Raw genomic sequence first — 540279 nt, 5'->3', positions numbered from 1 at the left:
CGTCGCCCCTGGTGGGCATGCCAGGTGGATCCCGGTCAGGTGCATGCGGGGAGTCTGTCTGACTGTCTCTCCCCGTATCCAGCTTCAGAAAAAATACAAAAAAAAAAAAGAATAGCTATTACAAGTATAGAGACAGATATTAAAAACATAATAGGTGATGCAAAGCGCCTCAACACGTCACATTAGTTTTTTTTGTTAATTTGTTGTGCTAAATTACTTACATTTATTCATAAACAAATTACATAATAAAATTTTGTTTACTTAAATCGTTTTTGTATTTAACACTTTTTAATTTTAATATTTTTTCCGGCCCATGAAAAAAGTTTTCTTTCTAATCTGGCCCCGGGGGCAAAAACTGTTGGCTACGCCTGGGATAAAGCATTGACCTGGAATGCTGAGGTCACCAGCTGGAAACCCTGGGCTTGCCCAATCAAGACACATATGACAACCCAACAATGAACAACTAAAGTGAAGTAACTTTTAGTTAATATTTCTTGCTCCGCCACCTCTCCCTCTCCTCTCTCTGTAAAATCAATAATAAGTAAATTAATTAACTAATTAATTAATTTAAAAATATAAGATAAAATGTGACCTAAGTTTAGTTGTGATTCAAACAATGGCAATTGTGGGGTTCCCACCTACTGCACAGAGCCAAGTATGAGGAAATTTACTTCTGTGATTCCTGAGAATACATTCAGTGGACATCATCTGGACAGTGACAGGAGCCCAGTCACTTTAAATTCAAGGTTAAAGTTCTAAATCCTAGGGCAGTGATGGGCAATCTTTTGAGCTTGGTGTGTCAAAATTCGCCAAAAAACCGAGCATACTTGGGTGGTGTGTCACTTCAAGAAAAAAACCATAATTTCAGGATATTTATAGTTTAAATAACAAAAATGTATAATTGTAATATATAACTATTTAATAAACCAAAAACTAATTATTTAACTTACCTGCTTATTGACTTCTTTGTTCATCTGTCAGTTGGTTTCTTTTGTTGGCCTTGATATTATTTAACTTGTGTGGGGTGCCGTGAACTAAGATAAGTGAGGGGGAGGGGGAATTCTTTAACTAACTTGCCTATTAGTGACCTTTTTGTTTCTGAATTTCATTAGCTAAATCTTCAATTGAAGGTTGGTATTTTGTACACTTCAAGCCCAAACAAGCGCTACTAACTTCATCTGTCAATCTGTTTCTTTTGTTGTTTTTGATATTATTTAACGCTGAGAATAAGGTCTCACAAAAGTCCGTAGAGGGAAAAATTGTGAGTAAAGCCATTGCTATATTTTTCAGGGTGCTAAAAGTGTCTGGTAATCAGTTCCAGGCACTCCAAATTTCCTGTTCGTAGTGGCACTCCTCTTGATTCTCCAAGCAGCACCTTTCCAGATTCTCAAGCTTTGACCTCAAGTCGACAAACACCTGAGCCCAGATGCTGAATTGAAATTCTGCAAGTTGCATCTTATGTAAATTAAGATGGCTGCTGCTATTTCTAATGGCGGGAAACGACACCCATTGCACAGGCCCTCGCCTCTCCCAGCCTCCCCCTCACTTATCTCAGTAATGATGGTCAATTAGAAATCCATGACACCCCAGAACAGTAGATTGGATGATGGTTGCTGTGGTTATGTGGTTGCTGGTAATGGCGATCGCAGGGCCCCCAGAGATGTGTCTCCCGGGGCATTCCACTGCTCCTTGCTCCACCCGCTGAAAGTGAGGTCAAAGATCCCCTAATGGCCTAACCGGAAGTCCCAGAACTAGACGCTCTGTGCCAGAGTTCTGTTGTTTTGGCTTACAGACCTCTGGCACGGAGTGTCTATACTACAGCAAATGTTTGAAATGTCCTTCTCGCCAAGGATGAAATGTCCTTCTCGGCATGCGGCCCCATACTTCTCTAGTATGCGGCTGCATGCAGCCACGTGTTATCAAAAATGGCTACACGTGTCAGTGCTGACACGCGTGTCATATGTTCACCATCATGGTCCTAGGGACAGGGCTTTGCAGAACCAAGTAGCAGGAACCAAGCCAAAGCATTTACCAGGAACTGAGGCAACAGACAAGGGATCAACTGGGAAGCCTAGCACTCAGCTCAGTGGCCCTTGGAGAGATGGAAATCAGGAGCCAGGGAGGCTGGACAAAGAAGTGGGGGACAGTGGTCAGTGATAGCCTTCGAGACTAGGAAGAAAGAAGCGAACTTCAACAAAACCAGCCCAGATTGAGGAACGAATATTTGTACACTGATTTTCTCAGAGCAGGTTAGGAGTATTTTCTTTAGGAAAACTAAGGAAGGGAGAAATAAAGACAAGAAGAGTGAGGTGTAGCATTGTGTAATTTGAGGTATAACAACACTGAGTGAAAACACATGGGCTTCGCTGCTAAACTGCTCTTCTACTCATCAACCTTGGGCAAGTAATTTCTTCCCTTGTAAATGAGCATAATCGTACCAATCTATCAGTACTATTTGAGGGCTAAATGAAATACTCTACTAAAAATGTTTGGCATAGGCCATAGATAGATGTTATCACAAACATAAAAGTAGCAGCTGGAGAGGAAAAGAAGTTACACAAATTAACAGGGAAGCATTAAACCTCATTCCCTTGTGAAAGAAATCATATATTCTTTGAAACTAGCAGCTACAGCTAAAAAAGTAGAAAACCATACATTTTACAAAAGTGCACACATAGCAGGCTTTTTTTTTTTTTTTTTTTTTTTTTTTTTTTTTATTTTTCTGAAACTGGAAATGGGGAGAGACAGTCAGACAGACTCCCGCATGCGCCCGGCCGGGATCCACCCGGCACGCCCACCAGGGGCGAAGCTCTGCCCACCAGGAGGCGATGCTCTGCCCCTCTGGGGCGTCACTCTGCCACGACCAGAGCCACTCTAGCGCCTGGGGCAGAGGCCAAGGAGCCATCCCCAGCGCCCGGGCCATCTTTGCTCCAATGGAGCCTTGGCTGCGGGAGGGGAAGAGAGAGACAGAGAGGAAGGGGGGGGGGATGGAGAAGCAAATGGGCGCTTCTCCTATGTGCCCTGGCCGGGAATCGAACCCGGATCCCCCGCACGCCAGGCCGACGCTCCACCACTGAGCCAACCAGCCAGGGCCCAGGCTTTTTTTTTTATAGCAGGCTTTTAAAGCCCCCTTTTAAGTAAGTGACATTTTGAATTTAATCATAACAACAACTATAGGAGGTATATCCCCATTTTACAGATGAGGAGATTAAACAATTTGCCTGAGGTCAGAGGACTTGTAAGAAGTAGAGCTAGCATGTGGAGTGCTGAGCTGAGAAGTCCTGTCAGAGAGGCAGAATAAGAATCAGGAAGGAGCAATAGGAGAATGGACCTCACATACTTGAAGAACTTTGCTGGGAGGAAGTGGTGTTGTTTTGTAGCAAAGGGAGGCAAGCATGTTTTAGGCAAGTGGGAAGCAGCTAGTGGAGAGAAACGTGACTGAAATGCCTAACCTGGGGGAAGTTCTGATGCCCAGGTGAGGAGGAAGAACTCTTATTTCTTCAGAGCCAAGAATTAAAGAGTCAAGGAAGAGGAACACACCATAAAGGTTAACTGTGTCATGACGTGAACTGGAAGCTAGTACTAATGCGTGTTTTCTTTCCTGTTGCCCCAGGATACAGCAGCGGCCCTTAGTACAAAGGTCTCAGACAGGCTGGGTCTTGCCTGGCTCTCCTCTTTCCCAGTTCTTGCCCACGACGCCCCCTTGCCTAGATAGCTCTGTTCATTTGCTTTCCTTTGCCTCTGCTTCTTGTACCACCGCTTTCCCATCCTCCCAGGGACCTGGCCAGTCTTTTTTAGTTGTCCCTTCCTGTCCTCCACCTTTCCGACTCCAGCCCTTTTAGCCCAGATAGGGACCTGGAGGAACACAAGCAGATAATGAGACAGAACCTCCGGAGTTCTGTCTGACCCCACTGGCATTGCCTCATGCCTCTGCCACAAGTGGCTTCCAGCTGTGCCCGAGCCCGGAACAAAGCACATGCCGTTCTGTCTGCCCAGTCCTGCCTCTCCCTCTTATGCAGCCCCACCCCAGCGGACACTCACACGTATGCATCCTGTGAGGCTGGTGGCAGGCTGGGCATCACAAGGGTAGTGACTGAAGAGGTGAGGGAAAGGAGGAAGCTGGCAGGGGGCTGGAAGAGTGAGGCTGTTTTCATTTAGTCTTCATAAATGAGGATGTGCACTGTCGCAAGTCAAAGAGGATGTCACAGAACTGCTAACATGGATGTGAGAATGATTTAATGATACCTCTGCTTTTTGCATCATCAAGGAACTGTCAAAACCTTACATTTTAACTTCTTTACCCATAAGAATATATTGAAAACTTAACTTTGTCCAAATCATTAACATGTACAAATCACATTAAAATAGTCTCTAAAATTAGCAAAGTGTCTCTGGTCACAGGTGTGATATTTTTAGAACTTTACAAACTGTTCATTGAAGTTACAGTTGTAATTCACTTAATGTTTAATTTATCATTGTAATTTTTTGAATGTGTTAAAGGAAATTTTTTTATTACATACAGAGTCACAGTTATTTCATTCATTCATTCAGTGAATATGTACTTACGCTTGGTATCAGAGACATATCTGAACCTTTATAATAAAACATACTAAATGCAGTGACACAGGGAGTTTCAGAGCATGTAGAAGGGATGCCTAATCCAATCATGGATAGTTAAAGAAGACTTCCTGGTGGAAGTGACATCTAAACGTGAGCCCTAACTCTCATTCATTAGCAAGATCAAGTTGGTTAGAAAAGGGACAGGTGCAAGGAAGTAGTCTCACAGGAGAAACCCCATTTTTTTACAAATGCCAAGAGGCAAAAGAGAGTTCTGCTGCTTCTTTCACGTGCTGCAAAGAATTGTGAAATGACTGTCAACTGCAGTATGAGATGGTGAATATCAGATAAGACTGAAGAAATGAATGCGTAATGGATCACGAAGGGCTTAATACAGCAGCAAAGACTTCCTGTGTTCACATCTTCGGCTTAATGATAGTAGCAAGCAGTGAGCACATTATTTGATTGACTAATTAATCCTTGTAACTCCTGGAAGGCAAGTGAGGTTCAATGATAAGAACTCATTATCCTCTATCTTTAATACCCTGATATTTTATCTTCAAAACTAGAAGACAGATACTATTTCAAAAGATCGACTTCTCTTTTCATAAATATATAATGTTTTATGTTTTATATATATAGATATATATATAATTTTTTAAACACAGGTTGAAGGAGCACGGAATCATAGGAGTGGTGATTGAAGTGGAGAGGGAGGCATGTTGAAGGAGCTTAAAAATCCTCTGACTAACCAGTCTGGCATCTTGAAAGATACAGAAATTAACAGTTTCCTCTAGGGTGGAGTCAAGAATACAAGCTGGAACAGGCTTTACCCTTTGGGGAGGGAGTGGAGATGAGATTGGAAACCTATTTTAAACACAAGGTTCTTATAATTTAGTTTTTAAAATGTAACTTTGAATGAAGAAATCAAAGTGAATAAACAATAGTGGGTTGAACTGACTTATTATTAGGCTGATATTTTGCCTCACAGTCTAAAGAATATTCTATCTATGACTAGACGTGAGATGAATGTGCCTGCGGAGTAAACTTTCCTAAAGAAACACTTCCTGTTCGAATCAGTCAGTGAGGAGGCCACAGAGTTAGTTATGATGTTTCATTTGTTTGAGCATACAGTTAGCGAGTTTAAAAACTTTCCAAAAGCTAAGTATTAAAGATAAAGTGTCATTATTATTGAACACTTATTAAGTTTTTTAATGAAATTAATATTCTATATTTGCTAGCCCCACTCTCCAACCTCTCCTTAACTCACTTACACCCCAGTCCTGTCCCTCCCCGGCCACAGTGGCCAGTTGTCAAGCTCATCAGCATCCTCCATGTTGACAAATCCAATGGACACTTTTCGGTTCTCACTTGACTTAGTCCGCCAACAACACTTGAACTTTACACAGCATTGACCACTCCTTGCTTTTAAAAGTACTTCCTTCTCTTGACTTCTGTGTTCACAAAGAACCATGGAATTATACTCATTCAGTTCTCTTCCCTCCTTGCTGGCCACTCCTTCTCAGGCTCCTTTGCTGGCTCCTCACACTGATTGCCGATGAGACCCGGAGCTCAATTCCACAGCCCTTTCTCTTCTCTTTCTGTTCCTTCCCAGGAACTCCCAGCAGTCTCATGACTTCACATTCCAATTATATGCTGATGACATTTATATTTATATTTGCACCCTAACTCTTTCCCAGACTTCATTCTCATATATGCTCCTGCCCACTTGATGTTTCCTCTCAGAGATCGGATGTGCGTGTTAAACTTAGCATATCCAAAATAGATTTCACCCATAACTTGTTTCCCTCCCAGTTTCCTGGGGAAAGTATCAATATTCACACAGTAGCTCAAGTGAAAGACTTACCGTATTTCCCATGTTTAAGATGCTCCCATGTATAAGATGCACCTTAATTTTGGGGCCCGAAATTTGAAAAAAAAAATATCACAGAAAGTAATTGAACTCAAGTTTTATTCATCATAAAATTCATAAAACTCCTCATCACTGTCAAAACTCCCATCCGTTAGTTTGTACACATCTGTGTCTGATGACAAATCATTGTCTTCATATATTGCCTTATCCTCGGTTCCATCTATGGCATTTGAAATGCCACATGTCTACAACCACTGTATAAGACACACCCAGTTTTTAGACCCCAAATTTTTCAAAAAAGAGTGCGTCTTATACATGAGGAAATATAGCGAGTGCTGTCGCTTTTACCTCCAAAATGAATCTATCATTTTTAGCTCTTTCTACTTTCACCCTGGTGTCAGCTACCATGACTGTTACTGGACTTCCGCACCAGGCTCCTACCTGGTCTCCCTGCTTCCTCTACGGCCCCTCGTGTACAATCCGTGTTCAACATGGAAGACAGAAGGAGTATTTTTAAAGCACAAATCAAACCATGTCAATTATCTGCTTAGCATTTACATGATTTTTCTATGCCTCTGTTGCCATAGCACTCAGATGGATCTTTCATCTTTCCCAGGACCTGAGATCTGTCTCTATCAGGGTTCCAGATTCCTCCTTGAGACCTTCCTTCTGCCTAACCAATAAGATCTCAAGCCATCACCTCTTTATATCGTTTTCTCCTTCAGCTCTGTGGTCATGTCTAAAGCTAAGACTGTTTCCCAGGCAACAGCTTTCTGTGCCTTTGTTGCACCCTGTGCCACTCGGCCAGCTGACCAAAGACATCCCACTGTTTCTGTCCCAACCTGACACCCTATAGCCAAGGCCTTTCAACTACAGGGATTTTTTTTTTGACCGAGACAGAGAGAGAGTCAGAGAGAGGACAGATAGGGACAGACAGACAAGAAGGGAGGGAGATGAGAAGCATCAATTCTTCGTTGCAGCTCCTTAGTTGTACATTGATTGCATTCTCATATGTGCCTTGGCTGGGGGTCTACAGCAGAACGAGTAACCCCTTGCTGAAGCTAGTGACCTCAGGCTCAAGCCAGTGACCTTGAGCTTCAAGCCAGTTGACCTTTGGGCTCAAACCAGCGACATGGGGTCATGTTTATGATACCACACTCAAGCCAGCAACCATGCGCTCAAGCTGGTGAATCTGTGCTCAAGCGGATGAATCCGTGCTCAAGCCTGTGACCTTGGGGTTTTGAACCTGGGTCCTCTGTGTCCCAGTCCAATGCTCTATCCACTGTGTCACCATCTGATCAAGAACTTACAGGAATTTAAAAAATATTGTTGATATTTATATTTTCAATGGTCTAAAATCTGCCCAGGAAGAAATTGCTTTTGTTATGTGGCAAGTCCACCAAGTCCTTTGTATCTGATCACTGATGGACTTGACCACTCCAGGACCCTGAATCTATAGCTGCAATCTAAACTTATCAAGCATCCATGGGGCCTACACAAATCAGCTGTCAGACCACGCAGACCACTAAGACTGGCCTTGTTGCTTACCTCTGACTACCCCTCCACATAATTATAGAGCACAGAGGTCTGTCACCAAAGCTAACCTGAGAGCTTGCAATGGAGAGTCCAAAGAGACTGCTGATAAGCCACAGGCATTCCCACAGAAAAGACAGTCCAGGTTCCTTCCTTGATTTTGGATGGATCTAAATTGTTGGTAAAAATAAGAAAACAGTAGAAGTATTTATACAAAGGAGTATGATCAAGGGCAACCAATCTAGAAGCATATAGAATTAACAAGATCCTGGCTGGTTGGCTCAGTGGATAAAATGTTGGTCCAGCATGCGAACATCCCAGATCTGATCCCCAGTAAGGGCACACATGAGAAGTGAACATCTGCTTCTCTTTCCTTCCCTCTCTGTTTCTCTTTCTCTTCCCTTCTCACAGCCAGTTGCTTAATTAATCTGAGCATCAACCTCAGGCCCTAAGGATAGCTTGGTTGGTCTGAGCGTCAGTCCTAGACAGGAGTTGCCGGGTGAATCCCAGTTGGAGTGCATGCAGGAAGCTGTCTCACTATCTCCCTTCCTCTCACTTAAAAAAAATTAAAAAAATAAAATTCTCACACACCCAGACTGTTTCTCTGAAGATGGCCTACAGTGATCACGTGAGATATCCCCATTATTACAGGAATAGGTAACCAGCAATAAGTATTGGGCAGCAAGACAGACAAAACCACATAGAGAATAGGAAAATTGACCAGAAGACAGAGTTTTCATTTTGTCTGTGGAAATATATAACATTATTTTCCATTCGTTCTTCAAAAGAGATGGGTTCTAGGCATAAATATATGTTCCAATGACATTGCTCTGCTCCTTCAATGACACACTATTCTCTACTCAATCAAGTTCAAGCTCTTTAACGCATATTCAAGACCTTCAGATTTTTAGCTTCACCATATCCCCCACTCTTTTGTTTTAGCAAGAGATAGCCAGGGCCAGGGCCACTATCACAGCAGCCGCCTGGCCCATGCAGGTTCGCATTGGATTCGGACAGTCGGTAAAGAAACAACGGAGCCACAAACTGGTGGGCCATAGTCTTTAATCCTAGCTTGCACCCGGCGGGCAAGTAAAAACATACACTGGGCTCAAAAACCCACTCACATTCAGTGCTCACAAAGCTACTGACTTATCCGAGTTTCCTAGAATCAAAGGTTTCTAGCTCACCAGACTTATTCACCTCTGTTCCCCATCTCCTTCCTTCTCCAGCGTCAAACTGCACAAACTGGCCTCTCACTCAATACTCTGCCATCTTGGCTGCTTCTCCTGGCCACATGGCCTCTTTCTGCTCTCTGCTCTGCTCCCTCTGCTCTCTCATGCTAGTCATCCCAGGAACCAAGAGCACAAGCTCTCGTTCTGCCCCCATTTTATATTGTAGCTTCACAACCTCTAATCCAATATACAAAATAGGGAAGTCTCTACTTCCCTGAGGCATGATTGGATTGTACCACCCCACATCAAAAAGGGTGGGAAAGGCTTAATCCCAAAACCAAGCCCCAGGCTACAAGGATTCTCAACACACATTAATATCACCTGGGCGACGGCCTCACGTGGGCAGCACCATTTTTAACAAAGTGAGCATAATACATTTTATCTGCCCAACAGGGAGGTAGAAGGGAAGGAGATGAGAAGCATCAACTTGTAGTTGTGGCACTTTAGTGTTCATTGACTTCTCGTGTGCCTTCCCCAGGGGGTTCTAGCCAAGCCAGTGACCCCTTGCTCAAGCCAGCAACCTTGAGCTAAAACCAGTGACCTTTGGGCTCAAGCCAGGGACCATGGGGTCATGTCTATAATCTTATACTGTTGGGAAGATAAAATATATTATTCTCACTTTGTTAAAGATGACGCTGCCCACGTGAGGCCGTCGCCCAGGTGATATTAATGTGTGTTGGGGGCAGGCAGGATCATTGTAGCCTGAGGCTTGGTTTTGGGATTAAGCCTTTCCCACCCTTTTTGATGTGGGGTGGTACAATCCAATCATGCCTCAGAGAAGTGACTTTGTATTAGACTTCCCTATTTTGTATATTGGATTAAGGGTTTGGATTTCTACACTATAAAATGGGGTCGGAGCGGGAGCTTGCTCTCTTGGTTCCTGAGATTATCATTAGAGGAGAGAACAGAGCAGAGAGCAGAAGGAGGCCACGTGGAGTAGGCCAGGAGAAGCAGCCAAGATGGCAGAGTACTGAGTGAGATGCCAGTTTGAGCAGTTTGATGCTGGATAAGGAAGGAGATGGGGAACTGAGGAGAATAAGAGCTAGAAACCTTTGATTCTAGGAAACTCGGATAAGTCAGTGGCTTTGTGAGCACTGAATGTGATTGGGTTTTGGAGCCCAGTGTGTGTTTTTACTTGCCTGCCGGGTGCAAGCTAGAATTAAAGACTATGGCCCACCAGTTTGTGGCTCCGTTGTTTCTTTACCGACTGTCCGAATCCAATGCGAACCTGCATGGGCTGGGCTGCTCTGATGGTGGCCCTGGCCGTGGCTTCTGGCTTTACATATACTCAAGCCAACAACCTTGAGCATCAAGCCAGCAACCTCTAGGCTCAAGCCAGCAACCATAAGATCATCTTAATGATCCCACGCTCAAGCCAGTAACCTCGTGCTCAAACTGGTGAGCCCATGTGTTGGGCAGATAAAGTATATTATGCTCACTTTGTTAAATATGACGTGCCCATGAGGAGGCCATTGCCCAGGTGATATTAATGTATGTTGGGGGCAGGCAGGATCATTGTAGCCTGAGGCTTGGTTTTGGGATTAAGCCTTTCCCACCCTTTTTGATGTGGGGCGGTACAATCCAATCATGCCTCAGAGAAGTGACTTTGTATTAGAGACTTCCCTATTTTGTATATTGGATTAAGAGTTTGGATTTCTACACTATAAAATGGGGATGGAGCGGGAGCTTGCCCTCTTGGTTCCTGAAATTAGCATGAGAGAGCAGAGAGAGTAGAGCCAGCAGCGGAAGGAGGCCACGTGGAGGAGGCCAGGAGAAGCAGCCAAGATGGTGGAGTACTGAGTGAGATGCCAGTTTGTGTAGAGTTTGTATCTGGGATAAGGAAGGAGATGGGGAACTGAGGAGAATAAGGCTGGTGAGCTAGAAACCTTTGATTCTAGGAAACTCGAATAAGTCAGTGGCTTTGTGAGCACTGAATGTGAGTAGGTTTTGGAGCCCAGTGTGTATTTTTACTTGCCTGCTGGGTGCAAGCTAGAATTAAAGAAAATGGCCTATCAGTTTTTGGCTCCGTTGTTTCTTTACCAACTGTCCAAATCCAATGCGAACCTGCATGGGCCAGGCGTCTGTGATGGTGGCCCTGGCCATGAATACTGGCTTTACACCATGCTCAAGCTGGTGCCTTAGGGTTTCAAATCTGGGTCCTCAGCATCTCAAGTTGATGCTCTATCTACTGTACCACCACCAGTGAGGCATCATGCTCCCTTTTTAGATTATTATTCAATCACTACAGTTCCTAGGCTCTGGAACTTTGTAAACCAGAAAACTTTTACTTTGAAAGATCAATATGGGGATGTTGTAATGAAGAGGTGTCATTCACAGTGCCCCAAATCTTTTTGTAAAAATTTGTATTGAATTTATTGGGGTGACTTTGGTTAATAAAATTATATAGGTTTCAGTTGTATAATTCTATAATATATCATCTGTACACTGTATTTTGTGTTCACCACCACAAGTCAAGTCTCCCTGCATCATCATTCATCACCCTCTACTCTTCTATTTCCCCATGCCCTCCTTTCCCTCTTGTGATCCTCATACTGTTGCTTGTATCTGAGTTTTCTTTTTCTTTGCTCAATCCTTTTACCTTTTTCACTCAGCCCTCAGGCTCTCCAAAAATCTTTTAAATACCCTCTCCACAGCTTGATCATCCTCTCTATTATAAACCCTCCTTCCCAGAATCAAATCCACAAAGCTTCACTTCCCAGCCCTCCTTGTCTCTGGGCTTCAGACCTGTCACTAAGTTTCAGCCAATACAACACATCCCCTAGAACACTTTGATTTAGGCTTGTTGCAAGGAGGAGCGTCCAAGCAAAGGCAGTGTGGTCCATGTTAGGAGCTGTGGTAGGGGCTTCTCTGATTGAACAAGTTCCTGGTTGTGAGAGAAGGAGCAGTTCACATGGGAGAGGTCGGATCAGTCACATGGTTCTGGGAGTCATATCTAGAGTTCCTTTCTTGCCTGACCTGTGGTGGCGCAGTGGATAAAGCATCGACCTGGAAATGCTGAGGCCGCTGGTTCAAAACCCTGGGCTTGCCTGGTAAAGGCACATATGGGAGTTGATGCTTCCAGCTCCTCCCCCCCTTCTCTCTCTGTCTCTCCCTCTCCTCTCTAAAGATGAATAAAAAGAAAAAAACAAAAAAACTGACATAGAGTTCCTTTCTTTAGCCTTCACGATAAGTTATTTATATTCCTTAATTAATCCTGTTATGCTTAAATTAGGTGGGGTAAATATCTTTTCTTTGCAACCACAAACCTTGTTTGAGAGAGCTGTTTATTATTTTATTTTGACAATAGAAAGTATTTTTAAAAAACAAACAGATTTTCTTTCCAGTTAACTGGCATCAGAGACTCATGTTTGCTTAAGACTTTTATTCTCTGGGGAACATAGGGAGGGAGGAGACCAAATGGCAATTTTTATTCAGAAATGCATAAATTGAAGAATGCAATGAAGTGAGATGCAATCCCACAGCTGCCCACAGGGAGCTAATAACATGGCACCAGAGAGCTTCTTAGACAGCATCTAGACAGGCTCAGTAGAGGCAAACAACACGGGCATCTCACTTTATCTGTCCCTTACTGCTGTCTGAATAATTCCTACCCTGACCTCTGCAGCTGAACTCCCACAGAAAGATCTGTGCTATGAAGACCTGTGTCATTACCAAGTGTCTACATAATCTGTTAAACTGTTTCAGCAGTTCATTGTTACCAGATTAAAATCATTAGCCTTGATAGTTTGGAAAATGTTTTCCATTAAGGTCTTTTTCTCTATGATCATCATCTTAGGTAGAGCAAGACAAAAGAAGAAAGAGACAGATCGTAAGGAGTAGACAGAACTAGTGAGGGAAGGGAAGAAAAACTTTGAGAAAGGAAAGAATATATGTCGAATCTAAGGAACATTCCAGGCCGACTTCCCCTTCCTCTTTGCATAGATATATTGTTTTGCTCTCATTTGGCTACAGCTACCAGGTGATAGGACCCCTGGCTCAGCACCTGAAGAGGGAAGCTAGCAATAGGAAATGCTGAATATAGGGGTGTTTTACGAGGATTTCCCTGATTCCAGCCCACTTAATTCTAATAATCTCCATTTACGTTGGTAAACAGACTTTAAATACATAGATCTCACCTGAATGAAGCCAATGGCTGTGCCATTTCCTTGAGAGTGCCTGCTCTGACTCTGGACCCAGGTTGACCCCTCTCTATAAGCTCACATGGCACACTGTCTGTCTTCATTTTAGTTTTGAACAGTACTGTAAGTGAATAATTAATTATGCAGAAAGGAACTGTTTACTATCACCACCATTTCAAAACAGAAAGGTCTTTTAAATACAAAAACATTTAGGAAGAGACAAACTTATTTTAAGAAGATGTAAAATGTTTTCAAATGTAGAAAAATCACACCATACTTTAAATTGTACATTTTATGTCATTGTTTTTGATAAAAGTTTGTTGGCTTTGGCATCTTTATAGGACACTGCAATAAGGAAGAAGAGCTCAAATGTCCAACTTGTTCTAGTGGTGTGGTTTTGACGGATTCACCAAGGATTTTGAGCAAGTGGATGGAATCTTCTCACATGATCCAGAACTATTCTTGGTGAACTGCGAAAGGCTAAGGAACAACAGTCCTCAGAGGTTTGTGCCCGTCTTGGTCTCAGGGCATCAGGATTACAAGAACTCTCTACCTGGAGCTGCCCAGCTCAGGCCTCTAATGGCCTTGAGCAGTCGGAAATCCATCTGCGAGGAATGCTGTGGGCCACAGGTCCCTGGGGAAGAATTAGCTTTAGCTTACAAACAGGTATTTGGAAAGTACTTTGTTTAGTCTGCCCAACCATTCTCCACACCTATTCTTTTAGCTTAATTCAGTTTGGGTGTTAGATTTAGGAGCTTACCTTTCACTCATATCCAGTACAGAAGTGTTTAAATGTTTTTAATGATTTTTAATCTGGTTAACCATAGCACTATTTTCCAATATAATTTCAAAGTTTAACTGAGATATTTATAATTTACTTTGGCAGATGCTCTGTAAAGATCATAAACTGTTCTTATTTTGTGCATGAATATAAAGTAGTCTTACCATTTGTTGGAAGAAACATAAAAACAATCTGTTTTAATTCCATATTACTGTGTTTTTTATTTTCTGTCTGACTTCTTTAAGTATCAAGTAACTTCTATTTGTAAATTCAATAGCATTGATTCAAATAATAGGCATAGCTTACCAATAAGGTGATATTTAGACATAACTAGCTGTAACCTTAAGATTTATCCAAGGTCCATGAGTTTAGTACCTATGTCTTCTTCTATGTACTTTATTGTTTTAGGTCTTATATTTAGGTCTTTGATCCATTTTGAATTAATTTTAGTACAAGGGGATAAACTGTAGTCGATTTTCATTCTTTTGCATGTGGCTTTCCAGTTTTCCCAGCACCATTTGTTGAAGAGGCTTTCTTTTTTTTTTAATTTTTTTTTAATTTTTTATTTTTTTTGAAACACTTCTTTTTTAAAATTATTTATTTGTTTATTCATTTTAGAGAGGAGAGAAAGAGAGAGAGAGAGAGAGAGAGAGAGAGAAGCAGCAGGAAGCATCAACTCCCATATGTGCCTTGACCAGGCAAGCCTAGAGTTTTGAACCAGCGACCTCAGCATTTCAGGTCGAGGCTTTATCCACTGCGCCACCACAAGTCAGGCTTGAAGAGGCTTTCTTTTCTCCATTGTGTGTTGTTGGCCCTTTATCGAAAATTATTTGACCATATATATGTGGTTTTATTTCTGGACTTTCTAACCCAGCAATCCCTCTACTGGGTATATACCCCCAAAACTCAGAAACATTGATATGTAAAGACACATGTAGCCCCATGTTCATTGCAGCATTGTTTACAGTGGCCAAGACATGGAAACAACCAAAAAACCCTTCAATAGATGACTGGATAAAGAAAATGTGGCACATATACACTATGGAATACTACTCAGCCATAAGAAATGATGACATTGGATCATTTATAACAAAATAGTGAGATCTTGATAACATTATACGAAGTGAAATAAGTAAATCAGAAAAAACCAAGAGCTGCATTATTCCATATGTAGGTGGGACATAAGGATGAGACTAAGAGACATTGACAAGAGTGTGGTGGTTGGGGGGGAAGAAGGGGGAGGGGAAGGGGGAGGGGGAGAAGCACGAAGAAAACTAGATAGAAGGTGACGGAGGACAGTCTGACTTTGGGTGATGGGTATGCAACATATTTGAATGACAAGATAACCTGGACATGTTCTCTTTGAACATATGGACCCTGATTTATTGATGCCACCGCATTAAAATTAATAAACATTTATTAAAAAAATTAAAAGAAGATTTATTCAAGTGATTTTTAAAGGTCTTCTTTAACAAATATGACATTTTTTTTTTTTTTTTACTACTGGCAACTGCACACCACTAATAAGAAGATTCAAAATATAAAAATTGAATCTGGTATTGAATTTCATTATGAAATATCTTGAGAGGAATATTTGAAAAATCATCTCAAAATACTATTTGATAAAAGTCAACATGCATTTCCATTTAACATTCTGCATACATTAGGAAAACAGTGAAACTTCCTTAACTTGAAGAAAGGTATTAATCAAAAACAACAGCAAACATCATAGTTGACTTTTATCTACTAAGCTCAAGAAAGAGCAATTCACCAATATTACGGAACACTTACTACTAGAGAAAAATGCCCACTATTACTGCTACAAATCTTTAAAAACAAAAATCAATAGAAATAATCAGTTGTAAATTTAAAAATCCTACTCATAACAGTAACAAAAAGTATAAAATACCTAGAATAAATAGAAAAGTGTAAGGTTTATATAAAGAAAACTGTGAAATTTAGCTAACTGGCATTCAAAAAGACATAAAATTTAAAGATGATATAAAATTAAAGCTTCAAAGTATATCTACAGACCTAAAAAAAAGAAAGGAAGGAAGGAAGAAAAGAAAGAAATAAAGAAAGAAAAGAAAGAAAGAAAGAAAGAAAGAAAACATAGATCTCTCTCTGATTCAATTTGTGAATAGTGTTGCCAGAGAAAAAGAGAAGAAAAATATAATAGTAAGCACACTGAAAGAAATCGTTGAAAATAACTTTTCCTCAGTTAAGAAACAACAATAAATCTCTCTTGAGTATATGGAGAATTATTCCTGGATCTCTTCTTGTCAAAAACTTCAACTATAAGAACACTTGATTCTCACTATATAGCCATTATAATTCCTCATTGTCATTATTTGTTTTGGGTTTAGTTTGGTTTGCTTGTTTTTTGTGTTTAAGCCAGAAGAAAGTCCTTTGCAAACACAATAACTTGAAGGAATATTTTAGCACAATTTGCATCTACAAAATAAACTACAAAAGATTAGGGCTATAAAAAATGCAATAAGTTTAAATTTAGATGACTATCACAGCAAAGGTAAATTCCTTAAGTAAAGTAATATTGTTATAAAAATTAAGACACAAAAAGAGAACAGTGTGAAAATTGTTTCTGAACTAATTTAAAGTTTGAAAATAGTACTAAAAGATAAACATAATCTTAATCTACACTAAAACATGGTACACAGAGAAGACAAGATAGCGCTAGAGTAGGCAGACGTACCAACATCCACCTCCCAGAACCAAAGTGGATTACAAAATAATTTTAAGAACTATCATCTGGAAAAACCAACTTTGGACTAAACTAAGAAGACTCTTCAACCAAGGAACACTGAAGAAGCCACACCAAGACTGGTAGGAAAAGTGGAAACGCAGAGAGGGCTGCCCAGCTCCCCCGAGCGAACGGCAGCAGGGAGAGACTCGCATGGCAGGAAGTGAGTTTAGCAGAGAGGGGAGGGTCCTGAGTCCCAGGAACAAAGCCCCAGCCTGCAGCCCCAGAGCCTAGAAGAGGTGTAAGGACAGTATTTAGCTGGAAACAAGACAGGATACTATTTGTGAGAAAGAGTCTGATTTCTCAGACCCAGGATTCTTCTTAAAGGGACCGCGCAGAACACCTCTCTCACAACCACTCACCCAGGGCTCCAGGGAATGGGGAGAGAGGAGAGTACCAGAGTAGCAGGAAGAGAGTGTATTCTAGGAGGCACAGAGAGAAACATTTTGGGAGACAGCCACCCTAACCCCTGGGATGAATCACTCCCCAAATCTGAAGTGGATATTTCCCCCGGAAACAGCAATACCAGCAAAGGGAAGCAGGAGAGCAGCCAAACAAGCTCCCCCATGGCACTCAGAGCAGAGTTGCTTAGAAGGAGGAAGCTTTCAGGTCTATAGTAGTGAGTGTTAGGGTCTGAGCTGCAGCGCCCGCACTCAATACAGCTGAGGGCTCGCTGGAGGGTGGTTGGCGGCGGGACACGGAAGCACGGTTCTGTCAGCAGGGGCGGAAGCTGGCTGGCCACCACTAGGCCCAGGTATGAGCTCAGTCTTGCCTGGCTGGGGAGGAGTAGGTGTGCAAAAGTGGTCAAGCCCAGCTGCCGGCAGCCTATAATCCAGCCTGCGGGAGAAGGGCAGGAACCCTAGAAGGGGTGGGGACCAGCCCTTGAGCAAGAGCGCAAGAGCACAGCCTTGCCCTGCCCATGGAACCAAGGCTTGTGGCCTGACTTGGGAGATGGATCCTCCCGTGGGGGTGAAGCCAAAAGCCCAGAACAGGCAGAGTTCCACTACTGAGCTGAGCGTGGGCACTCAGTACTGCCCAGTGGTAGAGCCAAGCCTAGCAGCCGTTCCATGAGTGGACTCTTCCTGCAAGGGTGGAGCAAAAGCCGGGAAACAGGCAGAGACCCGCAGCTAAGTAAAGGTGCTCGCCACTGCCCTCAGGGCCAAGCATAAGGCCACCCATGGGGGCAGGCCAAAGGCCAAGTCCACCAAAGCTTGTGCACTCAAGCACATGATCACAGCCACTCCCGTGAAGAAGAGGAGGAAACCACAGCAACAACCCCAGTGGGCAGGCACCAGCAACGCCCAAACCCAAAAGCCCTAGGCAGCAACAGAAGATGGGGTGGTGGGCCTGCAGACAGACCATACCTAGGGAACAGAGGCCATACCCAGTGGACTCCAGGGGCCAAAACCTTCCTTTACAAAGAGAAAATGCGAAGGCAGAAAAATGCAACAAAAATGAACCAAGAGAAATCCACAGAAAGGACCTAAATAAATCAGATGTAACCAAATTACCAGATGCAGAGTTTAAAATAATGATTGTTAGGATGCTCAGAGATATTAGAACAACAACGCAGATGGTCATTACGAACACCTAAATAAAGAGATATCAAATATAAAAAAGGACATTGAAATAATAAAAAAGAAATCAGTCAGAAATGACAAATAAAATATCTGAAATAAAGAACACAATGGAAGGAATTAAAAGCAGGATGGATGAAGAGGAGATTCGAATCAGCGAGTTAGAGGACACGATAAATAAAGGCATGGAAGCAGAGAGGAAAAAAGAAAATAGACTCAAAAAGTCTGAGGAAACTCTAAGAGAGCTCTGTGACAACATGAAAAAAAATAACATTCACATCATAGGGGTTTCTGAAGAAGAAGTGAAAGAACAAGGGATAGAGACTTTGTTCAAACATATCATAACTGAAAACTTCCCTCAATTAAAACAGGAAAACATCTCACATGTTCAGGAAGCACAGAGAACTCCATTAAAGAGAAACCCAAAGAAACCAACACCAAGACACATCATAATTAAAATACCGAAGCTAAGTGATAAAGAGAAAATATTAAAAGCTGCTAGAGAAAAAAGACTATCACCTACAAAGGAGCCCCCATGAGGATGACTTCCAACTTCTCAACAGAAACACTTGAGGCCAGAAGGGAATGGCAAGAAATATTCAAAGTAATGCAGAACAAGAGCCCACAACCAAGACTACTTTATCCAGCAAGGCTATTATTTAAAATTGAAGGAGAAATAAAAAGGTTTACAGACAAAAAAACCCTCAAGGAATTTACTACAACTAAACCAAGGCTGCAAGAAATGCTAAGGGACCTGTTGTAAACACATCAAAGGAGAAAAAGAATAGATCAAAAGAGGAATACAGTTTTAAAGAATAAAATGGCAATAAATAATTACATATCAATTAGAACCTTAAATGTAAATGGATTAACTGATCTGATCAAAAGACATAGGGAAGCTGCGTGGATAAGAAAACAGGACCCATGCATATGCTGTCTACAAGAGACACACCTTAAATCAAAAGATGCACACAGACTGAAGATAAAAGGATGGAAAAAATATTTCATGCCAATGGAAATGAAAAAAAAGCTGGGGTAGCAATACTTATATCAGACAAAATGGACTTTAAAACAAAGACTATAGTTAGAGATAAAGAAGGTCACTACATAATGATAAAGGGAGCAATTCAACAGGAAGATATAACCATTATAAATATCTACTCACCTAATATAGGAGCACCTAAATATATAAAGCAGACTTTGATGAATTTAAAGGGCAAGATCAACAGCAATACTATAATAGTAGGGGATTTCAATACCCCATTAACATCATTAGATCCTCAAGAAAGAAAATTAACAAAGAAACAGCAGACTTAAAGGACATATTACATCAACTCGATTTAATAGAGATCTTCAGAACCTTTCAACCTAAAACAGCAGAATATACATTCTTTTCAAGTGCTCATGGTACATTCTCTAGAATAGACCACATGTTAGGGCACAAAAGCAGTCTCAACAAATTTAAAAAGATTGAAATCATATTGAGCACTTTCTCTGATCACAATGGCATTAAACTAGAAATCAACCACAACAGAAAAACTGAAAAATACTCAAACACTTGGAAACTAAATAACATGTTACTAAATAACGAATGGGTAAACAATGAGATCAAAGAAGAAATTAAAAAATTCCTAGAAACAAATGATAATGAGCATACATCAACTCAAAATTTATGGGACACAGCAAAAGCAGTCCTAGAGGGAAGTTTATAGGATTACAGGCATACCTCAAGAAGCTAGAAAAAGCTCAAATAAACAACTTGACCCTGCATCTAAAAGAACTAGAAAAAGAACAGCAAGGAAAGCCCAGAGCTAGTAGAAGGAAAGAAATAATAAATATCAGAGCAGAAATAAATGACATAGAGGCTAAAGAAACAATACAGAGGATCAATGAAACTAGGAGCTGGTTCTTTGAAAAGGTAAACAAGATCGATGAACCTTTAACCAGACTCACCAAGAAAAAAAGAGTCAGGACTCAAATAAATAAAATTAGAAATGAGAGTGGAGAAATAACAACTGACACAACAGAAATACAATATATTTTAAGAAAATACTATGAAGAACTGTATGCCAAAAAACTAGACAACCTAGATGAAATGGACAAATTCCTTGAAACGTATAATCTTCCAAAAATTAATCTGGAAGAATCAGAAAACCTAAACAGACGAATTACAACAAATGAGATTGAAACAGTTATCAAAAAGGTCCCAAAAAAGAAAAGTCCTGGGCCTGATGGCTTCACAAGTGAATTCTACCAAATATTCAAAGAAGAACTAATTCCTATCCTTCTCAAGCTATTTCAAAAAAATTCAAGAGGAAGGAAGAAGACTTCCAAGCTCCTTTTATGAGCATAATTCTGATTCAAAAACCAGGCAAAGACAACACAAAAAAAGAAAATTATAGGCCCATATCGCTGATAAATTTAGATGCTAAAATCCTCAACAAAATATTAGCAAACTGGATCCAGCAATATAAGAAAAAAAAAATCATACACCATGATCAAGTGGGATTTATTCTTGGGAGGCAAGGCTGGTACAATATTTGCAAACCAATCAATGTAATTCATCACATAAACAAAAGGAAGGAAAAAACCCACATGATGATTTCAATAGATGCAGAAAAAGCATTTGATAAAATCCAGCACCAATTTATGATCAAAACTCTCAGCAAAGTGGGAATACAGGGAACATACCTCAACATGATAAAAGCCATCTATGACAAAACCACAGCCAACATCATACTCAATGGGCAAAAATTAAAAGCAATCCCCTTAAGATCAGGAACAAGGCAGGGGTGCCCCCTTTCACCACCCTTATTCAACATAGTTCTGGAAGTCCTAGCCACAGCAATCAGAGAAGAAAAAGAAATAAAAGGCATCCAAATTGGAAAAGAAGAAGTAAAACTATCATTATTTGCAGATGATATGATATTGTATATAGAAAACCCTAAAGTCTCAGTCAAAAAACTACTAGACTTGATAAATGAATTCAGCAAAATGGCAGGATATAAAATCAATACTCAGAAATCAGAGACATTTTTATACACTAACAATGAACTGTCAGAAAGAGAAATTAAGGAATCAATTCTCTTTACCATTGCAACCAAAAAAATAAAGTACCTGGGAATAAATTTAGCCAGGGAGATTAGAGACTTATAGTCGGAAAATTATAAAACATTGATAAAAGAAATCAGGGAAGATACAAACAAGTGGAGGCATATACCGTGCTCATGGTTAGGAAGAATAAACATCATTAAAATGTCTATATTATCCAAAGCAATTTATAAATTCAATGCAATACTGATTAAAATACCAATGACTTACTTCAAAGATATAGAACACATAGTCCAAAAATTTATATGGAACCAAAAGAGAACACAAATAGCCTCAGCAATCTTGAAAAGGAAGAATAAAGCGGGAGGTATCACACTTCCGGATATCAAGTTATATTATAAGGCCATTGTACTTAAAACAGCCTGGTACTGGCATAAGAACAGGCATATAGATCAATGGAACAGAATGGAGAACCCAGAAATAAACCCACACTTTATGGACAACTGATATTTGACAAAGGAGGTAAGAGCATACATTGGAGTAAAGACAGCCTCTTCAACAAATGGTGTTGGGAAAATTGGACAGCTACCTTAAAAAAAATGAAACTAGACCACCAACTTACACCATTCAAAAAAATAAACTCAAAATGGATAAAAGAGTTAAATATAAGCCGTAATACCATAAGCATCTTAGAAAAAAACATAGGCAGTAAGCTCTCTGACATCTTTCGCAGCAATATATTTGTCGATTTGTCTCCATAGGCAAGTGAAATAAAAGACAGGATAAACAAATGGGACTTTATCAAACTAAAAAACTTCTGCACAGCTAAAGACAATAAGAACAGAATAAAAAGACAAACTACACAATGGGAGAATATATTTGATAATGCGTCTGATAAGGGTTAATAACCAAAATTCATAAAGAACTTGTAAAACTTAATACCAGGAAGATAAACAATCCAATCCAAAAATGGGCAAAAGAAATGAATAGACACTTCTCCAAAAAGGACATACAGATGGGCAATAGGCATATGAAAAAATGCTCAACATTACTAATCATTAGAGATATGCAAATTAAAACCACAATGAGATATCACCTCACACCAGTCAGAATGATGCTCATCAATAAAACAACACAGAATAAGAGCTGGCGAGGCTGTGGAGAAAAGGGAACCCTCCTGCACTGCTGGTGGGAATGCAGACTGGTGCAACCACTGTGGAAAACAGTATGGGGATTCCTCAAGAAATGAAAAATCAAACTTCCTTTTGACCCAGCTATACCACTGTTAGGAATATACCCCAAGAATACCATAGCACTGTTTGAAAAGAAGAAATGCACCCCCATGTTTATGGCAGCATTGTTCACAATAGCAAAGATCTGGAAACAGCCCAAGTGTCCATCAGAGGACGAGCTTTGGTATATATATACTATGGAATACTACTCAGCCATAAGAAATGATGGCATCAGATCTTTTACAACAACATGGATGGACCTTGTTAACATTATACTGAGCAAAATAAGTAAATCAGAAAAAACTAAAAACTATATGATTCCATACATATGCGGGACATAAAAATGAGACTCAGAGACATGAACAACAGTGTTGGGGTTACAGGGTGGGGGGGAGGAGACGGAGGGGATTGGGGGAGGGAGGGGCACAAAGAAAACCAGTTAGAAGGTGACGGAAGACAATTTTATCAATTTCACCCCATCAAAATTAATCAAAAAAACCCCCAAGAATGTGTCTCATGGCTAATTTAGGCAGTTGGAAGAATAGTATAAGGATGCTAATTCTGCTTCTCAGGCCACATCCTGCAAAAGGGGCCCCAAGCAAATTGGTGATTTGGCTCCTCTGATTTTGCCAATTGGATTTAAAAAAAAAAGTAGGTCAGGAACGCCCTGAAATGGAACTAACAATACATGAGCATAAATTTAAAGGACTTTTAGATACTGGAGCAGATGTATCTGTTATTGCTAAGCTACATTGGCCTCCTTCCTGGCCCACTCATGCAGCAGCCACAGAATTACAAGATATATGGCAGAGTAAATCCTCTCAATAAAGTTCTAGTTTTCTACATTGGGAAGATTAAGAAGGTCATTCTGGATTTTTTAAGCCTTATGTGCTCCCTGGATGGCCAGTTAATTTGTGGGGTAGAGATGTTTTGAAAAATATGGGAGCGTTGCTTGTCAGTCCTAATGGTTTAGTCAGTACTCAGATGCTTGATCAGGGATTTTTGCCCACCAAGGGACTAGGGAAAGAACAGCGAGGAATTCTCACCCCCATAGAAGTGGCACCCAATACCAGAAGGTGTGGATTAGGATATCAAAATTTAGCATAGGGGCCTTGGTAGCTCCTGCTACCTCAATAATGCATTGTGCAGACCCAATTACTTGGAAATCAGATCATCCTGTATGGGTAGACCAATGGCCCCTTTCTCAGAAGAAACTTAGGGCAGCTGCTCAATTGGTACAAGAGCAGCTACAGCTTGGGCACATTGAACCATCTAATAACCCATGGAATACACTTCCATATTTTGATCTTGTTGCCTCCTGGATTATCAAAGGGCATAGGTGAACCTTACAGCTTATAGGTTTTGAGCCTCAAAATTATTGTTGTTCCTTTTTTCAAAGGATCAACAACAATGGCTCTGGGAAACTTCCACTAAATGGCAAATCGCTCTTGCAAATCAATGGACAACTTTATACTGAAACTGTCAACTTAAAATCAGCTCAAAGTCTAGAATTATATGCCATTATCATGGCTTTTCAGCATTTGCCATATTCCCCCTTTAATCTATATACAGACGGCAAATATTTACTTATGGTGTTTCCACTATAAAGACTGCTGTCTTAGGGATAAATGCTGCTGAACTATTTCAGCAGTTCCTCCTTCTTCAACGACTTGTATGTCAACATAGAGCTCCATGTTTTATAGGACATACTCGAGCTCACTCCATGCTCCCTGGAGCTTTAGCACAAGGGAATGCCCTTTTTTCTTTTTCTTTCTTTTTTTTTTTTTTTTTTTTTTTTTGTATTTTTCTGAAGTTGGAAACGGGGAGGCAGTCAGACAGACTCCCGCATGCGCCCGACCAGGATCCACCCGGCACGCCTACCGGGGGGGATGCTCTGCCCATCTGGGGTGTTGTTCTGTTGCAATCAGAGCCATTCTAGCACCTGAGGCAGAGGCCACAGAGCCATCCTCAGCGCCCGGGCCAACTTTGCTCCAATGGAGCCTTGGCAGCGGGAGGGGAATAGAGAGAGACAGAGAGGAAGGAGAGGGGGAGGGGTGGAGAAGCAGATGGGCACTTCTTCTGTGTGCCCTGTCCGGGAATCGAACCCGGGACTCCTGCACGCCAGGCCAATGCTCTACCACTGAGCGAACCGACCAGGGCCTAGGAATGCCCTTGTTGATCAAGCTACCCAAAAGAAAATTACTCGGAGCAACCATGACCGATTGAGCAATTCAGTCTCATATTGTTCATCACCAGAACACTGAAGCCCTGTGTAAACAGTTTCAACTTTCTCGGGAAGCAGCATGGCAGAATGGGAAATCCTGTCCAAGGGGTTCTATACTACAATCTGCCCCTTCATTTGGAGTTAACCCTCAAGGACCCCTATAAGGACAACTTTGGCAAATGGATGTTACTCATATACCTTCATTTGGCAAACAGTCCTATGTCCACGTTACAGTGGATACATATTCTGGATTTATAGTAACCTCTGTCAGAACAGGAGAGGCTGTTAAGCATGTTATAGCTCATTGTCTGTATGCATGTTCTATTATTGGATTTCCTAAACTGGTTAAACTGACAATGCTCCTGCATACGGAGCAAAAGCATTTACTGTATTTTGTCAAACCTTTCAAATTATGTGTATTTCTTACAATCTTTAAAGTCAAGGTATTATTAAAGTGTACCCAGCAAATATTTTAAGGTCAATTAAAAAAAATTCAAAAGGGGGGAGTCATATCCTGGAACTCCTACGGGTCTACCATATCATGCTTTTTACATAAAAAAATTTTAAATTTCTTTTGAATGCTGATGAACAGGAGATGCCAAATCTTTTTCTCCTGCAAACTACTACCTTCTTTATTTGATCCAGCTAATAACAGTTTTGTCTTTTCCCAAATAGTTCCAGATATATGGAATAGATTTATATAGGCGGATGGGGATCCTCGAACCCCTCAGCGAGATCTTCTGAGCATGGCTTTTAAGATACCAAGAGGCAGAAAAAACCCAATAGAGATCAGGGGAACTACCAGCTTTTAGGATACACCCTTAAAAGCTCCAACGCCCAAAAGGGGTCTCATAGGATGCCATCTGGGTCCTGCTTCAATAGTGGAAAGGAAGGTCATTGAGCTAAAGCCTGCCAGGCTTACATGCCTCTGCTGTGAGGAAATAGGGACACTGGAAGGTAGGCTTCCCCCTCACTCCTCTAAGGGAGGGTTCAGGCTCTTCCAGCCCTGCTCCAGCCACCTATGAGCTAACCTTGCCCAGAATGCTGGGGTTTGCCACTTGAAGGCTGAAGGTGCCCAGGGCCGTCGGCCCCATCTACCACACTGTGGATGAGCCTAGGGTATTTCTTCCAAGAAGCAGGTAAACTAATCTCATTTGCACAAGGGCCACTTAACTATGTCTTGCCTGAATAGTCAGGTTTTTTATTCTTTCCTCGAAGATCTCTGTTGTGGGTGTTGATAGTTCTATTTTCTGCTGCTTTGTTTAATATATAGTGTTTCCTTTATTACTCCTACTTCAATGCCCTACTCATATTTCAGGCTGGGACCTACTCCTAATTTAGAGCTCTCTTTCCCCCTTTTTCCAACTTCTATTATGAATCTACCTTTGCCACCCAGCTTAGTGTATCCCAAGGTTCTCTTTACCAAGCCACAGTCGCAGAGCTCCAGGGAAAGCAACCTGGTCCCATCTCTCCAGGCAGAGGAGAACAGAAGCTTCTTATCCACACATGCTGCAGATGGCGTTTCCAGTCTACCTGAATCATTACCAGCTAGAAGCAGCGGTCATTGGGACTTGGACATGAGCTGCAAAGTATAGAATGGTGACAACAATTCCAGTGCCATGCGGACTTTCCCTGGATGTGAACTTTTCCTGGACTCCTGCTCCTTGTGACAGCTCCTAATAGACTGAACTGGGGTTGGGTTGCATTTTTCAGGGATTTGGCATGGTGATGGGGCCAACTTGGACTTGGTGAACATGTTAAGGACACTACTTTTTTATGAATTCTTGCTGTATTGGCCAAGAGTTTGCTTAAAGGCTTTAATCACTGTAAAAAAAAAAAAATAGAAGACTGGATAAAGAAGATGTGGCACATACACCATGGTATATTATTCAGCCATAAGAAATGATGACATCGGATCACTTACAACAAAATGGTGGGATCTTGATAACATTATATGAAGTGAAATAAGTAAATCAGAAAAAAACAAGAACTGCAGGATTTCATACCTTGGTGGGACATAAAAACGAGACTAAGAGACATGGACAAGAGTGTGGTGGTTACCGGGGGCGGGAGGAGGGGGGGGCACGGGAGGGAAGGAGAGAGAGGGGGAGAAGGTGGAGGGGAAGGGCACAAAGAAAACTAGATTGAAGGTGACGGAGGACAATCTGACTTTGGGTGATGGGTATGCAACATAATTAAATGACAAGATAACCTGGATATGTTTTCTTTGAATATATGTACCCTGATTTATTGATGTCACCCCATTAAAATTAATAAAAATTTATTTATTAAAAATAAAAAAAAATAAAAAATAAAAAAACATGGTACACAGTAAACATCTCAAGATATGTTAATCTCCTCCTTTTCTGCCTGACCGGTGGAAGCACAGTGGATTGAGCATTGGCCCAAGACACTGAGGACCCCAGTTAGAAACCCCAAGATCGGATTTGCCCGCTTGAGCACAGGCTTGATGGTTTGATGGGTGAGCGTTGCCAGGCTGAGTTCATGATCATCCACATTATCCCAAGGTCTCTGGCTTGAGCAAGGAGTCACTGACTCAGCTTGAGACACTCCCTCCACTCCTGGTCCCAGGCACATATGAGAAGGAATCAATGAACAACTAAAATGAAGCAATTACAAATTGATGCTTCCCATCTCTCTCTTCCCCTTCTCTCCCTCTTCCTGTCTCTCTTTCCCTTTCTCTCTCTCAAATAAATAAATAAATAAAACATGTTAATCTTTTCTTATACCAAAACAATTTTAGAATAAAAACACAGAGCTTGACCAGGCGGTGGCACAGTGGATAGAGCATTAGACTGGGATGAGGAAGACCTAGGTTCAAGACCCCAAGGTTGCCAATTTGAGCGAGTGCTTATCTGGTTTGAGCAAAAAGCTCAGCAGCTTGAGCCTAAGGTCGCTGGTTCAAGCAAGGAGTTACTTGGTCTGCTGAAGGCCTGCGGTCAAGGCACGTATGAGAAAGCAATCAATGAACAATTAAGGTGTTGCAATGCGCAATGAAAAACTAATAATTGATGCTTCTCATCTCTCTCCTTTCCTGTCTGACTGTCCCTGTCTATCCCTCTCTCTGAATCTTTCTCTGTCTCTGTAAAAAACCCCACAAAACACAAACAAACAAACAAACAAAAAAACACAGAGAAACAAGGAGAGGTGAGAAAAAACTAGATTTTTATAAAAAAAAATAAAGACAAAAATATATTGGAAAATTAGAAAGCAATTTTACTGATAAATTAAAGCAAGAGTTGTATTTTGTGTTTCCAAAATTATTTGACTATCAGCATAACTTGGCTAAGAGAAAGAGAAACCATATTTAAAAATTTAAAACAAAGATCTATAATAACTGATATAAAAAGTGATTAAAGGCTATCATATGCAACTTATGCACTAATTTTTAAACTTAAGTAAAACTTCCAAAGATAAAACTGATACCTGCAATTAGAAAACAAAATATGGGAATTGTTCTATTCTTTCAAGTCTCAGAAAATCTTTCCTTCTTTATTAGTTTGAGATATAGTCAATTATGTTGTCCTCTCTTTGAAATCTAAATTATGTTGATTCTCTCCTCTATTCAAACAAACAGAAAATTCAGCCTTTTGCTGACTCCATCTGCTTGGCTCTCCCAAAGATTTGGGGTGGGAGTCTCTAGAAGGTGCTTCTAAGAAGTTGGGATCAGTCTAAGTTGTTGTCTCCCTTGCTTGTTGCCAGGCATTGCTGATGACCTTGCTCTTGCCCTTCCAAGGTGCAGATCTTTTCAAAGCTCATGGTGTTACAAGAAATTGGCATACTCACTGAATATTGGCTCTCTCTCACTTGACTGATAGTCTGGTAAAGGGATCTCACAGTATATCATCTGGGTACAGAGGTGTTCTAGAGTTTATTAAGGGCCCTCTTTTGGTTTACACACAGCTTTCTTCCCTCAGGACACAAACTATCGGGCTTGCTTAAGACTGGATCATATTGTGGCCACCACTCTCTTGATTATCAGACTCTCTTCCTCTTTGGGCCTGCCTCCTTTCAGTGAGTTCTCTGCCACAGGGCCCATATTTTGTAGTTGTTTATCACCTCTCATCACAACTTCTACTGTCATAACTCACCCACAGATCAGTTCTCCATATCATTGTCTCTGTCTACAACATAGGTGAGAGCAAGATTTCATTTTTCCATCCAGGAGCCTCCTGGCTTCCATTCAAATCAGCGGTGTGAGTAGGGGTGAGTGGAGATAGCGCCACCTAAGTCCACCTACTCAGTGAATTCACACTTACCCATGACCTAGCTGATATGGGACCCACTCTGGAATACAGAAAGTACACTAGGCATTTCAAGATACAGAACTTAATACAATGATAAAATGTAAGAGTGCTTTATAAACACCACACACAATGGAAACTATTCTTTAATAAAGGTATTAATGAACTCTTAAATGCTAAATTCATTGAACACACTTGATTGCTTTCAGTATTTGAGCCCGAGGGACATTTGCCTCCTCCTGAAACTCTCTCCTTGCTTGGCTCTGTGATACTTTTCTGTCCCCTCCCTGTCCAACCACACTCCTGCAGGTTCTTCGCAACTTCCTCTACTTCCACCCACTCTATCACTCGATAAATATTTGCTGAATACATTAAATTAGCATTGATATATTAGAAAGAGTTATGACATGCAAATTTTTTCTCATAGTTTTCAAATACTTCACTCTCAAAATTTAAGCACTTTCTCCCAGAGAGTAACTTTTTTTTTAAAGTTGATATTCTTTTTTTAAAGATTTTATTTATTCATTTTAGAGAGAGAGAGAGAGAGAGAGAGAGAAGGAGGGAAGAGCAGGAAGCATCAACTTCCATATGTGCCTTGACCAGGCAAGCCCAGGGTTCCGAACCAGTAACCTCAGCATTCCAGGTCGATGCTCCATCCACTGCGCCACCACAGGTCAAGCCGAGAGAGTAACTTTTGTTTTTCTTTGCTGAAGAGGAAGCACAGGCCTCATAGTGAAGTCATGCATGTAAAGCTACTAAGTGAGTTAAAATCAAAGATTCAGTAGCATTTATACAAGTTTGACTCCTAGTTTTAGTTCTGGTCTAAGACAATAGTGCCTCTTCCAATAATAAACAAATAAAAATTTCCAAGGAAGTGACAAAATGCCAGCAGACATTGTTTAACGTTATTTCCTTGTTTCTGTTTTAATTTAATTATTTGTTTGTTTGTTTGTTCTGTGCGAAAGAAGAAAAAGCCATATGTAACAAGCGTATTTTTATCTTGCCCATTTCCTTCTTTCTTCCATGCCTAATAATATTTTTAGAGTTTTGAAGAGTAGTTTTTATTTAAATAGGTTTACCTCAGTGAGGTTACAATATAACAAAACTATTCATTTTAATTATATTTTATTGAATTATATTCATATAAGTTCATTTGAATTAGAAGTTTGAAATATAACAAACATGATCTGAATTAATTTATAATATTGGACTATAAATATCCAGCCTACTCTGTTTTGGAAAACATTAATTACCAATTTGATTGACCATCCATAAGTTAACTTAATTGAAATATTTTAATGCTATATGGATTGGTTTTTAAGATTTAGTCTTTTGGACTTTGAAAAAAGAAAAATGAGGTATGATGGCTCCATCATTTGAAAGTTGGCCTTCAAGGCCCCACATGATCTGCTCCCATCCAATTCTCACCTCTCTGGCCTTTCCTCCTTCTATCTTCCCTCCACTCACACTGCTTCTCCTCGCTGTACCTAACTGTCTGGGCCTCTCCCACCTGAAGACCTTCACACGGGCTGGTTCTTCTACCTGGAATGTTCTTTACCTCACAAACTCTCATGACTCACAAACTGGCCCCTTACAAACCTTTGCTCAAATATCATCTTCTCGACAAGGCCTACTCTGAATGCCCTATTTAGAATTCAACCTGCCCCTTCCTCCCAGGCATGCTGTACTCTGCCTTGCTTTTTCCCATTGCACTTCTCATCTTCAGACACTCCATGTAATATTTGCGCTCATGTTGATGTTGTGGGTTTAGTGCTTACTGTGAGGGAACGTTAAGCTTACCTCAATTTTTGAGAAAGAGGTGATGGCAGCACCATTTGCTTCCCAAAAAGAAAAAACAAACAAAAACAAATAAATAAAATAAGAATAAAGAAAATAGTCTAACTTAACAAATGCCTAGTGCTGGTGAATGTTGTAGGAAATGGAATTCTTAAATTCCTTTGGTGGGTATGTAAGTTAGTACATGATTTAGAGATAATGTAGCAATAAGAACCAAAACGGTATACTGGATATACTCTGTAATATAGCCATTCTCTATCTAGTAAAGGGTATTACCGATATCTCATATAAATATCAAAGAGATGTTTATAAGAATGCTCATTGTTGCTGTGATGGAAAACCTGAAACCTGCAACTACCTAAATGTCCATCAACATATTTATGGTTTCTTTCTTTCTTTTTTTTTATGGTTTCTTTTCTTTTTTATGGTTTCTTTTTTGCATGAACTGCTTGCTCATGCCCCAGACTGTTTTCTATTAAACATTCTGTTCTCTTATTGATTTTTGCACAATTCAAGAAGCAATACTATAATATATTGAAACAAATATTACACAACTGTGAAAAGGTCTGAGGTAAACATGCATGTAATAATTTGATAAAAATATCTTTGATATTTTATTGAGTGAAAAAAACAAATTACGGAAGAGTGGAAATAGAGAAATTATAACTTGTGGGGGAAAAATATATATATATGTAGTGGGATGATTGTCTGGAGTGTTCTCGGTCCCCCTCGCACCTCCAGCCATCCCCAGGGCTCCCAGGACCCTCCACCCAATACAGGCAGAAGCCAGGGCAGCCCCAGGCCTCAGGGGATCAGAGAACAAAAGAATCATTTCTCAGTTTTGTTATTTTTTCAAAAGACTTGTCAAACTCCTGGCAGAGACAATAGGTTAAACAATAGCTCTGAAAAGAAATGTTGATGTAAGAGCCAGTTTTCTTTCTTTGAACTAGATAAAACTATCCCAGGAGAGAAAGGAGAATTAAAGAAAGGAGAGCTGGTGGGAACAATACAGTGATGAGTGTCCCCCGTAAACTGAGCCACAGGATGTGGGGGTACAAGGGAACACAGAGTTGTGCTGGTTTCCTGTCCAGGGCCCCCTAGAAGTTCCCTGTGCTGTCATGGCACAGTATAGAGGAGAGCCAAGTAGTGTAATGCCACTGGCACATGGGCCTGCGGTGGTTTCACTGGCTGGAACCTAGGAAGCAGCCTCAGGTACTCATAAAGAGCCAACAGCCACTTGAGACTCTAGGCACCATGAGCCGACACCATCAGCAGGTGCGGTTTCAGCCATCCACCCTGTACCAGGTGCCAATATGGAAGACTTATGGGCAGCAGCAGCCTAGAGCCAGATGTGGTGGGCACTGCCAGGCATGCCTGTGTTCATCTGGCCCATGGATGGCCACCCCTCCATACTTCACTACCTCTGTGTCATCCTCTTGATGGCAATCCAGGGCTGACCAGCAGAAGGGAAGGCCTCAGTCAGCTGAGAAAACCCCAGAGCCCCTGTGTCTTCCCTTTGAATTGACAAACATTACATTTTCTGCCACTTGACAGAACTGGTACTCAAAAACAGAGACTACAATATTATTTTTTAAAAGTTACATTTTTGCACTTCTGTGTGTGGTGTTCTGAAAATAATCAGGCCTGCTGAGTATAGCTATATGCTTGTTTATAAACAGAGACATTCAGGAAGGTGTGTCAGAGATTTAAAAGGAGTCTTCTCCAGGTAGTTGAAGTGAAGGGACAGAGGCAGTAGGGACTTCTGCCTTCTGCACTGCTTGAATTTTTTAGCATGTATTAATTTATAATAATTCTGAAAGAATCCTCCCTTAAAGAGCTCAGAGTGTATGACGTTAAGCATACAGATAAAGAACTAATTGCAGAAGACCATGAGACATACTCCAATGAATTGGTCAGAGAAGCACAAATGAGACAGGGGAAAGGTCTCCCTCCAGTGACTACGCAAAGGCTTAGGTAAACCTTGGAAGACTCCCAGACGCTTAGAAGGTACCGCATCCACTGAACGCACTGTCTGTTAGGGTTATTCCAGGTATTTCCAGAGAACTCGGTCTGTGAGCAGAGGGTGAGCTCAGAATAAAGTTTCTGACCTAGATCCGGAAAGCAAAGAAATGAATACTTGAGCATCCGATTGTATCAGTTCATTCATTCTTTCATATTAATCCTGCAAAAGTCTGTGACTGTAACTCTATTTAAAAAGACTTAATTTTTTAGGTTCACAGCAATCCTAAGGGGAAGATAAGAGATTTCCCAGACACCCTGCCCCTGCACATGCAGAGGCTTCGCCATTGTTAGCATCACCCCTCAGAATGTACATTTGTTATAACAAATTAACTTACACTGACACCAGAGCCCATGGTGTACCTTAGGGTTCACTATTGGTATTGAACAGTCCACAGGTTTGTACAAACGTTTAAAGACATGTACCTATCATTAAAGTATCATTCACCAAATGTGTTTCCACCAAATGTAACCTAAAAAAGAAATCTGATTGGAATGAGCTTTGCAAATGAGTGCCAAAAAAATGGGTGAATATCTGTGAATTCTTTATTCCCAGGGGAACAGCTCTGTCTCCATTGTGGTTTACACTTACACTGTTTACATCATGACTCTTCCTAGAGAGCTGAGTGGAGGGACTTTCAGTAAAACTTTAAAATATGGCAGGAAGTTACTGTTACTATTGTTATTATCATTAATGTTCTTATTGGTAGGGCTGGGAGAGAGTGTTGTGTCACTTGAGCAAAGCTCAGACAGATATCTGAGGGAAATGAATTCCAAGCTGAAGGCATGACGAGAACAGAAGCCACAGGGTGGATGCCTGAGGTATTTGAGGACAGCAGGACGCCGCTGGGGACAGGGAGCCAGGCACAGGGCCTTACATGCCACCAGGAGGACCCAGGTTTGACTGCGAGGGAGATGAGAAGCTGGGAGCAAGGAGGGTTGTGCAAATACAATTTAGAATTTAAAATCATCATCAAGCTGCTACAATCTAAGTGGACTGTTGGGCGCAAAGGCAGAAATGAGAACTTATTAGAAGCTAGTGTGACACACGCATTCTGTGCAATGCAAAAGGTTTGCCCTTCTTCCAAACTGCCCCCAAATTGGTTTTGTTCCCTCTTTCAGGTAGGCTGTATTGTTCCTTGTAATTTAATCTCACCAAATAAAAGTAGTCAGGGTGGTGGTAAGTGGGTGATTAGCCCACAGATGTATTATACCCCTCCGATGTTTAGACAGTCACCTCTTTTTGGTGGTAATTACTGAAAGCTGTAGGTAGGAAGGCCAGCAAGATGGTAGTTAAGGCAGCAAGAAAGAAATAAGAGAACAGCCAGCATGATGTGGTGGGAACAGAGGAGTCTGGGTTTCGCAAATTAATTTGTATGGATAGTGAAATGGAGTTCAGAGGCACCGCCGGAAAATGCGATCACTTAACGCCATTTTAAATTAACTTGTTATTATTTTATTTTGTGAAAGTACTGGGCTTCTGTGGAGACGAGGGGATAGCTCCGTGTGCATCAAGATTTCGTGTCAGGGCATGGAATTACTGCAGAAAATCACTGTTATTCAGAACAGGAGGAGATCTTTTTGCAAAGAGCTGCCCGATGTGGGATAGGCAGTGAGGAGTGCACTTTCTCTCACAGTCAACAGCTTCAAGCCTAGGCTGGAATGACCACTGGGAAGGGGTGGAGCAGAGAGAATCTATGTGGATTAGTCTGGTAGGGCTGCCATAACAAAATTCCACACACAACAGATGGCTAAAAGAATACAAATTCAAGCCCTGGCCAGATAGCTCAGTTGGTTAGAGCAATTGTCCTGAAACACCAAGGTTGCGGTTTGATCCCAGGTCAGGGCACATACAAGAACCAACCGAGGAAATGCAAAAATAAATGGAACAACAAATTGGTGTTTTTCTCTTTCTGTAATATCAATAAATTTAAAAAATGTTTTTAAAAGAATACAATTGTATTTTTTCATGGCATATTGAAGCCTATGATCGAGGTGATGGCGGATTTGGCTTTCTCCGAGGACTCTCCACTTGATTTGCCCATAGCAGTCTACTGCTGAGTCCTCACATGGTCTTTTCTCTGTGGGTGCACATTCCTCCCGTCTCTCTGTGTGTCCAAATTCCCCCTTCTTATAAGAACACCACTCAGCTTGGGTTAGGGCACACCCTACCAACCTCATTTTTACTTAATTACTGCTTTCAGGCTCTACTTCCAAATAACAGTCCCATTCTGAGGTCCTGAGGATAGGGCTTTGCCATGCGGATTTGAAAGAAACACAGTTCAGCCCAGAATGCATTGATTCTGTATGTTTTTAAGAACCACAAACAGCCCTGGGCAGATAGCTCAGTTTGTTAGAGCATCCTTCCAATACTCCAAGGTTGTGGATTTGATCCCCAGTCCAGACATAGACAAGAATCAACCAATGAATGCAACAAATCTCTCTCTCTCTCTCTCTCTCTCCCTCCCTCTCTCTCTCTAAAATCAATAAATAATTTAAAAAAGAAGAAAGAAAAACCACAAACACACATAACCAAATATGAATTCATACTCCAAGGGATAGGTGTAAAGAAAATATAGAGACGAAGTTTAAATACAGGAAAATACATTGAAGAGCAAAAAATTCTTTTGCTTGGTAGTAGGCTAAAGAGTTAAGCCACTGTCAAATCATTTCAAGCCAGTGGTAAGCTAGGTTAATTGTCAAATACTTCAGCAAGTTCTAGTGGGGGAGTTAACAACAGTTATTATCTTAAAAAGAACACCTTTCTTTGAAATGCTATTATGTTTTTGAAGCACATGAAAGGTTTCCAAGGAGAGTCCCTTTTGTGTGACGATGAAAATTGAACTGAGTGGTATGCATCACTTCTGGAATGACAGCTGTGGGTAATGTCAGAAAAATCCAAAGGCTGTGCACTGCATTAAGATAAATGTTCTTAAACTGGAAGAATTGAGATAGTTTCTGAAGATGGCTCACACAAAGCTTTGTAAAAAAGAGAGAATGCGAGGGGAAAGAGCAGGTTTTAGAACCTTATGGGTTTCTTTTCATTTATAGTTCACAGATCCAAATATAGCTGCATTTTAAGTTTTTTAAACATTCATTTTGTGGAAATCCTTCTTTGTGAAATAGACTAGGAAAGGAATATCTGGAACCTCGTAAATCTCTTTGAAAGAAAATGCAGTGACCCAAGGAAACTGGGCTATCTAGATTTCCTGAATATAAATAAAAGAACTTCCAGGAAACAAAGAGCAGGACGAGAAACATTCAACTGGAAGAAAAATGGAAAAATGAATCCAAAGAGAAATATAAGCATCTGCTATTGCTAAATCTTGCTTCTCCTAAATTAGTATTTTATTTCCTGGCACTAATCCCCCTTCAGAGACCAAGAACTTCTAATCCATTTATTTATGCTCTATTACTATTATTTCTCCTGAGACTGGCATGAATAGCATGAAACAACTGAACATTTGCAAGTGCTTTGGCAGTGGTGAATCTTTTTTGATGTGACTCCATTAGACATCTGCCTTTATTACATTGTAAGTGCACCCTGAGTCTAATGAAGCTCTGGCTGCATCTAGGCCATGCAGCAAATAGCTCTGAAGCATCTAGGTGCCACTGGGATGAGAACTTCATAAATAATTATGTGTTGGGCAGGGTATCCATCATTCACTAGCAAAGAATGTTCTCTTGAAAGTTGTTTTGAAGAAATCATCTGTGAAATTCCAGTAGGGTATTCATCAGTTTTTTGTTCATTTGTATTTTAATACTGCCTACTTTGGCTCCATCGCCCATTCTCCATCTCGCTTACAAACATTCCAAAGAAGTTGAAAACAGTTTGATAGCAGCACCTCTGCTGCTTCCATCTTTATCTCCTGAGCTTTAGTGCCAATTGCGTCCCCCCAATAACTGTCACTCTGGTTTTGTTTCCCACAAGTCTGAGATAGCGTATCACAACTCCAGTGAGGGGCTGAGCTCATAACCACACTATGATGAGCAAAAGACAAAAAGCTCACCCTGTGTCTGTGTCTCACTTTTCAAATGACTCTCTAATAATTGTCTACCTTGGCAATGCATTATTCATAATCTGTACCTTCACAAAGTGAAAGGTGCAGCAGGAGGAATAGACAGCACTCAGAAAGAGTGATGTTGGCCAAAGACTTTACTCTTTCCCTCCCTCCCTCCCTCCCTCCCTCCCTCCCTCCCTTCTTTCCTTCCTTCCTTCCTTCATCTCTCCTTCTCTCCCATCTCCCTCCTACCTGCTTTTACATGTTTTATATAATGTCTATTTTAATCCAGGCCCTGTGTCAGGGCATTGGGCACTAAAAGATGCAAAGATAAATAATGTAAAGCAGCAATACTAATTCAATATAATAAATGCTATGCAACTGTATAGACAGGATACTGTCAGAACATATGTTAGTTTGGGTACCCCCCCCATCTACCCAAAGATGTTTGATTTTTAAGTCAGAACCTAAGAAAAATATTTGAGTACAGGTAGTGCATTTGAGTAGTCACACTAGGAAGCAGAGGTGAGGAAGTATGGAGAATGAGAGAGGGAAAGAAAAAAACTAACAAAGGATGTCAATGAGCAATGAGGACCTCAAGGGCACAGTCTTAGTGGAAGAACTATGTAGAAAGGGCCTTGGATCATCCACGGACTCTCTCCCATTAATTGCGGTTGACTCTGAGGATATTAGCTTCCACCACACTTTCATGTTGCTTCTGCAACCAGTCCGAGCAGTTTTCCATCGATTCAGAGAAAGCTCCAAGGCAGGAAAATGCAAAGCTACTTCAGACTTCATCGGGAGAGGCACACAGCCCATGGAACTGTCCCCAGGTAGACCAAGAAGATGTAGTGCAGATCAAGGGGCTCCTAATTTGATCTTGGGGTAGGAAATGAAGATTTCCTAGAGGAAACAAAGTCTAAGCTAAATCTCAAAAAAAAAAAAAAAAAAAAAAAAGAGTAGAAGTAAGCAAAAGAGGAAAGGGGCATTCTAATATACAGAGAAGCTTGAAAAAAGAGGAAGCCAACACCAACGGAAAAGGACAAGTGTTTGGGATGGCTGGATAATGTGAGGGAATTCAGAGAAAGATATAAATTTAAAAGGGATTTAGCAGGTAGACAAATAAGACTCGTTAAGGACAAATAGTGTTTTAATAGGAATAAAAGGGAGAAAAAGTTTCTGGTTAGAGTGGCTGAGTAGGTGGATATGGGGGGAATGGAGACCCACCTGTGGCGAGAGGAAAATGATGAGTTTGCTTTGAACTTGAAACATCTAAGGTGCCTATAGAGCATACAAGTTGCACAAAACCCATAGCTAGCTGGATGTTTAAAATTATGAATCTCTTAGATGCCTGCCTTTATTACATTTATAAAAACACTCAAGTCTATTTAAGCTCTGGGTACTTGGCTGTACATTAGCAATGTCTGAGCTCAGGGAAGAGATGAAGGCTAGAAATACAAATTTACATAAACTTAGGGGTTACCTGAGGGAGTAGGTGTAGGTGAGATCATGAACGAACAGTATGTAGAATAACAAGAGAAGAGAGTTGAAGGCAGAGCCCTGATGTTTAAGTTGCAGTTAAAGAAAGAGAACTTCATGATGGATGTTGAGGACCTGTGGTTAGAGGTGCAGAATGAAAACTATAAGAAAGTAGTAAAATGAAAACCAAGGAAAGAGAGAATGCAGAAAAGAGAGAGGTCAACCATGTCAAAAACAGCACGCATCAAGGAACATAAGAAATAGCCTCTGGATTTGTTGGCGATTACAGCATAGATCCCCAACAAATTGCTATTACTATTCTACACCAATGGCTTTGTGTCCATTTTTTCATCTAAACTTCAAATACACCCTCTGTGCTGTTACAACCACTTTTGAGTTGTACAGATGAGGTGTATGAGGCACAGAAAGATTATGTCACAAAATGGGGAAATGGTAGAAGCAGGATTGGTTCCCAAGCCATCCGAAACCCAAGCCCACATTACACTGGGATAATCATAGCATGTCCTGGAGGACGCATACCTTTTCTGTTCTGTGGAGAAGGGAAAGAAGATAGGAATGAATAGAAGCAGATGTGTATTGTGTGAGAGTGGAGAAAGCTTTTGTAATTCATGTCAGCCTCTATTAAGATGACCAGATCTTCTGAGACAAAGAAGGACAACATGAAGGTGAGGAGACAGGGCAGAGACAAAACTGCAATACCTGCTAAGAGAAGAAGCAGACATCTCTAATTCTGGGACCTCAAAGCCCTTTTGCTTTCATGGGTTTGGCTGTCTCTTCTTCCATGCTATCTACCCACTGAATTGAGTCAGCCATGTTACCACACTTCCCTTACGCAATGTAAATGCTTTAATAGTTTAAGATAATCCTCAATCCCCATTGGCTAACTCATTGAGCTACCCAGAACCCTGCAGCATGTTCAGTGTAGCAGGAGCCTCTCGCTCTGACATCGACAGGGTGAGCCCACTGCCCTCACACATGGGACCTTGCATGTTTAAGATGATGGAAAAGCTCGAATTGTCCATTAATTCCATGCACACCTCCCTACACCATTTCTGTAGCTGGTCCTTTCCAGAATGTCAATGATACTTGCTGAGCTGCCCATGGCTTGCTTCCATGATGATGGTGCAGCTACAGCAGGGCAGCCAGGCCATGGTACAATTTGGCTAAACCATTAAAAAACTTTATTTCTTGTAGTATAAATATTGTGAAATATAAAAGCCTGAGGATGTTGGTGGCTGTGGAGTTTTAATAGGATCAATATGAAAAACCCTTGTTTTACGCATATACTTACCCAAGCTCAGAATCAATTGGGAAATAGATGTAAGACCCAGACAATTGGAGATCAAGATGTCGTATTTATTATTCCTCAGAGTCAGCCTGGAGATCATAGGGGAGTATATAATCCGTGGGTCAGCTTCTGTCCCCACCCCTAAGTTAAACAGAATTACCCCAGCAGCATGAAAGGTACCTCCTCCCATGGGTAGCTGATCCCTTGAAACATATTTCTTGGAGGGGCAGAAAACATGTGCACCCTGTAGGCTGACCTATCACCTCACCTCAAAAAGGAGGCAGGATGCAGCTGAACCACATATATTCAATTATTTTCCTTAAACTGCAAATCAGATAAATACTCCTCACCCAGGGATGAGATTGGGGAGTCAGGCTACAGAGAAAAGCAGTGTTACTTAGTAGCAGTGCTTGCTTCCACTTGGAAACAAGAGGAAAGGGCGAGGGTCCCTTCCCCCAAAACAGTACTTTCTTTCGGAGTGAACCAGAGAAAGAGATGAAACTGTCTGCAAGAAAAAGAAACAGACAGAGACAGACAGAAACAAAGCAGGTGAGAGATGCAGACAAAGTTCTGACAGCACTGGAATCTCTGACTCCTGGCTGCCACACACAGCGGCTGGAATAAGAGATGAATGAGGCAGAGAAAACCCGAAATGGTGCCCAACAATTGTGAAATGTGACCCTTCTCCTGATCTCTCAGATGCGTCAATAATTAAATTCAGCAGTCTTAAATGTATTTTTTGTTGTGGAAACCAAAGACAGTGGTGCAGATGAGAGAGTACACCAGGACTGGGAAGGGACTATGATTATAAGCACATAAGAGTTTGCAGAAATATTAGGGAGAGGGCTCGACTTTCTCGTGCCATCAGACTTTGAGCCAGTTTTGTTAGCTATTGAGGGGTAGGTGCAGCATTCAACTGGATTTCATTTAAATGCCCATGGAAAGAAACTAGTAAAAGGAGAGAGACAGTAAAAGAGAAGAACGGATGAGTACTAGTGGGGGTCAGAACAAGATGGAGGCATTGATCTTAGGAGTGACAGGAGGGAAGCAAGTTAGAATAGATGAATCCCAGTAAATATTTGCAGGGGGTCTTTGTTAAAGGAGCTACTTTCTGAAGGTGTCAGTTTTCTTGATGAAAATGGGTGGTGAAGTCATCATCTTGGTAATTTAGAAATTTTATAGAGGAAAAAGCAGTCATTGGAGTTACGCGTTTGGATGAGAATACTGGAGGTGGAAACTTAGGCAACTGTGCATGGAAGACTTTCATCATTGTTGTGGTAACAATCTGAATTTTTTTTTTTTTTTGGTATGTTTCATGAGATATCTGAACTAATCCATACTTACTACATCTATTCTGGGTAAGAATAAGAAATAATCAGTATAAGAGCATTTTTATCAAGAACATGATTCTTTTTCTTCAAACAAAAAGGGATTATTAACTTCTTATGAAGTATATATTAGTTTGTGTCATTACTCAGAAGATAATGATATTCTTACATTGTTTTTGGATAATCTCTGTTTTTGTACACTAAAGGACTTAGTGCTCCTGACCACATTTTGGGCAAATGCCAAGTTGAGAGATTAGATTTAACAGCTCTAATTAGGCTTCCTGAATTTGATTAGTGCGTGGGGATTAGTTTCTCACTTGGAAGTTTATCTTACAAGATTTCTAAGCTTGAAACTGTATGGGGTTTTTTTTGGTTATTTTTGTATCATACATCATGTAAAATATCATTATACTTTCTAGAATTGTCAGATTGGAAGACCTTATGTCTTCATAATGAAATGAACTAAAAACTATTATAAAGAAGTAACATACTTGTCTCTTAAAGATATACCACAACTTGAAACTTGTATAATTTTATTAACCAATGCCACTCCAATAAATTCAATTTTAAAAACATACTACACATCTCTACATGGAAAGTTAATGTAGAAAAGCCAACATACTTCTCATGCAGTTTTAAACAGACTCTTCAGACAGGTTACAATCAAACCATTTGTAGATTATTATTTTAAATTTAATGAATCAGCCTCTCTCCCCATCCCCATTCCATAACTAGTTAAGCAAAGTTAGGTCTTTCTTGTCATCATTCAACATTTACCAAACAAGAAGAGCCAATCTAAAAACAAACAAGTAAATAATCAAACTAAAGGACTGAAATAAAATCCCCTTTGACACAACTTACTAATTTCATAGAACATTTAATAATACCAGTAGGCTGCCATCGAAAAACCATCCCACAGTCTAATGGGAGCCCCCACACCTCAAAAAAGCATGAGAAAGGGATGTCATGGTTAGAAATATTTATTCCAGGCAGATCCTCCAGCAGCAATTATGGCCTCTTGGTCAAATTACTTCTCCGTTGGTTCCATTCCGTGGTTTCTTCAAGTTGCTCAACTTTGGGTAAACTTATTGTAAAGCCAGTAGCCATGGCCACCATCAAAGCCACCCGGCCCATGCAGGTTCACATTGGATTCAGACAGTCGGTAAAGAAAAAACGGAGCCAAAAACTGATGGGCCATCATCTTTAATCCTAGCTTGTACCCGGTGGGCAAGTAAAAACACACACCGGGCTCCAAAACCCACTCATTCAGTGCTCACAAAGCTACTAACTTATCCGAGTTTCCTAGAATCAAAGGTTTCTAGCTCACCAGACTTACTCACCTCTGTTCCCCATCTCCTTCCTTCTCCCTGCACAAACTCTGCACAAACTGGCTTCTCACTCAACACTCTGCCATCTTGGCTGCTTCTCTTGGCCACCTCTGCGTGGCCTTTCTCTGCTCTCCTCTCTAATGCTAATCTCAGGAACTGAGAGAGCAAGCTTCCGTTCTGCCCCCATTTTATAGTGTAGATTCAAAACCTTTGAATCCAATATACAAAATAGGGAAGCCTCTAATACAAAGTCACTTATCTGGGGCATGATGAGATTGCACCACCCCACATCAAAAAGTGTGGGAAAGGCTTAGTCCTAAAACCAAACCCGAGGCTACAAGGATCCTGCCTGCCCACAGCCTGCCCCCAACACACATTAACATCACCTGGGCTACGGCTTCCATGTGTACAGCGCCATCTTTAACAAAGTGAGCATAATATATTTTATCTGCCCAACACTTACCTTACACTTTTGGCTCTGTGATAAATTTTAACTGATCCCTGTATAAAGTCTTCTCCTTTTGAAATGCTTCAACTTTTTTTTCTTCTGAATGGACACTAATTAATATACATGCACAAGAATGTGGAGGGTAAGGTAATTGGCACTGGTACTATCAAACTGTTCATATTACCTTGTATTTTTTTTTTTTAGTTAATAAATACATTTGGGGAATCTTCCTACATTAGCTCACATGAGCTAGATTCCTCATTGACTTGAAGACCTGCATATATTCCCTTGGGTGGATGTGCCATCATTAGTATGACCAAGACCCCACTGCTGAGTACTCACTTGTTTCTGAGCTTTTTACTATTCCCAACAGTGCTGCAATGAATAGCTTTACATGTATATTTTTGCATACTTGTACAAGTAGATTTATAGAATGACATGGAATTTCTGGCTTGCTCCAGTTTTAAAAACTGTATTCAGGACCTAACCCCTGCTTGCGGCCTACTTCTGGTAATTGGGTCATGGATCTGGTTTTCCCTGCAGGAGTCTTGTCTCTCTTTCACCAGTACTCCAGACCTCAAAGAGCTGAGACTCAGCTTTGCTCTTTTCAGTTCCCTACCAGAGACTAAAATCCTGCATCTGAACACCCTTGTAGGTAGCTATCTTGCTATCTTGCCACTTTTTAACAGACTTCTCTCACATCTGCTTGGACCTTGAAATATTTTCTTCACCTGAATATCAATTTACATGCTTTGTCCACCTATCGGTATACCTGTTAAATATTGAATCCCATTGATAGAATTCACATTGACTACCATTTTTTGTTTTAACTTCTGGAAATTGCTTTATCTGCTGAACTGGATTGTTTATATCTGCAAATAAAGTTCTTGAAAACATAGACAGAATTCTATATTATTCTTCTTTATAGCCTCAGGGCCTTTCTCCTGATAGGAACTTGATACATCCTATGAGGTATTTATGCATCTGAGGATTATCAAAGATTAAAGGATCAGTCCCTGTGAATACAAAGGATATACTGCAATTAGAAAAAAGGACTTGAGGATAAGGACAGAAAAAGGAAGCAGAGAAAAGTACAGAGAGAGTTTTTGCAATGCAAGGGGGGGCAAATAAATAAATTAGTGGTGTCCATAACCTGGTTTTAGTGCTACAGTGAAAAGAAAAGGGGAATCTCAGGGGCTGGGGAAGAAGAAGCAGAAGAGTATCTGTGGTTTGGTATGAAATTATCAGGAAAGTTATACAGTCTCCTGGTACTGGGAAGTGGTTTCAGAAACATGTACTCTGATATGCTCAGGTCAACTGTGTTCCTACTATTCCTCAAGCCAGGAACCCAACTGACAAAGTTGGCAGAATCTAGGGGACAGAAGAAAGATACTAAACCTGCGTCACACACACTCGCGTGCCCGCGCGCACACACAACACACACACACACACACACACACAGCCCTGGGGTTAAAAAAACAAACAAGCCCTGGCCGGTTGGCTCAGCGGTAGAGCGTCGGCCTAGCGTGCGGAGGACCCGGGTTCGATTCCTGGCCAGGGCACACAGGAGAAGCGCCCATTTGCTTCTCCACCCCTCCGCCGCACTTTCCTCTCTGTCTCTCTCTTCCCCTCCCGCAGCCAAGGCTCCATTGGAGCAAAGATGGCCCGGGCGCTGGGGATGGCTCTGTGGCCTCTGCCTCAGGCGCTAGAGTGGCTCTGGTCGCAACATGGCGACGCCCAGGATGGGCAGAGCATCGCCCCCTGGTGGGCAGAGCGTCGCCCCTGGTGGGCGTGCCGGGTGGATCCCGGTCGGGCGCATGCGGGAGTCTGTCTGACTGTCTCTCCCTGTTTCCAGCTTCAGAAAAATGGAAAAAAAAACAAAACAAACAAACAAAAAAAAAAAAACAGGAGAAATACAAGTATTTCACTAAAACTGAAGGAAAAGGAAATCCTTAAAAGTTTCTACTAGCAATGGCTGGTAAATATTAAAAGAAGAGTGCCCATCATTACCAATATGGTGGCAATAATTGTAGAATATCAGTATTAACTATCATTATTAGATAAACTGTATTATTTTAGGAAATATAAAATTTCAATGGGACTTTATATATATTTAGTCTCAATTTCAGTCCTCATAACCTTTTCTTTCCATAAAATTTTGAAGTTGTTAACTTAAAATTCTCCTGCCAGTGGATTTTCAGGGACCAATACACAGTAAGTCTGTCTAGGGAAGATAGTGGCATTCTCTGGTGGCAGTAATGCCAGAGATGTGTCCTGAACAGGAATAGCGAAGTTTACCCACTTAACTAAGCAAGAAGAGATACCCCAGGCAAGGAAATATCATGAGAAAAAAATTAGGTAAGCCTGAGAGCAAGTTATGTTTAGGAAGTACAAGTAGATAAGTATTATTGCTACATAAAATAGAGGAGGCAATATATTTGTTTTCTATTGTTGCATTTACACATTATTATAAAGATTTTTTTAAGAGAGAAGAGGGTAGATAGACAAGCCCAGATCCTGACCATGTGTCCTGACCAGGATCCATCCAGGAACCCCCATCTGGGGCTAGTGCTCAAGTCAACTGAGCTATTTTTAGCACCTGAGGCCAACTCTCTGACCAACCAATCTGTCCTCAGCACCTGGGAACAGACTTGAATCAGTTGAGCCACTGGCTGCAAGAGGAGAAGAGAGAGAGAAGTGGGAGAGGGAGGGGAAGAAAAACAGATGGTCATTTCTCATGTATGCCCTGACCAGGGATTGAACCCTGGACATCCACATGCCAGGCAAATGCTTTATCCACTAAGCCAAGTGGCCAAGGCCGCATTATTATAAAGTTTGTGGCTTAAAATATTATCCATTTATTAGCTCACTGTTTCTGTTATTTCTGTTATTCTGTGATACCATTTCTGTTATTCTGTTACTCTTACTGGCAGTAGAGGACTGAGTTCTCTACTCAGTATCTTCTAAGGCTAAAATTAAGGTGTTGGTTGGTTGAAACCTTTCCTGGAGTCTCAACCAAGGAAAAATCTATTTAAAAGACTTTTAGAAACATTGGTTCTGAGACCTTACCCAGGTATATATGTGGATCCAGAATCTCTGAGAGTAAAGCAGATGATCTTCAACCCAGAGTCCAAACTGCCTCTGTTTTCCGTGCCTCTTCCACTTGATCATATACTTAGTCCACCACCACCATGAACACCGCTTTGTTCTTTGGGGTTTCTCCTGAAGTAGACTCAAATCACACTCCAGGAAAATTTTCTATTAAACCCTTTGAGTTAAACTAATATGAAATACTATGTGGATATAAACAAATTAAGTGACCTGGCTCCTTTTTTTGTTCAATCACCAAAATGGGAGATTGTAGACACATCCTACAATATGAATGAATCTTAAAAACCTAAGTGAAATAAACCAGTCACAAAAGAACAAAATGCTGTACTCTTATCTGAGATACCTCGAATAGTCAAATTGCTAGGAACAGAAAGTGTTCTACTAATTACTGACGACAGTAATTGTCAGGGGCTTGGGGAAGAGGGATCTGGAGTTAATTTTTAATGGGGACAGAATTTCAGTTTTGCAAGATGAGAAGATTTCTGTGGATAGATGGAGGCGATGATTGCCCAGTGATGTGAATGTATTTAATCCCCTGCTGACCTGTGGTGGCGCAGTGGATAAAGCGTCGACCTGGAAATGCTGAGGTCGCCGATTCGAAACCCTGGGCTTGCCTGGTCAAGGCACATATGGGAGTTGATGCTTCCAGCTTCTCCCCCCTTCTCTCTCTCTGTCTCTCTCCTCTCTCTCTGTCTCTCCCTCTCCTCTCTAAAATAAATAAATAAATAAATAATCCCCTGAACTGTGCAGTTAAAATGGTAAACTTTATGTTATGTATATTTTACCACACTTAAAAAAATTTTAAGGAAGATCATATCAATGAAAAGGTAGAGTTCCATAGGACAGTTCTTTCCCTGGGGATTCCTACTGGATCTTCATAAAACTAAAGCACTTCCATAGAAAAAAATTTTCCCAACTCAATTTAATGATTCGAAGAATCCAGAGCTTCAGTCATATGTTGGCTGTGAGTTGGGAAGGAGTGTAGCTCTTTGAATATAGTGTATTTTAATAAATGTATTTATTTTATTTGTCTGATATAGGTTGTTAAGCAACCACTTGACTAGATTGTGATATAGGAAGAAAACAGAGACACCAGGGCTTGTTTTCAACAGGCAAGTCTTCAGAACGATAATACGTTATCTGTAATAGGATCTCTTTTCCTCTAAAATAAATGTACAAATAAATAAATATCAGAATGCTAAATTCCACCTATCACCATATTCATGTCTAAATGCTTTAACTTGTTCTAAATATAGACTGGCAAGAGCTGAATGTCAAACACGATCAAATGCAGCTAGAAATAAACACTATTGCACCTACAAAGCTGTTACTTTCCACGTCTCAGAGAATCCTATTTTATAGTCTATTTCTACATTATAGATTAATCACTCTTTTTTAGAATTTAAATCCCTTCTTCTTAAACTTTCATATATAATATGTATTTTTTTATTTTTCTTAAGTGAGAAGTGGGAGGCAGAGAGACAGACTCCTGCATGCGCCCTGAACAGGATCCACCTGGCAAGTCTCCTACAGGGTGATGCTTTGCCCATCTGGGCCATTGCTTCGTTGCTCAGCAACTGAGCTATTTTAGCACCTGAGGGGAGGCCATGGAGCCATCCTCAGTGCCTGGGGCCAATCTGCTCCAACCATTCGACCCATGGCTATGGGAGGAGAAGAGAGAGATAGAGAGAAGGTGGCGGTGGAGAAGCAAATGTTTACTTCTCCTGTGTACCCTGACTGGGAATTGAATCCAGGACAGCTACATGCCAGGCCAATGCTCTACTGAGCCAACCGGTCAGGGCCATATAATATTAGATCTTAAAATTTCTACCCTAAAGTTACTTTTTATTTGATATTAGCATAGTAACTGAGATTTCACTCTTTCAGATGCCATCAGATATATAATTATACATATGGAAATTTCCCTTCCCTTGCTTCCCATGCTCATTTTATAACACTCAGGAAGGTTTTGCAGTAAAGAATCTCATCTTATTGGGTCACATGTTTTCTGTAATAACATCTGTTTTTTTATCAAAGTAACAAAATAGCACCAGCATTTTGTGGTAACTAATGAACAGATCTTATAACAAGTAAAAATTTGCACTTTTTACTGAGGAATCTAGATGTAAAATATCTATTAAAAGTCAATTAAAAAGTTTACGTAAAAGTATATATATATATATTATGATACTTGACATTCTTTTGTTTTTGAGACAGGGATTTAAAGCCCTATATTTTCTCAATCACTTAGGTTTCTGCCTGACTATGTAATAAGGCCTACTGATTCTCCACCCTAAAGTCAGAGAAACTGTCTTCTAAGAGTTAAATATGACATCGTAGTTAATTGCAAAATGCTAACAACAGCCTTACCAGAAGGCAGCCCCTTCTCGTGTCCCATCTGTCAGCATCACGGGTCCACACTGTGGGTTTGGAGGCCACAGCCTCCACTGCTTCTCCAACATCACCATGAGGCTGACCGTATATGGCTATTATCTCTGTTGGGTGTTTCATTGCCATGAGTCTGCATGTGAGTGTGTATAAAATTAGTCCAGGCTTGAGGCACTTGAGAATGTTCTGTTCACTCACCACAAATTTTAATGAAGCATATAATCTGAACTTGGGTTCTGTTCAATTATTTGACTCCTCAAAATTGTTTACCTTTGTGGAAAATTGTCAGCAGCTCTAAGTCAATAGTCTCCCCCCCCCCCCCCCCCCTTGGATATAGGCCACTCTGCTGATTTATTTGCAGTTCACATTGGTGGCCTTCACATCATAGTCTAGTTATTTCTTGCTTGGTTGTGGCATGCTTTAAAAAAATATTCTTCTGTCTTTAATGTCTTTTATATGCTACTATGTTTATTTTTATTTTGTTATATTATTTTCTTCCCTCAAATATGTGCAAAGTTATTTTCTTCTTTTTCAAGAAGCCAAACTGTTCCTTATTTCATAATCTTTACCATATAGTCAAACTAAAACATTATTTTTTCTTACTCTATCTGAATAAGAAATTACATTATGGTCTTCTTGTTAAAGGAAAAGCGTTCATATTAATAAATTTTGGACTTTTAATTTTTTTTTTTAGATTTTTTTATTCATTTTTAGAGAGAGGAGAGAGAGAGAAGGGGGGAGGAGCAGGAAGCATCAACTCCCATATTTGCCTTGACCAGGCAAGCCTGGGGTTTCGAACCAGTGACCCAGCATTTCAGGTCAACACTTTATCCACTGCGCCACCACAGGTCAGGTCATTAACAAATTTCAAAGGGAAAAGGAACCACTTGGATTCTGTTAAGCTGCTAACACAGCATTATCTGTGTTAAATGATTTATATGTCATACTTGACAACCCAAACTGCTAAGCTTGGTTAGAACACATAACTAGAATTTAACATAAGATACAGGGTAGGTTGGGTTTCCAAAAGTGCGTTCCATCAAAATGTGGTCCCAGAACACATACATACCTAGCTATTGTGCCTCAACGGTTCTTTTGTCCAAAAAATTTGGGAAACATGGGTTAAACAAAGTTAAATTTACAGTCTGACCTCTAAGAACCTTTAAAATGCCAGCATGCATTGCATAGTAGCTCTAAGAGCAGCATGTCCCACACATGTGTGCTTGTTTCAGGACATCTGACACAACTAGTGTTTTGTAAAACATGCCTTGAGAAATACTGGTATATCAGATGAATTCTTGACCAAGAGAATAATCTGGCATGGTATGTAGTTAGATGAAATAATGTTCTAAAATAACTAGTGGCTTTCTAGGGGCCATCCTAAAAACAGAACAACACAAAACAAAACACCTCCATAAAAGTCTTGAGGTCCTAAACCGTCTATTTAAGTAGTTAGCTTCATGTTAATATTTTACACAAAGGAAGGTGAGACAGAGGTGTGTGGCCCATGTGGGGGGTGGGACTCAAAACGTGTAAACAATAGACCAGTAGAGGAGTTGCTGCCAGGAAAATGTCTAAAAATACCCACAGTAAATGTCATCATGATGCATAATGGAGAAACCGTTTGCAGCTTGGAGCAAGTGGAGAGTGTAAGTACCCCCCCCCCCACCAGCCACCAGCCACCCACACACCAGAGAGCGCAGGTAACTCTGTTGGAAGGAATAGGAGTGAAGGTCTGCAAGTGTGCTTTCTCTCCTTCTCACTCTGCGTATGACGCCGACCTGTGCTTGGGAGATGCACAGCCACGAGTGATCACAAGAGACAGGAAGACAAAATGGGCTGGGCTGAGAAAGGTGGGGCAACGAGAGAGAGACAGAAGCAGAGAGAGCACGGGTTCCCGACAGCCTCCTGGAACTGCTGCACTGGCCCTGGCCTGTGTCTGACTGTTTTCTTAGGAGACACAAATGAAGTCCTATTTGCTGAAGCTGCCATAGTCAGGCATCATATTATCTGCAGCTGGAGCATCTTCTTCACCAAACCGATTCTCTGTCTTGGCTGGGAAAAGACCAGTGTGGAAATAATACATCTATCTGTGTAGAATGTGAGCTGAAAATCAGATGTGACTGAGCACATTCAACAAAACAGTGGGATGACTCTTCCAGAAGCACAGTTTTCTGAGCTCTGCAAAGCCTCTTGGGAGAAACTCGTCCTGTAGAAAGCAGATGCCAGACGTTGTGAGGGCCTGAGTCAGTAAGAAAGCCTCGGTTGTTTGAGGAGGAGGGAGTTTTATAAAACAGTATTAATACTCAAATATCAATCTTACATACTGAATACTGATATTCAAATCTGTTTCCTGACACAGAATCCATTGAACTTATATTGTGTTATTAAGAAAAATTAAAGGAGACACTTATGTCTGTTTAACTTCAGCACCAGTTCCAGTTTCCTCCCCCTTAAAGGGCGTAGCACGTAAGAGGCACTCTCCCCTGTTTTGGAACAGAACACTGTGACGTTTTGACACCTCAAAAGCTCTGGTGTGTCAGCTGGCTCAGGAGGTGCTGATTCCCCAGTAAGCTGGCAAGTGCCAGGTGTGAGATGGAGGTACCCAGTGGGAAGGGGAAATTTGTTTGCAGGGACATATAAGATACTGTCTGGGGACAGAAGTCTTTGAAGGAGTCTTTGCAGGGGGACTCAGAACAACTGGATGGAGCAAAAGTCCAATTACCCAAAAGAATTTAGTAAATGCTATTAACATAACCCTTTCTATACCTATAATCCAGGGAAGTCTAAGGAAACTTACATTACAGAATGTGCAGAAGTGCCAGCCACGCACTTGGCTGTTCATTTCGGCCTCCTCAGGGCCCAGGGCAACACCACTTAGCTGAGAGAGTGACAGGATTGCAAATGTCACCTTCCTTCTCCTCTCTCCCTGCTTTTTCTCTTACAGATTAAGGTGTGGGCTCTACGGGCTATCTTAGGTAATATCTTTGATTCTCTAATTCTAAGAGGAACCAGGATAAGGCCAAAAAGAGTAAAATTTAAGAGTTGGCTGTTCATAGCTGGCCACAGGTTTAGGAAGAGGATGCACTGAATGTTAAGTTGTCTGCGTTCTCCAATTAGTTCGACAGGGTAGAAAGCAGACAAAGATGTTGAGAAGAAACTCTAGGAGAGTGTGCGCTTGGCTGGAATAATTTCCTATATTCTATTCCTCATAAATCACAACATAGCAATAGGTAATAGGCAGGATTCAGATGCACTAAAGAAGGGAGAACTCAATAAGATATCCTCAGAAACAAAATAGAGCAACATTGCAATTGTTTCAATTCTTCCTCTTCCCAAGTGTGTCTGTGTGTGCATGTGCACGCACACACTGTGGCCATCCCTGAACATTCCTCTGCCCTGACTAGTCAGTCCTTCAGCTTCTTTAGAAAGAGAAGGAGAACAGACTTTGAGGGGAGGGCAATGTGATATACAGTATAGAGAAATTCATAGTCTTTAGATTCTTAGTTTTGCATTTGCTAGCCATGTACATATGAGTAAGTTATAGCTAGTCTTTAAGTCTTAATTTTCTCATTTGTAAAATACAGCATTATTTACGTCATAAGGACATTTCATACAGATAGATAGATGATAGAGAGATAGAGAGATAGATAGATGGTAGATAGATAGATAGATAGATTTTACAGGGGTGGGCAAAAGTAGGTCTACAGTTGTATGTGAGTTTTTAATATTATTTATTAATTATTATATTATTTTCCATACAAACAACTGTAAACCTACTTTTTCCCACCAGTGTATATATATTATATACATATAATATAAAGATTTTGTGAACAATGAAGTGCCTTGTGGATGTTCCTGATTTGTGTTGTATGTGCAGAATATGGTGGCATATGAACAGAGTGTGTGGAAGAGGACAGGTATCTTGATCAAAAAGGCCAGGGCTGGAGAAAAAGATGGCAGCAGAGTAGGCGGATGCACAGACACCCAGCTCTCACCACCAAACTGGAATACAAATCAATTTAGGAAAAATCAGCATGAAAAACCAACTCTGAACTGCAAGAACAACTCTCAAAAACCAAGGAGCAAAAAAGAAACCACAACAATCCTGGTAGGGAGCACCTGAACCTCCTCTGCTTACAGGAACGGAGTGGGGGGTGAGGCTGAGAGCCCAGAGAGGATCTCACAGAGGGAAAAAAGAGCAGAAACTACTGCTCACAGCCACTTGCCTGGCGACCAGGGAGCAAGGTGCGTTGAAAAGACCAGCTTATCTCCCAAGTGGAAAGGACAGGGAGAGGGACAGACTGTGAGGGGCTAAGGAATGCAGGAAATGAACTAAAAAAGCTGACTGATCCGTGCTGGAGGTGGCCATAGCTGGGGGAGGGACTGAACCTTTCACAAAACAGAGCTGAAGTGCTTCTGGATCAGAGATCTCCAGACATCTCTCCAGCTCCAATCAGCGCAACAAGACACAGCTGAAAACAAGAAGTGGGGAGGAGGGGCAGTAACTCAGGTCTCCATGGAGATCTGAGATACATCTCCCCCTACTGAAGCTGAGAAAACCCCCTGCCCCCAGTGAAATTAGCTGGCTAAAGAGGCCTTCAGAGTCTCAGGTTACACCCATCCCATTCCTGGATACAGTTTCAAGGAAGCCCCCTGCTGAGATCAGTAAACAAGACTATCACCTGTTAAGAAAACAAACAAATCAAGACTTCAAAGCTGCCCAAATCCGAAAGTGGATTACAGATAATAGCTGATACCAACCCAAGAAGACCTAGAAATAACACAACTGAAAACTGGAGGCAGACAACACCAAGCCTAGACTCAACCAACTCTACAAATAAAACACCCAAAAAAGAGGATGAGAAGACAAAGCAGTGCAATCCAAATGAAATCACAAGAGAAACCTTCGAGAGATGAACTGAGTGATATGGAAATAATCAAACTTCCAGATGCGGAGTTCAAAATAATGATTGTAAGGATGCTTAGGGATCTTAGAACAACAATGGATGGTCATTATGAAAACCTAAATAAAGAAATAGCAAGTATAAAAAAGAATCAGTCGGAGATGACAAATACAATATCAGAAATAAAGACCACAATGGAAGGAATTAAAAACAGGATAGATAGAGCAGAGGATCAAAGCAGCGAGTTAGAGGACAACTGGAATGAAGGCATGAAAGCAGAGAAGAAAAGAGAAAAGAGACTCAAAATGTCAGAGGAAACTCTTAGACAGCTCTGGGACAACATGAAGAGAAATAACATCCGCATCATAGGGGTTCCTGAAGAAGAGGAAAAAGAACAAGGGATAGAGACTTTGTTCAATCATATCATAGCTGAAAACTTCCCTAAATTAATGCAAGAGAAACTCTCACAAATCCAAGAAGCACAGAGGACTCCATTAAAGAGAAACCCAAAGAAACCTACACCAAGACACATCATAATTAAAATACCAAAGCTAAGCGATAAAGAGAAAATATTAAAAGCTGCAAAAGAAAAAAAAGTTATCACCTACAAAGGAGCCCCCATAAGGATGACATCTGACTTCTCAACAGAAACACTTGAAGCCAGAAGGGAATGGCAAGAAATATTCAAAGTAATGCAGAACAAGAACCTACAACCAAGATTACTTTATCCAGCAAGGCTATTGTTTAAAATCGAAGGAGAAATAAAAAGCTTCCCAGACAAAAAACAACTCAAGGAATTCATTACAACCAAACCAATGCTGCAGGAAATGTTAAGGGGCCTGTTGTAAACAGATCAAAGTGGGAAAAGAATATAGCAAAAAAAAGAATACACCTTTAAAGAAGAAAATGGCAATAAACAACTACATATCAATAATAACCTTAAATGTAAATGGATTAAATGATCCAATCAAAAGACATAGGGTAGCTGCGTGGATAAGAAAACAGGACTCATACATATGTTGTCTACAAGAGACACACCTTAGAACAAAAGACACACATAGATTGAAGGTAAAAGGATGGAAAAAAACATCTCATGCAAACGGAAATGAAAAAAAAGCTGGGGTAGCAATACTTATATCAGACAAATTGGACTTTAAAACAAAGGATATAGTAAGAGATAAAGAAGGCCACTACATAATGATAAAGGGAGTAATCCAACAGGAAGATATAACTATTATAAATATCTATGCACCTAATATACGAGCACCCAAATATATAAAGCAGACTTTGATGGATTTAAAGGGCGAGATCAACAGCAGTACTATAATAGTAGGGGATTTCAATACCCCACTAACATCACTAGATAGATCCTCAAGAAAGAAAATTAACAAAGAAACAGTAGACTTATTAGAAACACTAGATCAACTCGATTTAATAGATATCTTCAGAACCTTTCACCCTAAAGCAGCAGAATATACATTCTTTTCAAGTGCTCATGGTACATTCTCTAAGATAGACCACATGTTAGGGCACAAAAGTGCTCTCAACAAATTTAAGAAGACTGAAATCATATCAAGCACTTTCTCCGATCACAACGGCATGAAACTAGAAATGAATCACAACAGAAAAGCTCAAAAATTCTCAAACACATGGAAACTAAATAGCAGGTTGTTAAATAATGAATGGATTAAGAATGAGATCAAAGAAGAAATAAAAAAAATTCCTAGAAACGAATAACAATGAGCATACAACAACTCAAAATTTATGGGACACAGCGAAAGCAGTGCTGAGAGGGAAGTTCATAGCACTACAGGCACACTTTAAGAAGCTAGAAAAAGCTCAAATAAACAACTTAACCCTGCATCTAAAAGAATTAGAAAAAGAACAGCAAGTAAAGCCCAAATGTAGTAGAAGGAAGGAAATAATAAAGATCAGAGCAGAAATAAATGACATAGAGGCTAAAGAAACAATACAGAGGATCAATAAAACTAGGAGCTGGTTCTTTGAAAAGGTAAACAAGATTGATGAACCTTTAACTAGACTCACCAAGAAAAAGAGAGAGAGGACTCAAATAAATTAGAAATGAGAGAGGAGAAATAACAACTGACACAACAGAAATACAAAATATTGTAAGAAAATACTATGAAGAACTGTATGCCAAAAAACTAGACAACCTAGATGAAATGGACAAATTTCTTGAAACATACAATCTTCCAAAATCAATCTGGAAGAATCAGAAAACCTAAACAGACCGATTACAACAAAGGAGATGGAAAGTGTAAGGTATTTTTCCCCACCGAGAAGGAAGGAAGAGGGCTTGGAGCCGCAAAGTGTGGAATAATAAACGGCTTTATTGAGTACAGAGCGCACACCCCGCCCGGCAAGGTTCCCCGGCCCCGAGGAAAGAAACATGGAGGCTAGGGAAGTTGCAAAGATTAAACCGCGTGGCAGATATTTAAAGGGTCCCTCTAGGGAAGTGGAGCTACTATGACGTGGTAAAATTTCACTGACTGGCAGACGATCGCTTCTTTCCAAATGGTTCCTGGGAGGCTTCCTTTGGTGGGCTTGATTGTGGGCGGTCCTAGCCAAAGTGGGTGAGTCTGAGTTCCTAAGTGACCATGCCCCATTATCCACCGACCTTACATTCTGACCTTTTGTGTTAAATAGAAAAAGGGGCGTTGTTTATTCATCTGGCTACTTCCTGCTGAATAGGGGTGTCGTGGGGAGGGGGAGATCAGAAGGTGGTGGCTTTGAGGGGTGTTAAGAGGAACATCTGTGTGGCTGTGACTGGAGAAACTCCGCAGATGCGGTCCTGTAAGGATTTAAAAAAAAGAGAGGAGTAATAGGGGATTTTTCAGGGTCCAGCCTTTCGGTGAGCTGGAGATGGATGGAGTCCAGTGGTTCCGACTGCCAGAGGTCCTATAAGGAGGCAAGCTTGAGGCAAAACTGCATGTCAGGAGTGGCATAAAAAGGGGAAAGGAAGAGGGTCCCATCCATTCCCATAGCCGAAACCTGTGAGGGAACTAGAGGTCCAGAGTATAAAGGCAAAAACAGAGAAGGCAGCCCCCATGTCCACAAGAAATGAGGTGGACGGACTTACCCACTTGTTGCAGAACCCTGGGTTCTCCGAGTCTAGGACATGTCCTAGGAGTTTGAGCAATGCACCCACCTGGCTGGATTGGCCTTCCATTTGGGCAGCTTGTCCTCCACGTACAGGTGCTTAGGAAAAAACCTGTTGCTCAAAGAGGCAATCTCTCTGCCAGTGACTGGGCTGCTTGCAGTCAGGGCAGGGCTCAGTGGGCAGCCGCTGGCAGGGGCCCTGCCGGGACCAGTGGTCCTGCTTGCCACACTTAAAGCAAGCTGCTAGTGGCTCTGCTGGTCTCAGGGTTCCCAAAAGAGTCGGGGTTTGGAGCGTTACCTTCTGCTGCATGGGGGCCTGGCGAACAGGCCTGTTGGGACCATTAAAAAATTTAAATGCCATGTTCACAGGTTCTGGATAGGGGTTTGGGAAATTGGGAATAAGTGGAAAGGGGCTCATGCGGAGCCCAGCACCCAGATTCTGCAGGAAAAATGCTGGAGCCAAAGGCAGGACAGGGCAGGAACTTCCTGTAAGAAAATTGGGGTTGGACGTCCTGAAAACTGGTGTAAGAGCCAATGCCAGGCTGAGAAAGGCCTGACGGAGGCGGGACTAGAAAAACAAAGTGAAGGGAGGGGCCCCTAGCCAGCAGGGGAGGAGAAAGAGAAGGTAGTTAGTAGATGGCGAATAAGAAACAGGTTTTTGCGAAGGGAGGGGAGAGAGAGTTTGGAGTCCACGGAGAAGGAAAGATTAGGAATAGAAGTTTCAGGTAAGGTTTCTCTGGCCAGAAAAAGGTCTGCACGGTGGAGCAGGCAGCACAGAGATTAAGGATGGTTGCGCAAATAATTAGGAGCCGTGTATGTAAGAGATCTCCAATCAGTTCCCAACTTTTTTGGCGATAGTTAAATTGGTGAGGGTGTTAACACCGAAAGTCCCTTCAGGAGGCTAATTGAGTGGGTTCTGTGGCCGGGCCACAGCGGAGAAGAAGAACAGTTTCTTCTTCCTTAGGGAAGGAAATTCCTGTGCCCCAACAGCTGCACTCAGTTCTCAGAGTGGTCAGACCTGAGCATTAGCGTCCTAAAAACTCAATGTCCAGCCACGGATGAAAGTGGATGTGCTTGGGGAGGTCTCCACAGGCACACGCACTCAGACGGACGGATGGAAAAGACTTCCCTGATGTAGCTACGGTTTCGGACAGGGAGTCTCGGAGGAAAGAACTGAGAGGAAAGGTGAAGGCAGGGGACTTACCGCACCGTGCGCCGAAGTGGGTGGACAGTCGGAGGTCCTGGTTCTTTCTCGGAGGGGAGAAGAAAGGAGCGGTCCTTGCAGACTTCTGACTCCTCCCGGGTTTTCGGCACCAACAATGTAAGGTATTTTTCCCACCGAGAAGGAAGGAAGAGGGCTTGGAGCCGCAAAGTGTGGAATAATAAACGGCTTTATTGAGTACAGAGCACACACCCCGCCCAGCAAGGTTCCCTGGCCCCGAGGAAAGAAACATGGAGGCTAGGGAAATTGCAAAGATTAAACCACGTGGCAGATATTTAAAGGGTCCCTCTAGGGAAGTGGAGCTACTATGACGTGGTAAAATTTCACTGACTGGCAGACGATCGCTTCTTTCCAAATGGTTCCTGGGAAGCTTCCTTTGGCGGGCTTGATTATGGGTGGTCCTAGCCAAAGTGGGTGGGTCTGAGTTCCTAAGTGACCATGCCCCATTATCCACCGATCTTACAGAAAGAGTTATCAAAAAACTCCCAACAAAGAAAAGTCCAGGGCCCGATGGCTTCACAACGGAATTCTACCAAATATTCAAAGAAGAACTAACTCCTATCCTTCTCAAACTATTTCAAAAAATTCAAGAGGAAGGAAGACTTCCAAGCTCCTTTTATGATGCGAGCATAATTCTGATTCCAAAACCAGGCAAAGACAACACAAAGAAAGAAAATTATAGTCCAATATCTCTGATGAATATAGATGTTAAAACCCTCAACAAAATATTAGCAAACCGGATCCAACAATATATGGAAAAAATCATACACCATGATCAAGTGGGATTTATTCTGGGGAGGCAAGAATGGTACAATATTCATAAATCAATCAATGTGATTCATCACATAAACAAAAAGAAGGAGAAAAACCATATGATAATTTCAATAGATGCAGCAAAAGCATTTGATAAAATCCAGCACCCATTCATGATCAAAACTCTCAGCAAAGTGGGAATACAGGGAACATACCTCAACATGATAAAAGCCATCTATGAGAAACCCACAGCCAACATCATACTCAATGGGCAAAAAATAAAAGTAATACCCTTACGATCAGGAACAAGGCAGGGGTGCCCCCTTTCACCACTCTTATTCAACATAGTCCTGGAAGTCCTAGCCACAATCAGACAAGAAGAAGAAATAAAAGGCATTCAAGTTGGAAAAGAAGAAGTAAAACTATCATTATTTGCAGATGATATGATATTGTATATAGAAAACCCTAAAGTCTCAGTCAAAATTCTACTGGACCTGATAAATGAATTCAGCAAAGTGGCAGGATATAAAATCAATACTCAGAAATCAGAGGCATTTTTATACACCAACAATGAACAGTCAGAAAGATAAATTAAGGAAACAATCCCCTTCACAATTACAACCAAAAAAATAAAGTACCTAGGAATAAACTTAACCAAGGAGACTAAAGACTTGTACTCAGGAAATTACAAAGCATTGATAAAAGAAATCAAGGAAGATACAAACAAGTAGAAGCATATATCGTGCTCATGGTTAGGAAGAATAAACATCATTAAAATGTCTATATTACCCAAAGCAATCTATAAATTCAATGCAATACCAATTAAAATACCAATGACATACTTCAAAGACATAGAACACATATTCCAAAAATTTACATGGAACCAAAAGAGAACACAAATAGCCTCAGCAATCTTAAAAAAGAAGAATAAAGTGGGAGGTATCACACTTCCTGATATCAAGTTATACTACAAGGCCATTGTACTCAAAGCAGCCTGGTACTGGCATAAGAACAGGCATATAGACAATGGAACAGAATAGAGAACCCAGAAATAAACCCACAGTTCTATGGACAACTGATATTTGACAAAGGAGGCAAGGAAATACAATGAAGTAAAGACAGCCTCTTTAACAAATGGTGTTGGGAAAATTGGATAGCTACCTGCAAAAATATGAAACTAGATCACCAACTTACACCACTCACAAAAATAAACTCAAAATGGATAAAAGACTTAAATCTAGGCCGTGAAACCATAAGCATCTTAGAAGAAAACATAGGCAGTAAGCTCTCGGACATCTCTTGGAGCAATATATTTGCTGATTTATCTCCACGGGGAAGTGAAATAAAAGGCAGGATAAACAAATGGAACCATATCAAACTAAAAAGCTTTTGCACAGCTAAAGACAACAAGAACAGAATAAAAAGACAAACTACACAATGGGAGAACATATTTGACAATATGTCTGATAAGGGGTTAATAACCAAAATTTATAAAGAACTTGTAAATCTCAACACCAGGAAGACAAACAATCCAATCCAAAAATGGGCAAAAGAGATGAATAGACACTTCTCCAAAGAGGACATACAGATGGCCAACAGGCATATGAAAAAATGCTCAACATCACTAATCATTAGAGAAATGCAAATTAAAACCACAATGAGATATCACCTCACACCAGTCAGAATGGCGCTTATCAACAAAACAACACACAATAAGTGCTGGTGAGGATGTGGAGAAAAGGGAACCCTCCTGCACTGCTGGTGGGAATGCAGACAGGTGCAGTCTCTGTGGAAAACAGTATGAAGATTCCTCAAAAAACTGAAATCGAACTGCCTCTTGACCCAGCTATCCCACTTTTAGGAATATTCCCCAAGGACACCATAGAACGGCTCGAAAAGGAGAAATGCACCCTCATGTTTGTGGCAGCATTGTTCACAATAGCGAAGATCTGGAAACAGCTCAAGTGTCCATCAGAGGACGAGTGGATTAAAAAGCTTTGGTACATATATACTATGGAATACTACTCAGCCATAAGAAATGATGACATCGGATCATTTACAATAACATGGATGGACCTTGATAACATTATACGGAGTGAAATAAGTAAATCAGAAAAAAAACTAAGAACTATATGAATCCATACATAGAAGGGACATAAAAATGAGACTGAGAGACATGAACAAGAATGTGATGGCAACAGGGGTGAGGGGTGGGGGAAGGGGGGATGGGGTGAAGAAGGAGAGAGGGGTTGGGGGAGGGGAGGGGCACAAAGAAAACCAGATAGAAGGTGACAGAAGACAATTTAACTTTGGGGGCGGGGTATACAGCACAATCAAATGTCAAAATAATCTAGAGATGTTTTCTCTCAACATATATACCCTGATTTATCAATGTCACTGCATTAAATTTAATAAATAAATTTTAAAAAAAGCCTGACCTGTGGTGGCGCAGTGGGATAAAGTGTCGACCTGGAACACTGAGGTTGCCGGTTCGAAACCTTGGGCTTGCCTGGTCAAGTCATATATGGGAGTTGATGCTTCCTGCTCCTCCCCCTTCTCTCTCTCTCTCTCTCTCTCTCTCTCTCTCATTCCTCTCTCTCAAAAAATCAATAAGTAAAATTAAAAAAAAAATCTTTAAAAAAACAAAAACAAAACAAAACAAACAAACAAAAAAGGCCAGGGCTGGCCCTGGCCGGTTGGCTCAGTGGTAGAGCGTCGGCCTGGCGTGCAGGAGTCCCAGGTTCGATTCCCAGCCAGGACACACAGGAGAGGCACCCATTTGCTTCTCCACCCTTCCCCCTCTCCTTCCTCTCTTTCTCTCTCTTCCCCTCCCACAGCCAAGGCTCCATTGGAGCAAAGTTGGCCTGGGCGCTGAGGATGGCTCCATGGCCTCTGCCTCAGGCACTAGAATGGCTCTGGTTGCAACAGAGCAATGCCCCAGATGGGCAGAGCATCGCCCCCTGGTGGGCATGCCGGGTGGATCCCGGTTGGGCACATGCGGGAGTGTCTGCCTCCTCGTTTCCAACTTCAGAAAAATACAAAAAACAAACAAACAAACAAAAAGGCCAGGGCTGAAGTCAGAGAAATATGCAGAATTGAAATGATTAGTTGGATACTGAGGATCAGGAAGATTAAACTTTGAGTACAGGGCAGAAATGGCCAGATGCATTACGAAGTCTTTTGTAGGATGAAATCATTTATTCTTTTATTCTACAAAAATGTGTTGGTCTAACAAAATAATACATATTGTATGATTCCACTTATATGGGATACCTAGCATAGGGAAATTCACACAGAACATAGAATAGAGGTTACCAGGGGGATGGGAATGTAAAGTTATTGTTTAACGGGAATAAATTTCCTGTTTGGGATGATGAAATGTTTTGGAAATGAATAGTAATGATGGTTGCACGGCCTTGTGAATATAATTAATTACACTGAACTGTACACTTAACAATGGTTAGAATGGCAAATTTTATGCATATTTTATCACACAATTAATATTGGTGCAGAATCCAAGATTTCAGAGTTTTAACATGATAAAAAAGGAGTCATATTATGGTAGCTACAAGCCATGGCTGTAGAAATACAGAAACTTAGGTTGAAAATCAGGCTTTTTTGCCCTGGCCAGTTTGCTCTGAAGATAGAACATCAGCCGGAGTGTGGAAGTTCCGGGTTCAATCACCAGTCAGGGCACACATGAGAAGTGACCATCTGCTTTACTTCCGCTCTCTCCCCCCCATTCTCTCTGCCTTCCCCTTCCACAGCCAGTGGCTTGATTGGTCCGATCATTGGCCCTGGGTGCTGAGGATAGCTTGGTCGATTCGAGCATCCGTCCCAGATGGGGGTTGCCGGGTGGATCCTGGTCGGGGCGCCTGTGGAAATCTGTTTCTCTATTTCCCCTCCTCTCACTTAGAAAAGAAAATCAGGCTCTTTCACCTAATGACTTGTTTTTATTTTTAATTTATTGGTTGATTTTTTAGACAGAGAGGAAATGAGAGGGAGAGAGACACACAGAGAGAAAGAAAAACATTGATTTTTTGTTCGACGTACTCCTGCCGTCATTGGTTGATTTTTATATGTCCCCTGACTGGGAATCGAATCTGCAACCTCAGCATGTCAGGATGACCTGGCCAGGGCCTCACCTGCTGGCTTATTGTCCTTAAACAAAATGTCAGCCAGATACTTCTCCAACGACATAGGTTTATTTTGGAACAACAAAGAATTGCAACCGAGAACATGCAACATGGTGAGCCTGTGCAAGTCTGCTAAAACAAATGAGTGAACCTCTTTTATAGAGGGAGAAGGGAGGTTAGGCGGGCTATTACAACCAGAGTTTTCCCTGTTGTGCTTACTTATTATTATTATTATTTTTTTAATGAGAGGAGGGGAGATAGAGAGACAGACTCCAGACTCCTGCATGTGCCCAACCAGGATCCACCCGGCAACCCCCATCTGGGGCTGAAGCTTGAATCAGCCCAGCTCTCTTCAGCACCTAAGGCAGATGCTCAAACCAGAGAGGAAGAGGAAGAAGGGGTGAGAAAGAGGAAGAGAAGCAGATGGTTGCTTCTCCTATGTGCTCTGAATGGGTATTGAGCCTGAGACTTCTGCATGCCCGCCAACGCTCTGTCTACTGAGCCATTTTTCAACGCTGCATGTTAATATCTGTAAAGTGGGGATAATAACAGATCCTGCCTCACAAAATTATTTCAGGGTTAACTGAGATAATGTAGGGAAGTACTTACCAGTTTGTTTAGAACATAAATAGTTGCTCAATAAAAGTTCACTCAGCAATCATGGTTAGTGAACAAGAGACCCTGCTTACACTTGCATATTATGTGTGAGCCAAAGAGGCTCACAAGTCTAAGCTTGACCCAGAGGAGAAGAAGAGTTTAAAATATGCAGATTGATCCTCATTACAGTAGGAGCAGAGGGGACAGGCTTTTTTTTTTTTTTTTAAGTTATTGTGTTTACATAGATTCTAGAGTCCTCCCGAATACATGCTCGTCTGAGGGGACAGGCTTTTTAAAGATACTCTTTGAGAAGGAAATTAAAAACAGAAAGAATGAAGATTGGGCCCGGGAGTCATAGATGATAGTGATTTGCTTCTAAGTAGGAAGATTTAAGCTGTTGAAAGACAATGAGGGCCTCTTTGTTCCATTTCTTCTAGTTTGTTCTCTGGACACTGTTGAACATGTTAAATAAGTGTGGAGGAGGAGAAATCTTTCCTTTACCTTCAAAGTTCTTTCAGCTGGTCCAACTTTGCAGAGACTTAAAATAGTTTAGCAAGAGAAAAATGACCAAATTTAATTATACACATATGTATGAGAACCCCACATATATGAAAGAGTCAGAGACACCACATATATGAGTGTGTATGTGATAGAAAAGATAGAAAAGAAAAATGAAGAATTTAAGACATTTTGAGCAAGGGATCATCTTGGGGCTTCAAAGGGGAGGAGGGTAAGAAGAGCAGATGTTCAGTAAGTAGAAGTTTGTCCTGCTTTCTAGATAGGCCAAAAAAGTTATCCCTGATAATGTCTCATTATGCACAAGCCCCAAATTCAAATTCTTCTAGGTAGGTAGTTAAGGGGTTAAAGGGCAGGGTGAGAGGATGGATGCAGAAATTGCTCTTTAGCCTGTAGGGTGTCAGCTGCCTTCTGTTCAAAACAGCTTGTATACTACAGTAACATGTCTTAGGGTGGCTTGTTTTGAACCCCTATGGAAGGAAGGAAGGAAGGAAGGAAGGAAGGAAGGAAGGAAGGAAGGAAGGAAGGAAGGAAGAAAGGAAGGAAGAGAGGGAGGGAGGGAGGGAGGGAGGGAGGAAGGAAAGAAGGCAGGAAGGAAGGAAGGAAGGAAGGAAGGAAGGAAGGAAGGAAGGAAGGAAGGAAGGAAGGAAGGAAGGAAGGAGGGAGGGAGGGAGGGAGGGAAGGAAGGAAGGAAGGAAGGAGGGAGGGAGGGAAGGAGAAAGGGAGGGAGAAAGGAAGGAAGAAAGGAAAGAAGGAAGGAAGGAAGGAAGGAAGGAAGGAAGGAAGGAAGGAAGGAAGGAAAGAAGGAAAGAAGGAAAGAAGGAAAGAAGGAAAGAAGGAAAGAAGGAGGTCAACATGAGGCTTCCAGTCTCGGAAGAACATGCTTACACATTTGACAAAGTTCGCCAAGTCCACTAAGACAGCAGCCCTGCCAGCAGGGTGAGCTTTACCTTATTTTATTTTAGTTCCTCTGAAAACAGTTGTAGGACACAAAAACCTTTCGCTGCAGCAGGAGGGCAATTGGAGCTGATGAAGAAAACTTAAGTTGGCATATGGAAATGAATTTAGTACTTTTAGTATTTATTGTATCCCCCCGAAATAAAATCAAATCTGGGTGCTTTGTTTTCTCTCCAGGCCATTAAATGATAGTTTTCCTTTTTCACTTAACTGATTTCTATCTCTAGAACTCACATAAAATCCCCAGTTTCAGAAGATGGACTTGATTTGCCAAATAGAATGAGAAGAGCGCCATTCTTCTCTGCTGGTTGCTGCAGCCACAATGAGTTGCTCAGTCAATAAGGGTGGCCCAGTTAACTTGTGAAGAATGGCCAAACTGTTTTCTAAAATGGCTACACCATTTTACATTCCTATCAGCAATATAAAAAAGGTCATTTGGTAGAAAACATTCTAGAAATAGTGTTCAAAACTTTAAAAGTTTGATGGTGTTAGCATCCTAGTAAAAACAATATTTTATTTATTTATTTATTTATTTGGTATTTTTCTGAAGTTGGAAATGGGGAGGCAGTCAGACAGACTCCCGCATGCGCCTGACTGGGATCCACCTGGCATGCCCACCAGGGAGCGATGCTCTGCCCATCTGGGGCGTTGCTCTGTTGCAACCAGAGCCACTCTAGCACCTGAGGCAGAGGCCATAGAGCCACCCCCAGCGCCCAGGCCAACTTTGCTCCAATGGAGCCTGGCTGCAGGAGGGGAAGAGAGAGACAGAGAGGAAAGAGAGGGGGAGGGGTGGAGAAGCAGATGGGTGCTTCTCCTGTGTGCCCTGGCCGGGAATTGAACCCGGGACTCCTGCACGCCAGGCCGACGCTCTACCACTGAGCCAACCAGCCAGGGCCCACAATATTATATAATTAATAATTATTTCATAGTACAGTGGTTCCTGTTATCTGTTACTAAAGAACTCAGACAAATATAAGCACGAATCCTCCCATGTAACTACTTTTTTTCCCCCTCTCAGTTGTAGAGGTCAGATCCAAATATCTTCATAGAGCGATATTACTCCATTCTCCGTTTGTGGTAATGACGGGTAGAAGGAAGTTGCTAAATTGTGCACAGAGCTTAACAGCCAGAGAATAAAAGTGCTAGAAAACATTTGTTAAACTATTTCCTGGCCCATGGTACAGAGAATAAAAAAATAATTCCTTTAGACACAGAGTTTAATGTAAAAAGCTTGAAGCACAAACACAGGTCTGTAAAATCATTGTTCATTTTCCTTGGAAAAGACACAAAGCCCAGAAATAAAATCCAGGAGAAAATTGAGCATAAAAGAGAAATCTAAAGGTAATTATTTTTATTGCTATAAAGCAGGCTGAGCAATAAGCACTCTGTCACTTGCCCAGGGCAGCTTAAAATTTGTACCAGATGAAGGAGTAGTAAAGAAATCTGACCATTTTACTCTTATGGGAAGGGTTGACTGGTTGAAACAAAATCAGAAATTAGTCAATGTTTTAAATTTATTTTCATTTTGTGTAAGAAAGATGCAGGGATAGGAAAAATAAAAATCCCAGAAGGTCTTAAGAAAGCAAAGAAGATACAGTTTTTAAAAAATTAAAGCAGAGCGTGAATTACTAGAGTGCAGACCATTCCGGAGTTCAGACAAAGGAGCTGCAGCATAGATGTTAATGTGTAACAGCAGTAACAACAGAAATGGGAATGGTCAAATAATGAAGTTACTGAGAAAAGTTAGCACAGTAATGCTAAAGCAATTAAAAGTAAGAAACCAAGGCAGCATTGCTCATAACAAATTTACCAGAGGAGAAAGAGAGAGGATGACTTATATGTCAGAAAATATCTGTTACAGGAAACACCAATCCTGAGAGGGAAGCCCACACAGTAGGAGGAGATGCATGGATCAAAGAGGAGCACCAACAACTCAGTTCAAAACGTTTAGAATTAGTAGAAAAAAAATTATTTTAAATTTTACTTTTCTTGTAAATAATTAAGGTATCAGAGAATACCTGCTCATTTAAGTTTTTCAGGAAACAGCCCTGTCATGAAATGGGTGAGTCAGAAATAAGTTAGGGAAAAATATATGTGTGTGCGTGCGTGCGTGTGTGTATTTTTACACACAGTCTCTCATATTTCCCATAAAACTTACTTGGTAACATTTGAACAAACAAGCTTCCTGGTTACACTAAAGACATCTAGTAGTGAAACCTTAATGGTGAAATAGTACTGTTTTAGGAGGATTGACTTCTGCACCAAAAGTATTAAATTATTTCAGACTGCTAAGATGACTTTTTATAGTTGACTGAATTATTTAATAGGAAATGCTGACCCAACAGCTACATCATGTTGAAAAGGTAGAGAACGGGGACAGTTGTGGAATGTGAATAAAATGAAAAACCTAATTAACTTTTAGAATGGTGCCTCATTTTTTTCATTTGTAAAATGTAGACAAGAAAACGTATCCATCATTCGGATTCTCGTGCTACAGGTCCAGAGGACTGCAACGCAGCATTGATGGTAGAAGCTGCCTGTGGACTTATGACCAGGAACACGCTCCTCAGAGTGACCCTCCTGTTCCCGAGGAGCCCCAGGGCCGCGCAGTGTGGTTCGCTCAGCGTGGGTTCGCTCGGGATCTGGCCCCCTGTTCCCCCACTGCCGCTTCTCGATGGAGCTGCCTCACTGCTCCTGCAGTCAAGGCTCCCCTGATGCGTCTGTCGTCCTTCCGATCTCCCAGGTGGTGAGCAGCTTCCTCTTTCTCCCCCACACTTGATGGATACCAGTGTGTGACTTTTTATGACATTTAAGAGACTTTAGAAGGTATGACACCGAGAATAATGTGTAACTTCCTCAAGGGTCCAGGCCCATTCTAGGGTCTTTCAGGGTGACCACTCCCCATCTTTCTCCTAACCTGCCTCCTCGGTCAGCATGTGCCAGGTGAGCTCTTTGGGAATGAGAAGTGTACAAGGTTTGTTGGGGAAGAAGGTCTGTGGGAAGAAGAGGGAGGAAGTGGGGTTGAGTGGGAGAGCCATCAGACAGAAGTGCAGATCTCTCAAAGTCTCTCTCACTCAGTGGGAGCTCCAGACCAAACACTGTCTTTGCTGAGGTGAGCTTGAATCAGAAGCAGGGCACTTCTGGAGGATGTCAGCTGACCACACCCCTCACTGCTGGCCAAGGAATCTTTTTTAATGGGGTCTCTGAGCTGTGCACACATTGCTGTCTGCCACACAGCTCAACACAGCTAGGTACCCACTCCAAATCATCAGAAATGCCTCAGCAATGTTTCGCCTCCCATTCTAGTCACACTGGTCTCTGACTCCAGAGAGGAGAGAAAATTGAAGACCTGATTCTTATATCCTTTTACCCTGCTCTGATACAGACCTCTCCCTAACAAGACTGACAATGGGAATGTTTGTTCCACTCATAGGAAATCCTACTGCCACCCACAAAAACGTGGTTCACCTATGGCTCTAATAAGCCAATCACAAAAAGTCTACTATTAGTATACAGATGCTCCTTGACTTGCAATGAGGTTACATCCAGATAACCTCCCATGGTGAGTTGAAAATACTGTAAGTCCAATTGCATTTAATACACCTGATCTACCAAACATCATAGCTTAGCCTAACCTACCTACATGCTCAGAACACTTCCATTATCAGGATGTAACCCCATCATGAGTCAAGGAGCACCTGTAACTGCCTTCCTCTTCTTCCCACCAGAAGAAAAAGACACACATGGGTATTTTGTAGACATGATGGAATGAGAAAACACAAAATACAATATACAAAAACCACTGGCAATGTAGTACACTATAGAGTGCTGGCTGTTGACCCCTGGTGACCTCATGGCTGAGTGGGCTCCACGCTTGCTGGTTCTGCCCAGCATCAGAGAGAGGAGTACCACAGGTCGCCAGAGGGAAAAGATCAAATTTCAAAACTTGAAGTGTGGTTTCTACTGAATGCTTATCACTTTCACACCATCATACAATTGAAAAATCTTACGTTAAACTATCGTAACTCAGGAACTATCTGCATTCTCCAAATATGGGTTATTCTATGTTGAAAAGTACCACATGTGCAATATTAACAGCTAATCCAACTGGCACTGTGCCAACTTCAGTAAAGCGACTCACCAGTCTCTTCAAGGGTGTCATAATCTTGGAATTTGGTTCCATCCAGGGAACCTTATCTTTAAAAAATAAATAATGTATATAAAATGCCTTGAGGTTTGTTTTCTATGTAAATGCAAGAAAATATTTATATAGTATCAAATATTCATGGAGGAATGAAAACACTCTTGACCGAATTTCTCACTCTCATTCTAAATATAACAACATGTACTTTCAAATAGTGAGGAGTCAGCAGCAACAAGCCCAAGTTTGAGAACATTCAGAGCATTTTCTGATTTTCTGCTTCACAGTATCTGTTTAATATGGTTAGTCTTCAGCTCAAATAAAGATTTTTTTTTCAAAAAGTTAATTTTAAGGCATTTGTTTGAAACTCAAAGCATAATTCCCATTAAAACAATGCTGTAGATGGCATTTGCTTTTCTGAGTGAATCCACAGAAGGCAAAGTCTCTGGAACTGTAAAGACTCACTTTTCCACCACTTACAACATATACTTAGAGATATTATGCATATCAAAACATTTTTGCCTGACCCAGGCAGTGGCGCAGTGGATAGAGCATCAGACTGGGATGCAGAGGACCCGAGTTTGAGACCCTGAGGTCCCCAGCTTGAGTGCGGGCTCATCTGGTTTGAGCTAGGCTCACCAGCTTGGACCCAAGGTTGCTGGCTCGAGCAAGGGGTCACTCGGTCTGCTGTAGCCCCCCGGCTCAAGGCACATGTGAGAAAGCAATCAATGAACAACTAAGGTGCTGCAACAAAGAATTGATGCTTCTCATCTCTCTCCCTTCCTGTCTGTCTGTCCCTCTCTCTGACTCTCTCTGTTTTGGGGGGGGGAAAGAATCAGACAAAGATAAGGAAAATTTGGGGCAAATGACAACATTTCCCCTCCCCTCCGCCCTGCCAGGTGTTCATTTAAAACAAAACAAAACAAAACAAAAAACCATTTTTTTTTATTAAATAATTTTATTTTTTTAATGGGGCGACAACAATAAATCAGGATACATATATTCAAAGATAACAAGTCCAGGTTATCTTGTCATTCAATTATGTTGCATACCCATCACGCAAAGTCAAATTGTCCTCTGTCACCTTCTATCTAGTTTTCTTTGTGCCCCTCCCCCTCCCCCTTTCCCTCTCCTTTTTCCCCCCTCCCCCCATAACCACCACACTCTTATCAATGTCTCTTAGTTTCACTTTTATGTCCCACCTACGTATGGAATAATGCAGTTCCTGGTTTTTTCTGATTTACTTGTTTCACTTCGTATCATGTTATCAAGATCCCACCATTTTGCTGTAAATGATCCGATGTCATCATTTCTTATGGCTGAGTAGTATTCCATAGTGTATATGTGCCACATCTTCTTTATCCAGTCATCTATTGACGGGCTTTTTGGTTGTTTCCATGTCCTGGCCACTGTGAACAAAGCTGCAATGAACATGGGGCTGTATGAGTCTTTACGTATCAATGTTTCTGAGTTTTGGGGGTATATACCCAGTAGAGGGATTGCTGGGTCATAAGGTAGTTCTATTTTCAGTTTTTTGAGGAACGACCATACTTTCTTCCATAATGGTTGTACTACTTTACATTCCCACCAACAGTGTATGAGGGTTCCTTTTTCTCCACAGCCTCTCCAACATTTGTTATTACCTGTCTTGTTAATAATAGCTAATCTAACAGGTGTGAGGTGGTATCTCATTGCAGAAAAACCCATTTTTAATCACCTCCTTCACAATACAATTTAACATGGCTATTTACAGTGTAAAGAAAACTCAAGATGGGAACAGAAATTCAAAAAGGAAGAAGAAACAAGGGGCTTGGAGGGAACATGTGAGGACAAAGGCTGGAAAAAATTTCCCCCTCCTCTTTTCCAATTTTGATTTATCTTGGCTTGCACCATTTTTTAATTTCTCCAATCCCTCTCAATTACCTTGCAGACACAAACCCATGCTGTTGGGACTGACAGGTCAGTAACGGAAATTTCCCTCCTTCTCTCACCTCCCCTTTCCCCTCTTCCTCTCATCTCCATTTTTCTCCTTATTCTTCTCCATCTTCTCTCTCCCTTTCTCTCAAAAGCCTCTCTATTCTTTTTCTCCCCTGAGCCACATGCCACATCATGCCTTAGGTTACACTGTTTTCACCTTTCCGTTCCTCTCGTTTTGTGTCCTTTCTGCCCCCACGCCTTTGCCTGCATGGGGTCCTCAGCGTGGCTTACCTGCAACCACACTGTTCTCCCTCTCTCTACCCTATGCTTCCCATGCAGTCTCCACCCTGTAGGATCAACTTCATCACATTGCTCTCCTACTTAAGGATCTTGATACTTGAGGAATCAAATCTAAACTTCTTATATCTGGGTCCTGGCTATTTTTGAGCCTCGTCTCCTTGCCACCCTTCCATTCATTGCATTTCATTGATTCCTTCCTGGCCTCTCAGATTGTGTAGAACAGGCTGCCTTCAGCCCCTACCCCACCAGTGTTCCCTTTTGTTTCTCTTGCTAGACTCCGAGCACCTTGAGGAGAGACATTAAGTCTTTTATCCATAATACTGTGTTGCAGAATGAAGTCTACTCTTACTACCAGTTTCGGGCATGGTGGCAAGTAAACTGACACCTTGGCACAAGGTGAAAAGTGACCAGGAGTGACAAGCAGTAAGAAATACAACACATGTAGGAGAGATGTGTCATTCTGCATAGCAGAGGATCTTTATTAGCATAAAGGAAGGAATCCTGAGTTAGAGGGACATTCTCAGCAAGAGAGGCTGCTTTCACAGCCGCCGCTAGAGCACAGGCAGGACCTGGCCTAAACTGAGCACAAGTAAGCCAGGAACTTCCTGTGCTTTTGTTGGAATATATCACAGCATTAAAAAGCAAATGTTGCCCTGGCCGGTTGGCTCAGCGGTAGAGCGTCGGCCTAGCGTGCGGAGGACCCGGGTTCGATTCCCGGCCAGGGCACACAGGAGAAGCGCCCATTTGCTTCTCCACCCCTCCGCCGCGCTTTCCTCTCTGTCTCTCTCTTCCCCTCCCGCAGCCAAGGCTCCATTGGAGCAAAGATGGCCCGGGCGCTGGGGATGGCTCCTTGGCCTCTGCCTCAGGCGCTAGAGTGGCTCTGGTCGCAATATGGCGACGCCCAGGATGGGCAGAGCATCGCCCCCTGGTGGGCAGAGCATTGCCCCTGGTGGGCGTGCCGGGTGGATCCCGGTCGGGCGCATGCGGGAGTCTGTCTGACTGTCTCTCCCCGTTTCCAGCTTCAGAAATGAAAAAAAAAAAAAAAAAAAAAAAAAAAAAAAAAAAAAAAAAAAGCAAATGTTAAAAATTAGTATCACAGCTCTAATGCTTTAGTCTAATAAGCTCCATTGAAAATGAATGCTAAATATATAATATATCCTGCTTTAAAAGTTTTTTTTTATTTTTATTTTTTATTTTTGTATTTTTCTGAAGTTGGAAACGGGGAGGCAGTCAGACAGACTCCCGCATGCGCCGGATCGGGATCCACCTGGCACGCCCGCCAGGGGGCGATGCTCTGCCCATCTTGGGGCATCACTCTGCCACAATCAGAGCCATTCTAGTGCCTGAGGCAGAGGCCACAGAGCCATCCTCAGCACCCAAGCAAACTCGCCTCCAATGGAGCCCTGGCTGCGGGAGGAAAAGAGAGAGACAGAGAGGAAGGAGAGGGGGAGGGGTGGAGAAGCAGATGGGTGCTTCTCCTGTGTGCCCTGGCCGGTAATCGAACCCGGGACTCCTGAACACCAGGCCGACGCTCTACCACTGAGCAAACCAGCCAGGGCAAAAGTTTTTTGAAATGTAGTAATTCTTGTGAAAAACTTCTTATGACACTCATAAAATCAAATGTAAATATCTACATATACATATACATATATATCTATAATGTATTGTAGACTATGAAACAAATTTTGTTGAGCAATGTTCAATAAAGAGTATTAGCTAAGACTTTCTTTCACATATGGAGACACACCTCCAATCTACAAAACGTTTTCCTCCCAAGCAAATCTTGTTCTTAAAAATAGGACTTTTTCAAAACAAGAACAGCAATATAAGACCCAGATTCTTGGTAACAGGAATATCTGCCTAAGAATTTCTTTTCCTTACTAGTTGAGTTGGGGGTACACATGCATTAACATGTCAAGCTACAAGGGAAATTCTAATTTACTAATTCTGGAGCAGAAATTCTCTTTTCTTTCTTTTTCTATCCAGACTGATCCACCAAAAACAAAAATAACAAAAAAAATCAATCAATGTCTACATAAATATATAATTTAATATGTCTTTTAAAAAGAGAAATAGAAAGTATTCTATTTCATACTTAACACAGGGGTAGTCAACCCTTTTATACCTACCTCCCAATTTTGTGTCTCTGTTAGTAGTAAAATTTTCTGACCACCCACTGGTTCTACAGTAATGATGATTTATAAAGTAGGGAAGTAACTTTATAAAATTTATAAAGCAGAGTTACAGCAAGTTAAAGCATATAATAATAATTACTTACCAAGTACTTTATGTCGGATTTTCACTAAGTTTGGCAGAATAAATCTTTGTAAAACAACTTACTATAGTTAAATCTATCTTTTTATTTATACTTTGGTTGCTCTGCTACCACCCATCATGAAAGCTGGAATGCCCACTAGTGGGTGGTAGGAACCAGGTTGACTACCACTGCTTTAGCACAATAAATATTTAATAGATCCAGCAAAGTAAAAAATACTTTTCTTATTTCTTCAGGGGACAGTGAAGGCGGGGGATGAGGCAGAATAAGGAAGGGAACAGAATTGGAGATCAAATGAGAGGGAGAGATGCAGAGCCAGAGAGACTCAGGCAAGTCAATATACAAATGGAAAGGTAAAGAAAGACGAAAGCAGGGTTAAAAGGCTAGGCACAGAGGTTTAAGTCTCCAGGAGAAGGTGTTTAACACCAATGCAGATGTGAAAAACCAATACAAGAGTGGCATAGGGAGAAGGAGGAACCTCGAGCTCTGTCTTGAACATATTGTGTTGGAAGGACTTTAAGGAACTTCTACTTCAGTAACTGGAAAAACAAGACTCAGAGCAAGGACTTAAATTTAGAGCTCATCCCCTAAAGCTGTGAGAATGAAAGAAAATAAAGTACGAGGTAAAGACTGAAGAAAAGGCCAAAAGTGAATGTTTATAAAACTTCATTAGCCTGACCTGTGGTGGTGCAGTGGATAAAGCGTCGACCTGGAATGCTGATGAGGTTGTCGGTTCAAAACTTGGGGCTTGCCTGGTCAAGGCACATATGGGAGTTGATGCTTCCTGCTTCTCCCTTCTCTCTTTCTCTCTCTTTCCTCTCTAAAATGAATAAAGTCTTAAAAAAATAAAATTAATAAAAATAAAATTGCCATAGTTTAAAAAAACACTTCATTAAACTATTTCAATAACTTATTTGTAGAGAAAGCAATGTAATTGAATATGCTGCATCATTTTGCAATATTTTGGTTTGACATTTTGTGATACATTGATCTAAACGCCCATTTCTAATGTGATTTATAGCTTTATTTTGTTTTAATGACAAAGTATCTCACAAAGATACACAGAATCAAAGGGCAAAAGTGCATCACTGGCAGCACAAACTACATAACAATACTTATTTTTCTGTCCTATACATTAATTATACAAAAGTTTTTGTTGAAATCTAAATGGTCAATTTTTGTCTTCCCTGATATCAATTGGTTGTTCTTGCAAATTTATTAGAAAAAGTTCTTCAAAAATGGGTGAAAGCCCACTGAAACTTCATTTGGTAGATGTTGGCAGATAAAATATATTATGCTCGCTTTGCTAAAGATGGTGCTGCCCACGTGGAAGCCTGTCGCCCAGATGATGATATTAGTTGCCCTTCTTGCTTGGGATGGGCGTGATTATGTTAATATGTGTTGGGAGAGGGCTTTTGCGGCAAAAGGTTTTAAAAGGAAGAGAGATCGCGTTGTTCCAGGAGAAGAGAGATTACGTTCTAGGAGGAGCCTATGCTAGAGGAGAGCGAAGAAAGGCCACGTGGAGGAGAGGAGAAGCAGCCAAGATGGCAGAATGCTGAAGGAGAAGCCAGTTTGTGCAGAGAGAAGGAGATGGGGAACAGAGGTGAATAAGGCTGGTGAGCTAGAAACCATTGATTCTAGGCAACTTGGATAAGTCAGTAGCTTTCTGAGCACTGAATGTGAGTGGGTTTTGGAGCCCAGTGTGTGTTTTTACTTGCCCGCCGGGTGCAAGCTAGGATTAAAAGTAATGGCCCACTAGTTCTTGGCTCCATTGTTTCATTACTGACTGTCCGAATCTAATGTGAACCTGCATGGGCCAGGCGGCTGTGATGGTGGCCGTGGATACTGACTTTACACTAGCACAAGTTTATTTTGAAAAGTAATTAATTTCTCATTCTTTGGATGACTTCATTTTACATCTGATTAGACCATTATTGCTTCCTCTCCTGCTGTGGCGGATGGAAGAGCACTTACTCAAAGGTCAGTTCTACCATTTCATGTTCCCCTGGCTCAAAATATTAGTATCATCTTCAATCAGTAGCCTCTTTGCAGGGATTTTTAAAACCTCCTGTCCATTTTCTGAGGGTTAGTTTGTGGAAAACTAGATATTATAATCCATCAATCCATGTACACTGAAGCTTGTGGCAATAGGCTGAAAGCATGTGAGTGGATGTGATCACGAAGGTCAGCCTGCTCGCAAGGTAGTTCTCCGTCTTGCCTGGGACACCTGGTGTACCTGACATGGTGCAGGTGGAATGGGGCAGCATTGGAATCTGTATATAAGCATGAATAACGCCTTTAAAGTAGACTTCGAAAGAATAATCTTCTTCTCATCTTTAGATTTAAAAATATACAAATAAGATTTCTATTATTATTTTTCTTATAACCCAGTGGTTTGCATTTTAAAACCCAAGTATGTGTGTCCCCCTTTGAAGACCGCTACTTCAAAGCAGTAGTTCTCAAACATCAAAATGTCTAATAATCTTTTGAAGGTTATTTATCAGGTTTATTGAGGAATAATTTACATACAGTAATGTTTACCTACCTAGTTATATATTTCTGTGAGTTTGTACTGTGGTTAGGTGCCAAAGAAATGTAAAACTTAGTATTGGCAACGCCATTTTAAGGAGGAAAAGTCAGGCTTTCTGTCCCATCTTTTCTTTGGAAAACGGAGAGAGAAGGATATGGAAGTTTCCTGACTTGCAAGGACGTCTGGGTCATTTAGTTTTAGCTCTCTGAAAGGATTAAGGTTATCTGAAGAACTTCCTTTTTCTTTCAAAAAGAGACAAAATTGCTCACCAGGTGGTGGCGCAGTGGATAGAGCATCGGACTGGGATGCAGAGGACCCAGGTTCGAGACCCCGAGGTCGCCAGCTTGAGCGTGGGCTCATCTGGTTTGAGCAAAATCCCACCAGCTTGAACCCAAGGTCGCTGGCTCCAGCAAGGGGTTACTCAGTCTGCTGAAGGCCCACGGTCAAGGCACATATGAGAAAGCAATCAATGAACAACTAATGTGTTGCAACGTGCAATGAAAAACTAATGATTGATGCTTCTCATCTCTCTCTGTTCCTGTCTGTCTGCCCCTGTCTATCCCTCTCTCTGACTCACTTTCTCTGTAAAAAATAAATAAATAAATAACAAAAAGAGAGAAAATTTACATACCACCCTACACCGATTTTGGATCTCCCTCCCTTCCTGGAATCCTACACTATAAGGTTTAAGAATGTATTTTGATATGTAAAATGACATCACCATTGTGTTACCTTGAAAGTTTTAACATTTTTTAAATCTCCTAGACCAGTGGTCCCCAACCTTTTTTGGGCCACGGACCAGTTTAATGTCAGAAAATATTTTCACAGACCGGTCTTTAGGGTGGGATGGATAAATGTATCACGTGACCGAGACAAGCGTCAAGAGTGAGTCTTAGACGGATGTAACAGAGGGAATCTGATCATTTTTTAAAAATAAAACATCGTTCAGACTTAAATATAAATAAAACGGAAATAATATAAATTATTTATTCTTTCTCTGCAGACCGGTACCAAATGGCCCACGGACCAGTACCAGTCTGTGGCCTGGGGGTTGGGGACCACTGCCCTAGACAAATGTTATAATCTTGTTAATGATTGTGTCATGCTGTCATGCCCCCCCAACCTGCATGTGGTCAAAGGGTATATAACCAGCCTCTAAGATATATTTGGGGCTGCACGATTTGGGTCAGATATGCCCCGTGTTAGCCATATGTGGTCAGAATATTAATAACTCTCCTCCTTTTAATAAAACCTTTCAAAATTCATATGAACTTGGTGTCTCTACGTAAACCCGCAGAAGTGAGATACAGTACTTTACAACAGTACCATTGAGTATGTAACTACAACTACAATTAAGAAATAGAACATTTCTATCACCCTTCTGCAATTACCTCATGACCCTTTTTAGTTCATCTTCTTCCTCTACTGCAGCTCCTGGCAACCAGGGATATGATATCTGTCCCTATAGTTGTAATTATTTTAATTGAGATAAAATTTATATAACTTAAAATTGACTATTTAAACCATTTTAAGTGGTTTAAGTATATCCACAATGTTATGCAACCATCACCACTACCTAATTCTAGAAGATTTCGACACCTGAAAAAAAAACTCCATACCCATTAAGCAGTCTGAAAATACTTATTTTAAAAGCTTGTTAAACATGTGGATTCCCAAGTCTGGGTTGGGGCTTTAGAATCTGCATCTTTCACAAGTGCCTAGGTATTTCTCTGACCCAGGTGGCCCCAAAGCACATTTTGAGTAACTCTCTTCTAAAGGTAAAGCTATTTCAATACAACACTGTACAGTCTAATTTTAGAAGAGACACAACTGGACTGTTTTCTTAGAAACTTCCTATGTCTCCCTGGGACCTCACCATCATCTTCCAACAAATGAGGTCTCATTAACATTAGCAATTAAAATTTTTTCTTTCCTTAACCCACTGCTCATTCAGTACGTCTGTCTCTCAGTAAGGACATCTCGGGTGTTTCTGAGCACCAGCAAATGTTTCACATCTCTTTGCCTTGTCCTCTAATTACAAAGTCACTTGGAGACTCCTCCTACTGTCATAAGTCATGGTGGCCATATCAAGGATATCAAAATCCATGCCAAATGTGCTGTCTTCCAAGCTTTCCTGTCTTCTGTATGCTTCCCTGGAAACAGACTCTGAGATGGAGCATTGCATGTAGAAGGTTGTTTTTTGGGGGGTGGTGCTCTCAGGATCTACCTGTGAAGGAAGGAAGACAGATTGAGCAGAAGGAGAGGCCACGAGTTCAGCTAGTCCTGTGATCAAATTAGGAGGAGGATGGCCTTTCAGTGTTGTCCTATGTTGGGCAGATAAAATATATTATGCTCACTATGTTAAAGATGGCGCTGCCCACATGGAAGCTCATCTCCCAGGTGATGATATTAGTTGCCCTTATGCTTGGAATGGGCGTAATTATATTAATGTGTGTTGGGGGTGGGGTGTGGGCAGGCAGGATCCTTGTAGCCTGGGGCTTGGTTTTAGGACTAAGCCTTTCCCACCCTTTTTGATGTGGGGTGGACTTTGTATCAGAGACTTCCCTATTTTGTATATTGGATTAAAGGTTTTGATTTTTGCATTATAAAGTGGGACAAACTGGGACCTTGCTCTCTTGGTTCTTGAGATTAGGACTAGAGAGGAAAGCAGAGAAAAGCCATGTGGAGGAGGCCAGGAGAAGCAGCCAAGATGATGGAGTGCTGAGTGAGAAGCCATTTTGTGCAGAGTTTGTGCAGGGAGAAGGAAGGAGATGGGGAACAGAGGTGAATAAGTCTGGTGAGCTAGAAACCTTTGATTCTAGGAAACTCGGATAAAGTCAGTAGCTTTGTGAGCACTAAATGAGTGGGTTTTGGAGCCCAGTGTGAGTTTTTACTTGCCCACCAGGTATAAGCTAGGATTAAAGATGATGGCACACCAGTTTTTGGTTCTGTTGTTTCTTTACCAACTGTCCAAATCCAATGCGAACCTGCATGGGCCAGGTGGCTGTGATGGTGGCCATGGCTACTGGCCATATATCCTACATTGAAGCAAGCCAGCTGGGCCTTTGTATTTCTACAGTAGCCAGTCATTGGCCATAGGTTGCTCTGGGGTCGGGTTGGGGGAGGTGAGGATGTTGTTCCCTATGGTAGAGAGCACTTTCTTTCTTTTTTTACAAATCTATTTCTTTTTTAAATTTTATTCATTTTTAAAGAGATAGGAGGGAAAGATAGAAAGAGAGAGGGAAAAGGAAGGGAGGAGTAGGAAGCATCAACCTCCATATGTGCCTTGACCAGGCAAGCCCAAGGTTTTGAACTAGCAACCTCAGTGTTCCTGGTCAACGCTTTATCCCCTGCACCACCACAGGTCAGGCAAGAGAGAGCATTTTCTTGTGAGGGACACAGCAATGAGTCGCCAGCAGTTGGTATTCCCAGCATTGATGTAGGGGTGTTTAGGCTCTGAAGAGGATATCTGAGCAGAATATCTGAGCAGAATCCACTCATTCCTGTGTGGTGTTTTAATAATACATTCACTTCATCTGGAAATATGTAGCTTGCTGAGGATTCAAGTTGGTCTTGTTTCCTGGGGAACTTACAAGAAAAGATCAGTGGAAAGAACAAAAGCCTTCCGGGTGCAGTTGATCTGGAGGTTGTAACCGGTATCAGTGTCCACCTCGTCCTTTGCCTGTTCGGGATGCCCTTTAACCCCGCTAGCACACATGCCAGTGTAAGTGCTTTTCCCACAATGACCCCGACTCCGTTCCTGATGGGTCTGAGCCCCTGGTTAGCATAATCCTGCAGTTTTTATATTTGCTCACTTACTATTACCCTGAGTGACTGAGAACTAAGATACGATCCTAAGTATTACTTGAGCACCAAACATATTCTACCCTGCACCTTCCTTCCTACACTCTACATCCTTCTAAAGTCAGGCAATGATACACCCACCTGGCTTCAGTGGGAAGGGGTTTTGACAGAAACTATTATAACACTCCTGAAGTCAATGGAGCTCTTAGAGTCTATGCTGTATCTTTAAGATGCTATATGTTATTTGTTTACTAAAAATAATTCTAGTTGAAAAAGAAATAATCTGTTGAAATATATCTGAGCTTCTCTGCTCTAATACCCTAAGATTTTTCCATCAAGAAACCAAAACTCTTCCTTGATCCTGAATCCTTGTCTAGCTACTTCCCACCTCTTTCTTTTCATTCATACCCCAAATCCTCAAAAGACAGTGCACATCATCATTTTCCAAAGCATCCAGAGAATACTAGTTCCAAGGTATCAAAAAGCAATTTTATGGTAAATACATTTGGCATTTTTAATTATCACTAATAGCTAATATTTGCTGATGGCTTACTACAAATCAGGCACTATGCTAGGAGCTCTCAAAACATCATCTCATTTATTTTATTCATGCATTTACTCATTCAACAAATATTTATTGAGTTCCTACTATGTGCCAGTCACTGTAGTACATGGTATGAATGTAACATAATACTAGAACCACAAACACATAATTCCTACCTTCAAGAGGCTCACACTTTAGTGGGAAGACAGGTATTGATCAAAAAAATCACAAACAAATGTAAAACTGCAGTGGTTCTTAATGCTATAAAGGAGAGGTACACAGTAATATAAGAGAATGTGACCAGGATGTTGACTTAGAAAATTATCGAGTCTTTCCCAAGAAATTTGAAATTGGGCTAGGATTGAAATAATGAATGGGGTATATTGATTATGATTGTATAATTATTAAATCCATATAATTTATGTATAATACACACAAATATATATACACATATATATTAAGTATATGCACTTATATATACTATATATTTGATGGTGAAGGGAAATCAGTCAGATATTATGCAATAAATGACATGATTAGATTTGTGTGTTAGAAAGATCATCCTGAAAATGATGAGGCGAAGAGGTGAGAGAATGACAAGTTTGGAGAGAGGTTCTGACAACAGACTGAAAAGTTATGACTAAGGTCTGAACCAGAGCAATGGCAGGGAGACTGAGGAGAGGGAACGGTCAGTGGCTGTGAGAGAGGCACTTTGACAGGGTTTTGGCCATCATTTGGGTGTAAGAAACAACAGTATGAAAAGGTTTAAGGAGGACGTAAGTTTTCTAACTTGGTCAACAGATTAAAATGGGTGACTTTTGAGTAGGATATAGGATATATGAGGAGAACTGAGTTTTGTGGGGAAAAGGAAAATTTCACTTTTGAGTCTAAGGTACATGTTAGTCCTTTAGGTTAAGATTACTCAATTTAAACACTATTGTCATTTTAGGCCAGAGCATGCTTGGCTGGAGGCAGTCATCCTGATTATTGTAGAATGTATAATTTAGTAGCATCCCTAACCTGTCACGCTAGGTGCCAGGACTGCGATATCCCCACTTCTGAAAACCAGAAATGTCTCCAGACACTGCCAAATGATCCTTGGGGGACAAAACTGCTCCTGGTTGAGAATCATAGATTCAGACTGCGATTGCTCCCGGGGTTTTAACTGCCGTGCATATGCTAATGTACTCATATGTGAATCTCAACCCACGCCTTCTCCTGAGCGCTAAGCTCACATCATGAACAGCTCACTAGACATTGCCAGATCGGCTGGACAGGATGAGGGCCCACATTCATTCCAGGATGATATTTGCATTCCATCTGCACAAATTCTATTCAGGATCCCACGGCCAGGTCTTTAAAATGCACGAGGGGCACAAACTGTTGTTAAATTCTTATGTGTATGGATAAGTTTCTTTAAGAAAAATAAAAATAAAAAATGTTAGACTTTATTTTGGAGGCTCTATTTTTTTTTTTTTTCCCTGGGAGTAATGGCTTCTTTGCAGCTAAGTTGGTAGATCTTTTAGGACCTTAGGGAAATCTAAAAATTAAAAAACAGACTTTTCAATTACCTAAAATTGGTCAAATTGGGTTTGGGTTGTCCTAAATTCATAGATTTAATTGTGTCAAGGAGAATTTATTCCTGCACATTCTCTGGGTGTAGGAATAACCCTCATGTTCTTCCCCTTTGTTTTATTATTTTCCCCAATAACAAAATGGATATATGTTTGTAGTAGAAATATTTTGAAACATAAAAAAGATAATTTATTATTTGTGAACTGATCACTTAGATGTAACCTAGATTACATATCTTTATTTTACATTTTCTAAAAATTTGAATCATGTTGGATATATAGTTTTGTTTCCTATCTTTCTAAACATTGCATTGTGAAGATTTTTTTATTTATTTTTTTGTATTTTTCTGAAGCTGGAAACAGGGAGAGACAGTCAGACAGACTCCCGCATGTGCCTGACCTGGATCCACCTGGCACACCCACCAGGGGACTACGCTCTGCCCACCAGGGGGCGATGCTCTGCCCCTCCGGGGCGTCGCTCTGTTGCGACCAGAGCCACTCTAGCGCCTGGGGCAGAGGCCAAGGAGCCATCCCCAGCGCCCGGGGCCATCTTTGCTCCAATGGAGCCTCGGCTGTGGGAGGGGAAGAGAGAGACAGAGAGGAAGGAGAGGGGGAGGGGTGGAGAAGCAGATGGGCGCTTCTCCTGTGTGCCCTGGCTGGGAATCGAACCCGGGACTTCTGCACGCCAGGCCGACGCTCTGTATTGTGAAGATTTTATGACTGTAATATAATTTAATTAGTTGTTCCTATTGAACAATTAGTTTTCAGTATTTAAGTATAAATAACACTGCGCAAAACACCCTTGGACCAAATCTCTGATAGTATTTCCTAAAGAGAAAATTCTAGAGGGATGTAAGCTCTTTCTAGGTCCCTGATGGATGTCATATTGCAACCCAGAATAACTATACCACTTTACACACCCAAATGGAAGGTGTAAATGAGCCTCTTAGCCCAGTCTCACCTTTATTATCAAGGCTTTTAAAGAAAATCTTTGCCTGTCTGATGTGCACAGCATTTTTTTTCACCTTAAGTTGGGCAATAGACTTGTGCTATTAGTTGTTGTCCAAGAGGTACAATGCTCATTGTTCCAGTGGGAAGGAGAAGGATTCCGGCTGATCTGCTGCTGGAGCACCCAGGCGGGGTCCTATGGGAAGCCCTGTGCAGTGGGCTTTCACCCAATACTTCTTTATACACAGTTGCCGCCTCCTTCAACTGCCCCTGTCTTCAGGGCATCCAGCATCGTTATGCTTTTATTCCCTATCAAATTTTGCTCTCCAAGGATTTGACAGATGTAAAGCCAGTAGCTACGGCCACCGTCACAGCCGCCTGGCCCATGCAGGCTTGCATTAGATTCAGACAGACGGTAATGAAACAACGGAGCCAAGAACTGGTGGGCCATCAGCTTTAATCTTAGCTAACACTCGGCAGGTAAGCACAAACTCTGCACAAACTGGCTTCTCCTTCAGCACTCTGCCATCTTGGCTGCCTCTCCTTTCCTCCACATGGCCTTTCTCTACTCTCTGCCTAATGCTAATCTCAGGAACCAAGAGAGAGAGCAAGCTCCCAGTCTGCCCCTTTTATAGTGTAGAAATAAAACCCTTTAATCCAATATACATACAAGGAAGTCTCTAATACAAAGTCACTTAGGGTGGGAAAGGCTTAGTCTTAAAACTAAGCCTTAGGGTATAACAACCCTGCCTGCTTACAGCCTGTCCCCCACACCTAATGCAAACTGTAAGTGAGCAAACTTATATATCATATTTACAAACTTATTTGACCAATATTCTACCCCTTTTGCTCGCTTTACAATCTAAAGCACAGGTACTCCTGCACAAGGAAATTAGGCACATTACACAAATTACAAATACATGACAAATCATACAATTTCAACAATTACAAAGGTACATTTCACCAGTTTCTGAGCACTTTGACAAAAGCGCAAAATGTCCTCGGACTTCTTTCTAGCCATGGGAAAAGCTTCCCGGGGCAGGGGAGTGCTTCCAGCAAAGCCACCCCCCACCCCCATCAGGGTATTTCACAATGTCCAAAATCTGTAAGTCCATCCAACAAAGGTGCCCACTCTGGTCGTAGTCCAGGAGTCAGTCTAAGCACATGGGGCCTCAGCCATCCCTCTCATCCCTGCCGTCCTGGCAGGTCTTACACTGTCCCAAAGAGGAGCATGTGGCAATGGCAGTCAGCATTTCCATCTCTGCTCCTGGGAGCATGATGGCGTCCACCCTTTTTTCCCAAATTGCAGACCTACCAGGAGCGTAGCAGGTACTCCTTGCTGCTGGGCTCTCACCTTCTGGAGACTGTGGATTGCAACTCCAACCCAATTCTCCTCATCCTCCAAAGAGGAACTGAAAACACCAGCTCTCGCTGCTGGGCTCAAGCTCTGGGCCGCTACAGCCTTCTGCTCCGCAGACCTTGCAGCCCCAGCCCTGACCTCAGCCCCAGCCTCCTGCCGCTGCTGGCTCTGCATAACATCCAGGGCAAGCTGCAATTCACAAACCTGTGATTCCTTCTCCAGCACCTGCTCCATTTCCAGGCGAATCTCGCAAACCTGGTCAGCCTCCTCCTCCAGCGCTTCCTCCAGCTCCAGGGTCAGCATCTGTTTCTCCCACATTTGTTCCAGCTCCTCCCACTGCTCGGTTTGCAGGTCCCAGGCAGCCTCTCCCACAGAGCTCTCAGTTTCCTCACACATGGCTGTAAAAGTCAGCCAGCCTATGGTCCCCAAAAGGACAGCCACTGGGAACCAAAACATCAGCCAGTCCTCTACTCCACCGCTCAAAGTTGGTGGTGGCTCCAAACTCATCTGTATCAAATCCTGCTACAGACTATGCCAAATTTAAAGTCAGTAGCCAGGGCCACCATCACAGCCGCCTGGCCCATGCAGGTTCGTATTAGATTTGGACAGTCGGTAATGAAACAACGGAGCCAAGAACTGATGGGCCATCATCTTTAATCCTAGCTTGCACCCAGCGGGCAAGTAAAAACACACACTGGACTCCAAAACCCACTCATTCAGTGCTCACAAAGCTACTGACTTTATCCGAGTTTCCTAGAATCAAAGGTTTCTAGCTCAGCAGACTTATTCACCTCTGTTCCCCATTTCCTTCTCTCTATACAAACTGCACAAACTGGCTTCTCCTTCAGCACTCCACCATCTTGGCTGCCTCTCCTCTCCTCCACATGGCCTTTCTCTGCTCTCCTCTCTAATGCTAATCTCAGAAACCGAGAGAGAGCAAGCTCCTGGTCTGCCCCATTTTATAGTGTAGAAACCAAAACCTTTAATCCAGTATACAAACAAGGAAGTCTCTAATACAGCGGTTCTCAACCTGTGGGTCACGACCCCAGCGGGGGTCAAATGACCAAAACACAGGGGTCACCTAAACCCATCAGAAAATACATATTTATTATACAATACATTTTTAAATAAAATATGTATTTTCTGATGGCTTTAGGTGACCCCTGTGTTTTGGTCGTTCGACCCCCACCGGGGTCGCGACCCACAGGTTGAGAACCGCTGCTCTAACACAAAGTCACTTAGGGTGGGAAAGGCTTAGTCTTAAAACTAAGCCTTAGGGTATAACAACCCTGCCTGCTTACAGCCTGTCCCCCACACCCAATGCAAACTATAAGCGAACAAACCTATATATCATATTTACAAACTTATTTGACCAACACAGATATTAGGTAAGGCTAAATTTCTTAACCATAGATGGGCACTTAGATTTTTGTTTTGTTTCTTTAACTCACCAAGCGATATGTTTTATCTACCATACAGGGTCTCACAGGTCTTGGAAGGATAGGAGGAAACCTTTGTCCTGAAAGAATGGGCTGGTCTTGAGAGAGAGAAATCAATGCTTGTGTGTCAATTATGTTAATTTTATGTTTCTCTGACCAGGCGGTGGCGCAGTGGATGGAGCATCGGACTGGGATGCGGAAGGACCCAGGCTCGAGACCCCAAGGTCACCAGCTTGAGCGCGAGCTCATCTGGTTTGAGCAAAAGCTCGCCAGCTTGGATCCAAGGTCACTAGCTCCAGCAAGGGGTTACTCGGTCTGCTGAAGGCCCGCAGTCAAGGCACATATGAGAGAGCAATCAATGAACATGGTGTAGCAATGCGCAACGAAAAACTAATAATTGATACTTCTCATCTCTCCATTCCTGTCTGTCCCTGTCTATCCTTCTCTCTGACTCTCTCTGTCTCTGTAAAAAAAAATTTTTTTTCTGTTTCTGCTACTTGACCCACCATGTGTCAGAACGAAAGGAGGGAGTGGGTAAGTCTGACTCTGGTGGGAGACGAACCTGAGCGTGAGGCTCCGTTTGTTCTGTTGAGCTGTTCATTGGGTTTGTGTGTGGGCACAGTGATGTAAGAGATTTTTTCTTTTTTTTCCACCTTCTCTTTCTCTCTTCCTTCCTTCCTTTTTCAAATTACAAAATTAACATGCACTTATTTGAACTGGCATTTGTCAGAACAAGCATGTGTTGTTTTTGTCATTTAAAATAATATCAAATGAAACAAAAAAATTTCCCTTTATCCTATCCTCCATCCCTCTGAGTTAATCATGCTAACAGACTGATATGTGATCTTCCCCACCAATCACAGCTGAACTCACACATGTACCAACATGAGCTTGGGAGGACTGTTCACTTCTTTTCCTTTTATTATTATGCCTATTATTATGTCTATTACTATTATTAACACTATGCATATTACTCTGAAGCTTGCTTTGTTAACATCATGTTAGCATTTCAAGTCAATGCACATAGACTTACTCCTCCTCCCTTTAAAAATAGCTTTTAGGCCCTGGCCGGTTGGCTCAGTGGTAGAGCATCGGCCTGGCGTGCAGAAGTTCCAGGTTCGATTCCCGGCCAGGGCACACAGGAGAAGCGCCCATCTGCTTCTCCACCCATTCCCCTCTCCTTCCTCTCTGTCTCTCTCTTCCCCTCCTGCAGCCAAGGCTCCATTGGAGCAAAGATAGCCCAGGCGCTGGGGATGGCTCTGTGGCCTCTGCCTCAGGTGCTAGAATGGCTCTGGTCGCGACAGAGCAATGCCCCGGATGGGCAGAGCATCGCCCCCTGGTGGGCGTGCCGGGTGGATCCCGGTCAGGCGCGTACGGGTATCTGTCTGACTGTCTCCCCGTTTCCAGCTTCAGAAAAGTACAAAAAAAAAAAAATAGCTTTTAGCCTGACCAGGCGGTGGCGCAGTGGATAGAGCATTGGACTGGGATGCGGAAGGACCCAGGTTTGAGACCCCGAGGTCACCAGCTTGAGCGCGGGTTCATCTGGTTTGAGCAAAAGCCCACCAGCTTGAACCCAAGGTCGCTGGCTCCAGAAAGAGGTTACTCGGTCTGCTGAAGGCCCGCCGTCAAGGCACATATGAGAAAGCAATCAATGAACAACTAAGGTGTTGCAACGTGCAATGAAAAACTAATGATTGATGCTTCTCATCTCTCTCTGTTTCTGTCTGTCTATCCCTCTCTCTGACTCACTCTCTGTCTCTGTGTAAAAAAAAAAAAAAAAAAAAAAAAAAAAAAAAAAAAAAAAAAAGCTTTTAACTGAATAAAGAAAGAGGTGCCCATGGTATACACTTTTAAAGGTACAAACATATAGAGTGAAATGTTCATCTGCCTCCCACCCCAGACCCTCACTTTTCTTCTCCAGAGGCAACAACAGTATATAATAACAGGAGTTTAAGAAAACACTGTATTTATGATTATGGTTTTATTATGAAGGATACAAATCAAGAAGAGATCAAATGAAAAGATCAAATCAAATGAAAAGATCTCACCTGGGAGGGTCACAAACATGGAGATTCTGTGCCCTCATTCCCTGGAACCAGGGTGAATCACCCTCCCAACCCATCAGTGTCCTCACTGTTGACTCCCTGAGCTTTGAAGTCCAAGTTTTTATTGGAGTTTTGGCCCTGTGATTGAGCTAACTTTCTAGCCCCACCCCTCTCCAGAGGTCAGGGAGTTGGGCTGATATCATGTGGTTCAAAGTCCCAACCCGCTAATCAGACAGTTAGTCTTTCTAGCATGACCAGCCCCCATCAAACTATATGAGTCAACTCGTTAGCATAAACTTAAGTGTGATCCAAGGAATTCATAATAACCAGGACACACCAGGGACCTGAGACAAAGTCTAAATTCTTTACTATATGAAGGGCTCCAAAGCAGAATTAGAAAACCACTGACTAACAGAGCAAACACTAAACTTTTAAATATAATACAGCTGAAAAAGAGCATAAATTCCTTGAGGGCAACTGGTTTACTCACTACTATTCTGTCAGTGAACAGTGCAATATGTATCCCATAGTGGGCACTCAGTAACAGTATATAGAAGTTTCCTTAAACTTAACCATATGTTGTCTAGGACTTTTTTCCTTAGTTATTTCAAGCACTAATATGTATTTTTCCCTTCTCTATTTCTAGTCTGTGAACTCCTGGAGGATATAGGTCTTTGTATATTCTGACTAAAGGTGTGATAAATGCCTATTAAACAAATAAATCTGCCTGACCTGTGGTGGCGTAGTGGATAAAGCATCGACCTGGAATGCTGCGGTCGCAGGTTCAAAACCCTGGGCTTGCCTGGTTAAGGCACATATGGGAGTTGATGCTTCCTGCTCCTTCCCCCCTTCTCTCTCTCTCTTCTCTAAGAAAGAAAGAAATAAAAATAATTTTAAAAAACCACAAATAAATCCTTCCTTATGAATAATCACAATGCATGATGCTCAAAGAATAATTTACTGCAAATTACACTGTAGTTTAAAAGACAACAGATATCACACATGATTTTATCATAACACAAATAATTTAAATGGTAATTTTATATACTCATTTAAAATTAAATTTTAGGATCTCTTGTTTAATTGAGAAGTCTATTAAAGGTTAGGGTGTGTGGAGCTCAATAGTTTAGAAAAAGGGTTAAGCATCATCTGTGTTCTAAGAGGCAGTTTTTTTTCTTTTTCAGCTTTGAGATATGTTGGTCAAATAAGTTTGTAAGTATGATATATAGGTTTGCTCGCTTATACAGTGTGTCCGTAAAGTCATGATGCACTTTTGACCGGTCACAGGAAAGCAACAAAAGACGATAGAAATGTGAAATCTGCACTAAATAAAAGGAAAACCCTCCCAGTTCTGTAGGATGATGTGGCAGCATGTGCACATGTGCAGATGATGATGTAACACCGTGTATAGAGTGGAGGAGCCCATGGCCATGCCAGTCGAGATGTGGACGGTACAGAGGAAAGTTCAGTGTGTTCTGTGGCTCGCTAAATTCAAATCTGTGACCAAAGTGCAATGTGAATATCGTCACGTTTATAATGAAGCGCCACCACATAGGAATAACATTACTTGGTGGGATAAGCAGTTGAGGGAAAGCGGCAGTTTGGTGGAGAAACCCCGTTCTGGTAGGCCATCAGTCAGTGACGAGTCTGTAGAGGCTATTCGGTATAGCTACCTAAGGAGCCCTAAAAAATCTGTGCATGAGCCCACATCGAACTGCACTGAATATGTATGAACCAGGGAGAGTTTTCCTTTTATTTGGTGCAGATTTCACATTTCTATCATCTTTTGTTGCTTTCCTGTGACCGGTCAAAAGTGCACCATGACTTTACAGACACACTGTAGTTTGCATTGGGTGTGGAGGACAGGCTGTAAGCAGGCAGGGTTGTTATACCCTAAGGCAGGGGTCCCCAAACTACAGCCCGCGGGCCACATGCGGCCCCCTGAGGCCATTTATCCGGCCCCCACTGCACTTCCGGAAGGGGCACCTCTTTCATTGGTGGTCAATGAAAGGAGCACATTGACCATCTCATTAGCCAAAAGCAAGCCCATAGTTCCCATTGAAATACTGGTCAGTTTCTGGATTTAAATTTACTTGTTTTTTATTTTAAATATTGTATTTGTTCCCGTTTTGTTTTTTTACTTTAAAATAAGATATGTGCAGTGTGCATAAGGATTTGTTCATAGTTTTTTTTTTATAGTCCAGCCCTCCAACGGTCTGAGGGACAGTGAACTAGCCCCCTTTGTAAAAGGTTTGGGGACCCCTGCCCTAAGGCTTAGTTTTAAGACTAAGCCTTTCACACCCTAAGTGACTTTGTATCAGAGACTTCTTTGTTTGTATATTGGATTAAAGGGTTTGATTTCTACACTATAAAATGGGGCAGACTGGGAGCTTGCTCTCTCTTGGTTCCTGAGATTAGCATTAGGAGGAGAGCAGAGAGGGCCACATGGAAGAGAGGAGAAGCAGCCAAAATGGCAGAGTGCTGAAGGAGAAGCCAGTTTGTGCAGAGTTTGTGCAGAGAGAAGGAGATGGGGAACAGAGATGAATAAGGCTGGTGAGCTAGAAAACTTTGATTCTAGGAAACTCGGATAAGTTAGTGGCTTTAGGAGCCATGAACAGAAAGGACGGTGTTTTCCCACTGTGTGTATTTCTTGCCCGCCGGGTGCAAGCTAGGATTAAAGATGATGGCCCACCAATTTTTGGTTCTGTTGTTTCATTACTGTCCGTCTGAATCAAATGCAAACCAGCATGGGCCAGGCAGCTGTGATGGTGGCCGTGGCTACAGGCTTTAGAAGATACAATTAACAAATACAATTGTAAGATATTTAAAGTGTACACTGTGATGATTTAATATACATATATGTTGTGAAAAGATTCCTCTCATCTAGTTAGTGTATATATCTGTGGTAGGTATTTAGACAGAAATAAGCAGTACAAGGATGATAGTCCAGGCACAGAAAGTCACCAGGGGAGGCAAAACTGGGAAAACAAGGGCCTCACCCCCAGAGTAACATTTCTTCTCCTAGCATATTACTGGTCATGTGGTTCAGAACCACCCCTGACCTTTCCTTCCCTGGCACATCGCTAGTCATACAGTTTAAGCCCTCCCCCCCCCCCCCCGGAGGAACAAGAGGACCACAGAATATCCTCGTAAGATTCCCATACAAGCATTTGCATAACCAGTCCCTTAAGTATTAAGCCCCCAGAACAATAAGGTTTTTTGCACATCCAATGATCTTGAAAGGAGAGCCGTGGGTCTGTTGACCAAGAGATAGTTTTGGTCATACTAAAGATTACATCTAGGTCTCACTTGTGTTTCAGCTATAAAGGCCCAGAAAAGTAGCAAGATCAGGTGAGGCTATGCCATGGCTGACATCAGGATCAGTTGCATTGACTAATACCCTGTTCCCAGGTGCCAACCAATCAATAGAGACCACAACCCTGAAAGCACATACCTGGGAAGCTGATGAGTATTCCACTGAGACTCTCCCCTCAGACCTCCAGATGAGGACCCAGCAGCTCTTTCTGGAGTGAGACGGTGCCTTTCCCCGTCCCCTTTCTCCAAGCATGTTTTCCTTGCTTCGCTTTTTTCTATGTTCCAAAGGCTGGTTTTTTTTGTTTGTTTTTGGGGTTTTTTTTTGCTTCATAACTTGTTTCCTGAGCCCATTTCTTTTATAGTTCACTTCTTCTACTTCTATGACCTTTTTTTGTATTTTTCTAAAGTGAGAAGCAGGGGGTGGCAGACAGACAGACTCCCACATGTGCTGGACTGGGATCCACCCAGCACTCCCACCAGAGAGTGATGCTCTGTCCACCTGGGTATTGCTCTGTTGTAACCGGAGCCATTCTAGCGCCTGAGGCGGTGGCCATGGAGTCATCCTCAGTGACTGGGCCAGCTTTGCTCCTGTGGAGCCTTGCCTGCGGGAGGAGAAGAGAGAGATAGAGAGGAAGGAGAAGGGGAGGGGTGGAGAAGCAGATGGACACTCCTCCTGTGTGTCCTGGCCTAGAATTGAACCCAGGACTTCCACACGCTGTGTTGATGCTCTACCACTGAGCCAACCAGCAAGGGCTCTATGACTTTCTAAATAAACTTTCCCTTATAATTTGAGTGTTGGCTCTGAATTCTTTCTTAGCCGGAACTCAAGTACTGAGCTTGCTGACACGAGGTCCAGTCTGACTCCTTTGGTCTGACACCTGGTGCCGTTTCACTGCCAACATAGCTTTCAGCTCATATATGTATATGTGTGTGTGTATATATGTGTGTATGAATATATATATGTTTCATTTTGGTGGGAACATTTAATTTCTACTCTCAACAAATTTTAATTATACAATACAGTTTTATCAACCATGGTCATCATATTATACATTAGATTTTCAGACTTTATTTACCCTATAACTGAAAGTTTATAGCCAGTTCCTGACACCCACCTTTCTACTCCTAAGAGATAGTTTTTGAAGCCATTAGTAATTTTACACTTTATTACTAGATATACGTGCTAACATTTCTATCACTACAGTGATGGGCAGTGTGGTTGGTGTGAAGTCATCTGAAATGATGAGGAACTACACCATTTTCCTCCCTCTTGCTTCCTACTCCAACTATAAATATAAATGACTGTTTATTATAAACATTTGGTTCTGAGAAACAGATTTCCTATCGCATACCACCTACATCCATGCCTACTTCCTCCTTGCTACCCATTTTCATTGTCTTGCTCAAAACTAATGACTTCCTATTTCTTCTCTAGCTTCTATGTATTATATTGTCTTTTGAAAATTAGCACTAAATAGTACTAATTAGTTATCTACTGTTTCAGGCATCATCTCTGACACCTGGGACTGCAGTCTTAAAGAGGTAATGCCAAATAAATACAGTAAAAGTGACAAAAGTGGACAGAAAGTGACAAAAATTTAAGTATTAAAGAAACTAATAACAACCTCACCCCTATTAGGAAGGCTGATATTTAACAAAGTAAACAGAAAATAACAAGTGTTAGTGAGGACCTGGAGAAATTAAAACCCTTGTACACTATTGGTGGGAATGTAAAATGGTGCAGTTGCTGGTGGGTCCCCCCAAAATTAAAAATAGACTTGCCATGTGATTCAGAAATTCTACTTCTGAGCATATACTCAAAAGAATGAAAAGCAGAGACTAGAAGATATATTTGTAAACCCATGTTCATTTGTAAACCCATATTCACAATAGTCAAAAGGTAAAAGCAACCAAGTATCCATCAATGGATAAATGGAAAAACAAAGTGTGGTGTATACATAAAGGGATATTTCTCAGCCTTAAAAGGGAAGGAGATTCTGACACATGCTACAGCATAAAGGAACCTTGAGGAATAGTACGTGAAATGGAATAAGACAGTCACATGATGTGATGATTAATGCTATGTCTTAACTTGACTGTGCCATGGGATGTCCAGTTATTTGCCAAGCATTCTGATTGTGTCAGTGAGGGTGTTTCTAAATGAGATTAACATGTGAAATGGCAGATTGAGTTGATTGCCCACCTTGATATGGGGGGGCCCTCAGCCGATCTGTTGAATAGAAACAGAAGGCTGACCCTCCCGTAAGAGGGAACATCTCCTGCCTGACTCTTTGAACAAGGACTTTGGCTTTTTCCTGCCTTTGGACTCAAAATAAAACATCAGCTCTTCCTGATTGCAAGCTGCCAACTTTCAGAGTGGTACCATACCATCAGCTCTCCCATGTCTCCAGCCTGCTGATTGCAGAGCTGCCTCTGACACTGTGTGACCCAGTTCCTTATAATAAATCTCTTTCTATATCTACATCTAATCTATATCTACATCTAATCTATATCTACATCTATATCTATAATATGTTAGTTCTGTTTCTCTGGAGAACCCTCACTAATACAAATGAAGTACCTAGAGTAGTCAAGTTCATAGAGACGGAAAGGAGAATTATGGCTGGCAGAGGCCAGCAGCAGGGAGAAAGAGGAGTTAGAATTTAATGAGTAGAGGTTTTCAGTTTGACAAGATGAAAAGAGTCTGTGGCTGGAGGGTGGTGATGGTCACACAACAATGTGAATTCACGGAAGGTATTAATGTATACTTAAAATGGTTAAGATAATAAATTCTATGTGACATGCATTTTTGCCACAATTAAAAAAAAACTTAGAAGTTTTAAAAAGCCTTACCTATTAATCATACCAAAGTTAGCTGTGATGACAATGCCAAATGCAACAGTGTAACTGACCTGGTGTTATTACCAACCTCATTATCCATTGTTTTTGTATTATGGAATCTGATGTTGGCGGGAGTAAGGGCAGTCCTCACCAGCCTTGCTAATTTTTTTATACTTATTAAGACTGTAGAAAAAAAGAACATACCATTTATTCAAGAAATAATGAGCACTCCTTCTGCCAAGTACTTGGGAGACAGTGTACAACCAGACAGTCCTCCTGAAGCTTACGGTCCAGGCAGGCAGAGAGACAATAAAAGGTAAGTAGAACACATAGATTGTGATGGGGGCAACGCAGCAGAACAGAAGAGGGTGCATCTCCTTTGATAGGGTGGATAGGGAAGTTTCTCTGAGCAGTAACGTCTGTGATTGTGCTTCTCACATCAAACTCGGTATTACACGAATTGATGTAACAGGCATTAAGTCAGAGACAAAGTTGGCTTTGGGAAAATGGGTTTACAGAATGGCGGAAAGTGTGAAGTAGGGACACTTGGGTGTCTCTTCCCTATTGCTGGCATCTGTTGATACAGTACTGAAAGCAAAGATTAAAAGAGTTTGGTATAAATATTTCTTTAGCTAGAAATACATAGATTGATTGAAATTTTTCCTGACTAGGAGTTGAGTATAATGAAAATTATGGTGCTACAAGGATTGAGTTTTCAATGTTTTGGCAAGACATCATACTTTAATTTTAGAATAATATACACCCCTCCCCCCCCCCCCACACACATATACAAACAGAATATACAACTTTCCAATCCAATGTCAAATGTGGGAAGGAAAGGCTTGAGGCCCTTGTATCCTGCCTTAGGCCGGAATACAGGACAGAAAAATAACAGAAGACAGCAGAAAAAACCAGGTGGGCTGGAGCCACACAAGGCTGCTGCGGGAGCCATGGGGATACTCTGCAGAGAGTACAAGGTCTGCCGGCAAAAATTCCTAGTCTGTTTCTTTCATGCAAGAAGTACCCTCATCACCCTCAAGGAGGGGATCTCATCAGGAACAGCAGCACTGGGTTCTTCTGCTGTTACTTCATGTTCATCAGTGCCTGGGCTAGCTTGATAATGCAGTAGATGTGGTTGGAGTGGGTCTGAGGACCTTCAAGTGAGAAGCCAGCAGAGAGCAGCGCAGTTTCAAACAGTAGCACCACAAGGTCCTTGACAGCCTTGTCATTCTTGTCTGTTCTCGCCTTCTACCATAGTCTCCACCACAGGGTGGTTGGGGTTGATCTCTAGGTGCTTTTTGTCCATCATGTAGCTCATTGTACAGTAGTCCAAAAGTGCCTGGACTTTCACAATACACTCCATGTTAACTGTCTAGCTGCAGGTGCTGGTGACAATGCACCAGACTGAAGACACAGCCTTGGAGATTGTCACATTCTCAACCTTCTTATCCAAAATATCTCAATCTTGGCCTTGCTCTTGTCCATTTTCTTCTTCTCCTCTTCAGCCTCAGGTAGCTCCAGGCCCTTCTTGGTAATGGAGACCAGGCTCTTCCCATCAAACACCTTGAGCTGCTGCACGCCATACTCATCAATAGGCTCCATCATAAATACTACCTCTATGACCTGCTTCTGTACTTGCTCCACAAAACAGAGTCTGGCAACCTGCTCTCTTCTCTCACCAGTGATGTAATACATGGATTTCCAGGTTTCCTTCATGTGAGAGACATGTTCTGAAAGAAAAGTCATTTCATCTTCAGATAAAATGGGAGGTATGATAACGCAGAACCTCAGAAAGGCATCACTCATCAGTACAGTCCTCATGGATTCCAAGCTTTAGGTTTTTAGAGAATGCCTTGTAGAACTTCTTATAGCTCTCCTTGTCTTCCACCAGCTGAGAGAGGAGCACAAGGCACTTCTTAACAATGCTTTTGCAAATGACCATCAAGATTTTGCTCTGCTGGAGCATTTCTCAGATGTTCAGCGGCAGGTCCACAGTGTCAAGCACACCACAGATGAAGTTGAGATACTCTGGTATCAACTCATCACAGGTATCCATTATGAACACATGGTGGACATGGAGTTTGAAGGTGGTGTTCTTCTTGTTTTCAAAGAGGTCGAAAGGGATGAAGTACAATGTTATAAATTCCAACTGACCTATGAAGAAGTGCTTGACTGCCAAGTGATCATCCCAGTCATTGGTAAGGCTCTTGTCATATTTCTCCTGGTGAAGTCATCAAGGTTTCAAATCTAAATTGGCTTGGCCTTCTTCAGTTCTTCCAGATCAATATATTTCTTTTTAATCTTCATCTTCTCTTATCCTTAGCACTATCATTCTCCTTCTCTGAGCCCATGTCTTCAATCTTGGGCTTCTCTTCATCATTTTTATCTTTCTTTTCTTTCTCACCTTTCTCTTCCTCTGCTTCATCACCACTGATTTCTTTCTCTCATTACTTCTCCAAGCAAAGGGTGATGGGATAACCTATGAACAGTGAGTGCTCCTCACCACTTCTTAGACCTGCCTCTTCTCTAAGTACTCTGTCTGGTCTTCCTTAAGGTAGAGGATCAGTTTGGTAACCTCGGCCAATGGGCTCACTGTGGTCAGGTTGTACAGTGAAGGAAACCCCAGAAGAACATTCTCAGGCATTCTGCTCATCATCATGGTGCTTTGTGATGACAATCACTTCCTTTGCCACCAGGTAGTCAGAATAAAAGCCAACGCAAATCATCTTATCATGGAGATGTCTGCGCCAGCCTACAGAGCCTCCAAGTTTGCCTTAGTAACAAACTTGGTAATGGTTCTCAGATTTTTTTTTGAGATCAGCTTTGGTCATGCCAAAGCCTGTGTCCACCTGAGTCAGGGTGTGGTCCTGGGGATTAATAATCTCAATTTTCAGCTCTTTACCACTGTCCAACTTGGAATGGTCAGTCAGGCTTTCATAGAATATCTTGTTGAAGGAATCAAAAACATTACTGATCAACTTCTGAAAGAAAATGTTCCTGTTGGAATAGAAAGTAATGATGATGAGAGGCATGAGTTGGGCAAACTCTGCCTTGCAGATGCAAGTCCCCACCTTCTCCTCTCCATGGTGCATTTCCTCAGGCATCTTGAATATGAAGAGATGCAAGTACCAGACAGCAGGGTGGACAGGGGCCGTGTCCAGTTCACACACCACAAGAAGAATGTGTGGGAGTGACTGCAGGGTGGACAGGGGCTGTGTCCAGTTCACACACCACAAGAAGAATGTGTGGGAGTGACTGAAGAGGGATATATTGTAATTCTTTATTTGTATATTTGTTTTTTGTACTTGATGTGAACCCATTGCTACATAGTACATAGTGGGTTACTGATTATACAAGAGTTGCTCAATAAATGTTGAATGGTTGAATGCTGTAACTTGTATTAAGCTTTCAATTCTCTTAACTCCAAGAGCTCTTAGTGCTTACATTAGTCATTTTACTAAATTATTTAAGATTGTTCATCTACTAAACCGTGTGTACTGGATTCCAGTAAATTAAATGGAGATGCCCAAATTAAGGTACTTAACTCTTCCAGCTCCAGTTTATTCATCTGTCAAATGGAGGTTAATAGTACCTCAATCAAAGATACTGCATTAAAGTGATTAGCATAATGCTTGCTCATAGTATATACTCAGAGTAGTAAGCATTTCATAAACTGTTACATCTTACAGTCATGTCATTTCCCCCAGCACTCTCATAGGATTGTTGTGATGATTATGAGAACAAATATGTAAAACCGTATTGCAATGAACTACACAAATGTTTACCTTTATTATCACTGTCTCCCCAACTGGGTTAGAAACCTGTTTCAGGCGTCACCCCTTAAGTCCTCAGCAAGATGCACAAAGCTTTCTCCAGCTCAGCTTCTTTCTTCTGTAGCTTCCCATCACTTTCTTTTCAGTGTAGACAAGGTTATGCATGTGGTAGGTGTTCAATACAGATTTAAGGATGGCAACAACTTAGGAATTAACAAGTCCTCTAGCTAAAGGTGCAGTCTCTGCCTTCTTTTTGACGCTTATTTTGTGTAACTTAATTTTAGCCTTTTGCCTCGGTCAATTTACTGGTGACATTTTGGAGCTGCCGTATAGTTATATTAGGCTTAGTTTGCTTTGCAGTAGGACCCCTTCCTCTGTTGGTATGTATGAAAGGGAGGCAGCCTGAGCCAGTGTCCTACTTTCTTCTCTTCCTAAATACATAAGTTATGTTTATATAACTCTTGCACTGCAGAATGACTAAAAAAATTGCTTAATTTGGGTCCCTTCTGACATTTTGCCAATTTCTATATATCACTAAAATATGAGTTTTCTATTTAAAATTTAGAAAAACAGTAGAGAGAAAAAAATAAGGCACAAGGCTTTCAAATACTGTATGGAAACACTGGTGTGGTTACAATGAATCAAGATGGGTGAAACTTCGGCAATCTTGTGAATACATACTCAATTTCAGGAAAGGATCTGGAACAGCATACGGGGCCAACGCACTATGAGAAGGCTGGTTTATGAACCAACAAACGAAGACTCAGTCCAAACACCTGGAGTCACGCCATCACACGCTCCTAAAACCCTTCGGCATTTCCTAACTCCTGAGAGCCTGCCGGGCCGCAGGAGAACGGGGGCGGCCGGCCTGGCACCCCCGGGGCACAGCTGGGTGAGGAGGCTGAAGCGCGCGGTAGTCGAGGGCCCGCAGCTCCGCGGCCGGAGCCCCCCAGCGGCCGCTCGCTCGCCCGCCCGGTGCCCCGGCGCACCGCTGTGCGGCCCGCCCCCGCGGCCGGGGCAGCTCCCTGGGCCGGCGCCCTCTGCCGCCCCCGCCCGCGCGGCCCGGGACGGCCGAGCCGGCACAGCCGGCGCGCCGGGGGAAGGAGTTTCCGGCGGACCCGGCGCGGAGCAGTTTCCTGTCCCCCTGGCCCCGCCGCGCCACGCTGCCGGCCCGGGACGCGCTCGGCCCGGACTCCCTGACCACTCGCCGCAGCGCCCCGGCTCCATGCAGTCCCGGCTCCTGCTCCTCGGGACGCCTGGCGGCCCCGGCGGGCCGGCCGCGCGGCGTGTGCGTCTGCTCCTGCGGCAGGTGGTGCGGGGCCGGCCGGGCGGCGACGGGCGGCGGCCGGAGGTCAGACTGCTGCACGCCGGGGCGGGGGCTGAGACAGGTAATCCCGGGCGCCCTGCGGCCCGCGGCCCCTGCGCGCCCCGCTCGCCCTGCCCGCTGCTTCGCTGCACTAGGGAAGGAGCGCTGCGCCGGGGGCCTCGAGGTGCAGGTTCTAGTCTCCTCCCCGCCGCTAACTGCTGTGTGATGCAGGGTCAAGCGTTTGCACTCTCTGGGCCTCATTCAGTAGCCTGAGGGTTCTGACGACTTGGAATAGTGTTTTCTTCTCCCCCCACTGCTGCTGTCACCCCCAAATTTTGACATGATTACAGCACACGCAGAGGTTAATGCAGCAGCCCTCAGAGGCTGTTGAAAGTCCAACTTGACCTTGCCTTCCGAGACACAAGGGCCTGGAGGCCGATTTGTGCCATGTTCCAGCCAGGGCTAGTGGTGATTTAGAAATGTACATTATCGTTAAAGAACCCGTGGTTCACGGTGTTTTAAATGTATCCATGAGCCTTTCTAAATTGTACAGGAGTTTTCTTTCTTACAGGTTCACATTTTCTTACAGTTGAAATTTACAACTTAATTTAGTTAAAACCCCAGATGCTACAATTGGGGTCACTGAGAAGCAGAGCGATAAGTGACTAGCTGGAGATCACACAGCTAAACTAGTGGCTACGTTAGACTCAACATTCTCTGATTTCTGAACTCAGTATTTTTTGCCTTTTCCCAGAACTGGGTTTAGGAATCTCTGTGTGGTTAAAGGAAAAGGGATGTATATTATATTGTTGATGCTTTTTTTTTTTTTAATATTTTATTTATTGATTTTTATTTTTATTTTATTTTTATTTTTGACAGAGACAGTGAGAGAGTCAGAGAAAGGGATAGACAGGGACAGACAGACAGGAACGGAGAGAGATGAGAAGCATCAATCATTAGTTTTTCACTGCGCGTTGCAACACCTTAGTTGTTCATTGATTGCTTTCTCATATGTGCCTTGACCGCGGGTCTTCAGCAGACTGAGTAACCCCTTGCTTGAGCCAGCGACCTTGGGTTCAAGCTGGTGGGATTTTGCTCAAACCGGATGAGCCTGCGCTGAAGTTAGTGACCTCGGGGTCTCGAACCTGGGTCCTCTGCATCCCAGTCCGACGCTCTATCCACTGCGCCACCACCTGGTCAGGCGATTGATTTTTAGAAAGAGGGGAGAGAGAGAGAAGGGGGAGGAGCAGGAAGCATCAACTCCCATATGTGCCTTGACCAGGCAAGCCCAAGGTTTCGAACCGGCAACCTCAGTGTTCCAGGTCACGCTTTATCCCACTGCACCACCACAAGTCAGGCCTGTTCATGCTTTTGATTGATAAAGTGATTCTAAGCAAGGTTTTGTCAATATTACTGTTGCTTAGAATAATGGAGCTGAACTATGAAATTGTATGGTTTGTTGTTCCTCTTGTTTTCCCCTGTTTTCTGTGCTCCAAATAGTTCTCCTTGCCAGGAAATGTGGGAGTTTTAAGTCCCATATATTTTATTCCATTCACTGGACAAATTCTTTTTCTTTCTTTTAAAAAATTTTTGATTTTTTGTGTTGACATGGTTTCAAGGTGCCCCACTCAATAACTGAACAGATTTTTTTTTTTTTTTTCCTGAATGGAAGTGTCATGTCAGATTTTGTCCTTTACCAATTATTGTGATTTCTAGGGTATTTGTTTATTCCTTTGTTATGTGTTCTTTGAGTTTTTGTTTGTTTCTCCTTTGACCTAGAAGGTAAAGGTCAAGGGTGGAAGTAGCATAATCTGTAATTTACATTGTGGAATTAGTCTGGGTTACAGTCCATTTGAGTAGATTTTTGAGGGTAGGTCACTTGATTTTGTGTCCCAGTTTTCGAAACTGTAAAATGAGGATCAGGTGAGTATACCTGATAGACTTGTGAGGCTTTAATTAGTTAATACAGTCCTGGCATATATTAATATTAATAAAAGTTAACTTCTTTATTATTCTCAGTATATGTATTTGCAGCTCTGTGAGAGTCTGTTTTCTCGGCTTTAGAAGAACTGACATCAGTTTCTTTTAGGTTGAGAACTATCAGAACTATCTGGGTAGGCAGATGGAAGATAGTCAATTAATGTGAACTTCCTAAAAAGAAAAAAATAGTCTTTCTTGTAAATGTCCTCAAAATTTGTATTATGCCCAGCAAATCAAAGTGCAAACTTTGCTTCAAATGTGAGAGCCATGGAAAAATGACAGATAACATACTAACTTAAACTCAGTTATTGACTTGGGCAGACTCCACTAGGAGTAGGTATGATGACTGTGGGTGAATGCAGCTGGGAACTCACCAGAAATCTGGACTCAAGTAAGAACAGCTGTGAGCCAGGTAAATAGGAAGCCAACTCTTGGCTACCCTGGGCCATGATGTTGGTCAACAAGGTTGGAGAGTCCCATTTTAAATCAGAAGTCATACACAAACAAATGTAAAATCACAAATAGCAAAAGGCCTAATGAATATCAGTTGTTTAGGTTGGAAAAGTGCTCTTAGCAGCATTTACACTTGTAATTGGTAACTCACCGTCTTCTATCTGCATATAATTGATCCTTCTTCCTAATATGTATTTTGGAAAAAGGGCAACAAGGTACATAAAACAAGAGCTGCAAGTTATGTCCTGTTATTATTTTGCCTGGACTGTATGGACATCTTATTTTTATGTTCTTTTTGGTGTTTATCAACACCTTGTATCTAATAAGCATTCAGTGGCTTATTATGTTAAAGTTCATGCACAGAAGGAGCATAAGAGGCTGGGATTGCCTTGGTGGCTTTCAAGATAGGAGCTTCATAAAGTCTGGTAAGCTGAAAAAAGAGGGGATCATTTATTAAGGAAAAAAAGGCCCTGGCCAGTTGGCTCAGTGCATAGTGCATCAGCCCAGCGTATGGACCTCCCAGGTTTGATCTCCAGTCAGGGCACACAAAAGAAAAGACCATCTGCTTCTCTCCCCTTTCTCTCCCCCTTCTTCCCCTCCTGCAGCCAGTGGCTTGACTGGTTTGAGCATGGCCCTGGATGCTGAGAATAGCTCAGTTGGTGCTAAAAATAGCCCAGTTGATTCCAGCATGGGCCCCAGACAGGGTTGCGAGGTGGATCTGGGTTGGATGCGTGCGGGAGTCTCTCTCACTATCTCCCCTTCTCTCACTTAAAAAAAAAAAATCCTCCAAAAAAAAGGCCCTGGCTGGTGGGCTCAGTGGTAGAACGTCGGCCTGGTGTGCAGGAGTCCCGGGTTCGATTCCCGGCCAGGGCACACAGGAGAAGTGCCCGTCTGCTTCTCCACCCCTCCCCCTCTCCTTCCTCTCTGTCTCTCTCTTCCTCTCCTGCAGCCAAGGCTCCATTGGAGCAAAGTTGGTTCGGGTGCTGAGTGTCTCTGTGGCCTCTGTTTCAGGCGGTAGAATGGTTCTGGTTGCGGCAGAACAATGCCCCAGATGGGCAGAGCATCGCCCCCTGGTGGGCATGCCGGGTGGATCCCAGTCAGGCACATGCGGGAGTCTGTCTGACTGCCTCCCCGTTTCCAACTTCAGAAAAATACAAAAAAAAAACAAACCCCAAACCTCAAACCCACAGTTTTTTATCCCTTGTATTTCTTTACTTCATAATAGTATTGAATTTTGGTTTTAGAAATAAGTAGGTTAACAAGGATGTTAGATACAATAGAAATGTTTTCATAGATGGAGCCTAGCAAGCTGATTGAGTAGCACCTGATGTTAGGTAGGTTCAGATACACCGTGGACCGAGTTCAAATGATAAACCTGGGAACATAACTTTATAAATCCACCATGACATATGCAGTGCTTTTAACAGTATTATTATTGTAAGAATTCACTATTTTATCTTTATGACTTTTGTGTGTGAAATACATTTTTAATAGAAATACCTAGAAATAACTTCTTGTACAAGAAATTTATGTTCATTGTAGAAAACAAAAAATACAGACAAATCCCTCCCACAGACTCATAATTGTCAACTTTTTGGTGTTAATCCTATCAGGTTTTATAATGTATAATATTAAATATTATAGGCCCTGGCCAGTTGGCGCAGTGGTTGAGTGTCGGCCTGGCGTGTGAAAGTCCCTGGTTCGATTCCCGGCCAGGGCACACAGGAGAAGCACCCATCTCCACCCTTCCTCTCCTTCCTCTCTGTCTCTCTCTTCCCCTCCCACAGCCAAGGCTCCATTGGAGCAAAGTTGGCCCAGATGCTGAGGATGGCTCCATGGCCTCTGCCTTAGATGCTAGAATGGCTCTGGGTGCAGCAGAGCAAGGCCCCAGATGGAACGAGCATTGCCCCCCCCACCCCCGCTTCTCACTTTGGAAAAAGCAAAAAAAAAAGAAAACTTATGAAAATTAATATTGTGATTACAATATTTGTTTTCAGAATAACCTCAGGGACAAAATGTCCTATATTCTTCTTTGAGCATATATCTTTGTGAAATAGGAATTGTTATATTTGTTCAGCCTACCTTTAAAAAAATGCATTAGCTAGCAATCATTAGGTGTTAAGTGACAGATATGTGCACAGAAAAATACACTAATTGGCTCACAAAAGTGGAGGTCCAGCTGCTTCAGGCCAAGCTAGGTGCAAGGCTTGGGCTCTCTCTGCCTTTCCCCATGGGCTTCCTACTTTCCACTTTCCATTTATTAGATCTACGTTTTTTGTTCTATTGGTTTAAATGTCTGGCAGGCTTTTTTGAAGTGGTGGCAGTGATAGCCTTATGAACAGCCCAGACTTGCATTTTCCTACAATTCACAGGGTAAGAAGAGAGAACATCTGCAAGTTCTGACAAAAATCTGGAGAGAACTCTTACGGGCCAAGTTCATGCGACCATCTCTAAAACATTGTGGCCTGAGGGAGAGTATCTTGCGAAGCTTGTGCAAGGAAGGCATTTACTTCTGGGGGGTTAGGCGCAAGAGTAAAGGCTGGGCTGAGTGGTATACACTACTCAAACCAAATGGGATGTTCTCCACTAGGGAACCCATTTATTATTGAAAGAAAGGACAAAGAATATTGGGCATGAAAAATAGAATAGCTGTCCACTAAGATTACCTCAAATCAAGTAAATAATGTCTAAAAGGGTTTGTACAAGATTAAGTGTTACATAAAAGGTACTCTTTTTGTGTGTGAGAGAAAGAGAGAGACACAGGAAGGGAGAGAGATGAGTAGCATCAACTCATAGTTGCAGTGCTTTAGTTGTTCACTGATTGCTTCTCAAAGTGCGTAGATGGGGGTGGGGGTAGGAGTGGGAGGGAGGGAGGTTCCAGCGAAACCAGTGACTCCTTGCTCAAGCGAGTGACCTTGGGCTCAAGTCAGGGACAGTGAAATCATGTCTAGGATCCTTTGCTCAAGCTGTCAACCCTGTGCTCAAGCTGGTGAGCCTGCGCTCAAGAAAGCATCCTTGGATGTTTGAACTTGGGACCTCAGTGTCCCAGGTTGATGCTCTATTCATTGTGCCACCACTAGTCAGGCAAAAGATACTATTAATTACCTTGTGTATAGAAACTGTTTTTCCATAAATCATTGGAAAATCTCTGTAAATTAGGATTATTGCATGTGATAAAATCAAGCCTTGCTATTTTAGATGTGGTCTTTATTTGGAAGGTTTTATCTTTTGTATTTTTTCAGGATTTTAATTCTTAAGTACCTGTGCTTCATGCCTGAATAAAATATATAATTTAATTTATTGGTAATAGTGTTTATGTGATACTTTGTATACTGTACAGGGATTTAGGTTAATCTGAGCTATGTGTGATTGCTTTTTTGCATTATTTGTAATAAATGCAATTAAATGTTAAGTAGCATAGTCTATACAAATTACTTTTTTTATTAACAGTTTGCACTTTTTATTGTATTCTAGTTATTTTAACAATTTCCATTACACCTCTCTTATATTAACTAAAATCATTTTTTTAAATGATTGAATTTAATCAACATAATTTATTTGAAAAAAGTCATACCATAGTTTTTTCTGCCTAAGTTATGTTACCTTTTGAGTTATAAGTATCTCATTCCCCATTAGAGTAATACTTACTTAAAAGAATTTAGAGTCCATTTAACTCTTTGAGTAGTGAGTTTTTTTCATGCTCGCTGACCCTTGGGAGTGAGTTTCTTTTCAAAAAATGAAATTAGTTCTAGTTACAGTTTTATTAACTTAAAATCATGTTTGTTTGATAACCAATTTATGGAAACAAGAAGAACATACATTTGCCTTTTTTAAATGTTGCCTTACACATTTTTAAAATAAAAATTTTTGTACGATCATACTCTGGATGGTCAAGAGGCAAGAGAATGTACATGAACGTTCGTACTACTCAAAGGTTAAATAAATTCTTTACAAATGCCTTGACTTCTGAGCATATTGAAGATGGACTGTTCATAGAAAATCATGAGCCAGAACTTAATTAAGAAACAAACTTTAATTTAAAACTATAATCATTCTTTTATTATTAATTTATCACACATTTATTGAATACATGCTTGGTGCACACAGGTGATTAAAATATAGGTCCTGCCCACAAAATGCTGAGGTTTTATAAATTAAGCAGTGATTTTTACACATTTTTCTTAGTAAAGTTACTATTAAAAAAGGCAACAGTTTTTCTTTTGAATGACAAGTTGGTTACTTTCATACTGATTCAGAGCTCTCTAGTGTTAAAGCTCTTAGATTTTTGTTTGCTTGTTTGGTAAGAGTTTTTTATTCCTTAAAAAATTTGTTTATATGTTTAATTGTTTTGTCACATGAGTAAATTTGGAGAGTAGAAGAAAAATAATATATTTCAGCCCCATGGTTCATGGATTTTATTTTAATACTGTTTGTATGACTGTTGGGCAGATAAAATATATTATGCTCACTTTGTTAAAGATGGCGCTGCCCACGTGGAAGCTGTCACCCAGGTGATATTAATGTGTGTCGGGGGTGGGCTGTGGGCAGGCAGGATCCTTGTAGCCTGGGGCTTGGTTTTAGGACTAAGCCTTTCCCACCCTTTTTGATGTGGGGTGGTGCAATCCCATCATGCCCCAGATAAGTGACTTTGTATTAGAGACTTCCCTATTTTGTATATTGGATTAAAGGTTTTGATTTCTACACTATAGAATGGGGGCATAACAGGAGCTTGCCCTCTTGGTTCCTGAGATTAACATTAGAACAGAGAGCAGAGAAAGGCCACGTGGAGGAGGCCAGGAGAAGCAGCCAAGATGGCGGAGTGTTGAGTGAGAAGCCAGTTTGTGCAGAGTTTGAGTAGGGAGAAGGAAGGCGATGGGGAACAGAGGTGAATAAGTCTGATGAGCTAGAAACTTTTGATTCTAGGAAACTTGGATAAGTCAGTAGCTTTGTGAACACTGAATGTGAGTGGGTTTTGGAGCCCAGTGTGTGTTTTACTTGCCTGCTGGGTGCAAGCTAGGATTAAAGATGATGGCCCATCAGTTTTTGGCTCCATTGTTTCTTTACCGACTGTCTAAATCCAATGCGAACCTGCTTGGACCTGGCTGCTGTGATGGCCATGGCAACTGGCTTTACAATGACAGTACAGGGGTCCTCAGGTTATGACACAGTTCCATTTCTACAACAGTGACATAAACTGAATTTTGGTGTAAGTCAAATCACACCTTAGCCTAAGTCACTTATCTAGCCTAACACAGTTATAAAATCATAATCTAGAACATGAAAACACAACTAAGCCACAGAAGAGGGAAAGAGTACATAAATACACTGTACACTTGTTGGGCAGATGAAATATATTATGCTCACTTTGTTAAAGATGGTGCTGCCCACGTGGAGACCGTTGCCCAGGTGATATTAATGTGTGTCTCTGTGGGCTGTGGGCAGGCAGAATCCTTGTTGCCTGGGGCTTGGTTTTGGGATTAAGCCTTTCCTACCCTTTTTGATGTGGGGTGGTACAATCCTATCATGCCTCAGAAAGTGACTTTGTATTAGAGACTTCCCAATTTTGTATATTGGATTAAAGGTCTGGATTTCTACACTATAAAATAGGGGCAGAATGGGAGCTTGTGCTCTTGGTTCCTGAGATTAATATTAGAGAGCAGAGAGCAGAGAAAGGCCACGTGGAAGAGGCCAGGAGATGCAGCCAAGATGGCACAGTGTTGAGTAAGAAGCCAGTTAGTGCAGAGTTTGTGCAGGGAGAAGGAAGGAGATGGGGGGAACAGAGGTGAATAAGTCTGGTGCGCTAGAAACCTTTGATTCTAGGAAACTCGGATAAGTCAGTAGCTTTGTGAGCACTGAATGTGAGTGGGTTTTGGAGCCCAGTGTGTGTTTTTACTTGCCCGCCGGGTGCAAGCTAGAATTAAAGATGGTGGCCCACCAGTTTTTGGCTCCATTGTTTCTTTAGCGACTGTCTGAATCTAATGCGAACCTGCATGGGCCAGGCTGCTGTGATGGTGGCCCTGACCACTGGCTTTACAACACTGTACTGTGTATTCTTCTGCTATGTGCAAACTAGTTCGCCCATGTAGTCTGTAATTATGACGCGAACAACATAAGCCAAAACACTGATGTCTCAATTTTTTTAAGTTTTAATGGGAGTGAACATTGTAAACTTGAAACATCATATGTCAAGACTGTCGTCACCCGAGGACCATATACGTATGTATATTGTGTGTGTTAGGTTCCTCATGAATGTTTCCTTAACATTTTAAAGTCAAGGAAAAAAAAACCCCACCAACAATACATTTTTTCACTTATCTCCTAAAAGGATTTTGCAAATATGTATTCCTTTGAACATTTTTAGGTTGATATCTGAAAATTATCCTGATTAGAATTAGTTATAGAGTATATTTCCAGTGTGTTGTAAATATTGACATTTAAAACAAGAATTGTTACAGTCCTGTTTAAAGTGTGTCTTTTAAGTGAAATTAGTAATTTATTAACTGATATCTCTATTTTGAAAATAGATAAAAAGCTCTTTTTTACTGTCAGAAAATTTACCTTAATCCTTTATCTCAGCGGTAGTTAACCTGGTCCTTACCGCCCACTAGTGGGTGTTCCAGCTTTCATGGTGGGCGGTAGCAGAGCAACCAAAGTATAAATAAAAAGGTAGATTTAACTATAATAAGTTGTTTTATAAAAATTTATTCTGCCAAACAGCGAAAATCTGACATAAAGTACTTGGTAAGTAATTATTATATGCTTTAACTTGCTGTAACTCTGCTTTATAAATTTTATAAAGTAAAGTTACTTCCCTACTTTATAAATCACCATTACTATGGAACCAGTGGGTGCTTAGAAAATTTTACTACCAACAGAGATACAAAAGTGGGCGGTAGGTATAAAAAGGTTGACTACCCCTGCTTTATCTCATCGAATTTGTATTTCAGTTATACTTACTCATAATTTTAACTTAATATATTTTCTTGAAAGTTTTTTTTATCATACTTTTCTGCAACAAAAAACATTTAAATGTTAAAATAGTTCTAGTATACCAGTTATTAGAGCACATTGTTCATAAGGACATCAAAAGATTCCAAATTTTCATAAACACTAAAATTTTTCAGAAACATACCTATTGATAACATGAGTGGTGCTTCCCCAGTTGAATATTAATTATTTTGAAAATTGTAAATAATTTTGATATAGTAATATTACTCAAATTTTGCACACTTTCTAAGTTATAAGACAATGGTATGTTAATTTAGTATAAAAATGTTATTTTAATTTTATCAACCGACAACTTTATTATAGTCTTTTTCAGGTTTGTAGGTAACAGAGAGTCAGAAACCACCAGACATGCAGGTAGTTCTTGAATCTCTGAATTAGGGAGATTCACTAAAATGGCTTTAGCAAAATGTATCAAATGGCTGTAGTTACTTTCTCACCTGGAGGCTGCAGTTTAATGTGCTCTGAAAATGTTTTAAAACCATTATGTACAGGAGACATAATCAATAATTGTAATATAGTATGAGAAATATTATTATAGAACATGAACCAGATTATGCTACCAGAAAGACAGGAATGGAGTGATCAATTCCTGACGGAGGTGGAGATTATGCAAAAGTAAAAGGGAAGATGCAGTGGGGAGATGAAGATACAGTATTTGAGGAGTAGTTGTGTGATGGGAAGATGGGAAGAGAGAGATCTGGAAGGGCTTCTAGGATGAGGAATCAGTCACTGAGATAGGAGTACAAGAGGTAGAGCTGGTTAGAGGTTCTGTTTTTCTCATGTTACAGTTGAGGTGTCTCTGGAATAGCTAAGTAAAATGTAGTAGGTTACTGACAGGTATGGAACTCAGGGGAGAGGTCTGAGCCAAAGTAGACATTTAACACTTTAGTTATAGTGTCAGAGTTGGGCCATTATACCAATGGATTAGATGACTCAGGAAATTGTAGCATGATAACAGAAGATGGCCCAGAATATCAACACTGACACAGAGAGGGCAAATGCCTCTAACCCATATGAATGTCATTTTCCTCTCTGCCAACAGTACCAGGCGTGGCTAATTGATCACTGCCCCGTATCTTTTTTTTTTTTTTTTTAAGTGAGAGGCAGGGAGGCAGGGACAGACTCCCACTATTGCGACCAGGATCCACCCGGCAAGCTCCCTAGGGGCGATGTTCTGCCCATCTGGGGCATTGCTTTGTTGCTCAGCAACCAAGCTATTTTAGCATCTGAGGCAGAGGCCACGGAGCCATCCTCAGCACCTGGGACCAACTCACTCCAATCAAACCATGGCTGCAAGAGGGGAAGAGAGAGAGAGAAAGAAGCAAGAGGGGGAGGGATGGAACAGCAGCAGATGGTTGCTTCTCCTGTGTGCCCTGACTGGGAATTGAACCGGGACATCCACATGCGGGGCTGACACCCTGCCACTGAGCCAGAGCCATCACTGTCCTATATCTTATTGAGTCCATTAAGATAATTTCCGCCCTGGCTGGTTGGCTCAGTGGTAGAGCGTCAGCCTGGCGTGCAGGAGTCCCGGGTTGAATTCCCGGCCAGGGCACACAGGAGAAGCACCCATCTGCTTCTACACCCCTCCCCCTCTCCTTCTTCTCTGTCTCTCTCTTCCCCTCCCGCAGCCAAGGCTCCATTGGAGCAAAGATGGCCCGGGCACTGGGGATGGCTCTGTGGCCTCTGCCTCAGGTGCTAGAATGGCTCTGGTCGCAACAGAGCGATGCCCCAGATGGGCAGAGCATCGCCCCCTGGTGGACGTGCCGGGTGGATCCTGGTCGGGCGCATGCGGGAGTCTGTCTGACTGCCTCTCTGTTTCCAACTTCGGAAAAATACAAAAAAAAAAAAAAAAAAAAAAAAAAAAGATAGTTTCCATTGTGACTTCTTTGGATTTTTAAAAGAAGACTGTTGCTTGATTTCTAAATGTTTAGTGACTTTCCAGTTATTTCCAGATCTTTCTGTTACTTGATTTCATTTTGATCAGAACATACTTTGTATGATTTCAATCTTTTGAAATTATTAACACTTGCTTTATGGTCCAGCAGCCTATGATCTATTTTGGTAAATGTTCCATGCACAATTAAACATATGTTTTCTGCTCTTGTTGAGCATAGTGTTCCATAAAAGATCACTTAGGTTGAGTGGCTAATAGTGTTTGCAGATCTTCTCTGTCCTTACTTCTACTCAATCTTAGCCAAAATGTCGAAAAGTGATTACTTCTGTATCCTTCTATCCCCCTAACCCCCAACTTTTTTATCCTTTATTAAGAGAAATATATTAAAATATCCAGAGATGATTTTGGATTTGTCTATTTCTGCTTTTCCTTCTGTCAGCTTCTGGTTCGTGTTTATTCCTCAGCACCCTCTTGGGCAGGTCACCACCACATATTTGCTGTGTTCCTCCTCAAAGGGTCACAGCTCCCTTTAGGAAGCTTTCTAAATACACTTTCTCTGCTGACTCTTTCCCCTGTGCCATCAGCCTTAGGAGTGGTAATGGCTTTCTGTTACTGCTAGTCTCATTACTGATGGTTTACCTAAGCTCTGCCCACATCTTCTTTGTACATGGTTCCTTTATTATACTGTTCTTAGTTACAAAATTTAAATGTACCATCTGTCTCTGCTGGGACCTCGACTAATAAATGGATGTGCTTGGGATAAGCATTTCAGTCAGTGGGCAAATCCAGTTCAAAAGCATGAGATGGGTTTGTGTCTGACATGTTTAAGGACTAGTGAAGAGACCCATGTGGCTAGAGTAGAGTGAGGAGGACACTTGTAGTAGGAGATGAAATCAGAGAGGAAATGGAGAGCCTCGTCAGAATAGCCTTTTAGGCCATCGCAAAGACTGGAGGCTTGACCAGAGGACTGACATTACTTGATTCCTATTTTATTATGATCACTGTGGCTGCTCTGTTGAGAATAAATGGTAGGGTGCAAGGGTTGAAACAGGTGATCTGTTGGAAGGTGAGAGGAAGTGCTGTTTAAATGCGAAAGTGAGCCTGACCAGGCGGTGGTGCAGTGGATAGAGCATCAGACTGGGACGCAGAGGACCCAGGTTCAAAACCCGGAGGTCTCTAGATGAGTGTGGGCTCACCAGCTTAAGTGCAGGGTCACTGGCTTGAGGGTGGAATCATAGACATGACCCCATGGTTGCTGGCTTGAGCCAAGGTCACTGGCTTGAGCAAGGGGTCACTCACTCTGCTGTAGCCCTCCTGATCAAGACACATATGAGAAAGCAATCAATGAACAACTAAGGTGCTGCAATGAAGAATTGATGATTCTTATCTCTCTCCCTTCCTGTCTGTCTATCCCTATCTGTCCCTCTCTCTGTCTCTATTATGATACAAAAAAATAAAGAAATAAATAAAAAAAATTTAAAAATATTAAATAAATGAGAAGGTGATTTAACTAGGAAATGCCTAATTGGTTTGGGTCAGCACTGTGGTGGGAGGGGATGGGAAAAGTGGGCAGTACTGGGTACCTCTTATAAACAGAGTCAGTGGGACTCTCTGAGTTGCCTGAGAGGACAGTTGAGAATGGCTACAAGACTTCCGCATGAACACCTGGAAGGATTAACTTGCCATTGGCAGAACTGTAGCCCTCTGTGGGTGAGGCACATTTTGTGGAACTATCCAGAGTTTAGTTTTGAATATGTTGAGTTTAAGTTGCTTAGTAGGCATTTTAGTGTCTGTTGGTATCTTTGTTTGGAGTTCTGTGATCTGGGTTAGAGGTATACATTTGGAGCCAGCAATATTTAAGAGTTACACTTAAAGCAGTGGTTCTCAAACTTTTTGAAGTCGAGGTGCATTCAAAATCCTACAAATAATTGTAGGTGCACTATATACAAATTTTGAGAAATATGTTATAATGATTAAGTCAAATATTAAAGAAAAAAATATAAAGTCCAAGTGTGCTTTTATGGTAATTAAATGAAATAAATACAACAAAATTAAATTTATTCTGACATTAAAAAACATTTTTATGTTACATTTTTTTGAGTTATGCTTTAGAATTCGTAAAAAAGAGGGGTTAAAAATAAAAAAATGACAAAAAAAGTAATCTTTTATATATATATGTGTGTTTTATATACACACACACACACACACACACACACACATTCTTAGTAAGATTTAGTACTCGGTAGGTCTCGGCGCAAATGTGTTAAGTTGTTTCATTCTTGTGTGTATGAGAAACATGAGCCTGATGTGTCCCAGTGAATTTTTCAATGTTTGGGCATATATTTGAAAGGCAAACTCTCATTTCCTTGTCAATACATTGAAGAATTCCTCTCTTTTTACTCTTTTTTTTAAAATATTTTATTTATTGATTTTTAGAGAGAGGGGAGAGAGAGAGAGAAAGGGGAGGAGCAGGAAGCATCAACTCCCATATGTGCCTTGACCAGACAAGCCCAAGTTTTCGAACTGGCAACCTCAGTGTTCCAGGTCGACACTTTATCCCACTGCGCCACCACAGGTCAGGCCTCTTTTTACTCTTAATTGTGTTGAGTGCAGAAAATCCCCACCATACATATCATCTTAACTTTACACCAAACAAAGTATAGAAGAAACTTGCCTCCAGTCTTTCCAGGGAACATGGAGGGTAGTGTAAACAATCCAGCACCACAGCTTAACAGCCTTTTGCAACCTAATCAGGCAAGTGAGGTGGGGGGTTGGGCAGACTGTCAGCTTACAACCAATTCCCCACACCTCTGTCCCCCAAAAATCTAAACTCCAAAAACCCTGTTGGTTTTTTGGTCCCCAACAGGCACATGTTTCTCTGGAATACCATAGGGAACACGTGGAAATCTAGGGCGCACCAGTGCGCCCTGGCACACACTTTGAGAACCACTGACTTAAAGGCATATAACTGGGTGAACACATCAAGGAAAGGTTGTAGATAAAATAGAAAAAAGGCCAGACCTGGGCCTCTGAACCCAATGTTATGAAATTGAGAAGAGGAAGAGAAAGCAAAGAGGACTTAAAAGAGTCATAATGAGGTAGGAGGAAAACAGAGGGGGTGAGAGGACAAGGAGGAGAGGGAAAGAGTGGGCGAGAAGGAGAGGCAGAGTCCCCTACTGTGTGTCTGACAGGAGACAGGGCCTTGACTCTACTCTGATCACAGTGGTTAGTCGTGCCCCCACCTGCCCCCTGGCAGCTAGGCTGTGGGTAATACCTTGGTTTGGCTAATTAAATTCTCATGTCCAAGACTGAATTATGAGGGAGTTATGCAGATGTTGCAGGAACAGTTTACTTATGGCCATGTTCTTATTCGTTGAAGATGAAGAATCATGATTTGAGCAACTTAAGATAGCGTTTTCCCAACTTTTCTACAAGTTTGAAAAATATCAAAATCAAATGATGGGAAGGTTGTCTTCTGCTCATGGTGTCTAATGGTGTGGATGTAGTGTTGCTAGGGGTAGTATCTCAGTGAGTTTATCCTGGGGAGTGACATTGACTGTGTTTCCTGTTGCCTTTCCTACCATGCTGTGGAGAGTTTCTGAGCCTAGGTCTCTTCAGTGACTCATGGTTCTGTGAGTTATTTTATATTACTGCGGTAACAGAAGCCTTTTACAAAGCTACTTTGAGAGAGTGTTTCTGTTACAGTAGTTAATTTAAGGACCTCACAGGAACCATGCTAACTAAGAGTCAAGATAAAATAATATAAATAATGTTTCTATGATAATATTTGCCAAATACCTAGTACTCAATAAATACCAGCTAATTAGACTACTTCAGAGGAAAATTCTTTTGATTTATACAATTGAACTCTAATTATACGTCTTCTGTATCAGAAAGTATACCTGGGTTTTGCACAGTGTTTCTACATTTCTCTAAATTTATCACATAATTGTAATACATGTATTTCTCAATAAAAACTTTTTTTCCCCAAAGATTCACAAATTTCTTCATTTGTAAATTCTGTCTCATGGGGTTATTTTGAGACCATATAAAGTACTTCAAAGATAGTAATACTTCAAGAAGTGTTGGTCGTTGTTATTATTACCATGATTTAAGACCTTAGTCTCCAGGATCCCTCACTAGCTCAAAACCAGCAGTGTTCAAAGATATGTCAGAGCTTCCTGTACTGTCTCTGAGCCCTTTCCAAAGGAAGCTCCAGGTGCAGATGGTGTCCGTGTGCCTCGTTTGCTGTTGAAGAGAGCAAAGCAAATACTGCTCAGTTTAGTCCTGCACTTTAGATCAGCTAGAAATTAATGCTATTTATTTATTTATTTATTTATTTATTTTTAAGTGAGAGGGGGAGAGATAGAGAGACAGATTCCTGCATGCACCCTAACCAGGAATCCACCTGGCAACCCCCATCTGGAGCTAATGTTTGAACTACCCTTGCTATTTTTCTCTCCTGAGGCGTATACACTCAGACAAACTGAGCTATCCTCAGCACCCAAGGCAGAGGCTCAGACCAATTGAGCCACTGGCTGTGGGAGGGGAAGAGGAAGAGAGGGGGAGAGGAAGGAGGAGAGAAGCAGATTGTTGCTTCTCTTGTGCACCCTGACTGGGAATTGAACCCAGGACATCCATATACTGGGCCAACTCTATCCACTGAGCCAACCTACAAGGGGCAATGTTATTTTTTAAAAATTAGATTTTTGGCCCTGGCCAGTTGGCTCAGTGGTAGAGTGTTGGCCTGGCATGTGGAAGTCCTGGGTTTGATTCCTGGCCAGGGCACACAGGAGAAATGCCCATCTGCTTCTCCACCCGTCCCCCTCTCCTTCCTCTCTGTCTCTCTCTTCCCCTCCCACAGCCAAGGCTCCATTGGAGCAAAGTTGGCCCAGGCGCTGAGGATGTCTCCATGGCCTCCTCCTCAGGTGCTAGAATGGCTCTGATTGCAGTGGAGCAACGCCACAGAGGGGCTGAGCATCGCCCCCTGGTGGGCATGCTGGGTGGATCCCATTCAAGCACATGCAGGAGTCTGTCTGTCTGCCTCCTCTGCTTTTCACTTTGGAAAAATACAAAAACAAACAAACAGAAAACTCTCTGGCCTCTCAAAAAATAAAAATAAAAATTAGATTTGATGCCTGACCCGGCAGTGGTGCAGTGGATAGAGCGTCTAACTGGGATGCCGAGGACCCAGGTTCGAGACCCCGAGGTCACCAGCTTGAGCGTGGGCTCATCTGGTTTGAGTAAAAAGCTCACCAGCATGGACCCAGGGTTGCTGCCTCAAGCAAGGGGTTACTCGGTCTGCTGAAGGCCCGCAGTCAAGGCACATATGAGAAAGCAATCAATGAACAACTAAAGTGTTGCAATGCGCAACAAAAAACTAATGATTGATGCTTCTCATCTCTCCGTTCCTGTCTGTCTGTCCCTGTCTATCCCTCTTTCTGACTCTCTCTCTGTAAAAACAAAACAAAACACAACAACAACAAAAATTAGATTTGAGAAAAAGTCATTGAGACCTTTTGCTCGGTTTTGTTTGTTTTGTCTGTTGTAGGAATTCTTGGCATATATGCCACTGTTTTTATGTACCTAGAAATACTGAAATTTTGAGTTATGTTGCTAGGGAACTTGAAGTGTATGTAGTAAAAATAAAAACCTGTAGAGATGTGAAAAGTTGCAGAAATGTGTTAACAGTACCACGTAAGGATACTTTGGATGATCCTGAGCAAAATACTTCCTTCTGTAATGTTGTTGACTATTAGTATTGCTCTTAATAAGAAAATAAAGCTGGTTAATATGCATATATAAGGTCTACCGGAAAGTTCTGTCCATTTCTATCACAAGTTTCGACACATAAGCACATGTTTATTTGGCACATGTGTGCCTCTCTATTTTTATCACTTAATGTATACATACTGACGTAGCAAATGAACTAAAAGTTGATTCACGTTAGTCTTATGTGTGAAGCGATAGTGTACCCAGGGCTACGGATAAAGTTAATTTACGCCACTGTAATTTTTACGAATTTCAACAAGGAAGAAATGCTACAGAAGCATATAGAAATTTATTTAAAGTGTTTAGTGAAGGAATAATACCAACTATCACTTGTTTTTGTTTTTACAAAATTTTTTGAAGGGCAAAAAATTCAAAAATGAAGAAGATATCAAACAAGCACTGGTTCAATTTTTTGCATCAAAAGATAAAACATTTTTCAAAAATGGGATATACAAATTGCCCTCACACTGGCAAGAAATCATTAATAATAATGGCAATTATATTATTTAATAAAGTTTATTGATGGTAAGAAAAATTTGTATTTTGTTTTATTCCAAAAACGGACAGAACTTGCCGGTAGACCTTATATATTATACTTCACCTTTTTTGCTAACGTAGCATTTAAAATGCAAATTTCACTGATGCTTCCATTCTCCTTTCTATAACTTACACTTGGAGTGGAAGGTTAGAGCACAGTGTCTGTGGTGTGACACAGACTGATGTGTGGTGCGTTTCCATAATATCCCTCTCTGAAAGTCAGGGGCATCAATGTTGGGAAAGGCATAGTGTGTGGCTTTCTCACTCTTCTCTTGTAATGTGTTTCTTTGTTCCTTTTTTAGGCGATACAGTTAATATTGGAGATGTATCCTATAAGTTGAAAACTCCTAAGAGCCCGGAACTTGTACCACAGAACTACAGTAAGAAATATTTATTTATTTATGAATGAATAACTTTTAACTTTTCATCATGTGACTTTTTAAATATATACAAACTAAAGAGTAATACAAACCTGATGTACGTATCATTTAGCATCAGCATTTACCAACATGTGCCAGTCTTCTTTTACGTGCTCCTGGTTTTTTTTGTTCTGGAGTATTTAAAACCTATCCCAAACATTGTATCACTTCACCCATGAATGTTTCCGTAAAAATGTTATTTTTAATATACTATTATTTCTTTAATTAGGATAAATTCACATATAACAAAACGCACAGTTCTTAAATATTCGTTTTGTTTAGTTTTGACAATTTTATAAACTTGTATAACGACCAAGATTATTTTCATCACCGAGTGTTCTTTTGTGCCTTTTCCAACTACCCTGCCCTGGAAACCAGTTCTCTTTTCTACTATGATAGACAAGTTTTACCTGTTCTTCATCTGTAGATAAATATTCGTAACATATGGTATTATTTTGTCTTCTTTGATCAAGCTTATCATTTTTAGGTTCGCCCATGTTACTGTACCTATCTGGTTTTATTGCTGAGTATTACTCTATTGTACAAATATACCATATTTTATTTGTCTGTTCTCCAGTTGATGTACATTTGAATAGTTTCCATTTTTGGACTGCTATGAATAAGGTGCTGTGAACATTCCTGTACAATTATGTGGTCATAAGTTTTCACTTATCTTGAATAAATAGGAGTTCTATTGATGTGTTATAGGATAGATTCTTGTTTAACTTCATAAGATACTGCTAGTTGTACCAAGTAGTTTTACCATTTACCCTTTGATCAAGAGATGTTGTACATCCTTGCCAACATTGGTACTTCTACTCTTTTTCTTCATTTACTTATTCTGCTAGGTGTGAAATGGTAACTCATCATGCTTTTTGTTTTCTAAAAGCTTTATTGTTGTATAATTCATATACCATAAAATTCATCTTTTTGAAGTATACAAGTCAGTGGTTTTTAGTATATTCACAAAGCTGTGCAACTATGCTACTAACTTTAGAGCCTTTTCATCGTCCCCCAAAGAAACTTCATATCCACTAATAGTCACTCCTTATTTCCTTTTCTTTCTACCCTTGCCTGCCCAACCCCCTTAGCAAGCGCCTGTCTTTGGCAATCACTGATACACTTTTTCTTATGGATTTGTCTGTTCGGAACATTTCATATAAATGGGATCATCCATAATGTGACCTTTGTGTCTGGCTCATTTCGTAGTGTTATCATAACTATCATAACTTACAATGTTTTTAAGCATTCATGTTTTAGCATGTGTTAGTAGTTCATTTCTTTCTATGGCTAAATAGCATGTCATTGTATAAATATACCACATTTTGTTATCTACTCATCAGTTGATGGACATTTGGATTGTTTCTACTTTTTGAGCTATCATGAATAATATTGCTATGAACATTCATATACAAGTTTTTTTTTAATGCTATTTTATTTAGTCCTACCCTATGCCATAGGAAATCTTGTTTTTTAAAAATTAATTTTACTGGGGTGAAATTGATAAATCAGGGTATGTATGTTCAGAAAAAACATCTCTAGGTTATTTTGACATTTGATTATGCTGCATTCCCATCACCCAAAGTCCAGTTGTCTTCTGTCACCTTCTAACTGGTTTTCTTTGTGTCCCTCCCCTCCCCTAACACTCTCCCTCTCCTCCCCTTCACACCATAACCACCACACTCTTGTCCATGTCACTGAGTCTCATTTTTATGTCCCACCTATGTATGGAATCATATAGTTCTTAGTTTTTTCTGATTTACTTATTTTGCTCAGTATAATGTTATCAAGGTCCATCCATGTTGTTGTAAATGATCCAATGTCATCATTTCTTATGGCTGAGTAGTATTCCATAGTATATATGTACCAAAGCTTTTTAATCCACTCGTCCACTGATGGACACTTGGGCTGTTTCCAGATCTTTGCTATTGTGAACAATGCTGCCATAAACATGGGGGTGCGTTTCTTCTTTTCAAACAGTGCTATGGTATTCTTGGGTTATATTCCTAAAACTGGGATAGCTGGGTCAAAAGGCAGTTCGATTTTTAATTTTTTGAGGAATCTCCATACTGTTTTCCACAGTGGCTGCACCAGTCTGCATTCCCACCAGCAGTGCAGGAGGGTTCCCTTTTCTCCACATCCTCGCCAGCACTTATTCTGTGTTATTTTGTTGCTGAGCGCCATTCTGACTGGTGTGAGGTGATACCTCATTGTGGTTTTAATTTGCATTTCTCTAATGATTAGTGATGTTGAGCATTTTTTCATATGCCTATTGGCCATCTGTATGTCCTCTTTGGAGAAGTGTCTATTCATTTCTTTTGTCCATTTTTTGATTGGATTGTTTGTCTTCCTGGTATTGAGTTTTACAAGTTCTTTATAAATTTTGGTTATTAACCCCTTATCAGACGTATTGTCAAATATATTCTCCCATTGTGCAGTTTGTCTTTTTATTCTGTTCTTATTGTCTTTAGCTGTGCAGAAGCTTTTTAGTTTGATAAAGTCCCATTTGTTTATCCTGTCTTTTATTTCACTTGCCCATGGAGATAAATTGGCAAATATATTGCTGCAAGGGATGTCAGAGAGCTTACTGACTATGTTTTCTTCTAAGATGCTTATGGTTTTACGTCTTACATTTAGGTCTTTTATCCATCTTGAGTTTATTTTTGTGAATGGTGTAAGTTGGTGGTCTAGTTTTATTTATTTGCAGGTAGCTGTCCAATTTTCCCAACACCATTTGTTGAAGAGGCTGTCTTTAGTCCAATGTATGCTCTTACCTCCTTTGTCAAATATCAGTTGTCCATAGAGCTGTGGGTTTATTTCTGGGTTCTCAGTTCTGTTCCATTGACCTATATGCCTGCTCTTATGCCAGTACCTGGCTGTTTTGAGTACAGTGGCCTTATAGTATAACTTGATATCAGGAAGTGTGATACCTCCCACTTTATTCTTCCTTTTCAAGATTGCTGAGGCTATTCATGTTCTCTTTTGGTTCCATATAAAATTTTGGACTATGTGTTCTATATCTTTGAAGTAAGTCATTGGTATTTTAATCGGTATTGCATTGAATTTATAAATTGTTTTGGGTAATATAGACATTTTAATGATGTTTATTCTTCCTAACCATGAGCACGGTATATGCTTCCAGTTGTTTGTATCTTCCCTGATTTCTTTTATCAATGTTTTATAATTTTCTGAGTACAAGTCTTTAATCTCCCTGGTTAAATTTATTCCTAGGTACTTTATTTTTTTGGTTGCAATGGTGAAGGGGATTGCTTCCTTAATTTCTCTTTCTGACAGTTCATTGTTAGTGTATAAAAATGCCCCTGATTTCTGAGTATTGATTTTATATCCTGTCACCTTGCAGAATTCATTTATCAAGTGTAGTAGTTTTTTGACTGAGACTTTAGGGTTTTCTATATACAATATCATCATCTGCAAATAATGATAGTTTTACTTCTTCTTTTCTAATTTGGATGCCTTTTATTTCTTTTTCTTGTCTGATTGCTGTGACTAGGACTTCCAGAACTATGTTGAATAAGAGGGGTGAAAGGGGGTATCCCTGCCTTGTTCCTGATCTTAAGGATATTCCTTTTAATTTTTGCCTGTTGAGTGTGATGGTGGCTGTGGGTTTGTCATAGCTGGCCTTTATTATGTTGAGGTATATTCCCTGTGCTCCCACTTTGCTGAGCGTTTTGATCATGAATTGGTGCTGGATTTTTTTTTTTTTTTTTGTATTTTTCTGAAGCTGGAAACAGGGAGGCAGTCAGACAGACTCCTGCATGTGCTTGACCGGGATCCACCGGCACACCCACCAGGGGGCGATGCTCAGCCCATCTGGGGCGTCACTCTGTTGCGACCAGAGCCACTCTAGCGCCTGAGGCAGAGACCATGGAGCCATCCCCAGCGCCCGGCCATCTTTGCTCCAGTGGAGCCTTGGCTGCGGGAGAGGAAGAGAGAGACAGAGAGGAAGGAGAGGGGGAGGGGTGGAGAAGCAGATGGGCGCTTCTCCTGTGTGCCCTGGCCGGGAATCGAACCTGAGTCTTACGCACACAAGGCCGACCCTCTACCACTGAGCCAACCGGCCAGGGCTGGTGCTGGATTTTATCAAATACTTTTTCTGCATCTATTGAAATTATCATGTGGTTTTTCTCCTTCCTTTTGTTTATGTGATGAATCACATTGATTGATTTGTGAATATTGTACCAACCTTGCCTCCCCAGAATAAATCCCACTTGATCATGATGTATGATTTTTTTTCATATATTGCTGGATCTGGTTTGCTAATATTTTGTTGAGGATTTTAGCATCTAAATTCATCAGGGATATGGGCCTATAATTTTCTTTCTTTGTGTTTTCTTTGCCTGGTTTTGGAATCAGAATTACACTCACCTCATAAAAGGAGCTTGGAAGTCTTCCTTCCTCTTGAATTTTTGAAATAGCTTGAGAAGAATAGGAGTTAGTTCTTCTTTGAATATTTCGTAGAATTCACTTGTGAAGCCATCAGGCCCAGGACTTTTCTTTTTTGGGAGTTTTTTGATAGCTGTTTCAATCTCATTTGTTATAATTGGTCTGTTTAGGTTTTCTGATTCTTCCAGATTGATTTTTGGAAGATTATATGTTTCAAGGAATTTGTCTATCTCTTCTAGGTTGTCTAGTTTTTTGGTGTACAGTTCTTCATAGTATTTTCTTACAATATTTTGTATTTCTGTTGTTTCAGTTGTTATTTCTCCACTCTCATTTCTAATTTTATTAACTTCAGTCTTCTCTCTTTTTTTCTTGGTGGTTAAAGGTTCATTGATCTTGTTTACCTTTTTAAAGAACTAGCTCCTGGTTTCATTGATTCTTTGTATTGTTTTTTTAGCCTCTCTGTCATTTATTTCTGCTCTGATCTTTATTATTTCCTTCTTTCTGATATTACTGGGCTTTAATTGCTGTTCTTTTTCTAGTTCTTTTAGATGCAGGGTCAAGTTGTTTATTTGAGCTTTTTCTAGCTTCTTGAGGTATCTCCTGTAATGCTATGAACTTCCCTCTCAGGACTGCTTTTGCTGTGTCCCATCAATTTTGAGTTGATGTATGCTCGTTATCGTTCGTTTCTAGGAATTTTTTAACTTCTTCTTTGATCTCATTGTTAACCCATTCAATATTTAATAACATGCTATTTAGTTTCCAAGTTTTTGAGTACTTTTCAGTTTTTCTGTTGTGGTTGATTTCTAGTTTCATGCTATTGTGATCAGAGAAAGTGCTCAATATGATTTCAATCTTCTTAAATTTGTTGAGACCGCTTTTGTTCCCTAACATGTGGTCTATCCTAGAGAATGTACCATGAGCACTTGAGGAGAATGTATATTCTGCTGCTTTAGGGTGAAAGATTCTGAAGATATCTATTAAATTGAGTTGATCTAGTATGTCCCTTAAGTCTACTGTTTCTTTGTTAAATTTTTTTCTTGAGGATCTAGCTAGTGATGTTCGTGGGGTATTGAAATCCCCTACCAATATAGTATTGCTGTTGATCTCACCCTTTAAATGTATCAAAGTCTGCTTTATATATTTAGGTGCTCTTATATTAGGTGCGTAGATATTTATAACAGTAATATCTTCCTGTTGGATTGCTCTCTTTATCATTATGTAATGACCTTGTTTATCTCTTACTATAGTCTTTGTTTTAAAATTCATTTTGTCTGATATAAGTATTGCTAACCCAGCTTTTTTTTTTGTATTTTTCTGAAGATGGAAACGGGCAGAAACAGTCAGACAGACTCCCGCATGCGCCCAACCGGGATCCACCCGGCATGCTCACCAGGGGCGACGCTCTGCCCACCAGGGGGCGATGCTCTGCCGCGACCAGAGCCACTCTAGTGCCTGGGGCAGAGGCCAAGGAGCCATCCCCAGCGCCCGGGCCATCTTAGCTCCAATGGAGCCTTGGCTGCGGGAGGGGAAGAGAGAGACAGAGAGGAAGGAGAGGGGGAGGGGTGGAGAGGCAGATGGGCGCCTCTCCTGTGTGCCCTGGCCGGGAATTGAACCCGGGACCTCTTCACACCAGGCCGATGCTCTACCCCTGAGCCAACCGGCCAGTGCCTGCTACCCCAGCTTTTTTTTTTCATTTCCATTTGCATGAAATATTTTTTTTCCATCCTTTTATCTTCAGTCTGTGTGCATCTTTTGTTTTAAGGTGTGTCTTTTGTAGACAGCATATGTATGGGTCCTGTATTCTTATCCATGCAGCTAACCTATGTCTTTTGATCAGATAATTTAATCCATTTACATTTAAGGTATTATTGATATGTAATTGTTTATTGCCATTTTATTTTTTAACACTGTATTCCTTTTTTGCTATATTCTTTTTCTTCTTTGATCTGTTTACAATAGGCCGCTTAGTATTTCTTGCAGCCTTGGTTGGTGGTAGTGAATTCTTTGAGTTTTTTTTTGTCTGGAAAGCTTTTTATTTCTCCTTCAATTTTATTTTATTTTTTTTTTAATATTTTATTTATTGATTTTTTAGAGAGAGAGGAGTGAGAGAGAGAGACAGAGAGAGAGAGAAGGGGGAGGAGCAGGAAGCTTCGACTCCCATATGTGCCTTGACCAGGCAAGCCCAAGGTTTTGAACCGACGACCTCAGTGTTCCAGGTCGACGCTTTATCCCACTGCGCCACCACAGGTCAGGCCTCTCCTTCAGTTTTAAACGATTGCCTTGCTGGATAAAGTAGTCTTGGTTGTAGTCTCTTGTTCTGCATTACTTTGAATATTTCTTGCCATTCCCTTCTGGCCTCAGGTGTTTCTGATGAGAAGTTGGAAGTCATTCTTATGAGGGCTCCTTTGTAGGTGATAGTCTTTTTTTCTCTAGCAGCTTTTACTATTTTCTCTTTATCATGTAGCTTTGGTATTTTAATTATGATGTGTCTTGGTGTAGATTTCTTTGGGTTTCTCTTTAATGGAGTTCTCTGTGCTTCTTGAACTTGTGAGATGTTTTCCTGCCTTAATTGAGGGAAGTTTTCAGCTATAATATGTTTGAACAAAGTCTCTATCCCTTGTTCTTTCTCTTCTTCTTCAGGAACCCCTATGATGAGAATGTTATTTCTTTTCATGTTGTCACAGAGCTCTCTTAGAGTTTCCTCCTACCTTTTGAGTCTCTTTTCTTTTTTCTGCTCTGCTTCCATGCCTTCATTTATCTTGTCCTTTAACTCGCTGATTTGATTCTCAGCTTCATCCATCCCGCTTTTAATTCCTTCTATTGTGTTCTTCATTTTTGATATTTTTTATATTTGCTATCTTTTTATTTAGGTGTTCATAATGACCATCTATTATTGTTTTAATATCTTTGAGCATCCTAACAATCATTATTTTAAACTCTGCATCTGGTAATTTGGTTATATCTGGCTCATTCAGGTCCGTTTCTGGGGATTTCTCTTGATTCATTTGTGTTACATTTTTCTGCCTTCTCATTTTGTCTGTTTAAATGAAGATTTTGGCCACTGGAGTCCACTGGTGTGGCCTCTGTGTTCCCTAGGTGTGGTCTGTCTGCAGGCCCGCCACCCCCTCTGCTATTGCTGCCTAGGGCTTTTGGGTATGGGTGTTGCTGGTGCCTGCCCACTGGGGCTGTTGCTGAGGTTTCTGCATGTCCTTCATGGGAGGGGCTGTGATCACATGCTCGGGTGTATAAGCCTTGGTGGCCTTGGCCTTCGCCCCGCCCCCACAGGTGGCATTATGCTCGGCCCTGTGGGCAGGGGTGAGCACCTTTGCTTAGTTGCTGGTCTTTGCCTGATTCCAGGCTTTTGCCTTGCCCTTTCAGGACGAACCTGCTCATGGGATGGCTACAAGCCTTGGCTCCATAGGCTGGGTGGGACTGCGTGCCCATGCTCAGTAGCGGGACTCCGCCTGTTCTGGGCTTTTGGCTCCACCCCTGTGGGAGGAGCTGGCTCTCAAGTCAGGCCACAAGCCTTGGTTCCCTGGGTGGTACAAGGCTGTGCTCCTGCGACCTTGCTCAAGGGTGGGTCTCCACCCCTTCCCCCGCAGGCTGGATTGCAGGCAGTCCACAGCTGGGCTTGACCACTTTTGCACGTCCTCTTCTCCCCTGCCAGGCCAGACTGAGCTCACATCTGGGCCTCAGTGGTGGCCAGCCGGCTTCCACCCTTGCCGACAGAACTGCTCTTCTGCGTCCCTCTGCTGCCCGCCCTCGGACGAGCCCTCAGCTGTGTGGGTGGGGTCACTGCAACTCAGACCCTAAGACTTACTACTGTAGTCCCGAAAGCTCCCTCCTTCTAAGCATCTCTGCTCTGAGCACCGCAGGAGAGCTCGTTTGGCTGGTGTCCTGCTTCCCTTTGCTGGTATTGCTATTTCCAGGGGAAATACTCACTTCAGATTTGGGGAGTGACTCAGCCCAGCAGTTAGGGTGGCTGTCTCTCAGAATGTTTCTCCCTGTGCCTCTTAGATTATACTCTCTTCCTGCTACTCCGGACCTCTCCTCTCTCCCCATCCCCTGGAGCCCTGGGTGAGTGGTTGTGAGAGAGGTTTTCTGCACGGTCCCTTTAAGAAGAGTCCTGGGTCTGAGAAATCAGTCTCTTTCTCACAAACAGTATCCTGACTTGTTTCCAGCTAAATACTGTCCATATGCCTCTTCTAGGCTCTGGGGCTACAGGCTGGGTCTTTGTTCATGGGACTCAGGACCCTCCCCTCTCTGCTAAACTCACTTCCCACCACGCGAGTCTCTCCCGGCTTCCATTCGCTCCGGGGAGCTGGGCAGCCCTCTCCGCATTTCCGCTTTTCCTACCAGTCTCAGTGTGCATTCTTCAGTGTTCCTTGGTTGAAGAGTCCTCTTAGTTTAGTCCAAAGTTGGTTTTTCCAGATGATGTTTCTTAAAATTAGTTTGTAATCCACTTTGGTTCTGGGAGATGGAAGTTGGTTTGTCCGCCTGCTCCATCGCTATCTTGTCTTCCATATACAAGTTTTTGTGTAGACATATGTTTTCAGTTTTTTTGGGTATATACCATATTTCCTCATGTGTAAGACACTCCTGTGTATAAGACACACCTTAATTTTAGGGCTTGAAATTTGAAAAAAAATATGTTACATAAAGTTATTAAACTCAAGTTTTGTTCATCATAAAATTCATACTACTCCTCATTACTGTCAAAACTCTCATCTATTAGCTTGTCCTCATCTGTTTGATGACAAATCACTGTCTTCAGTCTTCATATATTGCCTCATCCTCAGTTCCATCTATGGCATTTGAAATGCCACACTTCTTAAATGACTTGACAACGATCTCAATCTTGATATTATCCCAGGATCTTTTTACCCAGGTACAAACTTTTCCTATAGTTGGTTTCTTTACACTTCCTGCTGGTGTTAAATTAAACCCAGAAGACTTCATCTATTGGTTCCATTTGTCTCTCATGGCAGCTTTGAAGTGTTTGTCAATGCTGATATCAAATGGTTCGAGCTGGGATGTCAAGCACAGGAATGCTAATAGCCCCTTGCTCTTCAATTTATATCTTCAATTCCTTCTCTAACTCAGGCCATTTTGCTGACTTGCCTCTCATGCCCATCTTCTGCTGTGACATTTTCAGTAGGGTTTCTTCTTCCCATAATCAATCTCAGATTGATTTCTCAATTGGAGCAGGACCAAACTTACATTTAGCAGCATGATTTTCATTCACTTTTGCAAACTGGATCACTTTTAACTCGAATTCAGCACTGTAAAAAAATCTTTTCTGAGCCATTTCTGGGTAGAACATGGCAAAGCGTAACCTACCCTAATATACTGGTAACAAGTGCGAAACAATGAGCACAAAAGCAACAAGCGTGAAAAAGCAGGAAATGCAGGTAAAAAAATTACAACCACTGTATACGATACGCCCAGTTTTTAGAACCCAATTTTTTTGAAAAAGGGTACCTCTTGTACATGGGGAAATATAGTACCTAGGAGTAGAACTGCTAAGTCACATGGAATCTCCATGTTTACCATTTTGTGGAATTACCAGACTGTTTTCCAAGGAAGGTATACTATTTTACATTCTCACCAACAATGTTTGAGGATTCCCGTTTCTCCACATTTTGAGCAACACTGCTATTGTCTGTTTTATTATAGCCATCTTTGTGGGTATGATGTGGTATCTCTGTTTTGATTAGTATTTCCCTGCTAACTCATTGTCACTTCTTTGCTCAAAATCATGTCATTTCTTTTCTCAGAATTCCTTAAATGACTCTTTAGTCCCTTAGAGTAAAGGTCAATTCTTACCTCTCATGATCTACTATCAGCCTCATTTTTTGCTACTTTTCTTCTCCCATTTTATGTTCCAGTTATTGGGCACAATGCCCAATAATTTTTTGTTCACTCTTAAGATTCTTCCACTAGACTAGGTGCTCCTTGAGGGAGGACACCTCACTTTTATCTAACATAAATTCCCATTTACTTTACCTCCCAAGTAACTCTGCAATCTGTTGTCTCCACTCTGACCCATATTTTTTTCTTTTTTCAGTGAGAGAGAAACAGAGAGACAGAGACAGACAGGAAGGGAGAGAGATGAGAAGAATCCACTCGTAGCTGCAGCATTTTAGTTGTTCACTGATTGTTTCTTATATATAACTTGACCAAGGGGCTCCAGCTGAGTCAGTGACCCCTTGCTGAAGCCAATGACCTTGGGCTCAAGCCAGCAACCAGGGGTCATGTCTATGATCCCATGCTCAAGCTGGAGAACCTGTGCTCAAGCTGGTGAGCCCATGCTCAAGCTGGCTATCTTGGGGTATCGAACCTGGGTCCTCAGCATCCCAGGTAGATGCTCTATTCATTTTGCCAGCCACCACCAGTCAGACCCAGTTTTCTTTTACTATATATATTGAGTTATTTTCTTAGTGGTCTATTTTAGGGATTACAATTAACAATTTAACTTAAACTTGTTCAGATTAATACTAACAATTCAATAGTATGCAAAAACTTTGCTCTGTTTCCTTCAACCTTCTTTGTGCTATTATTGTCACACTAATTATATCCATATACATTAAAAGTTTACTGACACAGTTTTTTAATTATCATTTTATGAAGTTGTCTTTTGAATCATATAGAAGAAAAGAATGACAAACAAAAATATGTTTAGGCTGTCTATTTACATATGTAGTTACCTTTACTGGTATTCTTTCTTTGTGTGGATTTGAGTTACGTCTTGAGTGCTTTTTTCATTTTAGCAAGAGAACTCCCCTTGCTATTTCTTGTAGGGAAGATCTGCTATTGATAAGTTCTCTTAGTGTTTGTTTACCTAGAAATTTCTTAATTTTTTCTTTATTGCTCAAAAGATAATTTTACTGGATATGGAATTCTTATCTGACAGTATATTTTTTCCCTTCAACACTTTGAATATGTCACCTACTGCCTATGGCTCCATAGTTTCTGATGAGGAATCAGTTAATAATTGTATTAAAGATCCCCCTCTATGTGGTGAGTCACTTTTCTTTCTCCTATCAAGATTTTCTCTTTGGCTTTGGCTTTTGATATTTTGGTTATGGTATGTGTAATAACAAATCTCTTAGTTTTACCTCTATGGAGGTTGTTGAGCTTCTTGGATGTGTAGATTAATGTTTTCCTTTATTTGGGGAAGCTTTTGGCAGTTATACTTTATTGTTATTTCTTTCCTACTCTCTTTCTGGGACTCTCAATATGTATATGTTTGTATACTAGACCATGTCCCATGGATTTCTGATGTCCTTTTCACCTTTTGCTTCATTCTTTCTCTCTCTCTCTTTTTGTTTCTTAGATTGGATAATCTCAATTGACCTATATTCAGGTTTGCTGATTATTCTGCCTATTCACATCTGTTGCTGAGCTCCACTAGTGAATTTTTAAAATTTTACTTATTGTACATTTCAACTTCAGAATTTCTATTTGGATCGTCTTATTTAATTTAATCTTTTATTTATTTTAAATTTTATTTTATTTTAGTGAGAGAGAGAGTGAGACAGACAGACTGGAAGAGAGATGAGAAACATCAATTCTTTCTGCAGCATCTTAGTTGTTCATTGATTGCTTTCTCATATGTGCCTTGACTGGGATCTTCAGCAGAGAGAGTGACCCCTTGCTCAAGCCAGTGACCTTGGACTCAAATTAGTGACTTTGGGCTTCTAGCCAGCGATCTTTAGGCTCAAGATAATGACCATGGGTTTGTGTCTATGATACCACACTCAAACTGGCTACCCTGGGCTCAAGCTGGTGAGCCCATGCTCAAGCCAGTGACCTTTGGCTTTTGAACCTGAGTCCTCAGTATACCAGGTTGACACTCTATCCACTGTGCCACTACTTGGTCAGGCTATTTTTTTTGTTTGTTTGTTAAGTGAGAGGAGGGGAGGTAGTGAGACACATTCCCACATACACCCCAACCAGGATCCACCAGGCAACCCCTGTTTGGCTCTGATGCTCAAATCAACCGAGCTATTTTTAGTATCTGAGGCCGCTGCAGTAGGGCCAGCCAAATTATCCTCAGTGCCCAGGCCAATGCTGGAACCAATCAAGCCACTGGTTGTGGGAGGGGAAGAGGGAAAGAAGGGGGGAGGGAGGAGGAGAGAAGCAGATAGTCACTTCTCTTGTGTGCTCTGATTGGGAATTGAACCCTGAGCCCACCAGCCAGGGCCTATTTGGATCTTTTTAATAATTTGTTTTTTTGTTGATATTTTCTAGGGAAATATTGTTGACATGCTTTCCTTTAATTTTTAGACAGGCCTTCTTTTTAGTTCTTTGAACGTCTTTATAATAGCTGATTTAAAGTGTTGTCTACTGAGTCCAATATCTGGCTTCCTCAGGAATAGTTTTTATTTACTCCTTTTTTACCCCCTCTGTGTATGAGTTGTAATTTCCTATTTCTTTGCATTTCTTATAAATATTTTGTTGGAATGTAGACATATTAAATAGTATAATCTGGTGTAAAGCCAGTAGCCAGGGCCACCATCACAGCCACCTGGCCCATGCAGGTTCGCATTGGATTTGGACAGTCAGTAAAGAAACAACAGAGCCAAAAACTGATGGGCCATCATCTTTAATCCTAGCTTGCACCCGGCAGCAAGTAAAACCACACACTGGGCTTCAAAACCCACTCACATTCAGTGCTCACAAAGCTACTGACTTATCCGAGTTCCCTAGAATCAAAGGTTTCTAGCTCACCAGACTTTATTCACTTCTGTTTCCCATCTCCTTCTTTCTCCCTACTCAAACTCTGCACAAACTGGCTTCTCACTCAACACTCCGCCATCTTGGCTGCTTCTCCTGGCCTCCTCCACGTGGCCTCTCTCTGCTCTCCTCTCTGCTCTCTGCTCTCTAATGCTAATCTCAGGAACCAAGAGAGCAAGCTCCCCGTTCTGCCCCCATTTTATAGTGTAGAAATCAAAACCTTTATCCAATATACAAAATAGAGAAGTCTCTAATACAAAGTCACTTATCAAAGACATGATGGGATTGTACCACCCCACATCAAAAAGGGTGGGAAAGGCTTAATCCCAAAACCAAGCCCCAGGCTACAAGGATTCTGCCTGCCCACAGCCCGCCCCCAACACACATTAATACCACCTGGGTGATGGCCTCCACGTGGGCAGCACCATCTTTAACAAAGTGAGCATAATACATTTTATCTGCCCAACATCTGGCAATTCTGGAAATTAGATTCCTCCCATCCCCAAGGTTTGTTTTTACTTGTTGTTGTTGCTGTTTCTTTGTTCACTGACTTTTGTAGACTATTTGTCTAAAGTCTATTCTTCGTCGTGTGCAGCCACTGAAGTTTCTGCTTGGTTAGCTTAGTCATCAGGTAATGACTGGGCAAAAATTTCTTAAATGTCTAGAACAAATAAATTCTCTCAGCCTTTGCCTAGGATCTCTGTTTGCCTGTTGGTCTTGATTTCAGTGTTCCACAGACTGCTTACAAGTGTGTCTTAGTCTTTATTTCCTGCTTGTGCAAAGCTTTAATGTCAGCGAGCTGTGTGAGATTAGGCCTTTTCAGGACTTTCCTGGACATGTGCATGGACTTCTACACAGGTAGGCATACACTGGAGCTTTCCACAGCCTCCTTTGAACATCTCATTCCTAGTTTTTCCTTTTAAGTTTTGTTTTTTAGTTTTTTGTTATTTTCACCTTAGTTCCAATTGGTTTTGCTCCCTTAGGCAGTTGTGTCCTTAAGCAAGTGTTGCTGATTTTTCTTTAACAAAGGCCCTAAGGTATGAGATGATATCTGGTTGTGGTTTTAATTTGCATTTCTCTGATGATTAGTGACCTTGAATATCTTTTCATATGCTTATAGGCTATCTGTATGTTCTCTTTGGAGAAGTGTCTATTCAGGTCTTCTGCCCATTTCTTTATTAGATTGCTTGTTTTTTTATTTATTTTGTTTTTCTGTTTATCTTTTTTTCTTTTTTTTATATCTAGAGAGAGGGAGAGAGAGAGATAAGAGCATTGGCTCATAATTGCCGGACTTTTAGTTGTTTAATAATTGCTTCTCATATCTGCCTTGTTGGGAGGGCTGCTTCAGCTGAACCAGTGACCCCCTTGCTTAAGCCAACAACCTTTGGGCTCAAGTTGGTAACCTCAGGGTTTTTAATCCGTGACCTCAGCGCCCAGGTCAATGCTCATCCACTGAGTCTCCACCAGTCAAGCTGGATTGCTTTTTTTGATGTTGAGTTTTATAAGTTCCTTATAAGTTTTGGATATTATGCCTTTCAGATGGATCTATGAATATGTTCTCCCTTTCAGTGAGTTATCTTTTCCTTTTGTTTATAGTTTCCTTTGCTGTGAAAAATCTTTTTAGTTTGATGTACTCCCATTTGTTTATTTTTTCTTTTGTTGCCTGAGGATTTAGGAAGTACATAGGAAGTAAAATCATATGGTACTTGGTTTTTCTGACTAGCTTATTTCACTTAGCACAATACTTTTCATATCCATCCATGCTGTAACAAAAGGCAGAACTCCTTTCTTTTCTATGGCTGAGTACTATTCCATTGTGTAAATGTACACACATTGTGTAAATGTACCACAGCTTTTTAGAAAAAATATTGCTACATCAATATTTTTTAGAAAAAATATTGCTACATCAATAAATCAACAAACAAAAGTGTTGGAAAAGGTGTGCACTGTTTTGGGGAATGCAGATTGGTATAATCACTCTGGAAAGCAATATAAAGTTATCTCAAAAAATGAAAAATGGAACTCCCTTGTGATCCAGCAATTCCACATCTGGGAATATATCCAAAGAAACCCTAAACACTGATTCAGAAGAATATGTGTATTCCTATGTTTGTTCCAGTATTATTTACAATAGCCAAGATTTGGAAGCAGCGCAAGTGCCCATCAATAGATGAGTAGATAAAAAGCTGTGGTACATTTACACAATGTGTGTACATTTACACAATGGAATAGTACTCAGCCATAGAAAAGAAAGGAGTTCTACCTTTTGTTACAGCATGGATGGATATGAAAAGTATTGTGCTAAGTGAAATAAGCTAGTCAGAAAAAGCCAAGTACCATATGATTTTACTTCCTATGTATTTTTATATTTTACAAATAACTGAAGGGCAGTGCAGTGGCTAGCTCAGGTCAAGTCCGAAGTCAAATACATCTGTTTCTAAATATAGGAAAACTTCCATAAATTATCACCAAAACCCCCAGAAAAACTCAACATTTTCTGAGTTAGATATTGTCAATTTTTATTAGTTTTCATGCATTTCTTACATATCACATTTTTCATTTCTTTTGTGTTTAGTTATTAGTAACTTGCCCTTTGAAATTTATCCGAAGAAAGTTTATTTTGAGAGCAGTTGGATGGTCCATGGACTCCAATTTGCATTTTCTGTGCTTGCTAACCATTCATCATCATTCCTACCATATTCTTAATAATATATAAGTATTCTTATCCATTATTTATTGTCTATCAAGATGATGGTGCATAGCATATGTTTTACCCAGTGGAAGTTGTTACATAGTTTCTATGAGTCTTTCTTAGGAGTAACTCTGCCCAGTTGTAGGAAAAAGACTGTTGGGAGTTTGGTTAACTTGAAATAAGACATGGCTGAGCTGAATCAGCCAATCTTATACATCTACATAAGCATTGTGTGGTTGCTCCAAATTGGTTGGACAGATATATTGTATTGTGTATTAAAACATGTTTTTATACATCTGTTTACTTAATTAGGTTCAAGCATTGTATTCTTTGAAATTTTTCTTCCTCTTCTAGGGTACTATTTCCCAAATAGGAGAGTTACTGTTCTTTGACTTGCTAAGAGATTATGGGTTTTGGTTATTAGAAAACTTTGATGCATTTTCCCCCTTCTCTTGGAGCTATTTAAAAAAAGTATTTTGGAAATGGTGTTCTGTTGAACTTTGTTAATGTATTACTTTCCTTCCTGTATTTATACATCAATTTAGCTTTTTGCTTTTTGGATATTTATAATTTTCAAATGGAACATATTCTCTCTAAAACTCCTTTCATAGCCAGGAAAATAGGACCATAAGAAAGAGGTCAGAGGACTCATTAATTAGTGGCAAAGCCTAGATTTTCTGACTTCAGTTTGCTTTTCCTTTTATAGTTGTTCTTGATGTCTCTGGCTACTATTCTTTAAAATAAGTCCTGGAATAGAAAGAAGAACAGAATGTTACAAAACTTTTTTAAAATTTAAAGTGTGAAAAATTATTGAAAAATAGTGAAATAGTTGCATGGCAATGCTATTTTATTTCTATCTTTATCAAAGTTATTATTTAGAGCACTAAAAATTATTATTATCTTTTAGTAATAAAGAAATAAAAATTACAGTGTTGAACAATGAGCTTTGATGTTCATATTTAACATCTATCTAATGGAACGGTAGATACCCTGCTAACTGGCCAATACTGTAGACTAGAAATATTCTCAAGTGGAAGTCTAAAATTCTCTTAAAAACTTCAGGAAAGCAGTATTCCCTCATCAAAGTAAAATTACTTCAATCCGTGCCCGTCTGAGTGAGATAATGAATGTTTATATTGTATAGTCAGTTGTCAACTTCTCATTCACACTGTCCCTGTGTTGGGCTCAGTGGGCCATCTTTTCTGTCTGCAGCATCTGTGTAGCTCAGTACCTGGCACATAATGGACATAGGAGTTGGATTGCTTTTCAGTTTTTTATTATCTAGGCTTTTCACCTCCTGCCTTGACCATTATAACTTCCACTTATCATCTTAGTTCCTACTTGATAACCAGCAAGTGTTGAAGTGGATAATTAAAGCTTTTTTGTCTTTTTGTATGAAAACCAATTCTCCTCACTTAGATGAAATTGGTAGTTTTTGAAAAGAGGTTCCTGCATGCTTTTATGCTTGAAGTTAAATTATATAGTACCAAAGGTGGTATTTCTTCCAGGGTTTGCCTTATGAGGTTGTGCTTCTGGGTAGCAGTTTTCAGTAGTGACTTTAAACCTGACCTCAGAGTTATATTTCTAATTCCTTATATAATATTATCGCAGTCTGTGGCCCAATTATATGTGAGGTCATTTAAGGTTTACTGGACACACTGACCTCTTATCCAAGCAATTATGGCCCACAAAGATTTTCTGCAAGAATTACAACACTGCTCATAAAATGGTGAGTTTTGGCACAAAGTCAACAGGATATTTGGCACAAAGTCAACAGGATGAGATTTTTGTGTGTGTGTGTGTGTGTGTGTGTGTGTGTGGGGAGGGACTTTGTCCTAGTTTGTAAATAATTTTAAGAGGTTTGAGAAACTCATCAACATCATAAATGACAGAACACTATGAAAAAACCTTCATTTTTATGTAAATGTAAATAATGTGGAATAGTCTATTGCAGCTACTTGTCAGTTTTAATGAATTAGTGACAAAGGTTAAACAGATGGTCTCAGGAAGGTGTTGACTAAGGTCCCCTTACTTAATAGAGTCAGAGCTTGAAAAATAACCTGAGAAACAAGCCCTCCAGTTCTTAAGATTTACCTTATTTTTAAAAGTTGCACTAATTGCCTCTCATTGCATGAAATTTGAGAAAGGATTTGCTTTGAGATTTCTTTAGATGTATTTTTAGGAATAGAACCCACAGCCTGACCTGTGATGTCACAGTGGACAAAGTCTCAACCTGAAATGCTGAGGTTGCTATTTTGAAACCCTGGGCTTGCACGGTCAAGGCACATATGAGAAGCAACTACTATGAGTTGATGCTTCCTGCTCCTCTTTCCCCTTCTCTCTCTCTCCCTTCTCTCTCTAAAATTAATAAATAAAAATCTTAAAAAGAGAGGAATAGAGCCCTCAAAAGAATAAGTACTGTCACCTTAAAACCCTTTAAAGTGACCTGAAGTCTCCTCTAGAGTCTCTATAGCAAATTTTATTCAGTGCCTAATTTTTCTTTAATATTATTTCTTTCAGATAACATATTCAAGATGACTTAAAATATTATTTATTTATTTATTTTTTTATTTCAGAGAGAGAGAGGGATAGACAGGGACAGACAGGAACGGAGAGAGATGAGAAGCATCAATCATTAGTTTTTCATTGCGCGTTGCAACACCTTAGTTGTTCATTGATTGCTTTCTCATATGTGCCTTGACCGCCGGCCTTCAGCAGACCAAGTAACCCTTTGCTGGAGCCAGCAACCTTGGGTTCAAGCTGGTGAGCTTTTGCTCAAACCAGATGAGCCTGCGCTCAAGCTGGCGACCTCAGGGTCTCGAACTCAGGTCCTCTGCATCCCAGTCCGACACTCTATCCACTGCGCCACCGCCTGGTCAGACAATGACTTAAAATATTTTGATTTTATTTTATTTTCTGTTTAATGACCATTGTTGTTTTCTGTGACTCTCATTGCAGATGCATAATTTTTGAGCTATATAATATGTTAAATAGGCTTCTTTGGATCCACCTAGTAATTTAGCCACCATAAATGGCGTTGTTTGAAGAGAAGATTAATTCAAGCTTGGAAATCACATTTTTAATATATATATACCACATATGATAGAGGATTAACACCTGTGATATACAAATATACAAATATAATTTTACAAATTGATGAGAAATCATATGATCCAGTAGAAAATAGTCAAAGGATTTAAATAGGCATGTCACAGGAAATGAAATCCAAATGGACAATAAGTATATGAACATATGTTCTAACCCTAGTTATAGTTAGAGAGATATGTAATATACAATCAGATAGCACTTTTTATGCATCAGCTAGGTCAAAATTGAAAAGTATTGCCCTAGCCGGTTGGTTCAGTGGTAGAGCGTTGGCCTGGCGTGCGGAAGTCCCGGCCAGGGCACACAGGAGAAGCGCCCATCTGCTTCTCCACCCCTCCCCCTCTTCTTCCTCTCTGTCTCTCTCTTCTCCTCTCGCAGCCAAGGCTCCATTGGAGCAGTGTTTGCCCGGGCGCTGGGGAAGGCTCCATGGCCTCTGCCTCAGGTGCTAGAATGGCTCTGGTCGCAACAGAGCGACGCCCCGGATGGGCAGAGCATCGCCCCTGGTGGGCGTGCCGGGTAGATCCCGGTCGGACGCATGCAGGAGTCTGTCTGACTGCCTCCCGTTTCCAGCTTCAGAAAGATACAAAAAAAAAAAATAATAATAATAAAAAAATTGAAAAGTATTGTTATGTCTAGTACCTACCAGATTGCAGAGAAATGGCATTGTCATACATTGCTGGTGTAAGCACGAGTGCATATGACCTCTTTGGAAGATGATATGGTAGCAGCTATTAAATAAAATATATATATGCCTTTTGATGAAGCAGTTTCTTTTAAGGTTCTATCTCTTAAGGAAAAAGTCACATAAAAGAAGATATTTGTGCACAATGTATATTGCAGCATTTTGGTGTTTTTGATAGTGACAAAAACTAGAAGCTATCTGAGTGAATCAGGAGGAATGATGGAATAAGTTACTATATACCCATATCTTGGAATCTTCTGCAGCTGTTTAAAAAGAGAGATTAGATTTGTATCTGTGGACCTAGAAGCTGTCCGTGTGATATTGTAAGAAAAAATTTTAGGCTGCAGAGTTGTTTATAAAGTCTGATACCATTTTTGTTTAAAAATTTTTTTGAAACACCTTTTACAAGTGTTCTGTGTACAAAGAAAAGTGTTGAAGGATACACTCCTCACTCTTAAACTTTCACTTTTTTCTGGGCCATTGGTTCAGGAGTGGGATTAAGAATTGGAGGGGTAGTACAACCATTATGGAAGAAAGTATGGTGGTTCCTCAAAAATTTAAGAATAGAACTACCTTATGATCCAGCAATCCCTCTAGTGGGTACCTGCACCAAAACCTTGAAACCATTGGTAGGTAAAGACACATGCAGCCCCATGTTCACTGCAGCATTATTCACAGTGGCCAAGACATGGAAACAATCAAATTGTCCCTCGATAGAGGATTGGATAAAGATGTGATACATATACACAATGGAATACTACTCAGCCATAAGAAATGATGACATATTGCTATTTATGACAACATAGGTGGACCTTAAGAACATCATACTGAGTGAAATAAGTAAATCAAAAAAATCTAAAAACTATATGAGTTCACACATAGGTGGGATATAAAACTGAGACTCATGGACATAGATAAAAGTGAAGTGGTTAGGTTACCAGGGGGAGAGGGATGTGGGGTAAGGGGTATGGAAAAGGGTATAAGGAGGGACAAATATATGGTGATGGAAAATTACTTGACTTTGGGTGATGGGTACACAACATAATCAACAGTTCAAATGCTATAGAAATGTTTACTTGAAACCTTTATATACTCTTATGGATCAATGTCACCCTGTTAAATTTAATTTTCTAGCCTGACCAGGCAGTGGTACCGTGGATAGAGCATCAGACTGGCATGCAGAGGACCCAGGTTTGAAAACATAAGGCCTCTGGCTTGAGCATCGGCTCATCTGGGTTGAGTTCAGGCTCACCAACTTGAGCATAGGGTCACTGGTTGAGTGTGGGATCATACACATGACCCCATGGTCGCTGGCTTGAGCCCCAAGGCTGCTGGCTTGAAGCCCAAGATCACTGGCTTGAGCAAGGGGTCACTCGGTCTGCTGTAGCCCCCTGGTCAAGGCACATATGAGAATGCAATTAATGAACAACTAAGATGCCGCAAGGAAGAATCGATGCTCCTCATCTCTCTCCCTTCTTGTCTGTCCGTCCCTATCTGTCCCTCTCTCTGTCACACAAAAAATTTTTTAATTTTCTAAATAAAATTAAAAAAAAATAGGAGTGAAGAGAGATTATTTTATTTGATATGGAATGCCAAAGCTAATAAAACCCCCATATTTAAAGTGAAACTTAAAATAATTTTTTTTATTATTTATTTTTTACATTTTTATTTATTCACTTTTTTAGAGAGAGGAGACACAGAGAGAGAAAGAGACAAAGAGAGGAAAGAGATAGAAAGAACAGAGGGAGGAGCAGGAAGCATCAACTCCCATATGTGCCTTGACCAGGCAAGCCTGGGGTTTCGAACTGGCGACCTCAGCGTTCCAGGTTGACGCTTTTACCCACTGCGCCACCACAGGTCAGGCTGAAACTTTTAATAAAGTAAAAAATACATTCATTATAATTTTAATTGCTTTTTCTGTGATCTGACTCGTAAAAAATGGAAAGTTTTTATGCTTTTCATTTTAAAGTTTATGCTTTATGTTTAATGAATATGGACTCATTAGACAGGACCTGAAAATTCCTGGTTCTTCTGAATTGTGTTCATGACCAAAGGTCATTCCTTGGTTTCTTTTCTTTTACCTTTTTTTTTAAGTGAGAGGAGGGGAGATAGAGAGACAGAATCCCACATCTCCCCGACCAGGATCCACCCAGCAACCCCCATCTGGGGCTGATGCTCGAATCAATAGCTATCATCAGCGCCTGACTGACAATTGAGCCTCTGGCTGCAAGAGGGGAAGGCGAGGGGAGGGAAGACAAGCTGATGGTCGCTTCTTATGTGTGCCCTGACTGGGAATCAAACCCAGACTTCTGCATGCCAGGCTGACGCTCTGCTGAGCCAACCAGCCAGGGCCCTTCCCTTGGTTTCATTTTATGTTTTTGGTTGTCATCATCTTGTCATAAGTACTAAGACCAACAAATGTATCTTTAGTTAATTATCATAATTTAGCAACACCTTATAGATCAGCAATTTAGGAGGCTGAGTTGCAGATTGAACTTTGGTATTAAATTGTGATCTAATGATCAATCAAAATATTCTAATTACACTACTCACAAAAATTAGGGGATATTTCAAAATGCATATGAAGTGATTAAAAAAGAGCATTTGATTTTTTTTATTAAACAAGAACATCAGAAAAGTCAACGACAAGTCAAAGAAAGTTGTTCAATTATGCAAATGAGATGCAAAACCAACTTTTATTTTGTTGGTGAAAATGCACTAGACAAACTGCTGAAAGTATTGGAGTATCTGCACATTCCCTGTATGTCACCCATTATGTTGCTACTTTCTCTATCACAGTTCTGCCATATTTCCTGTATGGCTGTTATTACTTTGGAACATAGTTTTTTTTAAAAAATAAAACTTTTTGTTCCTATTACAAAAATAAAAGAAAATAGAGAAAACTTGTAAAACACTGAAAAACATAAAGGATAAACCCAATCATCCATGAGCCAAATAATAAACACTGTTAACATTTTAATGTGTTATTCTAATCTTTTTTTAACAGTGTGACTAAGTATAAATTACCATATTTCCCCATGTAGAAGACAGACCCTTTTTTGAAAAATTTGAGGTCTAAAAACTGACTATGTCTTATACCAGGGGTCCCCAAACTTTTTACACAGGGGGCCAGTTCACTGTCCCTCAGACCATTGGAGGGCTGGACTATAAAAAAAACTATGAACAAATCCCTATGCACCCTGCACATATCTTATTTTAAAGTAAAAAAACAAAATGGGAGCAAATACAATATTTAAAATAAAGAACAAGTAAATTTAAATGAACAAACTGACCAGAATTTGAATGGGAACTATGCTCCTCTCACTGACTATCAATGAAAGAGGTGCCCCTTCTGGAAGTGCAATGGGGGCCGGATAAATGGACTCAGGGGGCCGCATGTGGCCCGCGGGCCGTAGTTTGGGGACCCCTGTCTTATACAGTGGTTGTAGATTTTTTTACTTGCATTTCCCACTTTTTCATGCTTGTTATCTTTGTGCTCACTGTTTAATGATGTATAAAATTTGAGTTCAATAGCTTTATGTAATACATTCTCTTTTCAAATTTTGGGCCCCAAAATTAAGGTGCATCTTATACATGGGGAAATATGGTACTTATAGTAAATTTTATATATTTGATATATTTTGATAAATTTAAAATTTGATAAATTTTGGCATATGTATATAACCATGAAACATCACTTTTTTTTTTTTAATAAATTTTTATTAATGGTAATGGGATGACATTAATAAATCAGGGTACATATATTCAAAGAAAACATGTCTAGGTTATTTTGTCATTAAATTATGTTGCATACCCCTCGCCCAAAGTCAGATTGTCCTCCGCCACCCTCTATCTAGTTCTCTGTGCCCCTCCCCCTCCCCCTAACTCTCTCCCTCCCTCCCTCCCTCCCATGTCCTCCCTACCCCCACCCCTGGTAACCACCACACTCTTGTCCATGTCTCTTAGTCTCGTTTTTATGTTCCACCAATGTATGGAATCATGTAGTTCTTGTTTTTTTCTGATTTACTTATTTCACTCCGTATAATGTTATCAAGATCCCACCATTTTGCTGTAAATGATCTGATGTCATCATTTCTTACAGCTGAGTAGTATTCCATAGTGTATATGTGCCACATCTTCTTTATCCAGTCTTCTATTGAAGGGCTTTTTGGTTGTTTCCATGTCTTGGCCACTGTGAACAGTGCTGCAATGATGTAAGTGGTTTACTTCGGCTCTCTCTTGTTTGTTCATATAGGCCTGAAGTGATATGAACTTTCCTCTTATTACTGCTTTTGCTGCATCCCAGAGATTCTGATATGTCGTATTTTCATTTTCATTTGTCTGTATATATCTTTTGATCTCTGCGCTTATTTCTTCTTTGACCCATTCATTTTTTAGAAGTATGTTGTTTAGTTTCCACATTTTTGTAGGTTTTCCCCCCTCTTTTTTGCAGTTGAATTCTAGTTTCAAGGCTTTATGATCAGAAAATATGCTTGGTACAATTTCAGTTTTTCTAAATTTGCTGATATTGTCTTTGTGGCCCAACATATGGTCAATTCTTGAGAATGTTCCATGTACACTAGAGAAAAATGTATATTCTGTCGCTTTGGGATGAAGTGTCCTGTAGATGTCTATCATATCCAGGTGTTCTAGTATTTCGTTTAAGGCCACTATATCTTTATTGATTCTCTGTTTGGATGACCGATCTAGAGCCGTCAGCAGTGTATTGAGGTCTCCAACTATGATTGTATTTTTGTTAGTTTTTGTTTTAAGGTCAATAAGTAGCTGTCTTATATATTTTGGTGCTCCTTGGTTTGGTGCATATATATTAAGGATTGTTATGTCTTCTTGATTCAACTTCCCCTTAATCATTATGAAATGACCATTTTTGTCTCTGAGTACTTTTTCTGTCTTGTAGTCAGCATTATTAGATATGAGTATTGCTACACCTGCTTTTTTTTGGGTGTTGTTTGCTTGGAGTATTGTTTTCCAGCCTTTCACTTTGAATTTGTTTTTATCCTTGTTGCTTAGATGTGTTTCTTGTAGGCAGCATATAGTTGGATTTTCTTTTTTAATCCATTCTGCTACTCTTTGTCTTTTTATTGGTAAGTTTAATCCATTTACATTTAGTGTAATTATTGACACTTGTGGGTTCCCTACTGCCATTTTATAAATTGCTTTCTGTTAGTTTTGTATCTTGTTTGATTCTTCTCTTTTGTTTTTCTATCATTTGTTTTTGTTTGTTTGTGTTCCATACTTCTTTCCTCTGTTGCTACCTTTTTTAAGTCATGTGTTTTTGTGGTGGTTTTTTCAAGGGTGGTTACCATTAAGTAATGAAAAGGGTACCTACCATATTCATTGTAGTACCCTATCTTATGAGTATTTCTGCACTTCATCGTCCTTTGCTACTGTTAATCTCCATCCTCTCCCCCCTTTTTTTCCTTTGTTGTCACAGTTTAAGTTTGGTTTTATTGTGTTCTTGGTGGAGCTGTTACTTGTGGTGTTGTTTTCTTTTGTTCTTTGAATCTGGTTGGAAAACCCCCTTTAGTATTTCCTGGATTGGGGGCTTTCTGCTGATAAATTCTCTCATCTTTTCTGTATTTGTGAATGTTTTTATATCTCCTTCGTACTTGAAGGATAGCTTTGATGGGTATAGTATTCTTGGCTGAAAGTTCCTCTCTTTCAGGGCTTTAAATATTGGGGTCCACTCTCTTCTAGCTTGTAGAGTTTCTGCTGAGAAATCTGATGATAATCTAATAGGCCTTCCTTTATATGTTGTACTCTTCTTTTCCCTGGCTGCCTTGAGAATTTTTTCTTTGTCATTGGTTTGTGTCATCTTTATTATGATGTGCCTTGGAGTGGGTTTGTTGGGGTTTAAGAAAACTTCGGTGTTCTGTTTGCTTCTTGAATTTGAGGCTTTAGTTCTTTCCACAGGCTTGGGAAGTTCTCGTCTATTATTTGTTTGAGTATATTCTCCATTCCATTTTCTTTCTCTTCTCCCTCTGATATACCTATTATTCTTATGTTATTCTTTTTGATGGAGTCAGACAATTCCTGTAGGGCTTTCTCGTTTTTTATTATTTTTGAGTCTCTTTCTTCTTCTCTCTGTTGTGCCTCAAGTTGTTTGTCTTCTATTTCACTAATCCTATCTTCTATCTGGGCTGTTCTGTTAGCTAAGCTTGTTACCTCGTTTTTCAGCTTGTGAATTGAGTTTTTCATTTCTGTTTGATTTGTTTTTATAGTTTCAATTTCCTTGGTAATATATTCTTTGTGTTCATTGAGTTGTTTTCTGATCTCCCTAAATTGCTTTTCTGTGTTTTCTTGTATATCTCTGAGTAGTTTTAAGATTTCTATTTTAAATTCTCTGTCATTTAGCTCCAAGGCTTCCAATATGTTAAGTCTTTTCTCCATAGATTTTTCCACATCCATTTGTGTTACCTCTCTTTCTTTGTATCCATAATATTCAATTTCCTCTTTCTTATTGGCATCTGAGGGTGGTCTTGTTGATAGCACACAGGCGCACTCCCTCCGCGGCTTGAATGAACGTCCCTGCGGTAGTTAGCTTCCTCCACACCCTCGTCTCTCAGATTCAAGTGATAACAGTCCTTTCGCTTTCAGTTTGTGTGGAACTCCGGAATGCTCCGAGGATATATTTTTCTGTTTCTAGTTGATAAATTTGTTGTGATTTTGGGGAGATCTGTCGGACACGCTGCTCACGGCGCCATTTCCGTGACGTCACTCCCGAAACATCACTTTAATCAAAATACTGATCAAATAAATTGATTATTTCTCCCCCAAGTTTATTTGTGTCCTTTATAGTGTTTCCAGTTTCTCTATTCTCTGGTAGTCACTGATCTGCTTTATAGATTTATTTGGATATTTTAGAATTTTATATAAAGGAAATCATATAATATATACCATTTTTGTCAAGTTTTTATCATAGAACATAAGTTTTTTTGTGTTTTTTTTTTTTTTTTTTTTTTTTTTTGGCTGAGTAGAATTCCATTGTATGGAAATAAGTGCAATTGGTTTATCTGTTCACCTGTTGATGGACATTGTTATTACATTTTGAGGCTCTTGAAATAAAACCGTTCTAAACATTATGTACACTTCTTTGTATTCATATATGCTTTTGTGTGTGTGTGTGTAAACACATAGTAGTGAAATGGCTGAATCACATGGTAAGTTTTGAACTTTTTAAGAAACTGTCATTCTGTTTTCCAAAGTGGTTGTATCATTTTATATTTCTTTATTGTTTTTTCTTAAGTCAGAGGAGGGGAGATAGTGAGACAGATTCCCACATGCGCCCTGACCAGGATCACTATCTAGAGCTGATGTTCAATCAACTGAGCTATTTTTAGTGCCTGAGGCTGATGTTTGGACCAACCCAGCCATTGGTTGTGGGAGGAGAAGAAAAAAATAAGGGGGAGAGAAAAGGGGAGAGAAGCAGATGGTTGCTTTTCTTGTGTGCCCTGACTGGGAATCAAACCTGGGATGTCCATATACCAGACTGATGCTCTATCCACTTTAGCCAGTCAGCTTGGGCCTCATTTTATATTTCTATCAGCAGTGAAAAAGAATTTCAGTTCCTCAATATTCTTGCTAAGTCTTGGCATGATCAGTCTCTAATATCCTTGCATACCTAGTTCTTACTGGCTGAGGGGCTGGACTAGGTGCTTTACGTATAATCCTCACAATAACCATTCTCAGTAAGTGTTATTCCCTTTCTTTTTAAAATAAGGAACCTTAGACCCAGAATATTCGGATAGGACAGAATGAGAAATCACAAGTTGGTCTGTTTGGCTTCGGACTTTGAACTATGTATAATTTTCTGAAATTTTAATTTTAATATACATGACAAATTTGAGTCTATGGGGAGAGAAAATTATAATTTATATACTTTTAGTAAAATTATTTTAAAGCCCTTGAATATGCTTGGGTAAAATAGTACATATTTTTTTGAAACAAGTATTGGCTAGGAATTGAATAAGAAGTTTAGGCCAACATGAAGCAGATGTTTTATTCTTACAGAGAGAAGGAAATTACAGCATGTAGGACCAAGGTCTCTGGTATTATTGGAGTCCTGGGAGGTAGCACCTTGTGCCTGAAAACATTGAAGTTGAGGATTTCTCTTATGCACTGGGCTGTATTTATATTAGGTTATGCGTGGCAGTTTGGCAGTTTATTTTACAGATGTTTGTAATGTACAGTCTTACATCTTATTTCTATTTCTGAAATGCTTTTAAGTATGACTCATGTGTTCCTGAGACCATACTAAAAATATAGCTAGTTTCAAGCATTAATGTAAAATACACCACAAATACCACATGGCAGTACATAGTGCTTTCTCTCGGTGGTTTAATGCAGTTTCCTGACAATTTTTTTTTTGGACAAAATGCACTATAATAAAATATGAGTAAGTGAAAATGGGATTTTTTTTTTTTTTTTGAGAAACAAGTCCTCTGATAACATAATGTAAACAATAGAATGAATTTTAATAAAAGGAGTTACATGATATTATTGGTATCACCAAAATCCAAGAAATGTTATTAATGGCCAGAAAAGCAAGTCACTAAATTTGTTGGAGCCTGATGAGATCCACACTTATAGGGAAAATCTTGGACCTGAAGGTAGAACCCATTAAAAAGATTTTGGAAGGGCAGTAGGACATGTCGCTGGAATGAAAGCTTTGGACTCAAACAGTTTAGGTCTCAATCTTGGTTTATGCACTTATCACCTATGGACAAAGGGTACTGAGTATTTAATAAATGCTTATATGGTACTTATAAATGCCTGTTTAATCCTTGTAACAACTTTATAACTTAAGTTCATTTATCATCTCCATTATATCTTTGGAGGAACTGAGCATAGAGTGTTTAAATAGCTAAGGTTACACAGCTAGTAACCAGCAGCAGAATTGGGATTTGAGCATTCAGCTCATTTCTGTATGCTTACACATTTTAGTCTGCTATCTTCTAGGATTGTTGTGAGATCTATTCTTTTTTTTTTTTTTTTTTTTTTCTTTCATTTTTCTGAAGCTGGAAACAGGGAGAGACAGTCAGACAGACTCCCGCATGCGCCCGACCGGGATCCACCCGGCACGCCCACCAGGGGCGATGCTCTGCCCACCAGGGGGCGATGCTCTGCCCATCCTGGGCGTCGCCATGTTGTGACCAGAGCCACTCTAGCGCCTGAGGCAGAGGCCACAGAGCCATCTCCAGCGCCCGGGCCATCTTTGCTCCAATGGAGCCTTGGCTGCGGGAGGGGAAGAGAGAGACAGAGAGGAAAGCGTGGCGGAGGGGTGGAGAAGCAAATGGGCGCTTCTCCTGTGTGCCCTGGCCGGGAATCGAACCCGGGTCCTCCGCACGCTAGGCCGACGCTCTACCGCTGAGCCAACCGGCCAGGGCTGTTGTGAGATCTAGATGAGATACTGTAGGAAAAATCATTCATATTTTTACCGGGCATGTGAGAGGAATGCAGTAAATTGTAACAGTTACCATTACTATTATTGAGGAGAGATAAAAGAAGGGAAAAGAAGAGGTCTTTGTATAGATGTAGCATATACCACAAGGCCAGTCACGGGATCAGAAGCTGCCTATACATATGAGGAAAATCATTTGGCATTGAAATGTAGTGGTGATAGGTGACTTAGATACCCCGACATTTAGAAGCCGAATCTAAAGATAGAATTTATTCACTGCTGACTTGCCTTCCTGCCAGTTTCATCTTTCAGAAGGTAGAGGAAACTGAGAGAAACTCTTTGGGCTTAACTATGATTTAGAAATAACTCTTCAGTGGTTTTCAAGCAACATAACCCTTGGGGAAAACAAACGTTGACGCAGCCACAGTGTTTCTCAGCAGCTTGCCATGGACATACCAGGCAGATGGGACTGTCTTGGACGTTGTATTTAGCATCCTTAAATGTCAGCAGTGTACTGAATTATCCCTATCCCCCAAAGCTTTGCAACAACTGAGAGTCCCCCCCACTCCACCCTGATGTTTCCAAATGCCTTCTGCAGGCGTAGAGAGAGCAGTGGCCATATTGCCACTAGTGGAGAACCGTGTTGAATGGCAGGAATACAGGAAGGGATTGCTGAGAATTGTCAGATGTGCCTCAGGTCAGTGGCTCTCAACACATAGGAGGATCATGCTAAATTGAAGACGTTCCCATGAGCATACTCAGGATTACACGCGACTCCCAGGGTTCCAGCTTTAACTAACTCTGTGCCTTTCTCTCCTACTTAAGAAAGTATGTTGGTGTACAAACTGCTCTGTGATTCTTGGTATAACTCTGTTTCTTCTCCAGTTTGCTAAAAAAAAATAAAGTTTTTCTTAACCTCAGCGCTTTACTAACACTGACAACATGTGAAGGGCAGAACTTGCATTTGATTAGGAACTGCAGCCTTCAACTTTAAAAAAAATCATGAAAATGAATATAGTTCTCAAGGTGAAGGTATTATGAAGCGATATAGAACTAAATTGAGAACCTGTAATTATGAATAGTTACAAATAAATAATAAAAGGTGGGAGGACGCTGAGGAGACCAACTTGGCTTTACCTTCCAGAACCTTTGAAATTTCATATTTTAAATAGTCAAGTCCAAGTAATGGAAAGTCAGGCACATTGCCAAAGTTGAATGCAAAGGGGTAACATAAAGCTGTCATAATAGTGTAGGGGTGACCTGTGGCCAAAAAAAGCTGAGATTTGTGAAAATTTAAAGAAAAAAACCCCAAAGTGATGGAGGTTTTTAAAAAAATTATTGTTTTTTTTTTAGGTGAGAGGAGGGGAGATAGTGAGGCAGACTCCCACATGCCCCTGACTGAGATCCACCCGCCAACCCCATCTAGGGCTGATGCTTTAGTATCGAGCTTTTTAGCACCTGAGGCTGATGATTTCGGACGAACAGAGCTATCCTCAGCACTAGGAGCCACAGTTGAACCAATTGAGCCACTGGCTGTGAGAGGGGAAGAGAGAGAAAAGGGAGGGAGGGGAAGAGAAGCAGATGGTTGCTTCTCACGTGTGCCATGACTGGGAATCGAACTCAGGACATTCATATGCCAGGTCAACTATCCACTGATCCACCAGGGCCTAAGTTATTAATAATATATTTGATATCAGAGTAAGAAGAGGTAGTATGCAGTATAGGGAACATTGTATCAATATAATTTTACTGATAGAGAAATTAGAACTTTTTTTTTGTATTTTTCTGAAGTGAAAAGTGGAGGAGAGGCAGACAGACAGACAGACTCCCACATGCACCCGACTGGGATCCACCCGGCATGCCCACCAAGGGGTGATGCTCTGCCCACCTGGGGCATTGCTCCGTTGTGGCAGGAGCCATTCTAGCACCTCAGGTGGAGTCCATGGAGCCATTCTCAGCACCTGGGCCAACTTTGCTCCAATAGAGCCCTGGCTGGTTGTGGGAGGGGAAGAGAGAGAGAGAGAGAGAGAGAGAGAGAGAGAAAGGTGAGAGGGAAGGGAGAAGCAGATGGACGCTTATCGTGTGCCCTGGCTGGGAATCAAACCTGGGACTTCCACACACTGGGTTGATGCTCTACCACTTAGCCACCCAGCCAGGTCCCAAAGTTAGAACTTTTTAACTCTTATTTTGCTTCATCCTTAAACAACAAATGGACTTGCTCATTTGGAAAAGAAAGAGTCAGTTGTATATCACAAAGATGGATTTAAGCCTGAAGTAGAAAAGAAAATAGTTAAGTGAACATCTGGTAGTTATGAGATTGACTCTCCAGGCTCAAATGAATTGCATACTAGCATTATGAAACTCTCTCTCTCTCTTTTTTTTTTTTTTACAAAACTCTTTGATAGTTTCTGAAAGGTATGGTTCTTGGAGCAATGTTTTTTAACCTATTTTTCATTATTGCTCTCCTAAGGACATTTTCCTCCAACTGTTTTTCCCAACCCCATGAAACTTCAGTACCACAGATATATTGCATTATCTATTTATGCACAATGGCCCTTTACATGGATGACAGACCATTGTAATATCTAAGAGCTTCTCTCCAGTCCCCCTCTAGGAACCAGCTCTTGCTCCCTTAGGGGTGATATTCCCCTAAGGTGACATGCATATCCAGAGGATTCATAGGGGAAGGAAGTAGAGGAGCCAGGCTCCCACTGAGGCGATGGGGCTCCTGACTTGCAGCCATGGGGCACTGGTTTGGGGAACTAGAAGATGCCTTGGGTTGAGCCCAGTGCCCAGGTCACCAACCAGTCAGCCCAAAACTTTGTTCTTGGTCTTTCTAGCAGAAGAAAATCAGAACTTTGTCTTGACTTTTCCTAATGATTAGATGTTCGCTTTTTGAGGGGTTGGGGGAACTATCCCAGCAGCATTGTGTTGTCAGAGGGGGAAAAAGGAACAACTTTAGTCCTAGGTAAGTGTTCTTAGTTTAATCTTTGAACTCTTTCATGACCTCACTAGGTGATTAAACAAAGTTTTAAAAGTATGGAATGCTCCATACATATAAATGTATATGTGTGTGTTTATGTATAAAATTCAATACAATATTAAAACAAACGCTGTAGCCCATACCCAGTTTAAGAACTAGAATATTGCCAGTGTCATTGATACTGTTTATGAGATCTGATTCCATGCCCAGGTGTCCATTATCCTGAATTTATCATTCTCACGCTCTTGCTTTTTCAAGCACTGTTTTATCACATGTATATATTTCTGATGAATTCAATTTGCTGGCTTATTGAGTTTTATCAAAGTAGTAGCACATGTGATTTATTCTGAGACTTAATTTTTTTTCACTCAATATTATACTTTTTAAACATATTGTTGGAAGTAGTGATCGTTCATTCTGGGTTTTTTTGTCGTTATGTAATATTTCATTGTGTGTGTTTTTCTGTCTCCTGTGCCAGTTTCGTTTTGAACAACACAGCTGTGAGTATTCTGTATGTCTCCTGCTGTACGAGGGTGGGAGTTTTTCTGTGTATCTAGGAGAGTACTTGCTGGTTCACTGGGTCATTTACAGATGCACAAAACATTTATTAACTCTGACATTTTAGAAAATGCTTAAGTGGAAGATGAGCAGATTGATGGGTGATTTAATAGTAGACAGAAGGGCATTGTATGGAGTAATTATTATCAAAAGGGTTGTTGTAGAAAAACAGACAAATTCTAAAGAAAGCATTTAGTCTTTATCAAATTTTTTAATTGTGAGGTTTGAGATCTTAGAACCCATTGCCAACTTAAGTTATAATATAGTTTTTTAAAAATTTTAAAGACTACAATAATCATTAATTGTCTGGGATGATTTGATCATAACCCCTTTTAGAACAGAAGGTTTGGACTATAAGACTGTGATAAAGTAATGATACTATTCCTCATACCACACTTGAAAATCACTTTCATTCCTTTAGTGACACTTATAGGTAATTGTTCAAATGTTCTTATAAGCTTTTAAGTGTTATGTGACTCTTTGTGATATCATAAACTTTGTCCAATTTGAATATTGATAGCAATGGTTTTATTGTAAAATACTGTGAAAATTCACCAGGTGTATTTATCAATGTATGTGTGTATACCTGTGTGTGTATTTTAATATAATATACAATTTTTATTGATTGCTTGGAGGTTTATATTATATGTAGTAGTCTGAATTGCATTTTATTTTATCTTTTTTTTTCCCTAAAGTTTCAGACTCTCTGGCTCAATCTGTAGTTCAGCATCTGAGATGGATAATGCAGAAGGATCTCCTGGGGCAGGATGTCTTTCTAATAGGACCTCCCGGGCCTCTTCGACGCTCTATTGCTATGCAGTACCTGGTGAGAAGTCAATTCTTGTGCATTCCTAAGGATCTTAACATTGATATGATTTTGGAGAATAAATTAATAATTTATAAAAATATCAGGATTAGTAATTACTTAAAAAATTGTTTATGTTGAAGGATGATTTGTTTATAAAGAGTTTGGAATAAGTTATTTGGGAAGCAAATGTATTCCTTTTCATAGCTTTAGCAAATTTTTGCTATAACTAGAAAGTCCCCCACTTCCAGTGGGAAGGTAATATAAATTCAGTCAACGAGTAGCAGGTAGAATCAGCAACTCTGAGATTATAAAACAAAACTTAGTTTTATACTACTGAGGGAACATTCTTGTATCTCAGATCCACATTTTTTTTTTTTTGACAGAGAGAGAGAGTCAGAGAGAGGGATAGACAGGGACAGACAGACAGGAACAGAGATGAGAAGCATCAATCATTAGTTTTTCGTTGTGCGTTGCAACACCTTAGTTGTTCATTGATTGCTTTCTCATATGTGCCTTGACCAGGGGCCTTCAGCAGACCGAGTAACCCCTTGCTCGAGCCAGCAACCTTGGGTCTAAGCTGGTGAGCTTTTGCTCAAACCAGATGAGCCCATGCACAAGCTGGCGACCTTGGGGTCTCAAAACTGGGTCTTCCACATCCCAGTCCAACGCTTTACCCACTGCGCCACCGTCTCTCAGATCCACATTTTAAAGACCAAATAATTCTCTTGACTTTTTGATATTAAATGGTCTTGAAAGGGAGCCCAAAGTTTGTAAAAAGTCTTTTATGTGTTACACGCTCTTTTATTTTCCTTGAAATAGATGAGAAAACAAGTTTATTAACTCACTGAAGCTTTGTTCAGCTAGGAAATGATGCAGCTAGACTTCAAATCTCGTATTGTTTCCTCTTTCTGGCATGTTAGCCTCTTATATGTTTGCAGTTCTCTGAGAACATTGTGACCTGTGTTGAAATATTCAATTCTTAACCCAAAATAAAAAATTTAGAAGATTTTTTTCTACTTTGACATCATTAATAGGCATTGTGCTAATGATTTGAGGAAGAATGCTGTCAAATGAAGTTGTTTTGTTCTGAAGATACTTTTTAGGATGAAGCGAAAAATCTTGCTTAAATCTTCCTTGTGTTCCTGATGTTAAAGAATTGATTTCTATGCTATTGTATATATTGAAATATACTTTGTATACTCTTCAGTGTCACTGGTAAATTTATTTTGCTACTCACTGAATCATGTAGGGGAGGAATGATAACACGATGAACAAGTCAGAACCTAACTGCCTCTAGCCCATACATTTCATATCTTTTGTTCCTAGAACTAGTTTGTGGGATATAATGTGCTATTGTATGCACTGTGTCCTCGCTTTATTAATATACAAGGCAAATATGTCTTGCTTAAGAATGCAGAGTTAGCTACTGAGACACCTAAATCCAGATGAAGTCATTAAAGGCAGAAATTTGGGGGCATACTTGCTGAATCAATCTGAAATTAAGTAGAAAAAAAATTGATAGTTGTTTATATTTAAGTTATATAAAAAGGGTTTCATAGGTAGTTAAAAACAACAACTCAACAGCCCACTGCCACCTGCTGCCTCAGCAACTCTGGTGTCTGTGAGCTTGCTCAGAGAGCTCTGCGAAGTGGCCACCGAGGGCCTTCGTGCTCGTTTTGGCTGATGATGAGGATAACACCCTCCGTGTGGTAAGTCAGGGTGTTGCAGTGGTACAGTTGAGGTGAGAGACGTGCGTCACTGTGTCGGCCAATGTCAATGACAGGGCTTCAGAAGCAAGAAGTGGGTATCTGCTCAAAAGAGAACTTGCTACTTTACTCCAATATTGTGCTCTCACAGGCAATTCATTCTTATTTTAAAAAAACATCACTACTATGATGTGTGTTTTCTCTATTAATGTTTTTTCTTCTTTCCATATATACTTAAACTTACAGGTGCATGGGACTAGCACATTTTAAGAAAACTAATTAGCAATAATGGTATATTTTTATGAACATCACACAGAGATAAGGTGGAGAAAACAATCCTTTTTCTTAAGTGTAAAGTAAATTAATTTGTTTTCCTTGCTTAGTAAAAACATATTGTATGCCTTATTCAGTTTTAGAATGTCATTGTTTTTAATTCAACATTGTAAAATCAAGGTTAATGTTAACTTTTGTTCATAGATATTACATGTAGGGCAAAATGTTAAGGGATAGATAAGTTATTCTGAAGGAAATGGATTCTAGAGGGTTTCCTTTCAAATCATATGTGATTTTTTGGGAGTGTATTAATTGTTTTTTTTCTCTCCTCCTCTTCACTCTCCCCCTCCTCCTTTTCCTCCTTTTCCTTCTTCTTTTCTTTCCTGAATAGCTATATATGTGTCTCTCTCTTCTATTGACCTGTTGGTATTTACCTTATGTTTATACTTGGTAAAATGCCTAACGTCTAGTATATAATTGATGAGCATTGGCTAATCAAATTAATTAATCTCAATCACCTTAAAAAATTGAACATTACTTGCAGAAATGGCTATTAATGGGGAGAAAACCAAGTAGCCAAATCATTACTCATGATATGTGAAAAGAATTCTATAGGAAACATTAAGATAAGATCTAATTTTGATTATTATTGCTTAAATAGTAAATAATTGTTAGGTGGTAAATTGTAAGGTGCAGTAAAAGTAGAATTCTACCTGTTTTAATTAAAGCTCAATTTATTGCATTTTCCTCAAAGCTGAGACCCAACAATTTTTATTCCAGAATGATATTTAAATGCTCTTCTCTAGGGCACTGGCATTGTCAGCTCCAAAGTGTATGTTGGGGATTCATTTCTACTTTGGAACAGTTTCTCTCTCTGTTCCACAGGAGCTGACCAGACGGGAAGTTGAATACATTGCCTTGTCAAGGGACACAACAGAAACCGATCTCAAACAGCGCCGAGAGATCCGCGCAGGCACGGCCTTCTACATTGATCAGGCAAGTGCTTACCTCGCTTCAACACATGGCTGTTTACTCCAGGTCTATACAACATTGATTTTTAAAGAGGAAGGAGAGTAGCTCATGTCGTAGTGAAAGATAGTTGTACTATATTCTCTTTAGACAGATTTGATTTAGGTTTTTCAGATATTTGAGTTTTTGTTCTTGGAAATACCTTCTTGGAAACCACAGATGAAATTAATGATTCTAAATGTTGGCTAAAGATAATTATGCTGTTTTCTTAATTTTCAATTACTTTCTACTACTGGCCCATCACCCAAAGTCAAATCATTTTCTGTCACTGTGTATTTGTCCCTCTTTACTCCCTTCCCCAATAACCACTTCACTTTTATCTATGTCCATGAATCTTAGTTCTATATTCCACCTATGTGTGAAATCATATAGTTCTTAGCTTTTTCTGATTCATTTATTTAATTTAGTATAATATTCTCAAGGTCTATTCATGTTGTCGTAAATGGCAATATATCATCATTTTTTTATGGCAGATTATATATATTCTATTGTATGTATGTACTACATCTTCTTGATTAAAAAATTAAACATAGTGAAATTAAATATATGCTTCGGATCCTGACCGGTGGTAGTGCAGTGGATAAAGCATCCACCCATTATGCCAAGGTTGCCCATTCAAAACCCAAGGGCAGAGCCCAGGCTCATCAGCATGGGTTCACTGGCTTGAGCGGGAAATAGTCCTTACAATCCCAAAGCTCGCCAGCTTGTGCCCAAAGGTCATTGGCATAAAAAGCCCAAGGTCCCTGGCTTGAGCAAGGGCACACTGGCTCGCCCCAGTCAAGGCATGTACAAGAAGCAATCAGTGTACAACTAAAGTGAAAGCAACTACGAGTCGATGCTTCTTGCCCTCTCTCTTCCATCCTGTCTCTCTCTCTAGCTCTCTCTCTTTAAAAAAAAAAAAAATATATATATATATATATTTATTTATTTTCATTTTTCTGAAGCTGGAAACGGGGAGGCAGACAGACTCCCGCATGTGCCCGACCAGGATCCACCCAGCATGCCCACCAGGGGGCGATGCTCTGCCCCTCTGAGGCGTCGCTCTGTTGCATCCAGAGCCATTCTAAATAGCACCTGAGGCAGAGGCCACAGAGCCATCCTCAGCGCCCGGGCCAACTTTGCTCCAGTGGAGCCTCGGCTGCGGGAGGGGAAGAGGGAGACAGAGAGGAAGGAGAGGGGGAGGGGTGGAGAAGCAGATGGGCGCTTCTCCTGTGTGCCCTGGCCGGGAATTGAACCTGGGACTCCTGCATGCTAGGTCGACGCTCTACCACTGAGTCAACCGGCCAGGGCAAAAAAAAATTTTTTTTTAAATATATATGCTTCCAGGATCTAAAGCTTTTTTTTGAAGTATGAGGGGTGGTTCTTAGGTACCGATTACCAACTAAAATAATATTTTATGAATATTATAATAAAGCTTATTACCCATTTCTTCAAATTATTGTTTAAAATATTAAATATTGTTCTTTGTTAGGAATACCTAGAAAAAAAGAACAGAGACTTTAAAGGAGCAGTTCATAGAGAAAATATTTTAAGCGTCCAATGCATTCATGACAAGATGCTTGACCATTTTGTTTACAAAAATAAAGATTAACATACTAGTGAGTTGCTGTTTTTCTTTCACCTTTCAGGTTGGCAAAGATTAAATAATTTTGCTAATATCTATTGTTGATGAGGAAGAATGGATGAGGAAAGAGACTTGCTGTTGATGAGGGCATAAATTGATGCAATTTGAAAGAAAATTTGGCAATATCTCTAGAAAGAATATATTTTGACCCAGCAGTTCTAATTCTACTAAATTTTCTTCCAGATGTTATTCACACAAACATGCTGAAGTTATATATACAAGGACATTTATTACAGTATTTGATATTATATAAAAGTATAAATGAAAACTATAATGATGTACATTTAGGAGGTAAATAAAAAGTGGTAAGTAGAGATCTTTATAGCTTTTAAAAAAAATCAGGTGAATCTATATGTAGTGATAGGAAAAAAAACCAGGATATGAATGAAAAAATTAATTTGCAAGACATTATATATAATATGATTTCATTTGTGATAAAAAAAAAAAAGAAAGAGGCCCTGGCTGGTGGCTTAGTGGATAGAGCGTCAGCCCAACATATGGATGTCCCAATTCCATTGCCAGTCAGGGCACACAGGAGAAGTGACCATCTGCTTCTCCCCACTCTCTCCCTTCTCTTCCTCTTCCCCTCCCACAGCCAGTGGCTTAATTGGTTCAAGTACATCTCTGGGCACTGAGGATAGCTTGGTTGGTGTGAGTGCATCAGCCTCAGGTGCTAAAAATAGCTTGGTACTGAGCATCAGCCTCAGACAGGGTTGCTGGGTGGATCCCAATCAGGGTGCATACAGGAGTCTGTCTTATTATCTCCCCTCCTCTCACTTAAAAAAAAATGGGTTAAAGACCAGGAATATGAAAGTTTATGACTGATATTATGACATCCATGGAGAAATAAGTTGACTAAATAAGGTATTTTGTTATTACATTGATTTTCGTTTGCCCAGAAGATAAAGTAACCTGAAAAAAGCATAAATCATCAGTACAGTGTGTCCGTAAAGTCATGGTGCACTTTTGACCGGTCACAGGAAAGCAACAAAAGACGATAGAAATGTGAAATCTGCACCAAATAAAAGGAAAACCCTCCCAGTTCTGTAGGATGATGTGGCAGCATGTGTGCATGTGCAGATGATGATGTAACACCGTGTATACAGCGGAGCAGCCCACGGCCATGCCAGTCGAGATGTGGACGGTACAGAGGAAAGTTCAGTGTGTTCTCTGGCTCACTAAATTCGAATCCGTGACCAAAGTGCAACGTGAATATCGACGCGTTTATAATGACGCGCCACCACATAGGAATAACATTACTTGATGGGATAAGCAGTTGAAGGAAACCAGCAGTTTGGTGGAGAAGCCCCGTTCTGGTAGGCCATTAGTCAGTGATGAGTCTGTAGAGGCTATACGGGATAGCTACCTAAGGAGCCCTAAAAAATCTGTGTGTGAGCCCACATCAAACTGCACTGAATAGGTATGAAACTGAGACGATTTTTCTTTATTTGGTGCAGATTTCACATTTCTATCGTCTTTTGTTGCTTTCCTGTGACCGGTCAAAAGTGCACCATGACTTTACGGACACACTGTATTTTAACCCTTTAAAAATCTATTACTGTCCTCATCTTTTTCTTACTTTATTTTTTGCCATTCTAATCATTAATTCTGTTTATTGCCATGTGACTTTAAAAAGAGGAGGACTTTAAACCAATATGCAATTGCTTAGATTACTCAAATGTAAACCAATACAAATTAGCTAAGCTACAAATAAATTATGTTTAGGTTTTATGTCTGACTGAGAGGAGACACTTTTTATCTTCAAGTTAATTTCAGGAGTAGAAAGCCAGGATGGGGAAGTTCAAATAATTTTTAAAAATTTTTTCCCATTGATTTGAGAGAGGGGGCTGGGAAAGGTGGGGGGAGAGAGAGACAGAGAAAGAAAGAAAGCATGAACTCATTGTTCCACTTAGTTCTATATAGTTGTGCACTCATTGGTTGCTTCTCATATGTGCCCTGACCAGGGATCCAGCCTGTGACCTTAGCATATTGCGATGGCTCTCTATCCACTGAGCAACCTGGCCAGGGCCTCAAGTAATTTTTTTAACTTTTTTTTATACAGAAATTCTTTTCACATTTGCATCTTGTTAACTTATTTGATACTGTGAAGTTCTATGATGTACAATGTACATATTAAATATTAAGTATAACAATTTAAACAATTATTCGATATTATGTATTTTTTATTATTCTTGATTCTCTCTTACTAATAGAAAAAATAAAGCTTAACTTTTTAATGTACTGCTTAAATATTACAGATCATCAAGAACAACTCTTAATAAATTGAATAATATAGTGCTATTAATTAGAAAAGATTTTTATCTTGTCTAAATTCATTTTACTTACCGTATTTTAACAAATGGGGAAAAACATTTACTTGTAAACTTTATCTCATTTATGGATGCTGAAGCCACTTTCCACATGTAAGCACTGTGAAAATCACAGTCTTTCAGATGTTCATGCATAAATAAGTACAGAAATTTGGAAAGCATTTCCTATAGAAACAGTGCTATTAAGAGTGGCTGAATTCTGGTACTTGCACCAGACCCTTGGCAGTCACATTGTTGTACTATGTTCTGATTGTCACTTGGAGGGTTGGAGAAAGTGTCTGTGTTTACTCTGGCCTCTGTGTTAGTCACAATTGAGGCCTTTGCTCCTGACCGTACCGTCATCTTGCCCAGGCCACTTCTTCTCCACTCCTATGATGATAACTGTTTGACAGGTTTGCGTAGTTAATTAGAAAACCAAAGAACATAAAAATAACTTTCATTAAGGAGACATATGTTGTGCTAGGTGCATTTAATTCTCAAAATATTCTTAAGAAGGAGATAACTTTCTCAATTTCTAGGTGAAACAGCTGAGCCATAGTGGGCCATGGCCGAACAGCCGATAGATAGCAGAGGTGGAATTTGAACCAGGGTCTAATTTCAGAGTTTAGTTTTTTTCCTACCATATTATGCTGTGTCCCTGAAAAAGTAATGGTGATGATAATGATGACCATGATGACAGTGACTACAAGGATGATTGTATTCATAATAATAACAGCCAGTCCTTTTGTACAGGCTTACTGTGTGCTACAGGTTATCTTATTTAATCTTCATCATACTCAGTGAGGCATGTACCATAATTAGTGTGGTTTGAGAGAGAAATGGAGGCTCAGAGAGGTAGAGTGACTAACTTAAGTTACCAATAGCAGGCAAGTGCTAGAGCAACCAAAAATTAATCCTATCGTATTCTGATATTTTAAAATAAAGAACTTGAAATGTAGTTTTTTTATTTTTCTTTGCCTTCCTAAGTGCTATTACACTGTATGTAGCCATTTTGAGTAATTTGGACCTCTTCTGAATCTATTTGCATTAAATTGTGGCTATATTAATGGCAGTTTACATTTTAAGAGGTTTGATAGCTTACAAGTTTTCACTACTGCTGTGATTCATAAATAGTGGCAGTCTACAGAACCCATTGAGGGTATTTTAATTTGGGAAATGAGGACACAGACGTCCAGATTGTTTGCCTAAGGTCTTTTATCAAATCAAAGTAAATCTAGAGCAGGGACTTAGACAGTTTTTCATTCTAGGTCATGCAGCTGCTTTTATTTTAAAAGCCTCTGTGCCCACGTGTTGGGTTATTAAACCTGTTATATGAGATGGTTTGTTCAGAAGGATCCTACTTTTTCCTTCTTTCCTGGTTTCTATTTGAGAAAATTAGGTCTCAGAAGTTCTGTAGCTTGAAGGGCAGGAAAGGATCCTTATGGTTGAACTAATTTCTACTTTGAGAAACAATCACAAGTATTCTTTCCACACTAGAAAAGTTTGATGAGTTTGTAATGTTGGCACCACTGAACATTAGAATAACCCTGAACTCATTTTCCTGGTGAGCTGTGTTTACAGTCTTACAGTGGCCATGTGTCTTACCTAGCTTATTTAGGTTCCTCTCAAGAAGCTTGTGAGATAGGACAGATTGTGTCTTCACTTCTCTACTCTAGTTGAGGACTCTGTTTTCTTGTTTAATCATGTTACTGAATCAAAGATAGCTCTCAATTTTCTATTTCACTGGGTGTTATTTGAAATGTTACAGCTGAAAGGAACATTAGGGATCATTTCTTCCAATCTCTTCATTTTACTAATGTGAGAAACAGACCTAAAGAGGGACAAAAATCCCTTGTCTAAGATCATGTAGCAGATAAAGCAAAATCAAAGTCTGGAAGCCAGCTAGCCTGATTTCCAGTCTCTAGAATAAGAACCATGAGTATAATTTGCATTATAAGTAATATTAGGCCATCCTTTGCTATCTTCTGTATTCTCATATTGCTTTTGTTTCTTGGAAACAGTGTGCAGTTCGTGCAGCCACAGAAGGCAGAACTCTCGTTTTGGAAGGCTTGGAGAAGGCGGAGAGGAACGTTTTGCCTGTTTTGAACAACTTGCTGGAAAATAGGGAGATGCAGCTTGACGACGGACGCTTCCTAATGTCTGCAGAGCGTTATGACAAGCTCCTCCAAGTAAGGAAAGGAAAGCTCGGCTGCTTTGTCTGGCTGCTGCTCGGTGGGAAGTGCTGTTTGGTGTATAAGACGTGACTGTGTCTGCGTGAGGACTGACATCTAGGTGGCCCACGTCTGTGGGAAATTGCTAAAGTCAAGTCAGGAGTTTGCAGGTTTACAGGGTTCTTCCAATATTTGCAACTCATAGAAAACTGCCAAGATTTTTACTTTTTCTTGCCAATCTAATAACTTTCTTTTTCTTCTCTATTCTTTTTTTCCTTTTCCTTTTTTCCCCCTCTTTCTCTCTTTTTTCCCTCTTTTAATTCTTCTTTCCTTTCTTTCTCCATTTTTGTCTTCCCTTTTCCATCTCTCAGCAACTATTTACAAAAAGCCTAATGGCTTCTAGGCCGTAGTGAGAATACAAAGCTGAAAAAAGTTCAGTTTTTGGCCTCAGGAAGCAAATTCCAGCAGTTATTGAGAGAAATGAGTAAAATATTGAAAAGATACCCTGATAGTTCAAGCCACCAGTATCTGATGCCTGAGCTGTTCTAAGAGCCCCTGACTGGACCCTTCCTTTCACCCTTCCTGCCCCACAGGACTCAGTGCCTGCTTTAAAGTGTGCAGTAGGTTAGGTCATGTCCCTGTTCTGACCCTTTAACTACTTCCAAAATACTATTTCTCAGAATTAAATCCAAAGTCCTGATAGTGGAATACAGGTTCTTGTGCTCCACTGCTGCCTCTTGGGCCTTATTCCTTCTAGCCTTCTCCTTTCTTACTCCTCTCTCACCCCAGATTTCCCTGTTCTATACCTTAGGCATGCCAGCTAGGCAGTCCCCTACCTTGTAGGGAGGGCGCTTTAGAGCAACGCCTGGCACTTTGGAGGTGCTCTGTAAGTGTTTGTTGGATGAGTGAGTAAGTGCCATAACACTTTAAGTGCTGTGATACAAGAGTGTATAAAGAGGGCAACAGCAAGGGGATGTGGGCTCTTCAGAGGCTTTGGATAAGGGTTCCTGTCATGTCACAGAAGGACAAGAAGACAGCCCTGTCCATTCAGCTCTGGCTGTACCACGCTGGAGCTTTCTGACTAAGTCTCCAGGGGCTGATGGCTCTGCCTCTGCATGGGGATTCAGAATCTCTCTCACACCTGCTCTGTAGAGACACACATGTGCCAATCTTACTACCCAGTTGGTAACAAATTGCTGCCAGGGAGCTCATACAAGCCTAGAACACCGAGGCACTAAGTAGTAGATGTTGACAGCAGAGGGTCTGATTGAGCTGACTCTCCGTGACTGGCGGACAGGAGTATCTCTTTCTGACTCCCGCTGTGTGTCTGTTTTCTCGGGAACCTGTCTGGCAATCCTTTCAGTACTGTTTCTTCACTGTTATCGGAGATCCTAGCTGGTGCTTTCACTGTGCAGTATCCTTGTTTTCTTTCGGATCTGTCTAAGGATGGCCTCGTGCTAATATAATAACAAGAGGATACTTGAGGATTTAATCAGTAAGAAAAGTTAAAGTTATTTGCTCATATTGTTATAGTTGATTTATTGAAATGAAAGCCATTTTATTTATTTTTAAAACTATTTCAAGTTTTATTAATTTGTATTTTATAATTAATATAAATAAATATAAATAGAAGAATAACAACTTATATATTTTTAAAGTAGGTAGATGTGATACAGAACATTTTCTTTTTAGATACTTTCTAAGTACAAAATAACTATCAGTTGCCTCTATATAGCTATTTGTCCCTTTTAGTAAATGATTTGGAAAAGAATACTTAGATTATGGAATCTTTTTTTCCCATTAATTTTACTAGGGTAACATCAATAAATCAGGGTACATATGTTCAAAGAAAACATGTCCAGGTTATCTTGTCAATCAATTATGTTGCATACCCATCACCCAAAGTCAAATTGTCCTCCATCACCTTCTATCTAGTTTTCTTTGTGCCCCTCCCCCTCCCCCTTTTCCTCTCCCTGGAATCATTTTTTTAAAGTATGCAAGTTACTTCATAACAAGAACTTTGATATATTCTTTATTCGTCTTTGAGCTCATATCCCAAATCTGTATCCAAAGTCATGTATTTAATAATGGCACAGAATTCTACTAACCAAATAAAAAATATATAGAAATTCCTGTTATGAAGTAACTTGCATACTTAAAAAAAATAATTCCATAATCTAAGTATTCTTTTCCAAATCATTTACTAATAATTCCACTTCTGGAAATATGTCCTAAAAAAACTTGAAACACTAATTAGAAAAAATACATGCACCCCTATTTCACTGTAGCATTATTTACAGTAGCCAAGATTTGTAAGCAGCCCAAGTGCCCATCAATAGATGAGTGGATAAAAAAGTTGTGATATATTACACAATGGAATACTACTCAGCCATAATAAAGGAACTCTTATCTTTTGTGACAGCATGGATGAACCTGGAGAGTATTACGCTAAGTGAAATGAGCCAGTCAGAGAAAGACAAACACCATAGGATTTCACTCATGCGTGGAACCTAATGAAAAAATAACCTAACAAACAAAATAGAAGCAGATTTATAGATAGATAGAACAGACTGACAGCTGTCAGAGGGGATGGGTGGAAAAGGTGAAGGGATTAAGCAAAGGAAAAGAAAGCTCATAGACTCAGACAACAGTGTGGTGATTATGGGAGGGAAAGGAGGTGGGAAGGTAGGAGAAGGTAAAGGGGATGAACAGTGACGGAGGAGACTGGACTTGGGGTGGCGAACACGCAGTGCAGTGTTCAGATGGTGTGTTAGGGAGTGGTACATGTGAAACCTCTGTAATTTTATTAACCAGTGTCACCCCAATAAACTCAATATAAAAAATGGTTTTAGCCTGGCCTATGGCGGCACAGTGGGATAAAGCGTCGATCTGGAAAACTGAGGTCGCTGGTTTGAAACCCTGGGCTTGCCTGGTCAAGGCACATATGGGAGTTGATGCTTCCCGCTCCTCCCCTCCTCTTTCTCTCTCCCTCTTTCCCCCTCTCTCACTTTCTCTCTCCTCTCTGAAAATTGAATAAAGTCTTAAAAAAAACAAAACAAAAAAAATTTTTAAAAAATTAAAAAAAATGGTTTTGGTATACAAGGACATGAAAAGCATGTACTATATTTTCCCAATGTAAATATCAGTATAGATATATAATTTTTATTAGTAAATGTCATTTCTGTATTTATCAAATCTATATCATGAGAACCTTACAGAATATAGGCAAGATCCCATTATAAAACATTATAACTTTAAGACAATTTCTATGATAAAAGGATTTCAACACCATAAATGAAGTTCTACTTATTTCTAGCTAGATTCAACATGCTAAATTTGAATGTCTCAAAATGTTGTTGGTTTCATAGAGGGGGTTATAGTAGAATGTTATTATGGAAACACATAGAGTTGGTTTATATCAATTTTATTTATATTTTGATTATAATTTTCACATAAGTAGAAAATACAAATATTCAGCCCTCTGAAAATTATACTCTTGGTTTCTCAAAGTTATATCCAGATTCTTGTTTTGTAGTATATATGACATAGTGTCAGTGTTAATCCTATTAATTAAATGTAGGTTCATGATTTTGGTAATGCTAGAAATAATTGTTCATTATGTTTTAAAATTATTTCATACAGTCAGTCAACAGACATTTGTCCTGTTATGGGCTTAAGGTAATAAGTCCTTTCAGGATCTGAGCTCCAGCAAGACAGCCATGTACAGAGGTCAATGTACAAGTGTGTGATGATGACACCTGTATAGGACAGAGTGGAGGGGCACAAAAGTGGTTCTAATGGAGGGAGAAGACTAGAAAGAGTCCCATTTTAAAGGCGATATGTTTGCGCTGCGCTTTGGATGATACTTGTGTTTAGGCTGTGCAAGGTGGGATGGGTATTCCAGCAAGTGGAGCAGTGTTGGTGAAGCAGCATGATGTGTCTGGAGAGCCTCAGTTGTGAGCTGGGCAGGAGCACAGGGCCAGGGAGGGTGGGTTAGGGGCAGGTGTGAAGAGGTTGCCGAGACTGGAGGATCAGACACGAATCTGGCCGGGAAACGCCTTGAGTACCATGTAAAGAATTTCTGTCCTGCCATATGGGCCCCGTTCTCTCAAGAGCTGCTGAAAGCCGAGGGCCTGTCTCTCTGATGTGCACATGCTTCATGAGCTGCGTCAGTTCTGAGGACAGTGAAGAGCCATTGAGAAGGTCAAGCAGAGATGCAGGGGATGGTGTTCAGTAGGTGCCTGCTGTGGACATTTCACATTCATAATCACATTTAATTTTCATAACAGCCATAATAATGCTGGTGATATTATTTCTACTTGATAGGTGAGAATGCTGAGGCTCAGCAGGTATAATTGCATACCCTGGTCACTAGCTGCAGTTTGCACAGAGCCAGGATTTATAACTCCAAAACTTTACTGTTTCCAGTCTCTCATCCCCACCATATATATACTGGTTGCAGGACCATGGGCAAGTTATGTGACTTGTCTGAATGTCAGTTCATTCATTCATTCATTCATTCATTCATTCATAAAAAGGAATTAAATGTCTATTTAGATTCTGGTGAGAGTTAAATGAGAAAAATTCATAGAAAGTGCTTACTATGTTGTAAGTTTTCAATACATATTATTACTATTAGTATACGTTGGCAGAAATACACCCACAGACATAGTTGCCTACTTAAGGTCCATGGGCAGGCCCTGCTCTGCCAGTGGTCTGCCTTCTGGGACTACCTTTTCACATCCTCTGATCTGAACCAGCATATTTTCCTTACCCTCCTCCTCTGCTCCTCTGTGCCGCTGAGCAGGACTTGGAGATCTCACCCACATCTGCTTTGTTCCTTGATGTGCTCATTGCTTCTCCTTCTCCCATCAGTCTCCGTGCTGTGAACCTTCCCCGGCATCCTGATCCTTAGTTCACTTTGCTCCCTTCCTTGACAGTTCGGCTTGGAGAGTGTTCTCAAATAGTTTACTCAGTAGTCAGGGCTTGAATTTCTTAGTCTGGAAGCTCTTGCCATTGTAATAATCTATATTATTTCTGTTGTAATTTTTGATCTCATACTCTTTAAGGACCATACCAAAGCAGAACTGGATGCTTGGAAGATTGTCCGAGTGAGTGAAAATTTCCGGGTGATCGCCTTGGGCTTGCCAGTGCCGAGGTACTCCGGGAACCCTTTGGACCCCCCTCTCCGCTCTCGGTTTCAGGCCAGAGATATTTATTATCTACCCTTCAAGGTAAATATGAACAAGGATGATTTATTTTTTAAACAGTTTTTCTACTCACGATAAATTCAATTACTATAAAAATGTTACTGTGTAGATGTCTTCCTCAGTAGTTAATGGTAAGAAGAAAGGATATAGGGTAAAGAAAATTTGTGGAAATGAAGACAAAAAAGTTATTCTGGTATTATTTTTCTAACAGATTAGGAAAAGGATACCTTTTTTTTAAAGAAAATGACATTTATCAATAAATTATTTTTTGCTATTAATTACTTAGTGTCTGCTTAATTTAAAAGATTAGATTATAAAACATTTGCATTTAATTTATTATTTTCTTATTGTTTTGATGGTTCTATGTTATTTTAGGACCAACTTAAACTATTATATTCTATTGGAGCCAATGTTTCTGCTGAAAAGTAAGTCAGCTATACATTTGTACATTTTTATATAAATATCTTATATAACACTTAACATTAAATTTGTGTTGCCCGTTCATTGATTGATTGGTTCAACCACTATTCTTTGAAGAATTTTTAGTGTAAGTGCTGATAATAATAATGTTAAAGAGGATGCTAAAGAGAAAAATCATGGTAAAGACATGATTTTTCCTCAAGATCTAGTAGAGTTTAAAGTTATTTGAATACTATATCATAATGTAGTAAGGTAATATATTCAAAGTATTGGGGTCTGTTGTGGTTGAGAGTTTATAAGGGCTTCATAAAGGCAGTGGCATTTGAGACGGGTCCTAAAGAATGAGTAAGTTTCTTCCAGATAGAGAATGGAATTAAGGAATTCTAAGAATTTCTTTTTTAAGAGCATGGGATATAAGAGTGTATATCTCATTCCTGAGGCTATGAAATGCTGCCGGTGGCTAGAGATTAGGTTTAGACTAAGAAAGGTGGGAAGTGAGACTGCCAGGCTGTGAAAAACTTTGCACATTATGATGGATTTCAGAAGTATATCTGTGATCTTATCAGCATCTGAGTTTTAAACGGAATATTTTAATGTGGATTTGTTGTTCCTTAAAAATTTAATAGTAGATGTTATCTTTTTAGAGTAAACAGATTTGTACATTTTATATATTAAAACTACTAAAATAAGACTTAATATCATTTATGGTACCTTTTCCCTAGAGTTTCTCAGCTTTTGTCCTTTGCCACCACTCTCTGTTCCCAAGAATCTTCTACTCTCGGACTCCCAGAGTTTCCTTTAGATAGTTTACCAGCTGCAGTTCAAATCCTGGTATGTATAAAATGAATTAATGACTAGTATACCCAAATGCGGCAAAGAGAATTTAAAAGTTCATCCTTGGATATTAGTCACTTTCGTTTGCCTTGTCATAATCTTTTACAAATATTACAAGAACTGAGGGTAATTCGTTGTGTACTGCGGCAAACTACGCAGAGGCTACGAGTGTGTTCTGAGCCCTTAGAGAGCTTACAGTCTCAGAGGGGAGGGGGAGGTATGCAACTCAGGTAAAAGCTCCTCGGAGGGAAAGACCTCAGCCTGCTGGTGCAGAGGCGTGCTGCACTGTGAGCTGTGCCCCAGACCTGCCCCAGCCTGGGGAGTGGGGGGAATGGGGCAGCTGGGCTTGGCACTCCAGTGCAGTCAGTCCTTGGTTAATGGTCGCCCCAGCGTACAGATTCCTGGGCACTGGCTCTTTACTCGGCCTGTGAGCAAAGCTGGCTCCCAGAGCGCATGGGCAGTCTTTCCAAAGACCGAGGAAGACCTGCGGCAGCTAGCTGGTGGAGGGATGCTGGGAAGCACAGAGCAGATGAGAGCAGATCAGAGGGGGTTAGGGGAGTGCTGGCATTGTCCACTTCAGTATCATATTGATCACGGCAGTGGTGTCTGGAGTGGTGGGGAGGCCCTCCTGGCAGCCGGAGGGCATGGAATCACAAAAGGACCAGGGATGAGTGGAGAACAAATTGTATCACTTGAACCAGACTGTTTGGTGAAGAGAGAGGTTAGGGTTCTAGTGTGAAGTGTTTTATATGATGAGTGAAGTTGTCTCGGTTTTATAATGTGGAAGAAGTGACCATTAGGTAGGTCAGCTGTGCAGCAATTGGATGTATGCTAGAGGAAGACACCTCTGTTGGCAGGCGCGCTGGGGAGAGCCTGGAAGCACAGGGGGCATGAGGAAGGAGGCTGTTAAAATGGTCAGTGAGAGTCTGCTAAGGAGCGTGCAACTGGCTGTAGTGAGAGCACTGCCTACATGAGACATTTTTAAACTTTCATTGCTATTTATTTTATATTTCTTATGAGTCAGTTGAGTTAGGTTTCCCAGGAATTGCTTACACTATTCTGTACGTCTCAACAGTTTTTCTTCTGTTTATTGTATCTTTTACTTTTTGTTCTATTTGTTTTTGCTCACAAGTTTTTACTTGAAAAATTCTAAATTTAAGGAAGGTTCAAAAATAGTAAAATCGACATCTCTAATTCCTTCAAATAGAATCACCAATTGTTAATATGTTAACACCATATTGCCACATTTGCTTGCTCTCTCATTTTTTTTTTCTGAACCATTTGAAAGTACATGGCAATTAACATTCTTTTTCTTTTTTTTTTTGTATTTTTCTGAAGCTGGAAACAGGGAGGCAGTCAGACAGACTCCCGCATGTGCCCGACCGGGATCCACCCAGCACGCCCACCAGGGGGTGATGCTCTGCCCCTCCGGGGCGTAACTCTGTCACAACCAGAGCCACTCTAGCGCCTGGGGCAGAGGCCAAGGAGCCATTCCCAGCGCCCGGGCCATCTTTTGCTCCAATGGAGCCTCAGCTGCGGGAAGGAAAGAGAGAGACAGAGAGGAAGGAGAGGGGGAGGGGTGGAGAAGCAGATGGGCACCTCTCCTGTGTGCCCTGGCCAGGAATCGAACCCGGGACTTCCGCATGCCAGGCCAACGCTCTACCACTGAGCCAACCGGCCAGGGCCAACATTCTTAAATACTTCAGTGTGCAACTTCTCAGAATTAAGACATTCTTTTACATAACCGAACACTGTTATCACACCCCACAGCTGTTAACAGTAATTTTGTATCATCTAATAGACGGTCCATATTGAAATATCTCTAAATGTTCCTGTTAATAGACTTTTAAAAGTAAGGTGAACTCAATTTGGAAAGCAATTTGTCTTATGGAGAAGGATTTCAGGATAATGAACACTTTATATAATTTTGTGGTTATAACTTTGAAAGTAGGTGAATATGGATGAGGTGAACTCAGGTTAGGAATAAAGATGAATGAGAAGGTAGTGTGGGATAAGTGGGTATAGAGCTGTGTTCAGACATGTAGCTTCAGACATGCTGAATGGGGTCAGTGGGATAGTTATACAGTCATGTCTAATGTGTAATTGAGAGTTCAAGTCTAGAGCTCAAGAAAGAGGTCAGGACTAGAGATGTAAACTTGGAAGCCATCAACACACAGATGGCAGCTAAAAGAGGGAAGTGGGATAGCTTACCAAGGGAAAAGGTGTGCAACAGGAAGAGAAGAAATAATGAATGTTAGCTTATGTAGACTTCTGGGAAATATGAGGAACCCATTGGTTATTGTTTATAAGGCAGTTTTAATAATGTCATGTACATCTCAGATAACTTTTCAGAGTTGTTTTAGATGTTCCTCATTCACATGTTTTTGCTTCTAAATAGGATTCCTTTCCTATGATGTCAATCAAACATGCAGTCCACTGGCTTTACCCCTACACTGTTTTACTAGGACCGGAAGGGAAGATGGCTGTGGAAGATGTTTTAAAAGTAAGTCTCTCCCTCCTTTCCTACTTTTCTCTCTCTGTCTTCCTTCCTTTCCCTTGCTTCTTCTTCTCTTTTGCAAGCATGAAGGCATTGGCATGCCAGTGATTGGGAAGTCATTGCTGAGGTGGCTTGTGTGGTGGGGCGATTGGTTACATTGAGTAAATAAGTAAATCAATTGAGCAAGTGAGAGCATATGTTGAAGAGAATAAGAGCTGCATTTTTCACTGTTGGGGAAGGAGTTTATAAACGTAGAAAGGGAGGACTAAAGAAAGAACCCTCAGGTATTAGATTGGAATTGGAGAAATTAATATGAACTCATTTTTTTTCAATATATAGAAACAGAGAGAGATATAGTAATAGATACGAATAGTGTATGTGTTGATAAATATATATGCATATTTTCCAGCTCCATCCCTGAAGAGGGCCTAAAAGCTATGACACTGCAATGGCAATGACCATACCAATGCTGAGACATTGGTTTCTAAGTATCACACTTCCCTCAAAGTACTCCTTGAAAGTAAGGCTGGTTCAAGGCTTGGGATAGGGAATGTGCACGATGAACCTGGACCTTCTTATTGTGCTAAAAAGTAAGGAAATGTTCAACATGTGATGTTGATATTGTTAAAGTGACAGAAAAGCCGGCTTGGAGTGGCTCCCATTGGCCAAAGTCTGGGACAATTTTAGCATCAAAATCATGGTAGTAATCAATGATGACCATTGAATGAAATTGGAAGCCATGAGTTCATACTAATAAAAAGAATACAGAAATACATGTGGGAGGAAGGAAAGCTTTTCCTTAGCAGAATACCTATTAATAAAAGCAGAAGGAATTACAGTGTATTATAAACAGAAAAATCAGCATTTGGCAACCATCAGAGTGGTGGTTGATTTAGGCAGGAATTATCAAAAGATGTCAAAGCTGGTGAAGGTTCTATGAGCAACAGGATCCTGGAAAAATGTAAGCTGTCCTCCCACACCCCAATACTAACTACAAAACAGAAAATTTTATTTTTATAATAAATACCAACTTGACCAAGTAGGACACTATCAGTATCATGCACCTTCTGATAGTTATGCTAAGAAGGCTCAGCATCATTTCTTAGGTATTCTGGCTAAGAATTCATGGCACGAATTTGGGCATGATGAAATATTATATAGACCTAAGTTGAGGGCCATATTACAGAATGAGAGGCCTATATTCTTTGTCCAGGCCACGAAAAACAGAACAACTGCGGAACTGTTTCAGATTGAAAGAGACTCGAGAGATATGACAGCTAAATGCAGTGTGTTCCTGCACTGAATCCTGGGCCAGATTTAAAATGGTGACATTGTTGGCACAGTTGGTTAAATTTGAATAGGGTCTGTGGATGGACAGTGGTGTTCTATTAAATTGTTCTCCTCATTTGGAAGTTTATGTGGTGATTACGTTGGACAGAGTTCTTGTTTTCAAGAAATATGAACTGGAATATTTAGAGGTAATGGGTATTATATCTGCAGATTACTCTCAAATTGTTCAGCGAAGACCAGTGAGAGTATGTGTTGTAGGGAGGAGTGGATTGAGAAAAAGGAACAAATGTGCTAAAATATTAACCACTGTGAAATATGGATGAAGGTGATAGAGTCTTTTGTACAACCATGTCACTTTCCTACAAATTTGACATTATTTCAAGATGCAGAATTTTAAGAAATGAATGAATATCCAGTATAACTCATCTCAAAATTTAAAAATTTAAAAGCAAATGTCAGATAGCACTAAGTTAAAGTTTATTTGCATGTAATTTAAATTATTAACTTGAAAAGCAAGCATTTTATATAAAATACAGAAATTGTTCTAGAGCTATTATTTAGCTCTCACTTTTGCCATAAGCAGTTTATAACACATGGAACATGGTTTTCTTTTAAAATACACATGACAGCCTGGCCAGGCGGTGGCGCAGTAGATAGAACATTGGACTGGGACGCAGAGGACCCAGGTTCAAGACCCTGAGGTCGCCAGCTTGAGTGCGGGCTCATCTGGTTTGAGCAAGGCTCACCAGCTTGAGTCCAAGGTTGCTGGCTCAAGCAAGGGGTTACTCGGTCTGCTGTAGCCCCTTGGTCAAGGCACATACGAGAAATCAATCAATGAACAACTAAGGAATCGCAACAAAGAAATGTTTCTCATCTCTCTCCGTTCTTGTCTGTCTGTCCCTATCTGTCCCTCTCTCTCTCTCTGTCTCTGCCACAAAAAATAATAAATAAATAAATGAAATACACATGACATAATTTCCTCATTGTGTAGTTTTTTTTAATAAAATTTTTTTTTAATTTTTATTTTTTTACAGGGACAGAGAGAGAGTCAGAGGGGATAGATAGGGACAGACAGACAGGAACGGAGAGAGATGAGAAGCATCAATCATCAGTTTTTTGTTGGGACAACTTAGTTGTTCATTGATTGCTTTCTCATATGTGCCATGACTGTGGGCCTTCAGCAGACTAACTCCCCGCTTGAGCCAGTGACACCTTGGGTCCATGCTAGTGAGCTTTTTTGCGCAAGCCAGATGAGCCCACGCTCAAGCTGGCTATCCTGGGGTCTTGAACCTGGGTCCTTCTGCATCCCAGTCCCACGCTCTATCCACTGCGCCACCACCTGGCCAGGCACCTCATTGTGTAGTTAATGGTAGTGTTTTCTAAAGGGCTAGTTACACTATATGGTACCTTATAACTATATATTTAAAAGTGATGACTCTTGGCAGAGATTTATTGACTCACCCAAATTAATTTTTTTTAAAAAAACAAACAGTATTTTGTTTCTCTTTTATAGTTTGGCTCAAAGTGAAGCTTTCTGAGATGTAGGTAGAATGTGAACAAGATTTTGTGGCTGTGTGGATGGGCCCTTCATTTTTTGGAGGCCAGAATTTGACAGCCTTAAGCATACAACATGGTGTTTGTTTCTCCCTTATCCCCAAATCTGCATAGGGACTTGGGGAATAGAGAGTACATATTCTCTATGCAGCTAATAGTGAGAAGAACTCAGGGGAGTGGAGCAATAGATTCTAGTTACTTAAGTGGGATTTCCCCCCCCCCCCCAAATCATCAGCTAGCTAAAAACAACATTTTTATTTGGTGGTGTCAATAATATTAATAAAATAAAAATAATAAAAGAAAACTTTCTCATAGCTGAGAAGTGTAGTTCGAGACAATTGAAAAGTAAAGCATAATGAAGCAAAGGGAAAAAGAATGGTCAATAGAGGGCAAAGGACAGTAGAAGAGACAGCAGGGCATAGAAGCAGAGCTGGGGACAGGGAAATAGCAGCTGCTAGTGACAGAGAATAGAAGTCTGTGTCTCAGAGAGAAGGGCTGAGGAAGGAGGTGGGGGATGTGGAAAAGTGGAGAGAGAGAGATGGAGGTGGGAAAGTGGGAAGAGTATTAAAGGAATGATGAAGAACCATTTGGAAATGGAGAAAGTAATTCATTCACTCAAGGAGTGAGAAAACTACCATTCTCTGACCATAGTTCACTTTAAGAAAACTAGAACTCATTTTTTATTTAGTCAATGTCTAAGGTAAATTGGCATTGGTTATTGGAATAGGATACCTAGTGTTTAAGAAAAAGGCGGTGATTTCAGATGAGCTCCCTTGATGCCCGTTAGCACAATGCTCAATGTGGGGACAGGGTAAATAGTCAGGGAGGAAGGAAATCTCATAGGAAGTTATAATAAAATGAGGCAATGTAAAATTTTTCATGATACAACTGAGAGAAACTATTCAATGCCCAGTTAAGTCAGTTATAAACAAAATTTTTATTTTCACCAATCCCGCCCCCCCCCCCCCCCCAAACAAAACAAAAACACTTTGATGTGTTTCTGGTCTCTAATTTCAAAACTAGTTATACAAATTGGATAAAGTTATAGAACATCTTAAATTTTTTTTATTTTTTATTTTGGCCCTGGCTGGTTGGCTCAGCGGTAGAGTATCATCCCAGTGTGTGTAAGTCCTGGGTTGGATTCCAGGTCAGGGCACACAGGAGAAGCATCCATCTGCTTCTCCACCCTTCCCCCTCTCCTTCCTCTCTGTCTCTCTCTTCCTCTTCCGCAGCCAAGGCTCCATAGAAGCAAAATTGGTCCGAGTGCTGAGGACGGCTCCATAGCCTCCACCTCAGGCACTAGAATGGCTCTGGCCGCAACGAAGCAATGCCCCACATGGGCAGAGCATCGCCCCCTGGTAGCCATGCTGGGTGGATCCTGGTCGGGCGCATGCAGAGTCTGTTTGCCTTCCCGTTTCCAACTTCTGGAAAATAAATAAATAAAAATTTATTTTGAAATTAAATTTAATGGGGTGACATCGATTCATAAGGGTACATAGGTTTCTGGTGAACATTCTCTATAGCATTTGAACTGTTGATTGCGTTGTGTGCCCATCATCCAAAGTCAAATCATTTTCTGTCACTGTAGAATACCTTTTAAGAGTTTTGTTTCCTAAAGAAAGTAGCTAGTGTTGCTTCATTTTGTTTGGCCTTTATTTTGATCTTTATAATTAAGGGGAACTTAGAAAAATGATGAAATGTCCATATGACAAACAAATTATTTCAAGTATGATTATAGAGTTTCAAAAAAGGAAAAAGGGATTAGTATTACCTAGATAAGAGAAGATGATCTTTCCTTGCCTTAATTATGTGAGGTTCTTGTTAAGAAACAGTACTGTACTCTTCCCAATTCCTCAGTAGGTAGTTGGAGAGCAGAGAGCTTAGATTCATTTTTCTGACCCTAATGAAGAACTTTCTTTTTATAAGATCATTACACACTGATACATACAACCACATTAGAGTATTAAATCTCTCTCCTTAAAAATGAAACAGTCTACTGATTGGTATAATTCTTCCTACTTTTTTTATTTTTCTGAAGTGAGAAGCAGGGAGGCAGAGAGACAGACTCCCACATACGCCTGATGTGGATCCACCCAGCATGCCCACCAGGGGGCGATGCTCTGCTTATCTGGAGCGTTGCTCAGTTGCAATTTAAGCCATTCTAGCGCCTGAGGCAGAAGCCATGGACCCATCCTCAGTGCTCGGGCCAACTTTGCTCCAGTGGAGCCTTGGCTGTGGGAAGGGAAGAGAGAGACAGAGAGAAAGTAGAGGGGGAAGAGTGGAGAAGCAAATGGGAATTGAACTCGGGACTTCCACACACTGGGCCTACACTCTACCACTGAGCTAGCCATCCAGGGCCCTGATTGGTGTAGTTCTTTATGATCTGTTCCTGACAGTCCATGTGGCCTGTTTGTTATTGTGAGTTTCTCTATTTTCTTAAGCTGACTTTCACAAATGAACAAATATTTTATATCCTCAAATAATTTTGAATTAAGAGTGGTGAAAATTAAGAAAATATTGTTGAATTTGAAAAAAAAAATGCTGAAGTAAATAATAGAAATACCTATTTTTTTCTTTTTTTTTTTTCTTTTTTTTTGTATTTTTCTGAAGCCAGAAACGGGGAGGCAGTCAGACAGACTCCTGCATGCGCCCGACTGGGATCCACCCGGCACACCCACCAGGGGGCAACGCTCTGCCCATCTGGGGCGTCGCTCTGTTTTGACCAGAGCCACTCTAGCGCCTGAGGCAGAGGCCACAGAGCCATCCTCAGCGCCCGGGCCAACTTTGCTCCAATGGAGCCTCGGCTGCAGGAGGGGAAGAGAGACAGAGAGGAAGGAGAGGGGGAGAGGTGGAGAAGCAGATAGGCACTTCTCCTGTTAGCCCTGGCCGGGAATTGAGCCCAGGACTCTGCGCCAGGCTGATGCTCTACCACTGAGCCAACCGGCCAGGGCCAGAAATACCTATTTTGATCGCAAATCAAGAAGTTTCATGTGTCTAATAACTCTTCCTCAACAAATAATTATATTCTGACCTTGATTATCTTAGAAATTAATGGTTAGTTGCATTTGAATTAGCTATCCATTTGGATTTTAGTGTAATCAGTTGAATAGACTAAGGAAAGATTATTACTCACTGAAAATGCAGTTAGCTAAAATTCTGAACACATAGTTTTTAAAAACAAGCTATAAAAATGCCTGGAATGTCTTTCATTCCACAGATGGTGCTCATCTTATGATGTTCTTACTCTAAAAACATGTTTCTATAATCATAAAATCACTTCTAGTTTTTAGTTAAGAATGTTTTAAGGAAAATACTCTCATTTGGAATCTGCTATCCTTTGAGAATGATATTATAGAGTAGTAATAAGTATATCCAGGTTTCTAGTGCCATGTCTTAGCTCTTGGTCCCTCTTAGGTAGGACTCTATCATAATATTGGCAAGTCTTGGTGATTTATTAAAATTTTTTTTTTTTTTTTTTTTAGTTTTTTTTTTTTAGTTTTTTTACAGGGACAGAGAGAGAGTCAGAGAGAGGGACAGATAGGGACAGACAGACAGGAACGGAGAGAGACGAGAAGCACCAATCATCAGTTTCTCATTATGACACTGTAGTTGTTCATTGATTGCTTTCTCATATGTGCCATGACCGTGGGCCTTCAGTAGACCGAGTAACCCCCCGCTCGAGCCAGTGACCTTGGGTCCATGCTAGTGAGCTTTTTGCTCAAGCCAGATGAGCCCACGCTCAAGCTGGCAACCCCTGGGTCTCGAACCTGGGTCCTTCTGCATCCCAGTCCGACGCTCCATCCACTGCGCCACTGCCTGGTCAGGCAAGTCTTGGTGATTTAGAAAGACTGCTGCCACTTATCCACTGATAATATAAAATGAACTATAGTCTTTAGTGAGAAACTTGGAAGGATCTTGCATTTAGTATTTTCTTTTCAGTTCAAAAAACATTCATTGAGCTCTCATTATTTGGCCAATGATGTACATTCAGAAATCTGAGATGCAGAAATGAGTATGATGTGATCTCTATTCTTGAGGAACTAATGGTCTTGTTGGAGTGTCACACATGCAAATAAATAACTATTTTAATGTAATGATTTTATACTAGTGTAGCTTAGTGATGAATAACTCTGATCAAAGTAATAAAAATATGAATTAGGTCAGTAAAATGGAGATTGAATGAAATGATTTGACTTTGGGTTATGGGCACACAGCACAATCAACCATTCAAATGCTATAGAGATGTTTACCTGAAACCTACCTACTCTTATTGATCAATGTCACCTTGTTTAATTTTCTAAATAAAATTTTAAAAAAGAGAGATTGAATGGATATGGGAAATATTTCAGAAGTGAGATGTTAGACCTTACTAACTGATAAAGTGTAAGGTGGGTTGGGGAACTGTGAGAGAACGTGCAAAATCTTGACTGTCCATGAGTCCTAGCTTGTCCAGTTGAATAGATAGAGTGGCCATTTGTTAACATGAGAGAGTAAAGGAAATGAGCACATATGGGTGGGAGCTAAATAGTTCAATGCAGTGGAAACTTTTTAATTTGAGGTTCTCAAGTAGGTTTGTGTGGCTGACTCGAAAATATGGATCTGAATCTCGAGCTATTTTGATATTAAAAATAAATATTTAGGAGTATGGTGTTAGTTGAATTCATGGCAATGGATGAAAGAACCCAAGAGGAACATATAATGAGAAGAGATAATACCTGAAGACTGAACCTGGGAAACAGCAACATTTAAAGATTAGGCAGAGGAAGAGCAGTCAGAGATATATAAGTAGAGTAGCAGAGAATATTTTTTTTAATAAATAAATTTTTATTAATTTTAATGGGGTGACATCAATAAATCAGGGTACATATATTCAAAGAAAACATGTCCAGGTTATCTTGTCATTCAATTATGTTGCATACCCATCACCCAAAGTCAGATTGTCCTCTGTCACCTTCTATCTAGTTTTCTTTGTGCCCTTCCCCCTCTCCGTCTCCTTCTTCCCTCCCCCCAACCACCACACTCTTGTCCATGTCTCTTAGTCTCATTTTTATGTCCCACCAATGTATGGAATCATGCAGTTCTTGTTTTTTTCTGATTTACTTATTTCACTTCGTATAATATTATCAAGATCCCACCATTTTGTTGTAAATGATCCGATGTCATCATTTCTTATGGCTGAGTAGTATACCATAGTGTATATGTGCCACACTTCTTTATCCAGTCTTCTATTTTTTTTTTACAGTGATTAAAGCCTTTAAGCAAACTCTTGGCCAATACAGCAAGAATCCATAAAAGAGTAGTGTCCTTAACATGTTCACCAAGTCCAAGTTGGCACCAACACCATTCCAAATCCCTGCAAATGCAACCCAACCCCAGTTCAGTCCATTAGGAGCTGTCACAAAGAGCAGGAGTCCAGGAAAAGTCCGCATGGCACTGGAATTGTTGTCACAATTCTATACTTTGCAGCTCACATCAAGTCCAAATGACCGCTGCTTCTAGCTGGTAATGAGAATATTCTTATGAGCATGTAGAAAGACTGTTTTAAGAGGGAAAGAATAGCCACTTTCAGATGTTTCAGAGATGTCTTGTTGAGTGAAGACTTTTAGATTATTCATTTAAAGAGGTTATTTTTTCCAACCATTTCTTCCATCTAGTCAGTTAGCCAGGTACTCTTGTATTTGATATGTAGGAGTAATCAAAATGGACAAAAGTCTTTACTTTTACTGAACTTATTTTTTAGTGAAGGGTAATGATCAATCAATAAAGTAAGTAAATAAGTATATAGCATGTCAGTTAAGGAACGGATACCCTCACTGAGAGGATGACATTTAAGATATGAGGAACATGGGAGGAAGCACTTGAAGCAGAGGGACTAACCAGTGCAAAAGCCTGGAGGCAGGAGTGCTCCTAGGCTGTCCTATTAATTGCAAAGGACAATATAAGGGCAAAGTGAGTAAAGAGGTGAGGAGGACATGAGGTCAGAGGGTAAAGAAGTTAGGTCACGTAGAGCTTTATAGTTTGAATGAGATGGAATGTCATTAGAAGGAATATCTTGTATAACTGAACATCTTAACAGGCTCACTCTGATTGCTAAGTAGTGAGTAGCATGTGGGGAGTAAGGGTGAAAGTAGGGGAAAAACGGTGGGATGTAATCTACTGGTATATAAGAGAGTGTCGTGGCTTTGACCAGCTTTGAGCTTCGTAGGAAGTGGTTGTTTTGAGGTCATATTTGAAGCTAGAAGCACTATGACCTGCTGAAAGATTGGAAGTAGGATTGAGACATAGAGTGAAGGATGATTTCAAGCTTTTTGGACCGAGCACCTTGAATGGTGAAGTTGGAGATAGAGAATATGGGAGGATGACCAAGACCTGAATGTTGTACATGTTGAACTTAAGGTCCTATTAGCTCTCTAAATGGAAATGTCAAGGGGCAGCTGCAAATACAAATTAAGAAGTTTAGGAAAGCTGTCTGAGTTTCTAGGAGACAGAAAATTGGGAGTTATGATTATATGGGTGGTTTGTAATCTGAAACTGAATGAGATTATTTAAAAGATGAATGTAGGAAGAAAATATAAAAGACTTATTCCTAAAGTATCCTAATGTGTACTGGTCAGGAAGATGGAAGAAGACCTGCAAAAGAGACTGAGAAGGAAAAGACAGTAAAATAGGAGAATTATTTTATTTAATTTGGCAAATGGGTTATTATTGGTAGACTTACCAGGATTAGTGGGAGAGAGGTGGGATTGTAAACCAAAAATCAGTGGGCCAAATAGCAACTTGGAGATGAGAAAGCTGAAACGGATTATATGCTATATATGACGTAAGGTTGATGGTAAGCAGAAACAAAGATGGTGGGTCACTCAGGGATGATGTAGAATTAAGGAATGGCTTTTTATTTCTTGAAATGGGAGAAACAAACAACTGTATAGGGAAAAGGGATGAAATCCGTGGAGAACATGAAAAATGCCTATGGAAATGTGGTCTGGGGAGGCAGGGAAGAACATTTCCAGAGCACTGTTGTACTCTGGTTTGGAATTGTGGAACACATATTTTGTACATAACAACCGGAATGATGTAATTATCATCAATTAAGATGGAGAAAGTAGACTTCTACTGACTTACCATCTAGTCATCATTAAAACAAAAGTTCTTTCTGCCGAGACAGTGGGAAAGAAGTAAGGACTGATGAAAATATAGATGATTTTGAGGATGAAGGAAAAATAATTTCATTTATTTTTTATTTAACAAACCTTTATTGACTGTTGATTGTGTTCATGTATTTGATTTTAGGTCCTGGAAATTTGGAGTGAACCAGATATATTTTGATATTGCCTTCATGGGGTTTATATTCGTGTAAAGTGTGCAGGTGTATGTACCTGTTGAAGACTCTGGTATAGATGGCAGAAGCAGCTAGGTTACCTTCTGAGACAGGGATGAATGGGCCCAGATTGACTCCTAGGAGTGTAGTAATGATCTATTTCAGTTACTAAAGGGCTTTGGGAAAAGAGCCCAGCAAAGACTGGAAGCTACATATTTATTTAGCAGTCAGACCACATGGTATGGAGATTTTCTTTTTTAGTGCCCAAAAGCCTAGAAAAAGGTATGAAGAAAAAGAATAGCTTGGTGGGACAGAATTGAGAATTGCGAAGGTGAATTTGGAAGCTTTCCTTGCAGAACAATACCCATGTGATTTACATTTCCTTTTATTTAATTATACATACTTCACAGTTCAAATAATGTAATCCTCCCAAAAAGTGTAACAAAAACACATTGGCACTATTTGTTTAATTGAAATTTAAGAATTCATAGGAAATAGTCATTAATATAAAATGGTGAGGTAAATAAACTTGGTTTTCTACTTCTTGCTAACATGTAGCCTATAGAATTATATGTCAATTTTATTCTTCAATTACCTTTTTGATTAACAGTCCTTTAAATGTCCTATGCCAGCAATAATAATTCACCTTGCAACTTGAGTTATTTTATTATCTTCGTGTATTCTCATCTACTATTATTATTCTATTGAAATATTTAGCTTGAATTATTTATAAGGACATAACCAGTATAGCAAATGTTTCAAAGGATTAGTGTTCGTTTCTGGAATATAAATGCTCTGACATCAATCCTATATCAAGTTAGATTGATATTATTATAGCTGATAAAAACATACCTTTAAGCACATATATTTATTTTCTTAGACTGTAATGGCTCTACAAAAAAGGGAAAAAAAGAGGAAAAACTCATGGACTCAGACACCAGTGTGGTAATTGTCTTTGCAGAGATGAGGGATGTGGAGGAGGGAATTGTGGAGCTCACTGTGGTGGACAGACTTGATTAGGGAGGTGAGCACGCAGCGCAGTGTACAGATGATGTGTTGTAGAACTGTGCACCTGAAACCTGTATAATTTTGTTAACCAGTCTCACCCCAATGAATTCAATAAAAATGAGAAAAAAAGGACATAATGGCTCTAGGTTCTAAAATCTAATAAATTTAATCACTTTACTAATGCCTTACTCCTTTTCTATAAACCTCCCTCCAAATACAGTGCAACTTTTTTTACACAAACCTGAAGTGTCAATAATTGTTATTTGTCTATAACATGGAAGAAATTCTGACCAAATTATGTGATTACTATGAGAATTTGCATATATAAAATGTGTAAAGTATAAAACTTTGTATAGTAGCACTAATAGATAATTTCTCTTAGGTTTGGGGAAAGGAGTGATTGTCTTAAGCATTGAGACGCCAAACAAGGACTGGGACTGGGCTGTTATGTTTAGAACGTTGAGGTTGAAGATTATTATTATTTTTTTAATTTATTCTCTTGGGTTGTGCCATTCTGTTGAGTAAGTGGTCATCTATTTTTTTTATTGAGATTTAATTTTTCACTATAGTGATAATATTCTATGGTTAGATTGGGGCAGCAATTATTTCTGCCTGTTTAATGCTAAAATGCATTAAGGTTTTCATATTGAGCATGCTGCTATTAGTAGACCATATAATGTCATTAATTTTAAATTAGTATGCTCATTTTTCATATACTTATTTGTGTTTTCTCTGTGTCTTTCTTATATAACTAGGCAGTGTGGGGGGGTGTAACCAAGAGTTCTAACATTGATAATCGGCCCATGTGGAGAAAGAATTAATGGTGTTGGCCTTTTAAACCCAGTCTGACAAATATTGAGAACCTACACTGTAGAAGGCACTGTGGCAGATAGATTGATTGTTGTAATTTATTGCAATCAGTTAAGCTAACCACATACACAAACAGCAGAATGGTGTCCAGGAAGTTCTGGTTTCATAAATTTCAGGCAACATATTAAGAAATCAACTGATGTAGGCCTTTTTTTAAGATTGAATTTTGACATTTCTTTTTTATTTTAAATTTTTATTGATTTTAAGGAGAGAGGAAGGGAGAGAGGGAGGGAGAGACAGAGAGGAACATCAATTTGTTCCACTTACCTTGGCATTTTGGACAATGATCTAATCAACTGAGCTACCCAGCCAGGGCAATATAGACCTTGTTTTACTTTAGCATGTTTTCAAGGGTCTCATCATCCCTTTCTTGGAAACTGGACTTTTTATTATCAAGAAATGTGGACTGCAAACTTCTACCAGGTCAGGACTTCAGTGATGCCTGTCATTTAGTAAATCGTAGGGACTATTTTCATTTCATATTTAGTGATTGGCATAATGAGAATAATACTCATGAAAATGGGAAAAAAATTCTCATTAATTTTTTTACCTCTACTTTTATAATGTTGAGTATCTTAAAATGAAAAGTAAATTACATGGTTTTCTTGTAATTTAACAGCGCTTTGAACTCCAAGATTCCAGAAGCTCTTTACTTCCTAAAGAGATTGTGAGCGTGGATAGGATACCTGACAGCCACATCTCCCAAGCCTCTATGACTGTCCGGGTTGCAGAAAAAGAGGTGACCATTAAGGTAATGAGTCAGAGTTTATAGTTTCTAAGATGTGCCAGGTTCTGCCCCTTTTCATGACCTAAATTGGCTGTATGATCCCTTTACTATTATTCTTATTTGGCTCTGTAGCATCGCATCTGTATATCTGTATCTCTGTTTATCTATGTCATGTATATTTTACACTGGAAAAGTTCAGGAGAAACATAGGGATAGCCTTTTATCAAAAGTTAAAGTTGACCTCTAAGAAAATGAAATTAAGTGTTGATTAATCAAAACATTTGAGTCCTTGGTAAGAAATAGTTTGTTTTCAAACATATTTTAATAACTAAGGAACACTCTTTTTAAAATAAAATCTTTATTAACTACATGAGACCATGGAAAGAGGAGCTGTTCTAATTGAACAGTTTTTAGAGAAGGGGAATGACATCTGGCCGTAGAGCACCATCTGCTTGCTCTACCTTCCTTCAAACCCTTTCTTTGAGGGCCCTAAGAACCGTAAGAGGCAATGGTAAAATAGGAGACACAGCTTGAAAAATCCTGACTTAAATCGATTGTATATGAATGTAGGAAAGAAAAGGCTTGCCTTCTTACATTTTGACAAACCAAAGTTTGTAGCTTTATGGTGTATTTTAAGGTGATATCATTAATACTTATTCACATTACTGTTTTATTCATTCATTAAACATGGTTACTATGAGCCAGGCTCTGTATTAAGCTTTACTAGTACTACTGTATACTAGTCACTATATTTGTCTCTTTGCATACATTATGCCATTAAATTTCCCAATAACCCTGGAGGTAAGTTTTCTTTTCTCCCTTTTATAGATTGAAAACAGATGTAAAGAGGGTAATCAGTTCACCCGTGGTCAGCAGCTAGGAAATGTCATAGCTGGGACTTCTAGACAGGAGTATTTTCCACTGCACCTGTCTGTCTCCTTCAGATGAATGACCTCACCAAGCTGAGGGTGGAGGACAGAGGCGGATACTAAGGACTGCACTGGAATGACTATGGGGATTAGGAAAGGAAGTGGTACAACGGTCAAAGTTTCAGAGGGGAGGTGTGACTGGAGCTAAGTGTTAAAGTCTGACGTAAGAGTTATCCAGTGGCTCAGGAGTGGAAGATGATAGGACATTTCAGGAAGTTTAAACAGTACAGCCAGAGGCATGAGGTATGGGCAAGGTTTCCTTGTCCTTCCTTTTAGTGATGCCTTTTAACTTGATTGCCTCCCGTCCCTTCCAGTTAGCCTTCTCTGTTACCACCAGGATGATGATCTTTTTAAAATGCAAATCTGATCTAGCCTCTTCCAAACTTAAAATTCTTGAGGATTCATGTTGTGTAGACCATGATTAAATCCAGAGCCCTCAGCTGAGCCTGGGAATCTTCTGCTAAGGGTCCCCAGGAGACTAAGAAGGAGGAGATAGGAAATCAAAGGAGAAGGTATGAGGACTAGGAGGAGAGATTTTAAGAACAGATGCTTCTGAGTGGTTAACTAAAATAAGAGTAGGGAAGGATTTGTGGATATAGATTTTAAAAGTCAGCAGGTCATTGGTGACTATGGAGAGTCCCGATGGACTGATTTTAAATTCTGTACTTATTTTGCCTGACCCGTGGTGGCGCAGTGGGATAAAGCGTCAACCTGGAACACTGAGGTTGCCAGTTCGAAACCCTGGGCTTGCCTGGTCAAGGCACATATGGGAGTTGATGTTCCCTGCTCCTCCCCCTTCTCTCTCTCTCTCTCTCTCTCTCTCCTCTTTGAAAATTGAATAAAGTCTTAAAAAAATAAAATAAAAAATAAATTCTGTACTTATAACTGAAATTTGGACAAAAACCTTCATTTTCAAGTAGTGACATTGTTATAAGTTATAAATAGTGTGAAAATGACGTGATTGTATGGAAATGTCTGCCAGCATGGGGCTTTCTTTTTAGAGGGATGTTTGATTTGGAGGTTTGTTGATTATCATCAAATCTGTGATTGTGAAAATAGTTGCTGCTTTATTGAAATATCAAAAACAGTGTAGAACTGAACTGAGCAAGAAATTAGTAGGGACTTTAAATGGCAGTTATGTGCTTTCATTTATTAATATTTTAAGAAAAACATATGCATTTTACATTTACTTCTCTTTAATCACAGGTGCCAGCTGGGAGCAGGCCATTCAGTCAACCTTCTGTGTCAGAACGTTTTATACAGACCCTAAGCCACAAACAACTACTGGCTGAAATGATGCTGTCTCACATGGTTAAGGACATATGTTTAATTGGAGGAAAAGTAAGAATGGCAGCCTCATAGCACACTTCTGTTTCCTGTGTTTTGTTTGTTTGACTTATCTCTTAAATGATTGTGTTTTCATTTGTAGGGTTGTGGAAAAACAGTCATTGCTAAGAACTTTGCAGATATCTTGGGATACGACATAGAACCTATCATGCTCTATCAGGTACAATGTTCTTTTTAGCATTCGGACTATAAACATAAACATTTGGACCATTAGTAGAATTCATAGATATTTTTTCCTTAACTTATGACCTGTTAATTTTAATATAGATACATAACTGAAGTAGCACTCTAATTGCAGTGCAGTTATCATTATTTGGAACTCTGGAAGTACATTTTAGGACATCTGATGTGCACAGCGTGCCAGGGTCTGTTTTACAAGGGGGGTTAATTTTCTGTGCATGTACACACACACACCGAGTAAATTTAATTGTAATTTGGAAATCTAAACAGGGAGTTTTAATAGCAGTGGGAGATAATTAAGTATCACCAAATAGATTATTTTTTATTGTGGTAAAATAAACATAACATAAAATGTGTCACTTTAACATGTACAATTCATTTGCACTAAGTACATTCACAATGTTGTATAACTATCACCACCATGTATGTCCAGAAATTTTTTGTCATTACAAATAGAAATTCTGTATCCATTAAAAAATAACTTTCAATTCCTCTCTTCCCTCAGATTCTAGAAACTTCTATATAGTTTTCAGTATCTGAATTTGCTTATTCTAGGTACCTCATATAAGTAGAATCATATACTCTTTATTTTTCTGTCTCTAGCTTATTTTACTTAGCATGTTGTGTTCAGTATTTAGCCATGTTATAGCATATATCAGAATTTCATTCATTTTTAAGGCTGAATAATACTCTGTTGTATGTAGATACCACTTTTTGTTTGTCCATTCATATAGTGATGAATTTTGACTATTATAAATAATTCTCCTATCAACCTTGGTATACAAGTATCTGTTTGAGTCTCTAAGTATATACCTGGAACTGGTATTGCTGAATCATATTGTAATTCTATGTTTAACCTGGTTAGGAGTCCACAATAGCTGTACCATTTTACATGCCCACCAGCAGTGCACAAAGGTCCCAATTCCTTCATATCCTTATCAATTCTTACTTTCTACTTTAAAACATTTTTTTTATAATAGCCATCCTAATGGGTGCGAAGTGGTAACTCATTGTGGTTTTCATTTGCATTTCCCTAATTACTGGTGATATTGAGTATCTCTTCATGTGCTTATTGGTCATTTGTTTATCTTACTTGGAGAAATGTCTATTGCCTATATTTTAATTGGGTTGTTCTTTTGTTGCTGAGTTGTAGGAGGTTTTTTGTGTGTGACAGAGAGAAGGACAGATAGGGATATAGAGACAGGAAGGGAGGGAGATGAGAAGCATTAATTCTTTGTTGCAGCTCCTTAGTTGCTCATTGATTGTTTTCTCATATGTGCCTTGACCGGGGATGGGGGGGGGGCGCTCCACCAGAGCAAGTGACCCCTTGCTCAAGCTAGCAACCTTGGGCTTCAAGCCAGTAACCTTTAGGCTCAACCAACGGCCATGGGTCATGTCTATGATCCCACACTCAAGCCAGCGAACCCGCGCTAAAGCTGGTGAGCCCGTGCTCAAGCTGAATGAGCCTGTGCTCAAGCCTCTTCATCAGAGGTCAGAAGACCCCGGTGACCCTGGGGTTTTGAACCTGCATTCCCTGCATCCCAGTTCGACGCTGTATCCATTGTGCCTGATCAGGTGAGTTGTAGGAGTATTTTTTTTTTTTTCATTTTTCTGAAGCTGGAACCAGGGAGAGACAGTCAGACAGGCTCCCGCATGCGCCCGACCGGGATCCACCCGGCACGCCCACCATGAGGCGATGCTCTGCCCACCAGGGGGCGATGCTCTGCCCATCCTGGGCGTCGCCATGTTGCGACCAGAGCCACTCTAGTGCCTGAGGCAGAGGCCACAGAGCCATCCCCAGCGCCTGGGCCATCTTTGCTCCAATGGAGCCTTGGCTGCGGGAGGGGAAGAGAGAGACAGAGAGGAAAGCGCGGTGGAGGGGTGGAGAAGCAAATGGGCGCTTCTCCTGTGTGCCCTGGCCGGGAATCGAACCCGGGTCCTCCGCACGCTAGGCCAACGCTCTACCGCTGAGCCAACCGGCCAGGGCAGTTGTAGGAGTATTTTTATGTATTCTGGCATTAACCCATTCTCAGATATATGATTTGCAAATATTTTTTCCCACTCTGTGTGTTATCTTCTCTTTTCATGGCATCCTTTGATGCACAAAGGTTTTAATTTTGATAAAATCTAATTTATCTTTTTGTTGCCTATGGTTTTGGTGTTATATTCAATAAATCATTGCCAAGTCCAATGTTATTAATTTCCCCCTGTTTTCTTCTAATAGTTTTACAGTTTTAGGTCTTGCATTTAGACCTCTGATGCTGTTAAGTTAATTTTTGTATATGGTATAAAGTTAGGGTGCAGCTTCAGACTTTTGCATGTGGATACCCAGTTTTCCCAGTACCATTTGCTGAAAAGACTATCTTTTCCTCATAGGATGGTCTTGGCATCCTTTTAAAAAATCAGTTGACCTTACATGGAAGGGTTTATTTCTGGGTTCTCTATTCTATTCTATTGGTTGTACATATCAGTATTACACTGCTTTGATTACTATAGCTTTGTAGTAAGTTTTGAAATCAGGAAGTGTGAGACCTTCAGCTCTGTTTTCTTTTCCAGCATTGATTTGCTCTTCAGGGTCCCTTGAGATTTTATATGAACCTTAGGATATGTTTTTCTACTTATGAAAAAAATACTGTTGATATTTGATAGAGATTAAATTAAATCTATAGATGCTGTGGGTAGGAGGTATTGTCATTTTAATATTAAGTGTTCCAGTCTGTGAGCATGGATGTCTTTCTATTTATTTATGTCTTCTTTAATTTTTTTCAGCAATGTTTTATATTTTCAGTATATAAGCATCTCTTTGGTTAAATTTATTCCTAAGTGTTTTTGAGTAGATTATTTTGGTGCCTATATATGTTGTATATAGTATTATAAAAAAGAAAACTCACAGCTTGTGTTTTTACAGAGTGAAAATTTTTGTCATGTATTATTTTTCTGTAATGATATCTCCTAAGACACTTTTATTCTGCTAATTATATTGGTTCTGCATGTTAGTCTTTGAGTAGTTATGAATTCTTTTTACTTTTAGAAGAATTTCTCTTTTCATTCTTTGAACAGTTTGGAAGGTGGATATGATACTGTTTACCTCCATTTAGGATGCAGTTTTTGGTTTACTTTATTCGTTTGTTAAACATTTTTATTTTTACTGACACAAAATATATTTATATTAAAAATGCTCTTATTTTTGAAAAATGACATTTAAACCAGCAACTTGTAGTGACCTAAAATCATAGAAAATTTTGTTAACAGCTCATATTTCATATGATTCTGTTGAGAAGAGTTTTTTGTGTTGCTCTAGGTACTTTGTTCCTACTGGTTGATTGAATTGGTGAGAATTTAGGAGGAATTGTAATCACATGGTACTGATAACTTTTGAACTATAGCAAAAGAATGTATTGTAAAAGATATGTGAGAATTCTCCCTAAAATTGATTTTTGTCTTCTGTATAGTTTTACCTCATTTAGAGCGCACATTATTTAGGATTTTGAGTTGCATTGAAAATACTTTTGGAAACAAAAGAGAAAGTACATCCTACCTTTGTACAAAATTATGGTGGCTTATATACCCCTACAGTTTTGTACAGTTTTCATTTCCATATTTCAAGAAAGACAAGTAAAGATAAAAAAAAAAGGAGGTAGAAATAATTAGATAATTAACTGTTTGGAAGACTTAAAAGGTTTAAATATTTACTAAGCAGTCCTCTATGATCTTAAAGATGAAATCTCTGAAAAAGCATATTATCCAAGATTATGAAATCATGAAGAATATAAATTAAGGTGATGATAGTTAAACCAGTATTGATACCCTGAGTCTTGAGAGGTAAACATGTAGGGAAAAGAAAATAAATTTCTACACTGTACAGCAGGTGGCAAGTCTTGGAATTCACTGAAAATATTTTTTGAAATTCATTTTTATATATTGATTCTAGGTTTGTTGGATTTTTTAAAGGAAAATAAGGAAATTGGAAGAGGGTAATGTCTTTAATTTAGTCTACAAAAGATACCATGAAGAATACCCTGTCCTCATACAGACTCAGCCCTCTTGGTATCTTCAGAGTTCAGAAGACAGATGGTTAGCTCAGTGTGCTGACTCATTTGTCCTTCTCTCACACAGCTGTTAGAAGTAAACTGAGGATAGCATCCTGTCATCTCATCAACATGTTAACTCTCAACTTTCTACTTTCCAATGAAAATACCCTTCTACCAAATAATGGGGAGGGAGAAACTCAAATCATTAATAATAACAGAACAGGTTAAATTCTATTATAAATATGTTATATTACATTTATACATCAAGGATAAATATAAGCATAATTAACTTCCCCTTGTGTTACTGCTTTGAAATCATATGGAAAATACCTTTGGAGGATAATATTTATTTTGTCTTTAACTCCATTCCAATTTGGTATTAGTATGTTTTTTTATTAAGTGAGAGGTGGGGAGGTAGAGACAGACTCCCACATGCACCCCAACCAGATCCACCTGGCAGTCTCCCTACCCGGCATTGCTTTGCCCATCTGAGGCTGCTGCTCCGTTGCTTGGCAACTGATCTATTTTAGTGCCTGAGGTGAGGCCGTGGAGCCATCCTCAGCACTTAGGGCCAACTTGCTCAAACCATTTGAGCCATGGCTGCAAGAGGGGCAGGGGGGTTGGAGAAGCAGATGGTCACCTCTCCTGTGTGTCCTGACCAGGAATTTAACCTAGGACTTCCACAGGCCAGGCCAATACTCTACTGCTGGGCCAACTGGCCAGGGCTAGTATTTTCGAAAATTATATACATGGCTTCACTGGTGCTGGTGTAGTGGATAGAGCTTCGACCTGCAATGCTGAGATCCCAGGTTCAAAACCCTGAGGTCCCCGGCTTGAATGCGGGCTCATCCAGCTTGAGCTCAGGCTTGCCAGCTTGAGCAAGGGGTCACTGACTCAACTTATGCCCCTCACCCCCAGTCAAGGCACAATTATGAGTTGATGCTTCTCATCTCTCTACCTTCCTGTCTCTCCCTCTCTTGCAAAAAATAAAAATAAAAATAAATAAATAAAAATGATATACATGACTTGAAAATAAAAATAAGAATTCTCATTCTAGTGAAAACTGGAAATTATGTCTCATCTTTTCCCAGACAGTCCTATTTCTGTGTCAGATTTATGTAGTCAGTTTACAGTAATTTTTTTTTTTTACAGGGGGGGGGATAGATAGGGACAGACAGACAGAAACGGAGAGAGTTGAGAAGCATCAGTCATTAGTTTTTCATTGCGCATTGCAACACCTTAGTTGTTCATTGATTGCTTTCTCATATGTGCCTTGACCGCGGGCCTTCAGTAGACTGAGTAACCCCTTGCTGTAGCCAGCGACCTTGGGTTCAAGCTGGTGGGCTTTTGTTCAAACCAGATGAGCCCACACTCAAGCTGGTGACCTCGGGGTCTCAGGTCTCGAACCTGGGTCCTCTGCATCCCAGTCTGACGCTCTATCCACTGCGCCACTGCCTGGTCAGGCAGTCTACAGTAATTTTTATATTGTAGTGATTAACTATCCTAAGATCATATGCTTGAGCTGTGAAAATTATGGTCACCTCTCTCTGCTATTTTTTAAAAGAAGAACCCAGCAAAAGAGTATGTATATATCCATCAATTCAGGCATCTCAGCTCCACTGGAAAACTACCCAGAATCTCCTGCCCTTAAGAGTGTTTTTTTATATGTGAAAGAATTAGTGCAAGAGGCTGACAACATATTTTCTTATATATTTTTGGAGAATGACAATGAGCTCACAAAAATATTATTTTGATTTTTTTCTTTTGACTTTCCTGATCAGTTTTTAATTAATAGATAACCAAAGGTCGGAAGATGCTACCGTTAAAGTTGATGGCACACCATTCTATTTCCAATACAGTGCTAAACACTGTATTTGCAGATTCTGAAATTGTTAATCATTGGTTTTCATGATATATATCAGTGGTCCCCAACCCCCGGACCACGGACCGGTATCGGTCTGTGGGCCGTTTGGTACCGGTCCACAGAGAAAGAATAAATAACTTACATTATTTCCGATTTCTTTATATTTAAGTCTGAATGATGTTTTATTTTTAAAAAATGACCAGATTCCCTCTGTTATATCCATCTAAGACTCACTCTTGACGCTTGTCTCGGTCACGTGATACATTTATCCATCCCACCCTAAAGGCCAGTCTGTGAAAATATTTTCTGACATTAAATCAGTCCGTGGCTCACAAAAGGTTGAGGACCACTGATATATATCATATAAAGCTCCTGAAATCAAATAGACTCTTTTTCCTCAGACTTTTATATTTATTATTAGAGCTCTCTCTGGGACAGAGGAAATAATTTAATGTAATTAAAGAACGGATTTGGGTTTTATAATAATGTAGTCTATATTAATGAAAAATTTCTAGAAGTTTGACTTGACATAAAGAATTTATTGGGCATAAGTAAGCCAACATCTGTTTTCTTAGAAGATCTGAAGAGAAAGAAAAACAGAATCTTAACACAAATTTGTGGCAGTACATAAAATAAGTTTTATAATAGGTTATAAAAATCTTAAATCATTTAGCTTGTGTGTTAGTTCAGATTCTTTTAACTGGTTATTATTTTAGTGTTGAAGCCAGTGATTTCATAGTATTGAAGAAATACAAGTTATCCTTTTCCCTCACAACCAGATAAAGGCATATTTCCAGATTTCTTTTCACACCATAAACAGCACCAGATCTAAGATTTTTTTCTTCTGTTTACATACTGGTTGGATTAAAAGCCAAGTCAACTCCAATCATACTTTAAGATGATATAAATTTAAGAGACTTTTAGTGAAAATAGTCACTGCCTGAAACATGTTGAAGTTTTAAGATAATTTTGACTCCTTGGCTAAGTTTTTCTTCTTGTAGCTAAAAGCAGACCAAATCTTTTTCTTCCTCTTCTATCTAATCTACAATCCCTACTTCTTCAAATTTTTCCAAATAAAGTAGAAATACCTTTACTTCTTTTATTCTCTTTTGTTTGTTTTCATTGCTCTGTCTTGGATTTATTTACTTCTTATTTTTGCCTTGACTTTTTTATATGTTTCTCTCATCGAGATTTCGGGATATCTGTATTCATTTAAGTGGTTTATATTCCACTCTGGAGGCCGACTTTCTACATGATTCTGTAGCTCTTCCTGTTTTTTCATTTATTACTTTGCTATAATCTTTCCTCTTTTCTGTCTTTTGAGAATTGTTTTATTTTCCTACATAGAATAACCTTCATAAAGCTGTTTAAGATTGGACTTACCTCCACTCCTTCAAATTTTTTAATAAAATTTCTTTTTAAAGAGTAGTGTATATCATCATCACATACGAATTTTCAAATGGTTGACTCGAGTAATCCTTTTCAAGTCCCAGGCACTCCGAAGCTCCTATCCTATCTTTTAAAATTTCTCATTGATAATGATGTTGCTTTGTCTCCTGCCTTCTTTCTGTAGAATATATTTGAAATTTTATTTTAGTCCATCAAAGTATAAAATTTAGTATAGTGTAAAATTTTAAAAAGTTAGCAGAGTATAATTTCCCTTCTAATTTGAAGAGACACTTTTATTTAATATGATTTCATGTTTCTTGCTTATAATATTAGAGGCATGCTATAAGAGGACTAATAACTTTATCATGTTCTTTGCCATAATTTAATAGATAAATTATAATACATTATGGTGTTACTCATAATTGTCAAATTATAAATTTTACTCGTGTATGAAATAATCATCTCAGTAAGTTTCATCAGGGTTTTAATACAGGTAGCAATTGCACACATAGGAATTTTACAAATTAAATTGTAAAGGTAGAAAGTATAACCTTTACTCCATTAAGCTGCTTCACAAATATATTTTACTGAAAACAATATTGTATGGATAACTCTGTAATGCAGTACCATTACTGGAAAAGGTTATTCAAGTTTATGCCCAACTAATTGTAAGTCATCATTATAATTTTTGCTTAAGAATACTAACATTTTACATTTCTAAATTTTAAAAATAAATAATGAAATAAATGCAGCATATATAATGAAAGCTTTTTTAGGCAGCTAGTATAATTCATCCTTACCACATTTTAAAAATCTTGACATTGTACTTGTGCTTTGTTTTTATGTAAAAATGCTACAGCTTTCTTATTTGTAGTTTTCCAGCTTCAAAATAGAAGTGAAAGTCAGTGCATAATGCCTCTCTTGTTACTCGAATTGATACTTCAGGTAATAGACAGGAAAGCCAGTTGTTTCATGTAGAAGTCATATAAAGAAGCGGTTATATAGATTGCAACTAATTTCTTAAATAAAAAGTTATTCAGTATCTTGTCACTTTTACCAAAAAAAAAAAAAAAATCCAATTATTTTGTATAATTTAAATAGGTTGAAATTGGAGATGTGGTGATTATGATGGGAAGTTTTTGTGAAAATTTAAAAAAAATCTGTGACAGTTACTGAGAACTGATAAATACACTTTCCTTTTGGAGACTTAATTAGGATATATTTGGAAAACAACTCATTTCTATGCCCAAATAATTTGAATAGAGCATTTATACACATTCAGTTACGTTCTTCCCATTCATTTTACTGACAATTAAGCTTTTTGGATAAGAACTAAAGGAATGGGTGATATTACTTTATAACACCCATATATAAACAATCATATATAAAGGTTGACAGGCTTTTTTTTTTAAAGCCAGATAGTAAATATTTTAGGCTTTATGAACTAGGCCATCTCTGTTGAAACTACTCAACTCTGCCGTTATGGTGGAAAAGCAGTTATAGGCAATCCATAGTGAGGCAATGTGACTTGTGTCCTTACCTTATCACATTTTTGGTGGTTTTTAAAGTAAAGTTTATGTTTATAATTCACTTATAGTAAATTTTAGTTCATTTTGCCAAACACATTTAGTTGTGTAACCACCACCACTGAGATACTAAACATTGCCATGAACTAAGAAAATTGCCTTGTGTCCCTTTTAGTCACCCCCCTCTTCCCAGACCCTGGCAAACATGATGTGTTTTCTATCTCTATTAGCTTTGCCTTTTCTAAAATGGCATTTATATGGAATTAAACAGTTTGTGCCTCTTGGGTCTGGTTTCTTTCACTTACATAATGCATTTGAGATTCATCACATTGTTGCATGCATCAGTAGTTTGTTCTTTTCAATTGTTGGGTACCTCAACGCATTTTTATCAGTGTTTCTGTCAGGAGCTCTCTATGATCCCACCATTGTAGCTTTATTTCCGATGCTCAGCCCATCTCACCTAGGTTATCAACACTAGCTTCCTAAGCTTTTCTCCTGTTTCCAGCCTGGGTTTTGCCCAATCTGTTCTTCCAACACTGAATTTTGTTCTTTCTAATTTTCCATCTGCTTATTATTACTATTCAATTTATTAAAAAAAAAAAAATGTTCACCTGTTTCTTTCATCCCCATCCCCCACCTCTGGTAACCATCTATTCTGTATCTATAAGCTTGGTTTATTTATTTATTATTTATTTATTTAATTAGATTCCACACAGAAGACATAATGCAGTAGTTGTTTTTCTCTGTCTGATTTATCTTACTTAGCCTAATGCCCCTGAGTTCTATGAATGGTGTTACAAATGGCAATATTTTATTTTTTCTTATATCTGTATAATATTCTCTTCTATAGACGTAAAATATTATATAGTCGAATAGTACATACTACAGTATAATGTCTATATATAGAACAGAATATTATTCAGATACATATATATTACATCTTCTTTGTCTAGTCATCCATTGATGGACACTTAGTCTGTCTTCTTTTTTTTCTTTTCCAGGTGAGAGGAGGGGAGATACCTAGAGTCCCACAAGTCCCCTGACCAGAATCCACTTAGCAATCCCCATCTGAGGCCAATGCTCTGCCCATCTGGGGCCATGCTCGCAATGGTGCTATTTTTAGTACTTGAAGTGGAGGTTCCACATAGCCCATCTTCAGCACCTGGGCCAATGCACTTGAACCAATTGAGCCATAACTGCAGAAGGGGAATAAAGGGAGAGAGAAGGACAGAGAAGGGGAAGATGTGGAGAAGCAGATGGTTGCTTCTCCTGTGTGCCCTGACCAGGAATCAAACCTGGGACATCCACACATCATGCCGATGCTCTACCACTGAGCCAACCGGCCAGGGCCATAGCTGTTTTCATATCTTGGCTTTTGTAAATAATGCAATGAGCATGAGAATGTATATAACTTTTCAAGTTAAGAGTTTGGGGTTTTTTTTCTGATAAATACACAGAAATTGGATTAATGGATCATATAGTAGTTCCATTTTTAATTTTTTGAGAAAACTTTATACTGTTTTCCATAGTGGCTACAACAGTTTACATTCTCACCAACAGTGCAAAAGGATTCTCTTTTCTCTATATTCTCATCAATTCTTATTTCTAGTCTTTTTGATAACAGCCATTCTAACATGTGTCGGGCAATATCACATGTGATTTTGACTTGCGTTTTTCTGAAGATTAATAATGATGTAGAGCATCTTTTCATGTACTTGTTAGCCATCTGTATGTCTTCTTTGGGAAAATGTCTATTCAGATACTATTTTTTAATCATATTGCTTGTTAATTTTGAGTTGTGTAAGTTTTTACATATTTTGGGTATTAGCTCTTTCTCGTATATATGATTTGCAAATATTTTCCCATTTAGGAGATTGCATTTTCATTTTTTTTTTTCCTATTTTTAGCAAAAGAAAGAGAGAGAGAGACAGAAAGACAGGAAAGGAGGGAGATGAGAAGCATAAACTCATAGTGTGGCACCTTAGTTGTTCATTGATTACTTCTCATATGTGCCTTGATGGGGGGTGGGGTATTGGGAGGCACAGCTGAGCTAGTGACCCCTTGCTCAAGCCAGCAACCTTGGGTTCAAGCCAGTGACCTTGGGTTTCAACCAAGCACCTTTGAGCTTAAACCAGCAACCTTAGTCTCAAGCCATCAACCATAGGGTCATGTCTAGGATCTCGCTCAAGCTGACAACCCCATGCTCAAGCTGGTGAGCTCAAACTCAAGCCAGATGAGTCTGCGCTCAAGCTGGTGACCTCAGGATTTCAAACCTGGGTACTTAGCATCCCAGGCTGATGCTCTATACACTGTGCCACTGCCTGGTCAGGCGCCTTTTCATTCTCTTGATGGTTTCCTTTGCTATGCAGAAGCTTTTTAGTATGATGTCTTCCTACTTATTTATTTTTGCTTTTGTTGCCTTTATTCTTGGTGTCAGATTCAAAACCCATCAATAAGACCTATGTCAAAGAGTTTATTTACCAGCTTTGTTTTCTTCTAGGATTTTTATTGTTTCAGGTCTTGATGATTAAGGCTTTGATCCAGTGGTTCTCAAACTTTTTTTTTTTTTTGTATTTTTCTGAAGCTGGAAACGGGGAGAGACAGTCAGACAGACTCCTGCATGCGCCCGACCGGGATCCACCTGGCACGCCCACCAGGGGGCGATGCTCTGCCCCTCCGGGGCGTCGCTCTGTCTCAACCAGAGCCACTGTAGCTCCTGGGGCAGAGGCCAAGGAGCCATTCCCAGCGCCCGGGCCATCTTTGCTCCAGTGGAGCATCGGCTGCGGGAGGGGAAGAGAGAGACAGAGCGGAAGGAAAGGGGGAGGGGTGGAGAAGCAGATGGGCGCTTCTCCTGTGTGCCCTGGCTGAGAATCGAACCCGGGACTTCTGCACGCCAGGCCAACGCTCTACCACTGAGCCAACCGGCCAGGTCCTCAAACTTTTGAAGTCAGAGCACATTTAAAAATCCTAAAAATAATTGTAGGCGCATTACATACAAATTTTTTAGAAATATGTTATAATAATTAAGTCAAATATTAAAGAAAAAAATATAAAGTCCAAGCATGCTTTTATGATAATTAAATGAAATAAATATGACAAAATTATATTTATTCTGACATTATAAGACATTTTTATGTTACATTTTTTGAGTTATGCTTTTTAGAATTTGTAAAAAGAGGGGTTAAAAAATAAAAAAAAAACCTCAAAAGTTATCTTTTTATATATACAGATACATTCTTAGTAAGATTTAGTAAATTCAGCAGGTCCCACTAATGTGTTAAGTTTTTTCATTCTTGTGTTTATGAGAAACATGAGTCTGATGTGTCCTAGTGATTTCTTTAATGTTTGGGCATATATTTGAAAGGCAAACTCTCATTTCCTTGTCAATACATTGAAGAATGCTCTATCCACTGCACCACTGCCTGGTCAGGTGTTACTGGTATTTATTTTTAATTTTAATTTTAATTATTGTGTTTACGTATATTCTAGTGTCCCCCCAAATGCATCCTTTCTCCCCTGTGTTCCCCACAACATCCCAGTTTCCCTCCTCCCCTCAACACCCTCTCCCTTGCCCTCCAGGATTAGCTTTTCTGCTCTCTATAACGTTGTGTTATGTGTGTATAATTTCACCAATCCCTTTTCTTCTCTGATCCCTTCCTATCATCTCCTTTCCCTCTGTCCACTTCTCCTCTGGACCCATTGATCCCACCTCTGTCTCTATTCCGTTCCTCAGTTTTAATTGTTCATTGGATTCCTCAAATGAGTGAGGTTATATGATATTTTTCTTTCTCTGCCTGGCTAATTTCACTTAACATAATAGTTTCCAGGTCCATCCATGTTGTTGCAAAAGGTAAGATTTCCTTCTTTTTTATGGCCCCATAGAATTCCATTTTATATAGGTACCACTGCTTTTTAAACCACTCATCCACTGATGGACACTTAGATTGTTTCCATATCTTGGCTATTGTAAATAATGCTGCCATAAACATGAGAGTGCATTTCTCCTTTTGAATCATTGATGTGGTGTTCTTGGGATATATTCCTAAAAGTGGAATGGCTGGGTCAAAAGGCAGTTCCATTTTTAATTTTTTGAGGAATCTCCATAATGTTTGCCACAGTGACTTCACCAGTCTGCATTCCCACCAGCAATTCAGGAGGGTTCCCTTTTCTCCACATCCTCACCAGCACTTGTTATGTGTTGTTTTGTTGATGAGCACCATTCTGACTGGTGTAAGATGATACCTCATTGTGGTTTTAATTTGCATTTCTTTAATGATTAGTGATGTTCGGCATTTTTTCATCTGCCTATTGGCCATCTGTTTGTCCTCTTTGAAGAAGTGTCTATTCATTTCTTTTGCCCATTTTCTGATTGGATTGTTTATCTTCCTGTCGTTGAGTTTCACAAGTTCTTTATAAATTTTGGTTATTAACCCCTTATCAGATATATTGGCGAATATATTCTCCCATTGTATGGTTTCTCTTTTTATTTTGCTCATATTGTCTTTAGCTGTGCAAAAGCTTTTTAGTTTGATATAGTCCCATTTGTTTATCCTGTCCTTTATTTCCCTTGCCGGTGAAGATAAATCAGCAAATATTAATATATTGCTGCAAGTGATGTCGGAGATCTTATTGCCTATGTTTTTTTCGAGAATGCTTATGGTTTCATGGCTTACATTTAAGTCTTTTATCCATTTTGAGTTTATTTTTGTGAATGGTGTAAATTGGTGGTCTAGTTTCTTTTTTTTTTTTTACCCCTCAGCAGAGATTTTCCTCAGGCCAGACAGGCCTGTGTCTGTCTATAAGCACTTAAACTTATGACATAGCCTGCCACCTGTGGGAGCCAACCTCTGATGCGGGAAAGGCTAGAACTCTTTGTTGTCCAGCTTTTGCCAGCTCCTATGTAATATATGTGGCAGAGTCAGGCCCATTTGAAAACTTAACAAATGTGCCAGAAAGAAACCCACCACAACTAGTTTCATTTTTTTGCAGGTAGCTGTCCAACCTCATTTGTTAAAGAGACCGTCTTTACTCCATTGTATGCTCTTACCTCCTTTGTCAAATATCAATTGTCCATAAAGGTGTGGGTTTATTTCTGGGTTCTCTGTTCTGTTCCATTGATCTATATGTCTGTTCTTATGCCAGTACCAAGCTGTTTTGAGTACAATGGCCTTGTGGTATAACTTAATTCAGGAAGTGTGATACCACCCACTTTATTCTTTTTCTTCAAGCTTGCTAAGGCTATTCATGTTCTTTTTTGGTTCCATATGAATTTTTGGGATATGTGTTCTATATCTTTGAAGTATGTCATTGGTATTTTAATTGGTATTGCATTGAATTTATAAATTTTTTTGGGTAATATAGACATTTTAATGATGTTTATTCTTCCTAACCATGAACACGGTATATGCTTCCACTTGTTTGTATCTTCCTTGATTTCTTTTATCAATGTTTTATAATTTTCTGAGTACAAGTCTTTAACCTCCTTGGTTAAATTTACTCCTAGGTACTTTATTTTTTTTGGTGTAATAATGAAGGGGATTGTTAATTTCTCTTTCAGACAGTTAATTGTTGGTGTATAAAAATGCCTCTGATTTCTGAGTATTAATTTTATATCCTGCCACCTTGCTGAATTCATTTATCAGGTCCAGTAGTTTTTTGATTGTGACTTTAGGGTTTTCTATATACAGTATCATATCATCTGCAAATCATGATACTTTCACTTCTTCTTTTCCAATTTGGATGCCTTTTATTTCTTCTTCTTGTCTGATTGCTGTGGCTAGTACTTCCAGAACTATGTTGAATAAGAGTGGTAAAAGGGGGCACCCCTGCCTTGTTCCTGATCTTAAGGGGATTGCTTTTAATTTTTGCCCATTGAGTATGATGTTGGCTGTGGGTCTGTTATAGATGGCCTTTATCATGTTGAGGTATGTTCCCTGTATTCCCACTTTGCTGAGAGTTTTGATCTTGAATGGGTGCTAGATTTTATTAAATGTTTTTTCTGCATCTATTGAAATTATCATGTGGTTTTTGTCCTTCCTTTTGTTTATGTGATGAATCACATTGATTGATTTGCAAATATTGTACCAGCCTTGCCTCCTCAGAATAAATCCCACTTGATCATGGTGTATGATGTTTTTTTCATTTATTGCTGGATCCAGTTTGCTAATATTTCGTTGAGGATTTTAGCATCTAAATTCATCAAGGATATTGGCTGATAGTTTTCTTTTTTTGTGTTGTCTTTGCCCGGTTTTGGTATCAGAATTATGCTCACCTCATAAAAGGAGCTTGGAAGTCTTCCCTCCTCTTGAATTTTTTGAAATAGATTGAGAAGGATAGGAGTTAGTTCTTCTTTGAATGTTCAGTACTATTCACCTGTGAAGTCATCTGGCCCAGGATTTTTGTTTTTTGGGAGTTTTTTGATAACTGTTTCGATCTCTTTTGTTGTGATTGGTCTATTTAGATTTTCTGATTCTTCCAGATTGATTTTTGAGAGATTATGTTTTTCAAGGAATTTGTTTATTTCACCTAGGTTGTCTAATTTTGTGGCATACAGTTCTTGAAGTGGGTCTTCTGTATACAACATATGTATGGGTCCTGTTTTCTTATCCATTCAGCTACTGTATATCTTTTAATTGGAGCATTTAATCCATTTACATTTAAGGTTATTATTCATATGTAGTTGTTTATTGCCATTTTTTTCTTTAAATCTACATTCCTCTTTTACTGGATTTTTTCCCTGCTTTGTTCTATCTACAGCAGGCCCATTAACATTTTTTGCAGCATTGGTTTGGTTGTGATGAGTTCATTGAGGGTTTTTTTTTTTTTTTTTGGGTCTGGGAAGCTTTTTATTTTTAAATGATAGCCTTGCTGAATAAAGAAGTTGCTTGGTTGTAGGTTCTTGTTCTGCATTACTTTGAATATTTCTTGCCTTTCCCTCTGGCCTCAAGTGTTTCTGTTGAAAAGTCGGATGTCATCCTTATTGGGGCTCCTTTGTAGGTGATTGACTGTTTTTCTCTTGCAGCTTTTAGTATTCATTCTTTATCTCTTAGCTTTAGTATTTTGATTATGATGTGTCTTGGTGAAGGTCTCTTTGGGTTCTTTTTAAATGGACTTTTCTCTGCTTTCTGAACCTGTATGACTCTTTCCTGCATCAATTTAGGGAAATTTTCAGCTATAATTTCTTTGAACCAGTTCTCTATCCATTGTTCTTTCTCTTCTCCTTCAGGAACCCCTATTAGGTGGATATTGTTTCTCTTCATGTTGTCACACAGCTCTTTTAGAGTTTCCTCACTTTTTTGATCCTCTTTTATTTTGCTGTTCTGCTTCCATGATTTTGCTTATCTTGTCCTCTAAGTCGCTTATTCGATCCTCTACTTCATCCAAGCCTGCTTTTCATTCCTTCTAGTGTAGTCTTCATTTCTGCTACTGTGTTTGTCATTTCTGTCTGGTTCTTTTTTATGATTTCAGTGTCCTTTTTGATGCTTACATTTTCTTTATTTAGGTCCTTATTTAGTCCTTTCATTGTAGCTTTCAGATCCTTAAGCATCCTAACAATCATTATTTTAAACTCTGCATTCAGTAATTGACTACTTACTTTTCATCCAGATCTTTTTCTGGAGATTTCTCTTGTTGATTCATATGGCTTCTGTTCCTCTGTCTTCCCATGGTTTCTGTTTTTGGTTTACAGGCTTGTTTGAGTTGTGGTCTCCTTAAGTAGTAGAACCTCTTTTCCACTTTCTATCTCCTAACTGGGTCAGGTTTGAGGAGCCCTTCCTTAAGATGTCACTCTAACAAGGATTGTTAGGTCCTGAACTGATGCTCTTCATATCTGGCCTCTGGATATGCCCTCCCTGGACCTTCTTGGCTGGAGCCTGGCACAGACCAGTGGAAGTCACTGTCTATGACAGGCCCTTATCTATCTTTTTGGAGCAATAGGTGATCCAGATCCTGTGGTTGCCTCTGCTGAGCCCAGGTGCCATTGTTCATATCAACTTAGGCTGGCTTTTATTTACTTTTGGCCAGGAGGATGTTCATTTAAATGTTCAGGTACCCCTGAGATCCGCTTTCTGCTGCCTCTTATTGGTGGCTACTTGTTGGGCTCAGTAATATAAATCAGGGGTTAGGTAAGGTAATGGATATGGCTTGCCCCTTAGCCTCAGGTGTCATTCTATCCAACTTTTTTATTTTATTTTATTTTGTATTTTTCTTTCTTTTCAGTTCTCAGAAGGGTGTGGCCACAGGAGTCTAATGGGTGTGGCCTTTGTGTTCTTGAGGTGTGGCCTGTCCCCAGGCTGGCCACCACCTCTGCTGCCACCTCTGGTGTAAAGGCATGGGTGTTGCTGGTGCCCACCTGTTGCTACAGTTGCTGCAGCTTCCACCTTGCCTCTGTGGGTGGGACTGTGTTCACCCATCCAGGTTGCAAGCCCTGGCCCACCACCGGCCTTCGCCCCACCCCCGTGGGTGGGACTGCGTTCACCCATCCTGGCCGCCAGCCTTTGCCAGCCCTCGGCCTCTGCCCCACCCCAGTGGGAAAGACTGTTTTCACCCACCTAGGTTGCAAGCCTGGGCTGTCCCGGCCTCCACCCCACCCCCATGGGTGGGACTGTGTTCATGTATTCAGGCTGCAAACCTTGGCAACCCAGGCCTCCGCCCTGGCCCTGCAGGCAGGACAGTGTTCATGCACTTGGGCTGCCACTGCAGCTGGATCCCACTTTCCACTCGATGGACAGGTCCGCGCTCCCATGTCCTGCTGCCACCCATCCTCCGGTGAGCACTCAGCATTTTAGTTCAGACTTTAGCACTCAATACTGTATCCCTGATGGCTTCTTCATTCTAAGCAACTCTGCTCTGACTGCAGCAGGAGAGCTTCCATTTGGCTGGTGACCTGCTTCTCTTTGCTGGTATTGCTGGTTCCAGAAAAAATATTCACTTTAGATTTGGGTATTAACTCAGCCAAGTATTAGGGTGGCTGTCCCTCAAAGTGTTTCTCCCTGTGCCTTCAAGATTCCATTCTCTTCATGCTACAACGGTCCTCTCATCTCTACCCATCCCCCGGATCCCTGGGTGAATGGTTGTGAAAGAGGTTTTCTGCGTGGTCCCTTTAAGACGAATCCTGGGTCTTAGAAATCTGTCTCTTTCTTGCAAACAGTATCCTGACTTGTTTCACAGCTAAATACTGTCCGTATGCCTCTTCTAGGCTCCGGGGCTGCAGGCTGGGGCTTCGGTTCTCGGGCCCAGGACCCTCCTCTCTCTCATAAAACCCCACCACCATGCAAGTCATTTCGGGCCACCGTTCACTGTTGGGAGCTGGGCAGCCCTCCCGCATTTTCGCTTTTCCTACTAGTCTCAGCGTGGCTTCTTCAATGATCTTTGGTTATAGATTCCTCTTGTTTTAGCCAAAAGTTGGTTTTCCAGATGATTGTTCTTAAAATTAAGTTGTAATCCACTTTGGTTTTGGGAATTGGAAGTAGGAACATCCGCCTACTCTCTCGCCATCTTGTCCCATCCTCTGGTATTTTCTTGATTTAACAGAATGTGTTGACAGAAATGTTTTTAGGCAATAGTTAGGACTCATGTTCTTTTCCCAAATGATCCTTAACTTGTTGACTAAAACATGAATGATCTTCAGTTGTCCCTTTATGCCACAAACAAACATACAAAACCAAGTTTTTACATGTACAGGCAGTGATAACTTGCTGGCCAACAGCTATTGTAAAATTTTGTAAATTAAAGACACACCCTGATTTTAGAGATACTAAATCTAAAAAGTGTGTATCTTGAAGTGATGTAATTTATCAGTTTGTCTTTCATGTTATTTGTAAGCTCCTTGAGGAGAGGGACAACATGCTGTTCAAGACTCTGTTCCCTTTGTGGGCATATAGTTGATGTCTAGTGGAAAAAATAAAGCTTGTAAATCTTACATTCAATATGAATTTTGTAATAGAAATTGTAAAGTAAATGTAGTTGTCTTTTCATTTTCATATATAAATTTACATTCTTTATGAATTTTGCAATAGAAATTGTAAACTAAATATAGTTGTCTTTTCCTTTTCATCTATTCCTCATTCTTTTCTTCTCTATTTTTAAGTGAGAGGAGTGGAGATAGTGAGACAGACTCCCACATGCACCCTGACTAGGATCTACTCAGCAACCCCATCTGGGGCCAATGCTTGAATCTACTGAGCTACCTTTAATGCCTGAGGCTGATGGGCTCGGACTAACTGAGCTGTCCTCAGCACCTGGGCTGATGCTTAAACCAATCAAACCACAGGCTGTGCGAGGAGAAGAGGGAGGGAGAAGGGGAGAGAAGCAGATGGTCACTTCTCTTTTTTTCTATTTTTACAGAGACAGAGAGAGAGTCAGAGAGAGGGATAGATAGGGACAGACAGACAGGAATGTAGAGAGATGAGGAGCATCAAATATCAGTTTTTCGTTGTGACACCTTAGTTGTTCATTGATTGCTTTCTCATATGTGCCTTGACTGTGGGCCTTCAGCAGACTGAGTAACCCCTTGCTCGAGCCAGCGACCTTGGGTCCAAGCTGGTGGACTTTGCTCAAACGAGATGAGCCTGCGCTCAAGCTGGTGACCTTGGGGTCTCGAACCTGGGTCCTTCGCATGTCAGTTTGATGCTGTATCTACTGCGCCACCACCCAGTCAGGCTGGTCGCTTCTCTTGAATGCTCTGACTGGGAATCAAATCTGAGATGTCCATACACCAGGCAAGGCTCCATCCACTGAGCCAATCAACCAGAGCTACTTGCTTTTTTTTTTTTTTTTTTTCAGGAACCTATAGCTTGCGAGCCAGATGTGGCTCTTTTTTTTAAAATTAATTTTAATGAGGTGACATTGATAAATCAGGGTACATATGTTCAGAGAAAATATCTCTAGGTTATTTTGACATTTGATTATGCTGCATTCCCATCACCCAAAGTCCAATTGTCTTCCGTCACCTTCTAACTGGTTTTCCTTGTGCCCCTCCCCTCCCCACCCCCCTCCCTCTCTTCCCTCCCACCCCATAACCCCCACACTCTTGTCCATGTCTCTGACTCTCATTTTTATGTCCCACTTATGTATGGAATTATATAGTTCTTAGTTTTTTCTGATTTACTTATTTCACTCAGTATAATGTTATCAAGGTCCATCCATGTTGTTGTAAATGATCTGATGTCATCATTTCTTATGGCTGACTAGTATTCCATAGTATATATGTATCAAAGCTTTTTAATCCACTCATCCTCTGACGGATACTTGGGCTGTTTCCAGATCTTTGCTATTGTGAACAATGCTGCCATAAACATGGGGGTGCATTTCTTCTTTTCAAACAGTGCTATGGTGTTCTTGGGGTATATTCCTAAAAGTGGTATAGCTCGGTCAAAAGGCAGTCAATCAACCAGAGCTACTTGCTAGCTTTTTAAAAACAACATGGCCCTGGCTCTTATTTGGACAGAAAGGTAATCTCAAAAGTTTACTATAATGATACTTATAGTATTTTAAATTAATCTCACAACTAGAACTACTTCAACTGTTTATATAATGGGACATAGCACAAAGTTGTGTATTGAAAATGCCGGGTATTTGCTTTTTTAACTTGACAATCTTATAAACTTGTATATTCTACAATGCAAAGTGTATCTAAAGTGTAACTATGCAGTATGTGTTATAAAGTTTTCTTTTGAAGACACTCTCTTATGTTGCATTAATTTCCCATTTAAGAAGCAATAAATAATACATTTGCTTTAAAAATAGTATCCAGGAAAAACGCCAGTGACATCAGAGAAATGGCGCTGTGAGGAGCGCTACCGATAAATCTCCCTAAAATTTCAACAAGTTCTTCAAACAGAGACAGAGAAATCTATCCTTGGAGCGTCTGGAAGTCCCATAAACTGAAAATGAAGTGCTGTCAACAAAACCACCCTCAGATGCCATTACGGAAAAGGAAGTCAAATATCATGGATACAAAAAACAGAGATGTAACAAAGATAGATGAGGAAAAATCTATGAAGAAAAAATTTAATATATTGGAAACCTTGGAGCTAAATGACAGAGAATTTAAAATAGAAATTTTAAAAATACTCAGAGATATACAAGAAAACACAGAAAGGCAATTTAGGGAACTCAGAAAAGAACTCAATGACGACAAAGAATATATTACCAAGGAAACTGGACTTTTCCTGGACTCCTACTCCTTGTGACAGCTCCTAACAGACTGAACTGGGGTTGGGTTGCATTTTTCAGGGATTTGGCATGGTAATGGTGCCAACTTGGACTTGGTGAACATGTTAAGGACACTACTCTTTTATGGATTCTTGCTGTATTGGCCAAGAGTTTGCTTAAAGGCTTTAATCACTGTAAAAAAAAAAATAGAAGACTGGATAAAGAAGATGTGGCACATATACACCATGGTATACTATTCAGCCATAAGAAATGATGACATCGGATCATTTACAACAAAATGGTGGGATCTTGATAGCAATATACGGAGTGAAATAAGTAAATCAGAAAAAACCAAGAACTTTATGATTCCATACATTGGTGGGACATAAAAATGAGAATAAGAGACATGGACAAGAGTGTGGTGGTTATGGGGGCGGGGGGAGGGAAGGAGGGAGAGGAGGAGGGGGAGGGGTACAAAGAAAACTAGATAGAAGGTGACGGAGGACAATCTGACTTTGGGTGATGGGTATGCAACATAATTGAACAACAAGATAACCTGGACATATTTTCTTTGAATATATATTCCCTGATTTATTGATGTCACCCCATTAAAATTAATAAAAATTTATTTATTAAAAAAAATCAAACAGAGAAGAAAAACTTAATTCATTAACGGGAAAACGAGATAACAAGCTTAGCTAATAGAACAGGCCAGATAGAAGGTAGGATTAGTGACATGGAAGACAAGCAGCTTGAGGCACAGCAGAGAGAAGAAGAAAGAGAGAGACTCAAAAATTAAAAAAAATGAGAAAGCCCTACGGGAATTTTCTGACTCCATCAAAAAGACTAACATAAGAATAATAGGTATATCAGAGGGAGAAGAGAGAGAAAATGGAATGGAGAACATATTCAAACAAATAATAGATGAGAACTTCCCAAGCCTGTGGAAAGAACTAAAGCCTCAAATTCAAGAAGCAAACAGAACTCCGAGTTTTCTTAACCACAACAAACCTACTCCAAAGCACATCATAATGAAATTGGCACAAACCAACGACAAAGAAAAAATTCTCAAGGCAGCCAGGGAAAAGAAGAATACAACATATAAAGGAAGGCCTATTAGATTATCATCAGATTTCTCAGCAGAACTCTACAAGCTAGAAGAGAATGGACCCCAATATTTAAAGTTCTGAAAGAGAGGAACTTTCAGCCAAGAATACTACACCCATCAAAGCTATCCTTCAAATACGAAGGAGAAATAAAAACATTCACAGATACAGAAAAGATGAGGGAATTTATCATCAGAAAGCCCCCACTCCAGGAAATACTAAAGGGGGTTTTCCAACCAGATAAAAAGAACAAAAAAAAAAAAAAGCCACAAGTAAAAGCTCCAAGAAGAACACAATGAAACCAAATTTAAACTGTGACAACAAAAATAACAAAAAAAAGGGACAGGAGGGAGATTAATAGTAGCAAAGGATGATGTAATGCAGAAGCACTCATAAGATGGGGTACTACAATGAACATGGTAGGTACCCTTTTCATTACTTAATGGTAACCACCCTTGAAAAAGCCAGCACAGAAGCAAATGACTTTAAAAAGGTAGCAACAGAGGAAAGAAGTATGGAATAGAACTAAACAAAAACATAGGCTAGAAAAGCAAAAGAGAAGAATCAAACAAGATACAAAACTAACAGAAAGCAATTTATAAAATAGCAATAGGGAACCCACAAGTGTCAATAATTACACTAAATGTAAATGGATTAAACTCACCAATAAAAAGACATGGAGTAGCAGAATGGATTAAAAAAGAAAATCCAACTATATGCTGCCTACAAGAAACTAATCTAAACAACAAGGATAAAAACAAATTCAAAGTGAAAGGCTGGAAAACAATACTCCAAGCTAATAACATCCAAAAAAAAGCAGGTGTAGCAATACTCATATCTAATAATGCTGACTACAAGACAGCAAAAGTACTCAGAGACAAAAATGGTCATTTCATAATGATTAAGGGGACACTGAATCAAGAAGACATAACAATTCTTAATATATATGCACCAAACCAAGGAGCACCAAAATATATAAGACAGCTACTTATTGATCTTAAAACAAAAACTGACAAAAACACAATCATACTTGGAGACCTCAATACACCACTGAGGGCTCTAGATCGTTCATCCAAACAGAAAATCAATAAAGATATATTGGCCTTAAATGAAACAGTAGAGCACCTGGATATGATAGACATCTACAGGACATTTCATCCCAAATCGACAGAGTATACATTTTTCTCTAGTGTACATGGAACATTCTTAAGAATTGACCATATGTTGGGCACAAAAATAACATCAGCAAATTTAGAAAAATCAAAATTGTACCAAGCATTATTTCTGATCATAAAGCCTTGAAACTAGAATTCAACTGCAAAAAAGTGGAAAAAAACCCACAAAAATGTGGAAACTAAACAACATACTTTTAAAAAATGAATGGGTCAAAGAAGAAATAAGTGCAGAGATCAAAAGATATATACAGACAAATGAAAATGACAATATGACATATCAGAATCTATGGGATGCAGCAAAAACAGTAATAAGAGGGAAGTTCATATCACTTAAGGTCTACATGAACAAACAAGAGAGAGCCCAAGTAAACCACTTAACTTCACACCTTATGGAACTAGAAAAAGAACAAAGACAACCCAAAACCAGCCGAAGAAAGGAGATAATAAAAATCAGAGCAGAAATAAATGAAATAGAGAATAGAAAAACTAAAGAAAAACTTAATAAAACAAGGAGCTGGTTCTTTGAAAAGATCAACAAAATTGACAAACCCTTGGCAAAACTGACCAAGGAAAAAAGAGAAAGGACTCATATAAACAATCCAAAATGAAAAAGGAGAAATCACCACAGACATCATAGATATACAAAGAATTATTGTAGAATACTACGAAAAACTATATGCCACCAAATTCAACAATCTAGAAGAAATAGATAAATTCCTAGAACAATACAACCTTCCTAGACTGAGTCAAGGAGAAGCAGAAAGGGCCCTGGCCGGTGGCTCAGTGGTAGAGCGTCGGCCTGGCGTGCAGAAGTCCCGGGTTCAATTCCCGGCCAGGGCACACAGGAGAGGTGCCCATCTACTTCTCCACCCCTCCCCCTCTCCTTCCTCTCTGTCTCTCTCTTCCCCTCCCGCAGCCAAGGCTCCATTGGAGCAAGAGATGGCCTGGGCACTGGGGATGGCTCCTTGGCCTCTGCCCCAGGTGCTGGAATGGCTCTGGTCGCAACAGAGTGACGCCCCGGATGGGCAGAGCATCGCCCCCTGGTGGGTGTACCAGGTGGATCCCAGTCGGGCACATGCGGGAGTCTGTATGACTGCCTCCCCATTTCCAGCTTCAGAAAAATACAAAAAAAAAAATAAAGAAAAAAAAAAAAAGAAGCAGAAAGCCTAAACAGACCAATTAGCAGGGAGGAAATAGAAAAAACTATTAAAAACGTCCCCAAAAATAAAAGTCCAGGCCCAGAAGGTTATACTAGTGAATTCTATCAAACATTCAAAGAAGACTTGGTTCCTATTCTACTCAAAGTCTTCCAAAAAATTGAAGAAGAAGTAATACTTCCACATTTTATGAGGCCAACATAACCCTCATACCGAAACCTGGCAAGGATGGCACAAAAAAAGAAAACTACAGACCAATATCTCTAATGAATACAGATGCTAAAATACTAAACAAAATACTAGCAAATCGAATACAACAACATATTAAAAAAATAATACATCATGATCAAGTGGGATTCATCCCAGAATCTCAAGTATGGTTCAAATCAACATATGTAAAACGGTTAATGTAATATACCATATCAACAAAACAAAGAACAAAAACCACATGATCTTATCAATAGATGCAGAAAAGGCATTTGATACAATACAACACAACTTTATGTTTAAGACACTCAGCAAAATGGGTATAGAAGGAAAATATCTCAACATGATAAAGGTCATATATGGTAAACCATCAGCCAACATCATATTAAATGGCATAAAACTGAGGACTTTCCCCCTTAAATCAGGAACAAGACAGGGTTGTGCACTTTCTCCACTCTTATTTAACGTGGTGCTAGAAGTTCTAGCCAGAGCAATCAGACAAGAGAAATAAATAAAAGACATCCATATCAGAAAAGAAGAAGTAAAGGTATCACTTTTTGCAGATGCTATGACCCTATACATCGAAAACCCCAAAGATTCCACAAAAAGATTACTAGAAACAATAAACCAGTACAGTAAGGTCAGAGGATAAAAAATTAATATACAAAAGTTCATACATAGCCTTTCTATATGCCAACAATGAAACATTAGAAACCGAACTCAAAAATATAATCCCCTTCACGATTGCAACAACAACCATAAAATACCTAGGAATAAACATATCAAAGAATGTAAAGGACCTATATAACGAAAACTACAAAGCATTGTTAAGGGAAATTGAAAAAGATACAATGAGATGGAAAAATATTCCTTGTTCTTGGATAGGAAGAATAAATATAGTCAAAATGGCCATATTACCCAAAGCAATATACAAATTTAATTCAATTCCTATCAAGATTCCAATGACATTTTTTAAAGAAATGGAACAAAAAATCATTAGATTTATATGGAACTATAAAAACCCCCGAATAGCCAAAGCAATCCTAAGGAAAAAGAATGAAGCTGGGAACATTACAATACCTGACTTCAAACTATATTATAGGGCCACGACAATCAAAACAGCTTGGTATTGGCATAAAAATAGATACTCTGACCAATGGAACAGAATAGAAAGTCCAGAAATAAATCCACATATATATGGTCAAATAATTTTCGATAAAGGGGCCAACAACACACAATGGAGAAAAGAAAGCCTCTTCAACAAATGGTGCTGGGAAAAGTGGAAAGCCACATACATGCAAAAGAATGAAACTGGACTACAGTTTGTCCCCTTGTACTAAAATTAATTCAAAATGGATCAAAGACCTAAATATAAGACCTGAAACAATAAAGTACATAGAAGAAGACATAGGTACTAAACACATGGACCTGGGTTTTAAAGAGCATTTTATGAATTTGACTCCAAAGGCAAGAAAAGTGAAGGCAAAGATAAATGAATGGGACTACATCAGACTAAGAAGTTTTTGCTCAGCAAGAGAAACTGACAACAAAATAAACAGACAGCCAACTAAATGGGAAATGATATTTTCAAACAACAGCTCAGATAAGGGCCTAATATCCAAAATATACAAAGAACTCATAAAACTCAACAACAAACAAACAAACAATCCAATAAAAAAATGGGAAGAGGACATGAATAGACATTTCTCCCAGGAAGAAATACAAATGGACAACAAATATATGAAAGATGCTCATCTTCATTAGTTATTAGAGAAATGCAAATCAAAACTACAATGAGATACCACCTCACACCTGTTGGATTAGCTATTTTCAACAGGACAGGTAATAGCAAATGTTGGAGAGGCTGTGGAGAAAAAGGAACCCTCATCTACTGTTGGTGGGAATGTAAATTAGTACAATCATTATGGAAGAAAGTATGGTGGTTCCTCAAAAAAACAGAAATAGAACTACCTTATTACCCAGCAATCCCTCTACTGCAGCGGTTCTCAAACTGTGGGTTGTGACCCCGGCGGGGGTCGAATGACGAAATCATAGGGGTCGCCTAAACCCATCGGAAAATACATATTTATTATACAATATATTTTTAAATAAAATATGTATTTCCGATGGCTTTAGGCGACCCCTGTGTTTTGGTCATTCAACCCCCACCAGGTTCCGACCCACTGGTTGAGAACTGCTGCTCTACTAGGTATATACCCCAAAAACTCAGAAACATTGTTACGTAAAGACACATGCAACCCCTTGTTCATTTGTAGCATTGTTCACAGTGACCAAGACATGGAAACAACCAAAAAGCCCTTCAATAGATGACTGGATAAAGAAGATGTGGGACATATACACTATGGAATGCTACTCAGCCATAAGAAATGATGACATCGGAACATTTACAACAAAATGTTTGGATCTTGATGACATTATACAGAGTGAAATAAGTAAATCAGAAAAAAACAAGAACTGCATGATTACATACATAGGTGGGACATAAAAATGAGACTAAGAATCATGGACGAGATTGTAGTGTTTATGGGGGTGGGGAGTGGGGAGGAGGAAAGGAGGGAAAGGGGAAGGGGGAGGGTGAAGGGCACAAAGAAAACTAGATAGAAGGTGACGGAGGACAATCTGACTTTGGGTGATAGGTATGCAACATAATTGAATGATAAGATAACATGGAGATGTTTTCTTTGAACATATGTACCCTGATTTATTGATGTCACCCCATTAAAATTAATAAAAATTTATAAAAAATAAAAATAAATAAATAAAAATAGTATTCAAGATTGATATTCAAATTTTATACAATTTCAAAAGTATGTATTAGATTCCTTATTAATTGAAATGGTACTTTTTATAAAACAATGAACATCTTTTGTGTTATATTAACGAATTCAATTATTATGAGGTATTTATTAGATTTATGAAAACAAACTAGGAGGCTTCTGGGCATGTGTACAAAAATAAACATTCCAATAAAACCAAATCCATTAGCTGAAGAAAAAAAAGAAAAGTCACCAAAAAATCTAACCAAATAAGGAACTCCAGACTGAAAGGTAGTTCAAGTTACCTTCCTCTCTAAGCCAAAAATATGGGATTCATACATTTGAACAGGGAAGGTATTTCAAATTTGGGGATTTCCTGTGGAATAGCTAGAAACTTAAGGACATTGTATAATGAAGTCTTAGTAATATTAGTAAGAACACATTCTTATGGTTGACCATCTCCATTAGCTAGTATTTTTGTTTTAAATGAACTTTACATAATTTTGATTAGAGGTCTTAGGGCAGTCTTTTAAGGGTCAGAGATCACTACAAGAGTGAGGAGTTTGCTGAAGGTTAGTGAGATTAGTGACGAAGTTACATATGTCTATTCTCCTTATGGGGAATATGTTGAAGAAGATAAGAAAGAAGGATATAACTGATTTTATTTTGAAATTCACAAATTTTGTAATGTATTTTTAAACATTCTTAAAAATAAAAAGTTAACACATGCTTCACAGTGTTATCATGTAGTTGCCTTTTATGATTCTTAAATGATTTATTTTTCTATTCTTCCCCCGTTCAAAATCCTCAGTTATTCCAGATCCAAACCACTTTTTGAATGCATAGCAGTTTATTGCTGACTTACAAGCCAGTAAGTAGAAACAGGCCATTCTGAGATGTGTGCAGTGAAAACTGTTTGACAGGACCATAGAGATGATCAAAAAGGACAGCGGCGGTAAAGCATTCTGTAGCCCAGCTTCACCAGTGAGTCTGGGAACTTAAGAATTGAAGTAGTTTGTGATATAAGCTGCTGAATTCTTGATTTTACAGTCTATTGACTACTATGAAGAGAGAATCTGAGGAGGGGCCTTGGCCAGCCTGGTCCTATGATGCTTCTGTTCATTTCCCAGAAGTTCTTCTGGGTCTGGGTAGCAGCTTCTGTGTGGGAGAATGAGGCCCATTATGCCCTCACATAGGTGGGAAGTTGGGCAGGGTGGCCAGGTTGCCCTGTTACCTCCACCCACCTATGTAATGTTAGCAAGCCTCTTTCTGTGCTGCTTTGGGAAGAAGACTCTGTATTTATCCTTAACAGCGCTCCCTGAATCCTAGTAACTCTGTCCTATGACCCACCTAGTGAACAGCTCTTTTCTTTGGCCCCTACTGCATAATTCTTTCATGGGGAGTAATTTGGAGAAGGCAGTCGTAGCTTTGTGAGGAAGGGTCCAGAAGAGACACATTAAGCCAGTCAAAAGAGTTGTCAATTGTTGTAGCCATAGCATACTTCCTAGCCTTCTCGCCCACACAGCTCGTTGTCGGTCTAATGTTATTTGCTTTCTGCAGGACCTGCCAGAGCTATTGACATCTCCAGTAGCTCTGACTCACCACCCCTGAACCCACTGTAGAGCATTTGGTGGAAAATGCTTTAGCACCATATGGAATTTTATGTTACAGTGTTTTGTTTTGTTTTGTTTTTTTTTGTTTTTGTTTTTTTTTTTTGTTTTTTTTTCATTTTCTGAAGCTGGAAACAGGGAAAGACAGTCAGACAGACTCCCGCATGTGCCTGACCGGGATCCACCCGGCACGCCCACCAGGGGCGACGCTCTGCCCACCAGGGGGCGATGCTCTGCCCATCCTGGGCGTCGCCATGTTGCGACCAGAGCCACTCTAGCGCCTGAGGCAGAGGCCACAGAGCCATGCCCAGCGCCCGGGCCATCTTTGCTCCAATGGAGCCTTGGCTGCGGGAGGGGAAGAGAGAGACAGAGAGGAAAGCGCAGCGGAGGGGTGGAGAAGCAAATGGGCGCTTCTCCTGTGTGCCCTGGCCGGGAATCAAACCCAGGTCCTCCGCACGCTAGGCCGACGCTCTACCGCTGAGCCAACCGGCCAGGGCTGTTACAGTGTTTTAAAGAACACATCAGTTATGTTGATTGAACATTTGTAAATTTGTTTGTTTGTTTTGGGTGAGAATGTTGAAGTTCTACTCTCTTTTCAAATTTCAATTACATAGTACAGCGTTATCAGCTATAGTCACCATATTTTACATTAGATCCTCAGACCTTATTTATCTTATACTTGAATGTATATTTTACCAACCTCCTCCTATTCCTGACACTCTCAGTCTCTGGCAGTCACTTTTCTACTATTGCTATAGGTCTGAGTTTTCTTGTTTTTGTTTTTGTCTTTACATGTGAGTGATACCATGCAATATTTTGTCTGGCTGGCTTATCCACTTAGCCTAGAGTCCTCAAGGTCCATCCATATGTTTGCAAGTAGCAGGACTTCCTTTTTTCTCATAGCTGAATGATATTTTCTCATGGCTGGCTGAATATATATATACCAGATCTTTTTTACCCATTAATCCTATGGATGATGGACACTTAGGTTGTTTTCTTATCTTGGCTATTATGATTAATGCTGCAGTGAACGTGGAGTACAGAGATATCTCTTTGATATCCTGTTTTCTTTTTCTTTTTCTGGATATATACCCAGAAGTGGCATTGTTGATCATATGGTAGATCTATTTTTAATTTTTTAAGGGCCTATCATTTTGTTTTCCATAGTGATTGTACCAGTTTATATTCCTACCAATAGTTCACAGGGTTTCCCTTTTGTTCGCATCCTTACCAACATTAATCTCCTGACTTTTTGACAGTAGTCGTTCTAATGATGTGAGGTGACATCTTATTATGGTTTTGATTTGCATTTTGCTGATGATTAGTGATGTCAAGTACCTTTTCACGTACCTGTTTTCCATTTGTATGTCTCTTTAGGAAAAATGTCTATTCAGATTTTCTGCCCAATATTTATAATCAGATTTTTTTTTTGCTATTGAGTTGTATGAATTCATTTTTATATTAACACCTTAATAGATATGTGACTTGAAAATATTTTCTCCCATTCAGTAAGTTACCTTTATATTTTGTTGATGGTGTCCTTTGCTGTGCAGAACTTTTTTGTTTCTAGTTTGATGTAGTTTTGCTTGATTGTTATTGCTTTTGCTGCCTTTGTTTTTGGTGTCAAATCCATAAAAACCACTGCCAAGACTGGTTTCAAGGAGATTATATCTGATGGTTTCTTCCAGGAGTTGTATGATTTCTGATCTTACATTCAAGTCTCTAGTCCATTTTTGTGTATGGTATAAGATAGTGGTCCAGTTTAACACTTCTGCATGTGGCTATATAGGTTTCCTGACAGCATTACCTTTTCGCAAGGTATGTTCTTGCCTTCTGTGTCATAAATTCTTTCATTATCTAGGCATAAGTTTAGTTCTAGATTCTCTATTCTATTTTATTGATTTGTGTGTCTGTTTTTAGTGCCAGTGCCACTCTGTTTTGATTACTTTTATAATATAGTTTGAAATCAGGAAGTATGATGCGCTCAACTTTGTTCTTTCTCAAGATTGCTTTGGCTATTTAGTATCTTTAGTGGTTCCATACAAATTTTAGAATATTGGAAATTTGATATGGATTGCATTGAACTTGTAGATTGCTTTTGGATAGTATGGATATTTTAGCAATATTAAGTCTTCCAATTCATCAACATGGAGTATCTTTTCATTTATTTGTGTTTTCTTCATTTTTTTCATCTTTGTCCTATAATTTTCAGTTATGTTAGTTGAACATTTGTAGGTATTTTTTATTTTATTTTTAAATTTATCCTTTTCTTCAGTGAGCAATTTAAGTTCTCTCTTTCCTAAATATTTAATGTGTACATATTGAATTTTTTAGATATTTAATCAGAATACATTTCATTTTTTAAAGAATGGTTGGAGTAGCATTTTAAAACTTTAATACAGATCATGTCATTTCCCTGTTTAGACTCTCTCAGTGGCTTTCCATCATAGAGTAACATAAGAACTCCTTGCCCTGGCATCTGAGTTCTCCATCAATACTGTTCATCCTTGGCTGCCTAGAAGAACCACTCAGAGAACTTTGGGAAACTTCCAGTATCTAGACATCACCGCCAGAGAGTCTAAATTGATTAGTCTGACGTGGGACCCAGACTTGAGTATTTTTTAAACAACTACTCGGTGAATCTAACAGTCAGCCAGGTAGAGAACCACTGCCCTGCTCGGTCTGACCCATGCCTGTCTCTCCAGCCTCCTTCTCTGCGGAATGCTTTGCTGTGATGTTGCAGCCTCACTGGCTGCTGCAGTCCCTGAACTCTGTCCGGCTTCTTTCTGCTTCAGGTCTTTTGAACAGATTAGTGTTTGGCCTGAAATACACTTTCCCTGTTCTTCACACGGCCTCTTGTTATTCAGACTACAACTTAAATATATTTAGAGAAAATGTCCTTTACCCATAGAGTCATTTGCTGTCACACTGCCCTATACCTATTTTCTATATAGCACTGATTACTATGTGACACTTTTTTTCATTTGTGTCTCCTCTCTACCCTCCATCCTTCTCATCCTCTGTCTTCCTTCCTTTTTCTATTTCTGCTCTCTTCCCAGTGGAATGTAAGATCCATGTTTCTGGTTTTCAGTGCTGACCTTAGTATCTGGAACAGTGACTGACTCACATGTAGTAAGCTATCAATATAGAAAGAGTGGATAATTACATTTTGAAAATTTTATATTATTTTTAAAGGGACCAGCTTCGATCTGAGCTTTAACTTTTCTTTACTAATTTCTATTTTTTTTACTATTATGTTTTCATTAAATTCTAAGCCAACAACTTCTACTGTCATGCAGCATTGTTATATCACTTGTATTATTGTTCTGAATTGTTTACTTATAATTGTTAGATTAAAAAAAATTTTAAGTGAGAGGAGGAGAGATAGTGAGACAGATTCCTGCATGCTCCCTGACCAGGATCCACCCAGCAATTCCTGTCTGGGGCCAATGCTTAATCAACCAAGCTATCTTCGGCACATGAGGCTGACTCTTGGACCAACCGAGCCACTGGCTGCGAGAGAGGAAGAGAGAGAGAAGTGGGAGAGGGAGGGGAAGAGAAGCAGATGGTTGCCTCCCATGTGTGCCCTGACTGGGAATTGAACCCAGGACATCCATACACCAGGCTGACACTCTATCCACAGAGCCAACTGGCCAGGGCCTCGATTTAGATTTTAACACATTTGTATTTTGTTTTTTCAGTTGATTCAGGTTCAGCTACCATTTATTAAATATCCATTGGTGACAGACATTATCTCATTTAAAACTAAAGCTGTTTTCCTCACTTCACCCATTTATCATATTTAAGGAAGTGGCTGGATTGGAACTGCAGCCCAGCTCTCCCCATGCTGTTCCCATCCTTTCAGCTGTGCTGCTCCTCCTGTCGGCCGAGTAGGAAGGAGTGGAGAGCTGCTGAGTGAGGCCAAATGCCACAGCTGCTCCAGGTGTCTTACTGAATACAGAGCAGATTATTAGCACTTACAACAACCCTGATTTAGATCTTATTTACTTCCTTTTAAAAACACTTATAAGGCAAATATTAGTGCAGATATTTAAAGTAGAATTGATTGCTACTTTCCCACTTGTTCTAACAGTCAAACATTTGTGATAAAATGTGGCACTGTTTACAGTACCACTTGAATAAAATGTGATTATTTAGTTTGTATATACTGGAATTTTACTCTATATCTGCTTTTTGCTTTTCTTTTCGAAACTGCCCTTATCCTTTTGAAATACTCTTAGCTGTCTGTCAACATTTCTTCACAAGCTTTTTTTTTTGGCATTTTTCTGAAGCTGGAAACGGGGAGAGACAGTCAGACAGACTCCCGCATGCGCCCGACTGGGATCCACCCAGCACGCCCACCAGAGGGCGACGCTCTGCCCCTCCGGGGTGTCGCTCTGTCGCGAGGAGCCATTCCCGGCGCCCGGGCCATCTTTGCTCCAATGGAGCCTCGCTGCGGGAGGGGAAGAGAGAGACAGAGAGGAAGGAGAGGGGGAGGGGTGGAGAAGCAGATGGGCGCCTCTCCTGTGTGCCCAGGCCGGGAATCGAACCCGGGACTTCTGCACGCCAGGCCGACGGTCCACCACTGAGCCAACCGGCCAGGGCCTCTTCACAAGCTTTAATAAGTTGGTTTACTTTAAAATATCATCCTTAAGTTGAGGCTTTTGTTGTGGAAAATAGAATCCATTCTGGCTGTCTAAAACAAAGAGGAGTTTATTTCAGGATATTAGGTAGCTAACGGAATCTCTGGGAGAGACGGGGAAAAGTGTATAGATTTTGCCCAGTTAGGGATGACAGAGCCAGTAGAAAGAACTTCAGCCATAGCGGTCCCAGAAGAGCCTGTCTCCTGGTACTGGCTGTCACCTCGCTCATTGCTCACTGCTCGTTTTTTTTTTTTGTTCCCAGTTTTGTGTTTGTGAGAAGGCTTAGTAGAACCTGGGTCATGTATAGAACTCAGGCTGCAAAAACATCTAAGAGATTTCTAGTTTTCTAGCCTCTGAAGTACAGGAAGGATAGGACAGTGTTTATGATTGGGTATCTTCATTGAATATATATTACATTATTGCACCTGCACTGATGCACTGACCTTGACTTTATATTTTATTTTTTGCCTTTATTAAGATGGCCTTTTGTCAGGTTAGTTGTTAGTGAGACAGTGGGTTTGACCTCTAGTTAGCTTTAATCAGAAGAATTTTGATCAGTGTTCATAGAAGAAATCTTTAACTAGAACAGATAGCTTGAAATAGATCCCACAAGTTACAATGAAGAGAGCTATAAATGATGCAAAATCAACTTCTTTCCATCATTGCAGAGTTCCTTAAAACTAATTGTACTCTGTAACACCATGATCATGTACATAAAGGGAGCATTTATTATCCTTGACAGGTTAAAAATAGTTCTTTAAAGGAAGAACTAGTGAGAGGAGCATGGAAGTGTTTACAAATAATTTTACAGTAGATGTAGAACAAGAGGCCTTTTTGTCTGAGATCAAACATAAATGACACTGAGGAATGCTGGCGGCGTGCCCTGCATTCTGTTCACAGGGCATGCTCAGACTATAAATAATGGCTTCGTTTCTATTCTGGGCCCTACAAATTATTAACATTCTGTGTTTATGCAATATTTATGCGGTATTCTGCCAGTAATATGCAGACATAATTAATGGCTGATTGCAGAGTTGAAGGCTTACATCAACTAGTCTTGGCATATTCTTTTATTCACTTAAATTCCAGGTTTTCTTACTATTTATGCTACTTGTAAGATAAGTTCTGCTCAAAGAAGCAAACTTATTTGAGGTAAATGTGGAAAGCCTACAGAATTCCAGCTAGTTTCTTCTGGAAAAAAGTCATTAATAATACTTATTTACCCCAATCAAAAAACAAAACAAAACAAAACTACCCATTGTTTATCTTTTTAATTCAAAAATAAGAAAATGAAGAATCATATCTACCTAGAGATACAATTACTTTTAACTAAAGCATTTTTTTAAAGCATTTTTCTCATTTGGATATATACTTAAAGATTATTTTTAACAGGAGTGGAGACCAGCTATATTTGTGGTCATTTTGGGGAGTAGTCACTACTTTCCGACTCTTCTCTAAGAATTTGACTGAGAAACAGCATTTGTGGAGAGTAGCCTGAGAGGCGTGCAGTTGGTGTATGAACTGGACACATGGGTTAACTAATCCAGGCCAGCTCTTTCTGTGTGGAACCCCTTTTACTGTGTTTGTCCTAGTAATCTTCTCGAGGACCACCTGGCCTTTCTGCTTATTAGTTGTGTGTTCTTGTTTGGGTAAGCCATTTAATCTTTTCGTAACTCAGTTTTCTCCTCTGCAGAATACAGATGATAATTGTATCTCTCTTAGGGTTATAGAAGGATTACACAAGTTAATTTATGTAAAGTATTTGGCACCTAGTAAGCTCTCCATAAGTTGTAGCTGCTATAATTACTGTTATTTCTATTAACTCATTAACACACTGTTCTTTATATGATGCCCTGACCCATGTGACAAATTTTTCTCAATCTCGTTTTCAAGAATTGGAGTGCTGCTACTGTTTTTGGTATCAATGCTGTGGTCTTTATGACTTATGTAATGTTTTTTATGTCACTTTTTTGTGTTCAATATTAGGAAGGTTAAGGTTATATTTGCTTTTTAGTTTCTTCTTATAATGCATTTTGTGTATCATCTTTACCTTTCTTAGTTTTATCTTCCCCTTTTTAGTTTTCTTTATCTACTTACTTTTAATTTTATAATACATTACATTATATATATTTTTGCAAGCCAACTTAATTACCTTCTGAAACTCTTCTGGGTTCATATATGTGGTGGAATGTGTATTTTTTAACTTAGTTGAGATGATATTCTGTAATACTTTGATATCTTACTTTTGCTATAATGATTTAAATTTTCTATCAGAATATATATATATATATTCATTAGAATGTAAAATCTACTTTCTTATCAATATTCATATTTAAAGAGAAAGGTAGCTCAAATTCCTTCCTTCCTCCCTCCCTTCCTTCCTCCCTCCATCCCTTCTTCTCTTCCTTTTTTCCTCCCTCCCTCCCTCCCTTTCTTCATTCCTTTCTTTTTTAAGTGAGAGGAAGGGAGATAGAGAGACAGACTTCTGCATGTGCCCCAACCAGGATCCACCTGCAACCCCTGTCTGGGGCCAATGCTCAAATCAGCCAAGGTATCCTCAGTGCCAGGACCAATGCTCAAACCAACTGAGCCACTGGCTGCGGGAGAAGGGGGAGAGGGAGGGCAAGAAAAGCAGATGGTTGCTTCTCATGTGTACTCTGACCAGGGATTGAACCTGGGACGTCTGCACGCTGGGCCAATTCTCTATCCTGAGCCAACCAGCCAGGGCCTCAAATTTCTTTATACACTAAAATGTACTATAACACTTTCAATTATCTTTTGAATATTATATCTTGGAAAAGTAATTCTAATCTGATTCTAGCCACTAAACACACAACTACTTTTTGCAGTTATTTTACCAAACTATTGACTTATATCCAGGTATCTAAGAGAATCTCAGAAAAATTAGTGTTTACCACTTAAAGATACTAAAAACTTTAAGGAATTGTTTTAAGGTTCAAATCTGTATTTTCTGATACATTTAATTCAGTTATGTTTCTTCTTATTTTAATGGGATATTTTTATTTTCAGAGGGGATTTTTGGTTGCAAATAAAAAAATTCCAAATAGCATAGAATCTTAAGAGAGATATGGGTATTTTCTAGGGATCTGAATGAAGGTGAGGTGTTGAAGGTTAGACAGTGGTTGCTCTAAAGGAACTCGATTTTTATGTCCTGTTACTTTAAAAATTTTAAGGAAACACAGAAAGAGGAAATAGTTTGGGCTTTATGATATCATTAGTGCTATTTATATTCCCTTAAGTTCAAAGGTTTCAGGGATAAGAAAATATATGCAAAAATGGAGGCATTCATCTTTCTTGAGTTTTATTAGTATACCTTCAAAATGCTCATATGGAATAAGCACACTTTTTTTTAACTTTTTCTTTCTACTTGCTTTGAGGATGTGTGTGTAGGTGGGATGAATATAGATAGGATATATTTTTAACCATTCCATGATGTAGCACATGTTAAAATAAATAAAGATATTAAAATAATTTTATGGTAATAAAACCCAAATATTCTATAGACAGAGAAATACTTGAAAATGCTATGACTATTTTTGTGTGTGTGTGTGTGTGTGTGTGTATGTGTGACAGAGACAGAGAGATGGAGAAAGGGACAGATAGGGACAGACAGGGGGGGAGAGAGATGAGAAGCATTAATTCTTTGTTGCGGCACCTTAGTTGTTCATTGACTGCTTTCTCATATGTTCCTTGAGGGGGGGGCTACAGCAGAGCGAGTGACCCTTTGCTCAAGCCGGCGACCTTGGGGTTTGGAACCTGGGTCCTCCGGGTCCCAGTTCGACACTCTATACACTGTGCCACTGCCTGGTCAGGCTGTTACACTATTTTAAAGATTAGCTTATTATTGAAATTAATTCATATCGCTGACCCATTTTAGACTATGCTGAAAAGTTATGTTAATTGGGTTTGATTAGGTTCAGATGTTCTGTGGAAGTTCCGTTGTACTTTCCTTGCACCTTCACACAAATGAAAATAACTCTCACATAATTGAAAGTAATTTCTGATTATAACTAATATTGTGGAAACTGGAGCCAATTTATTCTAGCCAATTAAGCTTTTCTCCCAGTAGAGGATCTTAATTATGAAAACCAATTATTTCTCTTAAAGTAATGTTTTTTTTAAATTTTAATTCAAAAATACATTAGAAGTGGAGAATAGCTCTTCCCTCTGAAGACTGAAACAGGAGAACTCTCTGGTCTGCAGTTGTAGTTACCATTAACAGCATCAAGCTATGGTATCTGTAACTGCTTGTTGTGTGGCAACAAATAGTTCCGTTTACTTCATTAAGTGTAAGGGAATTTTCAACTGTTCCATTTGAAAGAGGATCCCTATGCATTGACTGTCTTTCTCATCATTGTCACTAGTAAATATTTACTTACTTTAATGGGACAAGTGTTATAGACATTGTATTGAATTAACAAGATATAAAAGAACTTGGGAATCATGACCATGAAATAGTGCTTATTCATGTTGTTCACAGATTGCTGATTCATGATGTGTTGGTATGAGAGTGAGAACTTTTTTGTTGAAAAATTTTTTTAAAAGTCACCAAATGCTAGCCTCAGCTCCTTAGGAGTCTGAGCCCTTTGTACCAGAGTCACATTCCTCGTCTCCATTCCTGGCCCAGCAACAGACTCAAGAGCTGAGTTTGGGTCAGGATACCATCTTTCATTTTCAGCTTGAAGCTGGTATTTTCAAAATTAACACCCATCCATTTCTTTAAAGATATGGTATCAGTGGGATGTCTTCTTCATGTTACTTCCTCTGAATACCAAACAGGAATACCTAAAGGAAACAAGGCCTACTCTCTCTTTCTTCCCTTCATTATTTTGACTATTAATTTATGCCATTTTGTTAAGCATTTCGTATATCCTCATACAATCTTGTAATTCCTATTAAGAGGAAAGAGTGTAAACACATAGGATGAGACGAAGTTTCACATTAACTTTAATGTTTTCTTTTGTGTTTCCCACCTGGCAGGCATATCAGATAGCACCTGTGTAACAGGTGGTAAGCCCTACTTTGGACCTGTTATATCCAAATCTTCAGGGTAATGGGCCTAAACTTATATGTTTTCCAAAGGCCCCCCCCACTGTTTCTGAGATGTTTCTTTGATTTAGAACTGCTGTGCTTAAGCATGTTTTCTGTTTGTTTTATTGTCTCGGACAATATTTGACATAACTTTATGGTGAATATTTTTCTGGAATAAGTAGTCTTGAGAATTTTCTTTACATTTACCTGTTTTTATATTAACTTTTGTATATGTATCTGTGTGTACTTATATGTGTGTGTATACATACATGATTTTTTCATCATCTGATTATGAAAATGACCCACAAACATTTATATATTTTTATTTGTCCCATTTTTCTTGCAGAATGATCTTTTTTCTGGTATATAGCACAACCATGAGTGAGAATGATCTCACCTTATTAAGCACTGATAATGATGATAAATTTAGTCTTGGCTGTTGTAACTGTCATTGGCAGCTTACAGTGACATACACATATAGTTTGCTTGGAACTTAAGGTTCATAATTGAGTAATTAAATAGAATTAAGGAGTTAAGCCAATTTTGGATATGTGCCAAAGCTAGCCCCCAGAGCTGTTGGGATTTGAATGTTACTGAGTTTGAATGTTACTGTTTCTCAAGCGTCTTTATGATTTAATGCAAGCCTATTCATACTTCCTAAGTCAGTACTTTCTCAATAGTGAGAACATTGGTTTCAATACAGATCTGTTGCTAGTGTGAATATAAGCTAATTCATTAGTTTTTATCTGCTTAAAAGTTGAAGTGGGTATCACAGGATTTATAAAAGACTGAATTTTTTATTAAAATTGACCTTTGTGTGCTACTAGTGGTACAAAATTTATCTGAAGCTGATCGTAGAAAAGAAACTATTGTCTTCAACATTACATATTTAAGAAAAACTTGTTCATGTTATATGGTACCATTTTTTTATAGTAGATAGACTTTTATATGCTATTGCTATTAATAGTTTGCTTAAATCTGTTAGCACTGCTTTCGACTTAAGTACATTGTGTGAGTGCATTAAAAAATGTTAGGTGCTGTGCTAGTGTTTGTCAGTTCATGTACTCATCTGATGACTCTTCTCCTTAGCTTCCTCCATTTTCAAGCCCCTTTAATTATAATGAGTCACTTGATGGTTCCTAGCATGGCTTTCAGGAGAACTCATCAACTGCAAGAAAATGTGTATTATTCATAAGCATCTTCACCCACTGAGTTTGTATGGTCTGAGTCTTAAAAAGGAATCCATACAGTATCATACCTGCAGAAGTAAAGCTGATTGAATTAGTTCTGTTAAATTCAGATGGAAATCACTGCCATCATCTGTGTAGATATTAAATGACCATTTTTAAAGGGGAGAATTGCTAAATTAAAAGGAAAAAAAACCCCACTTACTCTTACTATATTATGTGGATGAGTAATAGGAAAAACCTCAAATGACCAAGAAAAGCTTATCTTTTTTTTTTGATGGGTTGGAGATGAATTCCTAGCTGTATGTAATGTTCAGAGAGGGGTAACTATAAAGATAACTAAGCTGCCGTCCATGTCTTAAAAATTAATTTCGCATTTTTGGGATACGTGATGGGTTTGGTTTTAGGATATGACGGCACGTGATCTGCTACAGCAGAGGTACACTCTTCCAAACGGAGACACTGCGTGGCGGTCCTCGCCCCTGGTGAACGCTGCTCGAGAAGGAAAGCTCGTCCTCCTGGACGGCATTCATCGGGTCAACGCGGGCACCCTCGCTGTGCTGCAAAGGTTTGCATGATCACACGCACAAAGAACATGCGAGTAAACAGCAGATGTAGAACTCTCTCAGTCTTCTTTAAAACTGGGTTATGTAGATCCTTTAAAACTTGTAATTCTATATCCAAGCAGAACAGCGTATTTTTAAAAATTGTATGTTTCAAGAAAACTTTTCAGTAGTCATTTTGAAAGACTTTCTATATGCCTATTAATATATGCAAGTCGCACGGCTCAAGCTTTACTGTTTGCCAGTCACAGCTCCCTGTTTACAAACTCTTTATGAGTCAGAGATTGAAATGACTGATTGTTCTTCTTGGAATTTTTTAAAAAAGAAAATGTAGCTCCTTTTATAAAATATGTTCTAGCTCTTTTATTATATTTTTTAAGCTGAAAAGCTCACTTTGTGTTTACAAATTCAACATTTGTTTAACTGTTGTTCTCTTACAGCGGTTTAGATGGGAAAAATATCCACACATTCCCAATTCACTTTTCTTGAATTTAATATTAAAAAAAATTTCATGTGTGACTTTCATGGAACATATTCCCATCTAGTGTCAGTAATGATACAAATTTTTTGTTGTTGTTACACCTTGATTCTAACACTTGTAGAGATTTGGTTTTTAACTTTGACTTATCAGGAAAGTTCAAATAAATAGAACATGTAATTTTCCAACTAACTGTTCAAAGCTTTTTCCCTTGAAAATATGTTCATACTGACTATAATTAAAGATTCCAGAAACATTGTGTTAATCCTGATTAGATTTTAGAGCACTTAAGAATACTTTCAGTGATTTATCATAAACATTCCGTAGATTTATAATACTCTCCCCTTTTATCAGCCAGCTCTTGCCCATCAGGCTTGGTAGTAGTAGTAACAGCAGCTACCAGTAATAGAGTCCTTACTCTGTGCTAGGCATGGTGCTGTGCATTGTTCTAAGCCAGTAGGTCTCAGGTTCTCAACTTTGGAATCACCTTGTGAGCTTGAGGCTTAAAAATTACTGATGCCTGGGTTCTAGCCTACTTGAAATTTCAAAAGGTGCTTCTAACACCTTCCAGGGGATTCTAATGTGCAGCCAAGTTTGAGAATAACTATATTAACCCTCTGCCTTCCATTAACTGTTTAATTTTCACAGCCATACTGTGAGGTTGATATTATAGCCTTAATTTTTATAAAAGATAAAATTTTAAACAGATGGCATAGTTCTCCTTCTCCTCAATCATTTAGCTAATACAGTAATATGCAGAGCTGATTTTGAACCCAGACCCCACTGACTTTACTGCCCATCTTTTTATCTCCCTCTCCTTACCCTGTCCAGCTCCTCCTCCTCCTCCTCTTCCTCTTCCTCATCCTCCTCATCCTCCTCCTCCTCCTCCTCTTCCTCTTCCTCTTCCTCCTCCTCCTCATCCTCTTCCTCCTCCTCCTCCTCTTCCTCCTCCTCCTCCTCATCCTCTTTCTCATCCTCCTCCTCTTCCTCATCCTCCTCTTCCTCTTCTTCTTCCTCCTCCTCCTCTTCCTCTTCCTCCTCCTGCTCCTCTTCCTCATCCTCTTTCTCATCTTCCTCCTCCTCCTCCTCCTCTTCCTCTTCCTCCTTCTCCTCCTCTTCATCCTCCTCCTCCTCTTCATCCTCCTCCTCCTCATCCTCTTTCTCATCCTCCTCCTCCTCCTCATCTCCCTCCTCCTCCTCCTCCTCATCCTCCTCCTCCTCCTCCTCATCCTCTTCCTCCTCCTCCTCCTCCTCCTCCTCCTCTTTCTCATCCTCCTCCTCCTCATCTCCCTCCTCCTCATCTCCCTCCTCCTCATCCTCCTCATCCTCCTCTTCCCTGTCCACATCTAGTATCCATGACTACTGCCCTTTAGTACAGAAATCGATGGTTTTGTCAACTATAACAGCACTAGCTGACTTGAAATTTCAAACATGCATCTAAAATTGTTCGATTCAATTGCCAGTAATAATGGACATTATTAAAATGTTAAATATTCTTTCTCTAATAACTTCACTGTCCAAGACTGATCACTTTGTGTCTAACTTTTCTCTAACCCGTTAGGCTAATCCATGACCGAGAGCTGAGCCTCTACGATGGCTCCAGACTGCTGAGAGAAGACAGGTACACGCGTTTAAAGGAGGAGCTGCAAATGTCTGATGAGCAGCTGCAGAAGCGGTAATTTGGGATAGACTACTCTTACTCTCAAGTGTGCCTTCTTCTTTTTCTTATTTTTTTAACTTTAAGGTCAAGCCAAGAAAAGTTTGAGCAGCTTAATAATTTGGTGTCCTGGGCATGTGCATAGTTGTTGTGCCCTTCTTAAAACTTGAGGTTATAATCCAAGATGAATTCTGCCCTCTCAGCCGACTTTTACATAAGTGTTTAAACATTTTATAAGGACATTAGTTTTAAGAAGATGCCAATCAGTTTTGCCCCATACTTTGTATCTCTTCAACAAATAAACAAACAAAAATGTGTCATCATTACCTCAGCCCACTTGCCTAAGAAGTCATCATTTCTTACTGGGAGATGTCACCTGATGCAGGATTATCCTTTGTGGCTTCTTTAAACATTCTCCAGAGATAGACTCCCCAAACGCGATGTCTGAGACCTGACTGGATCCTGAATCAGGATTAAAGTGAAAACAGCTATAAAAGACACTGTGGGGACAATTGGGAAAGTTTAAATGTGGACTATATATATTATATGACATTGAATTAATATTTATTTTTTAAGTATCATAATGGTGCTGTGGTAATGAAGGATAATATTTATATTCTTAGAAGACATATGCTGAAATATTTCAGAAATGAAGTAGAACAATGTCTACAACTTCCAGTGTTTCAGGGAAAAGAAGACATGTATCTGTGCACACAAACATACCGCATGGAGAGAAAGAGATCAAGAGAGTGAGAACGTAAATGTAAAATCTTAACAATTGCTGAAATCTAGGTGAAGGATACATGGGTGTTAATAGTTTATTCTCTTAAATTTTCTATGGGTTTGAAAATTTTCAGAATTAAAAGTTTAAGGAAAATATTTCTTTCTGGTGCCTACTGTACTTTTTCTCAGAGGAGATTTGGTACATATAAATTATTATCTGTCTCATTACATTTCCATGGCTATTTTGACATAATTAGAGATTGCTATTTTGGAGAATTCTTAGTCACTTAATTGGATCTTATTTAATTGAAGCTTTACCTCCCTCTGAAGGGGTTGCTGCCATATTTAAAACATTAAAATCCTACAAATGATTATTAAGTGTACTTGTTATTGTGTTTATGTTTTAAGGAGAGTTTTTATTTAAAAATTGCCTTGGAATTTTTACATAGAGAGGAAATGTTAAATTTCTTACTATCTCTGTGTAAATTATTTAAAAATTTACTTGTTACACAGCTTCTAAGGTGTACATCATCTGATTTCTCTAGCCCTGTGAGTGTTTTAATTGTTAGGGAGGCAAGTTATGAAGATACCATTCATTTTATACCTTCAGTTTATTTATTTACTTATTTTTATTAAGTGAGAGGAGCAGAGGCAGAGAGACAGACTCCCACATGCACCTCAACCAGGATTCACCCAGCAAGCCTCCTATGGGGCAGTGCTCTGCCCATCGGGAGCCTTTGCTGAATTGCTCTGGCAACCAAGCTATTTTTGGTGCCTGAGGCAAAGGTCATGGAGCCATCATCAGCACCTGGGACCAACTCACTCAAACCAGTCTTCTTCTCTCTACAGGAGGGGAAGAGAAAGAGAGAGAAAAAGTGAGACAGAGGGAAGGGGGAAGGGTGGAGAAGCAGATGGTTGCTTCTCCTGTGTGCCCTGACTGGGAATCAAATCTGACACATCCACACGCTGGGTGATGCTCTACCACTGAGCAACCCAGCCAGAGCCACATACTTTCAATTATGACATTCAGATTTTGTACATTATTTGCATGTGAATCATTAGTTAGGGAAAATTTTTTATTTTTCAGATAGAAGAATCAAAGCAACTTGGCAGTTGCTCCCAGCAAACCTGCCAGCCAGCTTCCCTTAGGACTTCAGGCACATTGTTTTTATAGCCAGACACCCAGGAAGTGACAGTCCTTTTCTGTGAAAAGTACCCAAATTCTCCCTAATGGTCACAAGCTGTTTTACAAATGAGAACACATTCTGGAGCACAGTATCACTGCACGTCACATTGAAGGTTTGGCTCACAGTGTTGACTTGTACTCCTTACCATGTCCCATCTTTGTCATTGTCGATCTCAGCTCTCCTGTGACAGACTAGACCCAATTCCATCTCCCGAGATCACTCGGAATATGTGCAGACAGGTTGTAGCACTGCTTGGTTTCCTTCACTTTTTATTTTTATTTTTTTTTTATTTTTTTTTAGGCTAGTCAAGTGAAGCACTTTTTATTTTTATTTGAATATTATTAAACATTTATGAAACTTGAGGGAGATAATTTTTCAAGTCTTTTTATTTAAAGTATCAGTCCTGCCATCTGTTCTAGAAGTTCTTTCTTTCTGCCACTCCCCCAAAGCTACCACTTTCCACTCTTAGTTATTTCTTTTGCTGTTCACCTCCATGTCACTAAACAATATGCTTTCATTGGGATTTCTTCATTTATTTTTCAGTGTTAGGCACTATCTAGTGGTTTCCTACTGTTTAAAATTAGGATTTACACTCTTTCACCATCCCTCTTCCCATTAGACATACATAATTCCTGTTCCCCATTCTTCCTAAAGAGTTATGTAGTAATTTTGTCTGGAACTTTATTGAGTGTTTGTATTATTGTCACAGAAGAAGAACAAGACACAGCTGAGCCACTCAGTACACTACAGTTGTTTATCCTTTCTTGTATACATTTTGTTTTTCTAAAGTTAACATTTTCCTGCATATGAAAAGTGGCAGATACAAAAATAAATAATTACTATGCAGCCTTTAAATGTTAGAGTAGAGATCTATAGTAATGCTCTGGGAGCACAGAGGAGGAAGTGACTATATTCCATGTATTTATCACTTTTTCATCCAAACACTTCCCTATTGTCTAAATTTCCTCTTAGCACATTGTGGCATTGATGTATTCATCATTTGTCAATTTTATTTTCTCCCACACTGTTTTCTGACTAGCAATATCAGGGCCTGTTCTTCAGGGCTTGTATGTCATTCTAGATCTCTCTCTACTCCCACTTCACATTTCCTTTGGTCTGTCTTTCTGCCACTTTCATTAGTTAGATGTTAAACCTCCTGTGCTGAACTTCTAATTTTCTTTTCTTTCTTATGTTCTGACAATTTGTCAGGACTTCGTTAACTTTCCCAAAGTGGGATGGCTAACAGTTGATTCCCCTCTCTGTCAGAAATATATCTACCATTTGAAGCCTAATACCTTTCCTTATCAGAATCGGCTTCTCCTGATGATGTAGATTGTTGGCCTGTGTCTTTATATTTTCTTGGTTAACCTTGATTAAATTTTGTAGTCCATTTTTGTCTTTCTGAAAATAAATATGTTCTCTTTTAGGGTTATATAATATTTTTTCCTTTAAGACAACCGACAGTATTTCTTTCAAGGCTGTTTTTATTAGATAAAGAGCTGGCACCTTAACTAAAAGGACATAGCCCAGTGCAAAAAGCAGGACATTTGTACTCAGTGAAGAAATTAATTCATTTTATGTGTTGTTCTTGTAAGTAATATGTCCCATCATCTAGTTTGGGTTGATCTTACATGCTATCTGTTGTCACTATCTTATGTCACTCTTGGTATTAGCATGGGAGCTGCAAATTAGAAACTCATAACCTAAGTTCTCTGTCCTTTTCATTGCTGTACCTAATCACAAACTGAAGTTTAGCAAAGTGATTATTTCTGATAGTCTCTAAATAAACTGAGCTATTATTGTTTGGGGACGTTGAGATAGAGAAAAGGCCGAAGGTGTAATGAAGGGAAGGCAGATTTAAGAGCCTCTTGGCCTCTAGGACCAGTTTGGTAAGTTTAGATACTGTTGGGCTTTCACAGGAACAGTTTTCATATTTGTGTTTGGCAGGACTTCGTTAGCTACAAATAAAATACTTTAATTGTCGTAAAAAGGAACTTAATGGTATGTCACATTTCCAAACGAGGATTAGGGATGCATTGTGCCTCAGGAAATAACTGGAACCTAGGACTTTAATCTTCTCAGGACTCTCTGGCTCTATACTTTATCTCTGTTTCTAATGTTACAATAACTGGCACATAGTAGATCACTTAATAAATGTTTTTGAATGAGTGAATAAATCTTAACCTAGGATAAATGCTAGGAAACTCAAGGTAAAGGTCATCCTATTAATCTAGTTTTAGATGATTTTCTAAGCTAGCAATGTTTCTCTGAGGAACACTTTGCCTTTTAATCACAAATCTGATACCACAGGGTCTCATAATTAACAGCTAACGGAGGGCAATGAAGGCTTTCAGCTTCACAATGGGAAGCCCTGTATTTGACTCCTCTGCTGAACTTCATTGTGTATCATAGGGTGATATTGTCAGCATTTTTAAGTATGAGTAATTTTTTTTTGTTTGTTTGGGTTTTTTTTTTATTTTTCTGAAGTTGGAAATGGGGAAGCAGTCAGGCAGACTCCCGCATACACCCGACCGGAATCCACCCGGCATGCCCACCAGGGGGGGATGCTCTGCCCATCTGGGGCGTTACTCTGCTGCAACCAGAGTCATTCTAGCACCTGAGGCAGAGGCCACAGAGCCATCCTCAGCGCCTGGGAAAACTTTGCTCCAATGGAGCCTTGACTGTGGGAAGGGAAGAGAGAGACAGAGAGGAAGGAGGGGGGTGGGGTGGAGAAGCAGATGGGCACTTCTCCTGTGTTCCCTGGCGGGGAATCGAACCCCGGACTCCCGCATGCCAGGCCGACGCTCTACCACTGAGCCAACCGGCCAGGGCCTTTGTCAGCATTTTTTTATGTTGTCATTTTAATCAATTCTACTCAAAACCCCAATGGAAATATTACAATTAAAGGGTAATATCTCTACTAAGAGAGAGATGAAATTCAAACACTTGCCAAGATATTCAGGGGAAAAAAAGTATAGAAGTGCTATTTCTCCAGAAATGGACTATTTATTGCCACTAACTACTATAACAGAACTCAGTAGTTAAATGATTAGGCAGCTAGAATACAGGAGGTAGGATATATTGATATATGTGGAGAAAATAAGACACGTACTCTAAGATTTTAGGTAAGGAAAAGTCCTTCCTATATAACTGGTAGGGCCACCAAGTCCCTGACTGCATGATCTGTAATTTCAGAGGCCACACCATAATTTGTAAGCCTAGGAAAAGCAATTTTTAGAAATGCTCATGTTAAAGGTCTGGATGAATTCATGAAAGCTATCCAACATCATTTCATTTCTCTAGTAGAAAAAAAGAGATTTATTTACAGATACTCAAGCAGGGCACAGGATGATCTATCCAAAGGAGTTGTTGTAGGAAAAGAGGGAATGATTATAACATGACAGTAATTGAAAGTCTTGAGGATAAAGTGATCATTCAGGATTTCTAGTAATTAGATAGTCATGTAACAGAATCTGGACACAGAAAATTCTGTGATTTGAAAGATAAAAGGGAAGGTTATTACATTTTCCACTTTGGCTAAGTGGTTGTTATAATCCAAAAATCTGTGCTTCATGGACCAGCCAGAGGTATTGGATTCATGTTTGATCCTCTTTTCTCCTACTTGAAACAACAATTAACATGAGAGCAAGTTTGGTGGTTAGAATTTAAATACGATGATGGCCATGACTGGGGAAATACATTGCCCTTTTTGGTACAGACTCTTAGCAGGGTACCTGGCCCAGTTTAAAGAAGGCAGTTTTGGAGAGAGCAGGTGGGTCAGGCAGAGAAGTGTATCACCTTGAATTTTGTTAAAAATGTACATGGCCTAATTTGCTAGCAATAAGATGCTGGAGTTTCTGGGGAGGCAGGAGAGAAAGCTCAGATCCTGTCTTCAAACATAAGGGTCAGAGTTAAAGGGGTCCAGAGAAATCTACCGATCAAGGATCTGCCCAATGTCCAGTTACGGTTCACCCCTGATCAGTAATAAAAATTGAGAGGTTGTAAGTTGTTTTCAATGTTCAGTCACAATAAGAAATAAATAAAATATTCAACAAAAATGAGAAAACATGAGAGCATATATATTCAACTGGGACCAGGTCACTGATTTTTTACTGCTTCCTAAGATAGCCAGAAGCCATTTCTTGGCAAAATAAACTATTGATAATTTACTTTTTTCTCAAGAAAATCTCACCCTTCTTATCTATGTTCTGACCAACAGCAGGAAGGGACTCATTTAGCGACCTACACTACTTGTACTTACCCTTTTCCCAAAGAAGTTTTTCTCATCAAAGGAAGCAGTTCTATTTTGATCCTTACTTCCTATGAGAAATGCAGGCGTGCTGTCTGGTGTTTGGCTGTCGTGCTGTTTCTAACCACCATATCTGTGGTATTGCTGGTGTTTTGCAACAAGAGGCCGAAAGCCTCTAACATTTCTTAAGCTGTTTTTAAGGGTATATTAGCCCTGTGATTACCTACAAAGAATGTAAAAGACTTCAGAAATGATCAAGGTGTATAGTCTTAGTAATTAGATCACAGTAAGGGATTTCTAGCCTCTTCTCCAAAAACTACTGAAGTCATTTCACAAACTATGGGAAGTCTTATCTTATTTGTCTATGTATCCTGGAGTATTTACATTTTCAGATTCCCTAGCAGATTTATAAAAGAGATCACTTTAAAAAGCATGTTTCTTATAAAATGACAAAAAAAGTGAATTATATAAAAATTAGGATTCCTCTACTTTTTTAGGACCTAAACATTCTTATTGCCAATCCAAATTTCTTTCTTTCTTTCTTTCTTTCTTTCTTTCTTTCTTTCTTTCTTTCTTTCTTTCTTTCTTTCTTTCTTCTTTTTTGTGACAGAGAGAGGGACAGATAAGTAAGGACAGACAGACAGGAAAGGAGAAAGATGAGAAGCATCAATTCTTTGTTGTGGCAGCTTAGTTGTTCATTGATTGCTTTCTCATATATGCCTTGACCGGGGGGCTACAGCAGAGCGAGTGACTCTTTCTCAAGCCAGTGACCTTGGGCTCAAACCAGCAACCTTGGGCTCAAGCCAGCGACCATGGGGTCATGTCTATGATTCCCACGCTCGGGCCAGTGACCCGTGCTCTAGCTGGTGAGCCTGCGCTCAAGCTGGCGACCTCGGGGTTTCGAACCTGGGTTCTCTGTGTCCTAGTTTGATGCTCTATCCATTGCGCCACTGCCTGGTCAGGTGCCAATTCAAATTTAAATTTAATCTAACCCCCATGTGGCTTAAATTTTCTGTATTCTGGAAAGTCTCCTCATATTGAATCATATTTCTTTGTCTTAGATTGACATATAGTGAATTCCTTGCAAGATGAGATTTTGAGGGTACTGAAGATGAACTGGATGGGATTTTGTTTTAAGGGACTCTGGGGAAAATTTATTCTAGGTGCAATAGCATATCCAAAGCAATGTTTTTGCCAGGGATGGAGTTTGACCAGTGGATATGGTACATCTTATTTTAGCAGTAGGTGATTCATTTTTGTTTTGTTTTAATCCTAGGCTCTTAGCATGTTCTGACTTTTTTTTTTTCAAAGTCTGTTCTTTGGATAATAGCTTTGATTATATCAGCAGCATGGAATTATAGACTTATATTGTCTAGGCTTTAGCTACAGTGACCTAATTTCTAACATAAAAGGTTATGTTATTTAATTTTTTTTTCTCTTTTAGATCCATTTTTCCTGTCCACCCCTCCTTCAGAATTATCGCCTTGGCAGAGCCCCCTGTTATTGGAAGCACAACACAGCAGTGGCTGGGGCCAGAATTCCTAACCATGTTCTTTTTCCATTACATGAAACCGCTGGTCAAAAGTGAAGAAATCCAAGTGATTAAGGAAATGGTAAGAGTGAGGCCAGCTCTACCCTGTTGCCTTCAGTTTTTCTCTTTTTAAGGTACTCTGACTTCTCCTGGAGTTGAATTGGACATATTTGACTTCTTCTCCCCACTTACTCCCAAATTTCCTCATATAATGGTTCTCAAACAGTAGCATTTTACACAATCATCTGGAGGGGTTGGTAGAAATGTAGATTGCCGAGTCAGTAGTAGGTCTGGGATATGGAACAGAAGCACATGAGCATTTGTATTTCTTATTTTTTATTATTATTTTTTTTTTCCAAGTGAGAGGAGGGGAGATAGACAGACTGCCACATGTGCCCTGACAGGAACCACCCGGCAAGCCCTGTCTGGGGCCGATGCTCTGCCCATCTGGGGCCATGCTTGCAACTGAGCTGTTTTTAGCACCTGAGGTGGAAGCTCCATGGAGCCATCCTCAGTGCATGGGGCCGATATGCTTGAACAGTTGAGCCATCATTGTGGGAGGGGAAGAAAGAGAGAAGAGGGAAGGAGATGGGAAGGGTGGAGACACAGATGGTCACTTCTCCTGTGTGCCCTGACTGGGAATCTAACCCGGGACTCCATGTGCTGGGCCGACGCTCTACCACTGCAACCCAGCCAGGGCCTAAATTTAATTTCTAAAAAAAATGATCAACAACTAGAGAGGGGATAATCAAAAAAAGAAAAAAGAGGATACCTTATGTGACTTAGTAGACGGATATAAGATTACTACTAAATGAAGGAGTTTAGTTTCAGTAAGAAAATGCCTAGAGTTTAAGAAATCATGCTGAAGCTAGCAGAAAGGGCATGATAATACATGAAAGTTGTCGTAGGCATGCTACATGCCAGCTTTGGAGTTAGCAACCCCTTTCGGTCCTCTGCTGGTGATAGAATTGAAAATGGAAAAGAGAGGATTGGTCTTAGTTACCTGATTCTTAAAGAGAAAGAGGGGGTGAGTCTAAGTGTTTACTGAGAAGATGAATAAGGAAATTTATCCATAGATTAAACATGTAAGCTATAATCAGGGTCTTTCTAAAAGTGTATTTTTAATATTATTTACTAAATAGCCATAATTTCTGATTTATTGATTAGCTATCCTAATTCATCTGTCTTTCCTTGATTCTCTTCAAAAACAGGTCCCAAATATACCTCAGGAAGCCGTGGACAAATTGTTATCATTTACACACAAACTCAGAGAGACACAGGATCCAACAGTAAGTCTGGACTTTCTACAGGCTGCTGCTTTTTGTTTTTAGGTCTGGTGATACAAAATATATTTTTAAGCTGGCATTTTTATTCCTGTGTTACGCTTTGTCCTATGCATATGTTTTATTCTTTCAGTGATTTTAACATTTCTTCTAGTGCCTCCTGGCTGATATCACAGAAGACAGCTTTAGTCTAGAGGCACACTTAGGACTTCTGAGGCCCTTCTGTCTCCTGTGCTGAGCAATGTCATCTATTGTTATGGTCTCAAGTACCACCTCCACAAAAACACCTACATTTTATCTTCAGCCTCTAACTTCTCTTTTATGATTGCTTCTTTATTTCTAATTGTATTTCTATGCTGGGTTCATATATTGGAAGTATCTAGGGCAGTCACTGTCTAACTCCGAGTCTCAGTGTTCTCATCTGTAAAATGGGAATGGTGCCACTTACCTCATAAGGACACTGAGATGATGGGATATGGAAGTAAACAATCTTTCTCCTTTAAATCTACTTATTCCTTTTTTAATTTTCTGACTTTGTCATTAACCTGTCTACCAAAGCACCGAAATTAGAAACCTTGACATCACTGTTGACTCCTTGCTTTCCCGCTATTTCTACCTAACCTGAAAGCAAATCTCATCAGTTTAGCATCTTGATGTTTCATCTTTTACCTATTGTCTGTCCTATTGTCAGTAATTATCCTAGTATTACATTTCATAATCTATCTCCTAGAATATTGTTATTTCCTCTTGTCTGCACTCTACCAATAATCCATTCCTCTTGTGGCCCTCTATAACTTTCCTGTGGCTGTTATAACAAATGACCATAAATTGGTAGTTTATGACTAAAGTTTTCTTTCTTACATCACAGAGGAAGAATCCATTCATTCCATGCCTCTTCCAGTTTCTAGTGGCTGCTGGCATTCCTTGACTCGTGGCCTGTCACTTTAGTCTCTGCCTCCATCTTCACATCATCTTCTTTTCTGTGTGTCCGTGACAAGTCTTCTCTGCCTCCCTCTCATAAGGAGACACATGACTGCATTTAGTAGCCGTCCAGGTAATCCAGGATAATCTCCACATCTCAGAAATCTTTCATGTTATCTGCAGAGTCAGCTTTGCCATATGCAGTCAAGTCCACAGGTGCCAGGAATTAGGATGTATCTTTGGGGGACCGTTTTCTAGCTGTCACAGGAGACCTCATCTCCAGTTACTTCCCCTTCCTCAGCTATGCCATTCTACGTGTTGTTTCTTGGACACACTGGTGGCAGCCTTGGGGCCCTGTCACTTGGTGTTGCCTCTGCCACGGTTGTTCCTCCAAAGCTGCCCCAGGTTTGCTCCCTCGCGGCTTTGGGTTTGTTCCACGGCTCCTTCTGAGTGAGGCTTTCCTGAAGCACTCTGGGTAGACCCACAAATCCTCCCCATTTTTTTCCTTTCTCCCATTGTAAGGCTCTTCATATGGCTGGTTACACTGTGACATACTATGTGTTTTACTCATTTTTTATTGTTCATTTTCCTCACTCAGATTTTAGTCCTGGGATGACGAGGGTTTATTTGTATGGTCCCTGCTGGGTCCCTCGCACCTGGAACTTTGCCTACTGTATAGCAGGTGTTCAGTTTATCTACTAAATAATGAATGAATGAATCTTCCTTATTGTCCCAAGAGTGAGCATTCCTAAGTTCATTTCCTAAGTCCTTCACCTTCTTTAAAACTGTTAAGAGATGGACTCTCCTGTGTGTGGACCAATGGGCACCCTGCTAAGCGTGCCTGCCAAGTTCCCTCTCACCCTGGCTTTGGTTCCAGCCTCATCTCCTGCAGCCTCTCTTGAAGCCCTCTCAGCTCCACCACATGTTGCTTTGTGCTGTTTTTTAAGCCCAGCATTAACCCCACTATCTCTGCCTTAGATAATACCAGGGATGTGCTTTCCCTCTGTTCCCTTGCACCCAGGTTCCCTGTTCTGTCAGAAGTGACCTCTGTGTCCAATCTGCTTCTACAACATCTGGCAGATTCTTCTCGTATTGACCTATTGTAGCTGTATCACAGTGTATTTTTATCCCCCCAATTAGAATTTGAACTACTAGAAGCCAAGTCTTGTTCATTCTTTTATTCCATTTCCCAGTCTGGTGCCTGGTGCATGATAGACACTTAAATGTTTGATGAATGAATGAATAAAATAATTAATGAATAGATTGTCTCTAGAGTTTTATCTCTAAGAGCATGTTACAGTTTTGTAAAAGTAATAACTCTTTAAGAGGAATGAGAGAAAAATTATTTTAACTAATTTTGGTTGGAATCTTTATATGTTTAAGCTAAAGTACTATTATTATTAATCATGCTAATATGAAAAGTCCGTAAGGTGTGCTCTTAAACTGCATAACCAGCGTAACTAAGGGAATGTGCTCATATCTTTGGTTGCTTTTGTTACAAGACAAAACTGCAGTTAGAAGTTTGATATTATAAATATTAAATATATTAGAGACTTTTCAGTTAAAATACACTCTCAGTTTTTAATGGCTAAGGTGAGAACAGATAACCAAACCCTTTATTCAATACTAAAGTGGCTGAATGCAACGGTTTGTTCTGATTTTTTTTAACACTGGATGTCACTGCAAAGCATTCTGATGTTTACTGAGGGCAATGGTATTTTTCAAATTCTTGAGAAATCCTACTGACCACTAGAATGAAATGTGCTTGACCAGGCGGTGGCGCAGTGAATAGAGCATTGGACTGGGACACAGAGTACCCAGGTTCGAGACCCCGAGGTTGCCGGCTTGAGCATGGGCTCATCTGGTTTGAGCAAAGCTCACCAGCTTGGACCCAAGGTCACTGGCTTGAGCAAGAGGTTACTCAGTCTGCTGAAGGCCCGCGGTCAAGGCACATATGAGAAAGTAATCAATGAACAACTAAGCAACAAAGAATTGATGCTTCTCATCTCTCTCCATCCTGTCTATCTGTCCCTATCTGTCCCTCTCTCTGTCTCTCTCTGTGTCATACATACATACATACATAAATGGAATGAAACGTGAAGCCTGAACTGTGTCATGCTTGGAATGAGATTAGTATGTTGTAACCTAGAAAGTTACCATATGCTTTAATAGGACCCTTGTCCTGAAATCTCTCTGGTTGTTGTCATTTGTTAAACTTTTCCACGGTCCCAGGTATTAGAGAGGGAATTGCTGAGTCATATTTAACTTCTGATACTTTTGATCATATTGGCTAAAATAGTCTTATCCTCACTTCTTCCTTCTTCCTCATATTCATCAATTGGATGGATATGTTTCAAGTCCTTTGAAACATTTGCTGATCCCTTCCCTCCATTCTTTTGCCAGTAACCCTCTTGTAGGAGGGTTTTACTTTACTTTTTTGTAGGGCAGATCTTGTCTCAGCTCTGTCTATCCTTCAACTATATACTTTACATACTGCTGCCAGATTTATCTTTCTGAAATCATGTTACTCTGTTGCACATAAGAAAGCCTTACTGCTTTTAGGAGCCAGGCCAAACTCCTCAAAGTGTCAGTCACAGGTCTTTGTTATTTGGGAGCAGGGCTGTTTCCTCATGTTCTGTGTGTATTTCTGTTCCTTTTGCATTCAAACCTTTGTAATCGCATTTCTTCTTCCCACTTGAACATTTTAAGCCCCTCAGCTGCTGTCAAAGGCTCTACTTATTTTGGCATTAAATTATATGCGATTTTACATCGCAGTTTTTCTTGCTTGTATTTAAATATTACCTCCATGTCTAGTATGCAAATTTGTTGGAAACAAGGATGAACGAATGTTTGCTTATAAATGAGTTATTTGAAACTTAGAATGCATTTTTAATGGGAAAAAGGATATGTCATAAATGGTGGTCATGCTCCCAACCTAGTCCCCAAAGATCCATTTGACCCATGTCATAGCTGAAGTAACAGCAGACCAGCATTTCATAGAGTTGTTAAATAACATGAGGAAGGAGAAACCAACTCATTCTTTTTTCTTTGGGACATACAGAAGTGACCTTAAGTGAAATGTTGAAACAAGCGAATATGCAGAATGCCTTTTGCATCCTCCCACTGCCCATTTTGAACCCTTTGTTAATGTCACAGAGTCCCCTTCTGTGTTCTCCCAGGTGCTCAGGGCTACTATATTGCTCTTACCACACTCTCTGTGACATTTCATCCTGGCCTGTTCTGCCCTCCCAAAAAGCCAGTTGCTTCAAAAGTTCTTCTTTCCTCTGGTTTTCAGTGAAAAACCTTTTCCTCCTGATGCTATTGATCTAAATTAGTAATTAGGCCAGTAATAATCTGATTCATTAAATTCATTCTAATGTAGAGGTAACATCCTTTTCCTCTGTTAGATTTATTTTTCATTTTGAAGAGACTGACTTTAGATAATAATTACTGGTATTTGTTGCATGCCTGTTGTGTCTGATCTATGCTAAGTGCTTTAGAATAATATTCTAATGTAATCCTCATAACAACCTTAAAGATGAAGGCGTTATTATTGCTGTTTTAAAGATGAGGAGACTGCCATTTGAAGAGTAAAAAATTTCTAAAGGCACAAAGCTCATAAGCCTGGTTTGTCTGATTTCAAAGCTTATACACTTTACCATAACATTATGCTTCCAGCCAAGATAATTTTGGGGAAGTATAAGAAAACAAGTAAAATTTTTCTGACAGTAGGGGAATGATTCTGAACAGCAAGTTGCCACCCAGGTGATAAACTCGTTGACTTCTCTATGGTGAGCAGCCTAAATTAAATTGCCCATAACTCTTTTTCAGTGTTACAGAAGCCATAGATTTAATTAAAGCTCTAAGCATTTTCAGGATATCTTAACAGTTCAACTTTGTATAAATAGAAAAAATAAAAATGTAGTTGTACATAAGGGCTAGTTTTAAGTTGACTGCAATGTTTTATTTATCTATTATGTCATATCCTTCCTCCATCCAACCTTTCCATCCCCTAAAAGACATGTATCCACAGTATTTAGTACAATGAAAACATTTTAATTGAATTTAATTGATAACACTTTTTATAGATTTAACAAACTATTGTCATAAATATTTAAAATGTTAATTGGTTTTTGTTAATTTTTTTTTTTTTTTGTATTTTTCTGAAGTGAGAAGCAGGGAGGCAGAGAGACAGACTCCCACATGCACCTGACCAGGATCCACCCAGCATGCCCACTAGGGGGTGATGCTCTGCCCATCTGGGGCATTACTCCTTTGCAACCGGAGCCATTCTGAGGCAGAGGCCATGGAGCCATCCTCAGCACCCGGGCCAATTTTGCTCCAGTGGAGTCCTGGCTGTGGGAGGGGAGGAGAGAGATAGAGAGAAAGGAGAGGGGGAAGGGTGGAGAAGCAGATGGGTACCTCTTCTGTGTGCCCTGGCCAGGAATCGAACCCAGGACTTCCACAAGCTTGACCGACGCTCTACCACTGAGCAAACTAGCCAGGGCCTTTTTGTTAATTTTTATTTGTAATTCATTAACAGTACCTATTTGTTTTAAGTCTGGCCTTGTCCTTCAGGATTATTGAATTCTGCTATGAGACCCATCTAAAGGGACTTGAAGCAAGTTGAAACAAGACTCTTAATAAGCTATTTTGCCTTTTAATAGGCACAGTCATTGGCAGCCTCACTTTCTACCAGACAGCTGCTGCGGATTTCTCGGCGGCTGTCACACTACCCTAATGAAAATCTTCACAGTGCTGTCACTAAAGCCTGCCTTTCCAGGTAACCGCACTCTCCTGTCTCACTGAATTCAGCTTCTGCGTCTTTGCTAAAATAGTAACATAAGCTTAATTGCTAGTCTGGAAAAAGTATGGGTGTGAATATGTAGCTGTTTCGTCCTTGTGTTCATTTTTCACAACATACTTATTTAGGCATAACAATTTCAAGAAGTATTTTATAGATAAGACGTCGTCTTACGTTACTGGCTCAAGCCACATAGTGGTAAATAAATAAAAGCATTTGGAATTTGCACGTCAGGTTCATGTGTTTTCTGACTTCGTGTTCTTAGCCATCACACTTCGAGCTTCCCAAATTTGCATTGAAACTTTCCATGCTTTATAGTACTTCCCTGTGGCCCAAATTAAACAAAATGAACATTTTTTTTCAGTCTATACTATTATTTTTATATCTGTTTGAAAGTGATTATAAAACATTGGCTTATAGAATTTTCTTATAGAATTGCACTTGGCATGAAACTATAGTATTTTAAAATAATAATAAGATTAATAACAAGATTCAGTAAGCCCAGAGGTTTTTTTAGACTTTTCATAATATCTGCTGCTTCATTCATTCCTTGATGTATAAAAGGACTTAAAAGAGAATATATTTTCAGTTTGGGAAAATATATAATTGCCCTTTATAAATCTACAGTTTAGTGGACAATTTTACTTGTAGTTAAAGTAAGCTCCTTGTTTTGCAACTTAAATTTGTTCACTCTATGGTGAATCCAGCTAAAATAAGGCTCCTCTCCAGTGTCTTCACAGCAATTCTTTAAATAACTAATAATTATGAGAAATAATAAAATTCTCTTTTAAGTAAAAGAAGATTAGACTTCCAAATGAAATTTAGAAAAAAAAATACTTTGTTTATTTTTTAGGGTCATAAACTAAATAAAATATAGACACAGAGATAGGTTCATTACCTACCCAGTATTTTCTTTGTCAGAACTTGGTTACAGATGTATGTTAATAGAAGTAAATAGTCAATGATAACCAATGTAAACCGTTTTGAACCTAAGGGGAAATCCTTTGGATATATTAGAATGAAATAATCAAATTTTACAGACCTTTATATACTCCTTTCTAGTTAAATCAACTTTCAATCTCCTTTATTTAAAAAAGAAAATAAAAATAAATCAAGTAATGTGAATTTATTTAAGAAATCAGCCTGACCTGTGATGGCGCAGTGGATAAAGTGTCGATCTGGAAATGCTGAGGTCGCCGGTTCAAAACCCTGGGCTTGCCTGGTTAAGGCACATATGGGAGTTGATGCTCCCAGCTCCTCCCCCCTGTCTCTCTCTTCTCCCTCTCTCTCTCTCTATCTCTCTCTCTAAAATGAATAAAAAAAAAAGAAATCAACAGGAGTGATCAGAATTTATAGAACAAATACACGTTATGATACTAGTGCATAGCATTAAAAACAAAATGAGCAACTTAAACATTGTGAGCAGAAAAAAGACACAAGGGAGCAATAATAAACTGACAACTTCAGATCAGCAACAATAGATTCCAGAAGGATTAGATGGTATTCTGAAAGTGTTGAGGGAAAATAGCCATCATCCCCAGAAGTCTTTGCTTAACTAAATACATTTTTGATAAAGGCTGAGTTTACCATTAAACCAAAAGGTGGTTCTTTGAAAATATCATTAGGTAAAGTTCTGTTAAATTTAATTAATATGACAGGGGAAATGCACAAATAAATATATTAAGAGGGAAAATTTAACAGAACTACAGATAAAGTCAATATTTACAAAAATCATAAGAAAAAGGACAGTTGTCTAGAATTGTATATATTACCAAGATTTGTTAAGAAGGAATACAAAAATCAAATAAATTCATAATCATGAAAGAAATCAAATTAGTAATATAATCTCATCAAAAAATACTACTTGTTTGTGGTTTTGTCAAGTTTTATCTAATTGTCAAGAAAAAAAATATATCTCCCTATGTTATACAAATTGTTCCAGAGAATAGAAAAACTTTGAAAACATAGCAGTTCACTTTGAGTCTAGTATAATATTGACGTATAAATAGCCAAGAAAAATGTATGCAAAGAAAACTATAAATTAAGGAATGTGTGCAGAAATCTTAAATGAAATACTAATAAACCAAATCCAGAAAAAAAATAAACCAAGAACAATGTGGAACTATCTCAACATGAAGAAGTTATGATTCTTAATTTGTTACATTAACATACTAGTTAAAAAATATCATTTTAATCAATGAGTAAAAAGTATTTGATAATATCCAATAGCCAAACCTAAAAACACATGAAAGCAAAAACAAATAAAATTCTTACTGAAACAGGAATATTCTTAATAAGCCATGAATAAAAAGGAAACTCCTTAATCTGAATAAAGGAGCATATACCAAAAATTTACAGCAAATATTTTTAGGTGGAATACTTGGCAGATTTATGTTAGAGCTAGGAACAAAACAAAAATACCATCTTTCTGTACTTTTAGCCAGCCAGTGCATTTGTCCCAGGTTATAAGATTGGCTACATAGTCTGACCAGGTGGTGGTGCAGTGGATAGAGCATCGAACTGGGATGTGGAGAACCCAGGTTCAAGACCCCGAGGTCACCAGCTTGAGCGCAGACTCATCTGGCTTGAGCAAAAAGCTCACCAGCTTGGACCCAAAGTCACTGGCTCGAGCAAGGGGTTACTTAGTCTGCTGAAGGCCCACGGTCAAGGCACATATGAGAAAGCAATCAATGAACAACTAAGGTGTCGCAACAAAAAACTGATGATTGATGCTTCTCATCTCTCTCCGTTTCTGTCACTCTGTCCCTATCTATCCCCCTCTCTGACTCTCTCTGTCCCTGTAAAAAAAAAAAAAAAAAAAAAAAAAGATTGGCTACATAAAATAATTAAAGAGAAACTACATATAAATTATAAGAACAAGTAGAGTTTAGTGATATTACTTATGTGCCCAAATCAGTAACAGTCCCATGTTTCATTAATAATCAATGAGGAAGTCTAATGTTTAATAAAAATCCCATTCAAAATAATAGCACAAAGCTTTGAGTACCTAGAAATAAGTCTAATAAATAATATTTAATGCTTTAATGGAGAAAAGCTTAAATATTAATGAAACCTCTAAAAGACTTAAATGGGAAGCTATACCATGTTCATGGAAGGAAACATTCAGTATTGTAAGGCTGTTTGTTTTTACCTCAAATTGAGATATAAATATAATTTAGTCAAATAACACCAAGGTTATAATGAATTTGACAAGCTGATCTTAAAATTATCATGGAAATATGAAGGGCCAGTAATAGTCAAGGAAATTTTGAGGAAGATTAAGGAAGTATATTTTCTGTGTCAGATATCAAGATCTGTTATAAAGCTATATTCATTATAACAGTGTGGTATTGGTGCAAAGAAAGACTAACAGACCATTAGAATCAGACCACATGATTATGGGAATTTGGTATATATTAGAGGTGGCTTAATAAATCAGGGTGGAAATAGATGGACTTATCAATAAGTGGTTGAAAAGTAAAAATACTTTATCTCATACAAAATAGTAAAATCCTGTTATATAACAAAAACACTATAAGCTGCTCTACAACTTATAAATTACAAACTAAGATATGTTACATAAGATTTATAATCATGAAAGGACTAATAGTCAGGGACTATTAAGTACTAATTAATGATATAAGTTTTAAAATATTCATTTATGTTTTGTGTAAGTCAGTGGTAGTCAACCTGGTCCCTACCGCCCACTAAGAGTGAGTGTTCCAGCTTTCATGGTGGGCAGTAGCGGAGCAACCAAAGTATAAATAAAAAGATAGATTTAACTATAGTAAGTTGTTTTATAAAGATTTATTCTGCCAAACTTAGCAAAAATCCGACATAAAGTACTTGGTATGTAATTATTATTATATGCTTTAACTTGCTGTAACTCTACTTTATAAATTTTATAAAGTAAAGTTACTTGACTACTTTATAAATCATCATTACTGTGGAACCAGTGGGTTGTCAGAAAATTTTACTACTAATAGAGACACAAAAGTGGGCGGTAGGTATAAAAAGGTTGACTACCCCTGTAAGTGTTGACCTCAAACCACCTGATATGTTTAATTCTCCTTGTTTGTTAAGTGGGCCAATATTTTGGAATGTATGTTCTAGGTGTAAATATATTTCAACTTCCATGCTATGCTACTTATGATTATTTAGTAGTGGTGTCTGAGTGTGAAGTTAAAAATAATTCTGAAACATGTTCAATCTCTGTGGGAGACAGTATCACATTGGTAAGCAATGTCAGTCTGTTCACTGCCATTGACAGAGAGGCATACACGCCTTGTTTGCTATCCTTTATTGGCTTTAGAGGGCAACCTAGAAATGTTCCAGTACAGGGGCAATGTGAGGCTATGTTGACAGACACACTGTAGAGATGGAAAGGGTTTCTGGGAATAGCAAACAGGGACTAAACTTGAAAGTGGTCATTCATTGTCAGTTAAGGTGGTCTGACAGGAAGTAATGGAGATACAGTAACAGGGCCTAATGTTACCAGGCCAGATTCTATCATAGTTTGTAGGATACTAGTGAGAAGAAAGTAAGTCAGCTTCCCAGACAGGATTTAGGAAACAAGATAAAAGCCCAGTATTGGATCTGGGAGATAAGGTGAGGACTTGGTTTTGAAGGAAAAGGCAACAGTGTAAGAATTGTGATGAAAGATCAGAGATGAACAATAGTAAGTGTGACTTGATGCTAAACTGATGAGATCCTAACCTAGAGCTATATACAAGGTGGGGCAAAAGTAGATCTACAGTTGTTAGTATACAAAACACAGTTTATTCTTGTGTTATTGTTTATTAATTATTGCTTATTTTCCATAAAACAAATGTAAACCTACTTTTTCCCAACCATGGAAATTCCCCTATCATAGCCTAGGACCAGAATGAGGTAGTAGGTGGGAGTTAGTGTCAGATATGTAGCTTGGAATGTTGCAGGAACAGGAAATCCAGTAGTCCTTTACATGCTTGTCTATTTGCCCTCTCACTCACACCAACATCTCCTTTATTAGAACTTATCCTCAGGGCTATGGGAAGAATCACAAAATTTAGAGTTATGGAAAACCTAAATTAAAAGTGATATATTAATAGTATGTAATTTGGAGCATTGTGGCACATCGTGGTTAGTTTATGGTAGTATTGTACAGGTAGCCATGTATTAAAAATCATGGACTCACTTGTGTTCATAAATTCCAGATATGTTATTTGTGTGGGTGGGAAAATGTTTTTATGTTCTAAGCCCATGATGTTCATACAATCTAATTATAGATTAAGAATATCTCTGATACTCAACAGAGAGTTTGTTTTGATAAAATACATATAGAATAGATAAACAGGCATAATTTTTAAATGGAAGGAAGAACCAATCTGGATAATATGAAATTTATTTAATAGTTTGTATTGGAAAGTGAAAGAAACATCATTAATCCACCTCCACTAATTTGAATTTGTGATTGCCAACTTGGAGTAGGTTTCATATTGTTTTATCTATTTAGGAAAATTTCATAAGCTGGTTAAATGATAAACAAGATTTTTGAAGGATGCGAAATCCATTTTCAAAAGCAAATTACCTTAACTCTTACCCTGCAAAATTTTGCATTAAATGAATAATACTAATTACAAATGAGTTTTACTTATTAAAGGAGGTTTGATAAATATATACTTCATCATCACATGTACTTAAAGTTTATTTACTATTTATATTTCACATATAGAGATTGAACTTACTTAATTGGTTGTAATTAGTTTGTGTGTGTACACATGTCAGAAGATATTTAGGAATCACAGAAAGCTTTTACACTAACATTAAATCCTCTCCCCACGCCCCACCGCACTCCCAGGTTTTTGCCAAGCCTTGCAAGGTCAGCATTAGAAAAAAATCTAGCAGATGCTTCGATTGAAATAAACACTGATAATAATCGAGAACCAGAACTGGAGGATTACAAGTGTAAGTATTTGATTTCTTTTTATTTTAAGTGACATGATAATTATTAAACGTTTTTTGTTATTAACTTTCAATTAAAAAACAGTTTGTTTTTCATTTACTTTGTTTTATTTTAGATCGAAGAAATGAATCTTTAATTTTTTTTTAAAGATCGAAACCCACTTAAAAGTTAAATGTTAGAATATTTCCTTTATTTCCATACCAGGTATAACCCCCACCATGCCAACCCCTACTCCTTCTAAGAGTCATATTTGACACAAACATGTTAAAGGCTCTTAGAATTTCTTGTATAAGTGAACTTGTGTGATTTTGTTTAACCTTTTTTGCCAAATGTGTTTCACAGTAGAATCTAAAATTGTTTTCCTTGCACAGTATTTACATTTAGAGGGCCAGCAGTGTCTTATGGGATGTGTTTGGGAAGCTACTGTAGGTTGAGATAGACTAAAATAATATTCGAGTACCATTTCCTGCCTTTTTTTTGTATTTTTCCAAAATGAGAAATGGGGGTGGGGGAGGCAGACAGACAGACTCCCGCATGCGCCCTACCAGAATCCACCCAGCATGCCCACCAGGGGGCGATACTCTGCCCATCTGGGGCGTTGCTCCGTTGTGGCCGGAGCCATTCTAGTGCCTGAGGTGGAGGCCATGGAGCCATCCTCAGTGCCTGGGGACAACTTTGCTTCAGGGGAGCCTTGGCTATGGGAGGGGAAGAGAGAGACAGAGAGAAAGGAGAGGGGAAAGGGTGGAGAAGCAGATGGACGCTTCTCCTGTGTGTCCTCCCTGGGAATCAAACCTGGGACTTGCACACGCAGGGCCAACGCTCCCATTTCCTACCTTCTTAATCTTTAATTTCCACATGTATTGTCATTTGTGTTACTTTTCTCCTGCAGTGCCAGAGTATAATTTTGAATTGGGGGCAGGTTTAATTCTTCCTATCAAAGTTTCTCTTTCTTCATTTAGAGTAACTTCTTTGTGCTTCTATGAGCTGAAGCTCCTACTTTGGGAGCTGGCACATAGAAAGGTTCTCTATTTTTTGAGGTATTTATTACCTGTTTTTTCAAAATATTCAGTGTGTGACCATTCTCCAAAGGGGACTGCTGTGGTTTTCTTTATGGTTGGTGTTTAATTGTTGAGGATACAGTGAGGTAAGAATTGATATTAATAAAATAAGATGCCTTTTTTTAATGTAAAACGACAAACTCTGCATACTGATTTATCTGGGTATATATATACGGAGCCAGTTCAGAGACAGAATAACTTTGGTACTTTTGGACTCAGTGTTACTTGATTCAATTTTTAAGCATATCCAAAGAAAGACTGCATCATTTAGACGATAGTGTGTTTAGTCTTGGAGACAGACCAATATTAGCATTTCCCATCTAAGCCTTGTGTAGGGAATAAGGGACCTAAGTCAAGAGACTTATGATTCCTCTGATTCCATTTATCTTTAATGTCATCTCTTTTAAAATTAACTTACTTCACTTTTGTTCAGTGGCCCTGCTCACCAATGCTGATAAGGATTTGGCTTTTTCCATGCAGGTCTTCCTCTAGATCAGCGGTTCTCAACCTGTGGGTCGCGACATTTTTAAATAAAATATGTATTTCCAATGGCTTTAGGCGACCCCTGTGTTTTGGTCGTTCGACCCCCGCCAGGGTCGCGACCCACAGGTTGAGAACCGCTGATCTAGATAATATGCTGATATGACAACCAGTATATCATGTAGTCCATATGAAAGTTGCAGTTTTCATTGCAATGTAATACTTTACAATTCTGATTTTATATGTTAAAATTTACATATTGATCAGACTCTATGTCCTTTAATAATCTCGTGAGAGTTAGGTTTGTAATCTGCTGTGATGACAAAATCAGGTTTTGAGCCTATTAGGCTGAGGACTTGACAGATTTACCAAATAATGCCATCCTCTGAGACTTCTTAGCAGATTGTTATCCAGCTTTCTTCCAGGAAACTATAGTATCACCATTCTTACCATGCATTTCTCTTTTCTAGCTTGAAATTTTAACAATAAGCATTGATTGATTGAATTAAATTGTCATAAATTCCTAACTGTGCTAAATATTTTTATAAACTAAACCATGACTGATACCAGATGTTTCAATTTAAAATTTTGTGTGTCTTCTCAACATAAAAGTATCTATAGTAAATTCCTTGTCTTTTCTTTTACACTTTTATCTTGGGTCTATTTCAGAGACCTGATGGGAGTAAATAAATAATAAACTCTCAGTATGACAGCTTATAGTTCTTTTCCCATACACAGCTTGTAAATAAAAGGAAAATGGTGAGGATTTATTGAGAGGTTCACTGTGCTTTGGCAAATGTGTAGCACTCAGCAGTGATTACACAGGGTGACAGCTTAACTATTTTTAGTTTAAAATTGTTCAGGGTACTCCATAGATGCAAGTGTTGTTTTTCCACCTGTCTTTTAAAATGGTTTAGCACAAAAATAGTAATTTTCTTATTCAGAGTAGGGAGGAAAAAGATGGGTCAGTAAAAGATGGGCACTGTAATTGCCTACCTGCTTGTTAGGATATTTCCACAGAATGGAATATTATTTGGAGTCCAAGGATTGAATTTACTCCACGTGGCAGAAGAAACATCAGTTCTATTTTTAGCTCTACCCATACTAACTGGGAGATTTTAAGCAAATTGTTTATGTTTTTCTTAGCTTCCTCATAATTCTTGTCTTGTTATTAGGGAAATTAAATGAAATGATATGAAAAAACAATGAGCTGAAACTTCTCATTTGGGATCTGGCACATAGAAGGTTCTCAGTAAACCACAGCTTCTGTTATTGTGATCATCAGTACTACTACAACTAGTACTCACAGTGTTATTATTACTGGCCTTGGCATAGATTAGTGAACATGTATGCATGATTACTCTAGGGACTACCCATGAGATATGTTCCCTGACTTCAAAAGTGGATTATTTGGGTTCCTGGTTTCAAAGAGCTCAAATTCCATTCTAGACCAACTCTATGAGACATTACAATAATAATTATCACAAAATAATTGTGTAGAACCAGGATGCTTATGTGAAAATACAGATCTCCTGGACCATCACTGAAAATAGTAATTTGGGAGGTCTGGCATGGGTTGATTTATTTGTATTTTTTGACTAAATATCTGGGCTATTTTCATGTGGGGTTTTTGAATGGTTGGGACCTGACAAATTATATTCAAGGCACTGCAGAACTTTTGAATGTGTATTTTTGGCTTATATATATGTGACAGTCATTGATCGAATAAGATGATTAAGGTGACTTGACTCAGTTCTTGGTTTTGTTTTTTCCTCTCAGTTTTATCTATATGCTGTTTGTATCTACCTTGTTTTAATTAAATTTTATTACATTTTTAAACATTTAAAGCTTTTTGTAGAGCTTTAAGCTTTTTATGTAGTGCTAAAAACACTGTAGTGTTAGTTCTTTTATATGCTAAATTAAAATTCCTTGGTGAGCTCACAAGATATTAAAAGTGCTACATTGCATTCTGTATGGGCTGAACTTGAGTTCTCTGAGGACAGAGCTATGAGTAATTCTCCGTCCTGTGTGAAATTTTTAGGTGAAGTAGCATCCGGATCCCTGCGGATTGGAACTGTTAGTGCACCAATCTGTAATGCCCATGAGAAAATGAAAGTGCCCGATGTCCTGTTCTATGACAACATTCAGGTAAGAGCCTTGCTTTTCATTCATGGATAAATCACCACTTACATTGTAGTAGTTCATTCTGGTTCAATGGAAACTTTAATTATTTTTATAATTTGCTAAATTCAGTTTAGATGATGCAAAGCGAAGTGTTGAAACATCTCCCATCAATGCAATGTAATATTGGAAGAGCTGCTGCTATGATTAGAGTATAATAAATTTTATATGTGCATGTATACTATGCTTTCAGTAAATAAAATTAAATTATGTTATTAATTTTTTTTTTTTTACAAAGACAGAGAGAGAGTCAGAAAGAGGGATAGACAGGGACAGACAGACAGGAATGGAGAGAGATAAGAAGCATCAATCATTAGTTTTTCCTTGTGACACCTTAGTTGTTCATTGATTGCTTTCTCATATGTGCCTTGACCGCAGGCCTTCAGCAGACCGAGTAATCTCTTGCTTGATCCAGCGACCTTGGGTCCAAGCTAGTGAGCTTTTGCTCAAACCAGATGAGCCCGCACTCAAGCTGAGGACCTTGGGGTCTCGAACCCGGGTCCTCCGCATCCCAGCCTGACACTCTATCCATTGCGCCACCGCCTGGTCAGACAAATTATACTATTAAATTTAAAACAAAGTAGAACTAATGCTTTTGCTTTTCTGTTAGTTAAATCATTTTTGTTCAAAGAGGGGTGTGTCAAAGAGGGGAAATTCCTTCGTATTTCTTTCCTTTTCCTGAAAATTCTAGTATTTTCCTATTCTTTACTATTTCTTTCTTTCTTTCTTTTTTAAGAGAGAGGAGTAGATAATGTCCCACTTGTAAACTAAGCTGTAATTTTGGACCTTCTACTAAGATGCAGAAATAAGTGTATAAACTGAATGCTTTATTGTAGATGTTCACTTTAATAAGAATTTTTTCCAGAGAAAATCACTCATAATATAAAAAGTTATTTTTCTTTTCCAGATTCTCTGTCAAGTGGTTATATAGTTTATAATAAAACTCTTAAATTTTTCTGTAATGTTTGGTCACTAATCTGCAAGGAAAGGTTATATAAATGTAAGGTTATAAAAATAATAACCTTACATTTACAAATTATGTTAGAAAAACTTCTATCTACTCTTTTCCCCATACTAAGAATTTAGGAATACTAAAGTAAATTTTTTTATCTGCCATTTTCCATATTTTTTATTCAATAAGTACCATACTTTATATCCCTATATTATATTAAGAACATAGAAAGTATGTAGGCAAATTCTTTTTCAATAAAAGTATTAATGAAATATTTTGAAATCTGTCAAAACTTTTATCATCTATGGCATGGTTAATATCATAATCCAATTTGCTTTTTATTCATTCTGAAGTCCATTAACTAATGTAGATTTTATTTTGTTCCAGAGCATTAATGTTCTTATTAAGCAGTAGAAAAATGAACAGAAAATAGTTACTTATAAGACACAGAGGAGGGAGAAAAAAATCTTGCCTATCAATAAAGGCAGAAACATGATTTGTAAGGGAAATATACTATTTTGAAATATTGATGGCATCACATTCTGTCCATGTAGTAGAAAGTAATAAAGAAAAAAAAAGTCAGGAAACTTTGATATGAGTGACAATTTGAAAAACTCCATGGTAACAAACATTGAAGAGACTTGCCATAATGTGAGACCGTAGGAAATTCAGTAACGGGGAGGGCTGTGGTGCCCTTGAACAGTGTCTGTTGCCATGGTGCTTATGACGTAGACATTGAGGTCCGTCGGGCTGCTGTGAACTTTACACAGTGGCCCTGAGGGACTTTATGTAGCCTATCTCCAAACATACCTTCTCTTCATAAAGTATGAATTAACCATTAATGAAAATTTTTATCTGTACCAATTCTAGGGACAGTGGCTTGATTAGATTTGCTTTTGTTGCATACATTACTGTCTCCTTCTGTGCTGTACTTTCTCTTTGAAACAGTGGTCTTCAGTGCCTTGTTCTATGCCCTATGGTCCTCTTCTCACATTGAAGTGACACTGATTTTTAAAATGCTTTTCCGTACCACTAATGCAAAGTGTTGTGTTCTCTTTATTTTGTATCTTCAGCAAATAGCATATTGCCTGGCACATAGTGACTGCTGGATAAGTATCTGTTGAGTGAATTAATGAAAAGATGAATAAGATTTTGAGTGTTCATAATCAAAAGTATTATTTCATTAAATCTGTGATTAAGGAATATTACATTTGCAACAGTAAGGAGGAGAAATAGGAGGAGAGTGTAATAGCCATTTAATAAACTTAATGAGCTTTAGAGCTAAAAAATTTTAATATATCTACCATGTGTCAAGCCTTGTCATAAAGTATTAGCATACTGAGATTAAAACACACACACACACACACACACACACACACACACACACACACACACACACACAGTGCTGGAGCTCAAGCTGCCAGAGTCTGTCAAGGGGGAAGGAGGACAAGTAAGGACACATAGTTACTATAAGTGCGATGGAAATATGCACAGGTTACCATGGTAGCATTGATGAGGGGATGGTCCCAGACTGGAATGATTATAAAAATGAGTTAACCAGGCACAGTTCAGAGCTCTTTCAGACAGAAAGACTAGGATTTGCGGAGACTTGGCTATGTGAGAGAATAGCTAATTTAGGGAGCTACATACAATTAATTGTTATTGGCACAGAGCCAAGGTTGCAAATGGAAGAGTGACAAGAGATCAGGCTGATGAGTAAGGAAGAGTCACATCATCTGGACCTTGCTAATTGGGGAATTTGGATGCTGTTCAGAAGAACTGAGGAAGCCATTGCAAGTTTTAAGCCCATTTACGCTTTTGCTTACTTTGCATTCACTCTTTAACATCGTCTGTATTGGAATGAATGCAGAGCGACCAGTTAGGAGATTGTTGCAGTAGTCCAGGTGAAAGTTAAGGATCTGAACAAAGGCAGTGACTGTGGGCACAGAGTGGGAAGGACACATTGCAGGGCTATTTAGGAGGCAGACAGAGTTAATAGAACTTCATGTTAGGTGAAAGACAAAGATTCTCCTTCCAGAAGCACATAGTCTGGTGCAAAAGTGAAAGACAAAAGAGTAAAGAGAAAATTATTCTAACTTGTTCCCGTGACTGGAATTCAGTGTAGGAGAAGGAGAGTGGTAGATGAGACAGGGACTCAACCAGTAAGTTAGGGAGTGCCTTTTGTTCAGAGGTACTAGGACTTGTTTAAGGAATGCTGAAGAAACACGCAGCCTGAGTGTGAGCCGCAGAGCGGGAGTCAGCACAGGCACACTGGGGGATGCTGTGGTGTGGTTCCAGACCACTGCAGAAAAGTGAGGATATCCATGAAGCAAGCTGTAGTCTTTTTGCTAGTGGAGGGTCTTGCTTTCAGTTAGTGAAAAAAAAAAAGCAAAATCTGGAAAGTGCAATAAGGTGAAACACAGTACAATGAGGTGTGCCTGTACTGTAGAGACACGTTGGCTCAAGGGGAGATGCAGTTAGGGAAGCCAAATGGGCTTGTCGAGATCTAGGCCAGAGGTCATAAAAACCTAAGTGAAAATGTGGGGATAAAAATGAAAGGCTAGGGACAGTTAGCTTTTTGGTGGCTTAATAGCTTAGACTTGGTGTTTAATTGGCTCTTGATAAGGAGGAAAGAGGTGGGCGGATGGATGATGATGAAAGGCGTTTGGCCAGGTGGTAGAAAATGCTACTATTAGGATGAAAGGTACAGGATAAAGAATGAATTTGAGAACAAAGTAATGAACCAAGTTTTAGATAGGTTGAGTTTGAGGAAACTTGGAAATAACCACGTGGTTCACGAGTTAGTAGGACAAGGCTGGAATTGAGGAGGAAAGTCTTGCTGTTGCAGATGAGTGCCGAGTTGGTAGCTGAAGCCATGGAACGGATGAGAGAGGAGTTAGGGAGTGTAGGGTCAGAAGTAGCTCTTCAACCACTGAAGTGGGCCTCCCCAACCCTGCATACGACTGTACCCTGCATACAATTGTCCCTCGGTCCTCAAGCGGGTGCCGTGTTAAACCAGACACAACCTGCTTTGCCCTATGCTGTGACGCCTCATCCCCCTACCCCCAGGAAAGCAGGCAAAAATATGGAGAGAACAAGTGAAGGAACATGGGAAATGTAAGGACTTACCGCAACAAGAAGATCCTATTTAGAAGACCAGAGAGAAATTGTTAGAGAGGTAGGAAGTAATCTGGAGAAACAGAACAGGGAAAGGAGACATTTAAGAAATTCTCTGTAATACTAAGTGAGCCAAGAACTTAAGAATTACCGTATTTTTCACTCCATAAGACGCATCCGACCATAAGACACACCTAAGGTTTTAAGGAACAAAATAAAAAAAAACCCCAATATTCTGAGCCAAATGGTGTGTTAAAATATTAATAAAATACCGTATTTTTTGCTCCATAAGATGCACGGGCATTTTTTCCTCCACTTTTGGGGGAAAAGGATTGCATCTTATGGAGCAAAAGATATGGTATGGAGGCAGTTACCTGAGCCTTACTAATATCTGTCGGTTTGAATAATGTAGTTAGATGTAATAAAGGTATGAAGTAGGAAGACATGAGAAAAAGTAAAGAAGGCTATAGCTATAGTTTGGATTGTTTTTCAGTATTTTATGTTGATTTTTTACCTGGTTATACAGGGGCTCATTCCAATTTTTCTATCTATTCTTTATGCAGATTAGCCCATTTATTTCTGGGAGAATTGAATGAAAGTTGTTTGGGAATTGGCATTGGCCTTTCATCTTAGTTAAAAGGAAGATGTCTCCAGACCACATTATCATTAGCACCCAGATTAAAAGAGTGTTCTAGGACTCCTTTTGAACGAGGGTGAGCATTTACCCTGGTTTGCTCAAGATGACCCCTGTTTACATTTGTTGTCTCAGTAGAAATATTGATAATGTCTCTTTTTATTCTTAAAAGTTTCCCAGAAGAGACTCCAAGCCTTGTTAAAATTCTGGCTGTATGTTATATCTGAAAACTTTTTAAAAAATAGAAACCTCCAAGATAAACATTAGGGAATACTCATTTGTTCTTGAAGGAAGGAAAACTTTCTCCATTTTTCTTGCTACAAAAGAAACTCTGGTGTTGAGTTTTAGAAATTCTTTATAAATTTTGGTATTAACCCCTTACAAACTTATCAGTGAATATGTTCTCCCATTGTGTAGGTTGACTGCTGGTGGGAATGCAAACTTCTGTAGCCACTGTGGAAAACAGTATGAAATTTCCTCAAAAAATTAAAAATGGAACTGCCTTTTGACCCAGCTATCCCACTTTTAGGAATATATCCTAAGAATACCAAATCACTGATTCGACAGAAGATATGTACCCCCATGTTTATTGCAGCATTGTTTACAATAGCCAAGATTTGGAAAGAGCCCAAGTGTCTGTCAGTGAACGAGTGGATTAAAAAGCTGTGGTACATATACACAATGGAATACTACACAGTCAAGAAAAAGAAAAGAAATCCTACCTTTTGCAATGGCATGGGTGGACCTGGAGATTATTATGCTAAGTGAAATAAGCCAGGCAGAGAAAGATAAATATCATATGATCTCACTTATAAGTGGAATCTAATGAGCAAATGAACTGAGGAATGGAATAGAGGCAGAGGTGGGGTCACAGGGAGCAGAGGAACAGCTGTCAGAGGGAAGGAAGATGAGGGGGTGGGGTCAGAGAAGGTGAAGGGGTTAGTGAAATTTTAAATATATAACACAGAGATATAGGTAACAGGACAGCAAATCCCAGAGGGAAAAGGGGAGGGAGTTACGGGGAGGGGGGCAAAGAGGGTGTAATGGGGGTCACGGGGGTGGGGGTGAGAGTGTTATATTGAGCAGGACACTTGGATCCATGTTAACACAATAAATTAAAATTAATAAAAAATTAAAAGAAACTCTGGGGTGAAATTGCTTAATTTTACTTTTACTTGTAAAAGTAAAATATTCTAGATATCAAAAAAGTCCACAAACCAAATTGGGAAAAGAAAAGCAAAACACAAATTAGAAAAATATCTACAGTATATATATAGTAGATACAAAATGAGGAGCCAATTTAGGCAAAATAGAGAGACTTAATCAAATTTTAAGATTGAGCTCGACCTATGCTGGCGCAGTGGATAAAATGTTGACCTGGAACACTAAGATCTCTGGTTCAAAACCCTGGGCTTGCCAGGTCAAAGCACATATGGGAGTTGATGCTTCCTGCTCCTCCCCCCCTTTTCTTTCTCTCTTTCCTCTCTAAAAATGAATAAATTAAAATAAAATAAATTTTAAAAAAGATTGAGACAGTCAGATTCTTCTCTCATCCATTCCATGGCTTCAATTACCAACTCTACACTGTCTTTCTTACAAGTAGGGAATGTCAGTAACTTCAGTACTTATGAGGCCAGTATTGTTTGATGCAGAAAACCAGGAGAAAGTTAATGTGGATATTAATCATTCTGGGATATAGCTCCCCCCCCTCAGCCCCCACCTTCCTGAGCCTTTGTGACCTACTTATAGTTGTCTTATGTTTCAGGATATAAAAAAGCAATGTAATTTCCTTTGTGACTATTATAAACAACTTTAATCTTGTTCTTTTATTATATTGTGTCATAATTTGAATAAAAACCGTGGGACGTAAATAATGTATGTTTTTAATTCTAAAGCTATACATCCTTTGAAAGTAATGGCTAGGAATAAATCAGTGTAAAATGTTCCAAGGAAATCCACATTTATTTTGGAAAGCCTTTGTATATTTATATTAGCAAGTGTTAATTTAAATCTTATATTAAATTATGAGCCAACTCTACATTGTGAGATAACTGAAAAATATTTGAAATATTGGTGAGTAGCTTAGTTTTGCTCAGGTAAACTATTTCAGGTATTCCATATCAGTGACTTAATTGGTTATATAACTTATTTATAACCACAGCATTAATTTTTGTTTTTCTAAAAAATCAAATCATTTGGGTATTATCTATTATGATAGATATTTTCCTTTCCATTGAAAATATTATTATAATTAACTTTCTTGTTTCACCTTGATTATGCAAAAACACAATTAACCTGTAGTTCTTTTTCTCCAGCATATGATGGTGATGGAAGACATGCTCAAAGACTTTCTTCTTGGAGAACATCTGTTATTGGTTGGTAATCAGGTGAGTTATGGCTGGAATTCAGGAACTAATGAATAATTGATAGGAATAGTCTAAAAGCAGTGAGTTTTTGTTTTTGTTGGAATAAGTTTTTAGAAATGATTCTTCTTTTCTCACCTAAATTACTATTTTAAATAATAAGGGTCTTCTGCCTTCTAAACTTTAGAATCACCTCAGGGCTTAACTCACCACCCCCCACCATCCCGGACATTTAATCAGCCATCAGGTACTGTTCATTCTGCCTCATAAATACCTTTTTTTATCACATTACCACAGCCTGGCACCTGGATTATAGCTATAGTTTATTACTATAGCTGCACCACACCTTAATCCCACTTTGATCTGTTCTCTACTTGACAGCCAGATTGATACTAATAAAACTAAAATCTGATTAAGTCTCTCTTTTGCCTAAATTGGCCCCCCTCTGCCCTTAGGTATAGTGTTCAGAATGGCTTTTAGTGTCCTGCGGGATCTCCCCCAGTCCTTCTCTCTGGTCCTCAGACGGGGCTTCCTCCTTTCTGCACTCCGTGTGAGCTTGAGCCTCTCTGAGCTCCTGCAGTTTTTCTCTCTGCTCTGGTCTTTGATGCTGCTCTCCTCTGCATGGAGCACACCCAGTCAGCCCCCTTCCCACCTCCCCCAACTCCTGGAATTTCTTACCTGGCCTCTAGCTGAGTTACGATTGCCTTGCTTCTCTGTGTCCTTCTCTCTCCCTCTCATCACGCTAGTTGTATGTTATTGCATGTACATGTAGAATGATATCTTCCACACTTGTCTATATGCTCCTCAAGGGCAGAGACCACAGTCCTCTTGCTCATCTCTGTATCCTCAGTTCCTAGTACAGTACCTGCTACACAGTAGATATTCAGTATGTGTTTATGGAGGGAATGGATGAATATTTTATGTGTAGTAGGGTTCTGTTCATTTTCCTTAATTGAGTTATCAGACTCACAATGAATACCACCTTTAGTTTTTTGACATTGGTCTTATCTCAAGGACAATAAGCTTTCAGAAGGAGGTTGGTCTTAATTTTTTCTTTTTTTAACCTATAAAAACAAAATATATTCTTTAGTCCTTCAAACTTATCATTTTAAAATGTTGATTGTAAAAAATGGGACAAATACTTTACTGGTTGAGTGCACAGGCTTGGCAGTTAACTGGCTAGAGGTCTAATAGCAACTCTTTTACAGATGGCTCGTGGCTTTGAGCACGTTGCTTATCTTACTAAGGCTCAGTTTCCTTATATCTCACCGGGAATAAAAATTGTACTACTTTATTGAGTGAATGTAAAGATCACATGAGATAATGAATGGAAAGCACTTCACACAGTGCTTGGCTCATTGTAGATGCTCAGTTAAAATTAAATCCGTGTGTCACTGTACTATTAAAAAGCACTTTAGTATTCTCTTGTTTTATTTTTTTTCTAAACTATTAAAAGGAAAGTGTTAAATTATACACGGAGTTTTTTTTTCACTGTTTGAAAAGTTCTGCCTAATCTTATGTACTGAGAAATCATTTTTCCCAAGTAGGAGGAAGAAGAGCAGTTAATAGCCCAGCTTTCAGTCCTTGACACTAAAGCCTAGGGTGACAGGAGATTCTAAGACAAATTGACTAAATTTTTTATTTTGTAAATTTGCAGCTGCTTAGTAAAGGAAATAGGTAAATTAGATAGTATCTAGGGCTGTCCACTTAAGAGAATAAATAGTTATCATTCAACTGGTTATGGTAACATACTGAAAGGATTGGAGACTAGCAGCATTTTCACTAGGAAAGAATAGTACAACACTAATTATTTTTAAATTTCTAGTAATAATTATGTGCTAATTAGTATTTAGTGAATTGAACAAGGTCTCACTTTGTGCATGCTTACACTTACCAGGTCAGGGAGTACAAAAGTAGACCAAAGTGCTGGTTAAAAATCCAAATAGAGCTTTGTGAGTACTTCAGCCAGTTTTAGTTCCTTTCAGACTTGTTTTCAGAAGCTAATGTCAGTGTTAAGATCTCAGCAAGAGTTTAGAGTCTTTTTTTTCTAGCTTAATTGAAGGCATAATTGACAAAATTATACTATATTTGAAGTGTACAATGTGATAATGATGTATGTATATGTTATTAATAATTATACATTATTATACTTTGTGACAGGAGCCTTCTCACTTACATAATGCCCTCATTCATTATGCTTAGACTCTTGACCACTTCCATTTGGCGTGCATGAGGGGGGATAAAGCCCCCTGTGGTATTCACTGGCAGGTTCCCAGCTGGTACCCCACAGAGGGGTGCTTTGTGAAGGACTGCTATGGAGTGATGTGCTCTCTTTCCCTGTGCTCGGCTCCATCTAGACTTCTTTTCCTTTTGTGGTTATAGTAACTCAGGTCCTTCATCAACAGCTTTGAGAAAATATACTGCTTTGTTTATCAGTGGTATTTCAGCACCTCTCTATACTCTGTGTGCCTCTCACCTTCACCCTTAGATCTTGTGGAAAAAAAAAAAAAGACAGGCAAGTGAAGGCGCAGCTGATAGTGTGAGGACTGCTAACTGGCTGCTCTCTCGGGGGGGGGGGGTATCGCTGGTGTTTCAAATGCAAAGTGACAACCATCTGGAAAAATGCCTATTTTAATCACATGATTTATATTGAAAATCAGTAAATCATTTGTAGCAGTTAATCTGGCTCCTTTCTTTCTCTTTGTCTTTATAAAAAAACATAATGACAACTCAAAAAAAAAACAAAATAAAAAACAACCCTCAGAAGTGAAGCTTTGGGAATGAAATATTGACAGAGAAGCCAGCAGTGGAGTAGTATAGTTATCTAATAAAGTGTTAATGAGTCTCTTAATACAAACTGTTTATGGGTAGATACAGTCTACCCAGCCTTCTGTTTGCAAAGTAGAAACTGGCTGAAGTCCATGAAAGAAACTTTTCAACAGTTGAAATTGTAAATTTAGAGATGTTTTGAAAAATTGCTCTGTTACCAGTGATAATATTTTTACATGAGGAAATGAAAAATTCTGTTGATTTTTGAGAAACCTCAAGGTTTATCATCTTTATTAAGCCTAATCCCAAATTTTCTTTCCATGTAATACTATTTTCTATCGAGATTAGACAAGATTTCAAAACTATTCTATTAGGAAGCCAAAAATAGTTTCATAAACATTATTTATGGCAAAACATAGCCCACATCTTTTTTTTTTTTTTTTTTTTTGTATTTTTCTGAAGTTGGAAACAGGGAGGCAGTCAGACAGACTCCCGCATGCGCCTAACCGGGATCCACCCGGCATGCCCACCAGGGGGCAACGCTCTGCCTATCTGGGGCATTGCTCTGCTGCAACCAGGGCCACTCTAGCGCCTGAGGCAGAGGCCATAGAGCCATCCTCAGCGCCTGGGCCAATTTTGCTCCAGTGGAGCCTTGGCTGTGGGAGGGGAAGAGAGACAGAGAGGAAGGAGAGGAGGAGGGGTGCAGAAGCTAATGGACGCTTCTCCTGTGTGCCCTGGCTGGGAATCGAACCCAAAATTTCTCCACGCCAGGCCGACGCTCTACCACTGAGCCAACCTGCCAGGGCCCACATCTTCTTATGGTGAAATAGAATTTATATTTTTGTGGCAGTTTTATAACTTTATTCAGCTATCAGCAGTTATTTCTCATCCACATTAACTGTGTGTAGATTTTTTAAAGTGGTGACAGGTACGTAGATGACCAACGTATTGAGCTTGTTTGGTGAATCCTCATCCTCATCACGTTTCCTGGATGACCACACCCAGATGCAGTATGAAACAGTCCTTATTCCCTTGGCCGAGACAGCTTGTTGAACCTGGTGTCAGTGGGCACATCTGGAGTTCCATCTCTCTCATGGCAAATGTCTGGATCTCTTTGACTGCCGGGGGGCGCACTTCACGGGACCCCACTCCATGGATGCATTAGTGGATGTAGATGGTACTCTCTCTAGTTCACTACCTCGTTGATGGCAGAACAGTCCTTCTTGCCATCACCTTTCTTTGTGGGAGACATTATACAGGACCCAAGTTGGAATGAAAGCAAAATTGATTTTTTTTATCCTTTTAATTTTTTATGTGGGATTTTAGGGTACAGTACATCTACTTTCAAGGAAGTGAGATAGATTTACTGCCTGTCAGTCAAAGGGATAGGGTACGTGGAAATTACGTTTGATGGTCTCATAGTCTATAATAATGCTGCATAACGTAGAACTATTTTTTATGCTGTTACATGCATTATTTTCTATTTACTGTATTTATAACATGACATGCACCTTTCATGCAATCAGAAGTTTCATACTGACTTAAAAAAAAGCATGGGATGATTTTCTATTTATTCAACTTGACTGAGAGGGTAAAAAGAAAAATGCCTATTTATTTTCTAGTCAGTGGAACTTTTTCTGTGCCAACTCTACTCAGAAATAATCTTCTGTCCTTCCCATATCTTACTTTCTTTTTATTTGTAGAACTATATTCTATTTGATACACAAAATACTTATTGTGAATATTTTGGGTTATAGAATTAGCCTGTAGCAGCATTTTTCTGTTGTTTTTGTTTAAAAACTGTAAGAATAACTTCTGTATTTGTGTAAGAATACTTTATAAAATATATAGAGCTTGCATCTATACGCTGGCTTGAGTTTTGAGAGTCAGTTGCATTTTATTAGATATTTGAAGGAAACACTATTTTATCAATGTTTTGTTCTAAAATGCTCAGGTGCCTTTAATATAAGGATTATTTTAAAAATACACAGTATTTTGGTTTAAGAAAAGAAAATTTAATCATCTACAGATAATGATGTGTTTTTTTTGTTTCTGATATTAGACAAAATTCCAAAGAAAGTCATCAAAATGTTATTTATATTTAATGAGGCACAATTAAAAATTCATAGCTACTTCTACACGAATATAGTCCAGTTGTTTTCCAGGTTTGCCAATGTCTTAAAAAAGTTTAAGACAGCTTGACCAGTGGATAGGGCATCAGACTGGGATGCTGAGGGCAGGTTCAAGGCCCCGAGATCACCGGCTTGAGCATGGGCTTACCATCTTGAGCACAGGGTCACCAGCTTGAGCGTGGGATCATAGACATGACCCCATGGTTGCTGGCTTGAGCCCAGGTGTCACTGGCTTGAGTCTAAGGTCATTGGCTTGAGCAAGGGGTCACTCGTTCTGCTGTAGCACCCTGGTCAAAACACATAGGAGAAAGCAATCAGTGAACAACTAAGATGCCACAATGAAGAATTGATTCTTCTCAACTCTCTCCCTTCCACATTCCAGCTGGTCTCTCTCTCTCTCTCTCCCTTACTAAAAAAAATAAAATAAAATAAATAAGCCAGCTTTTGTACTGTTTTGCAAAAGAATAGCAGTCGGTGAAGTTTTATATGTAAACTCTTGTATTCTACAGAGCATCTATTTTGCCCTTACTGAAATTCTAATATAATATGCCTTCCTTATCAAATAAAAAGTTAGCTCTGGCTGATTTGCATAAAGGATGCCTTCTCTGACTGTTATGTGCTTCATGTTTTTACTGTACTAATTCTTTAGGTACTCTTTTCAATTTCATGGTAATTTCTGACCAGTAGTGACATAAATCTTAGAAAGCATCTCTTAATTTTGTTTTTCTGCCAGAAGTTGGAAGTGGACCCTTGCCTATCAGAGAAATCTCTTTCTTAGAGAGACACTCAGAATGACCTATGACCTGGCTCCAAACTACTTTTATAATTCTAGTTCCTCCAAATGAGAGTGTCTTGCCCTCCCTGAGTATATCATGCCCTTTGCGCCCCTGCCATTTTTCTTGGTGTTTGCTTCATACAGTGCTTCTTCCTCCACTTATGCCTGTGAAAATCCTGCCAATTTTCAAAAGCTCAGATGGTTTTTTCTCTATGAAACCTTTTCAGTCTCCCCCCAAATAGAAATAATCTTGTCTTCTTCTGAAATTTTGCACTATTTTGTCACTATTTTTATTCAGTTTTCTTTTAGAGTTGTTATGATGTGTTTTTATTTCTCCTATAATTGAATTTTAAGTTCCTTATGAGAAAGAATTAAAAATGGTAATTTAATATTTGTATGTCGTTTAATTTCCAGTGATTGTACTTTTTTTGGTCATCTCATTTAGTTCTATAGTGCTTCGAGATAAATATTTTTATTTTCCACATTTTACAGATAAGCTAATGCTCAAAAGGTTAAAATACTAGTTGAAGATCACATAGCTAGGTAACAACAGAGTTAGGGCGTAGACCTTCAAAGCTCGTGCCTTTTTTATTTTTAATCATGCTAATTTTTTTAAAATTTTTATTTTATTTACTCATTTTAGAGAGGAGAGACAGGAGGGAGAGAGAGAGAGAGAGAGAGAGAGAGAGAGAGAGAGAGAGGGAGAGGGAGAGGGAGAGGAAAGAGAGATGGGGGGAGGAGCTGGAAGCATCAACTCCCATATGTGCCTTGACCAGGCAAGCCTAGGGTTTTGAACCGGTGACCTCAGCATTCCAGGTCGATGCTTTATCCACTGCGCCACCACAGGTCAGGCCATGCTAATTTTTATACTAGTAATAATAGCAACATAATAACAATATGTAATAGCTAACTTACCTTAAGTGCTTTACATATAGAGTACAGGGCATTTAAAATTTTTATTATAGAAAGTTTTTAATATATTCTACAAAAGTAGATTATGTGTATATTGAACTCCCTTGCACCCATCACTTAGCTTCAATAATTAACAACATTTTGTCCAACTTGTTTTATCTATTCCTCCAACACTTTTAAAATATCATCTTTTATTCCATCTTTGACATAATGCATTTTACTTATAAATATTTCAGAATTTATCTCTAATATAACCACAATTTTATTACACCTAACAATCAACATCCAAAAAATCTTGATCATTGCATTTAATTAATGCGCCTCCCAAGTTCCTTTGAAAGAGAAGAGATATACTCTCCTGTTCTCTTTATCCAAAGAGGTGTTGGCCAATTTTCATGGATTTAAACATTTTATTCAGAATTATACCAATATTAATAAACTTTAGATGAGAAAATATTTTCTAAATTTCATTAAGCCATTTTAAGTTCTTGATTAATTTATAAAATTAAATTAAATCTTTTTCAGCTAGAAGTAACTGCTTTATTTTCTAATTTTTATAGCCATTGATTTTTAAATTTTTTATATACTTGAAAATTAGTAAACATATATTTTATGCCAACTACGCAGGACTCTGTACATTGTTACTATATATAGTTCTATATAATGTTACTATATAATTCTTTTATTTTATTAAGATTTTATTTATTGATTTTATGGGTTACAGGAGAGACAAGAAGTAGTTGCTTCACTCTAGCTATTCATTGGTTGCTTGTCGTATGTGCCTTAACTGGGCAAGCCCAAGGTTTCAAACTGGCGACCTCAGCATTTCAGGTTGGCGCCCTATCCACTGTGCCACCACAGGCCAGGCTACTATAATTTTGTATAATTTTTTGGGTCTCATTTCATCTATTAATTGTAGGTCTATTATGACCAGGAACTTATTTTTTTTCCTGGTACAAGCTTAGTAAATGTTTATCAAATTATTTAATATGGAAATACTGTGAATATTTTACTGCCAAAATTAAAGAATGTGTGAATTTTGCTAATTAATGGTCTGAACTGAGCCCTGGCAGACTGCTGTGGTACCACATCAGAAATATACCACGTTGCTATGCCAGCATAACTGGCTAATATCTATGGAGGGGTTGAACAGTTTGTTCAGAAATTTTCTTGCGTGTGTCCCAGCTGGTGATGGCAGCAGGGAATTTGATAACTAAGTGTTCTGTACTTCTGGTAGGTCCAGCAGCCCGAGAATCCCAAGGCTGTGAAATACTTGGCTTCATCAAATACAATGATACTCATCTTTATTTATATCATATTACTCTGTCCCTTCTCAAACTCCTTGCTTAGTGAATTTGCCGGAATTATAATCTGAAAATTATTTGCCATTCTGTCACATTCTCCCTTCCAATTAGTTTGTCCATTCAGTGTTCCTTACTAAATATTTTTCTTGCATTTATTTCGAATTTGTATTTTATTTGTGCAGACACACTGATTTCCCACTCCCCCGCCAACATTTGTCATGGCTGCCTTGGTCATGCCTGACGACCAACCTACTCGAAAGCAGTTCTCATTTTTGCCATTTATAGCATATACTATGTCAAAGGGAAAGTGCAGGGGATTTTATATTTCCTGCTTGAAAAGGAGGTTATGACTTTGACAGGAAGTTTTATAAGTCAATGAGTTTTAGAGCCATGCAAACTAGCAGTGCATTTCAAGTGTATGTCTTCTAGTCTGACTTTTGGGTTCTGTTTGTTGGCTCTGTTACAGGAAACCATCTGTGCAGATGTTTGCAATTTTTTTACTCTTCAGTTTTAATAATTTTTTTTCTAATTACAGAAGTAATGCATGTTCACTAAGAGAATTTGGAAATTAAGAATTTTACAGTGATTATACAACAGCAATCTCTTATTTTTAGAATTAAAGAATATTAGAATCAGATAATGTTTAGAGATTAGGTTGTCTAGGCCCTTCTTGTTTAAATGCACAAATCTGCCTGATGAGGCAGTGGCACAGTGGATAGAGCGTCGGCCTGGAACGCAGAGGACCCAGGTTTGAAACCCTGAGGTCGCTGACTTGACTGTGGGCTCATCCAGCTTGAGCACAGGCTCACTGGCTTGAGGTGGGATCGTAGACATGACCCCATGGTCACTGGCTTAAGCCTAAAGGTCACTGGCCTGACACCCAAGGTTTCTGGCTCAGCTGTAGCCCCCCAGCCTTCCCCGGTCAAGGCACATATGAGAAAGCAATCAATGAACAACTGAGGTGATACAACAAAGAAATGATGCTGCTTATCTCTCTCCCTTCCTGTCTTTCTGTCCCTATCTGTTCTTCTCTCTGTCTGTCTCTGTCTCTCTCTCTCTCTGTCTCTCTCTCTCTCTCTCTCTCTCACACACACACACACACACACACACACATACACACAAACACACACGTGCGCACACACAAAAAGCACAAATCTTGGCTCAGAGGGTGGTAGAAACTCCACCTGGGAGAGATTAAGCAGGGATCATAATCCAAGTCTGCTAATTAGTAGTATAGTAAGTATATTTTTAGGCTAGTTTTGAGCCAAGAATTGGAAGATTTGACATTTCATGAGAATTTTTAAGTTTAAAGAAAAGCAGCTAGTTTACCTCTTGTGATTTTACTGTAATATTACTCTCCTTCCTTCCTTCCTTCCTTCCTTCCTTCCTCCCTCCCTCCCTTCCTCCCTCCCTCCCTTCCTTCCTTCCTCCTTCCGTCCATCCTTTAATTTTTCCTGATTTGAGAGAGAAAGAGGAAGGGGTGGGGGGCAGGAAGAGAGAGGGGGAAGAAAGGGGAAGGGGGTGAGAGAGAGAGAGAGAGAAGCATCAATTCATCCACGTAGTTGAGCACTCATTGATAGCTTATGATATAGTGTGCCCTGACTGGGGATGGAACCTGTAGCCTCCACACATTGGGATGATGCTCTATCCACTTAGCAACCCGTCCAGGGCACTTTTTTTATTTTTTTATTTTTGACTGCAGTTGATATTTGTTAATGACATTCATATAATAGCTTCTCTTTCTCTCTCTCTTTCTTTCTTTCTTCCTTTTTAATTTTTTTTAAATGAGAAATGGGGAGCCAGAGATACAGACTCCCACATGTGCCCAGACCAGATCTACCCCAGCAAGCCCCCTACTAGGTGATACTCTGCCCATCTGAGGCCATAGCTCCATTGCTTGGCACCTGAACTATTCAGGTGAGGCCATGGAGCCAGCTTCTGTGCCCAGAGCCAGCTTGCTCCAACTGAGCCATGGCTTCGAGAGAAGAAGAGAGAGCTAGAGAGGGGGAGGGGTGCAGAAGCAGATGGTTGCTTCTCCTGTGTGCCCTGACCAGAATCAAACCCCGGACGTCTATACACCGGGCTGACACTCTACCACTCTACCACTGAACCAACTGGCTAGGCCCTGGTAGCTTTTCTAAAAAGTAAAAATGCAAAAACACTTCTAAATATTATGCAAACTGATCTAATTCTATGAGAGTTATTAACGAATCAGAGGGAAGTGGAAGGAAGACCCAAAGCTGAGACATTTCAGAGACCATGAGGGAAAGCTGAACACTGGCCATGGCAAACACGTACCTGGAGTCCATTTAAAATATCACTGCCCAAGAAAAGAGAAGATCTGGCTTGACTTCTCCACTGGTCCCCCTCCTGAATCTTAGGTACCATGCAGGGAATTCCCAGACACATGTTTTAGGCTATTTTATAACCTTGCAGTGACTGGTCTTTGACTTCTGACGTAAGTACATAAACTCCCCTACAAATGAGTTCAGTGAGGGTACATCCTGACATTTTCTGTTCTGCATTTGGTGAAACTGAAAGTAGCCCTGTCTGTTGAGTCACAATGTATTTGCCTTCAAAATTTCATTGTGTGTGGGGTTCTTGACTGCTCAGAACTTTAGTTTGCTTCTCTCCAAAATAAGTACGTTTTGTCCCACGAGAATGAGTGGTGTGCGGATTGAAGTAACTGGGTGCCAAGAGCTGTGCGCAGATAGCAGAGGGCTCTGTCATTGTTTGTTTCCTTTTTGGTAAAAAAGGGAGCAGCACCTCCTGGAAGAGGTTTCTACCTCCTTTAACAAGAATGAAGTATATAACTTCCCTTTCCTTTTCTTCCCTCTCCTCAAATGTTAACAGTTATTCCCTGCAGGTCTATGTGAGTTGCCAGGAAAAGGAACATGAATAGAGACACAGCCCTGCCCTCAAGGAGTGTGTCTTCTTGCCGAGGCACTTGCCACATTACTGGGGCACAGTGTGGGGAGTGCTGTAGAGACAGGGGGTTAGGAACCCCACGGAGGGAACTGTTCTGGCTCTCAGATTTGGAGGAGAGAAAGCAGAGTGAGAGTCAGGCAGAGCTTCAAGGAGCTCATTAGAATTCTGAGGGATGAGTGGAAGGTGACAGACAGGTGGGGAAGGGTGGCTGTTCCAGTCAGAACTGGGTGAGCACAGACAGCAGTGCAGAGGTGCTGGAGACAGTGGCTGATGGGAACGTGTTTGAGTGCGGCTTGCAGTCAGCCTCACAGCAAGCTTGCGTGTTTATCTGGTTTGGTGGGGGTGGTTCAGCCTTGAACGCCTGGGACTTATGTTCCATATCTTAAAATTCCATTTCTGGATTCATCTGCTCCTTGCTGCTTTCCCTTCTTCGTAAGCCCTTTTCTTCTACTCTACTCCTCACACCCTGTCTCCCTTGGAGAGATGTGGACAGAGTTTTCTAAGTCCTGTACTTTCTTCCTGTCCAGGAAGTCAAACTCATCAACCCTCTCGTCTACAGGTTTTTATGGGGAATCTCTCACAGGAAACAGGGTAACTAAAATAGTAACCCTGAGGAAGTCTATAAGAGTCCCAGACTTCAAAGTTCTTAAAGTCATGGTCCCTAATCCTTGTTCTCGCAGGACCTGGAAGCATGTTCACTTCCTGTCCTCAGTATGATTCCTGTCTGTGGGGCTTACTGTAGTTCCCGTTTCTCTTTACCTGTGCTTCAGGGGCTGGCTCACTGCTGCCCTGTGATGGTCCTTCTCTCCAGTCACTGTCGTGAGGGACACAATGGGACAGAACAGTAATTGATGGGTGTCATTTTCTTAAGACAGTTTCTAGCTTATAGGATCTTTCATTCTACAGATTTCCTCTCCCCCTTAAATTTTCACTCACTAGATAGTATCTTCAATAAGAGTTAATGATGTAAAAACTGATGTTAATTTTTATTAAAGGATACAGATTGTATATACAGAATAATGACTAGTAAGTATAGATGAATATTCACAGCAACAAAATAAGAATGGTAGCAGATTTATTGTAGCAGTTGCACATTGGGAAGTGTTTTGTGTTCTAAATTTCCCAGAAAGAAAAATGAGTACATATAACTTTTACAATGGGAAGATTTGATACTATTTATGTATGTATTCAATTAAAGTAATCCTGAGAGTTTTTGGTTTTAGGTAAAAACTATGATTTGAAAAAGCAAATTGCTATAACTTTTATTTTGCTCAAGACATTACAGCCTGACCAGAGCATCAGACTGGGATGTGGGGGACCCAGGTTTGAGACCCTGAGGTCGTCAACTTGAGCGCGGACTCATCTGGTTTGAGCAGAGCTCACCAGCTTGAACCCAAGGTTGCTGGCTTGAGCAAGGGGTTAGTCTGCTGAAGGCCTGCGGTCAAGGCACATATGAGAAAGCAAACAATGAACAACTAAGATGTCACAACGAAAAACTGATGATTGATGCTTCTCATCTCTCTCTGTTCCTGTCTGTCTGTCCCTATCTGTTCCTCTCTCTGACGCTCTCTCTGTCTCTGTAAAAAAAAAAAAAAAATAGACATTTACAGAAATTCCTTCCTAGGTTATGCTTTAAAACTGAAGTCAGAAATGACCTGAGGAGATCTCTGTTTTAAAAAATAACATGACAAATTGTGGGCTGGCCTGTCGTGAGTTTGGGGGCAGGAGACCAAACAGGACCTTCTCCGAGTCTGAGCAAGACGGCAGGCCGCCCGGGAGTAGTGCAATGAATAGGAAAGTGAGAGGTGATGTGGGAAGCAAGCGTTTCGAATTAAACGTGCCCAAATTCAATTGCCTTTTTATTTTCCAACTAGACTTCGCTCCCCCACCCAGCAAATCCACTTTTCTTCCTTATTTCATATGTCAGTAAATGGTACCATCTTCCACCCTGTTGCCTAAGAATGAAACTTTGACTTCTCCATCTCCTCACCCCTGCATCCAGCCCATCACCAAGTTCTGCTAGTTCATTTCCCTAGATGTCCCTTAGATCTGTCAGTCTCTGCTCCTTTGTTTAAGCCACCAGTATCTCCTGCCTGGAATTTTTAAGGCATTTCCGCACTGCTGCCTTTGCTTTCATCCTTGCTCTCTGTCAGACCTTTCTACCAGAGTGATTTTCCAAAATGAAAATCTGAGCCTGCTGCTTCTCCACCTTTGTGACTTCTTGGTGCTTTTAGGAAACAATCCAAACTCTTTAGATTAGGTTTCGGAGACTTTGCCGGAGCTGATTCTGCCTGTTGTTCCAGCCTCGTTTCTTACCAGCTTGGGCAGCCGCTCTTGGAGCGCCCCTCCTGTACTCTCATAGCACTGGCTCCTGGCAGCAAAGGCAAGAGTTTCACTTCTAAATCATCCTAAATCACCACCTCACTAGTGTCCCCTCACTATGGGACAGTTTTTTATTAGTTAGTTAGTTGTCTAAATACATATGTCTTGCTACCTTTCTACCTACTCTTTCTAATCTTCTGTCAGTCTGTCTCCACACTTCCGGAGTAGAAGCTCCACAAGAGCAGAAGCCTTGCCCCTGCTGACACATGCCAGCACTCAAAAACTATTTGTTTATAAGTTGAATGAATAAGTAATTGGTCTCCTAGATACCAGTCTCTCCTCTTGTCAGTATATTTTGCATATTATTACCACATTGACTTTCTTTTTTTCTTCTTTCCAAGTGAGAGGAGTGGAGATAGAGAGGCAGACTCCTGCATGCGCCTCAGCTGGGATCCACCCAGTGACCGTCAGGGGCTATGCTCACAACCAAACTAATAGCACCTGAGGGGGAGGCTCCATGGAGCCATCCTCAGAGCCTAGGCCGATGTGCTCAAGTCAATAGAGTCATGGTGCAGGAGAAGAAGAAAGAGAGAGAGAAGGGGGAGGAGAAGGGGTAGAGAAGCAGATGGTTGCTTCTGTGTGTCCTGACCGGGAATCAAACCTGGGACATCCACACAACCAGCCGTCACTCTACCACTGAGCTGACTGGCCAGGGACCACAGTGACCTTCTTTAAACATTGATTTCATTGTGTCTCTCTCTCCCTGATTCAGTGATGTCCAACTAATCTTAATTGCTTGCTTCTGTCTGTGCATGCTTCATATCTCTATCTTATTTCTTATGTAGTTGGCAACCATTCCAGTCCACTTAATCTTCCTTGTGTCTGCCTTGTGGTATATTTATTTGACCAAAGAGAAGAGAGAGATACTAAAGCTATTAGAACCTGCATCATAAGACTTAACAGTTGTTTATTTACACTGGTGGCTTGTCTTCTGTGCTCCGAGTATATATTTTTTGCCTCCCTTTGAGAATTGTGAGGGACACATTCTCAAGGGAATCAAATCTTCTTCCATCACCTTTTTTTTTGACCCCCTTAACACTTAAAATGGGGATAAAGCATGAGAGTGGATTCCATTTTTAATATATTGTCTTTTTACAAAAGGACAGCAACTTTCTGCTTTAGTGAGTGGTAAAGAAATGAGTGGTAGGACAAACCCATATATTTGAGACTTACTACTAAAGCCTGGTTATAATTTTAGATTTTCAATATTTTAAAGGGCTAGACCATGGGATAAAACGAAAAGTAGAGTGTTTGATTAAGACAGAACAAATACAGTATTAAGTTTTCCTACAACCAAAAACTATACTTTTAAAGACTGATTAGAAATAAAAATCATTGTTTTTACACTTGATCACCTTTGGTGACAGTCTTCCAATCTGAAATAGTTAATATTCTGCAGTAATGTTGATACTTCCAGTTTAAAATTGTAGGAAAGAAAAGAAATATGTAGAAAGCTAAACTTCTTTATATATTTTTTTAAATAAGAAGAGCTTAGAACTAGTGTTTTTAGAAGTAAATTTTAAAAAAACCTTATGTTGTATAAGTTGTACTGTATATGTTTGCTAGTTTGGTTCTTATTAAAGCAGTACAATTTTGAGGAAATAGGTTTTGGTAAAAAAAATATTCTTCTGGTTTGTTTTACCTCCAGACAAAAATCTCTTTCTTTGTAATTACAGGGAGTAGGAAAAAACAAGATTGTTGACAGATTCCTTCACCTACTCAATAGACCCCGAGAATATATCCAGCTGCACAGGTAAGAGGAAAAGACCCACAGCCTCTTAAGATCTGGTTTAATCGTTTATTTTTATCTCAGTACAGTTTAAAAATACTTTTTAAATCTCTATTTTATAAACCAGTTTCATTTCTGTTCCTCCTGTTCTTATCTCTCCTCTCCTTAAAAGGTAAAATCCTGCAAAGTTTATTTTTAAAGTGACTAATACTTTACAAACATGAATTAATGGATCTTTTGTGGACAGAGAATGATGAACATTATATTCTAGGAGCAGATTTCATCAACATAAATACTCTTAAATTGGAAGAAAAATATGTAGGGGCTAACCCCACTCTAATAGGAAGCTAAATTAGTTCACAAGGAGAAACCATAAACAATGAATCTTAGGTATGAGAAAAGGAACTGAAAAGTATGGAAGAAGTAAGTTATTAGTTTCTTTGCCTTCCTTGAAAATACTTTGTGGATTATCTAAATTTGTGTGGTCAGATGCTGGTTCAGGAATAGTTGGGGGGTTTTTTGGGTTTTTTTTTTTTTTACAGGGACAGAGAGAGAGTCAGAGAGAGGGATAGATAAGGACAGACAGACAGGAACAGAGAGAGATGAGAAGCATCAATCATCAGTTTTTCATTGTGACACCTTAGTTGTTCATTGACTGCTTTCTCATATGTGCCTTGACCGTGGGCCTTCAGCAGACCGAGTAACCCCTTGCTCGAGCCAGCGACCTTGGGTCCAAGCTGGTGAGCTTTTTTTTTTTTTTGCTCAAACGAGATGAGCCTACGCTCAAGCTGGTGACCTCGGGGTCTCGAACCTGGGTCGTCTGCATCCCAGTCCGACTCTCTATCCACTGCGCCACCGCCTGGTCAGGCAGAAATAGTTTTTAATTAAATAGATTTTCTAGACATGGATTGTTTTTAGATTTATCAGTGAATCTATTTCAAATATTTTAAAAATAAAATATAAGCAAGTTGAGAGGGAGGGCTGGGGCTGGAGGAAGAGGAAGTTAAGAGAGGAGGGAGGGAAAAAAGGAGAGAGAGAGAAATAAAGGAATATACCAAGTAATAAGCAATTTAAAACTAGATTAAATTGTTATTGTTTTAATCCCAGGAGATAAAAAGTATTGTGTAGTGGAAAGAACATTGGATTGAATTACAAAAATTGTTTTCTGGTTTGGGTCCTTTTACTAAATAAAGATGTGTTCTTGAAAGAAAATTGTAGGATAAAAGAAGGCAGAGTTAGTGGGCCAAAGGAGAAGAGAAGGATGGCCCACACTTCCCTGTTGGGATTTATACCTCTGACTGTGAAGAGTTAACTGGTACCAGATTAAACCTACTGCAGTGAATACAAACTCTGGTCAAGAACCATAGACACTAAGGAAAGAACAACTGCCAAGGATGGCTACGAGCTGAACCACCAGAGCTCCCACGTGGTTGGGAGCCTGCCCTAAACAATCCGGTATTCAGAAGATACCCTATACAGTCTATGCTTTAGAAATAGGACCCGTCTATCCCTAGAAAAACTGCTCTACACCCACCCCTACAAAATTTAAAATTAAGCCTTGAAAAAATAATGATGCTTTCTATTTAACATTATTTAGTTTTTCTCATATAAAATGACTTTTGTATAAGTTTTTCTCATACAAAATTAATTGCTTAGCTGAACAAACTTAACATTGAGTGAAGGAAGACTATAAAATCCAGACACTCAACAATATAGTATTCATAATATCTAGCATTCAGTGGGAAATTACTAGATATACATAGAAGCATGAAAATTGGTTAATAGAAATAGACCTTAAGGCCCTGGCCGGTTGGCTCAGCGGTAGAGCGTCGGCCTGGCGTGCGGGGGACCCGGGTTCAATTCCCGGCCAGGGCACATAGGAGAAGCGCCCATTTGCTTCTCCACCCCCACCCCCCTCCTTCCTCTCTGTCTCTCTCTTCCCCTCCCGCAGCCAAGGCTCCATTGGCGCAAAGATGGCCCAGGCGCTGGGGATGGCTCCTTGGCCTCCGCCCCAGACGCTAGAGTGGCTCTGGTCGCGGCAGAGCGACGCCCCGGAGGGGCAGAGCATCGCCTCCTGGTGGGCAGAGCATCGCCCCTGGTGGGCGTGCCGGGTGGATCCCGGTCGGGCGCATGCGGGAGTCTGTCTGACTGTCTCTCCCCATTTCTAGCTTCAGAAAAAAAAAAGAAAAAATAGACCTTAAAATAGTAGATAATGGAATTAGCATACAGGGACTATAATATATTACCATGAATATGTTCAAGCATTTAGACTTTGAATTTCTTCAACCTGATAAGAAGTATCTATGAAAAACCTACAGTTAGCTTATATTTAATGGTGAAAAACTAAGTGCAGCCTTGGCTGGGTAGTTCATTTGTTTTCATCTCTAAGAGGAATAGAACAAGGACCCTTCTAATATCTCCTTTAGCTCTGTATGCTAGTATATTTGAGTAGGCAAAAAGAAGGGCCTAGTAAAGGTGCTTTAAAACGTTTAGATCAGAGGTAGTCAGCCTGGTCCCTACCGCCCACTAGTGGGCGTTCCAGCTTTCATGGTGGGTGGTAGCAGAGCAACCAAAGTATAAATAAAAAGATAGATTTAACTATAGTAAGTTGTTTTATAAAGATTTATTCTGCCAAACTTAGCGAAAATTTGACATAAAGTACTTGGTAAGTAATTATTATTATATGTTTTAACCTGCTGTAACTCTGCTTTATAAATTTTATAAAGTAAAGTTACTTCCCTACTTTATAAATCACCATTATTACTGTGGAACCGGAGAGCGGTTAGAAAATTTTACTACTAACAGAGATACAAAAGTGGACAGTAGGTATAAAAAGTTTGATTACCCCTGGTTTAGATTAAAGATGCCTACTTCCTATCTAGAATGTCTTTTATACTAACCTTTTGTTGTAAAATAACAAATGATAAAGAATTACATGCTGTTTATTTATATTTGTAGTAATTCTGACGTTGGCTACATAAAGAGATATGTTCTCTACGAAAGCCTTTCTAAACTCAAAATGTAATAAAAATTTCAAGACTATAGCTTTTATTTTTGTTTTTGCATACATCACTATATTATTGATTGATGATAGTATTACAAAAAAAAGTCTATTCACTTTAACAGGGACTCTAGGTATCTCTGGTGATATTTGATACTTATTTTGTAAAGTTGGAAGTAAAAGGCTCCATTTCTGTTTAAAATATGTCATATTAAAGAATTTTTATTAATTAGACTGACATTTCCATTAGATTTAGTGTGACAAGTTTTTACTTTATTATATACACCATTAAGGCTATATTTGCCATAAAATTTAAGCTCGTAAAATTGCTTTAAGAAAGAGATATATTTTTAAAGACATAAAAATAACAGTTGAAAAAAATTTTTAGACTTCTTTGATCTATGGGTGACCTACTTAAAGTCGTTACTTTGTTTATTTTAGATTTCTTTAATGGATTTGTGATGTTACCATCTAAAATAATCAGCCACACTCAATTTAGTTTATGGAAGTCATTCCAACAAAATTAGTTATGAGCCATTTAAAACAGAATCATAATAAGTAAAACCATCATCAAACATACATGAATGGCCATCTTATAATCATCAGATCTCATAAAATAATTAAACTGGACAATTTATGTCTTTAGTTAAAATTAAGATGTCATCCTAAGAGTATGATTTAGGTAATTTAAAAGATTAATGGATATAATTACTTGTAATGTTATATATTTCTGACAGAAGAGAATACGTGGCTCACATTTGTGAAGTGCATCTATTTACTTGTTTTTCCATAATTTTGTTAATTTGACATTAAGAGGACACTTGATATATCAACTTCTGGAGCTATATTCCTTCTTGGGTAAAAGTATACTTCTGTGTTAAAATCGGAATTTTCTTAGGGTTTTGAAATACTTATGGTATTAGTTGTTTTTTTTTCCATTTAGTACCCCTCGTATATGAAGATGAGGCCACAGGCTCAGTCACTGGCATGATCTCCGCTCTTGGTCATTTTTCTGATAGTGGTGTCCATTGTAAGCGCAGAGTTCCCAGGTGCCCCAGTCAGTCCCAGCTTTCTCCTCCAGTAGGATTTTCCTCCTGTGTGCTCCACCTGTTCCAGACTCGACCATTCTCTGTCCTACTAACAAGCTTTGAACTCATATCCATGCCTGTCTTTACTTTTCCACCTGAAATGCACTCTGTTTCTCCCCTGATTCTTTAAGATTTAGTTTACTTCTATATGGAACCTTGTTATTCTGGATTTAACTGTTTCCTCCTCTGAAACACCATAGGACTGAATTTGTACCATTGTGATAGAAAGAACATGAATTTTAAACATCAAATTTTCTTTCCTGCCAAATTGAAATTATACCTAGCAGAATAGTTGTGAAAAGTAAATGAGAGAATGTGTACAAAGGACCGGCTGTGTCTGGCACATTTTAGACACCCCAATTTTTAGGCAAACAAATAAATACTAGTTTCTTGTCACATATCCCACTTTCTTGTCTCATTCTGATTTGCATGTAGTTCATTTCATATCCTATTTCCATCCCTTCCCCTTTCTCTAGTTGTGCCTCCCCAACTAAAGAGGGAACTTTTTGAGGGCAGAAGTCTGGTTTATTTGTCATATATTAATTCATTCATCTAATTCATATTTATTTATTAGATTCCAGTTGATTGCCAGTGGCTGTTTTAGGCACTGATATTGTATAGGTGAGGGTATTGATCTTGACCTAGAGATGCTTGCTTGCCCCCCAGGGTGTGAGAATACACGAACATGTACAATACAGTGTTGTGTATCGGTTATGAAAGAGGCATGTTCAGGTTCTGTGGACACTGCTGTGTATGTGTGTGTTGTGGTAGAAGGTGCCTGGTGGCGCTTCAACTGAGTCTTAAGGGTAAGTAGGAGTTTTCCAAGCCTAGAACAGAGAAAGGGCTTTATGCTTACTGAAACCAGGCTATCTAAATACCAGGAAATGAGTCAGCTTGCTGTGGCATGGGACGCGTATGTGTAGATGCAAGAGGAAGATGTGGGCCCTATACGGACTTCATAAGCCCTGCTGATGTTGCATTGAATCCTGAATGCAGTGTGATGGAATTAAAGCAAGAAAGATCATTATGACCATAGTCTGTGGGCAGTTCAGAGTTAGATCAGACTTGAATCACAGGGGCCCCTAGGAGGTGATTGCAGTAATCAGATAAAATTTTAAGGGCTGAACAAATATATTGGCAATGAGGAAGGAAAGAAAAGACATATTTGAAATAGGTTTAACTGGTTAATTAATTTTAGAAGCCTTTGTAACTACATAGAGGGTGAGGCAGGTACTTTTTGTGGTTCCCAATGCAGAGTGGATTCCCAGTATGTATTTGTTGAAATGACTCGATATGGGCTATTCCATCTGGACCTTCTAGCTCATGCTCCCCTATGAGGCATTGATGATGGTTGTTATAGAATTGAGTAAGGTCCCTTATCTACCTATGTATGACCTGTGACTGCATTATGTAAGTACTCTAACTCCTGAGATGGTTTCAATATTACATTGTGGGTAGTTATTTGCTTTTCCCTTTTCATATTTTACATGCTTATTCTTTAATCAAATGAGATAAAATGAGGTTTAAAACTATAACATTGACCTTCATTGGCTCAAAAATCCTGGAGTGAATGATGACATGCTTTAAAAAGCACAACATAATTCAACATACAAATCGTTCCTCAGGCTGAAGAAAACTGAATGTGACAGTATCAAATTTGAAATTCACAAAGCCCCAGAGGACAAATAGCTATATTGGTGGAAAATAGAGAAACTAAAAGCTTTTCTGACTTTCATGAAAATAATTATTTTTGAACCATCAAGACATTCCTAGCGCTGATGAGAGCACTGGAGAACTGGGGCCGTGCCAGCTGCTGTGTAGCACCCCTGGGCTGCGCCTTCCGTCTCATCTCCCCCGATAGGAATTTGGAAAGGCTATTTAGAAACATCTTATCAATGTTAGACAGGAGTGTTCCCTCTAAGACTGCCTTCCACGGCCTCCGTTTTACTAAATGAATGATGCTAGCACCTCTAACTTTTCCAGGTAAAGTTTCAGGTTTGTAATAATTTTTGACTCTTCTCTTGATAATCTCCAAATTCATTTTAAGTTCCTTTATTATTTTTGCTAGAGTCTTTAGGGTTTTCTTTATAACAAATCATGTCATCTGCAAAAAAATTTATTTCTGCATTCCCAATTTGGATGCCTTTTATTTCTTTCTCCTGCCTCATTGCTCTGGCCAGGACCTCCAGTACTATATTGAATAACAGTAGTGCAAACACGCATCCTTGTCTCGGTCCTGACCTTAGAGGAGATTTTAGTGATGATTGTTCTGTAATCAGCACTTCATTTAAGGACTAGCCATGTGGTAAGGCTGTTGATCAACAAATTCTTACATTTTACATTTCAATCTATGTATAATAGCTTGATTTTTTTTAATTCTAGCATTATATTTCTAATCCTTGCCCAGCTTGACCCCAGGGTCTTCCCTTTGACTAATTAGTCCCTATTTCTTCATTTTTCAGTAGTGATAGCCTTAATAAATTTCACTTTCTGGTTTCTCAACCACATCTCCAGATGATCAACCTTACTTTGGCTCTGAATCACACATCTCCTGATGTGTGCTCTCAGTAAATTTAATAGCTCTACGTTCTGCTCTGTCACCCAGGTCATTCACACATAAAAGCATAAACCGGAGTGCCTCGTGTGCTCTTTCGCGTGTGCTCCTCCCAGCGGGCACTGCCTCGTTTTTCTAGGGCACCCACCAGGCAGGTGTGGGGGAGAGGTGGTGAGTCAGACCTGCACCAGACTCCTGACACTGGGCTGGCAGCATGCACCATGCTCTAGGCTGTTTTGGAGGAGAAGACTGGAGACAAGGAGGATGCTATGCAATTCTTTTCCACTTTTATTTCCTAAACCACAAGTTAACCAAACTAGAGAACCCTGATGCAACATGTATTTTATCTCAGGTTTGTTATACCCCTTGCCATTAGAGAAGAACTACATTACTTTCATGTTATATATTTTTTTAGCTGAGAAAAACTTCAAAAATTCATAAAAGTAAATAAAAATATATAACACTTACCCAAATGTATTACTCAGATTTAACAACTGTTAATATTGTTTCATATTTGATTCTACTTCTCCTTTTGCGGAAATAAAACACTACATGTAATGGTGGCTTAAGTTCCCTTTACCTACTACCTCCAATCTTCTTCCCTTTTTTTAGTCACTATATCAATTTAGTTTATAGCCTTTTAGTCCTTTGGGGTTATTTAAACTTGTAAAGCAAATTTTTGTTAAGAAAATCATTATTTCACACTGCAACTATAAAATCAGTGATATTCCTATGGGGAGAGGGATTAAAAAAAGTGTTAGTCCTTAGTTGTAATGAAAATAAAATTAAAATTCATCTTACAGTGATCTCTATGTCAGGTTATGCTCACATGCTTCACATCATGTGTCAGCCCCTTAATCCTGCTCCCCCTCTGGCCCTGTCTAGTCGGAGGCAGCAACACGGCCCTTACACATTCCTTAGGTAAGAGGACAGAGTGAAGAAGTATCTTGAGCCAGTGCTATATACTTCCCAACAATCCTTTTATTTATTAAAATCTAAAATAAATTTCTTTTGTTGAGCTTTATAAAGTTCTGTTCCTTATAAGTGATATAGATAATGCTGTCTCCAGATTCTTCTGGTGTCAGCAACAGCGACAATGTGAACAGAAACAGATGGCATAGGTGCTCACATGCATAACTCGTGTCTTTATTTGTGTGTGACAGAGACAGAGAGATAGAGAGAGAAGGACAGACAGACAGGAAGGGAGAGAGATGAGAAGCATGAATTCTTCATTGCGGTACCTTAGTTGTTCATTGATTGCTTTCTCATATGTGCCTTGACCGAGGGGCTACAGCAGACCGAGTGTGACCCCTTGCTCAAGCCAGCAACCTTGGGTTCAAGCTGGTGAGCTTTGCTCAAACCAGATGAGCCCGCGCTCAAGCTGGTGACCTTGGGGTTTCGAACCTGGGCTCTCTGTTTCCCAGTCCAACTCTCTATCCACTGCGCCACCGACTGGTTAGGCTCGACTTGTGTCTTAATGGGATTGCCCAGTTCACAGTTCCATTAAGTAATTTCCATTAACTGAGATACACCTTTAATGTCTGGCGCAAGAAGAATTAAGAGCATTGCTGAAAAATCTAAGAATTATTTCTACATTTAACTGCATTTATTCATTCACATAGTTAACAGATATCTAGGTTGGATACTCTAGAAGCAGAGCCAGAGCTGGAAATGTTAGTGTAAGTGACTTTAAAGGGAGAGCTTTTAGGTGAAACTTACAGGGAAGTGACTGGGCTGGGAAAAGCCTATGGAGAAGAGGTGGCTTTAGTTGAAGCCTGACCTCAGCCTCTTCACAGAGAGCTCTGGAGCCTGATGGCACTACTCATCCCGCCTGGAAGCAAGAGCAATAGCCTTTTTGCCCCCATTTCAGTGAGTCAGTGATTAAGGGCAGCCCCCTAGGAAGTCGTAAGGGGGTGCCTCTAACCTCCCTGGCATTTCTAGGTGAGGTAGTCCCCATTGGTAGGGGCGCAATTCTCTAGAGAAGGATGCAGCTGTGAGCTTCCGGAAGTCCGCACTGCAGTAGCTGGGGGCTGGTGAGTTTTGTGGTACGGAGATCAGGGTGGGCAGCAGCAGCATCTACTGCAGCACACCTTTACTGACCTCCTATTGAGTGCAGCCCCTGGCACTGTCCCGGCCTCGAGAAAACTGGTGATGAACAAGACAGACAAGGTCATCGCTATCGTGAATTTTTCTTTCTAGTGGTAATGAAGAAGTGGGCAATAAACAAATCATTCAGTGAACAAAAATATCAACGCTATAATGGAAATGGTAAAGAAATTTTTAAAGGGCTTTGTGATAAGAAGTAAAGGGAAGACTAGTTGGGGACTGGAACTCCGAAACGTTAAGTTTGGCAGCAGTGACTGTCTTCACAATTGTCATGGGATTTACAGCAAGGCATTATGGCATTGTTGCAGATTGGTCAGTTCTGGAGACTCAGTGGATGTGTTGACCCAATGTAGGATGATCCACAAATGATTACAGACTGCAGGGACTGAAGGGTGGTGAGAACTTGAACTAATGACAATTTGGAATAGGACTCCAGCCAACACTGAGGGTGCCAGGCCTAGCTAACATCTCACCCTCAGGGAACAGTGTTTCTAAGGATGCTGCTACTGGTGGGAATATTGTTTGATAATCAGGAAATGAAGGGAAAAAAGGCAGAAATATATGAGGCTTGGCATAAATCCCCAAGTGTGATATTTATAACGTTGTTGAGTGTGACCAATGAGTAATGTGTCTCATTCTGTGATCAGGATAGGGAGTCAGGAACTGAGCAGGGCTGAACCTGCAGCTCAGGGAAATGGGATTGCGCAGGGGTTGTCCCGCAGGCCTTCCAATCTCTTTTCTGTTAGACACACAGACACATGTTTTGAATGTGGCTTTTTAAAGCCAACTCTCAGTGGCAGTTGTATATAATTAATGTTATTTTCCACCAAGGACTTAAAAATTCTGCTTTTGTATTACTTGAGTACTGTCACTAATATGTAAAGATTCAAAACAAGGCATTGCTATAAAGAAGTAGAAGGTAGTCTTTCACAAAGTGCTGTCTAGGATGTCTCCAGTTTGATATAGCATGGAAACAAGACCCTAAATTAAAGCCAGATTATGGAAACATTTTTTAAATTTATTGATTTTTGCAAGATAGGAAGGCAGAGAGAGAAACAGACAGACAGATAGACAGGAACATTAATCTGTTCCTGTATGTCAGGGATTGAACCAGCAACTCTGTGCTTCTGGATGATGCTCTAGCCTTGCTCTAACCAATCGAGCTATTCAGTCAGGGCATATGGCAACATTTTATAATGAGATAGGAGCTGAACATGAAAATCTTTTAACTGCATAGTCTTAATTGTAATCTCATTGCATTTAAAAGACCTGTCAAACCTATACATTTGTTTTACAAAGTCAAGAGTTTGTAATTTGTTGGTCACTCTATGTATTAAATAGTGGCTGGAGAGGTGCTATATAACATATATTTTAAAGATTAAACACAATTTTTAAATTTGATTCTTCAAGGTGAAGGTCATGCTTTAGCAGTAATGGCGAAATTAATTCCTTTAAAAAAAAATCTCTGGCCCTGGCCGGTTGGCTCAGCGGTAGAGCGTCGGCCTGGCGTGCGGGGGACCTGGGTTCGATTCCCGGCCAGGGCACATAGGAGAAGCACCCATTTGCTTCTCCACCCTGCCCCCCTCCTTCCTCTCTGTCTCTCTCTTCCCCTCCCGCAGCCAAGGCTCCATTGGAGCAAAGATGGCCCAGGCGCTGGGGATGGCTCCTTGGCCTCTGCCCCAGGCGCTAGAGTGGCTCTGGTCGCGGCAGAGCGACGCCCTGGAGGGGCAGAGCATCGCCCCCTGGTGGGCAGAGCGTCGCCCCTGGTGGGCGTGCCGGGTGGATCCCTGTCGGGAGCATGCGGGAGTCTGTCTGACTGTCTCTCCCCGTTTGCAGCTTCAGAAAAATAAAAAAAAATCAAAAAAAAATCTCTGGCCTGACCAGGCAGTGGCACAATGGATAGAGTGTCGGACTGGGATGTGGAAGGACCCAGGTTCAAGACCCTGAGGTCGCCATCTTGAGTGTGGGCTCATCTGGCTTGAGCAAAAAAAAAAAAGCTCACCAGCTTGGACCCAAGGTCGCTGGCTCGAGCAAGGGGTTACCCGGTCTGCTGAAGGCCTGCAGTCAAGGCACATATGAGAAAGTAATCAATGAATACCTAAGGTGTCACAACGAAAAACTGATAATTGATGCTTCTCATCTCTCTCTGTTTTTGTCTGTCTGTCTCTATTTATCCCTCTCTCTGACTCTCTCTCTGTCCCCGTTTAAAAAAAAAAATCTGGAGAGAGTTTTATAAAATCAGATGTTTATAACCATTTTAATAATTAAGTTATTGTGGCTGAGGGCATATGTGGGAGTCTATGTCTCTTTGCCTCCCTGCCTCTCAATTAGTAAAAAAAAAGTTATTGTGGCTGAAAATAATATATCACCCTGTGATGATATAATATAATGAAAAAATATATTTGGCCTTTATCTCCATTTCTGTCACAAGAGCTTTTAAAACCCTTGCCATTGCCTGAATTTTAGGAGTATCTTTTGATATAATATTTGATTTTCATTTCCAGTTCTCAGACCTCTGGAATCTCTGTAGTGATGAGTGCCTTTTTATATGCTACTGAGGAGTTTCTAGGGCCCGAGATAGCTTCAGAATGGGGGCAGGTTTTTTAGCTCCGCCCCACCTCCCTCACCTCTTCTTCCGGAAGGAGAGAGGGGACACACTGAAGACTAAGTCAATCAACAACGGCCAGTGATTTGATCAGTCACATCTACTTAATGGTACCTCAATAAAAATTCTAAACAGTGGAGTTGGGAGAGCTTGCAGGTTGGTGAACACGTTGAGAGGCTGGAAGCGTGGCCCACTCAGAGGCATGGAAGCTCTGTCCATTCCCCCTTCCCCTTTAACTTGCCCTGTGCAGCTCTTAAAGTGGGCTGTTCCTGAGTTGTAGCCCTTCTAATTAACTGGCAATACTAAGCAACGTGCCTTTCTGAGTTCTATAAGCTGTTCCAGAAAATTGTGGAACCCAGAAGGGGGTCATGGGAACCCCTGAGCTATGGCTGGTCCATCAGAAGTATGAGAGGTCCAGGAATTGCAGTTGGCATCTGAAGTGGGAGCAGTTTTGTGGGAATGAACCCTTAATCTGTGGGGTGTGCGCTTAACTCCACTAGGTAGTTAATGTGAAAATTGAGTCAACTTGTAGAGTGTCTGCTGAGCACTGGTGTCTGCTGAGCAGCACAGAGTGCTAAGTGTAGAAACCCTTCATATTTAGTTTCAGATGCATGAATTGTAGAAACAGAGTATACATCCCTAAAATGTCTCATGTTTTCACACTAAAACAATTTGAAATATTTTTTAATGTGTTATAGATGAAGAGTTTCAGTGATCCATTTGTTTAAAATATAAAATGTGGCACTATCCAGTTAGTTTGCAAAATCATTGATGGACACAAGGAAAGATGGAAATTCCCAAGCCTGCCTATAATAAAACCTTCATACGTCTCATAAATGAAATCTGTGATGAGCAGTAGGAAGTGCAGCTAGCGTTGTGCTTCTGTTCAGACCTACATTTTTGTGTGAGCTCTGTTTCAGCTGCAGTTGCCATGAAAACAAGTATAAAATAAACTGCATTTAAGACCAGACCTTAAAATCACACAAACAGTAAAGTACAATATATCAACCCCATTCTTCTCTCCAAAAAGCCTTTAATTTTTAATGAGAACAAAAAGTTTTCTGTATTATTAACAAAATCTAAAGCGTTTCAATGTATTGTTTTCATCTTTAGCTCGTATTTTGTTTTTATTTTTCAATATTTTAGAAAAGAAAACTCTTCTATGGATAGAATGTTCAGAGCTGCTGGCCTGGCACGGGCTCTGCTGTTGTCCGTGTCATTCTTTATCACAGTCACAGGCTCCCGCCCCTGTCTCCCTTCCAGACACCAAGCGCTCCTTACGGGCAGGGATACGTCTCTGAACTGTCTCCTTCCAGCATGGTGTCTGGAGTACCGTGTGGTGTTCGATGCACATTTAGTAAACAAGTGAGTTAATGCATCCTTCCCATCCATCTTTGAGACATCCAGTAAGAGAGTCCTGTCTCTGAAATGGATAGGTGATGGATCCTCCATTGCCGTGAAGTGAAAGTCAGACCCTGGAGTGTGATACTGAAGGAAGCTGTACACTCTGGCTCTCCCTGTCCACTTCCCTGCATGCTGTAGAGTCTGCATGTACTCAGTGTTCCTCGCTTCTCTTGCACCTCCAGACTTCTGCATGTTTGTCTGCCCTCTGCCTAAAGCAACTTCTGTCCATCCTGCCAGCTAACATCATTTTCAATCATTGAGACCCATCTCTCTTCAGTCAGAATTAATTGCCTTCTCCTCTGTGTCCCCGCTGAGCTTTGTTTTTATTTCTATTATAGCCCTTATCACCTTCTGACATGGATTATATTTAATTGTTTTAAGTCTATCTCTCTGCCATGTGACCTTGAGAGCAGTATCTCTGAATTATTCATATTAAAACACTCCATGCTTAATGATCTGCTTTACCATTAGCAGAGCATCATATTTGCTTAATATACTCATGCGTTCATCCATTCTTAGGGCAAACATTCATTGCACACCTAGAAGGTATGAGGCACTAGGCATATAAAATAGACTATATCCCCTTGAGTAGAGATGATATGTCTTATAAAGGGGCAGTTGTATGAACAACTAAAATGTTTCTTAAGTGTCAAGTACTTTCTACGGAACAGTTATTTCAACTGGGAGGGTAGAAGTAAGCAATGAGGAATGCTTCAAAGAAGAGTACACATTTGAGCCGAGCCTTGAAGGAATGGGCCTTAACAGTCTGTTAGGCAAAGGCGGAGGAAAAGAAGAGAAATCTGGGCAGAAGAAGCACACGCGACATGCACGATGCTTTAAGGAGCTTCCAGTGACTCTGTGCAGCCGGGGCACATAACTGAAGCGGCGACTAGAATGCATCCTTTCAGCACGCATTGCTGAACATCTGTTACATGCTGGTCAGTTTCCTAAGCATGGGTAATTACCTCAGGAACAAAGAGTTAAACCCCAGCCTTCATGTTTGTAGTCTAGATGTGAGGAGAGAGAGGGAGAGAGAGAGAATGAGAATAAATGGGTAGTCAGTGTTACCTGCCATGGAAAAAGACAAGCAGGAAAGGGACAGGTGTCGGTTTCAGACATCTAATAGGCTGGCCAGGACAGCCTCCCTGAGGAGGTTGATGCTGAGTAGCACAGACAGGTAGTAGCCTATTTCCAGTATTTTGCCTCTATAATCATGCCTTTTTTTTTTTCAAGTTTCATCTGTGTATTAAGTAATTTTTTCTTTTTGTTTTGGTTAGGAGATTCTCTGAATAACCTTGAATAAATAGCAATAATACCTAAACTCAAATGACAGAATAGGGCAAATGAACCACACTCTCATTTTCATCCTGAAAGAGTAGAAGAGATTGCTCAAGAGATCAGAGAACTTTTCCGTCCCAAGATGACATAGCTGTTTTATATCTTTAAAAGTTGCAGTTGTTGAAACGCCCTCTGCACAAGGCTAGAAGCACTGTCAAGACTGTCTCAACATCATTCTGGTGGCTCTGCCCAGTGATCATCCCGATGTAGATCATGAAGCAGTGAAAGGAACAGTTGCCATTTGAAGCCACTCATTTATTTAATTTTGAGTTTGTCAACATAAGAAATTTCCAAACCTGTAAGATTTTTTTTATGAGATTATTTGAGCCAAACTATCAACAATTGCCAGGAAAAAAAGTCTCAACAGATTGAAAAAATGCTCCGGAAAATGGTGGTTTCACCACTTACGTTATACATTAAAGTCAAAGGCAAAGGCGAAGACGAAAGGGGATTCCCTGAAATTGATTGGTGATACATTAGGGAGGGGGAGAAAGCAAAGCGGGGGAGATCTCTGGGATTGGATAAAAAATAAAAATGTACATGTTGAAACTTCTTTTACACGGGCAGGAACAAGACAGTTAACAGTTAATGACTCACAAGATAACAAGAACAATGAGGGGTTTGTTGGTTCCTGCTCTGGTGGGATGTCTGACCTGATGGAGACAAGAAAAGAGGATGACCCTCACATTTCAAAGACATGTTATCAAGTACGTTATTGGAGATGCAGAAAGACAACAGACAGGCTTGAGTAAAGTAAGCATTGACCTTTGTTTGGAGAAAAATACCTCTCTAGGACATTGACTGTTCACTGTGAACTGCTTTCAGTTAGAAAGGTTTCATTTCAGGCCATCCTGTGTGGTTACTCTGGGTCCCTGAGTCTGCAAGGCCACCATGCAGGCCTCCCCTGGGCTTGGCAGGTTCAGTTCGTCCACAGTTTCAAGGAATGTGACAGATCCCGGAAGAGAAAGGCAGCCAGATGCTGAACTGGCTTTGCAGCACCAGCTGTCTTCAGCTCAACCCAGTTTCCAGAAGGTGTTGGCTCAGGACAGCAGCTCCTTGTTGCTATTTTCCTAGTGGTGACTAAAACATTTCTGTATGGAAACACCTGAGTATATTATGTAATGCATTCAAAATCTCCACAAAATTTTAAGATGAAACAAAGATGACAAAGAAACATGTGCAGAGACAAGATGGTGATGGAGTAGGTGGACGTACCAACTTCCACCTCCCAGAACCAAAGTGAATTACAAACTAATTTTAAGAACCATCATCTGGAAAAACCAACTTTGGACTAAACTAAGAGGACTCTTCAACCAAGGAACACTGAAGAAGCCACACCAAGACTGGTAGGAAAATCGGAAACACAGAGGGCTGCCCAGCTCCCCGGAGTGAACAGCAGCCCGGAGAGACTTGTGTGGCGAGAAGTGAGTTTAACAGAGAGGGGAGGGTCCTGAACCCCAGGAACAAAGCCCCAGCCTGCAGCCCCAGAGCCTAGAAGAGGCATATGGACAATATTTAGCTGGAAACAAGACAGGATACTGTTTGTGAGAAAGAGACTGATTTCTCAGACCCAGGATTCTTCTTAAAGGGACCGCGCAGAAAACCTCTCTCACAACCATTCACCCGGGGCTCCGGGGGACGAGGAGAGAGGAGAGGACCGGAGTAGCAGGAAGAGAGTGTAATCTAGGAGGCACAGGGAGAAACACTTTGAGAGACAGCCCCTCTAACTGCTGGGCTGAGTCACTCCCCAAATCTGACATGAATATTTCCCCTGGAAACAGCAATACCAGCAAAGGGAAGCAGGACACCAGCCAAACAAGCTCTCCCACAACACTCAGAGCAGAGTCGCTTAGAAGGAGGGAGCTCTCGAGACTACAGTATTGAGTGTTAGGATCTGAGCTGCAGCGCCCCATCCACACGACTGAGGGCTCGCCCAAGGGCGGGCAGTGGCGGGACGTGGAAGCGCGGTTCTGTCAGCAAGGGCAGAAGCCGGCTGGCCACCACTGAGGCCCAGGTGTGAGCTCAGTCTTGCCCGGCTGGGGAATAGGGGACGTGCAAAAGTGGTCAAGCCCAGCTGTGGGCCGTCTGTAATCCAGCCTGCAGGGGAAGGGCAGGAGCCCCAGAAGGGGCAGAGACCCGCCCTTCAGTAAGGGCGCAGGAGAGCAGCCTTGCCCTGCCCAAGGAACCCAGGCTTGTGGCCTGACTTGGAAGCCGGCTCCTCCTGCGGGGGTGGAGCCAAAAGCCCAGAACAGGTGGAGTCCCGCTACTGAGCATGGGCACGCAGTCCCGCCCAGCCTGTGAAACCAAAGCTTGCGGCCGTCCCATGAGTGGGCTTCTCTTGCAAGGGCGGGGCGAAAGCCCAGAATCAGGCAGAGACCCGCAGCTGAGCAAAGATGCTCACCCCTGCCCTCAGGGCCAAGCAGAATGCCACCTGTGGGGGCGGGGCGAAGGCCAAAGCCAATGAGGCTTGTACACCCGAGCACAGCCACTCCCGTGAAGGAGAGGCAGAAACCACAGCAACAGCCCCAGTGGGCAGGCACTGGCAAAGCCCATACCCAAATGCCCTAGGCAGCAATAGCAGAGGAGGTGGTGGGCCTGCAGACAGACCACACCTAGGAAACACAGAGACCACACCCAGTGGACTCCAGTGGCCAAAACCTTCTTTTACACAGACAAAATGAGAAAGCAGAGAAATGCAACACAAATGAATCCAGAGAAATCCCCGGAAAAGGACCTGAATGAGTCAGATAGAACCAAATTACCATATGCAGAGTTTAAAATAACGATTGTTAGGATGCTCAAAGATATTAGAAGAACAATAGATGGTCATTATGAACACCTAAATAAAGAGATAGCAAATATAAAAAAGGACATTGAAATAATAAAAAAAGAATCAGTCAGAAATGACAAATACAATATCAGAAATGAAGAACACAATGGAAGGAATTAAAAGCAGGATGGATGAAGCTGAGAATTGAATCAGCAAGTTAGAGGACAAGATAAATAAAGGCGTGGAAGCAGAGCAGAAAATAGAAAAGAGACTCAAAAAGTCTGAGGAAACTCTAAGAGAGCTCTGTGACAACATGAAGAGAAATAACATCCGCATCATAGGGGTTCCTGAAGAAGAAGAGAAAGAACAAGGGATAGAGACTTTCTTCAAACATATCATAGTTGAAAACTTCCCTCAATTAAGGCAGGAAAACATCTCACAAGTTCAAGAAGCATAGAGAACTCCATTAAAGAGAAACCGAAAGAAATCTACACCAAGACACATCATAATTAAAGCACCAAAGCTATGTGATAAAGAGAAAATATTAAAAGCTGCTAGAGAAAAAAAGACTGTCACCTACAAAGGATTCCCCATAAGGATGACTTCTTACTTCTCAACAGAAACCCTTGAGGCCAGAAGGGAATGGCAAGAAATATTCAAAGTAATGCAGAACAAGACCCTACAACCAAGACTACTTTATCCAGCAAGGCTATCTTTTAAAATTGAAGGAGAAATAAAATGCTTTACAGACAAAAAAAAAAACCCCAAGGAATTTACTACAACCAAACCAAGGCTGCAAGAAATACTAAGGGGCCTGTTGTAAACACATCAAAGGAGAAAAAGAATATAGCAAAACAGGAATATAGTTTTAAAGAATAAAATGGCAATAAACAATTACATATCAATAATAACCTTAAATGTAAATGGATTAAATGATTCAATCAAAAGACATAGGTTAGCTGCATGGATAAGAAAACAGGACCAATACATGTGCTGTCTACAAGAGAGACACCTTAAAACAAAAGATGCACATAGACTGAAGGTAAAAGGATGGAAAAAAATATATCACGGAAATGGAAATGAAAAAAAAGCTGGGGCAGCAATACTTATATCAAACAAAATGGACTTTAAAACAAAGACTATAGTAAGAGATAATAAAGGTCACTACATAATGATAAAGGGAGCAATCCAACAGGAAGATGTAACTGTTATAAATAAATATTTACACACTTAATATGGGAGCACCTAAATATATAAAGCAGACTTTGATGGATTTAAAGGGCGAGATCAACAGCAATACTCTAATAGTAGGGGATTTCAGTATCCCACTAACATCACTAGATAGATACTCAAGAATGAAAATTAACAAAGAAACAGCAGACTTAAAGGACACACTAGATCAACTTGATTTAATAGATATCTTCAGAACCTTTCACCCTAAAACAGCAGAATATACATTCTTTTCAAGTGCTCATAGTACATTCTCTAGGATAGACCACATGTTAGGGCACAAAAGCGGCCTCAACAAATTTAAGAAGATTGAAATCATATTAAGCACTTTCTCTGATCACAATGGCATGAAACTAGAAATCAACCACAACAGAAAAGCTCTAAAACTCTCAAATACTTGGAAACTAAATAGCAGGTTGTTAAATAACGAATGGTTAAGAATGAGATCAAAGAAGAAATAAAAAAATTCCTAGAAACAAATGACAATGAGCATACAATGACTCAAAATCTATGGGACACAGCAAAAGCAGTACTGAGAGGGAAGTTCATAGCACTACAGGCACACTTTAAGAAACTAGAAAAAGCTCAAATAAACAACTTAACCCTGCATCTAAAAGAACTAGAAAAAGAACAGCAAGTAAAGCACAAATGTAGTAGAAGGAAGGAAATAATAAAGATCAGAGCAGAAATAAATGACATAGAGGCTAAAAGAAACAATACAGAGGATCACTGAAACCAGGAACTGGTTCTTTGAATAGGTAAACAAGATCGATGAACCTTTAACTAGACTCACCAAGAAAAAAAGAGAGAGGACTCAAATAAATAAAATTAGAAATGAGAGTGGAGAAATAACAACTGACACAACAGAAATACAAAATATTGTAAGAAAATACTATGAAGAACTGTATGCCAAAAAGCTAGACAACCTAGATGAAATGGAAAAAATTCCTTGAAACATACAATCTTCCAAAATCAATCTGGAGGAATCAGAAAACCTAAACAGACCGATTACACCAATTGACATTGAAACAGTTATCAAAAAACTCCAAAAAAGGAAAAGTCCTGGGCCTGATGGCTTCACAAGTGAATTCTACCAAATATTCAAAGAAGAACTAACTCCTATCCTCCTCAAGCTATTTCAAAAAATTCAAGAGGAAGGAAGACTTCCAAGCTCCTTTTATGAGGCGAGCATAATTCTGATTCCAAAACAGGCAAAGACAACACAAAAAAAGAAAATTATAGACCAATATCCCTGATCAATATAGATGCTAAAATCCTCAACAAAATATTAGCAAACCGGATCCAATAATATATGGAAAAAATCATACACCATGATCAAGTGGGATTTATTCTGGGGAGGCAAGGCTGGTACAATATTCGCAAATCAATCAATGTGATTCATCACATAAACAAAACGAAGGAGAAAAACCACATGATAATTTCAATAGATGCAGAAAAAGCATTTGATAAAATCCAGCACCCATTCATGATCAAAACTCCCAGCAAAGTGGGAATACAGGGAACATACCTCAACATGATAAAAGCCATCTATGACAAACCCACAGCCAACATCATACTCAATGGGCAAAAATTAAAAGCAATCTCCTTTAGATCAGGAACAAGGCATGGGTGCCCCCTTTCACCACTCTTATTCAACATAGTCCTGGAAGTCCTGGCCACAGCAGTCAGACAAGAATAAGAAATAAAAGGCATTCAAGTTAGAAAAGAAGAAGTTATACTATCATTATTTGCAGATGATATGATATTGTATATAGAAAACCCTAAAATCTCAGTCAAAAAAACTACTGGACCTAATAAATGAATTCAGCAAAGTGGCAGGATATAAAATTAATACTCAGAAATCAGAGGCATTTTTATACGCCAACAATGAACAGTCAGAAAGAGAAATTAAGGAAACAAGCCCCTTCACTATTACAACGAAGAAAATAAAGTACCTAGGAGTAAATGTAACCAAGGAGACTAAAGACGTGTATTCGGAAAATTATAAAACATTGATAAAAGAAATCAAGGAAGATACAAACAAGGGGAAGCATATACCGTGCTCATTCATGGTTAGGAAGAATAAACATCATTAAAATGTCTACCCAAAGCAATCTATAAATTGAATGCAATACAATTAAAATAGCAATGACATACTTCAAAGATATAGATCACGTATTCCAAAAATTTATATGGAACCAAAAAAGAACACAAATAGCCTCAGCAATCTTAAAAAAGAATAAAGTGGGAGGTATCACACTTTCTGATATTAAGTTATACTACAAGGCCATTATACTCAAAACAGCCTGGTACTGGCATAAGAACAGGCATATAGATCAATGGAACAGAACTGAGAACCCAGAAATAGACCCACAGCTCTATGGACAACTGATATTTGACAAAGGAGGTAAGAGCATACAATGCAGTAAAGACAGCCTCTTTAATAAATGGTGTTGGGAAAATTGGACAGCTTCCTGCAAAAAAAATGAAACTAGACCACCAACTTACACCATTCACAAAAATAAACTCAAAATGGATAAAAGACTCTAATGTAAGTCGTGAAACCATAAATCTTAGAAGAAAACATAGGTAGTAAGCTCTCCAACCTCTCTTGCAGCAATATATTTGCCGATTTTTCTCCACGGGGAAGTGAAATAAAAGACAGGATAAACAAATGGGACTACATCAAACTAAAAAGCTTCTGCACAGCTAAAGACAATAAGAACGGAATAAAAAGACAAACTACACAATGGGAGAACATATTTGACCATACCTCTGATAAGGGGTTAATAACCAAAATTTATAAAGAACTTGTAAATCTCAACACCAGGAAGACAAACAATCCAATCCAAAAGTGGGAAAAAGAAATGAGTAGACACTTCTCCAAAGAGGACATACAGATGGCCAATAGGCATATGAAAAAATGCTCAACATCACTAATCATTAATGAAATACAAAATAAGACCACAGTGAGATATCACCTCACACCAGTCAGAATGGTGCTCATCAACAAAACAACACAGAATAAGTGCTGGCAAGGATATGGAGAAAAGGGAACCCTCCTGCACTGCTGGTGGGAATGCAGACTGGTGCAGCCTCTGTGGAAAACAGTATGGAGATTCCTCAAAAAATTGAAAATCAAACTGCCTTTTGACCCAGCTATACCACTTTAGGAATATACCCCAAGTACACCATAGCACTGTTTCAAAAGGAGAAATGCACCCCCATGTTTATGGCAGCATTATTCACAATAGCGAAGATCTGGAAACAACCCAAGTGTCCATCAGAGGATGAGTGGATTAAAAAGCTTTGGCACATATATACTATGGAATACTACTCAGCCATATGAAATGATGACATCGGATCATTTACAATAACATGGATGAACCTTGATAACATTATAGGGAGTGAAATAAGTAAATCAGAAAAAACTAAGAACTATATGAATTCATACATAGATGGGACATAAAAATGAGACTCAAAGACATGGACAAGAATGTGATGGTAACGGCGGGGCGGAGAGGAATGTGGGGGGGGGGTGAGGAAGGAGAGAGAGGGGAGGGGCACAGAGAAAACCAGATAGAGGGTGACAGAGAACAATTTGACTTTGGTGAGGGGTATACAGTATGATCAAATGTCAAAATAATCTGGAGAGGTTTTCTCTCAACATATGTACCCTGATTTATCAAGGTCACTGCATTAAATTTAATAATAATAAAAATAAATAAATAAATTAAAAATTAAAAAAAGTAAAATAAAAAAGAAACATCTGTAGAGGGCCAATTATGTTCCTTGCCTCTGTTCCTCAGTGGCCTGCCAATTTTTGGCTCCACTGTTTCTTTATCATCTGCCCGAATCCAATGAGAACCTGCATGTGCACGGCCACGACAGCAGCAGTCCCTGGCCTTACACATTTGTTCCTTCTCCTCTGCCATTTTGTTGGGCAAATGACTTTGTAAAATTTGTATTTTTTGAGTTTGCTCACTTTTATTGTTATGATATGGGGGCTGGGCAGCACCAGGTATGTGTGGTCTGTGAGATTGCGGATTGCCTTCCTGCTTGAGAGGGGCCATTATTTTGCTGGTGTTTGCTGGAGGAGAGGTTTTCACACCAGAAAGTTTTGAAAAGAAGAGGCAGAAGGAAGCCATGTTTTGCAGAGGAGCGGAAAGGGTGCAGATACAGAGAGCTGAGGGTCTTTGGGCCTAGTTAGTTTTGCAGAGAGGGAAGCCATGTTTGCAGGATGGGAGCGGGGAGAATGCAGAGTGCTGAAGAAGAAGCCATGTTGGGGGGGAGAGAGAAGGTGTGCAGATGGGAAGCCAGAGAGGAGGGGCTTTGGGAGCCCTACTGAGACTGGTGGGGCCTTTGATTCTAAGAGGAACCGGATAGGATTCTCCTGGTTGTGGAACTGGAGAACGCATCAGTGGCTTTGGGAGCCCTGAGTGAAAGGGAAGTGTTTTCCCTATGTGTTTGCTCATCGGCCAGTGCGAGACTAATAAAGGAATGACCTACCATTCTTTGGCTCCACTGTTTCTTTGCCATTTGCCCAAGTCCAGTGAGAACCTGCATGTGCCTGACGATGACAGCAGCGGCCCCTGGCCTTACACATTCGTTTCTTCTCCTCTGTCATTAAAGTGACTCTAGAAAAGAACCTGGAGTTGAAGGGAACTCTTTAATTTCTGCTGTTGAAGGCAGTATGTATTATTTTACTCATGGTGCAGTAGTGTTTGCCTTTAAGAAAAACCTATCATAAAAACTTAACCTAGGGCCTGACCTGTGGTGGCACATGGACGAAGTGTCGACCAGAACGCTGAGGACCGGGACAAAGCCTCGGGCTGGCCCGGTCAAGGTGCACACGGGAAGCAACTACGAGTTGATGCCTTCTGCTTCTCCCCTGCCCCTCTCTCTTCTCTCTAAAACCAATAAATAGAATCTTTAAAAAAATAAAGGAAACTTAAAATAGGTAAATTACAGAAAGCTTAAATGTAGATTTTCTCTTAAGTTAAGAATTCTCCAAATATAATACTTAATTTGCATAGTATTTTCTATTTGACTCAAGTGGCCTATTATACCTATTTGACCTGTGATAAATTTAAAAATGGAGTATTGGGAATTTTTTTCCAATGAATAACCAGAAATGAGGATAAAATAATTCATGGGTTATAATATTATGAGATCTATAAAACACAACTTATATGGGAAGTCTTAGGCAGTAAGCACTACATGAAAAATGTATTTGGGGTTATTAACCAAAAGAAACATGCCTATCCAGCTTCGTGGAGAGGCCTCCTCGGGTGGACGTGAATGGCAACAGGCTAGTTTATCATTTATGTTGGTGATCAAAAATACTTATTTTAACTTTATTTCTTTGAATTGCCTATGCTAAAATATCTTTATATTTAATCTTATATGAGGTCTATATAGTTCATACTGTAGTAAAGGTGGTACATTATTAGTATAACTAGTAAATCCACTTAAATGTAACATGAATCTAAGCCAGCCATTTTCAACCCTTTTAATTTCATGACACAAGAAAATTAACTCCTAAAATTCTGCCATATGCCAAGAATAAAATTTTTGCTGATCTGACAAAAAAATAGGAATAATTTTGATTCACAAAATAGGCTATTGTTGTGTTGGCTTTTGTCAGTTTTTTACTTGGCAATCTAAATGAAAAGAGGTCGGTACTCCTGACTAAATAGTGATTGCATATTTTAAAAATCCTTGCGGCACATCAGTTGAAAAAAGCTGATCTAATAAGGTCATCAAGGGAAGGACTTTTCCTCATTTTATTTTTTTAATAATTTTTAAAAAATTTTTGTTTATTAATTTTAGTGAGAAAGGAAGGGAGAGAGAGAGAGTAAGGAACATTGTTCTCTTCCTGTATATGCCCTGACTGGGGATCGAACCATCAACCTCTGCGTTTTCGGATAATGCTCTGAGCATCTGGCCAGGGAGACTTTTACCTATTTTGTTTACAGATATTTCTTCAACATTTAAAGCAGTGCCAGTTAGTAGGTGTTAAATAAATATTTGTTGAATGAATAATTCTGGAATGTCCTGATATTATAAAAATGGTCATTTATTAAATTTTAACTCTTTTAACACTTTTATGTTGTTACACAGCTAGTGAATCTTTTGAAAATGTATCTAAATTGCTAGCTACTGCCTGATCAGGCGGTGGTGCAGTGGATAGAGCATCAGACTGGGATGCAGAGGACCCAGGTTCAAATCTCTGAGGTGGCCAGCTTAAGCAAGGGATCACTCTCTCTGCTGGAGCCCCCTAGTCAAGGCACATATGAGAAAACAATCAATGAACAACTATGATGTCGCAATGAAGAATTGATGCTTCTCATCTCTCTCCCTTCCTGTCTGTCTATATCTATTCCTCTCTGTCCCTGCCCCTGTCTCCCTCGCTTAAAAAAAAAAAAAAAGGTAAATTGCTAGCTACTGTATTTTCTAATAGAGATTTATCTAGTGGACACAGTATTCACCAGCTTCAATCTTATTTCATCTGTGTGTGCATCTTTGCATGCTTTTCAGTGTTGTATTTTAATCTGCACTTCATTCTTCTAGTCTTTTTTTTTAAAAAACTGCTTAGAAAGTATATATTTTTTTAATGGTGGAGGAAAAGAAAAATGAAGAATATGCACATTGATATTTGTGTGTGTGTGTGTGTGTGTGTGTGTGTGTGTGTGTGTGTGTGTTTCTTGATCTGAAAAAGGATAAGTGAAGTTTCTACAAAGATATTAGGTCATTTTGTAATTTGAGTCCCTAAAATTTGCCAGGACAAAAAGCTACTTTTCATAGAAAAGATAATAGATCCATTTTTTTTTTAATATACTACTTTAGGAGATTTTTCTTTAGGTATAGACAACTTATAAAACTTTTAGAGTTTGTTAAAAGACTTGATTGTCACAGAGCTTTGAATAGTGGAGGAGTTTTTAAAGTAGTGTCACTGTAGTGGGAAGGGTAAGCAGATTTTGAAGACTAAGTATATTTTGAAATGTTGAGCTTCCATCAGATGATTGTTTTGCAGTGGCTGTTTTTTAGCTGCTCTTCCCAGCAAGATCCCACCTCTGAAGAGCAAATGGCTTCATCTCAGGAATTAGCTCCCCAGTGTCTTCCTTCCTTTTATAATTTGTTAGGGTTTTCTGCATCTGGACAGATGAGTAATGAGTGATTGACAACTACATCAACTATTTGTCCTCCAAAACAACTATTTTAAGAGGTGGAGGCTTTTCCGTCACTTTGGTAGAAATTATATTTTACTTCTTACTAAAAGTACTTTTCCCTCAAAGCATTCAAAGCACAGATTATAATATTATTTTTCTCCACTTTCATCTTCTTTGCCTTTTACTCTACTATGTTCCCTCATATGTTCTATTTTAATACCCTATGTAGAGATGAGTAGTCTTGGCCTTCAAGAGGTTAAGTGATTGACCAAACTAGGAGGATTCAGATTTAGGCCACTGCTGGTTTTTAATGATCACTGCAGTAATTATAGTTTCGTTGTATCTTTCTTTTATTTTTTTTGTATTGGATGGCAACACTGCTTATAATAATGACTCTTTCTGTTTGAGGGCCTGCGGAAGTTTCTTTCCCAACATGGTTAACTAAATCTGCCTTTTGCAGACAGGGCTAGAAGGTGATGTGCTGCTTGCTAGTCACTACAGAGCCCAGAATGTTTGTAAACATCAATCAATTCTAAATTTGTTAAATGCCTCTGTATGCCATATCAATCTTTCCTTTCTCATATTTGGCTTATATTAATGAGTGGACTCTTGCTGTAGCCATATTTATTTTAATGAACTATAGCAGATTAAGAAGATTCTTGTCAGCTCTCTAAAACTGTGCCTATTTCTTTCTTCATTCTTATGTTTAATTATTAATTGTTTTTCTAAAAGAAAGCTAACCATAAACCAATTAAAATACAGCTCACTAAGATATCATCATCAAATAAACATCACTGTTATGAGATCTTTTACTCCTCAATAAATGATAGGATATTAGCTTAATGTACCTTTCCAAGCAACGTGTCAGGACAGACTGTGCTTGCTCACTAGGAGTCAATTTTCTGTTCTTGTTTTGACCCAAAAAACCCTCAAACAAACAAAAAACCCTGGTCTTTATACAATCTTACTTTTACTGCTTCTGGAATCGCTTTAAATTCCTATTGAAACATTAACTATTCCAATTTTAAAAAACTTTAAAGTTACAGATTTAAAGAAGACTACAGTTGAGCACATTTCTTTGAGTAGCTCCTTTATTAATGCAAACTTGAATTGATAGACAGCTTTAGTTTGAAAGACAGAAGTGAGAATAACTGGTGCTAACATAAATGTCAGCAATTAGTGGAACACTAATTAGTTCATCAAGCATACTGGTAACTATTATGCACTGGGAAGCCGTTGCATTGTTAAACCTTACACTGAGGAAATGTGACTAGATGTGTTTTAATTTTTCTTCTCCCAATAGTGTTGTAATTGTTGTCTCTATTTAAACTTTTATAAGCTTATATTTCAAAGCTGTTCCTGAGAGGAAAGTATCGTAATAGAATGAAATTGTAGCAACCAAAATGTTCACCTAAGGTTATTGCTTATTTGTGTGCAGAATTAATTTTTTTTTGATCCATGGTGCTCATAAATAGAGCAATAATTTTAATCAAATACTCTGAAAAAGAATCAATTCATATGCTACCTGTGACAACAGCAGTTGCCTTATCACTTACTAAATTGAAGTTTATAATATTATAGGATATCTGAAAAACAATCTTTTATCTTGTATTAAGTACTGTGCAGAAGACGGGATTGATTGTTCTTTACTCTTACATAATCAAGAAAACTTACTGAAATATAAACCAGCCTACTTTTTTTCATTAATTTTTATTTTATGTATTTTACTAGCCTTTGCTTTTCATATGTAAGACAAAAGGACTGATAACAAAAGCAGAACAAAATCCACTTCTATCTTATAAATCCCCATAGGTACCTGTCCTTATATGTAGTCCCTTTTAGAAGTCATCTAATTTGTGCTTGTTCACTTGAACTTAGGGTTTTGATTTCCGACGCAGAAGTCTTTTCAGAAATCTAATTTGACAAACTGTATGCTATTAGGATTCAAGTGTTACAGAGCAGTTTTATTTGTCTTTTTTTTTTTTTTTTTTTTTTTTTTATTTTCCATTTTTCTGAAGCTGGAAACAGGGAGAGATAGTCAGACAGACTCCCGCATGCGCCCGACCGGGATCCACCCGGCACGCCCACCAGGGGCGACGCTCTGCCCACCAGGGGGCGATGCTCTGCCCATCCTGGGCGTCGCCATGTTGCGACCAGAGCCACTCTAGCGCCTGGGGCAGAGGCCACAGAGCCATCCCCAGCGCCCGGGCCATCTTTGCTCCAATGGAGCCTTGGCTGCGGGAGGGGAAGAGAGAGACAGAGAGGAAAGTGCGGCGGAGGGGTGGAGAAGCAAATGGGCGCTTCTCCTGTGTGCCCTGGCCGGGAATCAAACCCGGGTCCTCCGCACGCTAGGCCGACGCTCTACCGCTGAGCCAACCGGCCAGGGCTTATTTGTCTTTTTAAAGTTGGAATTCAGCTTGAATTTCCTATTCTTAATTTGCTATGAAGTACTATAATTATTAAGATTACTGAATTTCCTTTCCACCAACAATGATACAAGGGTTCCTTTTTCTATTTTGGTGCTAGAAGGTAACGTGTTGTTGCTGATTAAATATGTGACAGCTGAAGTGAGAAATTCAATATATGGCTATAAAAATCCATGTGGGAAAACATCTTCTTTTCCTCACCCACCTGCTTCTTTATTGCTAGACTATTAACAGTGAATTTAGGTAAGATTAATTAAATCCTGTTCTTGATTTTTTAAACTCTAAAAATTTTCTGCAGATGATAACATAAAGTATGTGCCACAGTAAACTTATAAGACCCGAGAATACAGAAAATGAATATATAACTATATATTGTTATGTTGCATAAGAAACATTTTATTCATACTAAAAGTTGATAAGCTCTAATAAATTGTCACACTATAATTTCACTTTCCTTGGCATCCCCCACAGCTTTATTTTAGACACACTTTAATTTGAATTTTAGTGAAGGTTAAAGAATAACAATAGATCTTTGTAAAGTGTAGTGCTAGGGCCATAGGAAGCAGTAGGTCACAGGACCAGCACCGAGTCTGGGAGCCTGGATCATGGCGTTGGGAGTGTGGAATAGGTGCAGGGATGGCAGTATGTCAGCCGGCCAGGGAGTTAACTAAAGGAATCAGTCACCATTTGGTCAAACTAGAGGGAGAGGCCTTTGAAGCTAGGTGCAGATAGAGCAAGTAGTCTAGAAGAGTCAAATGGAAATAGTTGCATTGCCAGCATACCAGTTTACGCCCCAGGAAACAAAGACTGATGCAGAAGTTACCTGCTATAATAATAAATGAAATTCAGCTCAACAGGAGCCATGATATACATAAAAGCATCTGCCCCTCAGTTTTGACTAGTGTACCGCAAACGTACTTCTCAACATGACTGTACTTCCAATATACACTTAAAATGAATAAGGAAGATTCCTTACCTGTAAGAAAATCAGCCTTAATCAAACTACATTTACAAAAAGGGGTTCTGTAGTTCCAGATTCTCTGTTTAAAAAAGTGTTTTGTGATCCAGGAAATTTGCAAGTTCATATACTGTAAGTGCACTATAAACTACAGCTGATTTATCAAGTTTTAGCATTTTTTATTTATTTCATTTATACATTCATTTATTCTATAAATATTTATTAAATTCATCCAGTAAGCCAGATATCCATTAGGTGTTGGGGACAGGATGAGGGACAAGGTAGGTCAAGGTAGATATGGTCGACACTCTTAAATCTTACAGTCTGTGTACAAAGAGAGATTAATAAGCAGTATAGTGTGTTAAGGGCTAAAATAGGGGGAGGTCGAGGCTCCTGGGAAATAGAGAGCAAGGCTTCCTGAGCTGGTCTCTAAAGGGTGTAGGAGCGAATTTCTTATAAATACTGTCTGTACTACACACTTGAAGATCAAACAGAAGTTAGGCACGTAACTTTCAGTAATAAGAGCAGCAATAGTGATAAGAAATAGTAAAAGCTGACGTATAAGTAAGTACACGCTCTGCCTGCCATATGCTGGGCTAGATACTTTCCAAGTGTTCTATCAGTGAGCCCCCTGGGTGGGTCTCATTACTTACCCAAGATCATGTAACTAATAGTTGGCAAGAACTAGAATTTAAATCTTGATTGGTCTGACTTCAAAATCCTCTTTCCACTACCTCACTATTGCCTCTTAAAGCAATGGACTGGTTTTGATTAAATATGTTTTGCTAAAGAAAATAAGAATTGATTTGTCTTATATCTTCAGTTTGCTTTATTTGTGATTTTCATGTGATATTTATTTTTTTCTGACAGATACACAATTTATAATTTTAATAAAGTATAGTAGAATTTGAAATTTGGGTAGAAGTTTTAGAAGTATGCTTCTGAAGTTCCCATTCCAAGCAGCGTTGTTTTTATTCATGATCAAATGTCAGTTTATTTTCTGACTAACTTAACATAGTAGAGTCTCAAAACAACACAACTGTAATTTTACATTTTACTTTGAGTAAGTGGTAGGGTAGTATGAAAAATTCACTTTGAACTGTTATAAAGAAAAGCGCTATTCACATTTCAAAGTAATTTAATTCTCCATATGATGTGATCAAGATGGCCATTAGATTTTATTTAAGATAGAGCATATGTAAAAGCAAAGATATACTTTTTTTCTTTTTTTATCAAATTTATTTTTGAGGTAACATTTGTTAATAAAATGATATAGGTTTCAGGTGTACACTTTTAAAATACGTCATCTGTTTATTATATTACCACTCCAACTTGAGTCTCTTGATTACCATTCTCCGCCCTATGCCCTCTCCTACCTCCCCCCACCTCCCTTTTCCTCTGGTAATCTATGTTTATGACTTTGGGTTTTGTTTTTATTTTGTTTTGTTTTTCGCTTAACCCCTTCACCTTTTTCACCCAGCCCACAATCCCCCTCCTCTCTGACAGCTGTCAGTCTGTTCTCTAAGATATAAAATTGATCCCCTTAAAAATGTCTGGCTCTGCCATCTTCTGCATCTTATGAACATATATTTTTGACAGGAATATTCATGAGTGGAGTGAACATATTTCATCATATAAAGAATGCATAGCATCAAGATAACTTACTATTAATAATACCTCTGAATATCATTATCTAAAGGGAGTGTCAGATAAATAGTAGCATGTAGATTTAAGAAAATCAAATGGATTGCTCTAATTACAGCAGAAATATTTAAAATCCCGTGGTTCCTGGAGTGAGGTGAGATAGTCTCTCTTTTGCCTGGTGATGGCAGATTGGGCCAGAGTCAGACATGTGATTCATAGTCTTGCTTTAATTGGCATGTCAACATGCCAGTCATCATCAAACAATCAAAATTATTTTAAAATAATATGAATAATGTATATATCATACAAATATATATTTTTTAATTTTCCCTCTTTAGTTGGGAGGTGATTTTGAGGAGTGAAATGGACACAAGGGAAAAGGAAATGATCAGTCTTTTTATCTGGAAAGAAATAAAGAAGTAAAGAACTTGGATACTCTGTAAACCTGGATTATTTCAAACCCTTGTAATTTAATTTACATCTACAAAATATTGTTGCTGAATGAAATTTTATTTGTTTTTATTCATTTTGGGAAAAACAGGATGATGAGGAACAAGAGGAAAATAAGAAGTGCCCTTGTGTTATATTTTTAATCATGATCAAATGTCAGTTTATTTCCTGACTAACTATAAAATGTATTGGTTTAACTTTAGGGACACCACTGTACAAACCCTTACTCTTCAGCCTTCTGTTCAAGATGGACTCATTGTGTATGAAGACTCACCTTTGGTTAGTAATCAGATATATGAATGTTTTCAACTGTGTTTTTTTGAATGATCATTGTATTTCAACCTTTGGCGGGGGGTGGATTGTGGACTCACCCATAGATCCCAATATACATATATCAGTCTTAACTGAAAACTCTCATGTACATGTCACTTGGGGAGTGCATATTTAATTGCTAATTATTTGGGGGGAAATAACATGATTTCTTAGTCTTTTTTCTTTCCAGAGTGAGATATTTGGGGGATGATTAAAATTCTCTAATGATTTCTTTTTCATTCCAGAATTTAAAAAAGAAAATAGTTTTGTTTTTTTCAAAAGTATAGAATTTGAAATTGGATAATACTTCTGGAATATTTTTTAAATGCCTTTAATAAATGAAATATAAACCCAATGTTTTGGGCAGCTGGAAAAGATCCATGCCTCAGCTTCTCACATGAGGCCCCAAGGAAATCCTGGCCTGCCTGACTTACCCCTCTTTGTAAAGGCATGAATAAGCCATCATGACAACCTCTGTGGTCCACACACCAGGATTGGAGTCTTTAGGGACACCTGCCTGAATTCTCCCAGGTGGGGCCTGACTTTCCCTGAAAAGAGAAGTAAAGTCTAGGGTTGAGGATAGAAGTTGTATGTATTCTCTTCTTTTTAATTTTTTACCCTGAAATCAGAAAGTCTTTATTGTTTTGTTTTTGTTTTTGTTTAGAATGTGGACTAAAATATTTGCGGTAGAGAGATTCACTTATTCTCAATATGTATTTCCTTAAGAATATTTGCCAAAACTATGTAATAAGAAAAGTTTATGATTTGGTCCATTTTATATTATGAAATCTTTCTTACTATTTAAAAATATAATCTTTGAGTTTACATTTAAACTCACTGAGTATATAGCCATTCTCTAAAAATGTTTTTAAAGAGTTTTCTTAAATTTTACCTTTTTTTTTTATATATAACGTTACCATTCACTCAGTCACCTAACACCTAGGACTTTTTCTTCTTTTTCCTTTCCCCTCTTCCCATCTAATCAGTTGCCAGGACTATATATTATACCTCTGAAAAACTCTCCAGATCAATCTAATGCTTTTTATTTCCATTTTTCCTGTGCTTTCTCTTCTAAAATTAGGTCCCCAACCATTTTTTTGACTAAATTATTATGGAAGTCCCCTTTTAGTTGATTCTGCATTGTGCTGTCAGATTAAATACCTAAATTATAGCTCCAAGCTCCATTCTCATCATGTCTGAACTCATTTAACTTTCATTACATCCCATTGCTTAATGAAGGAAAGTATTCATTTTTTGGTAGTAGAGACCTGCTCTATCTATCCTTTCAGACTCTATTCTCTCTTTTCTTACATTTAATCTCTGTCTCAGCCAAGAAAGACTATTCATATTCACTCTTCCCTCAATATGCCTCAGGATTTCTTGAGTTTGACCATTGATCCTCATCATCCTGAATACCCACCTCTTCACAATCCATTCTCATCTGTAAAAATTGTATCCTCTTTTAGAGCCATAACAGCTGCAGTGTTCTAAAATCCACTATTTATTATAATGTCTCTCTCAACCCCTATGGTACTTTAATTTCTCTGTTTGTCCTATTTGTTTTACACCTCCCTTATTTTGGTAATATGCTATAGACCTCACCAAAATAGTAATCATACTGTTAGTAATTACTGTAGAGCTAGCAGTTTAGCAAATATGAGAAGCTTTCTGTAGAGATCCATAAATTTTGTTTCCAACTCTGCTACACATGTTCTTTGTGATAGTGTATGCATCGCTTAGACATAACTAGCTGTTATAAATCCAAAGCACTGAATCATGAAGGTAAAAATATTTGCTTTAATTTTTGTTGTGATAAATGTTCTATTTTCAAAGGTTAAAGCAGTCAAGTTGGGTCACGTTCTGGTAGTAGATGAGGCTGACAAGGCTCCAACAAATGTCACCTGTATTTTAAAAACTCTAGTAGAAAATGGAGAAATGATTCTAGCAGATGGAAGACGCATTGTTGCAAGTGAGTATAAAAAAGTAACTCTTCCTTCACTATATGCAATTTCTACAACCCTGGTATTCAGTCACACTCTTAGCTGGCTAATAATCTCCAAGCAACAAGTGTAAGTTCAAGTTGTACTTACTGACAGTCATTTACAAAGAATCACTATGTCAGAATGTAGCTAAGTTTCATATTTTTATAGCCAGAGAGTATCTTTGAAAATTTCTTTTTTTAGGGCCCTGGCCGGTTGGCTCAGCGGTAGAGCGTCGGCCTAGCGTGCGGAGGACCCGGGTTCGATTCCCGGCCAGGGCACACAGGAGAAGCGCCCATTTGCTTCTCCACCCCTCCGCCGCACTTTCCTCTCTGTCTCTCTCTTCCCCTCCCGCAGCCAAGGCTCCATTGGAGCAAAGATGGCCCGGGCGCTGGGGATGGCTCTGTGGCCTCTGCCCCAGGCGCTAGAGTGGCTCTGGTCGCAATATGGCGATGCCCAGGATGGGCAGAGCATCGCCCCCTGGTGGGCAGAGCGTCGCCCCATGGTGGGCGTGCCGGGTGGATCCCGGTCGGGCGCATGCGGGAGTCTGTCTGACTGTCTCTCCCCGTTTCCAGCTTCAGAAAAATGAAAAAAAAAAAAAAAGAAAATTTCTTTTTTTAAAATTATTTCATTTATTTTTTTATGTAGAAAATTAATTATTTTTTAAGTGAGAGGAGAGGAGATAGTGAGACAGACTCTTGCATGCATCCTAACTGAGATCCACCTGGCAACCCCCGTCTGGGGCTAATGCTCAAATCAACCAAGCTGTCCTCAGTGCCTGGGTCCAATGCTTGGACTAATCGAGCCACTGGCTGTGGGAAAAAAAGAGGGAGAGAAGGCAGAAAGGGAGGGAGAGAGAAGCAGAGGGTCACTTCTCATGTGTGCCCTGACCAGGCATCAAACTCGGGATTTCCACACACTGGGCTGATGGGGTGGTATTGATTAATCAGAGTACATAGGTTTCATATAAACATTTTCATAGCATTTGAACTGTTGTGTTGTGTGTCTGTCATCCAAAGTCAAATCACTTTCCATCACCATATATTTGTCCCTTGAAAATTTCCATAGTAGTTTTAGGACAGATCAGCTTCAGATTTTTCAACTCTGATAATACCAACTTATAATCCTTATTATATCCATCTCTCAATTATGGTACAATTTATTTTTTTTTTTAAGTTCTAGCATGTTTCTATGACAGCATCAAAGTTAATGTTATTATCTCAGTGTAATTAGAAAAATTGCTAGGAATATTATTTTATATATATATTTACCACATATGTCTCTAAGTAGATTGTATATACAGATATATTATACACACACACACACACACACACACACACACACACTCACACCTGCCTCTTCTGTTTTGGATTACCTTTCTTTATTCTTTATTTTTGTTAGAGAAAATGTAGGTAGATGAAAATCTAATCAGTCTGTTTAACCTAAAAGAAAAGTTAAGTTTTTCTAATGCAATGTGAAGAATTTTCTAATTTCTAATTTAAAAGTTTTATGTCATGAAAAGACTTAAAAATCTAAAGCCATTGAAAATATATAGCCAATAGCAGAGTAACCAAACAAGTTGAGTCTAATGTCTAAAATCTTCAGTATTCAAAGAGAACATGTAAAAAAAAAAAAGACCTCATTAAAAATGTTCCAGTATGTCACCACAGAAATGTTTGTCATGGATATTATCATTACAAGGTTGCTGTTTCTGAGCCCAGGAAACCCAACACTAATAAAAGTATTCTAACATTTCAGTTTCACAATGAATGTATGGGGGAAATGGGGATTTGAGTTAGATAGCCTGAATACTGTCTCTTAGAAAGATCATTCAGACTCTCAGGAGTAGAAGTCTGCCTGCCCTTTTAGAGTCATTATGAAGACAGTGAAATGGAAAGCAAGAAAGAATTGCTGAGACAAAAATTGTAGTTAGAGAGTGATATTATCTCCTGGCAATCCTCTACACTTTCTGATATGTTTTTGAAACAGTCTGGAAGTAAAGGGTTCATCATAATTTTTAAATTCAGAGTTGATTGTAAACAATCTTTATCTTTTAAACACAAGAGCCTTTGAAGCTCTTTAGGACATGATTTCTTAAAACATCACCTCTAGAGCTATGTTTTTCACTTTCTTTGCTTTTAAAAGTTTTCATTTCTTTATCATGTTTACTTTAATAAACTAATCAATTAGATATTGCCATGACAACATACCTTAGTATGCACTCTTCAGTTGCATAATGGCAGGTTTCTATGCAAAATTTTGCAGCTGCTGATTTGATAAAAACTAAAGGATGTTAAAGGATTATCCTGGAGTATTCTTTGGATTATCCCTTATTATGGAGTCTTACTTTTTTAAAAGAATAACAGCATCTCAAGCCAGGATTAAGTACTGTAAAACAACATTTGGACAAATTTGCTTTTTCAGGTGTACATTGAATTTACATAACAATGAAAGTTCCTGTATAATTAGTATATGCTTTATTAGTATTCTGTTCTTAAGCAAACTTTCCCCAGAAAGTTATTCTTCTGCTACCAAGTTGTTATAAACAGATTTCTTAGAGGTTTAAACAGTTGAACAGTATGACTACATGTTATATTATTTTAAAGACTGTAACCTGATATACCTAAAAATTGTTAAATATCAATAAAGAATAAATTGAAATTTTGTTTTTCAGATTCTGCTAATGTCCATGGAAGAGAAAATGTTATAGTGATTCATCCTGATTTTCGGATGATAGTTCTAGCCAACAGACCTGGATTCCCTTTCCTTGGAAATGACTTCTTTGGTACTTTAGGTAAAAGCAATAATGATAATAATAGCAAAAATGATAACAATAGCAATAATCATACTGACTTAGTAACAGGGCTGTCACTGAATGCTACCATGTGCTGTGTTATCACCCTGGCCATCTGGGAGAGTATTTATTATTTCTGTTTTAGAGAAGGAGAAGACCTGATATTAAGAGGTTATTCTTCTAGGGCTGTGGTCAGCAAACTCATTAGTCAACAGAGCCAAATATCAACAGTACAACGATTGAAATTTCTTTTGAGAGCCAAATTTTTTTAAACTTAAACTATATAGGTAGGTACATTGTTATTAACTTAATTGGGGTACTCTTAAGCTGGCCAAAGAGCCGCACTCAAGGAGCCAAAGAGCCACATGTGGCTCGGGAGCTGCAGTTTGCCAACCACTGTTCTAGGGTCACTTAGATCATGGGTGTTAAAGCTTGGTTCTGATTGCAGAGCCTGCTTCCTTAAATAGTGGTTGAGGGCCTCTTAGAAATAAAACAAAATAAGGAATGGTTTGTAATATCTGTTTTTTGTCATAGCCCCCTAACTATGGAAAGGTTGGAGGCCAGCTCAGGAAACAGATTCACATTGATTGGTGAGGCCCTTGGCTAAACTTAATCATCAGGAGCCTTTAAGAAGGACATCTCTTTCTATGGCAAGTGGGTAATTCTGGATACTGGTAATTCTCATACTCAACATGAAGCAGGCCCAGTGTCCTAGGAGGACTTTTGATTCAGCATTTCCATGTCAGGGAATTCATTCAGGGCAGTTACTCATGCAGTGATATAAGTACAAGAATAGGCAATATTGCAATTTTTATAGTAGCAAAAAATGGAAACAATACAAGTAGGACTGGTTAAAGAAATTTTAAAAAATGATGTCAGAGTAATGGCAGCATGAGAGAAATTCCTGATCTCTCCCCTTGAAATTTCAACAAATTGAACAACTATAATGCAGTGAAGGAACCCCAGCTGGACTCACAGGCATGCCTGAAAGATCCTTGCACCTAATGGACTAAAGGTGGGATGGGGTGAAAAGGAGGGCAGAAGATAAAATGCACTTGTGGTGGGCTCTGGAGAGGAGACAAACCTGGAGTTACTGGGGTTGTTTTCTCTGCTGGACTTCGGGGAGGAGGGAAGCTTGGGCTCTCTGGATTTTGTCTGCGGGGTACAGAGAGGGAAACTTGGAGTGACTGGGTCTCCTTCTGCTGGGAGGAGCAGTGAGACAGGGGGACAGAGGAGGAAATAAACCAAAATGGCCAAAATGCAGGGTCATAGCCATTGTTCCCATGGTCTGTCTGCACCCTGCACTCAGCGGAGACAGAGAAAGCTAATGTGTGGCCCCCAGCTTCCCACATCCCACCTCTCTCACCTCATGGTACAGACAGTAGCCCAGACAAACCCCACAGCTAGTTCTTCAGAGCCACTCTCTCTCTCTCTCTCTGAAAACAGAGATGCTCCAACTCCAATCCCCAGTTCTGTTGAGATGTGGGAAAGAGCGCCTGGAAGCCTGAGATTGCAATTGTTAGAGCCATAAAGCCCTCACAACACACTCCACCCACCAACGTGACTGGGGCCCCGCTTACATCATTGTGACAGCCACATCTCAGCCAGACAGCTCAGGAACTTCATAGGCTAAAAGTTGTAATACAGTGACACCTGCTAGAAGAAACCTCAAAACTGAAATTTAATTTTCCTTTTTTCCCCCCTTTTATCCTTTTTTTCTTTTTTTTCTCATTCTTTTTTCTCTTTCATTTCTGAATTTTGTTGTTTTTTTATATTTAATTTTTGTGGGTGTTTATTTTATTTTTTCTTTACTTTTGACCTTTTTTCCTGTGGTTTTTCTTCTTGTCAACAATTTTTTTTAATTTTTATATTTTTTGTTGTATTATTTTTAATTTTTCAATATTTTTGGTTGTGTTTTTGTTAGGGTCCTTAACAATCCCACTCTCAAATGCCATCAAGAAAGAAGAAATTGAATACTATGGCTACACAAGACAGAGATGTATTTCAGAAAGAAAATGAAAAATCTCCAGAAAAAAAATATCAGTCATACAGAAGCCTTGGAGTTAAATGATAGAGAATTCTAAATTGAAGCCCTGAAAATACTCAACAAGATGCAAGAAGACACCAATAGGCAACCTAATGAACTCAGAAAACAAATTAATGAACAAAATGAATACCTCATCAAGGAGATTGAAACTTTAAAAACAGATGAAGAACTCAATATGTAAATTTAAGGCTGAAGTAGCAAGTTTAGCTAATAGAACAAGCCAGATAAATGAAAGAATTATTGACATCAAAGATAGGCATCAAGATGCTACAGGGAGAAGAGGAGAGAGACTCATGAATTAAAAAAACAGAGAACTCTACAAGAATTGTCTGATTTCATCAGAAAGAGTAATATAAGAATAATGGGTATATCAGAAGAAGAAGAGAGGGAGAAGGAAATGGAGAACCTATTCTAACAAATAATTGATGAGAATTTCCCAAACCTATGGAAAGAGAGCCTTGAATCCAAGAAGCAGACAGAATGCTGAGTTACTGCAACCCAACCAGATGTACTCCAAAGCACATTGTAATAAAATTGTCAAAAATAAACAATAAACAAAATCCTCAAGGCAGCTAGGGAAGACAAGACCATAACATATAAAGGAAAACCCATTAGGATATCATCAGACTTCTAAGCAGAAACTCTACAAGCCAGTAGAGAGTGGACCAAAACATTCAAAGCACTGAAAGAGGAGTTACCAGCCAAGAATACTATATCCATTGAAGTTATACTTCAGATATGAAGGAAAAATAAAAACTTTTACAGATATACAGAAGCTGAGGGAATTTATCACCAGAAAACCCCTCCTGAGGAAATACTCAAGGGGGTTATTCGACCAGGCACAAAGAACAAAACAAATGAAAACTACAAGTAAAAGCTCCAACAAGTTCACAATAAAAATAAGGATAATCTGTGACAATAATAACATAAAAGGGGAAAGGATAAAGATCTGCAGTAGCAAAGGAGGATGGAGTGCAGAAGCACTCATATGACAAAGGACTGTTGTACTTATGAACTTTTTTTTCTTAACCTAATGGTAACCACCCACAAAAAAGCCACTACTGAAACACACAGCTTAAAAAAGAAGAAATGGGAAATAATTATGGAATATCACCAAACAAAAACAACTGACAGAAACAAAAAAGAGAAGAACCAAACAAGACACAGAGCCACCAGAAAACAAAACATAAAATGGCTCTAGGAAATCCTCAAGTGTCAATAATTACGCTAAATATAAACGGACTGAACTTACCAATAAAGAGGCACAACATAGCAGATTGGCTCAAAAAGCAAAACCCAACCATATGCTGCCTTCAAGAGACACTTCTAAGCTGCAAGGACAAAAATTGATTCAAAGGGAAAGGTTGGAAAATAATTCACCAAACAAATAATATCCAAAGAAAAATAGGTGTAGCCATACTCATAACTGACAATGCTGACTTCAGGACAACAAAGATAACCAGAGACAAAGACGGACATTTCATAATGATAAAGGGGACATTGTAACAAGAAGACATAACACTTCTTTTTTTTTTTTTTTTTTTTATATATGCACCAAACCAGGGAGCACCAAAATATATAACACATCTACTAACTATTCTAAAAATAGAAGCAAACAAAAACACAATCATACTTGGAGACTTCAACACATCATTGACAGCTTTAGATAGATCATCCAAACAGAAAACCAATAAAGAAATATGAGTCTTAAATAACACTCTGGACCAAATGGACATATTAGACGTATATAGGACATTTCGTTTCAAAACGTCAGATTATATATTCCCCAGTGTGCATGGAACCTTCTCAAGTATAGACCATATGTTGGGCCATAAAACTAACATCAACAAATTTAGGAAGATTGAAATTATGCCAAGCATATTTTCTGACCCTGAGGCTTTGAAATTAGAGTTCAACTGTAAAAAGGAAGTAAAGAAACCCACAAAAATGTGGAAATTAAACAACATACTTCTAAAAAATTACTGGGTTAATGAAGAAATAAAAGCAGAGATCAAAAGATATATACAACCTGACCAGGTGATGGCACAGTGGATAGATAGAGTGTCGGACTGGGATTCAGAGGACCCAGATTTGAAACCTCAAGGTCACCAGCTTGAGTGTGGGCTCATCTGACTTGAGCGCAGGCTCACCAGCTTAAGCACAAGGTCGCTGGCTTTATCATGGTATCATAGACATGACCCCATGGTTTCTGGCTTGAGCAAGGGGTCACTCACTCTGTTGTAGCCCCTCAGTCTAGGCACATATGAAAAAGCAATCAATGAACAACTGAGGAGACTAAGGATCCACAACAAAGAATTGATGTTTCTCACCTCTCTCCCTTCCTGTCTGTCTGTCCCTCTCTCTGTCTCTCTGTCTCTTTCACAAAAAACAGAAAAAGAACAACAAAAAGATATATACAGACAAATGAAAATGACAACATATCAAAATTTCTGGGATGCAATGAAAGCAGCAATAAGAGGGAAGTGTATATTATTACAGGCTTGTATCAAGAAACAAGTGAGATCCCAAGTAAACAACCTAACACACCTTAAGGAACTAGAAAGAGACGAACAAAGGAAACCCAAAGTCAGCAGAAGAAGGCAATAGTAAAAATTAGAGCAGAACTAAATGAAACAGAGAACAAAACAACTATAGAAAAAAATAATATAACAAAGAGCTGGTTCATGAATAGATCAATAATATCAACAAACCACTGGCTAGACTCACTAGGAAAAAAAAAGAGGATGGACTCATATAAACAAAATCTGAAGTGCAAGAGGAGACATCATAGATATACAAAAAGACCATAGTAAAATATTATGAAAGATTATATGCTACCAAATTAAAAAACCTAGAGGAAATGGATAAATTCCTAGAACTATACAATCTTCCTAGACTGAGCCACGAAGAAGTGGAAAACCTAAATAAACCTATAAGGGGGGAGGAAATAGAAACAACTATCAAAAACCTCCCCCAAAACAGAAGTCCAGGATTAGTTGGTTGCACTAGTGAATCTACCAAATATTCGAAGAAGATTTGGTACCTATCCTTCTCAAAGTTTTCCAAAAAATAGAAGAAACAATACTCCCCAACATATTTTATGAGGCCAACATAACCTTGATACCAAAACCTGGCAAGGAGAACACAAAAAGAGAAAACTACAAACCCATATGTCTGATGAATACAGATACAAAAATCCTAAACAAATACTAGCAAATCAAATACAGCAAAACGTTAAAAAATAATACATCACAATCAAATGGAACTCATTCTAGGAGCACAAGGATGGGTCAACATATGGAAATCAATCAACATAATACACCATGCCAACAAAACAAAGAACAAAAATTATATGATCCTATCAATAGATGCAGAAAAGGCATTCAATAAGATGCAACCTCCATTTATGTTTAAAACACTCAATAAGATCGGAATAAAAAGAAAGAACCTTAACGTAATAAAGGTTATATATGACAAACCATCAGCTATTATTATCCTAAATGATGAAAAAATGAAGGCTTTTCCTCTAAAATCAGGAATGAGACAAGGCTGCCCCCTCTCTCCATTCTTATTTAACATAGTTCTGGCCTGACCAGGCGGTGGCGTAGTGGATAGAGTGTCGGACTGGGATGCAGAGGACCCAGGTTCGAGACCCTGAGGTCGCGAGCTTGAGCGTGGCCTCATCTGGTTTGAGCAAAAGCTCACCAGCTTGGACCCAAGGTCGCTGGTTGGAGCAAGGGGTTACTCGGTCTGCTGAAGATCCGCGGTCAAGGCACATATGAGAAAGCAATCAATGAACAACTAAGGTGTCGCAATGAAAAACTAATGATTGATGCTTCTCATCTCTCTCTGTTCATGTCTATCTGTCCCTATCTATCCCTCTCTCTGACTCTCTCTCTGTCTCTGTAAAAAACAAAACAAAATAAAACATAGTTCTGGTAGTTTTAGCCAGAGCGATCAGGCAAGAGAAAGAAATAAAAAGCATTCATTCATATTGGGAAAGAAGAAGTAAAAGTATCACTGAATGCAAATAATATTACTCTGTATATAGAAAACCCCAAGGACTCCACCAAAAAACTATTAGAAACAGTAAACCAATACAGTAAAGTCGTAGGATACAAAATCAGTGTACAAAAGTCTACTGCTTTTCTATATGCCAATGATGAAACGTTGGAAAATGAACTCAAGAAAACAATTCCTTTTACAATTGCAACAACAAAATGTAAAGTAGGAATAAACTTAACAAAGGACATGAAGTACCTATATACTGAAAACTACAAAACGTTATTGAGAGAAATAGAAAAAGACACAATGAAATGGAAAAATATTCCATGTTCATGTATTAGAGGAATCAACATAGTTAAAAAGGCCATTTTACCCAAAGCAATATACAAATTTAATGCAATCCCTATCAAAATCCCAATGTCATTTTTTTAAAGAAATAGAACAAAAAATGACCAGGTTTGTATGGAACCATAAAACAATCTGAATAGCCAGCACAATACTGACGAAAAAGAATGAAGCCAGAGATATCACACTACCTGACTTCAAATTATACTACAGAGCCATGATATTCAAGCAGAATGATATTGGCAGAAAAACAGACATACAGACCAATGGAACAGAATTGAGAGCCCAGGAATAAAACCACATATTTATGGACAAATCATCTTTGACAAAGGAGCCAGAAACACACAATGGAGAAAAGAAAGCTTCTTCAGCAAATGCTGCTGGGAAAATTGGAAAAGTACATGCAAAAGAATGAAACTTGAGTACAGTTTGTCCTCCTGCACAAAAAATTAATTAACAGTGGGTCAAAGACCTAAATATAAGACCTGAAACTAAATTACATAAAAGAAAACATAGGTACTAAACTCATAGACCATGACCATATAGAACAATTTATGAATTTGACCCCAAAGGCAAGGGAAGTAAAGGCACAAATAAATGAATGTTACTATGTCAAACTAAAAAAACTGCACAGCAAAAGAAACTGAGAACAAAACAAATAAGCAGCCAACTAAATGGGAGATGATATTTGCAAACAACATCTCCGATAAGGGGTTAATATCCAAAATATATAAAGAACTCACAAAGCTCAGCAACAAACAAGCAAGCAATCCAATTAAAAAATGGGGAGAGGACCTGAACAGACACTTCTCCCAAGAGGACATACAAATGGCCAACAGATATATGAAAAGATGCTCATCTTCACTAGCTATTAGAAAAATGCAAATCAAAACTACAATGAAATACCACCTCACACCAGTTAGATTTGCTATTATCAACAAGACAGATAATAAGTGTTGGAGACGCTGTGAAGAAAAAGGAACCCTCATTCACTACTGGTGGGTATGCAAATTAGTACAACCATTATGGAAAAAAATATGGTGGTTCCTCAAAAAATTAAGAATAGAATTACCATGTGACCCAGCCATCCCTTTACTGGGTATCTACCTCCAAAACTTGAAAACATTGATATTGATATGTAAAGATACATGCACCCCCATGTTCACTGCACTATTATTCACAGTGGCCAAGATATGGAAACAACCAAAGTGTCCCTCGATAGAGGATTGGATAAAGAAGATGTAGTGCACATATGCAATGGAATGCCACTCAGCCATAAGAAATGATGACATAGTGACATTTATGACAACATGGGTGGACCTTTAGAACATTATATTGAGTAAATCATTATATAATCATTAAACGAGTATATCAGAACTGTATGAGTTCAGACATAGGTGGGATATAAAACTGAGATTTACAGACAAAGATAAAAGTGAAGTGGTTACCAGGGGAAAGAGAACGTGGGGGAGAGGAGGAGACTTGAATGAATGGGGGGGGGGGGAGAAGAAGGTGTAAAGAGGGACAAATATAAGGTGACAGAAAATGATTTGACTTTGGGTGATGGGTGTACAACATAATCAACAGTGCAAATGCTATAAATATTCACCTGAAACCTATGTACTCTTATGGATTGATATCACCCTGTTAAAGTTAATTTTCTAAATAAAATAAAAAAACAATTCTATAATATCCACACAATAGAATACTATGCAGCTGCTTTTTAAAAAAAGAATGGGATAAGTTTACCTATGCCAATTAAAAAATAACCTCAAAATACAATATCAGAACAGTGGGTATGGTAGTTTTACCTTTTGAATTAATAAAAAAGCAGAAGGCAATAGGGATATGTGTACATGCCTGTGCTGGTACACGCATAGAATTTTTCTCTCTGACCTCATTTCCTAATCTGCTCTCCCCATCACTCAGTCTCTCCCAGCCCTGCTGCTTTCCTGCCTCGTCCTGGAACGTGCCCGGTTAGGTTTGCCTCGGCGTCTCTGCATTAGCTGGATGCCCTCCTGGAACACTGTTGCCCTGGGGTCTGCATTTTCAGGCACGTGGTCCTGCCTGACTGACTTCCCGCCATCACAGTTTCTGATGCATGATTTTCTTTTTCTTTTTTCTTTGAAACATACAATTTCTAACATTTATATTTATTGTTTCTTCTCTTCTTATACCAGAATATAAACTCCATGAGTACAGGGATTTTTTTTTTTTTTTTTTTTTTTTTTTGCATTTTTCTGAAGCTGGAAACAGGGAGAGACAGTCAGACAGACTCCCGCATGCGCCCGACCGGGATCCACCCGGCCCGCCCACCATGGGGCGACGCTCTGCCCACCAGTGGGCAATGCTCTGCCCATCCTGGGCATCGCCATGTTGCGACCAGAGCCACTCTAGCGCCTGAGGCAGAGGCCACAGAGCCATCCCCAGCGCCCGGGCCATCTTTGCTCCAGTGGAGCCTTGGCTGCGGGAGGGGAAGAGAGAGACAGAGAGGAAAGCGTGGCGGAGGGGTGGAGAAGCAAATGGGCGCTTCTCCTGTGTGCCCTGGCCGGGAATCGAACCCGGGTCCTCCGCACGCTAGGCCGACGCTCTACTGCTGAGCCAACCGGCCAGGGCGAGTACAGGGATTTTTGATCACTGATTATATAAATACCTAGAGTAGTACTTGGCACATGAAAGACAGTTAGTAATTATTTGATAAATGAATGAGTGAGGGGTAATTATAGCTTTATATTAGTGTTACATTTGATTTTCAGCAAAAAAAAATTGGCAAAAGCCAATTTTTCTTCATGTTTGTATTTAACGGATTTAGTCTATGAAATACAAGTTTGAAGCTATCATGGCTTGCATTTTATTCTATTGCTTTTATGAATATATTACTAATGTTAAAACAATGGCTCAAGTGGTTTCTCATTCAGAGTAAGAACTAGATGAATTTAAAATGAATATATTAAATAATGCACTTTTTAAAATGAATACATTAAATAATGCACTTTTATTTACTTTAACTTCCCTTTGTCCTGGGTCTCCTGGATTATGAATCAGTTGAATTATATGAACTTGTAGTGTGAGAATGTAATCTCTCTTGAGCATAGATTATATTTTTTCTAGTATATTCTCAATTGCCTAAATTACAGATGGAATATTTTGTTTCTACATTTCCTTTTCTTGATCCTAATTTAGACATTGCCTCTGCATGTTTACTTTTCCAAAACTAACTTAAAGTATATTCTAGCAATCTGCACAAGATATAAATTATTTAGAGTGATGATACTGATTTCCCCTATTTTAGTATACATAAAGCATGCATATAAATGAGAGGTGTAGAATTTCTCAAGCTACTCAACATATGTTAAAGTTGAAAATGCAATCTTAAACCATATGAAGATTATTTTCCAATAAATGGAAAAGGAATATCCCCCAAACTGTGCATGTGTGCATTTAAAAAATATTAAATAATAAATGCACTGAATCTTAACCAGGGCTGCCTGTGGGCAAACAAGTGGAATTAGCAGAAACATACAGGGGTTTCTCTCTTTTGCTCTTTATATTTGAATATCTCCCAATGAGATTGTACTCAAGTGCTATTTAGTTTTTTAAACAGACATAAATCTCTGCAGAATAAACCACACGTCACTCAGTTTCCTTTAACCTTAGTCTTACGCTGTCTTCTCTATGTCGTCCTGTTGTTGGATGGGCTATCTGTACAGTTTTACACATTTAAAAATAGAAGTGCTTTTGTGAGCAACCAGTGGCTGTTTAAACAACTGGTGCGTATTTCCTATGGCATTATAATGGACTTATTGCATGCTGAATGTGATTTTTTTTTTTCTGTAGGTGATATTTTTAGCTGCCATGCAGTTGATAATCCCAAGCCCCACTCAGAGCTCGAGATGCTCAGGCAGTATGGACCAAATGTGCCTGAGCCTGTCCTTCAGAAGCTTGTGGCTGCCTTCGGAGAGCTGAGGAGTTTAGCTGACCAGGGAATTATTAACTACCCTTATTCTACCAGAGAAGTTGTCAACATAGTCAAGCACTTACAGGTATGGCAAACATCTGTGCATAAAGGTTTAAAAGAAGCTATTAATTTTGTTTTTTAGACTGTTTAATTTATACCAAATCTTTCGATTTCTGTAAATGTTTTACTGATTCAGATGATATAATATGAAGTGTTCATAATCTAGATTTTAAATCTGGAATACCAATGGGCATTTTATATTTATTCTTTGAATTGAATTTGGCGAAGCTTTGAGTTGGTGAAGTTCTATTCCATGGCCATTACGAGGAGCCAGGAAAGGAGGATTTTCAGGAGAGAAGGGAATGAGGGAGTAAAACAGCAGGACAACTTGATTGCTATTTAACTTCATACAGTAAGCACATAGTATCTAAGTGAAAACAAAAGATTTGGGGATAGAAAAACTAGGAACTAACAGTATTGATTATATACCTATAAATGCTAAAAGAAAGTTTTATGAGACAGAATAAATGAACAGGAGAATTAAATTCCTTGTAGCTATGTATCCTGTGTAATCTGCCTTGCTAAAGAAAACAAAAGTCGCTATAACTTCTATTTATAACAAATAATTGTCTTTAAGCTAACAGTCATAACCTAATGACTCTTGATCTTTGTCCTATCCCCAACCCTCAAAGGAAAACCTACAAAGGAATATAGAAGGCCTATTCTGCCTATAAAATTAGGTTAAGTCTAGCTCATATCCCAGCACTTAAAAGACAGAACTAGAAAAGGGCCCAGAGACACAACTAGTGTAAATGTACATTAGCGTGAATTTAGCTGTTAGTAGTCCTTGTCTCTCTGCCGTTCCTTATTTCTCTGTGCCCTGTACTTTTATGTCCTTCTTTCCGTCTTTTCTTCTTTTGTTATTTTTTCCATTTATTCATAGACCTTTGACTTCTCTAAATACTTCTGCATAGAGATTGAATGCTCCACTTTGTTTAAATAGTATTTTTTGGTTTGTTCAATATGGTATTCATTTTAAAATCCGTAGATTTCAGAAAGCAGTGGAAGTCAAGATCTAACATTTGATCTAACATGATTTAATATTTGACAGATGGAATTTTTCCCCTCAGATTCTAATATTTATTTAAGAAGGAAAATCTTAAGTCATCAGAATAAACATTAGGAGAAAATATATATATATATTTATATATATATATATATATATATATATATATATATATATATATATCTGTCTGGTTATCAGACAAGGCTGTAAGTTCATTGGATCATTATTGTTCTATCAGTTTTGTAAATCTTTATAGCATGTATTTTATCACATACATAATAAAGGATTTTATTTTTTAATGCAGAAATTTCCCACCGAAGGTCTCTCCAGTGTGGTTAGGAATGTGTTTGACTTCGATTCCTACAACGACGACATGAGGGAGATTTTGGTTAACACTTTGCACAAATATGGAATACCTATTGGAGCAAAGCCTACCAGTGTACAGCTGGCGAAGGAGTAAGGCAAACTCACTATTGATACAATGCTATTGAATGTTACCATTCTGATTCTCAGATGCTGATCCTTCTGAATCTATTGTTTTACTCTACTAAGTTGAGTTGGCATGGAAATTACTTTCCACAAGTAAACTTTCCAATATATGTTGCTATTTGCTGGCTGGCTTTCAGTTAAATAGCATAATAGAAGCCTGTAAATTGAGAATTTTAATTATTTAGAATGTTCAAGAATAGATGTAATATAATCAAATAAAGGGAAATATTTGTTTCTTTAACAGTCTCTGTTTTTTTGTTGAATTACTATGACTCATTATTTCCTAATCTAGTGCAAAATCATTGTACAAACATAAAATGACATGAAGGGATGCTATGTATTTAGCTAACATACTCTTATTTATGTCACCATATATTTTTCTGTTATGATAGTTTCTAACTTTATAATCATATTAATTGAAGAGCTTTTTGGTTACTCGTTTTAGCTTGACAGATGAAAGAGGTAGTGAAAATAAGTGGGTTTGTTTCATGTGGACCGGTTCCCTGACTTTTATTTTGTAATTACAGGCTATGTACTTAACCTTACCAAGAATCTTGCATATGTTGTTGACCAGAAAAATAGTTGACAGAGTTTATTAGTAGTTAAATCCATGCAAATGCAATAGAAAACAGTTTTACGTATGCATAACTTGTTAATTTATGATAATGAATCCGTGTTTGTCTATTAAAATAATTAGCATAAATTCCTAAGGCACAGTAATTACTTATAAATTATTATTTAACTTTAGTTTCATGTAGCAGGCACTCTACCTTTCTTAGAAAAAGATATTAAATTAAATTAATGATTAGTCCAGCTATATATGTGTGTTTATACACACACATACACACATATCATCCTCATTTATTCTTTTAAGTTATTATAAAAATTTGTCAGAATATGTGTCAATAAAAATACATTGTTAAAGCTTTAACAATTTCTTCAAGGATTTCTTAAAGAGAAACAAATATTTCCCTTTTGTGGTAAAGGCTCAACATAGAGTTACATTAGAAATGATCTGTGACTTGGTTTATATTATTAAATCAAGTAAGCTTTTTTAAAAGAGTGATTTGTTGTCAGTTGCTACTATGTAAAGCTCTCTGTAAAATATTATTTTACAGATTGTTTAGCAGTGTTTATGAGCATTTTGGAACTAGTTTGGTAATTTAATGGGTATGATATATCATCTATATTAGAAAGTTCAAGAAATATTCTTTAATATGCAGACTTCTCTTCATATATTTTTAACTTTTTAAATAAACTATTTCTTATTTTCAATTGGAAATAAAATGGTTTTACTACCATTAACAAATTTATTTGGTTAGAATTCTAGCTTCTTGGAAACCAGGCTTGTGATTTAAAAATAACTTTTTATACTCTCACACAATTTGAAATAATTAAAATATATATTAGTTGGTAAGATCAATCAAGAGAAAATTATTACCTATTTTATTTTCTAAGGAACACAGATAAAATGATGTAACTTATTTATTACTGTCCTCAGTTCTAAACTGAAAAATTCTTAAAGTGGCAAGTTAATTCCAACTCTAGGACTTAATTTATGAGTGCAAGAAAGAGTGTGTGGAGCCTGGAAATGCGGTGGTCACGCTGTGCCAGAGCTGAGGAGGGAAGCCCCTAGCTGTCCACTTACTGTGTGCCGCTAACAATAGACCTAGAGCTGAGGAGGGAAGCCCCTAGCTGTCCACCTACTGTGTACCGCTAACAATAGACCTAGAGCTGAGAAGGGAAGCCCCTAGCTGTCCAACTACTGTGTACCACTAACAATAGACCTGGAGCAGATGTGGAGGGTAACGGACTTTTTCTCATGTGGTGGAGATAATAGTAGACTACAATTTGCACATTCAAATCATTGCTTCCTTGTCTGAAGTTTCAATGTCTTGGGCAGCTCAAATGTAGTGATGTCATTTTATTGCCCTTTAGTGAAATCTACAGCTTCCATATGTCTATTTCTATCCAACTCTCAACCTTTTACATTGAGAGGGTAGCACGGTAAAGTGAACAAGGCAGTGGCCTGGGGATTCAAGAGTTGGTTGTACATTCAAACTGCATGCCCAGGTCAGGGAGAAACACACTTTTTATTCTATTGGTAAAATGAGGGCATTTTATTATATATATCATAACTGTGTAACATCGTTTAATTAGGAGATTTTTGAGAATGGAATGGGGTGCTATTAATAATAACTCTGTAAAAAGATATAAAATAAGACTGTCCTAGAGAAGCCAGAATATATGGTCATCTTTATAAGGGTAATAAGGTTCCTTCCTCTTCTAACATCCTTTGCATTTTAATGTAATCTCTATTTTCTCTCATTTGCAAAAACTAGTAAAAAAAAGTGAAAAGTGATACTAACACTTTCACTTTTCCCTGTAGAGTTGCACACTGTTAGTAGTAATCCCACAGACCTCCGAAGATTTCAAGTTGTTCCCATGCAGTCTTATGATTTACTTTGACCTTCTAGACCTTTTGCTAAACCAGTTCTTTGAGGTGGCTCCTGCCCCTCTGTGCAAACACTGTTAGTGAAGATCCACGTTGGGTTTCTGTTCCTAAGGAAGGACAGAATGTTTAATTACTATTATATTCTTTTGCTATGAATGAAAATATTTTTGCCAAAACCTGTTATTTTCTTGTTCTGTAATCCAACCACACCACTTAGTGAATGGGAGCAAACTTACACTGAGTCCAGAATAAAATGGCCACACTTACGATGTGGATGGAAAAATAGTTGGCTGTTCACTGCATATAACTAAAAAGAGATGTAGGCAGATGTCGTAGAAGAGGAAGTTCACATGCAGGGAAGACACTTGACCACTGGACAGTCTTCTACAGCACCTTCCTCCTCAGCTGAAGTCAAAGTACACCGTGGCAGTTTGGTGGTGTCTCGTTAATGCTCTTTAGTAAAATTCCCCAGAAGAGAGATCCTGTCACTTTCCCTTTTGTTCTCCTAAATAGTACAGTGACAGTACCTATCTTGTAGTCTCTGCACATTTCTATAAGGCCCAAGGTGGTATTATGAGGTGATTATGACTTTGCCAAACCTGGTATTTTTGGCCAAATTTGAGTGGGTGCTTTTCTAAAGTTTATTTGAGAATAACTATACTGTTAGCACATTAATTCTTCCAAATATAAAAGTGTTTTCAGAGTAATTCATGAAATCTAAAATGTTAGGGAAACATTTCTTTTTTTTTTTTTTTTGTATTTTTTTCTGAAGCTGGAAACGGGGAGAGACAGTCAGACAGACTCCCGCATGCGCCCGACCGGGATCCACCCGGCTCGCCCACCAGGGGCGATGCTCTGCCCCTCCGGGAGTCACTCTGCCGAGACCAGAGCCACTCTAGCGCCTGAGGCAGAGGCCAAGAAGCCATCCCTAGCGCCCGGGCCATCTTTGCTCCAATAGAGCCTTGGCTGCGGGAGGGGAAGAGAGAGACAGAGAGGAAGGAGAGGGGGAGGGGTGGAGAAGCAAATGGGTGCTTCTCCTATGTGCCCTGGCCGGGAATCGAACTCGGGTCCCCCGCACACCAGGCCGACGCTCTACCGCTGAGCCAACCGGCCAGGGCGGGAAACATTTCTTTTAAAGGAAGAAAACCATCCTATTTCTTTTCTACCTCCATTTTTAAGTGATTTATACAATATTTTATCTTAAATTTGTATGCCACCTTCAACCTAACAGTTCTTAAGAAAATTGACATTTCATAAATTTACAGTGGACTATACCTCCAAATATGTTAATTAATAATAATAGTGATGGTGATATAAACACTTATAAGTAACTGTGTGACAAGCACATTTCTAAGCACTCTTTTCACATGAATTTATATAGTCCTCATAACAAACCTGTCATACATACTTATTATTGCATTCTGTAGATGAGAAATTTAAGCCACAGAGAGGTTACATCACTTCTCTAAGGTTAGAAAGCTAATGGGACAGAGTTGTGATCATATATATAAATAGTAATTCCAGTTGTAAGGAATTCTAAAAACATAAGCAGATTGATATGCAGGTTGTAGGCAATTTCTAAATCAGAGTTATTCTTTGGATACTGAAAATTACCAGCAGTTTTTGTATAAAAGGGCTTTGGGATTTTAGGTAATCTACTAGAGAAATATCATTGACCATGATGTCATACATGTATAATATACAAATTCTTATTTTTCAGAGAGTAATGAGAGATTCAGATTGGGGGTTTACCCATATCACACAATGAAAAATAAGTAGCAAGGGGATGTAGACTTTTTAGCATAACAAAGGTTGTTTTAGAGATCTCTTCATTCCCAATTAAGCTTTACCCTCTTTTTTTTCCTTTCTTTTGACATAATGAAGGATCATGAAATAAACCACAAGGTAACATATAGAAAAGTAACATTCTAAAAAAATGTTATTTGACTCCCATATATAAGAACCATACTGGCCATCATTTCTTCCTGATTAAAAACACAAAAGCAATTTATGGAATCTTCTCACATGTTGTAGTCATTTTTAAATTAGTCAAACAGAGAAATTATCCCTGACTTCTGAAATGATCTTCATGTATTTTCTCTCCCCATCTTCCCAAGGAGGCACGATGTCTATAAACTATTTAAATGATCATCCTTCTGATTCCAAATTCTTTGTCCTCAACTCTGTTGATTTCCTTTTCAACACTGCTTTGTTTATTCTTAAGCCAGTTTCATTCCCCCCCCCCCCAAGCATTTATTGCCTATTTGTCACTGGCAAACTACCAATAATTTATTTGTATCCATTGAGTAGAATAAAAACTTTGAGGAAATTGAAAAGTTTTAACATGTAGGATTTCTTTGTGATGCGTGTTTACTAAAAGAAGAATGAATTTCCATTTATGTTTAAAATAAATTAACTAAAGGAAAATTAAAACACTTGTAATTCCACCATCTGAAGATAACTTTTTAAATCCTTCTAGATCTTAATCTTCTGATTCTGTGTGTTATATCATGCACTGAGAAGTATTTTATTCTAGTTTTTAATCTTTATTATTATTATTATTATTATTTTGCTGTTTTTTTTTTCCTTAAAAGAAGAGACATGTCTCTGAAAAGGGTTTTTTTTTATGTTTTTCTTTATTTATTTATTTATTTACAGAGACAGAGAGAGTCAGAGAGAGGGATAGACAGACAGGAACAGAGAGATGAAAAACATCAATCATTAGTTTTTCGTTGCACATTGCAACACCTTAGTTGTTCATTGATTGCTTTCTCATATGTGCCTTGACCGTGGGTCTTCAGCAGACTGAGTAACCCCTTGCTCAAGCCAGCGACCTTGGGTTGAAGCTGGTGAGCTTTTGCTCAAGCCAGATGAGCCCGTGCTCGAACCTGGGTCCTCTGCATCCCAGTCGGACGCTCTATCCACTGCGCCACCGCCTGGTCAGGCTGAAAAGGGTTTTTTTAAAAAAAAACATTTTGTACCCAAGCGTCTTTGTTGAAAAAAGATTTAGCTCTAATGAATTAGATTTGCGTACAAATGACACTCTTCCCAAACCCTACTTTTTTCTGCATTCTTCTTGAGATTTTAAGCATTAGCTATTTATTATAAACATAGTAAACAGATCCATAGAGCATGTCAAGTACTCTTATAAGGAATAGAAACATTAATATCAACCCTTTGTGCCTTTATACACATGCTTAAATCTCACTATCCTTTTCAGATATATAAAAACACTGTTGCCGGACCAACTGCACTTATAAAAATGACTGTATGTGAGACTTAAAGGTGTCCCATAGCTGGTGAGGATGCTCGTTGGAGTCTTAAAACTACTCCTTGGATGTCCTGTTGACCTCTGTGTTCCCTCTCTGCTTTCAAAGACTATTAAAATATTTTTAAATTTCAGCCCTGGCCGGTTGGCTCAGTGGTAGAGCGTCGGCCTGGCATACAGAAGTCCCGGGTTCGATTCCGGCCAGGGCACACAGGAGAGGCGCCCATCTGCTTCTCCACCCCTCCTCCTCTCCTTCCTCTCTGTCTCTCTCTTCCCCTCCCGCAGCCAAGGCTTCATTGGAGCAAAGTTGGCCCGGGCGCTGAGGATGGCTCTGTGGCCTCTGCCTCGGGCACTGGAATGGCTCTGATTGTGGCAGAGCGACACCCCAAGATGGGCAGAGCATCGCCCCCTGGTGAGCATGCCGGGTGGATCCCGGTCAGGCGCATGCGGGAGTCCGTCTGACTGCCTCCCTGTTTCCAACTTCAGAGGAAAAAAAAAAAAATTTTTTTTAAATTTTATTTTTAAAAGTAAAGATCTAGTCTGAAATTGCTGTCAGTTGCCTCCAGTACAGCAAAGCTTACACCACACTGCAATGACCACTCCAGAGGAGGAATGTTGGCGCCCTTTCCAATAGCAAACAAGAGATTAACTGAGTGAGTCTGTGGCATGGCAACCCAATATAAGTGGCATGGCAACCCAATATAAGTTTAATCATTGGTAGACACATCAAGTGAGGGTAGACAACATATTTTTAAAGCAGCAAGAATAAAAATATTTGATATTTATCAAGTGCTTACTAAGTGCTAAGCACTTTACAAATATTAATTCACTTAAGCTATACAACAATTCTATTTTTTTCTAGTAGGCAAGTAGTTCTTTCAGTTTTATTATCTATTGGGTGTTGGAATGTGTGTGTATATGTGTGTATTTCTATTTCACAAGTGAAAAACTGAGTTTCTGGAGATTTTAGATACTTAACAAATTATACAACGAATAAATGGCAGGATGGGGGGCTCAACCACAGATCTGTCTGCTCCACAACGGACATCATTTTGCTCCCTCCACCATGTTGTCTCCATAGAGCTCCCCATGAGGAAAGCGATGCAGTGCAACACTGGGTTGCAAGATTGTAGAGATAGTGGGAACTTTGGAATTGTTCAAATTTCATTTCCTATCATTTTGGAATATATATCGTACAAAGTATGCATATAACTTTTACATCAATGACTAGGCCTATTGTTTTAATTACAGTTTCCTTCAAGTTAATATTAGCCATTCGTCATTGATTCCATAGTAAATAAAAAATATTTTTAATAAGATGCATACAAATTTTCTTAAATCTTTTCTCTTAAAATGAGGATTTGCTTTTTGAAAAATAAAAATTGATAATATTCACAAATTCTTCAGAATGAGAACAAAGTTTTTAAGCTTATTCTATATAGAATCCTTTAGTTTGCACTACTGTCCTTAAAATCATGCTCATTAATATAGTCAGCTTTAGCAGAGTAATTATAAGTCATTGTACACTTCTTGTGAGCTGCTTCTAAGTTATTACAACTTAAAGAGTTGGCCTCCATCTCACAGCCAGTAGTTCCTATGTTCAGAGATGGAATGGATTACCCAAGGGACATCGAGGGTGTATCTCCTACAGATTGGGTTCAGGCAGACCTGGACAAATCTTGTTGGGGGGTACTCGAGATTCAAACTTGCACCACTTGATTAAAAAGTCTTTTAACTTCTAACTCATAGGTTCTATGATTCATTATCCTTGATCAAATTGGGAAGCTAAGTAAGTAGTCATTCTTCTGCCTTATACCAGTGACCATGTGTTACTTTATCAGCCTTTCTCAAAGCCTGTTTTAATAGAATTTCAATGAAGGTAGCTGAGATTGTGTTTTCCTATTATAAGATGTTAATATCTCATTGCAGTGTATTTTACATGATCATGTTTAGAACTGATCTTTCTCTTTAGAGTAGTGCCAAGTGGGCATATTTGCAGACAGAGCAACTTTATCCATATGAGATGTGTCTTTGAAGGGATCTCTGTCTAGAATCAATTTTCTATGTTAAAGACTTATCCTGTGTATTTGGAACATCAATAGCAGCTCTTGCGTCTCTGCCCAAGACCAACCATGGGGTCTCCAAAGTACTAAAAGCATTAAAAACAACATCCCTAACCAGAGTCTCTCTTTTGAGTAATTTCATTAGCTTTATGTTTGAAAATAGGAATGGGCCCTGGCCGGTTGGCTCAGCGGTAGAGCGTCGGCCTGGTGTGCGGGGGACCCGGGTTCGATTCCTGGCCAGGGCACACAGGAGAAGCACCCATTTGCTTCTCCACACCCCCCCCCCCCGCCCTCCTTCCTCTCTGTCTCTCTCTTCCCCTCCCGCAGCCAAGGCTCCATTGGAGCAAAGATGGCCTGGGCGCTGGGGATGGCTCCTTGGCCTCTGCCCCAGGCGCTAGAGTGGCTCTGGTCGCAGCAGAGCCATGCCCCGGAGGGGCAGAGCATCGCCCCCTGGTGGGCAGAGCTTCGACCCTGGTGGGCGTGCCGGGTGGATCCCGGTCGGGCGCATGTGGGAGTCTGTCTGTCTCTCCCCGTTTCCAGCTTCAGAAAAATAAAAAAAAATAAAAAAAGAAAGAAAAAAAAAAAAGAAAGAAAATAGGAATGAATATCAGTTTACTGTTTATCCCATTAAATTTTAAGACTCTCTTTTTAATGTTTTTGTGCTTCTCCTTACAAACTGTTATATGCTATGATTTTCTTTTTGTATTCTTCCTAGTTTTTACAAATGAGTTCACAATATTAGTCATGAAATTCTGAAATGTGCAATTCCACTCTGTATAATTATTTACTTCACTAAAAAGCTCTTGTTTTCAAATATAATAAGGTTTACATTATGACATCTCAGCATTATTGTAAGTAGAAGAAAGATGCTAGGTTTCATGGTTTCATAGTTTCATAGTCTTCACCCTGTAGTCTTTTGGTATGTTATGAAGTAGCTTCACAACTATTAAATTTGCCTTCAGCTCCTTAAATGGGGATACAAAAGAAATAAAAATATAAGCCCAAAATGCATAGAAAATGTCAAGATCTATGACTCTTTTATACTTATCTTAAGTAGTCTCACTAATTAACCTTGATCCATTAAGCATTTGTATTACGTTGTAAAAGCCTGTCACCCGGCTGGATAGAAATCCCCAAACTGCACCAACAGCTGACTCTTCCAGATACTCCTGTAAAGTAGATTGCACCATTGGTTGGGAATCATATAGTCAGGAAGATGTGCCATGATGTTTTACAGGTTGTTTTTTGTTTTTGTTTTTGTTTTTTTTTAATTATAATTTTATTTTTTTAATGGGGCGACATCAATAAATCAGGTTACATATATTCAAAGATCAACAAGTCCAGGTTATCTTGTCTTTCAATTATGTTGCATACCCATCACCCAAAGTCAGATTGTCCTCTGTCACCTTCTATCTAGTTTTCTTTGTGCCCCTCCCCCTCCCCCTCTCCCTCTCCCCCCTCCCCCCGTAACCACGACACTCTTATCAATGTCTCTTAGTTTCACTTTTATGTCCCACCTACGTATGGAATAAAGCAGTTCCTGGTTTTTTCTGATTTACTTATTTCACTTCGTATAATGTTATCAAGATCCCACCATTTTGCTGTAAATGATCCGATGTCATCATTTCTTATGGCTGAGTAGTATTCCATAGTGTATATGTGCCACATCTTCTTTATCCAGTCGTCTATTGACGGGCTTTTTGGTAGTTTCCATGTCCTGGCCACTGTGAACAATGCTGCAATGAACATTTGAGATGAGGAACAAGCAGGTCAGATGTTGGTTACAGTGTAACCAAGCATGCACTCATTTAACAAACACTTCTGAGCCCTTATGTGGTAAACACTAGGTAGGGAGTCAGGAATCTAAAGGTGAGGAAGGTTCAGTTCCTACCTTCCAGAGGTCACAGTTAATTGGGAAAACTCCCAAGTAAAGAGTGACTTGTGTAAGTTAGAGCCATACACGAGAGAGCGAAGATGGTTTACTGCCTCCTGCCCTGTGGAGGAGGCAGGGAGGATAACCAAGCCAAGTCTTTCAACTACTTCTAGGGGTTCTCCAGGCAAAGAAGGGAGGACGAATGCTTCAAACAGAGAGTTTTAAGAGGACATGATGCATTTTAGAAATTGCAGGTAGTTTGCTGACTAAAGTTAAATGAGGGTGTGCTGTGTGGTGAAGCTAAAAGGGAGAAGAGTCGGGAGAGAGAGAAGCACAGAAAAACTTGAAACCAGATTGTAGCATGGTCAGATTCATAATTTAAAAAAAAAACACCTTTTTTGGTTTTCTAAAGGTGATAAACTGAAAGACATTGAAACTGAAGACCCACTCAGAATAGCTGTAGGAATCCACAGGAGGAGCTGTGGGCTTCGCTGTGGCAGTGAGAGTGAAGAGGGACGTGAGGGATATTTCGGTGGCAAAATTGATGGATTCTGAGTGGGACACCAGTGAGTGAGATGGAAACCTTATGCTCAGTGAATTAACAATCTAGTTGGGCCAACATGTCAACTGTCAACCTTGTTATGCAACATTATATTCAAAGCTACAGTCACAGTAGAGTTATCTCAGCCTCTAAGTCCTTCTTGTGAGAAATACAGAGGTTTCTTACTCACCCCCCACTCCCCAGGAAAATTTCCAAGTGGAAGAGTTTTAGTCCCAGTCATTTTTGATGTGGATAATTAGAAAAGGGAAGTACTTAAGATTCAAAATACTTTAATGTGGCTGGTAAAGCAGATGGCAGAGGAAGAGAAGTGTTTGCAGTGAAATTTGAAGATGAGGGAAAGGAGATGCAGGTCCCCGAACTGTGGTCTGGCAGCTTCTGCGAGGGGAAGGAAGGCTTGGGGGGCCCGCAGAGCAAGCTGACAGCATCTGCTTTGGCAGGAGTGGCGTTGGACAGCTGCACCGAGACGGCACGGTGTCATCCTGGACATCGGGGAGTGCACTTGAGAAGTGTCAGCCAAGAATAATAGCAGGTTTCCCCAAAGCTGTTTCCATCTCATGCATCTAAATTACTCTTCATTTCTGTGACCTCCATAGGACCTAGGTGGCAAAGGTACACAAGTCTAAGTTATAAAGTGAAAGCCATATGTTTAAATGCAGAGTCGAGCCCAGAAAGGAGAAACCCGTACACATCCCCATTGTGTGTGTATCATCTGCAGCAAAATTAATTCACCAGCAACATGTGAGACTACAGGGGGGGAGATTCAGAATTTTCTAGTAAACAAAGAAGGTTAACTGGTAATAGTAGTACCCATTATCACTAATTTAAAGTGTTTAAAGAGGATTTTCTGTATTCTTTAGTGTGCTGCATTTTTAAAAAAATTTTTGTTTTAAATAAAAATATTTATGGGAGGTTTCATAAAATTCCCTTATGACCTTGATCTCCAAAACTTTTATTTCCTATCAGGTTGTAGATTTGAAAATTGGCAACTTATACAGAACTCTGTTCTAACAGTGCAAATTTACATGGAAACCCAGAATAGCAAGGGATTCATTCTGTCCAGAAAGAAATGTGGGAGAGGCATGCAAGAGGAAGTGGTATTTGAATTGGGCCTTAAGAAGGAGGATTTCCCTAAAGAGGCAAAAGTGGAAAGGAATTCTAGACTGAGGTGATGGCCTCATGCAAGCATGAACCTGCACAGCATGGTCAGGACTAGCGAGCAGCAGTTCAAGGTAGCTAAGGCATAAGTTAGCTGGAGTGCAAGAGGAAGAGGGGAGAGCCCCAGGTGGAAATATTAGTCTGGCTTGTTCTCTTCGGGCTCCCATAAACTCGTTTGGACAGTCTACCTGAATTTGTACCAGAGGTTAGGCTTAAAACATTAGGGATGACTGAGGCCTACTAAAATCAGAGTTGTTCTTTTTCTTTTCAAATGTGGTTAGTAATTGGTGAATTTTTGAGAGTTGGTGGAACTACCCCGAAGGGTTCCATTATTCCCATGAAAATTAGTAGTTCTTGTGGTAAGGCAGTGTTTTAGGAATTGCTGATAATAGGTGTGTCAACAACTTCCAATTACATAACGCCCCTAGAAAAATCCAAATCTTTTTCATGTGTGTCTTTCATACTCCAGAAATAGTACTGGCAAATGTTCAGAGGAGGCAGAAATGTGCCAGAACATACTCTTTGAAACCCAGCTCACCTCTTTATGGAAACAATCTCAGACAAATCCTTTCATGTCATTCAGAGTGTATTACTTGACTGTGGTGTCCATGTGCCTCATGTTAGGAACTGTATGCAGGTTTAGAAATAATAAAACTTTCATTTTCCTTTCTGTAACTGCTCAGTGCTATCCTTTGATCCAAGTCATGATTTCAATATTCTCCATTCTTATAGCTAAAACTTTTACTTCCAGATCTTTCTTAATACTTCCACAAAGGATTAAGAAACATCACAACATATGAATTGAAATACTTCATTGTTTTAAGGAAACATAAATTTATGAATGACATTGAATATAAAACGTAGTACTATTTATAGGCCTTAAATTTTTCCTTCTCCCCTTTAAAATTAAATCCAGACATCATTCCTGGTAGAACTTTAACAAAGTTAAACAAAACAAGTGACAGGATCTTAAAACCATGGAAAATACCATTGTTGTTTCAATCAAATCAGGTATAACAACTTAAATCTGGTCAGAGTTAGATGACATGTTTTAATAAAGGAACTTTGGCTAATTGGTTATTAGTTTAGTTTCCCCCAAGTTAAAGTTGATTATGCTTCAAAATCAAAGCTTGCTCATGCATACAGTTTTACTGCTTCCCTTTCTCCCTGACTACTAACTCATCAAAGGGGAGAGAGTTAGTAATGATCATATTTTCCCACAGCGTATTAGGAGGAGTAGTGGAAAATAAATGAGGGGCTTTGGTTTATTTCGTTGGGCCAGTCTGGAGCCCATTGGAAAAGTCTAGAAACAACACTTCGTGTTACCAAGTTGCTGGATGGAGTCAGTTTGATTATGCAACTCCGGAAGACCCTGCAAATGTGTCTTTCAGTTGTAGTTGTGACTGCCCACTAGCATCTTAAGTGCTTCTGGAGTAGATTCTATTTGGGGCACCTGAAGTCCTTACCATACCCTGCCAGCCAGCTAGTGCTGTTTTTAGATGGAACCCTATAGCCTGTAATTTCCATGACAATTATCTAGAATGAGTTGGCAAGTTCAAACCAGATTTCATGAATATCCCTGAAACTGTCAGTAAAAATTAGATGCTGGGTAAAGTTACTTTTTCTCAAATGGATTAAGTGGGTTTGATTTTTTTGTTTGTTTGTTTTTTTAGCATCTATATGATAGTTTTATGATTATTAAAGGCTATATTAGATCAATCAGTTTTAGGGTAAATATGAACCAATCAAGCAAGGATCATTTTTGTTAAGCAATTGTCCCATTAAGAAACATAGTTAAATTTTGAAGTGTGTAACTGTTTTTGTTGTCATCAAAGAATGGGATGTATTTAGAACTTCTTTTAAAAAGCTAATTAATAAAGCATGAATGTCTTTCAGGGCGCCTATTCTAGTGCTAGGTATAGATATTTTCATTTTGATTGTTTTATTTTCACTCCCGAGCACCAAGGTAATACAGGACTATTGACTCTACCACTGACACTTTCCTCTACTCACTTCAGTGATCATCAGAGACTCCCCAAGCTCTAAGGAACCTTACAGATCTTCCCCTTGATTTCACAAAGGAAGAAGTTAACAAGCTGTCCCCTTTGAAGTCTGCATAATGCTCGCTAGGTGATGATCAAAAACTAAAACTAGAACCCAGGTCTCCTGTATTCTGTTGCACCATGTGTTCTGTGCTAAAGGGAAATGAGGTTGTCTCCTTACTGCATTGATCTCCTTTGATATTTGGAGACCTAATTCTTCTTTGGTGAACTTCTGAAAGCGAGTGAATAATACAGTTCATTCTCTAAGCAAGGAGAGAGAGATCCCAATCTATGAGATGTTTTCAAGATCTTTATTATGTTTAACAGTGAGGAGAACACAATAACAGTTAATCCCCTGACTCAGTGCCCTTCCTACCTCATTTCCAGTAAAAACATGGAAGTAGGTGACCAATCAGAATAATTTTAAAATGTATTTTAGATCAGTGATTTTCAACCTTTTTTTCTCATGGCACACATAAACTAATTACCAAGGGAGAAGAGCCAGTACCTCTGACTAACTACAACCATTTCATCTCATGGCACACATAAATTAGTTACTAAAGGAGAAGAGGTCCTTCCTAATTAGTTTATATGTGCCATGAGAAAGAAAAAAAGTTGAAAATTGCCGTTTTTGATGATAGATAAAAAAAGCACCTACTTCCTGTTAAGAGATTTGTCAGATGACATCAAAGAATTTCAATGTAAATTACTTTCCTTTTGTGTTCAACATCAATATTTCAAAGGACCAAAAAGCATATTCTACCAGAATGCTTGATTCTGTTATTTTATGCCAAAAATGTCTGAGCCTTACATGTTTTATAAAGCATATGAAAATATAGTGCAGACTGCTCTTACTGAAAATAAAATGATTCCTAACTATAAATATGTACTCTTTTAATGATCCTCAAACTCATTCTAAGCATGCATTTCAATTTATAGCTACATGTGCATTATTTTTAAAGAAATTTAACTCTAAATCATTGTTAGCCTTAACTTACCATGGAATAAGAAATTTATAACGAATTAAAAATTGATGGTTCCTTTTTGGAGACAAAGAAAAGAGAGTATGATTAAAAATGAAGGCTTTCTTCTCAAAAATTTGTCTATGGTTTTGTACATTAGCATTTCCATATGTGTTGTGACAAGTTACTTTATTTAAAAGTCACTTTAAATAAAAAGAACCTTTTTTTTTTTTTTCAAAGAGGAGGGGAGATAGTGAGACAGACTCCTGCATGTGCCCTAACAGGGATCCACCCAGCAACCCCTGTCTAGGGCTGATGCTTGAATTAATTGAGCTATTTTTAGCACCTGAAGCTGACATGCTTGGACCAACCAAGCTACACAGAATAATTCCATTAGAAATCAGGAGTGTAATGACCAAAGTAGTCCTAAGGAGCTTTCTGGGTGCTGGTGACTCTGTTTCTTTGGATACTGGTTTTGGGTACCGGTGTGTCCAGGACTAAGTGGCACATTTACATGAATGCTTCTGTATATAATATTTCAATTCAAAGTGAAAAATAATTAAGGTGCTAAAATAGACTATGAAACTTGCTGTGTACAACTTAAAAACGTGTGACTGATGGTATTCTATAGTATTTATTATTTTATTCCAAATTTAAAAGAATATACTGAAAATTTGATAGTTGCTCCATTTTCTTTGCCTAAATCCTTTCTATAGTGTAGCAAGAATTTAGATGTCAAATTGATAAGTATTTTATCAATTCAAGGGAAAAATATGTAATCAATTATATATGTCATTAAGGTAAAAGCAGAATAGTACTTTACCTTCTGAATTTCAGAAATGTGGAGTCTTTTCTCCTTAAAGTAGACTCTTCTAATAAAATGGAAAAAAGTTCTAAGTAAAGCATTCTTCAAATTTATTTGTGTGGTTGATAATAGATGGCTCATTATGTTTTTCTATGATTTGGAACCAAGAAAGAATATTTATTTTTCAAACCATCCTTGACAGGTTGCCTCTGCCAGAACAGACATTCATGGGCTACTGGACAATCGGCCAGTCAAGAAACGGAATGCAAAAACTGATGTGTCCAGCAGAAACTCATCATATAGACATAAAGGTTGATGTTATTTATTTATTTTTTTTTTTTGTCATTAAAACATTGAGTGTTACAAATTTTTCTGTATCTTCATTGGAGAAAATTCATACAAGCTCAGAAATTATTTACTTGTTCTGAGGATATTTTAGAGTAGATTTAGCTTCTTCTCTGACTCTCAAGCCAGTCTGGCCTCTGAAGGACTTAATGTAGGTTCTTGCTATGGTAGGAGAATTCCTGAGAGGGAACCTGTATTTCCAGAGAATCGGGAGTCTTGTGTGTGATCCTAGGACAGTCACCCATGATATTTGTCTTCATGTAAAAAGGCCAAGGAAAGAAGTATCAATCACTAGTTGCAATAGAAACCACTTTATGTATTTTAAGCAAAAAGGGATTTACTATAGAGAATTATATGCTTATAAAATTGTTAGAAAGGACAAGAGGAACAAAAGTCTAGGGGCCACCACTGGACTTTTATTTTCAAGATCAGTATATCTACTTCTGCTACCACCCCTGCTGCTGAGAGCTACACAGGAAAACAAGATCAGCAAAATTGTTCTACAAAACATCAGGTGGTAAATATTTTAGGGTTTGTGACCATAAAGATTCTGTCACAGCTACTCAACTCTGCCGTGGTAGCACAAAGCAGCCTTAGACAATACATTAACATCCGAGTGTGTCTGTGTTTCAGTAATATATTATTTACAAAAGCAGGCAGTGAAGCAGAGTTGACCTGTGGGCCCTAGTTCATCACTGCCTGCAGTAGAACAGAGAATCTGACTGCTTATTTGTCGGAGACGCCTTGTCCACTAGAGCTGCAGGAAGACAGCCACTACCTCATCTGCCTTCCAAATTGCATGCAAGTGCATCTAATTGGAAGAACCTAACACACATGCAGAACCCTCACTGCAAGGGAGTGTGCGGAATGTAGTCTCTAGTCTTCCTGCTCCTGAGATACAGACTAGTCTGAAGGGGTGAGGGGAGCATGGATGCCACAATAGTCGCTATCTAACCCAAACGGTTTTTATTCATTAAGGACTGATTGTAAAGCATACAAATCATTGAAATTTTAGTTACATCTCTATAATCCTTCCAGGATATCATATCTGAGTACTCAGCGCTAATATCAATAATATTATTAAATTTGTTCCTCAGCTTATGTTTCTATTAAATAATATTTTACCATGTGTAAAATACTCTACCTTTTACAATTAGCAGTAGTGCTTATCAGTAAGTTGTTTTTAATTTCAGTTGTCACTGTGTTTTATATTTTATTTCAAAGACCCAGGTTTAGCCATTGCATTCTGTATAATGATATAATAATAATAATAGTCATTCTTTACAATGGAACTATATCAGTCCCTGATTCATTCATTTACAAATTATTATTCTGGTTTGGACAGCCCTGAGTCCCGATATTTGGAGTTCAAAAGTTACTCTTGGCTTAGAAAGAAATGAAATAATGAGAAATACTATGGGATTTTATACCTGGTATAGTTTATGAGTAAAAAGAAAATAAAGTATGAAATTAAATAATGTAGCATATGTGAAAGCATTTATAAATGTGATTTTATGGTATTGTTGTAAATACCATGCCAGTCAAAAAAATAAGAAGAGATAATCAAGATATTGATTATTTAAGTTTAAATTCTGTATTTTGGAAGAACTATAGCTAGTCTACATTTTGGTAAGTATCCAAATTTCTTAACTCGGGTAACATTTATTACAGGGCCCAGCACTTATAAATATACAGGAGTATCCAATAGAAAGACATGAAGGAAGGTCTCAAACCTTTACTGAAGAATGTGCTTCCTGGAGGCTGCCCCTGGATGAAGTTAACATAATCTGTGACATTGCTACATCACATGGTATGTCAAAAGTTTATTCTTTTGATTTTTCCTTCTTACACTGACTTTTTTAAAAGATGGATTCAGATCATCTCCAGACATCAAGAAGTCCATAGACTCAGTAACTGTCATTCTTGGACTGGCTAGCAATTATGTATAATATAGAACTAATTTTCTATAACAACCTAACAAAATACTATTGTGGAATCCATATAAGCACTGCTAAGTTTGTATGCATATATCTGTTCCTCATTACAATTGTAATGCGAAGTTGAATACACCCAGGCGTGTGCTAAAAATAGAAAGGAGAAAGAAAAAGGAGAAGAAACATTGGGTTTTTTTGGCGGAGATTCCTGTTTGGTGATTGCAGGAATCATGAAAGTAGAGCTGGAATGATTTGTAGTCATTAAACTTCTCATTGTAAAAAATGACAAATAAAGGATGTGAACTTTTGGCATCTACATTTCTGGACAGTCGCCATTACCTACTGATTCATAGTGTGCCCTGGTACCTCCTGGCAGAAGTTTCTCAATTAGTGGCAGTTACTAAAGTAATATAAACAGAAGCAAAGGCAGGGGGAAGGGAGAGTCTCTCACTTGACTAAGATGGGGATAATGCAGGCAAAAATTCAGAAGCTAATTTTGTTCATATAAATTCTGTAGATATTATTTATTCCTAAAATCACCTATATTGGATTAAAATGGGCTTTTAAAATGTACAGGGATTTTTTGGTTACAGATTGGTAAAATATCTTATTAAGAATGTTTTACATCCACAAGTAGAGAGTAAGTATGGATTTTATGGACATAGTTTGAATTTTGGCCCTTGGCCCATATTTAGGGATTGTAACAAGTATGCGTGATGCTCTGCCCATGCCTGTGGTGGGCCTCACTAATCAGGTGCAGCACTTTTCTCATTAAACCTCGTCACAGTGTCACAGTTCTCAGCTCAACATTCCATGCAGCTGCAGCCACTTAGTCAGCATTTTCTTGGGTTAGAATCAGATATATCTCTATATATGTTTGATCCAAAGACCAAACCACTTAATACTTAAAATATCAGAGAACAGTTAATAAGTTTAAGGACATTTGTCTTAATACTGGTGCCCTGTGTACAAAAATACTCAATGAATTTTGAATTGAATGTATTTGTGTTGATAGTGGAAGCATTAAAAAGATTTTTAAATTATAAATTTTGTGATTCTGTCTGAAATTTGTAACTGTAACACATGCAGTCTCCTAAATAATGTCTTCTTCTGCAGCTTCAGTAGACTTGTGTTTCTTATCAATGTAAACTATTTATTTAAACTTCCTATATCTTTACATACAATATTTGGTTGTCATAGACATGGCACACACATGCCTACACACACATACAAACAACATATGTATACATGTGTTCCAAATTTTCCAGGATAGTCCCAAGTATAAATGTTATATCTTGTTATCATATCTCATATCTTGATTTTGGGTTCAGAAAATATGACCACTGTCAATAGGTACCGGGATGAGGAGCAATGCTGGTAGCATTTATTGTACAAAAGCAACTTAATCCCTTGCCATTGGTAGAGATTATGGGAAATACAGTCTATTGTGTGACTAATCAAAGGGAGGCCCTCAAACCAACAGCGTTGGTGTCTCCTGGGAGCTTGTCAGAAGGGCTGAATCTAAAACCCCATCCTAGACCTACTGAATCAGAACATACATTTTCACTAGACCCCAGATGATTGACATGCACTTGCAAATTGAAGACGCATAGGTAGAAAATTCAGAAAATAGATCTCATCAAGTACTCATATTGAAAATACAGTGATTTTATTTTTTTATTGAGTTATAATTGACATATAACATTATGTCACTTTCAGGTATACAACATAATGATTTGACATTTGTATTGTGAAATGATCACCATAATAAATCTAGTTAACATTCATCACCATACATAGTTGCAAATCATTTTTTGTGTATATGATAAGAAGGAACAGATTTTATAATAAGAAATATTCAAAAGGTAAACAAAAGTTTGGGAAATTAGATTCATAAAGCTAAGAATAAAAAATGGAATTACTTATTTATAGCAAGAAAAGCTTAAGGATCTGGTAACTCTAGGAAATGCAAGATTAGCAGGTAGATGTTGACCAGCTTCGGTCCATCTAAGTGAACTATAATACAAGAGAAAACAGATCTTTATTAAAGCACAAAGCTTTCATACAAGGAAGAATTTCCTGCTTTGAGAAGTGTTAAATATTGAATTGTATTATTGTGAGATATTACAGACTTATTTTAGGAACACATACTTCCACAAATAGATAGTTGTGGCCCCATCGACATTTAGAGCAGGAACAAAATTGCTTCTTGTGGTCTTTTTCAGCCTAATCAATCCATCTACAAAATCCTGTGTTGAGTTCCAACTATGCTTAGTGTCATGATTTAGTGTTCACTGGACCTGTTGAATAGCCAGAAAATCTGTTGCAGATTGCAACAGTAATTCCTCTTTGTCATTTCAGAAAATGAGGAAAATATGCTCTATGTAGTTACATGCAATCCTGTTTCCTTATACTTTATGAATATGGCTGGAAAAAATGGCTACTTTGTGGACTTTTTTGACATCTTTCCAAGAACCGCCAGTGGAATTTGGCACCCATTTGTGACAGTGGCACCCCTGGGAAATCCCCTCAAGGGTCAAGTGATTCTCCATGAGCAGCAGGTAATGCACCCCAAGTCACTCACGTGGTATTCACAGGCCAAAGGGAACTTACATGTGCAGGAAAAAGCAGGAATGATTTGCACCCCATAACTGAAAATATGTGCTGTTTTAAAGAATGAGGAAAGGGGCTGTAGGGAGGGTCCGAAGTTCTATTTTATCAGTACTGCAAATACCTTCCTCTCCGTGGAGACTTTAGCATGACCTGTAAGTCTGGAACCATGTAAGCCAGGGGTTCTCAACCTCAGCACTATCGACAGTCGAGGCCAGGTAAGTCATTGTTGTGAAGCTTGCATTCTCTTTGAGGAGATAAACAACAAACAAGTAAACCAATAAATAAATATGCCCATTGCAGGCTGGGTATGTTTCAATTAGTAAGAAGTCTAAGGGTCTAAGTTAATCTGTACTATACCAATAGAAAAGAGTGTAATGTTTCTGTATACCTACTACCTATCTAATAACCACCGAAGCATTTTATTCATTCAACAAGTATACATCATGTACCTCCTGCAGTGAACAAAACAACAAAAATCCTTGTCTTCAAAAGCTTACATTCTGTGCAGAAAGTTAGACAATAAGCAACATAAATAATTCAATTATATCTTAAGGTAGAAGATCAGAAGCAAGAGAGAGTAAAACAGAAGGCTGAGAGAAAGATTGCCATTTAAAATGGTGGGACTGCCTAATTGAAAAGGCCAAATTTAAGCCAAGCCACAGTGGAGGAGAATGGAGAACAGATTCTCTGGGAGTTTAAAGTCCCAAAGGCTAGAACCTGCCTCATTTTTTAAAAGTTGGTAGGAGCCTGACCTTTGGTGGCGCAGTGGATAAAGTGTCAACCTGGAACACTGAGGTCGCCGGTTCAAAACCATGGGCTTGCCTGGTCAAGGCACATATGGGAGTTGATGCTTCCTGCTCACCCCCCTTCTCTTTCTCTCTCTCTCTCTCTCTGCTCTCTAAAATGAATAAATAAAGTCTTTTTTAAAAAGTGTGGATAGGAATGATTGGATGGGAGGAAGAGTATAAAGAATATAAAGAGGTCACTTAGTGCAGTGGTCCCCAACCTTTTTTGGGCCATGGACTGGTTTAATGTCAGAAAATATTTTCACAGACAGGCCTTTAAGGTGGGACAGATAAATGTATCACGTGACCGAGACAAGCGTCAAGAGTGAGTCTTAGATGGATGTAACAGAGGGAATCTGGTCATTTTTTAAAAATAAAACATTGTTCAGACTTAAATATAAATAAAACGGAAATAATGTAAGTTATTTATTCTTTCTCTGCAGACCGGTACCAAATGGCCCACGGACCGGTACTGTTCTGCGGCCCGGGATTTGGGGACCACTGACTTAGTGGGTTGGGGCAGGGGCGTGGTGGAGGGGGTGGGGAAATAGACTGTATAGAGCCTTGTAGCCCACTGTTTATGTTTGGGGTCCTGACTCTGAGTAGAAGAGGAAGGTATTGGGGGTTTCAAGCAGAGAAGTGGTGTGATCTGACATATTTTTAGAAGATTTCTCTGGCTCCTCTGTAGTGAGTAGTCTATAGGTGCTAAGGCAAAATGCAGGAGACTAGTTAAAAGATTTTTGTCATGATCTCGGCAAGAGATAATGTCAGTTTGGAGGAGTATGGGAGTCATAAGTAATGCTAGATTCTGGATATATTTTGAAGATAACACCAACAAGATTTCCTAATAGATCAAATGTATGGGGTGAGAAAGAGTATAATTAAGGACAACTTCAAGTTTTAGGGCCTGAGCAACTGAAAGGATAGAGTTGCCATCAACTGAGATGAGGAAGAATCAATTTTGGAAGGAATATTAGATGTTTGATTAAATTTTAGATGTCTAGGCCCTGGTTCTCACCATATATTTTATTTTCACAAAAGCTTCAGGCCCTGACCAGTTAGCTCAGTTGGTTTAGAGCATTGTCCCAGAACAACAAGGTTGCAGGTTTGATCTTGGTCAGGGTACACAGGAAGCAACCAAAAAATGCATAACTGTGTAGAACAACAAATGCTACTCTTCCCCTTTCCCTCTCTCTCCCTCCCTCTCTCTTTCTAAAAGTCAATAAAAATTAAGCCCTGGCCAGATAGCTCAGTTGGTTGGAGCATCCTCCTGGAGCATGGAGGTTGCCAGTTCGATTCCCCAGTCAGGGCACACACAGGAAGGAGCAGCTCAATGTTCCTGTCTCTCTCTCCATGCCTCTCACACAAAAAAATAAAAAAGATTCAATTACTTGGCAAATTTTTGGTTAATACTCTGTTCATTTAAAGCAACTTTCATCAAGGAAAACATAGTTTGCATTGTAAAGATGTGCTTGGCTTCGTAGCAAGCACTTGGCCTCCTACTGTTCTAGATGTTACCTGAGTTATCCTTCTGACTACAGTTCAGCAGTTTTCTAGAAATCTACCTTAGTACCTGGAGCAGGAACTGTTCACCTTATTTGGAAACTTCCATCCTACCTGGCATCTGAACTTCCTCCTTTTTTTCCAGAGAGACTATCTTAGCTATCTTTTTATATTATGGCCCTGTTAGGATGTAAGACATCTTGAATTCCAAATAAACAGCGTGCAGCTGTAAAACTTAAAAAGTGATAAATAATTCTAATAGAATAGAAAATGAGTGCGCTGCCTTCAGCTCCTTCTCCATTCTGTTCCAACTGAAAACAGAGCCTCAATATTGTAGAAAAGTACTTCCATTAATTCATCTATCCCTTGTCTTTTAAAAATAAATCTTTGCCCTGGGTGCATTTCCCTGGTTAGCTTAAAAAGTTGTTCAAAAGTCCTTGCTAAAATAAAATCTTAAGTGAGGAAAGGGAAACTTCTCTGTGCCTAAAAATAAAGCAAGCACCCACCCCCACCCTGCACTCACACCCCATGAGATTACTTATTACATCTGTACAAAGTTTAGAATTTCAGACTTTGGGACATTGAGGTCATCCAGAGGTTACCTTTCTCCCAGTCAAATACAAACGTAATAAAATTGCTCATTTGCTTCTCTGCCCTGCCCCCCTTAAAGGAGTGCCAAAGTTACATGTACTTGTGTGTGACGAAAATTCTATTTTTAAACTCAGACAGAATATGTCATTAGTCATTTACAGAAGGAAACCATTAACTTCTGAAAGGATGGAGCAACAGAACTTCTTCATGTTGCCAATTTCTTCTAAAACTAATTCTAAATACAGCAGTGGCTTGAAATGTGTTTTCTGTCACTTAGAAAGACAAAGTTTTTCACTTTACTTAGACCAGGGTATGAGTATGAAGTATTAGACCCTAAAAAGGAAGAAAAATGCAAAACTATACTGACTTATTTTCTGCTTAATCATATCTGTTTAATCATCTGCTTAATCATATTTTGAGATCAAACATTATTTTTAGGACTTTCTTTAGCTTAGAAAAGTTAATATTATCCCTGACTGTTTCAGTGCTAAGAATTCTTGTTAATGTTGTACATATTTATCATACACAAAAGAGTTTCTCCTTTAAAAAACACTTACTCAAAAAAGATTTAATCTAGAATGGAAACTGTACATTTTTAACATTAATGTTTTTAAGGAAAACTTTTAGACATCACTATCATTTTCAGACTTTCAAATGCCATAAATAATACTTCTTATATGAAATGTTGTTTTTAAAAAGACTATTCTTAACACACATTCCTAATGGAGAATTGCATTTTATATAGAATAATGGATTTTAAGGGTGATGTTTGAGGAAAAATGTAAGCTTTGTCAACATGCTTGGTAAAATTTTTACTAGAGACAAGATTGAATCTATAAAATGAGGAAACTATGTGATGTGACTCCTACTTGAGTTCTTGAGCACGCCAAAAAATTAGCTCGATTTGCAGATGAATCATTAATCCCTTCAGATTTATTTTCACTTCTCTCTGCCTGAATTTATGTAATAGAGGACAAGGGCCATAGTGTATTCTCCTTTGTGCTTTAAATATTAGCTGCTCAATAGATATTATGAGAGAAATGAACAAGCATTCATATTGTTTCCTAATTTTTCAAAGTATATTAATTATTTGAGTGCTTTGTGACTTAATTTCCTCCAAAGAAGTTCTTAAAATGAAAATATATAAAGTTTAGGAAAATAAAACAATTTCAAATTTAAAACCAAACCAAAAAAATTAGAAAGAGAAAGAAAGAAAGAAAGGAAAGAAAGAAAGAAAGAAAGAAAGAAAGAAAGAAAGAAAGAAAGAAAGAAAGAAAGAAAGAAAGAAAGAAAGAGGGAAAGAGGGAGGGAGGGAGGGAGGGAGGGAGGGAGGGAGGGAGGGAGGGAGGGAGGAAAAAGAATGACATAACAGTGAGATCTGACAAACAATTTGCTGATGCCTTTTTGCGAACCTGTAAAAGGTCTTCAAATTTTAACTAGAAAAGCCAACTTTCTTTTTATCCCTTTAAAATATTTCATCTTTTCTGACTTTCTCAATTTTAAGTTCTCATTTCATGTGTTTCTGTTTATTTAATGTTTAAAATTTATATAAAAATTTCTTTTCTTGAAAAACATCTTCTAATTACTGAGAGATTAGGACTTCATTTTCATAACTGTGATAATAAATGCTGTCCTCTTGTTTGTACCTTATTACAACACCAACTATGAAAGTTTTTTAAGCTTAATGAATTTCAAGATGAAGAAATACTCATTACTACCTCGGTTCTTGGAGTCCTTGATATTTTCTTGCTAACCCATCTTTATATATCATCTACATACTTTCTGAATTGAACTGGATTTATGAAAAGAATTTATTTTTAATTATTAAATTTAATTTTAATTTAATTGTGTACCTTGTAAAAGAGTTTTCAACAAATAATTCTTTACGTGTCATTTTGATAAAAGTAAATGGACTTTTAAAAATTTATTAATTCTTTTAATTTTATCATTACTGTGTAATGAAACAGAATCATGGTTAAACTAGCCTACATTAAGAAGGGGATGGTTTTAAAATAAAATCTTCAAAGAAAATACCTTCTATACCATATAATTAGAAACATCTTCATAAAACTACCTAACACTTTAAATTCTGTGGTAAGAAAACCATTTGGTGTTCTCATCTTAAATGTTTCAGTACTGCGTCTCCATTCGGTTTCTCACTATAACTTTTACTACCAAGGTTGCCAAGAACCTTCTGCTTCTACAAAGAGGAACCAGTCTTGAACTTTTCACTATTCTCTTTACTTGCAGAGTAATGTCATCTTATTGTTGGACACCACTAGCCGAACCCTTCGTCGTCTCATCCTCCCTTCAGAAGAAGCTACACCTAAGAAACCTTCCTGGTGGAACAAGGAAGAAACTGTAAGGAGGAATGCCCAGCTTGTCCAGCACATTGTCACAGTTTTTCTATAGCTTTTAAACTATGAACATGAATGCCTGCCCATTCTTCTCAGTACTCTGTGTTTATTATAATGCACAAGAGAATTATCTTATTATGCACTTGTAAATTTTAACACAATACAAGTAGACAGAGATACACATTTCATTAAATACCAGTAGCTCCTTTTTGTATCCATCATACTTAAGTGAAAACTTATCAGGATTGAATACATAATAATCGAACATTATGAGCTCTTTGAGTATAACTAATTCTTTTTTTTCTTTTATTTTTTTTTACAGAGACAGAGAGTCAGAGAGAGGGATAGATAGGGACAGACAGACAGGAATGGAGAGAGATGAGAAGCATCAATCATCAGTTTTTCGTTGCGACATCTTAGTTGTTCATTGATTGCTTTCTCATATGTGCCTTGACCGCGGGCCTTCAGCAGACCGAGTAACCCCTTGCTCAATCAAGCCAGCGACCTTGGCTCCAAGCTGGTGAGCTTTGCTCAAACCAGATGAGCCCGCGCTCAAGCTGGCGACCTCGGGGTCTTGAACCTGGGTCCTCCACATCTCAGTCTGATGCTCTATCCACTGCGCCACCGCCTGGTCAGGCACTAATTCTTAATCATACAGTCACTTTTACCTGTTTTCCAGATGTGACTTATGTTTTGGATTTATATGATAAACCCACGAGCACAACACCTGATTGCACTTACTAGATAAACGTTTTTAGTTATTAATTAAATTAAACTAGTAAGTAAACATGTTAAGCCAACCCAAGAGAATTTATTCTGTCATTCAGAAAAAAGTAATGGATATATAATAAGGCCTCCCCTCTGCTCTGCACGATAGCATACTTAGGTCTTCCAAGAACTTGAAAAAAAGAGATTTAAAAAATGTCATAAATGCATCCAAATCTAAGAAGCAAAGTATTTCCAATTTATTAGTGTTATGGCATAAATTCCACAGTTAATCATCAGATACCATGTTTATTTCTAACCAGTATTGGGTGTTATTTTTAACAATTCTAAAGATGTTTTAGCACATAGTTCACAGTAAATTTTGAAATATATTTAGTCCATGTTACCATAAAAGTCTTGGCATAGTTCAAGAGGTAGCTTCTCTGAGAATTACTTTTTACATGTTGAAGAATTTTATTTAAGGCAAAGCAGCTAAAGAGATGTGACTGCGTCTGACATAATTAATGTGCATATTTTGTTTTGTCTTTAGGAAACTTATAAAATGTGTAAAGAATTTTCACACAAAAACTGGCTAGTATTCTACAAAGAAAAAGGGTGAGTTCTCATTCATAGAAGATTTAAATTTTGTTTTTTATTTTGCCCATTCTGTTTCCTCTTTTAAATATACTTATTTCTCATAAAACTGATGTAATCAAATTATAAATATTTTATTATAAAAGAAACTCATCTCACATTGTAGAGCACTGAAAAATATATAGATATAAGAAGAGACAGTGGTCATAGTTCCATAATTCAGCTATCACTTTTTATTATTCTTTTGCATACCCTTGCACGGCTAATAATTTTGTGTATCTGTTAGCTTAATTAACATTTTTCTACGTTATTCTTAGTCTTAAAAATATTCTTTTTAGGGTTGCATAATCTAGCATAAAATAATTGTGCTGTGGTTACTTAACCATTATCCTCACCATTTCATTTCAGATAGTTTTTTCCTTTTTTCAGGAACAACTTGACGGTGCTGGATGTGCTAGAAGGAAGAACTCATACCATCTCTCTTCCCATCGACCTCAAGACAGTGTTTCTCGTAGCAGAGGACAAATGGCTTCTGGTGGAGAGCAAGACCAGTCAGTGGGTGGCCCTCTGTAGTGGCGCATGGCGTGTGCTGTGGCTCCACCTTACTCATCACTGCTCCCGCGTCCTTACTGCTCTGTCTTTCTCTGTCTTTTAACAATTTCTGAGTTTGACAGCATCTCTATAGGTGAAAGTTAAAAGAAGTAGGGAGAGAAAATTAAAATAAATTAAATGTCACTTCACAGAATAATTACTAAAGTGTTTCAGAGAATCACATTGAAATGAACAGTAAAAACATAACTTTTATGTATGATCCATATTTCTTTGGGCTTTTTCCTATTAGCACATTGAGAACTCACTGTGTTCTTGCCAAACCAGAGATACTCCAAATAGATTTTCAGGTTATCCTGTCTTCAAAGGGCCAGCCTCCATCATAGAGCTGACTTCACAGAATTACCTCCTAGAAGTTTTTTCTTTATCTTGCGTGCTCTTATTTGGTCACGTTTCTGTTGCTTTCTCCATTGGACTATACACTTCTTGATGAAAGGGACATTATATGCTCTTGGCAAAAATAGAGTGCACAGTATTTTTTAAGTCCCCCTCTGTCATGCATTTCATCCACTAGAAAATGCAGACTTTCTCTGCAACTCTGCTGACAATCTGACAAGCAGAGGTACCCTGCTGCAAAAGACTTCTGGCGATTTCTACATTGCCATCTCAGAAATATTAAAAATAAATATATTAAGGAGATTATAAGTGGTGAGGGCTTCTGCCCCTTAGCTTGTCACAAATCAGAGGTCAGGCTCCTACTTCCTGGCTGATCAAACAGCCACATCAACAGCAGGCTTCATGATAACCAGAGTGTGTCTCATTATAGTTGTTTTCTTTCTCTTTTTGTAAACCCTTCCTCTTCTGTGAAGTGTTGAAGTTTTAGTTCACATTTATTACTGCATTGTGATTATGCACTGCTCTTTATATACAGTGCTTTGTGTGTGGAGAGGGACTTGATTTTTCTAGTCTTACTGGACAATTACTTTTAAAGAAAGAAAAACTTTTCATTTATGGTGTTTCTGTTCTTTACAGGAAATATCTTCTAACTAAGCCTGCATATGTCGACTCTGAGAACAGTGGGGTTTGCCAGTTGTATGTGTTGAAAGAGGAGGCGCCCAGCACAGGGTTTGGAGTGACACAAGGTAAACGCTGTGTTCTTTGTGTTTATGGCTGTGTGGGTCCATGCTGTACTCTAGAATCATTTAACAGCAATAATATCAGCAGACATTACATTTACACCAAGGGAAACCTTAGTAGCTAAAGTAGAAATAGTAAAATCTACCATCTTTTAAGTTCTGTTTTTGAATTTTTTTTAACTGACAAATCAGAATTTTTATATACATTTAGGTTCCAAGTCTGTTTTAGGATAGCATTTCTTCCTTTTTACATAGATCATCAGGATTTCTACTTAATTCATCACAGTCTTGGGGAAGTGAATAGTACTTATGAAAAAAATCCAGCCCTGGCTGGTTTGCTCAGTGGTAGAGTATCAGCCTGGCGTGTGGATGTCCTGGGTTCAATTCCTGGTCAGGGCACACAGGAGAAGTGCCCATCTACCTCTTCACCCTTACCCCTCTCCTTTCTCTCTATCCCTCTCTTCTCCTCCCTTAGCCAAGGCTCCATTGGAACAAAGTTGGCCTAGGCGCTGAGGATGGCTCCATGGCCTCCACCTCAGGCTCTAGAATGACTCCAGTTGCAACAGAGCAAGGCCCTAGTTGGGCAAAGCATCGCCCCCTGGTGGGCATGCCGGGTGGATCCCGGTCGGGTGCATGCGAGAGTCTGTCCCTCTGCCTCCCTGCTTCTCACTTCTGAAAAATAATAAAAAGAAAAAAAAATTCACAGCACACCATTGCCAACGTGGGTTGGGTCAGTTTCATATCTTTTCTGCAGAATTATATTAATGATAATATTTATTGCTAATAAAATTCTGAATTCCATAAATACTTGAAATTATTTTGAGTAGATGCCGTGACTGTAAAACACTGAGTTTTGCCCAGACAACAGGCCATGAATGTTACTTAAAGTGTTTTCTCTTTACCTTGTACTTTTCTGTTTGAGTTGGTGAGAATGAAGTCTTGTAAAAATTAATTCAAAGATTATTTTAAGGACATATGGTATCTAATGTTCTCTGACACTTCAGAAACAGATCTCAGTGTTCCTCATAAAATTTCAAGTGATCAGCTATCATCTGAAAATCTGAGTTCAGCTGTGGGACAGAAGATCGCCTCTCCTAACCGAATTCTTTCAGATGAGAACAGTTATGCTACAGTCATCGTTGGTTTCCCAGATCTCATGGTAGGCATCAGTTCTTTAAATGATTGAATAAATATTTCTTCCTTTTAATTTGACCTATAATATACAGCCTATTTAAGGAGGTAATTAAAAATGCAATGATTTTCTGATAAATATTTCAGCTCAACATTTTGTTTTCCAAAACAATCATTAAAAAAATAAGTTTTACCCAAATGGTTACATTGATTTTTTTAAATTACCATTTAAAGTGTGCAATTATAATATTTAGTAAGGGAAAACCAGTATTATCCATACATGGGCGTTCACGTGTAAATGTTTAACCTACCAAGAGTTATTTTATATTATGTTGTCTGAATATGTGCTCATGTAATCTGTCAAGAGGAGCAATTTGAGACTAACAAAAAAATCACATCTTTTTAAAGTGAAATATGTCAGGATCTCATTACTATAGATTAAAATTTTCAACACCTGAATAACATTGATTCTTGAATAACAATGGAAAAACCTTTCCATTGAGTTTTGCTCTGATTTATCGTATCATTGCCTCATCCAGATTATACTGTAAATGCTGATGGTCTCAACTTAATTTGCTCTTTGTGGACCCTTCTGCTGATTATTTTATCTGTAAGGAAGAGGCTGTTTATAATTGAGTTTAGGTGAAACCAGGCACCATCTTCACCTGATGGTAAGGTGGATAAATGAAACATATAAAGGTCATTTCAGTCCAAGTTGCCATCTAATAACCTAAAATCTAGCTTCGTGTGTTTTGACTAAACATTTAATTTCCTATGTAGCTTTTAGGTGGGATGATAAAATCATGTAAAGATAAACTATCAGCTCTGTTTGATAGTATACCAATCTCACATACCTAAAAATTTTAATGTAATTATGAATGATGAGCACTTCAGGGGAAAAGACTTTAGAAATCCAAAACCCCATGGATAATATGTGGCTTAGGACTTTGCTGTATGTTTTCCTAATTGTCAAGTAAGAAGCATTTGCTGTGGTATTATATAACTGAAAATGAAACATGTTGTTGAAATACAGTATCTGTAGCAGCCTTGATGGAATGAAATAGATGTTTGATATCCTTTCTACAATGCTTGTTGCTCTCAGAAGAGAAAATACTGATGCTATTTTCCTGAAGGTAGACCTATTTAAAAAACCATCTTCTGATGGAGGAAGTCAGTACAAAAATATAATGTTACTATAAAAAGAAAGTAAAAGCTGAATATAAGGCACTGTTTGTATTGACCCTGTAGAAATTCTTCATAGCCTGAAGGACTTGTGACCTTGTTAAATTAAAATCTCTATCCTCCATATTTAGTATGGTACCCACCACAGAGGAGATGGTCAATGACTTTTTATTTAATAAAGGATTAAAGTCAATTAGGCAGCCTTTCAGCATTTCATCATAGCAATCACATTTTTTAGGCCTTAATGCAATAGTCAGGCACCTTTACAAGGTTTTATAGATGTAGAAACAGAAACAGATAGGATATATCCCCTAGGCTATAGAAATTATGAGTAAATTAGCTGGGATTTGAACTCAAGTGTAATTGACTCTCAACTGTATCTACTATACCACAGTGCCTTTCTGATTTTATGTAAATTTATTTTGATTCTTCATAAAACTATCAACAAAGGGACATGTCACCTTTTATTAACTTTTTATAGCATTATCAGAGGCATCTAACTTATTATAAACTTATTAAAACTTTCTTAACTTAATACCAAATATCTGCGGAAACTGACAGCAAATATTATCCTCAATACTGAAGCATTAAAAGCATTTATTTTAATATCAAGAATAAGACAAGGGGCCTGACCTGTGGTGGTGCAGTGGATGAAGCCTCAACCTGGAAACACTGAGGTCGCCAGTTCGAAGCCCCGGGCTTGCCTGGTCAAGGCACATGTGGGAGTGGATGCTTCCTGCTCCTCTCCCCTTTCTCTCTCTCTCTCTCTCTCTCTCTCTCTCTCTTTCTCATTCTCTCTCTCCCTTCTCTAAAAAATGAATAAATAAAATCTTTAAAAAAAAAAAAGAATAAGACAAGGATACCCACTCTCACCACTTCTCTTACACATTGTACCAAGCATTTTAGATGTGAGCCATTAAAATTTTTTTGATAAATTAAATTTCATCAAAACTAAACACTTAAACTCTGTAAAAGACACTGTTAAGAGAAAGAATATACAATCTATAGGCTGGGAGAAAATACTGGCAAATCACATTTCTCACAAAGGACTTGTATCAGAATTATATAAAGATTACTCAAAACTCAAAAGTAAGAAAACCAGCCCTGTCCGGGTGGCTCAGTGGAAGAAGTATCAACCATGTACCAGAGATAGGGCATTTGATCCCTGGTCAGGGCACATATGAGCAGCAATCAGTTAGTACACAACTAAATGGAACAACTGAGTGGAATGAGTTGATGCTTTTCTCTCTTTCTCTCTTTCTCCTTCTTCCTCCCTCTCTCTGTCCCTTCTTTCTGTCTCTCCTCCCCTTCCTATCTCTTTCTTTCAAATCAATGGGAAAAATTTCATTTAAAGAGTAAGGAAACCAATAATTTAGTCTACAGTGTCCCAGTGTAAGGTGTCAGAGGTCAGAACCTGAAAAGTGAGAAGGACACCTGTGGTAGGGGAGAGGCTAACCACTGGTGATTGGACAGGTCCAGGCAGGATGAAGATGGTGTGTCCCCATGAGGGAGCAGCCTGATATGGTATGTGGGAGCCCAGCTAAAGTGAGGAAGGCACCTACATAGCCCACTTGGTCAACAGGACCTGAGGATAAGTTGACTTATCATGGTGATCACTATGTAAATGTATATAGCTATTAAGTCACTGTGTTGTATACCTGAAACTAATACACTATTGTATGTCAACTATCATTTAATTTTTAAAAATACTGCTAATATTCTATTCCTTATGCCAGATAGTGGATACATTAGGTGCTTGTTTTATTTTTAAACTATTATATTGTTATATTCAATCCTTTAGTTACAAATAATTTCAAGATAAAAAATGTTGCATATTCACAATTGTCTGAAAATTATGATTATTGGTGAAGTAGCTATCTGTACCAAAATCAAAAAGTTTAAGGAATAGTTTTATGTTCTTACACTTGTGAAATGTAAGTTTACCACTGGTATCTGCTTAAAGGGCTACATTATAAAAGTTGTGGTGATTGTGGTTCACAGCAGTTCAGCGCTTTCATCTCCTTTTATTTTTTCAGTCACCCAATGAAGTTTATTCTTGGAAAAGGCCATCATCTTTGCATAAATCAAGAGTCCCTGATACAGCATTCTATGGAGGAAGGAAGAAAAGTGGAACTCCAAAACAGAGCAATTGTGTGACTCTTATAGATACTAATCAGATAATCAGGATTTTGCCCCCAGGGGAGGTCCCTCTAAAAGATATCTACCCCAAAGGTAAGAAATGTACCAATTCCTAATTTAACAAGGTAGTTGAAAGTATAATAGTTTGCTTTTGGTAGGGATATTTAATTTATCATTATCATTGTGTATTTCAATATAAATAATTATAACAGGGATCTAACAGTTTTAAAGACCTGAGTGTACTCAGAAAGTTTTCACTCAACTTCTCACACTATGCAGTGTAGTCATTGCTGTTAGAACTCATATTCTCTTGCATTGCGATCTATACAATAACTACTTAGAACATGTTGTCAAGAAGACTTTCAAAAATCACTAGACTATAAGACATAGAAAATGGAGCCTGATTTTTGTCTTAAATCAGTCATTTTCAATCTGTGTGCCACAAGAATTTTTAAAATATCCAACACCTGACTATTTAGCCAGGACACTGACCTCTTTTCCTTAGATTGTCAAGTTAAAAAAAAATGACAACAGCCATCACAACAATAGTCATCTGATGAATCAAAATTATACCTATTTTTTTTTTTGTCAGAGTGGCAAAAAAACATACCTTTTGGTGTGCTGAATAATTTTAGTAATTAGTTTATACGTGCCATGAGATGAAGAAGGTTGAAAATTACTGGCTTAAACTCTTGTGATGACAGGCCAGGGACTTATGCAGACTGATTCACATATTAGTGCTCTCAAAAGTCAACTTGTATTTATTGCTACATGTTTGGTTTGGGGCTGCAAATTATGCTCAGAGACTGAGTTTGTCGTTGCCAGCAACTTATTTAACATAGTTTCACTGTAGGAATTTCATAAGGTGATAGCATACAAATAATGTCTTGTCTTTTCTTAAGTGAGAAGCGTGGTGGCAGAGAGACAGACTCCCACATGCGCCCTGACCAGGATCCACCTGGCAAACCCCGTAGCAGGCAATGTCCTGCACATCTGGGGCTGTTGCTCTGTTGCTCAGCAAACAAGCTATTTTAGCACCTGAGACAAGGCCATGGAGCCATCCTCAGTGCCTGGGGCCACCTTTCTCTAACTGAACCATGGCTTTGGGAGGTAAAAAGAGAGATGGAGAGAGAAAAGGGAGAAGGGAAGGGGTTAAAAAGCAGATGGTCACTTCTCCTGTGTGTCTTGACCAGGAATCAAACCCAGGACATCCACATGCCAGGCCAATGCTCTACCAGTGAGCCAACTGGCCAGGGCCAGAATAATGTCTTTTGATAAGCCAGTAAAGAAATAACATACTCCAAACCAATGATCAATTAGTCACACTATTGTTCCGGATAGAGGAGATGAAAGAAATAAAGTCCAAATTTATCAAATGAAAGAATTGTTCCAGGAAGAGGAACCCCAGGTGAAAAGTATAGGGTTATAATAGAGCATTCCAGAAATTCCAGGAAATTCTGTACTAGAATTTAGAGCACCTTTAACCACCTAGAAATCTGGGAGTCAGCTGCTTCTGCTCCCTCATCCTCCACATCTGATCCATCATCAATTACATGTGCTTATGATACAGTCTTTAAAATATATTTTGCTTCCACCCTCTCATCTACAGTTCTGTTGCCAGTGTGCAAATCATCACCAACATCTTGCGTTGGAAGATTGCAATAGTCTTCTGACGAAGTTCCCTCTCCCACACTTTCTTCCTGCTCCAGTTTGCCATCTATCAGAGTGATATTTTTAAAATATATATATTTTTCTTATTAAAGTCCAGTATACATACAGTTAAACTCACCCTTTTTAGTGCTATAGTGCTGTGAGGTTCACCATTACATATAGTTGCGTAACTGTCACCACAACCAATAGAGAACAGCTGTCTCCCCTGAAAGCTACCCCAGGACACTTTGCCATCAGGCCGTCCTCCTAGCAGCCGAACCCCTGCTGATCTGATTTCTGTACTTACTGATTTGCCTTTTCCAAAATGTCATTTAATGGAATCACACAGTATGGGGTCTCGTGAGTCTGGCTTCTTCCACTTAACATAATGTATTTGAGAATCATTTATGTTGTGTGTCCCAGTAGTTCCTTTTTATTGCCAAGTGGTAATAAAATTTTTGTGGCCTATTTTGTAGATGTACAGAAGTTTGTTTATCCATTCACAAGTTGATAGATATCTGGATAGTTTCTGATTTGGAACAATAATAATAAATAAGGCTGCTATGAACATTTATGCCCAGATCTTTAAGAGAAAGTAAATTTTTGCTTCACTTGGGTAAACATCTAGGCATTTTTACGTCATCTGATGAAACTGTCAAACTGATTTCCAAAGTGACAATACCATTTTGCATATCTGTCAGCAATGAATGAGAGTCCCAGTTGCTCTGCCTCTTCTCTAGTACTTGGTGGTGTCATTTTTTGTGTGTGACATCTCATTAGGATTTTCAATGTGCATTTTCCCTACTCCTAAGGATGTTGAGCATCTTCTCATGTGTATCTTCTTTAGTGCAAAATGTCTCTTCACATCTTTTGCCCAGTTTTTGAATTGGGTTATTTGCTTTCTTTTTCATGAGTTTTCAGTGTTTGTTATATATTCTAGATACCAATTCAGTATCAGATACATTCTTTCCAAACATTTTCTTCCACTTTGATAAAGGGAAAATCTCCTGTTTTCTTTCAGGGATTTTATATTCTAAATTTTACATGTAAGCCTCTTTTCTGAGTTAATTTTTTATATGGTGCAAGATGTGGGGTTAGGCTAATTATTTCACAGGAGCATATACTGTTGTTTTAGCACCATTTGCTAAAAGGACTGTCCTTCCCCATTGAATTATTTGGACCTATGCTGAAAATCAACTAACCACATTTGTGTGGATCTTTTTGGGGAATTACTATTCTGTTTCATTGATCTATGTGTCCATCCCTTTACTAATACCATACTTTCTGAAGTTAGAAGTAGGGAGGCAGTCAGATAGACTTCCACATGTGCCCAACCGGGATCCACTGGGCATGCCCACCATGGGGTGATGCTCTGCCCATCTGGGGCCTTGCTCCGTTGCAGCCAGAGCCATTCTAGCACCTGAGGCGGAGGCCATGGAGCCATCCTCAGCGCCCAGGCCAACTTTGCTCCAATGGAGCCCTGGCTGTGGGAGGGGAAGAGAGAGATAGAGAAGAAGGAAAGAGGGAAGGGTGGAGAAGCAGATAGGCGCTTCTCCTGTATGCCCTGGCCAGGAATCGAACACAGGACTTCTATACGCCGGTTGGACACTCTACTGCTGAACCAACTGGCCAGGGCTTAATTACTTTCTATCTTTATACTTTATAGTTAAATCTTAAAATCAGGTAGTATACATCCTTTTTAATTTGGTAGGAATCAGTGGATGAAAAATTACTAAGAGGACATCAGGGGTAGGGGAAAATTCTGTCTAAGTCAACCTAACAGGATTCTTGCTGCAGGCAGGTGGCCAGGGCCATCAAATTTTGCCTGAGGGTAGTAGATGATCAGGAACCCAACCAGATATCAAGGGTGGGAGATTTGGGTTAACCTTTTATAACATTGTTCTTGCTAAAATTGGACAATGCAGAGACAAACCTTTGGGGTCTAGTTGGGAAGAGTCTGACCAGAATTTGGTCAGAAGGAGAATCTTTGTCATCATCCATACTGATACTCTCTCTACTTCATTAATTTTCACTGCTGTAATACTACAATTTATTCATCTGTTTTTTATTGATATGCATTTAGGTTCTTTCCATTTCTTTTGCTATTAAAAAGAGTGAGCTATGAATATTTCTTGACCTGTATTCTTGTGTATAAGTTGAGAGTCTATAGGAATGACATTACCAAATTGCTTCCCAAAGTTGTTAATCCAGCAGCAGAAATGAAGTCCGGGGCTCTGCCTCCATATCTACTCTCTTAAAGTTTTTGGTTGTGGTTTTACTTTACCTTTCCATGTTTCCTAGTGAACATCAACATCTTTTTATTTGTTGTGGTTTATTTACCCTTCTGAGAATTGCCTATTTCTTCTGCAATTTTTTCTTGCTTAGTAGGGGTTTTATTTCTCTTCATATGTTTAAGTAGTGTTCCTTAAATACTCCAAATGTATATACAAGAGTTTAGGGTTGTATCTAGCATGTAGGAAAAACTTTATTGTGCTGTGAAAACAAAAAATCCCTAGGAAAACGGCAAAGGGAAATCTCAGGATGGTTGATGGGCACAGCCCTAGGGACCAATCAGTTCAGATTAGAAAAGATGAAATTTCAAGAGAGAGACCTCCAAGAAAGTAAAAGTGATAAAAATCCAATATACATGAACTTATTTAATTGTTCAATATACTTGAACAATTAAGGAACACTTTGAGGAAGTAAGTGAAAAACTAAACCAAGAACAAAACATGATGATTATTAACTCCATGAAAAGAAAAAAGTTGTACAGGAAAGATAAAGCCATAATACCAAAAATAAAACATAGCTCAGCTGTGAATAGCATTTATATAATCCTAAAATATAAGCACTGGAGCTAATCTAGTCAAAAATACCACGTTGGGAATGGGAAAACAAGCTGTTGGGCACGGATGGTGGGGGGTGTATGAAAAAGTGTTAAACTCTCCTCTTACCTGATGGAAAGTTAATAAATATCCCTAAAACGGAAATATTGAGACAGTACCATAAGGATGAAGAAGTACCAGGAAAAGAACGTCTAAGTCGAACGTGTCTCTGGGAGCAGGAGTGAGGGAGGGGGAAGAGCACAGGGCCGTCTGCTTTTCCTGTGGCCTGTGTGACTGAATCTATGCTCATGGAGATCTCTAATGCAGATTCAGTTTTTAAAGTAAATAGAATCCAGCCATCTGACTAGTCAGGAACTAATGCACATCAGCCTTTTATTAGAGAAATCAACAGACAGTGTAAAGTTTACTCTCCAGGTGGCTTAACAATGTCTACTTCTGTTTCATGCAGGCAGGGGGAAAGCTACTGCTTTCTTCCATTGTTTTTCTTCTGGTTAGCTAGAAGTGTTAGCTTTTTTTAAGTCACAGGCCTCAGCTCTTTAAATACAAAATAATTACTCTTTATTGAAAGAAGTACACTGTATTTTGAACTCTGAGTAAATTGAAAGATTTTGTATCAATCAGCATGATTGCAGAGCACAATCAGTCTTTTAATCTTTGGGAACAAGATTTCTAACTAGTAGATAACAGATGTTCATCAAATAACATTGCTAGAAGTGATAGACAGCTTTTATATGTTCTCCTAACCTTGGCACTGTGCACATAAGCTGTCCCCACTGTCTATGGGAACAATGTGGTGAATAATGCAGCTACTTTAATCGTTAGTGAACAAATCCCTAAATATAGTTGATACCTATCTTTGAAATCCACCTGGATTGTAAATATAATGGAAATTTACTAAACCTCCCTCCTCTCTGCAGTGTTGGAACATTTAGATGGGTAGACAAGGCTTTTGGGCTAAGTTTGGAGGGAAATCTGGCCACGGTTTCTTACTTTCTTAATTTAATCATTTGTTCTGAGCTGATTTATTTTTAAATCAGTAAACATCAACTCTGATTATTTTTCAAGTACTTACAATTACCACCACCACCCTTGCTATGTTTGGAAATACTTTATAGCCACAAAATTGCCTTTTCTAAAATATTTTTTAGCACTAAGAATCAAATTCTTTCATTCTTAAACTAGATACAGCCATAATTGAATGTTCTTGTCCCCTTTATGCCATGAAATTAACTTGCACAAAGAAAAGAAAAATGTAGAAAAAGATAAAGTAAATTGTCTTACTTTGCTTTCACGGGCAGTCCAACAGTGCTAATAGCAGTAGCTCAACTTAATACTACTAGTGATGAAAATAGTTCCCGTAAGTGGCAAGCCAAGAAACTGGGCAGCTCTAGCAATCCCAACTGCCTCAATAACTGGTCTTTTCTGGCAAAGAGCCTGGGTCTATAAATAATTCAATCTACTTCAGCTAGGTCTTACCAACAGGAACTGTCAGAAGTGATATATGATGCAAAACTTTATCCAAGATTGACCTTATCTCCCAGGCAGCATTTCCAGGGCAGGCAGTGCCTGACTGAGAACAAGCACGTTCGTTTGTACAAATGGTGCAAATATAAAGGAAAATGCCAAGTTTCTTATTCTTTGTAAATTATGTTTGATAAATTCAGTGTGGACATATTGATGTTGTTCTAAACATAAGTTTTAAGAAGATATAGAGGTAGGTAGCTAGGTAGGTAGATAGAAGGCAGACAAAAATCTTTAATAGATGTGTTTTATGTAGGAGAAGGTTTTTTTTTTGTTTTTTTTTTTTTAAGAGACAGCAAGTGTCCCAGATTTTATAAAATGGGGCTATTTTTAAAACTGCTGTCACCCTAGGGCCCGCTCCGACAGGAGCTGTGGGAGTGGTAGACAGAACACAGATCTCCAGTGCCAGGAGGCGGGGTGTAGAGCCACCTCCATGACTCTCCGTCTCCATCGCCTCGAGCAGGACACATTGTTCCGTTAGTACTTCCTACTGCCTACACCTCGGCTTCCTACTGCCTATACCTCGGCTTCCTCGTCTCCCAAACAAGAGTCCTCGGTCTTGGTTGTTCTCAGTAGGAAGAATACTCTCTGTGAAGACAAAGCAGAGTGTGACACACAGCACAGTGAAGTGCAGCTGGTGATGATGGGGTGCTGGTGGCACTCAGGGCTGTGGAAAGGCGATCAGTGAACCCTGGGATTTGCAGGGAAACACCATAGAATTGTTGTGGAACCCTCCCCTTCCCCAGTTTTCATCCTCTTCATTAGCCAGAGTCCTCACTTTACCTTTTCCTGTCTTCTAGGGTTCTAATAATAACTGCTACTATGTGTTGAGCAACTACTAATTTGGTGCTTTGCATTTACTAAATTCATCTAATCCAGGGGCAGTCAACCTTTTTATACCTACCGCCCACTTTTGTATCTCTGTTAGTAGTAAAATTTTCTAACCGCCCACCGGTTCCACAGTAATGATGATTTATAAAGTAGGGAAGTAACTTTACTTTATAAAATTTATAAAGCAGAGTTACAGCAAGTTAAAGCATATAATAATAATTACTTACCAAGTACTTTATGTCGGATTTTCGCTAAGTTTGGCAGAAAACAACTTACTATAGTTAAATCTACTTTTTATTTATACTTTGGTTGCTCTGCTGCCGCCCACCATGAAAGCTGGAACGCCTGCTAGTGGGCGGTAGGGACCAGGTTGACTACCACTGATCTAATCCTAGAAATAATGTTTATGATGTTCAGACACTGCTCTTTATCCCCATTTTGCCAATGACAAAAGCAGGTCTCAGAACAATAACTCACCTACCCAGCATTAAACACTGTAAGGAAATGTCAGGGTCTCACCCCAGATCAGTCTGACTACAAAGCAAGTGCTGATTGCACCGCATTACACTATCACTGTTGTGACTCCCTAAGAAGGAAACCAGAATTCAGATGAGGAAACATTTCGATTAAAGTGCTAAAACATTGACCCATCTTGGGACTCTATCAAGACAATGAAAAGAACTTAGATTATTTTTTGACAGTAAAGAATCATGGTTTAATAGGCATCTATTTGACAGTTTTTGTATTTCCGTGACAAAAACATAACTCTGAGAGTCTGGCCTCGAGGCTGGACTTGGCCTAGGACCTTGTCAAGTGGGTCTCAGAGTTCTGCTCTAGGCTGTTGAGAACTTCATTCCACTGATAGCAGGATTTGTGCTTTTTGTTTGTTTTCGGTCCTATTTTCGTATCGTGTAGTAATATAGTACCCTGCTCCTGTCATTACTTTTTGCAGATGTTACACCTCCACTAACATCTGGCTATATAGAAGTCACTGATCTTCAATCAAAGAAACTTCGATATATCCCCATTCCCAGGTAATCCATTTCCACCTTTCTTTTGTTCTTAGCTTGTATGTCAGGTAAAAAAATGAGTGAATTCTTAATAAGCATTCTGAATAAATGTATGGTTTTTGCTTCCTGAAATAAAAAGCTCTTTTTTTTTCAGTTACAGTTGGTTTATCCATCTTGCTGTTCTTCTTCATGCCTTACTGCCACTTTAATTTTCATTTTGGAAAAATATTCAAATGTTACATAAGTATAAATCTATTAGCCTTAAAGTTTTCATTTCTCTTTTTTGATCTGCCCTAATGATAAATTTTTCTGTATCCAAAAGATCACTTTTAGTATTGCAGAAATGTGTATACTTTATAGATTAGTTTTCTGAGGTAAATGATTTCAAAATGTCAAAGTAAATGAAATAGCATATGTTTAATATTGTTTTAAAATACGTTAGTATGAAAAAAATACGTTAGTATGCATCTGCAGTCATGAAGGACATACAGTAGTCAAAGGCCTTCAGAGATTTGGAATGGAACTCATTGCCATACACTGCTCTTGTTATTGTCCGGGAACGGAAGCAAAGCACTCACGCGCCAGACTGCGGATGCCAAGGAGAAGCAGGGATGCTCAGTGTCGTCTGTGGTGCACACAGGTGTCCTACCCGTACCTCAGCCCTCTCTGGGTGTGTCGGGGCCTGACCTCTCTCAGCTGAGCTGGTGCCTGCCTTTGTCTCACAGCCCCTCCTCACATATGCCCCTCACAGGCAACTGAGCCTCCACACACAGTGGGTAAAACATCACTTGAAATCCTAAGAGGAGCCTGGAAACCTTCCTGCCCGAAGGCCAGGGACACTGGACCTTATCAGTTATGCAGACCATTACCAGCCGATGTCACAGGAAGGCCAGGGACACTGGACCTTATCAGTTATGCAGACCATTACCAGCCGATGTCACAGGAAGGCCAGGGACACTGGACCTTATCAGTTATGCAGACCATTACCAGCCCACCTTTCTAGCCACTCCTCCAAGTCCCAGAAGAAAAGAGCTCAGTGTGACAATACAGAGTAACTCAGAAACAGTTTCATTTCTCAGGGTCAAGAAATATGAATAATGGTAGCATATTCAAATAAATAGATTTACTTATTTTAACATACATAAGTATACCTTCTTTGTCAGTTTCATGGAAAATAACTTTCGGTCACTTGAGGGAAGACCTTATCCATATTAATTGTATGCTCATTAAAATATACTGTTAGTGGCCCTGGCCGGTTGGCTCAGTGGTAGAGTGTCGGCCTGGCATACAGAAGTCCCGGGTTCGATTCCCGGCCAGGGCACACAGGAGAAGCGCCCATCTGCTTCTCCACCCCTCCCCCTCTCCTTCCTCTCTGTCTCTCTCTTCCCCTCCTGCAGCCGAGGCTCCATTGGAGCAAAGATGGCCCGGGTGCTGGGGATGGCTCCTTGGCCTCTGCCCCAGGCGCTAGAGTGGCTCTGGTCGCAACAGAGCGACGCCCGGGAGGGGCAGAGCACCGCCCCCTGGTGGGCGTGCCGGGTGGATCCCGGTCGGGCGCATGCAGGAGTCTGACTGTCTCTCCCCATTTCTAGCTTCAGAAAAATACAAAAAAAATATATATGTATATATATATATATACATGTATATATATATATACATATATATATGCTGTTAGTGCAAGTTACAAAAGCAAAAAACAACTTTTTGTTTTTTACCTTTCTAAACCGTGCATTTTTTTAATTGTCTTAATTTTACCCTCATTAGCCCTCACTTTTTATTTTTGTGCTTTTCTCTCAACTTTCTCTGTAACCTCTCTGTTCTACCTGTCGCTACCTGTCGTAGAAGGAACATCTGGAACAGGAGCTGAAGAGATAACCAGTGCTGCTGGCCCCCATCGCTCAATCAGAGCTGCATGTCCAACAGAAATGTACACTGTGAGCCCACATGTAATATTATATCCCTCAAGAAGCACATTAAAAAGTAAAAAGCTACATGCGAAATTAATATTTTATGTAACCTAGTGTATCTTAAATATTATCATTTTGACATGTATTCAATATGAGAATTTTAACAAAATAATTTACATTCACCCTCTTTTGTAAGTCTTTGAGATCTAGTATATGTTTTACACTTACGAAACATCTAAATTTGGACTTGCCACATTTTAAGTGCCACGTGATTCATAGTCTGTTCATTGTCAGTAGATCCTGAGTTTCTCCTGAGATTAACTGTTGTCATATTTTGGCTTATATGCAATCCACGGGAACAGCCCATCTGGATTTCGGTTTTGTTGCTAAGTGCTTAAAGTGAACATTCTGCTAGCTATCAGGAATTTTCCATTTGATGGCTAACTTCAAATAATAGAATATACAGTAAAATTATATGTAACTGCAGGGCTAAAATGAATATATCACTTTTATCCTCACTAAAATTTGAGTATCCTTTTCTCAAATTTTTATATTATTTGTATTTATAAAATGATACTACCCAGCTCTTATCTGTGGGTGTATATAAATCGAAGTTCCACTCTATTATAATTTTATTTGTTCCTTAAAGACCTTGTTACTATGTACAAGGGGAACATGCATTTAAAAAAAAAACAGGTAGAAAAAAGTGGGCGAAGGGATTCTAGACCTAGTGTACAAATTGTTGTGAAAATCTGGTTTCCTCAGCACTTTTTATTGACATATTGAAGAAACTGCCTTTATAAATTCCAAGTTTCATGGTGGCAAGTTAAACATGCAACCAGTAGGTACAGAGCTCGTTTTACATACATATCCTGAGTGTTCTTGAAAGAGTTTCAAAAATCATTTCACATGGATAAATTTCATTGTTCCCTTTACTTTACCATAGGTACCTACTAGCTTTTTCTTTCCTAAGGCAAACATGTTCTTGGAGAGCACAATGAGTTAAATCCTGTGTTATATCAAATGTTACTTAATTTGAGTCCCTCTAGTCCTACAAAGTAATTCTGAAACACTTGGTCCCGTCCTACTATTACGCTCTCGTAAACATTTTCTGAGACTTCTGTATTCCAGAGGAGCTGGCTTTATTACAGTGTTAAAATCTACTAAGGCTGAGTGAAAATTAAAAAAAGGTCAAAGTAGTCTTGGTTTATATTTTTGTAAATAAGAAGAATTTGCCTAATAGCGGTTTTGTGGTTTTACTAGATCAACAATGATAATTTGTTTTTTTGTTTGTTTTTGTTTGTTTATTTTGTATTTTTCTGAAGCCGGAAACGAGGAGAGACAGACAGACTCCGCATGCGCCCGACCGGGATCCACCCAGCACGCCCACCAGGGGGCGATGCTCTGCCCCTCCGGGGCGTCGCTCTGTTGCGACCAGAGCCACTCTAGCGCCTGGGGCAGAGGCCAAGGAGCCATCCCCAGCACCCGGGCCATCTTTGCTCCATTGGAGCCTTGGCTGCGGGAGGGGAAGAGAGAGACAGAGAGGAAGGAGAGGGGGAGGGGTGGAGAAGCGGATGGGCGCCTCTCCTGTGTGCCCTGGCCGGGAATCGAACCTGGGACTTCTGCACACCAGGCCGAGGCTCTACCACTGAGCCAACCGGCCAGGGAACAATGATAATTTGTTTTTATTATCTGATCAGACCATCCCTTTAGACAATTTATTTCATATAGAACGTATCAGATGTATTTAGAGAGCCAACCCTAGTAATTAGAATTTGTAATGTATGTTTTTTATATATTAAGAGCTGTACTCAGACACAGGAAGTATATATGCAATTGACTCAGAGGCAAAAGTTGCATTCCTAGAAATGACTGTATGTGTATCAGAAATATAAAATAAAGAAAATATTTATCTGTATGAACTATACTGCTCACAAAATTAGGGGGTATTTCAAAATGAATATGAAGCTATGAAATATCCCCTAATTTTTGTGAGTAGTGTTATACAAGAATTCTATGAATTTCTTATTAGAAATTCTTATAACTTTCTGTTAGAAAAGGCAAAATATCAAACACAAAGGCTGTTAAAACAGAAACAACACATCAGTTCCTGCCCTGAATGGACTCTGCACGTTTATGATTTGTGAGTTGGTTTACAGTGTCTATCTTTCTGACAGTGAACACTAATGTTATCTAGTGTCTACAGATACAGAAAATTGTAAATAGCCAATAATAAAATGTGTTTTGTTTTGTCTTTGCTGACAGGTGGATCTGTTGATATCTTTTAATGTGCTTATTATTGTATTAGAATTCTTTATAACAAGTTTAATGAACTTAATTCAGGTTAAACTAGCTTTATTATCTGGATCACCAATTGGTTGAGTACTGTGATTTCTCTTTCAGATCAGACTCCCTCTCCCCGTATACCACCTGGGTGTCTACTATTTCAGACACAGACGCACTGCTGGCCGAGTGGGGCAACGGTGGTGTTGTCACTGTTGATATGGGAGGTCGCATCAGGCTTTGGGAAACCGGGCTTGAACATCTGCAGCGCTCACTCATGGAGTGGAGAAACATGATTGGGCAAGACGACCGACATGTGCAGGTACCACCTGAACTGACCCTCCTCCTAAGGGTGCTTATTCAGGCATAAATTGAGTTCCTAATGCCACAGTTGTGAAAACTTCCAAACCAACTACTCAGATACAGTAGCTATATGGCTAAAATAAATTTTGGATCCAGAAAAAGGAAATCTTATCCATCTAAATAGTGAGAAAGTAAAAATGTGCACTTTTATTTTTCTGTCACTGCTTAATTATACAGGTTCCTAACGGCACAGTGTGCAAATGTAATCAGCTTTTATTTTTAAACCTGAAGGGTTGATCAGTTTCCAGCGCCGCCTTTTCATCTGTTCTCACTCTCCTACCATTGTCAGCATCTCTGCATGCTACCCAGGAAAAGAAACATTGAGGATCTAAAATCCAGCACATTTTATAAGGCCATACATTTAGACTAGAGAAGATAACCAGAATCCTGCCTCTAATAGAGGTGTGTTTTTCCCAAAGTCCTTATTCCCCCAGCTAATGCACAGTCAGCAGTCACAGCAGACCCCACCCGCACTGGAAGGGCAGGTGGGACTCCAGAAATGACGCAGTCCACACCTAATCTAGCTGCTGATGCTCTAGAACAGTGAGGGAGACGTGTGCCCATTAATTCTAAAGCATGTCATAAAAGGATTTATTTATGTTAATCTTCAGAAGAAAACTTCCTTATTTACATTTCATTTTTATCTGGCAAAAAGAAAAGCAGGTTTCTGCCAGCTGAGTTGCTCTGTAAAGAGCCAATTAACGAGATAAGAAATTTCCATACACTATCCCATTGATACCTGATTAATAATCACTGTTTTATGTCGTTATTTTTGTGGTTTTCATAAAGGAGAAATTATATATTTGTGAATGAGTAATGTATAGTTCTTGTAAATTCTTAAAAGCTTGAAGGGACATTTTGAAAATCATAGTTTAGGCCTGACCTGTGGTGGCGCAGTGGATAAAGTGTCGACCTGGAAATGCTGAGGTCGCTGGTTCGAAACCCTGGGCTTGCCTGATCAAGGCACATATGGGAGTTGATGCTTCCAGCTCCTCCCCCCTTCTCTCTCTCTGTCTCTCTCTCTCCCTCTCTGTCTCTCTCTCCTCTTTAAAAATGAATAAATAAAATAAAATAAATTTAAAAGAAAAAAAAAAAAAGAAAATCATAGTTTAATGTAGGCAAGCAACCTCAAATCCTTTGAAATAGCATGACTCTATTAATTTAAGCTAAAACAAATGTATAACTCTAAAATAAACATGTCATTAAGTGCAATGGATTTATCACAGAACAGACTGAATGTAGATAACTATCCATAACAATTAGAAAACTAATTAACTGTATGGCTCTATTTCTTTAATTATTCTAAACATTAGTTTCTTCCACCTTTTAATTAAGCTCCTATTTTCATTACAGTGACTGATACCTAATAGTAAATACTATTGTATTTGAATATTTTATTTTATTTTTAATTTCTCACTTGCTAAAGATAATCAAAGGTCATGTTTCTTCTATGGTCAACATTTGTGGCTTATTAAGTTTATCCTTTACAACAGAACTTTATAAAGGACTTTTACTCATGATTTTGATAACGTGTTGACTGCTACAAAAACGAACCCCGCCCTGTGCTTTAGCGACGCAGCCTCTCCCTTCCCAGTGTCTCCCGTCTCTGTTCTGCGTGGTTGTATTCCCAGATTCCAGCATCACAGTTAGTACACAACAGGCAGTTAATATGTTTGGTAAAGTTCAGATGCATATATACTGTTACATTGCTTATTAAAGCTGTTTGATAACAAAGAGAATTCTTTTAAACTGTTACAAATTATTCGTTTGTTTTTATGTAACTGAGTATTTGTTGAATATTGTTGGGCAGATAAAATGTATTATGCTCACTTTGTTAAAGATGGTGCTGCCCAGGAGGAGGCCGTTACCCAGGTGATATTAATGTGTGTTGGGGGCGGACTATGAGCAGGCCGAATCTCTGTAGCCTGGGGCTTAGTTTTGGGATTAAGCCTTTCCCACCCTTTTTGATGTGGGATGGTACAATCCTATCATGCCTCAGAAAGTGACTTTGTATTAGAGACTTCCCTATTTTGTATATTGGATTAAAGGTTTGGATTTCTACAGTATAAAATAGGGGCAGAACGGGAGCTTGCTCTCTTGGTTCCTGAGATTATCATTAGAGGAGAGAGCAGAGCAGAGAGCAGAAAGAGGCCACGAGGAGTAGGCCAGGAGAAGCAGCTAAGATGGCGGAATGCTGAGTGAGATGCCAGTTTGTGTAGAGTTTGTATCTGGGATAAGGAAGGAGATGGGGAACTGAGGAGAATAAGGCTGGTGAGCTAGAAACCTTTGATTCTAGGAAACTCGGATAAGTCAGTAGCTTTGTGAGCACTGAATGTGAGTGGGTTTTGGAGCCCAGTGTGTATTTTCATTTGCCTGCTGGGTGCAAGCTAGAATTAAAGATGACAGCCATCAGTTTTTGGCTCCATTGTTTCTTTACCGACTGTCCGAATCCAATGCGAACCTGCATGGGCCGGGCTGCTGTAGTGGTGACCGTGGCCTTGGCTTCTGGCTTTACAAATATATATGATTATTAAGTTAGGAATAAACAGAATTATAGTGTCTAACATCTCAAAAATAACCAAATATTTGGTTATTTGTACAGGGCAATACCTGATCCTTCCCCAAACCAACCATTTTCCAGAAAATGTATAACTGTGTCTTCCGTTCAATGTTCCTCTTTAAGAGAATTAAGATTTATTCAGTAATAAGTCACATAATTCAGAATTTAATCATAGTTCCATTTGGAAAATCAGAATAGATGTTATTAAACATTCTCCTTCCATTTCTAATGTTTCCTGGTTCACTTTGGTTGATAGCAAAAATGTACACCTACATACAAATTTAAGTGGGAAATAGATTGTGAGCATGCTTTACATTTAAACAGACAGGATTTTGGACCCTGGCCAGTTGGCTCAGCAGTACAGTGTTGGCTTGGTATGTGGAAGTCCCGGGTTTGATTCCCGGTCAGGGCACACAGGAGAAGCACCCATCTGCTGCTCCACCCTTCCCCCTCTCCTTCCTCTCTATCTCTCTCTTCCCCTCCCGCAACCAAGGCTCTAATGGAGCAAAGTTGGCCCGGGCGCAGAGGGACAGCTCTATGTCCTCCACCTCAGGCACTAGAATGGCTCCAGTTGCAACAGAGCAACACCCCAGATGGGCAGAGTATCGCCCCCTGGTGGGCATGCTGGGTGGATTCTGGTCAGGCGCATGCAGGAGTCTGTCTGACTGCCTCCTCACTTCTAACTTCGGAAAAATGCAAATAAATAAATAAGTAAACAGACAGGATTTATTGTCCATATAGTCTGCCATTGTTTTGATTTCTGGTCATATCTCTACTCTACCTTTTCACTGTTTGGTAAACAATGAGACGGCATATATAATTGCTCTTATTTAGACCAGTTCATGTTATTATTTACAAGTGGTTTACACAACCAACTCTAAATATGAATTATCCCAGGGCAACAGCAATAACAAGTAAGAATTTGTCTTTTACAGTTTTCTTCCTGTTCAGTCCTTCAAGCTGTTCAACACAGGTCTGCCCCTGATTCGAGAGACTCAATTAGAAATATTGAGAAAACAATAGGTTCTCTGCACCACACTTAAAACTTGCTGACTGCCAGCAGCTTCCCTTGTCACTGGCAGAGTAACTTGATCTCCATCTAGTGGCCAAAAGGATTTACTTTACATCATAGAAGTTAAAGGCTAGGTCTTCACTCCAGTAGTTTGAGGCTGCCCCAGATTGGAAGGGAGATTTACACATCGCTGTCTGGCTGGTGCCTGTTAGTCCTGAGCTGTTCCTTTGGGTCAGCAGTGGAGGCTAGGCAAATAGCCACCCAAATCACCCACCACATATTTACCCCCATCTTTCCCTAATTCCTTTGCCTGGTGTCAAAAGAACCATTATATATGTATTTAGATTAACTGTCAGTCACATGCTTTATCCTTTATTTCTTTGCTACATTTCAGGCTTCTAGAGTTATCAGCTCTGACTCCAATTTTGCTTTGAACTTTTGTATTTGTTTAATGAATTCATTGATTGTTGTTTTAATGAGTACGGCTTGCAAGAAAGTGCTGTAAAGTACCTAATCCACAATTCCGCAGGTTTTTGTAGAGACACCAAGTCCAGATAAAATTTGAAAAGTTTTATTAAAAGAGGAAATTTATTAAATATGCCGGCCACATATATCTTACACGGGGCAGTAGTCCCAAATCGTATGTGTCATTAATATTCTAGGGGTTGGTTATATATCCTTAATTATACATGGGCGGGGAAAAAGCCTGACATCACAACCTTTGTCTTTACTTACACAGGTTTGGGAAAGTATGAGGGGGATGGGACACAATTCATTAGCAAGTTCATAACATCTGTCTATAGGGTCCACAAAAAAACGTTTCTACACATTAAAACTTACAAGGTAACACAATAGTAAAAATGTCACTCTACATATTAAAAGATATTCCTATATTTTCCAGTGTTCACCTGCCATTCCTTTGTTCAGAGATACATACATTAACTACATGCTTTCCAGGAGGGGTGGGGTAGTTTCCATGGGGACAAATGCCTGTAAATGGCCCATCAATATATATAAGAAAAGGTTTCATTTAACCTTTTCTCTGCCTGCACCTGGCTAGCTATTCACTCACTTCCTTATAGGTGTGGGGGAGGTCAGAGAAGCCAACTCTTCTTCTGCTCTGCATTTACAATATAATGCTGTCGGCCATCCTAGTTTTGATGCTAATCACGCAAGCATAGAAATCACACTTACAAAATCTTTCTGCAGGCCTAGCTCAAATTAATAAAATGTTCTTTAAGCTTTCTAAAATATTAATACTAATTCTGTAACTTTTGATACCTTACAACAAAAGTATATATTAAGCTTTGCATTTACAATGTGTTCATTAATTTTACATGCTCTGATAGGAACATGTCTTTTTCTAATAGTAAACAATTATAACAACAAAATCAAAGCATCAATCTAAGAGCCCATTATGAAGAATCCATTTTTATTACTTTTAAGCTCCATGTTTTCAGAGGCATGGGTTAATTATAAGTCAAAATTCTTCTGATGATGCTTGATAGTATTCTTTATGAAGCATACTTTTGTATATTTTTATTTAGTTACATTTGGATTCTTCCCAAGAAGGCTGTTAAAACTACCCCACAGTTTTTCTCAGGTTTAAAATCATTTCCTCTAAAAGGCTCCTGGTGACTATTCTTGTGGGAGCAAAAAGGCTGAAAGGTTACAGCTTTCAAGTGTTGTTTTCTAAATACAGTAAACTGATCAGAAACAAAATATTCTGTATATTACTGGTAGAACCTCTTTGAGGCCTTTGAATAGTACTTTGAATAGTACTATATACTTTAAGAGTGGAAACAAACACAGTGTGGAACTGGAACTTATTCATTAAGATAGTGCCTGCTACCCAACAGACACAGTGACTATTTGAAAATAGAAACATAGATTGAAATACATAGAAGAGATAGCTAGTTTGTATTAAGCACAACTCATCCTTCCCCCTTTTCAAAGAAAATATTCAAGGAGCATGTGTAAATGTAGCTTGCTGTAGTTCTGTAACTAAGCTTGCCCTTTTCTTTAACCACTGGTTCAACAGTTACGATTTTTTTAGATTTCAGTAAGATGTTAAGGTCTACTTTCAGTTTTGGAAATCCCTAGATTATATAAGTGGCACTCTATTAGTAAGTTTAGTTTTTCATTGTACATGCCATGCTATCTCCAGATCCTCTGTGGAGGTTTGCGATTCTTTGTTCTTTTTAAGAATCATAGTCCACTCTTGTTCTTTAAACTTGGCTCTCGTCATTAACTCTAAAAGTACTTAGCAGCCTGATTCAGTGGGTCATTGCTATTGAATAACATGTATTTTGTAGGGCCGTTATATGTACACATGCCTTTGGGAAACATCCTTGGCCCAGAAAGGCAAAGCTTTAAAAAACAAACAAACATAATCTCCTACCATATCTCTTAGCCATGTGTCAGGAGAGCTGGTTTCCAGAAGTGTGTCTAGCTGTTAGCCTATGTGGTCATACTTGGGCACTGCTTCTAACAATTTCCCCATTATTATTCCTGTTGAAGCAACAATTCTCAACTGCTGTGCCACAAGAACTTTAAAAATGTGCAATCAATACCTGACTAGTTAGTTAGGGGCACTAACCTCCTGTCCTTGGGTTGTCAAATTAAAAAATGACAACAGCCATCTAGTGTGAATGAATCAAAATTTTACATTTTCTTTTTGTCAGATCAGCCACAGAATTTCAGTAATTAGTTTATGTGTGCCATGAGATGAAAAGCTTGACGATGGCTGTATTAGAGAAATCCCAGCCATAGAAGTTCACTTTGAATCTAGATTTCTGAGTAAGGTTTTTAGGAGTACCAGATGAAAGTGCAGGGTTCACTGAGGAGCGGGATACCCCATGTTGTGCTGATGAACCAGCCCTCTGTGGGTGGGGGCGGGCAGCTTATATTTATCCGTTCCCATGGTGCACGTGTTTCCTCCATGGCTGATTTCAGGCCACCAAAGGTTAACAGTCTGCTCCCAGAATTCCTGAATATTTAGCAATCATCTCTCAAACTGGTTAAGCCTTTGACTCCCCGGGGAGAATTATGATAGTTAGGTAATTGCAAGGCCTTGCAGGAATAAGGCAATGGAAATGTGGGTAAGAAGAGAAAGAGGCGAAAGAGAAGGAAAGAGGTGTTGAGGATGCCCGTAAGATGGTATCACGTTACCTCTGCGAAATGCTGGAGCCTGCAATCGGCAGTTACCAATTACAATGCTCTTCTTGGACCAGACATTTGGTTTGAGTCAAGGCTTAGAGAGAAGTCTGCCCTCAAGTAGAATTAACACTCATAGGTTCAAGCACAGGGGCCACCTTTCTGCCAAACACTATATTTCAGAAGGAAATTGCTAGTTGATTTTTATATTCCTTCAAAAGTATTGCTTCCTTTAGGTCACAACTTTATTAGTGATTGCTAACTATAATTCAAATTAAATCAGCAACTACCTTCCTAAGATGAGAAAATCAACAAGTGTTTGATTTTAGAGTATAAGGAAAACAAATTCGGTAATACAGCAATTATAAATTGAGATGTCAAATGCAATGAATATATTGAAAGTCAGTGACTGTAGAATTTTTATGGTTCTGAGCTTATAATTTATATACTCATGTAAAGTGAACAGTGGTAGCAGAAATAAAACCTTGCTGTTATATTTATAGATAGATTTGTAATTTTACTCATAGATCATACAGCATAAAATTTGAAGTGGTTTCATCTGAGTTCAAATCCATGCTCCACTTCATATGTTATATTTGGCAAATTGCTCACTCTTTCCAAGCTTCACTTTCAGTCATAATATAAAGAGAGCATCATCAGACCTTACAGAGTTGTTGTAAGAATGAAATGCATGGATGCCTGGCACACAGTCAGTACTCAGTAAACAAATAAAAACTTAGACTAAAAGATTAAAAACTTAGAATTCGGGTAATATTGGATGATGGAATTCTTTAATGACTAAATGGAAACAAAGCCAAATTAAAAGCAAGCCATTACCCAATACCTAATATGAAATTATGGCCCAGTGAGTTGCATAATTCATCATCTATCGTAGTGTTAAAATGTGAGTTTTGTTATAATCCTGTTTGGGAAACTTTGTCAGGCCCAAAAGAAATGAAAAAAGAGTCTGTCTAAACCTGTCAGCTTGAAGGAAAGCAGGAAATCAACAATGGGACCATTGTCAGCAGAGGATTATAGTGTTTAGCTTTATTCGAAAGATAAATTAGAACAGGACCAAAAAACACATAGCAAAATATACATCATCTTTAGCCTGAGTCCTGAGAACAGTCAAGAACAAGTCAAACCTAGAGTTGTCTTTGTTGTTCTGTATATAGTGTTCTCTTTACACCAGTCTAAACATGTTTCTCTTTTTATTTTCTATTTCCTTACAAGGTCAGGCCATAGGTACTATCTATCTCTAACCTCTCTCTTTGAATGGTTTCACCCAGGTATTCATTTATTTGCTGAATTAACATTTTTGAGCACATAGAATTGCTGGGATAAATAAAGAAATGAGATACAGCCCTGGCCGGTTGCTCAGTGGTAGAGTGTCGGCCTGGCGTGCAGAAGTCCCGGGTTCGATTCCCGGCCAGGGCACACAGGAGAAGCACCCATCTGCTTCTCCACCCCTCCCCCTCTCCTTCCTCTCTGTCTCTCTCTTCCCCTTCCGCAGCCGAGGCTCCATTGGAGCAAAGATGGCCTGGGTGCTGGGGATGGCTCCTTGGCCTCTGCCCCAGGCACTAGAGTGGCTCTGGTCGCAACAGAGCTACGCCCCGGAGGGGCAGAGCATCGCCCCCTGGTGGGCAGAGTGTCGCCCCCTGGTGGGCGTGCCAGGTGGATCCCGGTCTGGCGCATGCAGGAGTCTGTCTGACTGTCTCTCCCCATTTCCAGCTTCAGAAAAATACAAAAAAAAAGAAAGAAAGAAATGAGATACAGGTGCACACCCAGGGAACATACAGTTCAGTGGAGCTATAATAAAATAAGTTATGGTACTGTGTGGTGAGAAAGAGATGAAAGCATGTTGAAAAGATCAGAAGGTAGCACAGAATAACTTAACTCTACCCCTTGGGAGGGGTTCCAAGGTGAATTAGTATCTGGACCCAGTTTTTAAGAAAGGGGGTAGGGACTCCTGACAAATCAAATGCAAGTGATTTGTTTTGCTTCTTACCAAAACCCAGTAAAAGATACTAAAGGGTCAAAGAAGGACAAGGACCAATGGTACAAAACCAACAAGGACGAAGAGAACTGGAGACATCAGAACAGCAGGGGTTGCAGCAGCATGTTGGAGGATGGAAGACGGATGGGCGGGTGATAACTGAGTTAGTGACTGGAGAGAGCTAAAACCCATTTCTCCAGTGGGGAAGGCAACAAGACGCAGCTGCTTTCCTCTGTGGAAGCCCAGAAAGCAGCAAGACTTGAAGATACCATTTACCTTAGATCAGGGGTCCCCAAACTACGGCTTGCGGGCCGCATGCAGCCCCCTGAAGCCATTTATCTGGCCCCTGCCGCACTTCCGGAAGGGGCACTTCTTTCATTGATGGTCAGTGAGTGGAGCACATTGACCATCTCATTAGCCAAAAGCAGGTCTATAGTTCCCATTGAAATACTGGTCAGTTTGTTGATTTAAGTTTACTTGTTCTTTATTTTAAATATTGTATTTGTTCCCGTTTTGTTTTTTTACTTTAAAATAAGATATGTGCAGTGTGCATAGGGATTTGTTCATAGGGTTTTTTTTATAGTCCGGCCCTCCAATGGTCTGAGGGATAGTGAACTGGCCCCCTGTGTAAAAAGTTTGGGGACCCCTGCCTTAGAAGGCTGGAGTGTGGGGTAGCTCTCAAAATTGGAAGATTGCTTGCAAGTCTGCGTATTGGCCATGTAGGCATCCAGGTTTTTCTTCTCTATCTTAACGCACCTAGGCAACAGGCCCCCTCTGCCTTATGAAAGACAGGAGCTGTGATAGAGAGCTGCACAGTGTAGGACAGGAGTGAGACCGCATAGCCAACAAGAAGATAAAATAAAAGTCTGCATCCTTATTCATACCCCTGGAGCAGGACACTGGGGAATCCTCTCTGGGAACTGACATGCCCAAGAGAAAAGCCCCACGACACTGACTCTTCGAGGCTGCCCCCTAGTGACCTTCCAGCAAGACGCACTTGTTGACAAGCCCTGTTTTATGCAAAAAAAAATTTCAGTTCACTTTGTAATGCCTTATCCTTACATATTAATAGACACCTTTATAAAAAAGGTGAAAATTAAAATAAATGAACAGAGAAAATAGAGGTGATGCAGGCAGCACAGAAACATTTCACAAAGTGACAATATTCTCAGAAAGGTAATAGAAAATGTATAGTAAAATCTAAAACAAAAACAGATGTTGTTTTGACATAGGAACCTTCAAAGAACAAGAAAGGCCTCTTGGGGAAAAATGGTAGCAGAAATAAAGTAAATAGAAAGGGTTGGAATATTCTTTTACACCAGGAAGCTCAATAGCGGAGGACAATACAGTGCGCAGAGCTGGAGTGCTGTCTCTAGGGATCAGGACTGAGGGCAGCGTTGGTGGAGCACGAGGCTGCTGTTTTTGTTATACATGTAGTACTATTTAACTCACTAAACTTTTACATTTATTATTTTTGATAAAAAATAAATAAAAATTTATTCAACAGAATAACAAGAGGCAGGCAGGAAGAGTAAGAGTAAGCATGAAGAGACTCTTTCCGTCTCCAGCAGCCTGGCAGGCACAGCAGCCGCCCTGATCGTGCACCTGCTGCGGATGGAGACGGAATGGCCATGCTTCCGCGTCACTGCGCACCTGCTGTGGATGGAGACGGAACGGCTCTGCCGCTGGATCACTGCGCACCTGCTGCGGATGGAGACGGAACGGCCCTGCCGCTGGATCACTGCGCACCTGCTGCGGATGGAGACAGAATGGCCCTGCCGCTGGATCACTGCGCACCTGCTGTGGATGGAGACGGAACGGCCTTGCTGCGCAATCACAGGCACAAGTGACCTAGAGCACCCGCCCCCGTCCTCTGAGGGCACTCCTTCAGCGACCACCGGACGGACGAGTTGGGGGCAAGACATTGGGCGTGGAGCCCGCGGCTGACAGCATAGTTGTAGTTGTCCTGAAACCACCTCCTATGTGCCAAATACCATCGACAAGAATGCCGCCGGGCCACCCTGAGCGCAGGTGCCAGCGCATCTGCAAGAACAAGACCCCCGGGTCTGCATGTGGCCGCCGCAGGGCCAGGGCCAGCACCAGGCTGCACAGCCAGAGCCCGCAATGGTGCGGAGGGAGAGACTGTGCCACCTAGAGCCCCTGAGAACCCCCATTCCCCAAGCAATAATGGTGTCAGCCGGCTTTCCTCAAAAACAAGCAAACGAAAGAGTAGACATGAAAGGAAATTAAATTTAGTTTGACTGGATCCTGTACACTTTTAATATATATGTTTAATAGAACAAAATAAACTGGTTAATTTTTTTATTTCACTTAGAAATGACCCGGGGTTCCAGTTCTGAATAAGATGGAGTAAGCACATTCTATCCTGTCTCTGTCACTGAATTCAGCAATAAAACCTGGACAGAATAATGAAGCAGCTACTTGAGGGTCCTGAAAAATAAATGAATGCAGGCGGATTGAGGACAATCAGAATTTTAACTACCATTGAAATGGCTGTGAGTTTCCCTTTTTCCTCCAGCATCCCCTGGCCTCGACACAAGGCAGCATGGGAATGAAGATGGGCACTCCCAGCACAGGAAGAGTAGAAGGCAACTTCCTCTATTGAAAGGAAGAAAATCCCACCGCTAATGAAAGACTAAAGCTGGGGATGATAAGGCAAAGGTGACCACACCCACCACGCCTTTTCAGCATCAGACTGGAAGTCCTCACCATGCAACAAGAAAATTAATAGAGGTATACAGATTGAACAGGAAGGTATAAAACTGCACCTATTTGCAGACAACATAACTCCCTAGAAAATCCACAGAAGCTACCAAAAATATCTTCTCAACTAATAAGTGAGTTTAGAAAGGTTAAAACCCAATCATGTTTTTATATACTAGCAATTAATAATTAAAACCCGCCCTGGCCGGTTGGCTCAGCGGTAGAGCGTCGACCTGGCGTGCGGGGGACCCGGGTTGATTCCCTGCCAGGGCACATAGGAGAAGCGCCCATTTGCTTCTCCACCCCACCCCCTCCTTCCTCTCTGTCTCTCTCTTCCCCTCCTGCAGCCGAGGCTCCACTGGAGCAAAGATGGCCCGGGCGCTGGGGATGGCTCCTTGGCCTCTGCCCCAGGCACTAGAGTGGCTCTGGTCGCGGCAGAGCGACCCCCCGGAGGGGCAGAGCATCACCCCCTGGTGGGCAGAGCGTCACCCCTGGTGGGCGTGCCGGGTGGATCCCGGTCGGGCACATGCGGGAGTCTGTCTGACTGTCTCTCCCCGTTTCCAGCTTCAGAAAAATTAAAAAAAAAAAAAAAAACAGAAAAAAAAATAATAATAATTAAAACCCCAAATTTAAATATATATATAATCTACAAACAGTTCCCCCTAAAAATGAAATACATGTCTAACAAGACATGTTCAGGATTTGTATGCTGAATACTATAAAACTTTAATAAAAGAAAGACCTAAATAAAAAGAGAGATACACTGAGGTAATGGATTAGAACAGTGGTCCCCAACCCCCGGGCCTTGGACCGGTACCGGTCCATGGGCCATTTGGTACCGGTACGCAGAGAAAGAATAAATAACTTACATTATTTCTGTTTTATTTATATTTAAGTCTGAATGATGTTTTATTTTTTAAAAATGACCAGATTCCCTGTGTTACATCCGTCTAAGACTCTTGACACTTTTCTCAGTCACGTGATACATTTATCCGTCCCACCCTAAAGGTTGGTCCGTGAAAATATTTTCTGACATTAAATTGGTCCATGGCCCAAAAAAGGTTGGGGACCACTGGATTGGAAGAGTCAACTTAATAAAGATGTCAGTTATCTCCAAATAGACATATAGATTTAACTCAATTCCTACCAAAATCCCAGCAGGATTCTTTTATAGTTATACACACGTTGATTCTGAAATTTATGTGGGAGGATGAAGAAACTAAAAGAGAGGAAACAATTTTTTAAAAGAAGAATAAAAACTAGAGGAATCATACTACCTATTTTGAAGATTTCCTATAAAATTACAATAATAGAAGTGTGATGTTGGCAGAAGGATAAACACGTAAGTCAATGGAACAGAATACTGTTGAGACATAGATCCATAGACATGTGGCCAACGGATTTTCAACAAAGGTGCCAAAGCAATTTAATAGAGAAAGGATAGTCTTTTCAACAAATGGTGCTGGAACAATTGGACACCACATGCAAAATAAATTTTAAAAGAATCTATTTTTTTAAAACAAATAAATAAATAAAATAAATTTTCTAAAGAGCTACCAACCCAAAAATAATACTAGTAAACAATAGTAAATGGTACTTGTAAGGTATTTTTCGCCACTAATAAGGAAGGAAGGGGGCTGGAGCTACGAAGTGTGGAATAATAAAAGGCTTTATTGAGTACAGAGCGTGCTTCCCACCTGAGGAGGTTCCCTGGCCCCGAGGAAAGATGGAGGCCAGGGAAGTCGCAAGTGGTGACCCGCATGGGAGATAAAGGGTCCCTAGGGTGGTCGAGCTAATATGACGTGGTGTAATCTCACTGGCTGATGGAGGTGTCGCTCTTTTCCAAAGGGTTCCTGGGAAGTTTCTTTTGGCAAGCTTGGTTGTGGGCGGTCCTAGCCAAAGTTCCCAGGACTGAGTGACCTTCCCCATTGTCCACCGACCTTACAGTACTGCCAGGTCATCATTCATTGTTGTTATTATATGGAAAATGTGAAGCTAATTCCAAATACTTAAAACTCCTAAGGCAAAGAAAGCTAATTTGATTAGAGAGGGTTTTTTTTGTTTAATTTTAAACCTTTGAAGTTAAGAAAATGCTCCAGATACGTAACTCGCAGATGGGGAAATTGAGGCCCAGAGAGGTTAAGGTCACACAGCTGGTGAGTGGCAGTCAGTGGTCTGTAATGTAAGCTCTTTATCCGTCATGTTCTACAATCTAGGCAGCTCTATCAGCTTGCACCACTCAGTCAGATATCCTGGGTGCCCAAACTACCTCTTCCTGCCAAAACCTGAAAATACAAGTGGAGTTAAAACTTGCATTTGTCTCTACTCCTTTCAGATTATGTTAGGTCCCATGCAAATCAGTGTTTCTGCGGAGCCAAGTAATATTACACAGCTCCGTGGCAAATAGTGATGATATAGGATCCTTTTGGATAATTTTTAAAATATATATATATATTATTTATTAATTTTACTGGGAGCAGAGGGGTGGAGCGAGAAGTATCAACTCATAGTTGCTTCACCTTAGTTGTTCATTGCTTGCTTGTTGTTTTGCCTTGACCAGGCAAGCCTAGGGTCTCAAACTGGCGACCCCAACATTGCAGGTCAACACTACCCACTGTGCCACCACAGGCCAGGCTTGGATGCTCTTCAATATTAATGATAGAAAACAGAATTCTCAGTGCTTCTTATGCCATTTCTCAAATCCCTGCTGTTCTTTCCTTTGAGAAATATATAAAATAGGTTAAAATGTTGCAAAATTCCATGGTGTTCAAGTGAGCAAGGCAGCAGGATCTGAGCTTGGTTCTGAAAGAGCGGGCCTGCTGGCAGGAAAGGGGTACACCAAGCACAATGGCCAGGGTGACTCAGAGAAGTGGGGTGGACCCTGCATTTCCATGCCCTATCGATACAAGGTCCTGGTAGGTGACATTGTTACCTATTAGCTTTCCAGAAACTGTTTCACACCTTGCTCCTGTCCAGTGCTCTCTACCCTCCGTTTGAGAGGTTTGGATTCAGAAAATACTGCCTCAGGCAGCAAGGCAGAGCAGAGGCCCAGCTGGGACACAGGAGGGAAACTGGACCAGCTGCTCTGTTCCGGGGAAGCTGGCATTGCATTCACTGAGAAGTTGCTTCTCTTTTCCATAGTGCTCTGTCCCCATGATTTCATTTACTCGGTACAGCATCAGTCTCGTTTCAGCCACATTTGTCTACCCATGAATAACTGTCACTAAGTTTTTAAAAATGAATTGATTTTCCAGTAATTGTCTACACATGAATCAAGTAAAAATGTTTAAGTATAATCTCAGTCTATACTAATGAATTGCTTCCAGTATTCCCAAGTTTCAAGCAACAATTGATACATATAGATCCAAATATAATTACATATTTGTCATCATAAATACCTTTTTTTGGTAGGGAAAAATTCTTCTGTTGTATCATTATATCTATAATCTAATGATTATCATTTGAATCTCAATTTCTTAAAAACTGTTGGTTCTCCCACTCCTCATATTGCTAGATGATTTTTATATCACCACAGTGTTTATACTTTAGACCTGGCTTCAGAAACGTCAGCAAACCATAATTTCCTAGAGAGATGATAGTGACCCAAGCTGTAGGATCCCTCTCTAGGATCAGCAGGTTGTTATCTATTGAATTATGGAAGTTGTGGACAAAGATTTGAGTCCCTTGAGAGTCAGCCAGCCAGAGTATTCTTGTGAAGTACTTACTCTGTACTCGGCGGTGTAGGCCCTGTGGGGCAGAGGGTGGATTCTGAAATATGAAACACGGTTTTCACCCTCAGGGAGTTTATACTACAAAACTGGGGCAGTAAGACTCACAGGCATGCAACTGCAACAGGTAGTACACTACAACATATAATTCGATGTTAAACTGAGGAGTTTGGACTCTGTGATGTCACGCAGTAGTTCAGAGGAGAGGTGTCTATACAAATGAAATTCATAAACAAAGGAAATAAGGCTGGCTTGCATTTTTTTAAAGTATTTTGATAGTTCAAGAGGAGAGGGAAGGGCATTTCAGGCATTTCAAACAACATGCAGGCTTAGATGAGAATGAGCATGCGTGTTTCCTTAATAAGAGTGAGAACTATTCCATAGACTGAGATCTCCACAGACCAGGGCTGACTTGGCTGTAGATACCAGAAGAGCCAGAAACAGACATCATGGCCAAAGGCTGCAAACACAGAGCCCAGAGAGCAAGCCAGCATTCATCACTGACAGTCCCGAGGAGACGGGAGTGTGCACCAGAGCAGAGGCGGGTGGCAGCCGGGTCTGAGACCACCAGCACCACTCGGGCACTACAGTACACAGGGAGACGGGAGTGTGCACCAGAGCAGAGGCGGGTGGCAGCCGGGTCTGAGACCACCAGCACCACAGACTCGGGTACCACAGTACACAGGGAGACGGGAGTGTGCACCAGAGCAGAGGCGGGTGGCAGCCGGGTCTGAGACCACCAGCACCACGGACTCGGGTACTGCAGTACACAGGGAGACGGGAGTGTGCACCAGAGCAGAGGCGGGTGGCAGCCGGGTCTGAGACCACCAGTACCACAGGCTCGGGTACCACAGTACACAGGGAGACGGGAGTGTGCACCAGAGCAGAGGCGGGTGGCAGCCGGGTCTGAGACCACCGGCACCACTCGGGCACTACAGTACACAGGGAGACGGGAGTGTGCACCAGAGCAGAGGCGGGTGGCAGCCGGGTCTGAGACCACCAGCACCACGGACTCGGGTACTATAGTACACAGGGCATGGTTTAGTTTCAGCAGGCTTGCTGGCACATGATATTTTTTAAAGCAGTAGAAAGGAAGTTCGCCTTCAAGGCAACCCTTCATCTGTCTCAAGCGTATCCTTTGACATATAGTAAGACAAACTTGACTGAAGCAAATGGTGTCCTTTGGGGAGTGGTGCAATAAGGCGTTGGCTGAATAGGAGAAACTAAGCTATGTGAGAACCCACTGAGGTCTTCAGGTTCCTTATACCTGGGAGCTGCTGAAAGTCATTACGTAGGAGAATTATCGTCCTGAGGGCAGTATCAGGATAAGAAACTTGGTAGTGATGGTGGCTCTGGGAAAGAACCCTGAGTGAAGCAAGCCAACTGTGAGGCGGAGGTGATGGCCAGGGCGCGTTGGTGGAGATATGGAACAGACTTTACAGACATTTCCTGTTTGGATGTCTGGCAAAATGGCAGGTCATTGAAGAATCAGGAAATTGGAAAGATGATAAGGTTTAGGCATTTGCTCTGAGTTTGAAGCAGTGGTGAGATATTGAACTAGAGTTTCAAGCTAGGAAGGCATTACAATGATCTTAGCATGAGGTTTTAGTTGAAACCATGAAAGTAGTTAAATGCTAAGCAGAACAGAGAGATCAGCAAAATGATCAGGACTAATAAGCTATATTTTTAGAAATGCAAAAAGTCAGATATTTCTGAAAGTATATTCTCAGAACCCTTTTAAATGAAGAATTTATGTTCAAGCTGTTGGGAAACAGTGTATAACTTAGTAGTCTCTTAAGGATAAAATTATAATTAGTAAATGTCTGGTTTTGAGAAGACCTATAAAGAAACCTCTATAATGTGTTTAACCCAATAGTCCCCAAATGTATTCAAATTCTTTTTAATACCTCAGTAAGTTGCCAGTCTCCATGTTCCTGGTTTTCTTCATTCCAGTTTGCATGGTCTCTGTGCAGTAGATCTGTTAGGACAAAACCTTATGCTAATTCTAATCCTGACTCATGATACAGCCAGGTTGCACGCCATTTATGACTTCAGAGACTAAGTCTGGAATGCTAGCATTCAGTTGACAGTGCAAAGAATAATTTCCCCCTGTATCTTTGAAGAGAGGACCTATTGATTTATTGTGGAATCAAAAGGCATGTAAAATGAGTTTTATTAGGAACATTGAAAATGACGAAATTTTGCTCACTCTAATTTACGCTACAGAAGAGAATCTATTGGCTCACATAACCAGAGGTCCCTGGGCACAGCTCAAACTACGGGCTCAGCGTCATGGGACTTCATCTCTTCCTCTCGGCTCTGATATTTTTCTGAGGTAGCTTTATTCTTTATTTTTAACTTAGTACTTTTTAAAAAGACTTTATTCCTTCATTTTAGAGAGGAGAGAGAGAGAGAAAGGGAGAGAGAGGAGCAGGAAACATCATCTCTTACATGTGCCTTGACCAGTCAAGCCCAAGGTTTCGAACCGGCAACCTCAGCATTCCAGGTCAATGCTTTATCCACAGTGACACCACAGGTCAGGTAGTAGCTTAATTCTTATATAGTCTTTCTCCACCTGGTGGCAAAGAGGCCCTGGCACTGGCAAAAACACGGTTCTTATGGCTGGCAATCCCAGAAAAGGGGGGTGTCTCTCCCAGTAATTTTAGGAGAAGTTCTCAGGAGAGCTGCAAGGCCTGTGAGGTCACAGACCCATCCCAGAACCAATCACTGTGGCCAAAAGGATGGGATACTCGGTGGTCAGACCTGGGTCATGTCTCTGCTCCTAGACTTTGGAATAAGAGAGCACAATACTATTCGGAATTAGGGATTGGGGGACTACCCCCAAAGAAATACTAAAGATAGTGGTTTTAACAGCTAGAGTTAGCCCCCTCCTAGTGACTTCTAATTACCTTTCTTCTAGGATAGGTTTTACTGGAGGTCAGGACTATTAGATTTATTTTGTTCAGCACAAAATTAATGAAACATGATACCAGTACAATATGATAATTAAGCCAATGGTGATATATCACATCCATTAATTTTACCTTCCCTTTAGTTCCTAAAGTGACTACCTCAGAAATAAATACTGTACTTGGCTTTCTTAGTACATATAGGGCAGAAATAAATAGTCTAGTTACAGCCACATTCTTAAGGAACTTTCTGGTTGCCAGAGTTCTGAATAAAACTGTCAAGTCTTCCTTGACAGCGCTCTGATGGCATTTCAGTGGGGTTCTCCTCCCAGCAAAAAGAACTTACTAATTTTGGTAACTTTCATTATTTTTTCTTTTAGATATTCTGTTTTAAGAGGTGGATGAATGTAAGGCTGTTTGTTAAAGGCCCTGCATTTCACACTGCGGGTGTGGGTTGAATAATCCTTTCCATAAAGAACAGCATCTATAGAGCCCCAGCAGGAAACTTACTCTGGCTTTGTGCTAGCCGCAGGGGAAAGTGCTGCATTTGTCGGTGAGTCATCAGCACTCAACCGCTCTGCCATTGTATTTACACAGCTCTTCGCCCAGAAACAGAAGCCCTGGCACAATATCGAAACAAGCTCATGTGTTCTAAGTCTGGTTTGAGTTCACCCATGGAACTCCTGACAAATATAGGACTATTTCACAACAAGTAATGGTAGTTATTATTGTTACTATGGCGCTCTTAATACTAAAATACAGTGTTTTTTTTCTATTCTGTAGCCCACAACAACTTAAAATTAATTGCACGTCTCTCTGGTTTGATGTTAGGGGTAAGCCTCTGGACTTCTCTCAAGGTTAAACAGAAACATAATTTAAGATTCTGGCCTGACCAGGAGGTGGCTCAGTGGATAGAGCATTGAACTGGGATGCCAAGGACCCAGGTTTGAGTACCCGAGGTTGCCAGCTTGAGCACGGGCTCATCTGGTTTGAGCAAAGAGCTCACCAGTTTGGACCCAGGGTTGCTGCCTCAAGCAAGGGGTTACTCAGTCTGCTGAAGGCCCGCAGTCAAGGCATATTTGAGAAAGCAATCAATGAACAACTAAGGTGTTGCAATGCGCAACAAAAAACTAATGATTGATGCTTCTCATCTCTCCGCCCCCGTCTATCCCTCTCTCTGACTCTCTCTGTCTCCATAAAAAAAAAAAAAAAAAAAAAAAGAGAGAGAGAGAGAGAGAGATTCTGAATGTACCTCTCCTTTTCGCCCAAGCCTGGCTTGAGAAATAGAGAGAGAGACAGCTAGATAGGTGGATGGATGAATGGATGGATGGAAAATTTGTATTTACTTATTTTATATATGCATATATAGATATAGAGAGAGATAGATAACATTATATATATTATATCTACATAACCTTTCTAAAGTTACAATAGAATTTCCTTTACAAAATAAGTCTTGATTTCTTCACCTCTGAGTCTTTTGTGGTATATTCTAACGTAAGGGCAAATGCTGATAAAAACGAGAAAAAAAAAAAGCATTCCCTCCTCAGAGCCTTAAATCTAAGCTCTATTTATAATTTTCATCTTCAGGTACAGATAAATAATTTAACCATTTATATTTCTTCACCAAATCTAATCAAAGTATTTAATTTTTGTTTATCTTTCTATACATATTTTTTTCGTGAACATAAGTTGTAGACAGGGTACTCCATTACCTCCAAACGCTTCAGTGAGATTTCCTCCAAACAAAAGCACTCTCCTACATAACCACAAGGCAGACCTCAGAGTCAGGAAGTTAACACTGATACAGCAGTAACTTCCAATGCACAGACCTTTTTCAAATACAGGTGTCCCAGGAACACCCTTTCAGCAAAAGGAAGCATTCTAGGATCATGTGTTACATTTAGTTGACATGTCTCTATCATCATCTTTCAATCTAGAATAGTTCCCCATCTTTCCTTGACTTTCATGACCTTGACATCAATTTTCTAAGAGTATAGACAGTTGTTTTATAGAACAACCCTTGACTTGACTTTTCTGATGTTTTCTCCTTTTACATTCAGTTTAGGCATCATTAGCAGAAATATCACAAAAGATGCTGTTTTTCTCACTGTGTCCCAGTAGGTAACCAGGCAGTCAGTTTGTCTCATTGCTAGTTATATCACTTTTGAACATTTGGTTAAGATATTATCTCCACTCTATTTCTCTCCTATGAAGTTACTATTTTTTCCTTCTTTAATTAATACATGTGTTTGTGGGTAAATATGTAGTTTCTCATCAAACTTTCATCCATAAATTTTATCATCTATTGATGATTATTGTCTGAATCAATTGTTACTGCTTTGGTTGTTTTCTTTCCTGAATCCATGATTTTTCTACATTTATTAGTTGGTATTCCAAGCTAAGGAAGTGTAGTGTTGTTTGTTTGCTATTAGTATGACCTCATAGATTTCTATCTTATTTAATAGGTTATAGTCCATTGTCATTCTTCTGATGCTCAAATTGTTCCAGATTTAGCCAGGGGAAGCCCCTTGAAGCCAGTTCCCTTATCTTTCTGACAGATTTGTCATTTTTTGAATACTTCCTTACTTTGTGGCACAAAAAGTAAATCCAATTATTTTTGTCACTGATTTTCTGTACTGGTATAAGTAGTGTTTCTTTGGACAGTTTTTTGGGTACTGCCTGTTAACTTAGGTGAAGTGACTAATACAAAAGAAGGATTCTGACCTGTATTAAACTACCCTCTTGAATGGTTGTCCAGAGAACCCTAAGCATTCGCAGCTCATCAGCTTCTCGCTAACAGGCCCTCTCACTTCTACGACCCCTACTTGAGTTGTGCTTACATTTGACAGGAGACATGTTAGGGGAGCCTCCTATGCCTTACACATACCAGTGTCAGAGAGTCCCAGAATGTTCCAGCATTCATAACCATGTATACTGGAGGAAAATCTACAAAGATCTGAAATAATACAGCCAAGGTTGAATATTTTTCTCATTATAACAGAAATCATCCATCGTAATCTATCAGTCTCATTAAAGATTTGGCCTGACACAAGTAAACAGTTTTCCCTCTGGCCACTGACCAAAGCCTAAAATAATATAATTGTAGTGACTTGTCATTTGACACTTATCTATCTAGCCTGCTATACTTTATCGTTAACTTTAAACAGCTTCTGGTTTTTCTTATTTTAGGTCAAAATTATTATTTCTACTGACCACACGAGGGTGTCTGTGAGCTAGAAACAGGAGTATTTCAGATAACTTCAACTAATAGAAGTTGAACAATAATTACTTGTCATTTCACTGTATTTGGAAATTATAATTTAAAAGGGTAGTCAGGCCCTGGCCAGGTAGCTCAGTTGGTTAGAGCATCATCCTAATATGCCAGGGGTGCAGGTTCAATGCCCGGTCAGGGCACATAAAAAAATCAACCAATGAATGAATGAATGGGTAGAGCAACAAACTGAGATTTCTCTCTCTTTCTCTCTTTCTTCTTCTCTAAAATCAATATATTAACAAAAAAAAAAAGTGTAGTCAGTTTAGCCAGAAAACTTAATTCAGTGTTCTTTCCATTAGAAGATCTTTTGACTATCAAATGAAAGGATTTTATGAAAAGAATTTAAAACCTTAAGTAAAGTTGTGTGACACAGACGAATTTCCTCAGGTCAAGAAGGAAGAGATCCAGGTCCTCTTCTGAGTTCCACCTGTCATGTGTGGCTTGGGGCAGTCCTGTCTCCTCTCTGGGCTTTAATTTCTTTATCTATAAAATGAAATAGCTTATGAGCTGATCCTTTAGGCCCTAACATGAAAGGTAACAATGAAGACAGGATCTACACTTAGATTTACAGCAAAGAACTTCATCCCACTGATCCTTTCTTTGTGACTTTTTTAGTACGTGCTGCCTGCTCTCAGTACACTCTCTATGATCTTCATAACCACTGTTTCAGGGGGGTGTTATAGTTCTCACTTTGACGTTGGTCTTAAGTGATTTGCCCAAGATCGTTCCCCAAACAATGAACAAAACTAAGATTTCAGCTTAGTGCCTCTAACTCAGAAGCCTGTGTTTTTATTCCTGTTTACCACAGGATTTCCTGAGGACTAAAAGACTAGTTTCAACAGAGATTGTAACCTCAGGGAAGCAAACAGACCATTCTCGGCCCAGTAGAGTTAAGACCAAATGCTTACAAAGGTGCAGGGCAGGTAATATGGAGGGGTACACAGACCAGGGGGTCTGGGGTGAACAGGAAGTCCTACCCTACCTGGAAGGCATTCTCTACGAGCTGTTGCCCTGTGAGAACACAGGCTCAATTTGGCCTTCTCATTTTCAGGAGAAAACTGAAATTCGTATTTTTATAAATGAAATCTCTCCAATTTGAAATTTTGCCAACAAGTTCAGAATTATCAAGGGGTGGAGGGGCGGCAGGGTACCCTGGGGCCCACAGATCTCTCTTCTTACCGTGTTGTGGCAGATTCAAGAAATGAAGCCCTATTCCCTTCCATGCTTTTTCAAGGAACTTGCCTATGTTCGTAAATTTTCTTACTCATTTCACAGAACTCTTAGGTTCTCCTAATGGCAATAAGCATTTGAAACAGGGATTGGTGAATTACTGCTTGTTTTTATACTGCAACAAGCTGAGAATTGTTTTTGTTACAGAACAGAAAACATCCATCCATGCAGCGCTAGCAGAGCCAAACATGAAGCCCTGGAATGCAGCTGAGGAACATGGTTATTTTCCTGTGGGTGGCGCCACCCAGGAGAACAGAGCGCAAATGCTCAAAAGCCCTAACTCCCCAATGGCATGTAGATGACAGATTATATAGGGAAAAATCACAGGACATCGTGGGTTATAGGGTCTGGGAACTGATTGGTTAGTGGTGAGATAAGGGTATTTTTATTTAAAAGTTATTATTGTCTTCAGGTCTTGAAGACAGTTCTGAGTTCTTTTCCATCACTCCTCTGTCTGTCCTCATGGGAAAATAGCCAGGTGTCCTTCCAGTTTAGGGCTTGGGAACTGAAACGTAACTTGGGTCATAATGTTTTCTTTACCAGACAAAGGTCTAGACGGTGACCATTAGTCAGGTCTGACCTGCTGCCTCAGGGGTTGCTGATCATCCAGGGTAAGGGCTAGGTCTGAGGGTGTGTAGAGAGACAGAAAGAGAGATATATGATTTCTAGAGCTAGGATTTAAAACTAAATTTAATCAAAGTCATAAGGACTCTCAGTTTCATTTTTACATTTTTAACAGTTGAAAAAAATCAAAAGGAAAATATCTTGTGACATGAAAATTATATGAAATTCAAATTTCATTGTCCATAAATGAAGTTTTATTGGAGGACAGCCACAGTCATTCACTTAGGGTTGCTTTTGCATTACAAAGGCAGAATCAGGCAGTTGCAACATAGATCGCAGAGCCCATAAAGCCTAAAATATGTACAATTTGGCTCTTTATGGAAAAAAATTGCCAACCTGTGTTCTAGAAAACTAAAGCCATAAAAGGCAGTCTGCCTCTCCTTTCTGCCCTGTTACACACCTGGCCTGAGATTTTAAAAAAAAGGAATCCGCTTAAATCAGAGGGGAGGAAAAGGGGGAAATGAACAAAGAAAAATAAGGAATTATCTGAAAATATGATCTAGGCATAAAGAAATAAAAATTATGTTTCTTCTCTTGCTATTAACAGTCATAGTATAGCTAGTATATATTTTATATGTTGTTTAAGTGACAGTAATAAACAACATAACTCTATAATTGTCAGGAAAAAATGTAATCTGGCCTGCTGATTTTATTTTTCATACACTTAATGAATGACACAGCAAAATTCTGTGATTGTGAGACAATGAGAAGAGGGGGTCTGGAAAGCTCTCCGCACTACTGGTCGGCGTGCACTCCCTCGCCGGGGCCTTCCGGAACGCCTGCTCCCACTCTTGAGTCTCCTCTGTCCAGGCGGAGCAGGATGGCGCAGCCTTCTCACCCCCGCAGGCGGAGCAGGATGGCCGCAGCCTTCTCACCTCCGCAGCCCTCCCTGCTTGGCATCCGCATCCCCGAGCCCCTCACACTGGGATCTTTTACTTTGCTGTGTGTCAAAAGGGCAGGTTCCTCAAGAGCAGAATTCACATCCCCTTTAGGAATCTGTTGGGAGCCTGACACCTGTTCAGAGTTCAATAAATTCTTGATGAATCAGTGAATCGGTAAATGAATGAATAATTAATTTGGTCATTAAAAGCTTTTATGAGCTCCCTGAGAGGAATGATAAAGGCACCAAAGGCCTTTGGCGCCCCCTAGGCTGAACCTTTTGTTTCTAGAGGTGAGCTCTCTGTTCACTCGCTGAGTCTTGCTAAGTTGGCAGAGCCAAATGGCGATAAATCTCCCACCCCTCTCTTTTATTCTCGCACTTGTTAGTTCGGGTCTGTAGAATGGACAACTGAGGACCAAGCAGCTAGACCTGATTGCCAGTTGTATTCAGCGATCTTAGGCAAGTCATTTAACCTCTCTCAAGCTCTATTTCCCTGTCTGTAAAATGGAGCTACCTCACAGTTACCTCAGAGAGTTGTAAAAACCGTAAGATAACACATGTTCAAGTGCTCTGCAAACAGCAGTAGCATTTGAAAGTGAGATGTTATTATGATAATAAACTTGTACAATAAATGGGGGGATGATTATAAGACATGGGGAACAAATTTTAAAATTCATAAAGTTATTAAATTAATTTAAAAACTTTAGGAATCTTGTGAAGTATGTGTAATAACCCTTTGTATTGGGAGAGAAGTTAATATTTTGATATAACTTATATAGATTAAGATAAACACTCCCAAGAATGAGTCTTCCCAGTCCCAACCAGCGTTGTGGAAGTAAGATGTTTGTTGCAGGATCATTTTATTTTTTCTCTAACTTTTGCAAGCAGTCACTGCTGATAAAATGTTTTTCTTCTGAGACATGATGTTAGTGTGTGCATAAAGCATTCTGGGGATATTTTCTTCAGTTCTAAATTTCTTTGGTTTCATATAAGCCTTATTAGTAGATGTGAATTCTGTTTTGCCACCAAAAGACATTATATTTATGTCACTGGAAGTACATTGTAATAGAAACAAAATAGCAACCCCTCTTAACAGAAAATCTTTGGATATTATAAAATGAAAGGGAAAATGTTGTAATTAAATACTAACAATACTGAAAAAATTAACAATGTTCACCATATTAATAAAAAAAAAATCTACCCTATTCAACAATTATTCACAAAGAAACACATACAAAATAAAAGTATCCCACCAGAAATACAGACAATATGATGATCTTCCTGAATATAAGCCAAAGACTGTTCATTTAGTACAGGTATGCCTATTTTCCCCCTAGCATTTATTATAATATTCTTGAGTAACTGAAGATAAAAGTAATTTACCTGGCCTGACCTGTGGTGGCGCAGTGGATAAAGCGTCGACCTGGAAATGCTGAGGTCGCCGGTTAGAAACCCTGGGCTTGCCTGGTCAAGGCACATATGAGAGTTGATGCTTCCAGCTCCTCCCCCCTTCTCTCTCCTTCTCTGTCTCTCTCTCTCCTTCTCTGTCTCTCTCTCTCCTTCTCTGTCTCTCTCTCTCTCCTCTCTAAAAATGAATAAATGAAATAAATAAATAAATAAAATATAAAAGTTATTCTTGAAAAAAAAAAAGACTGATCATTGATACTTCTCATCTCTCTCCGTTCCTGTCTGTCCCTATCTATCCCTTTCTCTGACTCTCTCTCTGCCCCTGTAAAAAAAAATTAAAAAAAAAAAAAAAAAGTAATTTACCCTAAAGTTGCAATATCTAATCCTTCCCTAACAATGGAAGTTTGTCTGAGATTCAGTCTTTCTACTCTAATCCATTCTATATAAATTGATAAATTAAATCTTCTTAAATAGTAACTCTGAACATAGCACTCTAGATCAAGAACCTTCAGAAATTGGGCCACTGTCAACCTGAAGTAGAGATCATTCTTCCCAATATGCAGAGCCTCCACAGCCCAGCCTGGAAGTGCCCAGCTCACACTCCAACGGAGCTAAACTACTCGCTGCTCCCCAACGCAGCCACCCTAGCCCTCCCCTGTACTTTTGCTCTTGCAACCTGCCTTGTGAGGCAGGTTCCCTTCTACCACTCCCTGCTTCCTGTTTCAGGGGGTCACAGCCCTCTAGTCTCAGTGTTTCATCCCAAGTACCACGCCCCCTTTCCCAGCCATCCCACTCCCTACTCTCTGTCTTGATGGATTTGCCTCTTCTGTAAATTTAATGTAAATGGAAGCATGCAGTATGTGGTCCATTGTGACTGGCTTCTTTTACTTAGTATCATGTTTTCAAGGCTCATTTATGTTGTAACGTGTCAGTGCTTCATTTCCTTTAGTGCTGAATAGTATTCCATTATATATATGAATATGAATATATTCCATTATGTGTGTGTGTATGTAAAATATGTATAAGTATTCCATTTCGTTTATCCATTTATGGACATCTGGGTTGTTTCTAATTTTTGGCTATTATGATTAATACTGCTATGAATATTTGTATACAAATTTATATATGGATATATGTTTTCAGTTCTCTTAAGTATATATCAAGGAATGGAATGGCCAGGTCATATGGCAACATTTGTTTAATATTTTGGGGAACTATCAGACTGTTTTCCAAAGCAGCAAAACCATTTTGTATTTTTTCTAGCAATATATGAGGGTTCCAGTTTCTCCACATCTTTATCAACAGTTGTTATTGTCAGTCTTTTTATCATAGCTAGCTTAGTGGGTGTGAACTGGTATCTCATTGTGGTTTTCATTTGCATTTCCCTAATATCTGATGATACATAAAATATATTGATCTGTGGTGTTCTTTATTTGTGATGTTTTTTCTGGTTTGGTACCAGAATACTGGCCTCTTAGAATCAGTTGAAAACTGTGTTTCTTCCTCTTCTAGGAGTTTGTAAAGAATGTTATGATTGGTGTTAAAGGTTCAAAATTAATAACGATTCTTTTTTTTAAAATTTATTTATTGATTTTAGAGAGAAAGGAAAAGAGAGAGCGAGATAAACATTGATTTGTTGTTTCACTTCTTATGCATTCATTGGTTGATTCTTGTATGTGCCCTGACCAGGGATGGACACTACAACCTTAATGTATTGAGATGACACTCTAAGTCTAACCAACTGAGCTACCCAGCCAGGGCCATAATACTTTTTCTTTAAATGTTTGGTGGAGTTCAATAATAAAACACCTGGGCCTGGATTTTCTTTTGTGGGTAGTTTTTAAGTTACTAACTCAACCTCTGTACTTGTTAACGAACCCTGAAGTCTTGAAGGTATTATATGATATTAGGCTAGAACCTAGAATTGTCTTCCTGTCATGTGAGCTTCTCTCTTCAGAATTCCAAACCAAGGGAACTATAAACTCAAGAAGACTAGCCAAATGGGACACAAAGTACCAAAGGATTGCACTAATTTATTAGTAAATGCACCAGTACCCAGGTACCCTCAGGGCAGGGTCCTCAAACAGGAAGCTAAAGGAGGCTGAAGCAGGACTTCCTGCTTCCCTTCCTTGAGCTCAAAGCTGTATGTGCAGAAGCTCCAACCATTATTTGAAAATAGAATCCCCAAAATAAAATCTCAACAGCCTCCAACCCTAAATCTCCCTCCTTATCCATCTCTTCCTAGAAATTGTGCAATCCTTCTGTAATGATGGAAAAAGGAACCCAGCTGTTGGCTGCAGTAGGTGATAATAAAATGTCTGCAAAATCTGTGGGTTGGTAAGGAAAGATCTCTGGAATTTCTATAATGATTATATAATTTGATCATAGCGTATAGCTCTATTAAATATTATAAACATAATCACCAGTATCAATTTTCGATTTATTCAAACTAGGAGGTTTATGAAGAATAAAACTTTAAAGTAGAAAAAGTTAAATATTTATTTTAGCTAATCGATATCTCATAATTCCTGTCAGCTTAAAATATTAATAGTCCTCTTCTATGATCATAACAAAATTTGTTTTTTAAAATCTAGTGCCCTATAAGTTTTAAACTCTTGGGCTAAATGTAAACATCAGCCTAATATTTTAAATATTCTCATAAAGCATTTCTTTATTCCTGAAGACTAAGCATAAATGATGTTACTGTATTTGTAATTTATGACATTAGTTGCCTTTAGCAGTACTCTGATCTATGTGTTATTATTGCTATTATGAAGGTAATTATGGTTGTATCTCTCCTGAGATGATAAAAAAAAAAGGTTTTGTAGGTTTGTATGCAGAGTATCCAAAGAAAAGATTATTTTGCTGTCTGCCAGATGTAGCTTTGAGCAAGAACTATTGTGCAGGACCTTTTATAGACATAGATGAAATTCCTTTTGCCATTTGAACAGTGTTTACATTCAGGAAAGTTCACGGTTAAGTCTTTGGACTTACTGTGAAAGAATCTTTTGTTCTCTAGAAAAACATACTTCCTCATCCTTTGAGTCACCTTGTTTTTATTCCCTTGTTTAGTTTTCTGGGGACATAATGCCCACCTCCCAAGTAATGGCAAGGGAAGAACTGTTTCAGAAATCAAGGCTGTCCTCAGGGGGAAAGAAGCTTAGTTGTTGGCCAAAAAAAAAAAAAATCATAAATATTTTTAAAACCTGAATAAGATAAATAATGTCATCTCAAGCTTTCTCAAAAAAGTACTTGGATAGGTTTTTTCCAAGGCTAAAAAAAGGGAATTTTTTTTTTATCATAATTAACAGTGAGTGATGAGGCAGGAAATGTGCGACACTCCGTGTGGGGCTGCAGACAGTCCAAAGGCACTCTTTCTATGGTTAGAAAAGCTCCTCTGAGCACTGTTGGTTTCCTTAGACACGCGTAGTTGAACATTTTCACCTCATTGGTGGGATCCAGGACCACTTTCATGACCAGCTCAGGCTAAGGTCACTCAGATCTGAATTTTCTTCGTGATATTTATTTATCAGTAATATGACTGATTCCAAATATAACTTCAAAACTGATTTTGCCTGACTACGCGGTGGCGCAGTGGATAGAGTGTTAGACTGTGATGTGGAGAACCCAGGTTCGAGACTCTAAGGTCACCAGCTTGAACATGGGCTCATCTGGTTTGGGCAGGGCTCACCAGCTTGAGCCCAAGGTCACTGGCTCAAGCATGGTGTCACTTGGTCTGCTGTAGCCCCCTGGTCAAGGCACATATGAGAAATCAATAAATGAACAACTAAGGAGCCGCAACAAAGAATTGATGTTTCTCATCTTCCTCCCTTCCTATATGTCCCTATCTGTCCCTCTCTCTAACTCTCTCTGTCTCTGCCACAAAAAAAAAAAAAACCCAAAAAAACTGATTTTGAAGGGATAAGACATTGCTGTTTTGTTCATTACCATATGCCCAGTGCTAGCACAGTGCCCTGAATTTACCAATTCCCAGTAAACATCAGTTAAATGAATGAATAAAATGGAATGCTGTCAGTGTGACAATCTCAAGTAACAGTCTTTTAAGTGAACATCTTGTGGTATGTTTTTATGTAAAGTCTTAGTAGTGTATAGTTATACTTTATGCATTAGTGTGTTTATATGTCCTTACCTAATTTGCATAAATGGGAAATTTCTTGTGGTTTAGGGATTATCTATTCAAACCTGCTTCGGTCACCCTAAACCTGAGTCATCCAGAAAATGTATCCTAAAACTTTCTCATCTTCACTCATGTCCAAAAGTTTGCCACAAGCAGGGCATCAAAGTTAGTGATCATGCTTTGGAACAGTTTCATCGGAGGTAATTTTTTGTCTGTAAATGCTAAGCCAAGAGATGTTTTACTGCCCATTGTTAGAAAAGCTGGTGTGTGTGTGCAGGGGAAGGGAAGAGACTGAAGCCTGCCCATTATGGTTAAACATTCAGAAACGTACTTCCCTCCATTTCCTCTTTGTAGCACTCCATGTGATAGGTGATGATATCCCCATTTTACAGATGAGGAAACAGAATTTCAGAGTTTGTCATATTCGCTGTCTAATGGCCAGCATGTGACACTGCCAGATTTGTACCACCAGCACAGGCAGAGAGTCGGCATGGTGTGTTCATGGTATCTGGTGTAAAGCTAGTTCAGATCATATATAAATACTACATTTTACTAGCCTTCTGGAAGATGAACTAGCCCTTTGATCAAGTGTCCAATTTACTGATACTACTCAATGCTTTACATAAATCTGGAATATATTAAAAAGGAAAAAGTAATTATTTTTCAGAAATAGTCCTTGCTTTCTTAAACCATGTTGTGCTTCATAAAACATTAAATTTTAAAATTTTCAAGAACATATTTATTATTTAAAGATAGTATAGTATAGCAAAAAGAATCTAATAAACTTGGCTTTTGGAATAAGATGGACTGGGATTTGAATCCCAACTTTATCAGTTCATAGCTGTGTGACAATGAGTAAGTTGCTCAATTTCTGCAAAGCTTAGGTTCCTGGCCTGCCAAGTAGAAATAACAATGACCAATACAGAGAATTGTGAATATTAGAAATCATATATTTAAAGTTTTTAGATTGTAAACAACATGAGCACAAGCATCATGGATGTATTGTTCATATTATCGCCCCAAAGCCTGGGATGGGCACGTAGGAGGCATTCCTCATCAGTGTTCATTGAATGGTTGAATGATGAATGAATGAATTCTCCTTGGCAGCCAGATTAGGTTCCATTGTTCAACTCTGCACTATAAATCAGAAAAACTCTATAAGAAGCTTTAGCAAGAGGAAAGATAGTATACATTTTCTTCTTTGCATTCTTAGACATGCCTTTTTTCTACCAGATGCGATCAGAAAAATGTAAAGTGAAAAACTCACATTTGATGTTATCCAATTAAAAAAATTTTAACATGTGACAAAGTAAAATAGGTTGAAGTGCAAATCCAAACTTGGAAAACTTGGAATTTGTAGGCCAAGAGTTGCCCTTTCGTTGGCACTTTACATTCTCATTTCATTTCTCTCAAGTCTTGGTTGGAGCAGCCATGTGGCTGGAAATGTTTTGAGGCTCCTTGATCTTGATGCCACATCTTTTGCAGCTGACAACAAACATGTTTTCAGGAGCTCGGAAGTCATCAAGTTCACTTCCCAGCTGCCAGAGCCATAAAAGGGGCCCACTGCATTCTGGGCAGAGCACCATGTTAGGAAACAGCAGTTTGGTATTTGTAATATTTGCAGCAACACTGAACTTCCTGAGTGAGGTCATGAATGAACAGCACATCACAAGTGTTATTGTAAGAATTGGGCAGAGGGTGGTATTCTCATTCAACCCAAATTTCAGAAAATATTCTTGATTAAAATCCTGTTACTTTTTCCCAATGTTGATGTTAACATGATATATATCTGGCGTATCTCTTTGGAGAACTGGAACATTTTGTCCTAAGCAATACCTTGTTTTCACTCTCAGAAAAGAGAACAATAGTACTAATGGTTAACACATGCAGCACTTGGTGTGGCCAGGCACTGTCTAAGATATAAGCCCTCATATTAACCCTTTTTAACCCCCACAGCAACCCTAAGACGTAGGTACCATTATTCTCATTTTACAGATGATGTACCTCACCCAGCTAATAAGTGTCAAGAGGCAGGATTCGGACTCAGACAAACTGGTTGCAATGTCTGTGCTCTTAGCCACTGTGTTAGAGGACATTCTTGAGTAGTGGTAATACCTGTCCCTACTAAGAGTGAACAAAATATATATTTGATCATCCTAGAGAAGTGCACGTGGGCAAGCAAAGCAGCTTTCTGCACTTCAGCTTTCTTCACTTGCTACATGCCGAGGTTTCGCTTGTCAATGAGAGGCCAGTATAAGGGGACCCTCTGAAAGAGGCTTCTCAGGGCTCTCCCGAGGCTGACAGCAGTCACCTCACTTCCCTGCGGAAAACGGCTTCAACATAATGGCACAATAGAAAGCAGGAGTTAGTCAGCTACCATACCACAGCTCTTTCAATTTCTGATGAAGTCTGTCTTTATGAACTTTGAAGCAGAGTTTTTGGGTCTTACCTACAAAAAGCAAGAAAGGAGATGGTAGATTCACTCCTTCACAGGTGATTGTTCTTTAGGGGCTGCATGTGCCAAAACTCACACCATTTTCTTGTGGGAGTGATGGCTTAACAAGGGCCTCTTCCAGCACACATGGGCAGCTGGCTCCCCCATGGGCAGGATGAACTGCAAAAACACAGCTAGAAGAAAAGGAGCCACTTTCTCTTGGCCGCCCCACTCAGAGCCTAGTGCTGGCAATGCAGCACAGTGTGAATTTCAGCCTCCCTCACCCTGCCTCAGCCGAGACCTACCCTGTACATCCCTAGGCAGCTTCCCCGTTCGGGACATACCACCCACCCACCATCTTTTAAAGTCTATGCCTGTGTTAACTCCTCCAAGAGTAACATACATGAACAACATTAGCTCCCTGAGCCCTGTTCACTGTGGGAGGGACCAGGATGGAAGGAGTTCTTGGAATTCAGCTCCACTCAATGAGAAGGAAGCATCGGCAGCATTCATTCATCATTCATTCATTTAATTTTGTTGAGAATATTTTCTGCACCAGCCATTGTACTAGGTGCCAGCTCTTCAAAGATGGGAAGGCCTGAATGTCTACTCTTACTGTCAAGAATACAAGCAGAGTAGAGAATCAGAGGTGTGGTGACTGGCGATGGCTGGGAGTCCAGGTGGAAGGGGTCCCTGAAACTCCAGAGAAAGGGCACAGCAGGGACCCAAAGCAGAGACTCATGCTTTAGGGAACCAAACTGGGGCCCAGTTGTTAAAAGAGGGATACAAGCTAGGTGCTAAGAGGCAAGAGGTCAAGTTTAGACTTATGATGCAAAAAGAGGGTGGTGCCCGCAGCAGGACTGGCCTGAGGCTGAGTAGCATTTGGAGCTAAGTGGCCACAGCTGTCGGGATTGCTTCAGCTTAGAGCAGGGGTCTCAAACTCGCGGCCCGCCAAACAATTTTGTGCGGCCCGCAGACTAATCTACGAAGTTCAAAATATTTTGGATAAAATTAAGTAAGCCTAGGGGCCTACTTGTATTTTTCATTTCTCTAGCATCCTAGCTAGATATTAGCTTAGTTAACAGCAGTTGTGATGCGAACTACAGTTTCTGGTTGTTTTGTGACACTGAGTAAACTGCATGTACAATTGTGCTTGTTGTACTGATTTTTTTTTGTTTTCAACTGCAGTGAGAAAAGTGTTGCGTAACAGTTGCCTTTTGTAGACCTAGTGCGGCCCGCCGAACGGCTGTAATCTTGCTCTGTGGCCCACATGCTGAGTTGAGTTTGAGACCCCTGGCTTAGAGCCTACAGAAGTGCCTTAAAAAGCTGACATTTGGGCCCTGGCCGGTTGGCTCAGTGGTAGAGCGTCGGCCTGGCGTGTAGAAGTCCCGGGTTCGATTCCTGGCCAGGGCACACAGGAGAAGCGCCCATTTGCTTCTCCACCCCTCCCCCTCTCCTTCCTCTCTGTCTCTCTCTTCCCCTCCCGCAGCTGAGGCTCCATTGGAGCAAAGATGGCCCGGGCACTGGGGATGGCTCCTTGGCCTCTGCCCCAGGTGCTAGAGTGGCTCTGGTTGCGGCAGAGCGACGCCCCGGAGGGGCAGAGCATCGCCCCCTGGTGGGCAGAGCGTCGCCCCCTGGTGGGTGTGCCGGGTGGATCCCGGTCGGGCGCATGCGGGAGTCTGTCTGACTGTCTCTCCCGGTTTCTAGCTTCAGAAAAATACAAAAAAAAAAAAAAAAAAAGCTGACATTTGTCTGTCATGCTCTAACTTTTTATAAAGAGTGACCATAAGAAACAGTACTAGAATGTTTACCTATGAATTTTGAAGACAAAATTTTAAATTTCAGAATTTTTATTTCAAAATTCTGCATACAAAAAAAGCTATTAATAGGAGCTTGGAATAAACAACTTTATAGACAAATGTGTATCTATTCTTCTCCAGTGGTAAAATGTGTATAACCCAATATTGCCCTTAGTGATTACTGTGAAGAAATATATAGTTTAATTCAATATCCAAGTAGAATAATAAACCCCTCCAAGGTGCTGGGTTATAACTACATGCTAAGTTTTTATAGGGTGACCATATAATTCCACTTAGGAGACTTAAGGGTGCTATTAATAATTACACTGGGATAATAGACATTAACTGGGACTGTCCCAGCCAACAGGACATGTGATCATATTATAGTAATTTTATTTTCATTTATTTTATCTTATTTAGAATGTGGTTTTGTACTGTTTCTCTGGTGTTTGGAAATATAAATCTAGAATATATGACTATATAAAATGTGCATACCAAGAAAAGGTATTCCTACTCCTCCAACTTACTGTTTTTTTAATAAGTGTTCTTTTTATTTTAAACCTATAATGCATTCTAGAATACCACACAGCATGAATACAAATTACCATGGCTAGCTTGCTACCTAGAATCTTGTGGTTACCATGGGAGACATCATTTCCATGGTCAGCCTCTCCCAAATTTGATGGAAATTGCTTTCTTTTAAGTAAGAGCATTGGCATCCATCTTAAACTGATAACAACACAGCAGTCTTAGCCCCTCACCAGTAAATAGATACAATAACTCTTCAAAAAAGCTGAGCCAGTACACATAAGGAGGTTCAGAACTTCAAATGAACTCAACCTGCTATATATGACCCTAAGCAGGTTCCCGAAACATTAAATTCTAAAAAGATTGCAAAATGAAACAATCTACCTGACTTTGACTAGCATTATAATTTTCTTAAAAACCAGTGATCTCAAAATGCTTTGAAAATTAATTATTTTTTTTTAATTTAAGTGAGAGGAGGGGAGATAGAGAGACAGACTCCCGCATTTGCCCCAACCAGGATACACCCAGCAACCCCCATCTGGGGCCAGTGCTTGCAACTGAGCTATTTTTAGAGCCTGAGGCAGAGGTCCTCAGTGCCTGGGTCCAACATGCTTGAATCATCAAGCTACGGCTGCAGTAGGAAAAGAGAGAGAGAGATGGGGGAGGAGAGGAGAAGCAGATGGTCACTTCTCCTGTGTGCCCTGATGGGGGAATCAAACCCGGGACCTCCACACACTGGGTCAATGCACTACCACTGAGCCAACCAGCCAGGACCAAAACTAAGTATTCTTCATAGAATTAATATTTTAGTTTTAATTGTTTTGTTTTTATTAATATTTCAAATTAACTTTTTTCTAAAAGAACTGCTCTTCTTATGCTAGGTGCTACACTCTTTCCCTCAAAAAATGCCCCTAACGAATGCTGTTATAAATATCTTGCCTGGTCTGGCCTGTGGTGGCGCAGTGGCTAAAGCGTAGACCTGGAACGCTGAGGTCGCCAATTCAGAACCCGGGGCTTGCCCAGTCAAGGCATATATGGGAGTTGATGCTTCCTGCTCCCCCCCCCCCCTTCTCTCTCTCTCCCCTCTCTCTAAAAATGAATAAAAATCTAAAAAAAAAAAAAATATATCTTGCCTGCAAACAACAGCCTAATTCTCCTGGTATTCCTCTTTCTTCTTCAGTTTCATTCAAATAGATAATGGAGATTTTTAAAAATATGTATATATATCTTGGAGAAACAAAAGGAGGAATCTTTAGAATAGAAAGAATGCTGTTCTGTGTAAGCAAGTGTTGATAAACTCGATGTTATCAGAAATCAAGACTAAATAGGAGAATGTTGGTCAAATAAGTTTGTAAATATGATATATATGTTTGCTCACTTATGGTTTGTATTGGGTGTGGGGGACAGGCTGTAAGCAGGCTGGGTCGTTATAGCCTAAGGCTTAGTTTTAAGACTAAGCTTTTCCCCACACCCTTGACTGATTGCATGATGTGGGGTGGTGCACTCTCATGAGGAATTCCATTATGCCTCAGATAAGTGACTTTGTATCAAAGACTTCCTTGTTGTATATCGGATTTAAGGTTTTGATTTCTACACTATAAAATGGGGCAGACTGGGAGCCTGCTCTCTCGGTTTCTGAGATTAGCATTAGAGAGAAGAACAGAGAAAGGCCACATGGAGGAGAGGAGAGGCAGCCAAGATGGCAGAATGCTGAAGGAAAAGCCAGTTTGTGCAGAGAGAAGGAGATGGGGAACAGAGGTGAATAAGGCTGGTGAGGTAGAAACCTTTGATTCTAGGAAACTCGGGATGAATCAGTGGCTTTGGGAGCCTGAATGGAAAGGGAAGTGTTTTCCCTCTGTGTGTATTTTTTGCCCGCCGGGTGCAAGCTAGGATTAAAGGTAATGGGCCACCAGTTCTTGGATCCATTGTTTCTTACCGCAGTCCGAATCTAATGCGAACCTGCACAGGCCAGGCAGCTGTGATGGTGGTCGTGGCTACTGGCTTTACAGAGGACTTCTCACACTGATTCCCCTTTCTCCTTCCCTGAAACTTATTTTTGTTTCTCCTGTCATCTTTATTTTTATGTTTTTTATTTTTAAATAAAATAAAGCAAATAATTGTTTGGGTACTTTGCTTCAATCAATTGAAAATATCACCTCCCAAAAATAATCTAAGGTTTTATCATCAGAATGGCTTGACTTATTATCTGGTAATAGATGCCATCAAATAATAGATAAATCTGTAAGAAACCTCAGACTTTGTAATGTAGTTCATCTTTTATTTTGAAAATAAATGAGTCAGAGATTGGACAGAAGCTCCAGTTTTAGCCTTAAGAAGCCAGATCACTAGATAAAGCTCTCTGGTGTATTTTAAATAAGCAGAAGAAAAACCTAAGCTTTCTTAAATTGAGAGATTTTTTTTTAACTAGCAAGCATATGATTTTTAAATCACTGAATTCTGAATTTGATCTCCTATATGTTTCAGTTAATCTACTAGCACTTAGAATGATTACTTTTTCTTGCCAGATTGATTTATTTTCCCTCTTAGTCTAGCCATCTTTCAGGTTCAAAGCATTCAGTTTAATTGAGCAAAGGGAGTGCATGTCCTAAAAAAAAAATTCATTGCATCTTGGTTTATGTAAGTCTACCAGCAGGAGAACTTTATCACTCCCTAGGGGTGACTCTGAGCTATGCGGTCTGGCTGCCTGTTAAACTATTTCTCTTTATTTATGGCCTGTGTAACATGAGGGAGAGCAAGAGTTGGCTCCGGCGAGCGTTCCCTAAGCCTGGCCACTGCCTGGCCTTTGCTAAAAGCAGTGACGTGAGTAGACTGTCACAGACTCAAAGGTCACTTCTCTATTTGGCTCATATTGAGAAATACTTTAGATAATTATCTGTCTTTTGTATCTAAAAAGAATAGGCTAGGGGGAGGGAGTTGTTTCATTTCCTTGAATTTTTTTTGTTAGGCAGCATGGGGCTCTCTTGGAGTTGTAACGAGAGCTGACACAGAGATGTGGCCCACATGAAGAGCACTGGGCTTCCAGGCGTGGGCGGCGCACCAGTATGTTGATATGTTGCTGTTTCTGGAATCTTTTGTTCTTACAAGGATGCCTCACTTTATGAGATGAGAGTCTATCTCAGTGTGTATGAGGCCAGTTTGTATAAATCAGGTAACATTTCCTCTTTCATTTATATAGCCATTTCGAAGGTTGAAAACATTTGAGAGACACACTGTGCAATTCAGCTTACGGGCCACGTGCTTTTGCCTGTAAAGTGCCAGGAGGTTAGCAGGTGAATAAGGCACCCTAACCCTAACCCTAACCCTAAACCCTAGCCGTGACCCTAACCCTAAACCCTAACCCTAACCCTAACCCTAAACCCTAACCCTAAACCCTAACCCTAACACCAACCCTAACCCTAACCCTGACCCTAACCCTGACTCTGACCCTAAACCCTAACACTGACCCTGACCCTGACCCTAATCCTAACCCTAACCCTAACCCTAACACCAATCATAACCCTGACCCTGACCCTAACCCGAAACCCTAACCCTAACACCAACCCTAACCCTGACCATGACCCTGACCCTGACCCTAACCCTGACCCTGACCCTAACCCTAACCCTAACCCTAACACCAACCCTAACCCTGACCCTGACCCTGACCCTAACCCTAACCCTAACCCTAACCCTAACCCTGACCCTGACCCTGACCCTGACCCTAACCCTGACCCTGACCCTGACCCTGACCCTAACCCTGACCCTAACCCTAACCCCAAACTTTTTACACAAGGGGCCAGTTCACTGTCCCTCAGACGGTTGGAGGGCCACCACATACAGTGCTCCTCTCACTGACCACCAATGAAAGAGGTGCCCCTTCTGGAACTGCGGCGGGAGGCCGGAAAATGGCAACAGGGGGCCACATGCGGCCCGCGGGCCGTAGTTTGGGGATGCCTGCCCTAACCCTAACTCTAACCCTAAACCCTAAACCCTAACCCTAACACTAACCCTGACCCTAACCCTAAACCCTAACCCTGACCCTGACCCTGACCCTGACCCTGACCCTAACCCTAAACCCTAACCCTGACCCTGACCCTAACCCTAAACCCTAACCCTAAACCCTAACCCTGACCCTAACCCTGACCCTAACCCTTAACCCTGACCCTGACCCTGACCAGACCCTAACCCTTAACCCTAACCCTAAACCCTAACCCTGACCCTGACCCTAACCCTTAACCCTGACCCTAACCCTTAACCCTGACCCTGACCCTGACCCTGACCCTAACTTTTAACCCTGACCCTAACCCTAACCCTAAACCCTAAACCCTGACCCTGACCCTAACCCTAACCCTGACCCTGACCCTAACCGTAAACCCTGACCCTGACCCTAACCCTAAACCCTGACCCTGACCCTGACCCTAACCCTAACCCTGACCCTGACTCTAACCCTAAACCCTGACCCTGACCCTAACCCTAACCCTACCCCTAACCCTAAACCCTGACCCTGACCCTAACCCTAACCCTAACCCTAACCCTAACCCTAGAAATAGTCCACAAGACTGTTTGTCACACAGGACAGTGTGGAGAAGGATAGGGTTCCGGTAGAGCCCAGAGGACGGAGAGCATCTTTTGTTTGGGAAGTTCAGGAACAACTTCTAGAAGGTGCCATTTGCAGGATGGCTCTCTCACATTCAGACACCTGCAGTTGGTCCCGAGAATAGTGCTAGATGTCGTTTGTCTAGCTTCCTTATCTTTTTCTTTATAACCAGTATATCTATCTAATATTCTCCAGACAGATGGTTTGGAGATTGCATACCACAAAACTTCCATTTAAAGGAACGTGTTTGGAATTTTAAAAATTTTGTTGAGATGAGAAAAAGTCTGTTAAGCCTAATCTCCGTAATGACTTTCATATAGTCCCTACTTTCTTCACACTTCAAGCTACTCTCCCCCATATGCTCAGACAGTATTCAATGTCATGCTTCCCAGAGAAAACAGAAGCTACCAGAATGCAGCTCTTCCGGCTTCCCGAGCACAAATGTGCAAGCCCACGTGTAGCTGCTCCAGCCCCTCCTCCACTCTTCCCCGCCCTGTCTGTCTGTCCTCCCACCCTCCACGTCCTTTCCTCCAGCCTTGTCTCCTTATTCTCAGATATTTTCATTTCTTCTTCCTTCTGAATCTTTCCCATTAGTAAATGTCCTGTAGTATTTTTCTAAATCCCACAGATTTCACTTGCTATTACTCTATTTCATGTAACTTTAATTCCTCTTACAGTAAAACCTCTTAAAAGACTTATCTACACACACTGACCCCCCTTCCAGACCTCTGGTTACTCATCTCTCATTCTAATGTATCTTCTGTCCCCTCCTCCCCATCTACAGAATTGCTTTGACTAAAGTCACAAGTAGCCTCCACCTTGTTGAATTCTGTGGTTACCTTTTCAGTAATCATCTTATTTGCTTCTTCCATTGAATGCACACACCCTCTCTTTGCTGAAGCCTCGTCTCCCCCCGGCTTCCACAGTCCTCACAATCTCCTCCTGACTTCCCTCCACCTTATATCTGCTCTTTCTCAGTCTCTTTTGCTGATTGTTTCTCACTTGGACCACTGCCCTTCTTATTGTAAATGCGCTTTTCAGAAAACCTTATTCACTTCTATGATTTCAGGTGGTTGGCACTTATAAAGTGCACTAACAAATAAAATAGAGAAATGGTAGATTTTTATCAAAAATTCATAGTAAAAAAATAGAACAAGTTCTTCCTTTTCTTCTGTTTTATTTAATAATAATATGTCTCTACAGCATCATATATTTGGTACTTTACTTTTTTTTGTCTATCATTATATAGACATAAACAGGTTTTAAGCTGGCAATAATGTATGGGGACATGTCTGACTGTAACCCCTTTCATTCTGTAGGTGCAGAAGCTGAAGTCCAAAGAAATTAAGTTCTTTTCCTAGAGTCACACAACTGCTTTGTGTCTTATTTAAACCTCATGCTGCCCTGGCCGGTTGGCTCAGTGGTAGAGCATCGGCCTGGTGTGTGGAAGTCCTGGCTTCAATTCCTGATCAGGGCACCCAGAAGTGACCATCTGCTTTTCCACCGCTCTCCCCTCTCTTTCCCTCCCATAGCCATGGCTCAAATGGTTTGAGCAAGTTGGCCTCGGGCACTGAGGATGGCTACATGGCCTCACCTCAGGTGCTGAAATAGCTTGATTGCTGAGTGACAGAGCAGCAGTCCCAAATGGGCAGAGCATTGCCTTGCAGGGGGCCTGCCAGGTGGATCCCAGTTGGGGCACCTGCAGGAAACTGTCTCTCTGCCTCCCTGCCTCCCCACCTCTCAATTAAAAAAAATATAACTCCATGAGGGCATATGCCTTTATTACTACTTCAAAGATGAGAAAACGAAGGTTCCAAGGACTTAAATCTTGCCCAACACTGTATTGCTTTTCTGTAGCAGAACTAGAGCTAGAACTCTCAGTGACCGGTCCCCGAGTTCCGCTGGCGGGCTGAGCTCTCTGCATTCCTAGGAGTGGTGCAGTTACATTACACTTAAATTAATTAAATTATATTTTAAAACTGAGGTTGTCTTTAGAAAGAGGGAGGCAAGCACACAACAACAACCACAGTGTGTACTATTACACTGTGGCATACTTGTGGGGAAGAGGAGGCAGGGTGGAGAAGTTTCACAGAGCAGAGTTCTAAGTGTTCATCCATACTGAAAGACTGAGTTAACTTATTTGGGGCTTGTTGTTGCTTGCTTGTTTAAATGTTCATACCTATTACCAGTGTATTGGTATCACAGTAATAAATGCATTTCTCCCTGGTCTTCAATAATAGGGAATAAGTTTGGGATTGATGAACCCTAAGTTCTTCTTTAGTTATTGGAATTTTCACATCAAGTTCTGTGTGTTCTGCTTCGTCTATTCTACCTCGACGTGGTGGAACAGGAGGGCTTCAGGATGAAGCATTCATCATCGTGAGCCTCAGTGGATGCATACTGTGCAGCTGGATTGTACTAGGAGGTGCAGTAAGAGCTGTGTGAGCACAGCAGGCAGAGGCTCTCCATGAAAACTATCTCTTGTTCCCAACTCAGCACCCTCATGGCTGTTCTTTCTGCCTGAAATCTGTAGCCTTCTCCTCTGCCCAACTCTTGCTCTTCCTTCAAGACTCTTCTCGGGCATTACCTCTTCCAGAAAGTTTTTTCTGACACAAACCCTGACCATAAGCCTTTGAAGCCTTCCGATATGTTCTATGAGTGCATTGTGCTGACCCTAGGCATGGCCCTCCACCCCCTGCACTGATTAATGAGAGTAGGTCCACCTTCCACCCCTGGCTGAAAACTGCTTCACAAAGTGCAGAACTGGGTCTTATGTGACTTTGTGTCTTTAGCATCTAGCAGAGGGCCTGGCTCATAACTGGTGCTCAGTAAAACCTATGACAGGCAGGTAGACCACCTGACAGGAAAGGACCAAAGGAAGGCACTTGAAGGATCATCTAAGTCAGGGGTCCCCAAACTTTTTACACAGGGGTCCAGTTCACTGTCCCTCAGACCACTGGAGGGCTGGACTATAAAAAAAACTATGAACAAATACACACTGCACATACCTTATTTTAAAGTAAAAAAACAAAATGGGAACAAATACAATATTTAAAATAAAGAACAAGTAAATTTAAATCAACAAACTGACCAGTATTTCAATGGGAACTATGCTCCTCTCACTGACCACCAATGAAAGAGGTGCCCCTTCCGAAAGTGCGGCGAGGGCCGGATAAATGGCCTCAGGGGGTTGCATGCAGCCTGCGGGCCGTAGTTTGGGGACCCCTGATCTAAGTCATATATGTACACAGTTTTAAAAACTAAATTTATAAGACTAGCTATGAAAAATAGCTCAGAGGCAAACACTTTAAACTCTTTTTTGCTGATTTGCTTTTTGCCCCCAAAACTTCTAACTAGCATACTTATGTTTCTTCTTGATTTTTCCATTTTTCAGCAATATCTTTGACTTCACCCGTGGAAGTTCAGGGTTTAGCGCTCTTTCCCTTCCTTACTGTATGATAGACACTTGCTATCTCCCAAACCCTACTATTTGAAACACACATTTTCTCTGTAAGTTTGCTCTGTAATATGGGTTAGGCCAGTGTTCAGTTTTTATATTACAATAACTCTGTAAAACAAGCAGAAGAACCGTGTAGTATACTTGAGCTACACTCCTGCCAGGCATCCCCCTCATTTTCTGGGTGGAAAAAAGTGAAGAGAAGATAAATAACTTTGGCCAAAACCACTTCACCAGTTAATGCCAGAACCAGGATCAAAGGCTAGTCTCCTAGTTCCCAGTGAAATGGTTTTCCATGACATCAAGCTGCTTCTCAAAATAATCACTTTTTAATTTTTAAATCTTACTGAACCAATTTGAAGAGAAGCCAAACCTTTATATGATTATATCAAAAATATTCTTTATACTTAACTTTCATTCTACTCAAACTGATCCCTGGTGACAGCTCAGATTTTTTATAAACTAGAACTGAAATAAATATATAGATAAGGACCCTGAGTAATGAACTTAGGGCTAGAAAGAATTTAGTCTGGTTTTTTGTTTTGAAGATGAAACAACAGAAGACTAGAAAGGTTAAATGGCTTGCTCAGTGCCCTGAGCTCTGTGGGCATGCTGTACACAGAGCTTATTTCTATGGCCCCTTCTGTACTGTGGTTGTGTTCTGGTTGATAGTTTTGACCCATGGGTTTGTCAAAAAGTGTGTGAGAGTGCTGGGCCTGTTGGGAGCAGGGGAAGGTTTTAAAGAACTCCATGTGCCTTGAGGAATTGGTGGAGGACACACGGTAAACATCAACAGGCAATGGCTTTAAACAGCTTGAGATGGGGAAGCAGCATTGTGTGAAAGGTAGCCGGAAGATAAGATGGCCGGTGGCATAATGGCACTTCAGCAGACACAAAGAAAATGGAAAAGCAGTTGCCGATGGCTGATGCTGGAAACACCTCTCCATAGGGAACTCCCGGTAGGAACCTGCCCAGCACCGAGTCAGTTGTGTTCCTATTTCCAGAAAAGAAGTCCCCGTGCTAAATGCATTTGCATGGAGTTGCGGTCAGTGCTTCCAAGAATTTTTAGAACCTTTGTCATATTAAACCCCCTTTTGCTTCCACCCATTCCAGTGGTAGGATGGCTTTTCTACCCACCCTCCCATTTCCTAGCTACACTTACTACCTCAGAGGATTCTTTTGACATGGAAAGCACAAGAGCTTTAAAAATTGCCAAATAGGTTTTCTGTTTTGGAGCGAGCACAAGACATCTGTGTAAGGCTGAAATCATTTCGCTTCAATAATGATAAAAGCACATGGCAGTAGATGTTTCCTGCCAGGGCCACCTTGCAAATAACAAAACTGAAGTGTTTTGCACACGGTTCACTGGAGGTCAGGTGGCCCCGCACTTCCAACCTTCTCTGACTGAGGAGAGCTGTTGGCCAGGCTTGCATTTCCCCTGGTGTTACATGTTAACTTTTTGAAGGTTCTTTAAAGTGAAAGGGTAGGATAGATAAAGACCTGACGGTTGGCCCCACCCCTGCTGTCTCTGCATTTAATGAGAGTTATTTTTGTGAAAACATTGAGAATACTGAATAAGCTGGTGCAAAGTGATCACAGGAAGGTGCCTTCATTGCCAGCAGACGGCCATGCCAGTTCCTTGTGGGCTTTAACATGGCTTTTTGCTACTCACCTACACACAACGATAACATTTAGTTTCCCTTAAAGATTCTTGGTAATTGTAGCATCTGAACCCATTGAAACAGCCTCTTGATTCCATCATCTATGTTCCATATTCTCAGATTTTTCAAAAGTCTTCTTCATCTTTTATTCCTATTTGAATTGAAATAGAAGGAGATGAATAAATGAAGAATTTCAAGTGAAGTAAGAGGTTGCTTTGGATAGATTCTGCAACCTCATAATTTTATTTTGGAAAGTCGTTCAAACAGCCCTGTCTAGGCCAGAAGACAAGGACAGAGGCCACTGCCACAGACTCGGAGGCTGTGACAGGGAGTCATCCAGCAACGGGTCTGGCCAGAGGCTGAGCTGAGGCCTTGGTAGGGGTCAGAGTCACGCTGAGGAGGTGCAGGATCAGGATCTAAAACAACCCAAAGCCAAGAAGAGGGCCACATGTTTCCTCCTCTGTTAGATAGCTCTCTGCTGACTAGTGTCTGGGCTCCGCGGTGCTGTTTGCCAGCTATGGGCTGGCAGACAAAGCCGGGAGAGACCTGCGGACACCAGCTGATGGCTTATTGTGAAGAGGACTGTGTGTAGAAGATTAAACTCTTGGTGTTCTGTCCCCAGCGGCCTCCCGCACATGCACTTAATACATGTGTGTTAAGCACCTACTATGTTCAAGGATGTACATATACCCACTGTGACAACTACTGTCAGATAATAATAGGTAAAGTAAAATATTCATAAATTGATATTTTGCCCTCCTTGTAGCCCAAGTCTGTGAAATCTATAAAGTTTGGTTGACTTTTGTCCAGCTGGGTGTTTTTGTTGCATAGTATTGGATGTAGTGAAAAGGATTATTCTAATGAGAAAATCCTTTGTCAGAAACTATAAACTCAGATAGAGAAATGACATAGGATTTATTGTACATAGGGGTGTACTGCAGAACATCACTTCACATAGAGGAAGTAGGTGTCTTCGGCTATAGTTTCAAATATTTTAACATAATCTCCCAGCATATCAATCATGCCAAAAAACTAAATATGCATGTCTCTGCAAAAAAGAGGAGGGCAAAGGCCCTGGCCGATTGGCTCAGTGGTAGAGCGTCGGCCTGGCGTGCAGAAGTCCCGGGTTCGATTCCCGGCCAGAGCACACAGGAGAAGCGCCCATCTGCTTCTCCACCCCTCCCCCTCTCCTTCCTCTCTGTCTCTCTCTTCCCCTCCCACAGCCGAGGCTCCATTGGAGCAGGGATGGCCTGGGCGCTGGGGATGGCTCCTTGGCCTCTGCCCCAGGCGCTGGAGTGGCTCTGGTCACAACAGAGCGACGCCCTGGAGGGGCAGAGCATCGCCCCCTGGTGGGCAGAGCGTCGCCCCCTGGTGGGCGTGCCCGGTAGATCCCGGTCGGGTGCATGCGGGAGTCTGTCTGTCTCTCCCCGTTTCCAGCTTCAGAAAAATACAAAAAATAAAAATAAATAAATAAATAAATAAATAAAAGAGGAGGGCAAGACAGACTTGGGTTGGGTTTGGGGAGGTGGGTACAGGGGTCCAGCCCAAAGTCAGGATGGAGAGGCTGCTGGTAGACTTGAAGAAGCCATGAGAAAAGGCAGAAGGAACACTTTTCCTGCAGAAGACTGTACCTATCCCGTCAGAGCAGGAGGACACGCCATACACAATCCATTCCTCTTCTTACCTGTAATGTCGCAGCCGCCCTAATAAGCTCTTGCCTGTAATGTCCCTCTGCCACACCCCTACCGCATTCTTCCACCTCTGCCTGCTTGCGGATTCCTAGACATTCAAAGGAAAATCTGTATTTCTCAATTAATGATAAAGGCACTCACAATGTGAATGCCCTTTGGGCTTTCTAAAAGCTTCTGACAGACTCACTTACCTCTGGGTCACATGCCTTCCCCTACCAGTCACTGGTGATGGGGGAATGGGATTGCTGTGCTTAATTCCAGCCAACCGTGATTCATCTGACTTCTGTTTCAAAGCAGGAAGAAGGAGTGGGTGTTGGGTAGGCCACTAGGAATGTCTGCTGAGCCACACCTCGTCTCCCCTGGAAAATGGGAATCAGCTGTCCCATCATGCCTCCAAGGGCTAACTTTTCTTCCAGAATTATATTCTAGCAATTTACATCATTTTACTGATGGTTAAAAATTATGAGCATGGGGAGGAGCCTAAAATATACGGGCCTTGTGCAGAATTACAGCGCTTTGGTGAGCCATGCCCCTTCCCTGCTCTAGCTTTGGGTTGCTTGACTGGAACATTTTTATGAGTTATAATTTACAAGGCCCGTATTTTTTCCATGTTAATTCATATGAAAGAGGATAACAATTTTTAGGATTGCAGCCTAATTATCTAATTGTGTCAGCTATGAGAAACACATCCAAGATCTCAGCCTGTGTATCAATTTGCATCAAAAGATGTTAAGGTTCACAATATTTTGTGGCTTGAGGAAAGTTTGATCCATTTAAGTGAATTAATATGATAGTGTTTATTTCAGTAATTGAAATGACTTATTTGAGCTCATTGTAGGTGAAACCAACCCTCAGAGAAATATGTCCTTAAGACATACTTCAGAGCATTGAGCAGCAGTTCTTATAGCACATGTCTGTCCCCAGGAAACAAGCTTGCTCAAATGGCAGGCCTTCCCTACTATCTGTTTCAGTTTCTGTCCTGAGCTGGACTGTCTAGACTTCCTGCCTTATATCTTTCACAAATCATTGTCACTTCATATCAGAGATGCCCTAAAATGGCCTTGAAATCCCCTTGCGATGTGCTCCTCCCACCTAGGCAAATATATTCCTGCGAGGCTCCCTGGATTTTATGGTATGCATTTCTCTGGAATAAATCAGTTTGGGCTGGTGATATTTTTTGTCAAGAATATGTCAGTTTTGAAACATCTCTAGACTCCCATTTGCGGTGGATGGGGGACTGCCTTGTTGGCAACAGAGCTGTGCTATTTCCCAGCAGATGTGCTGGCAAGACACACAGGTGACAAAGAGCAGGCCAGTTCCTTTCTGCCCAGAAATTTCATAGCCGATTTTCTGCCTCCCTGTCAGCCATTATAGGTGTCTTTGCAATTTCAAGAGCATACTTGTGGAGGTAACTGTGGTGGGGCGATTTGAGGGGCTTTTTCTTTTGCTTTGTGCCATCATTTTTTAAATTTTATTTATTTATTTATTTTATTATTTTTTACAGAGACAGAGAGTCAGAGAGAGGGATAGATAAGGACAGACAGGAATGGAGAGAGATGAGAAGCATCAATCATCAGTTTTTCATTGCGACACCTTAGTTTTTCATTGATTGCTTTCTCATATGTGCCTTGACCGTGGGGCTGCAGCAGACCGAGTAACCCCTTGCTCGAGCCAGCGACCTTGGGTCCAAGCTGGTGAGCTTTTGCTCAAACCAGATGAGCTCGCACTCAAGTTGGTGACCTCGGGGTCTCAAACCTAGGTCATCCGCATCCCAGTCCGATGCTCTATCCACTGAGCCACCGCCTAGTCAGGCATGTGCCGTCATTTTTAGTAATGCTCCTTAAAAGACTATTTTCTTACAGCAGAATTACTGGATTGTGTGAAGTAAAAATTAGAGATAACTAATTTTTTATGAAAGCAGTACTAGACACATGGAAATTTGCTTTCTGTATCTCTTTTGAAGCTTTTTGCTTGATTTTTAAGCAACGTACAGGAACGTGCACATACACACGCCCCACAGTGAGGAATGGTGTTCAGAATAGGTATTCCAATGACTCTGTCATTGCTTAGACTGTGTTTGCACTTGATCCTGTAGAATTAGCCTATAGGACTGTCACAACTCCTACAAGCAAACTAATCTCGTTATTGTCTAATTGTACCTGGTTTTGACTAAAACCCCAGCATCATCAACTCATTTACCAGATTTGGAATCAGTCAGTCACAGGTGTCAGCACAAGGTGGAAGGGTAGAAATCATTGCATTCAACCCCGTTACTTTCTGATGAGAAAGTTGAGGCCCTGGAAAGTTAATTGTCTTGCCGAAGAGTACATATATGTACATAGTGCATTAACAAAAGTTTACACCAAAGATGAACTCCAAGTGTTCTTTGGCTATTTATTAAAAATAAAATAATATTTTTAAAGAACATATCATTGCCACCATTAGAGATATTAGAAAAGAGTCTGCCATGGACTCAGCAGAACCTTCCAGAAGCAGTTTATAAGTGTTTTTAAGCAATGGCAGGACTGTTATAATAAATGTATTATTTATACATTATTTATAAATGTATAGAGAATAAGCTTATCTTCTTTTTTAATAAAAGTATTTTCATATGTAAGTTCCAGTATGTTTGTTTAAAATATCAGACTGTAATCATAGTGTTTATATAGTTTTATTTTTTAATTTAAAATTTTTTTCAATTACAGTTCACTTTCAATATTACTTTGTATAGCTTTCAGGTGTACAGAATAGTGGTTAGACAATCATACACTTTACAAAGTGTTTCCCCCACTATTTCCAGGGCCCGCCTGTCACCATACACAGTTACAGCAATGTTACTGTGTTCCCTGTGCTGTACTTTACATCCCTGTGACTGTTTCTGTGACTGTGAAGAAGTCTGTCCTTCTTCACCCCTTCACCTCTCTCACCCAGTCTCTCCGACTGCTTCCCCCCAGCAACCATCGGTTCACCCTCTGTGTTTGAGTCTTTTCCAGTGTTGGTTCATTTATTTTGTTCTTTAGATTCCACATATACATGAAATCATACAACATTTGTCTTTATCTGACTGATTTATTTCACTGAGCCTAATACCCTCTAGGTCCACCCATGCTTGCAAGGGTAAGATTTTATTTTTTATTTTTTATGGCTGATACAATAGTCCATTGTATAAATGCACCACAGCTTTTTTATTCACTTGTCTCTTGATGGGCACTTGGGTTACTTCCATATCTCAGCTACTATAAATAATGCTTCAGTGAATATAGGGGTGCATATATTCTTTCCAATTAGTGTTTTAGGTTTTTTCAAATAAATACCTAGAAGTGGAATGGCCGGGTTATAAGGCAGCTCTGTGTTTAATTTTTTTTTTTTTTTTTGTATTTTTCTGAAGCTGGAAACGGGGAGAGATAGTCAGACAGACTCCCGCATGCGCCCGACCCGGATCCACCTGGTACGCCCACCAGGGATGACGCTCTGCCTACCAGGGGGCGATGCTCTGCCCCTCCGAGGGGTCGCTCTGCCACGACCAGAGCCACTCTAGCACCTGGAGCAGAGGCCAAGGAGCCATCCCCAGCGCCCGGGCCATCTCTGCTCCAGTGGAGCCTTGGCTGCGGGAGGGGAAGAGAGAGACAGAGAGGAAGGAGGGGGGGGGTGGAGAAGCAAATGGGCGCTTCTCCTGTGTGCCCTGGCCGGGAATCGAACCTGGTTCCCCCACACGCCAGGCTGACGCTCTACCGCTGAGCCAACCGGCCAGGGCCTCTGTGTTTAATTTTTGAGGACACTTCATACTGTCTTCCACAGTGGCTGCACCAGTCTGCATTCCCACCAACGGTGTACAAGAGTTCCCTATTCTCCACATCCTCGCCAGCATTTGTTTGTGAATTCATTGATGATAGCCATTCTGAAAGGTGTGGGGTAATATCTCATTGTGGTTTTAATTTGCATTTATCTAAGGATCAGTGATGTTGAGAATCTTTTACTATGTCTGTTGGCCATCTGTCTATCTCCGCTCTGGAGATGTGTCTGTTCAGGTCCTCTGCCCACTTACTGTATTGTTTAAAAAAAAATTTTTTTTTTTGCGTTGCATAGTATGAGTTCCTTATAAATTTTTTATATTAACCTGTGCAAAACTTTAGTTTGATGTAGTCCCACTTGTTTATTTTTCTTTTGTTTCCCTTGCCTGAAGAGATATATCAGAAAATATATATTGATAAAAGAGAGAAATGTTAGAGATTTTACTGCCTGTGTTTTCTTCTTAGAGTTTTATGGTTTCTATTTTTACATTTAAGTCTTTAATCCATTTTGAGTTTATTCTTATATATGATGTAAGGAGGTGGTCCAGTTTTATTGTTTTGCAAATATCTGTCCAATATTCTCAACACAATATACTTTTTACCCCAGTTTTTGCTCTTGCCTCCTTTGTTGAATATTAATTAACTATATAGGTGTGGGTTTATTTCTGGTCTCTCTATTCTGTTCCACTGATGTATGTGTCTATTTTTATGCCAGTACCAAGCTGTTTTGATTAATATGGCCTTGTAGTATAGTTTGATATGAGGTAGCATAATACCTCCAACTTCATTCTTGTTTCTCAAGATTGCTGAGACTATTGTGAGTCTTTAGTGGTTCCATATAAATTTTTGGATTATTTGTTCTAGTTCTGCGAAATACACCATTGGTATTTGGATAAGAATTGTGTTGTGTCTATATATTGCTTTGGGTAATATGGACATTTTAATGATGTTAAGTCTTCCTGTTGGTGAACATGGTATATGCTTTCATTTATCTTTATCTTCTTAAATTTCTTACTTTCATATCTTATAATTTTCCAAGTATAGATCTTTAATCTTTTGGCTAAAGTTATTCCTAGGTATTTGTTTTGATGCAAATGTAGAGGGGATTTTTTTTTTAGTTTTCCTGATTTTTTTTTTACTGTATACAAATGCAATCTATTTCTGAATATTAATTTTGTTTTTTTTTTTACTTTAATGAATTTATTTATCTGTTCTAGTAGTTTTTTGAGGGAATCTTTAGGGTTTATTATATATGGTACCATACTGTCTGCAAATAATGACTGTTTCACTTCTTCCATTCCAATTTGGATGTCTTTTATTTCTTCTTCTTTTCTAATCTCTCTTCCTATGTTGAATGGGTGGTGAAAGCAGACATTCCTGTCTTGTTCCTGATCTTAAGGAAAATACTTTTAGTTTTTGCCAGTTGAGTATGATGTTGGCTGTGAGTTTGTCATATATGGCCTTTATCATGTTGAGTATGTTCCCTCTATTTCCACTTTACTGAGAGTTTTTATTATAAATGGGTGCTGGATTTTGTTAAATGTTTTTCTGCATCTATTATCATAAGATTTTTATCCTTCATTTTCTTTATGTGGTGTATCATGTTCATTGATTTAATCCCAGAATTAATCCCACTTGATTTAGGATCTCTTTAATGTATTGTTAGATTCAGTTTGCTGATATTTTATTGAGAATTATGTTCTGTGTTCTTCAGATTGATACAGATTCAAACTTGGAGCCAGTGCTGGGTCACATTCATCAGCAGTCTTAACGTTCATTAAGATCCACTGCCACTGTTGTAGAATGGGGTCTCAGGAAATTGTGGGGGTTCATTAGAGGCCAGCAGAGTTCACCAAGCCCAAAAAGACCATCATTTGGTTGTGTGAAGGGAGGGCTCTGCACAGGAGCAGTGGCCATGGTTGGGTGTGCGAGGAAAAAATGGTCCCCGCCCAAGAGCCATACAACTCACTTTCCACAGTCTCGTCAGGCCTCCTGGAAATTCTTTTGCACGTTGGGACCAGGTTGGCCACAGCCTCCTAACAATATTGCAGAGTATAAGCTTGGTAGCGCAAGGCCACAGTAGTTGGGAGGGTAGAGCTAGTGGTTATCCCATGGTGGGGCTAGTGGATCTCCTGTATGGATTGGAAGAGGCAGTGTCACTCTGGTGGCAGGAGGAGGGGGTAGATTTCTTAAATTAGCAACAGTAAAACTCCATCCCACTTTTGAATTGTTTCATGTTTTTCTCATTTCCCATAGAAAACATCTATAAGATACTACAAAAATCTCCAAACAGTATCTCTAAGACTGAGGCAAGCTTGCCCTTGTGCTTTGCTGTCCAATGAGATAGCCACTAGTTATATGTGGGTATTTAAAATTAAATTTTACTTAATTAAGTAAAATTTAAAATTCAGGTTCTCAAATACTCAATAGCCACATTGGGTTAATGGCAACCATATTTGGAACCACAGGTGTAAACATTTCTATCGACACAGAAAATTTTATTGGTTAGTGCTGGTCTAGAATTCTTGTAGTCATATTTTAAATTTACTGCTTATCTCTTTTTTAAGAAGTTTATTGAATTTATTGGCATAACATTAGTTAATAAAATTATACAGGTTTTGGGTACACAATTCTACAATATATTATCTATATATTATATTGTGTGTTCACCACCCCAAGACAATTCTCCTTCTATTGCCATCTATCCACCCCTTCTCTCCTCCACCTCCTCCAAGCCCCCTTTCCCTCCTGCAATCCCCACACTGTTGTCTGTGTCCATAAGACTTTTTTTTTTTTGCTTAATTTCTTACATTAGTGGTTTTCAACATTTTTATAGTGGGGACCAGTAAAAATAGAATTATTTCAGGGACCACTCAGACAGAAGTCACCCTGAGCATAAGTGAATTCGACTCAGATCACTGGGCCTATAATCTTCATACAACATCAGGGTGGTTACCTCTTTTTGCAGCAGACGGTCCAGGGCCTGGTGGTTGAAAACACCGCCTTCCATTACCTCTGGACAAGTTGGAAAGTGGTAGCAAGTTTTGGGGAAAGTAGTTTAAATGTTTATTTGTACTTTAAATGTTACTAGCTATTCTACATAGTCTACTTTTTAAAAGAAGAAATATGTTCACCCATTTTTAGAGCATGATTATGTGTGTGGAATTCATATCAATGGTCATGTCTTGGCTGCTAAATGTTCTTAAAATATGCTGAAATTATGACCAAAATTTTTTAATGCCAACAAAGTTATTGGCACAAGAGTCCAGTTAATTAAAATCTCTACAATGTCATGACATTTGAAATGAACTGGTCTGGTTATAAGACAACGGAAGTTATGTTGAATTTATTCTTAATTTTACTTGCAAAGACCTTAAGTTGTTTACATGCCTTTGTTAGCCTTAATACTCAGAATGAAAAGTCAACATCCTAACAATAAATGGAGCAGTCTATAGAGACTGCTCCGGCATCCTCCTTCCGGTCCTTTCACCAGCTGCCCCTCCCCACTCTAGGCAGCTTGAGGGCAGTGACCAGTCCTCCATTCCTTGTCGTAGGCCCTATGGTACTTCGCACAACATCCTGCCAATACGTTTTTCTGTGAGTCTTATTTGAACAAATAGATCAATATTTGATCCAGTCTGCCCTAAAAATGATTGCACTTGGGAATGGGCTAGTACGGTACATGAAATGTAACTGCTTCAATTTCTTTTTATTGTGAGGTAATATCTACTGAGTTGCCCAGTAGGATTGGAATTCCTGTGTGGTTATTAGCCCTTTTAGTTAATCTGTGGTGAATGAAATTAGGGACTGATGAGCCACCAGCTCTCACAAAGGAAGGCTAAAATGCTGCTTATTCTGTTTGAATTGCAGGAATAGAGATGAATTAGGAAAGCTACAAAATACCACAATAAAGTGAGTCTAGAAAATAAATAATCTGTTTTTAGTGTCTATGTATATGACATATATCACTGAAATAATTAGACACATTTTCTGGGAGTTTTTTCATAAATTTTATAGAGAAAGACAATTCTCAAAGAATGAGATTTCTTTGGAAATTAAGCGTTTCCATGTATGTGTGCTGTGCCTCAGCTGGCCAGGCTGGGCAGTGGTCCTAAGCCGCTGAGAGAGCGGCAGTCTGGGGAGCTCTGTTTCCCTGCTTCCCTAGGCCTTGTTCCTGGTGTCAGTGCTCGCGGTGTGTTCTGTAAACCCAGTCCGGCTCCCTTTCTTTTTTTAAAACAAATTACATTTATCTCCTTCCCAACAAAATGGATGTTAAAGCTGATAACACTTTTGCCAACACTAACAGTATCTGTTCTGGGCTCTCGCCTGGGCTTATGAGATACCTCCAGGACTTAGGGGAAAATTCTTCTTTCTGGCATTGGTCATGGGATAGTGATAATATCTCAATCCTTCATTTTTAGATAACAATCAACAGAGATAGCGGTGAAGACGTGAGTTCTCCCAAACATGGAAAGGAGGACCCAGACAACGCACCCCACGTGGGCGGCAATACTTGGGCTGGCGGGACAGGTTGGTAGCGCTGGTATCCCCTGGGGTCGAGCTTGCTGAGACCTCACCAGCCCCTGTGGGCAGCACAGCACCCTGGGGAGGCTCAGGGAGCAGCGTGCCCACTTTTCTGCCTCCCATTCGTCAGGGGGGGTCATGCTGTTGGCCTGTGTTCCAACATGACATCAAGACATGGGAAAACCCCGCCAGCTGGAGTCCACAGACTGCCACCCTGTGACCTGAGACCATGCGGACCCTCCCTGAGCCGCTTCATCAGTAGAAGGGGGTGACATTAGCTGCCTGTCAAGGCTGTGGTGTGGATTAAACAAGGTTATGCTTGTGAAGCATGGAGCACAAGACCTGCAGAGTAATGTAGTCATTGAAGTGTTCATCCCTTCTACTCTATCCCCTGCTCTTGGGATCATGCAGGAATCTATAGTGAATTCTTTCCTGACTGACTGACTTTGAAAAGAAACGGGGCTTGTCTTCCACATCTCAGAAGTGAGTATGAGGATGCAGGATTTGGAGATAAGAGAGCTGGTTGCAGTTTGAACCGATGGCTGAGGTCCAGTCCTTCCTCTTGGCTGCCTGACAAGAGCATTGTTCCCATGACGGCTTCTTCCTCTTCCCTCTGAGGCAGCTGGAGCAGCACATCTGCCCCACAGCGGGAATCCAGCCAGACTGTGTGCACGGTCTGATCTTATCTCCACTGAGGAGTGCTGGCAAGGACCGCGGACCACGCCTTCCCCTAGGATGGTCCGGCCTCTCGGCCTTGACAGCCTCAGCAGGAAACGGGTTTCTGTGCTGGGACAATGTGCTATCAAATAGGCCTGTGTACTCTTGCCTACTCTGTTTATTCCTCAAGCATCACTCTAAAGAAAGGGTATTTTTAGAAATGTCCTTTGATCTGGAAATTAGTGTCAAGCCAGCCAGATTGGATCCATCTGGAATGCACGGTAGAACGAGCCACCAGATGTGATCTCCCACATCTGTGGGCTGCTCTACCTGGAGGTCCTTGCTTGTTACTCAGCTTGAGTCCACTACCCCAGGTGTCTCTCTAAGATGCTGCCTTTCTCCTCAGTCTCTGTATCTCAATTTTCAAGGCCCCTTTGCTTCATATTCTTTTTCTCTCTCATTCTTTTCCCTCAACAACATCTATATTGAGCTTAGCTCTGGCCCAGCAAGTCATTTGATTCCTTTTTCACTATCAAAGCCCTTCCCTGGCCTATTCTCCACTCATCTCTGAGCTGATTTAGGATATTCACTGTTAGCTTCAAGATTATGCCTTGAAGTCTAGGACCTCCAGCAAGCATTTTTATTTAATTAGTACAAAGTAAAAGTTCTTGGAAGTGGAAGTTATGACGAACTCTCTCACCTCATCACCAGAAAATGGCTCTCCAGAGGGACCATGTGGCCCATGCTGACCATCACTCATGCCAGCCTCCACACAATGGGGTGCTCTTTCCTTCAAAAATGATGTCATTTCAGGCCCTGGACGGTTGGCTCAGTGGTAGAGCATCGGCCTGGCGTACAGGAGTCCCGGGTTCGATTCCCAGCCAGGGCACACAGGAGAAGCGCCCATCTGCTTCTCCACCCCTCCCCCTCTCCTTCCTCTCTGTCTCTCTCTTCCCCTCCTGCAGCCAAGGCTCCACTGGAGCAAGGTTAGCCCAGGCACTGAGGATGGCTCCATGGCCTCTGCCTCAGGTGATAGAATGGCCCTGGTTGCAGTAGAGCAATGCCCCAGGTGGGCAGAGCATCGGCCCCTGGTGGGCATGCCGGGTGAATCCCAGTCGGGCGCATGCAGGAGTCTGTCTGACTGCCTCCCCGTTTCCAACTTCAGAAAAATACAAAAAAAAAAAATGATGTCATTTCAGCGCCTAGGAAGTTTTAAGCTCTGACTCATGATCCACCCATTCCTAAGAAGAGCTTCCCACAGGGAGTCGGTCACATCAACAGTTTTTTCTCCGCTATAGCTCACTCTTTTATCCAAGAACTAGTGCCCTCTGCCCATAGGCTATTCATGAGTGACAGCCAGAATTACACACAACCAAGAAGGAATTTTCTGCTGCTAGAATCTAAATAAGAATGAAATAAGATGTTCTTGAACCAGATAATTAATAGGCTGTTCTCATGGTATTTCCCAAAAGGAAATGACCTTCCTGGACTCTGGTAAGGAAAGCAGTTCGTGATGAGTTCTTGTTTTTTTTACTTATTACACCTTTAAGGCCCCCAACAGAGGAAATAAAAATGTAACATAATTTAACCAAACCCTAAAAGCTTTCAAATTTTCCACTTTATGAAACTTAGAAATTACCTCATTTTTTTGACTGGAAGTTACCTAAATGAGAATAGTAAGATCAGTCACTTATTATAGCTCTGACTTTGTGCCATATACTATTTCTAAGCATTTTAACTTCATGACAGTCCCATGAAGTAAATGATATTAGTAACCCCATTTTACTGATGAGACTGAGATACATCACTAGTGCATTGGAGCCAAGATTCATACTCAGGCGTTCTGGCTTCACATTGCGATTCAATACTATATAATACTAGCATACTAATTATATTATACTGCTCCTCTAATATTAGATTCTCTTCTAAGTTTCAAGTTATGTGTAAATGAACAAAACAAACAACTAGTATTTTAATCAGTATAAAGCTGGGGTGATCAACTGGTAGCCCAGAGCCCAAATCTTAGCTAATATATGTATTCTTCAGGTCAATGTAGTATATTAAAATAATTTGAATTTGAATGTATTTAAACAAAGTAAGTCCTCTCTAGTTAGGCAAAGTTCTCACCACTTCTTATAATAGTACCTGCATAGTCTTCAAGGCACTTACATATTCCTCTGTCTTCTCATTGTGTTTGAATTTTTGTGTTTGTTCCTAGGAATTGGATGAGATAGCTGTCTCTCCCCATATTGAGAAAGTGACCTCTGTGCAGACTGTGTGCTGTGCAGACTGCGTGCACAGATTTATATTTACATCATAAACAGTTTACGCAGCATTATATAATGCACACTTACAGTCATGTAAATGGGTTTATATTGGAAGACTGTTTTGAAGCTGGCGGCATTTATCTGCTGTTATTCTAAGCTAAAGCTCAAAGTTGGCATGATGAATGATTTCATCTTGAGTAAGCCACTGATAAGAGGCTGTAAGCAGGTTGTTTAACCTCTCTGCGCAACATATTTTATCATTTGCAATACAGATAAAATGATATCTATGGCTTAGCTGTCTTTTTCTTATTCTAAGGAAAACTAAGGTAACATGAAGGAAAAGAAGTGTTTTTCATTTAATTAACAAATATATACTAAGTATTTTTGATGCTCGAGCCACTCTTATAGGTGCAGAGGTACTAAGATATCTAAACTAGAAATCCATCCACCATACAGTGGTGAGAAAGGAAGAATGAATTTTAAAGGTTAACAGAGTGCACAGGGATTCTTGTGAGGCACAGTCATAAGATGGCATGTCATGACATTGGGGTGAGCCTTGAACTATGGGTACGAGCTAGCTGGGTGGAGAAAAGGGAAAGCATTCAGAATGGGGGACACCCTTTGTTTCCAAAAGAAGTTCCTCTGAATATTTAACTATTAGTTAAATACAATTAATATGTTTCCCAGGACTGCCTTGAATCCATGATCTGACCTCTTTGGTGTTGTGGATCAGAGTAACAACCTGGATTTTCATGGCTTCCTCCCAGGGGGAAGAGACACTGCAGGCCTGGGTGGCAAAGGGGGTCCTTACCGGCTGGATGCAGGCCACACCGTGTACCAGGTCTCCGAGGCAGAGAAAGACGCGGTTCCTGAAGAGGTGAAGAGAGCTGCGAGAGAGATGGCCCAAAAAGCGTTTCAGCAGAGGTGAGTGGGCCCATGGCATGGAGAGCAGAAGTGAGTGGGCCCGTGGCGTGGAGAGCAGAGGTGAGTGGGCCCGCGGCGTGGAGAGCAGAGGTGAGTGGGCCCGCGGCGTGGAGAGCAGAGGTGAGTGGGCCCGCGGCGTGGAGAGCAGAGGTGAGTGGCCCCGCGGCGTGGAGAGCAGAGGTGAGTGGGCCCGCGGCGTGGAGAGCAGAGGTGAGTGGGCCCGCGGCGTGGAGAGCAGAGGTGAGTGGGCCCGCGGCGTGGAGAGCAGAGGTGAGTGGGCCCGTGGCATGGAGAGCAGCGTTGGCCACTATGGGGACATGTGGACCCTGAGGAGTCCCAGCTTTGTGTGGTTCTCCATTCTGTGCAGCAGCCTGGACCACAGACTGAAGTCCATGGCCTCCCCTTCCCTAATGGACACAGCCAGGTGAACATAATTTCCCATTCTTTCTACTCAGGCTCTTTTAAAGGTACTGATTGCATGTAACTGTATGGAAGGTGGAACAGCACATTAGGAAGTAAAACCAAAGGTATTTCTCATAAAAGAAATTAAAGTTCAAATCACTTGTAAAGCCAGTAGCCACGGCCACCATCATAGCTGCCTGGCTCATGCTGGTTCGCATTTGATTCGGACAGATGGTAATGAAACAACGGAACCAAGAACTGGTGGGCCATTACCTTTAATCCTAGCTCACACCTGGCGGGCGAGAAATACACACAGTGGGAAAACGCTTCCCTTTCTATTCAGGGCTCCCAAAGCCACTGACTTATCCGAGTTTCCTAGAATCAAAGGTTTCTACCTCACCAGCTGTAAAGCCAGGAGCCATGGCCAGGGCTACTATCACAGCAGCCTGGTCCATGCAGGTTTGCATTGGATTCGGACAGTCGGTAAAGAAACAGCGGAGCCAAAAACTGATGGGCCATAGCCTTTAATTCTAGCTTGCACCCGGCAGGCAAGTAAAAATACACACTGGGCTCCAAAACCCACTCACATTCAGTGCTCACAAAGCTACTGACTTATCCGAGTTTCCTAGAATCAAAGGTTTCTAGCTCACCAGCCTTATTCTCCTCAGTTCCCCATCTCCTTCCTTATCCCAGATACAAACACTACACAAACTGGCTTCTCACTCAGCACTCCGCCATCTTGGCTGCTTCTCCTGGCCACATGGCCTCTCTCTGCTCTCTGCTCTGCTCCCTCTGCTCTCTCATGCTAATCATCCCAGGAACCAGGAGAGTAAACTCTCGTTCTGCCCTCATTTTATATTGTAGCTTCTCAACCTCTAATCCAATATACAAAATAGGGAAGTCTCTAATACAAAGTCACTTCTCTGAGGCATGATTGGATTGTACCACCCCACATCAAAAAGGGTGGGAAAGGCTTAATCCCAAAACCAAGCCCCAGGCTACAAGGATTCTCAACACACATTAATATCACCTGGGCGACGGCCTCACGTGGGCAGCGCCATTTTTAACAAAGTGAGCATAATACATCTTATCTGCCCAACACCAGCCTTATTCACCTCTGTTCCCCATCTCCTTCTCTCTGCACAAACTCTGCACTCTGCCATCTTGGCTGCCTCTCCTCTGCAATATTGATGACAGGATCTGAGGGAGCGTGCCCCCCTGGTCTGTCTCATTTTATAGTGTAGAAATTAAAGCCTTTAAGACAGTGGTAGTCAACCTGGTCCCTACGTCCCACTAGTGGGCGTTCCAGCTTTCATGGTGGGTGGTAGCAGAGCAACCAAAGTATAAATAAAAAGATAGATTTAACTATAGTAAGTTGTTTTATAAAGATTTATTCTGCCAAACTTAGCAAAAATCTGACATAAAGTACTTGGTAAGTAATTATTATATGTTTTAACTTGCTGTAACTCTGCTTTATAAATTTTATAAAGTAAAGTTACTTCCCTACTTTATAAATCACCGTTACTGTGGAACCGGTAGGTGGTTAGAAAATTTTACTACTAACAGAGATACAAAAGTGGGCGGTAGGTATAAAAAGGTTGACTACCCCTGCTTTAAGCCAATATACAAATAAGGAAGCCTCTGATACAAAGCCACTTATCTGAGGCTTAAGTGGGATTCCTCATAAGAGTGCACTACCCCACATCATGCAATAGTCAAGGGTGTGGGGAAAAGCTTAGTTTTGAAAAGATCTTAGTATTAAAAGGGTGAGAAAAGCTTAGTCTTAAAACTAAGCCTTAGGCTATAATGACTTTGCCAGCTTATAGCCTGTCCCCCACACCCCATGCAAACTATAAGCCAGCAAACTTTTATCATATTTACAAACTTATTTGACCTACATCATTCCATCCGTATCGGTTCCTAAGCCACATAGGGAAGTCAGGTAACTTCACGTGATGGTCCCTTTCTGCCCTTAGGAACCTGTGGATTTATGTAGAGACAGGACTAGTACACACACTCACACACATACACACACACGGCCTCACTGTCACGCTTACACTCAGGCACACTCCTGGTAAGTGCTGAAGTCACGTAGTACAGAGACTGCCCCCCTGGCAGTGCAGAGAAGGATGAGTCAGGGGGCGGATGTGCGTTAGGCTGAGCTCAGCCGGGGTTAGGGCATTCCAGGAAGGGGAAACCAATGAGCAGAGGCACTAGGTGGGATGAGCATAGTGTCTACAGCCGAGAGGGCCAGCTTGTTTCTCTGGATTCAAGGCACCAGCCGGGGATGGTGGGGAGTGAGGTTGAACGGGGAACCTTGTCAGTGGTGGAGGCCTTGAAATCCGGGTGGAACTTTCTGACGATCTGGAACCATTCTGGGCCACTTTGATCAGAACCATCTAAAAAAATGAGAAGAAGTTGCCCTGGCCAGATAGCTCAGTTGGTTAGAGTAGTGGTCCCCAACCTTTTTTGGACCACGGACCGGTTTAATGTCAGAAAATATTTTCACGGACCAGCCTTTAGGGTGGGACGGATAAATGTATCATGTGACTGAAAAAAGTGTCAAGAGTGAGTCTTGGATGTAACAGAGGGAATCTGGTCATTTTAAAAAAATAATACATCGTTCAGACTTAAATATAAATAAAACGGAAACAATGTAAGTTATTTATTCTTTCTCTGAGGACCAGTCCCGGTCCGTGGCCCGGGGGTTGGGGACCATTGGGTTAGAGCATTGTCCCAAAGTACAGAGTTTGCCAGTTCAAGCCCGGGTCAAGGCACATGCAATGTAAAGCCAGGAGGCAGGGCCATTCACATGCAGGTTCGCATTGGATTCGGACAGTCGGTAAAGAAACCATGGAGCCAAAAACTGGTGGGCCATGACCTTTAATCCTACCTTGCACCCGGCGGGCAAGTAAAAAACATACACTGGGCTCCAAAACCCAGTCACATTCAGTGCTCACAAAGCCACTGACTTATCCGAGTTTCCTAGAATCAAAGGTTTCTAGCTCACCAGACTTATTCTCCTCTGTTCCCCATCTCCGTCCTTATCCCAAATACAAACTCTACACAGACTGGCATCTCACTCAGTACTCCGCCATCTTGGCTGCTTCTCCTGGCCTACTCCACGTGGCCTCCTTCTGCTCTCCTCTGCTCTCTCTTGCTAATCTCAGGAACCAAGCGCAAACTCTCGTTCCATCCCCATTTTATAGTGTAGAAATCCAAACCCTTAATCCAATATACATAATAGGGAAGTCTCTAATACAAAGTCACCCTCTGAGGCATGATAGGATTGTACCACTTTACACCAAAAAGGGTAGGAAAGGCTTAATCCCAAAACCAAGCCCCAGGCTACAAGGATTCTGCCTGCCTTTAGCCCACCCCAACACACATTAATACCACCTGGGCAACGGCCTCCACGTGGGCAGCAGCACCATCTTTAACAAAGTGAGCATAATACATTTTATCTGCCCAACATGCAATAACTGCTATGTTCCTGTCTCTCTCTCTCTCCCTTTCTCTCTTGCTAAAATCAACAAATTTTTTTAAAAAAAAAGAGAGAGAGAGAAGAAGCCATAGATGCTTTCACTAAACACCTACATATGCTCTTCAACGGCAAGTGAGAGCCACCGAAGGAACAGCAGTGCCCCTTTAGGACGGAGGGACTCGGGAGAGGCCTGGGCAGCAGGTCTGTGTCTGTGCCTAGTGAAGGGAGCTGTGTGCACTTCAAACAAAGCCTGCCTGAGTGTGTGTGATTCACGACATTCCTCCCACGTAGAACATTCCTTGCTGTGCTTACACATCCTACAAGTAAACAGAAGGAACAATGGGGACAAACAGGCAGGTTCCTCTTGCCACTCCCTCAGGAAAGCCTGAGGGCCTAGGACCCTCGTACTCAGCAGGTAGATAAGACACAGTGTTCCTCTCAGCCTTCTGCCGCCTTCCCTGGTGACCTTGGACAGTGTTCCGTCCTCACTGTGCCTGACTTTGCTATCTGGAGATAAATGACTGCCCTCTCCCTGATGCTCAGAGAGGTTATGAGGACAGATAACTATGTTAGGAATGCAAGCAGTCTAAACTTCTCAAAATAAAAAGTAAAAATGGGAGGAATGCTATAGCAAAAGGTCTTGTTCAAATTAAAATATCACTCTTCTCTACATTTCATATAAATAATACCCATTTAGGAAGAGACCCAAACAGTTAGATAAGCATCATTCCCCCTCCCCAACTAACGAAGTTCTGTGGTTGCCATGCTCAGAACCTCACAAGTAAGTATCCAGTCTCGAATTTGGAGTAAGTGGACAGATGGCTAGACACTCTGACACACAAGTCGTTCCTGGGGAGGCAGAACGACCTTTCAGCAGTGCCTGGGCACGAGTGTGCAGCCCCTGCTCCGATTTCCCTCCCAGGGGTGAGGAACCTGGCTCTGTCTGCACCATTGGCCACAGGCGAAGGAAGTCGAGGAGCATCTGTGCGGATGTTGCAACTAAATGTAGTGGGTGGGAAAGAGGGAAGAGAGTACGAGGGAAGGAGAAAGTGAGAATGTCCGCCTCTACAGAGTGCTGCACAGGATCCAAGCCCAGGTACAAGAGGACACCATAAAGTGGTTGACAGACAGAGGAGGTGGCCCAGGGTGAGGGACTGGAGAGGAAGCAATGCAAACCCACGGAGCGCCCGAGAGAGACGGCACAGCCCAGCGCAGGGAAACGTGGCTCTGCTTTCCCATGGAAAAGCATCTGATTGGTGTTCAGTTCAGTACCTCCAAAGATTTTTCTTTAACTTTTTATTATGGAGCTTTTCAAACATAAACAAAGGTAGAGGCGTGGGCAGCAGGTCTGTGTCTGTGCCTAATGAAGGGAGCTGTGTGCAGTTCAAACCAAGGCCTGCCTGAGTGTGTGTGATTCACATACAGCATGGGGCAAAAGGAGGTTTACAGTTCTGAGTACATGAAACAGAGTTTTATTCTTTTATTATTTATTAATTATTATTATATTCTCCATACAAACAACATTAAACCTACTTTTGCCCTGTCCTGTGTAATGGACACTATGGACCTATCCCCCAAGCTTCAAGAAAATTCTGGCTTTACTCTTAGTCCCCACCCTTGGATTGTTTTGAAGCTAATTTAACACATCCCATCTTTTGTTTTTTTACAGAGAGAAAGAGTGAAGAGGTAGAATGAGAGGGAGGAGAGAGATGAGAATCATCAACTCGTAGTTGCATCTTTTTAGTTGTTCGTTGATTGGTTTCTCTTACTTGCCTTGATGGGGAGGGGAGGGGAGGCTCAAGCCGAGCCAGTGACCTGTTGCTCAGGCTTCAATCCAACAAACCTGAGGCTCAAGCCAGCAAAAACGGGATCATGTTGATGATCCCATGCTCAAGCCAGTGACTCCGTGCTCAAGCCAGTGACTCCATGCTCAAGCCAGTGGCCTTGGGGTTTTGAACCTGGATCTTCAGTGTCCCAGATTGACATGCTATCCACTACACCACCACCAGTCAGGCCAGGTGTCCTATCTTTCATCATAAATATTTAAGAGTGTATCTCTAGGCCCTGGCTGATTGGCTCAATGGTAGAGTATCAGCCCAGCATGTGGCTGTCCCAGGTTTGATTCCTAGTCAGGGCACACAGGAGAAGCAACAGTCTGCTGCTCCACCCCTCCCCCTTCTCTCTCTCTCTCTCTCTCTCTCTCTCTCTCTCTCTCGTTTCCTGCAGCATGACTCAATTGGTTTGAGGAAGTGGGACCCAGGCTCTGAGGATGGCTCCATGGCATCTGCCTCAGGCACTAAAAATTGCTTGATTGCACAACAGAGCAATGGCCCCAGATGAGCAGAGCATCACCCCATAGGGGGCTTGCCAAGTGGATTCTGGTCAGAGCACATGCGGGAGTCTGTCTCTCTGCCTCCCCTCCTCTCACTTAATAAAGAAAAAGAAGTGCATTTCTAAAAGATAAGCACTCTAAAAGGAAACTACACATACTTAATACTATAACCATGTCTTTAAAAAAGTGATAATTCTGCCTGACCTGTGGTGGCGCAGTGGATAGGGCGTCAGCCTGGAAATGCTGAGGTTGCAAGTTCGAAACTCTGGGCTTGCCTGGTAGGGGCACATATGGGAGTTGATGCTTCCTGCTCCTCTCTCTCTCTCTGAAAAATTAAAATAAATAAAAATCTAAAAATAAATTTTTAAAAAATAAATAAATAAAAAAGTAATAATTCTTCACTATCAAATAGTTTTTTGTTTTGTTTTGTTTTGTTTTTACAGAGACAGAGAGAGAGTCAGAGAGAGGGATAGATAGGACAGACAGGAGGGTCAGACAGGAACAGAGAGAGATAAGAAGCATCAATCATCAGTTTTCCATTGTGACACCTTAGTTGTTCATTGATTGCTTTCTCATATGTACCTTGACCGCGGGCCTTCAGCAGACCAAGTGACTTCTTGCTCAAGCCAGCAACCTTGGGTCCAAGCTGGTGAGCTTTTGCTCAAGCCAGATGAGCCTGCGCTCAAGCTGGCGACCTTGGGGTCTCGAACCTGGGTCTTCTGCATCCCAGTCCAATGCTCTATCCACTGTGCCACCACTTGGTCAGGCTGATCAAATAGTTTTAAAGTTATTTTGCAACTCTAGGCACATGCAGAATGAGGTCAGGTCTTCATTTATGCTTTTATACCTTTTCTCCATAGTTCTTATGACTCTTACCCATTATATCATTAATTGTGTGAATAATTGTTTGCCTCTCCACTTGACTTTAAGTTCCTTGAGAGCAGAGGTCTTTGTCTGTAATATATCCTCAGTACCTACACCCAGACCTGGTGCACAGCAGACACCTGTGCCTATTTGCATAATGAATAATTTACACATGCGTACAAATAACAGTATCACCTTTTAGTACTTAATTCAGAGTCTGGCTAAAACCAGACTGTGATGGCCAAGCCTATCCATCAGCCCAGATATCCACCATATTCCCTTGAGAGGGTAATACTACTGATGGGTTCTTGACATCATCTACACCAGTGATTTTCAACCTTTTTTGAGCCGCGGCACATTTTTACATTTACAAAATCCTGGGGCACACCACCTACCAAAATGACACAAAATGACACTCTTACTGTTAGAATTTATTTAAAGTTTAAATAAATTACATTTATTTAAAAAAAGTTAAATAAAAAAGGATAACCCCCTCATATATACAGTCCCATGTAACATCCCTCATATATACAGTCCCACGTAACATCCCCTTATAAATACAGTTCCACGTAACATCCCCTCATATACAGACCCATGTAACCTCATATATACAGTCCCATGTAACCTCATATATACAGTCCCATGTATCCCCTCATATATACAGTCGCGCTAATAGATACTGGAGCTTTCATCAAGGTTGTGAGTTCAAATCAATATGGCAAATACTCTCTCTATATAGAGACTGGACAAAATCAATTTTAGAAAATGTTGGGTACTTGTGTAACATCATAAGTCCTCAGAGCATCTCTACTGTCAGATTGAGAAGTTTGCTTTCTAGGTAAGGATTCTGATAAATACTAGAGTTCTCCCTGAGGTTGTGGGTTCAAATCCCATGGTCAGCTGGGTGCAGGGGCCTTGGTTCTGTCTGTTTTGATGGTGTATATAGAGATTTGAGCTCTTTAAGAAGATGACCCTTCAGGAGGCCATATACAATATAGATAACATTGTGATGCATTGTATATCACCCTCTGCAGGGGCCTTTTTTAAAAAGAAAAAGGTCAAATATCTATATACACCATCAGGATAGACATAATCAGCTGAGGCTGAGGCTTCATCTAGTGGTGGCAACATTTACCTCCAGTCCTGACCAGGATTAGAAATCGGGACCATGGGGAGGAGCAGCAGCTTCAACTACTCTCTGTGGCCACACAATGACAAGTGCGCGGCAGCCCAAGCGGGGACCTTCCTGGGTGTGGATGAGAGGCGGCCTACTATTGGTTCATTGCTAGTGGTCGGGATGAATCCTAGAAGGTGATTGGTCAGTGAGCATTCCCTGTGCCTCCACTCTTCCTGTTGCTGATAGCTGGAGGGATTGTGAGGGGAATGTTTATGTTTGGATGGAGGTGGCTGGCAGTAGGCTGGATAAATAGCCTCTGTGGGCCGTATCCGGCAAGCGGGTCGTAGTTTGGGGACCCATGTTTAATTTCCCCACGGGCACACCTGACCATGTCTTACGGCACACTGGTTGAAAAACACTGCTCTACACAACATGTACCGTATTTCCCCATGTATAAGATGCACCCTTTTTTGAAAAGTTTGGGGTCTAAAAACTGGGTGTGTCTTATACAGTGCTTATAGTTTTTTTAACTTGCATTTCCCGCTTCTTCACGTGGATGAGGAGTTGTATGAATTTTATGATGAATAAAACTTGAGTTCAATAACATTATGTAATACATTTTTTTCAAATTTCAGGCCCCAAAATTAAGGTGTGTCTTATATATGGGGGCATCTTATACATTGGGAAATACGGGAGTTTGCATTCATTTGTGTCTGGATTTCATCTAGATACTGATTTCTATTTATCAAAACTGATTATCTCAGCAAGAGTAACAGAAGTAGAGAAGCATGAGGTATGCAGGAAGCAGAACAGAAACATTAAACCAACAAAACATGAATGAAATAGACAGTAAGGTACTTTCACATGCTTAGAAAAGCATTTAAGGTGGGCACCAGCTCTGGAAATTATACCAACTAATCAGCTTTATACAGTGGATCTCAGCGTATGTTTGTTTTCCTCAAAATTGATCCAAAATTATAGTATTTAAGTCTGACCTACACAAAAAAGTAAAATGAAAACCCAAATTCCCAGACTCTTACATAACAATAAATATACCCTTTAAGCATATACTGTGCCAACAACGTGCAGACAGGCCACATAGACTACTTGGGGGTGAGGCGCTGTGCCCTGCAGCTCTCTGATCAGGGTTAAAGCAGCAGAAAGACACATTTTCAGCTCGTTTTGTGGGCTTGAGAGCATTAGCACTGGGAAGCTTTCTGATCTGGGCTCGAAAATGACCTATTTTCTTTCCCTGCTCCCTGCTTCAGACTTCACCTTTCAGAATTTGTTACCACTTCTAAACACCTGGTAGGTGATCTTTCTGAAAGCTGACACACCTGAAATATGATTTCCAGACTTTTTCATAATTAGAATAGCATGTGGTGTGTCTTGGGATTCAATGTGATTGTGCCAGAGGTTCCCCTATAGCTGGAGCTAATTCTGATCTCCTCATGAAGATGATTCTGCTCAAATGACTTACCAACCACCTGGTTCCTTCGTGTGTGTGTGTGTGTGTGTGTGTGTGTGTGTATTTTTCCCTCTGCTAAGGACAAGGCATGTATGTCTACGGTATTTTTTTCTAACCTCCCTTCTTTGGAAAGGCACTGAGCTTTCTTCTTTGGGAAAGAGCATGTTGGCCTCCTGGTCTGGAGGGGTAGATAACACACCCTGTGGAACTCACAGTGCCCAGCTTCTGTCGGCCTGACACTCAAGATGTAATTCAATCCAATGAAAATTTATAGAGGGGTTTTAGACTTGCCAAAACTAAACATAAGCAGTATTGTTAGGAGTTCAAGTCCTATACACATATTTGTTCTTGTTCTTCAGAACAGAGAGTAAACTTAGAAGGACACCTTGGCATGTCACCTCAGGAAACAACCATTCAGACATTATTTTAACTCTCAGGTATTTATCCTTTGATAGTCAGTGCATTCAAAGTGTTATGAACAGCATTTATTGAGTGCCACTGTGTGCTGGGTTCTTCAGATTCAGAGAAAAAAATAACGCACGTTCCTTCTCCCAGAGGAAAAGAAGAGAATATCAGAGTGTATCACATGTAGTTAACATATTTCTTATTACATTTTTGGTTCATTTAAAAACACATACATGCCTGACCAGGTGATGGCACAGTGAATAGAGTGTTAGACTGGGACGTGGAAGACCCGGGTTTGAAACCCCAGGTTGCCAGCTTGAGCGCAGACTCACCAGCTTGAGTGCAGGGTCACTGACTTGAGTGTGGGATCATAGACATGACTCCATGGTCACTGGCTTGAACCCAAGGTCGCTGGCTTGAGCAAGGGGTCACTGGCTCTGCTGTAGCCGCCTGGTAAAGGCACATATGAGAAAACAATCAATGAACAACTAAGGTGGCACAACAAAGAACTGATGCTTCTCATCTCTCTCCCTTCCTGTCTGTCTGTCCCTATCTGTCCCTCTCGCTGTCTGTCTCTCTCTGTCTCTGTCACAAACACACACACAGATACATACACACACATGCATTTGTGTGTACTGTAAAGCATATTTCATACTGTGGAAGATGAAGTTTGAAAACACTATGATAAATGGAAACAAATGTAGCTATTCAAGGCAATGAAGTGTATAGCTTCTGTAGTAGCTAGCTGTAGAAGACATGAAAGGGCATGACGGTTGACTGGAGAGGTCAAACAAGACTCCATGGGATGTGGTCTTTGAGCTGGGTCTTGAAACCTAAGCTGGCAATAGCTAACCCAGCTGGATGGTAGGGCAGGGATTGCAAATCTGCCCCATGGTAGTCTAGGCCTAACATTATGTGATTCTAGCAAATACTCTGTCCTGTGATTGATGGATCTTCCCAGTGGTTGGCCTGACAGGAAGGAATAGAGACCATTCATTCTCATGGCAGCCCAAGGTGATAAAAACACATTTTAGATAATAGTTTCATCCATCCACCTGGGACCCATACCTCTAACTTTGCCCACATGCACACACACTTACATGTGCACATGCAGCAGTTGAGAAGACCGTGGTTGTGGTTAGGCTTCTGAGATATACATTCATTATTTCCTGTCCTAATGTCAGCACCCTTTACACTTAGAGAAATGTGTAGAAATGTGTAATCAAACTAGCTTATTATGAGTATGACACTGCAAAACCCAAAAGAAGTTCAGTCAGTGAATGCACCTTCTGTATGTGATTAGTTTAAGATGCTGCATCTTAAATGATTTTGAGACTAATTTTTAACTTGTTCATTCATTTTAGTTTATTTTGCACACCTATCATATGCTAGGCGCCATACTAGGCCCCGTACATAGAGAGTTGAGCCAGACCCAGCCGTTTCCTAAAGGAGCAGAGCGGCTGGTGGGGAGACAGGACAGGTGGTAAGTGCTCCAACAGAGTTCAGTGTGAGGTAAGAGCAGAGGACAGACCTGGTGATCACAGCAGGCCTCCTAGAGGAGGTGATTATCTATTCGAGTCTTGAGGAGCATGCGGGAGGTAGGAGGCAGAGAGGCAGGGAAAGGGCCCTCAGAGTGAGAGCCCTGAGGCGCAGCATGTGATGTGTTCAGGGGCCCCGGGTGCGCAGGCCGGGCCACAGCAGAAGCAGGTGGTGAACAACGGTAGAAAGGAGCACTATGCTGGGAAGAAGGAATTTCAAAGCCACAATATTAAAATACAAGTATCCTATTAAAAGTACACAGTAATTTCAGAAAACTCTAGTACTGTCCATAGCAACACATTAAATTACATTCTTGGCCCTGGCCGGTTGGCTCAGTGGTAGAGCGTCGGCCTGGCGTGCAGAAGTCCCAGGTTCAATTCCCGGCCAGGGCACACAGGAGAAGCGCCCATCTGCTTCTCCACCCCTCCCCCTCTTCTTCCTCTCTGTCTCTCTCTTCCCCTCCCGCAGCCAAGGCTCCATTGGAGCAAAGATGGCCCGGGCGCTGGGGATGGCTCCTTGGCCTCTGCCCCAGGCGCTAGAGTGGCTCTGGTCATGGCAGAGCGACGCCCCGGAGGGGCAGAGCATTGCCCCCTGGTGGACAGAGCGTCGCCCCTTGGTGGGCATGCCGGATGGATCCCAGTTGGGCGCATGCGGGAGTCTGTCTGACTGTCTATTCCCGTTTCCAGCTTCAGAAAAATACAAAAAAAAAAAAAAATTACATTCTTTGGGCCTGAACTATATTATCCTAGTCATCAAATATATGCCCTTGGCCTTGAAAAGCAGCTGGGAGCCTCCACACAAACTGGCCAGCTGCCGACATCGAGGCACATCATTCAGAGTTAGTTAGCAAGGGTATGAAATCCATTGTGCTCATTTCTTTCTAACTCAGTGAAGTCGTTGGCAGCTTGAAATCCACTGTGGCATGTACACCACAAAAATCAGCAAATACTACAAATGGGACTCTTTTTCTCCTGCAGGACAACTCGTTAGTCATTTCCTAGCATGCACTGGACATTCCCTCCTCTGGAACTCCTGGCTGGAGACACCCCGCGTGCCTTTGTCCTCGCGGGCAACCGAGGTCACCGAGATGCTTGCTGGTTCTCGCAGCAGAGGCGTGGAGCTGCAAGTCCCGTGTGTGGGGTTTCAGCTGCTGTCTTTTTTGCCCCCTTTGGTTTCAGGCTGAAGGAGATCCAAATGAGTGAATATGATGCCACAACCTATGAAAGGTTTTCAGGTGCTGTCCGAAGGCAGGTGCACTCCCTCCGAATCATCCTGGATAATTTACAGGTAATCCTCCACTTAATGCACCGAGAAAATAATCTGGGCCGGAAAGCTGAGCTGATCCCAAAACTATTGAAGAAAATGATCTGAACCCTAACGAACCAATCAGAAAAAAACAATGCCACAATGTTTGCGTAAAGCTGGGGGTCATGCCATGGCTTTCTTAGTTGAGTTCTCCAAGGAAGATTTGACCTCACCTTCCCCCTGTCTGGGAAATGGTCATTTGACCAGCAACCCCAGAAGACATCATACTTCTTGATTCCCCACAAATACAAGATCTATGAGTATATCACCTCTGCCGGAAATTCACAAATAGCATTCTTTTCCTGGAAATCATTTGGCTGTCACTGGCTGCAGAGGCAGAGGGGCCCTGTGGGTCACCGGCGGCACCTTCCCCATGCCGCCGGCCTCTCCTTCTGCCTCTCCCAGCCCTGTCACACTACCTTTCTGCAGGCTCACACACTGGCTGCCCCAGATCTAAATATTGTGCTTGTTTCTAAAAATATTGACTAGTTTGCTTCAATATTTTCTCAACAAAGACTTGTTACTTGGAGATTTTACACTGGAATGGTATCTGGCCAATTTGTACAGATAACTAAGGAAGGGTTAAGTGTTCTCTAAAATCACACAGTAAGTAAGATGATTTTGCTAAGAGAGAGAAAAAGAGAGAGAGAGAGAGAGAGATGCCTCATTTCAGGGGGGAAAGGGTGGGGTGAGGACCCAGGACATGACACGCTCTCCACTCTGCTCCGGAACCTTCTGTGTCCTTTCCACGAGTGTTTGAAACCTATGACCTTCAGTTATACCCTCTTGCTCTTTGGTTCTTATTTGTAATTGTTCTTGGGGGGGGGGGGTGAGAGGTTTGTTTTTATTACTTGCTAAGTACTGGAGGTAAGGAGCTCCATAATGCAGTTTTAATCCACATCTTAATCCAAAATTCTGGAAAAGACTTACTTTTAAATGATGCAGATCTAAACTGCATCAGGAGATTAGGAGCCATTCTATAATTGCCAAGAGGAAAGATCTTTATAATGATTAACTAAACACCTAATTTCAAAATTCAGGGAATGTAAGAATTAAGTCATTTGTTCTTTTAAAAATCTGAATACAGTATTTTTGGATGAAACAGCATAAGATTTTGTATAAACTGTATGAACAAAATATATTCTGTGGACAACCGAATGGTAAAATATTCTTCTCTAGTCACTCATTTCACAAGTGCTAGTGCCCTGGGCATTGAGAGGGGCTGCTGGGTGGGCTCTGAGCTCCTGGGCAAGACAACAGGAGAGTAAGAAACAAAAGGAGTGGTTCATGGGAGAGGAGAGTAATGGGAGGTGGTGCTTGTACTAAGACCAAAGGATGAATATGGTTCATTCATTTCTTAAGTTTTTGATGCACAATAGACATTAGGGGTAGAAAAATAAAATGCAGGCACTGCCCTCAAAGGAAGAACTTAAGACAAACAAGTGAAGAATTTTCTAAGTTCTGTAGAGAGAAGTATGTGCACGCTGCTATGTGATGAATTCACAGAGAAAATGTCATGCTTCAGTTCACTCTCAAAAGATGCTGAGGACTTTCCAAGGTGCTTGCAGAGTCAGGACATTCCAGACACAGGGCACAGCGTGTACGAGTGCAGCTCGTTCAGCAGGACTAAGGAGAGCGTGCGTGTGGTGGGAGGCAGTGGCAAGGTGGAAGTTGGCAAAGTCACAGGGGCCAGCCAGATCATGACCAGCCCTGGGTGCTGTGAGAACATGCTGATACCAGTGGGTTTTACCCTGTGGACAAGCAGGTCATTAGAGGATTGACAGCATTAGAAAGGGACACAGAATACATTGGAAGGAATCAGAATCCTCCCGTCATATTAGTTCATGTCTTATTGGTAGTTTTTGGTCACCATGCTATAGTTACTTTTACAAACATCATCACATTTAATCATCCGATCAATCCTTCTAAATAAATTATTACATTTAAAGGCTCAACCAAAGGAAGAACTATCAGACTGGCTACTCTGACTTCTTGCAGTAGACCACCGAGTAAGCCTGGGTTAGAAGGAGAGTTAGCACACAGGGAAGCCTCTTGCAGTAGACCACCGAGTAAGCCTGGGTTAGAAGGAGAGTTAGCACGCAGGGAAGCTTCTTGCAGTAGGCCACCGAGTAAGCCTGGGTTAGAAGGAGAGTTAGCACGCAGGGAAGCTTCTTGCAGTAGGCCACCGAGTAAGCCTGGGTTAGAAGGAGAGTTAGCACGCAGGGAAGCTTCTTGCAGTAGGCCACCGAGTAAGCCTGGGTTAGAAGGAGAGTTAGCACGCAGGGAAGCTTCTTGCAGTAGGCCACCGAGTAAGCCTGGGTTAGAAGGAGAGTTAGCACGCAGGGAAGCTTCTTGCAGTAGGCCACCGAGTAAGCCTGGGTTAGGAGAGTTAGCACACAGGGAAGCCTCTTGCAGTAGATCACCGAGTAAGCCTGGGTTAGGAGAGTTAGCACGCAGGGATGCTTCTTGCAGTAGACCACCGAGTAAGCCTGGGTTAGGAGAGTTAGCACGCAGGGATGCTTCTTGCAGTAGACCACCGAGTAAGCCTGGGTTAGAAGGACAGTTAGCACGCAGGGAAGCTTCTTGCAGTAGACCACCGAGTAAGCCTGGGTTAGAAGGGGAGTTAGCACACAGGGATGCTTCTTGCAGTAGACCACCGAGTGAGCCTGGGTTAGAAGGAGAGTTAGCAAGCAGGGAAGCTTCTTGCAGTAGACCACCGAGTGAGCCTGGGTTAGAAGGAGAGTTAGCACACAGGGAAGCCTCTTGCAGTAGACCACGAGTAAGCCTGGGTTAGGAGAGTTAGCACGCAGGGAAGACTGCTGCAACACCACGGTGACCGGACCAGTACCAGAAAGCAATGTCCTTTCAGCTTTCAGCTTTCCAACTGAGAAATGAAAGAACACTGTGACCGGCTCCTGAAAAGCAGCCAATAGGATTAGATAGAGGGCAAACAAGAAATTGGTACCGATGAAAATATAAAGGAATTGGGGTTCATAACTTCCTGAATATTCTTAAATAGAGTAACTATTTCAGAAAGGCTTTTACTTCCTTCTCCCATAGAAATCTGAAAAAGAAAATGTAGCTTTGATAATAAAAAAGTAGCGTCTCTAGAAATCTTTACAAGTAAACCAACATTTTAATAATACCAAGCATTTATTGAGCAGTTACCATGTGCCACATCAAGATTTTCATCATCATCATCGTTATTACCATCATCACCATCATCATGGCTTTGTGGCTGATGGTGCCACCTCTGCGGCCAGACAGCCTGGGCCCTGGGAGATGGGAATGACAAAGAACAGGGTTGGGAAGAGGAGCTCAGATGCTACATGTAAACCATTGCAAAGAGAGCCCAGCATACAGCAATCTCCACGGAACAGCTGGCTTCGTCCCTACCTTGCTAGTGTTCATGGCTGGGACTGCAGCCAGGCCCCCAGTCAGGTACTTTGTATTCATTGTGCTGGTCAGTCCTCACAGGAATGGGTCAGGATGATTTTCTACATTTGAAAGATAAGGAAACTGAAACATAGAGTTATCTCAGTTCTCACAAACCTAGGAACTATAGATACTTTGTTCCCACTTTGCAGTGAGGGATATGAAGATCAGAAAGATGTGGCTAGTGAAGGAATTGTCTGAGCCCAAAGCTCACATCCCTGTTATCTGCCAGGTCTCTGTAATCTTCTTCCAACTCCACACTTCTGAATAAGGTGTAGCTCTCACATACACTCATAAAACATTTTGCAGCATTTAAATGCTGACACAGCATTTTCAAGGGTCTTAATTTTTAATGCACAGAGGTGTTGTTCTCAGACAGGCCTTCGAATCCTCAGCTGAGAGAGATGGTGCTGGTTAAAAATATGGCTGCCAGTCAGGATGGACAGGGCTTCATCTGGAATGTAAATCTTTAGGTTGTAACCAAAATGAGAAGGTTATGATTTGGTCCTATTTTTGCCAACTTCTGCCAGTACTGTGTGTCTCTGACTGACTAATGACTTCCAGTTATTTTGAGGTCACCGTGTCATCCCAGTAACCATGGATGTTTCCTTGGTGAACAGCACAAAGTCTGGCCAGGAGCTAGGAAATCATCACTTGATGACTTTCCAAAGCACAGCTCGGGCCCACGCATGGATCCTGGGTGGCCGGTTGCGATTTGAGGAACAGAAAATGTTGCCACCCCTGTTACATCCGCTTCATCATGTGCCTCTGTTGTGGCACGTCGTTCTTCTCAGTAAAGAAGGTTCTCACCAGCGACCTTCCTTTGCCTCTTGACTAGACCTACATGAATATCAGTCTTGTTTATCGGACCTTTTGTGAATCAGCAGCCAGAATTTTCTAGTTAGAACAGTAGAGTCTGTCCCCTCAATTATACTTGGTTCAGAATCTGAACCTCTAATTCCCGCATCCCCCACATAGTAAAATACCCATTCCAACAAAAAGCCACTGGTTGTAATCACGTCATCTCTCCAGTGTTTTCTGATGTCCAATCAGCAATTCCATTCTCAGGCTAACCTAAATTAGCCTTCCTCTCACTGTGCTGGCTAGCACGGTAGCTCCAGGACCCGGTGATTGCATTCTTGTTTTGCCTTTAGTGCTTCCAAAGTAGCTAGTGTTCAGATAAAAGGTGTTTTGGTTCACTGGCGTGTGGCATACATTGTGTGTGACACTGAGGGCACAAAGATTAGTAAGATACTGTCCGTGTCCTCAAGAAGGTTATGGTCTCAAGGGGTGGGAGAGGGCACCTGAACAGATCGCGTCAGGTTCGACAGCAGGTGTCCAGGGAGAGGGCTGCGCAGAATGAGTGAAGTCGAGAGGAAAGGGAGGTGGGATAGAACTTGAAGGAAAGGATACATGAGCTGAGTCTCGAAGGGTACACGAGCGTGATTAACCAGTCAGAGAGGATGAAACAGAGCCCAGTAGTGGGCACAGCATAGACAAAGGCCCATCGCAGGGGTGAGCAGGATACTATTCAGAGGAGGTGTCAGGCAAGGAACTTGGACCTTCTTCTGAGTGCCCACAGTGCTAATATGGAGAGAATGGAAAGCATTTCCCCATTCTTTTTTTTATTTAGTCTCTAGTAACTGTGTCATCTTACAGACATTTATTGAATATTTTGCCTAAGGGGCCTTGCCCGCAGCAACCGACCTAGAGAAGAAGATGTGTGTAGCTAACAGAAGACACAGTATGGGAAGTACCACACAAAGGTTTTAGAAAAGAGCTATTATATGTAGACAGATGTACAAGCAATTTCTAAGCCGCACACTTAGGGAAACACTCACGAAGGAAGTACCATTTGAGCTGGAGCATGAAGGATGAGCATGGTTTCACTTGATAAGTCTTCTAAGGATGGGAGTGAAAGGTCAGTCTTGACCAGAGTTTCTCAAAGCTTCTGTGGAGAGGTGGCCAGGGTTTTTTTGGTTTTTATTTTTTAAGTGAGAGGAGGGGAGATAGTAAGATAGACTCCAGCATGTGTCTGGACTGGGATCCACTCAGGAACCCCCTGTCTGGGGCTGATGCTCAAATCGACTAATCTATTTTTGAACCAGTCAAGCCACTGGCTGCAGGAGAGGAAAAGGGAGAGAAGGGGAGAGGGAGGGGGAGAGAAGCAGATGGCCACTTCTCTTGTGTGCCCTGACCAGTAATCAAACCTGGAACGTCATTATGCTGCGCCAACACTCTATCCACTGACCCAATGGCCAGGGTCCAGGTTTTTTTTTTATTTAGTTGATCATGGACTAATACTTTCATAAGATAGAAATGAATTACTGAAAAAAATTATATAAAAATAACATACAAAATACAAGGCTGTATTATTTAATATCAGGTTCAACAAACATAAAATTTCTTTGTCAAGTTGCCATACTGTTGAGCAGATAAAATATATTATGCTCACTTTGTTAAAGATAATACTGCCCACGTGGAGGCTGTTGCCCAGGTGATATTAATGTGTGTTGGGGGCAGGCAGGATCGTTTTAGCCTGGGGCTTGGTTTTGGGATTAAGCCTTTCCCACCCTTTTTGATGTAGGGTGGTACAATCCAATCATGCCTCAGAGAAGTGACTTTGTAGTAGAGACTTCCCTATTTTGTATATTGGATTAAAGGTTATGGATCTACACTATAAAATGGGGGCAGAAGAGGAGCTTGCTCTCTTGGTTCCTGGGATGATTAGCATGAGAGAGCAGAGGGAGCAGAGCAGAGAGCAGAAAGAGGCCATGTGGCCAGGAGAAGCAGCCAAGATGGCGGAGTGCTGAGTGAGATGCCAGTTTGTGTAGAGTTTGTATCTGGGATAAGGAAGGAGATGGGGAACTGAGGAGAATAAGGCTGGTGAGCTAGAAACCTTTGATTCTAGGAAACTCGGATAAGTCAGTAGCTTTGTGAGCACTGAATGTGAGTGGGTTTTGGAGCCCAGTGTGTATTTTTACTTGCCCGCCGGGTGCAAGCTAGAATTAAAGAAAATGGCCTATCAGTTTTTGGCTCTATTGTTTCTTTACCGACTGTCCGAATCCAATGCGAACCTGCATGGGCCGGGCGACCATGATGGTAGCCCTGGCCATGGCTTCTGGCTTTACACATATACATTTCTAAATGCTCACTGTCAACTTCTGTTACTTATTTATCTTCATGGATTGACAACAAATATTCATACACTGAACACAGTTTCTATAGTTCTGGTCTAGATAGAAGAAACCTATAAGCAGAAACTAAGACTTGAATACAAGGCTGGAGAATGGCGAACTGTCCATGTGACTAGAGTTGTAGGACGGTCTTGGGTGTGTAGTGGGTAATGGAAGAAAAAACTAGAGAGAAGGTGAATCCCGAAGAGCCTCAAGCACCATGTGCCAGGATTCTGTAATCAGAGAGGAGTGTGACCATGACTGAGAAGGGGATGAGTGGTTATATCTTCTTTAGCAAGTTTTATATCCCTGGAGGGAGGGAATATCAGAGAAGAGAGAAGTGGAAGCCAGGAAATCAAATCCTAAAATTATTTCAGTTATTCAGGTGAGAGTGGATGGAACCCAAACCGGCAGGGTAATTGAAATGCAAATTAAGGGTGGGACAGTTTGAAGGTAGGAAAAGAGACAGTGACTGATTGAAGGAGAAGGTGATGGGGGGGGTGAGGTATGCAAGCCCTGGAAGACAAACAGGAAACACAGGAAGTGGAGAGACTTGTGGAGGAAGCAACTGTTTGCGTTGGATGAGATTAGCTTTTCTCACAACTGGAGCACTTATGTGAAATGTCAAGCATGATATTTGAATTATTTAAAATGTGAATTTGAGTTCAGAAGCAAGATTAGGACCAGATAGGGTTGCATATCTATATGGATATATCTGTATTTTTATGGTCATCTGTATAAAGAAACAGCCAACACCAAGAAAGATATGTTAACTAAAGATAGAGGATGGCCCTGGGCAGTTGGCTCAGTGGTAGAGTGTTGGCCCAGTGTGTGGATGTCCTGGGTTTGATTCCTGTCAGGGCACACAGGAGAAGCAACCATCTGCTTCTCCACCCCCCCTCCCTTTCTCTCTCTGTCTCTTCTCCTCTCACAGCCATGGGTTGATTGGTTCAAGCACATTGGCCCGGGAAACTGAGGATGGCTCTGTGGAGCCTCTGCCTCAGGTGATAAAAATAGCTCAGTTGCTGAGCATGGGCCCCAGATGGGCAAAGCATTAGCCCCAGATGGGGGTTGCTGGGTGGATCCTGCTCAGGGTGCATGTGGGAGTCTGTCTATCTCCCCTCCTCTAACTTGGAAAAGAAGGGGGAAAAAAAGAGAGAAGAAAGGTGAAGACAACCACGTCAAGGGACATCTGCATTTCAGGGGCAAGCGGTAAAGCACCAGTTACTCTTTCTTAGTGTGTGAATGGCTAATCACCCAGCATGTGGCATCAGTGGCCATGAGAAGACAACTTCAACTAAGTGCGCACTAGAAATACAGTCCAGACTTGCAGGCTGTTTGAGCACAGCATCTAACTCAGTCTTCTCTGGATGACCATTAAAATGATTAAAACAATAAAAAGCTGTAAACAATGAAAAACCCATATGCTAGAAGAAATTAGGGAAGAGTGCCAGTGGTGTGCAAGAAGCTTTGAAGGATTTTTGCTAAATATAGTGCGATGAGACCCCTATGAATGGTAGAACTGAAGACAACTCGAAACCTTCCTAAGGAATAGCGTTACTAGCAGTCTGTGCATGAGACCCACAGAGCCACATTCGCATCCCCGACTGGAGAGGCAGGCGTAGGGGAGAAGACCACGTGACCTCCATTTTGTCACTGCCAAGCAGCAGCGTTTGAAAGCACAGCTTGGAAGGCATGGGGTGGGGAAGTCGAGGTTTTCTGCAGTGGCTACATCAAGCAAAAAGCTGAAAGGGGAATAACACTGGGAAAGGAGCCAGGCCAGCCTCAACTTACACTTGGCTTGAAGACTAGATCAAACAAATGTCAAATGACCCCATTGCAATGGCTTTTTCAAAGAAAATAAGAAATGATGTGGAGATGAAGTTCTCATGCTGTGATGGTCCACTGTTATAACTCCTTCCCTGCCAAGTTCTTAGCTAGTAGTGCAGGCTTAGTTCAACTATTAACAGCAGTTTAAAATCTTCAAGAAGAATTCTAACAAAGTGAAGAGTAAATTCAACCAAGGAGAATTTATCTAAACTGTTTCTGACCAGTTTTCTGCAGCCATCTCATCCTTCAGGAACGGGGACACCAGAAAATGGACTGAGATGGGTTTTCTGAGACTCCTCCGTGGTGCGGAGGACGAGCAGGCATTTCAGATGCACAGGGAGCAGCTGCTACTGGGCTACACTATTTTCCTCAGAAAACACCAGGTTTCTGGAAAACATCTGCACTGTGTTCTCAGAATTCAAAGAATCTTGAAATATGTGAAATAAGACATGGTCTTAAAAGGACCTGGCTAAGAAACCAGCAGAAATAATAAGGGGGATGAATACAATAAGGGAAGATTATGAGTAAACTAAAAGTGCAATGCCGAAACTGAAATCTACATGAAGGTAGGAAGAACAGATTTCAGGCCTAAATCTAAGTACTAATATAAATGGAAAACTTGAACTGTTGTTCCAGATTGTGGAGGAAATAAAGAGAGAAGAACCATGAGAAAGCTGATCAATAAAAACAGACCAGAGAGTAGCACACAGAGCCATGAGCCAGCCCAGTAAGTAGAACAGTACTTGGTAATGGGAAGTGCTCAATAAACATATGCTGAGTGAACCAATGATATCCCCAAAGAGTCCACCAGAAAGGACACATAAACAATAATCAGAATCATAACAAAAGAAAACTGTTCTGGGCTGAAGACAGGCCTGAGTCTGGGGGTCGGAAAAACTCGATTGAGTACCAGGCACAATCAATGAGAAGAGATAAGTACCTCGCCACATTTCAAAAACAAAGAAAATACCCTAAAACAGTGGTTCTCAACCTGTGGGTTATGACCCCGGCGGGGGTCCAACGACCAAAACACAGGGGTCGCCTAAAGCCATCGGAAAGTACATATTTATTATACAATACAAGCATACAGGCAGACAAGGAAACAAGCTATTATGAAGAAAGAAAAATTAGTTTTACGTTGGTTGTCCCTAAAACATTGAATGCCAGACGATAATGAAACAATGTCTACAGGGCTGGGGGAGGGGAGAGGATGACGGGAGGAGCAGAGGGGTTGTGACCCAAGAATTCTATACCCAGGCAAAGTACAGAGGTGACAGAAAGACGTTTTCACATATTCAGAGACTTAAAATGTCACTTAAGTACCTTTTTTGTTTATAAAAACTAATTATAAAATAATAATAAATTGTCACCCAAAGTAATAGTTTAGTTTTACATCAACACGCAAGAGTACAAATTGTTCTAATGAGCATTATCTTTGTTAAATACATGGATCACTATTTTCCCTTGCAATGAAATGTTACTTCAAGGGAAAGGGAATTCTTTAAAATAGGAAGATCAAGATCTCTCTTTTTTTTTTAAACAATACTATTCACCATGTAGAACACCTTGCAACCTAACAGGTATTTAGTAAAATATTTTTACTATGTCAAAATATTGAGAACCACAAAGAAAAAATTTGTAATGTTTCCACTGATTTATACTTTGTTATTTTATAAATATTTACAAATGTTTACTTTAATCCAGCATATCTTTTTTGTTCAAACAGTACAGATCAATAGCATCAAAAAGCATACATTTGTTAGCCCTGGCTGGTTGGCTCAGTGGTAGAGCGTCGGCTTGGTGTGCAGGAGTCCCGGGTTCAATTCCCGGCCAGGGCACACAGGAGAAGCACCCATCTGCTTCTCCGCCCCTCCTCCTCTCCTTCCTCTCTGTCTCTCTCTTCCCCTCCCGCAGCCAAGGCTCCATTGGAGCAAAGTTGACCCGGGCGCTGGGGATGGCTCTGTGACCTCTGCCTCAGGCGCTAGAGTGGCTCTGGTTGCAACAGAGCGATGCCCCAGATGGGCAGAGAATTGCCCCCTGCTGGGCGTGCTGGGTGGATCCCGGCCGGGCGCATGCGGGAGTCTGTCTGACTGCCTCCCCGTTTCCAACTTCAGAAAAATACAAAAAAAAAAAAAAAATAGAAAAAAGTATACATTTGTTGAATATGGAGAAATGTTAAAATAACGGAGCTAATGTTTAATAAAAGAACCACTGCTCCCAGGTGTCCTCAAACATCTACTTATTTATTCATCTGTTCAACAGCTTCTCACTGATCATCACCTGTATGCTTAATTCTGTATGGAAGAATAATAGAAAATTGGCTCCCTTATAGAGTTTATAACCACAACCCAAATAAGTGAAGACTTAAGGTTAATCACAATACTTACAGTGTTGAAATCACAAGACAAAGTGTCACAAACCACAAGATAATTGGCTTTTGTCTGACTTATTTCCCCTGATGTCCTCACTGCTACAGACGTGTGTGTGGGATGGGTGTGTGTTCCTTCTGGTTAACCAGTTACTTCCTAGAAAAATGACTTAACCAGTATACGTCATCCTCCGAGCATTTCAATTAGTCTAAGTGTTTCTTTTTTAAACGTTTTTATTGAATTTATTGGGGTGACATTGGTTAATAAAATTATATAGGTTTCAGGTGTACAATTCTAGAATGCATCATCTGTGTGCCATATTGTGTGTTCAGCAACCCAAATCAAGTCTCCGTCCATCACTACTTGTCCCCTATGTCCTCCTCCACCCCACTTTCCCTCAGGCAGTCACTGTATGGTCTAAGTGTTCTTTATATGCAAGTAATAAAACTATATTTCTGTTTTAGAAAATCTGTAACATAGACTTTTTACTAGTGAAACCTAGCTTTATATAGAATATATTCTCATTACTATGAACTTACTGTATAATACAAAATGGACATATTTATAAGAATACTTCACATAATAAAGAACTGCTTGGCCCTTTCTATAAATAAAAACATGTTTTTGAGTATAGTAGGAACTCGCTACTTAAAGAAGTATTTCATTGAGTCCCATGAAACACACAGTTCAAAATAAAAAGTATTTTTATTCCAGTCCTCAGTATATTTTTAAAGGGCTCCCCCTCCAGCTCATTGCCTTCAAGAACATTCATTCTGACAGGCCTCTATTTGTTTGAGTTTCTAAACATTGGTAGGCTGGCTAGCTGATAGATAATAAAATATCTGCTCGTATGTCTATGCAAGTTAGATATCTGAAAGCTAACACGTGGTACTGCTATTATAAAACTGTCTTTGTGCCCAGGAGTCTGGATCATACATACTTTCGCTTCTCAAAAACAAAGCCTGGCTCACGTTCCTGAAATTCTCGCTGACCAGCAGAACCAAAAGTAATTCATTTATCCACAAATGAAAGTACAAAAGAAGGGAATATACTACATGCCTCTCAGAATGACTAAATTTTTTTTAAAAAAGAGGACACTGTCAGTATCAAGTGATGGTGAGGATATAAGCAAATGAAACCCTCATATACCGCTCATGGGAATGTAAATTGGAAAAAACACTTTGGGAAACTGTAGCAGTATCTACTAAATCTGATCGTATCCCGGGTTTCCACCCAACGGAAACACACGCATGTCTTCTCCAAAACACATGTACAAGAATAATTGTAGTGGCAGTATCCATAATAGTGGCAGAGACATAAAAGTCTGTCTCTCTATCTAACCTCCTCTCACTTAAAAAAAAAATTTATTCACTTTATTTATTATTTCAGGTATGTTATATTAAATTGAAGGAGTTGACCAAAATAAACAAAAAAGAATAAGAAAAGATTAGCAGATTTATTGGAAAAAGTGTATCCCCAGATTTTACTAAGTACTTTTATTGGCATACATCATGGAAAGAGAGCCTTTAGCTAAATATTGTCTTAAGGAATGATAATCATATACAGCAAAACAACATCATCAGCATAAGAAAATTAAGATCAGCCCTGGCCGGTTGGCTCAGCGGTAGAGCGTCGGCCTGGCGTGCGGGGGACCAGGGTTCGATTCCCGGCCAGGGCACATAGGAGAAGCGCCCATTTGCTTCTCCACCCCCCCTCCTTCCTCTCTGTCTCTCTCTTCCCCTCCCGCAGCCGAGGCCCCATTGGAGCAAAGATGGCCCGGGCGCTGGGGATGGCTCCTTGGCCTCTGCCCCAGGCGCTAGAGTGGCTCTGGTCACGGCAGAGCGACGCCCCAGAGGGGCAGAGCATCGCCCCCTGGTGGGCAGAGCGTAGCCCCTGGTGGGCGTGCCGGGTGGATCCCGGTCGGGCGCGTGCAGGAGTCTGTCTGACTGTCTCTCCCCGTTTCCAGCTTCAGAAAAATACAAAAAAAAAAAAATTAAGATCTAAAATCTCTAGGTTCTTACATGATGGTGAATCCAGAGTTGGCAGGCAAATACAATAATGGAAAACGTATTTTATAATTCTGTAACCTCCTTACCAAGGGTAATAATAATAGATCCCCTAAAAAGGACCCCCCCCCTCCGTTTATCATTTTTGCTAATGATTAGCAGGTACACCAAAAGAAGAATTCTGCAGTGCTGTCCAGCTACTTGTTTAACAAACTCAGCAGGTCACGCCTCTGTTGCTCTTCACCCCTCCTGTCTCTGCCCATCACCATCCCCAACGACGCAGGACCTGAATTCCCTAGTTGTGTGCCTTTCATCTCTAACCATTCTCTAGAATGGATATCAATAAGGCAGGATTTTGTAAACCTCTCGCAGAGAGTTAACATTTGTTCCCTTTATAGTCTTGAAGAGCTGCCTCATAATGAGTTAGCTTTGAAAATTAACTTTGTTGGCGAGTGAGATTTCTATTTTGCAAGCCTACTAAAGGAACTGAAGAGAAAATTCTTCTGGTAAATGACAAATGCACTAGATTAGTTTAGTCAAATATAGAAATATCTAAAATAGCAAAACGTAATTATTCCAGATTGCTTTATGACACTGGGATCTTTATAAATATATTTAGGATAATCCACTAAATAATTACTCCTATCTTAGTGGCATAAAGCATGCAATTGTGGTTGTCTTTAGTAATCTTAAATTTAAATCTGAGAAGTACAAAATAGTATTGGGGAATGCTTTCTTAGATATGACATTTAGTGAATTGTAGCACTTTTGTTATGGTAACGTGGTCATTTATTTCTATGGTTTTACTTAATTATATATGTAAGTTTATTAATATTTTTAGGAACTCTTGAAAAATATATGTTCATACCATAATCATTCATCTATTGATATAAAGAATGAACTCTATTAAAAATTCTAATGTGCTGAGTGTCTAGTATAATTGTGCTTAATATTTCTTAGATCTGGCTCTATCCAAATTTGGAGAACAATATGAGTTGCTGATTAGGAGGTTTTAGTGTCCAGATAATGAACTACAGATAACAAAATAAAAGATTTTCAGGTTACACGTCTGCTGGGTCCTAGATGTTTTGTGCTTTCTTTTGAGTGTAGATGTTGGGACAGAAAGGTGATGAAGTTGGAAAGCAAAGGCAAGTTTCCTGTAACTAATTATCTACCCTAGTCTGTCAAAATGCTATCAATAACAAACTAGCTTAAAATCAACTGCATTAAAGCTAATGTCAAAATAAACACAGAATGAACTATTTTCTAAGAAATTATTTTTCCCATAATTCATTGCATTTAACAGATAACTCACCTATTTCTGATATTGAGGAATAGATGTACTACTGAAAAAATGCATATTTTCAAGTCAACTTATTTTTTTTTAGAAGCTTACCAATTGGAGCCAATTCCCCACTGTTTGAGAAAATATTGAATATTACTGTCCTTACCATTGTGATGCAATTAGGAAGAGGCAAAGGGTAAAACACTAATTGAGAAAGCCTTCTCTTAATACAGGTGATTTTCACTACTAATTAAATGTAGACTGCAAACAGACATTTATTGACAATTCCCTAATATTTTGGAGATGTGTTAGCTGAGACCCAGAAGCACAGCTTTGTATATTTAGTGACAATGCTGTCAAACTGCTACCTCAAATGCAACAGTGACGAAAGTGTGTTTAAATTAATATGGACTTGTTGTCCATATTATGTCACACCTGGTGGTGGTGATGGTGATGATGGCGGTGATGGTGATACCAGCTAAGAGAGATAGCCATGCTCTCAGCTGATTCCATGTCATAGCTCATTCAGCCTTACAAATAACTCGTCAAAGTAGAAACTAGTGTTATTTTCATTTTAGAAATGAAGACACTGAAATGCACACTGGTTAAGGAACTTGTTTGAGGTCAGATATCTGATCATGGTAAGGGGAGTATTGGAACAAGACTGTCTGATTTTACAGCACATGATCTTTACTACTATAGTTTGCAGGCATAAAAATATTTTAGCTATTCTTCCCACTTCTTAATATTATACAAGTTTTCCTGGCTGGCTGTTATAATACTGTGCCTTGATTAGAATATTATAATTCTTTATCATTTAACTACCATTTTAGTCTACCAATTATTGTGGGAAAGTATCAGGCGGAAATACCATTAGATTTCTGAATATGGATGATCAGCAAGACGTGTAGGGTACAAAATGTCAAACTGCTCACATACTGTTGTTTTCAGCTGCTCCCGTTCGTACTCTAAGTCACAGGCAACGTGAGTAGCAACTTCGTTTTCAAAAGGAAGAGTTCTGAAGATCATGTTTTCTCAGTGCTTGCAGATACCGTTAACAAGTTCAAGCTGATTGTTTTGCTACCTAACAAATTTTCTGGGAGCACAGTGATTGAAAATCTGTAAGAAATGCATCCTCATTACATTTCCAGATATTGTACCTTCCTCAGTAAGTTCATTTGCATCGTTTTCCCATTAGCATGGGCTCTAAGTTTGTTCTATCATCCCATATGTCAAAACAACTAAAATTGACAAAATCCACACAAAGGATGTATCTTCATCAGCAAAGCAGGGATCAGTCCACTGTGTTCATGCAGAACTATTACTTGCTGAAAAGATCCCGGGTGTGTTTCCTGTTATTCATACATAAAGTATCGCAGGAACCCTGCAGAACTAATTAAAATAATAATTTGTGTATGCGTGTCATTGTAGGCTAGAGGTAAAGAGAGACAATGGCTAAGACACCAAGCTATTGGGGAACTAGACGATGCCAAAATCATTGATGGGCTGACTGGAGAGAAAGCCATCTACAAACGTCGGGGAGAACTGGACCCGCAAGTGAGTAACGGAGGAGACCTCGTTGTCTCAGATCTAGAGTCTGGCCTTCTTCTTAAACAGCTGTATTCTTGAGTTGCTGTCTTTGTCAAAACACCATAAACCCTGAATATGGCACCCAGGGAAAGCACTGTATTTAAAAAAATGGAAAAAAACATAGATATACTGCTCACAAAAGTGAAGGGATACAGGGGTCCCTCGTCCATAGCGGGGTTAGGTTCTAGAACCCCACGAGGCGAAAATCCGCGAAGTAGTGAACTAATATTTATTTTATTATTTATACCTTTTTAAGGCTTTATAAACCCTTCCCACATTCTTATAAACCTTTTCCACACTGTTATTTACCTTTCCCACATTCTTATAAACACTTCCTATGCTCTTAAACTCTTTCTACACTCTTAACCTATGTAATTTTAACAAAATTCTACATGGGTCCTCACCAGTGAATATACTACAACTTCAATTTAATTTTCTTTTAATATGCTTTAGTTAATATTTTTATATGTTTTATATTGTTTTCAATTTTTAGGCAAGAAAATGCTTATTTTACCGCAAAAATAATTAAAATAATAAATATATAAAAATACCTATATACCGCAAAATCCCACAATATAGCGAAAAATCTGCAATACAAAATTAGATATATACAATTTAAAAATCCGTGCTACAGTGAGACTGCGAAAAGTGAACCACGATATGACAAGGGATGACTGTATTTCAAAATGAATATGAAACAATAAAATATCCCCTAATTGGCCCTGGCCGGTTGGCTCAGTGGTAAAGCGTCGGCCTGGCGTGCAGAAGTCCCGGGTTCGATTCCCGGCCAGGGCACACAGGAGAAGCGCCCATCTGCTTCTCCACCCCCCCCCCCTTTCCTTCCTCTCTGTCTCTCTCTTCCCCTCCCACAACCGAGGCTCCATTGGAGCAAAGATGGCCCGGGGCTGGGGATGGCTCCTTGGCCTCTGCCCCAGGCACTAGAGTGGCCCCGGAGGAGCAGAGCGTCGCCCCCTGGTGGGTGTGCCGAGTGGATCCCTGTTGGGCGCATGCGGGAGTCTATCTGTCTCCGCCGTTTCGGCTTCAGAAAAATACAGGGGGAAAAAAAATTTTTTTTTTAAATATCCCCTAATTTTTGTGAGCAGTGTATTATACTATTTATTATATGATTCAAGATTCCAGCATGAATCAAGAAACACCAGGCAGAAACACACAAAATTAGTAATCTAAGAAATAGTTAGTAAAAAGAATATTTACCAAAGTAAGGGTGGGTTTAGGAAAGCCTGGAAGAAACAGTGGTGTCCCCACAGTGGGGCTCTAACCCACCCAGAGGCCTGAGAGGACAGCAGGCGAGCACTTCCTGGAGCCTGGGAGGGCTGCCTGACAGAGCAATGGTGGCCCCGTGGGGGGAGAGCCCGCCCCTGGCGAAAGCACAGCAGGGAGGGAGGGAACAAATGTCCCACTCTCACCCTCTGCTCTCCTGCCGGTGCCTCCCAGCAGCAGAGCCCTCCTGGAAGCCCGCAGCCAAAGGGGAGGCTGATGCCATCCCTGCAGAGCAGCTCCCGGCTTCCCGAGCCTGGGACTCGAGACGGAAACTGAAGCCCCTCAGAGTCTGAGTCCCAGAGGCTTGTGCAAGTGAGAACACTAGAGCAGTCCTGGTGGTCTCTACTGTTCCGCTACTGTGAGGATCTGTGTCTATCCTGTGACTAAAAAATTTTTAGAAAATGAGGAATTTTCCTTTAAAGAACTCTAAATGTATATAAAACTTTAGATAGTCATAATGTTAAAATAGTTGCGAAACAATGGCAATGAGGTGAAATACTGAGCCTCTTGACTGGCCCTGAGACTTCCTGTAACCCTGAATAACCAGAATTGCTAAATAGCCACTGAGAGTGACTGGTGGGGGAAGGGAGGCACTCACCCCATTTACACGCTTATTCAGAGGCTCCTTCTGTCTTTGGGGGAGTTCTTCTATGTCCTTGGTATGAGTCAACAACTGCTTTCTGTACTGACTCATTGTGGTCAACAAATGCATTTAGATACATCCGAAATTGTGAGTAGTCATGGAAACGTGTGTGGCACTGTTCTTAATTTAGGCAGACTCAGCAAGTTTCCAAGAAATATATCAAATTTGTCTCAAACCATTACACTAATATGTGCAGTATTTTCTTGAAATTACTAACTGCTTATTCGTTTTCATACATGTCAGCAAGTATATAATAATAGAATAACTCTGGAATATTTCTTCCTTTTTTCTTGCAAGTAAACTGGCAAATACACTTTTGGTTTTGATTCTGCAAATTGAGGCGTAAATCCAAAATCAAACTGAAACTCATGAGAGTTTCACATGTTAATTGGCAGCTGTTGCTAAACAGCAGTTAGATGCTGGTTTTATGCCTTTAAGTGCCAAGAAAAGTAAAGAGAAGAGTGATTCAGTAACTGGAAGGAGGAGAAAGCTGAATGCTTACTAAAGACAAAAGACACTGAAGAACGTTTTTCCTGCACTTCTTTGCCAGACCCTCCTCCCACAGAACCTTGTTTTAGGAATCTGCCATTTTTTGTAACTGTGGAAAATGGTTTTCAGATCACTACACAACAAGTTCAAGTAAAATTCATGCGGGTTTCCAAAATAGCTCAGTCTTGCGAGAGTAACTGAGCCCGAGGTATGATGTGAAAATGACATGCTGGGGTTTATATCTTCCCAGATTATTACTTTTAAGACAGCATCAGCTTCAGGAAGGCAGTTTTACTAGACGAGGTTGGGTCTTGAGAGGACCATATATTCCAAAGGAAAATCTTTCCCATATGGCCCCAGCTGAAATTCCATCTGCTGAAATACAGTCTGTAGGTACCTGTCTGCTGGCCAAGATGGCCGTGTGCAGACTGAGTCCACGGCTCATCTCCTGCCACATGGTGGGTGCGCTGGGGCCTGGGTCAGATCCAGGGATTCCCTTCCGGTTCACAAGGCTCCTGTTGTTCCCTCCCTCAGCTGGGAAGCCCCCAACAGAAACCGAAGCGCCTGCGCCTGGTGGTGGATGTGTCCGGCAGCATGTACCGCTTCAACGGGGTGGATGGCCGCCTGGAACGCTCCATGGAGGCTGTGTGTATGGTGATGGAAGCCTTCGAGAACTACGAAGAGAAGTTCAAGGTAATGGCATGAACTAGAGACAACGGGAGGCATCACTGACCACATGTGCCTAAGAGTCAGCCCCGAGTTAGGGCGTGACACTGGATAGATGGAGGCAGGTCCACCCAAAGGACACAGAAGTCTTCATCTCGTCAGCTCTGGTGTCAGCACAGAGAAAGTGAGCCTCTGGTTTTATCTGTGCTCGTAGTCAAAAAGTGGTAATACCAGAATTTGAAGGCGCACTTACTATAGAAGAAAGCACTGAATTTTACAAGTTGTGTGATGCTAGAGGTCTGAGCATGAAGAAGGGATCGCCTGTAGCTGGGTTACTGCCAGAGATGAGCCCATCGGTCATCTCGGCTCTGCAAGCCACAGAGAGCACCTGCACTCCCAGCCCTTACCAGAGCACATAACCCTGAATTCAGTCACATGCTGCCTAATTATTCTCGGAAGTTCAGTTTAAAGAAACGGTGCATGTGCAGACGTGTGTAAGGGGTACACAGTCTGTCCATAGGTATTCTAGATTGTATTCCAGATCAAATATGTCCTTCAGAAATTGGTGAGTTTTAGATCATTATTTGGCTTGACCCCCCCCCCCCCTACACTTTCAGTATTGCTCTGTGTTACAGTGGATACAGCAAGAAGCAGACTGGTGAGCCCGTTGCCTTGTTTACTTCAAGCAGGCCCATGCATGAGGCCCTGAGCCTCCCAGGGTCCTTGGTATGATGCTCTACCTGAGACAGTCCTTTCAGAAGTAAATGATAGCTGTGTGTCGCCAGGCTCTGTACAAGTGCAGGATATGAACACAAATGGAACATGGACTTTCACTGGGGGAAATAGCTTTGTTTCCCTTAAAGAACTGGAATGTATTTCCCCTAATGATTAGTGAGAACTAGGGAACTGTTTAAGATTCCCTCTTGGTTTTCCCTGCCAGGAAACTCAGAGCTAAAAATCAAAGACCAGCCATGACACTTTGTTCTGTCTCGCGCCTGCAGACCAGCGCTCAGCATTTCCTTCCCTTGGCCCTCCTTCCCTTTAGATGAAAGTTTTCCTTAATTTAATTTTTTTATTTTTTTTGCCTTTTTATGTTTTATGGATTTGTAGAAAATATTTATTTTAGAATATGTTACGTCCTTTCTAGTATGAGGTAAAGTATAATTCTTGAATCACTTGAACCACTGATATAATATGATTAGATAGTATTACATCAGCATAGATCCCACCTAATATTTTAAAACCTTTGGGTACTACTAATATTTGGATGGGCACATCCACCTCTTGTGGATCTTGAAGGTCGGAATTCCTCAGCTTCCTCTGAGATTTTAATCAGATAACACCCTAGCAAGCATACCATTGTGAAATTTGGCATACTTATCTAGAATAAATTTTTCAGTTAGAAGGAGGATGCCTGTACCTTTGAGATCAAAACGGCTCTGATATGTGAAACTAGTACTTCTAGGTTTTAAGAAAGATTTATTAGGAGTTAATCAAGAAATTGGTTACTCAGCTCCCCTGGACCAGTTAAAGGGTTAGCCAGGCAGAAAGTGACCAAGCTAATAGCAGGTCAGAGCACCGTTCTGACAGCCTGCAGGTAGGTTGGTGAGATTATCATAGAGCATGTTGAATCTTCCATTGCAGCAAAGTGTGTAGAGAGACTCGTATTTGTCCAGGACTTACTATTAAAAGCCTGTGATCTAGAAGCACTATTAATGAAACTAGACATGTCGGATAATGAAGCAACCTCAAAGAAGTGAGTGTTTCACAGGATGTTGTTTTGTTTTGTTTCTAATTGACAGTTACAAACCAAATCATGTCGAAAGACGTGCTAGATATCAATAAAATTACAAACATTAATTGAGCACTTCCTGAATCCAGCGGATTCTGCAAGGCACAGAGTTCCCTGCCATCCTTGAGCTTCTCACCTAGTGAGAGAGACATATAAAGTCTACACATTCAGATGGGAGATATAGGGTTCCTCTCGGACTCTCCCATTCAGGGCATCGCCCTTGAAGCATCTCCTGCTGCCACAAAAGTGGAAAGAACTGCCTCAGTCTCCATTAGTAGAACCACAGCTCGAGTGATAACTGGTGATATATGATGACAGATTGAGTCATACAGCAAGAAATTATAGCAAGACACCAAGGAAAATTTGAAGTACCTTTATCATTTTTATGCTATTGTTTTTCTTTAGTTTTATTTAGAAAATTAAATTTAATGGGGTGACATTGATCAATAAGAGGATATAGGTTTCAAGTAAATATTTCTATAGTATTTGAACTGCTGATCGTGTGGTGTTCCCATTACCCCAAGTCAAATCATTTTCCGTCACCATATATTTTTCCCTCTTTACTCCCCTCTACCCTTCCCCCTCCCCCGGTAACCACTTCACTTTTATTTATGTCCATTAGTCTCATTTTTATATCCCACCTATGTGTGAAATCATATAGTTCTTAGCTTTTTCTGATTTACTTATTTCACTTAGTATAATGTTCTCAAGTTCCATTTGTGTTGTTGTAAATGACACTATGTCATCCTTTCTTATGGCTGAGTAGTATTCCATTGTATATATGTACTGCTTCTTCTTTATCCAATCCTCTATCGAGGGACATTTTGGTTGTTTCTATGTCTTGGCTAGAATAGGCAGCACTTTAATGTTTTTGGTTCTGTGCATTTTCATGTACTTATAAGCATATTCCTCATATTCACTAAAGTTTCATTAGAACTTTTTTTTTTTAACAGGGACAGAGAGAGAGTCAGAGAGAGGGATAGATAGGGACAGACAGACAGGAACGGAGAGAGATGAGAAGCATCAATCATCAGTTTTTCGTTGAGACACCTTAGTTGTTTATTGATTGCTTTCTCATATGTGCCTTGACCGTGGGGCTACAGCCGAGCAAGTAACCCCTTGCTCGAGCCAGAGACCTTGGGCTCAAGCTGGTGAGCTTTGCTCAAACCAGATGAGCCCGCGCTCAGGCTGGCGACCTCGGGGTCTCAAACCTGGGTCCTCCACATCCCAGTCTGACGCTCTATCCACTGCACCACCACCTGGTCAGGTTCGTTAGAACTTTTTAAAGAGTATATATAGCGTTATCAAACCAGTGCATCAAAATCTTAAGACTTCATAGAACAAGCTTTTTGAGGAAAAGAGATACTCAGGTAAGTGTTGGGAGTGTTGTAGGAGGACAGGACAGGGTAACAAGACAGGGAAGGTATAACTGAGTCCTGTTCCTGCAAATTCCTCTTCACTTCCATTGACTTCAGACCTGGGGTCACCTCACAGGTCATTATTGACTCAAGTTTCCTCTCTCCTCAGACAGGAAACACTACGGACTTTTCTCAAATGGAGGGCTGGCTGGAGACAGCAGGATGGAGGCCAAGCCTCTTCTGTTTGTCTTTCCTTTTCTTGTTGTTTTGTTGTTTTTAAACTTTCTTATTTACTTCTCAACTTTTGAAAAAATTTAAACCTACAAAAAATTTTAAAGAAGCATAAAATTAACACCCATATGCCTTCACTTTGATTCACCAATTGTTAATATTTTCCCTCATTTGCTTTGTGCTCCCCTTTAAATATATATACTCTCCACCCCATACCCTGATCATTTGAAAAGAAACCATCAACCCCATAGTGCTTTATCTCTAAATACTTGATTATGCTTCTCCTAAGAGAAAGGGCATTCATTCTCCAGCACAACCTCAATACTACTATGACATCTAAGAAAATTATCAATAATTCTGTATATCTTCCAATATCTAATCTAAATTCACTTTCCCAACTATCCCAAAACTGTCTTTTCTAATTGAGCCCCCCCCCCCCACCACAATCCAGGATGCAGTCAAAGTCCACGCCTTGTTTTCAGCTGTAATGTCCTGTCAGCCTCTTTTAACCTGGGACAGCCATCACCTACACTACCATGCTTGCTTTCCACAGGGGTCACTGTCGTGAGAGTCCAGCTCAGTTGTTTGTAGCATGTCCTTCATTCTGGATTTGACTGACTGTTTTCTAATAGTGCCATTTACCTCGTCCCAACGTCCCCTGTTTGCCAGAACTCCTAACAAGACTTCCCCACACACCAGGTACACTGGAGACTTTCTTTAATATTCCCACCACCCCTGCCAGCCTATCCAAAATTTTGAGTGGCCACAGGCCATCCAGTCTCTTCAGGGCCTGCCGGGGTCCAGCCCCGGGGGGAAGGATCCAGGGGTCCCACAGGAAGAGACGGCGTCGGCACGAATCGAGTGAGAGAGCCGAATTCTTTTCTTTCTCTTTATTCTCCAGTTAGCATTTACTGCCAGGCATCTCTACCAAATGCTGGTCTAGCTTTCCTTTTATGCACACACACACTAAGTTACAATCACATGATATTCAGAATACATTGATCAATCATTGTTTTTGTATCACTATTCTCACATCTACAAATCAGGTGGTAAGTCATTCAAAGTACAGTTATACAGTACAATCACTTGAACAGCAAGAACAATGTTGGAACAGACTTCTAAAAAGTCAGTACTGAATAACAACTCTACCTTACCTATGATGCTATTGTCTAATCAAATTTTATTTTTTACTATATTCGTATACTAGTTAAGTTTTAACTTTACTTTTCTCAGAATGTTCTGCCACCTGCAGGTCAGGTATGCAAGAAGAATGGAAAGTTTCTTTACTCTACTACATGAAAAGGCTAAGGAGGAAAAGTGATGAATTAAGTGAAGGCTGAAAGGTGCTCTGTGTATAGTTACTGTTTCCTACCTATTCATAAGTCACAATCTATTCTTTCTAACATGATTAATAAAAAGAAGTTCTCCTACCAACTTAACCCTTTATGAGGGATATCATAGCCAGCCTCTTATGTCTATGAGCCCAGTTCAAGGGGCTTACAGGCTTTTCTGTGGAACTCACACCCTCTGTCTCATTTCCAAAGAACTTACTATGAATCTACAGGGAAAGCACGGTACTATTATCCCTGTGCCATAAATGATAGCACACACCCAGAAAAGGGGGGATATAAGGCCAGATTAATTCAAAAAGGTCAAAAGGGGGAAGTATCGTTGTGCCTCTCCTCCGCGGTGACTTTGTCAACCCGCAGCTGTTAGTCTTCACTGTGGTGACTTTATTAACCAGCAGCCATTGGTCTTCTTCTGCTGTGACTTTGTCAACCAGCAGTTGTGGATCTTCTTCTGCTGTGACCTTGTTAGCCAGCACTAGTGGATCGGCTCCCGACAAGGGCCTCCCTAGGAGAGGGTGCAAGGGAGTTGAGATGGAGCCCACTTCAATTCTGTGAGAGTATAAACTTCGTGTTACAGTTAAATATGAAAGGGTGTAGGGCAGCGGTTCTCAACCTGTGGGTCGCGACCCCGGCGGGGGTCAAACGACCAAAACACAGGGGTCACCTAAAGCCATCGTCCCTCGCCCAGGACGGCGTTGCAGCGGTGTCTGTAGGAGCGCGGCAGTGTACTCAGAGGCCCCCACGCCCGGTTTGGACTGTGCTCAGGGCCGGGTCCCTGCAGTGATCCCTCTGTTGTAAAGGTGTCTAGTCTGCATTTGCGTTGAAACCCTCAGAAGCCACCGTCCTGGCTCAGTGATCTGGACTCTTCCATGAAACCTCTCTCGGCATAGCTTTGTGTTTTGTTTGGCTTGGGCTCAGCTCTTGAGTGCTGGGTCGTTACAGACCAAGGGGCTCATTAGGAGTCAGCCTCCACTTCTTTTTCTACTGTAGCATGACCCCTGCCAAGCCACAGGGACCCTTGAGCAGTAATTCCTGAGAAGGAAAGGTAAGTCAGTGGCGGACACATTTCAAAGCCATCTGGAGTTGTTAAAGTTCCTCATAATTGTTCTGCCAACTGAATTCATTTCTCAGGAACAGCAGTTACAGTAGCTCACTTAAGACAGGAGCAACATCATTTGCTAATAATCAGCATAAACTCCTCTAATCTTATAATCAGCAGAATTTTTAAGCACGAGAGTGAAAAGTGGAATAGTAATGGTTTGTGAACCATTGTATTTAAGTCAGAAAGTATTTTTTTTTCCTTTTATCTTTATTCCAGTTTGGTCCTTCTGATTTCTCCAAGCCCCTGGGAATGTTTCAGTATAACCTAAGGCAGGCCTCCTTTCCAAAAGCTCTTAATGCCTTAAATTTTTTCTTCAAAGTGCTCAGTAACACCAAAAGTTAGCTGGCTGATTCTGCACTGAACACTCAGATAGTGACACCAGAAAACAGATTTATTTAGTTACTGAGAAGTTGGACTTTGGGAGTAAAGGTATCAAATTTATTTTTTAAATTTTTATATGGAGGCATATAAACCATAGGCCACGGTTTCCTAACAGTGTAACAGAGAACCCGTGAAGGGTAATTGGGGGCAGGGGTGAGTGGGCAGCTTTTACCCTCCCCCTATTCAACCAAAACAATTCCACTTATATTGATATTGCACCGTTTCACAATCTGGGCTTTTGTGCAATATTTCTTATGGAGAAAGAGTTCCGCTGCTTAAAAAAAAAATGTTTTTAAGGTAGAAAACCACTGTTCCAGGGCCAATACTGGATTGTGGTTTCTTATCGACTCTGAGGGCTTTCTTTTTGGAAAGGGGTTTATCAGTTATCAGATTGGTTTATTTCATGGTTTTTTAACCACCAGTCCAAGTCCACAAGAAATATCAAGCTTGTCTGTGAAAGAGGTAACCGCCCCGATGTTGTATGAAAATTGTAGACCCAGTGATCCTAGTCAAATCCACTTATGCTCAGGGTGGTTTCTGCTGCAGTGGTCTCTGAAATAGCTCTGTTTTCACCAGTCCTCCAGTGTAACAGGGTTGAAACCACTGATTTAGATGATTCACTCCCGTGACAGGAAAAACAAGGCGCAGGTGCTCCTGTGACTAAGTAAAGCTGGCTTTTAACTTCAGTTTTGGGGCATAGCATTGACTTTTCATAGACTGTTGAGGGCAGGAATGACCTTGAAAATTACTTTTAAACTTTGTTTTACAGATGAGAAAATCAAGACCAGAGAGTTTAAATGCTTTGCCCGAGGTCACACAGCTAGACTAAAATGTCAGGACTTCTGGCTCCACATCCGCACCCTTTCTTAGTTGGTGTGTTATTCCTATTCTTGCAGCCATTTTATTCCTGCTCAATAGGTATTTTTACTGAGCTGGAATTCAGGAGCTTCTCCTTCCCTTAACACCTCATCATCAGAGTTGGTAAAACAGACACACTTTTCTCTAAGATATCTTGGTCAGAAAGATGAGGTTAACTCACAGAAAGATATGGAAAGATATGACTCACAAACCAACACTTGCTGGGAAAATTCCTCCTCTCAAAAATGTTCAGTGTCTTTCCTCAGAAATGTTTTGCACATTTAGAAATGGCGACCAATTACTTGTCAGGTGAAGAATTTGAATTTTTTTTTTTTTTTTTTGAGAGAGAGACAGGAAGGGAGAGAGATGAGAAGCATCAACTCGATCAACTCGTAATTGAGTCATTTTAGTTGTTCATTGACTGCTTCTCATATGTGCCTTGACTGGGGAGCTAAAGCAAAGCTAGTGACCCCTTGCTTAAGCCAGAGACCTTGAGCTCAAGCCAGTGACCATGGGATCATGTTGATGATCGCACACTGAAGCCAGCGGCCTCAGGGTTTTGAACATAGGACCTCAGAGTCCCAGGTTGAGGCTCCATCCACTGTGCCACCACTGGTCAGGCTGAATAAATTCTTATTGCCACATGGAGATAAGACCAAAGAAGGGTCTATAGACGTCTCTGACTCCAGAGTTAAACAATTCAGAATTGACTCAATTGTTGATATAGAAAAGCATTGGCCAAGCCGATCATTCAGATGGCTTAAGCAGAGGTCGGGCAGGGGAGGAGTGAGGGAATGGTTATTTCTCTATAATAAAAACATTGGATTTAGAGTCAGAGAACCTGGACTTGGCTTCTACCTCTGACAAGACTAGACTTCTAACCTTATGAAATTCTGTTAAGCTCTCTCAATTTCTTCATTTGTGAAATGAGGTTAATAACACCTTCCCCAAAGATTGTGGAGAGAATCAAAATGAGATGAGATACTACATAGGAGCACTTTGTAAACCATTAAGAATTGTACAAACATTGATGTTATACTCATTAAACGACCTCAACTCTGTGAGGTTAAGTAAAATGAGATTATCCTTATTTGTAAGAGAGGTTAAGTGATTTACAAATATATAATGTAGGGGTCATGAAAATCAGCATTATTTACAAGGTAGAAACAAAATTTAGAAAGGTTCAGTGACTTGCCCTAGGTCAAAAAGATTGTTAATGTAAAGGCTAGGTCTAGAATCCTTGACCTGCAGAACATTATATATTAATTTCTATAATAGGAAGGAAAGTTAGCTAGTTAATACTGTAAATTATTGGCTAACTAACACTATAGGGTTCTGTTGGCACTCCCTTTGATGTTTTAAATCACATGTTTATCTTCTGGTCCTTTGCTAACCATGGTCAGTAGTGCCCTCTTAGTTGGGTTTCTGGGAAGAGGTTAGAATTTCACACGTCAGTCTTCAGAAATAGTCTCAGATGACTGTCTCATACCTACTTATAATGTGGATGTGTAATAAAACCTCTCCTTAAGTTAGCAAATGATTATCCTTCCCAACAGAAATTTAACGTAAACCTTATTCAGAAAAAATGCTGACAGTTCTTTGTTCTAAGCAGAGCTTACTTTGCAGTCTAAGTATTATAAATACTTCACATTTGATGATAAATCTTTGTGTCTTGGACTGAAAGTCAGCATTTCTGTTCATTTGTAATACCATCCTCTGAATGAGATTTTTCAAAGGGAAATATAGTAGTAGAAAGGCATTTAAACAAGTTTTGAAAGCAAAGAAGTATTAAAATTGGTCTTTTCCAATTAAGGTTTTTCTTTCCTACTGTGGTTTGGTATTTATGGTGTATGCTAAGTGCAAGGCCTCACAAGGGTTTCGGGAACCTCTGAAAAATATGGAAATCATGATCATAAAAATTTTGAGCTACTCAAAAAAAGTTATAATCCAAATGTTAGGTGCTTTAACAATGCCAGTGAGGCGCTTGTTTAATGACTCCTTTGATTCCTCCAGGGAAGCACCCGTGACACCCTGTCGGGTCTGACGTGACAATTGTCACGGCAGGACCAGAGTGGGCAAATAGCAGGATCGGGACATAGAAAAGGGAAGTAAATGAGTTCGTATCTTTTTCACTTGAACCTGGACAGTGTGGAGGATTGGCAAATTACTGTCTGTAAAATATGTTGGGATCCTTGGGTAGCAGATACGGGTAATTACGACATAGGAAGTATAGTTTCTAATGGAAGTTCAGCATGATCTGCAGTAACACCAAGGAATGCTCCACATGTGGATGTCCTTTGGACTCCTCTCAAGCATTTTGTTCCTCTGGGCACAGAATAATCCTCAAGCGCATCTGAAAAATGAGCAGCAGGGTCTGCATGTCATTTTATAAGCCCCATCCTGTCCCTTCTGCGTGTCTTCTGAGCTGCTGTGGTAAGAAGCATAGACAAAGGCAGATCCTTCTGCAAATAGCACTTTCCTAACCACAAACAAAGCAAGGAAGGGGGCAGGGGGCGGGGGAGAAAGAAGTAGAGAAAAAAGGAGGGAGGGAAGGGGGGAGGAATGGTGGTCCTCAACCCGTTTCTCTTTATCTCATTTGCCTGAAAAAGTATAGTAGATAGAGCTATCAGTCAGTCAAGTGACAGATAAATAGTTACTAAAATAATTCTGAAGTATTTAATCAGCTAGTATCTGGTTTAGATAAAGAGCATCTAACAACTCACTTGACTGCTATTTGTTTAATCATTAGCTAGCGACCGCACTGACCAGTTATGACAACCCTGTGAGCAGACCGCATGGTCCAATATTTGTTTATATGGTCTCATCCATGGTCATCTGATTAGTAAGAACTTTAACCTTCAGTTAAAAGGGAGGAAAAGGTCTAATACATTTATAGCCCTCTTACCTCAGCCGAATATGAGAAACTGACTTCTGTTTCGAGGAGCTGATCTTATCCCCTCGTGTAGGATCCTGTTTAACAGATTACTTCACCAGCCCTGTAATGGGAGCAGCCTGCCTGGCACCTTCTTGGGAAGACTTGACTTAACACAGTTTGTGCTGTGAGTGTTGTCCAGTCAGACTCTCGGGGCCTCGCACCTGCTTCCCTGGCGGGACCCAGCCCACTCTCTCCACACCCGGGCCGCCCCTGCCCTGAGCACGGGAAAGGCTAAGTCGGGCGTGCACTGGAGCCAGTCATCTCCTACACTTAGCCATTGTCCAGAGCTGTACGGATTTTAAGTTCCAAATTGTATTGGTTACCTTTTCACCACGTTGACAGCAAACTGTACTATTGAGATATTTTTCATATATGGAATTTGTTACATCCTTAAAAAGTATTTATTGTCAAGCTTTAAAAAATATATTGGTAAATTGCCCTCACAATTATTTTGTGTGATTCTTTGTATTAAAAACAAAATTCTTAAAACCAGGCCTAGAATAATCTCCCAGCCCCCTGCCCCAGGCTCCACTCTGGCCCCCCTCTGACCATGCCCCTCCTGTGGGTGAGGAGTCCATGGGCCCAGGGGGCGCGCCCACTCAGAGCTCATTCAGACCATGCTCGCAGTTCCTGGGGTCCCTGGCTGTCCTGCTCGGACGACCCCCAGCTGCTCCCAGGGCGTGTGTGGACCTCTTCCTTCCCTGCTTAGGCCATCTTCCCAGGGCAGACTGGCCAGTGGTGTGAGCACCCAGGTCCGAGAGATGGCCAAGGGGCAGCTGTATGGAGGGGTGATGGCGTGTGGGGTGGGAGGGCCAGGCGTCCACGCACGTGAGGGGGCGGTGGCGTGTGGGTGGGGGGGTCAGGCGTCCACGCACGTGAGGGGGCGGTGGCGTGTGGGTGGGAGGGCCGGGCGTCCACGCACGTGAGGGGGCGGTGGCGTGGGGGGGGGGAGGCCGGGCGTCCACGCACGTGAGGGGGCGGTGGCGTGTGGGTGGGAGGGCCGGCGTCCACACACGTGAGGGGGCGGTGGCGTGTGTGTGTGTGTGTGTGTGTGTGTGTGTGTGTGAGGGCCGGGCGCCCACACACGTGAGGGGGCGGTGGCGTGTGTGTGTGTGTGTGTGTGTGTGTGTGTGTGTGTGTGTGTGTGAGGGCCGGGCGCCCACACACGTGAGGGGGCGGTGGCGTGTGGGTGGGAGGGACAGGCGTCCGCACACGCGAGGGGGCGATGGTGTGGGATGGAGCCGACTGTAGGAAAGAAAGGTGATAGGCTGCAAGCCAAGGGCTCGTGCTGCCCACACTGCTATGTTCTGTCAGAGAACTTCAACAACTACAAACATTTGAAGTCTGATCCTAGCTTTCCAGGTCTTTGTATATATTTATTACAGCTCTTAAATATTTGGACATCCTATGAGGGCCTTCATTAATAAACTTGTCTCTTCCAATTACAGTATACTGCTGTCCATTCCTAGTCTCTCTGCCTCCCTCTTAGTCCCAGAAAAAGGAGTGTCCCTCTTACTCCAAACTGGACCCTCTGACTCTGAACCTGACCGCCTCCCCCACTGCCTCCACTCTGCCCGGGGGAAAATGAAGACACCTCTGCCCCAGCCATCCTCTGGATGCTGTTCTAGTTCTCTTTTTATACCACAAAGCTGCTTCTGAAATTGTCCCCCAGAAGTCGCCATTGAGTCTGATGCCAAAGGTCCTTTGTCCTCATTCTCCTTGATTAAGTCAGCACAGTGGCGCAACCACTTCCCGAAACTCACACTGGTTCCAGGCTGCGTCCTGCTCTGGCCCCGCTCTCTCCTCAGCTCTGTGTCTGTCTCCTGCTCCCCCAAGGGGTTGGGGTCCGCTACCCTCGCTTCCTCTGTGCTCACCCTGGGAAGCTGTGTGTCCCCCTCCTGGGGATGACAGCCCCACAGCTGACTACAGTGGATCGATTTCTTCTCCTAGGCCTCCCTGAATGCATTATTTCAGCGGGTCTAAAATAGAACTCATCTTCCCCAAAAGCCTAACTGTCTTCTGGCTTCCTATTTTTGCATACAAATTATTTCAACAGGATTTTTTCTACTTTTCATTTTAAATACAATGGTTTCAGTTATATTGTGGGTTGTTTTTTTGTCTGCTAGCTTAGGCTAACCACCATTTATCTCACGATTGCTGGGGGGCTCGGGGGGCCGCAAAATACATTTCAACTTCCAAACAGCTTCCTTGTAAAAGAATGTAGCCCACATGGGAAAGGAAATCTTCCCGTTGGCCCCGCCTCATTGCAGATATTCTCAAAGCCTTTGGGCAATAGACACACCAGGTGAACTCATGGAGACTGAAATTCACAGAAGAATCAGATACAGGCTCACCTTCAAAGAACTCGCCAGTTAAAAAGGAAGACATGTAAAGAAATAATTGCATTCCCCCACAACACCTAGAGAAGTGTGTTGCACATGGTAGGTGTTCAAAGGGCAGCTGTTGACTGGTGGTCAGTTGGTGAATGGACAGTAGTGATCCTTCAGCATTTTGTGCCATAGCACTTCAAGTTCTCCCTAAAATCTTTTGTCCCAGACCCACACTCAGGATTTTCTTTGTGGATGCCCTATTGCCCAAATCCCCTGAGGTCTGTTCTAACCTTTCTATCGGCCTTAGAGGGAGGTGAGAGGGGAGGGCATTTGGAGGTAAACTCAACGGTTGAAGAGAACCATCCTGCCCGATTTTAGTTTGCCTTAGGTCCCAAACCTTGTTCAGATTCTGCAAAAGAATTGCAACTTGCTCTCAGCTGTAGTCTTTGATCAACAGAGAGGACTTCTCATGTACATTATGAAACAGAAAAATTAAAGGTATTTTTTAAATTGAAAAATATACGTTATACACTGTCAAGTTGCAAAGTGGTTATAAAATCAAGTGAACAATGTTATCCGTTTTTATTAAAAATTATGTTAATGTAGTCCTGGCTGTCTGGCTCAGCGGTAGAGCATGGGCCTGGCATGTGGAAGTCCCGGGTTCAATTCCCGGTCAGGGCACAGGAGAAGAGACCATCTGCTTCTCCACCCCTCCCCCTTCTCTTTCTCTTTCTATCTCTCTCCATCTTTCTCTCTTCCTCTCCTGCAGCCATGGCTCAAATGAGCAAGTTGGCCCCAGGCAGGGCTGAGAATGTCTCCATGGCCCGCCTCAGGCACTAAAATAGCTCAGTTGCCAGCAATGAAGCAGCAGCCCCAGATGGGCAAAGCAGCAGCCCCAGATGGAGGTTGCCAAGTAGATCCTAGTCAGGGTGCATGCAGGAGTCTGTCTCTCTGCCTTCCTGCCTCTCACTTGATTAAAAAAAAAAGAAAATTATGTTGTTGTAAATGTACAACTTTGTACACATATAGTGAAAGGAAGTACAAGTCTAGAAACTTAGATAACAAAATATCAACAGAGATTATCTTGAAGTAATGAGATTATGGATACTTTTTACTTTCTTTTTGTGCTTTTCTATATTTTTACAGTGAGTATGTTTCACTTTATATTCATAAAATAAAAATAAAAAGCACATGTAAATATGCTGTGTGACAAATTACCACCAGCATAGCAGTTTAAAGCAAGACCCACTTACTGCCCCACAGTTGATGGGAGTCCAGGCAAGTAGTTCCTCCGTGTTCTCTGCTTGGTCTCATGAGGCTGAAACCAGGGTGTGAGCCAGGTTGGGCTCTTTACTGGAGGTTCTAGGGAAGAACCTGCTTCTAAGTCCATTTATTTCTTGTTTCTGTTTTTGTTTTTCAAAAGAAAGAGAGAGAGAAGCATTGATTTGTTGTTCTATTTTGTTATGCATTAATTCATTCATTGGTTGGTTCTTGTATATGCCATGACCAGAGATTGAACCCCAACCTTGGTGTAGCAGGACAACAGTCTAACCAACTGAGCTACCCAACAAGCTACCCAGGTCTCCAAGATCATTTAGATTGTTGGTAAAATTTGGTTCCCTGTGGTTGAAAGACTAAGGTCCCTGTTTCCTTGCTGGCTCTCAGCCAGGGTTGCTCCTCGATGCCGCTCTCGGCGCCTTGTTCCACGACCCCTCCGTGTCAGACAAAGAAAACTCACACATGTCAAATCCCCCTGTGCTTTAAATCTCTCTATCTTTCTCTTCTACTACCAGCCAGAAAAAAACTCTGCTTTTAAAGTGCTTGCATGATTAGATTAGGCCCACCTTGATCATCTCCTTTTTGGTCAACTCAAAGTCAACTGATTAGTAACTTTAAATACATCTTCAAACTCCCCTTTGCTACATAAGGTAACATAAGTGATATACCATCATATTCACACTAAGGGAAGAGCATTATATGGGCTAAACCAAGGGGCAGGAATCTTAAGGCCCGCCTTAAAATTCTGCCTACCACAATGTGTGTGTGTGTGTGTGTGTGTGTGTGTGTGTGTGTGTCTGCGCACGTGTACGCGTGCACATGTGTGTGATTTTTTTTAATTCTCCCCTTAAAGTTAAGAATGGAATTCTTGGCCCTGGCTCTCAGTGGTAGAGCGTCAGCCTGGCGTGCGGGGACCCGGGTTCGATTCCCAGCCAGGGCACATAGGAGGAGCGCTCATTTGCTTCTCCACCCCCCCCTCCTTCTTCTCTGTCTCTCTCTTCCCCTCCCGCAGCCAAGGCTCCATTGGAGCAAAGATGGCCCGGGCTCTGGGGATGGCTCCTTGGCCTCTGCCCCAGGCGCTAGAGTGGTTCTGGTCGCGGCAGAGCGACGCCCCTGAGGGACAGAGCATCGCCCCCTGGTGGGCAGAGCGTAGCCCCTGGTGGGCGTGCCGGGTGGATCCCCGTCTGGCGCCACCCGGCCGGGCGCATGCGGGAGTCTGTCTGACTGTCTCTCTCCGTTTCCAGCTTCAGAAAAATACAAAAAAAAAAAAAGAATGGAATTCTTGGTGGCCCCTGAAGCCCTCATCACACTTTCTGCCTCCTGCTGGAGAGCAGAGACCACATGAGAGGATGGACCAAAAGTGAAGTGATCTGGAATTTGTTTGCCTTTCTTGGTAAACACGTATCTGTCTCCTCACACTTCTCCATGGCCATATGTTGAGCAGTCTGGACAATAACAGACCAAATAGTCGGGGGCTTGTTTTTCCAATGACAATTCTAACTCTGATTCTCTTGCCTATAGTACGACATCGCTGGACACTCTGGAGATGGCTATAACATTGATCTAGTTCCTATTAACAAAATCCCCAAGGACAACAAGCAAAGACTAGAAATTCTGAAGGTAAATACATTCAGTTACCTCTATCATTTGAAAACTTCCACCAGGTTAGGCAAAGTATCTTCTGGTCACTGAAAAAATCACTGAAAAAACAGAGATACAGGAAAGAAAAAGACTTTCTGTTTCACAAATATTCAAACTGAGAAAATAGTTGTGCCTAAAATCCTTTTCTCCACCATATAAAATTGAAACCTCATTCCCTATGTCTCTTTCAGATACTTGGATTGTATCTGGATTCTATAGCCTGGGTCACCTCCTATATTCTGTACAATTCTTCCCAGCCCCGTAGATATTTCAGTAGAAAGAGAAAAATAACCCCTTTTAATGTACTCTGTAACCCTAACTTTGTGTTTCTTAGTATTTTTAATGATAAATTCAGTTTCACATACTTAGATCTACAATAAAACACACACACTGTGATTTTAATGTAAATTTCCTCTGTTGCTATTGATGTAAGTACACTGTTGAGTATTACAAGTGTGTTTACTGGCCATTAGCCATTCCTTATTTTTCTCCTGTGTTATCTTCATCCTCTGGTGTGATATCCAGTTTTATATTTTCTAACAATTTCTCACTTTAAATGGCTCCTTGAGTTTTAAAAGTTAAATTCCAACTGGGATAGTTTTGGAACACTTCCTGTTTCTAACAAAAGTCTTCACCACATACAAATATTACCACCGTGAGCTGTGTGTTGTCCCCTCTGGTGCCAACTAAACAGAACTCACTCCGAGACTTCTTATTCATGTATAGTAATGGGTATATGTGTATTTTCATGATCAATAGAAGAATTGTCATGTTTGTTGAAAAAGGCATTTCTTACCCCTGGCTTTTGTGCAACATCTCTTATCCCTAGACGATGCATGCCCATGCTCAGTTCTGCATGAGTGGGGACCACACATTGGAGGGGACAGAGCATGCCATCAAGGATATTGTCAAAGAAGAAGCTGATGAGTACTTTGTCATCGTCTTGAGCGACGCAAACCTGTCACGATATGGAATACATCCTGCCAAGTTTGCCCAGATCCTGACAAGCAACCCTCAAGTAAATGCTTTTGCCATTTTCATTGGATCCTTGGGAGATCAAGCCACCAGGTAAGTGTTACCCCATCATACAGCAAAGGACAGATGTAAGATACTTGGGTCCCTGACACATACCATTTCATGGGCCTAGCAGCTTGCGGGTCAGTGGGGGAGATGGAGGAAAATGGACACTAGCATTGCTGCCCTGAAGGAGCTGACAGTCTGGTTGAGAGGCTGTGATATTCCTGCTTACCTGTGGATGAACAATAATCATTGTAAATCAAGTGTTTTTCGGTATTGAAACTTACCAACAATAAAATAAATAGCATATTTTCCACTTTACATCTAGGTCCCAAGCTCAGATCAATCAGTTCATATTCAAATCATATCAAAGTAGCAAACATCTATTTTTTTCTCACATAAAAGATTGTGTGAGTGTCTATATAATGTATATAGATATATGCAAACATATAGGAATAATATATCATTTGTATCTATATATACATACATTTATATAGACAAATATATACATACACACATATGTATATGAAATATATAAGTGTATATACCTTCATTACTGGCGAGATAAGGCAGGTGAAACACTTGGGACAATGTGAGATAGTATATATAGTAAGATGCTATATTGACTCTGCTGAATATTCAATAGAGAAATTTATGGTCAGACAATAAATACAATTGTGGACAATCAGAAAACAGAGACCTGGAAACACTCAATAACTTAAACACACTAACAGTTTTCTTTTTGAATTACAAACAGAAAGAGCTCATGTTTTTTTATCTGCTTAAAATACCTGTAAGAAACAGAAAACACAAGTGAAACTATATGTCCTCCCTCACCGAAAAATAATTCCTGCCTAAAACTCAAAAGGCCCCTGCCTGTTTGTTCCTCTGCCTCTATACCTGCCATCCTCTGGTTCAGAATCCTGTGCAGGCTAGGAAATGTCTGTGTCCCGAGTGCTGGCATCTTCCCTTTCTGTTCCCTTCCCTGTGCTGCAGGACTGCAGAGGAAGGTCAAGAACAGACTTAATATCATGTCATTACCATCACTTTATTACTTTGCATTTTTCTCAGTTTTGTGTGTTAGCCTTTTCTAGAACTTCCATGTCCTGGAACACAAACCGTGCCTTTCCTACTCAGATTTTCTTCACTCCCAGCCCAATGTTAGGCGGACAGCAAGCTCAGGCAAATGAGCTGAAATAGCTATTTTGTCTTTCTAGTGAACAGATCCTGTTTGAATACTTAAGAAAGCACAATAATACCCTTGTGGTTTCCTAGGGAAATGGTCCAACATTCACTGGCAAAAGATATGTTGCAGAATTAGCTGGTCTACAGGGCATGCCAAATGTATGATACTACACAGGATGGTTGACGTTTATTAAATGTCATTCGAAAACCAAACTTTGTTGGCACAGTGAAAGGAGGCGTTCTTTTGGATAGAATTGTGTCTTACACTTTTATTGCCTTCAAAAATGGTCCTTTGTTCCAAATGACAAATTGGCCTTTAAAAAACTATCGTAAGCCTATGTAGCCTTGGTGCCATCGAAGCAGCAATTGCATAAGTCAAATTGCATTGCACACTGTGCGGTGTGTGGCAGAAAGCGGAGAGAGCCCGCGGGGGCTGCCTGGACCCAGCTTTCACGGCCTGTTTTCTACGGCAGGGAAAGCGCTTAGAAGTTCAGTGTGAGGCCAGCACAGTCGCTGGACCCAGGTGAGCTCATCTCACATCGATTCCTAAGGCTCTGTACTGTCAAGGGAATAGAAGATACCAGAAAATAGCAGCAATAAAAGGAAGAAACTTTTTTTCCCAAATGCACTGGTTTTCTTCCTGCAGAGTTCACTGCTTTCCATATGCTCTCCCTGTTGTTCTTACAGAACTTTCATTGCCAAGTGACAAGCGACTCGATTTCAGGCAGGGGCAAGGTATTAGGAAGTAAAATCTTCCTTTCCTAAGAAACTGCTTGGATGCTGTGGTTTGGGGGAACGGAAGGGGAGCCCCAATTTGCAATGGTAATTTTTTTCCCTTTCCATCTGGGCAGGCTTCAGAGGACTCTACCAGCTGGCCGGTCTTTCATTGCCATGGATACCAAGGACATCCCTCAGATCCTGCAGCAGATCTTTACCTCCACCATGTTGTCTAGTATTTAAGAAATGTCCCTCTTCACCCTCATCCCCGGGGTTTGCAATAAGATAGGAGTAACGAGTACTCTGAAGAAGCGGAGATGGTTACGTTGGAGCCGTGCATAGGACTTGGCTAACTGGCATCCCAGGCTCTTCCCACACTTGCCCAGTAATCAGAGTTCAGAAAAGAATCCAGAAGGAGGCTTGTGCTTGGAAATGTACAACTGTTGATAGGTTTACAAATAACTAGAGGAAGCCAGTTGATCTGCAGTCTATAAAAGGTGATGGTTAAAGGAAGGTGGTTTGACAACTGTGCTTCTTAGTTCATTCCCAAAAGCCTGAGGGGAAGAGAATACCTAGCTTTTGCCTTAACACATCATCTGGTCACCTGAGATGATAGAAGTGACCCCATTAAACTGAGCCCTTGATGCCACATTCTGACATTGAGATACAACAGGTCTGCACAAATCCACCCAACCTGCTTCTATCCAGTAATTTTTTCTCCCCCAGTTCGTGCTGCCCAACAATGACGTTACAGTATTAAATCCGCTGAAAAGTCCTTCAAGCAGCAGTATTTTATAAAAGTTTGGATTTTCTCAGTAATTCCATTTTCATGGCCAAAACCAAAAGGAATCAAAAGATCCTTGGATTGCTTCCTTTCCCACCTGACTTTTAAAAGGTTCTTGAGATAATAAAGAGCAAGAGCTCTAGTCTCTGTGCTGCCGGCCGCGGAAGGGAGAGGATGTCTGGCAGCGAGTTTCCTGCTCCTTCTGTTAGTGCTTCTCAAAAGCTTTCTACTACTCCCTTCTGGTTTCTAAAATGCAGTGCTCAGAATAACAAATGCTTATATTTTTACTTACAGTAAAAACAAGGTAGTATGTTTGAACAGAATGATCACTGGAAATGTCTTCAGCTGTTTAGAAAAATACTCTTTTCAAGCTTCATTCTTTTTCTTTCAAAGTTTACCATACTCCCACCCCATCTTGGGCTGACCTCTGTTTATCAAGAGGCTCCATGTCACTTTGTTTAAAATCAAATGCTTCGGCCGAACTCAGTGTCTCTCCAACCATATAATAAAACAGCTCCTCTTCACTGTGGATGGCAAAGTCAGAAGCACCAATGTCTGTGCCTTCTTATAAGGTGGGAAAACTAGGCTCGTTAATAATGTTATCTTATTCACTCATACATATACATTGTAGTGAAATTGTACAGATCCATTTCATTTAATTAATTAGAGGAAATGAGAAAAAAGATAACACTCATTTGTTCCACCACCCCGTCTCTTTATCCACTGTCAAAGAAATAAAAGTAATCAGATTTCCAATACAGTGTGCCCAGTGAGTGTGTGTGACATGTCTTGTTTTTCCAACTAGAGTTTGCCATCTGTGTTGAATCATCCAATGATGTGAACAATTACAATCCAATAAGTACCTTTAAATATGTAATGACACTAACAATAGGACTAGTAACAACAGCAGCTAACATTTACTTACTATGCACCACGTATGCTAAGTGAGTTCATGTAGCAGTCCATTCAATCTTCACAGCAATGCATGCAAAACAGACACTTTTTACCTCATTTTACAGATAGGGAAATTGAGGCTCAAAGAACTTCAGTCACTTTCCCAAGATTCCCAATATTGGACTATTGACTATTCATTGTCCTACTAAAATCCTCAGTTCACAAATAAGGAAACTGAGTCTTAGGGAAGTTCAAGAAAATAGACCATGTCAGGCAGGCACAGAGCTAGAGCATGCTGGTCACTCTCATGCTTCGTGTGTGTGTGTGTGTATGTGTGTGTGTGTGTGTGTGTGGTGTCTGTACCTGCCCTGGTATCTTCCCACTACCTTCTTGCAAACCTAGATGTCAAGCTCTTGGTGCCTTTTTCTCCTTTCCCCCAGTACAGCGCCTCTCCCTGTACCCTGACCCCGTTTCATGGAGGTCTCTCCTCTCCTTGGTACTCAAACTCTCTGTACACATCCAGGAGGTCAGAGGCGGGTGTGGGACACTGCTGGAAGGACCTTTCTGATGCTCCTGCCTGGCACAGCAGCAAGCTGAGGACCTTCCCGTCCAAGTGGCAGCTTCACCCCTCGGGGTGCCCCTCTGCCAGAGGGTCGCAGCCCCAGAAGGACTTTAGAAGTCCAATCTAAGAGTGATTGACAGAACAGCTTTTCAACACATCTCCCCCACGTGCAACTGCCCGAGTGAGCAGAAGCCAATTTTTCAACAAGGAAAGAATGTTTTCAAGTAATTTAATTTACCCTCCCCCATTGGCCAGACATCCTTCGCAATTTTTATTTACAAACAAACAAACAAACAAAACCATGTAACTCCTGGCTTTTCTGATTTGTGAAAGGGAAAAATGATGGCAGAGGGGCGTGGAAAATGAGATGAAGGGTTTTGTTTTCACTTCTTGCAATACCTAAGAAATCTGTGCCTTTATTATTAAATGCACTTAATTATGAGCCACTCCAAGCTGTTCCCAGGCCCTTCTTGGGACCAGGACGTTATAATAAGTGCATTGTGTGCCTCAGGGGGGTTCTATTGAAAGGCGCCTAACCCTGTCTCCTCTCAGTAGTGAGCCCCGGTAATGCTGAGAAGGTTCATTGTTGTCCGTGAGCAGCCAGGAGGAATAATGCTGTGAATAGCCACAGTATATGGTGTGTGCTCCCCCTGGACCCCTTCTGTGCCCCAGGAAAATGACCTCATCACACATGGGACAGCTCGAGCACAGCCACAGAAGTGGATCAGAGTGGGAGGACTTGAGCCTACCACGTGTTTGAAATGAATCATCTAACTCTTTAGACCCTTTCCTGTGAACTGTCAGAAGAGGAGGAATCCATCAATGCCAGCAAGATTTTCCCTAAACAAATTCTAAGGCCTTGAAAGCACTTGAGAAGTGGCTTTCTGTAGACAGCATGGTCAGTGTTCCTGAAAGGTCAGCTCCAGGGGCCACAGCCCTTCCCCCACCTGGCTCCTTCCTGTGCCTGTCAGACCAGCTACAGTTACATTATCAGTGACAGAGCAGGGAGGTATGGGACTAGGGGGGGCAGGAGCGGTGGTCGCTTGTTTATTATGTTTCTTCCTAATTTGTTTCTAACAATTGCAATTATAAGAGAGATTCTACAAATTCTAAGCTGATATCTCCTGGCTGGACAACTTTTTCTAGAATTGCATCTCAGGAATAATCAAATGTCCACTTGTATTTAGTATATTGTACCCAGCGTTTTCACCTTATTAAGAATAAAATGTCTGCTTTTTAACAATTACTCCAACCGGTAACACATATGGCTTTATAAGATACTTAGATGTAGAGTCTCACTTCCTACCAATTTCTGGTCAGGGCTGTCTCATAAAGTTCTTGCCGATGGCCTTTCCTCATCTTTTCTCTGCGACTCACTGTGACAAAAATCCAGCAGGTACTGTACTGAAAAGACATCCCGGTGTGCCACCTGGCAGAGGGGACAATTTACAAACTCTGGATAGAATTAGTCAGCAGAAAGTTCTAGGTGCTGCTCAGCTGTTAACTAGCTAAGCAAATGTGGGCTAATCACTCTGGGTCTCAATTCTCTCATCTAGAAATTTTAAAATTTGGACAAAATGATCTATAACCAAAAGTCCCATGTTCCTGTCTTGCAGACAGTGAATGGCTTTGTTCCTCATTGTCTGACGAGAGCCAGATCATTTCAGCGTCCCCTTGTCTCCAGAGCCCCCCACCCCCATTGCACAGAGGATTTTGGCCCCTCTATCAATTGCCTGAACACCAAGCGCTGCTGCGGACTGAAGGTGCATTCTCAAAGTTACGGAACTATCATTAGAACTGGAAACGAGGGCTTTCCCTCATCAGCTGGACAGACATATCCATGGATAATTTTTTACCATTGTCTTTTTCTTTGCACTTGGCTGCCTTTAAAGTAAAACTCCATATCCGTTGATCTGCACACTGAGATAAAAAAAAGGATGAAGAATTGGAAAACTACTGTGTGCCCAGAGCTGACCTTTGAGCACGGCTGAACAATGTGCAATTGTGTGTGTGGTTTTTTTTAATTGTTAAATCCTGTAAACAAAATTCTCCTCCAGAGGGGGGAACACGAGCCAGGCAGAGCTGTCAGGCCGAGGGTGATGTGACACTTCTCGAGCCTCAGCGCTGTCTGGAGTGCTCACCTTCCAACAGACACAGTCTGTTCTTGCACAGCCCTGCACACTGGCTCTGGAATGCCAGCGTTACATAATTGTAAATTGAGTGGTGCTTGTGGTATTTGGCTACTCAGAGCAAAGTATAACACTCCTTTAAGGTGGTTTAGATCCAGAGGGTGTCAAGAACAACGTGTTCTCTCTAAGAAATCTCATCAAAGGACAAAACCTCTAAGGAGCCACTAGGCATGGTCCTCGCCCTCGACAGGCACCAGAGCCTCTTGAGTCTTCCCTCTTCTCACAGGCTTCAGTGAAAGGGTTTTGGGGCCGCCTTCTCTGTCTCTAAAGGAAAAAAGTGTTTGGCAATAAATTCTGGCCCTGAAGATGGTGGGTATGACCCCAGAGGAGTTTCAGAATATAAGGATTTATTAAACTTACATGTCACTCTGAAACATTAGTAATGGCAACTGGAGCTTGACCTGGGGACGGAAGGAACAGTGTCTGTTGGAACATCCCAAAGCAGGTTTGTCTCCTAATGCAGCCAGAATATGGCAAGACAATAATGAGCTTGTCAAGAACATTCTATGTGATTGGTCTCATGATATTATACTTGAAGCCTTAGTCACTGGAACAAAGGAAAAAAACAGTCTACAGCAGTGGTCCCCAACCTTTTTTGGGCCACGGACTGGTTTAATGTCAGAAAATATCTTCACGGAGGGCCTTTAGGGTGGGAATGAATAAATGTATCATGTGACCGAGACAAGCGTCAAGAGTGAGTCTTAGACAGATGTAACAGAGGGAATCTGGTCATTTTAAAAAAATAAAACATCGTTCAGACTTAAATATAAATAAAATGGAAATAATATAAGTTATTTATTCTTTCTCTGCGGACCAGTACCAAATGGCCCACGGACCAGTACCGGTCCACGGCCTGGGGGTTGGGGACCACTGGTCTACGGTGTGTACTCAGGGCGTTAAGGTTGGGATTTCAAATGCAATGTATGTATAGCAGTGAATACTGAGGCTAATGTAATGAGACTGACCATTTCTTCATTCCAGCACAAATTAAGAAGTCTTCGTTGGCCTCCAGGAATAGAATGAGCCTCAGCAAAGCTAGCTGGTCCATTTCCTTTTACAAAAGATTTTCTGGCCCACATGAAATTCAGCCCTAACCGTGCTGGCCCAGAAAAAAAGCATTCATGGGGCGCAGTGGAAATCAAATAGCAACACTGAGGAAACAGCCTGTTGACTAGCCTTGGCCTTGCCTTCGGGGGGGGGGGGGGGGGGGGGGGAGGGGAGTTCCCGCAGAGCCTGTGGCTGGTGAGAAATCTGAGGGTCTGTGCAGCAAGCCAGATCCCGGATTCTGCGCTGTTATGCATGGAAAGTAGAAAGGGAGGGTGACAAAGGGTATCTGGGAAGGCCCGGGGCTTAGTTAATGGCTGTGTGGGCTGGGAATCACAGCTATTTATGTTGCAGTTGATAAAGAAGAGGGTCTCTCTGGAAAATGTCCTTGAGGTCCCCAATGCTTTTTAACAGCTGTTTTCCAGGCTGCTGGAATATGCATGTTCATACTCTGCAGCATAAGCACAAAGATCTGACAGTCACCATGTGATGCCCGAACTGAATCTCGCTGTCTCTGGCCTCGCATGGAGACTGCAAGCAGGAATGCTCACTGCAGAGGTGGGAGATGGTGGCCGCTCTGCAGACCCGCCTGAAAGCAGACATTCAGTCACTTGGCTGGAATACAGCTCCACACAGCTGGCCTGGCTCCTTGCCCCCTAACATCTGAAGTCTGTCTTTGGAGTGGTGTTTCTCAGCGAGAGGGGCTTCTCCTTTTAAATACGAATAGCCCCGAGAGGCTATCCATCATGCACATCTCGGTTTGAATTCTTTCATTCACATGCCTTCCTCCTAGCCCCAGCTGAGATGAAGGCCCTCAGACAGAAACTGTGAGGGAGGCCAGGAGGCAGAAGCTGGGGGTCTGGAAGGGGGGCGTTTGCAGCTCAGAGCATCACCCAAGCGGAAGACTGAGTCTGGGACACAAGGTGAGGGCACAAGAGCTGGGCTTGTAGGGAGCGTCATCCTTGCTTCGGGCAATGGACTTGGCCTCTCTCTCCTTCCGGGAGCACTCACGGAAGGGCTGTCAGGTGTGGATGGGGAGCACCTCGGTTCTTTTCAGTCTTGCTTTTTTACAGACAGTAGATTTCCACTTGTATGGTGCCCTCCCTTTCCTGGACACTCTGCCTGACATCTGGGCTGTGCCAGGAGGTGTTTCCCTGGCAGTGATCAAAGGCTTCCACCTACAAGGCCTCTCAGCACCAGGCACCCACCCTCAGCCCTGGGCCATGTCCCTGGGGAAGTGAACAAATCTGGGCTTTTTACTCCTAGGTTTGCCAAGGAAGGATCCTGCCTTGTGCTGTGGGCCTTTTGCAAGAGACTTTATAGCCCCGAGAGGCCACCACCTCTATTAAAACCACCTCCCTCCTCTGAAGGCAGGGCTGATCTGAGCCCTGTGGGACAACACTGCTGTCACCGGAAGTTCTTGTGGGAAGAGCTTGGAATTTCTGAGCTCCGTCCTGGGAAAGACTGAACTGCGGTTGGCCTGAGCCCCTCGAACTCACAGCGTCCCTCTCTGGAGCGAGTGTTGTGTGCACTTCAGTGGGGCCGCCTCTACAAGGAGGTTTTATGAAGTGTTTGTAATTCAGCCTTTAGGAAGAAGCTGTTATGTAATAGTTTCTAAAAACCCGTAGTATTATTACTTTAGCTCTAAAATAATAAGTCCTCTGAAAAATGAACGTGGCTTCTTAAAGAATATACCTCTTTTTTGTCCTTTAAGATAGTTCTGTTTTCCTCTTCTTATAAGGAGAACCAGACTTTTTACTGAGATATAATTGGCATACGACATTATATTAGTTTCAGATGTACGACGTAATGATTCAGTATATGTATACATTGCACAGCAATAACTACAGTAAGTCTAGTTAACATCCATCACCATAAACACAAGAAAAACCAGTTTTGCATTTTCTGATCCTTGCTCTGCCAACGACCTCCCGCCCCTTCATGACTGCCATCCCCAAAGCTCTTATAAGTAAAGACCATGACATCAATTTCCTTCTTAAAATCACTTCAGCTCCTCCCCAGGATGATCTGATTTCCTGTCATTTAGACATCATTAAATCAGACTGTCCCACTCAGGCCTGTGAATAGGCCACATGGATGGAACCCTGAGTGTATCTGTAAGTCCTAGGAGATGAAGGAGGAGTACAGAAGGCAGAGAGGTATGGACATTGGTGATGAGGAGACTCACCCTCCTTTCTGCGATCAGACCCATCCCTCCCATGCTACAGCACCAGCACCGGCACCAGCACTGGCACCAGCACCAGAGAAACACAAACACAGCTCTGCATGGTACAGGCTTAGAGTTGATGGGAACTACCCCTCCAAGCCCCGTGAATTGGGGCAAGTTTCCCGGCCACTCTGAGCATCAATCAGTTTTCTCACTTCTAAGATGAGAATAATAATCCTGTATCTCAGAGTTTACGTGAAGATCAAAATAAATGAACAAAATCACCTCATTAACAGAAAGTGCTATTCAGTTCAAGAGGCATTTAGTTTTAGGACCGAGAGGGAAATGGTCCCTCAGGAAGTGAAGGTCTGTTGGAATAATTTTGTGTGGGGACCAAGACATTCTTGGGCTCATTCACACACCCCAGAATGGAGCCTAGAGCAGCCACCCCTCAGGGTGAATGAGGTAGGGACCAAATCAAGGAAAATCAAAGCAGAGTGGCAGAGGGTGTGGGGCAGGCAATGGGAGGCCACTCAGCTCTATAAGTCTATGGACCTCTGGGACTGTATGAAGCCGTGTCCTCTAATGGGATTGTGATCATGAATTTGTTTCCTGATCATAACTTTTTCGCAGGTTCTGCCATCGCCTGTCTGAGGTGAGGTGAATGGCCTTTCTTACGTGTGGCCCCAAGTAGCTTGCACAGTATCCACGGGTGTCCCTTTGGAAGGCTGTTAGCCCTGGAACTACAGGTGAGTTCCTCTGGGGTGCCACCCTGGCCTGTACCCCTTCCTCAAACCCTGGGAAAGACCCCTGACTCAGCCACGTATTCAGATATCCTCCAAAACAACTGGATTCTATAGTCAGTCCTTTCTTGGGGGGGACTAAAAAGGCTTAGAAGGCTAAGCCGGGGTTCCATGTTCTGGCATAAGCAGGACAATAATAAAAATTATTCTTCTTCAAAATCATAACTAACTCTTTTCTAGCACTTCCCTAGCCAGATACTTCCTAAGCACTTACATGAATACATTCATTAAGTCTTTATAACAGTTGCATGAGACAGGTACCATCGCTATTTCCATTTTATTTAGAAAGCAAAGTCTATCATTAAAAAAAAATTTTTTTCTTTAAGCACACTTGCTGATTAAGGGGGAGAGAAGCTCACAGGGAACCCTGAAAAATCTAAACACCTGGCCATGGTTCCAGACCTGCCAATGCTTAGTTGCAATTCCTTTTGGGGTTCAGATGTACTCTCTTTCTCGGAGACCCACAAAATGCTCTGGTATCCCCCAACACCTTGCTTTCACTACGTCAGCTTGGGAAGTGTGGCAAAGTCGTTCACTGTCCACTGAATATCCCCCACCTGTCCCTGACCCCGGGCATTAGGTTGGGGCCATATGACTAGTTCTGGCCACTCGCTCTAGGCTGTGACCGGAAGTGACATGTGTTAAGCACAGGCTGAAGCGTGTAAAGGCCTGTGTGCAGCCCTCCGGCTCCTCTCTGTCAGAACTGAGGCGACAGAGGAAACAATGTGACTTCAATGCCGTGGCTCCGAGGTGGCGTAGCATCCAGGAGCCTGGGTGACGGTGCAGAGCAGAGGCAACGCAGCATAAATGAGCAAGAAATAAACTTTTGACGAATTAAGCCTCTAACGTTTCAGATTAATTTTATATAAAAGCTAGCTGCCTGACCTGTGGTGGTGCAGTGGATAAAGCTTTGACCTGGAATGCTAAGGTTGCTGGTTTCAAACCCTGGGCTTGCCTGGTCAAGGCACATATGGGAATTGGTGCTTCTTGCTCCTCCCCCTTTCTCTCGCTCTGTCTCCTCTCTAAAATGAATAAATAAAATCTTTTAAAAAAATTAGTTTAAAAAAATTATACAAAAGCCTAACACATAACTAATACAGGAGGTTTGCTTGTTCTTTTCCTCATAGCCAAATACTCCTAGATGGAAACAAAGACGAAAAATCAAAGTAAAATTTAAATTGAAGAAAATAGCTCCTCGTGGCTAGACAGCTATTTAATTCAAGGACATATTGAGTCACCTCTGTGCAAGGTGCTCATAAAATGAGAGAAGCCCTCTCCCTAGGTGCTTACACTCAGCAGCTGAGCAGAGAAGACATGTCGCTGTGACAAGGAGAAATAGCACCCAGCAGGTGTGCCCCCCCCCCAAGTCACAGGCGCAGTGGGAATAGTCATGAGTTCACACGCTGTCTCATAACTGTTCTCACGTCTGCCTGCCGTATCATGGGGAGACACAGGGATCAAGTCTGGTTTGTCTTTGGCCTGGCCCTGGAAAAGTGGTCAAAAACTGTTGTTGAATGGGTAGCTGTGGGATGCGGAGGGTCCCTCCATGGTCTGGAGGTGGAATCCACACTGGCTCTCAAGGATGGGCAGGATTTTCCAGGGCCAAGAGGAGCAGTGGTGAGTCCCAGGGGAATAGCAGTTTGAGTGAAATCCTGAATGTGGAATGTTCCAAAAAGTAGCTGAGGTGGCAGCCTGCCTGTTTTCTGCTGCCACTGTCCAGCCAGGAATTTCAAAGTGAGGCCCAGCCCTAAAGAGCAGCCGTTCCTCCGAGCTCCCAGGGTGGCCCTGTGGGCCCTGCAGCTGCCAACCCCAGCCCAGACTGTCAGGGGGGAGGGGGGGAGGCCAGTGGGCAGCCCCAGCCCTCCTGGAGCCCTGAGTAATGACAGCTCAGTGGAGCAAGCCCCATTAACATGAGCGACTTCGTGATGTGGCTGTTTTGTTTTGCTTTGCATTTTTTTCTCCTTGGGAATGAGCTGAGAACCTTCTTTTACCCATGATTACAAGTTGGGTTGGTGATGAAAGGTCTGTGCCAGGCCGAAGGGGCCCTCTGGGAAGAGCTTTCACATTTGCAAGCCCTTTTGTTGAAAAGGCTTGCCCTGTGGCCAAGAAAAAAAGGTGGGGGGGGGGGGAGGGGTAATTAGCAGAGAGGATCAGAATCATCTCGATCCTCCTCGTGAGGTGCCAGGGTCCCTGGCGGGCATCACAGCTGCCGAACATTCCAACTCTGCACACAACCAGTGGACCTCCAGGCTCGCAGAGCTCTAGGAGACTTAGAAAATCAGCTGGCCCTTGTTCCCAAACCCAGGCAGAACTGTGCTTCAGCAAGTCACTTTGCAGGAAGCCTGGCGCAACCCAGATTAGACAGATGGAATGGATAGATGGGCGAATAGCTGAATGAGTGCGTAGGAGACTTGGTGGGTAGATGAGTGGGTAGGTCGGCTGAAGAGGAGAAAGTCTACCCTATTTAAAATTCCTTAGGGACAAGGTGATTCCCCAAATTCCTATTAGTTCTCACACTAATAACAGTGCAGCAGAAATGGAGTCCCAGCTTTAGCATAAGCAGCAAGTCCGCCTCACCTGCTAGAACGGCAGCAGAGGCCCACCCCCACCACTTACACCAGAGAAGGGGAACCATGTGAAAAGGATCTCATCCCAAGAAAAGAGCAAATCGACACACAAGCTGCCCCTAGGACAAAAGCTTACTGGGGAAGGAGCAAGGATGGCTGTGCAGGACTGAACATGAACTTGCGTCTGTGTCAACCCCTGGTGACCAGCGGACAGCCAGCCTGCTGAGCCCAGAAGAAGCAGTGACACTCAGCAGAAACCATTTTTTCATGGATACCTGAGACAGCTCCCAGGGACCACCTGCTGTTTAAGCAAGGCACAGAGACCCTGGTGATAGATGTCCTTAAGCTCATAGGTATTGAATTTAAATCATGACTCCTGCACTAACTAGTTTTCTGTTGCAGGAAAGTTTTGTGTGTGTGTGTGTGTGTGTGTGTGTGTGTTTTAATATTTGCACTGAGATATAATTCACATCATTATAAAATTCTTTATGTATTCTTTTAAAGCATACAAGTGGTTTAAGGTATATCTAAAAAGTTGCACAAACATCACCACTACCTAATTCCAGAATATTCTCATCACCCAAGAGAAAAATCTCATACTAATTTGTACTCATTCCCCATGGTCTGTGCACCCCCCCTACCCCAGGCCCTGGCACCATTAATCTTTCTGTTTCAAGGGATTTGCCTATTCATATAAATGGATTCATTCAATATGGAACCTTTTTTCTTTCTTTCACTTACCATAGTGTTTTCAAGGTTCAACCATGTCGTATCATGGATCATTCACTTTTTTTTACGGCCAAATAATATTTGATTGTATGAGTACATGACATTTTGTTTATCCATTCATCAGTTGATGGACATTTGGCAGTTTCAACATTTTGGCTAATATGAATAATGCTGCTGTGAACATTCATGCACAAGCATTTTTGTGGACATATGTTTTCAGTCATCTTAGCTACATTACTAGGAGTGGAATTACTAGGTTATATGGTAACTCCATGTTTAACTTTTAGAGGAATTGTCCAACTGTTTTCCAGAGTGGTTGTACCATTTTATATTCTCACCAGCAATATGAGGGCTCCCATTTATTTACATCCTTTCCAACATTCGGTATTCTCTGTCTTTTTGAATACCATCATCCTGTTGGATGTGAAGCAGTATCTCATTGTGGTTTTGAGTTGCATTTTCCTAATGACTAATTTGAGCCAATTTTCACATGATTATTGGCCATTTGTGTATCTTTTTGGAGAACTGTCTATTCAACTACTTTGGCCATTTTTAAAATTAATGATTTGTCTATTTATTGTTGAATTGTAAGCAATCTTTCTATAGTCTGGATACTAAACCATTATCCAATAAATGATTTGCAATTATTTCTCCTATTGTGTGGGTTGTCATCACTTTCTTGATTGTGCCTTTCAAAGCACAAAAGTTTTAAATTTTGATGAAATCCAGTTATCTATTTTTTTTCTTTGGCTACTTGTACTGTGAGTATCATGTCTAAGAAACCACTGCCTAATCCAAGATAATGAAGATTCACATTTACATTTTCTTCTAAGAGTTTTATTATTTTAGCTCTTACATTTAGGTCTTTGACTTCTTTTGATTGAGTTTTGTGTGAGGTAAAGGTATAGCTTTACTCTTGTACATGTATGTAGATATCCAGTTTTCCCAGCACTACTTGTTGAAAAGACAGTTCTTCCCCTGGTTGAATTGTCTTGATATTCTTGTCAAAAATTAATTGACCATAAACGTATGGGATTATTTCTGGATTATCAATTCTACTCCAATTGTTTATATGATTATCCTTATGCTGTAATCACACTTATTACTATAGCTTCCTAGTAAGTTTTGAAATAGGAAAGTATGAGTCTTCCAACTTTGTTCATATTTTTCCAGATTATTTTTGCTGTTCTAAGGCCCTTGCTTTATTACATGAATCTTAGGATCATCTTGTTATTTTTGCAAAGGGATTTTGGTAAGGACCACATTGAGTCTGTAGATCACTTTGGCAACTATGGCCAACTAACAATATTAGGTCTTCCAATCCATGAACACAGGCTGTGTTTCAATTTATTTAGATTTTCTTTCATTTCTTTTAACGATATTTTGTAGTTTTCAGTGTACGAGACTTGCAGTTCTTTTGTTAAATTTATTACTAAGTATTTAATTCTTTTTGACATTACTGCAAATAAAATTTTTTCTTATTTCATTTTAAGATTATTCATTGGTCATGTACAGAAATACAATTGAGTTTTCTCTATTGATCTTGTATCCTTGCAGTTTTGCTGGACTTGTTTATTAGTTCTAATAGGGAAGAGTTGAAACACTACGAAGCTCACTCTTCTTACCATGATTCAGCCGTTTTTCTCAAGTAAATGCTCCCAATTGCATCCAGTTCTTGATTAATTTCCAGAACTTAGAAAAAGTTGATTCCAACTTTTTTCTTTTTTTTTTTATTTTTCTTTTTTGGCCAGTGCATTCATTACTTTTATGAAAGGGAAGGTATTCAGAGATCCTTACCCCATCATTTTCATTGATTTCACTCCCTCTTGAGAAAGTTTCTTATACCTCATTTTCCTCAACTGTATTATTATCTTCCCATAGTTTTAGAAATGATTGATAAGATGCTTTGGCTAAGCTCCTAACACGACCTGGCACCAGAGATACTCAGGCAAGTCAGCACTGCGCACAGCAGAAGGAGCTGTGAACGTGCAGAGGCTACCTGCCCGGCCCACGAACGCACAGCATCCTCACACCACTAGCTGCACCCTGTAGCCTCCGCGAGCCCAGGCCGCTCACATCCCGCTCCTCATACACCCGCCCGCCCTTCCATCCTGTCTCCCCATCAAAGCTTACTTTTCCCGAGGATGCTGCCTCAGTGCCGTTCTCTGCTAGGCAGGAAAGTGCCAATATTCTGTCCCCACCGCAGGTGACTGAGCGGGGTTCACAAAGCCTGAAGGCGGCCACAGCAGACCCGGGGGCTCCTCTCAAACCACGACAGCTGCCCCCACCGGCACTGCGGGCCGGCCCTGGCCGGGAGCACTTCTGCGGCTGGTGAACGGCTCTAAGGAGACAAGGCCGGAGCGCGCGCGGCCTGCGGTACCAGCCCAGAGCGCCACCGAGTCATCCCAATAAACCTTGACCCCATGCCGCACCTTGCCCGCACCGCACAGGCGCTCCCAGCACCCTGGTGTCCTCGCGCCTCCCACACCCCTGAGTGTCAGGTGTTCGGAGGCCGCCCTCTCCCAGCCCTCTCCCAGAGCTCCACCTGGCCCCACACTGTTCTCCCCTGTAAGCCCAGAGGAGCTTCACATCTGCCGCCCCTTTGCTAGGAACAGCCTCCCACTCCATCCCAGGCCTGCTCACCGCTCCTTCCTCCAGGGCCTGGCCCACAGGAACTTCCTGAGAATCTTTTCTGCAGCTGCTTTGCCTCATAAATTTACTCACCCATTCAACAAGAACCTGCTGAGCACCTGCTCTGTTTCAGACACTATCCTGTGCTGGGGATACAACAATCAACTGGCTCACATAGAACATACACTCTAGCGGCAAGGGCCATAAAATTATCAGAAAATACATAGGTAGTGATGAGCTCTGAGAAGAAAATGAAGAGAGGGTAAGGGTTGGGTTTGGGGCACTATTTTAAATAAGGTACATGGGGAAGCGCCTCTGATAAGACAATGATTGAGCAGAAACCTGAAGGAAGTAAGGTCTCAGGCTGCATGAATATGGAGGAGAGCATTCCAGCCAGAGGGAACAACACCTGTAAAGGCCCTGAGTTGGAAGCATGTTTCACAAGCTTAAAGAACAGCAAGACCAGCGAGGCTGGGTTAGAATAAACAACGGGAGAGTGTCAGATGACAGACCGAGAGATAGCAGACCACGTGGTTTATCAACCATGGTTTATAAAGAACTTTGGATTTTATACAGTGTACGTTCTAAGCAGAAGCATGACTATGAATTGCATTTTAAAAGAATCACTAGGAGTGAAATAAGTAAATCAGAAAATGCTAAGAACTATATGAGTTCACACATAGGTGGGATATAAAACTGAGACTCATGGACATAGATAAAAGTGAAGTGGTTACCAGGGGGAGGGGGGGAGGGGAGTAAAGAGGGACAAGTACAGGGGGATGGAGAGTGATTTGACTTTGGGTGATGGGTACACACAAATGCTATAGAGATGTTTACTTGGAACGTATGTACTCTTATTGATCAATGCTACCCGTTAAATTTAACTTTCTAAATAATAACAAATAAATAAATAAATAAATAAATAAAGAGGAGGATCACGCAGGCTGCCATGTTGAGCACAGACTGTGAGATGTCAGGGTGGAACCAGAGAGACCAGTCAGGAGGTCCTCGCAGCACTGCAGACTCCGTGAGATGGTGCCAGGGACCAGGGTGACGAGCAGAGGGGGTAAGAAGTGGTCAGAACCAGTGTGTATTCTAAAGGTGTAGCAATGGAATTTGCTGATGGGTTGGATGTGGGATATGAAAGAAAGATAAGAATCAAAGATGGCTTGGAGACCTTTGGCCTGCACAACTGAAAACAGCATTGTCATATACAGAGATGGGAAGCCAAGCTGATAAAGAGGTGGTCCAGGCCCCCGTGGCTGACAAGAGGCAAGGCCCTGACCCCCCACATGAGCCGACCATGAATTGAAGGCCTAACAAGTTCAAGCAGGGGTGGCCCAGGAGGACGAAAAGGGTCAGAGTGACAGTTCTTCACCTTGTTAGCAGTTTGGCATCATGAGCAGAGGTGGATCTAATGGTATGCGCACCGGGCACATGCCCTGGGCCCCAACTTCTGAAGGGCCCCACAAAACCCCAACTTGACACTTTTTTCTAATGTAAGGAGCCTAATATTTTCTTCTGTGCCTGGGGCCTCAACCAACCTCAATCCGCCTCTGATCACGGGAGCTGTTATCCACCTCGCACTCCAGGTCAGTTTGTCAGGATGTCTGTGCATGGGAGGCAGGGATCGATTTCTTTAGTTTCCCAGCCGATCCCAATATCGGGCCAAGGTCAAAAGCCATGTCCTTGGATCAACAAGTGCTTCTTCAGTGCTTTCTGTCATCTGCTGATTGCCGCTGTGCTTAGCAAGGGGGATGGCACTGTGGGGAGAAATACCTCTGTCCCTACAAAGTTAGGTGGCCCAGATATAGGTTACCGAGCATTCTTCTGCTGAGAACTGAAACCAAATTAAATTCTCTAAGAAAGCATGGCAAGACTGCCCGACCTCACTCCACACCTCCACTCACAGCCCAGCTTTGAAGGTGAGCATATTTCAGATTTTTTTTTTAATGCATTCTAGCCAGACTCTGGCCAGGAACGTCTCCAGGCAAGCCTGCGGGCGTGTGCAATGTGCAATGTGGTGAGCCGGGTGTCAGGTGTTCGGTCCCCACCTGGGCAATGGGGCAAACCAGGTGGTGGGCAGGAACCAGGCCAGAGTGGGAGAGTGGGAGAGCGGAAGGTCCCCCAAGGCATACGGACTTGGAAACAGGTTGAATTTCAATTCCAGACCCAGGAGCCAGAGCGACCTGTTCCCTTCATGAATGTCCCTCAGTCAGCCGTCCCCCCGCCAGCCGGCCAGCAGACAGATTGCCATTCTCTGCACAGAAGCCCCGCTCCAGGCCTGCGGTGGCTAGGACCGCCCCTCCCCCACGCATCCAGCTCACCAGACACTCCTGTGGACAGCATCCGGATAACTTGATTAAGGTAAGATGAAATAAGAGAAACGTTTGCTCTTGAAAATTGCTAACATCTGTCTAGGCTCTTTGTAACTGAGGAGTCTGGGTGTGAGAATGGAGGTTTGTCCTTCTGCTCCCGCTTCCCTGCCTGCTTACGGGAGGCCGAGGGGACTGCGACACAGAGACTGAGCAGACAGTGAGGCCACAACTATCAGGCCAACCTGGATACCCTAGGACTGCCTAGCAGCCCAGAGATGGTTGTTAGAACTCTCTCAGCCTCTGCTTCCTCACAGGCTTGTCAGGAGTAAGCGGGTGATATGAGCAGATACTGACACGGAAAGGCACTCGACTGTCAGGTCTCCGTGCCTGCCTGTGAGACCCAGTATTGCCACTCAGTTAAAGCCGAGGCAGGCTCTCATTCCCGCACCCTGAACACCTCCTGGCTGTGGGTCCAGCAGGAGGGAGGAGGAAGGACCCTGTTACAGACCGAATGAATGTTTGTGCCTCCCACAGATTTATATGTTCAGTTCCTCTCCCCAACCTGAGTATTTGAGGCAGGGCCTTTGGAAGGTCATCGGTGCCCTTATAAGGAGACCTTGGCGAGCTCTCGCACGCCCTCCACCATGCGAAGACACGGTGAGAAGATGGGTGATGAACCAGGAAGCAGCTCTCCCCAGAGACCGAATCTCCCAGCACCTTGGTCTTGATTCCAGCCGCCAGACCTGTGAGAAGTAAGCGTATGTTTACTAGCCACCAGCCTGTGGCATTTTTGTGCTAACAGTCCAAAAAGACTAAGACAGACCGAAGCCTGACCTCATGGAGAAGGCCCCCCGCATGTGCGTGGGGCAGGCCTGGCTTCAGAGTCCTGTCAGGTGGATGACTCTCAAGACCAGTGCAGGGCGAGGTTGTTGACTGGTTGACCTGGGACTGGTCAGAAAGATCACTGTGGCGCCATTTCATAGAGGGTGATGTGAGGGCAGGAGAAGCATCTAAAGATGAGAAGCGTCTAAAGATGCTACACTCAGCCCTCACTTGTCCAAGCCAGCAGCAAGACGGGGGGAAGGAGCAAGGGACACAGTTCTGAGATCTTCCACGTCTTCAAGGTAATATGATGTCCTTCTTCTTTTTTTTTTTTTTTTGACAGGCAAAGAGAAAGTCAGAGAGAGGGACAGATAAGGACAGACAGACAGGAAGAAAGAGAGAGGAGAGGCATCAATTCTTCGTTGTGGCACCTTAGTTGTTCATTGATTGCTTTCTCATATGTGCCTCAACCGGGATGGGGCTATAGCAGAGTGAGTGATTCCTTGCTCAAGCCAGCGACCTTAGGCTTAAGCCAGTGACACTGAGCTTCAAGTCAGCGACCAGCTACCATGGGGTCATGTCTATGATCCCGTGCTCAAGCCAGCGACCCCACGCCCAAGCTGGTGAGCCTGAGCTCAAGCCAGAGACCTTGGGGTTTTGAACGTGGGTCGTCTGCATCCCAGCCCAATGTTCTATCTACTTCACCACTGCCTGGTCAGGTAAGGTGATATGTCTTAATATGACTTGAGCTTCCTCTCCTTCCAGGCAGAGTCCAAATAGAGTCCCTGTAGTAGATTAAAGGTGACCACAGTGCTCTGTCATGCTCTCATCGAGAAGTGGAGTTTATTTCTCTTCCCTGAGCCCGAGCTGGTACAGGGAGGTTTAACCATCAGAAGGTGGCAGAGGTGATTCTGGGCCAGTTTACAGTAAGCTTTAAGAGACTCTAGCACATTTGGGAGCCTCGTCTTCATGTGGAAAGCCTGGCTCCTCTGCCAGGAGATCCACATGCCCACATGCCATGGAGACATTGTGCAGAGGCCATGTGGGAAGTGGAGGCCCTGAGATGACAGGGAGAGGCTAACTGTCCCCAGGATGAGAGGACTCCAGACCCAGGGTCATCTGACTGCAACCTCACGCCCAGTGAGACCAGTTGAGCCTAGCAACCCACAGAACTAAGGGAGGTGATAAATGCTCACTGTGTTAAGCCAGTAAGTTTGGGGAGGGGGCTGTCAATCACTGAAACAATCCCCAGTGCTGTTCTTAAGTAACTTTCTCCTGTCTACATCTCAAATCCCTCCACCCAGGGCCCCTGATTGGTGGCCTCAGTGTCGCCCTGGGGGCCACAGAGCCTGCTAGGATTAAGATGTTGCATCCTCGGGTCTCCAGCTATAGTGCAAGGATTTCTTTATAAATGAGCTGTCACTTTGGAAAGCGGAGAACAAGGCCATGAGGTAATGAACTGACCGGGCCTGAGTGAGTAAGAGAAGATGGAATGTCCGTGGCCCCAGAGGAGGGGGAGGCAGAAATGATGGTCAGCTTTGAGGCAACCTGCTCCCCGCCCCTGTGTCTGAGTTGAGCGTCTCAGCTCTGGGCTCAGGGCTGCTGCACTGGAGGTGAAGGTGACAAGAGCGGCCTTCTCAACCTCCGACTGCTCCCACCTGCTCAGCCTCTCAGCTTTGAGGCTTCCGCTCCAACCCTGCCCAGCAAGAGGGAAGAAAAGACTCCTGTCAGAAACTGAGTCCCAGCAGGGATCTCCTTAAGAGGGAATATGGAAATTTTACCCTTTTTTGCTTCCTGAGTAAAGCAGTGAAAAGAAAGGCTGTTCTGAGGATGAGACTCTGGGCACACACTGGGCTTACGGGACACAGTCTGCCCTGACCAGGGACACAGTCTGCCCTTGACCGGGGACACAGTCTGCCCTTGACCAGGGACACAGTCTGCCCTGACCAGGGCACAGTCTGCCCTTGACCAGGGACACAGTCTGCCCTTGACCAGGGACACAGTCTGCCCTGACCAGGGACACAGTCTGCCCTTGACCAGGGACACAGTCTGCCCTTGACCAGGGACACAGTCTGCCCTGACCAGGGACACAGTCTGCCCTTGACCAGGGACACAGTCTGCCCTGACCAGGGACACAGTCTGCCCTTGACCAGGGACACAGTCTGCCTTGACCAGGGACACAGTCTGCCCTTGACCAGGGACACAGTCTGCCCTTGACCAGGGACACAGTCTGCCCTGACCAGCGACACAGTCTGCCCTTGACCAGGGACACAGTCTGCCCTGACCAGGGACACAGTCTGCCCTTGACCAGGGACACAGTCTGCCCTGACCAGGGATACAGTCTGCCCTTGACCAGGGACACAGTCTGCCCTGACCAGGGACACAGTCTGCCCTTGACCAGGGACACAGTCTGCCCTTGACCAGGGACACAGCACAGGGAGTGGGGGAGCACTGACCGCACAGGGAGTAGGGAGCACTGACCTTTGTCTCAGGGGGCTTTCAGGCAGCTGCTCTGGGGGTCAGCCCCTCACCAGTGTCCCAGGCAGGCTGGGGTGGGACCCTCTCGTGGCAGGAGTTGGGGCTGGGCCTTGGGAGAGCACCCCGCACTCCCCAACGAACCCCGCCTGCTGGTCCAGCTCATTCCATTGCTGCCACGGAGGCCCAGGGACTTCAACAAAGACCCGTGTCTGCCAACAGAGGGGACTTTGTTTCCTGGACTGGGGTAGGCTTTCCTCCTCTCTCTGCATGGGGGGCAGGGCTACCGAAGAGAGTTTATGTTATTGTTATTGTTATTTCCAGCTTGGCAAAAATGTAAATGTGAGAGTTCACAAGGACGGGAAATAGATGGCATTTTCTCTGCAGGCTGGCAGCTGCCACCACCCACCACTCAGACCCAGGCGGGAGCTGCCCTCACAGCGTTCACCCTCTGGGGAGACCTGGGGCCCCCCACACACACACACCAAGCAGCGGCAGAAACTGCACACAGAGGACAGAGGTGAGGAGCTGCCCACGGAGGTGGTACCACCTGGCTTCGGAAGAAGGTGCCACTTAGAGACCTTCACTCCAGCAGCACCTGACCCCACCCGGGGCCTGCCCTGTTCGGGTCGGCTCTCTGTCATCCACCTCCCTTCTCCCCCTGCAGGGTCCCTCTGCTCCTGGAGCTTTCCAGGTGTCTTGTTTAATCTTCATGGCAACAGTTCACTCGTTCATTCATGCAATCACTTATTCATTCATTCAACAATACATATTGATGTCCTGGGGTTTGGGGTCAGAAAGGAGGACGGGCAGATATGGAGCGTGGAGAGCCACTGGAAAAGATAGGAAGCAGACAACTGCAAGAGTGATGAGTACTGTGTTTCCCCACGTATGAGATGCTCCCATGTATAAGGGGCACCTTAATTCTGAGGCCCAAAATTTGAAAAAATATGTATTACATAAAATTATTGAACTAAATTTTATTCATCATAAAATTCATACAACTCATCACTGTGAAAACTTCCATCCATTAGCTTGTCCTTATCTGTGTCTGATGACGAATCGCTGTCTTCAACAATGAGCACAAAAACAAGCCGGAAATGCAGCCCTGGCCAGTTGGCTCAGCAGTAGAGCGTTGGCCCAGCGTGTGGAAGTCTCAAGTTCGATTCCCAGCCAGGGCACACAGGAGAAGCACTCATCTGTTTCTCCACCTTCTCTCTCTTTTTCCTCTTTATCTCTCTCTTCCCCTCCCACAACCAAGGCTTCATTGGAGCAAAGTTGGCCTGGGTGCTGAGGATGGCTCCATGGCCTGAGCCTCAGGTGCTAGAATGGCTCTAGTTGCAGCAGAGCAACGCCCCAGATGGGCAGAGCATCGCCCCCTAGTGAGCATGCCGGGAGGATCCCAGTCGGGCACATGTGGGAGTCTGTCTGACTGCCTCCCCACTACTTACTCTGGAGGGAAAAAAAAAGGTGGGAAATACAAGTAAAAAAAATAAACTTCAATCACTGTATAAGACGCACCCAGTTTTTAGACCCCAAATTTTTCAAAAAAGAAAAATTTGTCTTATACACAGGGAAATACAGTAAGTAGTAGCAACACTAATAAAAACCACTGGTCATTAAGAACTTGTGGTGTGCTGGCAGGCAGAAGCTGCCGGCAAAGCCCACAGTGGAGATCAGGGAGCCCCTCTGGGGTCAGGCTATTCGCAGAGCCCCGGCCTGTTCTGTAGAATCAAAAGCAAGTCCTCCCAGGCCTAACAGAGAGGCAACCACTGCTGATTTGGTTTCCACCCGCACAGTGTCCCAGTCACACTGGGTGTTCAACCCCATCCAGGTGGGCAGGGTCCCAAGGATACAGCAAGTCAGGGTCCGGTTGCCTGGAAGGGCCAGTCTCAACCAGGTGCTCTCAGAAGTGACTTAGGCAATATGGCCAATGTGTGCACACTCAGTGCCTAAGAAAAGGAAGAAAGAGCTTGGGCAGGGACCAAACAGCCTGACCCTGGGTCCCGCTCACCAACTGCACAAAGTTGACCAAGCCACTCGCTGTCACTGATCAAATAAACGGTCAGAGAGAGCGAGGGTGAGGCCAAGGTCTTCAGCCTGGCAGGTGGTGTGCCCTGAGCAGGAGACCCAGGCAGGGGAGCACGCGGTCAGGAGAAGTCCTAGTGGTGTACAGGGCTGGAGCGCTCCACTTGGGAGGCATCTGCTCAGCCTACGAGATGAGTGTGGTACCAGTCGAGTGGGAGTTAAACAGGAGTCCCATTTGAACCTGAAAGGAGAAGGTCATCACTTGCTTTTGCTTGTTAGACAAGTGAGATTACGAGAGAATGACCCAGCATCTCAAAAGAGCAACTCTCCAGAGGGGAACCAAAGTCCAACATGCTAACCAAGATCAACAGCCTTGAAAAATGATGGAAGTCTGAAGAGGCCAGAAAGTGGGTGGGGAAGAGCTGTCATTGCCACTAATCCCAGGACCCTGGCCTGTGACCTGGGAAGAGCCGTTAAGCATTGTGTGAACCTGTGGCATGGGACACGGCCTCCTCCTGCAGATGGAGATGAGGTTCAGTTAGGGGACTTGGCCCACTGTTCTCTCTGGAGACTTTGGTGAGAACTTGTTCCTGTTTCTCATAATCTCCTGTTTTGCTTGACAAACCAAACCATAACCATGACTTTCTCAGTCATAAAGCCCCACATGAGTCATTCTCACAAACTGCTTTAGAATCCAAGTGCTAGAAGACGTTCCCTTGAGCAGGAGCAACTGCTCAATAAAGAGAAACTCCAATGGAAAATACCCCCAGAATCTGGGCTCCTGTTGACAACCACTCTGGAGAGCCACATGGCGAGGCAGGCGGGGCAGGTCGGTCACGTGTAGAATATGCGTGCAGGTCCCTCCGCCACCAGCAGGGCTGGGCGAGGCTACACATGGAGGCGTTTGGCCTCCAGCCCTCTTCCTCCTGCCACCCCAGTTCTGTCCTTGCGTGCAGCCCTCCAACCCTCCTGGAGCCACTGCTCTGGGTCACCCTTTGGATCTAGTGTGCACCCACCGGCAGTGAGGAGTCTCTCTCAGGACCGGCCCGAGAAAACCAGAACCCAGGCAAGAGGCCAGTGCAGGCTCCGGAGCGGCGCAGGCAGCTGGGCAGAGTCTCCAGTGCCTGGAATGTGGCTCAGGATGCAGGCAGTTTCCAGTGAGCACATCTACCTGGCCCTCCAGCTCCCTCGTCCTGAGGGTCGGGGTGTGGTCAGAGCTGCTCTTCTCTGAGACAGAACCCAGGTAGGGTCCCCAGTGACTCCAATGGCAATGCCACATGTGTGCAAACTGGTGTGTGTGTGTGTGTGTGTGTGTTGTTCCTTCTCTCTTTAGTTCTCTCTCTGTCCCTCTCCCTCCACACACACAACCTGAAACCCAGTTAAGAGCCAAGAAGCAAACAAGTCCCTATTCAACAGGCCTTTGCTTAGACAAACATTATGCCATGGCAGGATGGGTTTTTTGTCTTTACTCAAGTTGGGTTTTTTTCTGAAGTCACACCTCTGGTGGGAAAGAAGATGTGTTAAAATTATATTACATCCAAGAAAGTTATGCCAAGAAAGATTCGTATTTATAAGAGAGAATTTTTTGGCCCACCAGCGTACTGCTATGGTGATGTAACCACCATCATCTTCCCAGGCCGAGGTGGCGACAGGTTGTCCGGGGTAGGATTCTAGGCATGAATCGGTCACCAACACCTTGGGGCTGGAGAGAGAGAAAGGGACACCCCAGGTAATCAGGTACAAACCCAAGGCCAAAAAATAAACACCTGTTTTTAGACTCCCCGTTCTGTGTTCTTTTGTGTGCTGGTCAAAAGGAGACAGAGAGAGGCTCAGGAAAACGAACTTTATTATATTCATAGGTCCTGGAGAGGGGGTCACTGCACGCAGGGCCACGGGGAAGCACCTGGGTGGGTAAGGAGTGAAGGGGGCTTAGGAAACCCTTATGGGAGTGTCCATGGAAGGGCAGGGCAGGGTGAACAGCTGAGGATTGGCTAGTTTGAATGATTTCCAGGCTTGAATACAGCAATACCCTTCCCCTTGACTCCGCGTCTTGGTGAGCAGTTTCTTCTGGAAGTGGGCATGCTCCTTCAGGTGGCATGAAGCTTTGGCAAGAATAATGACCTTAGACTGTCCCATCTGAAATCACTAATGAAACTCAAAACTGGACCAGCCCTGAACCGAAGCACCTGACTGAACACCCTCCCTCCCACTTGCACTCCCTGAACCGAAGCACCTGACTTAACACCCTCCCTCCCACTTGCACTCCCTGTCGGGGTGGTGGAGCTTTTACGAGGCTGACTCAGTTACTCCCTATGGTGTCAAAATGCCGTTTCAGGATTCTTGCTCTCTGTGCACTTGGCCCCAGCGAGTCCTCAGAGAGCATGGCCGAGACATCAACACCACATGGCCCAAGGGGTCCCTTATCTCACACTGTGTGAGGCTTCGAGCTGCCTGAGTTCGAGTCCGTCCCAGCAGTCAAGGCAGGGAGACACGCCGTGCCTCAGGCCTCCATGCCACGGGAAGGAGGCCACCCACCCAGCCCAACAGCAGCAGACAGCAAGGGACAAGCAGGGGCAGGCAGGGCAGCATCTCGGTCACACCCTAATTATCCGCCAGGTTATCACCAGATCCGATAAGTGCAATCAAGACAAGTCTGGAGCCGTGGCCCAGGATGCGCTTGGTAGATTAAAGCTGTGTTGGATGGGAGGCTGGGTGATGAGAAGCAAGCCGGCCTCGCTGGCTGTCCCCACCTCACTCCCACACCTGCCGCCTGCCTCCAGCTGTGAGGGGGATGAGGGCCCATGGTGACAGCTGGGGTAACGCTGACAAGCAAACTTATTACAATGGATGCTGGAGCAGATCATTTTTAACATCCCCCATCAATGAAATTATTTTCATTAATAATAATGAAATTAAATTAAAAACTGTGGCAAGAAAAAGACAGCAGACAGGATTGAACTTTGTATATGTCACCAGGCCAGTGAGAAATCTTTAATAAAAAAGTAAGTATTATGAAACAAATATTAAAAGTGGTGGATTGATTCCTTTTAATTACACTAATTTATTTTTTAAAGTGGGGACACACGTGAAGAAACACTTTGGAAAGAATGAACTCCACAAGCTTCAGAGAGAATGGCCACGCCTGGACAGAACTGAAGGAAATCAAGCTCACGATGCCGTCCTTTGATTTGCATCTCCTGTTTGAGAGCAGGACAAGAAGCTGGAGAAACGGCCTGCACCCAGAGCAAGCTCCAACGGTTCTGAATTGTCACTAACTGGACACAAGTCATGCGACTGACTCTCAGGTATCCTGTGTCACTGGAGGGTTTCCAGATTAACTTCCATGTGGAATGCAATGTCTATTAAAAAATAAAAATGTGTCCCCTTGAAGCTTAGATATATATCACTATGAGATAACACTAACAGCAGCAATGTTTAGAACTTAAACCAAAAAATAACCTGTAGGGGAAGGAATACTTTATCAAGACATTGTTTAGAATTATTGATATATAGTGATAATAAAAATCTGACCCAATAGACAAATAGATTAATGGAACAGAACAGAAAGACCAGAAACAGACCCACATAAATATAGTCAACTAATCATTGATGAAGGAGCAAAAACAGTCTTTTCAACAAATGGTACTGGCACAACTGGACATCCACATGCAGAATAACAACTCTAGACACAGACCTTACACTCTTCACAAAAGTTAACTTTAGGATCAGAGATATAAATGTGAAATGTGAAACTAGGAGACTCCTCATATAACATAGGAGAACACCCAGACGACCTTGGGTTTGGCAATGACAATGTAGATGCAATACCAAAGGCACAATCCGTGAAAGAAAGAACTGATAAGCTGGACTTCATGCAAATTAAAAATTTCTGCTCTGTGAAAGAGAATGTTAAGAGAATGAGAAGACATGCCAAAGACTGAAAGAAAATATTTGCTAAAGCTACATCTGATAAAGGACTGTTATTGCAAATATACAAAGAACTCTTAAAATTCAACACTAAGAAAACAAACAACCTGGTTTTAAAAATAAGCCAAATATCTTAACAGACACCTCATCAAAGAAGATATACAGATGGCAAATATACTTATGAAACTATGCTGCACACTTGATCATTAGAGAAACAGAAAATTCAGAACACTGACGACACCAAGTGCTGACAAAGATAGGAAACAACAGGAACTCTCACTCGTTGTTGGGAAGAGTAACAGTTAGGCTCTGTTTTACAAACAGCATGAAAACCTCTGTTGGAGTCAGGATATATTTTGTTAAGGTTACAGACTATGTGGCTTTCCCCATTCATGAACATGTCATCTACTATTTCTGCGTTTCCTCTTCTCTTGTCTTCCATTGGATGTCCTACAGAACGTTTTGAATCTGTCAAACAGGTCCCTCTACTACATTTTTCTTCTTTTCTTTTCTTTTCTTTCTTTTTTTTTTTTTTTGTGTGTGGCAGAGACAGAGAGAGTCAGAGAGAGGGACAGATAGGGACAGACAGGAAGGAAGAGAGATGAGAAAAATCAATTCTTTGTTGCGACCCCTTAGTTGTTCATTGACTGATTTCTCATATGTGTCTTGACTGGAGGGCTATAGCAGACCGAGTGACCCGTTGTTTGAGCCAGAGACCTTGGGTCCAAGCACCAGTTAAGCCCGCACTCAAGCTGGCAACCTCTGGGTTTTGAACCTGCGTCCTCTGCGTCCCAGTCTGATGCTCTATCTACTGCGCCACCGCCTGGTCAGGCTCAACTACATTTTTCAAATGTTATTTCTATTTCCTTTTGCCTTATCTGGGAAAACCCCTTTAAGTCCAACTTCTACCTCTGCGGTTCTCAAACGTGACTGCATATTGGAGTAAATATGTAAGCTGCTTTTTAGCTGATGAGTTTAAAGCCACGGATGCCTGAGCCTGCCCCAGGAGAGTCTGGTTGGATCAGTATGATGGGTGGCCTGGGACTGGGAGCTTTAAATCTTCCCCAGTCATTCTAATATGCAGCTAGATTGGGAAATTACACCTTAGCTCACCAACTTACTCTTTAGCTCTGTTCATTTACCTCATTAAGGATATTTTTTTTCTGGCAAAATTGAATTTCAGCAAAATCTAATCTGTGTTTCTCTTTTAGCCATCTTTTTGTTTTCATAGATGAGCTAACCTATAAATCTAAGAATATTAATTATATTTAGTTTAAAGTATAAAGTATTCTTCTCTCCCAGCTATTTACTATTTTCTTGTATTCATGGCAAGGTATTTTGTTTTCCTGTTTTAGATATTAACTTTATTTCCTCAGGAGTTAGGCCTCCTACTCAAAGGAGTATAGGTCATTCTCATACTGTCATTTTTTTTCTCAAATATTGGGTGGTTCTTGGCTTTGTTTGTAGTGTGTCTGAGGTTCTGGTTTGAACAGCTATAGTTGGCAGTGAATGCAGGTTTTGGTTACAGAACTTGCCTTTCCAACTTGTGCAGTAAAAGGGTGCGATGCACCCCAGTGGGAAGTGCAGGCAGCTTAGCTTCTGGGTCTGGGGGTGTCCCAGCTCTTAGTGGTGAGAGCTGAGGCAGTCCTCTGCTCTGCAGCCCCCGGAGCCCGGTCAGGGGGTGTGGTTGGGAGGTGGGGGGTGGAGCTTGAACATCAGCACTTCCACTCAGCCTCCATGGGAGGATTACGCCCTTCTGTTTATCCTTTGGAAATCTATCGTTGCCACAAGCTCTTCTCTATTTCTCTTTAGAGTCTCAACACTGGAGCCCTTCCCAAGAAGATCCTGACCATTTCTGGAACTCAGGAATGATTGAGGAAGGTGCTCTGAAGAGGGAGCCTGAGAGCTAACCAACCCAGAGCCAGACTATCAAGGCTGGGAGAGGAGAGAAGGTAGAAAGGGGGAGAGAAGAGTAAGGGAAAAAATGAGGAACATGGCCCTGGCCAGTTGGCTCAGTGATAGAGTGTCAGCCCAGCATGTGGACATCCCAGGTTTGATTCCTGGTCAGGGCACACAAGAGAAGCAAGCATCTGCTTCTCCACCCCTCTCCGTCCCCTGCAGCCATGGCTCAATTAATTTGAGCAAGTTGGTTCCGTGGGGACACATGCAGAAGTCTGTCTCTCTGTCTCCCCTGCTCTCACCTAATTTAAAAAAAAAAGAAAAAGGAAGAGGAAACTGTATTCTTCAAAAATATCAGTGTCATAAAAGACAAAGAAAGGTTATGGAAATATTCCAGATTAAGTGAGCCAAAGAGACATGGCAATTAAATGCAGTATCTGACCCCAAACTAGATCCTGTGCTGAACTTGAAAAAAAATTTTTTTTAAAGCCACAAAGGACATTTCTTAGTTAATTGACAAAATTGAAATGCTGGGTAGATTAGGTTAAAGTGCTATAGCAATGTAAAGTGATTGAAGTTGATAACAATAGCGAGGTTATGTAACAGAATATACCTCGCCCTTAAAAAAAAAACAAAATAGAAAAACTGAAGTATTTAGGAGTAAAGGGCCATGATGTAATTTCCCTCAAGTGGTTCAGGAAAAAATGTGTGTGTGTCTCACACACATAGATACATACACACAAAGAGAAAATAATAAGATACTTTATAATGCAATTGAGTATACAAGTCAGGAGCTCCAAGGAGAAAACTGGAATAGAGACAGAAATGTAGGAGACATCAGGACACAGATGTTGTTTAAAGTCATGAGAATGAATGAGCTAATGGAGGAGAATGTCAAAAATGAAAAGAAGAAACCAGGACCACATCCAGAGAACCAAGATGTTCAAGGAACGGGAAGAGAAAGGACCCAGCCAAGAAGACAGAGGAGGAGGTGGGTAGAGGGAAAACCAGAGTGGGTAGGTGCCATGAAAACCAAGAGAAGACAGCATTTTAAGAAGAACAGGTACAGTGGCCAAGACATGGAAACAACCAGAAAACCCTTCAATAGATGGATAAAGAAGATGTGGTACATACACACTATGGAATACTATTCAGCCATAAGAAATGATGGCATCGGATCATTTACAACAACATGGATGGACCTTGAGAACATTATACTGAGTGAAATAAGTAAATCAGAAAAAAACTAAGAACTATATGAGAGACATAGACAAGAGTATGGTGGTTACGGGGGTGGGGGAGAGGAGGGGAAGGGCACAAAGAAAACCAGATAGAAGGTGATGGAAGACTATATGACTTTGGGTGATGGGTATGCAACATAATCAAATGTCAAAATAACCTGGAGATGTTTTCTCTGAACGTATGTACCCTGATTTATCAATGTCACCCCATTAAAATTAATAAAAAAAATAAGAACAGGTTACTGTGACAAAAGTTGTCAAGAGGTTGCCTCAGATGCAGATAGAAATATGACATCGGATTTTGCAAGATAGAGATCTTGGGAGATGTTACAAAGAATCGTTTCAATGGATTCTTGGTGAAAGAAACCAGATTATAGTGGTTTCCAGAGTCAACAAAAGGCAAAGAAGTAGAGGCAATAAATAGATAACTCTCATGAAATGTGGCTATAAAAGAAAAAGAGAAACGAAGTCTAATTTCCCCACGACTCCAATATCATACAGTATATATCTTCCAGGAATTCCTTAATATATCAATCTGATAATAACACCCTCTCTTCCAGCATAGTTATGAATTTAATTTTAATAGCTTTTCTGTAATTTCTCTGGGATTTAGGGTAGAAGGAGAGGGTGACAAGTGCTTTCAGCCTGCCATCTCAAACAGAAATCTGTTACTTTGCATACACTGTATCATTACATCCTCCCCCACGGTCTTTTGAGGACAATATTACCATCCCTGTGTAAGAAGCCCAGAGGGATAAAGAGCCCAAGGCTACACAGCTGATCAGTGACACAGTTGGGATTCACACCCAAATTTGTTTGATTTCAAAGCTGACCATTTTCGTTCCACCATCTATACAGAGTATGAAATGGAACCTGCTATGTGAGAATGAATGGTAAGCAATTTAAATTTAGGGTTTAAAAAAAACCTGTGCCTTAAACACTTGATTAATCTATTATCTTCAAATGTTTTTGTCTGTTTCTCTTATATTGATAAAGGTTCTTCTTCAGTATTTCAGATTTTTTTTCCAGTAATGTTGAGAGGAAACAAGAATAGCAGGACTGTGTTGTAGAAGGAGCATGGAGCTGACCTGACTTAGGATCAAGACCCAGCCCTCATGAGAAACAGAGAAATCCCGAATAATTTTACCCTATAAGTAGAATTAGCGTATTGTAAACATTAGTACCAATATGTGGCAAGGTCTTGGTGCCCAGGAGCTACTCCTCAAATAGAGGAATTCCCTACAAAACATCTTCCTAGCTAATGTTTGCCTTGCAGGACACTTCTTGGTTTTTAATATGAAAAACAGAGAACAGGTGCATCCCAAGAGCCAGAGCAGCAGTGCCCCCTTTACCCATGCGCCAGAGCATCAGCACCCCACCCCCGTTCCCAGGGGGATCCACTAGCCCCACCCTCTGGACTCCCATTGGCACCAACCTGCCAAGCCTGCGCTCTGCACTATTGTCAGCGGGTAGTGGCCAGCCTGGTCTCACAGTGCAGAATATTTTGGAAGACTCTTGAGGAAGTCTGGGCAGACTCGGAAAAACTGAGTTGTGTGGCTCTTGGGCAGAGCAATTTTTCCCGTGCACACCCAACTGGCTCAACATTTCAGCACAGCATCTTCCCCTCACATGGCCAAAACTTAGTCTGTTTGGGCCTGATGAACTCTACTGGCTTCACCCTAACGACTTCCTGAAACTGCGCCCCATCACAAACATCCACAAGCACCTGGCTGATGGCAGTTGGCCTTGGTGTATTTAGAGCGTATTTAGAGCCTATTGATGAGTGGCCTTAGACCCAGCAGTGGCACTAAATTTGAATGTGAATCAGTCTGGTAAACACCACTCGCCCCTACCTGTGACTAACTGAGAACCTACCTTATGCAGCTGGCTATTCCAGAGGTTCTTTCAGTGACTGAGCCAAACAAGCAGCTAACAAGTAGAGGGGGCTCTCAGGGACCCTTGGGCCTTTTGCTGACTAGCCCCCTGGGCTCAGTACTAGTGAAAACTGGCCTCGGTGGCAGCTTTGCACTCCTTATGGGCAACCAAGCCCAGGAGAGGCAGCTACAAATTTTAAATCACTTTGTAGCTTCAAAAAGGCAACCCAGGGCCAGTTATAAGTAGTGTCTTAACTTGACCTGCACTGGAGTCCCTCCCCAGTGATCCCAGAACCAACATAGTGACAGGATTAGACCACATCAGAACATGACCCAATTAGCCCCACAAGCAGTACACCCAACGAGAAATCTCAGCAGGAACCAGACCCTGATGAGGCAAATTATGCTTCATGGGGTTAACCCCCCACACAGAAACACATACATTGTGATCAGAGTTAATTCTCATAGCAAGCTCTAGGGGCAACCCACCTATAGACAAGCCAACAGGAATCAAGACTTGACTACAAGAGGAAGATTCTCATAACCAACACAGTAGACATTCCTGGAGCACCTCGCTGAGGTGATCAGAGAGATTATGCCAGTGAGAACCACAAGACACATATTTCATAAGGCCATTATACCAAGCCTGGAAGGCATAGCAGATCTACCTAATACACAGAAACAAATACAGAAAAACAGTCAAAATAAGGAGACAAAGAAACATACCCCAAATGAAATAACAGGAGAAACCCCCATAAAAAGAACTTAATGAAATAAAGACAAGCAAGTTGCCAGATACAGAGTTCAAAACAATGGTTTTAAGAATGCCCCAGAAGCCCAACCAGGTGGTAGTGCAGTAGATAGAGCTTTGGCCTAGGAGCTGAGACACCAGGTTCAAAACCCCAAGGTCACCAGCTTGAGCATGGGGTCGCTGGCTTGAGCATAAACATGACCCCGTGGTCACAGGCTTGAACCCAAATATCACTGGTTTTAAACCCAAGGTCACTGGTTTGAGCAAGGGGTCACTGGCTTGGCTGGAGCTCCCTAGTCAAGGCACATATGAGAAAGCAATTAATGAACAACTAAGGTGCCACAACTATGAGTTGCTGCTTCTCATCTCTCTCCCTTCCTGTCTGTCTGTCCCTGTCTGCCCCCTATCCCACCTCTCTCTTGCTTGCTAAAAAAAGAAAAGAAAAGAATGCTCAAGGAACTTAGAAAAAGAATGGCTGACTTAGTGAGAACTAAAACAAAGAGATAATAAGCATTAAAAAAGGACATAGAAACTATAATAAAGAACCAGTCAGAAATGATGGATCCAATATCTGAAATAAAATAAAGACTACACTAGAAAGAATTATCAACAAACTACATGAAGCAGTGGATTGAATTAGCAATTTAAAAAACAAAGAAGCAGAAAACACTCAATTAAAACAGCAAAAAGGGCGTGCGGAGGACCCGGGTTCGATTCCCGGCCAGGGCACATAGGAGAAGCGCCCATTTGCTTCTCCACCCCTCCGCCGCGCCTTCCTCTCTGTCTCTCTCTTCCCCTCCTGCAGCCAAGGCTCCATTGGAGCAAAGATGGCCCGGGCGCTGGGGATGGCTCTGTGGCCTCTGCCCCAGGCGCTAGAGTGGCTCTGGTCGCAACATGGCGACGCCCAGGATGGGCAGAGCATCGCCCCCTGGTGGGCAGAGCGTTGCCCCATGGTGGGCGTGCCGGGTGGATCCCGGTCGGGTGCATGCGGGAGTCTGTCTGACTGTCTCTCCCTGTTTCCAGCTTCAGAAAAATGCAAAAAAAAAAAACAGCAAAAAGAAAAAATAATAAAAAAAAATAAGGATAATTTAAGACAGTGATGCTCAAACTTTTTGAAGTCAGAGCACATTTAAAATTCTACAAATAATTGTGGGCACACTATATACAAATTTCTGAGAAATATGTTATAATTATTAAGTCAAATATTAAAGAAAAAGTTTTAAAGTCCAAGCACGCTTTTATGGTAATTAAACAAGATAAATACGACAAAATCAAATTTATTCTGACATTAAAAACATTTTTATGTTACATTTTTTTGAGTTATGCTTTTTAGAATTTGTAAAAAAAAGAGGGGTTAAAAAATAAAAAAAATGACCCAAAAGTTATCTTTTTATATATGCAGATACATTCTTAGTAAGATTTAGTAAATTCGGCAGGTCACAGTGCGAATGTGTTTTTTCATTCTTGCATTTATGAGAAACATGAGCCTGATGTGTCCTAGTGATTTCTTTAATGTTTGGGCATATATTTGAAAGGCAAACTCTCATCTCCTTATCAATACATTAAAGAATTCCTCTCTTTTTACTCTTGTGTTGAGTGCCAAAAATCCCCACCATACATGTCATCTTAACCTTACACCAAACAAAGGAGAGAAGAAACTTATCTCCAGTCTTTCCGGGGAACATGAGAGGTAGTGTAAACAATACAGCACCACAGCTTAACAGCCTTCTACAACCTAATCAGGCAAGTGAGGTGGGGGATTGGGCAGACTGTCAGCTTAAAGCCAATTCCCCACACCTCTGTGCCCCCAAAAACCAAACTCCAAAACCCCTGTTGGTTTTTTGGTCCCTAACAGGCACACATTTCTCTGGAATACCATAGGGTGCACCTGGAAATCCTCTAGGGTGCACCAATGTGCCCTGGCACACACTTTGAGAACCACTGGTTTAAGAGACCTCAGGGATAACATCAAGTGTAAGAACATCTGCATCATAGAGGCACCAGAAAAAAGGAGAGAACAAGGGATTGGAAACCTATATAAAGGAATAATGAGCTCTGGCTGGTTGGCTCAGTGGTAGAGCATCGGCCTGGCATGCAGAAGTCCCGGGTTCGATTCCCGGCCAGGGCACACAGGAGAAGCGCCCATCTGCTTCTCCACCCCTCCCCCTCTCCTTCCTCTCTGTCTCTCTCTTCCCCTCCCGCAGCCAAGGCTCCATTGGAGCAAAGATGGCCCGGGCGCTGGGGATGGCTCCTTGGCCTCTGCCCCAGGCGCTAGAGTGGCTCTGGTCGCAACAGAGCGATGCCCCGGAGGGGCAGAGCATCGCCCCCTGGTGGGCAGAGAGTCGCCCCCTGGTGGGCGTGCCGGGTGGATCCCGGTCGGGCGCATGCGGGAGTCTGTCTGACTGTCTCTCCCCGTTTCTAGCTTCAGAAAAATACAAAAAAAAAGGAATAATGGCTTCCCTAATCTAGTGAAGGAAAAAGATACACATGTCCAAGAAGAGCAGAGTTCCAAACAATATGAACCCAAAGAAGCCCACACCAAGACTAAGAAAAGAACAACAAAGCCCAGAGTGAGTAGAAGGAAGGAAATAATGAAGATCAGAGTAGAAGGAAATAACATAGAGTACAAAAAAGTCAGTATAAAAAAATCAATGAAACCAAGATTTGGTTCTTTGAAAAGAGAAATAAGAATGATAAACCTTTAACCAGACTCATCAAGAAAAAAATAGAGAGGACCCAAATAAATAAAATCAGAAATTAAAGAGATGTAGTAACTTACACCACAGAAATACAAAGGATTATAAGAAAATATTACAATCAACTATATGCCAACAAATTGGACAACCTGAGAGAAAAAATATATATATTCCTAGAAACATATAACATTCCAATACTGAGTCAAGAAGAACCAGAAAATCTGAACAGACAGATTCGACTAATGAAATTAAAGCAATAATCAAGAAACTCTTAGCAAAAATAAAGTACTAAACCAGGTGGCTTCACAGGTAAATTTTACCAATATTAAAAAATAACAACAACTAACAATTATCTTGCTCAAACTATGCCAAAAAATTCAGGAGAAGAAAAGACTCCCAAGCACATTTTATGAGGCCAGCGTTATCCTCATTCCAAAACCAGATAAAGGCACTACAAAGAAATTATTTATAGGCCAACATCCCTGATGAACATAGATGCAAAAATCCTCAACAAAATATTAACAAACTTAATCCAGCAATACATTAAAAAGATCATACCCCATGATCAAATGGGATTTATTTCTGAGATGCAAGGTTGATATGATCATGTCAATAGATGCAGAAAAAGCATTCAAAAAAAGTTCAGCACCCATTTGTGATAAAAACTCTCATCAAAATGGGAATAAAGGGAACATACCTCAACCTAATAAAAGCCATATATGACAAACCCACAGCCAGCATCATATCAATGCAAAAAAACTAAAAGCATTTCCCTTAAGATCAGGAACAAGACAGGAATGTCTACTTTCACCACTCTCACTCAATATAGTAATGAAGATCCTATAGCAATCAGACAAGAAGAAATAAAAGGCATCCAAATTGGAAAGAAAAATGTAAAACTGTCATTATTTGCAGATGATATGATACTGTATATAGAGAACCAAAAAGAATTCCACCAAAAAACTGGATTAGATAAATGAATTCAGTAAAGTAGCAGGATACAAAATAAATATTTAGAAATCAGTTGCATTTTTATACACCAGTAATAACCATTAGAAAGGGAAACTAAGAAAATAATCCCATTTACAATTGCACCAAAAAAGTAAAATACCTAAGAATAAATTTAATGAAGGAAGTAAAAGACATGTACTCAGAAAATTATAAGATGCTGAAGAAATTGAAGAAGATACAAATAAATGCAAGCATATACCATATCCATGGATAAGGAGAATTAACATCATTAAGATATTCATATTACCCAAAGCAATCTATAGATCCAATACAATTTCTATCAAAATACCACAGAACAAGAAAAAAATAGTCCAAAATTATGTATGAAACCAAAAAAAAAAGACCTTAATAGCTTCAGCAATCTTTTTTTTTTTCTATTTTTCTGAAGTTGGAAATGGGGAGGCAGTCAGACAGACTCCCGCATGCGCCTGACCGGGATCCACCCGGCATGCCCACTAGGGGGTGATGTTCCGCCCATCTGGGGCATTGCTCTGTTGCAAATAGAGCCATTCCAGCGCCTGAGGCAGAGGCCACAAAGCCATCCTCAGTGCCCGGGCCATCTTTGCACCAATGGAGCCTTGGCTGTGGGAGGGGAAGAGAGAGACAGAGAGGAAGAAGAGGGGGAGGGGTGGAGAAGCAGATGGGCGCTTCTCCTGTGTGCCCTGGCTGGGAATCGAACCCAGGACTTCTGCACTCCAGGCCAACGCTCTACCACTGAGCCAACCGGCCAGGTCCAGCTTCAGCAATCTTAAGAAAGAAAAACAAAGTTGGTGGTATCACAATACCTGACACCAAACTATACTACAATGTCTTACAAACTAAAACAGTATGGTACTGGCATAAAAACAGATATATAGATCATTGGAGGAGAATAGAGATCCCAGAAATAAACCTACACCTATAAAGTCAATTAATATGTGACAAAAACATACAATGGGATAAACATACAATTTTCCCAGCACAATTTACTCATTAATTTGTGCTGGGAAAATTGAATAGATACGTGCAAAAATTAAAACTAGACCACCTTCTTATACCGTATACAAAAATAAGCACAAAATGGATTAAAGACTTAAATGTAAGAGTCTAAACCATAAAACTCTTAGAAGAAAATGCAGCAAAATCTCTGATATATCTCTTAGCAATATTTTTTTCTGCTATATTTCTTGAAGTAAGGGAAATTTTTTAAAAATGGGACATCAAACTAAAAAGTCTTTGCACAGCAAAAGAAATCATCAACAAAATGAAAAGAATGGAAGAACATATTCACCAACGATGTATCCAAGAGGGGTTAATATTCAAAATTTATAAAGAACTCATAAAACTCAATACTGAAAAAAACACACAATCCAATTTAAAAATGGGCAGAGGAGCTCAACTGACACTTCTTGAAAGAGGACATACAGATGGTCAATAGACACATGAAAAAATGCATGTCACTAATCATCCAAGAAATGCGAATTAAAGCCACAGTGAAGACAAATATCATATGATTTCACTTATATGTAGAATCTAATGAACAAAATAAACAAACAAAATAGAAACAGGCTCATAGATACAAAGAACAGACTGACTGCTCTGACTGCTGTCAGAGGGTGGGGGGTTGTGGGTTGGATGAAAAAGGTGAAGGGATTAAGCAAAAACCAAAAAACAAAAATCATCGACAACAAACAATAATATGGTGATTATCAGAGGGAAAAGGGTGGAGAATAGAAAGAGACTGGACTTGGGCTGGTGAACACACAATACAGTATAAAGATGATGTATTATAGAATTGTATACCTGAAACCTATATAATTTGATTAACCAATGTAACCCCAATAAATTCAATAAAATTTTTTTAAGTTAAATAAAACAATGAGTTATCACCTCACACCTGTCAGAATGGCTATCATCAATAAACTCACAAACCGCAAGTGTTGATGAGAATGTGGAGAAAAGGGAACCTTTGTGCCTTGTTGGTAGGAATGCAGATTTGGGCAGTTACTATGAAAAATATTAAGGAGGGTCCTCAAAAAATTAAAAATATAGCTGCTTTTTTCCTTAGCCATTGTACTTTGGGGTATTTATCTGAAGATACCCAAAGCAATGATTTCACAAAAATATCATATATGCACCCCTATGTTCACTACAGTGTTATTTATAATAGCTGAGATATTATATGCCCATTAATAGACTAGCAGACAAAGAAAGTGGTGGTATGTATATACAAAGGAATATTACTTAGCCATAAAAAAGAATGAACTTACCATTTGCAATAGTATGGGAGGACCTAGAGGGAATTACGTTGAGCAAAATAAGTTAGTCAGAGGAAAACAAATACCATATGATTTCACTATATGTGGAATCTAAAGAACAAAACAAAAAACTTGAAAAAGACTCATAGGGACGAGAGAGAGAAATGATGGTTGCCAGAGGAGAGGGGTTGGGGGATTGGGTGAAAGAGGTGAGGAATTGAGTACAAATCGGCAGTTACAGAAGAGTCACAGCGATGTAAAGGGCAGCATAAGAAATATAGTCAATAATATTGCAATAACTATGTATGGAGCCAGGTGGGTGCTGGAAATATCAGGGGGAACAATGGAAAGTATATGACTGTCTAACCATGATGCTGTGCACCTGCAATGAATCCAAAATAATATTGAGAATAAACTTTAATTTAAAAATAAGTATGAAACACACACAAAATAACACTTCAGATAACACATTTCTCCAAGTAATGTTTTTTGGCCATAATTTATTAAAGATAAATTTATATTTATATTCATGAAACACAATACACTACATTTTAAACAAAACAATATGTCGATAGAGTGTTGAGAAGCATTACTCTTATAAAGAATGGCACTTGAGAAGCTGTGGTAAAGCACGCTAATGACAGCGAAACTGTCGGGGTGTCACTTTGTACAAAGCGACCTTTATCACCGTACTAATTATTGTGCTTTAAGCTATTTTTTAAGCATTTTACATCCCAATGTGGTACTTTATAACTTATATGTAGGTGTTCTATCATGTTTAATTACATTAAGAAAATTGACTGGCAGGCGTGAGCATTACAATTTTTTCCATTTAAGATAACAGGAATTATGTATTGGTTAACATTTTTAGGTAAAATGTCTGATATTTGGAAACAGATGACTTCAGTAGGAAGTATCTGAGAGAATCAGCATCATTTCCCTGCCCCCAGAGAAAAGACAGCTGGTTCATAAGCCTCGAAAGGAAGCCATTTCCAAGGAGGGCTGCATCAGAAGCCCTGATGGTTAGTTCCTATCACTTCATGCTTTATGGGGGACAACTGTCATCCATTTGGTCACCAAGAACAAGTATCTTCTATGCTTGTAACTTGTTCCCCACCTTGGGAGGTAGAGCTCACCTCCCACTATAGAAATCAAACGTTCCCCTGGCAGGTAGGTGAGGTAAGTGACCTGGCCTGTCTCTGACAAGAAGAAGCTAGGCGAGTTCAGAAACGTAGTCTGGAAATAGGTAACGGTGGTGGTGATGGCAGGGCATACAGCTATACAGTTTCTAGAGGCATCAGGGGCTGTCTCCAGCCAGCACTCGGTGCCCAGTGTGTGGAGAGAGGGGGTGTTTGGCAGTGGGCCCTGCAACAAGCAAATGTCTTCATTTATGGGTCCTATGGCAGGATTAGGGTGCTCCACTTGGCTGTGCAACTTCCAAACCAGGTTCCCCGGCACTTCTGGAGATGCTGTGAGCTATCCAATGCCCCGTAAATACATTCTCTGGCTACTACTCAGCCAGTTGCTTTCGCTTGCAACCCTGAGCCATGACTGAAATTAGATCTTACATTTTCTTGGCTAAAGAGGGGATTCCTTTATGCCATGTGACCCCAAATTTGGCTTCTCGAGGGTATATCAGTATCCAGTATCCTTAGCCAAAGGCCACTGTGGACAGAGTGACTTCCCAGTGGTCACACTCTGTGAACATCCCTCAGCCTTGAGAACTGAGATCTCCATCTCTCATTTTCTGATCTCAAGGCATTGGCCACCTTGCTTGTTAGCATGAGCAAAATGCCCCAATGTGAATGTGTGCGCCTCTCCCCACTTTATCTTGATTCTGTAAAAAAAAAAAAAGAGCTCTCACTCACCACGACCCCCCTTCTCCAGGGACTCCTCAGAGACTGGTTTTCTAGCTGCTTTGGGGCTGAGTGTGGGAAAGTAGATAAGGAATAGCACAGGGTTGAAACTCTTCCAGAAGCATCAGTAGGTTTGTCTATTATTGACACTGGTTTGCTGTCCTCTGCCTGGAATCAGACAACTCTTGTCATCACCCAGAGCTGACACAAGATGAATCAGATCCTATAGATCTAGGGAATCCTTGGTGGTGTCCCCCGCCACCTTTAGCACAGAACCCAGATAAACTGAAGATAAACCAGGATGAATTTCTAACCATGACACTGACAAATGCCAAAACCATGCCACCTCCCCAGTTCCCTGAGTCTCCACCTTGTGGGTCTTTCCCTTCACGTGTGGCAGTGTCTGAAAGCCTGGTGCCTTCCCAGAGGGCTCCCACCCTAATTACACTGTGGTCTGTGAGGGAGACAGTGCTGACTTTGGAGCTTGGAGGCAGGCAGCGTTAGACGGCAAGTCTCTGCTTGCCCCGCTCCCATGTGCATCAGACTCCCAGGTCAGCATTCTCATCTTTCCCAAAGAGGTCTTTGATCACATGCCTTACTCCAGTGATGTACCATAACTTCCTTTGAGGTGGGAAGGGCATATATTTTGTAATCCAGCTGAGGAAAGTGAGGCCTGAGAGGGCAAGAGGGACTTGCAATGGGGCAGAACTGTACCAGCTCAGGGCTGCTGATGCCAATTCCAGTGATCCATCCGCAGCAACTACTGATGGCATTAATCACTGTGCTTACCCTTCAACAGATAAAGACTCCCATTTCCTCCTTTCCATTCTTCCTCCTTTAGCCATCAAATAAAGCACTTTTTGGAAATGCTTCATTCTCTCGGGATTCACCAAGGCACAGTATGATCGCTAGAATCGTTCTAGACCAACAGAAGCATGTTGTGGCTTTGCTCTCTGAAAGGTGGCTTATTCTCCAGACAAGGTCTGGGCCCTGGCCGGTTGGCTCAGCGGTAGAGCGTCGGCCTGGCGTGTGGGGGACCCTGGTTCGATTCCCGGCCAGGGCACATGGGAGAGGTGCCCATCTGCTTCTCCACCCCCACCCCCTCCTTCCTCTCTGTCTCTCTCTTCCCCTCCCGCAGCCAAGGCTCCATTGGAGCGGGGATGGCCCGGGTGCTGGGGATGGCTCCTTGGCCTCTGCCCCAGGCGCTAGAGTGGCTCTGGTCGCGGCAGGGCGACGCCCCGGAGGGACAGAGCATCGCCCCCTGGTGGGCAGAGCTTTGCCCCTGGTGGGCGTGCCGGGTGGATCCGGGTCGGGCGTATGCGGGAGTCTGTCTGACTGTCTCTCCCCGTTTCCAGCTTCGGAAAAATACAAAAAAAAAAAAAAAAAAAAAAAAAAAAAAAAAAAAAAAAAAAAAAAAGGTCTGGTCTCCCGGGTCACCAATCTGCTTCTCGTGGTGGGACTTTTCTACTCCAAAGCTGACATCTTCCCAGCCATGGGCTGCTCAAAAACAGACAGAAGGTAGAAGTGAGGGAGTGGGAACAAGGTGGAGTGAGTGACTCAGGAAGCCAGAAAGACATAGCTCAGGCTGGGCTGTGGGACATGGCCACCCCAGGCTCATTCAGTCTATCTCCTCTGCATCTTTTCCTGGGGCTGGAGATATCAATGAGAGTTCTTGGAATCCTCTGGCCTCATTGTTTCTGACTCCAAAACTTTCTCTTCCATGTCCCTTTCCCAACCACAAGCCATGACACTTGAAAGCTATAGCGCTTTGAGATTCTTTTCAGCCTCTTGTTGTACAGTGGAGGCGACCTTCTTCAGACCTACTGCACAGGCAGAAGGCAGACGTCAAGAGGAGACGCGCCCTGAAGTGCGATGTGGAGACTACACTTGGGCTTCACATATGAGGCACTTTGGCCCAGGCTGAAGTCCAGCATGTGGTATAAAAAAATAACGTGGCTGGAAAGCTCCCCAAAACTGACCCTGCAACTCTTCTGACTTCTCCCCACCACAAACCTAGCCAAGTGTCCAGAATGGATGAGAAACGGACCAGTAGCCTACCAGTTTCAGAGTCCAACTCTGACGCTCATACCCCTGAGACGCCCAAGCACCCTGATCTTCTCGGAGTTTCTGGGACTCTGACGTTGACACGGGTCCTCAAAAGCAGTGAATCTCTAAGGAAAAGCTCACTTAAGCCATCTGGCCAGCGTCTGACAACACCTTTTTCAGATTCCCAGCTACTGAGAAAACAAGAGGCCCGCCTTTGTCTCCACTGTGAAGTAGCTGAAGTTCATTCTGTATCCACAATGCCTGTCTCTCTCCAACCCCAGGCTCTCCTCTCCCGTCAGGAGCAGACAGTCAACCCAGGTAGTCTTCAGAGTTGGTGGTAGGAAATGCTAAGTAAGCCGTGCCAGTCTGGGATCTGCGCAGGTAGTGCCCTGGAGGGGACACCACAAGCCACCAGCCTCCGTGGTGGGGACACACGGCCTGGAGGGGACACACAGATCGCCTTTGTTGAGGGGGAGTGTTAGGCTGAATAGCGCTTCCCCAAAGGTGTACACACACTAATCCCCAGAACCTGAGAATACCTTTCATGGCACAAGGGATATTGAAGATGTGATTAAATTTGGGGTCTTGAGTTGGGGAAATGACCCTGGATTATCTGGATGGGCTCAATTCTATCACAAGTGCCCTCACAGGGGGAAGGCAGGAGGCTCCGAGTGAGCAACAGGGTATGTGACAAAGGAAGCAGAGGTTGGAGTGGTGGGAGGAAGGGGTCACAAGTGAAGGAACACAGGGAAGTGAATTTCCCAGAAGCCTCAGAAGGACTGTCACTGCCAATACTTTGATTTTAAACTTCTGACCTCTAGAAAGGTAATAGAATACATCTGCATTGGTCTAAGCCACTAGGTTTTTGGTTAATTATTATAGCAGTATTAGGAAACTAATGCAGAGAGCTAAAGTAAGAATGCACAGGAGCAGAAGGAAAGCTGGGAATGGTGTCCTTGGGGGCAGTCCTCCAGGTCACAGATAGTCTAATACTGGGAGATTCAGTGACAAGTAATAGAAAAACGTAGTTCACCTGGCTGACAGCAAGACACATGACTCCAACCAAGCTGAGTTGATTTGGCAACTTAGTTATGTTAACAAGGGCCTTGGTTTTCCCCATCAGTCCACTCTTCTCGGCTCACTGCGGTCTCAGTCACGGAGGGCTGCCAACGTTTCATATGTCACATCCAGGCACACCGTTGCCAAGATTCAGGGAAGGAAGCCATTTCACCCTTGAAGGAAGCCGTTTCTTGGAACACCCACCTACACCTCCTATACCGGAGGACTTTCCCTCACATCTACCTCATTGGCCAGTATTGTACTTCATGTCCATGCTTAAACCAATCGCTGGGGAGCAGGATGGGAGCACTTTAATGGCTTTAGACCAATCAGGGACTTACCCGTGGAATACAGCCTTTCTGAAGTATCTGATTGTTGGACAGAAGACGAAGACCAGAACCAATTCAGGGTGTGTGAGCAGGGACAAAGGGGGCAAATCCACACTGGGTAGGCGTCCAGAAGGGTCTGGCCCACCGGTGTATGGGTGGGCTTCACGGAGAACTGGAAACATCGGTCCCTCTTACTCCACACCGCTCCAGGGCACACATCTGCTTTCTCATGTTACCTAGCTTTTCTCCTTCATTTAGGGAGAAGGGAGGTTGGTTGGCTGGCTTCAGTCACCTTGGAGCATACCCTCTGAGCAGCTGTCCTGCCAAGCCACCTCGGCGCCTGAGCCCCACTTCACCTGGCCAGTTGCCGTGACCGACAGTGTGGAGCCGGATGGAACACCCCGGTCTCAGGCTGTCGCCTGGGCTCTGCTGCCTCACTAGCATTCCCCACCTGCAGCCACCACTGAGATGAGGAACAGTCGGGGCTCCTTTCCTGAGAAAGCGGCTCCTCAGACTTCATGAATTGCTCCATTGACCTGTCCCGTTCCCCTTCGACCCCCAGAGGCAGACAGACTCCTGCCTGCTCATGACAGATGAGCAGGGCCTCAGGCCCCTCTGCATCTGGCCAGACTGTGGGCTTTTCTTTCCTCACAGAAGGCATCTGGGTGTCTCGTCCCCGGTACAGAGGACTCTGGACTCACCTCGCTGTGTCCCTCACCCACCTTACTTCTTTCTCCCTGTCTCAGCCACAGAGTGGGAGCGAGGAAAGTATGCAGAGAAAAAACAAATAAACTAGGAGGTTGACAGGAATAAGGAAGGAGAAAGGGGGATGAGTGTGGTGTAACGTGGTGTCCTTAACTGGGCCCTGGACCGGAAAGAGGACAGAATGGGAAACTGACACGACTGAATAACGTCTGCAGACAGTTAATGTATTGTTCTGGTGCTAATTCCTTAGCTTTGACAAATGTACTATGGTCAGGTGCTTTTTATGTACATAAATATAGATGCATTAACATTAGGGGAAGCTAGCAATGGGGCCTCTGTACTGTTTCTGCAACTTTCCTGTAAATCTACAGTTGTTCCAAAATTACAAGTTTTTTTATTTTAAGTATTTATTTTAGAGAAAGGAAGAGAGACAGGAACATCAATCTGATCCTGTATGTGCCTTGACCAGGAATCGAACCCTCAACCTCTGTGCTTCGGAACAATGCTCTAACCAACCAAGCTATCAGGCCAGCGCTACAAGTTTAGTTTTTTCTAAAAAGTAAAATAAAACAGTGTCAGGTGCTGCGGGGCTCCCACTCCTCCCTCAGTGCTCCCCTAGCTGGGCCGCTTCAGAATCCTATGCTCCGGCCCCCACCCTAAGACCCATGCTCACCACAGGAAGAAGACATATAGAGTTTTAAAACTGAAAAGTTTCTGCTATACACAGTTCCTAGGGATGATAGCAAGTACACAGAAATGGGTCGGGGAGAAAAAGTACAAGAATCTTTGAGGTTAAAGCCATTTCTTAACTGCAGGACCCTCAAAGCCACTAATAGGATCAAAGTTGTATAATTCTCTGGGAAGGGGCTATATCCTGAGGTGTTTCCAAATTCTTTACCAAAGCACCTTTCCTGTTGAAGCCACTGGTAAAACGAGGCCCACCACCTGTGCGGGAAGCCAGGCTCTCAGGGCCCCTGGGCCAAGTTGCTCTGGCGGCTCCTCCAGCCCCGCCCTGAGGCCCAGCTCTGACCTGCGTGGTGCTTCCCAGGCCCCAGGCTCAGCAGCACCTCCGCTGAAGGACTGTATTGGCATCTTGCTTCAGGAGCAGCCTGCCTAGAGCCCAGGGCCTCTGTGACCATAACCACCGCGTTGAAATCAAAGGCCCAGACACACGAGGAAGGACATAGCCGACCTTTCCAGAGGACTGAGGCCCAGAGACAGGGCATCATCTGCCCAAGCTCACCCCAGGCCGGCCGATGAGGCTGTGTCTCGCTCACCTGTTCACCCTCCTCCAACACCCATCAATCCTTCGCCCACTTCCAGAGGAAGCCCCTGCACGTGCATTTGTACCCAGAATCCTGGTTCACAATCTACATCCTGCTATCTGCTGCCTCCCACCCCCACCGCGACCCCAACACTCCAACAGCCAATACTTGCTGTAAGTTGTGGTTTTGCTGACTGCCAGCTGCTCCTTTCCTTGTGCTTCCTGTTCCCACACATGTGGCTGGGACCGGATTTGCTGGCTGACTCAAGGGTCCCCCTGGCTGCAGGTAACCTGCCCTCCCCCAGCCCCAACCCCAGACCCTGCCCAGTGGATGACCAGAGAGAGGACAAGGGAAAGAAGGGGAGGGAGGGAGGAAGGAGTGGAATGAGAGGGGAGGAGAAAGGTCAGCCTCCCTGCCAGGTGCCTGTGAGAGGCGCAGGGGAGAGTAAGAGAATGTTGAGGACTGACCACCTGTGTTAGTCAGTGCTGTTCACTACACGTGGCTGCTGAACCTTCCTTATTTGTTGCTCTCCGGACCAAAAGTTAACTAGAAGTTATGGCAGAACGGTGTTCTGCAGATCTTCAAGCTCAGGAGCTCATGGGCACAGGCCCAGGGTGATACTCCACAATCTGTGAGCCAGTGGCATTGGTCTCAGAGAACTGAAGTGCTTTTACTTTGCAAAAGGAGGTCCCATGCAAAGGTGCTGACCTTTTTATGGTGTCTACTTTGAATTGTGTTGAAATTGGTATAATCTCTCTTTCCACTCATGCCTCATTCCAGAATGATGAACACTTTGAGAAAGATCAGTAGCTTTGGAACATTAGCAAAAGGAACATGATAATTCAAAAGTTATTTTTAAAGAGTTACCATTCTTTGTCCCCAAGGGATCTCTTCTCAAGTATCATTAACACATTTAATGTTAAAATAAGTGCATGATGAACAACCACACTAAAAATCTGACATCATTGGACAAATGGGGAAAAGATATTTTAAAAACTTTTATTTATTTATTTATTTAATGTTAAACTCTAGGACACACAACCTGCCTGCTCTGGTTTCTAAGGAATAAAAACTGCGCAGATGAAATGACGTTAGGTGAAGTAATGAGAAGAGGAGTGTCCTCAGGCTGCAGACTTTGTGAGTGGCAGGTGCTCAGGGCTCCTTTTGCTTTGTCAGGCTCCTTCCAACCTCCACACAGCGACTGCTCATTTGGGGAGCATTTCCTGAGCTCCTCTTCTGTCATCTTCTGTCACATTCTCCTGTTTTAATATTGTTCATAGCATTTGTCACTCTCTGAAATTATCTTTTGTCTATTTGGGTTTTGTTTTTCTTTTAACTGTCTCTCCACTAAAACATAAGCCCAGGAGAACAGGGACTTTGATGTCTGTTGGGCAGATAAAATAGATTATGCTCACTTTGTTAAAGATGGTACTGCCCACGTGGAAGCCCGTCGCCCAGGTGATGGTATTGGTTGCCCTTCTTGCTTGGGATGGGTGTGATTACATTAATGTGTGTTGGGGGCGGGCTGTGGACAGGCAGGATCCTTATAGCCTGGGGCTTGGTTTTGGGACTAAGCCTTTCCCACCCTTTTTGATGTGGGGTGGTGCACTCTCATGAGGAATCCCATTATGCCTCAGATAAGTGATTTTGTATCAGAGACTTCCTTGCTTGTATATTGGATTAAAGGTTTTAAATCTACACCAGGGGTCCCCAAACTACGGCCTGTGGGCCGCATGTGGCCCCCTGAGGCCATTTATCCAGTCCCCACCGCACTTCCGGAAGGGGCACCTCTTTCATTGGTGGTCAGTGAGAGGAGCATAGTTCCCATTGAAATACTGGTCAGTTTGTTGATTTAAATTTACTTGTTCTTTATTTTAAATATTGTATTTGTTCTCATTTTGTATTTTTTACTTTAAAATAAGATATATGCAGTGTGCATAGGGATTTGTTCATAGTTTTTTTTATAGTCTGGCCCTCCAATGCTCTGAGGGACAGTGAACTGGCCCCCTGTGTAAAAAGTTTGAGAAGTCCTGGTCTACATTATAAAGTGGGGCAGACTGGGAGCTTGCTCTCTCTTGGTTCCTGTGATTAGCATTAGAAAGGAGAGCAGAGAGGAGAGCAGAAAAAAGGTCACATGGAGGAGAGGAGAGAAGCAGCCAAGATGGCAGAGTGCTAAAGGAGAAGCCAGTTTGTGCAGAGAGAAGGAGATGGGGAACAGAGGTGAATACGGCTAGTGAGCTAGAAACCTTTGATTCTAGGAAACTCAGATAAGTCAGTAGCTTTGTGAGCACTGAATGAGTGGGTTTTGGAGCCCAGTGTGTGTTTTTACTTGCCCACTGGGTGCAAGCTAAGATTAAAGGTAACGGCCCACCAGTTCTTGGCTCCGTTGTTTCATTACTGTCTGAATCTAATGCGAATCTGCATGGGCCAGGCGGCTGTGATGGTGGCCGTGGCTACTGGCCTTACAGTGTCATTCGCAGCTGACTCTCAGAACCTAGAACAAGGTCTGGCATGAGAAGGAGCAAATATATATGCAGGTCAATGCATGACCCCATAGCATCATTTAGAGGCAGGTAGTGCCAGATAGCTGAGTTCAAATGCTGGTTCTGCCGCTAACTAGCTGCATGTCAGGCAGATTACTTACGCCTCTGTGCTTTGGTTTCCCCGTGTAGTCACGGGCATGTAATAATTAATGCCCCCTCCCATCCCATCAGTTGTGTTAACTGTGTGAAACACTTAGGATGGATTTCTAGCGTATAAACACTCAGTTAACATTAATTATAATTATTTAGTCAGAGCCAGCCCCAAGGAAAACTATCTCCAAACCCCATCCTCACTCCCAACATCAGTGATCTGGTCCCTGCTCATTGTCAGACCCACTTGATAGAGGTCCCTGGAGTCCTTAGGCTTTCCCCAGCTTCTCAGAGCTGCCTGTCTCACAGTCCCCAGAGTGCCTTCTGGCACCATGCATCATGTTCCAGAACCAGCTTCCAGGGCCAACACCCTCTCCTTATCTCTCTGCACAACAGTCTCCATCCCACTGCCCAGGGGCTAAAACATCTGATCAACCCAACTGTGCTGAAATATGCGAGCAAATCTGCTCTCTGACTGGGTAAAAGAGTCCCTGGATCCTCCTGAGTTGGCAGTAGGGAGAAAAGCTCACTAAGAATAGGGTCAGGGGGAAGGCCCCTGTCCTTGAAAACTCCTTCCCCTTAGGGACCCCTTCGTAATGACCACAGCCATCCCAAACCTTCAAGGGGTTGGTCCAAGAGCAGGCAGGCTTGCCCCGTCCCGCAAGACAGCTGAGGATGGGTTGGAACATTTGTTGACTTTGCTGAGGCTCAAGGATGACCCGGGTCTCCTGGGTGCCTCTCTCATGAGGTCTCTTCAGCCATTTGGGGGTGGGGTGTGAATGCCCTCCATCCCTTTTAGGTTATGCAGCTGGGTTTAAGAATTAAACTTAAAACAAAAGACAGATTAACAGGAAAAAAGGAGACACGTTTTATTTAATATTGTTACACATAAGTAGGAGTCTTCAAAAGAAAACTGAAGACCTGAAGAAGCCATAGGGCCAAAAGATTATAGTCACATTTTTACACAAAGAATAATAATAATAATAATAATCCCTTGTGGGATATGACAAGACAAAAGAGCTTGGGAGAAGGCAGCAAATTGTGGAGCAGTGACTAAGAAATCCATTGGGGGAAACTAGTGGAAGATAAGAGTTATTTTAGAGGGTTGGTTTGTACAGATCTATTTTGACATCAGCTCCCGGTCTCAAGTGCTAAGGCTGTTCTCTTACTGGTGCAGGGAGTGAGTGCACTTCTCTTGGGAAATTTTATAACCTGCTTTTAGGTAGAAAAGGGGAGGTCAGACAGCCCTTCCTGAACCTGTTATTTCTCAAGTGCCTTCAGCTCAAAATAATCAATATGCCAAAGTGGCATATTTGGGGGTGACATGTTCTGAACCCCTTTAGCTGAAATACTCCTCTCTGTCCTTCTCCTATGTTCACTCTCAGTCTGTGTTCTCATGTCTCTGTAGATCCACCTCCTCCAAGAAACCCTCCCTGACCTGGCAAGCATAGGTGGGGTTCCTTTCTGAGCCTCACACAGCATCTTAGTAACCTGGGTCCCCATGTGTCCCCCTGAGAACAGTGCCATGGCAGAGAGCACAGGGTCCAGCGCAGAGTAGGCCTTCTGCTACTAGTTGTTGGGCTGTTAACCAGAAATTGATTTCCATTCCAGTGCTCAGATGATTTGTTTCTTTGCTTCTGGTTGGAGGTTCAGCTGCTAAGGAATTGTTGAAAACAGATTTCTGTGAAGCAAGACAAAATGAAGAGCTGTGTAAAGCCAGTAGCCGCGGCCACCATCACAGCCACCTGGCCCATGTAGGTTCGCATTTGTTTCGGATAGATGGTAATGAAACAATGGAGCCAAGAAGTGGTGGGCCATCATCTTTAATCCTAGCTTGCACCTAGAGGGCAAGAAATACACACAGTGGGAAAACACTTCCCTTTTGTATAGCCAGGGGCCGCTATCGTGGCCATTCACATTCAGGTTCACATTAGATTCAGATAGATGGTAATGAAACAATGGAGCCAAAAACTGATGGGCCATCAGCTTTAATTCTAGTTTGCACCCGGCAGGCAAGTAATACACACAGCAGGAAGACACTTCCCTTTCCATTCAGGGCTCCCAAAGCCACTGACTTATCCGAGTTTCCTAGAATCAAAGGTTTCTACCTCACCAGCCTTATTCACCTCTGTTCCCCATCTCCTTCTCTCTGCAAAAACTGGCTTCTCCTTCAGCATTTGCCATCTTGGCTCCTCTCCTCCACGTGGCCTTTCTCTGCTCTCCTCCAGCATGGGCTCTTCTGCCCCATTTTATACTGTAGAAATCAAAACCTTTAATCCAATATACAAACAAGGAAGTCTCTGATACAAAGTCACTTATCTGAGGCATAATGGAATTCCTCATGAACAGCCCAATCCACATCATGCAACAGTCAAGGGTATGAGGAAAAGCTTAGTTTTGAAAAGATATTAGTATTAAAAGTGTGGGAAAGGCTTAGTCTTAAAACTAAGTCTTAGGCTATAACGACCCTGCCTGCTTACAGCCTGTCCCCCACACCCAATGCAAACTATAAGCGAGCAAACTTATATATCTTATTTATAAACTTATTTGACCAACAAGCTGAAAGGAAAAACAGGAAGGTTTTCCTCTCTGTCTGCCTGGCTCCCAGGCTCGGCCTCAGTTTCTCCTTTGCAGACAGTCACTGCCTGAGAGGCTTCTAGGAGGTGAAAACGATGCTCAGTGGGGTGGGCTGAACCCCCTCGTCCCCCATCTGTTCCAGGTCTGGCAGGTGCGAACCCCCTCGTCCTTCAGCTGTCAGGCTGCAGTATAGTGGGACAGTTCCCAGACTTCAGTCATGGGCAGGTTCTCAGTTCTCAGACAACAGAGAGGTGACAGAGGGGCAGGTCCTCTCAGAGGAATCCTTGGCACTCACAGTCTGGCACACCCAGCACGTGGGACACCGGCCAGGCGGGGCAGCTTGAGAAGGCTCTGTCACCCGATGGGTGCTCCAGGTTCTTGCTCACGCAGTGGTCGTCCTCGCTCAGCTGACCAGAGGGAGACCTGGCAAAGCTGTGGAGGAGAAGGTGAGAGAGAACGGTCCCTAAAACAGTAATGCGAGAACACCAAGGAGTCAGAACAGGTCTGCTTTCAAGGCAGTCTTTAAAGGTTAAATGTCTTTTTAATGGAAATCAATGTATTTTTCAAAAAGTGATATATGTACATTATTTTAAAAAATCAGGTAGTACAAATCTCGTGAGAATACGTTTCTTCCCAGCTGGGACCCTCCAAGACTCCAGCTCCATCCCGTTCCAGGCTTTTCCAAATATGTCATCTCATTTCATTTCATTTTTTAAAACAATTTTAATAGAATATTTTAAACTAAATATTAGTTTTATTTTGATTAAGTACTAAATAAGTACATGTCAATTAAACAATGTTAAATAATAAAAGTGTTCATTCTTGAAATATATTAAAATATGATAAAGATTTGTTTGTAATGGCAATAAAACTGGCTATGATCTAATATCTATTATTTCCAGGGCTATAGGTAATTTTTTAAAATTTTTTATGTTTTAATATTCTCTAAAATTTCTACCATAAATATGTATTCTTACTTAATTAAAAAGCACTCTTAAAAAATAAATAACAAAAGGCTGAAATAAAAATGGAAATGAATAGAAAAGCAGAAAAATGCTAACAGTTGATGATGAGGCTATAGATAATTTTATTTATTTATTTATTTATTTAAAGTGCGAGGAGGGGAGATAGACAGACAGACTCTCACATGCACCTCAACCAGGATCCACCTAGCAACCCCATCTGGGGCTGAGGCTCAAATCCACCGAGCTATTTTCAGTGCCTGAAGCTGACACTCGAACCAACCAAGCTATCCTCAGCACCCAGGGCCAATGCTTGAACCAATCAAGCCACTGGCTGTGGGAGGTGAAGAGAGAGATAAGGGGGAGAGAGGGAGAGAGAAGCAGATGGTCACTTCTCATGTGCACCCTGATCAGGGATCAAACTCAGGATGTCCACACACCAGGCCCATGCTCTAGCCACTGATTCAACTGGCAGGGCCAGGGCTATAGGTAATTTTTTTAAATGTTTTATATGTTTTAATATTCTCTAAAAATTCTACCATAAATATGTATTGTTATTTAATTTAAAAGCACTCTTTTAAAAAAATGTATTGACATACAATAAACTGTATATATTTATGTGTACATTTGATAAGTTTTGGCATCTACATATACATGTAAAACCATCACCATACTCAAAATAAAGAATATATCTTTCCTGCTTCATACTTCTCACAAAAATTCACTCAAAATGGATCAAAGACCTAAATGTAAGAACTAAAACTACAAAAACACTTAGGAGAAAGCATAGATACAAGTCTTTGTGATTGTAGATTAGACAATAGTTTCTTAGTATGACAATAAAACACAAACAACACAAGAAAAAAATAAATTAGACTTTATCAAAATTAAAATTTTTTATGCTTCAAAGAACACTACAAGAAAGTAAAAAGACTCACTGAATGAGATAAAATATTTGTAAAGCATATATTTGATAAGAAAATTAATTCAGAATATACCAAATCTTTTACATTTCAGCAATAAAACAACAACCCAACTTTAAAACAGGCAAACAATTTGAGAAGACATTTTTCCAAAGAAAGTATATAGATGTTCAATAAGCAAATTGAAATATGATCCACGTATTAGTGATTAAAGAAATACAATACAACTTTATTCCCACTAGGATGGCAATAATGAAATGATAGACAAGAATATATTGGCAAGGATGTGGAAATAATAGATATTAGATCATAGCTAGTTTTTTGCTATTACAAACAAAGCTGATACGAACAATTGTGTCCAAATCTCTCCTTGCCTCACAGTGTCTTTCAAAGACAAGTTCTTGATGCCTTTGGCATTTTATCATAGGGGGGGGGGATTTTATCTTTTTTTTATTATATATATATTTTTTACAGAGACAGAGAGTGAGTCAGAGAGAGGGATAGATAGGGACGGACAGACAGACAGGAACGGAGAGAGATGAGAAGCATCGATCATTAGTTTTTCATTGCACGTTGCAACACCTTAGTTGTTCATTGATTGCTTTATCATAAGTGCCTTGACCATGGGCCTTCAGCAGACTGAGTAACCCCTTGCTGGAGCCAGCAACCTTGGGTTCAAGCTGGTGGGCTTTTGCTCAAACCAGATGAGCCTGTACTCAAGCTGGCGACCTCGGGGTCTCGAACCTGGGTCCTCTGCATCCCAGTCCAATGCTCTATCCACTGCGCCACTGCCTAGTCAGGTGGATTTTATCTTTTAAAAAGATTTTTTCCAATGATTTGAGAGAAAGGGGAAGGGAGAGATAGAGGAGAAGGGAGAAAGAGAAGCACCAACTCATTGTTCCAGTTAGTTGTTTCATTTAGCTGTGCACTCATTGATTGCTTCCTGTATGTACCCTGACCGAAGACCAAGCCTGCAAACTTGGCACACCAGAATGATGTTCTATCCACTGAGCAACCCAGCCAGGGCTCAGAATTTTGTCTAAGAAATCTCTGCCTAGCCTAAGAGCACAAAGATCCAGTCTTCTTCTAGAAGTTTTATAGTGTTACACTCAGACTTATTTTTGCACACATGAATATCCAATTGTTGCCACACCATTTGTTGGAAAGACTGTCCCTCTAATACTTTCAGCTAGTTATCTTCCCACCGTTGATTAGTTTCCTCATGTGCATATTTTATTTTATTTATTCTATGTGTGTGTACATCAGTTCTCAGTGGAAGGACTTTGAGTTCTTTCTTTGTACAGTTTTCTCTCCTCTTGGTCTCCCCAAACTCTCAGAACCTTCTCCTCAGCTCAGGGAGACTGCCAGACTCTGCCTCAGTCCCCCTCCCTGTGTTGCAACCTGGCAACTCTTTGTAAACAATAAACTGGAACAATCGTATAACTCACCTTGTTTATTTGCTGTTTCTCAGAAATCACTATCCTTCTTTGCCTTATCTGATAGGCAGTGTCTTAAAAACCATTGTATGGTGTGTTTTGTCTGTTCTCTGTTGTTTCAGGCACACAAGATTCCTGTAATTCCTGTCCCTGTTAGTTCATCATGGCAAAAAGTGAAAGTTCAAGTGAGTATTTTTAACTGACGGTTGGATTTTGAAAGTAAATATAAGGAGACCAATCCTCTGGAAGCTCGATTTCCTAATTAATTTCAAGTTTAGAAAGTTGGGGGAAATTAGTCAGTGTAGGCATTGAAGGCCATGTCACCCCCACTCCCTAGAAACATGATGCTGTTTCTCAGAGAGAAGAGTTTCACATTGGCATATCTAAGGAACGCTGTAAAATTAATTTCTCTGAAGGACCTAAAAACTCCTAATGGTTCCTTTCCCTTCCCTTATCAAAATTATACTCAAATTCTAAGGAAACGAATCTTTGCAGAGTCCCTGCTGTTAAAAGGACTAACCATTGTGCCCAAACCTCAACCTAAGGCTTGCAGTGTTTTCCCATAAGACTATAAATCTATTTTTTTTTATTCTTTTCCAAGTGAGAGGAGGAAATATAGAGAGAAAGACTCCCTCATGCACCCCAGCTGGGATCTACTCAGCAACATCCTTTTGGGGCCAATGCTTTGTCTATCTGGGGCCATGCTCACAATCGAGCCATTTTTAGCGCCCACGGAGCTCAACACCAGGCCAATGAGCTCAAATCAATCAAGCCATGGCTGCATGACGGGAAGAAAGGGGGAGGGGAAGACCCACATGCTGAGCCAACACTCTACCACTGACCAACTGGCGAGGGCATGGGAGGTCTATAAATTGAAATTAAATAAATAACCAAATAATACACACATACAGAATAACTAAGGTAAAATATGCATTTTAAGTTGTGCATCCAGAGACAATTTAGTGCGTGTTACATGTCCACATCATATATGATTTGCGTTTGGTTTCTGAGCTCTTACTCTGTTTCCTCATGCTTCCCCTGCTCCTTATTTGTCTCTCCTCTCCTTTCTTCCTGATTTTTCCTTCTCTCTTGTCTCCTTCTTAGAGAACTCTGGCTGCACTCACAGGAATTTATTTTTACCCCAGTTCAAAGTTGCTAAACAGCTTTGGACTCCACCTTCCAAGCCAAAACAAAAAGCAAAGAAAATGATGGTGATGGAAGGAGACTTGACTTGGGGTAGTGAACACACAATACAGTGTACAGATGATGAATCATAGAATTGTACACCTGAAACCTATATAATTTTATTGACCAATGTTACCCCAATAAATTCAATAAAAATGTTTTAAATTTTTTAAAGCAAAGAAAATTAAAACTCACTTTTAACTAGATTGCTGGTGTTTTTACTTTTTAACATACTAGTACATTAGCTGCTTATTTTGGCTCAGGTTGAAAAATCAAGCTGTAGCAGAGACAAGGAAGGTAAGCCACCTCTGTGAAAGGATTATCGTGTGCCTGATGTTGTATATATGAACATAGAATGAGCAACCTTCACAGAAGGAAATCATAAACCAATCTCCCTGTATAACCAACCTGTTGGGTTAATTCTCCCCTGACATGGGTGAAATCTCAGGCAGGCCTCAGAATATCTTCTGGTCACTCATTGTTAACTCAAGGCCCTCCAACAAGAAGTTAGTGTTGGTCAAATAAGTATGTAAATATGATGTACCTGTATATGTTTGCTCGTTCTGGGTGTGGGAGACAGGCTGTAAGCTGGCAAAGTCATTATAGCCTAAGCCTTAGTTTTAACACTAAGCCTTTCCCTCCCTTCTAATGCTAAGGTCTTCTCAAAACTAAGCTTTTCCTCACACCCTTGACTGTTGCATGATATGGGGTGGTGCACTCTTATGAGGAATCCCATTTATACCTCAGATAAGTGGCTTTGTATCAGAGACTTCCTTATTTGTATATTGGCTTAAAGGCTTTAATTTTCTACACTATAAAATGAAACAGACCAGGGGTTTCAGCTATCAGCATTGCAGAGGCCTCCCTGATCCTTTGCCCTCTATGGGAAAAGAAGGTTTTCTGTTTTTCCCTTGGCTTTTCTTGTGGCTTGCCTGTCTTGGTGAGATACCAATAAACAGAATGGCCCACCATCCTCCAACTCCACCGTTTCTTTACCGTCTGCCAGAATTCAATGAGAAACCTGTATGTGAATGGCCATGATGGTGGCCCTTGGCCATACAGTTAGAATGCCCAGTACTTGTTATGGTCAAAAGACCAATTTCATTTAAGAGTCCAATTACTATTCATCCCCCAGCTCAGGTTCATCTTGAACAGGAGGTCTATAGGATAGAAAAGAGATTGTTTTTTTTTCTTCATTCTTTTTCCAATTTTACTTCTCTTTTCACCATCCTGCTAACTATTATTTCTGATCCCTCATGGGGGCCTGACTTTAGCTTTAAAGAGGTCATTCAGCCACTGTGTGGAGGATAAATTTGGGGGAAAGAGAAAGTGGGTGTAAAGCCAGGAGCCACAGCCAGGGCCACCATCACAGCAGCCGCCCGGCCCATGCAGGTTCGCATTGGATTTGGACAGTCGGTAAAGAAACAACGGAGCCAAAAACTGGTGGGCCATAGTCTTTAATTCTAGCTTGCACCCGGCGGGCAAGTAAAAATACACACTGGGCTCCAAAACCCAGTCACATTCAGTGCTCACAAAGCCACTGACTTATCTGAGTTTCCTAGAATCAAAGGTTTCTAGCTCACCAGACTTATTCACCTCTGTTCCCCATCTCCTTCCTTATCCCAAATACAAACTCTACACAAACTGGCATCTCACTCAATACTCCGCCATCTTGGCTGCTTCTCCTGGCCTCCTCCACGTGGCCTCTCTCTACTCTCCTCTGCTCTCTCTTCTAATGATAATCTCAGGAACCAAGAGCGCCAGCCCTCGTGTAGTCTACCCCCATTTTATATTGTAGCTTCACAACCTCTAATCCAATATACAAAATAGGGAAGTCTCTAATACAAAGTCACTTCTGAGGCATGATTGGATTGTACCGCCCCACATCAAAACGGGTGGGAAAGGCTTAATCCCAAAACCAAGCCCCAGGCTACAAGGATTCTATCTGCCCACAGAGACACACATTAATATCACCTGGGCGACGGCCTCCTCGTGGGCAGCGTAATCTTTAACAAAGTGAGCATAATACATTTTATCTGCCCAACAGTGGGAAAGGCTGAATACAGTGGTACCTTGAGATACAAATTTAATTTGTTCTGTAATCGAGCTTGTAAGTCAGTCAACTCTTATATCAAACTGCCTATACTGGACCCATGTGCCAACACACCAACTAGCGGCAGATTTCCGAATCACGACTCGTATCTTGGAATTTCGCTCGGATGTCAAACAGAAATACGGACTGAGTCGCAGTTTGTATATTAAAAAATTCATGTGTTGGTGTAAAGCCAGTAGCCACGGCCACCATCACAGCCGCCTGGCCCATGCAGGTTCGCATTGGATTCGAACAGTCGGTAAAGAAACAACGGAGCCAAGAACTGGTGGGCTATAAGCTTTAATCCTAGCCTGCACCCAGTGGGCAAGTAAAAACACACACTGGGATCCAAAACCCACTCATTCAGTGCTCACGAAGCTACTGACTTATCCAAGTTTCCTAGGATCAAAGTTTTCTAGCTCACTAGCCTTATTCACCTCTGTTCCCCATCTCCTTCTCTCTGCACAAACTGGCTTCTCCTTCAGCACTCTGCCATCTTGGCTACTTCTCCTGGCCTCCACATGGCCTTTATCTCCTCTCTTCTCTGCTCTCCTTCTAGAATGTAATCCCTCTTCTCCCAGAACAACATGATATCTCTTCCTTTTAAAACCTTTTGGCTTGAAAGTCCTCCCCCAACACATGTTAATATAATCACGCCCATCCCAAACAAGAAGGGCAACTAAGATCATCACCTGGGTGACAGGCTTCCACGTGGGCAGTGCCATCCTTAACAAAGTGAGCATAATATTTTTTATCTGCCCAACAGTTGGTCTGTTTGTATCTCAAGGTACCACTGTATATAAAGATTAACCAGGGGGTTTTACAATAATCCAGGTGAGAAAAGATGCTGACTTGGACCAAGGTGGTAGTGCTGGAAGTAGTAAGAATTATAGGCATACTTTGAAGATAGAGTCAATAGAATCCATGACAGATTGGATCAAGAGTATGAAAGAAAGGACAGAATTAAATAGTTAGGGTAGATAGTAATAATTAGAAACAAAGGTTGAAAATCACTGAATTAGAAGGAGATAGTTTGCTTGTAGATGATTACACATTTGAGATAGGGATAAAATTGGAAGATTATTTGAACATGTTAATTTTGAGATAATGGTAGATAGCCAACTGGTACATCAAGCAGACAATTAGGTGCACGAGTCTGGAGTTCAGGAAGAAAATCAAGCTGGAAATATCAATCTTAGAGTCATCAGCATATAGATGATACTTAAAGTCATGGGGCTGAGTTGATCAAATGGGAATGAAAGTGGATAAAGAGGAGAAGACATCCAAGGGCTACGTCTTGGGGCCTCCTACGTTAACATATGGAGATATAGAGAAACCATAAAAAGTTAGGGTTAAATTAGCCCCTGTAAAAATCATATTCCCCTTACCCAAACATTTTGTAAAGACAGAGTTTATTTACTTGCTATTCTCTCTCCTAACAGCTGCCTGGTTTTCACTTTGAAATGTAGCAAAAGCTTACTGTAAGGTATTTTTCCCCACTGAGGAAGAAGGAATGGTGTAGCCACGAAGTGTGAAATAATAAAAGCTCTATTTAGAGAGCTTCCCGGACGATATTCTCTGGTCCAGGGGCCAGGGGCCAGAGAAGTTGCATGGAGGGATCCACGTGGGGATAATTTATCGTGTTTGTAGGATGGTCGGGTTAATATGATGTGGCAAAATGTCATTGGCTGACAGATGGTTGCTCTTTTCCAATGGACTCCTGGGAAGTTTCTTTTGGTGCTCATGGGTGTGGGCGGTTCCAGCCAAAGTTCCCGGGTCTGCTTCCTCATGTGACCTTCCCCATTGCAAACCAACCTTACACTTACCTTCACAAAAATATCTGAAAAAGCTTGCACTGGGGAGGAACCTGACCATTAGGGGAGCTTTAAATCACAATAACTGTTTGTAAAAGTAGGCTCACAGACTCAGGCCCCCAGCTATTCCTGGGAGACTAACCTCTTGGCTGTCTTCAGGACTTACCAAGGACAGTAAGTCCATGCTACATCAAAGAACTGTGTCTTCACAGCAGAATTCCTCTCGTTAAGTCAGTAACCAAGGCCACAAGAACCCGGACATGCTAATCTAAGCTTGCCCAGGTGCACAAACCCCATGCCAGGAAATTCTCTATATCTAATGCCCCGTCCCTCAGATTGGGACTGACACCCTTTAGTCTCAGTCCACTTGCCCCCAAGTGATTTTAAAATAAAATCTTCTTTTGGAACACACCAACTCCATGTTTTCGGTTCGTCCTCCGTGTTTTCTTCTTTTCAAAACACACTGAGAAGAGCAACCAACCATCAGGAGAAACAGTAGTGTCTTAGGACAAAGTTAAGTCTTCAAGAATGACCAACTGTCAAATGCTGCCTAAGTAGAGAAGATGCACTGACCATTGTCAATGCTGGAGTCATTGGTGGCCTTGATAATGGCTGTTCTGACAGAGAGGTGAAGACTGATTTGGGTATGGCCAAAGGAAAATGGGAGGAAAGGAAGCAGAGACAATGAGAAAAAGTTTTTGACAACTGTTGCTATAAAGGAGAAAACAGAGGCAGTAGCTGGGAAGAGATGTGGAGTCAATGGAGGTTTAGGGTTTTATTTTGTTTGTTTTAAAAATGGGAGACATTAGAGAGTGTTTACTTGTTAACAGAATAATGCAGGATTGAGAGGAGAGAACTGCCAGGTGAATGCTGAGGTAGACAAGAAAAGGTTAAATCTAGTGAACCTCAAAGCAGTTGATCCTTGATCATGGTCTAATTAAAGGAAGGCAGAGTAAATGGCCACCAGTCCAAGCAGGATGGTGGAGGGAGGATGTAGAAGTTCTATTCATTTTCTCAATGAAATATGGAGTGAGGTCATCAGCAGAGACTGAGGAAAGAGAAGCAGGTTGGAAGAAAGAGGAGACGGTATGAAAAAGCAGTTTAAGAGAGAAGAATATAGAGTCCGACTGCCAGACAAAACCAAGGACGCACTTGAGGTCACTAGTCATGGAGTTAAGTGAAACCAATCAAGGAGCTGGTGTGCATTTCTTGAGCCACTTCAGTGACCCCAGAGGAAGCATGGAGTAAAAAAACACAGCATTCAAAAAAACACAAAGATAAAATGCTTTTTAAAAAAAATTCACTGTAACAGCAAGGATGTTTAGCATATCCTCGAAATATACCAGAAAAAGTGAAATGGAGAATCTCATACATATCTGTTAAATTTAAATTAATACAATTAACCTCATAAATTATTTCCTGAGTCTTAAAAATATTCATTTTGTACTTTTAGAACTCTAATCTAAGAAGATAGTAAAAACTAGGAAAAGTGTGCACAAAAATATTTATGGAAGTATTATTTACACTTCTGAAAAAGTGAAGATAACTAAATTTCATATGTAACATGAAATATGCATACACAGGGGTGGGAAAAGGTAGGTTTGTAATTGTGAGTGTGCAAAACATAGAGCTTATTCTTGCATTATTATTTATCAATTATGGTATTATTTACCACATGAACAACTTTAATAAATAAAGTATGCACGGGGTAAGCAGCATAAAGTCCACTTTTTAAAAAGTCACAAGAAATATTCCAAAATGTTAATTCTAACTTTCTTTGGGTAATAAGATTATATATTACTCACAAAAATTAGGGGATATTTCAAAATGAATATGAAGCAATAAAATAAAAAAAGAATTTGATTTTTTTTATTACTCAAGAACATCAGAGAAGCAAATGACAAGTGAAAGAAAGTTGTTCAATTATGCAAATTAAATGCAAAACCAACTTTTACTTCATTGATGAAAATGCACTAGACAAAAGGCTGAAAGTACTGGAGTATCTGCACATCCCCTGATCCCCTCATTTTTGTAGATAATTTTTTTATTATTGTTTTCTGTATTTCCCAGAATGTGTATGTGTTTCTGTCATAACCAAAACAAAAATGCCATTTTAAAAAATATGGCCCTTCTTAAACAGCCACCAAGTTCCCTGTGCTAAGCCCCTCACCCAGCAATCTACAGATGCCATCTTTCCATAGGGCATCAGCCTCAAGGAGTGCAATAGCTCCACATTCCTGACTCTCGGTGGCCCCTCCCTGCTGAGCTCAAGCCCTATGGAGGAGGCAGCCATTTTCTGACTTTCTTGGAAATGGAGACTTTCTTGGAAGGCCCTTGAGGAGGTCCAGGCAGACTCAGAGGATGGCAGAGACTGAGTTGTGTGACTCTAGGGCAATGGTTATTTTTGCCTTACATGCTGACACCACCATTCTTTTATAGAGACCTCTCTCCACATAGCCAAATCTTAGTCTGTTTTAGTTTGATGAACTCTGCTGGCCTCAGCCTGATGACTCCTTCATACATTGTCCTAACACAAAAGTCCAAAGTACTGCGACGAGTGGCAGCTGCCCTTGTGTACCCTGAGATTTTTGCCAAATGACCTCATACCCAGCACTGTTGCCAAGTTATTCCGTGTCTACCTGGTTAACAACACTTGCCCTTACCTGTTGACTCACTGAGAACCTACCTCACATGATTCACATACTGCCAGAGGCTCTTTCATGACTGAGTCAACCGGGCAGCTAGCAGGTGAAAGTGAATCACAGGGAGCCTGGGGCCTTTTGCTGACCTGCCCCCAAGCTTGGTGCTGGTGGAATCTGGCCTTGGCACCAATTTGGCCTCTCCCACACAAACCCAGGTCCAGCAGAGGCAGCTAAGAACTATGGATTGCTCTGTAGTGCCAAACAGGGAGCCCAATGCCTATCATAGGCAGTGCATAATGTTGACCTGCACCAGAATCCTTCCCAAGAAGCTCCATACCAACACACCTGGTGGCAGGCTTCAGACCACATCAGAGCATAACACAACTAGCTCGACAAGTGGCACATTTAAAGAGAGATCTTGGCAGGTGCTAAACTCTGCTGGGGCAAATTCCACTTTATGGAGCCATCTACCACACAGCAATTTACACTGTGATCAGGGTAAGTCACCTCAGTCAGCCTGATGGTCAACCTCACCTATGGATGGGTCAATAGCATTCAAGACATAAGTGCAACAGAAGGTCTCACATAACCCACACAAGGAACATTCCTGGAGCACCTAACAGAGGTGATCAGATACACTGTGCCACTGAGCTCCACAAGATATCTACTACATAAGCCCACCATACCAAGACTGAGGAAACATATCAGATACCTAACACACAGACACAAATACAGAGAGATAGCCAAAACAGGGACACAAAAAAACATGCCCCAAATGAAAGAACAAGAGAAATCCTTAGAAAAGAACAAAATGAAATGGGCAAGCAAGCTACCAGATACAGAGTTCAAAACAATGGTTATAAGGATGTTCAAGAAACTTAATGAAAACTTCAACAAAGAGATAGCAAGCATTTTAGAAGGCCATAGAAACCATATAAAAGAACCAGTTAGAAATGAAGAATACAATAGCTGAAATAAATAATACACTAGAAGGAATAAACAACAGATTAAATGAAGGAGAGGATAAAATTAAAAATTTGGAAGACATGGTAGCCAAAAACACCCAACCAAAGGAGCAGGAAGGAAAAATAAATAAAAATAAATCAGGATAATTTAAGAGACCTCTGGGACAAAATCAACCATAACAACATCCACATCATAAGGGTAGAAGAAGGATAAGAAAGCAAGCATGGAGTTAAAAACTTACTTGAAGAAATAATGACTGAAAACTTCCTGAAGCTGGAGAAGGGAAAAGACACACGTGTTTGGGAAGAACAGAGAGTCTCAAACAAGGTGAACCCAAATAGGCCCACACCAAGACACATCATAATTATAATGCCATAGGTTAAATACAAACAGAAAATCTTAAAAGCAGCAAGAGAAAGACAGTTGCCTAAAATGGAACTCTTGTTAGACTGATAGCTGATTGCTCAACAGAAACATTCCAGGCCAGAAGAAGTTGGCTTAAAATATTCAAGTGATGAAATCAAAGACCCACAACCAAGACTATTATTTCACTCTATCATTTAACATTGAAAAAGAAATAAACAGCTTCTCAGACAAGAAAAAGATAAAGGAGTTCATTACTTCCAAGCCAGTATTATAAGAAATGCTAAAGAGACTTCTTTTAAAAAAAAAATGCTAAAGGGACTTCTTTAAAAAAAAAGAGAGAGAGAGAAAGAGGAACATAGTTATAAAGAATAAAATGGTAATAAATACATACCTATCAATAATAACTTTAAATGTAAATGGATGAAATGTTCCAATCAAAAGACATAGGGTAGTTGAATGGATAAGAAAACATGACTGTCTATAAGAAATTCATCTCAGAAAGGAAAACACTACAGACTAAAAGTAAAGGGATGGAAAAAAATATTTCATGCCAATGGAATAACAACAACAATAAACCTGAGGAAATAATACTTACATAAAAAATAGTCTTTAAAACAAAAGCTATAAAAGAGACAAAAGACATTACATAATAATAAAAGGATCAATCCAACAAGGGTATATGACCCTTGTAAACATGTATGCACTCAACATAGTAGCACCAAAATATATAGAGCAGTTATTGATAGACATAAAGGGAGAGATTGACAGTAATACAGTCATAGTAAAGGATTTTAATATCTCATCAACATCAATGTATAGATCTTCTAGACAGAAATTCAATAAGGAAACAGTGGCCTTAAATGACACACTGAACCATATTGATTTAATTGATATTTTCAGAACATTTCACCCCAAGCAGCAGGGTATGCATTCTTTTTAAGTGTACATGGAACATTTTATAAGATCACATGTTAAGACACAAAACAAGTCTCAGTAAATTTAAGAAGATTGAAATCATATCAAACGTCTTCTATGACAATAATGGTATGAAACTAGAAATCAATTACAAAAAATCCTGAAAAAAACACAAAGACATGGAGGCTAAATAACATGTAAGTGAATGCTGAATCAGTTAACAATGAAATCAAGGAGAAAATCAAAAGCTACCTTGAGACAAATGAAAATGAAAACAAGACAACACAAAATCTATTTTTGTTGAGACACAGCAAAAGCTATTATAAGAGGGAAATTCATAGCATTACAGAGCTATCTCAAAAAAACAGAAAAATTGCAAATAAACAATATAACCTCTCTTTCCCATGTGTGGACACAGCAAAAAGATGTCTGCAGGCCAGGGAAAGAAATAACACTGATCATGCTGAAACCCTGATCTCAGACTTTCAGCCTCCAGATGCCTGTACCAAAACAAACCTGGCCAACTTTGGCCTCAGGTTCCCCTGCTTTAAGCAGCTTCTGAGCTGTAGTGAGACACAAAAAATGCAGTTTCTCTGTTCACCTCTCCCTTTCCCCAACAAGTTACCTGCTGAGAGAGAGAAACAGTTTCTAGGTTCATCCACACAAGATCCTGCTTGGATGAAGAAGTGCCAGAAAAAAAGAGTATTCAAAGCAAGACTTCATAAAAAGGAAGTAACCTGCACACCTGGACACATGCCAGCCAGCACAACCGCATCTTGGGACAGGACCAGAGTGAGACTCCTTGATTTGTTGGGTAGTGTACCAGACAAACTCAAGTTGAAGCTTTCTTTTACTGAAAGGTAAGTCCTAAAGAGTTAAGTCATTCTGTAAGTGGGACTGGAGAGAAGTAGTTATTCCTGCTGAACTACATGAATACCTCAGTGATGCAGAAGCTTCTAGAAACACTGGTCTCCAAAATGGGGTGCAAGCACTTGAGGAAGACAAGAGGAAACTACCAGGACACAGGAGAATAGTATTTCAATTATAACTAAGTAAATTTCAAAAGCTGATAAATATCAGGGAAGATAAAAATTTACTAGCTGAGCTTCAATAATAATCTCTCTGCATCACTGGGGGATGAGATTAAAAAATAGGATCTTGTTTTATTTTTTTATTTTTTACAGAGACAGAGTCAGAGAGAGGGATAGATAGGGACAGACGGACAGGATCGAAGAGAGATGAGAAACATCAATCATCAGTTTTTTGTTGTGACACCTTAGTTGTTCATTGATTGCTTTCTAATATGTGCCTTGACTATGGGCCTTCAGCAGATCGAGTAACTCCTTGCCCAAGCCAGCGACCTTGGGTCCAAGATGGTGAGCTTTGCTCAATCTAGATGAGCCCGCACTCAAGCTGGCAACCCAGGGTCTTGAACCTGGGTCCTCCGCTTCCCAGTTCGATGCTCTATCCACTGCGCCACCGCCTGGTCAGGCAGATCTTGTTTTAGTAATGAAGCCAATAGCTCATTTGTTCCATTTTTATTTCTTTATCTGATGAGAAAGCTTTTACCTATGATACCTGGTAGTCACTAGTGCCATTTCCCAGGTGTTTTCTGGTGTTCCCTTTTCCAAGCAAGGGGTGGAATTGTAACTTCTTACCCACTTTGGGTCAGGTTAGACCATGTGACTAGCTCTGACCAATGAAATGTGAGCAGAAGAAATGGCTATTTTTCAGGTGGAAATTAGAAAAGCTCATTCACAATTCACACTGTCTTCTCCCCATGGTACACTAATTGCTGACATTCAATAGGGTGAAAGCTCCACCATCTTTGGGATCTGAGTACCCTTCCAACCCACAATGGGGCCATAACTTAACATAAGAGAATAACCCTAACCCTAACAAGATTGATAAACTTTTAACCAGACTCATCAAGAATCAAAGTGAGGCCCTGGCCGGTTGGCTCAGCGGTAGAACGTCGGCCTGGCGTGCGGGGGAACCAGGTTTGATTCCCGGCCAGGGCACATAGGAGAGGTGCCCATTTGCTTCTCCATCCCCACCCCCTCCTTCCTCTCTGTCTCTCTCTTCCCCTTCCACAGCTGAGGCTCCATTGGAGCAAAGATGGCCCAGGCACTGGGGATGGCTCCTTGGCCTCTGCCCCAGGCACTAGAGTGGCCCTGGTTGTGGCAGAGCAATGCCCCGGAGGGGCAGAGCATCACCCCCTGGTGGGCAGAGCATCGCCCCTGGTGGGTGTGCCGGGTGGATCCCGGTCGGGCGCATGCGGGAATCTGTCTGACTGTCTCTCCCCATTTCCAGCTTTGGAAAAATACAAAAAAAAAAAAAGAATCAAAGTGAGAGGACTTAAATAAATAAGATCAGAAATGAAATTGAAACTAACAATTAACACCACTGAAATACAAATAATTATGATAACATATTACAAACAGCTATACACCAACAAATTAGACAATCTGGGGAAATGGATAAATTGTTAAAAATATGCAAGTCTCCAAAACTAAATCAAGAAGAAACAGAAAATCTGAACAGACCGATTACAACTGATGAAATTGATGCAATAATTAAAAAACTCTCAACAAACAGAAGTCTTAGACCAGATGGCTTCACAGGTAAATTTTACCAAACATTCAAAGTAGAACTAGCAGCTATCCAATACAAACTATTCTAAAAAGTTCAAGAGGAAGGAAAACCCCCCCAAGCTCATTTTATGAGGTCATAATTATCCTGATTCCAAAACAGGCAAAGACACTACAAAAAAAGACAATTATAGGGCACTATTTATGATGAATATGGATGCAAAAATCCTTAACAAAATGTTAGCAAGCTGTTGGGTAAACAAATGTTTTTTAAGTTTGCTCACTTGTATTGGGTCAGTGCCTTGTGTATATAGTCTATGGAAAATTCCTGGGTGCTTGCCCTTAGGGTGGCAGATTGCAAATTGCTGATTGCCTTCCTGCTTGGGAGGGGCGATTGTTTGTTACTGTTTGTTGGAGGAGGGGTTTTTCCCCCAAGCCTGTTTTGGCTGGAGAGTACAGAAAGGGCCTTCGGAAGGTGAGTCTGGAGAATGAGTGCAGGTTGTGGAAATGAAGACCAAGTCAGGGCTTTGGAGCCCTGTTTGGCTGGGGACTGCTGAGACTGGTGGGGTGATGAAATAGGAAAAAGGGAAGTGACCTTCCCTGCCTGTTTGCTCAGCTGCCATTAGGAGACTTTAATAAACAGAATGGCCCACCATTTTCTGGCTCCACAGTTCTTTTACTGTCTGCCTGAATCCAATGAGAATCTGCATGGCCACAGCGGCAGACCCTGGCATTGCACAAGCCAAATTCAGGTAGTACATTAAAAAGATCATATACCACAATCAAGTGTAATTTGTTCCAAAGATGGAAGGTTAGTAAAATATTCATAAATCAATTAATGTAATGTACAACATAAACAAAATGAAAGATAAAAATCATATTATCATATCTATAGATATAGAACAAGAATTTTAAAAATATAGCAGATCTAGAACAAATTACAAAAATTTATATGAAACCAAAAAAGAACCTGAATAGCCTCAGCAATTTTAAAAATAAAGAACAAAATGGAAGATATCACACTTCCTTGGTACCATGCTATCCTACAAGGTCATTGTAATGAAAACAGCCTGGTACTGGCATAAGAACAGGCATACAGATC

At 40.6% G+C, this 540279-nt stretch overlaps 1 protein-coding gene, 1 non-coding gene and 1 pseudogene across 3 annotated transcripts; 1 reads left to right on the top strand and 2 right to left on the bottom strand.

The window, feature by feature from the left end:
- Positions 1-94669: 94669 nt before the first annotated feature.
- Positions 94670-96778, bottom strand: LOC136404404 (heat shock protein HSP 90-beta-like; annotated as a pseudogene).
- Positions 96779-98342: 1564 nt separating this feature from the next.
- Positions 98343-474708, top strand: VWA8 (von Willebrand factor A domain containing 8). Of its 2 annotated transcripts, XM_066380831.1 has the most exons (45): positions 98343-98835; positions 116703-116780; positions 150099-150229; positions 153076-153186; positions 159174-159341; positions 164393-164557; positions 164909-164958; positions 165676-165784; positions 168186-168290; positions 180944-181075; positions 183187-183321; positions 183410-183487; positions 223792-223952; positions 225987-226100; positions 233686-233854; positions 234984-235061; positions 240644-240759; positions 246620-246726; positions 250304-250410; positions 257462-257533; positions 272388-272464; positions 303390-303465; positions 305332-305467; positions 308152-308271; positions 318506-318711; positions 319997-320148; positions 335569-335677; positions 337383-337521; positions 340007-340206; positions 345388-345498; positions 346750-346814; positions 347223-347348; positions 348375-348484; positions 349483-349637; positions 352828-353023; positions 360731-360812; positions 365096-365297; positions 419356-419464; positions 423150-423306; positions 436096-436204; positions 451755-451880; positions 454861-455019; positions 470128-470226; positions 471077-471315; positions 473301-474708. In XM_066380831.1, exons 1-45 carry the CDS (start codon positions 98673-98675, stop codon positions 473407-473409), a joined length of 5718 nt encoding a protein of 1905 aa, XP_066236928.1. In that variant the 5' UTR covers positions 98343-98672; the 3' UTR covers positions 473410-474708. The 2 variants fall into 2 exon arrangements, with proteins under 2 accessions (XP_066236928.1, XP_066236929.1); XM_066380832.1 differs by lacking the exon at positions 470128-470226.
- Positions 197147-197288, bottom strand: LOC136404743 (small nucleolar RNA SNORA12). Its single transcript, XR_010751439.1, has one exon. It is a non-coding gene; the product is annotated as a small nucleolar RNA SNORA12 (small nucleolar RNA).
- Positions 474709-540279: the final 65571 nt, after the last annotated feature.

This window comes from Saccopteryx leptura, chromosome 4, assembly GCF_036850995.1.
Source record: "Saccopteryx leptura isolate mSacLep1 chromosome 4, mSacLep1_pri_phased_curated, whole genome shotgun sequence".
Lineage (NCBI taxonomy): Eukaryota > Metazoa > Chordata > Mammalia > Chiroptera > Emballonuridae > Saccopteryx > Saccopteryx leptura.
Note: the sequence above shows the minus strand (reverse complement) of the source record. Positions and strands in the feature narration are given on the sequence as shown.

Bases quoted from the DNA above. Each gene is read 5' to 3' on its own strand.
- VWA8 (XM_066380831.1), top strand. From the start codon at position 98,673: ATGCAGTCCCGGCTCCTGCTCCTCGGGACGCCTGGCGGCCCCGGCGGG. The intron at 235,062-240,643 runs GTAAGTCTGGAC...GCCTTTTAATAG, and splicing joins GAGAGACACAGGATCCAACA to GCACAGTCATTGGCAGCCTC. The intron at 240,760-246,619 runs GTAACCGCACTC...CCGCACTCCCAG, and splicing joins ACTAAAGCCTGCCTTTCCAG to GTTTTTGCCAAGCCTTGCAA.